We start from the raw sequence: 523,559 nt of genomic DNA, 5'->3' as shown, positions 1-523,559 counted from the left end.
GTTACTGTATCTCGCTACGGGCTCGGTACCTGTAGTGTCTGCGTATGTACCCCAGTTACCGACACACATACTAGGTAAGCTCTCATATCGCATGACTTGTTTCCCAAACCTTTTTGTTTGGGAGAGGGTGGAGGGATCTGCAGTGGATCGATCGGTTGATTGGGGGGGCCCAGCAGGAGTGCCGGTGCACCCGTTTTTTTTCTGCTGTGGTTTCATTTAAACTCTCAACGGGGCTGGACGGGATCTCTTTTAGCATCGATCCTTTTGTAGTTTGGACCCAGATTGTGTTGTGGAAAGAAGGGGGAGAAGAAGGAAGATGTACTGAGTGGAAGAGTGTTGTGAGATAAGAAGATAGAGGGAGATATCGATGAACTCGAAAAAAGAAGGACTACTCTGTGTGATATGGACTTTCCTATAGCCAAGAGGGGAAGGTGAGCGATCGGATAGGGTGGAAAAGGGTGTGGTAGTGGAAGCCCTTTAGGTGTCTGGAGATTGGGTAGGTACTATAGTACTCTCAAGGGTGCATGCCAAGGGTGTAGGGCGTTGTGTTTTGTTCCCCGTCGCTAGATCAGCACATCCATCCTCCCACTCCCAGAAGGATCTGGAAGCCATTGGCGCAGGAGACTACAGCAATTGACACAAGAGCACGAAGAAGATTCCAAGACTCGAAATCAATAGCTAGTGGCTTCTTTATTCGATCTACTATAGTTACTCTGTTAGTAGTGTATGCTGCTGCGGATGCTAGAGTGGGTGGCACTGGCCAAGGTACATGTACCACTGGGGACTGGTCCCAGCAGGATGGCACGGGGGGGCAATTGAATTTGAATTTGGGGGGGGAGAGGGGAAGACGCTTGGCCTGGGTTCATGCTATGCAATGCGATGGCAAAACCATAATACGATGATGATAATAATACACACACCCCTTCCAGCATCCGAACACCTGACGTCTGGACACCACCATCCAACCCTGGATCCTTTTGCCCCTTTCGGTTCTGGAATGCAATCTGCTGCTGCGGCTAGATTCTTCTAAAAAGGATACTGCCAAGTTTTCCCCTTCACTATCGTCAATCCACCTTTGTACCTCCTCCTCTGGATACTTGATCGTCCAGACCTCGCCACTGAAAGAATAAAGAGACGGCAGACGCAGACCTCGACAGATTTGGTGAAGAGAACGGAAAAGGACCCTGATGCGCCCTGTCATTGCTCTCTATTTCTGTGACTGTTTTTACAATCACAACGGGTACATTGTACAGGGGCCACCCGTCTAACTCGAACCCCCCCTGTGGCCCCTCTCTCTTCTCCAATTGGGAGATACAGAGGAGTAACCCCACCCCACTCCTCTCTCTCTCTCTCTCGCCTTTTGGTCAGTGGTATGTATATTTCTGTAAGGGCAGGACGGGGGGCGGGGCCCTGCGCCTTGCTGCCGGTTTGTCAGCCAAGGCCCTGGCCCCCGGCCCAGCCCAGGCCCGAAAAACCCCCCCATCCCCAGCCTGCAACTGCCTCGCTGCCTCCTCGCTGTTTGTGCCTGGCTGTGTGCTCGGCTGGCTGACTCGTCCCTACCAGCATTCCCCTAAATCTCGGCTGCCAGCCAGCCTGCCAGCCCTGCCAGAGCCAGCAAGTACATGACCTCCGCAACTGCAACTTGCACTGCACACTCGCTGCACCGCGCAAATGCTCACCACCCCAAACAATCTCCACACCTCACGATGGCATCGTCGTCCCTCTCGCACCCCCTCCTCTCATGATACCCTCTCTGCCTCTACCGCTACTGCTGCTGCTGCCGCTGCCGCCACCGTCACCATTTCCAAGATGCCCTCGTCGTCGTCGTCCAAGCAGCCCAATGGCAACAGCCACTTTCCCCAGAAGCTGAAGAACTTCTTCCGCATCTCCAGCTTTAACAACGAGAAGGGTCTCTCCATCTCCTCCACCGGCGCCGCTGGCGACTCACACTCTCACTTCGTCGGCGCCAACGGCTCCGGCAAGACCGACAAGAACTCGTTCCGCCAGTCCAGGTTCTTCGCCACCGTCGGCCGCCTCCGGAGCACCACCACCGCCAGCGAGGGCCACCCGCTCGACGAGGCCCTCAGCCCGACTGCCCACGCCAACCCTTACTTTGCCCACCAGGGCCCGCCCGCCCTGCGTCACCACAACGAGGGTTCCGTGCCACCCTCTCCGCCCGACACCCCCGAGCTCAAGGTCGACGGCCCCGGCGGCAGCCCCGCCGAGCAGCCCACCGCCGCCACCAAGGAGGAGCTCGCCCGCAAGCTCAGGAGGGTTGCCAGCGCCCCCAACGCCCAGGGCCTCTTCTCCAAGGGCGCCAAGGGCAGCGGCGAGAGGCCCGCCACCGCAGAGCTTGGGAAGGAACCCCTCGTCGAGAACAAGAGCGCCAGCACCCTGGGTCTCGTCTCCAGCAGCGATGCCACCGATCCAAACAGCCTTGCCCTCGCCGTCCCCGATTCCGACGGCCTCTCCCCCTTGCCCTCACCGGGCCGCACCCCCTTGGCCTTTAGGAGGACCTACAGCTCGAATTCCATCAAGGTCAGGAACGTCGAGGTCGGCCCGTCTAGCTTCGACAAGATCAAGCTGATCGGCAAGGGAGATGTCGGCAAGGTCTACCTCGTCAAGGAGAAGAAGAGCAGCCGGCTGTATGCCATGAAAGGTACGTTCATTGTTCTCTTCACCCCGGGCGTTGTGTGTGCGTATAAAAAAAAAAAAAAAAAAAGACAAGTAAACAAGGGAAAGGAAGCTGACGATTCTACAAACAGTGCTGAGCAAGAAGGAGATGATCAAGCGCAACAAGATCAAGAGGGCCCTGGCTGAGCAGGAGATTCTCGCGACCAGCAATCACCCCTTCATCGTCACTCTCTACCACTCCTTCCAGTCTGAGGATTACCTCTACCTGTGCATGGAGTACTGCAGCGGCGGGGAGTTCTTCAGGGCCCTACAGACCCGCCCTGGCAAGTGCATAGCCGAGGATGATGCGCGCTTCTACGCTGCAGAGGTCACCGCCGCCCTGGAGTACCTCCACCTCATGGGTTTCATCTATCGTGACCTGAAGCCAGAGAGTAAGTTGTCCAGCCTAGGAAACCTGCTCTTCTCAGAACAAGAGAGATGGGGGAGTGGGGGGGGGGGGGGTTGGTTCCGAGAGGATGGCTCGCTAACGTGAAACTTTCAAAAATTGTGCAGATATCCTGCTTCATCAGTCTGGGCACATCATGCTTTCTGATTTTGACCTGTCAAAGCAGTCCGACCCGGGCGGCAAGCCCACCATGATTGTCGGCAAGAATGGCGCGAGCACGACCTCCCTGCCCACGATCGACACCAAATCCTGCATTGCCAACTTTCGCACCAACTCGTTCGTCGGAACTGAGGAGTATATCGCACCCGAGGTCATTAAGGGAAGCGGCCACACGAGCGCTGTCGACTGGTGGACTCTGGGAATCCTGATCTACGAGATGCTGTTCGGCACGACCCCGTTCAAGGGAAAGAACAGGAATGCGACGTTTGCAAATATCCTCAGGGAGGATGTTCCGTTTCCAGATCACTCGAATTCCCCTCAGATATCAAAGTGAGAAACCCCCTCCCCTCTACAGCAGCCAGAACGGGCTTCTTTCTTTCCCTTCCCCCAACTGTCTTTTGCGCTTCATTACTAATTATCATCTCTTAACAGTCTCTGCAAGTCCTTGATCCGCAAGCTGCTCATCAAGGATGAGAACCGTCGCCTGGGCGCCCGCGCAGGGGCATCTGATATCAAGGTGCATCCTTTCTTCAGAACAACCCAGTGGGCTCTGATCCGGCACATGAAGCCCCCCATCGTCCCGAACCCAGCCCGTGGCCTGGATACGAGCAACTTCCGCAACGTGAAGGAGAGCGAGAGCGTGGATATCAGCGGTTCCCGGCCTATGAATGGTGTGCCGCTGGATAGTGGCCTGGCCACACCCGGCGGGGAGATGGTCGACCCGTTCGAGGAGTTCAACAGCGTGACGCTGCATCATGATGGTGACGAGCACGATTCCGATGCTGGATACGACTCGTCCCCCCACTGAGCTCTCGCCCGAAACACGACGATGATGATCCCGACGAAACATGACGTGAGGGAGGGCCCGGACTTGTTCATTTTTCCCCGGCAGACCCACATATACAAGGGGCCCGGCCACGCTTGCATCACCTCAGATGCAGCCTCGACCAACGGAACAGTTCACAAGACAGCCTCTGGCGGCCGACCAGCCGAATTTACGTACCACCAAGCATCAGGAGACTACATTCCACAGGCGGAGGACGATTCTGGGGGTCCAATGGCCCCTGCTATTAGCCTTTCCCCCCCCCCCCCCTTTCTTTTTGACATTTCCTTACCACACTCATTTTGAAAGAACCAGAAGCTTCACAAGGAGAGCAGAAATTGAAGACAGCACACGCAGAGAAGAAGCACAAGAAGAAGAAGAAGAAGAAGAAGAAGAAGGGTAGGGACTTGCATACTGGGCACAGTGGCGTCTTGCGGATACGGCGTTTTGGGGGGTTTTCAGAGATAAGGGGCAAAATGGTATTAAGCACACCTGCTATCTGCTTTCTTCTGATTCGTCCTGCCGCCTTCTGTCTTTTTTACTCCCTCCTCGGTGCTCTGTATAGCCCCTACAGTACGTTCCCAGAACGGTCTGGCATGAAGACATGATGATTCCAAAGTGGTGAACCCTATAGCGAAGAACTACGACAATAGCAACAGCAACAGAGGTGGATATTAAAGCTAGTGGACGGCCCATATGCAACCAAGGACAGCAGATGCGATATTGATGATGGAAACGGCCGGCGATACTCAAGAGAAAGAGAAAGAGACTTTGAACAGGGAGGAGGTGTCATTTTCAGTTGGGTCGAGACGAGGGAAAGAAAGTTACTATGGTGATTCATATACAAAAGGGTGCATCTGGCAATTGTCCCTGAAGCTCGAGATCAATCCAACTTTTTGCAGACAACAAGGCATCCAATCCAACCTACCGACCAACCGGCTGACCTCCTGACTTTGAAGCAGGGTGGTTGTGTATTTGGCATAATGCTGATGATGGGTTTGGGCGCTGAAGATTGGAAATCATCTACTTTGGTGGATGGCCTGTTGTAAAAACCCCGTCTCCTCTACACTACAGCTTGCTTTTCAGCAGCTGCATCAAAATAAACATATGTCTTCTTTTTTTGAAAAGGAAGGAGAGAAGGCCAGCCCAGGCTGGGTAGGCCAAGCAGGTGAAGCTATCTGGGGGAGTCAGGCTCAGAGGGAAGGTGCCCCGCTACTCACTAACCCTTCTCTACTTTCATCTCTCGTCTCACGCCACCGGCCCTCGACAGGTGGCCCGTCCTTCACCCTGTGAGGCTTCTGCCTCGTGAGGATGCACTTGGCCGCGCCGGCCCAGCCCAGTTGTTTCTTTCGATACATGTGCGGGCGACGAGGCTTGTCAGGAGGGAGCGCGGAGTAGTGATGGTCGTCCATGTTGATGATTACGTCGCCTGCGTTGTAGGTAACGTCCTCGGACTGCAGGGGGGGCCTGGATGCCGGTGCTGGGGGCCGCGAAGAGACCTCCTCGTCCACCACGACTGCGTTTCCCTCGAGACCCGTCACTATGTTGCCCACGAGTTCGGAGCGGACTTCGGGACGTGAATGCAAGGGTGTCTTGGGCGGCAAGGTGGACTCTTCCATGCTTGATGCGGATGGGGATGAGGACGGTTGCTGTTGTTGTTGTTGATGGTGGTGGTGGTGGTACTGATTCTGTTCGTTTGCTTCTGTCTTTCCCTTCTTCTTCTTCTTCTTCTTCTTCTTCTTCTTCTCCTCCTTCTTCTTTCTCTTGTTCCTCCCCTTCTCGTCCTCTCTCCCGTCGTCATCGGAGGGGGTGACCTCCTCCCATACCTCGGCCCCGCGCAGCTTGTCCGCGTAGATGATTAGGACCGTCAGGAGGACAAGCGGCGCGGCGGCGGCCCAGAAGACCCAGAAGAGAGGCTGGCCGGGCTCGAAGTCGGCGTTCATGGAGAGCACGGACGAGACGATGGACACGGGGAGAAGGACGCCGCCGAGGTAGGACACGCGGTCTAGGGAGCGCTGGTGGTCGTCGTCGACATTATCAGCAGGTGGTAGTGGTGGTCGTGGCGGCGGCCTTGGGTAGACTTGCTGAGCCGGATACCGGCGCCTGGCTTGCTCGGCGGCATCGGCGGCATCGGCGGTGAGCAGGGTTATCCGGATCTGGAGGCGGCGGATGAGCTCGGTCCAGTCTGGGCGAGGGATGGTGGTGGCAGTGCCTGGGGTTCTGCCCACCAGAGCTGTCCTCCTCTCCCTCTGCTGTGCAAGATCGTTGGCCATGTCGAGGTTTCCCTCCAGGGCCTGCAGGGCTAACCACTGCAGGGACGTCCAGCTGTCATCGAACGGGGGTGGCAGCCGCAGGGTGAGCACCTCAAGGAAGTCGAGCCAACGCTCGTATGCCGTCTCTTCCAGGACCTCAATCAACTCCATCTCGTCTCCTACTGTCGCGGCTGATGACTCCCAGCTGAGAGTGGCGTCCAAACCCTCCTGCAATTCTTCCACCAAGTCGGGGAACTCTTCGCCCTCGCCATCTTCCACCACCCCGACGACATTGCGTTTGTCCTGCTGCCTCTCCTCGCTACCACGGGCTTCGTGGCCATCGTCGTGTTCGTCCTCCATCCTCTGCCTCCCCGCGACGGGAATCACGTAACCCTTCCTCCTCGCCCTCGTCGGCGGCCGCATAATGTCGTCCGGGTGGGGTAAGAACTCCCTGCTGCCACCGCTCAGAAGGACCACGTCCACACCACCACCCTCCCCGCCAGTCCTCGCACTGGCGCGGCAGAACATGGCCGACAGGTTCTCCTGGCCCGACACGATCCTGGCCACAGGCTTCCACTTGGCGGCGAGCAGCAGCGAGCTTTGCCAGTGTGATGGGCCCCAATACCGGCAACCTGAGACCAGCTCCGGGTAGGTCCATGTCGCCGCCACCGCAGTAGCAGCCGCCCCGTGACATGAGTGGCGGCGACCGCGTAAGGAAGACGAGGGCTGGCGACGGAGGCCGGCGTGGGCCTCAAGAAAGGCGGTGTCGATGTTCAGCGGAGAGGCGAGCAGGACCGATAGGAATGCCGCTGATGGGCTGCGGACTATGAGGACCGGGTTTCTCCTCCACTTCTTCTGGTTGCTCCTCGTCCCGCCGCTACTTCTAGTGTTATCGAGAACACCCTGTGACGACGCCGGTGAGACTGACGACATAAATAGCGTGTTGTCAGGAGGTGGATGTTGATGATGAACAGCAGCGACAGCAGCGTCGTTGAGAAAATCCTGGAGTGTATTGGGCGTCGGCAGGACTTTCCGCTGACAACGTCTTCGGTGCCGAACTGATTCTCCTCCTTTTCCTTCTCTTTCTCCTCCTCCCAACACTCCTACGCCATCCACGCTGGCGATAGAATCTTCTAGCTCCCACTCTAATACCGAGCACGAGGGTGGCAGCGATTTTCCTTCTACTCCTCCACTGGTATCTGGTTCGAGCCCATCTCCAGGGCTCTGCTCACTGTTCTTGTTACCGTTACTGCCCTCACACGGTCTGGGACTCGCAGGCTGACGTTGCTGTCCTAGCGCCGCCGTGGCGGGAATCTTGTGTGGCCCATCTCGTGGGCTGTCCAGGTTGACGGGCCTTGAGGCGAAGGCGGTATCCCTTGTGCTCGTCATACTCCTGGGCCAGGTGCTGGCAGGGTGGGCCTGCAGTTTTCAAGGAGCTGGGCTGGCGGGTCAAAAGGATGAGATGGGAAATGAAGTCTTATAAGGTGAGTGTGGTGGTGTCCCGAAAGGGAAAGGCGCAAGGTCGTGTGTGGTGAGATCGATTTGGTGAAATGATGTGAATAGACACGACCACAAACCTATGATGATCTCTCTGCTCGCCTTCCACAGGCTATGTGAAGTCGTTGTTCTCTTATTTTTATTGAGAAACAAGCTCATTTTTCTTTGCTGTTGACTTTTTCTTCGGATTTTCTTTCTTCTTTCTCTCTAATTCCGCAAAGCGGCAGGGGACAACACTGTGGCGCTGGCTGAATGATTATCAGACTTACCATAGCGCGTGTACGAGCTCTGCACGATGTCACCTGCTGCTGCTATACAGTAGACTATGCACCGCCCGACCAGAGACACACTAACGTAGATATTTTAAGATGGGTTTTCTCTTTTTTTTCTCTTTCTCTCCTTTCCCCTCGGGGCTGTTCAAGACCATTGTGTATAAAGCATTAGGAAGTCCACTGGGTATGCTAGAATGCTGGCAGATAAATCTCTTAGCTCAACTCAGCCAATGAAGGTGCATTCTCATCGAGCCCAGAAAGCCCAAGTCGTGCTTACAGCCTTGTGACACAAAACACACAGATAAAAGTCTCGATTCTCGCAAAATCTTACACCCCCCCCCCTTTTTTTTTTTTCCTGCGCCCCCCCTAAGGCCTCATTCTCTCTCTGCCTTGCCTTGCAAGCTGAGGCTGTGAAGCCCTTCCTTTTACCACCCCCCGCCCTCCCCCAGCCCAAACTCCTTCCTTTCCACCTCACTGCGCCCTATGTACCGGCGCCGGGGCCGTACAATCTCTCATAGCGTGTCCCTGCTCTCCGCACCTGTAGCAGGTGATCGGCTGGGGCGGTTCGGGACAGTCGTGGCCCAAGTGGCTCTCGCTGCCGCAGCGATGGCATCTTTTGGGTTGTGTGCACTTTAACAAAAGGGCAAAGAAAAAGAGAGAGAAGGCCCGGGGGTTAGTCATGAATTTTATTTATAAAAAGGGATTATGTTCTTGGGGAGAGGTTGGAATGAACCATTTTTGGGGGGGGGGTGGGGGAATGAAGTATGAGAGTAGAAATTCTCATAGGGGACGGGGGGCCTTGTGTGATATGAAAGAATAGAAAAAAGAGAAGAGAGGACGGCAAGGGCATGAGAATGGATGGGGGTGAGGGGAGGAGATTGAATGTTGTGTTGGGACACGGGTTTGAAGGAAGAAAAGGAAGAAGGGGGAAAAGAAAGAGAAAGGAGAAGAAGAAGAAGAAGAAGAAGAAGAAGAAGAAGAAGAAGAAGAAGAAGAAGAAGAAGAAGAAGAAGAAAGACCTACATCTCTCGCCAAGTGGTCTGGACTCCCGCACCGCGCGCACGTCTTGGGATCAGGACAGTCACGAGCAATATGCCCCTTCCTCTTGCACCGCAAACAGAGAATGTTGGGGTCAGTAGAGCCTCTTTTCTGGTATGATGGTGTTGCTGTGTAGCTGCGGGTGGTGATTGTGGTGGCGATTCTGACGGGCTGCTGCTGCTGCTGCTGCTGCTGTGTTGGTGAGGGCCTGGTGGTGAGAAGGGTGGCGAGACCGTGCTGCTGTGGTGGTTGAGCGAGGAAAGGTCTCATAAGCCTTGTTGTCGCGGGCCCTGTGGTCCTAGCCAGGACGGTTTGTGAGGCCATGGTGGATTTATATCTCTGGGTCAATTGAATACTGGCTGTTTTGAGGACGCAGGCGCGGTCTTGGGGGTTTTTTTTTTCACCTTCACTTCCCTTCCCGCATTGACTTTTTAGGTCCCCCTGGTTAAAGGATTATGTAAGCACAACCTCCGTCATCTCACAACACAACGCAAACGCCATGGACCAAATCACCTGACCTTTTCAACTCCATGTTACAAAACAACTCTGTTCATTAATACGGAACGGATAACAAATCTCTCTGTGCGCAAGCGAGATGCAATCGATGCAGGCATGCATGCCATCATCAGACTTCTTCTTATGAGGCCCACTCTTTCTTTGCCTGCGAGGCATGGCCGTAATAGTACCCTCCACCTTGGGCTTGTTAGCTTCTTCTCTAATGTGTATAGCAAGTTTGTCTGTGGTCTAGAGATCGATCTGTTGTCGTGATGGAATAGTGACCGTTCTCGGAAGATAATTCCTTCCGGAAGAGAGAAAAGAGACAGAGAAAGGAAGAAGAAAAAAAAGAACAATATGCAATAATTGTTCCGTAGGTTTCTGACTTTGATGCCCCTGAACCATGAGACCGGAACCTCCCGCCTGCCCACTACTTTTTTTTGTTCTTCTTCTTTCGCCTTTGCTATTTTTGGTTCTTCTTAATGATGATGATGATGTTGAAGAACTCGGGAAACCAAATCTACCGGCCTCCAACTCCAGAGCCCAAGACTGGACGGTTTCGGTTGCCTTACCAGGGCGGCAGTCAAGGCCTTTCCCCCACCCCCTTTCACTGAACGCCATTTATGAAATAAAGAGACCATATGAATGATTGTGTGGCGAAGCTGTATTCCCAGCCCACTTTCGTCTTGGATTTCGTCCATCAGTCCCTGCGCCAGCTCAGTCGTGAGGGAACAGAGCGCTGATGGACTCTCCGTGATGCACACGCCGGATAGCCTCGGCAAAGATGTGGGAGACGTCCAGTACCTCAAGCTTGGGACAAGCCTGCCTGTGGCTGTGCTGAGGCACTGAGTTGGTGACAATAATCTTGTCAATGGCAGACGCATTGATACGGGAGATGGCATCGCCACTGAGTATGCCGTGGGTGAGGAGGGCATACACGGTGGTGGCCCCCTCCTTCTTCAAGAGCTTTGCTGCTCTTGTGATGGTGTTGGCGGTGTCGGCCAAATCATCCACCAGGATACATGGGCGCTCTGATACATCGCCAACGAGCATCATGGTGGCATTCTGACGGTCTGAGATCTTGGTCGGGCGTCGCTCCTGCAGGCAACAGTCAGTATGACCCACAGCTTCAAGGGTTCATGTCCCTACCTTGTGGATCAGAGCAAAGCTCAAACCCAAGGCGTCGGCAATCGCCGTTGCACGCTTGGCGCCACCTGCATCTGGACTGACGATGACCGCATCCTTGGAGCTGGGGATCTGTCGTTCAATATACCGCTGCAAAAGTGGCTTTCCGTAGAGATTATCGACGGGAATATCAAAGAACCCCTGATACCTTTTGGTGGCGATAATATGTCAGTGTTGTCCATTCAGCAAGCAGCACCAAGGCTCTGTGTATCAAAAATCGAACAAAACAAATACCCGATGTTGCGGGTTGTCACACATCCACAGAGGTAAATCAAGGGCAATACATACTGAGGGTCATGTAAGTCCATTGTGATTACCTGTGAGAGGAGGAAAAGAGAAGTTAGTACAAGGCACGAACGGTGAGCAACAGCATGCCAACCCCAGCGGGCGTGGAGAGTAAAATCAGGAGCAGGAGGAGGCACATACATGGTCTGCACCGGCACATGTCAAGAGGTCCGCCACCAGGGTCCCAGCCTGTGCTACCCACTGCTTGTACCCAGGTTTTGCCTGGAAGGCATTGATCATCTGAGGGTTCTCATAGTCGTGCGTGGTGTAGTTACCAGTCACCGAAGAGACAGAATTCGCATGGTCGCGGGCGGCGGCGACCCCATTGGCGCCAGAATTTGCGCCCTCGCCGTGCGCCTTGGCAGACCCGTTGCCATTGGCAAGTGAGACCTGTGTAAGCATCTTGGTGATGTCGATGCCGCTGTTCAGGCCGATACTCTTGGGCAGGCCGGGCCCAGGAGTGGCGGGGACGCTCTCGAAGGTATATTTGCCCGACTCGCTAGGGCCCTTGCTTAGAGGTGCACCGGTCTTGTTATAGGGGAGGTCGGGTTGTCGAGAATAAGGGAAGAGGGGTAGGACGGCGGTGACTCTTTTGGCGGAGCCTGTCTTGCAGGCAGAGACCACTAGGCAGGCTTGCGGTCAGCGTACTCGTCTCTCTTGTGTTCTCTCTCGGGGGAAGATCAAGCAGGAGGGAGAGGTCTAACTGATGCAAAGTTCCATGAAGTGGTCGTTGACTTTGACATTGGTATCCTGGGTTCCTGCTGTTTGTATGATGTAGACATCCTTCCCACGGACCGTCTCCTGGATCTCACATCGACTCTCGCCGACAGAGAACTTGGACAGGATACGGTTGCAGGGAGGAATGCCGAGAATATTGCAGATATTGTGTACCAACTCCGGATGGGAGTTGCCCCCAAGCACGACCAAATTGCGCACCATACTGGATAGATTGGATATTCCAGCAAGGTAAATACAGGGGCGGGGAGAGAGAATAGTCGCAACAAGAGTTGCCCTTGTCAGAGAGGCGAGAACAGGCCCACGTTCAGAGAAGGAGGAGGACGAGGACGAGGAAGTTTTCAGGTTGAGCGGTGTCGGTGTCGTCGATACCCTGGTTATTATGCCGCAGATGCAGGCCGTGGGCCGCCGACGTCAAAAATGAGGGCCGAGGATACGCGAGAAGAAACCGCAATGCGCAGAGGAGATGGAAAAGAGGAAAGGGAGAGGGGGGGCAAAGAAGCCAAAAGAGAGTAGCTTGAGCAGTCTCTCTACAGAATGATCATCATGATTTCAACTCGTCGCGGTGATGAGCATGAAAGGTTTGTACGAAAGGTGGGATCGGTGTGAAGAAAACCACAAAGCGTCTTCGGAGGCGCAAAAGTGAGAAAAATGTTCCCCTACACTAGACAGGCCAGTCATCCCCCGGACCCAGGTCTAGGGCCCCCTGCTCCTCCCCCTCCATTGCCAAGCGAGTACTATGGTACACTGTGGTTTAGGGACAGGGCCCTGCCATACAGGGTTACCTTTAGCGTACACAGTACCTGGAACAGCCTGCAGCAGACCTGCACAGGCGACGTCACATTTACAGGTACTTTACCCTGGTCAAGACTCCTTCCATTGAACCACAAATCTCCTTTCTTCATGCAGAGTTGCTCTTCAAGTGATAGACAATGAATGCATTGCCCTTACAGATGATGCCACAATCGTGTATCCCGTTGCACCAAGAACATTACAAGATCTTCTACAGAGCACCGCTTTACTTTCATTCCTCAACAGAAGATAACTCGGGGAGGAACACACGGGTACGTACCTGCTCACCTAGAGATGGGCAACTTGAGGTGGGGTAGATCGTAGGACTGGCCTATCATTGGTCCTTGATTGCAACACAGTGACTAAACTTATGTGCCCCTCCCTTCCAAAATGCCCCTCGAGTTTGGTGTTAGACTTTTCGATACACCCATCCATCCATCACACCCCTCTGCAAAACTTGCCTGTCAAAAACTCAACCTGCCAAACCCAGGCTGGATCTTTCCCAGTGCCAGCTCCAATAGCCATTCTCCTTTCTGCACACCCTGCTGTTCACAGTGTTGAAAAAATTAGACAAGGCTCCACAGACTGGGTCGTGGAGAGTGTGGCAGGCAATTTTTTCCGCCGGCTTTTGATGAAGTACTACAAAAGTGCTTTACCCACAAATACCAACCACCAAAACCAATCTGGCTGCAGTGCATCATAACCACCAGACCGTTCAGCTAGTCACACATTTTAAGGACGGAGTAGCTCATCAGCACATTCAGCTGAGACTCAAAACAAGGAGTGATCAGAATTTCGGGTCTGACGTGGGACCTGCAAACTGCACGACCTGCTGCTTCAGTAGAGGAACCAGATTCGACAGCTGTTCTCCTCCCTGTCCACCACCTCTCCGGGCTATTAGTTGCCATGAAGATCCTCGAGTCTCAGAATGCTGTCCTGACCAACTTTGAGGTCTATCAACATCTGCTCAATGAACAGTACAAGTTCAAAGACCATGAACGCAGGAAAAAGGTTCCACGCAACGTGCAGACCATCGTCAAGGAGGCAAGCCTCTCTCTCATTCCCATTTCATTGATTGTGAATGAAGATGAGTGACACTATGGAAGCTAACAGAGAAAGCACAGGTCCTAGAATACCTCAAGACATCGCCCAACCCCTTCAGCCAGCAGCCCATCACCTACAATGGCTTCACCATCAATCGTCTGGTTGACAGGCTGCACAACTATGATCTCACTAAGGGTGAGATGATCATGATCCTCAATGTGCGCCCTGAAAACCTGGCCATCCTGAGTTCTTGCATCGAGGACTTCATGACTCGGTTTACAGAGGACCAGCAGCAGGAGATCCAGACCATCATCGAGGAGGTGCTTGGACCTTTTCCTGTTAGGGAGCATGCAGAAGAGGGAGAAGAGGCTGCCTGAGGTCTTATCCTCCACAGTTGGACCAAACATCAACTCATCTGCTGACCATGGGCCCATGCATCCCCTGTTCATCTGCATTCACATCACAGCACACCCTCCGCTACTCTGGCCGCCCTCTTCAGAAGCTGTCTGAGCAACTACATCAAGGAGATCCTCGTATGCTATATCCAGGAGGTCACCATTGAGGGCAGAGCATTCAATATACCGATCCGCTCTCACTGCTTGGGCAACCTGGTAAGCCTCATTGGGTGGGATAAATGTGTCATCTGCATCCCTGGGCCTCAGGTCCCGCTTGAGGCCCACGACAACGATAGGGATGTTGCTCTCGTCCGGGAACGTTTTGCGGACTTCCTTGATCCACTACGGGACAGGCACACACACACACACACATACCACAATTTGTCAGTCAGGATCTGATGAAGGAGATGAATTTCTTGGGAAAAGAGGGGGGTGGAGGGGGGGAGGGGCGACGGGAAGGGCGACTTACAATGTCCTTGATGTTCACGAGACTCTGGCGCTCGCTTACATCAAAGCAGAGCAGGATGATCTGAGGCTTGAGAGTTCGCCAGTCCTGGGGGCTGGCAGTGTCGGAAAACTCCAGTTGGAACCGCAACGGGCCTTGTACAAGGTGATGAAGGAACGGCTGCTCTTTATCGTTCACTCTGCTGGGCACCTTATTCAATCTCGTGACCCTTACGCCATTGCTTCCCCCTCTGATGCGCCTATTTTCTATGTCAGCCAGGCCTACTTTAGTATAAATTACCAAGGGTCCTGGTCCTCCTAACTTTATTGAAGTACTAGGGGTTGTCAGGCATGGACGGAAGACTTGAGCGCACTCACGACAGGAACGTGGACTTCCCACATTTGTCGTCACCCAACGCTAGGATCGATACCTTGTAAGGTTCCATAAAGATGCTGCTTGTTTCTGATGATATGCTGGAAATTTGTGTGATTGGATAGTGGAGGCGGGTCATTCGTTGTTGTCTGCAGAAAAGAAAGAGGGACAGTATATGATCCGAGGGGGAGCTTCTTATCGATAAGAATTTTACGCTGTACTACATGGTACAAGGTACTGTAAAATTCACAGTACTAATACCACTTCTGTTTGTCCATCTCTCGCAACACATGATAGCCGCAGAAATAATCCCCTTTGCTTGAGAAACCCTCACAACAGCGTTTTTATAGGATGAGTGGAGGAAGTCCCGCATGAAATCACGCAGAATAAGTAGTCACGGCACAGCATGGCATGAACTCAAAACCTCCGTCCAACTCCTCATACACAACCGCAGACGCATATCCTCCTCGCCTCTGTGGCAGTCCTCATCCTCCTCCTGCATACGCCCGCTCTTCCTGTTCTGGCCCGTCTTGGTTCTCAGGAGGACATTGACTTCAGTCGTCAAGATGACTGACTACAACAAGTGGCCCAAGGAAGAGCTCATAAGGAGGGTGAAAGAGCTCGAGTCCCAGCTGGCCTCCCAACCCACCACCAATGATGCCCTCCCAGAATCCACAGCACCACCCACAGGCCTCCTCGCCCAAGAGGATGGCGGCGACCCAGACCAGCCCGCCAAGAAGAAGGCGAAAAAGTCCTCCAAACCCTTGGACCCTTCCAAGTACACGACGCGCTTCATAGCGCTCAAGCTCGCGTACATTGGCAAGAACTACAACGGCTTCGAGTACCAGTCGTCAGGCAGCCTGTCGACGATCGAGGAGGAGTTGTGGAAGGCCCTCGTGCGGGCATGCCTTGTGTTCCCTGCCCCAGACAGGCCACACGAGGTCGACTGGAACGTGTGCGAGTACTCCAAGTGCGGGCGGACGGACCGCGGGGTGAGCGCTTTTGGGCAGGTGGTTGCGCTGCGGGTGAGGAGCAACAAGCCTGCGAGGAGGAGGAGGACTGAGGAGGACAAGAAGCAGAAGGCCGTCGTGGAGGGCCAGCAGGCCGGTGGTGTGTCTACGACGACGGGAGGTGAGGGTGGTGACGGTGACAACAAGGATGTCACGATGACCGAGGCCTCGCCACAACAGGAAGCACAGGAGGCGGAGCAGGAGGAAGCAGAAGAGGAAGACGACACACCGTTCCCCGTGGAGCAAGAGATTCAGTACTGTAAGGTGCTCAACCGCATCCTGCCCCCTGACATCAAAGTCTACGCCTGGTGTCCGAACCCGCCGCCCGAGTTCTCGGCACGCTTCAGCTGTCGCGAGAGGCAGTACCGCTATTTCTTCACACAGCCGGCCTTCTCACCACTCCCCAACTTTCTCGAGAAAGCTCGGGCTACAGAAAACGGCCGCGCCCCATCATCATCATCCTCATCGTCCTCCTCCTCCTCCAAACCCAAAGACGGCTGGCTCGACATCGACGCGATGCGCCAGGCAGCAAAAATGTTCCAAGGCCTCCATGACTTCCGCAACTTCTGCAAGGTCGACCCGTCCAAGCAAATCACCAACTTTGTCCGCCGCATCTACGAGGCCGACATCGTCGAGGTGGACGGCGTCGACACGTCCCTCCCTTACCTCACAGGCCCCCAGTTCCGCAACCCTTCTTCCTCCTCCTCCTCGTCCTTCTCCTCCTCCTCGTCCTTCTCCTCCTCCTCGTCCTTCTCCTCCTCCTCGTCCTTCTCCTCCTCCTCGTCCTCGCAAGGCGAAGACGGCCTCGTCGCCCCCACCAACCGCTACCCAAAGGTCTACTACTTCCACGTCCGCGGCTCCGCCTTCCTGTGGCACCAGATCCGCTGCATGGTCGCAGTCCTCTTCCTCGTCGGGCAGGGCCTCGAACCGCCCGCCACCGTCGCCGAGCTCCTCGACGTCGGCCGCAACCCAAGGCGGCCCAACTACGTGCTGGCCGACGATGCGCCGCTGGTGCTGTGGGACTGCGTGTTTGGGCGCGACGGCACAGCGGCCGCGGCACATAGCCCTGCGACGACCGAAGGGTCCATATTACCACCACCATCACCAGCAGGAAGTGGAGACGACCTGGATTGGCTGTCCGTCGGCGGCGAGGGCGATAGCCCGCTCAACCTGCACGGCACCTCTGGGCTGGCCAGCGATCTGTGGTCCTACTGGCGGGAGCGCAAGATGGACGAGATCCTCGCCAACCGGCTGGTGGATCTGGTCTCGCAAAAGACGGACATGGACCGCGTGCCCGAGGGAGAGGTTGTGAAGAAGGGCTCGGTGGAGGCTAGGTTTCTGAATGCGAGGAGCACGCGGGTCTACGAAGGGGGGAATGGCCCGCGGTTCGTGGGGGCCTATGTGCCGGTCCTCAAGAAGGACCTGATTGCGAGCCCTGAGGAGCTGAATGATCGGTGGGCGCAGAGGAAAGGGTTCAAGGATGCGGAGGAGATGAGGGCGAGGGGGAACTGGAGGGAGGTGATCAAGGCAGAGAAGAGCAGCAAGATGGAGACTGGAGGGGGAGATGACTAGATGGAGGATGGTCATTAGACACAATTGCAGCTAATTGCCGGTTATAATAGCAAGCCATATATACATATTTCCAGGGCCAACCGTTCACCCACCCAAAGAAATTATACGTAGCCCGTCGCCAACCCCTTTTTCAGCATGTACAGCTTGTCCTCTTATTTTTATCCATGACTCCCTCCCCGATCCTCAACCACCTTCCTCGCCACCATCCCATCCCCCTCAGGCGGCTCCCACAAACACCCCCTCACCCCTCTCCAAACCCTCTCCACAATCCCCCGCCCCGGCAGCAGCCGCGGAAAGACCACGACGACATCGTCCTCGCCGTCCACCACCACCACCAGGTAGTATCGCACGCCAAACCCGCGGAACGCCTCGTTGATCAGCACGTCGCGGATCTTCTCGGTGGGGATGAAGCGCGTGCCGGCGCGCCAGCTGGCCAGGTACGAGCCGCCCGTCGAGCTGGTCTGCACGCCCAGGCCGCGCAGCACGAGGAGGGACTCGGTCGTGTGCACGCGCAGGGTGGTCAGGTAGAGGAGGGCCGCGCAGAGGGCGTAGAGGGCCGAGGGGGGCAGCGAGGCCGAGGACGGGAGGGAGGTCAGGGCGCGGCCTGGTGGGGTGCGTGCTAGGTGGGCGAGGGCGTAGGGGAGCCAGGCCGGGGTCAGGAGGGTGGTTGGTTGGGGAGGGATGGGCGCTAGTGATTCTGGTGCTGGTACTGATGCTGTTGTCGTGGGCGCATGGTATACGTTGCCGTCATGGTGGTGGTGGTGGTTGTGGTTGTGGTAGGAATAATGGGCCTGTGGCACGGTGCTGCCATTGTGTCCGCTGCCGAGGACAGTGCCTGGTGTTCTCGCGTGGGTAGTGGTGGTCGTGCTATATTCCGTAGGCGGCGGGAGCGTCCATGTCGCGCGCAGGAGGAGCAGGACGGCGAGCGCCAGGAGCAGCCGCAGCAGGAAGACGATGCCGAGGAGGAGGCGGTTGGAGATGGTCGCTGGCGGACTGGTTGTTACTGTGAATTCGGCGGTGGTCGGGGAGGGCCGCCGGACCTCGAGGTGTGGTGATGTCGTGAGCATGGTCGGCTGTGTTTGCGTTTCAAGGAAGAAGGAGGTCGAGGACGAGGAGGAGAAGGAGGAGGAAGGCCGTTGAGGGCTTGGGATCGTCAACGCCGCCGCACCTGATCAGAGGGCCTCATTCGTGGGATGCTGCCTGCTTTTCTGTGGCAATTGCTGTCCCTTATCAGCTGTCCATCATGGCTGTATCTGTTATGTTAGATGGTGGACAACAACAAGCAGTTGGTGTGGTGCTGCCGTTGTCTGTTGCTGCTGTCGTTGATGCAGCAGGCCGAGGGCTGAGGTCGAGAGAGCCAGTTCTAGTAGTTGAAGTTGCGTCAGGGTTCGAGTGCATGCGCAGCAGCGTCCGTTCTTCTTCTACACCTGAACTTTTACCGTGATTGACCCAAAAAAAATCTTGAAAGGACCACCAGATTTCAGAAAGAAAAAAAAAAGATTGAGAAAAAGAAAAAGAAAGTAAAGACTAATATCAAATCATCAATTAACCATATTCGATAAACGCGGAGCCAACTCAAATTCCATACCCCCAAAAGGCGTGCAGCCCAGACCGAATGACTAAGCAAAGTGCTTGGCTATATAAATCATTTGAAAAACTAAAATTACTAGCTGTAATGGCTTAACCGGGATGGAGACACACAATATTCTCATCGGCGCTATTCCATTTCCATCAGAACCCCACCGACTGTGCCCAGCGCGAGCGCGGCAGCGGCCACCCACTCGCTCGGGTAACCAGCGATGCTGTGCTTGTGGCCTGAAGCAACGAAGACGATTCTTGAGGGAGGTTTCACTCTGCAGAGGCGTCTTCACTGTTGCGCGGCGTGTTGGATCACACGGTCGTGGGCTTGGGGTAGTGCAATGAGATGGAGCTGTCAACTCCTATTTTTTTTTTTTCTTCTTTTCTTTTTCTCGCTATTATCTTGTAGTAGACATCCTCCTTCTCCTCTCGATGTCTTTTTGTTGGGTCCTCTCTTTCTTCATGTTGCATGTTCAGTTAGGCGCATGCATGCGCTGAAGCTGTAGGGGCGCTATAGGGCCTTGTAGTGAATCCTGTTAAGTATCGAAACTTTTGCAGAGGCCACCTGTTCGAGCTGACTCCTGTTACTATTTCTTTTTTGGTTTTTGCAACACACCTGCGCTCCAAAACTTCAGGACATCAGACTTAAATGAACAACGTCGCATCTAACACATTGCAAAACACATGGTGGTTTTATATATAGAAAATCCAATCAATCATTGTATTCTGCTTTGCAAACTAACAGTTACTACCTAATAATATCTGCCGTCCCCTTTTGCCTCCTCTGAAGGATTACTTGGTCTTGCGCGAATGAAGAAGAGTTGAAGAGAAATAAACATCGTTGAAAAACTCGACAACGATGGGAAAAAGATTTCCAGAAGATAGAAGACGCCGTGAGGCAGCATTTATCAGACCCGAGTTGAGATTTGAGAATTTTGTTTGTTTGATTTTGTGTTGTTGGGGGGGGGGGGGGGCTTCAAGAATGTGGTGGTGGTCGGTCATTTTGTGGTTCCTCCAGAATATATATGTCTCGTTTCTGTTGCCGTCCATTGTTGCCATCTTCATTTTCCATCCTTCTCTTTCAGCCTTCCCTTCCGTCATCAAGTCATGAATGGGAAAAGGGATCATTAGGATAGCAAGAGGTGGGTGGGTGGCAGGACCGCCGGACAGCCGTCCTGACCCCTCTAGCCGCCGATTTCGTCACTTCGTTAAGACCTCCAAGCTGAGGAAGAAGAACCATTCCGAGTATGAGAATGTGTGAGAGAGATAAGAGACAAGACAGGGGAAGGGATCAAAAATGGTAAAATATGCCATGCAGAGAGAGATATAAGTATGTAAAAAGGAATGTTGAGAATTATACAAAGATCCAAACTGTGTTTGTTGCCCTGAAAACAAGTGCAAGAAAAGAGGAGAAAAAAAGAAATCAAACAAAACTCTGGGAGGAGTGGCAAGATCACGAGTCTCAACATTTCAAGAAACCACGTGTCCATTGTTCCCTTTCGAGCTTCCGTCGTCATCAAAGAAATTTTGGTATCGAATGCGGTGTAGACAACAAAGTCAGAACGCCAGCCGCCATGCTCGAAGCGAACAGAAAAGGAAGAAAAAAAGCAAAATTCGAAAGAAAGACACACAAATCAAGCAGATGCAGACTGCAAGGGAGGAAAGAAGGAGAAATGGAAATCGAAGCAAGGAAAAAGAGGAAAGAAAACAGGTAAAAGAGATTGTCCGCCTCAGATGAGGTCTCCAGGATTCATCCCAGTAGGGAGGTCCCTGAGCGGCCGCCCGTCAATCGGGCTCCTCAGCTCGCGGTTGTGGAAGCTGACTGGCGGGCCCGAGATGCTTCCCGACTTGCTATGTCCAGGCATGGGAATGCTCTCATAGGGCGCAGGCGTGCCAACCTCGATGGGCGACTTGGTGCGGCTGACGACGCTCGAGTTGTTTCTGCTACGTGACGAGCTTCGCAGACGCTCAGTAGCACGGGAAATACGGCCGGCGATGCTGTTGTCCACACTGCTGCGGCCGCGATGGTGACCGCGGGAGGACGGCGGCGCGGGGGCCGGGATGACAGGGACGGTTGTCTCGGTGAGGGGAATCACGCTGTGCTCAGGGGGGGCCTGATCATCGCTGTCCATGACGACCTCAATGGAACCCGAGGTCTTACCACCATATACAACTGGGGCCTTGCCTCCATGGACGAAGGGCAAGGGAGCGGGAGGAGGCGGGGGAGGGATGGCAAGGTGCTGGAGCTCCTTCAGGACGGGCGGGGGCGGAGGTGGAGGAGGCACCTGGTCATCGTGTGAAGGGCGGCTGTTGTTGTTGGACTGGTCAACAATGACATCGTTATCATCAACAGCGCGCCTGAACCCCGAGTGGGCGTCAGGCGTGCTCAGCTTCCTCAGAGAGTTGCCTCTCGCGAGCCTGCCCACACCGTGGCCGTAGCCCTGGAGCGCCTGTGGGGGAACAGGCTCCTCTGGCGGCGCGGACACGCAGCGCTGGATGGCCGGCCGACTCGGCGGCTGGTATACCGTCGAGGGCAGCAATGTAAGTCCAGCACTGCCCGCGCCTGGAGACGAGGCGTCCTTCTTGGGCGACTTGGTCTGGTGAGACGCGTGCGGCGACTGCGGCGACGTAGCCTGCGCAAAGGTCAGGGGAATTGGCGGTACAGGCTCCTCGGGGCTCAAGGGCTTCTGCGTGTCCATGACCAGACGGAAAGCCTTGGGAGTTGCAGGCAGGCCAATGACGGGACGCGTGGGCTGCTGTGCGTACATGCTTCGCCTCTCGGGGTCGGCAGTGCGGCTTCGAGGAGGCAGCTGCTTGGGCTCCACAAATGTGGTGCTGGGGAGCTCAAAGTCGTTGGGCGCAGTGGGCGCACGGGGGATGCTCATGCCAGAGACGGCGGAGAGGGCAGGAGACAGCTCGTCAGGGTGAGGGATCGGGGGCGCAAGGGGTCGTTTGGCAAGAGACTTGCGGCGCTCCTCGAGCTCGCGGGCTGCGGCCTCCTTCTTGAGCTGGCGCTCATCCTTCATGGCTCTCAGGTCGCCAGCGTGGCTGTCCTTGACGAAGTGGACGCCGGGGGTCCTCACTCTGTGCTCAACAGAGCCGTTGTGCTCTTGACGGTGACGGCTCTCAGAGTGGTCGCGAACGCCCTGGTTGGGTGAGGGCTCGCGGGACTTGCTGCCACCACGGGACCTAGCCTTGCTGCGGAACCGAGCCTGCTCCTCCTTGGCTCTCTTGTAATCCTCCTCGTCCTCAGAGCCCTGGAAATGCTGGACACCACCAGCTGACATGGGGACCGGAGAGGTTGGGGACCGAGGCCGCGATCCTTGTGGACCGTTGCTCCGGCCACGAGGGATCTCAATGGGAGCAAGATTTCTCTTCTCATCGCGGCTCGAGTCCCGACGGGTCCGGCTCTTCGAGGAGGCCCGAACAGTGCTTGCCTTGCGGGCGCTGGCCGGTTCATCACCATGCTCGTCATACCCGGGTTGGCTCAGGTTGAGAAGATCCTCGGGAGACATTGGAACAGGAGACCTGGGAGACCGCTTGCCACCCCTAGGAGTGTATCCTCGAGACGAAGTGCGACCGCGGTCGTCGGTGGACTGTTCTTGGGAGGAGCCTGCGGTGCGCGTCCGGCTGCTGTCACGGGTCTTGCTTCGTCCATCCCTGCTCTGGCCGCGGGAGTTGTTCTGCTGGCGCAGCTTGGCCGCCTCGATACTGCTGATGTAGTCGTCCAGGGTCTTCTGGCCGTGGCCGCGCTGCTTGTTGCTGGATGTGGTGGAGATACCAGAAGGTGCACCCGAAGCAGCGCTCGAGATGGAGCCTGGGCCGCGGCGCCTGGATGGCCAGTGGAAGCGAGCAGACGAGACAGACTGCTCTGGGGAGGTCACATCGCTGCCAGAGACGGCATCATCGAGGGACTGAAGCTGAAGCTCGAGACCGCTTGGCATGCGCTCACGAGGCCCGTTGCGGCTGTTGCGACCACTTGCCAAGAGAGCTGCCTGGGACTCGGGGCCCGGGGAAGGCGGTGCCGGCTCTCTTTTGCGGGGGGTATCCCTCATCATCATCGGGCTGGCAGTCGCAGCACGCTGCAGAGACAGGCCCTTGGAGAGGTTCCCATCATCAGTGGATCTCTTGCGGGTATGACCATGGCCGTGCCTAGAGGCAGCATCCAGTGGCGGTGTAAGATTCTCAATGCCAGGGGCGGGCTTCCCGCTGAGTTTTGCCGTGTGTCGCAGGTTGTTGTCGCTCGGCATCTCACCAATGGAGGGGAGTCGTCCTCGATTGAAGTTGCCCTGTGGCCGTGCAGTCGTCGGAGTGGTGAAGGCACTGCGGTTGGACGGTTTGAGGAAGGCACTGGACATCTCCTCCGCTCTGGGAGAGACAGCAGACTCGGCGATCGGGGTGACACCAGCAGCAATGGGAGTCTGGCCGCCATCGTTATTTGAGAAGAATTTGGATTTGGAACTTTGCTCTCCAAAGGATGTGATCAACTTGAGGGCAGACGTCTTCGCAATGCTCCGTTGAGGTCCGCGGTTCAAGCCAGGTGGTGACAGAGGGGGGCTCAGGATCTCGGGGATGCTGGGGCTCGCAGTCACCGCCACGTTGATGTTCTGGAAAGCCATCTGCTGTGCTGAAGGCGACGCCCAAGGTTCAGACGACTCCTTTTCAGTACAGGCAAAGCTAATGTCTCGTCAGTAATGAAAATCAAAGAGAGAAGGAGGATTTTCTCAGGGTTACTGCCGCTGCAACTTACCATCGGATGGCCAACTGTTGGTGACCGTGCTGAACGGCCCATTCCCCCCATTTTCTGACAATCTGCGCCTGTCGCTCCCAGACAGAAGGGAAGCAGATACAGGTCAGGATCAATGCCTCGAGGAATCTCTTGTGAGAGATGTAAATCTCAATGGCATCGGTCTGATCTCCCATACCAATCATAATCGTGACCGCCGAGTGGATGTCGCCCTGCTCGAGGAGTCGCTGTACGTACGCCTGGCCCAGCTTGTGCTGTGCCGCTGTGCCACCGATGCCACTCAGCGCCAAGAGCATCCAATCCGACGATGTCATGTTCTCGGAACTCGTGGCCATGATATCGGGATCGATATCGCCTAGCCACTTCGCGAGGAGGATCCGAGTGGGTGTGCCCTGTGGGTGTCGGCTCATCTCATCCCGCACGAGGTCCTCAGCCTCCTTGGTCCACCCAAAGATGGTACATAGCATCTGTCGGCGGAGATCGTCGTTTGTCAGGCGGCTGTTATCCACCATGGGCGGCCGCTTATAGGCCAGGTCACTAAGACGGCTGCGGGTGAACTTGAACAGATCCTTCACCTTGGCGTCGTCGGGACTTCTGGGAACCTCGTTCCTGAGACGGGACGGCTTGTGTCGCGGGCGGCTGGTCGAGGAGCCCATGGAGACCGAGCTCAGGCTGCTGGTCGAGTACGAGGAGCTCTCCCGCTTGCCCTTGCCCTGGACCGCGGACGATGGAGTCGAAGAGCCGGTCGAAATGTAGGTATTGTCAGTCAAGCCGCGAGACTGAAGTGAAGCCTGGTAGCGCCCAGGAGTCCGCGAGCTGGTCGAGGACACATCGGATACACCACTCCGGCTCGAGACAGGACTCGCTGTTCGGTACGGGTCCTCATCTGGGGCATGTATCGTTCCTGCCCTCGCAATTCTAGCCATAGGAGGTGCGGGGTCTTCGTCGCTCTCGGAGATATCTGCGCTGATCTGGATGGAGCCCGTCTCGGAGTCAGAAGCCGCGGTTGCTCCTTTCTCCTGCTCCTCAATCGAAACTGGTGGCGACGGGGGGAGCAAGTTGGCAGGGTGCTGCACGTTGGCCACCATCACGGCGGGAGCATTTAGATCAAACTGCTGCACGGTATTGTTTGCACCGAGCGTGAAGAGGCTTGCCCCTGGCCCATATACTGCCAGCCCCTTGATATGCTCCAGTGTTGGTATCTTATCATATGTGACATGTTTAGTCCTGACATCCCAAGACAAGGTCTCACTTTTTTTTGTGGTTAAAACAAATGGTCAGTCTCGTTCATGTCAGCTATTTCAGAGAGAGGCAAAGACTCACGATTCGCAGTACTGAATAATTCTTCCGTTCTTGGACCACGACATCCAGTTGGCCCCAGCAATGTAATTTTCGGATTTTCTGAGAATTCTCACAACCTTGGCTGGGTCTGCACTGTTGTAAGCCTTAGACACACTCCAGACCCTCAAATCACCGTCGTTGGTCTGGACGGCCAGCATGTCCGATTTTTGACGGGACGATGATGCATGCCAATTTAACGTTACGATTGGCGAAGGGCCTCTGGAGGTGGTCAGATTATGCAAGATGGTGAATCGCGGCTGTAGAGTCGCTATTAGTAGGGAACCATTCTGGTATCTGGACTTTTGGTCAGCATGCGCCCTTGAAAGGAGAGGGGTAAGGGTTACACAAGTGCTGCTCACCCAATAGCAAATGTTCGGCAGTCTGCTGATGGTGCCAGCGCTGTCACCGCAATCTGATCAATTGTTCTCGCAGATATGTGTTCTGACGTTGTCGGCTCAAAGAGCATGATATTTCCTTGCGTGTTGCCTGCATCCTATGTTAGATACGAGTTTACAAAAACGCACGCACGCACACAATTACGCACACACACATATATATATATGTATATATATATATATATATATATGCATGTGTACACATCCTGGGTTTGAAACTTACCAAAGGCAACATTGCCGTTTCTCATCCATGCGGCAGCGGTCAGGTGTTCGTAAGACGCGAAACGGGCCACCTCCTCGCCAGACATTATGTCCCATACTATGGCGGTCTGGCCAGAGTCGTAGCTCACCACCAACCTTCCCGCGCCCAGCTCGCTCTGGTTGTCGACAGCAAGGATCTGGACCTCCTCAGAATGGCGGGTGAATCTCCTCTCGATGGTTAGGGTGTCGTGGTGGCAGCACACGACGGAATTGCCCTGGGCGTAGAGGAACATGGAGGCGGTTGCGGCGGTTGGGTCAAAGTACCGGAGTATCGACTTGGGCGACATCTTGAAGGTTTCCAAGTTCGTCGTATCGGGCCTCGACGACAAGGGTGTTGACGCCGAGCGACCCATCGACGGCCGCGAAGATGTGGCCGCGGCGGACATGATATGCTTCGTTCGTGATCTTTGTGTAGCAGACCACCATGGACGGTCAGCCGGATGGCCGCAGGAAGGTTATATAAGTGGATTTTCCCCCTCTAGAATAGAGGGAGGGGCTTCTCGAAGGTCCCAATATTTTTCTCTCTCTTTATTGTGTGGCACGTGGGGGGAGGGGGGCAGAAGAAGGGTGGTACATACCAGGCGGTGGGGACAAGAAGGCAGAGGGGAAAAAAGAAACACCCCCTCCCCAAAAGCGTCGCAACGGACCAAGGTCGCGCGATCGGGCTACACCGTTGAACGTCCAGGCATCACATGGAACACGCCTACTGTCAGCTCCCGGGCGAAGCTTCTTCCCTGGACGGTCGGTGTCTCAGTTGTGGCGGAAACAAGGCCGATATATGACACACGCGGTGAGCAGCTGAGCAAGAAGGAGCGGCTGCGGTGTATGGGGATACACTTGTGTTGCGTTTGGCGTTGTGTGTGCGCGCGCTATGACCTCTGTCTTGTCGTCGTCGTTGTCGTCGACGTTGTCGTCGATGACGAGGGGGAAGGCGGGAGAGGAAGCAGCAGCAGCAGGAGGAGGAGAAAAAGGAAGGAGAAGAAAAAAAAAAGAAGAGAAAAGAGACAAGGGCGAGAGGAAACCAGAAAAAAAGCTAGTGGAGCGTGTAAGGAAATGTCAGGCACGGCGGACCCCGAGTCGTACGGCTAGGATGGGAAACGTCTTTTAGACGCAGGAGACATGTATGTTGCGCGGCAATGATTCCCTAGTGATAGGTTACCCGCCTCGTGGGCGGAGCGGCTGGGTGTCAAGAGATCGGTACGGAGGGATTCGCTCAGGCGGCGTCAGGCGCTTGTCTCCAAGTCTTAGTTTTGTGCTGTTTGCTTCTCTTGTTGCGTAAGACGACCTCTTGTCTCGTCAGAGTCTGACAGAAAAACGCCACGAAGTATGCAAGATGAGAGAAGAGGAGGTAGGGTGTGAGTGTGTGAGTAGGTGAGTGAATGAGGAACCACGAGGAGGGAAGAATTAAACATAGACGGGAAGCAAATTGTAGGTGTGGTTGTAGGGAAGGTGGGGGGGAGGAAAGAGCAAGGGCAAGGGTAATAAGTCGCGACTTCAGCGCCTAAAATCGACAGGGCCCTGGGCCTGTCAATGGACGATCTCTTAAAGAAGTCCATAAAAAAAAATCGAGGCTTCTCTCTTGCTGTCAAGGATGAGGAAGACGGTCCAAAAAGGTTGTGAGGCGACGGTTGATACTCCTATGGATAGGAAGCACTCCTGTACCATTTTTTTGTTTTTCCCAAGAGAGAATAAGGCAATTGCGGGTATCCCGTCGGTATTGCTGGGTCCTGACCAGCGTAGGTTCTGCTCAGGCTCACAACTTGAGAGGACCAGCACTCGCATGGCGATGGAAGATCCTGGCAACCTAGACAAGGGTAGCACTCTCGCAACAGGCCTATAAGGTCCCCAGAACAGTAGCAGACGGCAAGGGCAACAGACCCAGTACACACGGAATAGGGCAAGAGCCGGTGACCCCTCTGGAGCGAGATGCAGTAGTTTGCCCCTATACGTGTGCTGGTAGGTTCAAAGGTACTCTGGTACCATAATACAAAAATAAAGTACCTAGAAAGCAAAAGCGTCCCACCTCAATTAGCCTCCACTTCCTGCTGTATCATGCTGGCCTATTGTCGTCACCTGGACAGTGCTTCCCTCGAGATTTGACCGAAGCCGCAGAGACCAATTGCAGGGCTACGATAAATGAGCGATACCTAGTCCGTCTGATCATATATCTGTTACTGTTGCTTTCTGCGCCACCCAGCTGTCAAAGCTGCGAGCTGTTCGGAACGCGAGGGGACAGAAGGATGATGATGGCTGGGGTGAATGGATGGATGGATATGCTGATGGGGTTGTCATCTGTGAGGGGTCGTACTATGCATGTGTGTGTGTGTGTGTGTGTCTGTGTCTGTCTGTATGTGTGTGTGTGTGTGTGTGTGCGTGCGTGTGTGCGCGTGTGTGTCTTGTACCTGACATGGATTGGTTACTCGTCAAAAGTACATGGCATGCAGCAATCGAATATGCCTGATATGCCGCCGTGCCGTGCCGTGTTGCGCTGCACTCCGCAGCGCTCCGCGGTGCTATGCCCACTGGCCTGTTGATTGCTTGCCCTGACATTTGAACTGATATCATGTCGTGTCATGGGATTCAAAGCCCAACCATCACCATCACCATGACCCCATCATCCCACGCGCCCTGCCCTGCGGAGCAAAAGTGGCCTGCACTTTGGGCCTCGCCGCCTCGAAGGGATTTTCGAATGGTTTCCTGTTTTTTTCCTCCCTGTTACGGTGAAGATTCTGGGGCCCAACTCCCCTTCAGGGCCCATTCGGTAGACCTTTCATCGCCACGTTGGGCGGGCGGTTCACACACACAAGGAGGGGAATACCTGAGCAAAGTACCGAGATACCAGAGTACAGTACTAGAACAAGGTGTACTATACTTGTAGACAGTACTACGGTAAGAGAGGACGAGGAGGAGCGAGTGAAGAAGATGGGAAGGAAAGGTTCATTCGTATAGTGGAGGAGGGGCAGGAGCCGGGGGGGAGGGGAGACCAGACCCCAGCAGGGCTCGACGCAGCCACGAGGTGAGGTTGAGAAAACGTTCATCGGGCGCTAAAGGTCGCTCCGCCATTGGTGGTTCATCTGGTGCATCTACAGCACTTATGCAAGGTACCCCCTGTTGTGTGATGGCCACACGGTTCTGATTGGCGCTTAAGGTTGACTGACGCTATCCTTGTTTCTCCACGTCTCCACCCGCGACCGCCTATGGCTGTCCAAGTCTGGCCCTCAACCAAACCTCGCCCTGCCCATTGTCATATCCCACCCACTCCTCATCGTTTGCCCTCCCTTGTCGTCCACCACCCATCACCACCAGTTGATCAGTTATGCACTAGAGGTGGCAGCAGCCAGGAGCCCTCAATCTAAAGCTGCTTCGTCAGGTCAAATCGGATCAGGTCAAGTCAGACCATAGAGAATTGGCACCGAGACATTTCCATCGTTCCTCCGGTCTTCGGCGATTCAATGCTTGTGTACCCCATGCCTACATGGATCATCATCATCATCATCATCATCATCAAGTCAATCAGTCGGTCAGAAGCCACCGTGCCGGCGTCAAGGGACGGCAGAATGCCATTGAGATTGATTGATTGATTGATTGACTTGCCTGCTGTCGGACGAACCCCGCCGTTCGTGTGGTCAGGTGCTCTTCTCCCCCAGCTTGCCCAAGCTCCGCCGGGCGGGAAAACGTCTGGCTTGCTGATGACTCTTGTCGTGCTCAGCAGTTGGGCACCTCGTCCCTGATCTGCATGTTGTCGGCGCCAGGTGAAGAAGTGACGACCCAAGATCCTCTTCTTCTCACCTCCTCTTACCACCCCCGGTCGACGGCGGCGGCGGCTCTGCAGCTATCGATCTGCTATATGGACCCCTGGTCGAACCCACACCGTCCCTCGGCATCCCTTGGACTCGGCAGGCTGCTACCGAAGACGTCGACCCCAGCGCATTGTCCTCGCATCGATCTCAGCACAGAAGAGATGTCACACCTGAACCCGTCCGTCTCCGCCACCGGGCGGTGGGACCCTAAGAGGCGCGCGCTGGGCGATAGGGGAGGGTTATCTCCCTTTTGGAGGTTCATCACACTTTACCAAGAGTCAGCAATCCCCATCCTGGACTACGCAGGATGCAGGATGTGACATCTCCCGTTCCCGTCGTCTGGCCTGTCGATCACAGACGGCATGAATCGCCTCAAAATGAAAGGAGGGGGGCATTTTCAATAGTGCGATGTGATGCACATTTTTGTTATTTCTTTGTTTGCATGCAGTATGTTTCTTCTGCGTGGCTTTCATGGCCACCAGAGGACGCGGAGAAACGTACCATCGGCCCTGATAACGGGCAGAGCTACTGAGATCGGACTGGTCGCTAACAGACCCCCGAGGCGGCCGTACCACGGGTCAAGACGACATCTCACAAAGTTGTTCACCTACCTCCTCATCGCTGGTCGCTTTCCGCGGCGCTGACCTCGCTCGTGGGCCCGCATCACAACCCATCGGATTGGCCTGCGAGGTTGCAGATTATGGTTACCTCCTGCATGCCAGAATCTCGACGTCCTTTCGCTGGGTGCCTCCCCCCCAAAAAAGTAAAGGACCAGGGATCGAAACACGATGAACCAATCTTCAAGGCACACATAAGACATACACATCACAGTCGGCCACGTCCACTTTGCCATGTAGGGCGTACACTGCTGCTCTCATGCAACCACACCTGCACGCAGCAGCGTCTTTGCTGCATTTGATATGAGGCGTTCCCCCCTTCCCCCTTCCCCCTCCCCCTGCCTCTTGGGTGCCGGGACCACGTCTGGGGTCAGTGGTGGATCCGAACTGATTTATCATAGTGACCCTCACCCAGCCATTGAACTCCTCCTCACCCTGGGCCTCCCAACAGCAGAAGATCTTGCTCCTATGGCTCCGGGAGAGGCGGCGTCTCTGAGCCGCCCCGTCCAAATCTCTCCTAGACCGGGGGCCACTTTCAAAGTCCAGCTCAATGCTATCTCTCTACTCTCCTTCTCTCGAACGTTGCGATTCGTTCTTGTTTTTGACGGCGGACACTATTGTACCGGGCCAGCAACCCGAGCGTGATAGTCTAACGAAAGTTTGCTCCCAGTTCTATCCACTCTAATCATAGCAGCATCTCCTTCCCGATTGACCTTTCACAGGTCAGCTCCGGCATGACACCAATGCAGTATTTTCCAAGCGACGTTAGCTCGCCAACATATTCCCCCTTGCCTGCCATCAACACCCTAGCCGTCCGGGGCAGCTGCTGAGGAGACTTTCTACTTACGATGGCGTCCCGCTTTCTGCTGCACGCCACACACACGCGGGAACGGGTCGTTGGAAAAGCAAAAGCAAAAAAAAAAAAAGATGGAGGGCCAGGGGTGAGAATTGAGGGAATGGGGGGGGGGGGCCTTACTAACCCACGACTCGTGGTACCTTGGGCTCCTTGGGCTCGCTCGAATGCATTGATTGCTACCTCGCCAGCTCACCAAGTCTCTTTTTTTCTTATTTTTGGCAGAAACTCTACTGCCCCACCCCATTGTCCTGCAGGTGACAAGTTATCCCTTGTCACCTTCCGGCCCTCTCTACCATACCATAGTATTTTCATCCGGCGGTGATACGGCCTTACAGTGCTTACATGACGGCCACTCCATACAGTCCGGCCGGGTGGCTGCATTCTACCCCAAGCCTTTTCGAGGAGTTTCGACCTGCATGGTGCATTGCAGAACGAAGCACAACTTTTGTGCTATCTTCTCTCTATCTTGTCTTGACCCCATGCTTTTGGCCATGTCTCATTGCTGGAATGTCAGGATGAAAGACCTTCCACCACCAAGGTTTCATCTAGCCTGTACCTCTCACTAGACTGACTGACCAGCACTTGTGCCTTGCAGCTCGTATGCTGTCAGACAAACACCTGAAGACGCTGTGCATAGTTGTCTCTTGCTAGAGCATCGCGATGGACCGAGACGAGACGATGGTTGTTGTCCACCTCGCGCCTCACTTTTCCGTCTCCAATGGAACCTGCAGCTGCCCCAGCATGACGCTTGCATGAGCGGAATGTGAGAGTGAAGGGGGGGGGGGAGAGAGAGAGAGAGAGAGAAAGTGGGGAGGGTGGAGAGAATGAGACAGGTGAAATCTGTGGCAGTCTCTCCTCCTGTGGTCTCTCGGATCAATTGACGATGCTGCCTACCGCAGTCCCCATCTCGTGGCGGACTCGACGTTCCGTTCTAGAGGAACGCCAAAGACCTTCTGTGTCTTTTCCTTGCTTTTCTGATTGCTGCTTCTGCTGCACACAGATGCGAGTACGGACCCGGGGTTGGCACCTGCACGAGCTTGCCCGCCTTTGTACACCCTATCTGAGCGGGGCATGCGGCCCAGAACATGTCGTACAGAGAACTCGACAGGGGATTTGATCCTCAAGGTCAAGCCTCGCGGGCTGGGGTCGGCCCATCATGTAAAGAAGAGAGGGTGCCGGGCTCGTCGACCTATTTGGACATGGTGATCCGATCACATCCGTTGTTCCATGCTCCTGATAACCTTTAGATCGTGGTGGGAGGGAAAAGGACCATCATTCTCTCCCCGCCTTTCCCCTTGTCATTCATGTCTACTACTATCTATTCTGTCTCGCAAAAAAGAAAGATGAGAGCACAGGATGGTACTTCTGGGGCGCCCCTGACCATCGCAGGCAACCAGAGCTGGGCCATCCATGAGAGATTGAGCGATCGACAAATTGTTCCCACGTAGGGTTGCAGAAGGCTTCCCGAGGTGCATCAACCCCCCCAGCCGGGGGTCATCCCGTGGGACCACACTTTTCGGCTCCTGGCTCTTCGGCGCCGACCTGTTGGGCTGGGATAGGGAGCTCTTCATCAAATAACCTCAGTGCGCCGGTCACCACTACGAGTATGAATATGCTTGGGCCCTTTAGGCCAGGGCTTGTCTGCTTCATGTCTGTCTCGACTCCACGTCACGAAAAAAGAAACAAAAAGGTCTGATGTGTGGGTGTGGATAATGAGGGGAGAAGGGGGGGAAGGGGGGAAGGATGGGGGCAGTGAGCACACCGTTGGGCTCATGCACACAGAAAGTTCAGGCGCCGGGAGATGTGCGCCTTACCGAGATTTCGTGGCATGCACCGCTTGACCCAAGTGGGAATCCGAATCGTGGTAGGTCATGTATTTCTTCCTCTGCAATTGGGTCGTTATGATGTGACGACAATTGATCATTGAACGCCACACAGAAAATGCCTGTCCCGCTCCCGTCTGCGAACTCGGAATGTCATGGCGCCCACAGGTTGCCAATTTACTCGAGGGCTTGGGCTAGCAGGACGAGAAAAGGAGGGGAATTACCTCGTATCAACTGACGGCCAGCCAGCTCCGGCCTCCATGGCATGTCTCACTGGTTAAGAAGCCCTCCAAACCAGGCCCTATTTTCCCCTCTTTTAGCGTGTCGACCCAGAGGAAGACTCTCCTCTCTACGTTACTGGTGGCATCGGGCATCAGACGCGGAATGTCTCAGCCGGCGACCAGGCGTGGCTGCGGGCTAGAAAAGTTGCCAGAAACCCTTTTCGCAGGCGGCCTATGCTGTGTGCGTGTGTGTATGTGTGTCTCTGTGTCTATGTCTATGTCTGTGTCTGTGTGGTGGTTGCATCTTCCAGTCACGGCGATAGTGCGTTCGAAGAGCAAAAAAAAAATGTTGTCCTTTGAGGAAGATTGGCTGGGGACAAGTGCCACTGAACACCAAAGACATGATTCGAGGCAATGATCTCGTTCCATGTTCCATGGCCCTCTTCCTTCCCATGCTCACGTCACAATCCTGTTCGCTGTTACTGTGTCTCATGATCTCAAAGAGGCGTTCGTCTTCTCCTTTCGTCTTGCGCCAGTTCGGGCATTTTTGTTTTTCCGCGCTCTTTTGGAAAAAGAAGGGGGGGAAAAACTCAATGATACTCGGACACTTTCTATCTTCTCTCTCGTGCTTTGCAAGACACACACGCATAATTGTCAGCCGAAGCAGGGGAGTTCGATCTGATCAAGGGGTTCACACACACCCAGAGACCCCTCTACGCAATTCTTACCCTATTTACACCTGTATCGACGATCGCGAGGGGTGCTGATACAGCAGCAGTGTGCGCAGTGTCTGGACCACACAAGTTTGTTGCAGTCAGTCCACTATACAAAAGTGAGGTCAGAACCACTTATGCGCAAAGTTGGATCTGCATCCCTTATTCCTCATATGAAATTGTGATACCTTTTCCCCTTCGCAAAGCGCTTGTTGCAGTTATTCTTTTATTTCATTCATTCCTTTCGTTCCCGCCCCCCCTTTCACGGGAGCGAATAGGATCGCGGGAATGGGTTTTGGCGCCGTGATTGGCCTTGCATGTCGTCCCAAAAGGGCGGATGCGAGGGCCCGAGGTGGGTGGGTGTGAGCATTGTGCGCGGCGTGTGTTATCGACCATTACCCTTCAAAGCATTCCACCCGATGGAAGATGTGGCTGTGGAGTGGGCTGTCGGGCTTGCACGGAGTGGGCTGTCGGGCTTGCACGGAGTGGGCTGTCGGGCTTGCACATGACCAATATCTCGTGCGTGATTAAAGGAGGTCGTCACAAATCTGTCGTCACAGTTCGAGGTCTCGACAGCCACACTCACGCGGGTCCTCCGGAGGCTGCCGTCCTGCAGGATCGGAACTTTCTAAGACGGGACAAGATCATGTGAGGTATGAGAATGAGAGTGAGAATGAGAGAGTGAAAGAGAGAGAGAGAGAGAGAGAGAGATGCCAAGTGAATGACGAACGAGTGTACTTTACTGTGCTGTCCGGGGGGGGGGGGGGTGTCTCTTCTGCATCCTAGGTCAGCTTCAGTGGACTATGTTCCAATGCAAGCTGCCTTGTGAACTACTGAGGCCTATTTTGCAATGCTGTCCGAGTCGTGTCTCTTCATCACAACTTGGCTCTGTCTGTCCATAAACGAGTACAAGAGAGCTTGTATTCATTCTCTCAAATAGTTGATCTACGGAATGATAACTCACCACTGTGCCACACACCTCGTTCTGCTCAAGCGTACAAATAAATAGTATATGCGCCGCTTCAAAAGAGGATTATGGAAAAGAAATGGAGAAAATGCAGTTTCTTGCCTGCGCCGTGAGCGGCTGCGACGAGACCATACTGACGGCCAACGACTGGCCAGTGTGGACCATTGGGGGCGGTCACAAGCATTGTCCATCGAATGATGTTCTGATAAGCAACACGCGATAGTTTCATCATCCAAGCAATGTTGTAGGAAGGCAGAAGTCGCCTTTCCCAGAGGGTACATGGGAGATGGGGGGAGAGAGCGTACTGTCCACGCCGTCACCGCCTGCCTTCCAACCTCAGCCACTCTGTTGTGTCCTAGGTTAGCTTCTTCGTTGCTGTGTTTCCGATCTCATCATGGAAACGCATATGTCTGCTCCCGAATTTGTTTGGATTGGGGTGGGGGGGGGGAGGGGTGGGAGGCGAGGATGGTAATTTGACCCCAAGAGATTTCCGATGTTGCCAGCACGACATTTTTTTTCTCTTTAGGCGAGGGAGATGGGATGCTGCTGCTGCTGCTGCTGCTGCTGCTGCTCACCGCGGGATCGGGCTGGCGTACGGAGACTACAGGAGATTCGATCGGAAGCAGGGCGGGTAGATGCATCTGCGCACCTGTGGCCAGGCTCGTGATAGTTTGTGCTCATTTCCTTGCTCACTGCCGGTGTTCGTTCTGGTGCTCTCTACCCGGGCATCGTTGGTGTTGTTGTTTTGTGTGTATCCTTGGACGTAGATACACAACCTAGTAAAAAGAGGCGAGCTCCGGGAGGAGTGTGCTCGGCGTCCTCCGCTGGCTATGAGGAGGCTGTCTTCTTTTCTTCGTGGGTTGCTGTTGGTGACGATTTTGAAGCGTGTTTGTTTTCTGAGGAAGAGTCCAAAGCGGGGGCCTGGGGTCGATGTGAAGCACCCTCCTGTTTCTCTCTCTCTCTCTCTCTCTCTCTCTCTCTCTCTCTCTCTCTCTCTCCTTCCTCTCAATGCGTAGATAACTGTCCTGCCAACCTGGTCCAGCATTTGTGAGAGAATTATAGTCGAGAGAGAGAAAGAGATGAGGCCTGCCCTCCCTCCCTTCTCTCCCTTCAAGCTCATCCGTCTAGACCTTTCCCTCCTCCCTTTGACCTACCTGGGCTATCAGCTTTCACCTCCTCGCACACTCATACACACGGGAGTTCAAGGTCCAGTCGAGGTGGAGGTAGATACAAGCCCCAGCTACCGTCCCTGACCGCCGCACCCAGTGTGGCAGACTCACTGTACACCGAGAGAGAGAAAGAGTACTTCCTTTCTCGTCCCATTTTGTCCCCCTTCATCATGACATGCAAGCCAGGATCCGGAGCAATGCATACAAATGCACACCCAAAGAAATCCCGTGCCAATTCCCCTCAACCATCAATTCAACCTCATCGTCCTGTTCAAGGTGGTGGCACTTCCCATGGAAAGGCTCTTTTGGTTTGGGGACTGCGTCAGAGAAGAGAGAAGAGAAGAGCGAAAGGGAAAGGGAGAAACAGCTGGCTGGTTGAGGCCATGTACTTGCAGAAAGCCGTAGGGCAGGTGCCAGCCGGCTATGCACAGGTCTAACGACTCGCTAGGCCTCGCATAGTCTCACGGTGAGAGAAAAGATAGAGGAAGAGGGGGAGGGGCATGTTGATATGCTCTCTGCTAGTAAGGATGATGATGGTGGTGATGATGATGATAATGAGAGCCAGCTGCTCCAGCACAGCTCTGCCGCCCCAGAAACTGTGCGATGGGAGGGAGTCTTCATGACAGAGAACTAGGGGGTGAGAGGATAGATTAGTGTATGGGAGGACCAATGAGTGGATGGACGTTGGAAGATGAGGAGGCAAACTGGTGTCGATGATCATAGTAAAATGCATGATCTTGCCTCTACAGATTCCAGAGGGAAAGTAGTGTGGGGAGGCAGGGAGAGAAGAGACGAACGAAGACGTGAGCAAGAAGACTGAGACAACTCGGGGCAGGACTTACTCTGTACACTTCACATTCATCCGCCCAACTTGTGTGCCCTTCGACTTGCTCGCTCGGAGCAGAAGATACTCCATGTATCTCACATATTCCATCTCGCCACCTGTGCGTCCTTCGGTTCGGGCGATTTTGATTGATCGACAGAAAGCAATGATATGTCACCGAGTTCAAGCATCACAAAAAAAGGCACCGATCAAAGTGAAGTGTGTGTGTGTGTGTGTATGATTGGCATCTGCCTAATCATTATGTATTCAGATTATCTGAAAAAGAAAAAAAAAGATGAAAGCAAGATGAAAAGCAAAAACATACTTCGACTCACTCGAGGTAACCGAGGAGGGTTGGGGGGTATCTACCGACTAATGCTAAAAACTACCTGAGATGATGAAGATGATTGAATCTTCGGCCCAAAAAATAAAAATAAAAAAATGAACCCATCTCTTTCTTGTTCTGTATTGCGCCGTTCTCTGGGAACATGTAAACTCCGGACTTGCTGATGATGTCCATATCCATTCCATGTTGGGGTAAGAGCAAGATCAAAAAAGCAAAAAAAGAAATAAAGAAGAAAGCCGAAAAATAAAAAAGAAAAAGAAAAAGAAATCGCTCGCTGATGATATCGTGAGACCAAGAAAACTCCCAGCTGGTAGAAAACGCTCAATGATAATCACTCTTCCCTGTGACGCCTTCTCCTAGGAAAATGTCTCCCTCCTCCACGTATGAATCGTAGAGTGAGTAGTAATGAACTGCCGTTGACGCGACCGTCCACAAGAAGCTCCCGAGACACACAACACCCCTGGTCAAATGGATGGATGAATGGAGCGGGTATGTGTGTGTGGGTGTTGTTACATCATCTCATCTGCTGAAGGCGATGATGTAGAAAGAAAGAAAAAAAAAGAATTCGTAGTGAAAAATAGGAGATGAGCGAGTATCTCATCCATAGTGTGGAATACAATCCCGAGGTTGCCCTGGCTTGTCGGCAAAAACCAGAGACATAAGGTTTGTCGGGAAATGTTTTCCGATGGCCCACTGGAAGGATGAACTCGGCTGAATGGGAGTTGCCAGCCCGGAGTGTGTATCGGAGGGGTGGTTGGTGATAGTCAAAAGGTTAAATTCTTCCCCCCCCCCCGTGGGGAGGGAGAGCAGAGACAAGGGAAGGGGGCGAGAGCAATCATGGATCGACTCCGCACCGTCGATCCGTCTCGCTCCGAAAAGAATTCGTAGTGTGTCGAAGAGTTGCAGCGTAAACAGGCTGACAGGGCCGCGTGGATGGTTGTGGTCCGAGTTCTCCAGATGGGGGGAGAAATAATGGTGCGAAGAATAAGCCGATAGTAAAAGTCTTGATAAGACGGCGGTGTGCGTCCAGCGCAGTGCCTTGTCTATTGTTGGGTGGGTGTTGTTGAGATGGGTGAATGGGGAACTGGGGGCAAAAACCGGATTTGGAATCCAAAGGTGGATAACTGTGGTGGTGCAGGCGGCGCTGTGTATTCTGTGAGGAAGAAGTCTCCTGTAAGCCGAGACTTTGTCTTTGCTGGGTTGGTGGTGGATCTCTTTGAGGGAGGGTATCATGAGTGTTCCGTGGTGGTCAGAGGAATAATTAGAAAGAAACAAAGATTACTAAAATGGAAAGCTGGAGGACGCGGTCAGCAATCATTCTCATTCTCCTGCTCGGACAAAATAGCTTGGAAGAGAAACGCAGGATGCCGAGTGCGGTTGCATACACACACAAGGATCCATTCCTCCGGCCGCCTCTTCCTCCTCCACACGCAACGTGGGATTCGGTATGGGGTGGCAGCGAAGGAAGGGCGAGACAAGACAAGGTGTGGTTGAAAAAAGCAAAACGAAAAAAAAAAAAAAAAGAAACCCAAATAAAAAAGGTAAGCTGATACGTACATTGTTTGGTGCAGCCACCGCGTAAGCCTCGCCACGGGCCCAGCAGCAGCGAGGGTTGGTTGGGGGCCACCCTTCCATTTTGGTTGGTTCGGCGGGCAGCTATTCGGCGATAGGCGTCATGGCAGACAGCTTGCTCTTGGGCTGGGGGCTGGAACCCTTCCTGGAGGAGGAGGAGGAGGAGGAGGAGGAAGAGCCCTTCTTGGCCTGCTTGGCTGCCTTGGCCCGTCTTCGCTGCTCCTTCTCGCGCATGACGACGGCGATGTACTCGCGCTGGCGCATGGCCTGCTCGCGGCGCATCTCCTCGATCTCCTCGTCGGTGATGTGGCGGACCGGTGCTAGCTGCGGCGACGGGGTCTGGGACCCGTAGCTGGACACCGAGTGTGAGTCCTCATCCGCAAACACAGGCTCCGAGAGGAAGGCGAGGTCCTCGTCCGAGATGTACGAGCTCGCGCGGGGCGTGTGGTGGTCGTCGCCCAGCGAGTCGCGCCGGGGCCAGCTGGGAAATGCGCAGCTGGCGTCGAGGGAGGCCGACGAGCGGTATGTGTTGCTTCTTGATGGGATCTCCATGGCTGGTGTCGAACTGTACGAGCCGTACGAGCCGTACATTTTGACTGTTGTTGTTGTTGTTGTTGTTGTTGTTGTTGTTGATGGTGATGGTGATGATGTGCGTATTGTATTAGGACGCGTTGCCTATTTGCTGGCGTGTCGGGTTCTGCCGTGCGTCCAAGTGTTTCGTAGGGGGTATTGTCCGGCTAACAAGTCCCCTATACTGGTATAAGAAGGGTGGTGGTAACAAGACCTTGATGTTGTGTGTATGGTATAGTGGTCCACAACAAAGAACAAGAGAGCCGATGTGTTTGACTTTCGTAGACAAGTTGTGTCAAGAGAAGAAATGTCCTGATGATGATGATCGAGTATTTTCAAACATGAGTGCAGGCAAGCCTTGGTCACCTGGAGGGAGCCTCAGGGAGATATATGAATCATCCGGATACTGCGCGTGCGAGCGAGGTAACAACAGGCTGAACATTTGACAAGGCTCAAGGGGGTGGGCAGGGGTCGTGCCCGACTCAGACCGAAGCTTGGGCAGGGATACAGATGACAGGGCGAGGTAGGGAAGCCGGAAGAGAAGGGTGTGTACGGTCTAGAAACAAGAACATTCCCTCCCACCGCGGCTTTCGGGAAGGGGGGGTCAGACGCGAGACCAGAACAACCCAAATCCCAACTATGAACAACTCCCTTCTCGCCTGAATCCGTCTGCCAGTCCAGCCCAGCGGGAACCCGTCGGTGGCCCCCACACACACAAGCCAGGCCAGAGAGGGCTGGGGAACCGGGGGGGGGGTCCGGACGCAGAAGCAAAGCGGTCTCGATTTCCGTTGTTCTGATATGAGTGTAACGTCGCCCTCCCTGCAAAAGTAGCGGTCGACAGGTGCGAGTAATCCGTGTGCAGCGTCTGACCGCCCTACCTCCCAGGCTGCAACCTTAGCATGGAGGGGGGAGGATGATGGAGGGGGGGGGTCTCCTCTGCTCACGAAAGCGTCCCTCTCTCTCAGCATTCCTCTGGCAACACACACATACACGCACACACACACACCTCTCCTCGTCTGGTTTTCCCCTTTCGGTAGAAATTACTCGAGCTCAGCCCTGTCATTGGCCTTGAACATATCCTGAATCGCTCTCCGAACGCAGATCTTCTTCACGTCGGAAACTCTCGCGTCCCAGCTTGTCGGGAAAGCAGTGTCGCGACCGCTTTTCCCATCTTCCCTGGTTACCATAGACGCATGCTCACCGCCGCCTGTAGATCCGGGATTAGGCATGGTTGCAGAATGGTTTTTTTCTTTCTCGTTTTCTCATCAACCAAGGAAGAAAAGGAAAAAGCCCTTCCCCCCCACACACACTCCTTCGTTTCGGGAGGGTACATTTGCGCAACTTGTGGCTGAAAGGGAAAAGGAAAAATCAAGTAGTGGCCACACTTCTGAGCGTCATCGAATCTCTCTGTCCGCTGGTTTGCCGTCGTAACTTGTTTTTTTTTTTTTTTTTGCTTTCTCCCCCCCTCCCTTCTTGTTCATTTATTTCCTTTTTTTCCTTCCTTTTCGTGTTTCTTTTCTCTTTTCTTTCATTTTCTTCTCCCCCAACCCCCCTGGTCTCTGCCCTTCTCAGCCTAATAATCCTTGGGCCGAAGACCCGGAATGACTCCTGGTTGGCACCGGGGCTCATTGGGCCCAGATCACACACTGGCTACAGCCCCCAAGAACCAACCAGACCAGCCATACGCGATACCGTGCACTGTTTGGTTGGTTGCAGACCGAATCAGGGCCGCACATTCTTTCGCCGTCCTCCCTACACCAGGTACGTATCATTACGTATACGGAGTTGCCATGAAAGTTGGCGGCGCGCTTGGCTCGAAACCTTGATATTGGTTTTTTTGGTCTGGACAATGGCGTGTGTGTTTGTGTGTGTTGTGTCGTGTTGTGTCGTGTCGTGTCGCACCGTCGCATCCAGCTGGGCAGGACAAGCCGGCGGTAAAGAGTCACAAAAGTCCACGTCGCCGTCCTCACGGACTTTCTGGATAGGTTGTGGCCAGTTGCCTTGTCACATTGCCTAATGAGATGAGACCTGTGCGTGCCGTAGCTCGAGGCGAGAGTTCCGATCGCTGAGTCGCCAAAACCACCTGCCGCTCGCAGGTAACAACCCTCCTCAGATCTAGCGCCCTCAAAGGGCACCCTACGCACACGGTGACTCAAACCAGGTAGGTAGCACTGTCAAGCATGTGGTCGCAGTGTGGTGGTAAGTACTGCTTCTGGGATGTCCTCGCTAAGAACAAATGCCCCCCCCCCCCTTCTTCCCTATGGGATAATTCGGGGTGGCCCTCCAAGTCAAGTCTCCTCCGCCGACTGCACAGCTGGACGGTACTTGTTTTACCGGCGGGGCTTTGTTGTAATCAGGAAGCTTACAAACATGTCCTGGTCTTCTCCGCGATTTCATCATTATCATCAGTAATGCAAAGTCTCCCCCAGACGCGGAGGAGGGCTTGGTCGTCTTGTGCTACTCCCTCGCAAACGTAGCGTATAGGGAGATGGTAGGGCAGGACCAGCAGGTGAGTCAGATCGTCTTGCATAGGGTGGTGGTATTGGTGGGCAAGTACCTCACCGACTATATGCGCGTGTGCCGCGGGCCGTAAGAAAAAAGACGGGGATGACAACTCGTGTCGAGGGGTGACATACAGTCAGCGTCGTGGCGATGTCGCAAGCTCATTCAGCATACCAACTCCTCATTCCCAGTATTAATAATAACATGATGGACGGCAACCCGCCGCCTCGCATACTGTTTCCTTCGTGTTGTTTGCCTGCCCATGCCTTGCCAGCCGGAGTGGGAGGCGGCCTGGAGGGGAAATGCGGAACGAGATGTGACCTTGGGAGTTTTCGCAACTGCGTCATTCCAGAAAAAATGTTATTTGCAGAGGCTCGGTTCCGGGATCGAGGTTACTGGATGGTTACACGGCGCCGGAAGCATGCTTCTCCTCGCTCGCCTGTAACCCAGATCTCGCCGACTCTGCATTCGCTAGTGTTCGTCGTGTCGGTCCTTCTGCTACTTGCGGGCCCTGCTGGAATGTACAGGGCCAAAGTACCTGGCATGGATGATCGCAGACCCCCCTCCCCGCCCAAAGTTTCCCTCGCCGGGTACTTCATTTTTATCTCGCAGGATTTCCGATCCGCCGGCCGGGTCGAGGCTCACAGCATCAGAGAACCAGCCACTCTGGGAACAGCGCTTCCTTCCTTCTCTCACTCTCATCTTTCTTTTCTTCTTTGCGGCAATGCAAAAACACATTACTCGATGCAGCTTTCGACAGGGCGGTGCGGCTTTCTCAGACAGCACACACCTGACGGTGTGGATGTACTGCAGCATTTGCTGGCGTTTGAAGTGCCTGTTTCATATTCTGGACGTTTTGGTCCACTCATGAGCTTCCCCTCTCCCGCGCCCGGATGATGAACCTGTGGGTATCCGACGCCTCCCTCGGCCGAGCGCATCACAGAAATGGTTCTCCCGCCTCTCAGACAACCGGTACCCCCCCGCTCCCGTGAACCGACTGCGGGAGAACAATAGGGATCAACCGCCCTCCCCGCGCTGGCCTACTGAAAAGAGCCTTCTGACCAGGGATGGCATGACCAAGATTAGCAGGTCCTACGCCCAAGTCGCCCATCGACCAGGCCCGCACTGCGGATCAGGGTCCAACTCCCCACGCAGGGCATAATCAAGCAAGGCCCCACATGCAGATGGGCCCGGATCTAGATTGACCCAGATCCCTTTTTCGATCCTGACGAGCCGAGACCATTGCATCTTCCGTGCAGTGTTCGACGCATGAATGCGAAGCTCTAGCCCTCGGGCCCTAGGAGCTACCCCGCGACACTTGCTGCTTGAGCGGTGACGCTCCGGTGGTGTTATTGGTATCGGTGGTGGTTTCCATCGAGAAGCTCTCAAGGAGAGACCAGTCCGTGTCCTGTCAGAGAGGAGACCCTGAAAATGCACTGCTCGGCACATCTGCATCAGAATGGATGCCTTGTAACAAGACGATAGTCAGTCTTCTTGGATTCAGCCGTCGGCATGTGAAATCTTCGAGAGTCAAGCCAGCAGCCAACCTAGCCTCCCCTCCTCACATGAGTAAGAAAGCGAAAGTTTGCGAACATCCCAAAAAAGCAATTATCACACTTCTGAGAAGCAAAACACTTCATCGACGTCACACATTGCCTCTTGCCTGCCAATTTTGCCGTGTGAGCTCGACTCGATTCGAGCAATGGCGTTTAACTCAGACCCGACCCGTGTTCGGTTCCAGAATCCATAGAAGAATAACCTGCCGCGGTGGAAGAGTACTTTTCCAGAAAGTCTTTGCTTGCGAACAGAAGCCGTGAACGAGTCAACGCCGACACACGTCCTTATTCAAAACATGCCAACAAGATTCAGGGCCGCTCAGACGTGCACACGCCTCTGGCAGGGATTTTACTCCTCGGCACCCTGCATGGGACGAAAATCCTGTCGGACAGAAATGTTTCTAGAAGCCGTAGAAAACGGACTGCTGCACGGGTCGGTCTGCTCTGCAGGGGCGCGAAACCATCACCCCCGAAATTGCAAAGCTGCAGAAATCTTTTCTGCAGACGAAGCCACAGGGGGAGATCTTCCGTGGACCGTGTCACCCCAGGTGCCCAATTTGGATTTCATTTCGCCGTGTGCCTTTGGCTGGAGCAAATCTCCATGTACTATAGTATAGCGCTATGCAGTTGCTTTGGGGTCTGTGTCAAAATCTCACAGGCGTGGGGGGTAGGGAGTCACAGACCGCTCTGACTGCAGTAATTTGAATGGCTGCCAGAGCGATCCGGTGTCAGATGTGGGAGATTGGAACCTCTGTGGTATTCCTCTCTTCGTGGGATCAGGAGGGTGTGTCGATGCTGCCTTCCCACGAGGGGATGACTGTCCGAGCACGCACGAGGTCACCATGTTATCCTCATTCCCAGTAACCAGCTGTCTCGACCTGAAAAATGGCGGGTGCGTCGGCGACCGGCTCGATTGCGATTGAAGCCGGGGCCGGCCAGATACCGGAGAGGATCCTGCCTATCTTGGAAAACCATTCCCCCCACACTATAGGCAAAAAGGGTTCTCACATGTTAAAACAGGACCCGGACTTTGTGAGATAGGCGCTTGCGCTCGTTCTGTCCATCTTTGTCAAACAGACCCCGCGCTCGGTACACCTCCGCGAGTTTTTATCGTGGTCGTGGGATGTGCCCACCTGACCCCCACGACAACCACCAGGACCACCTCGAGCGTCGGTCCTGTGACCTGCCAACTGGTACCTACAATTCCGGTTCTGTAAGGCTCCAGAGCGTGGCGGTGTTTTTTTTTGTTTTGGATGGGGGGGGGGGGGGGAGGGTGAAGAACAGCTGTCTCTGCATCTTGCGCGTTTCACAATTTGGGCTGCTTCGCATGCGTGCGAGCGCTGCACGAGTGCCCGACGTATCGTCTCGTAGAAGAGAACACCTCACCTGCGTGGTGTGTGGCTGTACACCGAATGCCTAGCCAGTGAGTGATTTTGGCCAAATCAAATTGCGGCCCGGTCAACCATTGGGCCTCCTTGGGTGTTCCGAGGCCCTGGCTGCGCTTGCTGTCGCCAACCGCCTTGTTTCAACGGTTCGACAGAAACTTCCTTGGGCGTCGCTGCGTACGAGCATCCAACACAAACATCTGATTGATAGACATGTGAGCTGGAACCTCATGGTACCTGCTACCCACCTCGACCTTTGGGTAAATGCAAGCTGTTTCAAAACATCGCTTGAAGAAGATAGGGAAGTCACGCGAGGGCAGTAACATACGTTGATTCGTGCCAGAGTTCATCAAGCTGGGTCGTGACTCCACCCACCCAGAATTGGCGGCTGGTGGTGACAGGTGAGAGCAAGGTCTAGCAGAGCGGGCCTGATGGTCGGCAAGAGAGCCACGGCGAGACTGTCAATGTTCTTCTTCCTCTTTCTCGCAGAACACGTAGCCTCGCGTGCCGGGACAAGCGCGAAGGGAATGTTGCATCGCCTAAGAATATCGTGACATCCAGCCCGACGGCGTGGCTCAGTGCTTGCTAAGGCTAGATGAGGGCTTTGCTACGAACAAGGCGCCTCACGTGAAGGAGCACACGAGTCTCTGGAACTCGGCGACCTACCATGAAAATGGCACCCAGGATGGGACCTTACTCTTTCGTGCTTGGCAGATCAGTGTCATGCCATGGTCGTTTGTCTGTCAGTTTTTGTCATTGTCGGGCGTGGATGACGCTGAGATTGAGTAATCATGATCATGGCGTGCAGTATGCATGTATCCTCTTCTCAACAATAGAAACATCGAGCTGAAGCCAAGACGTGAAGAAACGCTTAGATAGATGTAGAGGGAAAGAGGCGAGGTGTGGTAACGGAAGTGACAGCAGCTCGAGGGTCGCTGTTGCCAATGGATGTAAAATTGGCACAGAAAGGGCAGGTGCCTTAGGTAGCCATCTCGCAACGAAAGGGGCATTCGTTCCTCCTCACATGGGTGATTTGAGGGCCTACGACAAGTGACGCTGTGAAGTTCTCCCTCTTGTCAGTCATTTGATCACATTGATCCCATCCTCCAAATTGGAGTCGGTAAAGTGGATTAGAACAGAATATTTTCTGGATAGGAGAAAGCGATGTGAAAGTGCCTAACGGCAGACCGTCCAAGAAGCACCAGGACAGCGATTCAAATGTCACCAAGTGGTTCTCTTGTAATAATGAAAAGGCTCCATCCCTTCTTGGATGCTCATCGCCCGGGCTCCCTTTGGCACCCCCCCTCCCCCAAACTACCTTGATCCAAACTGTGATATTGGTGCAGTTGACAGATCACCAGCAACTCCAGACTCCTTGCATATGAATGAAGATGAACTTGGCGATACAGAGATCGCATCTCTCCTCAAGCAGTAAAAGCGACACCTTCAAGACGTCTCAACTCCTCAAGGCCTCCAACCTGTTCCTCATCTGGTCCATCGTTGCCTCCATGTCCTCCTCGTCCTCCTCCTCCACGGGCTGCGGCTCCTCGACCTGCTGCGGCGGCGCCGCGGGCATCGTGCCCGTCTTCTCCATCTTGCCCTTCAATATCTCGCCCAGCACCTTGTCCACCTCGCCCTCGGCCTCCTCGTCCTCCTCCAGCAAGACATCATCCTGCGGTAGGGTCTCCTCCACCATCTCCTCGATGACCCCGGCCTTCATCAACTCCTTGCTCAATTCCTGCATCGTCCCCGCCAACTCGGGCAGCCGTATCAGGGTATTCACATCCTTCATGATACCGACGCTCGCGCGGATGCTCCCCTCGATCTTGCGCACCGCGAACGCCTCGTTGACCTGCATCTGGACCGAGTTGAGCTGCGCCTTGGCTGTGACGAGGCGGGCCGAGGTCTTGCGCTGCCGGATCAGCTCTCTCGCGAACTCCCGGGCTTCCTTCTGGGCCTGCCTCGCGCGCGAGGGGTCCTTCTGTGCACGCTTGTCGGCGGCGAGAATGAGGTTCTTGGTCTTAGTCTCGGCTTGTTTCACCGAAGCGATGTCGCGGTCGAGCCTGCGCATGTTCTGGCGCAGCATCATGTTGCATTTGCGAAGCTGGGAACGATAAGAAGGACGAAAGAAAAAGAAGGTCAGTATTTTCCATATAGTGCCCTCGGCGAGACAGCCCTTTCAGCTGTTCGATGGAGCGATGATATGCCTCTGGAAAGAAGGGGCTCACTTGTGCTGCAGGGTCCGGCTTCACGAAGAGAGCCTTGAGAGACTCCATCTTGGGCAGTCCACTCCAGACAGCTGTCCAGACAGAAGTGCCCCGCGATTGGGAATTCGTGGCGACTTAACACAGCTCGAAAATTGGCGATGCGCGGCGTGTCGGTGTGCCTCGACGAAGACGCGCAGGATGAATGGGATGGGTAGGATGGAAGGGTTGACGTAACGCCTGTTGCCAGTAGGTGGGTCAATTCCAGCGGCTGATGGCTGGCATGGCCAAGGTACTGCAAGCCTTGGACTGTACAGTAGACGGCTCGCGGCTCTGCCTTAGCGTCTGTATGGACTGGGTAGATGGGCCTGTGACAGCCTCGAGAAGATGGGCCTGTAGTCCAAAGCATGCGCGTCTGCCTGTTGCGCACGCCCCAACACAATGTACTTTCAAAAATCAGCCACGATTTCAGGGGAAGAGATCATGGTGAGTCTTTCTATCCTCATCAATCAAATCAAGAGTTACACATAATATTGCTGTGGTTTGACTGTGAATAAAGTTGTACCTGGGAAACTAATCAAGTCTGTTGGCAAAAATGCAGGCCTAAAGTAGACATACAATGTTACAGAGTATGCATGCATGTGGAAATATCCTCTCTGTAGCACAGAATTGTGGCAGTGACAGGGCTTGAGCTCTGGAGTGTTCTTTGCTAAGGGCTTTTGGTACGTTCAGCTTCCCTTTGGACGGAGACTATTGTGCATAAGAGGTACAGGGTTCAGGACACCCTAGCACACACTAAAGAGAGGTCACTGCATCTGTGAGCTTCCTCAAAGTTCCATGCGTGCATCACTGCCACCAAAAGTGCTGATGATCCAGCCTTCTTTCTCTCCTGCAAACTTACTTCTCTTTCCATTCTTTTCAAAATTGTCTTGAGATACCCCCCTTCAGACTGATTTCATCTCTTGTGGAACTATTAGTTGCTTGGTCGTGTGCTGCTGGACTTTAAACCATTTCCTGTCCTGCGATTTGAACTCCCTACTGACTACCCCGCGTTTTGTCATCTGGAAGCTCATTTCCTTCTGACTGACCGAGCCCTGCCTCAGGTCAGCAGCCGTCTACTGGACAAGCCCCCACCTCAAAACTTCCGCCAACCTAACCTGCAGCTGTGACCTCAACACAAGCTGAATTAATTGATTGCTGCACTCTTTCACCAACCTCACATATCCTGCAGTCACTATACACCTGGAAAGAATGGCTACCACTGCTACTCCTGAGGGTAAGTTGGACAGCTTCATATGCTCATGTCATTGCACAGCTTCAAGCTCGGCGCACTACCACAATTTGCTGCCTCAGCCTCCTCCTTGCGCATGACCACCATCCCCCACCCCAAACTAGCAGACGCCATGGCTAATACACAGCGCGCATCCATACAGTTCTCTGGGCGCAACGCTCATCCAGCACTGATGCTGAGAAGAACTTTGTCTACCTGACAATCACTGTCCCCGACGTCCCTGCTTCCAGCATGAAGCTCGACCTCAAGCCCAGCGGCCTGACCTTCACCGGCCACTCTGATACCCTCAAGAAGACCTACCACCTCGAGCTGGAGCTCTATGCCGAGATCGACGAGAAGGCCTCCAAGGTCAACCATACTGGCAAGAATGTTGAGCTCAAGCTGCAGAAGAAGGAGCTGAACGAGGCCTACTGGCCCCGCCTGCTCAAGGAGGCAAAGAAGGTTCATTTCCTTCGCACCGACTTTGACAAGTGGGTCGATGAGGACGAGCAAACCGAGGCTGTGGAGGAAGACTTCTCGCAGTTTGGTGGCATGGGTAAGTAACAACCCACAACGGACTGCTTCTTCCTGGTCCTCCCCCCCCCCCTGTTGCTTTGGGATGGCTTCTTGTGGTGTTCCCCCGCCCTCTTCAGATTCTCGCCATCCCCTCGCTTCCCCAAACCATCCCCTTTCCCAAACCCGATGTCAGTCAGCTGAGAAATTTGCGTACCTATGCAGGAGGAATGCCTGGTATGGGCGGTACGTCACAAGCAGATTGATCCCATGTTCGGACGAGCAGACATAGACCTGTTTCGTTAGGTGCTACAGAAAGAGGAGCTAAGTGCGAATTCCTGTGGAACGAAAATGCTGACCATGCTCGTGTCTAGGCGGCGACGACTTCGGCGGAATCGACTTCTCGAAACTCGGCGGCGGTGCCGGCCTGGGCGGTGAGGAGGAGGAGGAGGAGGAAGACGAGGAGGAGGATGACGACATGCCCGCGCTGGAGGGCGAGGAAGCGAAGGCTGCAGAGGGCAGCAAGGCCGCTGCCTAAATTACCAAAGTCAATCACGACTCTTAATCTGGGCTCATCCACGCCCAATTCTCTGTCATGATAGCTTTGAGAGAGACGTAATCGCTTCTTCGGGACGGGAGAGTGAGACTTCATCCTGCCACTTTTGGCGGACCCTAGGAGTTCTGGAGAGGTCTGCAGCGAGGGCCAGATAAATTCGGCGAGGTCTTTTGTTCCTCCTAAGTTAATCTGATTACGGGTTATCCTCACTTTACAATTGCATAACACACAGCCCTCTCAAATCCTTGATTACCCAGTGTTTTACCATGCGCCGCCCATCCATACGTCATTTTCGCTACGTCGAAACATGACCTCAGACATGCGATGCAAAGATGACCTTTTTGCAATCACAAGTCTGGTGAGATGATCCCCAAATCATGTGGACCACATGACTGTCATCACATCCACGCGATTGTCTGACAGCCTTTCCAAGACTTTGCAGTCCCTTTCGAGATTATTCTCTGCTATGAGAGGCTCTGAGAGAAGGGGAAGGTAAAAATGGCTATGCGACAGCTTCTGTTTGTCATTTGGACTGCTTTCGGTTTCTAAACCAAAGTATGGCTGGTTTTGCCCCGTAACTATGAATTCTTTGAGTTTGGTGATGATATGATATGGCAAGCTCCAGCACCAAAATCTGGGCTTCAAGAGTAGCTCGCCAGGTAAAACAAGCAGATTGCGCCGGCGGCGCCCTTGAAGTTAACCCCCCCATACATTCGAATGGATGAATCAAATCCCGCGCTCCTAATCTGGTTGGTCTATAGTTTTGGGGGGGGGGGGCGCGGGAACTCATAAGCCAGCATCTATTCATCCATCCGCATGAGTTGAGACTTTTCACGCACATCAATCCAATCCCTTGCGCAGTAGCAATGAGTACGCCGTCCTCTTTTGAAAGAGACCCTCGGTGACTCACTGAACGAGGATGTGCTTCAAACCTCCTAGTCTATGCTCGCTGATTCTACCAGTGCCGTGCTGCTGATCATGTTCACCGCAAAAGAGGGCCAGCAGACAATAAGGATTACCTGCCGACACATCTGGATCATGCAGCAAAAAAAGCATCATTGACGGAGACGGATCCTCTGACGATGGTTATACGGTGAGTCTGAATTGACAGGTGACTGTAGGATATCCCTAGCATATGAAGAGATGCGAGGTAAGGTTGATGTTTCCGCCCCCCGGGGGGGGGGGGTTGGCGTGTGGAACAGGTTCAATTGCTGTAGGGTTGAGTCGACGATGTAGGAAGTGTGGTGAGTCGTGTAGATGCAATTGGTTGGGTAGGCTAGAAGGAACGACATCACGAAGAGTCAATGGAAAGAATGGGCGGAAAATGTGTTGTGCATTCCACATAGTGTACGCTATACAAGTTGTAGTGGTATAGCATGAACAGCCTCCCTAGCAATCAAAAAACCGCCATTAGGTTGCTACGATGGAATATTCCCATTCTGGTCATCGTCAATCTGCTGCCACCTCGATCTCATTCGTCTGGAAATCGGACAAGTGAAATCCCCTCACACAAGGAAAGGGAAAGAAAGAAATGCGCCACTCTTGGAAAGAAAAGTACTGTCCGAATGTACCTTCCTACCCCCGTTTCCCCCATCAATTGGGAAACAGGTTGACCGGTTGAAGATGCGTTCCTCAGGCGGATACCGCTTCTAGTTACTGATTGGAAGGTGCCTCTCACATGATCTCGTCCTCCATCTGAGCATCGCCGTTGGCAGCCGCACCGTTCGCCTCAGCGGAGGCTTTAGCAGCGTCGAAGTAGTCAGCCATCTCGGCGTCGAGCTCATCCGCCGTCTTCTTGGCCGGTCGCGCGTTCTTGGCGCGGCCAGCACGACCCTTCTTGGCGTCCTTGACACTCGCACCAACAGCAGCCTTCTTGGGCTTGGGGCCAGCCTTGGTGGGAGCAGCCGTCTTGGGCGCGCTGGTGACGCGCTGGCTCAAGGTGGGAGGCTCGGGAACGGCGTCCCCAGAGACCAGGATCTTGACCTGAAAAGGGTGTTAGCTCTAGCACAATCGAGGTGTCGTGGTGGCATGCATTGCTCACATCGATGGGCTTGTTATCGATCTTGATGTCCTTAAGACGGTCGAGGGCCTTGTAGGCAGCATCAGATTGCCTGAAGGCAACCTGGAACATGTTACGGGTGCCGCTGGAGAATGACTCGAGCTTCACGATAGTGCCGACCGGACCCTTCTTGGTGTCCTTGTTAAGCTCTGCGAAGTAGTCCTGAACAGGAGAGAAACACGTGTTAGCAAGCAATCTGAGAGTATCCCCAGTGCGCTCCAGTCGACAGGTCGCTTGGTCGTAATCGCAGTGTTCGCCGTTCATTTTCCAAAAGACCGAAAATCTTCCAACATCAAGTATCGAGCGAGCAAAGCAGTGAGCGTTAGTGATAAGAACCGTCAAGAGCCACCATCAACCTCACGGCAGCTGACAAACGGCTCTGGCCGGACGAGGAGAATAAGGGAATCTATGCCACCAAGACCCCGAATGCCAACTCGCCTCTCTTCTAGGTGGAGATTTTACACTCAACCTGAGAAGGCCTCAGGAGCTTAGCCACTTCTCGAGTCTGCATCACTGCGACTAAGAAGAAGACTGCTACCGCTCAGGCAAAACAATATCGCCTCGCACACAAAAGGCCACCGCTATCGACAATCGTGCTAAGAGAGAAAAAGAAGACCGCCATAGACGCGATAGGAAAGGCCGTGTGCCGCCGCAAGTGTCGAGTATGGAATTCGCTGTTGCTCACTGCTTTGCTCGCGAAATAGGTGATGGAACGCTTTCTCATCAAGGACGGCAGCCAAGGGTAGGGCCGCGGAGGGAGACACTCTGGTGCTGACACTCCTTCGCGATTGACTCGTCGCAGACAGCGCTCTTTTAGATGCTTGCCAGGCTATCTGAGCATGCTGTTGTGTATGCGCGACACGCGATGCTCGACTTCCTGTACGCGACCTCGCAGCGTCAAAGCATGTGTGCGCCGCGGAGAGCGAGGAAGGAGACGTTGTTGAGGTCTGACCAAGCCACCGGATAGGTGGACGCGAAATGGAAAACCGCCATCTGTCCGACCGAGGGAAAGGGTTTTTTGGTCGATGTTATACGCGATGGAAGTGGATGCCGAAAGAAGCCCCGTATGGCTGCAATAGCCTCATCGATCACATACCTTGATCTGGGTCTCGGAGACGTCCTTGGGCTGCGATAGAAGTTAGCGAAAAGCTCGTCCAAGAAGGAAAAGTAGATCATAAGCGCAACTTACCAGATTGCTCATCTGAATCTGGCTGCCACGAGGGCCCTTGGTGGCCTTGGCAGGAGCCTGCTTGGCAGCCTTACCGACAGGCTTGGTGTTCTTCTTGACGCCGCCAGTAGGAGCAACAGTCTTGGTCGGCCTGGTGCTGCGGCGAGGGCGGCCACCGCGGCCACGACCGGCACTGCGGTTGGTCTTGAGGATCTCCTCGAGAGACTGGTTGAGCTTGGTAGACATGTTGAAATTTACGTCGAGGGACGGAAGAATGAGTGTAGCTGGTCTGAAGGATAAAAAATGGGCGGTCGGGTCGCGTGTCTAGTTGCGACTCGTAATTAGAGATGCAAGTTGACGAAAGTAATCGCTCGGCGAATTGCTTTCAATCAGACACGCTGGTCGTAGATGTGACAAGGAGCGTTGATGAAAATGGTCGAGTCGCGTAAGCCGTGATGGGTTGCGACAAACACGAAGAAGAAGGCTGGCAGCTGAGAAAGATGGCAGACGCTGTTTGACAGCGTGACTATTGCGATACGATCGCGTGGACTTGTAGCGATCTAGGTCGGCGCAGTGATGTTATGAAAGGAAAGAAGCCCGTGTGGGAGAGTGGCTGGGGACTTCGAGAGGTTGGTGGCAGAAAGAATTGGCAGTCTTTGACGGTTGGGTGATGGGGATGAGGTTTGAATCAAGGGAAAGCTGAGGCGAAGGGAACGGAGCCTTTTTGAGCTGGGGGCGAAGTGCAGGGATCGGTCCCGCCAGTCAGCAGGCAGAGCCCCATCCATGCCACGGTGGCCCGTGCTAGCCTGACATCTAGGCCTGGCGCAGCAGAGTCACTTAATCACAGCAGCATCTACGATATTGTGACGGCAGCTACTATGTACAACAATGTTCTATCGCAGTGGTATACTCACGTCAAAGTAGCAGTAGCAACGCAAGACCACGAGGTCACTTGGACCGGCCCTGGTCCAATATGTTTGACGCAGGATTACTTGAGACAACGGGTTTGTAGCGCTTGAGTATCGATTCTCATTCCTATCGCAGACCATCACATGTGATTACGTGTGCGCTCAAAACAGTTCAAGACCATCAAATAGATCGCAACAAAGAGTGCCTCGTCACTACAAATAGTGTGATCGACCCACACTCCTTCTGTTCTGTATTGGTATCATTGTCACCGATGTATCCCTAAGTGAAGGGAGCCCCGCCTGTGTGGTACGTGCGATCACTTCCGTCAAGCCTGGCCCTCGCATGCTCCCGCAGTATGGCATTGTAGCCGTTGCTCGTGATGTCCATGATGCAGACTTCTTTCTCCGTCCCGAGCCCCACAATTCTATGCACAAAAGGTAGACCCTCTGCCAGAGCTGTCGCTCACACTGTCTGAGTCTGAAATGCTGACATACAATCCATCACTTAAGAGTCGCAGTCGACTTTCCAGCTGGGGTGACGGGGATGGCTTTCTCGTTACCCTTGGCGTTGACCTCGATCCAGTGGTAGAGTATGATCATCAGCACCGCAGCGCTGCCGAGGTAGTTGGCCAATTTATAGAGAGTGTCGTCGGAAATCATTTTGACTGCGGTTTTGGTCGAGGTGTATGGAGGAGAGGACAGGTAGCGCTCGAGTAAGGAGTGGCTTGAGGTAAGTAAGTCTTGGGTGCTGCGCAGGAAATCTGGGTGTGACGACGCGTTAGCATTTGGGAACGACAAGTTCAACAAATAATCAAACTTTTTTTTCTCTTACCCGCTTGATCCCTCGTCGGTAATCTCCTGGAACTTTGGTTGTTGAGGAAAGGACTGAGGGTGGCTTTGCGACGTATGGGACAGTTTGCTAAAGCTCAAAGGTAACATGGGTGCAAGGAAACATGTTAGCTTAGTCATCTGACTCCATGGGCATGGAATACCACGCCATGCATACTGAGTACTTGTTTTTTTTATGCGAGTACTTCAGTATGGTGGATGAAAGCATAGATGCAACAGGTCTCCGTGGAGAATAACCTCTATAATGATATTCATCTCTCCATAACACAAATTCACAAGTCATGAATGATGTAAATGCTGAGAAAACCATTTTTTTTTTGCGATGCTTGTGTTTGTCTAGAGAAGTGCTATGTGCACAGTGTTTGATAGATAGCTCCTCTACAACGGTCCCAACTGTTGATACATTTTCCGGATCCCCATAAAACCGTCTAAGAGCATTACACCTTGAGGCCGAGCTCCTCTGCGTACGGAAGAACGTAGAGATCACCTGTTGATGCCACCGTCGCCTTGCCATCCAACAACGACTTTGCAGCCTACAAAGGAAACGTGTCAGTTCTCGCCAAGAAATGTGAAAGGGATTGGTTGTCGGACTTACCGCCTTGATCTGATCAGCCGTCACTGACTCATAGCTCTTCAGAGCGTCCGCAACCTGGAAGATCTTGCCACCGTGGATCAGGCTGTTGCCCGCTGCGGTCATACCGGTACCAGTCAACTCGTTGGCGGACAGCAGGTCGAACTTGGCCTTGGCAATAGCTTTGGTCAGGAGCTCTTTAGTCACACCAGACTCAGCAACGCTCTTGATAGCCTTGACAGCCTCCGCAGCACCCTTGCGCACCGCCAGGGGGGTGCCGGTGATCTGGATCGTGAGGAGACCCGCATCAGTGTAGGCCAGGTTCTTGGCAGCAATGGTAGAGCCGGGGGCGGCGGCGGCAGCCTTGGCGAGAAGGCTGAAGCCAGGAGACCACTTGATGCTCGAGTCTCCGCCGAGAAGAGCCGTCAGAACGGCAACGTCGGCCTTGTCTGCGGACAGGTTGGTGCCAGGGAAGGCGAGGACTACGGCGTTGGAGCCAGACAGCGAGGTGCGCTGCTCGCCACCATAGTACTTGGAAGACTGGGTGAACAGCTGCAGCGGGCTCTCAGACGAAGAGGGGACGTCTCTGAAGAAGGGCTCGATCCACTTGGACAGGGAGTCCTGGGTAGCGCCATCGGCGACAATCGCGATGTTAGGCTTCGTGTAGACGGAGGCGGCAAAAGCGGCGACACTATTTTCGCTCAGGTAGGGGCCGAGGGACGTCGAGGTGGAAGGGTAGATGGAGGAGCCCAGTCCCTTGTGGAAGGCAACCGCGTGGGCAGTATCGAGAGCCTGTGCCAGGGCGTTGTGGGACAGCTTCTGCTGCTTCAGGTGCAGGACGTGCTCGACCTCTTCGTGGAACTCATGGGCTAGATAGGGAGAAGTCAGCCGATGCAACAGCCTCTCAGATTGTAAGGGGAGATGGAGGGGCCTCCTTCACGTACTGGTGTATCTGGTCTTGGTAATGACCTCACCGAGGAGCTCCGTGAAGTAGGGCAGGTCGTCGCGCAGGAAGGCAGCCTCCACAACAAGAGCCTCACGGGTGTGGTATGCACTCAATTGACCTCCCAGAAGCTCAGACTCCCTCGTGATTCTCAGCGCGGATCGCTTGTCGGTGTTCTGCGCTCGCATGAACAAATTAGCTCATCGTTCCTCTGTCACACTCTCTTTTCCGGCCTCTCCCGCCAAGATCACTCGTGACAGGTCTACTTGCCTTGAACGCAAACTCCTCCAGTCCTACAGACAGGCCAGGCAAGGGCTGGTAACGGGTGCCAGCCTTGGCAACGATAGAGAGGCGAGTGGTCGGGCTTCGGGGGTCCCTCGAGGCAACCTTGATGCCGTTGATGTCGGTCGAGTCGAACGACGCAGTCTCGGTGGAGGCGCCTGCAGCAGCAGCATATGCACGCTTCTGGGAGAGCTTTGCACAATCCTGCCGCCGGAGGGCAAGCTTGGCTCCCCTCGTCAGAGCTGACCGGCCGATCATTTTGCGAGAGGGAGTGGTGGTGATGTCAATTGACGGTCTGTGTTTTTGTATGCGACGCTCAGTTTAGAGTGCGAGCTCTGGGTTTTGAAGTCTAGCGGAATGGACCGGGAAGGCTTACAACAGACGGGCTGTGATTCGGCAGGCTGGGGGCTAGTCAGAGCCCGCTTAATTGAACCTCCGCAAGTGACTAAAACATGCGCGGGCTCTTAGCCCCTAGTTCGCTTGCTCTGCAACTCGCCAAAAGAACACAGCTGAGAGAGAAATTTTTTATTTTTATTTTTTTCAATAAAAGAAAAGGGAAGGGGGGCCGGAGTGAAGCAAAAGGAACATCAAGAGAACATAACCAGATGAGCAGCAGTCTCGGACCTGAACGAACCTTCGATAGATGAAGTAAGGTCTTTCCATCTTTGGGTCTCAATCTGCCTTGTCGGGCCTGAAATTTTGCTGCTTCTTAATTGCACCCCCCGGGTCAAAAACAGGTATACCAGGCTTGCGCCGGGCAGGCATTGATTTTCAGGTGGTTTTGCCGTCGCCTCAGAGGGGACCTTTCCCCCACCTAAAATAAAAGTTCAAGTTCAAAGGCAAATTCATTGCAGAAGCTTTTCTAAATCTTTACACAGTCGCGGGTTGGTTCAATCTTCCCCGATGACTCCAAGACGGTAGCCTGAGGCCACCTAGGAATACAGTGAGAGTATTCCTAGTAGTCGCCTGCAACCCATCGCATCAGTCCTCATCATACCTATTCCTTCTTACTCAACACCATCCCAGCGCTCGCTACCCTATCTGCCATCCACCTCCAATCCCGTTACCATGCATATGGTCACCCAGAACTTGGCAGAGCTCTGTACTCTGCTGGTCGACAATATCTTCGGTGAGCTGCCTTCGGTATGTATTCCCAAATTCCCATCGCGAGCTTGGTGTTGTGGAGAAGCTGGTCGCATCTTGCATATGTCATTGCGATTATCTATTGACAATCCGCCCGCCCCAGCGCATATTTGCTGCCCTCTTAAATAAGGGCCGTTCCTCGATCCCGCAACTCGTCCAGTATACCTCTTTGAACCCCCGCCAACTTCGACATGGCCTCGTCGTCCTCCTGCAGAACAATCTCCTGTACTATCAGATCGAGTCTGGCCATGCGATTTACACCGCGAACTCCGATGCTGCCTACGCCCTCATTCGCACCGGGAAGATACTGGACATGACAGGCTCTGTGTACGGCGATGCAGCCAAAGAGGTTATGCAGAACCTGCTGTCTATGGGTCATACCAAAGTTGAGCACCTCAGGGATGCTTATGAGGCAAAATTCAAGCAGGCCGCTCGTCTAGCGACAGCAGTCAATGGTGGCATGCCGACGGATACGAACGGCGACACGCAACACAATGAGAACACACACGAAGGTACGAACCACGGCACCAGGGCTGGCTCTCACGTCCAGTCCCTTGAAGAGCTCGACGAAGTGCTATGCCGTATGATACAGGCCGAGCTGGTGTCGGCGGTTACCGAGAACTCATTTCGCAGCTGGGAGGACACCCGGAAGGCCATCGAGGATGAGGTGCGCACCACCTACTTCCCCGGCGGGGTGCGCGGCGCCAAGGGAAAGGAGGAGTTTACAGGAAAATTGTCCAAAAGGCTCCGTGAAGTGCGCGATGACCCCTTCAACGTCAAGCGCAAGCTACACACCAAGATGCAGATGAACAAGCGGAGGAAGCTGTCGGAGTGGAGCTCTGTCAACGCAGGTCATGATGTCGAAGAAGGCGACTTGATTGTCGATGTACGTCTTTTCTGGCCGGAATCTCAGCGGGCTTGGCTAACATGGAACAGGGCGACATTGTCCTTCGCGTGAACTACGAGAAGTGCGACGTGGAGCTCCGAAATCAGCAGCTCGTCCACTTCGTATCAGAATTGTACGGTGAAACTACCGCCGGTGTGTATGCGACCCTACTGCAGCAGCTGAGCAAGAAGATATCGCGGTGTCGGCTCGACCAGGACATCGAAGCCGATGACGACGCGTTTGGGATCGATGCTAGGATATCCACCAACGAGGTCTTTGAGAAGCTCGATCCTTCCCTGGATGTATCCTCAGGCATTGGCAAGGTCAGCGCCAGCATGACGGATCGGAAGAGTGCCAACCGCATCCAGGATCAGCCTCTAGGAGTCAAGGTGCTTTATGAGGAGGCTGAGGTGGCGGGTGAGGCGAGCTCGGACGAAGAGGATGTTGAAGAAGCAAACGGTCACGCCTTCGATGATGACGAAGGCGAGGATAAGCATCCCACCACGAACGGTGTCAACGGGAACAAGCAGGGCAAGGTCAAATTCAATGATGCTGGACCCGCGAAGCTTTCTCGCAAGGAGCACTTCCGCCAGCACCTGCTTCTACTGTGCGAGGGCCAATATCAATTCCTGCGACACTGCGCAATGGAACAATGGACGGTTGATTTCGAACCACTGGTGCGGTCTCTGCAGGTGATGGAGCTAGATACTGTCATCCAGCGCAGTGTCGGCCAGACGGGGCTTCGCCTGGTACGCATCCTGCGCAGGGTGGGAAAGATGGACGAGAAGACTCTTCCGACGCTTGCATTGCTACCCAAAGGAGACGTGCAGACGATTATGCTCAAGATGCAGATGTTGGGCTATGTCGACATGCAGGAGGTTCCTCGAGACAACAACAGGACGCCTAGCCGCACCCTGTTCCTATACTGGACGGATACCGGTCGTTGTCTCGACCGTGTGCTTGACAACACCTACAAGACCATGGTTCGATGCCTGCAGAGACTCGAGGTGCAGCGACAGATGGAGGCCGACGTATTAGATCTTGTCAGTCGGGACGACGTGCGAGGTCGTGAAAAAGAGATGATGCAGGAGCGTTACTACAACAGATTTGTACGAGTGACGGAGGTACAAGAGAAGCTCCTTGCTCATGTCATGAGGTTGGATAATCTCGTGGGAACACTGCGGGACTTCTGAACTGCTACTCATGGCAGCGCAGGCCCTGTTCATTGCCCTTTTCTTTTCCCAATTGGGAATGTCGACTTGGTGAGGTACACATGGTCTGCATCGGATGCATTTGAGTTTTTGGCACACCAAAAAGTTTTCAGTTTGCATCGGCGGCGTTTATAAGAGGAAAAGTGCAGAACAGGTCTGACACAGTGATGGCGTTCATGAGTTGGGTTTGATGGCTGTCTGCCCATCTGTCGGCGGATTTACTCACGTTTACTCACGCTTAAGGACTGCGGCAGAGATGATAGATATATCATACAGAGCGTTCCTTGTGTGCATCGTGAGAGCATAGATACCACGAGATGAGAGTTCTCCAATAATCGATTACAAAGGCTTTCAGCAAAGACAACGCAATGTAGAATTCACCATCTAAAGCGTCCAAATTATAACGAACAGCTATTACGTGCACAGGGTCGATGGTCACAAATTGGCGGGTGGAGAGCTCCCACTCCCCCCCCCCCCCTGTAGCTCTCCACCGGCCCCCCAAAGGGGAAAAAAAAATCTGAGCGGATTCGGAGCTTTAGCAAACCACCAGCATTTGAACTTACTTCGTGCACACGATCAACAGTCAATTCTTGACGACCACCGTGTCGAGTGTCTGTGTCTCTCTCTGTTGTTCCGACAGATTTCCCTCCTTTACAATTTCACCTCCTCTCAATCACTCTTTAATTAGAGAAGATGTCTCCTCCATCGGGCGCAACGGAGAGGGAGTCCAACCTGGCGCGTCTGCTGGGCTCTGGTGCGCGGCCCTTTGCACGGATAGACTGGACATGGAACTATGCTGACTCCTTCAGGATCCGCCGGTATTTCTGAGCTCGCTGTCTTTCATCCCGTGAGCTTCTATGAACCTTAATCGTGTGCGCAGTCTTGAGAATCCTCTCCGCTAACGGGACTTCCTGCAGGTTGACACCATCGCGAAGCGCCTAATGAGCAACGAGACTCGGGTACGATAATATTGGGACGTCACACACATGCGCCCGGGTCCAGAACTAATATGGTTCACGACACACACAGATCAAAAACTCGTCGCAGCTAAATGCAGTCATCTTCAAAGACAAGGCGGCCGCGCCTGTGGGAAAGAAGTTCGTGTCGCTGTTCCCTGGCCTGGGATACGCTGCCGGATACAAGGTCCGTCGCTATACTCCAGGGCTACTCATGGCTTCATGAAACTTGATCGCTCGAATGCTGAGCATGGTGTTGTTGGGAAATGTACAGGTCCTCCAGAGAATATACAAGTACGGCGGACAGCCCGTGGCCCGCGACTACCTGACGAAGCACTACGGCTCAGACTTCGAGGCGGCATTCGGCAAGAAGACGGGCAAGGCCATTCTGCACTCGACAGCAGGTAGTCTGATCGGCATTGGCGAGATCGTGCTCCTTCCCTTGGATGTGCTCAAGATCAAGCGCCAGACAAACCCTGAGGCGTTCCGTGGCAGAGGCGTGCTGAAGATTGTCGCGGATGAGGGCTTCGGATTGTACAGAGGCTGGGGCTGGACCGCTGCACGGAACGCTCCTGGCTCCTTCGCGGTAAGTGAGCTGTCCTGCCGGGTGTCGAGGATGACTTTGACTGACGAGATCGGGAATAGCTGTTTGGAGGGTCTGCGTTCGCCAAGGAGTACCTGTTCAAGCTCCAGGACTACAACAAGGCATCGTGGTTCCAGAACTTTGTTGCCTCGATTGCTGGCGCCACGGCGTCTCTGGTAGTCTCTGCCCCTCTCGATGTCATCAAGACACGTATCCAGAACAGAAACTTTGAAAATCCTGAGGGCGGGTTCAAGATCCTGACCAAGATGGCCCGGAACGAGGGCATAAGTGCTTTTTTCAAGGGTCTTGTGCCTAAGGTATGTGCCTCTCTCAGTCTGATCGAAATCACCTCTCGCCGGCTGCTAACCGAGGAACCACCACAGCTCCTCATGACCGGACCCAAGCTGGTATTCTCCTTCTGGCTCGCTCAGACTTTGATCCCAGCATTCGACAAGGTCATCGCCGGCAAGTAACGTCCCAGCGAGACAGGAAAAATTGAAGGAAAAAGGAGGCCAAGGTGTATAATTCTACATGATAGATAAGATGGAGAATGGCGTTTGGCTTTTTTGTTGGGGAGGAAGACTATATTACATATGCTTGATGTCGTGAGCGGTACTCAAGAGCGTCCTGGACCTGCTCAAGTGGCTGCCATACATTCTGTGTATGGACAAGACTTGAAGGGTCTACCTGGCGAATACAATACCCAACTCTATTTAGCCTCGCAGTTCCTATCGCAGGCTATCCTTTCACATTCTCACATATTACCTGTTGCTTCAACGAATGCCTCAAAAAACCTTATCGTGGCGGTCTTCTTTTCTCTTATCAGGCCCGACCAGAACCCCTGTCTTTCTAAGGACCCCACTGACTTCCCGGAGCGAACCGAAGGATGCGCAAGTGGGAAGTCACATTGTGGAGCCAAGTCATCCCAGTCGCGGTGTCGCGGTTTTTAGATGGTCGGTTGCTGGGGTGTTGGCTGGCAGGAGCGAGTAAATATTACGGATTTGGGCTGGGGGTGGAGCAACACCCCGGCGACACCCCAGCCACCCACTTGCATATGCGATGTCAACCAACCATCCTACAAGGCCCTTCTCGATTCGAATCGATGTCAGGTCCGGCCCTCAGGCTTGATCAGGCTCGAACAGTTCATGCTTTCATAATTTTTGATCTTTGATTTTCCTTCTCCCTAGCTTTCAGATTATCTCCAGATTTTCTTGAACCCGCCAGGTATTGTCATCCTTTCGAGCTCTTTTGGGCTTCCCAGCTCTTCTCCTATTCTTCTCTTCCGTCCTGAGCGTCACTCTCCGGGGCAATTCACGATATCCAGTCTCTTTTTAATACCTCCAAGGTCGAAAAGACCATCCCAAGTACGGCCTAGGAAAGATATTGTCACATTCCAGTGCCCCTCTCCTAAAACATCAACATCCACCGCACCCCTACCCAAAACAATCTGACATCATGCCTCCCGTCGAGAGGGACGCTCCCGCCAGCTATGCGGAACGTCCCAGTTCGAGGCATGCCCGAAATTCCACCCAATCTCTCTCCTTCGATGCCAGTCGAGCCCTAGTGCCCATGTAAGTCGGCTTCATTCTCTGTTTTATCATACCCCTCCCCCCCAAACGCACAAGGCGGACGACGACGACGACGACCCTCTCCAGCGCGTCATGACATTGCCATGCCTAGCCTATTCCGCAAGCTGAGTAGAAATAGGTGGGACAGCTCAGATCCCGAGCGGGCGCCTCCTCCTCTGCCTCTGAACCCGCAGTCGCCTGGCACGGCTACTTCCCGTACAGGCACATCATCGGCTATCCAGCTGGCACATGCCGCCCTCAGCGAAAAGGCCAGGGAAAACGCCCTGGTGCCCTATCCCCTCACAAAACGCCCCACCGACTCTTCTCCTGAGAGATCACTGGCGAAGGGCGCTGCCCACCGGCGCATGCAGTCTCTGCAGCCGGCCTCTGTGAGAGATGTGGGCTACATGCTCGAGGGGGGGCAGCTCAGCAAGTCACCCGAAAAGACAGACAGGGAGCTGCCCGTCACGCCAGCACGATCAAAGACCGACCCTTTCAACGACGTGAGATCCGACGAGCAGGACCCAGAGCAGCGGGCCTCTCTCACTCCAGCAGGCGTCGTCAGCTTGACGCCTGTTGTAAGACCGATGCCGCGACGGCCTCAGTCGAGTATTCTGGGCGAGAACACACCACCGCAGTCGGCAACCATGCTTGCTCTACAGAACATGTCTGCCCCCAAAGAAATGCCCTCCAAAAGAGATGTCGACACGCCCCTGGCCAACGCCACTAATGGCTCGATGTCCCCAACGAAGAACCCCCAATCGATCGAGAACATATCCGGGCAGATCCTCACCCTGACGAACATTGCAACAGCTCTGCAGAAGGAGATGGCTCAGCTGAGTCGACGGAGCAGAGACAACGCGACAGACCTTCTGAGCTTGAAGGAGGCAACAAATACCAGAGACGAGGATATAAGGAAGAATATGCGTGATCTCCTGCACAACATGCAAGAGGTGTCGTCAAGGACCGTTTCTTCAGCATCGCGGGACATGTACGGAGGGCCCCTCTTGCTTGAGAACAAACCTTACGCCCCAGCATCACTGTCTCCATCCTCCAGGGCCGGCTCAAACATGCGACCCTTCGCTCTACCTCGCATACCTTCACCCAACAGCTTTGCGGCATCCCTAGACCGGGACGACATAAGCACACCGTCACTCGCTGGTACAGATGCGTCCGCCACGATCGGCCTACTTGACAAGATCATTCGTGACATGAGTACTAAGGACGGGCAGGAGCAGCTGATGTCTCGACTCTCTGATCTGGCAAGGAAGCTTGACGGCTTCAACGTGGAACAAAAGGTTGACGACCTTCAACGCCTCATCAGGACCAACATGGACCAGTCTCTAGTTCTTGCCCAAGGCGGCAGTGGGGCTGGCGGAGGCAAGATCGGCCGCCCCAGGAACAAGAGCTTTAGTGATGGTCCCAATGAATATAGGAACGGCTCTGAGGCTCGCGTCGAACGGCTCATTCAGGACAACAATCAGTCTCCCGGGACGAGAGTCGCAGCTGATGTCATCAGCGATGACCTTGTAAAAATCATCCGCACCGTCAAGGACAGCGTCGCTCAGGGAGGCGGTCTGACGGCCGAGGTTAAGGCCCTTGTCCGGGAGCTTCGCGGCGAGGTCCTCGGCATGGGCCGGGAGATCGGCCGCAAATTGGACGAGGTTTCTGAGACCAACCAGAGTAGGACTGCAGCTGCGACCAGTAGGGAGATCAATCGGGTCGTGGAGGAAGGCTTGCTGGAGATGAAGGATCATATGAACCAGCTCACGCGCGACCACCTCCGACAGTCTGCCGCTGCTATCACTGCCAACAGGACCCCCGAAGTCGACTACCAGGAGATCTACAACGCCTTGAGGACAGCTCTTAAGGATTCTAAGGCTCTTGAGGACGATGCTCCTGCGCTCCACAGGGAGGACGTCATTGAAGCTGTAAAGGATGCCTGGGAGAACTACAAGCCCGAGATCGAGGTCCAGCAAATCGGTCTCGAGAGAGACGAGGTCCTCGCTTGTCTGAGAGAAGGTCTCATGCAGCATGCACCAAGGGACGACAAGGAACCAGGAGCTACCAGAGAAGAGGTTTATAAGGCGGTAGTGGAAGGTTTGAAGCACTTCACGCCTCCACCGATCCAGGTTCCGGAGACCTTATCTCGCGATGAAATCATCGAGGCAGTTCGTGACTGTCTGGAAGAGTTTGAGTTCCCTGTGGCTGCGTCCGCTCTCGACGCTGATCTTTCGAAGCAAGACATGATCGATGCCGTTAAGCAAGGCCTCGAGAACATGGATGTACATGCGAAGGACGGTGCGCCACTGGTTCCCTATCAAGGCAACAGTGAGGAGATCGTTGCACGTCTCCACGACATCATGGAATATATGCAGTCGGAGTTCAAGGCCGTCTCGGATGAGGCCAAGCAGAACGTAGCTGCTAATGGTCGAGATACCGAGCAGGTCCTCGATGCCACCAAAGATGGCTTCGAGAAGCTTCGTGCCGACATTGAGGGCTATGTCGACCGGGCAACCGGAGTTGCGAGCCAAGAGGAGTTCATGGAGGACCTTCTGAAGAGCTTGGATGTCTTCCGTGATGAGATCGCCGACATGGTCGCCAAGCAGTCGGACGGCTCAAAAGATGTCATCCGGGAGGAGCTTGAGTCGCTGCGTGACGCAGTGAACACTTCAATGGTGCCTGCATCCTCGCAGCCCTCGTCAGTCAATCACGACGAAATTCTCCAGGCATTTCAGGAGGGAATCGGAAGTCTGCGGCAGGAAATCAGCCAGCGCCCAGTCGCCGGCACGAATGAAGTTCTCGATGCCCTACAGGAGGGTCTTACCGATCTGCGAGTCAGCATCGACAAGTTGAGTGATAAGCCAGCAGATTTGACTGCCAATGACGAGATCCTCGATGCCCTCAGAACCGGCCTTGATGGTGTCAAATCTGATATCGAAGAGCTGCGAGAGGAGAGCAAGGCTTTGGCACCTGTCGCAAGTGATGCGGTCGTTGCTGCTGATGTTCTAAAGCACGAGGATATCAAGAACCTCGAGGTGCTCATCTCGCAGCTCCGCATCAAGGTCGAGGCCATGGAACCGAATCCAGTCCCGGCTGCGGCAGCATCCGAGACAGGCTCTTCACTTTCGAAGGATGATATAGTTCTCATGGAGGACATGCTGCACAATATCAAGGAGCAGGTTGCAGAAATTGCTAGCAAAGAGCCCGCTGCCGCCACGGTGAGAGATGCTCCTGTCTCAACTGACGCTGCAACGAAGGAGGATGTCGAGGCTATCGAGACGATTCTCCGAAACACCAAGAGTCGCTTGGATGAGCTTATGGATGGAGAGCAGGCAGTCCGGAAAGACCACGTCGACGCCCTCGAGGTCCTCATACTGGAGACGAAGGAGAGTCTCGGCGGTCTGACTGAGCAGCTTGAGAAGATCGCACTTCGTGAAGACACCCAGGCCGTGGAGTCCCTCGTCACCCAAGTTATTGGTGCCTTTGATGAGATGAAGGAGCGTCACGAGAAGCAGCTCGAAGATCCCGAAAAAGTCACCAAGACGGACACGGACGCGATCGAGGCTGTCTGTCTGGACGTCAAGGGGGTGGTCGAGCAGATGGTCAAGTCGGACATTGCCTCTCTTTCCACGAAAGAAGACCTTGAGCGGCTCGAATCGCTGGTGAAAGAGTTCAAGGAGATTTCCGACAAGCAAGCCACCGAGCTGAAAGAAGCTGCAGAAAAACATGCGGGAGAGCTGAAGGAGGCCGCCGAGAAGCACGCAACCGAGCTCAAGGAGCTGTCAGAGCAGCACGCTGAGGAAAATGCCAAACAATTCGAAGAACGTCAGGCAGAGACGGTGGGTGTGAGTGAGCGTGTGACGGAGGTCAAGGCATTCCTCGAGGAGATGCAGACGCTTGTCAAGGAGAAGCTCGAGACTGGCATCACCGGTGTCGAGGGCCTAAGCAAGTCATTGGAGACCTTGAGCGAGACGGCTGGGCAAAACGCAAACGTGCATTCTGACCTCAAGGAAATGTTTGAAACCATGAAGACTGAGTTCGAGGAGTCGAAGGCTGGAGTGGTTGGTGCGAAACTCGAGACGGACGAGAAGTTCGAGCAGACAACCGAGACCCTGCGCACCAAGATTGACGAACGTATTGACGAGGTGATCGCCAAGTACGAGGAGTTTCAGTCTGCTATCGACGAGCGCAACAAGACGGGCGAAGCTCGCGACGAGGTGCTCGAGGGTGCTGTCGTTGGCACAAAGGCTGTGGCCGAGGAGCTGAAGAGTCTCATCGATACACTCGGTTCTACCGTCACCGAGTCACTCGAAAAGATGGAAGAGGCTTCGAAGACGGTCTTTACACATGTTGAGGACTTGGTTCTGAAGACTGATGACAACCACACTCAAAATAAGTCCGAGCATACGCAGACCCGTGATCAGGTCAAGGAGGCCATGGGTGCGTTTGAAGGGCTTCAGGGACAGGTCAACGAGTACCAACCCAAGATTCTTGAGGCTGTCCAGAGTGTTCTCGACACGGTCGGACAGCACTTTGAGCATTCCAAGGCCTCCGTCTCTGAGATCGAGGAGAAGATTGGCCAGAAGATCGAAGAGGCCAAGCCAGAACCGCTCATGCTTCCTCCCGCTCCTGAGAAGTACGATGACAGCCACGTCCATGAGAAGCTTGACAGACTTGTGGATCACACCCAGTCAGCCGATAAGGCCTTTGAGCAGCTGAGCACGCTTGACAAGGTCCACCAACAGGTCATTGCGACGGCCACCGAGCTCTCCGCTTTCCTCGCCGCGCAGACGCAGCGCATCGCAGATGATCACGAGGACAAACAGAAGACCATGAAGGACATGGAATCTAACCTTCACGAGACAATGCTCGAGCTCGAGCGCCGCACTGTGCAGAGAGATGAGGCGGAGGCTACCGTCGCAAGTCTACAAGCCGAGGAGGAGCGCCTGAGGAAGAGTATCGTGAGCCTTAAGGTGGAACAGGAGTCTCTGGTCAGGCAGAAGGTCAGTCTGACCGGTGACGTGTCCTCACTCGAGACTGCGCTCAATATCCGGCGGGAGGAGCTACACGAGATGGAACATCGCGCGGAAGGCCTCGAACGTCGTATTCTCGAGGGTGTCATGGACCAGTCACGGCTGCTTCTCATGGCGAAGTCATCCAAGAAAGCTGCACGTGATGTGATGAGCCGTAAGCGGGTCACCTCTCAAAAACCAGCCGCCGAAGACGGGGGCGCAGAAACCGAGTCGAAGCAGACCACACCCAAGGCCCAGCACACTGTCGCGTTCAAGACGGCGCTGAACTCCAACCGCAACGTGCTCGATCCGCAGTCTGCTCTCAACGGGCAACAACAAGCCCGCCGCATCCTCTCTTTAAGCCAGATTAAGAAACCCGGCTTCAACAGCACAGCGAATGCAGGCACGGCCTTCAAGAGGAGCCAGAGCGTCAAGACGCTCGGGGGCGCGGGCGCATTCAGGAAGGGCAGTTGGGGTGGGCGAATGAACAATAAGAAGGGTTATGGAGACTTGCATCATAGTGACGAAGGCGACAAGGAGAATGTCAACTTGGACGTCGTTGCGCTTAGAGAGAGCGACGAAGAAGAGCTCTACAACCAGGAGGACGAACACCACGGTGGTGAAGTCGTCCTTGCCACGCCTACTGATGCTGCACCTCTTGCGAGCACTGTGTCTGAAAATCCTAGCCAGGACTATTACGAGACCTACAGCGATGTGCAGAGCGAAACTGGCACGCTGCGGCGGTCGAGTCTGCATAGCGGCACGGGGACGATAACGGACTCAGAGTATACGCATTCTGAGCTGCAGTCGGGCGAGTATAGCCCCTCTGAGTTGCAGTCAGCCGCCTTCACAAACTCGGAGGGAGCAGACGATGAGATGTACTCGGAATCAGCCAGCGACTGGACCGAGAGTGCCGTCGGAAGCAGCGTCCTTTCGGGTACAGACAGTGAGGTCAGTGGGGTGGGTTATGCGACGTCTGATGGTGGTGTGACCCCCAGCAGCGAGGGGGGCGAGGTGATGTTGTACGAGGGCTAGGGAGACCTGGGTGTTTGGTTAATGTTTCACGATGGATGACGGGGTTGTAACTAGAGGCAACGGTGTCTTGATGATAGCAGTCTGGCTTTTCTTCTCCTTCAATGCGACGATTATTATGATGGATATCCTTTCTTGTTTTCTCTTCGGTCGATTGTGTGGTCAGAGGGGCGTTTCATAACGAGCGAGCGGACGAGCAAAACAAGCAAACAAGCCTGCAAGAGGGGCCACAGCGGGACAGGGTGAACGAGGATACGGCCAGCCTGTGTTTGATGCAGATTCCTGGGGACACTGAAAACATAGTTTCATGTAGTTGACAATTGTAGAGGAAGGCAATGACATAGCGTTACGTGCATGTTTTCAGAAATACTGTTTCTTATATATCACAAATTGGGTTAGATATCTTCATACCACTCAACCAGTGAGTAGCAACACGGCCCTCTTGTCCATGCAGTCTTTTATACAGAACTTAGTCATTCAAGATTATACATGTTGAGTATATATTGTTGAGTTTTCAGCCTTCATGTTAGTGATAGGGCCAACCATGTTCGCTGAGAGACGCAAGAAACTTACGAGAAATCAACCCAGCAAAAGCTCAAAAAATTACACATAGCTACAGCTGGTTTCGATCCAACGCCCTCCGAGTTATGAGCCCGGCGCTCTTCCCCTGAGCTATGCAGCTTCTGTCTTGTCTGACAATAGATGTGATTATAAGGTTGCCTTTGGTGGGCAGCCTGTGAATCATTCCTCACGGGCAATGAGAGCACACACACTCCATCATAATGCGCTAGGACGACATATGGCCCCTCTCTGCCTCTCTCCCTCTTTGTGAAGGACATGCCAATCTTGGAAGTTTTCTTACAGGATGCTATCCATTGCGTATCGGCAAGTTTCTGTTCTCATCCTCATCCTTATCCGCACCCGCCTACTCCCCTCCTTCTTTCTTTTCCCCCTTCTTCTTCTTCCCCCCGCCAACCCTCGCCTTCCCAATGGAGCTCCTCCCTCCCTCCTCGTCACTACTGCCCCCGTCCATCATCCGCTTCTTCTTGTTCTCCCCCCGCCTCCTCGCCGCCGCCGCGTCCTCTCTCTGCTCCCGCGCCCTCTTGCCCAGCAGCTTGCCCCGCAGATCCCGCGTCTCAGCCGCCCTGGCCGACGAGTCCTGGGCCTCCTTGGTGCCCGCCGGCACGAATCCGACGCCTGCGCCGTCGGCTATGACCTGGAGGTCGTCATCGTCGTCGTCATTCTTGTTCCTTGATGATACTGGAGCGTGTCTGCTGGCGGCTGGTGAGGAGGCTGTGACCCTGGTTCCGGCGAGGGAGGAGAAGCTTGACTTGGGCTTGTTGCTGGTGCTGGTGCCGTCTGTGGTCTTGTCTGCAGGCGATGGTGATGTTGGTGTTGTTGTTGTGCGTCTCTTGAGGGCGCTGATTGTGTTCTGGTGTTTGGCGAGGAGCATGTTCATCTTGTTTACGGTGGCGGCGTGGTCTCTGGCCGTGGGGAGACTGGTGCCGCCTGATTTTGGGGTTGCCATTTTGGGTAGAAAGTTGTACTTGACTTTTCGTTCTATGCTCAGGTGGAGGAGAGGACTACTACCTCGTGGCCTTGTGTGGAATTATTGCTTTGCAATTTTATCCTTCTCCAGTTTATTTGAGATGGATGCTGAGATGGTACATACAGGTAGTTTGAAAAATCCACGATAAGGGATTTCACGTCTCTTTATCGAAAGAGCCGTATGGTCAGGCTTATTTGACAAAAGCGGTACGGCGGACTGAGCCGCTGTGGGGGGCCCAGAGGGGGGGGGGGTTTACCTTGAGCCCCTGTCAAGCTCTCTCTGTAACATTACACTGTGCGTGTTTCTTTAGCACCTGTTACACCAACACGATGTACAGATATATCGGAAGTAGCACTTTTCCCGTCAATGTCTCAGCGTGGCTTCTGGCAGTTTGTCCTCAAGAAATGACTGGTCTATATCATATATGAATACACGAGTACATATTGATAGACAAACTGATGAAAGGTGAAGAGAGTCTCCAGTCACAAAATCGCGTTCATAACTTGTTGCGGAGCCAAGGCTTCTTTTAATCGTCAACGGATAGGCCTAGCGTCTCAGGTCGTCAAATCGTCACTTCCTTTATATTCTTCTTCTTCTTCTTCTTTCTTCCTTCTATTTCTGTACTCTTCCCTATTCATAGTTACGTCACCGCTACTCTTCAAGCGATATCACCCTTCTCAGCCTCATGGAACGCCACAGGGACCCCATCGCCCGGACAACCGACAATCTCAGCCTTGTGGCATTGTGCAGACCAGTCTCCTCGATATTCCAGTCGGTCGTACTTTTGGAGGAGGCGAACCATACAGTATGCCATCTCTGTCATCTGTGGAGGTGGGAAGCTCAGTCATCAGCAGCTGGCAAGGAAGAGGCACCGGAAATTCATGAAATTTGCAATGCCGCCTTGAAAAGAAGTGCATAAAAGAGGGAGAGAGAGAGAGAGAGAGAGAGAGGGACAAGAAGGCACAGGACAGAGGAGAGGGGGGGGGGAGAACTCACAGCAAAATTCTGGCCAACGCAAATCCTCGGGCCACCATTGAACGGGACGTATTGCCACGGCTTGGGAGTCCAGTGATCCCAGCGATCAGGACTGAAGAGCGCCGGGTCGGCAAAGGTGTCGCTGACAGGCGGATACAGGTCTGCGCGGCGCTGCATGGCAAGGGTGCTGTAGACGACCATGTCGTCCTTGAGACATCCGATGTCCGGGCGGCCCGGCACGCCGCTAGGGAGCGTGCTGTCTTCGAGTGCGGCGCGCAGGTTATACGGTACGGCCGGGTACAGCCGCAGGGTCTCGTTGAGGGTGTGCGTAAGGTAGGTCATGCGCTTGAGGTCCGCGTATGTCGGGGCACGGGACTCGCCCACCGTCGACAGGATCTCGCCGCGCAGCCGGCCGTATACTGCTGGGTAGCGCGCGAGCTCGTATACGCACCAGGAGAGGGTCGCGGCTGTGGTGTCGCGGCCTGCTAGGAGGATCGCCATGATTTGGTCGCTGCTCGGGCCACCGTCGACGTTAGAAGGAGGGAAGGAGGGAAGGAGAGAGAGAGAGAGAGAGAGAGAGAGAGAGAGAAAAGGCACGAGCTTGAAGTAATCTCCCAACTCACTCTCACTAAGAAAGGGGGGAAACCTACCGCAGGACCTTGGGATTTCGGCTATACCGCATGATCTGGTGTAGGAAGGTGCAGTTCTTGTCCGACTTGGAGAGCTTCTCGAGGTCTTCGGGGTTCATGGCGAGGGCCTGCGCAATATATGGCTCCATGAACCGCTCAATCGTCTTGATACCTCGCAGATACTTTCCATTAGGGATGAATGCCTTCAGGGGGCTATGATGAGTCGACGTTAGCGAGAATTGTCATACCGAAAGGGCAAGAGGGATCTCCGACGACGACGTACTATAAGATCATATACATCATCTGCGTTCTCTGAACGTCGGTGAAGGCATGGACGAATTCATGCTTGGGACTGGACTCATTTTCATCAGCGACAACAGTCATTTTCCCAGGGAAGCACGGGGCCCTTCATTATCAAGCTCACTTGTCGAGACTGCCGACGCTCGAGCCGAGCAGGAAATCAGTCGTCACATCCAGAGTCATGCGGTAGAACAGGTCCTGCATCCCGACGGTCCCTCCTGACGCGGGCATCTTGGACATCATGGCCTGGGTCCACTTCTCAAAGATGAGCAAGTCCGAGACCTTCTCCTTGATGAACATGGGCCGGATGAGGCCCCGGCTGTCCTGCCACAGCCGCCCGTCCGTGGTGAAGATGCTATCCCCCAAGAATGGGCTCCATGTCTCGTGAAAACGCCTGCCCTTGCCGAAGTCGGCAAACTTGGAGGTGAGGATCGTCTTGATGTGCTCGGGCTCCTGCGTGATGATATACCGTCGCCTGCCCAAGACGGAGATCTCGACGCAGTTGGGGCTGCTGGGGGGTGCGTTCTTGTAAAGATCCTGGAAGAAGTCCTGGAGCTTGTCTTGGCTGTGCTTCCTGCCCGCGTCGAGGAGCCAGCGCATGCCCGTGAGGGGGTTGGTCGAGAGGACGTGAGCCCTGGTTCCACCTATCCGTCTTATCTGAAGGGTTGTATATCGAGGCACGATGATGAACCACAGGACGAGGGGAATGATGATGAGGCCGCTCAGGTACAGAGGCCCAAGGCTGAGGAAGTCTCGAAGCAGCATCTTTTTGAGGGGCGCCAGTCTGCCAGACCAAAGATACCACGTGCTGAAAGATCAAAGTATGTAATGGAAGTTTGTGTTATATAAGTCGGCAGTCCTTGTGGAGTTCGATACCAGCCTTCTTCTCATTCAGAATAAAGGCAGAAACGAAGCATAATAATAAATGATGAATCTCATCAGATTGGAATCGATGATGGAGAGCAAAGGAGAAGAGACTTGGCCTTTGGTATTAATATAATACTACCATGCGTCTGATAGTTGTTCGAACGAGTTTTGATGCCCCCGGTGTCAGAGCGTACGGATGCAAGGCCCTTGCTAAGGAGAAGAGAAGAAAAGAGTTTCTTGGCTGCAATGCCCGCATTGGGTATCGTAAGTGGTTTTATCCATGTACTTGTAATATCCTCCAGACTCAACCCCTACTAAACTACCACCACAGTATCCCATCATTCCCGAGAACCCACACACATGCATTTCCCGGGGTTGGGGCCTTTTCCCCACCATGAACGAGCCGCGGACTCACAGGCTCAGGGTTGAATCTGCAGGAGTAAGGTAAGTAAAACAAACTAGGGAAGGGGGGGGGGGCAGGAAGACCCCTTGCACTTGAGTGGAAGAGGGGTTGGAAGAGTGTAAGTCTGTGTGTGTCTGTGTGTGTGTGTGTGTGTGTGTGTGTGTGTGTGTGTGTGGGCGAGTGTAGGCGAGTGGGTAACCAAACCCAGTAACCTCGGGAAACGTCAGACTGCCTACATCCTTCCAAGGTTAATTATGCATATGAAGCCAATGGTGCATGGCTATCCCATCCTTTGTTGACGTATTTCTATTTGATGCTGGGATTTTTCTTCTCTTGTAATTGGATGCGAGGTGAAAAAGATCGCCGTGTACATTAGTGTAAAGTGTAGACAGGACGAATTATGTACGTCGCATCGTATTTCCTTTCGTGGGCTAGACGGAGAGTATGTTCATAGAAGAAAGGAGAGGAAGAGAAGAGAAAGAGAGACGGTGTCAGCTGCTTCTCGTGATGACAGAGGACTCGGGGAGAAGCCCCTTCCCCCTCCTTTCTGGTCGGAAGTTGTCCTATGAATTAGACGCAACGGCTGAATGGGTGTAAACCCCGCAGCTGAGTTATTCTGACATGCTCACCTGATGGTGATCTACGGCACGGCAGAGTGTATGAACATAGTAGATATAGATAGACCCAAGGATTGAGGCGATCGATGGAGACAGAAAATGGGCTGGGGTCGGGGTCTTGTGAAGGTAAGTACTGTAGTATTTCATTGATTCTCTCGTCTTAAATGGCCTTTTTTGAAACATGGCTCGGGACTGAGCGCGAGCCATAGGGGCAGTCGAATGGTTTGAAACTTGCCAGGGATCAGCCAGGATGATGTATGTAAAGAGAAAAGAAGCCCAGAGAACGATGAGATAGATGGTACCCCTCCAGTATGGTATCTCTATGGAGGGAAAGATCATTAGCATCTTTCTTTCATGTGATCAGAATGGGTATCCATCATACAGGGGATAGGCCAGCATTACCTGAAATGACCTTGTGGGAATTGAAGCCCACAAAGAATCATCTCTTTACATGAATATGAATTAGTATTGGGGTAACACCAAAGAGTCAACAATGTCTCTCTATTCAATTTCTACATTGGCACTGTTGGAGAGAAAGAGAAGGAAGAGAGAGAAAGAGACACGGCATCTCCTCCTATGGGCGAAACCTTATCGATGATCGTTTATCGTAGCCGAGGATGGCCTTGGGACTTTCATTGGCGCACGAGACCCACTCTTACTCTTTAAGCCGGGACAGTTTGGCAGCTCGTCATTCCCTGCGGATTCCCTGCGACAAGCTACCAGTTCGACCTCACCCTGTCAGCTAAAACGCGATTTTTGCCGTTCCAAGCATCGACCAGGACGACAACATATCGACCAAACCCCTCCGCCCTCTCTCCTCTCCTCTCCTCTCTCTCTCTTTCAATAGATACCCTGATACCTTTCGCCCTCTTTTCAAACATTTCCGCCATGTACAAGCTCGCCCGCAGCCGAGCCCTGGCCTCGGCCTTTGCCGCGCCCAAGGCAAGTTCTTCTGCCTTTTTCCAGTCGGGAAGATAACAGACATGGGCCCTTCCTTGGAGAAGACTACACTCGCTGACTCTCTATTCTTACTACGGTTCTAGCTGTCTCCCTCCGTCAGACTCCCCGGCCTCGCCCAACAAAGACGAAACCTTAGCATCCACGAGTACCTGTCGGCCGACCTCCTCCGCCAGGTATGCAGTCTGTTCTCTCCCATCGTTGTCGAAACCGCGCCAAGGATTCACAGGGGCTAATTATAACTTCTCTCTCTCTCACTCACACATCAGTATGGCATCGGCGTTCCCAAGGGCTCCGTCGCAAAGACGGCTGCCGAGGCTGAGGCTGTGGCAAAGGAGATTGGCGGCGAGGATATGGTCATCAAGGCGCAGGTCCTCGCAGGCGGCCGAGGAAAGGGCTCGTTCGACAACGGCCTCAAGGGCGGTGTTCGTGTCATCTACTCGCCCACCGAGGCCAAGATGTTTGCCGAGCAGATGATTGGTCACAAGCTCATCACCAAGCAGACGGGCGCCGGCGGCAGGCTCTGCAACTCGGTCTACATTTGCGAGCGCAAGTTTGCCCGCCGCGAGTTCTATCTGGCCGTCCTGATGGACCGTGCGTCCCAGGGCCCCGTCATTGTCTCGTCCTCTCAGGGCGGCATGGACATCGAGGGCGTCGCCAAGGAGAACCCCGATGCCATTAACACCCACTACATCGACATCAACGTCGGCGTCACCGACGACATCGCCCGCGACATCGCCACCAAGCTGGGCTTCAGCGAGCAGTGCATCGAGGAGGCCAAGGACACCATCCAGAAGCTGTACAAGATCTTCTCCGAGAAGGACTCGACCCAGATCGAGATCAACCCCCTGTCCGAGACCTCGGACCACAAGGTCATGTGCATGGACGCCAAGTTTGGCTTCGACGACAACGCCGACTTCAGACAGAAGGAGGTCTTTGAGTGGCGCGACACCACCCAGGAGGACCCCGACGAGGTCCGCGCTGCCCAGTCCGGCCTGAACTTCATCAAGCTGGACGGTGACATCGGCTGCCTCGTCAACGGTGCCGGCCTGGCCATGGCCACCATGGACATCATCAAGCTGAACGGCGGCCAGCCCGCCAACTTCCTCGACGTCGGTGGTGGTGCCACCCCGGCCGCCATCAAGGAGGCCTTTGAGCTGATCACCAGCGACCCCAAGGTCACTGCCATCTTTGTCAACATCTTTGGCGGTATCGTGCGTTGCGATGCTATTGCCCACGGTCTCATCAACACCGTCAAGGCCCTCGACCTGAAGATCCCCATCATTGCCCGTCTCCAGGGCACCAACATGGAGCAGGCTCACGCTCTTATCAACGACTCCGGCATGAAGATCTTCTCCATCGATGACCTGCAGAGCGCTGCCGAGAGGTCTGTGCAGCTCTCCAAGGTTGTCAAGATGGGTAAGTCACTATATATACCTCTTCTCCTCTCCCTCTCCCTCCCTTCTACATCCCTCGTGGCATCAGAGCTGACAATTCATACCATTAGCGCGGGATATCGATGTCGGCGTTGAGTTCTCTCTGGGGATCTAATTAGGGGGTTTCTGTATGTGTCAGGGGGGGGGGGGACGGTTTCCGGTGTATTATCTCACATACGGGGCGGGTTTTGTTTTTCTCTCTCTCTCTATGCAATCATCATGGGGGGACCGCGCAGCAGCAAAGGATAGACTTTGGTTGAGAATTCACGGCACTTACATCAAGACATGATGGGAGATGTTCTTTTTCCTTACTGACCTGGACATGGCCTCCAACAATCTGCGCTTGCTTTTGTGCCATGTCTCTCATCTCGCATTTCTACATCAATCCTGGTCAAGTCTAGCAGTTTGTATACGCTGATTTTTCACCCTCAAGGTGTCTCTTGCCACACCACAGGTTCTGACAAAGGGTACCTTCGGGTAGAAAGGGGTTTGTTCTACTATGGTCGTGGCCATCGGGAAGGAGGGGGACCGCCTCTGCTACGGCTGTCTCTGGCCTTACCTAGGCACTCCAAACCCGCAGCCGCGCGGAAGGGAGTTACCTCCTCTTGGTCAACAGGTAGATGACGACGAGCTGCAAGAGCATGCTGTAGAAGCCGCCAAGCCCCGGCTGCTGGATCGTTGAGACGACGAGGAAGACCTTGACGGCGCGCGAGAGCTTGGGCTGCTGCTGCTGCTGCTGCTGCGTGCTACCGGGGGAGGTAGAGATGTAGGACATCTGCTTCTGGATAGCTATGGGCCGCAGCTGGTCCAGAAGCCTGAGCCAGTCGATCTCGTCGCCTGCATTGGTCTTGTGGAAACGGCTGCTCGGCATCGGCAGCGTCTTACCCTTGGGAACCCGCGCGGTGAAGAAGGTGGTGGTCTTTGCGGGCCGGAGTATGTCCTGGCGGAAAGGGTTGGGCGCGTAGCCTGGCTCGTTGGGAATGCAGTTGCCTCGGAGGAGTTGTTTTGGGGGCTGGTGGGCAAAGCTGTGGGCTGTGGTGTTGGCGGCGGCGTGTTGGCCGAAGATGAGGGTTGTTTTGGGGTGTTTGGGGCTGGTGCGGGCGAAGGGGTGGTTGCTGTAGGGGCGGTTCCTTGTCATCTTGGGCCACAAGGTTTTTCTTTCCATTTCCATTTCCATTTGCATTTACTTTTTCTTCTTCTTTTTCTCTGTCAGTATCACTGCATTTGTTTTATCTACAAACTTCGACAGTGTGACCAGCAGGCCTATACGACTCAGGATTATGTATTAGGGGTCACATGAAGTACGTGTCGAGCTTATAGGTCCGGTCATGAAGTTTAACGACAATGGCATTCTTCATTACTCTGCAAAATATAGTTCAATGAATAGTACAAAGGGAGGTAGTTGGGGATTTGATTTTTTTTCTTCCTTTTTTTAAGTTCAAAAAGAAAGATTCAAGGACTCTTTGGATATTCTCTTTGTTCATGACGTGGTTTTCTATTTCCCCTCTCACATTGGCATGCCGTTGTTGCTCTGCAGGGACTTGCCCGAGAGACCACCCCCCGCCTTTGTCCTCCCGAGACAATAGTATTGTCAGGGCGGAATTCTTCACGCCTTTGTCTCATCGACAACCATTACTAAATATCAGCAGTGACATTTTCGAGCAGCGGTGAGTGGGAGCTGACCGACTCTGGCTCGGGCGGCGCTGAGAACGCAACGTCCCATCGCATTGTCCGTCCCCTGCTTAGTCGAGCCGTCTGCCTGGGCCGAGAGAATGGGATCCTCCTTTGTGTTTTTCTCACTCTCTCTTCTCGTTCTGCTGTTGTTATTCCGCTGTCTATGACGAGCATTTGACTTCCACGCTCCTGGTTGGCTAGAGTGAATGGTATGTCAGGGGCTATACTCGCACGCAGTCGTCATTCCAAAAGGGTTGGTACTACGTGAGCTGACTATGTTTTCTGCCCCCACATCATCACTGCATAGAGTACTTTAATCATCCTGCATCTAATAGACACATCAGTTCGACGCGCAAGAGGATGGAAATAGTTGCGCGCCCCCAGGATTTGGAGAAAGGAAGCAAATACATTGATCGGCAGTACTTTGCCGAAGAGCCCCCCATCCCTCCAATTCGACACCACGACCAAAGTTCTGTCCAGCCACAAGTTGTGAAGTCCTTCCTTCTCTCAGCTGTGTAGATGATATTGCAACAGTAATTATGCATATACACAGCAGGGCTACTACTCTGGGGCGATTTGGAGGCCGTTTAGCCGCCCGATGCGGCCCCTTCTGCAGGCACGGCATGTAGTGAGCGGGTGGTTGCATGGGTGAGGTGATGTGCATAGTACCAGTGATCGTGCCTAATGCTGGTAGTATCACTATTGATTCATTAATATGCAGCATGTATTTGCAAGTTGCGCTGTGACGAGAGTTTAAAGGGGCCGAAGGAAGGGGAGGGTCCCTTTATGCTATCAGCAGCTTGTCCTCTCCGGCGCCAGGTCGTCAGCAGCAGTTTCTCCTCTGGCACAAAAGAAGGCTTGCAAGTGGCTGGAGGAGGATCTGCATGTAGAGAGTAAAGGTTGCGAGAGGGCCCATGGCACACGGCACGGGCGAGCTGAGCCGCTGCAGGTGGTGTCGGTACAGCTAGCCAGTCACCCAACACGGGCGGGACACCGACTTTTCGCGTGTTTGATCTTGATTTGTAGGAGAGGAAGGGGGCCAGGAGATGTGAGCAGAAGTAAAAATGGACGGGAGGGATCATGCACGTACGATGCATGAAAGGAACACGCAGAAGTAAACTAAAGGGCTTCGCGTCGCGAGTGACTCGCAAGCGCTCGGCATTGTGCGTGGGGATATATACATACTCTATGGTAAGGCGGTCTGCCAGATAAGAACAGGGACAGCATGCATAAACATATAAAGGACTGCTGGCCCCCCACGAAAAGGAAAACAATAATTAAGTGAGAATTCGTAAGGATAGACAGCGAGCTCTAGAACTTACCGATCCATCTCATCCACCCTTTTGCTTCTCAAGACGAAGAGTGGAGCCCTCACTTCACAAATTGGGAATCGCCTCACCTTCGTCTCATTGTTTTTGAAGATCCACAATTGCGGCTCAAGTCCGACATACCCCCGGGAGGGACTCTCACCTTAAGAAGAAAACGACAAATCCCGTGTCTTTCCGAGACCATCGAATATTATTTGGAGGGGGAAAAAAAAAAAAATTACCCTTGCCTTGCCATCCTCTCCATCAAAAAGAGGAAAAGAAAAAAAATGGCCTTCGGCATTCGCGCCTCAAACCACCCTTCCCAATACGCGACGACCGAGCGACCCCCTGTCTGCCCCTGCGCCAGGTGCTTCCACGGTGACAGTGAGGAACGCGCCTTGCGAGAGGCGTGCCGGGCTCCTGCCAAAGAGCTGAGCGACATCATCATCGTCCCTGTGGGCCACAGGCTGCGGCTGTCGAACCCGTTCGCCGGGCTGGCGGCCGGGAGCGGCAGGTTTGGCCATGCACTGGGGAAGAGGAGGAGTATCGATACGGTGGCTTCTGATATGAGACCACTGACGAAGATAGAGTAGGGGAGTTTGGTTACGGGAAGACTTGTGGTGGCTGGGGTGGCAAGAAATGTGGACGAATTTGCTTTTGCCTTCACTTCTCATCTTGAGACATCGCGCTGCTGTGGTGTAACGCCGGGATTTGGGTCGGGCTCGGGTGTCTCACACAGAAAACTCGCAGGCTCGAGGCTGTGAAGGGTTGGACGAGTGGACGTTATTTCCTCCGTAGCCATGTCATATAGCCTGACGAGGCCATTTTCTTTGAAGCATTTCACATGGAATGGGCGTAATTGGGTGCTCGGTAGGATTGGTCGACGAAATGAAACAAAATGGACTTTTGCTGGTATCTGAAATAGCTAGAATATGGAGGGAGCAAAAGAAAAAAGGCGTTCCAAATTCATATCCTCATTACGGGAAGAGCGCCCCACGTACGACTGTGACGTCATATTGTGTTAATTAAAATACCATTTGAACAGTACTTGGTACATACGTTGGCCAGTCTCCACGGCCTCCCCCCTCTCTCCCCCTTGCGACTCTATCCTCTTATGTTGCCCAAGACTTTGCCTTCTATCTACTGAATAGCCAGTCCATCTTGGCATCCCAATTGAATTCAAGCTATTCACCATGATGTCTTCTATAGCTGATGCTCCTCATATGGTCATGCCACCAGTAGATACGGCCATATTGGACGTCGTTGGCTTCAGCACCGAGGACGCCATTTTCACAAATTACGGAGGCTCAGACTTCTCCGCGACCTTTCATCTCTCAGGCCTGAAGAATGGGAGGCGGGTAACGTACTTTGCAAAGGAGGGTAAAGGCAGCGAGGCAGCGACTATGTTTAGGGGTAAGCTCTTACTCGCACATTCTCTTCCATCACATCACACCCATTTCAATCTTGTTCATATGTGTTTATATGTAGAGGAGGGGAGGGGATGAAGAAAAAGGAGGGAGGGCGAGTGATGGAGATAGGTAAGACTTCTATTTGAAGAAGCTGACATTCATTCTGCCCAGGAGAACACGCCTCACTAAACGCGATCCACGCCGTCGTGCCTGACTTGTGTCCCGCATCTCGTGGCCACGGGGAGCTCGGTAACGGTCTGGACTACTACTTCATCGTCACAGACCTGATCGACTTGCAGGCCACAGACCCACCGGGGTCCGGTCGTTCGCTGGCGCAGAAGCTGGCGGCGCTGCACAAGGCACCAGTTCCCATCCCCGAAGGCTATGATAGGCCCATGTTCGGGTTCCCCGTGCCTACGTGCTGCGGGGCTACGGAGCAGAACAACTCGTGGAAGCCGACATGGGCCGAGTTCTATGCCGACAATAGGATACGCGCTATCGGGAGGGCCTGCCTCAATGCCAACTCTGGAGAGGACACTGGGGCTGACCCCGAGCTAAGGGAGGCCATCGAGGTCACCGCCTCCAAGATTGTGCCCCGGCTGCTGGGCGAGGACACGATGGGGCCTCTCACGCCCTCTCTGGTGCACGGCGACCTGTGGAATGGAAACAAAGGACGCGGGATCGTGGGCGGCCAAGGGGGCGTCGAGGAAGTCATCTTCGACCCGTCGTGTGTCTACGGGCACTCCGAGTACGAGCTGGGCATCATGCGCATGTTTGGCGGCTTTGGCAGCGCCTTTTGGAAGGAGTATGAAAGGCTGATACCGAAGGCTGAACCCAAGGCCGAATGGGAAGACCGCATGGCGCTCTACGAATTGTGAGCCTATTGTCCCCTACAAACAGATGACAGATGTACACGGTCGATTCTGGGAGAAACTAACAAGACGGGCTGGCGCAGGTATCACAATCTCAACCACTACGCATTATTTGGTGGGGAATATAGGTATGCGGCGCTGGGCATCATGAGGAAGCTCATCAAGAAATATGGGTAAGCAGACATTTACGTATGATTTTACAACTCGCTGCTTCGTCTACATGGCTCACGATCTGGCAGAAATCCCACGGCCAATGTAGCAGACGAGTCCTCTGAGCAGAGTGCCGCCAGAGTGGACCCAAGCCGACCCGCCTATCTGTTCTTGAATGATTGATTTTGGCTTAAAAAACAAGAGATGCGCAAATGGTTTAGTGGTAAAATCCATCGTTGCCATCGATGGGCCCCCGGTTCGATTCCGGGTTTGCGCACAGTTTTTGGCATTTTTTCTTTGGCGCTGCTTTGGTTCTTTTCTTTCTTTTTCATCTTTCTTCTCCAGGTTTTTGAAGGACTTGAGAGGAGTATTCGGATTCTTGCTTTGATCTGTCCTATCCTACTTTGGAAGATTCTCAAACATTATAATCATTGGGCTATTGAGCCACATGCGCACGTGTGCAGTGTTGGGGAGTGGAAAATGTTGAGGGGTTGTTACTATGTACTGTTAGATGTCCACCCATAATGACTTTGTGAGATTCTGGACCCTTGGCTAGGGAGAAGCTTTGATCAGAACACTGTCCAAAAATAATGGAAGTAAAAGCCCGAGATTGGAATTTCTCCGGTCATGGTACAAGTCGAGATGAGATGAATCCAACAAAGAGGAATATCAGAACATTCAACAATGAATATCAGATGAGGGACATGAGGACAGGGGTAGCAGTAAAAATTTCCCCCCATGCACAGGGGCTACTTGGAGTGGCTGGCCTGTGTAAGTAAGTGTACGTACTGCACTTGGACGTGGAGACGATGACCATTTAAGCATGAGATCTCGGAAGGTCTGTGGCACACACTCTGGACCACTCTTCACCTCTTGACAACCTGTGGCAACCTTTTCCTCTTTCTTCTCTTACTAGTACCCATAGATGACTGCGATATTTAAGCTAGTAGACCTGTGCAGGTGATGTGAGCCTGGTGACAAGTTTTAGGAGATCTGGACCTCCTGCGAGGTGTCTCTGTACCCTCCACACTATTGTGCTGTTAGTGCTAGTACATACTCTGGCATAGCACCCAACTGCTGTGCTACTATGGTCCGTGGTATGATAGCTGTCTTCGGCCACTAGACCCCTGTCAATGTCTAGCTCGTCCCGTTGGCCACCGGGACATGCCAACTTGCTGCTTGCAAGCATGGTCGTGGCCACATGCGAACCGAACGACCTGGTCGTCCAGCTTGCTTGTTCCTACTGCACCAGTGGCCTCTTCTTGGCTTTTTTCTTTCTGTCTTCTTCTCCTAGAGCAACTCCTCTGCCGTATTGTAACACGGCATCAAGTATGGCCCTATCCTCTTTCTGATCTGGATCTACCACTACTACTGCTGCTGCTACTGCAATCTTGACCCTGCTTCACCTCCTCTGTCGTCCACCGCCAACCTACCATGAACGGCCATTTCTCTGCTGTGGGCGATGCGCCCTCTGCTGAGCAATATGAACATGGCGTCCAAGTCATTGATGAGGACAAGCAATACAAGTCAGTCGAACGCCTCTCCTTTCTTTGCCGACCTGAGGACTGCTTTGGCAGCAGACAAAGGAAAACCCCAACAGTGATGTTGACGCCCAGGACAGCTCTCACCTCAGCGACTACCTCGTCCAGAGCCATGTCTCGGCAGCTGGCTTCAACTACCACCTCATCTCCGTCTTCGGCTCCCAGTCCACCGGAAAGTCCACTCTGCTCAACCACCTCTTTGGCACCGAGTTCAGTGTCATGTCCGAGACCGAACGCCGGCAGACCACAAAGGGAATATGGATGTCCAAGAACAAGAAGGAATCGTCCTCGGGCGGCGCCGTCAAGCTGGCCGACAACATCCTCGTCATGGACGTCGAGGGTACCGATGGTCGCGAGAGGGGCGAAGACCAGGACTTTGAGAGGAAGAGCGCCCTGTTCGCCCTCGCCACCAGCGAGGTCCTGATTGTCAACATCTGGGAACACCAGGTTGGTCTATACCAGGGCGCCAATATGGGGCTGTTGAAGACCGTCTTCGAGGTCAATCTGCAGCTCTTCCTCAAGGACAAACAGTGAGTTGTTATCCCTATCTACCCAGCATGGGCACTCCTTTGTTGGAGACATAGACGTTCCTGACGAGATTCTTTCCTTTTTGTTTCTTAATATAGATCCAACCCGAGATCACTGCTCTTCTTCGTTATCCGCGATCACATCGGGAACACCCCCCTCGAGAACCTGCGCAACACCCTAGTCCAGGATCTTACCAAGATCTGGTCCTCGATATCAAAGCCACAAGGTCTCGAGAACTCCAAGATCGAGGACTACTTCGATTTTGCCTTCGCGGCCCTCCCGCACAAGATCCTGCAGCCAGAGAAGTTCGTGTCCGAGGTCGACGCCCTGGCCAAGAGATTCACGACAGGGCACCGCTCGACCCCGGATCAGGAGTTTGCGGGTGGCGTGTTTCTGTCGGAATACCATCGCAGAATCCCGGCCGACGGGTTCTCCGTGTACGCTGAGGGTATCTGGGACCAGATCGTCAACAACAAGGACCTCGACCTGCCGACCCAGCAGGAGCTCCTCGCGCAGTTCCGTTGCGACGAGATTGCCCGGGAAGTCCTGGTCGCCTTCGACACCGAAATCGTGCCACTGGAGGAACAGCAGCAAGATGCCGCCCGCGCGGGCACTCCTGCCGTCCTGGCTAATCTCGGCACCACTGGCAGATCTTCCCGCGACAAGACCACCCGAGCGTTTGAGGTGCAGGCGAGCAGGTACCACAAAGCGGTCTACAAGAGGAAGCGCGTGGAACTGGAGGAGAAGATCGACGGGCGCCTCAAGCCGCTGTACCAGGGCCAGCTGATGGCGGCGCACAAGAAGGGCGTTGCCGCCTTCACCGAGGCCGTGACCAATGCTGTCAAGGCGGGCCAGAAGGCGGGCGGCCAGTATGAGTTCACCGAGATCATCGAGAAGCAAAAGGGCAAGACGCTTGAGATCTTCAAGAAGGAAGCGCAGAGTCTCGCCATCGAGGGCGTCCCGTGGACCAACTTCAAGCCACAGTACCTGCTCTTCGGCAAGGAGCTCGATGAGGTCGGCGCGAGGCTCAGGAAGGAGGAAATGCGCCGTCTGGCTACACGTGTCGAGCGCTGGGTCAGGTCTCGCCTCGGAGATGCTGTTGGGCTGGAGTTCAACAAGCTCGGATCTGGACGCGGCGGTTCTGGCGCGGCCGAGGACGGCGAGAAGCCGCCGACCGAGAAGGACCTGTGGGACCGCATCTGGACCGTCTTTGTGTCCATCGTCAAGGAGGCACAGGACAGGTTCAAGGACCGAGCCAAGAACCTGGAGGCTACCGAAGACGAGGTCGAGATTGGCCTGTGGCGGCTGCGGCGGAAGAGCTGGGTGGCGCTACGCGAGAAGATCGAGGAGGAGGTAATGGAGGGCAACATCCTGCTTAAGCTGCGCGAGAACTTTGAGGACAAGTTCCGGTACGACGAGGCCGGTGTTCCGCGGATCTGGCGCCCGAGCGACGACATCGAAGGCATCTACACCCGTGCCCGCGAGTCGACGCTGACCCTTATCCCGCTTCTGTCAAGGTTCAGGCTATCAGAGACGTACGGCCCGCCTGACCTGCCGGCTTACATCGGCAGCCACCCTCACGGCGTCGAGCCCAGCGATGAGGAGGACCTGGCCCCGATCGGCGGCGTCGACGAGGATGAGGGCAAGAGCCTCGAGGAGGAGATGACGGTCCTCAGCGAGAGCAAGCGACAGGACCTTGTCATCCGCTTCAAGAAGACCGCGGATGGTGTTTATGTTGAGGCGAAGAGGAGTGCCCTGGGCGGCATCACACAGATTCCTCTGTATTTCTATGTTGTCCTCTTGGTTCTGGGGTGGAACGAGATATGGATGGGTCAGTATTTACTATTTTCCTTTCTTTTCCCATCTATCGACGATCTGGCTGGCTAACAACTTTTTCTTCACCCCTGCAAAAGTTCTCCGCAACCCCGTCTTGTTCATCATGCTCTGTATGATGGCGGGCGGTACATATGTTGCCTACAACCTGAACCTGCTCGGGCCGATGATGCAGATGACCAATGCCGCCAGCAACCAGGCCGTCGAGATCGGCAAGCAGAAGTTGCGCGAGTTCCTCGAGAACAACGAGACTGCACGCTCGGCCCTGGCCATGCCGGCGCGTAGGGACACCGACTCTGTCAGTCTGGACACGCTTGACAGCAGAGGCAAGCGCAAGGATAATGATGAGGATGAAGATGACATCTGAGAGCAAGAGGAGAGAAAGAGAGAGAGGAAGAGAAGAGGAAAAATGTTCTTATATTGTATAGATGTCTCTCTGGGTCTCATTCCCAATCCTTGCATTGCTTCTTTGCCCGAGTCGGTCAGCATAGGATATCCCCCACTGTTCCATATTATACACAGCACAGCCCTTTTAGACAGAGCGAAAGAGAAAAAAGTAGGATGGACTCCTCAACACCTGAAAATAGGATACCAACATATTGTGCCACCCCTTTTCTCTATTTCCAAAACTCCCAAGCATGCATGACAGTATTCTCTTCTTGTTTCTTCTTCTTTCTTTCAGAACGTCTCTAACGCAACAGGAGTCCCGAACCAGGACCCCAGCTCATCAGCAGTCTCGTCGCGATCATCAATACCGACAAAGAAATCCGTCAGCCGACTCGTCTCTCCGTCGTCCTCGACCGGCCATTCGACCTTGACACCGGCGCCGCCCTTGGCCTCGATCATGTCCTTGGCCGTGCCCCAGCTGAACCTGCACTCGGGACCCCACCCAAACAGAGGGTGCATGTTCGCCCTCATCCAGCTCACACACCTCGCGTCGGACGGATAGCCGGAGCCCCACGCCATAATCCCTCCACCACCCTCCTTCCCTTCTGAATCAGCATTCTGGCCTCCTCGTCCTCCTCCTCGTCCTCCTCGTCCTCCTCGTCCTCCTCCGGCCCGGGCCAGCTGCTGCTCGTACAGCACCTCCAGACAGGCATCCCGCGTGACCTTGGCGCACACGCTGGCGGCGCTCACGCAGGGGTACAGACTGTCGGCCTTCTTGGCGACGGTGACGCGCACGGAGGGGAAGAAGCGCTCCAGCCTCTTCTGGTAGGTGGCGGGCGGGCCGATGGTGTCGACGTAGATCTCACGCACGTTGACGCCGCGGGCGAGGACGCCGCGGATGAGGGCGACGGTGGCGTCCATGGCCTGGGCATTGAGGTTGTAGGCGGTGCCGGGGCGGTACATGGCGGTGGAGATGGAGCGGGCGGAGAGGGCGGTGGTGGCCCAGCCGGTGTGGGTGTAGAGGGTGGGCTGCGGCGAGGTGTGTCCATTGCCGTCGCCCTCGCCCTCGGCGGGCTGGGGAGTGGTTGCAGGAGGGGAAGGAGGAGGCGGTGTGCACAGCTTCTGCATGAGGCTGGACCGCACGGCGGGGGTGAGGACTTTGGAGTCGTCAAAGTGGTGCTCTTGGCGCAGGAGCGGGTCGGAGAGGGTCAGTGGCAGGTAGAAGACGCCGTAGACCATGGGGCCCAGCACGGGACCGCGCCCGGCCTCGTCCACGCCTAGACAGCAGGGGACGCCGTCGTCTGCGCCGGGGGCGGAAGGAAGTAGGGCGGACGGGATGGAGGAGAAGTGTGTGTAGCTATCGCCGCCGAGGAGGGCGTCGTGGTGGACAGAGGGCGGGATGAAGATGTCGTTGAGTGATGTCGTCTCGAGGTCGGCGGCGTCGGTCATCTGGGTGTCGTCGGCGGTATCCATGGTTGGACTGTCATCTCAGTGTGTATGTATGGCTGTGTGTGTTTCGTCTAGTCTATTATGTGATGTTGAATTAGATCAGGTCTGTTGCCTTCTCAAAATGAATTTCGTCTTTGTGGCTGCTGGCATTTGACGCCCTTGCTAAATTGTCTAAGTAGTTAGTACTATTAAGTTCCGTCCTAGTTATGGAAGCGCGTCTCCAGACGCGTCCAAGCGGGTGGGGTGAGGAAAGACGCGGCTTAGTTGCTGCACTGGTAGTAGTTTGACGCGTTTAGCCCCAACTCAGCTCTGGCGCCAACTGCTATAGCGCCTGTAGTACAATGGCGCTGTGCTACAGTGACTGGCCCACCCCTGCCAGTGTCGAGCAAAACGCCCGCCCCCTGGACACACCCTCTACTACCAACCAAATACTCACTGTACCAAAAAAACATACACACCCACCTGCTTTTATCCGTCCTCTCCTCGCGACAAAGCAAGGAAGTTCTAGCTGATACCAGGCGCACTTAATTTGCTGGCAATCGCATTGCACAACATATTTCGCTGCGCACGATCCCCTTCCGAGTCCGTTGTCCGAGTTGCTGTCGATCTCATTCTCATCTATCTTGTTTACTTGGAATCGCCCTCATCGTCCTACCAGCGCACTTTGCCCACCACTTTGCGCGCATCTATTCGACCAAGAAAGAAAAGCGGGAAATTATTTTTAAGAAGGAGGCGGAGCTCGAGAAGGAGGACTCAAGACGATCATGGCACCGCGCCAGTCATCAGCGCAGCGTCGCTCCATGGCAGCGAGCGAGGCTTTCCATGATTTGGGTGTCCGCGGCCGGTGTGTAGCAGCAACAACAACTCTCACACATTCTTGCTTCTGTGCAAGTGTGTTGTCGACCCTGTCACTGACGCGAACTGCTTCCACATCTTAGCAAGACCGGAGTTACCCTAAAGGATACCGGTGTGCGCGACGAACATGGCATGCAACCCCTGGACGACCTCTTCTCCTCGCCCGACAAGGAGAGCCACGACGGCAGGTACGATGACGCTGAAGAGGACGAAAGCGAGGAGGAGGAGGAGCCCATGGACATTGACGAAGGTGAGTTGTTTTGGATCCAGCCAAGGGAGATCACCATGATGATGAAGAGAGAGCATCTCTAGCTAACGCGACATCCTGTTCCCTTTCCTCGCCTTCTAGTAACTGCCCCAGCACCCTCCGCGTTCATGAACGGCCGTCCGCCGGCGCGCGCCAGGTCGCCGCTTAAAACGACCCTCAACTCCCCAGCACGCAGGCCTGCCGGCATGTCGTCCTCGCCCCTCCGGCCCTCCAAGCTCGTCGATGGGTCTCCGTCCGGCGCCAAGTCTGTGCAGCGGAGGCTCGACTTCAAGAACGACCTGCTGGCCTCCAAACCAGTCCTGCCCAAGCCGAACGGCATGAATGGGGTGAACGGCAAGGGCAAGGCGGCCGCTGCTGTCAACGGACGCAGAAGTTCGCCTTCCGAGCCGGAAGAGGAGTCAGAGAGGGGAGAGGAGGAATCTATGGCGATGTTGGATGGCGGAGGCGATAATTCCGCTTTCGCTAGTGGGGATGGGCCGGAGGAAGAGGAAGAAAGGGAGGAAGAGGAGGAGGAAGAAGAAGACGAAGAAGAAGAGGAAGTTGAAGAAGACCAGCAGCAGCAGGGGGAGGAGGAGGCGGTAGAAGCGCCACCGTCATCTACCAAGAAAGGCCGGGGCCGGTCCAAGAAAATAGAGCGTGTCCAAGAACAGGAAGAGGACAGAATTGTCGAGTCAATCGAGCCCGCCGACGAGGAACCGGTACGCGCAGGCAAGAAACGAGGCCGCCTGCCCGCCAACCATGCCGCGCAAGAGGAGGCCGAAAAACAACCAGCAAAGAAGAAGGCCAAGGGCAGCAACTCTCATGTCGGCGACGAAGAGGGCGAACCGGCAGAGCAGGCGCCCAAGCGCAGAGGTCGCCCCAAGGCGGCGGCTGCCGAGAGATCGACGGCGGGACCCGCTAAGAAGCCGGCCATCTCGAAACAGAAGCGAGCAGCGAAACGGACCTCTGACGGTGTGGGCGACACGTCGGTGGCAGAGATCCCACGCGGCCCCCCGCTGCCAAAATCCCGAGGGCTGGTGATTACGAGACGCGAAGCCCCAGGTGCAGGAGCCAACATGTTCACGACGCGGTCTGGCCGCACCTCGTACCAGCCGCTCAAGTTCTGGCGGAACGAGCGCACGGAGCTCGACGACGATGCGATCCTCGAGGACGGCAAGACCTCGATCCTGCTGCCGCATATCAAAAACATTGTGCGCATCGACGAACCGGAACCGGATCAGAAGGGCGGGCAGCGACGCAGGGGCAGGCCTGCTGGCAAAAAGGGCGGCGGCAAGAGGCGCGGCGGCCACCACGAGGACGAGGACGACGTCGACGAGCTTGAACCTTGGGAGGAGGACGGCGACGTCATCACGGGCGAGATCGCCGTCTGGCAGCCCGAGCACGAGGTGAATCCGCCCGGGCCGGATGAGCAGATCGAGGTGGCAGACGAGCAGATCGCGGTGTCGGCCAACGCCATCACAACGCGCGAGATCCGCAACGCCACCTTCCGCTTTGCCAAGACCCTCAGCCTGCCCTTCTTCGGGTCCGGCGTGGTCGACCTGCCGCCGCACGCCGAGAAGAAGCCCAAGAACTCGCGCAAGATGCACATGACCTTCTTTGTCTTCTCGGGCAGGGTTACCGTCACCGTGGCGGATACGGTCTTCAGCATTGGGCGGGGAGGGATGTGGTTCGTGCCCAGAGGTAAAGTTTTTCTCCCCTTCTTCAAACCACTGCTTTTTGAACGCAGCACGAGATGAGTCACGGCGATAACTAACTCTATTTTGCAGGAAATTACTATAGCATCGAGAACGTACAAGACAGGCCCGCGCGGATCTTCTTCTCGCAAGGCTGCGAAGTAACGGGTTTGGCGGGGGCCGATGTCAGCCAAATGGCCTGATCCCCAGCCAGCAAGTAGTCTTCTGATCAAAGAAGAAGGATCTCGAGAGTATCGGTGTTGGAATGAGTTTGTTGTCTTGATTCCATTCTCTTGTTATAACCTGTTGATGCCAAGCAAGATACCTTGTAAGTGCGAGGAGAGGACGGGATGAGGACAGAGTTCAGAGGTTGGTCAATATATTCGTGAGTGGTCCGTAGCGTGGGAAAAAGATAAGGGGAGGAGACTACAAATTTAAATGTTTCAATTGTGAATATAACTCATTGACCGAGTGTGAGGAGGGTATCATCAAGTCTGTGCTGTGAACCTCCCGATAATGCGTCCCGCCTGTTTTCCTGGCCCTTTCCCCCTTTTCCTCCTTCTCTCATCCCACCTCACAAGGTACAAACTACACCCTGCCCTCCTCAAGTCTCCTGCATCAAGACCTTCTTCAGCTTGGCCATCTCGATTTCATAGTCCCGAATCTTGGTCTGGCTGCCGGCAAGCTTGGCGAGAAGGTAATTGATACGTGCCGTCGTCTCGTAGGGTTGCTTGGGGAGAGAGGCTAGCAGGCTCAGCTCCGCCTCGACCTGGATTGTTGTTATAACATGTTAGCGGAAGAGAGGGGGCGTATCGACCAGTCTATCGAGAGGAAGGGGGAGGAGGCAAGCAACCCATCAAGCTCACTCACCTTGTTAATATTTTTGCCCTCAATCTTTCCCAGCTCTGTTAGCACGGCCAGGTCCATCTTGGCTTTGAGGACAGGGTCCCGTAGAAGCGCGTCGAAGGCGGCTTGGTACACAGGCTTGCCGGCCGTGATGGCCTGCGGGCGGCCGCGATGCGAGCGCACGCTGATAAGCTCCGCGCTGGCCAGGTTCTCGAGGGCGATCTCGCCGTTCTCCACGCCGGGTGCCGTTGAGGAGGCGAAGGTGTCCGAGAGCAGCACCTCGTTGTACCGCAGGGACTCCTTCTTGGCGATCTCCTTGATCAGGTACCAGGCCTGCTCGGTTGAATACTTCCTGCTGCTGTCCGAGGGGGGCTTGTTGGTGAGCAGGAAGAGCTTCAGGATCTCCGAGGCAGATTGGTCGATGATTTCCTGCACGGCCTGGCGGGGGCTCTGGCCCGTCTTCATGCGCCGCGCGAGAAATTCGAGGTCGGTGAGGCGGCCGCCCAGGACGGTGATGACCTCGTCGAGCTCCTGGATGTTCCGAGGCGACTCCTCGACAGCGGTGGTGGTCTCCTGCGACTTCTCTTCGCCGCTGGTGGCCGTGTCCTTGTTCTCATCTGCGGACTCCTTCTTGTTCTTGTCCTTGGGCTTGGTCTGGGAGAGGTGGCTTAGCACGTACTGCTTGGCGACCTCGGGCGAGAGGTCACCCAGCGCGATGGTGCGGAAGACCCTGTCCGGCAGGGACTTGGACAGTGGTTTCGAGTAGGACGAGTCGCTGGTCAGGAAGATGACGTGTGCGATGTTGGCCTGGACCAGGGCGGCTGCCCACTCCGAGAGCTTGTCGTACACGATGCTGGTCTCTTCGTTCTTGAGCAGGAAGTTGTTGATGACGACCACGGCCCGGCGCTCGGGATGAGCCTCGAGAAACGCATCATCGTTCAGGCTTGCGTCGGCGTCCTCCTTTTTGCGGTCCGAGAGCGAAACCCTCTTCAGAGCCGCGGCGGTGTTGGAGAGGATCTTGCTGAGCTGGGAGTCGAGGGTTTCAGAGAAGCCCGACTTGACACCTGTGGTGCTCTGGATGGCAAGGTCTACGAGGCTGCTCAGTTGATTGGCCCATGAGAAGACGGGCCTGTAGCCAACCTCGCCCGCCAGCTTCTTGATCGTGGTGCTCTCGCCCTTGGCCTCCACGATAGGCTTGCAGTCAAGCACAAGGACATCCTTCCGCCCGCCGAGGGCCTGGTCCAACACCAGCTCCTCCTTGCCTGAGCCGCGCGGGCCCTGGACGACGATGAAAGTATCGGCAGACTCCATCAGCCACGTCTGGACCTGGTCTATGGCATCCCTGCGGTGCGTGAAGAGCGCCTTCAGCCCAGCGTCCTCAGCCTTGTGCTTCCTGAAGGCCAGGATGTCGTTGGTGCGCCGCTTGAACCACTGGAAGATCTTGTTGTCTGACAGGCTAAAGCGCCTCTCGATGTGCGCCTTGATAGAAAACTCCCGGATCGGGTCAAAGATGATGACTGTGATGCCTGCGAGCAGGGCGGCCACGATGGGAATGACGATGCGAGGATGGTTGCTGATCCAGTCCCATATGTGGTGCGGCCTGACCTTCTGCTCGTAGGACAGGCGGAGAATGGTCCCAGCCTTGCCACCACCCAGATTCTCAGGGACCAAGATGCCGTGCAGGCAGTTCCGCGCCATAATAGCATCCCGTGTGAAGGCGAAGTCGAGATACGCATATTTTGGCAGGACCTTGGAGTCTGGAGCCTGCGAGATGATATCGGCGATCTTGCCATATCTTCGAAAAAGGGAGAAGAGGTTCTCCTGCGACAGCTCGGCGGCCTCTGCGCCAGGGTCCTTCGGGGTGAACTCGATCTTGAGCCTGCTCTTTGGGAACCGGGCCATATCCTCGAGCCACGGCACGCCGTTGACCAGGCCGACCTTGATGCCACGAAAGGGGTTGAACCAGGGCTTGACGGGCTGCTTCGCCAGCTGCGCAGACAGCTTCCCCTCGATCTCGTCCGGCGACGTCCCTGGCGGGTAAGATACCTTGACAAAGCACCCGCCGTCCTTGGGCCTTGGGATGAGCTCTGTAACCTTGAGCGACCCGTCATCCGGGATGGTCCGCCTGACCATGTTGATGGGGTTCATCATGCCGAGTGAGGACCTGTCGAAGCCCTTGAGGAGGTTTGAAAGGTCGTCGTCCGTCCTCCACTGCCTCCATAGCATGGCATAGCTCAGAGCGCCCGAGGTGAGCTTCAGCGGATACAGGTTGTCGAAGAAGAGGATGGACTCATTGGGCCCAGAGTAGATGTGACCAGACTTCTGGTCTCCTGTCGTGGTGGTCTCCCACCTCCTCGTCGTGGCAGGTCCTGCGTGAGAGGGGCGAGGAAGGTCGCGGCTCGAGGCGGCGAGCAGAAGCGAAGGAGGAAGAAGACCTGAACGTGGTTGGAGCCGTGATCTGGTGAGGACATGCCCAGCAAGGACATCGGTCCAGGCCGGGCGAGGGAGGGGGCGCCTTGGGATCATGGCTTCCTCATGATCGTGTGGTGAGAACAAGATGCGAGGTATGGACGCTGGGGAGAGGCGATGAAGGTGTCTCTGCCCAGATTGTCACCCCACCAAGTTGTGTCCATGGTTTTGGTAAATGATAGTGGTGAGTCGCGCCTGATAAAATGTGCCAGTGAGGTCATAGGCGCGCTAAATCAGCGCAACAGTTCGCGCAACAGGGTCTAGTGCAGCAGCTAAGCACATGCTGTGGGCCTGGCAAAGGCAAGGATGACCTGCTGACTGTTGCTGTCAACCACCATTACTACCTTGTGTCCATAGTGCCGGTACTCGGCGTTGATGACAAGACAACATTGTCATTTTTTGAAATTAACTAAACCCTCGACATAACCCACCCCCCTCCCTTCAAAACAAAACGGCCGCATCGCTTATCGCAGACAGTCTGCAACAGAAAATATCGGACTTGAAGACCTCGGAAAGCACCTAATCGGACTCTTCAGGATCCCTGTTCAGACGGACTTCATGTCTAGCGCAGACTCCTTCATTATGCGCGCCAGAACAGAAGTTCCCTCTCGCTGCAGCAAGGCGTCTCTTACTCCTCATGCTGCAATGCAGAGAGCTCTTGCCATGACCAAGGGTGCACATTGCATAAGCGACTTCGGCTGTTCTGGGTCGAGCAGCTTTTGACGTGATGTTGGTGTCGCATGTAGATCTGGTGGCTGTGGTGTACCCTCAAGCTGAGTGAGCCTTCCGTGTGCCGGAGGTTCGGCTCGTCCTTCACGTTGTGTCCAGCAGGCTGAAGCCGCAGTACATCATCGATCTTGCTCACCGCTGAGGCCAGCTGCTGACCAGCAACTCCATTGCGGTCGCCTCCCATAGCGCTTTTCTCTCCACACCCGGTCTTCCTCTTGAATCCTACCGAGCACCCGATCCTACGGCTCCATATCATCCCCCAGTTTTGGGCCCTGTGAGGGTGTCCTGCAAGGCCAATGAGGCAGACAACTTCAACTCAGTCTCCACCTCCTTTGCATACTCCTGGCGCCTGGTATGTGGACCATCTATCATGCACACTTCAGCCGCAACTTGTTCGTTGCATATATGATGTCCCGGGCCCCGTCCATTGTCCAGATTTGGCGGGCCCTTTCTGCAAGCTCTCTTCTCTATCTCTATCGTTCCCTACATGGCTATTTTATCGTCTTAGCCAGGGTAAAAAGCTAGCTGCTGTCAGTGTGGCCTTCATGGATCTGTTACGCTCTCACGAGGCTCCAGGCCAAAGGTCTTCGGATGCCCAGTCCCAACCGCCGACCTATCACGAGCATGCACCTCTGGTCTCTTCGGAAATGGCCTCTGATGCCCACACGGCTCTCAATACTGACGGCCAGCAGCCTGGAGAAGGCTATCCTTATGCCAATGAACAAGAGCAGTCTATTCATCCTTATGGCGAACACGAACCAGCCACGACAAAACCCGAGAGGACGTGGCCAAGGAATGGGGTGCGGTCGTCGCGCCTGGCGCTCTGGGAATGGAAATGGGAGTTTCTCTCCATGGTGCTGAGCATGGCCTGCTTCGCCGCCATCATCATCGTCCTTCTCTACGAGAGAGACAGGGCCCTGTCCGACTGGCACTTCACCATCGCCCCAAACACCCTCGTTTCTGTATTCTCAACCCTTACCGAGGCGGGCTTCATGTTGACCACTGTCGCCTGCGTCGGCCAGCTCAAATGGATCTACTTCAGTAGGTCTAGCCGCCGTCTTCGAGACTACGACTATTTCCAGGAAGCAACCGAGCCGATCGGGGCCCTGCGGTTCATCTGGACCATCAACATACGTGCCAAGCTGGCTGTGGTCGGGTCTGTGATCGCCTTGCTCTCGCTGGCCGTGGGTGCTTTTACACAGCAAATCATCTCTTACTCCCTGCGGTGGGTCCCGGCCTCCGAGTATGCCGACAGGGTGACCTTTGGGTCATCGAATGCGTATGACAGCGGCATTGGGCTCTACCGCCAGACAGCGGTTGATGGGGATGGCAATCTCAACAGCGTTAATACGGTCATGGCTGAGCAAGTTCAATCCTCGATGACGGGCGCCATCATGAGTGGTTTATGTCTGTGACCTTTTTCTTCCTCTCTTTCTTCGCACTCTGTAAGTCCATACTTCAGACTTCTGACACCCGTAGCAGACGACCTCGACACATCCATCAATGTGGCTTGTCCTACTGGTAATTGTACCTGGGCGCCTTTCACCACCCTGGGTATCTCGGCCCAGTGTTTGAACGTCACCACCAACATGACGGCGACGAAGCCTTCTTACAATGGGCTAGTGGGCTATACATACACCCTTCCTGGCAACGTCTCCTTTGACATGACTGTCGGCGTCACCTCCAGCGAGGGTGCCATCGCCACGAGCTTCCGGTCCGTGACGCACACCGGGTGGAATTACAGTGCTAATTGGGTAGAGCCGACGCTGGTCAAGCTGTATGCGGTCAACGTACCCGTCAGCGGAGCGGGAGACTCGGATGACCCCATACCGCTCGAGTGGGCCGAGACTGAGGGCATCGAGTGCACTATCGGCTGGACTGCGCTCCACTACCAGAACCTCTCCGTGGTCAACGGTGTCTTCGAGCCTGGGTTGACAACGGAGTATGCTCTCGTCGCCGTACCCATCCCTGGCGAGACCAAATATGACAATGATGACATTGACGATGAATACTACGTCAACTCCAAGTTCGCCATCGCCGCTCCCGACAACTCGTCGGGTAATGCCAGCTTCTACATCAACCCCAACGACCACGCCTTCATCATCCAGCAACTGAACGGCAGCTTGGCCACCACCTCCGATGCGGATGCTGGCAAGGCGTTGCTGTCTTCATCCAACCTGACTGAGCGCATCCAAAACATCACCACGGCCATGTCCTACATCGTCGCCCAGAACCCCAATGCCACCTCTGTATATGGTACAGCCCTTGCACAAGAGGTGAGTAAAACAAGCGATACTACACTGGCAAACAATCTTGCTCCATTCACGGCTGCTGTACTATGTCCCTCTCGCCCCCCCACATCCCAATTGTACCCGGTTAAGAAACATCAATGTGACTGAGCGCTGACTTTCCCCGTCCCTATTCAATCAAGACATACATCCGAGTTGACTGGAGATGGATCTCACTCCCCGCGACGGCGGTCCTACTGGCCATCATTTTCTTCCTCTCCACCCTGCTCTACACGCGGCGGCAGCACATCGACTCCTGGAAGACGTCCAGCATGCTACCCTTGTTCACGAGGATGTCGGGCCTGGACGAGTTGGGCGATGAACTCGAGGAGGACCGGAGCCTGCTGTCGCCTCAAGGGTTGAAACAGCAATCGGAGGTGATTCGGGGGCAATTTAGTGCTGTTAATGGGCTAGTGATGACATGTACCTCAATATAGTCTCGTTTCTGGGTAGCCAGGCCGGAATGATTGTGGTGGGATATAGAGATGGAATGAAATGAAACGAATATGTGTATATGTATTGCGGATTCTGTCCTGACTTCGAATTATTATTTTTGCATCATGTTTTCGTGATAGCAGCTACTATGCCTGACAATTAAACCCACGTGAATTCCTACCTGATTTCTGGTATCTGAAATCTGTGAGTAATTACAACGGAAGTCAGTCTACTTGACATTCTGGTCTATAAAGAAAGAAGGTTGGTGGGGGGAGGGGGAGGTCGGTGGTGAGTTACTCATCACTAAGTCCTCTCCCCCATATGCCCACTAGGGTTAGGGCTATCCCCCCAAGGGTCTTGGCAGGCAAAGAGATTCTGCGAAAAGTTGAGGAGCCACGGCAGCGCAATGCAATGCGGTGCCTGCCTCTCTGTTGCGCAACTCTTTGAAGATTTCCCAGCAGCAAACACCTCCCAGGAAGTTCATATAGATTTTTCAGCAAGCAGACTTTGACCGAGGAACGAGGAAGCAGGAAAACCCCTACGAGGAAAGACATATACACATACAAAAGATGGGCTGGTTCTGGGGAGCTCCTGCTCCTCCGGCCTCACCCCCACCATCGCAAGATGCGACACCGCCACGAGACGACCGCCAGACAGCAACAGCAGCAGCGCAACAGTCACAACAACCACCCCAGAACAAGGCCGCGCCAGAGGCAGACCCAGAGGTGCACAAGTTCCTCGAGGAGCTGATGGGCGGTGCCGAGAGCTCGCGGAGAGGTCCAGAAGAAGGCGGCGGGTCCACGCCTAATCAAGGGCCGCCGGCCAGAATGCCATTCTCCTCGTGGTCGTCGCGGTGGGCAAGCAAGGACAGCTCCACCGCACCCTCCTCCTCCACAACGACAACAACAGAAGAAACCTCCACCTCCTCCTCCACGACGACCCAAACCCGCCTCTCCCCCCTAGCCGAGTCCCTCCTCCCCACCACCATGGACTGCGAGTCCGCCTTCAACCAAGCCTTCTACTGCCAGTCCCTCGGCGGCCAGTGGAACAACATCTACCGCTACGGCACCGTCCGCGCCTGCACCGATCTCTGGGACGACCTCTGGTTCTGCATGCGCGTAAAAGGCCAAGCCGCCGGCCCCGTCAAGGAGGATCTGATTCGCGAGCACTACCGCGCCAAGCTCCTCGCCCGGTACGGTCCGGGGAAGCCCAGCAGCGAGGACGTCTGGCGGGAGAGGACCGAGAGGGTCGCGCCCGGTGAGGCTTTCTCGGCTCCTGTGGAGGCAGCCCAGGTAGAGGATGCCGAGTTGCAGAGGTGGGAGATGGAGAGGATGGAGAGGATACGTAAAGGGCTTGACAGGGGATCATAACAATTGATCTTGAAGAGACGACTAAAACAATTAACATATACCAGGGATACTAGGGCGAGTTCCAGAGAACGTTTACACCTGTACTCCTCTCTGTTCTCCCAATAACCAACTTCAATTTGATGTTTACATAATAGAAGACATGTCACAAGTAGCCATGGAACCTGGCGAGAGATTATTGATTTTTTATTTTTTTTATTGAATTCCTTTCTGTCGAATGAATTAAGTACGACCAATGCACTTGTATACCCTTCCGAGCCGAATTTTTCCCTGTATCATTAAGTCATGGCAAAAACAAAGGAAAGAGACTCCATCGTCTAAGTTAACCCCTTAGCATGTCGTAAAAATCGAAAGGCCTTGAACTCCTCCAAATCCTCGTCGACATGCAATCTTTGCGAGGTGAAATCGCTTAGTCGACCTCCTCGACGGTAGGACCGTCGTCGCCACCAGGGGCAGCGCCGGGAGCGCCACCGGGCATGCCACCTGGCATACCGCCAGGCATGCCACCAGCACCGGAAGCACCGTAGAACTTCATCATGATGGGGTTGGCAATGCCCTCGAGCTCCTTCTGCTTGTCCTCATACTCCTCACGAGTGGCGGTCTGGTTCTCGTCGAGCCAGGTAACGACCGTGCTGATCTCAGCGTTCAGCTTCTCCTTGTCGGCAGCGTCAAGCTTCTCGTCGACCTTGGAGTCGGACAGGGTGTTGCGCAGAGAGTAGGCGTAGGACTCGAGGCCGTTCTTGGCAGAGACACGGGAAGCCTCGGCCTCATCCTCCTCCTTGTACTTCTCGGCCTCTGACAGCATACGCTCAATCTCCTCCTTCGACAGACGACCCTTGTCGTTGGTGATGACAATCTTGTTGGTCTTGCCGGTACCCTTCTCCAGGGCGGAGACGTTGATGATACCGTTGGCGTCCACATCGAAGGTAACCTCGATCTGAGGAACACCGCGAGGCGCAGGAGGGATGCCGGTGAGCTCGAACTTGCCGAGCAGGTTGTTGTCCTTGGTGCGCTGACGCTCACCCTCGTAGACCTGGATGAGCACACCGGGCTGGTTGTCGGAGAAGGTCGAGAAGACCTCGGACTTCTTGGTAGGGATGGTGGTGTTGCGGGGGATGAGCTTGGTCATCATGCCACCAGCGGTCTCGATACCGATGGAGAGCGGCGCAACATCCAGGAGCAGAATCTCGTTGGTGGACTTGGAGCTGGTATCGCCAGACAGAATGGCGGCCTGAACGGCAGCACCGTAGGCAACAGCCTCATCGGGGTTGATGGACTTGTTGGGCTCCTTGCCGTTGAAGTAGTCGGTGATCAGCTTCTGGATGCGGGGAATACGGGTAGAACCGCCGACCAGGACAATCTCGTGCACCTGAGACTTGTCGATCTTGGCGTCCGTCAGGACACGGTCAACAGGCTGCAGGGTAGAGCGGAAGAGGTCCTGGCACAGCTCCTCGAAACGAGCACGGGTAATGGACGTGTAGAAATCAATACCCTCGAAGAGAGAGTCGATCTCGATGGAAGTCTGTGCGGAGGAAGAGAGGGTACGCTTGGCACGCTCGCAAGCAGTGCGGAGACGGCGCAGAGCACGAGGGTTGGAAGACAAATCTAAAAACTTTTGTTAGCAAAAAAGTTTTCAAAAAACTTTACAAAAGTTTACCAAAAATTTTTCTGGCAATGTAATAAAGGAAATAGACTTACCCTTCTTAAATTTGCGTTTGAACTCGCTAACGAAGTGGTTAACCAGACGGTTGTCGAAGTCCTCACCACCCAGGTGAGTGTCACCAGCAGTAGACTTGACCTCGAAGATACCCTCCTCAATGGTGAGCAGGGAGACATCGAAGGTACCACCACCCAGATCGAAGATGAGCACGTTGCGCTCGCCCTCAACCTTCTTATCAAGACCGTAGGCGATGGCAGCAGCGGTGGGCTCGTTGATGATACGGAGAACGTTCAGACCGGCAATGAGACCAGCATCCTTGGTGGCCTGACGCTGGGAGTCGTTGAAGTAGGCAGGAACAGTGACGACAGCGTTGTTGACGGTGCCGCCAAGGTAGGCCTCAGCAGTCTCGCGCATCTTGGTGAGGACCATGGAGGAGATCTCCTCAGGGGTGAAGTGCTTGGACTCGCCCTTGAACTCAACCTCGATGACGGGCTTGCTGCCCTTCTCGATGACCTTGAAGGGGAAGTGCTTCATGTCGGCCTGAACCTCAGAGTCCTGGAACTTGCGGCCAATCAACCGCTTCGCATCGAAGACGGTGTTGTGCGGGTTCATGGCGACCTGATTCTTCGCGGCATCGCCAATAAGACGCTCTGTATCCGTGAAAGCAACGAATGAGGGTGTGGTACGGTTGCCCTGGTCATTGGCTGTAGGTACAAAGTTAGCATATTGTCGATGCAACACACAAGGCTGAGGGGTTATGGCCATTAAAGGCGGCTCCTCGTCTGGGTGATAATTACTTACCAATGATCTCAATGCGATCATCGCGGAAGACACCGACGCAAGAGTACGTGGTACCCAGATCAATACCAACAGCTGGCGCCATTGTGACGGTTGTGTATGTGGCAGAAAAGGTGTTGTTGGGACAGTTGTAGAGGCGGTTATGTGAGGGAGGTGGGGGTATCACAAGAAAAGCAGTTGTGGTCGAGAATGCAAAAGGTGCAAAGGGTCTCGATGTGAAATGGAAGAAAGTAGGAAAGGGACAGAGATGTTGTTTGTGTTGATGCAGGAAGGAAAAATTCCAGTCAGAAGAGAGTGGGAGAGAGTTGAGGCAGAAATATAAACAGCGCTCAAAGCTGCAGCAGTTTGGAAGTGGGGCACTAGCAGGTGGGAGAAGCTTCTCGAATTCGATCCAGCGAAACTGCTAGCAGTGCCCAGCAGCTGGTAGAATGATCCCTGTCGCTTCCAGCCCCCCCTGCCCCTCTCCTCTGACCTACCACGAGCACCCCGTGGCACCTTCACACGAAAGCTGCCTTGCTTATCCTCAGTGTGACTTGAGGCTTGAAGCGACAATCTAGTCAGTGCAGCCTCTTTTCCAATTTTGCTTCTCATTTCTACAGCAGTCACAGGCTTCCTTTGCGTTCGAGCTTAAAAGCTACGATCCTACACAACGCATCCGGTTTTGGGACGTTACTACCAGGGCGGGCCCGCGGGGTAGTTTTTCTTCCACCTCGAGACCATGATGTAATGTACTACATAGTAGAAAGTACCTTGAAAAGCTTGCCGATTACCTAAGCAGGCAATCGTTATCATATCAGCAACCTTTTGGGGAGATTGGCCGCTGTTTGCCTACCATGCATTTTTCCTTCCGTGAGGCTGAGGCGTCATTCCTTGCCCACAAAGGCTAGGAGTACCTTCTTGGTTGAACGAACATTTCGCCGCTGGCCTGGCAAACCATCACTTCTCAACGTACGTACTAAGCTACAAGGAAAGCTCCTTTAATGGCGTTGCCTCTGCTGTGGGAGAGGCAATGGGGAAGCATTGGCGCCTGCTTCTCCTCCTTTCTGCCTGGGATAGTTCTTCTACATCATTCCAGGAGAGTCGGTTAATTCTGGGGCGAGTTCCTCATCTAGAGAGATCAGCCCTTATGCCCATGTATGCGGAGCATATTTTTTATTTTGTTCTTCAAGTGTGACACCATTTGGACGTCATTCTGGCAAGAGTCTTTCTGGCAGGCGGGCCCTCTTACCCAGTCCCCGATTTTTACCTTCAGTGCCAGAGAGAGAGCAAAGCTTTATAGTCGTTTGTGATATCTTTCTCTCAAAAAATAAGAAATAAATGGAAAGATCTCAAATGCAAATACTCTTGATAAAGTTTTCCATGACAGTTATCCAAGGTTTTCTTCAAGGCTGAGAGACCTTGCCAAGGCTTCCAAAGTTCTGCCCAGCCAAGATGAGACCTCGAAACTGGCTGGCACACACAACGCTGCGCACTAGAATGATGATAAGTAAATCTCGAGTCCGAAGTAGTGTACTGAGCTGTCACGATCATGTCTCCAACCAGGAGTGGCTGTCCCTAACCTTGACGAAGTCAATCGCTACCTCTTGCAGGTTGGACAGGCAGGACGAGGCCGTCGTTAGAGAAGGAGGCTCCAGGGAGATTGTCAAAGGGGGGGGGGGGTTGGGTTTGGTTAACGCTTGTTCTCCAACCGCATCAGGCCCGCAGCACAACATTGTGGTGAATTTAGCATCAAATACATCAACTTAAGCAACAACTCTGTCATCAAGGACTGAGACAGCACTTTTCTGACACGCCAAAAGTCACAATCCTGCACCGTATACACACGCACATCTACCCATGAGTGATCTACTACGCGTCTTGCCGCAATTCCCCGTCAGCCAATATGCAAGTCTCATACAGACGCTGGAGAAGAAACAGGTGGTAGGATCATCAAATGCCATTCAGGCTCCCCAACGAAGTATAAAAGGACACAAATCATGCTGACCCGAGCTTTTGGACTGGACAGACAACTACAGATCTGCTCACCCTGGAAGTAGCAGAAATCTGCAGGCGGACTCATCTGCCACTGCTGGACCTGAAGCGGCTATGCAACGCCGTGCTGGACGCACTGCACGCAGACTTGGGCGTCACAGACCGCGACGACGACGACCATGGCCTTGCACCCACCGCTGGAATCAAAGGGAAGGCTGCTGCTGCTGCTTCTGGAGCTAATGCTGCTGCTGCTGCTTCAGCTGAGACCCAGCAAACCTCTCCCCTCCGGCAGACCCACGCCACGCGCAGGTCCCAGCGGTCCACCATCAGCACCCTCGACCCGGCCCTCGATGCCTCCCTCCGCGGCGGTATACCCACAGGCTACATCACCGAGATCACAGGCGAGGCCGGCGCCGGCAAGACCCAGGTGCTGCTCTCCCTCCTCCTGGCCGTCCAGCTACCCCCACCACACGGCACAGGCCGGCGCGCCCTCTACATCTCCACCGAGGCACCCCTATCTACGCGTCGCCTCACCCAGATGCTTGCTCACAACCCCGTCCTGGCCTCCCTACCCCCAGGTCAGCAACCGCCCTCCCTCGATGCTATTGTCAGCACCACCACCCCGGATCTTGAGTCTCAGGAGCACATCCTCACCTACCAGGTGCCCGTCGAGGTCGAGCGCCGCGATATCGGGCTCATCGTGCTCGATAGTGTTGCCGCCAACTACCGCGCCGAGTTCGACCGCAACGCCAACGCCACCTTCGGCAGAAGTGGCAGCAGGGCGCAGGGCTCAAACATGGGCGCTCGAGGCGCCGACCTCGTCAGGCTGGGCATGCTGCTCCGCGACCTGGCCAGGAAACATAACCTGGCCGTGGTCGTTTCCAACCAGGTGGCGGATCGGTTCGGCTCGGTGAGAAGTCCGTTGTTGGCTAGAAGGAGGCAACCGCCGCTACCGCCAACAACTGATCGGAACATCACCACGCCGGGGGTCCAGAGGACTCGAGGCGGGCCAGGGATCGAGGACTCGCCCCTCGCGGCGCGGAGTAAGAACCCACTGCCGCCCATGCCACCCGTCGAGCCCACCTCATCCATGGCCGACGCCCTGCCGCGATCAAGCTCGTCTCTCGCACACGACGTGGAAAGGGAGGAAACGCAGAAGAAGAAGGACGATGCCGAGGAGGAAGAAGAACCACCTCCCACACGCCGACCACCACCACCGCCCGACGAGGCTGTAGGCCCATCTGTACCGGCCGCCTTGACGCTCGATCACCAGCAGCGCTGGTTCACCGGCTGGGGCGACGATCCCACGCAAGGGTCCCTCAAGACGCCCAGCCTGGGCCTGATCTGGACGACACAGACGGCATGCCGAATCGCACTGTACAAGGCGCCGCGCTATGGACGGTCACGATATGCTGAGGAGGAAGGCGGCGGTGCGATGATCAAGACGTGGCGGCGATGGTCCAAGATTGTGTTCGCGCCTCATGTCGAGGAGTCGGGACCCGGTCTGGAGGGGGCGACGGAATTTGAGATCAACATGGGAGGGTTGAAGGGGATTATGAGGGGGTCGAAGAAGTAGAAGGGAGGTGGCATGTAGCCATCCACGGAGGAAAGGGTTTGAGGTGTAGCAGATATAATGATGCTATGAGCAATGAAATTGGATAGCAAGTGTGCATACCGTCCTTTGTTTACCTCCATCGTCTCTGCTGGAGAATAACGACCCTCCTGCATGAAAGCTCAGCTTAACCTGCCCTTTGCTTACCTTGCGACTGTGGTTCAAGCCTCCCCTCCTGTTCTCTCAAGAGTTGCCAGTAGTGTTAGTGGAAGTGTACATGAATGACTGATACATTTGGCAACTCAGCACACACGTCAAAAGTGAGTTGAGCATTCTACGGCCAAGGATTGCCTTTTTGAATTGTAACGCCTCAGTCAGTAGGTAGAAGTATCAATTCTCTCTATCGAAATTGCTGCTGCCAAGCCTAATAGTCCTGTCTACCTGGCTAATGATTCTTTTGATTTTGTTTTTTTGGCCCATGTAAGCTTCCAGACGCCGTGTCGCTGTGCAAGAGGACATTGTTTCTTTTTTTCTTTTTCTCTTTTGTCTCTCATCTTCTGCTAGAGGAAGCCGTGGGAATGGTGTTCGTCTCAAGGTCCCAAACTAATAGAACACCTCTCCATCACCTGGGGTGAGGGAACTCGTCCTCCATTTGTAACCGCACACCAACGTTCATCGAAATCAGCTCCTGCACTAATAGCTTCGCAGCATATGGCATGGTCATTTGCGTAACCTCTCTGGTGCTCTTGCAGGTCTGGCAGTACCCCTTGTACCCAAACAGACCGCACCGTTGGCAGATGTCGATACTCGTGCCGTCGGAGCTGTGCATCAGCCGTTCGAGGAGGAGCTGCGATGCGCCATAGGCAATCAGACAATCACGTTCCATTTCTCCCAGACGCAGACCACCATCGCGCGAACGGCCCTCGGTGGGCTGTCTCGTGAGGATGGCGCGCGGGCCGCGGGCTCGAGAGTGCATCTTGTCCTGCACCATGTGCTTGAGACGCTGGTAGAAGATAGGCCCGTTGAAGATGTACGCCTCGAGGGGCTCACCCGTGATGCCGGAGGTGAAGTAGTCTTTGCCTTCCCACGAAAAGCCGTAATCGACGAGGACTTTACTGACTTCCTCGACGGGGTGGGAGCGGAAGGCGTCACCGTAGCCATACTGCTTGCGTCCGTGAACGACGGAGGCCTTGCCGGTCAGACACTCAAGCAGTTTGCCGACTGTCATTCGGGAGGGGAAACCGTGAGGGTTCATAATAATATCGGGAACCAGACCTTTATCACTGAAGGGTAGATCCTCCTGATCAACTATAATGCCAACGACACCCTTTTGTCCGTGTCGAGACGAGAACTTGTCACCGAGCTCGGGACGCCGAGTCTGTCGCGTTTGGACCTTGACGAGGACCGTCTCCTTTTCCGTCTGCGTGACAAGCACCTTGTCGATGTACGCCGGGTCTGGAATGCGGTAAGAGATGGAGGTGTCGCGGAAGTCATTGGTTCCTCTGTCACCTGGGATGGTGTTTTGTCCAGTGTCGAGCGGCGTCTCCTTTTTGATCATCGTCTCGCCACTATGCACTTGCCAGCCGACCCTCGCGAGACCATCAGGATCCAAAACCTCATGCTTCGCAATCTTCTGTTTAGTCACTGGGTCGCTTTCTGGCTGACCCACTCGTTCTGAACGGCCGTTGGTAAACCTCTGCATCTCTGCAGTATATTTGCGGAAAACCTGGCATCGCCCGAATCCTCGATCGCAGGATGCCTTGTTCAGAACCAGCGCATCTTCGATATCGTAGCCCGAGTAGGACATGACGACAACAGTTGCATTGTGACCGGCCGGTAGCTTGTCGTAGCTTGTCAATTCGATCGTCTTGCTTATGACCATCGGCCGTTGTGGGTACACCAATGTGTAGAGAAGAGTGTCGATCCGGTTGAACTGGTTATAGGCAATAGCACCAATGGCTTGTTTACCCATAGCACACTGATACGTGTTTCGAGGAGATTGATTGTGATGAGGAAACGGGATGAGGCCAGCAACAGCTCCAAGGATAGTGAAAGGTTCGATCTCAATGTGAGTTGTGCTCTGCGTAATGTCCGATTCGTACAGAGCAATGAGAGTATCGTTCTCTTCGTTGACGTCAAGATACTCGACGATACCGTTGCGAAGAAAATCGTCGAAGCCAACCTCGCCCTTCTGTAAGAGCCTGAGGTGGTGGGGCTGCAACGTGGAGGCACCGTTCTGGACGATGATGTATGGACGACAGACTCTCCCTTCGTCGGTAGCGATGAAGATCGTCTTGAAGTGGAAGTTTACGTTTAGGCTGACAAAGGGGTCTATAAAGCCGCGGCGCCGCATGGTCCTGAACCTGGCGGCAAATCGCTTGGGATGGCTAGTGAGGGCGTATGGAGTTCCATTGACAGCGATGATATATGTCCCTGGTTGATGTATCTCGGATCCAGAAAAGTTGCGGATCGGTTCCACTTCGGAGTCCATGGTGAGGATGAATTTCTTGACGGGCTCCTCTCCAGATTCCACGGTGATGTGAGTCATCAAGGCCAAGTTCTTGACCAAACCACAGGCCTCGCCTTCGGGAGTATCTGAGGTGCACAACATGCCCCATTGCGACGGCTGCAAGGCTCGGGGTCCAGATACCTTCCGTGTCTTCTCGAACTGACTGGTGATTCTCGTCATCATTCCGAGAGCTGCGATATAACTGAGGCGGCTCAGCACGTGCGTAACGCCAGCTCGGCTCATGTTGAACCGCTTCACAGTCCAGTTACCGGACTGGATCGCTCGGTTCATGCCTTGCGTGATGTAGTTTCCTGACGAGCTAATGTGGGTAAGAGGATCGAACGCCACGGCCTTAGTGGGCTTCTTAAACACTTTATCTATCAGGTTCTTTAGATTCCCCTGAAATTGCTTGAAGAGATCCTCAAAGAGAAGTGATAGCATCTGCCCCGCCAACTCGAGGCGCTTGTTACCAACAAAGTCGCGATCATCGACCAACTTGGGATCGTGCGAGGCCATGAGCACTCTTCGCACCATCATGGCCACGTAGACGGCCTTTGGGTAGAAATCGAGCCCTTCTATGGGCACGTGGGCAAGCACAATGTTGGCAAGTGCGTCAAGACCCTCCTCGATGTTGTTGCGGCGAGGGGCAGCGCCGAATTGTGGCTTCGCCTTGGATCCCATCTTGACTCGGGTGCCGATATACTCGAGGGCTTGTTGTTGTGTGAATACACCGACCTTGGTCGCCTCGTCGAAATTGAGGGAGAAGTCATCCTGATAGCGGCCGTCTGGACCGGCTACCAGCTGCATGATCTCGTAGTCTGAGAGACCGCCCAAGGCCTTCAGGACAATGGCGATGGGAATGTCTTCGACGATGATGTTATGCCGGAGGAGGATGCGGTCCTTCTTAAGGATCACATATGTCTTCGACTTCCTCTCGTGTGTGGAGCTTGTGACGGAAGCTTGTATGGTCTCCTTCTTTTCGTCTGCCTCTACGATCACTCGGTTCTTGCTCAGCTGTTCTTGAATCAAGATGACCTTCTCCGTTCCTCCTATGATGAAGTAGCCGCCAGGGTCCAGAGGACACTCGTTCATGAGCTCCATCTGGGAGTTCGGTGCACCGGCCAACACACATTTCGAGCTCTTGAGCATGATGGGCATGCGACCGAGGAGTACGTTTCGGCGAATGATCTTCTTCCTATCCCGAATGTATGCGATGTCCATAACAATCGGAGCCGCATAGGTCATGTCTCGCAGCCGGCACTCCATAGGCGTAACATGGCTCTTGGCCTTGTAGGACGAGGCCTGGTCTGCCCTGGTGGGCTTTTCGACTCGGATGTCGAGAAATTCGAGGTAGAAGCCGCTGTCGACATCGCTACGAATGATGCGGTTTGCCTTGACGATTTCCTTGATATCTTGCTCGACGAAGTAATTGTAGGAGTCGATGTGCTGCTTGATGAGACCTGGAAACAATTTCATCAGTCATACGGTCTCGCAAACCGACCGGGCGCCGCAACAAACGAGATGACGAGGCTGGCTACTTACCCTTGACTTTGAGGAATGCGGGTAGGAGCTGGTACTTGTCCTCCTTGGTAGAGATAGGATCTGTTAGCTTCTTGCCATTGTAGAAAGGCTCCAAAAGGGCCTCGAAGCCATCATCCTGAATCATGGGCATCTTGGCCCCCTTCTCATGGTTGCCTGTGGTTCAGGTGAAGTTTGCGAGTGTTGACCTTCAAGAAACTGGTCGAGGCTTTTCACTGCGCGGGGACTTTTTTGGGTAGCAAATACCCACCCTCGTCGATAAGATAACAAAAACTGGCCAGGGCCTCATGAAGCAGTAAACCCTGCTAGCGCACACCCAACACCTGTATGCATACTATTGTAGAAGTCAAAGGTTACTTGAGATGTCACAGTTTTTGGATACTCATTTTCTTAGCATTTCATATTATAGTATTGCTACACAATTTCTGGTCCAGCTCTCACTGACCAGAGTTGATCTTTAAGCACATCAGCAGGCATCTTTTCATTTGCAGAAATTCGGCCTGTAGCAGGGATCTGGTATGCACTCGACCTTGAACCCTGAGCCAGGGCTATCGAGTCCTCCTTGTATACCTGTGGAGGTTTGAGTTGCTATTCAGGCCAACAATTTCTCTGTAGACTTATTCTGTAAGTATGTCATTTCTGCACATGATCACTTTCCATAGCTTCTTGTAGTGTAAGTGTCAGAGACTGGGCGCCCGACCCATTATGCTCTTCATATTCGAGCATTTCAACCCAAACCGACTACGCAAAGATGAAGGGAGGAGGAAGCAGAAAAAGCATCTTCGTGTGTTACGTCTTCTGCACCTTCATATGTCACATCTTCGGTGTTCAGCAAGAAGAACGGATTGCGGTTCTTCCTCCGTTTGTATTGCGAGCGGAGCCTAGGAAGGCAGAGTCCGCACGGAGAGATGCCCGCTCACTACTGCATGTATCATTTGCTCGAGGCCTTGAGAGAAGTGGCCTTCTCTTGATAGGACGGAGCGTTTGGTCCCCTGACTCAAGCGAAACCCCGAACCCCCTCATCCATATTGGAACAAGCAGAAGCTTATAACACACTCTAAGATCGATCGACAGAAGGTTCGGCCGTGGCAGGTTAACTGACGTCTTTGGTGCTGCACCTGCATCGCTTGACTGCAGCCCTAAGCACGCTTCCCCCTTCTTTTCCCCCACCGGCATACGTCAAAAGTCGGTGAATGAGGGGCCGCATTGAGCCTCCGTTGCCACTCCCTCTTACAAGCTCTCGTTACGTTGCGCGATGCTATTTGCTGATCTACGATCCTCGCTGACGATGCTGGCAAGCCACGAGGGGAGTGGGAATATGCGCATACTGTAGGTACTATGCAGATCTTCCGGCCTGCGGCAGACCCACAGTGCAGTGGGAGGATATCTCTAGAAGTTGGCCCACTTGTAGGCAGGCTTTGATTTTCCATTTTTCTCTCTCTTTGCTATGGGAAGGGCTGTTAGTTAGGATGGAGCTTGTGGTTGGGTACGGGGCACAACAGAAAAAGGAAATGAAGAGGTGAGATAAAAGAGGAAAAAGAAGAAGCAGAGGAAAAATAAAATTAATCACGAGTAGCCGCGACATGCTCTGTGCGATGCCAGTCGTGCACCAGTCTGACAGTGTCTTCCCTGCTGGAATCGATCCACGACCAGGATGACGCGATGCCCTGCAAGTGCCCCAAGGTGGGGATCAGGTCTCGTTCGGGTCAGCTCTGATCCCTGAGATTTGATTCAACGGCCCGAGGACCTTGAACCCTCGTACACATTGGTTTTTTTTTTTTGTTCGCTGCTCGGGTGATTCTAGATGGCTCGGCAGATTGTGGCAAGGGATGAATGTGGTGTGGATGGCGACCTCGCGACATCATCGCTATGGATTGTCAAATTTATGTAGGTCCTTTTTAAGGTACTTTTAGGGTTGCCTGAATGGGCAGCTCCTTCCCGAGACTGTCTGCATTCGAAACACGACGGTGAGCAACTGGAGACGGGAGCGTCTAGAATCCTCCCTCCGCAGAAAGAGGGAGAGAACAAGAGAGAGGACTCCGTCCGTACTATGTCCGTATGTACTATAGTAGGTCAGCAAGGTCGATCTCCTTCTAGATCGTGGCCCATTGGCTAATCAATTCCTCAGTGGCCGTGCGACGATCGGAAGGCAATTTTTTCAAAACCAGTTATTCCATAGTGCGCCTATGTGCGCGCGCAAGATAGTAAAATTACAGTAGGTTGAGCATGCAGTTTTTTCTGCTTCTTTTTTCCAAAGATCTCGTGTCTGGCGTTTGCGGAGCCCGCACGACTTACAGACATACTATGGTACGTAACAGGGTCTACTCTATACATTGTACATGCGCGGAGGGAGGGGGGCGAGGGTGGACTTGACACTGGTTATTTTAGAGTTCGACTCGCTTCCGCACGACATCAAGCTTCTTTCTAATGCAGGTGGAGAGGTACCTGAGAGATGAGGTTACACGCGAGGGGAGGTAGAGAGAGTCCTAGGAGACCCAATACTATGCGAGTGCGCTGCACCAAGGAGGGGTGCAGTCGTAGCGCCGCTGCAGGAGACAAGGAAAAATGAAAGAAAAAAAAAAGAAGAAGGGAAAAGCTGGCGGCACCTGGGTCCTGATCCCCAGGATCCATCCACCCATTCGCCCACTGGCAACACCCCAATGCACGGCGCCTGGTCGATCAAATATGTAAGCCTCGAGGCCCCCTCGAGCCCCCTCAAAGGCGCCTGACGAAGGATCGAGTTACAGCTCTTGTAATCAAGTCGCTGTGAATTGGCGCCTAGTTCCACGTGATTTTGTCCTGTCCAGCCCCCAATCTGCCAAGGTGGACAAAAGGTGGCTGGCAAACACATACACGAAGTTACACACTGCTAAATACTTTAGCATACAACCCCAGGAAAAATGTTAGGCCTGCTACTATGCAGGCAGGCCGTTTTGGTCTCAGAAAAAACGCCGTCGCTCTACACCGCCGATGGCGGTTGAACTCGTTGATTTGCCGCTAGGCTGATGTATCTCCAAGCCACCCTGCAGTGCTGGTTTCGAATCTGAGCCGTGGATGTAACTATCTTGTGCTCGAGTGTTGTACCAGCAGGAGAAAAGGCATAGAGGGTACCCCGGAGGGGGGGGCTGCAAACCACTGTTGCCATAGTAAGGCTGCGAATCCACCTATATGGAAAACGTCGTGCGAATCCTGTATAAGAAGTTCCTTTGCAGTCATGGCGGTCGGCTATCTATGGCAACCCTCGGATATGAACAAGGCCCATTGGTCATCAAGGGGACCAACACCAGGAATTTTTACATCGATTGCAGGAGGGAAGAGGAATACTTGCAGGAGAAGTAGGCATGTGGTAGTGTCCACTATGCTAGTGCGCAGGGTCCAGGGGTACCAAGGGATCATGCTCCGGGAAGGACCAGCAGGCGTTGTGCCGTTCTCCACGACCCCTGGCCTAGCACGTCTCTAGCCAGTATCCCTCCATCCCCGTCCAGCGGGCGTGAAGACCAGAACGCAGAAGAGCCCAGGTAACGGAGACACAGGCGCAGATGCAGGTGCAGCGCTTGCGGCTGGGTACGCTCGTTCCTCCATGTCCTCGTTTGGGCAAGTCATCCAACCCCCCTCCTCCGCTCTCCTTGCTGTTGTCTCTCGCATCCTTCACCCACACTCTTTTTTTCCTATCCCAACATTGAGCACGGATTGCTTTGAACAGCGTTTGGATTTCTTCTCCAGTTTGCTGTTCCTGGTTTTCCAGGGCGCAGACTGTTGCCATATTGTTGTCTAGGTGAGTCGATGCCAACCCTCTGCAGCGCTGGTCTGGCTGGGCATCAGAGCAACCCTGCCGCATTTCCATCGATAGCGAAGTCGCTGCCCTCCTGCTCGCCAGCTGGCCCGCTGGCCCGTTATGGAGGGGTGGACGAGCCTCTTCGCAGGTGAGAGAGATTGCACAGAATGCAGCCATCCTTCTGGTGTATATCCCGGGACGCAATCTGGTTCATGCGACAGATTCAATGGCCCCCCCCCCCCAGTCGAGAGCACTGGACACACACACACCCCCACCTCAGGGCAGCAAGGGCCCAGCACAAGGCTGCTTCAGACTTTGAGGGCTCACGATGCTGACTTTGACCAACCTCCAGGCATAGTAGACAAGATATTAGTTTCATTGCGGCCGTGTACGAGAAGATCGATCCGAAGACATCGTCGGAACCAATCCACACCTTTTCAGGGGGCTTGTTCTCACGTAACACTTTTACGAGGATGGATCCCAACGAGTTGCGATTTCGAGCCCAGCAGTCTCCACGAAGCGATGCCACCACGATGAACTCCCTCGTTTCTCCTCCTCGTAACCGCCTTTCCCAGACCTTCCAACAGCCCGCCCAAGACCCTCGATCCAACTTGTCCCGCCGATTCACCACTGACTCGGGGCGTGTACCAACATTGTCATCAAACATGGGCGCTCGCGGCTCAGATCAGGAGTACCAGGTGCGTGGTCGCGGTCGGTGCTTATGCGGTTGCGCGTCTGTTTCGGGCTGGCCCAGACCCCAGGCGAGGACCCAATATAAGCTTTATGAGCTGCTCTTGCTTTTTGACAGTTGCAGTACCTTTGTTGGTCAAGGATTGTGCTGACTATTCTGAAGCAGGAGATGCAGCGATTGCAATTGGTGCGTGCACTTTCGAACTTCCTTCGGCTCTGTACTAAAGAAGACCGCCAGGGCGGCGTGAAATGCTTCTTTGTGCCTCAGGGGACCCTGATGGCGAGTGTTGTTGCCCAGGAATGACAAATACTGACGGCGCAGCAGATAGAAAAGAAGCGGATGGAGTATGAGAAAATCCGGGAACAGAAGCGACTTTTCGAGGCTGAGATGGCGAAACACGAGGTGGAGCTCTCGCAGATGATGGAGGAGCACGGCAGACTTGCTGGGCATCAGTCCGAGCCAACAACACCCCCCGAGTATCGCGAGACCCCGACCGGCTTTCCTTCAATGTTCTCCAGGCCGAATCGGTATTCGTTGTCTAGCCTGACGTCTCCGCCCGGCATGACCAACCGCTCAGCACGATCGGGGTCCATCCTCGCATCGCCGCAGTCGGGCATCTCGCTGAATCGTTTTGCCTTCGACGACCAGTTACCGTCGTGGTCGCAACAGACGTCCAGAAGAAATAGTGATGAGGATGAGAAGGAGGAGGCTGTTCGCCAGGATCCTACGTCTCATCGCTCAACCAACGCGTACGTAGGCTTTTTGTTTTGTTCTGATGGCCCACTGGTTCCAAGTGGAAATGATCTTTGGGTGGTTAGTGCCCCCCCCCCCCCAAATTTGCTGGGCAGTTGGCATTGCACAACAGTCTCGCAGCAGCAAGGCAGATTGGGGCTAGCAATAGGACGGCGAAGGCGTGCTCTTGCTCTGGCCTATGCAAGCTGTAAACGCAAGCATACTTTTGTCGAGCAAAAGTGGGATTGAATTGTTTGGACCTGCGGCCGTCTTCCATCCCATCCTCAGACAGGGCAGGGCGCTCGACCTATTGTTCTTTCTGCCTCGACCTCGATCTTCCACCTCCTTTAATTGGACATCGCGTTTGGTATTGTTGCTTGCTCAACATTCCAGACGACCTGGACAATAGGATTGTTGGCCCCATTGATCAGTCTGCATTTTGAAGTGGCACATTGCACATCCCAAAACATCTTTTTTCGCAACTTATTGCACTCCCCCATTTCCTTCTTTCCTTCCTTTACCTTTCCTTACCCTTTTTACTTTCTCGACAACCCCCAAGCCTTTCCTCCCACTTGCACTTCTGCACCTCGCACCCATTTCCCACCTCTTCTGGCCATCTTTCTTGATCCACCTCTGCTTCGACCTTTTTCGCGCAGCAGAAACAAGTGCCACCTCCTGAGCATCGCTTCAGTCATTCTCATCTCGCAGCCACTTCGTGCGTCTAGACCGTTCGCACTTTCTTGTCTGTCCATTTTCGCCATCTCAATCTTTGGGGTGCATGCTAACTTAAACGCATCTGGGACAGTGTCAATCGGTATTCGATGCCCGTGACGAAATCTCGCACTGGGTTCTACGATATTGGTCTTGACCAAGCAAACACGACAGGTTTTCTGTTTGGCGACGACGACAACGCAGCTGAGGCCAAACTTTACGCCCAGAACAACGTCGAGGACAACTTCTCCTCTCTCGTCTCGCGGCCCAATATGGTGAGTGATCAGTGGATCTTGAATGTTGCCACTGTACCCTCACCTTGCCCTCGCCTTCCACTTTGATTTGGAAAGACAGCAAGCGCTGTTGGTCCAAAGCCGATACATACATTCCACTTCTTGCTCAGGCCAACTAGGGGTGATTTGAGTTTGTCGATTTCTTCCACTCTTCTCCATTCAATTCCATACCCTTCACCGAATCTTGGTCACTTCCAAATTCTTTTCTTCTCCTTAAGCCTCCGTCACTTTGTTCCCTTTACGCGAACGCTATCACCTGCGACCTTTACAGCCTCGGAAACTCTTGCACCCGACTCAACATGGTCTCGACAGAGCTTTGTGAAGTTGTGATGCTTGTAAATATTCCCTGCTCTCCGCACTTGTTCCAAAACTACTTCCAAGGAGCTTGCATCTGCGGATTCTGTTTCTTCCCGATCATCCTACCACCATAACTGCCGCCCTCCTCTCTGCTCTCCATCACTTCTTTCCCGTTCATTGAATTTCTCTCCCCTTGACTCGAGTCTTGTATGGGCTAATTGCGAACCACACACTCAATTCATCCTTCTTTCCCTCCTCGCACCCTTAACAACCTTTTTTAACCACTGTTTGTCAATTGAACGTAATGGACTCTCTGACCCCTGCTTCGCAGTCTTCCATCTCCTCCGAGACTTCAAACATCGGTGGCCGCTCTGCCGCCTACCGCCACTCCCTCGAGATGAAGCCCATCGACCAGAAGTTCGCTGAGCAGAAGTTTGTCGAGACCGACCCTCCTCCTCCCGCCACCAACAACACCACTGTACTTGCCACCCCTCCTAAGCTGCAGCCGTCATTCTCTGCCAACGACATTCCAACCCTTAAGACGGTGTCAGGCTCGACCGTTGGCAGCACCCCCAACCACGCTGCGCAGCAGCACCTGCACAATCACAATGCTAGCATGGGCCGTATTCCTGCTGGTGCCCTGCCCAACCGTCACAGTCGCGAGCTGTCTGCTGATGGCCGCGACAATGTTTCTGCCGTCAACTACCAGTCACTTGGCTCCACGCTGCACGCCAACGCGGCGCCCTTCGGTCCGGCCCTCTCCCAGGCTCAGGCTTCCCAGCCTGCGACTGTGAACACCATGGCCAGCCCTCAAGGTCTTGCAACTTACAACAATGCCTACTATGGCAACAACGGCTACAGCAGTGCTGGTACTCCCAGCTCTGTGGGCTTCAGCAGCCCCGCTGGACCTGCTGGACCCGCCAACTTTGCCAGCCCTGTCGGTCCCATGAATGGTGGTACTGGTTACCACGCTGTTCCTCTGCTGTCCGCACAGATGAATGGCTTGTCTCTGAACGGTACGACTGGCTACTCCAATGCCAACTACGTTGGCTACGGTGCTGTCTACGCCCCTCCGCAGCCTCGTGACAGTCAGGCCCGCATCATTCAGAGCCGCCGTCAGCAAGACAATGAGGGTGAGTGCATTGATGACTCCGCTGCCCGACACTGCTAACTTCTTCTCAGCTATGAGCCGCTTCAATGGTCAGCCCCTTGAGGCTTACGGTGGAAGCATCTATGAGCTCTGCAAGGACCAGCACGGCTGCCGCTACCTCCAAAAGCAGCTGGAGAACCGTGACCCCGAACAGATCCACAAGATCTGGCTGGAGACCTCTTCACATGTGATCGAGCTCATGACCGATCCATTCGGCAACTATCTCTGCCAGAAGCTCTTCGAGTATTGCAACGACGACGAGCGTACTGTCCTTGTCCAGAACGCTTCGAGAGACATGGTCCGTATTGCTCTGAACCAGCACGGCACCCGCGCCCTCCAGAAGATGATCGAGCACATCTCCAATGATGATCAGGTGCAGCTCATTATCGAGGCTCTTCGTGACCGCGTGGTCGAGCTCATCCAGGACCTCAATGGCAACCACGTCATCCAGAAGTGTCTCAATAAGCTCAGCTCCCTCGACGCTCAGTTCATCTTTGACGCTGTTGGCACCAGCTGCGTTGAGGTTGGCACCCACCGTCATGGCTGCTGTGTGCTGCAGCGCTGCATCGACCACGCTTCTGGCGATCAGAAGGTCCTGCTCATTCAGCGCATCACCGAGCACGCCGTGACCCTTGTGCAGGACCCCTTCGGCAACTACGTTGTGCAGTACATCATCGACCTGAACGAGCCAATGTTCACCGAGCCTCTGGTTCAGCAGTTCCACGGCAGGATTCCCCAGCTGTCGCGCCACAAGTTCAGCTCCAACGTCATAGAGAAGTGCCTCCGATGCGCCGCAGACGAATCCAAGGATATGATCGTGGAGGAGTTACTGACGCCTGGTGAGATTGAACGCCTCATCCGCGACTCGTACGCCAACTATGTCATTCAGACGGCCCTGGAGCACGCCACCTTGTATATGAAGAAGGAACTGGTTGAGGCCATCCGCCCCATTCTTCCTGCCGTCCGCCAGACTCCCTACGGACGAAAGATTCAGGCCAAGATCAACGCCTACGACTCCAACGGTGGTCGCCTCAACAGCGAGCAGGTGACTCCAGTCGACCCAACCCAGGGTCAGATCCCCCTTCGCCCGGCTCACCCGCGAGGATTGTCCAACAGCAACAACACATCGATCTTGGCTCCTAGCTACCAGAACGGTGTCAACGGCATCAATGGTGCCCGTGGATCTCAGGCATTTCCTTCCAGTTCTATGATCACGGTCCCACCCCCTCAGCCGCAGCGTGCTCAGCAGTTCCCCCCGCCTCAGCAGTTTGCCAACCGCATTGCAGGTGCTGGTTTTGCTAAGGTCAACAGCGCTCCAGCTTTTGGCGACGGCATTGCTATCAATGGCATTCACGCTTCTGATTCCTCCGAAAACGGAGAGCAGAACTTCTTCTAGTCTGCCTCCGTTGTATAACACTTGCGGTACGGGCATCGCGTTTTAGATCCCCCTTTGGCCATCAAAACAATTCGCATCAGTCCTCCCTATTCCATTTGCTTTGGTTTTCGGCTCGGCGTTTTGGTCACGGCTCACGGAATCGCCATGACAATGGCCCACGACGTCAATGAACTCATCAGCATCCGACTTTCTTCGATTGCGGACGATGGCTGGTTGCGATGCACTCGGTGGGCTCTGCCTTCCCTAGCAGCCCACAGTCGGAATGCACTTGCCTCGAGTCTCTCTGCATTGCATCGCTCGGAGCACTCCCTGCTGGGATAGAGCCTCATCTGTCCTCCTGGTAGTTACTCTGTGCAACAAATTTGGGGTTTTACGGCATGTTTCGGAGCCGCACATTGGACTGCTCCTGCTTTTTGCCCTTCTTTTTTTTCTTCTTCTTCTTTCTTCTTTCTTTTCTTTTCTTTTCTTCCAAAAGACGAAAGTTTGGGTTCGCCGGCCACGTGGAAGCACAGCTTTCTACTGCATTGGTTTCCCTCTGGCTTGGATCTGAACAACGGACCATTTTGGGCTCCTCATCTACTGGATCGGATCTCCGCCACCAGAACCGAATTTGCAAAATACTCTCGGATCATCCATCGTTCGGCCTTCTACGACATATGGCAAACAAAATTTCATACAGGTCATACAAATATTCTTACAGCATCTATTATTATGACCTGTACTCTATTTCAGCGCATTTCGAGACTCCTGTCACCTTTTCTTCTTCCCTCGATGCATCCGCACGAGGTCTTCATTGGGCTCGTTATCGTCCATCAATTTTTTCTTGGAAGGGCAGTCTCTGGCCTGGCTCTGAGGGTAGATAATCGCATTCTTCGGGATGCGGAAGTACAATACCATTAGAAATTTTTGATCACGCTCAGTCCTCCACTGCCTTGGCCCTCCTTTGCCTTGACATTGGTGAATGTGTGATTGACTGAAGTGAGCCTGCTTCCGATCTCTTCGTACTCTTGAGTTTCTTAATCTCTTGTAGTCCGTTCTTCTTCAACCTGGCATCTTGTCGAGCCTGAATTTCCTTTTGTTATTTAGACGTAGTAAAATTCATGAGTAGTCTTCCCCGACAGTCCGCTCCGTACATTCTCGTCCATCACCTCCTTCGGCCTCATGCTATGACCCTCCTGCGGCTTGTCTACACACCTCTGCTCTTTATAATCGGTCGTTTACATGTGCAAAGTAATGCCTGGGTTGTTTAAACAGTGTAACACCAGACTGATTTTGCTTACACAGCATCAGCGGATGCAAGAAGGAAACAAGGTTCTGGGTCGGGCAGCAATGCCGTAAGTCGTGGTATTTTCGATTTGCTCTTTTTGTTTTGCTATCGTAAACGCCCAAGATCCGCATCCATGCAGTGCCCTGAAAATGAAATGACCCTCATTTTGGTTTTGACCAACTCCCTTGCCCTAGTTTTTACAAACCAGGAGAAAACCTCGAGGAGCAAGAGAACCATAATCTCCAGTCCAAGCAATCCGAGATTCCACCTAACATCACCCTCCCAAACAGCAGCCGTATCAGGGGCGAGCCGCTTATCGGTAACGCCACAGGGACAGGGTGTTGTGCTTCTTCCAGGTCTTTCTGCGGCCGGCCTTGGTCTTGGTGTAGCGGTGGCCCTTGTTGAGGCCGCGGGACTTCTTGCCGGTAGCAGTCAGGCCACGGGCCTCGCGGTGCTTGTGGACGGGGTTGACGATCCAGTTGATGCGGGGATCGATGCGGATGGCCTTGTGCTGAGGGTCAACGAGGATGACCTCGTAGTACTTATAGGTGGAGTCCTGGTTGATCCAGTACGAGTTCAGGACGCGCAGGTTGGCGCAGCGGCGGCCGACACGCTCCTCGGCGGTGGCGGCGAGGGAACGCTGGTACTTGAGCTGGTTCACACCCTGGTTGGTAGGCTTGCCTGTGGCGAGGGAGAAGAAAGGAAAAGAGTCAGTCCCAATAATCGCTCGCGAGATGAGATGGGGGACAGTGGCTCTAGAAGAGCGAGCCCCGTTTCTGGTGATGGAGAGGACGTACCGTAAGTGGCACCCTTGGGGACAGGGCGCTTGCGACCACCACGGCGGACGCGGACGCGGTAGATGACATAGCCCTGCTTGGCCTTGTATCCAAGGCGGCGAGCCTTGTCGGGGCGAGAGGGGCGCGAGGCGCGGTGGATGACGTTCAATTGACGGAGCTATATTGATGCACTCTCAGCAAATGTTCACAGAGTGTATAGCAGAGACGGTTCGTTTTCCTTGCTTTGCTGCTCGACCAAGACGCCCTTCTCAGGGAGAAAGGCCATCTCGCGGTCTCAAAGCCAGAGAGGAACAAACGTGGGCCCGTCCACAGGTTCTGCGCAATTGAAAATTTGTGTCGGCGATTTCAACGTACTTCCCAGCAGCGAACGCGCAGCAGAAACTGCAGGACATCGCTCTGCTTCTTCTTCTGAAGCTCCTCGACGTCTGTAATATTCACTTCGTCAGCGGAGTGTCGCTTTTGGATCACAGGGGAAAAGGTCGGTCAGGCGATCGAATCGGGGAGGCTTCGTAGGGACGTACACTTAAGGGCACCCATGGTTGCTGTCGATGCGCGAAAACGTCAATTAGCAGTGATTCAACAAAAGAGCGAAGATCGTAAGGTCCGAGGAAAAAACAAACATACCAGATTTGAGGGTTGAATTTGACCTGGGTTGGGTGGGTTAGTGAGGATGTCGGTTTGAGAGGGTTGAGGAGAGAAAGTTCGCAGCAAGCCTTAGCAAAGCAAATTGTTCCTGTGGCTCCACGCCAATTGGTCGGCTGGGATCCACCACGTTGCACGTGACCATGGCTGAATTTCGGGTGCCAACCGCTGAGAAGGAAGGGGTTAAGCAGTGCCCCACACATATGGAGACGGCCATGGGGTTCAGTTATTGTGACAGAGATCGTAGGAATTCAATTCTATATTAACAGCGCCTTCCAACAACATATTGGCTTCGTGTGGGATGGGCAGTCTCTTTTTCTTCCTTCCGTTCTTTCTTCTTTATTTTGTACTTGCTCCCTGTGACAGGCTGCGAGAGAAGGTCTCTAGAGCAATGACTTTTTTTAGGATGTTCGCCCATCTCAGCCTCTAGTCAGTGACTTCAAAAGCCTGAGCCTGATCCTCCAGTAGAACGGCTAATAGACCTTGTCCACTAACGAATCGACTCTGACTGATACCGTAGGCCTTGGCCATGCCCAAGCCAGGTGTCTGGATTATACTCACTAGACTCCCAAACGCCTGGTAAAGTAGCTATTCCTTTTCATTTCTTACTAAGACACTGTGAATAGCGAACCCATCTACCAATGTGGGATGGTCCTGACTGGCCATTCTCTTCTTGTCAGAATGCCCATGCATGCGGGATCCTGTCAGATGTCATCCGCTTGCTTTCCAGATACAGCAATGATGTCCATTAGCTTGTCCACACAGATGACGGCCTGTTCTCCCCAGGTTGGCGAGCCCTTCATCAACTTCTCGGCGCTCTTCAGATGCATGTCCAATGCTATCTGACCTGGCCCCTTCAAGGCATCCCAGGGTGGAGTCAGCAAGTGACTCCGTTCTTCAACATTCGCTAAGAGGTCGACGTTATGCTCGATGATCCTCTCGCCATACTGAGCACCGTAGAGCAGGACTTTCTCCGCCTGTGACACGTCTTCGCTCCATATAGCTCGCATTTCTTTGAGTTGCATATTCCCCTGCGCTACAGTCCTGACGTTGGCCTGTTCGTGGGCGGCGACTAGGTCACGGCAGGTCTGCAAAATTTCTCGGCTAGACTTAGCCAGTGATTCATCTTTAGGAGAGTTCAGCGCATGTTCCTTGGTAGTGCCAGATCTTGCAGAACGCTCGATACCGGCGCAAGCCTTGTTGAGAAGCTTGCCGTACCTACAGGCCGCCTCGTTTCTGGTAGAGCAGTCAGTCAACGGTCTCGAGAACATGGGATGTGTGCCACTTCTTACAGGTCTTCGCTAGACTTGCCGAGGAGAGTCTCGGCAATCTCCCGCTTGGTCTCGATATCCTTCTTGAACTTGTCGGCAAACTGAATCCTGTCGTTTCTCTCCTTGTCTTTGAATTTGCTCTGCCATTCGGCCCAGGATTGGAACTGCCTTTGCGGAGTGTCAGCGTGTCTATTGTGAATGGGAAAGTGTGATGCATATGCATACTTATTGGTCTCGGGTCCTGGATCCTTGTCGTCGTTCTTGGTCCGCGATGCCAGTGCGCGTCTCTTCTTTTCCGGCTGCTCCTGCGGAGGGCCCCACGGATCATCCTCTTGTCCCGTGGTAGCTGTGGGTGTGGTCAGCAGCCACTTTCTTGCAACTCGTTGTGGGGTAGCAAGGGTTGCTGACACTTGGTCTTCCTCTTCGCTGTTTTCGGGGGCATGCTGGCGCAGCTGAGTGAGGTGGGTTTTGTCTAAGTTTATTGCCAGAAAAGAAGTGAGTAGTCAAGCGAACCGCATGTGTTGACTGACGATTGGAAGATTATACCCTCTAGTGTGGGAAAATCATGAGGGACGAAAGATCGTACGGGTTGAGTCTCAAAGTGGAATCGGATTATTGCGTTGTACAATGCTCGTAGTCGTTCCTTCCTTCCCGGAATCATGACCTCGAGCAGCGTGAGGAAGGCACAAGAATCAGCTGGGCACTCCTCCCCGCTCATCCCTACTTTGATGCCACTTATCATGGGGCGTTATTCTTCTCCCTGCCTCTTTCAAGAAAGATAGAATCCACCATGACGGAAACTCGCCACTCACTTTCCTCCGTATTATCATACCTTGAGCTATCCTCTTAGGCGCGTTATGCAAGTCGAGATTCTCAAGACATTAGTACATAATCCGTAACGATTCAGTTTGATCATGATCAAGTTTAGTCAATTTAATTATGACACCAAGGATAAGATTATGCAGGCCTGGTCCCAAATTGCTTCCAACATCACACCAGATACTGAACCATAAAGTTCTCTTGTTAGTATCTCCCGAGGGACCGAATAATACTGAGCTGTCGACCTGGCACGCTGGCCTCCGGTAAAATCACCAGCTTAACGCCATCAGAGCACCAAAAGTTCCGTCTTCATGGTAGGGCCATGCACATGCAAGTATCGGTGTGCCTGTTATCTGTCTTTACCTCAATGTTCTAATCACAGTTTTCTTCTAGCACATATCACATTCATTTCTCTATCGCCCAACATGGCACAACACTCAATCAGAGCCAAAACACTCAGTTTCCCCCCAACATGGCCGCTTACATTCGTTCTCTTGAGGGTAATGAAAACAGAGTATACGAAATTCCATCCCAAAGCCAAATGCCCTCTCTTCTCGTAGGCGGCCTCCTCGACGCATGTGCCTTTGGCAGTCACATCAGCCCGCGCCAGCTGTTCGACACTTTGGCCGAGTCTTCCCAAGACTGTTCTGGCAACGATTCCAATGCCAGCAGCTGCAGTCTCAACGGCTACTACGATACCTTAAGTCAATAACATAATCGGCCTCTTCACATGTGCCCGTGACTGCACTATAGACCATACCACACCCCGCTGCGACGGCGGCTCCCTGGTCTTCATGTCTGGCGGCTCCCAAGCTGCCCATACTATGCGCTTTTACGATAGGTCTATTTACTTAAGTAGTCGAGTGACTATGGATAGGTTCGAGGAGTTACTTGGAAGTATGGGTGCAGAATAAGGTTGGAAGACGGTGAGGGAACAGAAATCTGGGTCGGAAGGAATTATCTGGTTACGACACTGGTGGCTTTTTGTTTCATTTCATATACCTAGACATACACTTCTTTTTTTCACGCCCAAAGAAGTCCAAGAACGAATGTGCTCATCTTACTCATAGCAGATCCCGTGAGGCCGCTGGCGGGCACGTTGTGGCAATGAAAAAGCACAAGTAAACTGTACTATAGGTTCCAAGGCCTCATGGCTTCCAGTCCAAGCCTGTCAGACAGGATGCAAACTCATATGCCCGATTCCTGCTCCCAGAACTGGGCAACCGGCCCATGCAGACATAACACCCTATTATTGTGACGCGGAGCACAGCTAATGCACACATGACGAAGAGACTGGACCGACAAATACCAATTACCAATATGTTGGTGGTTTGCAAAGACGAAAGGATCTAGATCGCTCAAGAGCAGCAAGCCTAAGGAGTCTAGAAGGGGCCGAGAGAGGAGGGGATACAGGGGTTATCTTGAGACTTGCAGCTGAGCAGCAAGAATATTAGGGTATGTGATTTGATCAGCTCTCAGTCAATGTACTATTGATCACGATTCTGCTAACGCTACGGCATCAGACCTCATCTATGCCAATGCTTGAGCATTAGAAGTGTCTTACTCGCTGGCAAGGAGGTCGAGGCAGATCAATGTTCTGGTTCAACATGCATCTGGGCTCCCATCTTTCTTCCCGGGCAGCCAACTTTGCCATTCAGGAGAGCATAACGATCAAGGATTTGTGTGCGTGTGCGTGTGTGTGTGTGTGTGGTACTCAGCCCGCCCAGGGGGGCCTCCTGATGGTGCCCGGCCTCCTTCTCACTGCATGCCGCGATCATACCCCACCTCTTTGGAGGACCAACTCCTTCCTTTGGGTCGCCCTGGGCTGGCACGGTAATTATTATGCATTCAGACAGAAATACTATAATGCGGTGGCATGCCGGCAATGGCAAGCGATGTCATCTCTAGAGCAAAAGCATATCTCGGAGCGACTGACCCCTTGGAGGAGGGGAGTGTTCTGCAGGGATGATGGGTTGGGAAAACAAAAGATTTCATGGATGATGGATGGATTGGACGGACCTATTCACCGCTCACGGAAACCAAATACCCACCTGGTATACTTCTAGTACTATCAATCGTTGACTAGTAGTCGCAATTAAGGATTGAATTATATTTTTCTATTTTATTCTTGTTAAATTAGGTGCGTGAGTGAAAGGCAGGTTTGTGAATCAGTTAGATTTGTGTCCACTAAACGCCCTCGGGAGGACTACCATAGTACATAAATTGCTATTATCTCTGCCTTCCTATAATACTCCGTGATTCGTACTATGTACCTACGGACGCTTCGGCATCGCCAATCTAAGACCCAGGTTCCGACCAAGAATCGCGTGCGTGGGTAGACTACAGTATACTTTGGCCCAGGCTTTTGCAGGCACGACATTGAGACGGCGGGCCCTCAAACTTCAGCCATGCCGCCTATTAACAGATCGACCGGCCCTGTGGCCACCTGGGATGGTCTGACAGCAGCCGGCAGCCGCCGAGCGGTTGGTGCACAGAAGTGTGGGCCCCATCCTCGTTGCTTTCTGTCTCATTTGCTGTGAGCTGCCCAGCCACATTCGACGGACACGTCTTTGCTTTTTGTTTTCCTGTCCGTGGTGATATGGTTTTGGGTCTCGACTGCGCCGTTCGCAAGAAGCAATATAGATGAGCAGGTAGGGCAGCGCGGGAGACCGGGTGTCCTAGGAGGCCTGAGCATACTTACTAGGAGAGCTCTTCAAAATAATCGGGTTTCAGTAAATCTCTTGATCGTAGAAGCATGAACTCGATCGTTGAGAGAAGCCTTGCTGGAGACGAGGTGGGAGGGGGGTAAGGGGCCGCCGTGAAGCACTCATGACACGACCCGGCAGCTGGAGGCCAAATTGCACGGGCGACGACTATCCTTATTACCAGGAAGCGAGCTGCAGAGTTGAGACACGGCTCAGGCGGAGAATTTCTCCCCGGCCGCCTCTTCTTGATGGGCGCACAAAAGCGCAAGGATGAATGCTTCTGCACGTTTTAGTAGCACATGGAGGTGGAAAACAGCGTGTCGGCCCAGCCACCGCAACGCGTGAGGAGGTCTCCTTACTGCTACTATATTAAGTGAAGTAGCGACGCCGGCGGCTGTTCCGTCAAGGTGGCATAAACTTGTGATTACAACGTACGATATGGGTGTTGCACGGTGCTGCTATCAAACACTTGATTCCGTGGTCGGTGACAAGACGTGACAGCATTGTTCGAGCGGGAGGGATATGCAATGGGAGGGAGGAGAAGGTACGTTAGCCAACTGGCCAGCCAGCTACTTAGGCAGGCTAGGTTCTGTTGCACAACGGCACGCTTGTGTAGTGGATTTACGGCTGAGAATGGGGCATGCCTTCCTAAAGCTAAGATCTTCTGGGCTTTTGGCTGCTTGGGCTTGGCTGCCGCGTACCCGTGAACCCGTGAACCCTGCTCTGTATCAGAAGAGAGGCAGTCGGGTCTCGCACGAATTAGGGGTGCACTAGGACAGGCGCGTGATTCAGTCTTGCAAGCACTTTAGCTTCTCCCATGGGCGTAGTAGGTTTGTCGCCTGGCAGCTCCCGCGCTGTTGGCTCTGCTCTCTGAAGGGGTCCCTCTTTTTCCACACACACAAAGCAGACAAAGATGAGTGGGGGCCAGGCAGAGGATGATGATCGAGTCCACTGCCCTCTTTGAGAATTCAGCCTCAGGGTTCGCAGCCGCCTGCCAGGATAGATACAGCTCCACGACCGTTGACTGATGTGCAACGTTCGACAATCACCCTTCCCTCCCACATCCCTTTACCCCTCCTTCCCAAGCCGCCCAGGATATCAGACGTGCAAAACCTTCTTCGATGCGAGGAAACGTCCAGCCCGGGCTAGATCTTGCCGATCTTGACGTTGTCTTGTCGTATGTGGCGTGAGGGACTGGTCTCTCTTTTACGACCCTCGTCCGATCTGCGAAGGCAAAGGCCCTTCGTCATCTCTCATCTATCCGTGGCCTCGCTTGAATGCTGCAAAGGTCGCGTGTGGCAAGTATTCAGAACAAGTAAGATCATCATTTTCACTCCCCTCTTCCATCGTGCAGCAAGTAAGCTGTACGCAAGTGCATAGACTGTTGGCTGGCAGCAGGCCAAGTCGAGAACAGGATAGACAAGGTGCTCTCATACTTCTACATACTCATGGCCAAGCCCATGTTCCATCCAGATCATACCTATGCCGTCATGCCCATGCCTTCTGCCGCCTTGCTAGGCGAGCTAGGCTGGCTGGAATGGGAATTGGGAGGGTCCAGGGTGGTAAGCATTTTTGAATGAAGGTTTTCTTGAAATTCTGGGCTGGATTTCGGGCTGCGGCGATCTCGATGGGTTTTGCGGGGAAGCAAATACAATCTTATGATTGGCCTTAGGCGCCCAGGGATGCCTCTTTTTGGTGGCGTCCCCCCGGTCGGTATGTACTATGGCAGGTACGGCATACACTGATGGTTAGGGCGTTGTATCTTCTGATGGCTTAGTGGCTCCCCTCCTATGTAATATCTGCCTGCTATACCCAAGCCAACTCACTCCCCCCGGCAGACCGGTCCAATGTGAGAGGGGGGGGCGGGCAGAGGGTCAACAAAAGCAAGAGAATGAAAGAAAAATGGTCTGATAGTATTGGAGGGTGCAGCAGGTCTTGCATCTGCGGGCTTTTGATCAACCACCACTGCAATAATCCGGAGGGGTAGAACACACCGAGTGGAGGAGGTCGAGTCGCAACGTAACGGTGCGATGCGATGCAATGCAATGCACCATCATTAGGAGGAAACATTTGCGCCGAGCAGCCAACCCATGACCCTGTTTTCTTCTTTTTTCTTCTCTCACACTCTTTCTGTTTTATATATACACGCCCCTCACATGAAGGTGGATCCTTTGCTTTGACTGAAGTCTCTTTTGCTTGTCTTTCAAAGCATGCCTGTGGTACGTGGCTGCTATACTGCTATCTACTTGATATGTACTGACAGATATGCCTGTCATACCTATAAGTAGGAAATCAGGCTGTCAAGATGTCTTGAAGGTATAGAGTATGTTTATATTCAACAGATGAATCAAATGTGCAATCAAGGTGTCGGTTCCTCGTATTCAACCTGCATCATCTGAACCTGGCCCATGGCGCTCGAATATGCAGTCTCCAAGTCAAGATGGTACATGGATTGTTAGTCTAGCAATGGAGACTTCCTGCACAGCTGATCTTGGCGTTTATATGCGAATATCGAATAAATTCCCCGTGTGATCGACAAGATGGAACCCCCGAACGGTTCTCTTTCCCTCTCAACTCCCGAAGCCCCCCCAAGCTACGCAGCACACAGCCATAGTGATTCGTACAGTAGCATGGTGTACTCCTCCAGCGACCACCCCCCTCCCCTCCCTTGGCCAAACTGTGCCCCTCTCTCACCCCATCAGGGAACTCGGGCTGCAACCTTGTCTGCTGCGAGGGGGCGGCGGTAGCTCGAAGATCTCCACCGGTATGCTGCAGGTCAAATTGCAATGCACACACATCCTCCCCACCCCCCTTCTTCTCCGCCATCTGGGCTCCGCCTTCGTCGTTGAGGCCCGTGCTTATTGTGCAGAGGTGCTGCACACATCACTGAAAGGAACTCGATTTTTATTTTTATTTTTCGCTCTGCAAGAGGAATGAGAGAGCGTCAGATTTCTGGTGCTCTTCCCCTCTAGGATGCAAACCCCCTTGCCGGCTTAGCTCCACCGAAAGTCGTCCAGGGGAGCACACCCTGAGCACGCGCCACCTCTCCCCCACCAGGCTTTCAGTGACCAGTCATTTTGCAGTATTGGAGACGGCTAGGCCCTGGTGGGGCCCCTCACCTGCCCCGCTCCAAGTTTGCACCTGCCGCACCGGCCGGGGCTGGCCTCAGCAACCCACTGGCACCCTCTCACCCTGCTCAGTGGCTCCGCCGTACCTCTTCTCTCTCTCTCTCGCGCTCTTCTCTTCTGCCCTCGACCTTCTGGTGCTAAACCTAAAGGGATGCGTGCCTTAGCTCCCACCCCTGGGAACTGGGACCCTTCCTCGAGTTGGAGCACCTACGTCTTTTAGGCTGGTCTCCATCTCAGCTCAACCACTTCACAACCCTTCCTCTCCTCCTCCAACTCTCCTTGCTGCACACACCAAGCTCGCACACAACCCCCTCCTCCCGTACGAGAAAAAAGACATCCCATTTGCTTGCCGTTCCCGCCTCATAAGTCAGACCACGCCGATTTTGCGACAAATCTCTGTTAGGGGTGCCATTGCAAAACGGCGGCATACGGGGAAGATGGGCCTGTAGACTTTCGTCGCGACTCGGCCGTGGAAAGACAGATCACACGAGATGCGCGAAGGGCTTCCCCTCTTCCACTGAGCTTCCCCTCAAACCTAAGGACGCCGTCTGGTCCGCTGGCCTCAACATATCACCACAATACTTTGCTATTTTTTCTGTCGCAGGCTGACCGCACCGACTGGTCAATTCAACACTTTCTTCAATCAAGTCCTCAGGCCCGCCTCACTCAGCTACGGTCGGGAACTGGACGCAACGAAACATAACCCCCCCCCCCCCCACCTTACCCATAGCAACCTAGACTCATCCCCAACTGAGCCTCACCTCAGGCTCAGCTCAAATTTCGACAGCACTGCATTGGTGGTGATACCCAACGCACTCACCAGTATTGCCGCTAGAGGACAAGTCCTGGTTGTGTTTTTGATCATAGACCTTTTTATTGTTACAGCTACCAGTACGTCTCGGTTTCCCGTCGTCAACAAATTCCGTATTTCCCCAGAGCTTCTTTCTCTGGTATCCCCCGCCCCCCACCAAGCGTCATGCCCACCTCACACACATCTTTTCGAGCCGTGGGCTTGCTTAGCTGACTTGCACAGTAGTAGGCCCCACTCTCACTGTCCTGACGCCTCGTTTACTTGAGCCACATAATCTATCTGTCGGATTGTCCAAGCTTCAAGGGGCATTGTCCACCCGAGTGTGTCCGCCACCGTGCATAACAAGGTGACTCGTCATCTCGCGGTAGCTTATTCAAAGTATCCTCCTCAAATACCATCAATGTGAGGTCGCCGAGACGACCTATCCACTCGAAACATCTGCCTATTGAATTGAGTACGATGAGTTCCGGTATCCTCAAGCCTGGTCAGCAGAACAAGACTGGGCCGATTAGTCTGCCGCCAGGCCTCACACCTAGCAGCCAGGCACTACTACTGGAAAAGATCAACGCCCGTCGGGGCACTCCCGACTCTATCTCGGAGGCAGTTGCAAGCTCGGACGACGAGACCGAGGCACATCGCCAAGAGTACCCTCAAGCCATCCAGCCCCAGAAGCCCATCCGGCGAGCCTCTTGGTTGAGCGACCCCTCGCAAGCTGGAATCCGACCGCGACAGGGCTCCTTCGCAAGCAGCTCCATGTCGCCGACGACGTCCCACCCAAGCACTCCTGCCGCTGACGCAGGTGCTACCGCATGGGGCACACATTCGACAGCACCTACTGTGATGGCTCGTCCTCACAACGGTTCGGGCTCCTTCGGTTGGGGAGCGGGCATCTGGAACAATGACAGGAAGGAGCCACCTGCTCGCCTGGCTGAAGTGCTCCCATCACCGACCTCGTCCATCCCGTCGGCGAACCCTTTGCTCAGTTCGGATGGTGCGACCTTGCAGACCTCTCCGGCGCCGAGAGACTCTGGCACCAATGCTCAGATACCCTTTGCCATTCCCATCCACCCAACCCCGAAGAACTACCGCTCACAGTCATACTCTGTGGGCCAAGCGGACCCCGAGACCCCGACGTCGGCTACCATGGTCGGCTCTTCTGGCATCATTGGATCCCGTGGTCGGGGTGTCGCCCACCCAGGTCTGCAACATCGACCCTCGAGACCCAGCATGCTCAGCGAGATGTCGAACGAAGGCGGTATGCTCGGGAAGGTCAAGGAGGTCGACGACGACGAGGACGAGGACGTTGATCCTCTTCAGGGACAGCATCAATCGGCCGAGGCGAAGAAGATCGAAATGCTCACCCGAGAGAATGCCATGTTGCGTCAGCAGCAGCTGCACGCCAACCGCATGAGACCAAGAGCGTCGACGGGCTTCGGTGTTCTGGGCAACGGCTACGGCCCTGTCATGGAAGAACCATCTGATTATGCCGTTGATCTGGACGACTCCACGGACATGCCTGCTGACGCTGCAACCAAGAGAGCCTTCGGCCGGAGGATGAGCGAGTTTGGCAGTGGACCATTTAGGTCCTCTTTCTCCCTGGAGAACCGACCGCTCGAGAATGTCAAGAAGGCGATCTGGTCGAGCTCTCTCGGCTTTGGTGGTCTGGTGGACATTCCCCAGAGCAGACGCCATTCATTCGCCGATGTGCCTACCCGTCAGCCGTCTATTGGATCTATTGGTGACCAAGTCGCTCCTCAGGAAGCAGGTCCTCTTGAGGCTCAACATGCGCAGGATTTTCCTCCCAGCCAGTTCGACACCTCAATGCTCACTCAGGCAAATCCTAGTAAGTTGCACTGATAAAGATTCGCTTGCCCTCTCTTGCTGACCATCTCTCACCAGGCGCCTACTTCAACGGGCCGGGAATCGCTGGCGCTCAGCAGCATATGGTAACCTCGGCGTATGGAAACATGTATCCAGCCGTGTACGGAATGCAGGCCCCTTTCCCGAATAGAGCGCCTTCTCCACACCGTGGTCTCTATGGGATCCCACAACCTCGACACGCCCAGAAGCTTCACATCGTGCTGTTCAAGTGCAACAGAGCAGATGTGTTTTACATTCAGGAAGGTACCGGATTGACAGTCAAGCCAGGCGACTTGGTGATCGTGGAGGCGGACCGAGGGACCGACCTTGGAACCGTGGCCAAGGACAATGTGGACTGGGCCCATGCCAAAGAGCTGAAAGAGCATTTTGCCGAGGAGCACTATAAGTGGCTCATGATGTTCTCTCAGAATGCTGCCGCCGCCCAGGACGGGACCACCGCCGGTCTCATGGCAGCAGCCAATGGCATGCACGGCGGCGCCGTTGGCGGCATGGGTCCACCAAGCCAACATCACTTGCAGGAGCCCAACGCTGGGGAGCTGAAACCGAAGCTGATTAAACGCCACGCTCAGTCCCATGAGATCCAGGCCCTCCGAGAGAAGGAGGGTAGTGAAGCGAAGGCAAAGCGTATCTGCCAGTCAAAGGTCAAGGATCACGGTCTTAACATGGAAATCCTGGATGCTGAATTCCAGATGTATGTTTCAAGCAGTCAAGTCCATTTAGGAGGGCATTTACTGACTTCATCTAGGGACTGGAAGAAACTGACCTTCTACTACTTTGCCGACTCGTACATCAACTTCAATTCCCTCGTCACCGATCTCTTCAAGATCTACAAGACTCGAATCTGGATGTCGGCCATCAACCCAGCATCTTTCGCGAGTCCCTCAATCGCACTACAGACGCCGAGTGGCATCGGCCCAGGTGCTGTTGGTGTGGGCCGAAATGGCCCCAACGACCGCCGAGCAAACCAACAACAGGAGCCACAGGCTGCTTTTGCTAATGCTGCCGCCACTGGTCGCCCCTTCTCAGGGATGTCGGCGTCCCCGTTCGGCAATGACCGCGGCACTACGACTTACTCACAACCTTCCTACCCATATGGCGGCAATTATGCTGGCTTCTCCAACGGACCTCGCCCCGTCGCGAACTCCTTTGTACCACCTGTCGACCCTTATGCCACCGCCTTCCCCAGTGGCGGCGGCGACTATCAATTGCGCACTCGGGGAGGTTTCCCTCAGTCGGGCGTGACAGCACAACAGGATCAGCCAGTCTCGCCTTTGACCACCCAGAATGACTGGATTGGGTCGTTCCAGGGGCTATCTCTCAATAGCCGCTGAGGCGTCGGCCTCCGTCCAGTGTTTTCTTGTTTCTACCACACTTTACATTTCCAATTCTCCATCCTCCATTCTCCGCCCTCCCCCCCCCCACCCCCCACCCCCCAACACGAATCGACGTCGACCTTATCACCGGGTGATGGTCAATTTTACACTTGCATTTCTACGAGACAGACTTGTTTGAGGCTACTAGACGGCTCTACAGGATCAGACTGACGAGGCTATGACACGCCAGAATGTATAGGAAACGGTTTGAACATCCATGTCGTTTGGCGTTGGTGGACCTAGTGTTTTTCCGTATCGAAGAGGAAAGATCTCATTGGTTTTGTCTTTTGTGTCTTGTGTAACTGAGAGGGATAAAACCACCGGGCGCATGCTTGACGATCCTGTCTCTTTCACCTCTACGAATAATTGGCATGGCAGGGAAGACAAAGGTTGAAAGTATTCTTTTCAAAAACGGCGATAGACAAAGTGGTTTGGGTCTTAGTATGGTTACCAGCATCACCATCAGGTATTCTTATCTAATCTGGCAGACTGGAAGGGCGACAATAGTCTACTGCTACTTTGTTTGTTTCTTGTTCTTTTTTTCCCTTTAATTTTTCTTTTTCTTTTTTGATATTCCTACGACAGGGTTGGACAGGGCATATGTTACCTGGGTTGGGAACAGTGATGCTTATACAGTCGCTCATTTGCAGTTCGTCTACTATTATTGTTCACGGAAGGAGAGGGTGCTGGCCAGATTGTGTCCGAGAGGCAGCCATCTGTTCTTATTGATTCTGGATGAGTCAAAGATAGTACAAGACAAGGTGGGATCAGACAGGCAGAAAAAAAGAGAGACATTCAATACCCAATTGCAATTTCCTTTACTTTTTGGTGGCAATTATCAAATGAGTGTGCTGGACAGTCCTTTGCATTTTATACGCATTTTGGGCAGACTTACACAGAACCCTCCATACTCAGTCACACTCATCATTATGTTCCATGGACTTCTGCTGAATAGGAAAATGAGGGAGACTTTCTTGTATGTTGCTGACATAGCGTTGCCAAAGAATTTGAAATTGTAGTAAAGAGAACAGAGGAGTGTGTTCTCTCCGCCACCACGGAAGAAGAAAGAAAAAAGAGAGGGAAAAAGTCCCCATCGAGGTTCCTGGTTGTATATCCGTAAGTCCGCGTGGGATATGTGCTATCGCCAAGGCGGCTTACAGATCCCTGACACGACCCTACGGTACTACCACTATGGTGGGTAATCACCTATTGGAAATCCACTGCAGGGTCCCTATAGTACATCAGAAGACGCAGGCACAGCGGGCTGCGGGCGCTAGACCTGCTCTGGATCGCTCCATCACCAATGCCTTGTCAGCATTTACTAACCAGCGACCAAGCGGGGCGAAAGCCCCAAACGACGACCCAATATGTTGCAGGCGGCTGTGGTATTGATAGTACGGGATCCATCCTGTCGACCGGCGGGAGAAATCGCTCGCCCAGGATGGTGACTTCGTGCTCGAAGGTTCCTGGCATTTCTACCACAAAGAGTCTTCTATCCTCTCTTGTCTGCGGATATGTTCTGAGACTACAAAAGACCTCGACAACACCCTACCGCCCCCGATGAAGACCTTCTCGTTCTTGCTCTCTATCATCGTCGGCATCGTTTCGATATTCGTGTTCAAAGACAGTATTCTCGAGACAGCTAGAAAAACGATCCTCTTCGATAGGTTCAGCGACAGCAGCACAACGAGCGCGCAGCCCGAGACATCTCACCACCAACCCCCCCAAACACCTCCCGCGACGACAACAAACATGAGCGTCCCACGCGCAATTCGCAAAGCCTTCCTCGCTGTAGAAACGGCCGAGGGGGCTGGCGCCAGGGTCAGGAGGTCGATTGGCACGCCACAATTGCGCAACTTTAGCCCGTTCCTCATGCTGGATCATTTCAATGTGAAGCCCGGCGCTGGGTTTCCCGACCACCCTCATCGTGGTCAAGAGGTGCGTCACAGATCCGCCCCCCCCCCCCCCCCTCCAAAATCCTCTCTCTTTCTCTCGCCCTCCGTGTGTGATGTACAGTTCTGCTAACATTCTACTCTTCCGTTCCCCCTCGCGACAGACCATCACCTATATGCTCTCCGGCGCGTTCGACCACGAGGACTTTGCAGGCAACGCGGGCCGCATCCACGCAGGCGACCTTCAGTTCATGACGGCCGGCCGCGGCATCGTGCACAGCGAGATGCCCGCCCCCGAGAGCCCGGACGGGGAAGCGAACACGGGCCTGCAGCTGTGGGTGGATCTGCCACGGGAGCTCAAGAAGTGCGAGCCGCGGTACCGCGACCTGCGCGCGGCCGAGATCCCGAAGGCGGAGGCAGACGACGGAAAGGTCTCTGTGAAGGTCATCTCGGGCAAGAGCCAAGGCGTCGACTCGGTACAGGACCTGGCATATACGCCTGTGTGGCTGCTCGACGTGACGGTGCGGCCCGGCGGCACGCTCGCGCAGGAGGTGCCCAAGGGTTTCAACGCGTTTGTGTACACGCTCGAGGGAACGACCCGGTTCGGGGCGGAGAAGAAGGAAGTCGGGCGGTACCACAATGTTGTCTTTGAGGAGGAGGGCGACCTGATCGTCGCGGAGAACGACAAGGACAGCGCGCAGGACGCCAGGTTCGTCATCGTGGCGGGCCAGATCCTGGACCAGCCCGTGGTGCAGTATGGGCCGTTCGTGGTAACCTCGAGGGAGGAGGTCATGGAGGCCATGTTTGACTACCAGACACACTCGAACGGATTCGAGAGGGCAGAGGGTTGGGCGAGTGAGATTGGCAAGTCGATGGTGCATTAGGCCAGATATAAAAAGAGACTTGATGTGCTGGATTGGGGATTGATTAGAGGAATGTGTGTTATGTACATAGAATTTTGAGCTTGCACTGCATGTAGAAACTATGATACCGCGAGTGGGCACCATCGGAATTTGGCTCAAGATAATTCCATCAAATCTCAAGGGCTCTACTTGGACGCTGGAGCTATACTCCCAAAGCCATTCTTTCAAAGCCATATGTGCATTATTTCCTGTGAAAAATGGGGCATATTTAACCCTAACCCTCTGTTTTGGTCTCCTCATAAACCATCTCAGAGCCTGGTTTAGTTACTTAGAAGATCTTCCTTTTGTATTAGATAGATTCAATCTCAACACTCATTCAGCCACTTCCACGTGCTCAGCTCATACGTTTCTCCTTATTTCCAGATGCTTCTAAGGTGTACATGAAAATACTATTTCGAGCTCTCTAGGTCTATTTATCATTGAGACGACCCATCTCTTATTGCTAGCCATCTGACAATATTCTACCCATCCTTATGTACTGCTTTAATCACCTAGAAAGTCTGTGTTAAACTGCAGGTGTTTTCTTTGACATGTTCTGAGCCATATCGTCCCTGGATTTCTTCACAATCTCAACAGAGATTAGGGATGCCCTCATACGGGTGTACATTCCTGCCTGCTCAAGAGACAAGGCCTCGGTGTCGACGACACTCTGATGAGCGCTCTTGAAAGGGGCACTTTTCTTACACCCTTCCTCAGTCGCCCATTCATAGTCGCTATCCATGATCAACAATGCTATGATATCTCACCCAAAAAGCTAACGAATGCTCCTCAATATGGGCGCAGGACAGCAGTAGCATTATTTGAAAGCGACTTAAAAAGTTCCATTGTTGGACCCAGGCTTTAATCTGCTCGACTACACTATTGCTCACAACTCCCACCTTCTTTTCTACGAGGAAGTACTTTGTTTTTGTCTCGAGGTATGAGAATGTTCTCAATGCATTTACATCTCAGCAGCCTCAAGCTCGGTGATGCGAACTTACCAGACGTTGGCAGCGTTTTGTATATGTACAGTCGTCTCGAATCAGTCAGAGAGCTTTCAAGTCATTAGGGTGGACCTTCATTAGCATTGTCTCACGACTTCCAGACACACAGCGAGTAAGCTTGACCGGCGTCCTACTTTCTGATTAACAAGGCTAATTACTAGGCAAAAGACTAGAAGAGTCAACTTGACCGAGAAAGCTCGTTATTATGAAGAAACAACAAGTACTTGAATGGCAAGGGGTATATCAAACTGGATCAAGGCCACTCCTTAATAATGCCTAGCACAGGATGGATGAGACGTTTGCCCTCCTCCTCCCAAGTGAGGGGATAACGAACAATGACAAGATCGAGTGAGCAGCCCAGCTTTGTCCACCCGTTACCCACGCTCAGCTTTGATACCCTACGGCTGTGCAAGTCATATTGCGTGCCTGAGCCTTCCCTCGAGTCTGACCTGCCAGGTGCAGTCAATGAGTAGCCAGGCTTCGAGCAAATGATTTTTGGCAAATTCCTGGCCGGAAACCAAAAGTCCTTGTCTTGTTGTTGGGGGCGGTGGTCCGCAGGTAGACAGCTACCTAGGTAATCACAAAGTGTCATCAATCACCATTCACCAGACGTTCTGCATGCACGTCATCACCTATAGCGACTTCTCACGTGACGAAGGTGTTTGTGATCCTTTCCAAGGGTGAGACCACTGTGCAGATGATTTATTTAAATCGAAAATAGAAAATAAGAAAGAGAAAAAAGGTCGTCCAGTCAGTCCGACACGGGACTTCGGGGGCCTCGGACGGGCGTAGGATTGCCGTGGGCTACAGCTACTGTTCGAAAACAAACTGCCAAGATGCAAGATGGACCATAATGTGAGGACGTTCCGCGGCCGGACTGAGCAGCTTACGGCATGAGGAAGATCCGGTGATGTGAAAATGAACCAGGCTATAAGTGCACATCTCTAATGACTCGAGGTATCATCTGTGTTGAGGAGAGAGAGGCAAAACGAAGACCGATAGAGTTCGGGACCTAGCCAGCGCGGGAGTTGATCTGCAATGTGGGCGGGCTGGAATGTAATTACAGTACACTTGCCTAGACGACAATACTTTTCCTTTCGAGGACATGATTACATCTCACCAAAAGTCATTCACTCTCGTCACACAACCGCTTCGGCGACGGAGCGAAACCCTCCCCCTCTCCCTGCGCAAACTAAAATAGAATCCCCTGGTTTTGTCTATTTCCGGATGGGAATCGTGGACAGCAAGTCCCTCCATGTTGTTTTATCTAGAAAGGTTTTTAGTAGCTGGCAAAGCCTCCCAAACTTCCCCTCCCCCGCCAGTACTGAATGGGACCATGATCAACATGTTTAATCTCCACTGCTGTGCACATCAAAAGAACGAACAACCTCCACTCCATTAGTGCGGAATACCCCAGAGATATCCGCTACAGAGTCACTCGAGGATGATCGTCGTGAGATCTTCAAAGAGAGAGAGAGAGAGAGAGAGAGAAAAGAAAAGAAAGAATGGGGAAAAAAAAAAAAGAAAAACTTTGATGTAGCAAATAATTAACCCCAAGACTCGTGTGGAGTTGTGGCGGCCCGCGACTGAGAGGTGAAAATCAAGACCAAAAAAAAGACCCCATCTCCTCCTATCGGGGCCACCATGCATGCACGCACGGGTCGCCTCAGCTGGCCCAGTTTGTGATGAAGACCACTGCGGACGCGGCACGCGATGGCGACTAGTAGTAGTAGATGGGCAAATTTTCAGCTTGCCCAGCCTCACGAGATTTCACAAAGACGGACTGAGTGATTTTAGAGGGAGGCTGGTCTCGCCAGGCCAGCCAGACAGCGAGCGATGTGACCTCTACATATGGGAACCGTGTTTCAATCTGATATAACCCACCTCTTATGGTATATGAGGCCTTCTTTGGGGGGGGGGGTAGGGGGGAGAAAAAAGAGTGCTTACTGTTGCAACCCCCCTTTTCCACTCCGTGCCATCCCCTCGAGGAGTGCGAGGGCATGGTGTTACAGGTTTGTGACGAAATAATCCCAATGCTATATAACCTGCTGCAAAGGTGTTTCCGAGCCGACTGGGACAATGTCATCGCTCAGACCGTGACGAGAGAGCTTGGCGGGCAAAGGAGGGTTCCCTCCGGAGAATTATTTGAGTAGGCATATCAACATGCATGATCGAACCGGCGAGCAAATGGTGGAAGCCAAGAGGCAGCCACACAGCAACCTGACGGCGGGGTGATGACTAGAAGAAGCTGCTCTTTCTGTGCGCATGTTTGAGGAATGAATGCCCGCGGTGCACAAGTGCCGACCCACTCAAGATGTAAGTTCTCGTACCTTGTCCACGACCCTCATCTCGCAAAGTTGATCCATCAAGTCGTGCATGTTTCTTGGAATGATCTCTGGTTCACCTCAACTTACGCGTACAGACGACAACGAAGCTTCGTCCTCCCGCTCCAGCCCAGAGAAGGGATGGTACTTCGTGGCTGGTGGTACGGCACCGCCGGGGGCAACGAAAGCTCGTGCGGCTCGATCAATCAATCTGACATTGCTGATTCATTGCAAAGGGTGTGTGTGTGCCTTGGCAAGGGGAAAAACCTAATCGGATAGATGCCATCCGACAGGGTGTGTGCATCAAAAGCCGCAGTCAATCAGCAAGGGTCATCGGCGCAGTACTTTAGTACCTTGAAATTGTCCGGCGGATCAGGCAGTCATGACCGTTGCGTGCGGACGTTAACCGGAGAAGATGGACCACATATAGGTGGCATCCTCGCTTAGACGTTTCTTCGTAGTCGCTGCCAGGTTTTGTGTTCTGATGACAGGTTCTCTCGCGAATGGTTGACCGAGTGGTTCGGAAAATAGGTTGAAACATAGAAATAAAGGTGTCGGTATACAATAGAGTTTGGAGTCTTGCACAGACGGCGGAGGGGCCACGCGGTACCGCAGACGCCGGACGAGTTAGGATTTTTCTTGTTTCCGCACTGGTCTAATCTCGTCCTAACAAGCTTCGAGAACTTGTGAGAGATCTACGCCATATCGATCTGCGTGAAGGAAAAAGAATATATTCTTGGGGTCGCCAATCGTCCCAAGAAAATGTGGCAGGGTCATGGTAGACAAAACACCTCTTTGTCTGTTCTCTCTCCCTCTGCAGTCGTTATGAGCTGGAATCGTGAGGGGCCTCTGCAATTTGTCGAACGGGTCCTGTCGGTAATTGCATTGACACTGGTTCATTCCGTACCGTGTGAGCTTGAAACAGTGGTTACTGTGTCCAAAGGGGCCCGCAGTCGACTTGCGTCAAAATGACTAGCTTGTTGTGATCACCAATCCCTTGTCGATGGACGGAGAGGACGTGGCATTGCGGCACAGCTCCAGAACGTGGCATGTGGATTCTGGTTTGGCAGGCCTTGGCAAGCCTTCAGGCCAGGGCTCGGGGGGCAACTGGCACCGATCACCTAAAGACTGGTCGTGGTGGTGGACTTTTGGGACGTCTCGCCCAGCAAAGCACAGGCCTGTCTGGTTGTCTGATTTGGGTCAGAAATCCCAATACCATGTCTGTCTTTCTCAACTCGTATTCTCAAGTGCTTACATCTGAGCGCAAAACGTATCTTCCAAGCCGGTGCCATCTGGAGATCCGCGCATACCGTAGAGCTCGCGTAGTGGTCACAGCGGGCGCCTGCTGTCACAGCGCACTGCCGTTGCGACTTTCGTGTCTAGCCGGGAGTATGACAGCGGCAGACCCCCAAGATCACCGGAAGCTCTGAAGTGGTTGATGGACATAAGGTGTCGTCCAAGGTACAGCAGCACTCAAAGTAACTGGCATGTCCAGAGAAACCTACGGTGTCGGTGGTCGGAAAACAGTCTCAATTGGGTAGGGAATCACACAAGATGGTGTCGTAAAAGAGCAGGGCCGGTTACTGAAACGACGTGGTACCGAGTTCTTTGTCTAGAACTGACCTGGCAATTTGATCATAGTGGTGTCCAAGTAGGTGGATCTGCGTTCAAGCGGCGATGATACTATAGCGCTCGAGGGGACCGTGGTTTGGACCTTCTGCAGGTCATTGTACCCGTGCACGAGGTTGGATCCCGACTTTTGTTTACCCTGGAAAACAGACTTGAGTCGGTCGCACAGTCTTTTTTCCTGTTACAGATGCTTGCGTGCTGGCGGACTTTAGAGCTGACGCCGCCTGTCCTGCCACGCGATCTGGACACGAATTTGGCTTCTCTTCCGCGAGAAGTGGAGGTGAGATTAATTGTTTCTGGACCGCAGGGTAGCGAGCAATGACAGCCTCGTGATGTTATCGTCTCAAGTCTTATCGTGGATGCTTGCCTCAAGTTGGGCGGTATAGTTGGCCTGTACATAGTACATGGAGGGCGAAAGCCGGCGGTCTGGATCTAGGAGTGAATAATTTGGAAGCGAAGCGGAATCGCCACTGTGAGGAGCCGGCAAGATCGACTTAAATTCAGCTTGGGAGCTGGCCAGCCACGGAGGAGAGGGGTTTCGACATCAAGGCTCCCCTGCCTTGACCTGCAGTGACCAGAGGACGTTTAAAGTTCAAAGGATGAACAGTTCGTGGCGGGGGTATTGCGGACGTGTTATGTATAGTAGATTGAATTTCCAAACCACCTGAAGCCCTTGTGATACTTTGATGTTCTCGACAGCCAAAATGGCCCGCGGGACACGAGTGAAGAAAGGGTTGTGCCAATGTTTGAGAACGTTGTGGTTGCGAGTAGGGCAACGTGTGTGTGTCTGTGGCTGGTCGGGTGTGACGAGAGACGATCGAGCCGGCCACAACTGCAGTCCCTCCGTTTCCTCCAGCAGTACCTCTTGCCCTAGACCCTATATAGCGACCGGACCGCCATGCGGAGCACTGCACGGCCTCGATCCAAAGAAATGGCCTGATGTCCCTCATCAAGCTTGTGTGCGCACAGAAGCTGCCTGGTGGCTCTTCCCCCAGATCGAACCCACTGGCAATGCCCAGACAGCCCAGGCTAGAAGGAACTAAGCAGACTGGGCGGACCTCTAGCTGCAGCCTGGAGGCCATCATCACCGCCATTGTTTAATCTTGGAGAGAGGGCTTAATTGGTGCCCGTAGTTAGCTGCTATCGTAACTGCTAGCTGATCATTGCTCGACAAGTCTCGAGCGCCTGTGCAAGGCAAGGGGCGAGCGAGAGAGAGAGAGAGACGGGGGGAGGAGGGGGAGGATGATGATGCTAAGACTAGATAAGCCCCCGAACGGAGGGGATTGATCTGCAGCAAGAGTTGATAACGACCGAGCCGGGAGGACTGCCACCATAGTAGTACCTCTGTACATAGCAGTAGTGTTGAGGCTGATATGGGAGAGGTGAATGACGAATCGGCCAAGGTCTCACCTCCCGGTCCTCAGGGTCGCAGTGCACGAGCTCCCGTACGAGTAATCCCACCACCAGCTCCGTTGGATATCCATGCGTATGCATGTGCACATGGTAGAGGTTGGTATGTCTGAGCGAGCAGCTCTCCAGCGATGTGGCGTAAAAACAAACCCAAGTCGGAGTGGTGGTGGTAACGGGGGCCGTAGTAGTGGAGGCGCAAGCTAGTTTGGTGTTGTGCTGAGGGAATTCTCCTCCTCCCCTCTCCAACCCTAAAAGGAGCTTCAAGATCGGCGGTACTATGTTAGACGGGTAAGTGGGGGGAAATTTTGAGATGAGAGATGCACGCAGGATGAACCTGAAGCAGCAAGGAGGCCCCTGCTGCGTGCCTGACCAAGCCGGGGACTAGAACCACTTTGGAACACGCCCTGCAGCAAAATCCAGGGGCAGAAGGCGGGGGCCCTTATTTTTGCACCATGGGACCAGATTGGTCACCTCTTCCAGAAGTCGTCCAGCATGTTCTTTTCTCAACCACCAGAGGAACAATTCCATTGGTGAGTAGATGAAAAAAGGGTTCACATGGGATTGGAAGGGGGAGAAGGAGGAGGAGGAGGAGGAGGAGGAGGAGGAGGGGGAGAGGGGAGGGAAAATCATCAGCAGGTGTAAAGTTATCTGGTTAGTCTCTGTGTGGGTCTTCAATTACTTCCCAAAGGGCATTAGAAATACTACAGTGTTATGGTACAGTACAGTGTGCAAGGGTTCAGCCATGAAATTGTTGTTCTTCGACTCATGAGCCAGTACTACAACTATAGTAGTATAAACAGATACATGCTAGTGCAGCTAGAATACGGAGCAGGTGTGTGGCGCGCTGCACGGGCCTCTCTCCAGCTGCATGGGTCACTGTTTCATTGCATACTGTATTCCTACGGGTCACAATGCTTCATCCAGTCATGACCTGCTTCGCACTGATAGATTGCCATGGTAGCACATACATACTATGGTATGATGTAGGGTAGCATACAGGAGAGCAGGAGGGAGCCGTGCCACATCTCGAGGCCAATAGCATGATGCACGATCGGGAAGACCTCCTCTGCGATGATACTGCACTAACTGTGCGCTTGGAAATGCTACTACGATGTTACAATGGGGTATGGCTACTGAAAGTGAACCGAGGGGATGGATACAAGTGGCCATTGGCGGTGGGTGGGGTGGAAAAGAAAAAGAGAAGAGGAGGTGGCAAGCCGAGCCATGGAAAAAGAGGCCCCAGCACCTAGAGTATCCAGCAGCTGCAAGGTACCGGGGGACATCACGACCTGCAGTGCTTACTGCACACATGCTGCAGGTGAGAGGGTCCGCTCCCTGGTCCTAGCCCCCTCCACTTCTGCAGGTTCTTGCAGTGTCCGAGTGTTTGATCATTTGCCCGAGAGACTAGGGCACCACGGCTACTAAGAAGGGGAGAGGGAAAAGAGAGGCAAGAGGGAAGTAAACAGGAAAAGCAAAAAGAAAAAGAAAGAAGAAAGAACAGTGAATCATAGTACATAGTTCATATCTGTACTGTGGTGATACTAATTCTATTATGCACTAGCACCCTATGGCATTTGGTAGCATCGTTGGTTGAAGAAGAGGAAACCTGCAGGTGCAAAGGTGCACAGTGCCACTCGTTTCTTGCCCTCTTCGGAAATCAACCTGACCTGACTTGGGCCCCCTGTCAATCTCGTCTCCCCTCCTCAATTGCCCTGCAATTGGGTCTTTGGGGGTCGTGCTCTCCTATTTACTGCTTGCTTCTCCGTTTGCCTCATTTCTTTCGCTCAGTCAAAACTAGACAGCTCCTTTCCCTACCGCACTCTTGGCCCTCCTCCTCCTCTCTCCCCCCCCTTTTCCCTCCTTTCCTACCTCATAGCTCTCAATTGCACAGCGCTGGCTTGAAAGTGTCACTGCCAACAGCAAAAGACTCTGGTCTCTGTCCAGACGCCCCCGCCTCCCCGTTGGAGAAAAAACGAAAGGATTATCACTTCACAGTTCACACGGCCCTCCGCCAGCTTGAGACTATCAATGTCGAATTGATCGCTTTATTCTTCCGGCCTGGCCTTGATTGGTTTTGGATCCTATCTCTTTTTCCTACATCTCATACATCACACGAGTACTTCGACGAGTCCTCATTATTTCTCTTCTCCCGCTCTTTCGCGACAGCATCGAGCCCACACAAGCGGACCAGCACCTCAAAGACCGACCCACCAAACCACTCTTTGAGCGTCCCAGGCTACAGAATAGTCACGACTATTGCTTGACAACTTTACCTGCTGTCACCACACTTCTTCTCTCATATCATAACCAAGTAGCGGCATACTACGTACGACTCGACGACCTGTCACGAATACCGTCTTCCACCTCTCTGTCTCCCCCGCCTTGGTCCTGATCAAGCCAAACCAAACTAAAGTGATCTCCGCAGCCAGACAACAGCAACCATGGCTCACTCACTTACGGCGCACACCTCGTTTACCCGGCCGCGGACTAGCGACCGCCCCGTCACGCGCGAGGCCGACAGTAACCTCATTATCCCGAGCCGAACCTCTTCGCTTCATTCCAGAATCACCCAGCCTATGCCCTCCACGCTCAGCGCCAAGCCTCAACAGCGAACGCCCAAGACCCTCACACATGCCTACATGGTCTGTGGCGTGGGCCGTGAGCCCTCGCAGTGGGTGAAGGCGCCTCCGCCGTCTCAAGGCAAGATTGGCCACATGAAGGGCGCAGTCGGCCAATTCTGGCTCCCAGAGATTCTGGGAAGTAGTCCTAGGTTGGAGCAGGATAACGAAATCGCTCGCTCTCTGCATGCTGCTATGAGGGTAAGTTTTACCCCCTTTACTGAGGCGTTGTCTCGGTTGCATTGAAAACCTAAGAGAGAGAGAGAGAGAGAGAGGGGACATACAATCTAATAATAGATAGGCATGCTTCCCTCACGATGTCGAGATCTGCACCGGTCGGAGCCAGCCTCACTGCGTCCACCACGCTTTCGTTCTTCAGCAAGACTCGTCGCACACTCTATACGGTATCTGTCTGCGAGTGTGGTCCCGCGCCGACGAGAAGAGGGCCGAGACGATCCGTGACCTGAGGAAGAGAACCGAGCCCGATTTCTACGATAACACGGATGAGACCTACTGGATCCCCTACTGCCTGTCCTTCCTTTCCAGGTATCCTCTCTACAACTTGCTTGGCGATTACCTCCGTGGCATGTGGATTCACTGGAACAAGGCCACCAACCTGTTCCACGCCGAGGAGGTCTCCAGGATCCTGAGCTTCCCAGCCCCGCGCCTGAATGACCTTGTTCGCATCGATATGAAGGACTATGCTCTTTGCTACCAGTTTCCTTCCTCGCCTACTGGCTTCCAGAACTTCGACATGTGGCCCATATTTGCTTGCTTGTCCATTCCGAACATCGTCGGCGTTATTGAGGCAGCTATCTCGCCAACCCGCCGAATCATCTTCGTCAGCCACTACCCTGCTATGCTCACCATGGCCGCCGAGACCGTCCGTTACTGCGCCCGTGTTTATGAGTGGAGTGGTCTGTACGTTCCTGTAGTGCACGCTCGTCACGCCCAGGAGCTTGTTCAGGAGCCTGGTCCTTACATTCTTGGTATCACCGCAGAGTGCCGGTCGCTCTTCACGGCGCCTGGTGATGCGCTGGTGGTTGACCTGGATCGCAACTTTGTCCTGACATCTGACCCGCCCACTGCCTTGACACCAGGTCAGCGGAATAAGTTTGTCACACGCCTGACGCAGGCCCTGAACGGAGACGTTGCGCCATCAGGTGTCCCACAGCACCTACGCTCTGCATATGGTGGTGGCAAGCTGGTCCCGGCTGGCCAGATCATCGTCATGCGTGGCGAGGTCGAGTCCATCCAGGACCCCGAGTGGTGGAATCAGGATGCTGTCATGGCCGTCATGGATCACGTCTGCGAAAAGATGGGCCGCAACAGCGGCCTGAAGGCTGTGTTTGGAGGGGCCGTGAAGAAGCCACTCATGACCAAGGTCTCGATGAGGCACCTCAACGAGATTGTTCGTGAGAGGAACCAGTACTCTCGTGATGCTCTCGAGGCTTGGCAGGATTTCATCAACCTCAAGGGCAGGATGGATACGGAGCTTGCTAAGGTGACGAAGCGTAATAACTACCTGAACGAGGAGCTGGAGAGCTGGAAGCAGCAGGTAAGCATCACATCGCCCGTCTCATTCTGTTGTAGGGTGCTGGAGGAGATGTGCAAGCTGACAATACATCAATAGTTCCTCAAGTTCCAAGCCTTCGCCGAGACGCTGACCAAGGAGACACAAGACCTCAAGGTCAAGATTGAGGGTCATAAGCGCGAGAACCGCCGCCTTGCAACCCTCATTGACCAGCAAAAGGATGATGCCGCCCGCATGTCTGTGCGCCTGACGGGCACGGAGAAGCAGCGTGATGATGCCCTCGAGGCGCTCGTCCTTCAACAGGAGATTGCCGAGGAGCTCGAGCGTGACCGCAAGAGAAACAAGAAGGAGCTTGCTGCTCTTCAGCACACCAACATGACCATCCTGCGCCAGCGCGATGAGGCGCACCGCGTCGTTCTACACCTGCGCAGCTTGATTGGTGGACAGAGCCACCACATGGAACACCTTGTCCAGTCCATCTCGAACCCTGCTGGTATCGAGGAGGAGATCGCCAACGGCTTCATTGCGGCTGCTGACGAGGACGGCACTATGTCGGAAGCCGACAAGAAGCTTCTCCTGAAGGCCGCTCGCAACAGCCAGCGGTTCTCGCAGTCTAGCTTCTCCGATGTGGCTGACCGCCACCTCAAGGACAAGACCGATGCCATTGCCCACATCATCCGTAACATTGCGGAGCAGTGCCAGGCTGCTGTTGAGGGGCTGCAGCTGGCTAACGATTCTGACGGCAGCCTGTTGATGAACCGCCGCAGGAGCAGCAACTTGGCCAGCAGCGAGGACGGTCGTTCCATGACAACTTCCGAGGCTACCGAGGAGGCTGCTCATCACTCTGGACGCACCTCGAGCATTCCTCCCACTCCGGACCTGATCCACAACCGGAGCTCCACGAGCATGTCCATCACGTCGAGCGGGACCACCCCCGAGCGCGCCTCGCAGCAGTACAGCATCAGCCACGACATACCGACCAAGATCGTCGAGGACGATGAGGACGAGTATTTGGAGCGCAGTGACAGCGACGCCCCTCAGCCAGAGCACATTGTTGGCAAGCACGCCAACACTCTTGTCCAGCGCCCCGCTGGTGCTCGAATAAGTGCATTAGGAGGTTCGCATTGAATCGCGGCGAAGCAGGGTCCTAAGCGGGGGGACCCTGACTTCAAAAAACGACGTTCATTGGAACTACAGACAGCCTTGGACTGGGCTGAACAAGAGGCAAGAAGAAAGGCCGAAGAGGCTAAACAGCTGAGAAGGCAACGCGACGCCGATTTCAAAAAGAGGCGATCGCTAGAGCTGTTGGCAGGTTACGATCACAACCTCCAACTTTGGCGGTAATGCCGACACGATACCAGATTCTTTGAGGGCATTTTTTTTTTATTCAGATGCTTTCTTGATCATCATTTCTATCACATCATACATTTTTATACCAAGAGGCGGCTTGCTGAAAAAGAAAACCTATTTCTTTTACCTGTTTTGTAATGGGGCGTTGTGGATTTTTTTTTAAGACCGATACGTATCCGATTCCCCCCTATGCCCTTCCTTTGATCCACACTCATCGGATCTTTCTTTATTTTTTTATTTTATTTTTCTTCTTTTCTATCATGTTGGAGAGTGGACAGGCCGATTTGGTGCAGACATGGGGGTTGGCGACGTGCCCGTGATGGCGTGAAGGACCAGCGATATCTATCAATCTACTGGTGTGGCTTGATACTTACTTTGGCCCCCTTGACGAGTTCTTTCTTTGTATGTAGTCTTGCTTCGCCCAGGGCCAGACACCAAGGGCTTCTCAATATGCAAAGATGAATTTCAATTCAGCTTCTCACATTCATAAATGCTCGCGGTCCACCATCCCATCCCATCCAACCTGGGTAGCCTGTTCCGCCCATATCGTCGGCCTCGCGCATCTGCAGACCACGAGCACCAAGTTCACTGGATACCAATAAAAGCCAGTACCTGAGTTATCTTGGTATCGTGGTTGGCTGACTAGATGTTAAGAGGGATCCACTGTGTACTCATCTGGTTAAGTCAACAGGAGTAGAAGGGGTTGACAAACAGTCAATGTAATGTAGTATAGGTCTTCTTAATAGGCGTGGCAAGGTAGCTGGCCAAGGTGTAGGGGAATTCGGTGACTATGGCGTCGTGCTGTGGCCACCCTACCACCCACCATCACCTGGACCTTTTCACAGCGCGGGTGATGTGAACCATCTTACGCTCCATGAAGAAGACATGGAGGAGGGAAGAATGCGTTTCACGATATAAGAGTTAAAAAAACCAGAAATCTATTAGCTATGTTTTCCGCAACACAAATCTCAATGAGTATCCCCGACTTTGCCATTGCCCGCCAGCACACCCAAGAAGGGAAAAAAGAGACAAAATCGGTCTTGCTTCAGACACCGGTAAATAAACAGAATAAGAAAAAAAAAATTTAAGATCGAACAAAGGAGGGTTGCCCTAGCCAAATTGACACGAGGACCGGTCACTGCTTCTGACAGCTCTGTAAGCCATGGTCACGGGCACAAGACATCATCCCGCGAAATGATACGCGTTAGGAGAGAGTGAAAGAGACAAGGAGAGGTAGTCGAACAAACACAGCAAGACTGAATATTGTAATGATTTCCGGCCGCTTCTAATGGAGGAGGACTAGATTTTCGAAGCTCGCTGCTCGATCCCTCTCCATTGCAAACATATTGATCTACCAAAGAGGTCATGTTCAATCTCGAAGGGACCCATCTGTGTCGAATGTTGTGCTTGGGGGGAGGAGGATGATCTTCTTCTTCTTTCTCTGCTTCCCCGTCCAGCGGCACGAAATTGGGGTATCTGAAAACGGTAGTTTTGTCGGAGAACGACAGACAGAGGGTGTGGTGACTCTCAGGCGACCTGCACTAGTTACGGGTCTTGTTGTCGATGACATGATGCGCCTGCTCCTTCTTCTGGCCGAGGTAGTCTCCGATGAACTTGACAGTCTCAGAGGTGATGATAAGGGCGGTGGCGACAGCAGCCTTGCCGGTCAGGATGAGGCCGGAGCCATTCTCGCCGCCGACCTTCTTGTACTCGCTGCTGTAGACGCTCAGGACGTGGTCCCTGCCCTCGAAGGCCTTGTTGTAGGGGAGGAGCACGATGCCCTTGGCGTCCGAGTACAGCTCGCCGGTGGGCTTCTTGACGACGGGGAACTTCTCGTCGACCTTGGCAAGGGCCTTATCACCGAGGTCGTCCGCCCTCTTGACGTAGGGCTCGACATACTGGTAAGGTTTCGAGAGGTAGGGCAGGACGGGGGCGGCGAAGGTCTTGTAAGCCGAGTCGCCCAGCTGTAGGGACTTTTGGCCGTACGGGTTCGCCTTGAAGGTCTCAACGCCGTCGTGGACCACTGGATACCCGTTCAGGTGCTGCGAAGAAGGGACGAAGAAAAAGTCAGCGTCAGCTTTCTGATATTGGGAGAACATGTGCGACACTCCTTCCCAAGTGTTGGTCATCTCGTGACTGCCGAGATAGCCCCACAGAAGTGGCGACTGGATTGGCTCATGAGGGACAGCTGCTTCCAGATGGAACCCTTCAGACCCAATCATCTTCTTGGTGGCCAGACAGCAAGTATGAGGGAGGCTGCTTCGCACACCCGACTTCCAGCCTCCCACGCCTTAGTAGACCATGCCGTGTAGATTCGAACTTGTGGTTCGAAATCATATATAAGAGTAAGGGTTGTGTGTAGGTAGTCTGCGGAGCTTACCTTGAGGAAAGAAGATGCCGGTACATCGCCATTAACTTGAGGTGTCGTCATTTTGGGGCAGCTTGGTTCAAGAATGCCGAGAACAGAATGGTGTTATGTAGAGAAGTAGAGGGCAAGTCTGACTTCGCGCTAGAGGTCTGGCGTCTCTTGCTGATGAAATTTAGAGGGAGCTTGGAGATATTGTTGAGCAATAGTGCAAGGTGAGTGTGAATGTGGAAAGGATAAGCTAAAACTGATGGGTGTGATAGAGCATAAAGGAGGAGTAGAAGAAGGTTTTTTGGTGTGTGTGTGTGTGTGTGTGTGTGTGTGTGAACGAGGGAGATAAGATTGATATCAATGGGAAGGAGGGGAGGCAGGGGAAGAAAAAGAAGAAGAAAAAAAAGCAAAAGGAGGAGGGGGGTTCGAGTGCAGACTGGAAGCTAAAAAGAAAGTCGAGGGGAGGAGGGGTGCCGGGGGGGGAGGGGCGAAGGGACGATGATTGGACTTGAATTGACGTAACGCGGCTAGGTATCAATTCAAGAAAAAGAAAGACAAAAAGGAACGAGAGCGACCACAAGACGCACGTACGCACCCACGCACGCAAGAGAGTGGGCTTTGTCGCAAGCTCGACGTGCATCGATTTTGAGGCACAGGCACAAAGGTGGCTCCTGTGATGCTGTGCTGGCGCTGATAAGACCCAGTTACTGGCATGTGAAGAGTGGGTCCTAGGAGGGTATTCTGCTATGCACTATGGTGTTATGGGATGCTATGATATTCTGACGATTCTGAAGGTGGGGCGTCCTTGGCCGCTCAGCGCGGAACGTTACCATGAGCAGTGCAGCTGTATACCTGCCTGCATACTTACCTTAAGTACTGAAGTACAGGGGGTCGCTGCTGGGGGGAAGCTATCGCTCCGCTGGTCTCTCAAGTATATTTCCAAAAGGCATTACCATAGACAGCATCTGTTGTTCTATCTGGTTGAGTCCTGGTCTTTTTGAGACTATTTCTCTACGCTACTATACGAGTATGACTACGAGTATGACTTTATTTTGGGGGGGGGGGGGAGATCGTTTAACTTCGAGCCCTCGACACCCTGCCGCAGTGGGGCGTTTTAGCTGGGTAGGATGGCTTGCAGAGAGACCCAGGGGGGTTAGCCCCTGTTCCAAAGCCCCCTGTTCCCTCACACCCACCAGTCAAACACCCCATCACCCATCGAAAGCATGTGAAAGGTGGCTAGGCTCCCAGCTCTCACCATTTTTATGCGCCCCCCCGACAGCCTACATTAGTACCATAGTACCATCAGGAGGACGAGGAGCTCACTGGCCAGACACATACCTCCCTCTGAGACATCCATCAAGTAAATGGTCTCGACGTCTTTTTGCTTATCTCTCAATTCGCGATCGTCGAGGGTGTGTCAATGACTCCCCCTCCCCTCCCTTCGCCTTTCCCTCGCTCCTTTTCTCTGACACAAGCGGTTCCGGTCTTCTTGGGACAGATGACAACTTTAGACTGCGATGATGTGCTTGCTGGAAAGGTGCTGGAAAGGTGTCTTACGTAGCCCACACACACGCACTATCACTAAAAAGCCCGTGCAAATTGATCTAATTCTCCATTTCTCTGTCTTCCGAAAGGTTCCGTACAACTTAGTAGCGTAACAGGCAACTGGGAAAAGGGCGATGGCACTATCGCACCGGTTCCCGGTCCCTGAGCTCCCCGGCACTGGTCCACAACGGCATGAAGAAAAGGAAAGGGAAGGAAACACAAAAAGCCAAAAAATTCACCAAGCGGCCAGTCAACCTCTTGACTGGCATACTCACCGGTGTTTCATTGAGACATGCGGCCACACCACCGTCACCGCACATACCACGCCATTGCTGCAGCCACTATTGGAGGAGTTCGCAATGCCACATTACACCACACCACACCACACCCAGTCTGGATGGCTATTACTTTTCGCAAGGTCCCCCCCCCCCTCTTCCCATGCCCGAACCCTCCTCTTATCCGACGGTTCCATGTCTCTTTGGCCATCTCACACCACACGCGCCGTTGTCATCATCACCCAGTGAATCAGGTAGGTGGGCTGGCTGTCTTGGATCTGGAGCATAAGATCACGCGGCAGGCTTGCAACTGACATCTGCATGTGTGTTCTTGTCTTCGCGGGTGTGTCTTGATCCCGCCGGCCCCGCCCTGGGATTCAAAAGCCTCCCTCCTTTGAACGAACGTTCCTCGGCCTTACTGCATGGTGGCGGCCCACCAACAAACATCCACTTCTGTTACCCATTTTCACATGCAAGTCTGTCCATCATGAAATATTATGGATTCATTTTTGATGTGTATCATGTATGTACAATGTCTTGCCTTGCCTATGCTGCATTTGGACCACCCTTTCTACCGGGTCCCATATTCATAACCTCGAGATTGTCCCTGCTTGCCCGATGTGCAGGGGTCTATAATAATTATCTTTTTGCTCCACTTATACGAGAATGGCGATTTTCACATGCCATTGACTTTGGGTCTGGGCGAAGAAGAAAATAAGGAAGGGAAAACAAGTGAAAAGAAGAGAAAAGAAAAGGCGCAGGACCCATCGAACGATGGAACCGCTTACGCAACAACAATGACTGCAGTCCTTTATTTCTTCTCCTCTCTTTCAGATTTTCTTTTCATTTCATCTGTGCTAGTCGATTCCTCTCAGTAATTGGCTTGCAAGAAGTTTGTCATGGTCCCCTCCGTCGTGATGCTTTGCGCCTCCGAAAAAGATTGAAACAGTTTCCGAGAAATCCTGTACCATGGCAGGCCACCTGCGTCGCATGTCTACCTTATCACATCTGTGCATTTCCTTGTGCCGTCAACCTGCATTAGGCGTGTGCGACGGTCCTTGAAGTGCGGCCTGAGGATGATGGCCCCATCGCGAGTAAGTATTCGAGCGACCAAAGGGCGTTCCCTCACGGCTTAGTGGAGGGCGCGCGACGACATACTCTGAATCATAGTTGATGCGCCAAGGTGCTTAAGATGCAGTGCTTACATGCATAGCAGTATTTGATTTGAGGCTGAAAACTGCACTAGGGGGATCTGGGCCCCCTCCTTGTCTATCAAAAGCACACACTGAAGGACATACTTACTTAACTTGACCCATCAACAAATTGACCTCTGCAGCTAGACTGACGCGATCTCATGCATAGACACCTCACCAAACCAGACCGTTCTCAACAACTTACTTGCCTCTCCAATAGTCTGCCAGCTTCCGACGACGGCTCAAAGTGTTGTTGACACTGAAGCAGGATTCGCTGGTTCAAACCTTTTCCTCTCTCGCGAACTGCATTAACTGCATTATCATCACACCGCACAGACCCCAGTGAAATGGACCAGGGCACATTGATCGTCCTCTGGCACAAACCCAATGGCTAACAAACTTTCAGGGTTCAGGAAGAATTAACTTTTCTCGGGATGAGAGGCTTCGGATACTCTCCTCCCTAGACTCGATAGCCGCTCGGCTTCGCCGACTGGCACGGTTGCTGCGGTTCCGGTAAAAAGAGAGGACGGGCTCTCTCTTGACAGGGGAGCTTCATGCAGCGGAATGGTCGGCATGATGATGATGGATGGTTGGCAGCTCTTCATGCATTGAATGGTCCCTGCTTTCATCTTGCAAGTTTTCAGTTCCTATGAAGTGGTTGTGTCCGTATGTTGACTATTTGGGGCGCTTCCGGACTGAAGGATACATCTTTTCTATTTGGATCAAGGCTGGCCTGCGGTCCTGGGCATGATGGCCATCCTGATCTCGGAAGCTATTCATTGACCATGTTGCACAGCCTGGAATAACGAATATTGTTCATTGGCCTGCAGAAGTATTTCTTTTTCCTTTCAGAATTCCTAGGAATTCCGTCTCATGGACGCTCTTTCTATTTTGTTTCGTTGTTTGGCAGGACTTGAGAAAAGTGAGTTCAGACGCAAAAGTTCATGCTGGATTGTTTGAGTATGTAGCATCGATGTTGTAGAAAATATTCTGCTACCACAGCAATGTTCTGCTCGCAGCTGTCTTCAAACAAAGATTTCCTGGCTGATGTTCCTGCTGAGGAGGAGGAAGGCGGAGGAGGCTTGTTTATACAGGCTTGCAGGGGGCTGCAGCCAACAGTGGAGATAAGATAAAGAAGAGTTCTGTTTGCTTTGCCCCATAAAAATGTTTACTTGCCCAGTGCTCAATCTAAACTTGCCTTTTCCTTCAACACCAAATATTCAACGAAAGATATAGTCAAGACAGACGAGATCTCTTTAATTCCTTATCGCTTATCGACTTCTATGGTGTCTCGATCAACATCTTCAATACCACCACAGGCCATTGTGCCACCACGAACCCTCCGCCAACCTCGACCCTCCTCGCCGCCGTCTTCCAACACTGCCCCTGCCCCAAGCAGCTCTTTCCAAAGATGGCCGACCCCCTCCTGACGACCCTCTGCTCCATCTGCCACACCGCCGTGCCCAGATACACATGCCCCGCCTGTCACACCCACACCTGCTCCCTCGCCTGCTCCCAGAAGCACAAGGCCTGGGCCAACTGCACAGGCCGCCGCGACCCGACCGCCTACATGCCCGCCGCCCGCCTGCGCACCCCGGCAGGCGTGGACCATGACTACAACTTCCTGTCGGCCATCGAGCGCGAGCGCGACCGCAACCAGCGCGAGATTGTTGAGGAGCGCGGCCTGTTCTCCGAGAAGCAGCTGCGCGAGCTGGGCGAGGAGAGGCGGTGGCGCAAGATGTGGTTTGGCGAGGAGGTGCGGTTTGTGAGTAATGATCGCAACCACAGGGGTGCTGTCTTCGGTTCGGACGGCGAGGACGGTGAGGAGGAGGAGGGTGAAGAGGACGGCGGCGGGGAGGGAGGGGAAAGGACGAGGACGAGGACGACGATGATGACCAGGGGTGGTCCGCCGTCTGCTCTCGCCCGCAGGGTCCGCCAGCGGCTCGACCAGGCCAACGTTGAGGTCGTGCACATGCCGGTCGGGATGGCGCGGCAGCGCGAGAATACAACAGCCTGGAACAGGAAGGCAGGGCGGATCAACTGGTGCATGGAGTGGATCGTCTACGATGCACCGGGCAGCGGCGCAGGCGGCGCAAGCACGAGGATACGACATAAGGCGCTCGAGACGATCCCCCTCTACAAGGCGCTGGGAAACTCGCTGGCCTGGTCTCGCAAGGGGCAGTACAAGGACGAAGAGGAGGACGAGGAGGACGAAGACACCTTCTTGTCGGCGTATGCGAGGAAGAGGCGACGGGTCCTCATCAAAGAGGTCAAGGAGGAAGGCCGCCGCAGCGCGATGCAGGATGCCGACGAGGCCACCTGGCTTGCGATCCCGTACACGAGCCAGAACCCCTATACCGGCACCTGGGACACCGACCGCGCAGCTACCGTGTCCTCGTGGCTCCCTGACGAGCTCATCGACGCTAAGCGACACCACAGCTTCTACCTGCTCAGGCCGCTCACACCAGCAGGGAAGCCCAAGGAGCTGATCCCGCTCGATTCCACAGAGACCCTCGGCAGGGCGCTCATGGGGCGGACGGTGCTCGAGTTCCCTACGGTCTATGTCTTCCCTCCTCCTCCTTCGCAGGCGGCCGCCACAGTGAACCAACTGCCAGAGGGGTTCATCCTAGGCTCGACAGAGCGCCGGGTGCGGGAGAGGAAGAACAACAAATCGGAGAAGCGCAAAGCCATGGCCGAGAGAGGCGGTGAGAGGTCATCACAGCCACCACACAAGCGCCAGGCTGTCGGTGAGGATGGTATCCCGATGCGGGGTGGGCGCCACGACCGGGGTAGGGGACGAGGACGTGGTGGGCCTCGAGGCCAGGGCGGTGGACGCGGACAGCAGCACAGGCGGGGAGGTGACAACGTGGAAGACGCGGAGGAGGGCGAAATCAACAGCGACGGCGATGACTTCCGCCGCCGCACTGCACAGGGCGTCGGTGATGGTGCTGATACCACCAGTAGTGACCCGGATACGTCGAGTGACGACGACAATGACGGTAGCCTTGGCGGCATGTCCGGAGACGAAGACAACAGCGTCCTCGAGAGGCAGGGCGACCCACCCACCGGGGGGATATGGCCAGGCTCAACGGCTACAGGCAAGCCATCGGGTTTAGGGCTGGTCGACTACGGTTCAGACAGCGATGAGGATGCGGAAAGCGGCGGCAGTGAGGAGGATGTGGACGTCTCGGAGCTAAAGCCTGAGAATCCTGAGCTGGTGGCTGGTGCTATCCAAGAGATTGTGGGCCTCCTGACTTGAGAGGCAGGCAAGCTTTATGTATGTATGCACGTTCGCAACCCACGCACAAGACGATGAGCTCGGCTTGGGTTCAAAGTCTCTGGGATACGCAATGTATAGCTAGTTGTAGGCCACATGACGTTTCTTACATGATACCATAGGGAGATTTATAATCCCCCTCATGGCCTATTGAGTAGACTCGATCAAATTGTTGAAGCCAAGTTATACGCAATAGGAGCAAGCAAGGCTGAATGATTATCCCAGACACAAAAAAACCCTTGGTCCTAGCAAAAGTTGTAAAACAATTCTCTTGCAAAAGAATACGAACATTGGTGAGTAAACATAGTATCGTGTCCTGATTATATTCAACGCACATGCCAAAGGAATTCAACGACAGGATCATGAGGTCAATATGCGACTTGTGATTCTGCCTGGCTACGAGTATCTTCATCTACCCGCTGGCTGGCCGGCTTGGCTGCTTGGAGCAAAGTCCAGTCCACACACAGCCCACTCGCAGTTTTTCATTGCTTCAAGTCATAATTGCTTGCTTCTGCTTCTCTCCCATCTTTCGTCATCATGATCGTCAGTATCAATCAGTATGTGAGGGCTGGGTCCAGCATCTCTAGAACCCTCCACAATACGAGAACCTCCGTTTGCATTCGCCGTCAGACATGCCAGCCTGCCCATGAGTAATCAATTGCACTGCTGCCGTCATTCTTGCATGGCGCACGTTTTCCTGCTCTGTGTGCATTTTGCCTCGTACGCCTAAAACCATTGGCCGCCCCATGCCTGCCCTACGCCAAACGACGCCGCCACCAACGAAATCAAAAAGAAAGACGCATCCGCACCGTCATCGCACAGCCAACCTCTTTAGCATGCTGATCCGCCGCCGCCCACCACCGGAAAGGAAAGAAAAGACAAAAAGAAGAAAAAAAATCAGCTGACGCTCGAAAATTGAAAGAAGTAGTGTACAATGACATCGTTTGTTGTTCAAGTCAGACGCAATGACGTGCAGAGGCACCAAGAGAGACACTCGGCTTCGAGACCAATAGAAATGAAAATGCCGTCGTGGTTATGCTCTTGTCGAATGAGGATCCACTGGAATGATTTGCATTCCAACATCCTGCATGAAGCGTCGGGGCGAATACCCGGCGTGTAGTATGGAGCCAAGTCCCTTTTCTGTGAGAAATTGCATCGACCACTACTGGGAGATGGGCTGCGCGTTACCACGAGGCTGGTAGTTACCGCGACCGCTGTAGCCTTGACCACGCCCACGACCACGGAATCCACGGCCGCGTCCTCTGCCGCGACCGCGACCACGATAGCCACCGTCGACGCTGGCCTGACCAAAGGTGTCAACATCCTTCTGCCTCTCCGCATTGCGATCGTGTTGCGCCTTGGCGGTGTTTTTGTTGGAATCACTTCCAATATTGTCGAAGAACGACTTCGACTTGTTGTATGCTGGGACAGCATCTTCAGAGAGCTCGCCGTCAGCAACAACGCTTTCAGAGGTCTCAGCAGCCGATGTGCCAGCAATCTTCTCCTTGATCACGTCATCCCTGTTGAACTTGGCATTCGCTTCGGCGAAGTTAAAGTCGGACTTGGGGATTTCCACGCGCGAATAAGGAATGGCACCACCACGTCCACGGCCGCGACCCCTGCTGGTTTGAATGCCGGTCCGAGCGGCGTTCATAGACATTTCTCCAACTTTCCTGGCCAGATTGTCCAGGCCATTGGCAGTGGAAGGCTGGGCAACAGGTGCCTGGCCTGCCTGACCAAGAGCCGCGATAGCTGCCTTGACGGCTTCTTGTTGAGCTGACTCGAGTGTGGCAGGAATGACGGGATTGACGCCAGCGAAGCCTCTGGGACCCGTGGGACCCGTGGAAGGTTGCTTGGAGTCACTGGCGGGACCTCCAGCTTTTTGATTCTCCAGCAGAGCCGCCGTCACCTTGACCTCTTCGACAGATGGCTTCGAGTCGACTGGGGGAGTAGGCGCTGACATTGCAGCCTGATTGGGGGGCACTTGAGAGAGAGGCTGAGGCTCAGAGGGCATCTCGACTGGAGCCGGGCCTTTGTGCTGATCAGCACCTGGTCCAGCAGTCGGTCGCTGGTTTTCCGGTGCGCCATTAGTGGAGGGATGGACGGGCGGCTGCTGATTTTGTTGTTGCTGCTGCGGCATGCCGGGGGGCCCAGGTGGGCCACCAGGTTGACCACCGGGAAAAGGGTAGTTCCAGGGAGGAGGAGCGTTTTGCGGAAAGCCACCTTGGCCAGGAGGGAACCAACCCGGAGGAGGATAACCCATACCATATCCACCAGGCCCTGGAGGACCAGGAGGACCAGGAGGACCGGGCCGACCCCAGTTCTGCGGTGGGTAGGGGGGAAACATATTGGGATTCTGGAAACCGGGTGCGCCAGGAGGACCTGGAGGACCTTGGGGACCTTGGGGATTGGGGCCACTTGGGGCTCGTCCTGGATGAGACCGCGCCTGACCAATTAAGTTGTTAGCACCCACAGGTCTCGGAGGGATGGTATGTCAACTGATGAGAGGGGCTTTGTAGGATCAGAAGGAAGGCAACGGAAATATCAACATGGGGTTTGTTTGCGCAATTCAGACAAGAAATTGTTTAACATCCGAAATAGTTCATCATACAAGGCGCAGTGGCCTGCGCGATTGGGAGAATCGAGGTGAGGGGGATACTCACGCCGACAATAGCAGGATCGTTGGGCATAGGAGGAGGCTGATTCTCCTTGGGCGGCGCAGGGGCCTCCTCGACCCGCAGATCCTTCACATCGCTGCCCCTGAAGACGATAAACTCGTAGATCTGCTGCGAGCCTTGTACCTCATCGGCAGGGTCAGCCTTGCGGCCCTCTGTGCCGTGCGACTTGACATTTTCGAGAGAGACGGTGGACTCGGTCGGGTTGATCTCGACAAGGGTGCCGACGTAGCTGTTGGTGGGGTTAGTTAGGACCAGCTTGGCTTGTTTCCCCCCCCCCCCCCCCGGAAGCGCGGGGTACGCAGAAGCAGGCTCCTACCGAATATCGCTCTTTGATATTAGAGAAATGACGGATCTGTCAATTTCTATGTCAGCAGGTTCTACACAGCAAGAGACAGAGAGGTTCATGGCAGGGTCAGGGTATACGAACCCAATGAAGTCAGACATGGTGGGCGACCTGGATCTGGATAGCTTCAGGTCGTGCAAGATGGTTGTTAGAGGTTGATGGAAAGGTATGAAAGAATAAAGGATCTACATCAGCAATCGCTACTGGATACTCTGACGGCCGCTGCTGTAGGGGAGAAGGATAGGGGTTGTTGCTTGGGAGGTGGGAGAGGTGGGAAGGTTGAGGTTGTTGCGACGAGTAAAGTATGGAGAAGGGAAGAAGAAACTGGAGGTTTGGTGGCTGGCACAAAAGCTGAAGTGGAGAATCCTCCTGAGGCAGACCCCGCAAAGAGCTAGCGCCATACGCCACACCTTGCACGGCCACAAAACTTCGACCTCACCTGCCCGAATTATGCAACAATGCCTGGCTTTTGTTTTGAGTTACAAAATCCCTCCTCCTGCTTGCAAAGCTAATCAATGTTATTAAGATTCCAGTATTTATTTTGATCAGCTTAATTCAAGCTGCTGACTGACTGCTGAGAATCTCTCCTTCCCCAAGGGCTCAAGATGGGCACAAGGAACGTCGCACATGTGTCCTCTTGCACAAGAACCTGAGAGAAACCCAACCTGACTTAGCTTGGTCCATCAGCCAACTCTTGGGGGGACCTCAACACCATTGGATGCGACTGCCTCCAGTGTATTCCTCGGGAAGGACAATATGGGAGGGGAACGTTAAACAAGACCTTAACCACCGATACCTACGCGGTTTCTCGTCGTAGAATATATGTGCTACACATTGGATACATTGACATCGACGAGTTTGCAAATCGTTCAGGCTCAAGTAATGCTACTACACCCCCGTAGACTTCATAAGTAAGTAGTTGTAATGATCTGCTACATGTACCTAGGCAATATGTTTTATGATCGCACCAAGGAGTATCAAGGAAATGATCAACAGAAAGGTGATTACCCCAGGATCCTGCCATGAAGTCGGGTATACAAGAAAGAAAGTAATGGGACGCGCAAGCCCCCCCCCCCCCCTTCTTCGGCTCTTCTGATCGTGCTGCTTGCTGCTGACGTTTCAGCTCTTTCAAGCGGTGGTGCCGTTGTTTTGGATCATGCTGGCAAGGAACGTTGCAGCTTCCGGCGCGTTGGCCGCGTACGAAAGATGTGCCGGGGTGATGGTCAGCGTGTTGTCGCACACCAGATCCCCTGGCGCGCAAAAGATCTTGGTCTGGGCCTGAGGGTATCCCGGGACCTGCGCGTTGTCCTGGGCATTACGCGTGTAGCCGAAGAGGACGACGCCGGCGATCTTTGACTGCATGTTTGCGGGCAGCCCTTGGATCGCGTTGTCCATCACAGCGCTGCCCTGGCTGTAGCCACCGACGAGCATCGTCGTGTCGGGGCACTTGGTGGCCGCTAGGTTCATGATCGTGGTAGCGGCTGCGATGGACGTGTCGTCAGTGTTCTTGGGGAGGAAGTTGGGCGAGAGAGCAGCTGGGTAGCCGTCCTCGGTGCCCACGCCCTGGCAGGCGACCTGGTCGGCGCCGAGCTGCTGCTTGAGGTCGGCACAGGTCGGTGGTCCGGGAATCTCTCCCTGTGTGGTTGACTTGTGTGTGAGTTGCTTGCCTGTGAATAATTATGGGGGTGCGACGGTATTGTTTTCTCGGCTTACCATGTTGCCCACTTCTGTGGATCCGCGAGCCATAATGAAGGTGACGGGTTTGCACGCGCCGTCTTTGAGGTCGTTGGAAGTCGTTTCCTGCTGGCGGCCCTCGATTTTTGCCGGGGCAGCACCCACGACTGAAAGTCCAGTGAGGATGGTGAGAGGAATAGATGGCTTCATCGTGAGGGGTATTAAAAGATGGAACAAAGTTGATTATCGAAATATCGTCGACAGCGCCAGGCTAGATCGAATTCAAAGAAGGAGAGTAAAAGGCTAATTTTATATTTACACAGTGAGAGACTTGAACCAAAAGAATGCATATATTTCTTCATGATTTGTTTCGCATCATGATGGCCGCCTCAGATTATATATTCGACTCCAAGGCAGTTGGCGTGTCCTGCATATTCGCCGAGGAAAGCATTGCACGCGACCGAGACTCCGCCCAGTCCCCGTCTCAGTTCTATATCGAATAAATGGTTGCTCGAACAGGACCGTCCGATTTCCTGTCGCAATTCTACAGCGAATAGAAGACATTGGCACAATGCAACAAGGATTAATTTCGAGATTCTTGAGGCCAATCTTATACATAAAATACCTCTTTGGGGATTTCTTGCGGCTTGTCAAACTTGTTTGTGGACTAGCGGCGCCGCCCAGGCCCCCCTGTTTCGAGTTGATTCATCCTATACCGAAGACCAGGCACGAACACCACTGAATCGACTGATTTATGTGGCAGCTGTCTATCTGCTTGCAACAGTGTCATCAGAGCGAGGTACACTGATGGTCCATCATTTTGCGATTAGACTCATCCAGCTGTCAAGTCAGCCTCTGTAATTGCAAGCGGAAACTCGGAAACCGGGACAGCTATCCAGTCATGCCAGAGACTCTAATCTTTAGGCATTAATTAAGCACCCAAGGCAGCAAGTAAAGTCGATGTACTTTAAAGCAATCTGAGTCCGAATATATACTTAAACAAGTCAAGATGATGAAAAATAAGTGTTGAGACGAGGTTCACTGCGATCGTAATGCCATCGGAACTGAAGGTTGTTTCTAGGAAGCATCGCGATTGGTCAAAAGCCCCCAAGGCTGTGTGAGCTCCTTGATTCATGAGCCGAGGTTCCAAACCAGGCGGTAGGGCTACCAAAAAACTGAGCTGCGACGAGACTTCCACCACACAACCTCGGCAAAATCCTCCTTGATGCTATGTTCATCGAATGACCAGAAGTGATGCAATGTTTCATATAGATCTTGGCAGGCCGATTACTATTGGACTCGAGACGCATTATAGGGTGAAATGGACGTGCGCTTAGTTTGTCCCTAAGTTCAGTATCTTTCATCCAATCTACTGCATTTTTAGTTTGACTCAATTTGGCTTCTCAAGCCCTTGTGAACTGATGGTAGGCTTGAGCGGGAACGTGATTGGGATGGCTCAGTTGCGTGTGTACACAGCCCTAGAGGCAGCAGCAAATTAAAAGAGCACTTACTCACACAAAGCCGTGCAGGTCACTCCAGCTTAGAGCTGGGTTTTCTTTAAATTGTCTACTTATGCGAAAGTTGCTAGTTAAAGGAATCGGCCTCAGGCTACTTGGAAACTGTAACGTCGACCTGTCAACTTTAGAAAGTGTTGCCCAGATTCAGTGGCACTTTTACACATGGTCAATAGGCTCAAAAAATCATCTATTCCCCTGGATACTTCGATATGTCTGGTTCCCACCACACTAGCAAGCCTGCTGCGTTTCGTAGTGATATTTAATGAATGTCCAGACCTTTCCTCGAAAGTCTTAGCAACGTCAAGAGCAGATATATCAACTTGTTCCTTCTGAAACTATCCCCAATTTTCTTTGATTGTAATTCTTTGGAGCGAGTCACACTTTTGTCAGTCACTTGAAGTGACAGCACTTATCTCAAGTTACATTCATGGTGAAGGAAGGATATTCCAATTTGCTAAATCTTTGTCATGTTCAGAGCAATTTCCTTTTGAAGTGCATATATGAAAGACCACGTTCCTGTTGATTCCTAGAATTGCTTCATTACTTAGATGGAAGGGGGGTCTGAATCCTTTATGCACAGAGGTCACGTTGCGCTGTGTGTGTGTGTGTGTGTGTGTGTGTGTGTGAACGAAGACTTATAAATACTGACCTCCATTTCAAATCACGAGAGTCGTGGGACACAGGTGAATGCTTGAAAATAACATTTTCATGTGATTCTATCTTTCTCACTTGTCCAAGTGACCACCTGGCCTCAATGACGAGGCTGTACTACAGCTGGACGTCACTTCGAAGACTTCACTAACCTACCTACTAACTTTTCAACGTCGAATTCTTTTCTTCAAAGCCCAGACCTGTATCCCTACCAAGCACCTAGGCTTATGTACACTCACCACCTATGTGCAATGACCATGGTATTCAACATCATTGCTCCCATTGCAGCTGGTGTCCTTGCGGACACAGCCAAGGCAATCTCCCCTGCCGTCTTGGACCTGGACAAGTCCCTCAACAACAGCATGGTATGTCCCCTTCAACCCTGCATAAAGGGCCTTATGCTAATATGCAACATAGACTGGTGGGCTCGCCACCAACATCACTCATGTCATCTGCCGAAACCCTGGATTTGGTTGGTCTCCCACCGAGATGCTTGCTGATGGCATCACCTACCTGAACGACAAAGACGGCTACACTGAGTTCGGCTGGTAAGCGTTCTCTTTTCCCCAATGAGGAGGGAGAGAAGGGGTAAAATGTATGTATACAATGACTGATGCTGTATCATCGGACAGGAAGGTTGGTGGAGGCTGCTGCACCCGTGTCTCTTGCGAGAAGGACTCTGGCATCGTAAGTCTCTCCCGGGCACTTGTTCAGCTCTACCCTACTAGAGTAATCACTTACTTACAAGGTCCATAGTATGTCTGCAATGACAACTGTTGGTTAGCAAGTACGTACGTACGATGTTCGCTGTGATGGGTGTTGATTGTTGTTGTTCATTGAAGAGGAAAAGAGAAGAACTCCTGTCTAGCTCAATTTATGTAGTAAATACGGATAGCTATTAGGATAGCTACTATCCGAGCAGTCATTCCTTCCCACACTAGCAGTCTTTAAAATGTAATAATGCTCCATTCTTCCAACCTTGACAAGTATCATCAGTTCACTCATCCCTATCACTGTTCCAAAATTTCCATCCCTCCACCCTCCAATAACAATCATCTTTGATTCAGACAAAGGAATTGTTATTATTATTATAATCAGATTCGCTCATATTAAGATTTGTAAATTCAAAGAGATTATTATTGTAATCGGGATTGCTATTGTAATCGGGATCAACAAGCATTGCAGCAGAAGTTTTGGGATTAGCAGCAATCTTAGCTGTAATCTTGCAGAAGATTGGAATATATTTGCATACAATAGTTTTGATGCTAGCTAAGCAAAGTTGTTTAATCTTCATTCAGTTCAGAAAGCTCTGCAGTTCTATCAGAAAAATAACTCATTTCTTAATCTCAGTCTTAGTATTGCTAATATAATTCCAAAGTTTGCTGGAAATTGCAGTATTGCTAACAAGAGCTATAATAGCTAAAATGATATGCTTAGTATGCTTATTATTTATTGCAAGTTTCAAACAAAGTGTTATAACCCACCCGGCTTGCAGGTTACGAAACAGGCTCCAGCAACAGGAACCAAGCATTACAACACGACGACGGACAACCAACCAGGATTATGTAATCAAGGGTTAGGGTTATGACAGGGATGGATCATTTGGATCATCAGTGAGCCAAGTGAGCCACACTGAAGAGCCGGATATATAAGAACACGTTCATTACCATTAGATGACCACCAGGACATAGCTCTTCAGTCGTCAATCTAAGTATTCTTTTGTCACACACTTGAATAGCTCCAAAGGCGAATGAAAGCACTTGCACGGATTACTCAGTTATATTTCCGTATTCAATTGGTTATTACTTTGACGCTGCTCTTGTTAGCATAAACCCTTTGTGTACTTCAGGATCTTCGGATATTGCAGTGCATCATTACACTCAGCTTCCTTGCTTAAGATCTTATACTTTTTATGAATCAGGCGTTCTGCTAAAGAACAAAGGATCATTAGCATGTGCAGATAACTAGGAAAGAGAAATACCAACTAGCAGATGCTGAAAAACAACCAGTATTGCAACTTTAGCTCAAGGAAATATACTCTCTATAACGAGAAGAGTTGTTAGCAAAACAGCAGGAAGCTTTCGTTTCTTAGCAATAAGCACAAGCAGGCATTTCGATACCAAAGATAGAAATAAGCTTAGCAAGACAATAGCGCTCTTGGATTTTCACTGAATGATTGAAATATGTCAAATGTGGGGCAGTGAACTCATCGGGGTGAAGGATGGGTGAAAAGCCAGGTCATAGTTCACTTGCACTAATCCTTCTAACTATCCTGGGGCCAGAGGTACTGGTGCACCCGTTTCTATAGGAAAAGTACAACAAAGGGCCGGCTAGCCCGAAACCTAGTGAAAGGGCCCTGGTGTCAGGGGCCTGAAAGGCCCTTTCACCCACATGAGACCAATGCCTTTATTCCGACAAAATAAGTTTTGTTGATTCTATTTGATATCTCGATCAGGAAGGCATGATCAAACATATAAGCAATTTGCTAGAATACTTACAGAAGATCATTGAGAATAATAACTAATAGAAGAAAGATGATGTTATAATCCATCCAATATACAGATCATGAAACAGGCCCTGCTAACAAGAAGCTAGCAATACAGCTCAGCATATGAATAAGATTAATTAGGATTAGATAATCAAGGGTTAGAATCACAGGATCAGTATGAATTAGTAGCTGATCCAAGGTGATCCGGATCAGTAGAATCATTCAGATAATCCAAGTAATCCAACGGAAACATAGTCAACAGGACTGAAGAGCAGGATATATAAGAACACGTTTATTACTATTAGATAGACTATCAGAACATAGCTCTTCAGTCGTTAATCTAAGTATTCATTTGTTATATACTTGAATAGCCCCAAAGGCGAATGAAAGCACTTGCACGGATTACTCAGTTACATTTCTGTATTCAATTGGTTCTTACTTTGATACCGCTCTTGCTAGCATAAACTCTTTGTATACTTCAGGATCTTCGGATATTGCAGTGCATCATTACAAAAAGCATTATCTGGTGAAGTAGCAAGGATAGCTATCTGAATACAACACCTGGGAACCTGAGGATTATCTAAGAAATACTCTACAAAAGTTATATCAATTTACACAGCAATAAGCTAAGAAGAAGAATCTACAAAGCACTTGAGGAGACAGCAAGCATCAGAAGATAGCATAGTCACAGTTCCAGAAGAGATTAGGCTACAATTGGTTCTTGCATTCTTAAAAAAGCCTACTGTAATAGGAATGCTTCCCTACCCTACCTAACCGGTAACAGCTATCAAAACGCCAAATTATCAAATCATCGCCGATATTCCTGTCAGAGCCTTTCCCGCCCCCATTTCCCTAGCAATTCCCAACTAATACTCATATTAACAGAGAGTTGCATTTATGCAATCCGCTCTAATTAATTAAAGCTAGATCCATAGAGAAGTTATCAAGACAGGCTATCATAGCCCGATTAATAGCAGAAACGAGAACATTCTCCAGCTTCTTCTCAGTCAGCCCGTGAATCTCCCTGATTTTGTTATAGCTCATGATAATATCACGAAAAGCATTGCAATACTCCTCAACAGCCAGCAACTAGATAATAAAACCCGAGTCAACAGGGATCAGACGGGGCAGCAGGGCCCAGATTCTCTTGATAATCAACCACTATCGCCAGAGATCAGCCATAGTATCGCTGGAGCAACCACAGAGACGCATCAGAGACTCACCTTCTTGAAGCTAGAACTAGCCTTAACGAAGTCAAACCTCATTGTGGTACAACGGTCGGCAAACTCCATGTAGGCCTGGTAGGCCGCCATAGTAGGCTTCTTGTTGCTTGTCATGGCCCACTCGGACAGGTGGGCCGAGCGAGCCGCCAGGAACGCGCACACGAGTCGGTGCTGCACCTTAGCAACCAAGAGGCGATCCTCGTCATCGAATAGATTGGCACAGTCGTCCTCGTCCATGTCCTCACCCTCGTCCTCATTCTCCACGGAATTCTTCTGCTAGAAGGTAGCGCCGTAATGGAGAAGGGCCTGCAGGTGCCACAGGTTGCCCTGCAGCACGATTGGATGCTAGATCACGTATCAGACGCGAGTTGCAGGCAATACACACACGAGACGCAACCTATCTGTTGGCACACCTTATTATTGGCTGAGCATACGTCGCAGGCGGACGACGAGGCCGTGGAATGCTGGCAAGCCAGCGTGATGGGCTCCTCGCAGGAGGGCACGCAATCGTACTCAGTGATGGTAGCACATTTCATGCACACCAGGTGTTGCACGACCAAGGGGAGGTCACGCTTGGTGGCCTCCAGATGGGCGCTCTTGGTCTTGCGGGTAGGCGGCATCGTGAGTCGGTGCCTTCGATCTTTCTCAAGCCTCGTTCAGGGAGTTTAACAACAGGAAGATCTGGAGTGATAATGCTCGATATATAGCATACAGGCAGCTAGGTAAGTATGCGATGTGCAGGGAGTTCCTGAGAGCCTGTATCTCCTTAACCTTGCAGATCTGTGATTGCTAAGCAAGTACGTATGTACGATGTTCGCTGTGATGGGTGTTGATTGTTGTTTTTCATTGAAGAGGAGAAGAGAAGAACTCCTGTCTAGCTCAATTTATGTAGTAAATACGGGTAGCTGTTAGGGTAACTACTATCCGAGCAGTCGTTCCTTCCCACAACAACGAGCACGATATCTGGGTCTACTACTCCACCATGGCAGCGTACGCCCAGTACGTCATCAACTACCAGGATACTTCCCAGCCTGCTTGTGCCGTGAGTCTACTGCTATTCACTACTACCACCGGATCCGATCAGCCAATTGAGTCAGATCGATTACTGATCATGAAATATACTATGAAAAATAGTGGATAGAGAACGATGTTGAAGGCAGCGGCATCGATGAGCAGGTAGCCTGGGGCCAGGCATTTGACAGCAATGGCTTCAATGTCATTGTTGGTATCCAGGAGTGGACCAGCTGCTGACCTGCCTGCTCGTATGGACTGGCTCATCTTTCTGCAAGCAGACGGTGCAGTCCCCTACTAGTGCACAGCATTCGAGTGCTTCTCTGCCCAGGTTTGATGGAATCCATACGCACAAGAAAGGCTTCTTACCTCCTTAGCTAGCTTGTAGCGCAGTGGAAGAGACACTGAGGGGAAGGGAAGCAAGAAAAGATGATATTCTGAGAGAAATGCGTCAGATGTCCATAAATTCTGTGTGAAGTAGTAGATGGACAGTTGCGAGCTAGAACGGGCTTCATATCTAGTGTGTCTGCTCCATGAAGGCATGTCAGATCGAGAGCTTGGTTTGTATCTCCTCGCCTTCCATGCACTGATGCAAGGCTACTGGCGATATATGTCATCGGTGCATTACTCAACACAGACTGAACAGTAAGCTCTCGGAAAAGCTTAGGACTCCTTGCAGAAAATGATCAAACCCAGAACCTTGCCAGCCATACGGCATAAGAATGTCCTTCATGAATTGACTTGACTCCGACCTTGAACAACATTCTTCCAGTACATGAACTAAGCGATATGCTCCTCAACTCCGCTTGATACTAGGATGCGATCATCGTATGAATACTCTCCTGTGCCCACCATCTCGCGAACTTCATGATACCGAAGCATCGCTTCGGGTGTACAGCACAACTTTGATTCCAAGTTGCCCAAGAGAGGTCTCGGTGGCCACACGCTACACATCTCGGACCAAGCAAGCGCCGACACAGATCCAGTTGCCCTCACGAGAATACCCCCACCGTCGACTCCTCCCCAAGATAGTCATACATATGTCTGTGGTGGGCCTTTCGCGGGCGCAGCACCTTCACTCAAGAGGACATGACGAGCAACCCGGCGAGAGACATCGGGCATCTTAGCTGCTGAAATACCGTCTGTAGAACAAAAAAACCAAAAAAAAAAAAAAAAACCACATGTCGTATAAAGGTGTTCTCATCCGGAGTGTGCAGCTGCAGTGCGACCCTGGGTGGCGTGTCCAGCACAATTCGGGGGCGGTGTGGCCAGCCGCAGCCCCATGGCTTGTCTTCTTCTGCGTCAGGGCCGTTGCAACAGCCTCGCACTGCGAGTGCTGTGGAAAGAGGGGGTTGATGGATGGTTCTGCAGGTGGACGTCTTGCCCAGATGGGCAGGTGGTCTGGCCCACTGGTAGATATGGCCAGAATTTTGTTGGGCGGTGAAAGTTTCGTCACTTGATCTAATGATTTGCATGTGCGCATCGCCGGTCAGGCTAAGGTAGGTGACAGAGAAGTGCCGTCCGATATGGGAAGACTTTGTTGCTTATGGTGCCGGTGGAGGAAGGTAACAAATAGTCTATGGGTGGGGGACCTGGACCTATCTCTAGATCGTGGAGGGCCCCCGGGGAAGAGGAGGGAGGAGGAAGAGGTTTTGTTGGGCAACGCTTTCCACGAACTGGATAGAAATCAGAGTCGTAGGGTAGGGTGTGCACGAATGAGATCGTTTCTCAGATGTGGTGCCTACCTCGGTATGTGATTCGGCGTGGGGGATCGTCATGGTTTGACGGAACGCTGCAGCAGGATGGATATAGATCGTGACAATCCAGCAGGCAGCTAGCAGAGTTCGATATCAGGGCTCTACGCAATAGTTGGGTTAGATCTCAATTGTTATCTGATGACTCTGGTTTATACTGTCAGTATCAAATAGACAGCGTGCTGGTGAGGATATCATGAACATGCTATACACGGTTGCGATGACAACGAACATCCGTGTCCGAAGATGGAGCTGAATGCGGTTCCGCCTAGCCTAATTGTCTCCTTGGAAATCTGTGAATGGCCGCAAATTGTATATTTTCTGGGCTGTGTGACATACTGTAGGGCAAAATGGGAAGTTTTTGACTCGGACGGGCCGACATGAATCGTTCTCGATTAGAGCGACCCAGACGCTTGGGTCTGTTCCAGGGTACGTTGTATAACACGTTCGACCGATCCAGATCCGAATGCTAAGCAAGTCATTAGTGTCCAGATCTGACATGACGCACTCCCTGGTCATTGCAATCTCGTTGGACATGATGAAAAAGTTCGTGGCATTCGCCTTGATGGATTGTTGCTCCACGTGCTTGAACTGGTGTATGTCCAGGAATTGACTGAACAGGGTTACCAATCGGGGGCGTCAGCTGATCAGGCGTACCACTTTGATCCTTCTTTTCTCATGATTCGCTTACTGCTTGCTTTTTTCAATTCGAAGTCCGAGCTGACTTCTACTTTGTTTGTTTCTCGTCTTCTCCTTAAACCCCCTCCTCCCCTTTGGTGTGCATCGTCTGGCCTGAGGACTTCAGGAGTGATGCAGATGGAACTTGAAGGAAGTCCGCCGTGGATTCGGCTGACGAGATTGAGGGTTTAAGGAAGTTGCAGGTATGCCGTCATGCACAGGTATTCGTATGATGTGTACCATAGTATACGAACATAGTAAGGGCATGTTCCATGTAGGAGTCATCCGCCCTGGCTAAACATGCGACAGTAATTAACGCAGCTCCCCTGAGGACCACACCATCCTAGCCGAGGAAGACATCTCCAGCGACTCCTCGGCGTGGGGAGTGAGACGTTTGAAACAACCACTTCCCACGAGCTGCCCGGGATCCTGACGCTAGTGGTTAGAGTGCGAGTCGAGGGCAGGGCTCAGCGGGGTCTTTGGGGTTCTCCCAAGCGCCGTCCACGATGAAAAAACCAAAAACAAAACCGTGGTAGGTGGGCCGCGGAGGACATGATGGCATCCAACTGCCGTCTTGACACTTTTGCTTTCTCGGTCCTATGTGGATGCGTTTTGCGTGAATATCTCCTGACGACCGAGGGGAGAAGCGAGCTAGCTGTGTTGGAACATCTGGGGATTGACGAGCTTGGACGGTGACGGTCCCGCTTCGGACCGGAGGGCAGCACGCAAGGGGGATGGGGGAAGGGAGGGAGGGGGGGAAGGTTTTGCTGATCTGCTCAAGGCTTGAGTGAGCTTATTCGCGAAGGTTCGTTGTTCGTTCTTCTACAGGCTCGGGTGCTTTGATAGGGCTGGAAGGATCCACGTAACGATCCTCCTCTGTCAAAAAAAGTTCACTATAGGCAGTTTCTGTTCATGTCTTTCTCTCCAACTACAGTACTTTTCAAGCTTGCTGCAAAAATAGTAATCTCATCTCGTTGCGCTTTGCGGCGCTCTACGGAGGTCCCAGCGCGAACGCCACCGGTCCAGCTGGGACACACGCCCAACCGTAGCATCGTGACGATGCAAGTATCTCAGGGAAAGACCTTCTCTCCGCCTGGGTACCCTGGAGCAGGGTATATTGTTGTCCTTCTCGAGATCAGCATCATCATCATCATCACCACCACCACCACCACCACCACCACCACCATCACTACCAGATCTCAAGGTAGGCGAGAAGCTCCTGACTCCTCGCTGTAGCCGAAGGCCCCCCCTCTCTACTAAGTACCGTCGATAATGATCGGCCCGGGCTTTTCTGGATTAGGATGGCCTCCGTTAACCCCCCCGAATGCCACGTGTGGTACAAGAGATTAGCCTCCCTTTTGGCGCAAAAAAGTCTAGACGGTCGGACGGGCACCGCCGTCATAAGAAATCGGTCAGCGACTCGGGGGTGACCACCGTAATTGTGTCTGTGTGTGATGGAAGAACCAGGGCGTTAAGAATGGATCCGTGCAGTTCGCAAAAGACACAAATTAGTCCTTCGCATGTCTGGTGGCGGGGATAAAAAAGCTGCAGGTCGAGTCGGTGCCGTGACGATGAGGTGCATAAGGCCTGCAGCATATACATACAGTAGTAGGCTGACACCATGTCGAATTGATAGTCGTCATTGGATGTGAGTGGCTTTTTGAGGCTGTCACGCAGGAAGCGGCCGTGCATGCAGCAATTAGCGGATGCGACCTGGGAAACCTGGTGCGCCTGCGGGTCTGGACACTCTCCTTTGATTGCTGTGCCGCGGTGACCCTTTCCCGAATAGATAGGGTTCCTTGGTTCTCCCCAGTGGTGGCCCTTCATACCCAGTCTTCTCCACTCTCATCAGGCCAGATGGTACTGTACAGATGGGCACGGTAGCACCGCTGCGCAACAACAACTACTATGGTACAACAACTCCTCCTCCTGACTGTCGTGACTGGGTCCTTCGTCTCATCATAGACTGGAGCTGGGTGTCAAAACTTCCTGTGGCCAAGAGCTGGTTCAGAGAACCCTATCCACTATGGCTTGTATGACATTGACAAATCCCTCATCAACAGAGGATAACCTTGCGGCTCTGTTTTGTTATAATTGTTCTTCCTATTAGTGTTGTTTGAATCCATGTCATTGTTTAAGATTCGCTTGATTCTGGCTCTGGCTCGTACTTTAGCTCTCTGGCTCTGGCTCGGACCGTTACCATAGATTTGAACGAGACTAAACCACAACATGGGAATCATCCGTTACTTATGAGGTTGGCATGTGGAGGAAGGAGGAGGAAGAGGAGGGGAAAGGATCGATAACAAGGTTATAATAAGGTGGATGGAGTTTTGATACTATGCATCATAACACCTGGGACTGAATGAAACAAGTCACTGCAGACCCGTAAATTTTTTTACTTCTTCCTTTCTTTGTAGAAATCAAAGAGACCCAGCAAAACCCAAAAGAAGAAAAGGAAGGAAAAAAAAAGAAAGGAAAGGGAAAAAGACGTCAAATATGATGAAACGACGCAAAAGAAAAAGAAAGAAAAATCAGCTACTACTGCTCCTGACCACTGTGTGCACAATTGATTGCGAGGAATTGGTTCAGGCCAGTCAGTGTGCAGGTCAGCTGCTCATCCAGAACAGGATGGTGGGCGAATTCTTTGATCACTGCTCTGGGTCCCATCCTTCTTGCAGGACGCTAATTTGGCCTCAACCGTGCGCACGGGCAGGCCCTTCGTATCTAGTAGCATTCACAGTATGAACGAGTACCACACGAACATGGCCACACGCCGTCGCACGCCTCAGTATTTGGTCATTCTCCAAGGATGTATTTGAGTGGCAAGTCAAGTAGTGGTTGAGGAGTAAGTAATTTATCAAGAGGGTCAGACGAACGAGACACCATGGATACAAGGGGCCTTTCTTTTTCTCTCGTTTCCCCTCAGTAATATGAAAAGTGCCACTTTCGGTACGTACCGACATGACGGTACCACAGCCGGTACCAAGGTACTCACGGCTCCAAAAGGAGTCAAGACTACAATGGTACTGTGGGTATTGCGGTACATACAGTACATACACTACTTCCTGCAGGACCCCCCAAAAATCAGGTACCAGAGTCTGTATAAAAAACTGAACAATTTTACTAGAGTATACAATAGTTTTAATGAAAGATCAGGCAACGTTGGGCCTTGTTGATCACTTTTTGGTCAAGTTTTCATTCAACACTACTACGATGCTGATACTTTCTATATCCAAACCAAAAAAACACAAAGGGAAGAGAGAAGGGGGATAAAGGACAGAGGAAAGAAGAGGGACGAGGGACGAGGGAAAAAAACAACATTTATATGGCCAAGACCGGCCCAGACAGAACCAGGTCATGGCAACCATAGTCATAGTATGGGGGTCTCCATAGTACTTACTTCGTAAGTCAGAATGGTGGCCCTCCCCCCCTCCAGGTGGGGCTGGACCTCGTGTGGACTGTGAAATGCAAGGCAGGTGAGGACAAGCTCGGACCATCCTTGTCATCTTTCCCCCCTCCCCCCGGTCGGTCTCTGCCTTGCTGGTACTACCTTGCTATTGCCTCTACTTGCCTCTACTTCCTTCCTCTTGTTCCTCCTCGCCCTCTCTCACCAATCTTCCCAGACTTTCCTACCAAACGTCCACCTTTCTTACACACACGATCTCTCGTCCACCATCGCCCACCGTCTTCGCCTCTCGAGTTTGTTGCGTGGTTGTAGTGGTGCAGCATACGGGTTCCTCGCCTTCCTCAACATCTGACCACTGTTGGGCCCCCGGCTGCCCGAGGGCGCGCAATCCTGGGAGGGCGCGCGTGGAGACTGAAGGGAAAGAAAACCGACCGACAAGACTGACTGGCTGGTCCAATCCACCCTTCTTCACCAATTGGCCTCGATTGGAGTGTATCAGCACTCGTCGTTGCAGATCAAATCTTGTCACCATCTGTTTGGCTTTCAGGAGCATTTAGAGTTTGCCCTCTCTGTCTTCCCAGCTGGATTGGATTTGTTGTTATGGCGTGGTGCACGAGGACCGTTTCTGTGAGTCGAGCTTCTGTCCAAGCACGCTTAAACATTTCGCATATCCTCTCGTCTCCCCAGAGTGACGTCTCGTCCCATGTTTTGGAGCACCCACATACCTGAAAGTCCCACCTGCATTCCCGCCCTCGCACTGGCAGATTACACGGCGTTTTTACTGCATTGCATTTGCATTTGCATTTGCATGGCATGTTGCTTATCAATTCCCACTGCGTTCCTGTAGTGCAGGATCAGTCAGTGTTTGTGTGGCCCAGGCCGTCATTGTCTGACCAGCATCAACGCAAATCTCCCTCCCTCCCTCTTTTGTCATGCCTGGCTCTGCACGCCCCGGGATGGATCTCTGCATTTGCATCAGTGGGCTTACATCCCGGCTCGGCTCCCTCTACTGCGGATTTCTTCAGCATTATACACATAATAATGCCTGGATCCAATTGCCCTGCCCTGCACCCTGTCCTGTCCATTTAATGCTTAGCGATCGCGACCCCCACCAATCCCTCTCCGCCTTGGGCCTCGATGCGCCACTTCAATTATTCTCATACCAGCACAATTTACCGATTGCCCTTGGGGCGAGCATTTCTCAATGTCGGAATCTAACCCGCACTGCAGTGAGACCCAGCAGACTCTCGTCTGCGCTTCACAGCAATGACGAGCGAAGAAATGGAACCCGATGTCGAGCCCCCTCTGCTCCCTCTGCAGGGCTCTCGTATCCGGGCTGCGACAAGTACGAGTGACCCCAAGAGCACCGCTGGCAAGCCGGATGTTCGACAACCAGCGAGACGCATTGCGCAGCCGTCACCATCGCAGAGGGGGCCCGTGTCAAGGTTGCCGGCCTCAGCCAGATCAGTGACACCCCGAGCTTCAGCCCAGAGGCGCCCTCCTGTCAGTTCGAGGCGAGCCCTGGACCGCGCCGCAGCGCCAATGCCAGCGGCTCCTGCGAATCCGTCGTCCATCGCCCCTCGCGACACCGTCAATACGAGAACGAGGCCTCTCCTACCGGTGGCCGAGCGGAGGAACCCAGAACTGGATGCAGCATTGAAGCGGCCGAGGACCAACTCGGAGACGGAGAGATGGGACATTACGCCGGATGGTGGCTCTGGTGGCCGAGAAGGCCGGCGATTTGCTGTGTCCAATGTCGGCAATAATGGGCGGATTTATCTCAGGTAGGTTTTCGACCATGACGACGACGATGGAAAGCGCCTGGCCGATACTTTCAGAACCTCTGGGTATGGCTAGAGGAGAGTGGCATACTAACTTGCCGTCATCCATTCTGCAGACCCACCGTACGGCCCGCTCACGAGCGACATCAGGCGCCCAGTTTTGTCTTTCCGATGACGCCGCCTCAGACAGCGGGGCTGGGTTCGAAGGGCAACGAGCAGAGCAGGCGGCCAGACCTCCTCGATGTTGGCAAGTCGCACGATTTGGAGTGGACATTGAGCCAGGGACCCGCCACACCTACGAACCAACCGCTACAAACACTCCTTCTCAGTGATCGGTCGGGGCAGACACCAGCGCACCGCCGAGCCATGTCTGACTCTACGATCCAGGACGCCAGCGTTGCCCGAGAATCAGACGCCGGCGGTTTTAAGATTGTCATCACCAAGCCCGGGAACGAGAGCCGGTCAAAAACGCTCGAGGATATCGATCCTCGAGATCCACCCTTTCTTGAGATACTTATACCCTCGTGGAAACTGGGTACTCCGCGATGGTCTACGAGGGGCACTCCTTTCCTTCGAGGCTCTAGTTACGCACCGACCGAAGAATTCCGCTCCAGCCATCCTTCTCCTCTCCCGCCCCGTTTCGGCCCAGGCTCCATCAGAATCCCCTCGGCCCGTCTATCGAGTTCCTTGCGGTCCCCTTTCATAACCTCTGTTCGTTTGTCACCAGAACATGCACTCCGCTCGACGTACATGTCCACGCACCAGGCAATTGAACCCGCCATGTTCGATGCTCTGACCTTCAAGCCGGCCTGTGACGACCGTGCCCTGGTCCGATATTCTCCATCCACGACTGCGGTGACGGCGGCCACCCCACCCCGCCTTGTAGCAGAGATCACATCGCCGACCTTTCTTGACTATGAGCTCCTGTCCGACTTCTTCCTTACTTTCCGCTCTTACTTGGCACCCCTTGATCTGCTCAAGATGTTGTTCGCCAGAATGCGCTGGTCTCTTGCCAGAAATGACGAAATCGGAACCGTTGTCCGCGTTCGAACTTTTGTGGCGCTGAGGCACTGGATTCTCAACTACTTTGTGGATGACTTCGTCTGCGAGTACGATGTGCGCGTGAAGTTTTGCATTCTGATGAATGGTCTGGCGGAAGAGATGGCTCAATGTGCCAAGGCGCGCCGGGTGCAGCTCAAAATCCTGGCTGAACTGAAGAAATGCTGGAGACGGGTGTGTGCGCAGTTTTGGGACGGATCCGAATTCGATGCAAATCTGCCACCGGAAGCTCCCATCACCCCTGGCGGCATCCCAGGGCACCGTGACCCGAGTCTCGATCCTAGTCTCTTGGAGGAATACTCGCTCGACGGCCCGCCACAGTTGGAAACGATCTATGCACCACTGACAAGTAACCCGCCCGATGTTGAGACAAGTTTCTACCGCGAGGTCGCCGAAGCCGGTGGAAATGACTATGGGCACGCACAAGTTCGATCACGAACGCCCAGCAACGAGATGGGCGAGAAAATCCTCAGGCAAAATGCCCAGTTCTCGCCCACAAGCATGTCGAGTGTGGATGCGCTTTCGTGTTCAATCCCGTTAAAATTTGGAGCTCCACGATCGAACCATCCTCTTGCTGCACACCCGGTGGATCCGAGTGCGCTCTACACTGACTCTGAACCAGTCGCTCCAACCCCGCGTGCTCTGGCAGGAAAGCGTGCGCGCGCACAGCACTCGCACAAGCGCAATAAGAGTACCTCGGACTCATTGAGAGAGCGTGATCCAATCTTGGAGAGGCTGCTTCAGAGAAATACTGAGACCACCCTATCGCTGCCCTACGCAGGGAGTCTTGTGAGGGGCAATGTCTTGCCGCCCGGCCAGGCCTTTGTCGAGGTCCTTGCGCCAAACTCAGTCGGTGGACCAAGCAGGCAGACAACGTACCTCCGGTTAGAGACCAACGAAGCTGCCAAGGACAAGTTCCCACCTTCTGCGATGTCAGGCCAGGGCATGCGACGCCTTATAGGCAGTGTTCGTCGCGCACTGACCTCTAGGGGCCAAGAGATGTCACCGACGCAGGGAAACTTCAATATCACGCCCATAGGACCTCGAGGAGTAACTGCAAACAGGTTACCGGGGACCGCAATAGTCCCGCAGTCCCGCACAAGAACAAACAACTTTCGACCGCCTGTTCGGATTGATCTGTTGGGGGCTGAGATTGTCGAAGACTTCAAAAGAGTTGTGCGTGAGGATGCAGCGGAAGCGGCAGCGCGCACTTTTCATGGCTCTACACCATCAACACCAACCACCATCAGGAACCCGGTTGGGCTAGTAGAGCACGACACAACACGCATTGAAAGTCTGCTAGGAGTCCGCTATGGAGATGAAGACAGGCGACCCACAAGTGAAGGGGGGGTCACGGCCGGGAGCAAGTCGATTCTCATATTCGACGGCACGCGGGCGTCCAGCGGGCATCCAGCCATGTCCGGTGCTATCCCTGTGTTGACGCCGTCTGTCGAAGCCTTCGCTGACTCGTTCATGCCGTCTGGTGCTGATCCAACGCCGCCGAACACTCCACCGGGTAGGATCACAGACACGCCAAGGAGGTCCTCGCAATTGCTCGGGCAACACATGCTGCGATCAGCAAAGTCTGCCGATAATCTGCCACCATTTATTCCGGATCTGGAATCTCTTGACGATGATTCGAGCTTGCGCCGAGGCGAGAATTATGAAAGACCGTCGGTGTATCCTAGGCGTCGGTCGTCAAACTCCTTTTCGCAATCGCAGTCTCGTCCACCATTGAGTGGCGTCTCGCGCTTCTCGCGGCAGCGATACAGCCGGTCACTGTTTTCAAATGGTACAATGGGCCCTCGAAGACGCGCTTCCTTCCACAGCGGGATGGATCATCGGTCGACGCTCCGCAGTTTTGATGCTGTATCCGATTCGAACAGACTTTCAGAACAGTCGTCTGAAGTTGCCATGCCACATCCTCTTCGACTTTTGAGGAGACGCCCCGGTGGAGATCTTCGAGCAGTCAATAACGTGGTCGACCTTGGGCATGCCCAGCTGCGCAGATCACGATCTCTTGGATCTTTGACGACCGGCACTTACACGCCTTCTCTTGGAACCTCTCTCATTCAGAGCCCGAACATGGCTCGGGACTCCACGGGTCTGCTGGACATGGTTAACAGTGCCTCCTCCCGCGATCGGACACAGGCATTTTCGGTTGGTATGATGGCAGATAGGTCGAAACGGAGACAGTCGCTTCTAAGCACACTTTCCTCAAAACCAGTCATGAGGCCATCGTTCGAGGTCGAGGCACAGCGGCTGGCAAATATCCCTGATGACGATGACGATGGCGGGGTCGAATCGGCTCTCTTGAAGCTAGAGGGCAAGTATCAGAAGAAGGTATTCAGACTGTCGATGGAACCCACCAAATCTCCACTCAGAGAGTTTGAAAACGCCGACGATCTGTCACAGAAAGCCTCGGACAATACGGAGCTCAAGGCTGAGAAGAAGAAACATCGGAATGAGCACATTGGCGATGAGGGTGTCAGCCCGTTCCCTCCCTCCGATGGCGATGTTTCGCCCGTCTCGTCAAACCGCCTCTTGAGCCAGCCGGGTCCTGGGAACAGCCCATCTGCCCGCGAGCCGCGTGTGGAAGTCATATCGCTCCTCTCTGAGGGCTCAAATGCCTCTCTGGCATCTATCCCTCTGCTCCAACGCAGGTTGACAGACGACGAGCGGCGGAGCAGAGCGGTGTGGGCGGACCGGTCCATTCTTGGCGACGCCGCAGACGGTGGCGCTAGCACCGTTGATGAGGGAGAGGCTGCCCAGGATTGTGCCTCATATGAGGTTGTCAAAAGGTCTGAGAGCATTGAGAAGATCAAGCCCGGAGACACCATGCCGACCAGGCAACGCAGCAGTACGAGGGTTTCTCAGATGTCACAGCAATTTTTCCTGAACATTGGCGATACTGATGACGACGATGAGCTTTCGTCCGAAATGTCTGAGATGCCACTGGAAGAAGATGAGGATATCATCGCATTCCCATCTCTCCAACCCGGCGTGTCACTGAGCAAGATCCGTACGTCTGAGGACCCGTCGCAACCAATGGAAGACGATTGGTTGTCGTCGCCTGCCATGGCACCAGATGTTCCCATGGCTTCTCACGTGGACAACATTCCGGAGCTTCACACCGCACAGATATGGGGCGTCAAGCCCTTGCCTCCGACACCTGAATGCACGCCTACATTCACGCAGCCAGCCGCAAACCCAAAACCATCTCCAGACTCTGCTGGCGTGACTGAAGCGCCACGAATCGCGACCAATGCCCAAGAGCGCGACGCAAACGCGCGGAGATACTCTGCACACCTTCCATTCATATTGGCTTTTGACTCAGAAGTCCTTGCACAGCAGTTCACGCTCATAGAAAAGGACGCTCTTAACGAGATTGACTGGAAGGAGCTCATCGACATGCGATGGAAGAACGCCGAGAACAACGACGCCCGCTCGTGGGTGCAGTTTTTGCGTGACACAGATGCTCGAGGTGTCGAGGTGGTCATTGCGCGTTTCAACATCGTGGTCAAATGGGCGATCTCCGAAATTGTTCTTACTCAGGACATCGAGGAACGAGCCCGTTGCATTATCAAGTACATACACATTGCCGCTCACTGCAGGCGCTATCGCAATTTTGCGACCATGAGCCAGATCGCAATTGCACTGACTAGCACGGAGGTCAGTCGCTTGGCGAAGACATGGGACCTAGTCCCTGCTGGCGACACTCGGGCACTGCACGAGCTCGAAGCTCTCATTTCACCCACCCGCAATTTTTATGCCCTGCGTGCGGAAATGGAGGGGGGCGGTCTTGCGAGTGCTGGAATGGGTTGCATACCGTTTGTGGGAATTTATACCCACGATCTCATCTTCAACTCGCAACGGCCCGCTGAGATAGCCAGCAGCCCGACGACGGCGCCATTAGTTAACTTTGAGCGCTGCAGAATCGCGGCGGGCATTGTCAAGGCCTTACTACGTCTGCTGGAGGCAAGCACATTGTACAACTTCCAACCGATCGAGGGCATTACAGAACGCTGCCTCTGGATGAGCGCTTTGACCGACGAAGAAATCCGACGGCACTCTCAAGGCTTGGAGTAGTGCAGGCTCAGGCTTGGGACTCGACAAAGCTACACACGCATGCATCTTGACAAGAGAGACTCGCCAGCTCTACATTTTATGATACCCTGTACATTGCTGTTCACGGCCGACCACACCGAACCTGAGCGAGACGCCCAGATAAGATCCGACACATAGACTATGATCCCGAAATATTCCAACGTGCAGCTGCCGCTTCCATCCGTGCAAGCTGAATAGCTCTTCAGTCTTCGCTTCCCGCATGGGCTTGGTTAGCAGTCGCGCTGCGGGAGGATGTACTGGATGACGGTGCAGAAGCAGTGGCTTCCATCACGAATCCAACCCCGAGCAACAAAAGTTGACTAATACCTAATCATTACGTCGTTACGCCCGTTTATGAAGCATACCATATCATCAAAGCATCAATATCGTGGCAACAATCGCTTTTAACACACATAAACGATCTCATTTTCCGCTTTCGAATTATTTAGCAGATTTGAAGATTTTTTTTTGGATGGATTGGCAGGAAGTGGGATATTTCTTGAATCCCAGCAGAAGACGGGCGGATGAGTTTCTTCGGAGTTGGCGTGCAATTGAGAGAATGGACATATCGAGTTTCATTGAAACTCGTGTGAGAAGAGAGATAAGACCGACCTTGCTTCTTGTTTCTGGAGCCCCATTACACTGCATCTTGTCCTTGTTTGATTGTGTTGCTGCGAACAGTGGTAGAGGCGTCGTGAAGCGTGGAGCGATTTTTACCCAAAATACCCCTTGTTTTCCTTTTTATTTTCTTCTTTCTCGTTGGGATGGAGGGCGCGGGCCGAGCTTGAAGGCATATGACAGCGGTTGGGAAGATTGAGGGAAGAATAAGGCAATATGAGCATCGATCTTAAATAAAAAGTCCCACGCACCCGGCAGCCTTTCCAGGTGACAAAGACGACCCGTGAGAGTGAATAGAGTTGATGTGTTGGCCCTCGACCAACCAGGCCGGCGGCTTTGGAACATACACGAATTCATGAACGTTCGTGAGCACACCCACCTCATGAGTATTTCAAGTCCTGGGTTGGGACATGCATGGCTTCGTGCGTCTATGAATTGGCAGTGTGTTGGCGTCCTTGTCGTAGGATAGCATGAAGACACAGCACCTCAGGGTTTATGAGGCAAGGCATCAGTTAAACCCAAGATACTATGACGGGAAAGGGAGAAGGCACAAAATCCCATAAGACCTTGTGTTGTTCTAAATTGCTACTGTATGTTGTTGCGTGTGGTGCCTTGCTCCCTTCACTCACCTCTACCTCTTCTATGCACGACAAGTCTGTAACGGTCGACCAGGTCATTTTCAACGAGTAACAGTACAGAATGCGCGATTGAGGGATTAATTTGAAAACGAGGAATGGGTATAAAGAGGAGGGGGGGGGGGTCCCGGGAGGCAAAAGCAGTAGTAAGATGCGGTTCGTACACTTTCTTTCCTCCCCTTCCCCTCCCTCCAATCTGGGCGGGGGTGGCAGTGCTTTTCGGGACGTTGGTATGAAGAGGAATGGGCCCAACGGGGCGCAAACGTCACCGGGAGTGTTCTTAATAGGTAGATGGAGGGTGGCCGAGAAGACAACCTTGAGGAGGGGGGGGGGAGGGTGGAGGGGTTAGAGGATGGTGGGTGGGTTAAGGATGGTGGGTTAAAAGCTAACTTTAGGTTTTGGGCATGGCTCAAGCTTGGGTGGCCTGGGGGGGGGGGGGGGAGCTGGATGAGGTAGAAAATCGCTCAGGCAGAATGAGGGGGTTGAAATTCATCCAGCGAGTTCGGTTTTCTTCTTTCTATCTCTCAAGGTTTGGTGGACTTGAATTGAACTGGATGCGTGAACGTGGAGACGGACGAATTGTCTTGTATGAGAAAGGGAAAGCGGAGAGAGGTTGCTTTTTCTGATCCTCCCTACAACCCCGATGATAGCCACTCAGCTGTTGAAAGTCTTGTGGCACTGGAGACCTATGCTTAACATCAATAATCACTTGAAATCTTAATATACATATCACGAGTGTTATATTTCGACACTGCTAGAACGAGGGCGAGTTCGCAGACTGACAAGAGCTAAAGTAAACGAATGTCGTAATATTCATCAACTATCAAAATTAGAATGCAAGAGCGCAAGCCTCAGACCAGTAACAACTCAATCCCGGTGTTCCCCCCCTTGTCTGGCCTGAAACCAATCATGATAAAACAACGAAGACGATCAGAGAAAATCAAAGAAGGTATTTTGGGTATCCATGTCGGCAGAAGAGCAACCTTTGCCCCCGAAGGGCTCGTTCCATCCATCTGTGGTATCTCGTTATCCAGTCCAAGGGAATCCTCCCGCTTTGCCAAACTGGCCCGAGCAGTATCACTCATATCGTACAATCATCGCCACCAGGAATCCTATCTCTCAGTGAGCTGCCATTACCCTTTCTCGTCCCTGGCTCTGTGGGAACCCCTAAAAGGGGCCTCAGAAAGACGGTGCAGGATCATGTTGACCAGCCTGCAAGGGGCCGGGCAACCGAAAAAAGACTTCAAGTCAGCACAACTGGACAGCCCTTCAACCAGTCATAGCGGAGTATGAAAAGGAGGAAAGAGGAATCTAGATGCTCTCGACAACGCGAGCGTTGATGGCTTGTTGCAAGCCGGGATCCTGACCTCCGAAGTCCCTGAAGTTGCTGCCTTCTCCAATTTCTTCCTGGTCCTTGTTGCTGATGTACGGAGCCGACAGGCCACTCATGGTGGAAGTATTCTGCGCAGGCAGGAAGATGACCTTGGAATTAGCACTCTTAGCCATAGCCTGCATCGCCTCCAGGTAGCGGATCTGCATGGCAGGCGCAGAGGACAGAATATCGGCGGCCTGGCGCATAAGCTTGGCGCTCTCAACCTATTCGGGTGCAGCAACAGTGTCAGCATTGATTCGTCACCGAAAAGAGCGCATTGCAGGGGTAGCTTTTATGTGAGACGAACCTCAGCCTTGGCGGCAATGATCTTGCTCTCACCAATCCGCTTGCTCTGGGCGGCCATGGACAGCGACTCCTGGAGCTCCTGGCTGAAGACGATATCCTTGATGAGCATGCTCTCGACCTGTACACCCCAGCCGGCAGCGACGTCCTCGATGATCTCGCCAATGGACTGGGCAATCTCCTCACGGCGCTCAATAACGTCCTGCAGGATGCGAGCACCAACGACGTGGCGTAGAGTGGTCTGAGTACGCTCGATGAGAGCCTGGCGGACGTTGGCGATGCCGAAGGCGGCCTTGTGCGGGCTGACAATGTGGTAGTAGATAACAGACGTCAGGTGGAGGGTGACATTGTCCTTGGTCATGCAGACCTGCTTGGGAACCTCGACGATCTGAATCTTGACGTCGACCTGGATCAGGCGCTCGGACAGGGGGTTAATCTTGACCAGACCAGGGTCGACCGCCTTGTAGAAACGACCAAACTTCGTGACGAGACCGACATTGCCCTGATTCACGTTCTTGTAAGGGTTGGGACAACAGATGCAGCACGGAATAGCGCCACAGGTACCAATGACGGCGCCAAGGCTGTTGACTGTACGTGTGAATGGTTGTCAGTACTCTCGTTGTCGCGAGGATATGTTTGACGCTTTGGATTGGGCCTTTGGGAACGGTGCTGGTTGGAATCACATACTCATGCTTCCGTACCATCCCTTCGGGTTCGCATCGTTTCCAACAACGCTGGCATAACTCCTCTGCAGATCCTCCTGGCGGGGAGGCTGCACGGTCATGTTGGCCTGGGGCCTAAAACCGTGTTGTCCGTTGAGCTCGGGGGCCTTGGACGAGCTGGGGGTTGTGTCTCGGTTGTCCATGGTGTAGGTGTTTTATGTTTGCACGATGCAATCCTGAATTGGTAGATAAACAGTTGCCGATGGGAAGAGATGGTGTCACTGTGACGGTTGTAGATAGACAGTTGAGAGATAATGAGGTGGTGAGACGGGAAGATATAAAAAATGTGGGCGAGAGGAAGAATTGGAGGAGGTCGAGGATTTATCTATTGATTGAGGTGGAGGATGGAAGGTTGGGTGAGCAGTGCTGTGACGATCTGGCGCAGGTGGCGCGACCTCAAATCCAATCTAGCTGCCCTTGTCTAGGCCCAGGGTTGTTGTATGCACTATGGTAGTATGTGTGTGTAAAGGATGATCGAGGGCGTATTTGGCTGTGTCCAGCGTATTTCGTATATAGCCCTGTTTGTTCTTCCCTGCTCAGACGGAGAATAAGCTTACTGTGGACTGATTGACTGACTGTTCTGTTCCTTTTGTCAAAAGAGGGGAAAACTAAGGAGAAGAAAGGATGAGTGCTCGCTTGCGGCGAGGCAGATCGCTCGTTCGTTGCTATGACACGCAGTATTGTGGTACAAAGGTACATGAGATGCAGGTGACAGTGACACCCCAGGGAACGCTTGCACCTCGGAAGCAACTCAACCCCTGCACCCGAGCTAAGCTTCACTGTTAGTGTCCCACATGAGGGCACCGCCTCAGCATCTAACAGTACGGCACGCTGACCCGTGACTACTACGGGGTGCTGGTGGGGACCTCTACTATCATATGGGCCTGGGGAAGTGGCGAGGACCCTGAGCCACAGCGGATTTCTTGGGTCTTCAGTGCCTTCTCTGCAGGGGTCAACCTTCCTACCACAGCGATAGAGAGTTGGAGCCAATGGACACCATCATTATCTCCAGTGCCTCCCGTCTTCCCCCTTCAAACGCTCCAAAGGCAGATCCGAAACACCAGCTCTCGAGCTTCTTGAACTTTTCAGCACCGACTAGACAGGGATTTTCTTTCTTTCTTTCATAGCGTGTTGCCCTGGTTCTCGCCCGAGTTATATCCGCGGGCACTGCCTCCCTCCAAAGTCTTTTGCATCATCGCCATCATCATCTTTGCCTCTTGGCTTTTATTACCGCACGCACCTTGGTGTGGGTTGTCAACGTCTGTCCTCTTTGTCCAATCGACTATCAATCAAGCATGTCACAGGACGTTCTATGACTGCCAGACTAGTGCCACTGTTGATGGCATTCAGACAGCGGAGGCACGCCACTCGCCCGCACCACTCCTGTCAGCTCCTCCTCCATTGGGACAGGAGGTACTCGATGCAACCTCTACAGTTCTGCACTAGAAATTTGATATCGAGTGCTAACGTGCCGAGTTGCCGCAGCAGAACCAGAAAACCCCCAATGGCAGAATCGGAAGAATGGTTCCCAGCAAATCGAAGATCAGCCCGTCTACCCCCCCCCCCTTCTTCCGCGCACGGCATCTCTGGCGATCCGGGGCCATGAAACCTTTCGCTACAGACTAATCTCTTTACGCTATGAAGTTCCATCGCGCTCCCCCTCCTGGTCTCACTCGACCCCGTCGATCAAAGAGGGTAGCTCTCCGGTCAAATCGTCTCTAAGCCCGACAGTCCGGTCATGAGCTACTACTGGCGATACTGCGCCCCCATAGCTTTATCCCAAAGCTAAACTATTATCCGAGTCATATTATTGAATAATACCGCTCATCAAGACAGATGCGAGAATTGAATACATCTTGCGGTCGAAAGGCATGTGTTCCTGGCGCAAGGCGAAGGGGTCGTTCACGCTTCTGAATTGATACTGATATCATCTCTGCCGTCGTCCAAGTCGATCAACCCCTCGAAAAATTAAGACCCTTTTCAGACACGTGAGTAAGATCCAAGCCTCGTCTCTCTGCCCTTGGAGAGCTTGCCGTCCTCGCGTCGACCTGCCACTTGCGGTCCTCCCCCACCATAATTGTGAGGCATCTCGAAGGTCGGCTTAATTACTACCTGCAGCCATGACATCTACGCCCGACTTGTTAGAGAAATGTCATCTCAGTCTGTATGGCTCGGGATGAGACGGTGGTTTTTTTGGCCACTCATCGGTATCTTACTCTGGTCCCTTTGTTAGCTGCCAGCGTGATCCCAGCACAGCCTCAACAGCTCATCCTATGCCAAGACAAACAAATGGATAATCCTCACACTGACGAAAAGATACCGCTATTTACCCTTCTAGGGTCAGCCGTCTGTTTGCGGACTTAATTGTGTTGCTGATCGAGCTTGTACTACGTACGTAGATCTTACGATCCTTTAGACAACGCACGGTCCGAAAACCGGTCCCTGGGTCAGGAATCACAGTGCCACACGCTCCTTAAGCATAGCCATGGCCCAAATTTGGCTCCGATGAGAGGCCAAACATGGAAGCTTTCTAGAAGCTTGTCAATTTGGCAGCAGGGGAATCCGAGTCAGCCATTCACCTGCTGAGTCTGGCCGACATTGCCTCAGCCTCGTACCATCTCACAATTAGCCCTAGGTTCCACCACGTCTTGTGGTGGTTCTGGGTAATATCACTCACGATGTTCGCAAGTGTCTTGCTCAGCAGGCATTCTGACCCCTGGTCGCAAGACTTGACTGGGACGATCCTGGAGGTAATGGTCACGAGGCTGGTAAAACCTCTGCCACAATCAAGCACAGGCAGACACACACTCACACACACATACACAATTCTTGCATACAACATCCGTGAAAGATGGGTTCTGCTACTTGCCACTCATAAAAAAGTTCAGAGGTTAGGGGAGGAGGTGAGTACGCCTTATCATCACGAGCAGATGGTGTTCCACACCGCGTGGTGTGTGCCTTGCCTTTCTATGTATGCTACTGCTGTTCTTCTCCAGGCGGTTCCACTTCTTGTTGGAGCTATCTAGGCACCGAGGTAAGGCATTTTTTTGGGGGGGGGGGGGAGCTTGCAGGGTTGGGCATTTACAGCACCAGACCCACAGCGCTTCTAGGCAGGATGAATCTGTCAAGGAACAACGTCTGGGAACCTGGCTTAGACCAGTCCAAGCGAATTTAGAGGGGGGGGCGGCATGTGTGCTATGGGACCGAACCTCCTCGACTTTAGGTGGAAGCAACGTTGCTAGAAATGCTTACCTCTGTTATGAATATCCCAAGTTCAGTAGATACAATTGAGGGGAGCAGCAGTGTTTGACCCAAAGGTTCATTCTGACATGATGATATCAATTGAAATGTTTCAGAGCTCACTCAATAAATTCCTCATGCCCTAAATAGCCTTTCACGCATATGAAGGGACAAAAGAGGGTGGGAAAGCTATCTCAGGGCCACTGGTGGTTTACCTACTATGTGGCAGAACATGATAGCTGGATTTATCCACATTTGTGCACATCTGTAGAGAAGCACATGAATCAGGAATCAGGTCAAAAATCAGAAGGAATTGAGAAACATTAATCAAGTTAGGTATACAATTTATACAATTCCATCCACCGCCTCGGGGGGCCGCTTTGTATCAATGTTGCGGACATGTCCAATCTTTCTAAGCAATGATAACACTCAGCCAGCGCCTTGCAGAGAGATCTAGAGTACTTTTCAAAATGACAAAACCTTTAGGAGACCTAGGAGATAGGCTAATTATATTGACATCCCAGTTTTAACGTATTCAGGCCCAACTGTGTCATTTCCTGCATGTTTATGATATCCAGGCTCGGGTCATCGGTGGCCGAGAACGATTCTAATCAAACAGCAACTTGTCTTTACATTACTTACATGCACGCCTGCAGCGGTGTTGATATTCCATGGAAAGGGGGGCAACTCCCTTTTACCCTTTTGTTTTTCTCCAATAATTGCTTTCGTGTGATCAATATTACTTGTCGTGTTACATGATTAAGTAAGTAAGTTCTTAAGCTTTTAGAAGGTATCAACACACATCATGATTGTTCTTGGCGTGGTCTTCTTGACTGTGGCAGCAGCAGCTCTGCCTCCTCCATCTCCTTACCTCGGCTTCCACCAATACGCGGCCCAGGAGACCGCTGTTGCAAATCTCACGGAGGACTCATTGACAGTCGATTTGGGATATGGTATCTACAGAGGGTGGACCAACGAATCGGCGTCTCTCAATATCTGGCAAGGGTATGTTTGTCTATATTAATTAATAAATAAATGCACCCGATATTTGCCCAGGTGTTAGAGCACGGACAAACAGAGTATTACCTCTGGGCACAGATATATATATAGAGAGAGAGAGAGAAGGGAGATGACAGCGATGAGATAGCGTTCTCGATTAGTTCTCTGTCTAACGAACCACAAACCTGCACCGTAGCATACGGTTCGCACAAGATACAGGTGGCAAGAATCGATGGCAGCCACCGCGTGCACCCTTCGTGAACCGCTCTGCCGTCATCCAGGCGGACGCGTATGGCGCCCAGTGCCCCCAGAGCCCGGATAACTCGGGCTCCTTTACGACTGCGAACAACTCTGCCAGCAGCGAGGACTGTCTTTTCATCAATGTAAGACAAGGGTTTTGTTTCTTCTTCTCCCCGTTCAAGCTTTGCTGCTGCTGTTCTTTCTGCTTGAGTTTTCCTCGCTCATTGACACCGCTGTTGAACTTACTAGGTTTATGCGCCGAACAACATCACGACTTATGGGAACAACACCTTGGCGAGCCCCGGGATGCCAGTCATGGTCTGGATTCATGGCGGTGGCTATGGCGAGGGCAATGGCGCATATGACCTCACTGCGCTGATCAGCACCAACGGAGGCCATGGCAACCATTTTATCGGTGTGGATATCCAGTACAGGGTAAGCATCCTTTTGACCCGCAACCTGAGTTGGACAACTTATGGGCTGCTTGTAACGTGATACGGCTGTGTATTGACGAGGGCGATGAATGACTTACCCTCAGCTCGGAGCGTTCGGATTCCTCTCGTCGGATGAGGTCTACAGGAAGGGCGTTGTCAATGCTGGTCTGCTGGACCAACAGATGGCGCTGCAGTGGGTGCAGCAGTACATACACCTATTCAACGGCGATAATACCAGAGTCACGATCTTTGGAGAGAGTTCTGGTGGTGGCAGTGTCACGCTACACGAGTAAGATTGGTGCTTGATTTCAGGGTCAACTGAGAACACCTGGCTTTCGCTCGTTTAAGTGCAGTATTTCTAACCCATTGTTTATTCACAGTCTCGCCTATGGTGGAACATTAGGAACACAGCTGTTTAGGAACTCTATCTCAGCCAGTCCCTATCTCGCATTTCAATATGGCTATAGTATGACCAACCCACCCCCCCCCCCCCTTCTCCGCTTAGTGATCGGCACTGAGAACTTGTCTCATCAGAGGACTGGCAACCATCACAAGCATACTACGCCTTCGCCGCCGCCGCAGGCTGTGACGCCAAGGACGCTTACCTATCAAACGGCTCGCTCGGCATCTTTGACTGCCTCGTCGGCACAGATTCCGCCACGCTTATGAATGCCAGCGCCGTCGTGTCTCAGAGCGGCACCTATGGCACCTGGGCCTTTTTGCCAGTGACGGACGGCGTCCTCATCCAGGAGCGCCCTAGCAAGCAGCTCGCCAGAGGCCGTGTAAACGGGCTGAACCATTTGGCCGGGAACAACGCGCTCGAGGGGGCTGCCTGGGTACCGACCAATATCGACACCGTCGACGACCTCGTCGCATACCTCCAGGATGTGTTTCCCATGTTCTCGAACAACGACATCGCCAAGATTCTGCGGTACTATCCTGCAAACAACGCCTCTACCAACCCTAGTGCGCTAAAGTTTGCTACCGAGGGTAGTTATGGGCCGACCAATATCAACGAGAGCACCGCCGCCACCGGCCAACAGGAGCGGGCCATTGCTATCTATGGCGAAACCACATTCATATGCCCCTCGTACTGGCTCGCCGAGGCATACAGCGATAATGGTCTTGGAGGACAGGGCTACAAGTACCAGTGGTCTGTCCCCAACGCATACCACGGTGCCGACGGTGCAGCATACTTTTCGTGGCCTGAGACCAGCACATATTACAATGCCGACCTTGTACGTATTTCTTGTGCCCAGAGCTTCTTCAGCTGGGAGGGAGGACTCGATATCTTTCTTCAAGGAAAAAGAGAAAAGGTATAAGCCTTCAATCGTATGCTAAGTGATCTATCCTAGATATACGCCTTCATGCTCATGCTAGGCAACTTTATTGTGAGCGACAGCCCAAGGACCAACAGCCTGGCACTAAACGGCCTCACCACAGGCAATGCTACCTACAACCCGGTTAGCGACTGGCCACCGTATACGATCTACAACCCCACCCTCATGGATGTCAATACTACCTGCACCTCCGGCGAGGAATTCAGCGGGCTGTACTACTGCCGTGGGAATAATACCTTCCGTCTTGCTGATGCCTATGACTGGGAAGCAGGGCGAGGGTTTCGATGCGACTTTTGGAGGTCAATGGGCGAATTGGTACCGGAGTGAAGTGCCAGATGTGTGTATGGAGATAATGTCATATGTGTCAGGGTGTAGTGAGCAGCATGTATTTGAGTGTCTGTGTGTGTGTGTGTGTATCAATCGATCCAGATGGACAAACAGCTTTGCAATGACTGCAATGACTGCACAATGTATCACCAGTAGGCACAATGATGATTACAATTTTATGCGATACACTCAGCATCATTATTTCTTGCCTTTTCTAATCTCAAGTCCAAGTGGATTGCACAAATTGTAAAGGAGCTGTTGATTAATGGAGATGAGTCTATCATGCACCGAGTTGCATCGCCTGGCATCAGCATAACCTGGGCCTCATCTTCAACATTTTCATTTATGCATTGTGCATGCTTATTGTCATTGGCAAAGACAAACAATAGAATTGTGTCTGCATAAGGCTATTGAGTTCTTCGGCTGTCTTTGTGACAACAGGCCCTTTATAGACTTTGAGGACTGTGAGCCTAAGGAAACAGAATTCTATTTGAAGGAATATCTATCAAATTTTGTGTTCATCAGCAGAAGTAGCGTGTTGTTTCTTTCCTCTATGATCTCAAAGGACAGATAAAGGTCGAGAGCCTTTCTTCGTATAACCTGCACATTGTACACTAGATCATACTCAACACACAACACGAGGAAGACAGTGGAAAACATGGGTAGTTTCTTGACGACATAAATATTTGTATAGCATTTGGTGTCGATATTCTAGAACTCAGCTTTATAGTTGCTTAGTCGACAGCCTTGAGCTTTGATGAAGTCTGTGCTTACCAAAGCAGAACTTTCAGATCAGTTGAATCCAACAATCTGCCTCTACTGGATTCACTGACTTCCTGTTTTCCTCACTACCCAAACGGTCCTGTTCCCAACAATGGCTACTCCTGAGACCCTTGCCGAGAAACGCGCCTCCAAGGAGGTGCAAGAACCTGTCAAATGGGGATACGAAGTCAAGCGACGCAGTCCCCAGAGCAACGGGTCGCCCCTAATTTACTCCATCACGCACCCCGAGTACAAGGACATCTTTGGAAAAATCAACGGCGAGATCGATGTTTTCCGATACAGCGCTGAGGACGAAGGCTCCCTCGACATCGTGTGCGCGTGGAACGGGCTGGACGAGCGTGCGCGCCACGAAAAGCTGTCCCTGCGGCAGCTGCTGCTGGGCTTCTGGAAATTCACCCTGGGCCACAACCCCCGCGACCTGAAGCAAATCACCTACGTCTATGTTCAGGAGACCAGCCTGACCAACCTCATCATCCAGATATACAACAAGATGGGCGCGGGCTTGTTCACTGACCTCCTCATCAGCAGCGGAGACGAGGAGGTTTTTCAGATGATCGCCAACGGCACGCCTTTCGGCAACGGCGCCCAGCAGATGCTTTCCGAGTACGACGAGTTTGCTGGCGTGCAGATCGAGTCCTTCCAATTTATCTGGGAGGAGGGTGAGAACTACCCTGATTTTATTGTGAAGTTCAAGTGAGTGTGAGTGTGCGAGGGTGCCTGACACCTAAATATTATACACACTTTCTTCTCTTGGATCATCGACCTGCTGACGAGTATTTCACTACAGATAGGACATCAGTGTTGAGCACGTCGAAGAGTTTCTCAACGCGAAACTCCACCGTTGTTCGTTGCCACAATGATTTCTTTAGTTTCTCGTTATTTCGTGCGGCTTTCAATTAATTGCACTTGTATCACGTTTCTCTGAATACTTAAGTAAGTAATCATTCTCAACAAACGCCTGAGACAGGCCTGAAAACCTTGTACATGATTTCAAACCAAAGGTAATCTCATAATTCGGGCCAATACTTCTGAAGCAAGAAACTTCTTGGTCCTCCCTTTGTTGTTCTCTCCCTCTTACTCCTTCTTTTGCTGTTTGTATCCTCAAAACTCGTCTCTCTCTCTCTCCCAATTTTTCTCTCCTCTCCTCTATTTTCCGACTTTTCTATCGGATGTGCTCTGCATTTGGCGTGTTGTTCATGACAATTCCATGCATGACATCACCTCCGACGAAGTGGTTCAGATACACGTACATAGGCCACGAGCTTGACTAAGAGTGGGTGGGAACGCTTTCGCTGCGGGACGAGGCCGATCGGCCGCTGCGGAGCTCCGAGAATTTTGCCTAACAAGTCAAGAGGCCTTCTCCAGCTTCACCCACACATACAGTATCAGGAGACATACAGAATGAATTAATAATTAATCACATATAAGAATCTTCTTTTTCGCCGTCGGTGGGCCGCCTTTGAGCCTTCATCTCCATTGCTCTCTTTCCTTTGCTTGACTCGTCTCAAAGTCGTTCCTGAAATTCGGCGTTTCTTGCTGTCACATAAAAAGTAAATGGGTCGTCACACCCAGCGAACTCCACATCCCATCAGAAATTCTCATAAGCGAGAAAGAGAACATTCTCACGAAAAGTCTTGATTTCTCTTCATTTGATTCTTATTGTTTCACCTCCTTTCTTATCAGCGCAACACGATTCTCCAAAGATGGCCATCAGCCTCCACAGCCTCGCCGCCGAGCTCGGCATCACGACAATTCTCGCGGCCCCGCGCGACCTACACTTCATCCTGCTAACGCGCTGCCTGAGGATGGCGGCATACGGCGGCGCCTCACTCGTCCTAGCTCTCTTCTTCTCGGCGCTGGGCATCTCCGAGGCGCGCATCGGCCTGTTTATGACACTCACCCTGCTCGGCGACGTCGGCCTCTCGCTGCTGCTCACCCTAGTCGCCGACGCCGTGGGCCGCAGAAAGATCCTGCTCCTGGGCTGCGCCTGCATGGCCGTCGCAGGCACGGCGTTTGCGCTGGCGAGCAGCTACTGGATCCTGCTCGTGGCCGCGGTCGTCGGTGTGATTTCCGTCTCGGGCAACGAAATCGGGCCGTTTCGCGCGGTGGAGGAGAGTGTCTTGGCGGGTCTGGTCGCTGAGGACGGGCGGAGTGATGTCTTTGCCTGGTACGTGGTTGTGGGCACACTGGGGAGCGCGCTGGGCCTCACGGGGGCAGGATGGGTGGTGGAAGGGCTGAAGGGACGAGGCTGGGTCGAACTTGACGCCTTTCGGGTGGTCTTTTGGGGATATGCGCTGGTGGGTGTGGCCAAGGCGGTCCTGACGGGACTTTTGAGCGCCAAATGTGAAGTCAACGGTGGTGCGGATGGCTACAAACCTGTGAGGGGCGGGACGAGACAAAGTGGAAATTCCACAGCAAATACGGCTGGAGCGGAAGGAGAGGATGATGCTGATGAGAGTGAACGAGCTGGATTTCTCGTCGGATCGTCAGATGACGAGGAAGACTCTGGTCACGAGATGGCTGAGCTCTCTGCAACAACACCAACGCCAGCTGCTGCCACAAGAAGCCCTTCCCCATCTCCTCCAAAGCCGAAACGAGGTTTTGCACAGCTCTCGACAAAAACACGCTGGACCCTCCTCAGACTCTGCGCGCTCTTCGCCATCGACTCCATCGCCAGCGGCATGGTCCCTTACTCTCTCATCAACTTTTACATGGATCGCAAGTTTCACATGCCGAAAAGCACCCTTGGCGACATCATGTCCGTTGTGTGGATCATGAGCAGCATCGGCAACATCTTCGCCTCCGCCATCTCTAAGCGCATCGGTCTCATCAAGACTATGGTCTTCACCCACCTGCCCTCGGCCATCTTCCTCGCCCTGCTGCCCGCACCGAACGTCGTCTGGCTCACCGTCGTCTTGTTGGTCGCCAGAGGTACGCTGGCGAGTATGGACCAGGCGCCCAGGTCGGCTTTCTTGAGCAAAGTAGTGCAGGCTGAAGAGAGAACTGCCGTCATGGGCATCGTTAACGTGGTCAAGACCCTGAGCCAGAGTGGCGGGCCTACGGTCACAGGTGTGTTGGCTGGAGAGGGGCGATTTTGGATTGCGTTCACAGTGGCGGGTATGTTGAAGGCGTCATATGATCTGGGCTTGATGACGTTCTTCTTGAAGACGGAGAGAGAAGCTACAAAGACTGCACCATCGGAAGAGGCATAATGAGACTGGATTCGTGTACTTGGGAAAATGCCATCTCACCACGAAATTATCACGAAAGTCTGTCTGCTCGCGTTGCAAGTATATAATGAACTGCTAACTTCAAAATTTGGCTCTTCTGAAGTATCCAGCTCGCTACATCGTGTCCATCTGTTGAGAATCCACCACAGAAGCCAAAGGACCCATGTGAACATCCATATCAACATTATTTGCCGGAAAGGTTTGCCATGACGATCCCATATTAGAGGGTTCCAGGCCCAGGCTGAGGAGCTCATAATCTGGCATCAAGTCCGAAAACCCTGTCATAAGTGAGCTTTGATATTACACTCACCAAGAGTAACACAAAATTTAGTTAAGGGTCTTCGGTTCTCAACTTACCTGAAAATTGAGGAATGCTATACCCGTCAAGGGTAGTTGGCGGTGCTGCCTCGTGAGATGATGGTTGAGAGTCTGATCGTGCATTATTATCAGAATGGCCCAGCACATATCGTAGAGCTGCGACCGCTTTTCGAGCTTCTCTCGAGGTCACGCTCTGACGGCTCCATACGACAAGAGATTTTTCCAGGAGCTTCCTGATTTTGTCCAGAGGCACGGAAGCAACATCTCCAAGACCTCCTCCTTGACCATCTATTCCAGTATGTGTCTTCAAGTAAAAGCACAAGATACTTGTGGCGAGAAGAAAGGTGTTCATGACTGCTGAGGAGATCCTCCAACGATCTTGGTATAAGAGGCCATCCACCTGTGTCTCCTCGTTGACGAGCTGTTGGAAGTCGAGACACTTCATGGCTGCAGTAAGGCAGGCGGTGCGCGGCTTAGCGTACTGCTGGTCTTTATTGTAAGGTAACTCGAGGAATTTGCGGTGGACCATCATCTTCATCTCCTGGATACATAGCTCCAGCCACATCCGTTGGATGATGATCTGCGATGATACGCCGAGAGAAGATGAGAGTCCTGTCCATTTGAATATGGGCGGAATAGTCTCCCTGGCTGCTTCGATCCGACCGTCGAGCTCGAGAACTTCATCGTAGGATCGCGGGCTGGCCACGGTAGCCTTGTCGAGAATAGCAAGACCCGCGGCCCGCAGCCGAAGTTTGGCGAGAACGTAGAGCGTGGGCGTGACCTCGGTTTCAGGGCGTGATGGAGGCATCTCGGCCGTATCCTCGTGGAAATCCGAATCGTACAGATTCCGCGGCTCCAGAGTATCAGCGTGGGTCTCTTTGATCAGTCTGGGGAGACCGAGTTGCGTCGCGAAGCTCCAGTCCAGCTGGAGAATCACGGCCCAGACACGTCTCCGTATCTCGCCTGCAAAAGGAGAGATATTGGTGTAGTGACAAGCATCTCGGTGGTATCCCATGTGCAGGGCGATTTGTACTATATTGCCCACAATAATCCAGAGACCAAGATTCACCCCCCGCTTGTGGAACACTTCTCCAAGGAAGTAGATGATCAAGGTCTCCAGGACGTACGGTCCGCCTCTGGTGTACTCGCCTAGCTTGAGGCATTGTGTTGCCTTTTCTCTGAGTAAATCTACTTCGGCCTGTGTTCTCGCAGCTTGAGGGGACTGGCGGGGGTATTCTCCGCCGTTTAGGGGTAGTGCATAAGCAGGATCAGTGAAGGCCTGAGGAAGTTGGGCAGAAACACACAGCATAGCGAAAAGGAGGCCAATCCACATGATGGGTGCAGCTTCTGGGCATTCCCAGAACTTAGCATACTAATTATTGCACACAAAGTCAGAAAGGGGTTGGACAGATCAGTACGGATCAGTTTAGTCAGACATACCTCCCGGAGGAATTGGCCGCTGTGTATCATACCTGCATTCTAAGGTAAGCTGAAAAATAATAATAATAAAGATTTAGCCACTCATAGGGGGCAGCAGTTCCTCACCTGGTACCATATCCAGTATGTTGAAATAACGAGACACCAGTCTATCCACAATACTTCGTTCTGGTAAAGCTTGAAGGATTGATGACAGAGACTCGTGCGTCAATCCGCTGTACAACAGCGTTGGCTGTGCAAAGCTTGACTGCAAGCCGACAGGATCAGGGTCGAAATCTTGCAATTGTTCGTCGTCCTCTTCAATAAAGAGACTTTTCAATTCAGCAATACTGTCAAGGACAGCCGACCAATGCGTAGAGCCACTATAGCTCACACTACTCTGGTGAACTCTGATACTTCCGTAATCGGATGGTGATGGTGAGACTGAGCTTGAAGTCTTTGTTGTCTTCAACAAAGGTGAGACTGGGTGCTGTTCCGTCGTCGTTTTGGGACCCAGTTTGCCTGCTTCCTCGGGTGCCATGTCACTCGACGGGGGCGACGATCGCTCTGGAGCAGCCTGAGATTGCTGCATGAGGCTGACAACCATATTCTCAAGCGTTTTCAGCCTATCTTGTACTTCGGCTGTCCCAGTCATCCGCCTTGGTGGTCTTGTGCCGACGACAGTGGTGGAAGAGCTTGGGTAGACACATAATGCTCCAACCCCTCTGCTTGAGCAATTGCTACAAGGATGTTGACGATCACATCTTTGCCTGTGAGAGACCGAGTATTTCAGATTGGAAACTTCTTTCATGTGGGCTTGAAAACCAGAGAGTGGCCATGGTACTGAATAAGTTGAGTAATAATTGCTACTTACTTTCTTCTTCGACACATGTTACAACTGAGCTGGGGCTTGTCACGGCGCATCGAAGAAGAAGATGGTTTTCTAGTACTGCTGTCCGATGGCGAGACAGAGACTGGCCCTTTGGATGCTAACAGTTGAAGCCCATTATCAGTTGAAGTGCACCCGATGCTTGAAGTCGACATGCTGATATGGTCATAATCGTTTCCGTCACGGCTAGGCTGGTGGAGTATTCGAGTTTCGTTAAGTTTTTTGTCTCATACAAAGTCTTTCTACGCAACCGAATTGTCGGAGGGTAGCGTGTTGATTTATACTTGTAGCACCGAGTACTCCGATCCGATCTCCGCGGAGGATCGCTTAGGTAAGGGAATACAGTGCGAGACGTCCCTTGGCTGGCTATGGCAGGCCTCACAGAGCAGGGAACTGAGTCCTCGTTACTGGTCTTCAGGTATTATAGTCCTGAGTGTGATATATTTTGGAGGTCACGGAAGCACTCGTCAAAATTTCCAGACCACTCGTGAATAAGGAAGTCCCAGATCCACAGCGCATCATAGTATTCACGCTTTCCCTTATTTCCTGGATTTCTGGGACTTGGGTCATATAATAAAAAAATTTGATGGATTCTTCGATTCTTGGCAGAAGCATACAGAGTAATTAGAAGTCACTCCTCATTCTTCACTGGTATACACATTCGAGCCCTGGAGGCGAATCATGGTCGTTTGAAACAGAAATCCCTGACAGTATACTTCTCACCCTCAACAACCAATCTCGCATGATGGGCGGCAGGAATTGTGGAGAAATATAAGATACAGCCAGTGTCAGGATGAAGGCATTTGTCTGCTCTGCACAGGAACATTAAATGGCACCAGTACTTATTTTGAGCATCAAGCCATATATAAAGGTGCTCTCACAAAGGGTCTCGTACAGCTCACGAGCTCAGGTGCCCAGCGACCCAAAAGCACCATCTTCAATATCTACTTGCTGATTACGGTTGGACAGGCTGAATGAACATGGATGATTCATGAATCTATGAGTATAAGAATACATGACAACCTATATCCATTTTTTTATTTTTTTTCAATTTCCGTCAAGCAACCTCTTATGTTGTTTTCCCAACTTATTGGTATGCAAGTCGGCAGCAACCACGACCTCTTCCTGGGTAAGCGAAAGAGATCTCAGAGGCAGCCTGCATGCTGGCTGAGCACCCTTTGGAGAGGCCAGCTCCCAAGGCCTGCAGCAGCAGCAGCAGCAGCAGCAGCAGCAACAACAACAACAACAACAACAACAACAGCGCTCTTTCTGATCGCGGCAGACAAAGAGTTTCTGAGACACTCTGGCTTCGGCGTCTTCCCTAGCAAGGACCACACTACCACTTGCAATCTCACGGGTTGCGTGGGTAGGTTCCTGGCTGCTAAGCACTCCGTCTGGTCTCCAGGACCGAATCCGTCTCACACTTAGGGCAAGGTTCTGTCTTCATGTGATGGACACGAGGGTGCTGGGGGCATAGCATCTGGTGGGTTTTGCAGTACCGAGGGTTTCTCGGGGTCCGTCTCAATATGGAACATCTGCCAGGCATGTAGCCCCGACGTCCTGGACAGTGGTGGACGGTGGGCATGTTGAGAAGTGCAAAGCCGTTCTCGATGGGTGCTGTTCTCCCCCACTTCTCCCTTCTTCGACGGTGGTGAGAAGAGTGAGAAATGATCCTGGACGCTTGATAGCGGACCAGGTAGTGAGCCTGGTGGTGAGGTATGTGGTGTGGTCAGGCCTGCTGAACTGGAACACTCCAGGTTCTGAGGATCTATACAATTCTAAAGTGCGTACGCAGCCGTATATATGTATATGGTCTTACAAATATGTAATGGGCCGTTCTCAGAAAGAAACCATATTCTGAGAACAGCGCACAGCCCGACCGGATACAATGTAACTTTGTCCACCGTTTCAACGCCACATCATGATAGCTTTCCTGAATAATGTATGCTACCTAGATATTGTGCATAGTATGGTTACCTATGTGCCTATGCTTGAAATAAGTAACCACTCTTTGCTCCAAATACGAGTCGTCATAAATCATTATATTATCGACAAGTGAAGACCAAAGGCTGGCCCTTTGAATCGCATTGTTGGAGAGTTTCAGCCCGGGATAACTTTGTGTTCCGGCTTCTGGGAGAAGGTTTTGCATTCAGCTGAGCGCTTCACAATTTCAAACTCTGCCAGCTGTCCGTTCAATCTTCCCTTGTACGATTTCTTCTTTCTCTCTAACAATATCCTCCTCCGTAGCCCACTCTGTTTGGATGCTTTCAGAGCTGCTACTTCAGTGACAACGAATTAGCCAGCGACAACCAGTATACTCCTATCTCAATTTCATATGTGTTTCATTCATATTGCATACCTGTCAGCCGTTCTTTTGTTCTTCTATTCCCATAACTTTCTGTTTCCTCAGCCCGCCATAGCCAGCACCCACTCCATCCACGCACCAGGCTCTCGTCGCCGCGCCGTATGAGGTCCTCTGTTGTGGGGAGGAACACCCGTGTACCCGTTCATGTAGTCGTCATGGATGGCCTTCTCGATGAGCGCCTCGAAGACGGGGTGAAGTTCTCGTATGCATCGTCGTGGAAGGGTAGAGACCGTGGTGGCAGGGACTTTTGTGCCAGAGGGCCGAGATGGAGGTGAGATAGCCGTAGAGCTGGTCAAACTTGTCGCCCAGAATCCAGCGGGAGCCGGTGCGCCGGTACGTCATGGCTGGTGTGTAGTAGAGCAGTGTGAGAGAAAATGGATGGCAGGGCAACTCTCGTGGTCTTGTTAGAAAATTTATTTGGCTGGCTGCATGAAGCATGAGTATGTTCATCAGAAATGGAACTGGTGAGTGCTACGTTGTCGGAATAGGGACTTGCTATGGCACACACAACGGTGAGACCATCCACACCCCATCTAGACCGCGCGCACAAGGGGAAGGAAAAACGTTATGATAAGGTTGACATTTGGAGCACAGCCGTTGAAGTTCTCTTTAGGGAGGACAGAGACTTCAGTCGTCAAATCCGTCGAAACCATCATCACCACCTCCTCCGTCCACTTCCATCTTGTCCCCTCCCGTCTCCTTCCTGACTTTGGCCCTGACCTGCGCAAGAAGCTCCTCTAGCTTCTGCTGCTCTTGCTTGCCCTCATCCGTTAGGCTAGCTAGCCTGGCGGCCTCCCTCTTCTTCTCCTTCTTCTCGCGTCTCTTTCTGCGATCGTCCTCCCTCTCTGCCTTACCGCTCCACGCCTCATTCTTCTTTTTCTGAGCAACGGCCCTCTGCGCCGCAGCAGCCACGTCGCCATTCTCTATCGCAGCCTGCCACTCCACAAGCGCAGCCTGCCGCTTCCTCTCACGGACCTTGTCTTTATATGGAATGGCTTGGATGCTGATGTCAAGCCCCAGTGTACGGTCGATATCGAGCCCCTTCAGCTCCGGCATCTTAGGCAGCTGGACTAGACCGTACTGTTTCGCGAGCTCGTACCAGTCCAAGTCCTGGACGCGGAAGATTGACGAGGCCTCATGCTTGCTGTAGCTTCTGACGAAACCAGGGAAAGCTTTATGAGACATGTCAAATACCTCGCGGTCAGCGATGGCCAGTGCCCTGATCTTGCCCGCTGCTTCTTCGGCTTCTTGGTCTGTGATAGAGATTCTGGGGTCTTTCAATGGCTGTACGGGCGTCTTGCGCACATCCAAGAAATGTATAAAGTCTTCTTCCCGGCCCGGATGGAGCATGACCACTGCCAGACCCCTCCTGCCAGCTCGTCCTGCTCGGCCCGCGCGGTGTATGTAGGTCTTGGGATCCTGCGGCGGATCCTGGACGACCAGATCGACTTGTGGGATATCCAAACCCCGCGCTGCCACGTCTGTGCAAAGAAGGATCGTAGGCGATGTGGATGCGAGAAAACGGGCGAAATTCTTGTCTCGAGTTTCGGGCCGCAGCTTGCCATGGAGCGAAATTAATTCGAAACCTGCGGGCATGACGGCTGGCAGAACCTTGGCAAAGTACCTGACCGACTCGCAAGTGTTCAAAAACAGGATGCTTTTGGTAGGCCGTGGAGATACACTCTCCAGCAGCTGTGCAAGAGCAGGAAATTTGTGAGATGCTTTGAGCACAAGATACGTCAGCTGGAGAGAGGCCGGTGTTTTTCTCTGTACGGAAAGAAATTAGCACACATAAGTTTTCTCTTTTACTTGATGATACAAATGGGAACCGACCTCTTCTATTATGCTGCCATCCTTCAGGCTCTTGACGGTGACAGCTATCCTCTGAGGATTTCTCAACCCCGCCCTGATCAGCTCAGACACCGCCTCGCTCATGGAGGCGCTGAACAGACCAGTTCTCCTCTGTTTGGGCAAGTATCCCAATATGGTATTAAGCTGTGGCTTGAAACCCAGATCCAGCAGACGGTCCGCCTCGTCCATGACCAGCACTTCGAGGTTGGAAGTCTTGACAAGGGGGGACGATAACAGCTCGGCAAGGCGGCCTGGAGTGGCGATGAGGAGGTTCGGCGATTTTCGCACAAAGAAGGAGAGGTCAGCACGTGGTTTCGTCAGGCCTGCTATGAGCAGTTGCGGTACGACCACGGGCTCCTTGGCGAGAGGCCTCTTGTCATCATCCTCCTTCAGGGTGGGTAATATCTCGGCGGACGGCGGGTGGAAGGGGAGGAGGTTTGTCGTGAGGACGTCGTAGATCTGCTGTGCCAGCTCCCTCGTGGGGCTGACGATAATGCCCGTGACATTGTGTGGTTTTAGGGACTCGTCTGCTCGTAATATCTTGTCGAGAACGGGGATCAGGTAGGAGAGGGTCTTGCCGCTGCCAGTAACGGCCTCGACGACCACATCAGTATGCCTTCGAAAGAGTGGGATGGTTGCCGCCTGGACGGGTGTCATGCGCGCGCCCCAGCCATTGCTGTTGACCGAGTCGAGGATCCAGTCTGCCAGCGGTGGAGTGAGGGCATCCCAGGCTCGTGGGTCCTTTTTGCTCGTGGCCTTGGGAGGCATTGAGTCTTTTTCTTTCTTCCTCCCTTCCTGTTGAGACGACAAATCCGATCAGTCCCCGAATCGTTTCGCAGATGCCGTCGAAGCTGGCGAGGTGCTTGACAATGTTTGGACAGACAGCCTTGAGAATGACGGACAAGCCAAGAACTTTTTCTTCCCTTTCTTTGCCAGCCGCAGAAACAAAAATAAGGTTATCTTATCGCCTCTAGCTGTACTTCATGTACTTTGTATCTTTCTAGCGTCATGGTTTTTCTCGGGCCCTACCTCGTGCCTGTCTCCAAAAACTGCTGTATGAGATGTACAGTTGACACTGTCACAGTGCAGATAGGTAATGCAGTTTCCCATAAAAAATACAGAAAAAGGAGGTTGAAACTTGCTATGAACTAATTTGTTGAGCACAACACTGTCTGCGTGCGATACACTTTTTCAAATGCTATTTGAGCACAGCGGAAGGATCTAAAAGCAGTGTTGGACCTGTCACATGCTTTAGTTGGACTGTACACAGTACATTGCTCCTCCTCCTGTGTAGTGGGGTGTTTTGGTCTCGTGCACAGGCCAACAAGGGACTCATGTACTTGCCTTGGGGGGTCCTCGAGGGGCCCTGTCAAAGATTTTTAGGAGGGCCTGAGCCAGTTGAGCGCCAGTGAACAAGCGAGAACAGAAACAAGCAAAAGTGACAAGTCGATGTCATCTATCCACCTGTCTTCTCTCTTCTCCCTCTTCCCTCTCATGTGCGTGCATATGCACAAATTCTCCTGGATTTGTTGTCTAGTACTTTCCACACTATCCCGTCCGTCAGTCAGTCAGTCACATAAAGGTCCATCAGTCAAGCCATTTTCGGGGTGCTGAGAGAGGCCGCCGCCCCGGAGTGCACCACCCACCCTCCTAGGGTGTCATCCTACCTGGACCTGATCTGACTTGACCTGCGGTCATTTTTTATTTATCTATCAAATCCCCTTCATCCCCTCCTCTTCTTTATCGATCATGCGGTGGAGTTGGTACGCTCTGCCGCAATAAAAAGACCCGTTTTCAATCTGGATTCCATCGACGATAGCGCGGCTTGCCTTCGCCTGAATTTGCACCACTACAAACACGTCCCTCCCTCCTCCTCCCTCAACGCAGCCAGCGCGCGTCAGTCTCGCAGGGACATACATCTCCACTCTACTGCTACCTTCTCTCTCTGGCCCTTTGTCAGAGTGCACGACGTCGTCCGCAAGTCCTTTTCCGGCACCGTCGCCTATCCGGTCCTGCCGCCCTTCCCGACCCAAGTCATGTCTTTCGCAGCGAAGCCGGTCATTCCGGCGACCCCTCGTGTCATATCCCCCAGTCCGACACCCTCTGAACGAGAATCCTCCCAAGATGGCTCCTACTTTGGTCCAACTACAAGGTCTGCGGCAAGGAGGAAACGGCTCGCCACGCCGCAGCCTGTAGAGGAGAGCCCAGATGAGGAGGAGGAGGGACGCAACGGCCTGCGCAGGTCACGCACGAGGAGCAGGAGCCCGCTGGCCACCAAGAAGCTGAACGGCTTGACGCCTGTGTCTACCGACAACGGTACCGCCAGCGCAGTAGCATCGACAGCTACAGCAGCGAATGGCAAGAAGGCTCCCGAGGCGAACGGACACCTGTCGCCAAACTCGGCCCGGTCTTCAGGCTGGAGCTGGCGGGACTTCAGCCGCAGCCCGAGTCCCCTGGGGCTGATTCCTATACATCGACACTGGCGCACGTTCGTGCACAAGCACGAGGTGCCGCGGAAACTGCTCCACACGTCCATCGGCTTCCTCGTCACCTGGCTTTATGTCTCTGGTACGCAGACCGCCTCCGTCTGCCCCTGGCTGATGGGCGCCCTGCTCCCTATCGCCACCGTCGACTACATCCGCCACGCCAACGACTCGTTCAACAGGTTCTACGTCAAGGTCATGGGCGCCTTCATGCGCGAGAGCGAGTTCGCCGGCTGGAACGGCGTCGTCTTCTACCTGCTGGGTGCCTGGATTGTGCTCTACTCCTTTCCCAAGGACGTTGGCGTCATGGGCGTTCTGCTGTTGAGCTGGTGTGATACCGCCGCTAGCACTTTTGGCAGACTGTACGGGCGCTACACACCCCGCATCAGGAAGGGCAAGTCCCTCGCGGGCTCCACCGCCGCCTTCGTCACAGGCGTCATCACCGCCTGGTGCTTCTGGGGATGGCTGGCTCCCACTGTTGGGCCGATGCCCGGCGACGAGACCTTCATGTTTACAGGCTCTCTCCGCCTTCCCCCTGTCCTATCGAATGCCGTGGGTCTGACCGATACACAGGCCACAGTATCTGGTGGCTTTGCACTCGCTCTCATGAGTGCCTGGTCCGGATTCGCCGCCGCCGCGGGTGAGGTTGTCGACATCTTCGGTTGGGACGATAACCTGACGATACCCGTCCTGAGTGGGCTCGGTATTTGGGGGTTCTTGAAGATTTTTGGATAAGAACAAGGGATCCATCTTATCAGGATAAACACCATCAGGAAACATCTCGTCACTAGTGTCATCGTATGGATCTTGGAAAACACATCGGTCCTGTCTTTTGTGCCCGAGGCCCTTGGCTATGCTGAATGATCTGGTTGGTTTGAATTTCATGACTTATGGTCGGCATATCTCGCGTAATTTTGTGTGTGGTTTAAACATGATGTCCTCATGAGCGACGTTTTGGAACGAATTATTCGAAGTTCAGTGGCTGGCGTTCTTGTGGTTTCGATGTCGGCGACAGCTTGGGACTAGACAATAGGGCTTGGGCACCCGAAATTTAGACCAATCTCCCAGATGATCTTGAAGAGTATAGAAAATATATTCATGTGTCTATCTCAAACATATATCTGACTATGTGCAACTAGTAATACCATGATTATCAGAATCCATAAATGCGTACCCACTCATAATTTGGACAAGATAATAGACGAGATGGAGTTCACGAGATTCCTGGTGGTCTATATACTTGCCCAAACATCTACCAGCTCATCCCAGGTTCAAATAAACATTTTCCATAGTTCTCGGACCTCATGTGGCCAACAATGCTGACCTACCATGAAAGATGAAGAAGAAAGAAGGGAAGGCCTTCCCAATGACTATGTTCATGTGCTCAAACATCCCTCCGGTACAGCTAAGGTGTAGACAAAAATTTCATTAGAAAAAGAATCCGTATCGCCATACTCAAGCATATTCCGACCGAAGGCATGATGGAGACGGGTTATTCCCACCCCTCCCCCTCCCCCAAAGATCAACGCTGCCCCGGGAGCCCCAAGCCGACAGAATAATTTCCACCCCTCCCAAGCGCCCATAACACCTATTAGGACAGACCATTCCATTCTGGATCCCTCTTTCCCTCCTAGGTTTCGCCTGGATCCGTGGCGAGCTTCACAAAAAACCTCCGAGGTTCGACGGTGAGCGCTACACGTGCGTGCCTCCCCCTAGCCTGCAGTCACGCAGCCATGAAAATGGCCTCCAGGTGCGATGCCGGAAGAGGCGGAGATGCGTTGTCACTGTCTGGGGCCTTTCGCTCCATCCTCTCGCCCCTTGTTACTCATGCCTAAGAGGGCCAGCTGCTGGCGCTAGCAGAGATGGTGGAGAAGGTCGTAACCGTTGTGTTGTCAGTTGTTTGTAGGGTGATTTAAAAGGGGCAGGGTAAAGTGTAGAAGTACATGGGGCTGGATGTATGTCGTTGAGTGTTTCTTTACGTCTATAAAGGTAGCCCAAATAAGCGTGTTGAAGTCCTGCTGATCGCGAGAAGAGATGGCAGTGATTATATAGAGTTGGCATGCTGTGATTAAAATGGGGATTCGATAAGAAAGAACGAGATCATATCTTGGAGCAAGATGGGTGATAGGAACCAGGTATTTAAACATCCAACAATTTTTGGCTCGATTTCTTTCCATTGCTCTGACTTTTGCGAATGATGACGCCAAGTGCTTAAAAAGTCAACCAAGAAAGTAGACAAACATGTAAGGTCTCTCAACTTGGTAAAGCAGCAGCAGATCAGCGAATTAGGTCCTATCGAAACAAGTCTCGACCGCCACGAGTAACCATCTCCATCGAGTGGCATGCTCGTTTGTATTCTCTCTCTCGGGCCCAGAACGGCCGTTGTTGGGCGCTTGGTGACACGGCGATACAAGATTTATATCAGTGCACAGAAAATCGCACCGGCAACCTGATCTCATCGTCAGCCTTTAGGTCGCAAAATCTAACACGGTGCCGAGCACCTACCGTGCTAGACAACTAGATCTAATGGTCTGTGAACGAGGAGTATGTAGCGTCACGCACACTGAAAATTGAAGAAAAACTGAGAGGTGGGGGAGAGGAATATTGACAGACCGCGGGCGTGATTAAGGTCAAAGCTATTCCGCGCCACAGAAAACGCCATGCATCTCGCTGGGTTGACACTTGCGCCACCGTAGCTTGTGGCGCCTCCGGTAGTTAACGCTGTGACGACGCCGAGGGAGAGACCGGTGAGGAAGAGTCCAAGTTGTGGCCCAAATATGGCAGACTGGCTGGGATCGAGACTTGTTCCAAAGGTGAGGAAGCTGAGAGTGGAAGAAACTCGGTCAGCCAGGGGAAAGTTGCATCGAGTTGAATTATTCAGAGGCACTGGGGGGATGGCTAGGAGGAGGATGTCTGAAGATATGAACCCCACCAGGAAGACCTACCCCATACTTATGGATGCACTATTGAAGAAAAATCCTGTGCCGTGGTGTCTTCAAGCTCCATTCAGTGGTTCAGGTTCCGACTTCCTTGAGGATCAGTGGCCGATGTTCATGATACCACCTTACGCGGCAGCCTTGTCCGTGCCCCAGCTCCCACGAAAAAAAGCACTCGCAATCGCCGCTCCGATCGTCTGATACAAATTGTAGGCGGCAGCCCGAGGCGCTGGACAAAGACCACACAGAAATGTTGCAATCGTGATCACGGGGCTCATGTGCCCACCGCTTGCTGGCGCGGTCGCGTAGACGAAGATGGAGAGGAGGATTTTCGTTGAAGATGTCTACGAACACAGGGACGACAAGCTGTGCGCCGAAGTTGATGATGATCATTGAGAACTGGCTGGTGATGTAGAGAAGATCTATTGTTGCGATACTCGACGGTTCAGATCTTGTCAGTCACGAACGCAATTAGAATGGCAATACGCAGGATATGTTGCTCACGACGGCTCTTCCAATAGACATACCCGTCCAGTCAACCATGAAACATGCCTGTTTCCGATACAGGGAAGAATGGGAATCTCAGTCGCCGTCCTTCCCATCCCTGGAAAAGAACCCGGAACTCGAGCATCTTCCCGCCGGTTCAACTTGGCCACATGCTCATTGCCAGTGGCGCCGTGCCTGTTCCGTCTCCGGAGGCTCCCAACCTCGATATCGCCTGTACGACTGACGCTGACACCAGACTCATTAGATTCGATCTTATCAAAGCGTGGATGAGAAGTCGTGTTGCTACTTGGCACACTCACGGAGGGCTAGGCGCTGAAGGCTGCAGCACTCGACGTTATAGTACCACAGAGGAGAAGAATGATGAGCAGGCATTTGTTCATGAGATGAATCCCTACAAGGTGGCAGTCGTCTCCAGCTGAAGCTTTCAGGGCCCAACGTCTCCGTGCCGCATTCGTCATGGCATGGCCATGGTCATAAAGATCTGAAAATATCTCGGCCTGAGTAGTTGAGACTTGGGAGAGTTGTACGTTTGAGAGGAATGGTTCAAGCCATGCTCAAAGGGATCCCAACTCGTACATGTGGTGGTGTTGGCCTCTAATTGGAACTGCAAGCTACTCACTGAGCGCTATTGTTAAATGATCCGTGGGGCAGGTTAACCGCTCAGCCGCCCTTACTTTGTCATAGCACAGTGCTGAAATGTGGGAGCCTTCATGGAGTCCAACACGATAGGAAGATCATGTCCGTGTCGAGATCGCTGGACTGCAATGTGTCGTGAGATGGCTACTGAGAGAAAGCTTCAATTACCAGGTACGAATTCGTGCTTTTGTGCGTCTTACCTTTTGTCTCTGTTCAAGATCTTGAAAGAAACGGGTTGCCTCTCCAGGACCACTGCGCCCAAGACGATCGTCTATTATCTATAACATTAGCAGTGACCCCCTTACTGTAAATACACACGAGATAGCGACGAGACTCAGAGTTCTAATCTCTGGAACTGGAATGAAGATGATGCCGGCGAGATACATTATCAACCATATGGTGGCCATGTACACTGAGCAGCCTACCAAGTCCAACTGGTACCTTGTGGGGCCATGGAAAATGCCATGCCATCGTGGACACTATATTTCTCCAGATTCAAGGGGAGAATATTGTCATGACCAGAGAAACATTACCCTCTTGAGGATCATAAGATGACCTTACCGGAGGAAGTTAATGAGTGGTGTTGCCCACACCGTGGGGACGGTTCCTGGACTGTTCGTGGCCTAGAACCTTTCGTGTCACAACAAGCCTGTAGCTGGGCTAGATCCGAGTGGTCTGCCCTGCCGGGCGGCCAGGCGCCTGCTGATGCCTGTTTGGTATTGGCAAGTTACACCTGATGGAACTGCAGCTGACTTGTGGGTGTCTTCGAGCATGTCGGAACGAGAAGTGGCTCCCTTCGACCGGCAACTTGCCAATGTGCTTGGTTTGCCGAGTCGGTAAACTATCGCCGAAAGACTGTCTAGTCAGAGATGAGTGTGTGCTCATGTTCCCGTTGTTATCCATTCGTGCAAGCTTGACGTCGACAACACAAGTTGACGAGCCATAGCTGTCACAAGCCCTCCGCATCATGCCTTGTTCATTCATTCACCAAGAATCAAGGACGCACGAGGGGGGTGGAAGCCATCAAACGCCCATCATCTTCTAGCCTGCCGCAGTACAGCCATCCGAACGATGATAAAAGTCCTGGCATGTGGCGGTCACTTTGATTCCGAGCGTGCATATTATCACGCTTGATGCATTTTGTTAGCTCTGCACGTGGTGTGGTAGTGAACATTGGCCGTTGTGCGCCTCTTGCAGCTGTCTCGAAGCTCGAAATTAAGACAAATGCACAACACAGGCACTAAACAAGCCCCAGAAAGGAACAAGGCTCCGGCCTTCCTTTTTCTATTTTTATTTGGTGCAAGCAGGCAATCAGAAGACTACCAGCAGGAAGGTTAGTGTCGAGAGCACACTTGAGCGCAACCATATCTTCGGGCTAGACTCGACACGGACTCTGCAGATCCAGCTGCAGTGGTGAGTGACCTTGTAACTCGTGTGGCCGTTGTGTCGTTGACTGAGGATCCATGGCCTCAAAATGCCTGGCTTCCCCAGGACTGGGGCCCCTTTCTCTCTCCAGATTCTTTAGTGCCGGGCTTGTTGTGCCTCACGCCTTCGTGATGTCGACTAGAGGCAGGAGGGCTGCCAGCACGTGGCGGTGAAGACGAAGGTAGCATCGACTATCATGTGGGGGGAAAGCCACCGGACTCGGATCAGGGAAGAGGGAAGAGTCGTGGCAGCCCCAAGGGAGGATCATACCGAGTAGCTGCATCTGGTCCTTCGAGAATCAGCAGGTATGGCCTGATACGATTTGAGACCAGTCCACGGGAAAGAACCAAGCCTCACGCGCCGGTGTGTCAGACTGAAGTGCGGGCAGTGCCCATGACCTTGGACTGCGATACGCTCAGGTACGGCCTGGCGAGAGGGAGGCCAAGGCTAGTCGAGGACGGTGTGTCCAACCTCGCAGGTCCAATGCCCACTCCAACCACCAAGTGCCCACGAGCCGTCCGTTGTGGCGATTCCTCCAAGAGGAAATGATGAGACGCAGCCTGTAAGTCTGAGACTGCCCATAATCTTCTTTGCCCCATCCTTCTGCAGCTTGCATACAGGTTTTTGACGAGACCGCGGACTCCTCGCATCTCGCAGGTCAAGCCCCAACACGGTGTGGACAACAAACGATTCGGACTGATCCCCAAGGGTTCTCACGACCAGACTGTCGAGGTCACGCCGGAAACATTTTGGAAAGATGTCGAGTGCCATTTCATAATTCTCAAGGACATCAAGAAGAAAGAAAAAAAATCGGGAGGGGAAAGAGGCGAACGGCAACATGAGCGTCAAGTTCTGTTCCTTGGGGTGCGGCAAGTGTATATGGTAAGTACTGTACGGGACAGGCTCCGTCGCAGGGGTTCGACAGTTGAAGTATCTGCAGGTACTCGTTTGTGCCCAAGACTTATACGATCAAGCCAGACGAGAGAAAGTCAGTCAGCCAGCCAGTACATACGCAGGTCCTAGCCGGTTGAGGTACCTTTGGCCCCACCACCTTTGCTTGGATCGGCAAGGCCCACCAGAGAGACGATGCAAGCAAAGCAAGCTGCAACGTGATGCACTTATTCGTATACTGCATGCCTTTTTGGTATTGGCCAGTTGATCAGTGATTGAGGCAAAAGTTTTGGAACAAGTTGCTCTCGTTCAAGATTACACGTTAAATCTTGAATTAAGAATTTAGATGAATTAGGTACCTCGTATGGAGCAATTCAGAAGAACATATAAAAAAAAATTGAAAATGAAAACGAAATGGAGAGGCAACAAAAAATGAACAAGTGAAGGGACCTTGATGCAAGCCGAAGGAAGACTTGTTTAAGAAGGAATGTCGTCAGAAGCCGTGGCAGGGGGCGTTTTTGGGCAGCACTCGCAAGATAAAATGGATTGGCGAAAAGTCACGAGGGGATATCCCTGGACACAGGGGAGCACCCCACGTCAATTGATGGTGTACAGCCAATCATAGCCCGTCCAGGTCCGTGCCTTAATTCGAAGTGGTCCATGTACGTATTTTCCAGCGCATTTCTTACTCGCTGGAAAATGCCACGGCAAGTGCCTACTGCAGACACACGCACTTTGCCTTGTAAAACCTTTTGCCGTTTCTAGAGAGCGGCCCCAGCCCCTGCTTCTTGGGCCCCTGCCGCTGCAGAAAATATTTCCCCAAGCAGTTCGTCTCGGGCTACTACTTCTGAACTTTTTTAGGTGCGTGGCTTGAACCTCTCCTCGCCAACTCACCCACCCACTTTTGGATTGACACAAGCAATGCGCACCCACCCACCGGTCGGGGGGCTGGGCCTACCTACTGTGGCCATTTGGCTTGGTCTTGGGCTTGGGCTGGGCTGCACTGGAACTGCTTCGTGCCGCACTTGACCTGCAACGTTCAACACTAAAAACATCATCGCGCAAAGACTAAGAAGCCACTCTGCTGCACTCATGCCTGACCTCCCGGCCCGACTCTGATCTGACCTGACCTGACCTGACCTTACTGACCTTACCTGACCGCTCTGGAGGAAGGGAGAGGAGGCTGACTATGCAGCTCAGGATCTCTTTCTTTTTGACGACGACCAGTCCTTGCATGCCGGCCGCCATTTACCTTGTTGTCTTGGGTGTGCTACCCCGTCGGCGTTACAGATCTGCGGGACCTGGACAACAAACGTTCGCTGTCGCTGTCGCTGTCCAACTTTGGCCACCGTCTGAGCTTGTCCGAGTTCCTTTTCCTCTCTTTCTCAATCTCCCAGGGATAGGGCCCACACAGGCCGTGGGGCGCATCTGTACCTCTTGTGTACCACAACCAAAGTTACTTTTTCTTTCTTCTAGATCTTTTTTCCTATTGTACTCCTTGGTGCATCGTACATCGCAAAAAAGATGATGCTGTTCCTGTTGCATTGAGGCCAGCCATTGGGCACACCATCCGGCAGGGCAGTATTCTTCCCCCATGTACCTGTACTTTACCTCTGTTGCTAGCAGACACGACACACAGTCGTTCCGAGGATGTGGACTTTGTACGCGAGGAGGGTGAAAACGGATGGATGGTGCAGGTGCTCAACCAATGCTCGCTCCCACTCTCAGCCTCGAATCCTTGATGTCCTCTGTCTGTGGTCAACGATCGTCCTTTTTCCCCTTCTTCTTTCGGTTCTCCGTCTCGTCCCGTCTCGTACCCTCTTCCCTCCAATACCCGCCTGGGTGTACACGCTATCAGACAATCCAAGACGGGAGGGAAGGAGGGCCTTGTCGCCCGGACCACCGAGCTACCTGGGATTACATCGTCCATCTTACATCTTGCATATTGTACTTTCCCACTCGTCGGCCACATACGCAGGCACGCACGCACACACGCACACACACATACTACAGGCCAACAGAGCCCCAGTTAACCGATTCTTGCCCCTCCTTGAACCCTCTCTGCCCTGTCCTGTACTTTGTACTTCCCTGGTCTGGTCGGCTCTGTACACTGTGTTGCCCTTCCCCCTTCCAGCCTCTGCCCACATCTCCTCCAAAGAATCAGAGCCCCTAGAACCTGTCACACGCTTTGAAATTCGTGCTCTACCCTGGTCACCTCGATCATACCCGGCCTTTCCTCTTCCATCCCAACGTTCTGCCAGCCATGAACCCTGGTTCAAATTCATGTCCATTTCATTCCCCATTCCGATACGTACACCCCTCCACCCTCCTACCCTCACTCTCATGTGCATTTCATACGCTGCAACGTACCTGTCTCTCTGTCTCTCCGAGGCTCCAGGCTCTCCTCTGGAGCCCGTCTTGAAAGAATTTTGCCCCATCCTTTCACCCCCCGTTCTTTTGCTTCCAGCTTCTTCAAGCTATGCGGTCCCGAACCAGACCGTTCCCTTCCCCCAGTCCGGCCCCCCCCTCCACCCCTCCACCCTGTCTCATCCCACCAATGTTAGCCTGTGATATTTGCCTCTCGGCACATGCATATGTTGACCTCCAGTTCCTTTCATTCTGCCTTTCTTCTGACCAAAGAAAATCATCAGCAGGCCAATCCGGACCCGTCCTTTTCCTCCTCCTCCTCCTTCAGGGATTAACCCCCAACCGGCATCATTCTCCTCGTTCCCGTTGGTCCAACTTTCGTGGTAAGGGGGTGTGGGTAGGAGGCCATCCAGTACCCGTGGCAGGGATACTGGCCATCATCGTCCCCCTTCGTCATGCTATCTTGGCCTCATCTCGGGCGGGGGCCTTCCCTCCTCGCTCGACGAATAAAGTCAACCTGTCTTATCCTCTGATCACGGGACTTGAGCTTCTTGTTGACAGGGGAAGCCATGGGAAAAACTATAAAAGGGTGGCTCTTGATCGAGTCTGATCAGTTTTCTCCTTCTTCTTCTTTCTTCTTTTTTTCTTTCAACTTCCTCCTCAAGAACATCAGCTCTCAGGCTCCCAGCACAAGTCCTGCCCCGTCAGTCAGACCTTCAACAACCTCACAGCAAGTCCCCTTCACCTACCCACGCCCACACATACACACAAACCATATCAGACGAACCTACCTCTCTTCATCTCTCCACAAGCAGTCTGCCTCAGAGCTCCAGCACACCTACCCTTCCGCCATCATCATCATACTATTTCGTTTACAGGCCGTCATCACCTCACCACCACCATGTCTTCCTACTCCCCAACGCAGTTCTACTCTGGGACTCTTCCCATGCCCGTGCCCAACAAGGGCCAGCACTACCCAACCTATTATCACTCAGAGAGTACCTACTCCGTCTCCCCTCCCGAGGCCGACGCGTCTGTGAGCTCCGGCTCCGCCGTCCCCTCGTACAGCAACTCTGGCTACTCAGCCACCGCCAGCTATGCCTGTAGTAGCCATGGTGACTACGAGTCAGAGCGTTCCGCCAGTGGCGTGGACTTCAATGAGTACATGCACGAGCACTTGGCTAACGCCTTCGACCCTCTCCCTCTGGACAAGGCCGTGGCTACGCAAGCACAGACGTAAGTTTTTGGCATTTCAGCTCCCCCCCCCCAGTTTGCTTACCGTCTCCGCGCCGAAACCCGCAAATTGGCAGGATTCGGTTGCATCGTGGACGGGTCTCGGCTCCGATTTTGGCGGCCGAGGTCACTTACGAGACCTTTTGGGTCACGCGATGATTTTGAGGACTCGCACGAGTCCAGAGTTTTTTGATGTTTCTGAGAGATTGACAAGACGGATTGGCTGACATGATACTTTTTGCGAAACAGTTCTGGTCGTCTCAACGCCAAGCACCGCGAGCTCCTGGAGCTGCAGAAGCAGGCGCAGGCCCGCCTCGCCAGGTCGCGGGCTCGCTTTGCTGAGGGTATGGAGGATGCGCGCGAAGTGCGCCAGAATCTCGAATGGACGCAGAAGAAAGTCTCGTGAGTATTATCTTTCGCCAAAAGAGTTTTTTCGCCCTAGTTCTCAGGACTCGGCGTTGTCGGGAATTTGGGGCGCCGCGACTGTGTCTCCTCTCTCGTGGGAGGAGGCGGGCGCGGCTGCAGTACCCGCAGAACTGGCCAGCCTGTGCAAAAGACCACCAGCAAAATGACACAAAAAAAGAAAAAGAAAAAGAAAGAAAGAGACAAGAAACTAATCAAAATTGAAATTTTCCAGATCTCTGAAGACCAAGGCGTCGAAAAAGCACGGCAAGGAGTACAGCAAGGCCCGCGCTCGATACCCGTCTCCAGACGGTTATTAGGCGCCTGGCTTTTCAGCCATTGTCCAATTTGAGTTGGGAGGCTCAAAATGGGCCAAAAAAAGAGACAAACACACAAAACTCCCCTAACCCATCAAAATCTCATTTCCCAGGATTAACGTTTCATTTCGACCAAAAATACACGACAAAATTAACCAAAACGTCACAGCAAGTACCCACCTTCAAAGGAAAATCGACAACCCCCTTGTCGAAAAATTGGCTAGGGGCCCACGGATCTCACTTTGCCGCACACCACAGATCTTGGGTTTCACGCATTGCACATAGGGCTGCATACCGCCCGCTCGACTCACCCCTCCCCTCCCCTGCCATCTGCACACGCTCTCCAGCGGCCCTGGCTGCTTGCATGAGTGCTGGGGGCAGATCATAGGTGGATGAGGGTGGAGATGACGTTGGGCGGCAAGCGAGCGGACGTCCACGTGCGTCTGCCGCAGGGTCTTTGGGGAGGGTATATGAGTTACATGACAACGGATAGGCAGGCGTTTACTGGGGGTTTTGTTCTTGTTCTTTTCTTTTTTGCTTCTTCTCCCCCCATTTGGCGGTTGGGAAATTCATACTTCCTCTCCATGGTTTCCCCTGATGGGCACTGCTATTTCACAAACTCATGATTGGACGAAAGGGCCGCAAAAGTACAGGTACATTCAGGTGTGAAAGCCCCCTCTCTCTGCAAGTATGGATGAGGGGCGCGTGGTGTGAAATTCCTGGAAGGAGCCGAACAGGACCGTTTAGAAGAGAGGGGTTGGGAGGGGGTGCGAGATCTGATCTCTGATCTCGCAGCCTGACAAGCGGAGCCCACGAGCACACAATTAGGTGGAGCGGCTGCGGCAAATCATGGTTCGCGCGCGAAGGGAGCACCCGCCCTTCCTACCACACCCCCTACCACACCCCCTCCCAAGGCCCGAGCCGAGAGCTACACTGCGGCAGGGAGCCAGGGCTGAGGAGGGCGTGGACGTGTGATCAGGACGGGTCGGGACAGGGATGGGCGAGATGGAGGGAGAGAGAACAGGCACCTTGCCTCTTCGGGGCCGTGGATACTGCCCCTTCTGGAAGGGCAGCGCCCCCATGGGGCTACTGTCGTCGTGTCTCCCTCTCTGTCCACGCAGGTCTCTGCTCCCCTTTCTCATTGGACGGAGGGGACGGCGTTGTGGGGGGTTCTCAGGTTGCTTGATGATTTATTCTCCGTAGCTCATAGGTCAATGCCACTGTCGTACACTTCTGTTGAGGTCTCTGAGGTCTCTGAGGGGGTCTGACCGGCCCTCACCCCCTCCCTCGAGCCTAGGAAACGTAGTAACAGGTGCTGTGACCTGCCACCACCCTTGCCCGATCCCTTGTAATCACCTGTCGGTCGTCCCACGCGCTGCTGACGTGAAGCCTGACCGTACAGTGTGGCTTTCCACGCGGGTAGGCAGGTACAAGAGGCCCTCGTGTGCTGTCGGGCCAAGAGGCACACTGTGAAGACGACATGGGCTGCGTCATGTGACGATGTGGTGCCCTCTTCCTTCACAGCGGCTTGGTGTTGCGGCTGGGCGTTTACCCGTTCTGTACATCACGTGACAAACTTCTGGCTTTTCGAAGCTTCATCTTTGCTCTTCCACATCGTCCGGCCCGGACCGAGAGCTCGTGCATCGAATCACTATAAAAAGAAGAGAAGTAATGCTGATATCGTCGTTCTTGGATATTGGAAAGGATGTAGTGGAAAACGGCTGCGTAGCAGTGGTTCGCCTCGGTGGTCCGTGTCTTACCTGTCCAAATAAATTAAGGTTCGCCTTATTTCCCAATCCAAGACCCGTCCATACTGCCCCAACATCCCCGGCTGGAGGCTGCCGACACAGGGGTCTTGACAAGGCCTGAGACTGGCCCGAGAAAGGGGCTTTGATCACATTGAACCAACAGCGATTGTGCTCAGACTGCCAATGAAACAACAGCTAATCGAGAAGCCGGGTCACGGCTCGTCTCCAGCCTCCACGTCCGGGATTTCCTGCCCGCCCTCATCGACCGTCTTGGGACCCTGCACTGTCTCTGTCTCTGACGGTCCAGCATTCGCATTGGTGTGTCTCGTCAGCCACGTACCACGCGGCTCTAGCCCTCTTTGCTTCTCCAGCCTCTCCCATGGATTTTGATTCATCTTGGCGTCGTAATAACCTTCCCACCAAGGCTGATCATCCGCATTCTGGTCCGATCCCCGCATCCGTCTCCCAGATTGGCGTTGATTCTGCGCATGTCTCGGGACCTGGGGCTTCTGAGATAGGCCCGCTGCGTTGGCTTGGGAGCTGATTTGATGGCCGGGCCGGACTTGTGCCTCCATGTCCACGATGTCTTCGGGAATATATCCACGTGACGGCCGCGATGTGTCGAGATACCGCGGGTCATCATCAGCCTCTTCGAGACCAGCCGGAACTTGGACGTCTCTATCCACCGCGCCCACGCCGTTTTCGTCGTCATCAAGGTCAATCTCTTCTGCATTTCCCGTACTGCCTGCAACAGCCGCGATAGGAGGCCGGGAGGGCAGGCTGGCAGACGGCGGCGGGAGAGATCTCTGGCCCAGCGGCGCAGAATTGGCGCCCGTGGTATTTCTGCTGCCGGCTGCGCTGGGCTTCTTTGGAAGGCCAGAGACGGAGGCGTCTGCATGAGGGTTGAACTTGCGCTTTTTGGCCCCTGGCTGCATCCCAAAGCCGGAGAAACCCATCGCCTCTGCCATGGCAGTTGAATCCATATCCTCGTCGAGGGGAATTTCTGCCATATTTTTTTTTTGAGATACGCTGATGTAGCAAGATGATAGGGGCTGATCAACCTCCTGAGTGTTTTCACAGTCTGTTTGTGCCCAGATTCTGACAGCGCAAGGACTATCGATAGTGGGCCACTGAAACGAGTCGGGAATGGTATGATAGAATTTGAAGCAGCGAATGATGTGTTCTTAGCAGCTGCTGTGATATGCTGCCATCTTGTCTCTTCGATGTCAGTATTTCGAGTGAAGGTGAGGTTGTTGCCGAAGGAACAGAGAAGAGCTTCCACATGAATGAATGAAGCAAGTAGGGAGTATTTCCGCCACCATCACAGAAAGGAAAGAGGAGCGGAACAGGGTGTGGTGTCGCCTGTGGCCCTAGAGGGTTAGCGTTCACAACCCATGCAACAACCGCAACAATAACAAACTTGCAATTACCACTGTAGTGTGGAGCTTCCAAAAATCAATGCAACTGCTTACACCTACACACACACACACACACACACACACACACACACTCTCTCTCTCTCTCTCTCTCTCTCTCTCTCTCTCTCGCAAACCTGCGTCCAGAGATCGTGGTTTCATCCCAACCAAGACAGATTTTACTTGGTGAGGGAATTTACCCATTGGCTCATTTCAAACTCAAGCTGAGGTAAGGTGAAGAATTTGAACTCTGTTCTTGAAATAGGATAGGCATTCCTCTATACTGAATTAAAGTTCTGGCGCTGTGCCATGAGGAAGGGGCGGCGGCATTTCTGACATCACCCGCTAAGACATTGCCCAGCCAGGGGCAGCGCTCAGATGGTTCCTGCCCAGGCACAACATCAATCTCACTTATCTTGTCTCATGAAGTTTTTCTTCTTTATTTCTCTTCATTTCTCTTCATTTCCTTTCACACCCTTCTGCCATTCAAATAAACTCAACGGTCTGAAAGCCAAGCCAAGCCATTTCTATATTTCTTTTCACCAGAAAACGTCATTATCACTTGTGTGCCAAGATGGCCAGCAATGACATCAACCTCCGTATTCCCTCCAAATACGGCCCACCTCCCAAGACCCCATCAACACCAGCACAACCACCTGCCCATGAGGCAACATCAGACTTCACAAACCCCCCACTGGACTGGCTCGCCCGTACCTGGACGGTGACCCACTCCACCCTCGCCATGTGGCGCTCCGCCCGCAACGTGCGCATCACCTACACCTCCCTCCCACCATCACCCCCTTCGGCCGACGGGCCGCGCCCGCGCGTGGATGACCTCGTCGAGTACGAGAAGTCATCGGGCAAGGGCGGGCTCAAGACCGTAGCTGGGATTGACACCGCATGCGGGCAGAGCGATACTGGCTCATGGGATTGGCGGGGAAAGGGACTGCTAGGCTTCGTCACGAGCCATTGGGAGGTTCTGGGATGGGGTGAGCGAGAGGTCGAGGGCGGCGAGGGGACGGAGGCATGGGTGGTGACGTGGTTCGCGCCGACGCTGTTCACCAAGGAGGGCGTGGACCTGTACTCGAGCCGACGGGAGGGAATGAGCCCAAAGCTGGCCGAGGAGATCCTGGAGAAGCTCAAGGGCCTAGGTGCGAATGATGTCGTGGGGATGGTCAAGGCAGATATGAAAGAAGTACAGATTCAATTACCCTGGAAGGAGCAGTGATTGGAACATGCGAGGCATGTCTGCAGAAAGATAGAGTTTCTCAATCTGGGGACTATCAAGCTGTGGTGTAACAAGAGGCATGATTATATTGAAAGAGAGAGAAAATGTATGATATAAGTTATCAACGGCAAAGGTCGATAAGCCACGCGGCTTCTGATGTGTTGGGTATCTTGGGCATGAAAGTTATCATCTCGTCTCTCCTTGACTCCCATCGTCATGCTGTCTACGATGGTGTCGCCGTCCTTCATCAGCGTGACGGGGTGACCGAGTAGACCGGTCTCGTCCCCGCTCCTCGTCTCGATCTTCGCCTCTAGGACGGTATCTATCCTTGCTGTCTTCATATTCCTCCTCGTCACCGTGCCGATGACGGTGGCGGTGCCTGTGCCTCTCCCGATTTCCATCTGCATCGTCTAGTCGTCGTCGTCGTTCCGAATGTTCTGAACGGTGAGATTCACGCCTACTGCGATATCCGCTCTCTTCTTCGTCTTCTTCTTCGCGCCTGTTTTTCCTGCGGCGCTTTTCTCGCCTGCGCTCCTCCCTGCGAAGCTCTTTAAGCTCTCGCTCTCTCTGCTCGTTTTCCTGCCTTCTCTCCTTCTCGATCTCGCGGATCTTTTGCGCGCCCCTCCTCATCATGGCCAGCGGGTCATTCGAGGCCATTCTCTGCGTCTCACGAGCCTTCCTCCGAGGATCATCTGTGCCCCAAACATTCTTGGTCGGAGCCTCGATCCCGGTCTCTGCGGCGAGCTCCTCCTTGGTGAGAGCAACCCGCGATCGGCTGTCAGACTTTGTATACCAAGGGTCACCAGCCGCGATGCCATCTCTACCGGCCGCATTCGAGAAGCGCATGGTATACTGATCCTCCATCTCCCGCTGCTTCTTCGCCTTCTCTCGCTCGTACTCCGCATTCTTCTCCTTCCCGGTCTCCGGAGGCGGTCCGATCAGGTCAATATGCCCACGCCCATCGACAATCTGCGTGTCGCCCTTCTTGGCGCCACCCGGAATCGCGAGCTCAGCCGCCACATTCGCTCCAATCTCAGCCCTCTCCCTCACCAGCCTCATCTCAAAGTCGGTATCGTCCTCACCCGCGCGCTTCCGTTTGCGGGAGGTGAATCCCGAGGCACTTCTTCCCCTATCCTGGCGCGCGAAGTTCTTATCTGAGGGATCGTTCTCAGGCTCGGCCTCGGGTAGGGGTGGCGGTGTCTCGCCGCGCAGGATGGCGAGCCTTCGTGCGGCATCAGCCTCCTGCATGCGCTGCTCGGCGGCATGCTCGGCGGCGGCTGCTGCTTCCTCGTCGCGCCGGACGCGGGCGACGTTGTCTGTATTGTAGACATTCCAGGACTTCTTTCCTAGAAGGTGGCTGAAGTGGTGTCAGTGGCCAGTTAAAAGAACGCCGAGGAAGAAAAGAAGGAGGTAAAACATACAGAGGCATCTTGATCTGAGCTCAGCAGTGGTGGTGACCAACAGAGACATAGGAATATCTTCCCAAGTTGAGAGACATTGAGCGCCACGCCGATAGGCTTAATACCAGATAGTAGTAGCCCTGAGGTTAATAAAGAGATGACCACACAAATACTGCATTGATATACCTAGACACTGGCGAGTTGAGCAACCTGCACGTAGAGTATTGCATGGGATAGGGCGGACGTCTAGAATAGATGGTGTATGCCCTTCCAATGTCCAAGTGCAAGCACAGTCAGGGTCGTTCTGGCGGTAGGTCTCGACTGCACCATGTGCCTGACCCTGCAGGTGCCCTACAGGGGTAGGTCGACTAGGTGTCAAGTGACAAGGAAGTACCTTACAGCCACACAATATATGGAAAGGTACTCATCATGCAACGTCATGGGGCGGCCCCGCGTACTGCGGTCTCATCGTTGGAAGGCTGAGCTGGCTGGACTGACTGACCCCCCAGCGCATTGGTGACTTCTCAAACATGAGCACAGCACAAACCAGTCGCATCTGCTCGCATCCCCTTCCTCGACTCAACAAGCCACGTTGAAACACCACTAGCCTCAACTGCTGGCCATTTAAAAGGAATCGACATCTTCCCAACCATCTGTCCTTCTGTGAATACGGTAGACCGCCTCTCCCGACACCGCTACACCACCACGAGCGTCGAGACAAGACATCCCACCTTCGTTGCGACGGAGCTTGTCAGTTCCTCAAGACTCTCTTCAAATACAGACACTGTGTCTGCTTCTCCTACTCTCGACCGCCTCCTGCCACCTTCACCACATCGCTGCTATGAGTCTCTTCGGCGGACGAGGTGGGCTGCCCTCAGGCCCGCGGGGCCAGTCGCAGCAGCCGCCACCTCGCGGGTCCTACGGCCAAGATCCTTACAGACAGCAGCCTCCTCCTCCTCAACCGAGCCCTCGACAGCCTCCGAGCGGCTATCGTCCCCAGTCCCAAACCCAACCCCAACGCGGCCCGGGGAGACAGGTCCTCGTCACCAACATGGACGCTATACCCAAAGCCACGAGGGACGCCGAGTTCATCTTCAGCAACTATGCTGCGGTCCACCCTCGTGACTGGAATATTGGTGATATGGAGGAGGTCGCCATCCGGGTCAGTGGTGATCGTCTTCGAGGAGAAGATTACATCCTCAACGCCAAGGGCTTCTCCATGATTGAGCCGGGCAAGATTGCGTTCGGCGAGCCCCAGCGGGTGTGGATGAACAATACCAGTCCTGGAGACGTGGTAATTGTGGAAAGCTTCAACCCCATCGAGCTCGGCCAAAAGGGCTACCTGGGCTCCGTAGAGATCGCCATCGAGTTCGCGCTGAAGAACAAGGTGACCGACGCCCCGTACGACCAAGACTCCCTTGCAAAGCAGTTCATCAAGACGTACGAGAACCAGATCTTCGCCCCGGGTCAGCAGGTCATCATGATGTACCAGAATATTCCGCTGCGCGGCACAGTCTCTACCGTGGAGCTGATCGACATGAGCCTGGAGAAGCCCGGAGAAGGCGGATCACCAGCAGACAGCAATCCACGCGCCAGGGGAATCTTGACACGCCAGTCCGAGGTGACCTTCATCAGGGCACCGGCCTCTGCGACCAAGCCGATGAACCTCAAGGGCAGCGCCAAGCGAAGCGCCAATGCCATTGTGCGGCCCGATTTCAAGTTCGAGACGCTGGGCATCGGTGGTCTGGATGATGAGTTCAGTGTTATCTTCCGGCGTGCTTTCGCCTCCCGAATCTTTCCTCCCAATCTGATTGAACAGCTCGGCATTATGCACGTCAAGGGTATCCTGCTGTATGGTCCCCCTGGAACAGGAAAGACGTTGATCGCCCGCCAGATTGGTAAGATGCTGCAGGCCCGCGAGCCAAAGGTCATCAACGGTCCCGAGGTCTTGAACAAGTATGTCGGTCAGTCGGAAGAGAACATCAGAAAGATGTTCGCAGACGCCGAGAAGGAGTACAAGGAGAAGGGCGACGAGAGTGAGCTGCACGTCATCATCTTTGACGAGTTGGATGCCGTGTGCAAGCAGCGTGGCTCCGGCGCTGGTGGCGGCACCGGCGTTGGTGACAGCGTGGTGAACCAGCTGCTCAGCAAGCTTGACGGTGTGGACCAGCTGAACAACATTCTCCTCATCGGCATGACGAACCGGAAGGATATGATCGATGATGCACTCCTCCGTCCGGGTCGTCTCGAGGTCCAGGTTGAAATCAGCCTCCCCGACGAGAAAGGCCGACAGCAGATTCTCAAGATCCACACGAGCAAGATGAGAGAGAACGGCCGTATAGCGGATGATGTGAACCTCGCCGAGCTCGCTGCACTGACCAAGAACTTCTCCGGTGCCGAGCTCAACGGTCTTGCCAAGAGTGCGGCGTCCTTCGCATTTAATAGACACACGCAAGCCGGAAGCATGGCAGCCGTGTCAAAGGACGTGAGCAACCTCGTGATTACTCGACAAGACTTTATGGCGGCACTCTCGGAGGTGACACCGGCGTTTGGTGTTTCGGACGAAGAGCTCACCAAGTCTATTATCTACGGCATCGTACATTTCTCGTCCAGCGTCGACCAGATCATCAACTCGTGCATGATCTATCTGGACGCACTCCGGGATCAGACGTCGAGGTCGCCCTCATTTTCTCTACTCTTCCATGGCCCCGACGGGAGCGGCAAGACGTCCCTGGCATCACATATCGCCAAAGCATCCGAGTTCCCATTCATCAAGATCATCTCCCCAGAATCCTTGGTCGGCTATCGCGATGAGATGGCCAAGCGAGACCACATCCACAAAATCTTCACGGATGCTACAAAGTCTCCTCTGAGCATTCTGATTGTGTAAGTATCCCCTGGCTGCATTACCCCCCCCCCCCCCACCTCCCCCCCCTCTTAAATCAGGATCACTGCTGACCTCGATTCTAGCGATGACATTGAAGGTCTAATCGAATGGAACCCTGTTGGCCCCCGCATGTCCAATACAATCCTCCAGACGCTGCGGACACTCATCCGCGCCATCCCGCCCAAGGGCCACCGCCTTCTCATTATGGGCACAACGTCTCGACGCAGTATTCTTCAGCAGCTCGACTTCACCTCCATCTTCAACAAGGAGATCCCTGTACCTAGCCTGCACAGTCTCAACGAGCTGGAGTACGTTCTGGAGGACCAGCAGGTATTCGAGGACAAGAGTTATCTGGTCGAAGCCATGAACATGGTGGCAGAGGCGACCCAGGGTTCCAACCAGGTGAACGTGGGTATTAAGGGCATCCTGGAGATTGCGGGATCTGCAAAGTCTCTGAGGAACGAAGACCAGAAGGTCAACTGGTTCGCTGAGGAGATGCGCACTGCAATGGCCAGCTTGGCCACCCCGCAATATTAACCTTGACACGGTGGGATTTATGCCATTATTAGTATATGGACGGTGGAATTATAGAGCGTAGCTGTGCCTAGGATCAATAGACGCCCAGACATTTTGGATCTAAATTGTTGTCTCTGTCAAGAACGTCTTTCCGATCGGTGGTTTTCAGTCCAGGAGAAGAGGCATTGTGTTGTCCCAAGCCGAGTCATTCGACAGACTTCAGGCCATCCGTAATGTTATAGACAGACAAAAGTAACTCGTGATTTCCAGTACAAAGTCAGTTGCCGTCCCAAGTATCAGTCACAACTGAGACACTTCAATTCTCATCCGAGAGAGGCGAAACAATAACACAGATCCCCTACAGTTTCCCCAGACTGGTCCAGAAATCCTTCTTCCACCCATTGACGAGCTCCCTCACCACTGGATCCCCAAAAGGCGACATCTGCGTCGCAAAGAACCCCGCAACCCCACGCTCCTTGCAGATAAACCACGAGATGTTCGAGGCCCCTCCCCAGCAGAGTATGTTCTTCGGCTGCGCAATCTCCGGCACCTCTTCCAAGACCAGCAGACCCCCCAGGCCATGATTGACGTGCTCATCCCTCGCGGGGCCCGCGACCATCTCCCAGGCCGGCTTCAACTCGATCAGCATCGGGTGCGCAGGCGAGCCGTCTGGGATCTGCGGCTCCAGCATCCTCGCGATGGTCTCGGGCCTCAACAGCCTCGGCGCGTCCGAGACCAGGTCCTGCAGGACCGCCACGTAGTCGTCCGCCGTCAGAGTCAGCCCGGCACCGCCCTCATCGTCGACCAGACCGGCGAGGAAAGCCGTGCCGGGCGAGGGCTTCAGGCCGCCGTCCTCTGTCCGCTCGGCAGCCCGCATGAGCCGCGCCTCGTACTCGGGGTGCTGGGAGACGTGAAACACCGGATAGGGCGCCGGGCGGCCCACCGCCTTCCAGATGTTCTCGACCATGTACTCCTCGAGCGTGACGCCGCCGTTCATCCGGCTCACGGCGACGCCGGCCCAGTCCAGGCTGGTGCCGTACAGCCACCCCTGGCCCGGCTCGAAGGCGAGAGGCTGGTTGTACCTCTCTGTGAGCCGGTCAGATCGGCTTGCGGCCCCGGTCTCCATCCATTGCGTGAGAAGGGGATGCATGAATGCGTAGCCCAGCCCAGACATGTGCGTGAGCAGGTGGCGGGCGGTGATGGCCGTCTGGCTGGGGCGTGTAGTCAGGGCCTCGGCGCTGCCCTCGATGGCGCGCTCAAGGATTTCCTTGCCCTGCAGCTCCGGGAGGATGCTGGTCATGGGCTCATCCAGGCCGATCTGACCCCTCTCCACGCACTGGAGCAGCGCGACGCTGGTTATGAACTTGGTGGCGCTCGCCACCCTCAGAGTCGCGTCTTCGCGCAGGGGGGCGGCATCCTCAGAGAGGGAGTTGTAGCCCACCGTCTTTTGGTACAATACCTTTCCTATACGGTGGTTTGGGTTTGGTCCGTCAGCCAATCCATGTTGCGCAGTGTTCAATATTCAGAGGGCTCCCAAAGACAAACACCGACCATTTTTGTCGACACATTTCATGAGCGCGCCGTGCACAGTAGCCGACCCCTTCTTTGTGCACTCGGCAAGAAGCTGGTCAAATTCGTTCGTCATTCTATTAGGTATTCTTGGGGGTATATGGCTGAACAGGGATTGACACACTGCACCTCCGAGGGTATTAGATATATTCTAATATTTAAAATAATGCGAGCATCGCTATTTATGCCTGACAGAGAACTGAAAAGAAACGAAAAAAATTACCGGGTCAAAATGCCGGTGCAAGGGTAAGTATATAAAAAGAAGTATCGTGCCAACTGTTCTTCTATACGCCAGGCTTATTTTCCTCTTCCAATCCAGGTTACACAAGCACCAAAAGTACACTTATACAATGGTCACAAATGCTCGTTTCGCCACAGTTGTAAGCTTGCGTCACGCCCAAATCCTATTCATCACTTTCATGCTAGCTTCATGCCCTATCTACCTCTCATTAATCAATCAGCCACCCTCGTCACATGCCATCTTCATTTATGATTTTATCACCTTTTTCTTTATCTCTATCTTCCTGGTTATCGCAGAGTGTTTAGTATATGCAATGCATCATTTTCTTATTCTCGAACGTTGAAGGTTGCGCGAGTGTCCCTTTCCAGATCTTTGCTTACCAGGCCTCGCAAAACTCGGGAGTATTACTGTGGAAAATGCCGGAAAATGGCCGGCGGCAAGGGTATAAAAGAGAAGCCATCCGACCATGTCAGTGGTGATTCAATCATACTTCACGCTAGACTTACTCCTGCTCCAAAAATAATATACATATACACACAGCAGACCGAGCGGGCTGGCTGGTTAGCGATACCTCTTGTCGCTCGCTGGCCTAGTCGGATTCATCAGGCTGCTGAATTCCTGTTTGTGCTGTCGGTCGGGTCGGGACAGGCAGACAGACGACTAACTAAATACTTTTCCGAGGAGACGAATCAAGCCAGGCTCCATAATGCGGTAGTCCCCCACTATGGACGTACATGCTAGAGGAGTGTAAGCCAGTAGATCACTTGGGCGTGCGAATAGACACGCAATTACATAAGGGCTGCATAAGATGATCTCTCGGTTGCAAAAGCGGCGGATCAGTTTCCAGGCATGGGGGGTGGGGCATTGTGATTGTGACCGGGCTGGACACCTCGGAAGACAAAGGAGAGCGAGTTAACCTCTTCGCCGCAATGAACTCAGCATGGAATAATGCTCCTGTTGCCAGACTGGACATCATCCTATGATGACAGGCGAACCTTTGACACCGCGAACGCCATCACGACCTCCAGAGCCCACTGGTACTCGCCGATAATCTTGATACTCATGGATGTAATGCGGGAATCAACTGCGTGTTCTTGAGAAATAACCTAAAAGGAAGCACAGAGGATCTACCGATAATCAAGGCGAATAGGTGTAGAGGAGCCAGTAACTCGGATTTTGCATTATTTTTTTGTTCCTGCGTCTTCTGTACCATCCATCCCTTTTGGTCTAGAACCTAACTGGCCTCAAAAAGATGAGAGCTGATCTTCTTTTTGAGCAAAAGCAGAGTAACTGTTACGTCCACCCTTAAAACCCAAACGCACCGGGCTTTCTCCCTCACAGAACGGGTGGTCCTGCTCGGGCTTCTTTCCCTTCATGGTGCAGGTTTGGGTTGACTTTTGCTCTCGAATGAATTCTCAACCACCCGAACCCATGTTGAGCCACTCCGGCCCCGAAGTTCTGGCCCTCTCACTCGGCAGCGCCAATTTTGTTTGATTTTCTACCACTGTTGGGTAGGGGCAGCCGCCTCAGCGCTCCACTCAGCGGTGGCGCCAGTACCCTCGGCAGCACTCCACTCAGTAGCAGGGGCGCCGGCCTCGGTGGCAGCCCACTCACCAGTGGGAGCAGCCTCGAAGCCACCGGTGGCGGCCCAGGTGTCGGCAACGGGCTCAGGCTCAGCCTCGATGAGCTTCTCCTCCTCAACCTTCTCCTCGGCCTCAGCCTCAGGGTCACGGTCTGTAGAGCCAGACTATTAGTATTGCCAACAACAAAGAAATGCATCAGGGCGTAAGATTGTTAGGACATACAGAAGTAGAGATCGACCATGACGTCCCAGGGAGTCTCGCGGTTGTAGATGGTGCCCCGCAGGCGGAGGACCTCACGGGCCAGCATCCACCAGATGGTGCCGATGGCGTGGCGACCCTTGTTGTTGGTGGGGATGGCAACGTCGACGTACTCGGTGGGGGAGTCGGTGTCGCACAGAGCGATGACGGGGATGTTGACGTACGAAGCCTCCTTGATGGCCTGAGCATCGGTGCGAGGGTCGGTGACGACGATCAGACGGGGCTCCTTGAACGAGCGGGTGATGTAGTTGGTGAAAGAACCGGGGGTGAAGCGACCAGCGATGGCCTGCGCGCCGGTGTGGGCGGCGAACTTGAGGACGGCACGCTGACCGTAGGGACGGGCAGAGATGACACAGACGTCGGAGGGGTTGTCCACGGCAGTGATGATACGGGCGGCCAGGACAATCTTCTCCCTATATAGTAAACCAAAATCAGATGCCTATTCATTGGTCTGTTTCCTGACGCGAGTCGTCGCCTCTTCATTTTCTTCTTTCTCTCGAGATCGACGTCGTGCTAGGTAGCCGTTGGGACAACTTACCAGGTCTTGCCAACGTTGATGATGTTGACACCGTCAGGGCTAGAGAAAAAAGCTGTCAGCTTTGCGCAATTATCGGGAATAGAGTTCAGAGGTTGTGGACATCGTGAAAACATACCGAGTCTTCCAGAGGTAGGGGTTCATGTGAACCTGCAGGTTCTTGGAACCGAGGTGAGCCTGGGCCGCCAGGAGCGTCTCGATGTCCTGGCTGGTGGCGTCAAAGACGCTGGGCAGGTTCGCGGGAGCCATGATTGCGAAATGTCTGGGGTAATTGTCGAGACAGAGACCGCAATCGAGGTGTTGGCAGTTGGTGGTTGTTGCGCGAAGTTTTGCGAACTGGAGGAGGTTGAGGATTGAGGTCGGGATGGGATTTCCTGCAACCGCAAAAAAAAAAGTGTGGGTTTCGATTGGGAGGTGGCAGCCGTGCACCCCACCAAGACCCTACTACCCTACTACCCTACCAGCCTACCAGCCTACCACCTACAAGCCAAAGCATGAGAAAATGCGCTAAGCGCCAGTCTGGTTCGTGCACCCCTTAGTAAGCAAGCAAAGCACTCGGTTTGCTGCTGGCCCTCAAACGGAACTGGGGAAACTCAGCGGCCGACGTCAAGTAACGCTTAACCTAAATGGGAGACCCCCATCCGCAGGTGTCAAGCGGCCGCGCCCGGGGGAAATTTTGATAGCAAACCGCAGCCGCGATCAGAAGACAGCCAGCCGGGCGTGGACGAAGTTGACTTTGTCGAGCAACGCACGCGACGGCCAGCCCACCATGCCGCCCAGAATATCAGGCCCACAAGGGCTGAAGAGCATGACATGTACGTGGTGTTGACTTTTACTGCAGGCAGTTTTTATCTCGTCTACAATCGAAATACTGACGGACCCATCGTAGTATGTCTGAGGCCCACGCCGTCAACCATACCGGCAACACCTTCCCTTCAGCCTCTCATCCAGAAGGCCACACTTACCCAGCGGGAAAGAGACAAGCTGCGGCAGATGAAGATCGACCCCTACCGCTGGCAGCTCGCCCAGAATCGCCGCAACGCCAACCTCCAACGGCGCGCCGAGCTCGCCGATCAGCGCGTGACCTCCTGGGGCGATCCCGTCCAGGGCATTGTCACGCCCTTCGTCGAGTCTTTCGACAGTGGTGGTCAGGCTGCCGAGTCCCAAGTGAAGCGTGACGATGATGGCAACCCGCTCGAGCAGCCGCACGAGCTCCCTACCTCGAAACACATCCTCAACTACCAGCTGTCGCAAGCCGAGCTCGAAGAGGCCATCGAGGCGTCGTACCAGCTTACGAAGCCTGTACCGGGGATCTCTGGAACGGCCGTGCTGGATCCCGAAATGGCGAAGATGACGGCGGATCCGGAAGCCCATATGGCGAGGCACCGCAAGGCCGTCGAGGCGCTGAGAAGGATCACGACGCTCGAGAATGGGAGCAGCAGGGACAGGCGGCACGCCAACACCAGGCGGATCGTGGAGACGTTTGGACGGCACAATACGGACCAGACAGTGCGGCAAAAGGCACTTGCGTTTGGCCAGGAGGAGAGATTTGAGAAGATACGGGGTGGCCCCGACACGGGCAGCAGCGAGGTGCAGATTGCGATCCTGACGGCCAAGATACGGGCGTTGAGCAAGATGCTGGCGGGTCCAAAGGGAAACAAGGACAAGCACAACAAGAAGAACCTGAGGTTGCTCTTGCACAGAAGGCAGAAGCTGCTGAAGTATATGGAGAGGAAGGAGAGGGGTAGTGGACGGTGGGAGCATATGATCGAGACGCTGGGCTTGTCGCCGGCTACCTGGAAGGGCGAGATCGTGGTGCGGTAGGACCATGTATGCCATATTGGGCGAAAACACATGCACAATCAATAGAGTGGCGTGTAAATCTTGTTTACAATCCAGTCACGATTGACTGTCTTCTTTATGCAAATTAGACCTGCTGAACCCTCATGCGCCTGCCATGGTATGCCCTCGTAAATTCAAACACGGCTCCACACTGCCTGCCTCAAACTCTACACAGGAAGAGGAAACCAAACGCTTTTCTTCATCTTTAGAACACGCTGATGTAGTTGCCGATCCGCTCCTTCTGGTTCTGTGCTATGCACTCAGCGATCCATGTGATGTTTCGGATTTCCTGTGTTGACGTTAGCGGAATGCCCCATTTATGATAGTGCTGGTTTCCAACATACCTGCTCCCTAAGCTTCACCCACGCATAGACAATAGCAAAGGTGAACTGTCTAGTGAAAGCCTCCTTGGAGATCTCCATTTCCTTCTGGTAGAACATATCCTCCAAACTTCGGCCCTCGGAGCTAGAGCCGCCTGCCATGTTGCCGGGGCCAGCGGGGCCGCCGCCTAGACCAGCAGCGTCGAAGAAGGCCTTGTAGTCCTGAATACCATCGACCGCAAGACGTACGCCCTCAAAGTCATCGGCGCGGGAGAGCATTAGCGTGCCCTCAGGATAGAGTCGGCCGAAATTGGGGTACAGCTTCTTACGGTCCTGCTTGGACAGCTCGGTACCGAAGGAGTTAAGCGTGATGTTGATGGCTCTTCGGTCAGCCTCGAACTCAAGGATCTCGGACATGACTTCGGCAGTAGGGGTACCGGACATGTCAGGATGAGTGTTGACAAAGTTGTGGAACTCCTCGAGGTAGTTCTTGTAGAGGGTGTTCCGGACAATCTCGATGTTCAGCTCATCCAGATCTTGGTGGCTCAGACTGCCCTTAAAGAAGGGTGCCAGCGGCGTCTCAATAAGCACGCTGTTGTACAGCTCCTCGATGTTCGTGGCGACGCAGAGCACTGGCATGGTCTCGAACCAGCCCAGAGGATGGCATCTGTCCAACAGTTCCCTCGTATCTCTTTCGTGCAGCGTGCCGGTGATCAGGAGGGCGACATTGTCGATCATGTAGCCATAGGTCAGGTAGTCCATGAACTTGGCCAGAGTCCCTGTTGCGTTGGCGCGGACGTATCGGAACTCAGAGACGAGCTTCTCCGTGGTCTTGGCCGCGAGGCTGGAGGTGGAGGGGTTGGGAGGGAGGGAAGCAAGGAAATCGCCGTAGGCTGGACCGAGCTGGAGCTTGAGGTCTGCGCTTCTGTCAGTAGATGTATTGCGCGCGCGGGTGATGGGTTGTAGAGGTTGGACGGACCATCTATTGTCTCGCACTGGGTCATGTTACTATAGTTAGCATTGGTGAGGAGGCCATTCCGGTATCCTCGCACAATACCCTCAACATAGCTACATTTTCAGTCAGCTACTAGATACTCTTCATCATCGAAACACCAAACGGACATACCCATTATTGACGTTGAAGAAGAGACCCTCCATTTTGATGCCGGCAAAGATGCTAAGGGTTTTGTGTGTGTGTCTTTAGTTAGAGCTGTCTCTGAGACCAGGAGGCACAATGCCCAGAGCAGTGACGACTGTCTCCTGGAGGATGCACTGCTGACAATAGCCGCCAGTCATCCTAGCGAGCTTGAACTGTCCTATGATTGGCTCTTAAGCGCTGAGTGGCTCTATACCTATCTAGGCTTAGAGTATCGATAACGATTGCTCGGACCCCCACATCTGTCTAGGCCGGGTAAAGCAGCTTCTTCAAAAAATTTTGGTGTGCAATATTTCTGCTACCCATCACGACTTCCTCACCCAATACCACAAAATTCCATTAACACGCCGCTGCGTGCCTTCCCACACAATCAGGAGGACCTTCCTAAGGAGAGTAGCGCAAGAGACATATCAAGCTATTGAAGATGCCTCTTTTCGTCCTCTCTGAGACGAGCGTGGGGTAAGTTGCGGGAGCAATGTTGCCGACCTGAAAATCAAACCCCCAAAAGATTGAGAATAATTGACGACTAACACCATAATCAGCTACGCCCTCTTCAAAGCCAAGGACAAGAAGCTACTCGATGATGGCGATCTGGATTCCCGTCTGCAGTCTGCTGATAAGATCAACAATGAGTATGTTGCCCTCATCCAATACACAGCGCATTCGACTAGGAATAATAGATGATCTAATTGTGTTGCAGGCTCAAGCTCAAGGAGATTGTGAAATGGGACAGCGCAGCACAGGGTCTTGAAGAAGTGGCTGGCCTTGTCGAGGGCAAGGTCACGCCAATGCTGACCCAGCTGCTCGAGTCCATTAAGGACGAGAAGAAGGTTTCTCTTGCTGTCTCTGACGCAAAGCTTGGCAGCGCCATCAACAAGCTCCCTCAGTTCAACATCACTCCTGTCGCCGATTCTTCGACCACCGAACTCTACCGTAATATCCGTGCCCATCTCACCGACCTCATTCCTGGCCTGCAGTCCGAGAACATTCGATCGCTCGCCCTGGGTCTGTCCCACTCGTTGTCTCGCCACAAGTTGCGATTCTCGCCCGACAAGGTCGATGTGATGATTGTTCAGGCTATCTCTCTGCTGGACGATCTGGACAAGGAGCTGAACACGTACGCCATGAGAGTGAAAGAATGGTACGGCTGGCACTTCCCTGAGCTGGGCAAGATCCTCAATGACAATCTCGCCTATGCGCGTGTCATTCTGGCCGTTGGTCTGCGCACAAACACATCCAAGACCGACCTGTCCGACATATTGCCCGAGGAAATTGAAACTGCTGTCAAGGCTGCCGCCGAAGTCAGCATGGGCACCGAGATCAGCGAGGAGGATCTGCTCAACATCAGCATGCTGGCTGATCATGTCGTGCGGTACACCGAGGTCCGTCAGCAGCTGTCAAGCTACCTGGAGTCTAGAATGAAGGCTATCGCCCCCAACCTGACAGAGCTTGTCGGTACGCTTGTCGGCGCACGGCTTATCGCCCACGCCGGCTCCCTCATGAGCTTGGCCAAAAACCCTGGTTCCACCATCCAGATTCTTGGTGCCGAGAAGGCCCTCTTCCGTGCTCTCAAGACTAAGCATGCCACCCCCAAGTACGGTCTGATCTACCATTCTTCCCTGGTCGGCCAGGCAACTGGCAAGAATAAGGGCAAGATCGCTCGTCAGCTTGCTGCCAAGACCGCTCTTGGCATCCGCGCCGATGCCCTGAGCGAGTGGGTGAACGAGGACGGTGAGGAGGCAGACGAGGAGGAGCGAACGGCGCTCGGTGTTGCTGCCCGTGCCAAGATCGAGAACAACCTGCGCCGGCTCGAGGGCAGGCCGCTTGTTCCCAAGGGCATTGCGGTGGGTCCCAATGGTCAGGCTGCGGATGCTCCCTCCAAGTTCGACATCAAGGAGGCGCGGAAGTACAACATCGATGCCGATGGCCTGACAGGAGATGAGCCTGCGGCGGCTGAGCCTACGCCCAAGAAGGAAAAGAAAGATAAGAAGGACAAGAAGGAGAAGAAGTCCAAGAAGGAGAAGCCTCTCATCCAAGAGGTTGATGATGAGGAAATGGATGATGCGCCGATTTCGAACGGCACCAACGGCACAGGTACAGTACCCAGCTCTCATGCCACTAATACTGCCCTTAAAACTCTTGCTAACTAACTTCTTGTTCTAGCCAAAACACCCAAGAAGCTGTCCGAGGCCGACTATGAAAAGTATGCCGAGGCTGCCGGCATCTCCGTGTCAAAGTTCAAGCGCAAGTATGAGCGCGGTGACGTGGACCTTGCCGAGGACGGCACACCAAAGGTTCTCTCCAAGAAGGAGCTTAAGAAATTGAAGAAGGCCGAGGAGAAGGAAGCCGGCGGCAAGCGGAAGCGTGGCGAGGATGGCGAGGTGAAGCCCAAGAAGAAGAAGAAGAGCAAGGCAGACGCATAAATTGGTTTCCAGATTCATTGGTGACGGCGTTCCACCGGCTGTGGGGGAAAGTTGTATGATATGCAGCATCTTTCTCTTGGCATCTTTCGGCTTGAGAGATATCCTCAGGGGCGTTCCTGGCGTGGCGGGCTTATGTGGCTGGATAGGTTTGCTGGGTCTTTGTAGATCCCAAATTTCAAAATTCGGGCGGATCTTAGTTCAAATATCATTTTCTTAAAATCTAGGCTTGAGGCCGTGTAGCCTCCTTTATGCAAAGAGCGATGTTTTTCCAACATTACAGCCCTGACAGCTGAAAGCGACCATATTTGGTGTTTTGCAATCATCCATGATTCTCACGCCTCCACAACGTTTCGAGATTTTGGGGTGCAGTATGCTTGATAAGTTGATGTAATTGGAATAGTCACTTGATGAATGAAAAAAGCGCGTCAAGATTCTGGTTCTTGTAATTTCGGGTGGGCTATGTGCACGTTGAGTTGACCGCATTTCGGCCTGCGTTATGGAAGGCGGCGTTGTGTAGGCCATTCCTTCACCCATCCTGATGAGCGAGGATTCTCTTCTAATGACCTATTTTCTCGTACATCCAGTTATTCGGCCAACATAAGTACCGTAGGCTCAGCCTCTGATTTCTTACTACGTCTGCGTAGCCGGGCGTAGATCTCCACAGTGCTCATCGACCACGGGTTGCCATGCCCCGCCTAAGGAGACGAGAATACCCTTGGTACAGAAGTCGGGGACGTAGAGCATGCGGCCCTCTGCCTCAACCCAAGGGACGGGACTCCTGTGATGTTCAACGTCCTTAAACATTTGCTGTCGAAGACGTAAGTTTGCAGCATGTCGTATGTTGTCTTGCTGTCTTGGTTGGAATAGAAGCCTAGGGGAGACAAAGAAGAAAAGAATTGTCAGTCCATGGTCAAATCGCAGTGGTGTAAATACGAAGTCAATTTTTAATCACCTTCTAGCCAGTAGCCTGCTCCTCCTCCGAAGGCACTGGAGCCTGTATACGGCCTCGGCTGTATGAAGAACACAGAGGATGCGCGGTCGTTCAAATTGGTCCAGGTGCTACGGCTCGGGGAGAAGACCCGGAGACCGTGCAGCTGGACAGACTCGGAGCCCATCCCACTCGATACGTCACCGGCAAAATCATTGCAAAATAAGCTGCTCTTTGTGTCTGCCCACAAGCCACTCCTTATGAGATTGGGAACCCCAGAAGCTCTGGCAATTGATCCTAAGGTGAGCATCTCGTTGTTCCAGTCCCAGAGGTCGATGGACAGCAGAGCAGTGGCTGAATACTATCAGCCAAATCAAAGTGATGTAGGTCCAGTGTAAAAGCCCCCATAGCGAGTAGTAGAGAAAGCTGTTTTGGAAGTTACAGTAGTCATATTCTATACTGCCACCGTTTGCCTATGAAAATTGGCCACCGTTGATATAGACCACGTCATTTAATATCGCAGCTATGAGATGAGTATGGAAACATCCGTCTAGCAAGATCTCTGTGAAGATCTCACTTGTATGGGCCTGAACCTGGAGCAAATTACAGATGTGATAGCCTCTTCGGTGAAATGCGGACTCTGATACTGCTCCATCGATCTGCCTCGGATGCGAAGGCGAGCTCCTGGCTGTTGACAGCGGGACTAAATACAATTCCAGTACCAAGCGTAACAACATGCTTATTTCACAAACGGCCCTGACTCGACAAAATCGTCTATTGGAATAGAAGAAAAAGCGAATTTGGAACTCATGGAAAAAAGACACAACATTTTGACCAAGTCGACCGCCGTGGTGTGAGCGAAAAGAAAAGCTGGTCAGGCCAGATGAGACCCCACTGGGAAAAAGGAAGCCGTCAAGAACAGGAGGTAATATGTTACAGAGCATCGTGAAGGACTTTAGGCAGTCTAGTCATCGTAGCCTCACGGCTCTTTCATTATGGGTTTGCCCCTGATGTTGGTCATACTATAGTACAAGCCCCGGGGATGTAGAGATGGATTTGAATCCCGGCTTAAACGAGGATGCCATACCGAGACAAACTGGAGTGCATCTCAGTGTAAACGAGGAAAGAAGAAAGAAGAAGAAAAAAGGACGAGACATAAGGCTATCAGGTGTAGTCATGCCTACGAGACTCTCCCGTGCATGAATTTTGGTTCCTCAAACATCTTTTCGAAGCCGCTATGGACTACATTGAATCTGCTATCCATGCTGCTGATATTCAAGTGACCGCTTGGGTCCTCTTGACTAATCGAGGGCCAGTGTGGGCCTCTGGAGTTCGTTACTGCTGAGCTGAGTTGAGATCCAAGTGGACAACCATCCACTCAGTGCCACAATGCACTCCCCCTCGGGAAGATTCCGCATGTCTCAGCTATCATTGAGTCGGACCAAAAGATCTATTGACATATGCACGGACGCCATGTCGGGGCCCCAGCTTCTTGACCCCCAGCCTGATCACTTTCGATGCATACAGTGCATCTTGTTATCTTTTCCACCCAGATAGTGGGTTCAGTGGCTCCAGCATCGGTTACATGCCGACGTAGGATTTGGATGTACCATAGTAATGTACGAAATGTTCAGGGCTAATGCCGTGCTGATCTGTGCTGATCTTCGAATCAATTGCACGCGTACGAAGTATGGGTCCTTCTAAGAATCTTTGAGCTCGATATCCTAGTGATAGTGTGCTATGACCTGTTTGAATTGCTCTCTCTCTATCTCTCTCAACCCTGTGTAAATCAGGGTTGATCACAAGAGTGCATATTCATCAAGTGTATGTTCATTATTGAATCCCCACTACGGCGGTGGAGCACTGGCTATGTATGACCTGACACCTGCGCACCGCAGCGCGCTCCTGCTTCTGACGGGCCCAAGTAGTGCTTACGCGTCTGGCCATGTATTACAGCTGCTAGATCAGCGTTCAGCTTCCCTGCAGAGCGGTAGGATCCCGCCGATCCAGAGCACAGAACCTCCACTTGATTCGCATAGTCACAGCCTTGTGTGTGCCAGTTACCCGGCGCACATGTTCGGTAAAGAACATGGACGGGGATTTGAAAATGGCTGCGTGGGGTGCATCTTAGTTCATCTCTTGAACTGCTGTTGTAGAAAGGAAGGAAACGGCAGCCAGCCGTATGATTTGAGAATTACTGTAGGCTGAGCATGATCAGCCTGCTAACCCCATGGCTGGTCAGTCAGTTGCTTGTAATGTTTACTGACAACTCTTTAGGACACAGCTCAACAATTGCTTTGTTACCTAGATCGTCATATAGTATAAAAGTTATTTCTTTTTCTGAAGGGCTGAACAGGTGGTATCACAAGTTGTGCGACCTGCTTACTCGTCTCACTAGCACTATACATGATCAGAATATTCTTTTTGTATATGGGTATCTATCATTACTTAAAAGAAATTATAGTTATACTGCGACCAGATTAAGGTCTATCTAAATGTCTATATTTTGCCTCAAAAACGCCACATGACCTTCAAAAGAAAAGGGTGAGAATGGGAGGGGTGAAAATAGACAGTCTCTCTCCCCCAGACCAAGAAAAAAAGAAAGAAAAAAAGAAGAAAAAAAAAAAAAGAAAAAAAAAGACAACAACTAGACCTGTCCAGTCATAATACTAGTACGTAAAGCCATTATTTTCCAGTCTCTCACTTAAGGTTTCATAAGCTGTTCCTTGCGGAAGAAGACGAAGAAGCCAACACAAACAGCCAGCTGGAACAATAGCGGCACCCAGAACCAAACATTGTTCACGCCGCCCGACAGGTCCATAGCAAGATTAGGAAATACCGACCCCGGGCCAATCTTATCCGGGGCCGTGGCGCGGGCCAAGATGGTGCCGGCCGAGCCAATGACCTGCGCGCCCAGGACGGCCCAGCTGACGTGGAACCGGCCGAGGGTCTGCAGCAGGATCATGCCGAAGCCCACGCCCTGCAGGGTGTCGAGGACGCCGAGCCAGAGCCACAGACACCTGCCGAGCAGGGCACCGGCGACGACGTGGGCGCCGGCCCAGGGCATGTAGAGGGCGACGCCCGAGGTGCCCCACAGCTCCTGAGCCCAGCGCGGGGCGCCGAGGCCGATGGCGACGATGGGAAGCAGCCAGGAGTGCTCGGTGGAGAAGTAGGCCATGCCGGCGAGGAGGACGGCCCAGACGACGACGAAGAAGAGGAGGATGAGCAGGGCGATGGCCCAGGCCGGGGCGGAGCTGGAGTTCCAGAGGTAGCTCCAGCTGCGGCCGTACTGGGTCGAGAGGAAGTAGTTCTGGATGAAGGCGGCGACGAGGAACCAGACGACGACCTTGCGGCGCAGCAGGGAGCGGTAAAAGGCCGAGACGTAGCCTGGCTTGCGCCTGTAGGCGTCCGGCAGGCCCACGAAGAGGATCGTCGCGACGGCCCAGAGAAGGACGGCGATGGGGATGCACACGGCGGTGACGACGCGGGACGAGGAGCTGATGAGGGTGGACCCCTCGTTGGTCAGCGTGCTAGCGTACGTGCCCCAGTACCACAGGGCGGCGATGTAGATCTGCTGGGTGCCCTGGATGGTGCAGGCGCGGAACATCCAGGTCTTGACGGGGTTGCCGCCCTCGGTGAGGAAGTTCTGGGTGAAGAAGAGGAATCCGCTGGAGGAGGCCACGGCGTAGAGGGCCGTGGCGAGGTAGTGCAGGACGGTGGTGGCCTGGGACGAGCTGGCGGCGTAGGGGCAGATGGCGAGGACGAAGAAGGCGGTGCCGTAGAGGACGAAGGCGAGGGAGACGGCGATGACGAGCTGGAAGCGGCGGAAGAGGAGCCACCAGAAGATAGAGCCGCCTAGGTAGATGCCTGAGGTGATGTAGACCTGCTCGGCAGACTGGCCGTTCTGGCCGGTCAGGAGGGTGATCTGATACGAGTTGGCACTGAGGATTTGGCCCTGTTGAGAAGATACAAGAGTTAGTAAAGGAGGATCTTGGTTTTTTTTTTTTTTCTTTCTTTCGTCTTCATGTCTTCCTTGTTTCAGGAAGAAGGCTATCTTGGAATGTGACTGGTGCAGAAAGAGACTTACCATTGCCAATAGGTAGGCGTACAGAGGCCACTCCCCGATCTTGACCAGCAAGAACTTCTTCAGCCCTGTAGGCGGCGCATAGTCTGGACCCAAGTTGAACTCGTCATTGTTGTCGTTTTCACCGCGGTTGCTGGCGCCTTCCTCCAGGGACGACGCCGATCTCAGCGCCATATTGAACACCCTCGGCGGTTTCTTGCCCAGCTTGGCATCATAGAACTTCTCGAACCAGTCCTTCTCCGACTGCCTGATGTAGCCCTCCACGCACAGCTTGTCCGACGAGAGACTGCCATCGTGGGCGTCCAGCATCTGCCCAAAGGTGTTGTAGTATTCCTTCTTGGGATCGTTGAAGAAGGGCTCGACCTTTTGCAGCTGGAAGTCCTTGCGTTCGCCCACCACCGTGTCGAGCGAGAGAACAGAGGCATTGTTGGTCGGGAGACTTGCGAAGAAGGAACGCCAGTAAGGGTCAACGGTCTCGCCATGGTCGCCGAGTCCGCTGTGCCGGCTGCTATGGATCTCGCTGGCGCCATCGCTCGACCTCTCGGACGGGTATGCCTGTGGGAGATCAGACTGCGAGCTCGTCCTCTCGAACTCTGCAAGGGCGGTGAGCCTCGAGGCAAGGAGGTGGCCCATAGCAGTCGCCGACTTGTTACGAGGGAAGCCAGAGGCGAATCTGGGCGTTGCGGGCGAGATGAGCGAGGCTGGTGTCATGGCCCCCGAGGCTGTCTCGGACGAGTCGGCGGTCATGGCGATGTAATAGGGGGCGTTTCTGCTGTGCGCGCCAAACGAGTCGGAGCGGGCACGTGTGGGACTCGAGGCTCGGCTGCCCCCGATGGACGGCGCGGCTGTGGGAGGAGCTGTGGTGTTGGGCGAGGGCAGGGCTGTGTTGGGCAGGGTGACCACGGGTGGTGGAGGTGGGATGGGCGTCGAGCTGCCCGAGGGAATCGCCGAGGCGGAGGCACCAGGCATCAGCAGACTGGTAAGCCTCTTGCCCTTCTTGATGCTGCTGTGGGCTCGTATGGACTGGCTCTGCAGGATCTCGAGGTCGTGCACCCACTGCACCACAGGGAATCTCTGCAGGAGGGACCGCGCACGCATGACCTTTCTTGTCTCCAGTGAAGACGCGAGGGCTGACTTGATAGCCGACTTGAACTGCCGCAGGAGATGTTTTGTCTCGGTCGATTCGATTGTGAACCACCACCCAGGCATGGAACCCAGACCACCCACACGAGAGCCCACGCCCAGCGCGCCCTTGCGACCAAACTCGACAGCAACAAGACCAAATGGCTCGTCACGCGAGGGCATCAGCGCAAACTCTGCTCCGCTGTGGACAAAGGAAGGGATGGGTGTAAACTCTGGCTTGGAATAGACACGCCCTGGGTAGCGGTGCATCATCTTCTCGAGCTTGAGGGCAGCAAACCGGCCGTGGTTGTCGATGGTGGGGCCGATGCAGATGAGCTGGACGTTCTTGTGCTTGTCCATGATAGCAGGGAATACGTCTGCAATCAGGTCAACGCCCTTTTGCAGAGACCAACGGCCAACAAACACAAAAAGCTCGGCGGTAGGGTCGATGTTCAGTCCTGCCCACTGCTGCGCCTGTTCACGCAGGGCGCCTCTTTGTTTCTCGGCCTCCTCGTCGATGACAATATCCTGGTTCTTTTCTTTCTCGGTCACCGTGTTGAAATCAGCCATGTCATCTGGGTCGGGGTTTGGCAGAGAGCCGATCTCAGAGAGGCCCCAGAAGATGGGATACCGCTTGTACGCCCTCGAGCCGTATTTCTTGGAGACACCCACAGCGCCATAGCCGCCCTGGAACTCACGAAGATAACTAGCACCGGCATACAGCATGTTGAACACCTTGTCGAACTGGGCGAACCGCTTGATAGTCTCCTTGGGAAGGTTGAAGACATCACAGACCTCGGCCATCTCGCTCTTGCTGCGGAGGGCCCACAGACCCTGAAACTCGGCATTGTGCAGGGCCAGGGAGACTGGGATCGTACGAGGCAGCAGGTAGAGAGGGGCCAGCGTGCCGTGGTAGTCATTGATATAGTACAGATCGACGGGGAACCGCTTGATGGCCTCCGCAATGCAGGCATTCCAGGCGCTGTAGTAGATGGCCGACTCGATATCGTCCATACGAGGTGGGTACGGGTCAGACTTGGTCCGCTGTCGGAAGACGGGCGCGTCAAGGAGGACATAGGTGATGTTGCGCACGACGTGGTACTGCACAGACACAATATACTGCTGTTTGTTGATGGTGATGATCATGGGCTCGGCTGGGGTATCGGCGGGATAGTCGATGCCACCGACACAAGGGACGACCCAGATCAGGTTCTGGTGCGCGAGAGCCTCGCTGCCCATCAGCGAGGCCATCTTTCCGAGGCCGCCAATCTTGATCTTGATGTTCCAGTCGTCAATCTCGTACTCCATGGTGGCGATCAGGGTGGTCCGGCGGCTCGCAGACAGAGCCATGGCCTCGATGGACTTCCCCTTGTCTTCAGGAACGGGCTTGCGCAGGGGCGCCATGGCGGCAGACTCGAGCACCCTCGTCTTGACCCGGCCCCAGAAGCCGCCAACATCAGCAGTGCCGATCTGGTTCATCCTGATGGTGTAGTAGGAGCGGAAGTAGATCCAGACGGCCAGGCCACCTGTAAGCACTGGGATCAAGGCCAACAGGAAGGAGAGCGCGAGCTGGTGCCAGGCATTGCCCGTAGGCACCACATTGTACCTGTACGAGCCATCGTTGACCTCGATGCGCCAGCCCACGTGCGGCATGCCAGGGCCCTCGGTGATGTTGATCACGTTGGACGCCAGGGTGTTGGGCGGCAGCCAGTCGAGCACATTGTCGCCGTCCACGTCGCCATATTCCATCGTCTTGTCCGGCTGGCCATCAGGATCCATACCCCAGATATTGATCTGCACCTGCGTAGGCCACTCAGCAGCTAGGCCAAACGCCCACACCGTCTCGTTGAAGTCCACTGCCGACTTGGCCAGGTGCATGGCACTCGCCAGGCCCCCATCAAAGCCCCAGGTGTTCCACTCGCCCATCACATGCGCATGAGGCCAGCGGCGGGCCTGGGTTGAAGACAAATCGCCGTGCTGCATGTGTGTCGCGCTTCCCGCCACGCTGGACCAGTACTGCACCATGACATGCTCGCCGCTCCAGGCCTGGGCCGAGGTGCCAGACCAGGCCTGGCTCTCCAGGGTCCTGTTGACGGTCGTGGTTGTGTAGTCCAGCCAGTCACTCCAGCTTGAGCCGTACGTCAGCGAATACCGGAACTTGTCCGCCCCTGCGGCGCGCTGGGTGATGTACAGGTCGCCAGTCGAGTCGTCCTTGTGGAGCAAGTCGGTCGAGTAATTGCCCGTCAAAGGGAAAATGATTGGGTTGTCTGAGGAGCCGAGCCGGAACATGAAGCGGTCCACGGCGCCGGTGAAAGTCCCGTTGGCGCTGGTGGCGTTGGTGATGGTTACAGTGTGGATGCCGTGAGCAACGTTCTCGAGGGTGGCCGTGAACTTCCACAACCCAGCTGGCTGACCAGAGTAGGCGGTTGCATCTGGTGTATCGAGAGTGCTGCATGCCACGCTGTCGCTGTCGAGCTGGGCCACAGTGCCCTCCAGCGTGGAAGAGTTGACGGAGATGGCATCTTGCACCGCAGTGCAGTCCATCTGCTGAGAGAAGTGGATCTCGATGCGCACCGTCTGTGTCTCGCTACTTGACACAGTCGACAGGACTCTCTCGTCGTGGGACGGCACAACCTGGGTGATGGAAGGTTTGGGGGAGCTGTAGTAATCGACAGGGACAAAGGCCTTGTAGCCCCAGGCCTCGAGGGTCAGGTTGGACATACAGCCGCCTGTGTGCGTGGTACCATTGATGATGACGGTGCTTGAGGTGTTCTCGACAGTGTGCACATCGTAAGGGTAGAGAAGGTTCATCACCGTGGTGCCTGGAGCAAAAGGGGCCACCAGGGCGTTCTCCTCGCTCTGGCAGTCAAAGGAGAAATCCTCTGTGTAGTTCAGGTTGGAGTACAGCAGCCAGACACCCTGGTCAGCTTGACCACCAGACGAGCTGAGATCCTGTGCTGCAGAGGCCTCATGGCGGTATATACTCCACATGCCAAACGGTGTGGGAATATCTCCGCTGCCCTCGAGGTAGACATCAGTCGTCTGGTTGGACAGTGCCTGCAGGCCCCAGCCGTCGTTCAGCACCGGGTACTGTTGCCGCAGTTCAAAGAATCTCTTGAGGACGTTTCTTGTAGGGTGCGATGGGTCCTTGTGGTCCAGACTGACACCGTTGTCCTCACAGCCTACCGCTGCGGGACCGTGAAGCAGAGGCTGGCCGGTGTATGTGTCGTCTCCCAGCTTGTAACAGCCATGGAGCTGCCATGCGCGGCTGCTGCTCATGGGCTGACGGCCACTATTTGCAGGTCAGTATTGGATAAAACATTCTCTTGTCGAGACTGAGTGAGAAAAGGAAATGCTTCTTGTTTTTGATGATGTAAGACTTACTAAATGTAGTTGCTAGCGGTAGAGTCAACAATATACAGAGCCTGTTCCTCGCCCCAGTATAGCATCGGTGATCCAGGAAGGATGAGATAGGTGATAAACTGGCCGAGAAGTTGCCTCTGGGTGCCGTTGGCGATGGCTGGCCACCGGAACACATCCTGTGTTGTGGTGCCCATCATGTGGCGAGGGTCAAAGAGACCAGTGTTGGAGTTGATGAAATCATTATCCAGGACCAAGTCTGTCCAGAATTGAACAAAGCTTGTGCCTTCGATGCCGATATAACCAGAGAGGCTGTGTGTGGGTATAGAGGACATTCATTGTTAGCAAAATTTCCTTCATTTTTTCTTCTTTTCTTGTACAAACATAATAAGAGGACACTTACCCGAGAACTCTTGTAAGAGCACCATAGATTGTGTATGTAAATGCGGCAGCGTCTAGTGCAGCGAGGCCAGACTCGCGAATATACACATCATCGTCGGCGGTAACGTTGGTGAGCATCATAGATGCTGTGCTGTTTCCGCTGTACATACCAGGCTCTTTGCCTCGACCAATGTACACGGCCTGCTGCTGGTCTGTACCGACAATCTCACCAATGATCAGGAAGTTCTCCTTGCCGTACTTTCTTGCGCATTCTGGAAGAGAAATCGGGATATTGTTAGTCGATGTTTTTGTGGTTTCGTACATTCTTGTAAAACACAAGCATCAAAAAGAAAAGGTGATAACTTACGCCTCTGATGATCAGAAAAGCTGGCCATGGCGTCCACTGTCGTCTGCAGTGCCTTATCCATACGGAAGCCATCAATGTCGAGCATGGCGATCTCCATACACGACAGATGCTTGATCTTGTCGAGCACATCGCTCCGCCACTCCCTCAGTCTGTCCTGGACAGAGCCGTACTTGGCCAGCTGGTTCTTGTAGACGGCAACGCTACCAATGTTCTGGAGATCGCCGTACGAGTCAAACTCGCTGTCGCGGCAGGTGGTCTGGTTCACGGTGATTAGGGAGCCGGTGTCGTCCCACATGCGAGGGTACGTGCAGTCGACCACGTCGTTGCCGGGCGTGAAGTCTACATAACGACGGTCCGTCTTCCAGCCGTAGTCGTACTCGCCCCACTCGAAAGCCGCCGTCTCGTTCATGGACCCCTCGAATCCGATGAGATCTCCGAGGCTGTCATGTATAAAGAAAGAATAGGTTAGCAAAGAATTGCAGGAAAACGCAGTCTGGCGGGGTATTGTATATATATATATATATATAAGTTCACTTACGTTCCCATGGTGTTGTCCAGAATGATGTACATGTCCCGTTCGTGAATGGCAGTGATGAGCTCTCTCCACTCCTCGATACTACCATGGTGGTGGTCAATAATGGTAAGATCCAGAGGAGAGAAGCTGTCTGCGGCCCAGGGCATGTTGATGAACGGGCTGCCCATAAGATAGATAGTCTTGATGCCCATGCCCTGAATATAGTCCAGATCGTTCATCAGGCCCTTGACGTCTCCGCCGAACCTGAACTGATTACTCATCCAGTCATACTCGAATTGGGTCCCGTTGGCCTCATTGTTGGATGGGTTTCCGTCGGCATATCGATCCAGGGAGACGGTGTACGTGGGCATGCGCCAGTTGTCGGGGGAAGGGTTGAAGGTGTGATTCTCCCATACGCCCGAGTAGTTGAGGACGTCGTACGTGCCCTGCACCTGGTTGAGGTTCCAGTCAACCTGGGAGGGATCATATGGGAAAGCTTGTGTCGTCGCGGCAAACCACCAGGCGGCGACGACGGCCACGAGCACGCGAGAGAAGCTGTCCATAATGATGATGGATGAGCTACGCGGCCAGGTGGCGGCCTCTCCCAAATAGCGTGCTTGAAGGGAAGGAGGTAGACAAAAAGTTTGGCCCCAAGACGTGTGTAAGAGGGAGAGAAAGCTCTACACGACAATGGCGGGGGAGGAGAAGGAGGAAGAGGAGTAGTAGGAGGAGAGACAGAAGCTGGGGGACCACGAAAAGGAACGGTGGAGACGACGACATGGCGGAGCCGTGGAGATATATTCACAAGGTTCTGTTTGTATGTCTGGGGACGATCTGGAGCTCCCTTCTCCTCCTCGTCTTCCTCCTTGTCCTCTTCCCTGCCTCATTGGGGGACTGAGTGAGTCGAACCCGGCCCTCGTTCGGAGACATGGCGTTTGCCATCTCAAAAAACCAGCATGTTGGGCCACAGCTGAATTGCTCGGATGAGCCCACCTTTTTTCCTCCGGTTGATCTTTTTTGTTTTTAATTTTCGCTGTCGTACCCCTCGCCCCTCATCCCAGCCCTGGAGAGAGGGGGGTCTCTCGTCCTTTTCGACCACACCATCCCGCCAGCCCTCCTCTCAGTGTTTGATTGTTGCTGGGACTGGCAAGGGGATGGCACCCTAGTCAGAGAAAGCAATGATCTTCTACTGGAGTCGTATACGGTCGGTCCATGCGGCTCGTCCACTCCTTGCTAGCTCCCTAGATGAGATGGGGCCAAAGTAAGTACCAGTGGGGCACATATACACCCAGATTCCTCCTCTGACGGGAAGACTCCTGACTATGATAGCCACCAGGTACCGCACCATCGTAGTGTGCCGTATGGCCGCTATCTAGACGTGTTTTGGACGGCGCTAATATACTCAGATCAGTCCCACACAGGCTCGTAAGAGAAGAGCGTTTAGATCGCTGCGGCATTTCACAAGCCACAACGGAGCATATACGCGTCCTTTCAGCTGTCATCGAGTGAACGGGAGGGGGTGTGCTTTTGGCTCGACAGCCTTGTACTGCCGCTCTGTCATCATACCCACGATTGTCAGTAAAGAGAAGAGAGAGAGAGAGAGAGAGAGAAAACAAGAAAAGCTCTACAATGGGAGTAAGGACAGGACTTATCCACACCGGTTGCGTAAAGGCTCCTTTTCAACTGACATGGGGTGTCACTCTATTGTACTATCCTATGACATACCCCCATGTAAGTATCAAAGTATACATCATCATACTTAGTAGGAGGAGGATCTTGGACGTTTGAGAGGCAAAGAGAGAGAGAGGGAGTAGGGGAGAGGGAGAGAGCGAAGCCTGCATCATCCCCGGGTTAATTCATCTCAAGGACGAGCTCGATCGCCGTGGACAAAACAGGCATCATCCTCGCGTCTAGATAACGGCACCGGCCGAGCTGGCTCTACCACCCACGTGCTGACCTATCAAATCCTTGTTCCTGAGCCGAATGGCCTCGACCCACCCACGGGAGGCAGGGCTAGCGCAACGTGGGTGCACATTATCAGGACTGTGGAAAGAAATGAAAGAAAAAAAAAAGATGAAAAAAGGAGATGCACACGTCAACCTCCCGTGGACCCCGATGCCGAAAGCTGGCTAAGTGGAAGCTGAGCCGTTTCGTGGGGCGCTCTCAGCTTGATGGAAGTTTTGTGTAAACATTTTGCAGGATCCCCCATGAAGCAAAAACTGGAACCGAGAATCCAAACGACGATAAGCCTAGATCAAGAAGGCCCGAAGGAAATTCTTTCACAAAAAGAAGGCGAGGATCAAGGAGGAAATCCCAATGCAGGGGAGAGGCAGGGGGGAGGGAGGAAAGGCGACAAGGGATTCTGGGTCGCAGCCGCTTAAGATGCAATTGTTGGATGTGACCCTTCCGCCCCCTCTTTCTTTCTTTTTCTTCGGTCGCCCATTTTTAGCAACAGCTTACTATGGTAGCACACACACACAGAGAAAAACGTGATAGTATATGCTGCATGACGACGTCGTTGTGAAGCAAGTTTGGTTGTTGGCGCGACCTAGCGGCAAAGTTCAATCTTGCAAGTCGCATCGCGTAGACTGCGAGGTAGTGAGGTTGGATGGCCAACAAAACTGTTAGCTGCAGGAAGCAGGGTTAGGAGGGTTGCCCCTTTTCTGGTTTTTCCACCCGTTGTTCCTGCAGTCTAGACGATGCGTAGCATGTTGAGTGAATAGCGACAGCGATATCGACAGCGACAGTTGTGGCGATAGGTCTTTCAACAAATCTCGAGTTGCATCGCGCCCCCGTCAACCCTGCGAGGATCTTGGCAATCTTTTCGGGTGCCGGGTGGTGCGAGGTAGCATTGGGGATTTCACTAATTGACCAGGTAGCGCAGCACTGATGGGCATCTCGATAAAGAAAGATGATGCTTCTGTCCTTGTTTTCTTGGTTCCTGGCTCGGGGTTCCTAAAAATGCAACACTGCACAACAACCTGGAATGCCATGATGGTCACATACATACGTAGTATTCACTCAAAAAATACTTTTATTCAAGCTCAGATAGAGTCTCATCCCGGATGGAGTCTCCGCCCCCCTTCTGAGACTGCCTACTTTTAATTCTTAACCTCATTTACCTTATATGAGTGAGGAGGGTACCAAGTGGAGGGATTACTAAAGAAATCACTTTCTGCAGTTACAGCACGTCAGGAATTGAACGAACGTTCCCTGCTTCATAAAATATATCATAAGATGTGAACATGATAAATAAATGCCCTTGACGTTTTCTCTTCTCAAGGTCGAGGGTCGAAGTGCGAGGGGCGAGGGGCGAGGGGGGCGACGACGCACCCATAGTCTGCTATTGGAGATCTGGACTCAGCTTGCCCATGAACAACACTTCTCCTCTCTTAGATTAGATTGAACCTTAAACCCTGACATTTTCGTTCTCCCCCGACCCCCTCTTCTCTATCTACAGGGCTACATTCGGAGCATATTATGGTGGTATTCTGGCCTCAGTCATCCACGTTAGGGGATTGGAGATGAGAGGAAGAGGGAAACACAAAAGCATCCCACATTCCGTAAAGTATGGCCAGTAAGACTACTCCATGTGGCTTTCGACTAAAATGGCGATTGTGAAAAAGCATCCTTCCTCTTTGGCTGAAATGAAGGGCTAGACCGTAGCTGAACTTAATTGTGCATGTGCTGCGTGGCCCAAACAATGGGTCACTAAGCACAGAGGCGACGCACTGCCGACAATAAAATGGAGACTCCGACGGATCTGCATTGTTGTATACACGCGGGTTGGTGGTACAAAATCTCCCGCCGCGCTACGATTCGGCACACAAACACAGTGTAGCAATTTTGCTTTTCTTGCCTGGTCAACAGTGTGGTGCAGCCACATCTGATTCGTATTGAGTAATGAAAGAAGGGAAACCCATGCGAGTCACCCAAGAAGAAGGAAGAAATATACCCAGTCCTTGAGACACTGTGTATAGAATAGACAGATGAATCATACTATAATCATTTGGTGATCGCGAGCTGTAAGGCTAAGTCTGTCCAATGACTGAGTCATAAGCAAAAGTTACCTGGTTTGTTTTTTTTTCCTCTCACGTTTTTTCCCCCTCCCTTTCCTCTATCGCGCCTATCCTCTCACAGCCTCTTTCTTCAATCTTTCAGCTCACTCTATAAACTTTCTGGCCCTGGCACAAGAAGCGGTCAAACGCAATGTAACGCGCAAGCAGAGCGCATATCTACACCCTGGTGGGTTTCTTGGGCCCACAGATCTTGCCATTGACGGCATTTGGGATCTACATGGCGAACTTGGGCGTCGCGGGCATGTCAGGGCAGAGTCTTGGTCCCGGCAGCTTTCACCACTACAGTATAGTACACTCAGTACTTACTTACTCAACAAGACCGCTTTCCAACTGCCACCCAAGGGCCGGCCGTGGGTATCCACATATGCGGCTCTAGTTGACCTCATCATAATAGCGTGTCAGCCCTTCACAATCTCCGACCAAGTGCCCGACAGAAGAGGCGAAAAAAGAAGAGGAGGAAAAAAAACGGGAAGGAAAAAAAAAACAAAAAGAAAAACCAGTCCTAATTATCGCCCAGCCCTCTCTCCCTTTAGCTGCAGATCTGCGCCACAATCGCCCCCTCCGCCCAACGTTGCCGTCAGGGTTACTACAATGTCGGCAGATAAACCCGATCGAGCATCAAGAACCAACCCGAATGCGACTCCACTTTGTTGAGGATGTGAAAGGCCCTGTGATTTGTCGGTCATGACAAACCCACGGAGGATGTTTTGACGCGAGACGTTCTGCGTTAACCAGGCAGGCGACTGTATATAGGTTGCGACTGATTACTACATGGAGAAAGAGGAAAAATGATAGGGAAAAAAAGAGCTACGAGTCTCACCAATTCAGCACGGGCTGGCTCAGACTGTTAAGTGCACAAAATGCACGAGCCCTACAGTCCTGGGCAACAGGACCATCCCTGGGACATGATCGTGCCGCAAGGCTATAGCACTTTGATAACGGAAATTATCACACGAGGTCGGGGTTTTTGGAGCGGGAGCTAACGGATAGTAGAGCAATGTCAAAGCCATGCATGGCTTCGTATTTTTATGATATCCTAGAGGCACCCGTGCGGCACAGAAAGTCGAATTGATCTCTTGCTTTTTCGAGTTGTCGTGTGATAATGAGGTTGTAATCACCAAATATTCAACGGAGTATTGTCCGTTTGATGGGTCCTTCCCATTTAAGCACATGTTGAAGCAGCATGCAGGACGGAGGAGAGTGAATCATCCCCGACTTCTGATTCGTTCACGGCTTATCTTGTTGGGGGAGCATCGTGGAATAATACGTTCTTGGCAGAAGACAATGGAAGAGCGGAAGACGAGATGCCGTACTTGCTAAGGCGCTTGGTGAGGTTCGAGACTGATGTTGATCAGCAAGGCCGACGTGTTCTTCCTTTTTTGACGAATAATAGCACGGGCTAATAAGGCTAAGCATTACCCTACACTTTCCTTACAGTGGACATTTCCCTATGGCGTAATCTGATAGCCTGCAAATCTGGCCTGGAGGACAGGGAATGCATAGTCAATGTCTCCGCTCCTTCCGAGGAGCTGAATTGTGTGGCCCAAAGGGAAACAAGCACGATACTTTGAGGGGGAAGGGGGTGGACCTCTTCCTCCCTCCATCTTGTCCATGGAGAGAAACCTTAGATTCTAGGCACGAACATGTCACGCAGCTTCAGGATCGGCCGCCATGTCATCTACCTATACTGACTATGTCAGAAGGCTACCTAGTCAATTGCCGGTCACTTCGATAAGAAGACGGAACTATACTGTGTATCCTTGTGCCTCGATAGACTCGCCAGCAGAGGCCTGTCTTGGAACCTCCACAAAACTAATATTTCTGGGATGGACTCATCTAAGTTTGGATTCGAGGCTGAAGCACGATTCAGTAGCATGAAGATCGTCGGCACACTTTGCGAACAAATTGAGATCTTTTACCTTTCCAATATGGGAATAGACGGAGCTTAGCGATAGCGTTTGGAGAAACTTTTGGCTGTTTTGACAGCTGTCAAGGAATGCAGTCACCTACATCATCCGTCCAAATGGGGTGGCTTAAGTGCTTGTCTGCTCGGGCACGAGTGATCTCGGTCCAGAGTCCTGGGAATCTCGCACGAACCACCGTCACGACCCAGCAGCGAAGGTGGCTGAGAGAACGGCAATACGTTATCTCTATGATTTGCGGTGACAATGGGGTATGTTGTAGACAGACAATAGGTTATAAGCTCCATAAAATTCCCTGTTCCAGCTTCTGTCAGGTTGCCGTCCGCCGAGTTTATTGAAGCGTTTGATGCAGATCTCTGGTCGTCGTCGTGTCGAATGTGCCGTGCTAGCCGACATCAGAATCTTGGAAGAGTCCAAACCCCTCAACACGCTACACGCATCATCGACGCCACTATCGCAAACAGGCGAGTGTCAAGACCGAAAAAAGATGCTCGCTGAACAATATCGAGACTTCTATGCCTAATTTTACCTCAACTTACCGCGAACAGCTATAAACATTTTTGATACCCCTTTCTAAGCAAGCCCAATTAGATCCGTAAACGCGATGTCAACCGTATCGGGACCTGACCAAGTACTCCCTCAGTGACTGTTCTATAGACTCTGGAGGAATAGACGGCGTACAGGTCTGCATCACTATGCCTCACCGAAACGGAATTATGGACACCCAGCCGAGCTGCAGAAGGGTCAGGAGCATCAGCTGTTTGCTCGTAATAAAGGGGATGCTACGTTTCTTACTTCAGCATAGATGGCTCGACCTTCCAAAGCTCCCTTGCCCCAGGCCAATAATGGCGATTGTTTGAGCTGTGATACAAGTTGTCCTATCTGAAAAAAAACTGGGCTGAGTGTTCTGCATAGAACAATCCCAACGATGTGTTTGTTATAGAAATTAGATCCACTAAATTATATCTAACTCTTACAGGTATCCGTAGGCATTTTGACAAGTACTAGATTTGTCACCTGCGTAACATGCTGTCAATTAAGAGAAAAGTCAATTCAATATGTCGTTGCGTGATACAATTACATAATGAAGCTGTAATTGAAAATGTGTAGCCTCAGTTTAGACACCACAACCCATCAATGACTCTACTCATTGGAGGTCGTTATGTATAATTCATCCTATTACAACAAATTCGCGTCGTTCTTCCCAGGTGGCTATAGTCCAATCTTTTCGCATCTCTGGGCAGGTGAAAGTGCAGACGCCAAACGGCGAAGCAGAGCAGGAAGTAGAACGCATTAGAAAAAAGCAAAAGATGAAGAGCGGGGTATCCTTTGGGAATCATGGATGAATCTAAGCTGGACACTTTACTGGTAAATTTACTGGTAGAGGGAGAGTCAGGCTTCGAATGGCTTAGTAGAGATGTAATTACATCAGTGCCACAACTCCCCTGTTACTGAAGTGGATGCTCAACTCATCTTTCGCATATGTAATGTTGCAGATTAGGCTGGCTAGAGTTTGACACTCAGATGAATGCACAAGTCCATGCACTATGGTGTATCCCTCTTCTTTCTGTCAGCGCCCGATAGGGGCCAAATCAGCGGCAGGTAAGGGAGGGCGGAAAACCACGCAAGCCAGGTTGACTGTGACCAGCACTTCGGTGCTTATTGTTACTTAGGTGCTGGCCATGAGCGATACGCCATAAACAGTATGCAACCATATACTTTGACTCCCGTTTACTAATTATGATATCTCTTTAAGGAACCACGCATGGAGAAGTGGAAAAAAGAGTGAGACGTAAACTTTTTCTGGTTACGTGGAGGTGGAATTCTTATTCCTGCACTTTACCATAGAAATCGCTCACACTTCTGGTAAGACTTTTTCTGTGATTATGTGCGGGCGAGTATCAGTTTTCTGACTCGAAGTGCCGAATGATGAAGAGCCAGGAAATCTTTTCTGTCACCTTGGCTCAGGGGCCAGAATTGCGACCGTGCATGTCGAACAAGGCTGTAAGAGGGATCAACAGTAAGCCACTTGCGGCTCTACGCCAGCAGGGCAACGCGTATGTATCATGTACATGATATCCTTGACGTTATGAACTCAGACCTGGGCTTGTGGCAGCTCCTGGGCTTGGCATTGCATGATTACTGCAGTGGTCAGCTTCCGGTATCACCAAGACAAGCACATGCAGGTAAGATGCAACCTGCGGGGGGGCCTGTCCTGATACTTTCACACGTGGCGGGCTTGCTGGACTAATTATGCATGTGTAGATGATCGTCCGTTGCATGCATGTGGTGTGAGACAATGGATGGTGGCTGGACTCCGTGTTTTCAGACACATAGGTGCTTCAGACTGAATAAATCAGTCGGCCTTCAAGTATATTTAATACCTCCTGGAGAAGTCAATGAACCAGACTCTGGTCCTCAAGTTCTCACAACTTCTCAAACTACCCACAAGCTAAACGGCGGCTGTCTCTTAAAAGGTTTTCTGTCCCTTTCGTCTGAGAATTAGCCCATTTCATTTGACGACAACCACTCTAAAGCCACATCCCTACTCAATTTCGAATATCACTCAGCTTTCATTTAAAATCCGTATGCGCTTCGAACAGCGTTAGTTCTCAAATTGTACTCATCAAACTGTTCCAGGAAACCAAAAAGATGGCTCTGTAAGCGGCCGTAAAAAAATTATCCCTGAGTTGGTAACCTTGAATGGCAGGAGAAGCTGAGACAAAACTCGATAGTACCCTTTCAACACTTCGGGTCCGACGAAGCCGCTCACTGAGCCGCAATCTTCGCCAACGCCGAATTCAAATGTTTCTTGCGTCGCCTTTACGAGATTGCAATGCCGTTTTCCAAGCATCATATACGATGGAAGGCGTCAGGGCCAAGCGAAGACGCATACAAAAAAAGCTAAAGAGACATATGCGCGTCCTTGATCAGAGTAACTCTGGAACAGAACCGGTCACGGAGCTCTCAGCAGATAATTATCGTGAAACAACAGAGAGACAAAACAGACTGGAAAGATTGTCGCATGATCTTGCTGGGGTAGGTCTGTGGGCTTTAGAGTAGGATATAGAGGCCTCAATCACGCTGAAGCCGACTTCAACAGAGACTCGTGGTAGCGAGGGAATCTGGCCTAGGCGAAGAGCTATGCTGGAGGCACCAACCTGCTGCTTTTTGTTACGACTGAGCCATAGGTAGAAGATGAGATAGTTGTCATCCTACATGGAGATACCAAAGACCCAAGAATGCCACTAAACAGTTCAAATGAGGATTCCGTGACTGGTGCATATCGAAACTCGTCCCCCTCCCCCAACCCCCCCGATCACATATCATCCTGCCCCTCAGGGTTCAATGAGTGAACATCCAATCGGACAACGAAGCGGACATTGCCTGACTGAGTGCCTCATCCAGTAAAATGATGATCACCTTGTCTTTCCAATACTCCCACGTGTCACCCTTGTCGCGGGACTTCTGAAGCTTGGTGTGAACCGGGGGTAAGCATGGCGATGTGGCTGCGCACACCGCATCTCTGCAGATCCTCGTATTTCAATGCATGTAACATTTACTTGAACACAATGTGCACTTTTGAGAGATATAATACCGCGTATTATCATGGAGCAGGCATTCGCGTAGTTTCATAGTCACATTTGCCCCGGCTATTGTTGCTTAGCACTGCGCAGAATGATCCCCGGTTCCCAGTCTTCCACAATGAAAGCCTCATTGCAGAACCCTTTCAGAAAGTGATGGATTTTAGCTGGGAAGGTGGAGCACGGTGCCCTCTAGTTTGTAGTATGACAGGACAGACATGATTATTGGCACATTGCTAAGGCGAGAGTCGCCACAGAAGCCGGGGAAACCTGTCGGGCGGCTTGTATACCGACGCTCCCTCAGCCACCGCCCTTCGCTTACATCTTGCTAATGGCCGTATGGGGCCAAGTGTGTGTAGAATGTGAAAGCGATCATGCACTTCTGACAACTACAGAGGAACACATCCAACTTCCGACTACCCATGGCGGAACGAGGCGGCATCAGGTTTAGGGGTGGGATCCCCTGCAAGATGAATGTCATTCTCGGTTTGTGTTTCAAAAGTTGCATGCTTTACTTTGCTAGTAAGATTAGTGCTTACGAACGCTACCACCGCCACGTGGACCAGGACAATCACGCATTAGCGCTGAGTGAAGCATGCATTATTCATGGGTCCATCTTGTATGATATCATGCGCTGCAACCCGTCAATAATGGTTTTATACCATGATATACGGCGCTATTACAGGGTTACTCTTTTTGCGGCCTACAGCTAGATGATCGGCAGGCTTTGTACACTCAAATGGTCAGTAGAGCTGACAAATGTCGAATCCAGACTGCCGACTATGGTGTATGCGCAGTCAAGGACACACCCATGGGCTGTCTCTCTCTTAGGCAAGGAGGTTTCCTTAGTCTTGAAGCCCCTTGCGAGCGACCGAAGACAGTTTCTATGGGTGCCTAATCACTCATTTCCATATTTCGGACAAGCTTGTTTGTCATGAAGTGGCATGATTCCTTGAGCCCAACGCCTACCTTGAGACTAGACTGACTGCAAGATCTTACGCTATGAAGCATACGACGTGGCATCCCAGGGAAGCCCCGTATCTGTTCTTGTCGCCAGGCTGAGAAACGGGCCAGTCTATAATGCTTGTAAACCTAAAGAAGCGCGCATTTAGAATCATTAGCCTGCGGGCGGAATGCACTGGCTTGCCTTCGAAGTCGGTCTCAGCTTTGGTGCTAAGGCAATGGGGAGAATGGTACCTCAGCCTGGGCACGGTACTAAAGTACGGCTCCTGGCCTCGGTCAGCAAACAAGCAGAAGGCGATTAGGAGGCCCGCAGATCTTCTGACCGCTATGAGCTCCCAGGCGCGGGGCCAAAAATCGCTGCAGACACCAGCCTGCAATCCCACCTTCCCCATTCGATGAGAACTGCGCTCACTTCTGCAATACCATGCTCAGCACATAGACCGCAGGTTTTAGGTGGCATGCAAAGCCTTGCAAAGAATACCTGCGTGTTATTTTCTAAAAATACTGGATGTTGAGCCTCGATCAAATGAGTTCTCCAATGAGACACAATCTGTGCCTCTGCGGACTAAGGGCAGTTGATTGGACCCTCGGTTGCGTACATTTCTGCTCCAGCGCTCGGTGACATCCAAGGGTCGTTGTCTGCCAGCACGTGATCCTGTGCTAAACAGGGGGCGCTGGTTGCCACGTGGTAGGCTTGCACTATGGTAGACGTGCCCCACCTCCTCAACGGGGTGTGAGATTCAGGGATGTTCATGACAAGTCTCGTATGAGTCGTCTGCACAACACATTACGTAGGCTCATACCTGGGCAACTTCGTGGTGCTTGGTAAAAAGATGGAGAAAGAAGGTTTCAATAAGGTTTCTCACATCCTTTACCTTCGCTGTTTAAGTACTTAATTATATGAGTATGCTTCAGAACATCTTTCCATCGAAACTCACCGCATCGTAGTGGCTTTCCGGACAGTGGGGCAACATACCATGCTGCCAGTCTATTATGGGCCTTACCGAATATCCGCTCTGCCAAGCAGGAAATTAGAGGCAGCTCTGTCAAGAACAGCAGTTCATAAAGCATTCAAGGTCTACTGTAGTTGTTATCGAACGTTCACTGTTTTTTAAAATAAAAAAACCAACAACAACTAGCTATGGGATTTAGCCCAGTTCCGAAATATTATCATACTATAAATAAAGAAAGAAAGAAAGGAAAGAAGAAGAAGAAGAAAAGAAAAAAAAAAAGGGGGGGGGGGGTCATCTACTACTGCAATGCTTATCCGCATTAGTATAACCACCAGAAAATTGCTGATCACAAGTCAAATTGGCCCTTGGGACAAGAAAGAGTAAATGCGAAGAAGAAATCTGCACTGAGAACCGGAGCGTAATTTTGAAGGGAGGGCAGGCTAAAATAGAGACTTTGTAGAGAATGAACCCAATAGAACAGTCTCGAAAGTACTTGTTCATAGCAATTCATGATTGAACTCCCAAATAGACGAGATCAGCAACAATGTTCTCATGCAGGAGTGTCATGTAAGCACTTCATGTCTGCGTTGAGTTTCTGCGGGCGGATTAGCATACCTTGCCATTCCCATTTCCGACCCAAAACAATACAACTTCATTCTTGTTACATCATGTTTGAAACTAACTTCCATATCAGGTTTGATGCAATCCAGCCGGATCCGAGTACTTGCCACGTGCCTTCATGGATGGCCTTACAAGCACCTTGATGCTAATGCTGCCTACATATTCTTCTTGACATGTGATATTTCGAGCGCTTCCATGATATCTGAAATCAAGATCAAACTGCACCTATTTTAATATATGCATTGTCCCAAATATCTCCTGCTATTTACAGAATCATTGTGACAAAGTTCACAATTTCACTTCCCCGCCCATTTCAATGTTCCCTTTAACATTAAGTCCATATCGTAGTCATTCCTTTCTACAAACTTGTTGAAAAAGTTGATGCTGTACTTTGCAACTGGTATTCCTCATCGTGGAGACGCAGTCGCTGAGACTCGTCCATTTTTTCATGATCAGTATCCATACAGAGAGAGTCTCGTCTGAGGTGGCCAACGTCGATCATAGCAACTGCTGTTGTGTCATTTCCGATGAGAAACTTGGGAGCGCTCGGGTCTGACACGTCAAGACCAGCCAGAGTATCATCTGGTCCAGCTATTGGAACAAACATTGCCGTCTTTGACCATGTTCCAGCGCCGAGTTCCTCATGTGCTAGTCTTTGGAGTTGAAGCGGGTGGTGTATGCGCCATTCGAGAGATTCATAGAGGCGTCTTCTGTAGTGATAGATGCAGTGCGGTAGGAGATATGAAGTCGCGATAGATATCACTCCGAAAATGAAGATTAAAAGCAGAGCAAACATGCTGAACGAAGTGTAAGCCGCACTCGTAATTTTCTATAAGTTGTTTGTAATGATCAGCTAGTGCATATATATGACAGAGTTGAGGAGGAATCAGGTTCTCTGGTAAGAATAAGAAGGTGTTCGTTCGGTGATGGACAAGCCTACCTGATTTCGACAAAGAACCTCCTCTTCGGTGTTTCCAGGGGTTGATATGAAGCTCCCCGGTATCGAGCTAATACCGGGCCCCGTGGCAAGGCTGATGAACAGATATTGCCATGCTGCCAAGTTTATCTGAAACCATCGTTCGACCTCGATTTGCCACTGGTTGTCTGGCAATCCGGGTTGGAAGCCAGAGGTCAAACTCTGTTTTGCCTCTAACGCTGATGAGCTCATAACCTTCACGATTTGATATATAGTCATGCCATTGAGGTGGAAGTCGTTTAGCAACCAGTCGAAACTGTTTCTGTAGCTCGCTGAGCGGTCTTCAATCAGACCCTTTGCTGCTGGAAATACGTCGTAGACCCCAAGCAAAGGTGTGCAGTCGGAGCCACTTCCAGTAGGAACACAGATCTGCTGTTGTGAGGAACACGCGAGGGGTGACGCAGGCTGGTCTGAGAAGTAAAAAGAGTAACCCTCAGAGAGCTGCGTGGTCGCGCGAAACAACGGATCCAAGACTTCTTCCAGATACAAGATCTGATTTGCCGAGATGAAAAAGAGCGAGAGGTCCGCGTTGGTTATGGTGAGCTCTGTAATTGGATCAAATTCGGAGCCCAGTGCTTCCGAGGCATTCAGAGTTCCGTTGTTCGAGTAGACTGAAAACACACTTCAGGCAGCTTAGTATGCTTTTTCGCTTGACTTTTGGAGAATCATGAAGAACCATCTTACTCAATATTGTAATCATCATTAGTTTGTGCCACATCAAAGTTCGCACTTTGGATGGCAAGCTTTCTGAGCTCCCATAGCTCGTCGTTCGTCCACTCGTACGTAAAATTTCCACCACTTGGCCCATACCAATATTGGGTGTAGGACCGATCATCGGACAGGTTGAAGTTGGTAGTGTAGCCTTCTGTGCGAATTGGTGCGCATTCTACTCTCATTCTGATCTGAAATTGCTGGCCATCGGGTGTATTGAGCCCGAAATCTTCGCGACTGTCGACCAAACCAGAATCGAGTACGATAGTGCTGTTGTCATCGAGGCAAATGTTCTTGTCGAAGGGGCACTCAGCAGTGGTTGTGATGTTATAAGGAAGATTCCGGTGCACGAAAGTGTCACAACCAACCAAGTTTGAGTCATCGGAACCATAACACTGTTCAGCGTAGTTTGTTGATGACTCCAAGTATTGATAGAGCCAGGTGAAAAGCAGGGCTTCGTCATAGGTAGTCGCATTCACAGAAGTCCTGCAGCTCGTGTCAGCTCAGAAGACTAGGACTCCCAAGACATAAGAAAATAAATCAAGAAGAGACAAAAGAGTAGGAGATTTGTTTTCCCGGGGGGGGGGGGGTGGGGGCGCGTGGGAGGTGGGTTACTTGATTTTTGGGAGGTCTTTTGATGGGTCAGGGGACAACACTTTGCCTTCACACGTACACAAAACCGCAATGTTCGCTTAATAATAGCACCTCATTCCCCATGGCTGATGAAACTTGCGAGGAAAAAACAGACGCCACTGTCCAGCTGGCGAGCCAGAAAATAGAGAGGACTAGTAAGGGAAGAGAACGCGTCCACACATGTTTCCCGATGAGGCGCCAGGCGCAGAAAAGCCTTGCGAAGTCAGCAACGCCATTCATGGCATCGGAGCTATTCCTCAGGAGAACCTGTCTTTGGTGGTAGATCGCATCGCAAGGAGAGTTGTTGGAATATGAAAAGTGAAGGGTGAAACAAACAATGCGCCACAGACGCGCTCCAACGAGGGTCACACAAAAAGAGATCAGGGCAATGAGGAGGTTGGCGTCAGACTGGACAAGCGTCAGGGTCCAGCCAAATACTGAGCCACGAGACCAATTAGTCCATAACCCAGTTCTTACTCCCAAGGAGTCTGTGGAATTATCGGTGGACATGGCTTGGACTTCGAGACACTTGTAAGGTCAGAGATTGAGTTGGATTTCAAGCTCAGAGATTTGGTTGCTTTTACCTCATGATCAGCCCCCTTTAGTGGGCTGGAGGCTTCTACATGTTTTTTGTCTGTTGGTTCTGTGTTGGCTCCACATCCGGCCTTGAAAGCGTAAAGTGCAACACAACTTTCCTGTCTGTTGGTTCTCGGTTCAGGGAATCAAATCCTTCAGCTGAAAAATTTCATGTTATCTCGGGGGGAGGGGGGGGGGGGAATAAAAGAATGATTTGCCAGTCCTGAAGATGTGAGAGCTCGGTATACTTGGATTGACATTGAGCAAAGTTTTTAAATACCATCGAAAACATTAATCATTGTTTCCGCGAGCGATGATTTTGCAGAAGTGAACCAATCCAAGAAATTGTCACTGAATGCTAAAGTGGAAATGATAAGCAGCCCCCACCCTCGAACTATCTACATCTGACACCCAAAACTTCATTGCAACATGCATAGATTCATTGTCCATGAACGGTTGCTGATATCATCCCGGCGGATAGCGGTATAGAGGTCCAGACGTCGGTGAAAGCCTCGTCAGTGGGTGGCATGTGACCATAATACGAATGACTGACAGAACAGTATTTGTTTATCGTTTAATATATCAAGCTGAAGTTTGATTGCACCCCTAGTACAAAGTCTTGAGTGGCGGGAAGTATGAAGTTCAGGATCACAGCTGATGGAAAGGAGGGGGAGGCAAATATGTAGTGGGAACATGAATGGGAGTCAGACTCATTGGGCCTTGAGGCGAGGTCGAGTGATACGATGAATTATTTGCCCTTGGAAACTGGATTATATCTAGGCGGATAGAGCTTCAAATGCAGCGGAGTTCTGGGCACCATCCTGTTCCATTCTGTCTCGTGTGGTTATGTGTGTACTTTAGGCAGCGCGCTTCTCGGGCATGCATTGGCTACACTGTACACGTTCATGCTCGTAACCGAACAGAGAGAGCAGTACAGTAAATGCAAACAACGGAAAGCATGAACCTATGAACTAAGGTATCCTCCTGATGAGGAATGTTCAAAGTAAATCATTGTGCTATGGAATATCTTGAACTCGAGTCACAGTAGGAGCAAACATCATTCAACATATAATCAACTCTTGGTTTGTATACGTGGTTGAAACGTGGGGTTCATTCTTTGGTTCGCTGCTGATGCATCTGAAACGGAGTGCTCAAAAGTAGTGAGAACCGTGACAGGAGCCGGGACTGCTCGGATGCATTAGACTGGTCCAGTAAAGCTGCCTCCCCCCCTCTCACCCCTTCTCTGCGCTTGTAGATGTAGATGTGTAGCCCCCGGGCTCGCGTGCATTCCATAATATTCCACATTTCACATTCATGAAAATCGTGATGACATTCTCGTTATGTGACATTGAGTTGTGAAGCATGACTGAGGGTGTTGTCCGAGGCTTGACGAGGTGCGAACTCGAGATGTGGACCTATGACTGGACTGGGCCGTCAAAAAGTACTTGAACCACTATCTGACCTCTATTCGTTCGTTCCCAGTCCTAGGATGAGTGCCACGTAGTCGTCGCAAATATGTTTTGATGGCCTTCCTGGAACCGGCATCACAGGGTATTTATTGTTTCGTACGCACTTCTCATAAATAATTCTCAGATCGTCTATAATTTCTCCGCATATCGCTCTTTCTTCTGGCCTGAGCCTGAGCAATTTCAGTTCAATTAAGTCCAGAGTGTCGATAAGAAACTGTGTGATCTGTGGGTCATCTCGAAGCCAAGTGTATTGCTATAAAAGGTCAGTCTTCGGAATAGCCTCTCAGGATTGGACTTCAGCAAGGATTCCGCGGTACTCTTTGGGGTGACTCACTGCGACGACTGGCTTCTTCAATTTAGTAATGTTTGAAGTGCGGCCGTCAATTTCCATCCGCATTATGTTGAAATATGTGTTCTCTTTGATGACATTACGGTCATCAAGAGCTCGCTGCCGAGAAAAATCATCCCAAGCCTTATAGCCTTTGAGATACCACGTGGTAAACTCCAGAAGAACACAACCCCAAGTCCAGATATCGGATTTCTCTGTAGATTCACAATCAGGATAATTTTCTGGAGGTCTGTAAGTGGAGTTTCCTGAACAGCGATGCCCTTGCCGAGGGCGATCTCTCTCGGAGCCGTCAATCGTTGGCATGTAGAAGTCAGAGATCATCAATCTTTGCTGGTGGCGCGGCTGCTGTTTATCTCTCTGGAATATCTGGGCTTGCTCGAACCAGAGGATATTCTCCGGTTTGAGATTCCCATGATAACCACGGGTTTCTTTTGCCGCATGTTCGTCTAGGTTCCATCATAATCCGGTGGGCACGAGTGAATCTCCAGCAACCCGTTAGTGAGGCCGAGCAATTCTTGGGCGATCCAAATAGCAAACTCGTGGGTCCTAGGCATGCCGCCAGTTTCAGGATAACACTCTCAAAAGTCTCTCAAATTCCCATCAGCCCAAAGGAAAGTAAGGTAGTAACGGGCGCGCCACGAATAGGTGAGTTGTAGGTTCATGAGGTAGGCATGATTCTGGCTACTGAGCCTTCTGAAACCGAGATTATTTTGAGAAAGACACCAGCAGGGAGGCAGCGCACTGCGAAATAGTGGTTGATTGTCTGTATGGTTGATTAGTTGTGGCCTAACTTATTCAAAAGATATCATACGTACCGAAAGAATGCTATGGTGAGCCGGGTGAATCTTGACGCAGTAGATGTTCGGAATATTTTCGGCGCTTGTTCTAGACAAAGTGACTAGCTTATCTTCCAGAAATGGAAGAACGAGGCGAGAGTCCAGAATGTAATGTGGTAGTTGAGGGCAGTCCGTCGAGGTTTGTGCGAAAAAGGGAGCCAGGAAGTTCCACTGGTACGTGCAGAAACTTTCAATTTTAAGCCAGTGCCATATTGAGAACATATTGATAGGAAGTCTTTCCTCGCTGCCCTCCTGTCCTGATAGCCGATATACAGGCCCATAAAGCTCGAAGCGTGTGTCGGATCGATAAAATGGAAGATGCACATCATACAACCCGTCATTAATGAGACTTACGACAGTGCCGACCATATTTATTGTAAGAAGTGTTGCAAACAGCCTTTTGCGAGTGGTCCAAGATTCTGGCAGAAAGGGGCTGCTTTCGACCTGGACGAGAGAGCTGTTCCATCGCAAATTGCGTGGGCCAGGCGGACCAAATCCTCACGAGTTTTGTCTTTGAATATTCTATGAAGCTCCCTGAAGACGGCTTCGCATGATATGAGCCTTTCCAAATCGTCGTCTGGCAGGTATTTTTGATCACAAACTGATTCGTAGGGTACAAGTGCCTGTGAAGGCAACATTCTGCTCCTTATCGTATCCGAGAGTGGCTCCGCGTCCCAAAACTTAGGAGGCCCAATATCAAAGAATTCATCATGATCCCGGGATGTCGTAGTCTTGAGAAGAGATAAAGCGTGCATGGACTTGAGATGAAAAGTAGGGGATCTCCTTGCTCGCTCCATTCTGGTGCATGGGCAGCTCTGTGATCATTGATACCACTGTCATGCCACAGCATTTCGCTCGTCTTCGGAAGTTCATTGGACTTTGGCGAGTCAACCGTGGACACAGGATGCAGTAGATGGTCGTCAAAGTTGAGTGATAAGGCGAGAAGGTCTTCGTCCAGTCCACTCGGAAAGGATGCTTGGGAATGCGTTCCTCTGAGCCGACCGCGATCGTGCTCTTCGCCCTCGACCATGGAGACTGCCTTTTCATCGGCATCCACATTAGCTAACACAGGCACTGATATAAAACTCAGATCCTTGATATGCTGAGAGACATGCTCGTTTAACTTGCTTTCGAGTTTGTTGATGTCGCTTGTTCTCAGCACAGGCTGGATTTCGTCTGGTACACAGTCGCAGAGAGGGCATGCCCACTTGTCCTCTCTGATGAGTTCTTTCTGCTTCTTCCTAGACAGGCTCTCAAGCTGCTTGTCGCTGGGGGGCTCCCGGTCATGATTCTTGGCGTTCTTCATGTGTGCAACGAAGTCGCGATAGTCGTTGAATTGGGGCGATCCACCACTGTGGCCGACATTGCAAAACCAAGTTGACATGTGGACCTTCCGTGTCCAGTCTTCCGAATGAGTTGTGACCATGTGGTCGAGCCAATCTTTCATGTGCGCGAAGAACAAGAACGGCGATCTGCAGTTCTCCGAGACGCACACAAAGGGCTTGATGTCTTCGTGTATGTGGTCACTATTGATGAACTAGTGATGATGATCTTGTAAAACGAAACCCAGAATTTTCTGAGAACTCACTGCCAGTATTTTTTACCTTGCCTCAGTCTTTTGGCATCCAAGGGCTTAGCACAGAAAGGGCAGGCGCATTTCTCAGCACCGAGCTCAGTTTCAGGATTGGGAGGATACTCGATCCCGAAATCTCGAATTGAAGATCCGCTGCTTTTTGTAGACAAACTTGGACCTGCTTTTAGATTGTGCCGGACTGCTGCGCTGTCCAGGAAGCTATGACGACCTCATAATGTATGATATCTTGATTTTAGTGTACATGCTGGAGATATTAGCAAACACACAAAAGAGAAAGTCCTGTTCTAGCCTTAGTAATGCCATCTCTAATGTGGCTGTGTCTCGGCTATATAAATGTCATCACCATCCGGCCAGACAAACAAAGCAAGGTCACACAAAATACATAGAATAAGAAAGGCGCCTACCGTTTGGTAGACCGAAAAGAAAAGATGATTTGTCCATTCAGACCTAAAAGATTATCAGATCCAGTCTTGGATGACTAATCTGAGTTCTGGCACTACACTTGACATTTACCAGCCCATCACCACAACCAGCTGTATTTCATACTTTATTCAATGGGAATCTCAAACCATGAGTCAGCCCACCCGTTAAAGTATATGTGCTTGTTGCCAGACTCCACTGAGCTTGTCGATCCATCGCAGCAATACAGCTACACAGAATCGTGGATGGCATACTACATATTTCAGCAATCACCGGTTTCGGCTATGGACGCTACAAGTCTCTACAAGCTTTCAGTATACAGTAGAAAAGGATTACGACTTTGTAATCTAGTGGCATGATAGACAGGACAGACCATCAGATTAAATCGGTCAGCAGGAGACTTAGTGGGAGCCGCTGTGGTAGTATCACAAGCCGGAGAGATTCCAGAAGGTCCAGGCCCCTATGGGCGAGACCATGCACCAAATGCATCCACGCCAAGCCTATACTATGGTGCAGCGACACAAGCCGGATTCTGACAGGGGCTAGCCGAGCAGGCCTAGTACGGCCCGGCCGGATCGCCCGTGCGGTGCAGTGCGTCACAACCTCCTCCAAGGCCAGGGGCGGCTCTCCTCTAAGCACCTGGACCCTCTGTCGGGGCCACTATTTAAGAACCACGCTTCCCACTTCTCACATCAGCACCTCTACGAAACATCACACACAGCAAACAACCTGACCAGCCAAATCTACCTCGAGCCGCCCCCCAAATCAACCGCCGCATTCTCTACAACAGAGAAACCATCGGTTTGCTGCGATAGTATCGAGTCACCCAAACCGCCAGACGTCAAAAAGAAACCACCGCAACAATGAAGCCGGTGTCGTACCTCCTCTTGTTCCTCTCTGCCATCATGGGCATCAGCGCCGTGGACGTACAGAAGTCCTTCATCGTGTACTTCAACAAGGACACCCCCCAAGACGTTGTCAATTCCGCTATGCAGGTGATCAAGGATGCCAAGGGCCAGATCACCCACGAATATGATCTCATCAAGTACGCATGATCGTCCAGGAGCCCTCCCCCCCTTTCTTATCCTTCCACCTCTCCTCCCCAAACAGGAGCTACGTTCGTGTGCATGCTGGTGGACAGACAAGATAGAAAGAAGAGACCAGATGCTGACAAGATTGTGCTTTTCGTGTAGTGGCTTCGCCGCGACCGCCGGGGAGAAGGTGTTTGATAGCATGTTCACATGGGTCCAGTCCAACGGCGGTGCGATCGAAGAGGACAAAACTTATTCAACTCAGGGTGAGGGTAACGCACAGAGCGGGGGCTACCGGTACTAGCTGTCTCCGAGATGTCTTGACAGGCCATTCGAAAAGATGGCTGCTAGACGGATCGGGGTTCTCCCCTTTGCCTCATCTGCGAAAGATGGTTGTTTTGGATGGGATGGCGTTACAAGAAGAACAACGGATACATGACCTGTCTGTCTGGCTAGCGAATGATTTTCCTCTGGATTTTTGGCCGTATGGATGAGCAGGAGGGATAACCTGCAACGATCTCTCGAGGACTGGGTTGCGGGGTTCACACTGGACACTCGCTCTGCCGAACAAGGTCGATCAACTTGGCATTTGGAGTTATTGGTTGGTACGGAGTTCAATTCAGGTCCATTTTACTGCGACACCGTCCTTTATGGTGCTGTCTACCTCTAGTTGTCCACCGCATGGTCATTCATGTGCCCGCTGAATCGTCTGGTTATCCCTAAAAAGCTGATGTTCAGATCCCGTCCCCTTCCTCCCTTGCTTCCCACTGATCTTAGCCATGACAACGTTGGCTAAATACTGGTGTGACTCTTGTGGGTTTCTGGTGGCACAGTGCCATATTACCAAGTGCTGAAAGAAGGCATACGAACCCACTGCTCACGAGGGTGGCGGTCTACTTCTTGACACTGTTCTCGCTTGCTGCTCGGCTCCCATTCGGCGAGGCGGATTCCATCGTGCAGCACAAAGCATGGCCCGCCGCCACCAGGATGATGCCCACAGATGCCTGAGCATGAGTCTGTGGGTGACACAATTGCCTGTCGATGTTGCAAGGGATTCCTCAAGAACGATAGTCAGAGACACAAGGCCAGAACAGAATGAGCCAATTGGAGTTTGTGTCTGCTCATACGAAAGTCAAGCACACCGCAACTGCAGCATCCATAGCAAAGCCGAGTGGTGATGTCGATGTAAGTAAGTGTATCTAATCGAGTCGTTAAAGGTAGGCAGGATGCACCTGACGGATGCACCCTGCCGAGCAGTATTGCGTGTGTTGAGTTTCAGTAAGTGCTTGTCAGCGGTCACTGCCGCTGCAGGGAGTTTGAACCCCTGCTGAACGCCTGGCTCTGCATCTCTGGCTGCTGCTACCTTAGGGTGCCAGTGCATGTCTAGGCTAATTTGGTGACAGGCCAACTAGGCCCCTTGGAGATAATCTCGATAAGGCCTCAGGGTGCCGGCTTGTTTGGGCGTCATGACTACCAAACAGCATTGCGTGTCCCCTTCGAAGAATCAATTTCCCCTTTCCTTCCGAGTGTTCTGGCCATGCGTACATAGTTCATGCTCAGTTCTGGATAATGGCAATGACAAAGACCAAGGCAAGATAGTCAGCGAACAAGGAGGACAAGAGCTGCCACGGCATTCGATAGACAAGACGCGAACAATCAAGATGCGGATAGCTCGATTGTCTTGTGACAAAGGGCATAAGTCAGGGTCGACTTGAGCATACAAGTCTCCCTTCAAGCGCATTGACGAGCCCACTGCCCACCCCTTCTTTTCATAGCTGGGGGGAATCCACGAGCCACTTTATAAAAAGAGGACCGGCTTTCATCTACCAACTGCTATCAGTTGCTACTTTGTCCCTCGTGCGTTCTTGTCTCATGAGCCTGACTATCATCTCCTGTTTTGCCCCACACTTCCGTTTCGTTCACGACCCTTGATATCCCCGACGAGGACTGCCCTTCTTTCTGCATAGCGCCTGGTCCTGCCTGCTTTTGTTGCTCAGTACCTCTTTTCCCCTGGTCTCCATACTGGACGGACGATCCGTCTCGATAATCCAACGTTCTCCCGACCTTTTGAAAGGGTCGTCGTCCCCCACATCCTCCCGCACTCCCCTCCTCCTTCTCCTACTCCTCCCCCTCGAGACACCACACCACACCGCTCGCCACGATGCCGTTTAGTCCAGCCGCGCAGGCCGCGCTGCTCAAATGGGTCAACACCTTCCCCGTCTCGACCCCCGCCGAGTCGATGAACGACCTGGCCGACGGCATCACACTTTCGCAGATCCTCCACGACCTCGACCCTTCCTACGACACTTCTGAGCTCGACGCGAACACAGGCTCCTCGCGCTGGCTGACGCAGAAGCGCAACCTGCAGTCTGTCTACAAGGGTCTTGTCAAGTACATGCGCCGCGACGCTCCCGAGTGCGTGCCCCTTGTCAAGGTTGCGGACTTCCGCACCGTCGCCGAGAACCCGGACGCCGCCGGGCTGTCGCAGCTCGTGGCTGTCTTTCTGGCCACGGCCGTCTTCAACTCGAACGAGGGCAAGCGTCTCAGCTTCATCAACAAGCTGCAGAGCGAATTCGGCCCCGCAGAACAAAATGAGATCCGCCGCATCGTGGAGGAGAAGCAGGGGCAGATGAAGGAGCTGGCCGAGGCGGCGTCCCTAGAGGACGCGCGGGACCGCGACCCGGACCTCGAGGACGAGGAGGAGCGCCTCAAGCTTGTCGCCGAGCTCGAGAAGAAGGTGCGCGAGCTCGACACCGCCACCAAGAGGTATGCCGACCTCAACACGCGCCACAGCTATCTGCAGGAGTCGCACGACGAGATCAAGGCCAAGCTGGCCGAGGTTGAGGGTGAGCTGGAGGACCTCAGGAAGCTGCATGGCGCCGACGAGAGCCAGCGCGTGCAGGCCCTCCAGCGCAAGATTGAGGAGCAGGCCAGCCTCATCGCCGGTCAGGAAGAGGCCATCGACGCCTACCAGACCCACCAGCGTCAACTCGAGGTCGAGGTCGAGCGATACAAGGCTAGCAGCGCCGACAGCCAGGAGTACAAGGACAGGTACGACGAGCTGCACCACCAGATGCAGGACCTCGAAAGGCGCGCCAACGCTGCGGACCGGTATAAGCAGAAGCTGGCCGCCCAGCGCAACCTCGAGCAGGAGGTCGCCAGCCTCCAGTACGAGCTCGAGGCCCGCAAGGAGCTCGACGACAAGCTGCAGAGGGCCCTCATCGAGAGGGACCGCCTGCAGGCCACCGAGAAGGAGATGCTCGCTGCCATGACTACCATTGAGCAGTCCCTCAACGACGAGCGCGACCGCAAGGACCACTACAGGGAGCTCTACGAGGAGCTCCGCACCGAGTTCGCCCAGCTCGAGCACCAGAACACTGTCAACGAGAGATACATAGAGGACATCAAGGAGATGGGCGCCGGCGGGGAGCTGCCGCGGCCATCCTCCTCCGGAGCCGCCGAGGCGTCCCTTGGGAACCTGGAACAGGAGCTGCAGCAGACGACCAACGATTTCTCAAAGGTAAAGCTGCTCGAGGCCGAGATCGAGGTCCTGCGACACAGCGCAGCCACGTCCTCCCAGTCCGACGACCTACGTCGCGAGCTAGAGCGCATGAAGACGGAGCGGGACATCGCCATGAAGAAGTACGAGACGATATTTGAGAAGCACGGCGTGGCCCAGGAGCAGATCGAGGCTCTAATCAAGAACATGACGGGCGAAGGGTTAGTGAACGGTCTCGAGGAGGCCCTCCACCATGGATCGCTCGCATCGCTCACCTCAGATTTCTACAGACACGTCGCGTTCCAGAACCTGCGGGAGTCCAACCACAAGACCCAGCAGGACCTCGACGAGCTGCGGACAAAGCTCCGCAAGCTCGAAGAGGCCGCCAAGGACAAAGACCGCGACATGTTGGCCATGAAGACAGATTGTGCGTTGCTTGATGACCCCAGCTACGACCTTGGCGGGAATAGAGGTGTGGCCCATGCTAACGATGCTCACAACAACACAGTGGACGCCGTCGGCGAGGACCGGCTCAGTGGACTCGAGCGCCTCAAGCAGTCCGACCAGCTCATCGCGGCATCACTGCGCGCCGAGCTCGAGACCCTGCGTGCCAGGTATAACAACCTCGAGGTCGAGAACAACATGCACAAGGCCCAGCTGCTCGAGGCGCTCGTTGCCAAGGAGAAGCTGTCCAAGGAGAAGGACTCCGAGCCCTCCGAGACCGCGACCACAGCATCCGGCGTCGACCCCGCTGTGCAGGAGGAGGCGCTCAAGAGCTACAAGTCCAAGTCCGACAAGCTGCGCGAGCGTGTCAAGCAGCAGAAAGAGGTAAAGCGTGGCAAATCTCTCTTGTTGTATTCTTCCTCTGCCCCTCCCACGATGATCGACCTGCGTGGTAGTCCCGATATGGCGTCTAGCACGACGGAATCCTGGAGCAGGACATCTAGTGTATCTGTTAGCAGGTCGGTCTCTATCCTGGGCTTGGTCAGGGAGGAGCTGAGTGGCTCCTCTTCCACATTGACCCTTCCTCCTCCCGTGATGGAGAGCGACAGCCGCCCCACGGTGAAGGCCGAGGACCACATCGTGCCCACAGTCTTGCAACACCCTCCTCTCACCCTGAGACAAGTGACTCCGCCTCCTGAGATGATAGCGTTCCAACAAGGCATGCTTAAGCATACCACAGTAAAGACGAGGCGCGGCATGATGGGTTTCTTTAAGAAGTCTACTGCGTAGTAGATCTGTACCCGGGTTCTCTTTGTTTCCCCATGGAGATTCATTTCTTTTCGTGGATGACTGGCTGATCTTTGGGTCTTCCTTTTGAAAATAGCAACTCGAGAAGCAAGACCAGGAGCGGTACGAGCTCCAGAAGCGGATCAAGGCCTTGGAGTCGGGATCAGCGTTGGCGGCGCAAAAGGTGAGTTGTCCTCTTCCCCGTCTTTTGATGTTAAATCGAAAGTATTGTCTTAGGCAAATTGTCTTGTATTATGCAACTTTGTGCTTTTTGAATGTTTTTTTCCTTTTATTATGCTCCATCATATATCTTATGTTGTACAATTGTCTCGAATGCTAAGAAAGCTCACAATCCATCAGGCCGCACACGAGCAGATCATCAAGAACCTTCAGCGGGAGAATGCCATGATCTCGACGGCGTGGTACGACCTCACAAGTCGGCTGCAGAGCAACCATGTCGTGCTGCAGCGGAGAGACCAGCCCAGGAGCTGGCTCAACAAGCAGAGACAGATGGTAAACGGTACGTCTCATCAAGCTTCTCTCAAATGTCCCACGAATGCCTGAAGCTGAGCCTTCAAAATAGCAACACCCCGGAGATAGGAGCTTCAGGGCCTGTAGTCCATGGCAGGAAGCCTCCGGTTTCGAAGCGAACCACTCACCAACAACAACAACACCACCACGACTATTACCCGCCAATGGTTCCCCCACCTGCGGACAACCGCAGTGCGTATCTGGGACGGCGACTCCGTTGGCGTCAGGCTGCGCACGAAAGTCTCGCATTTCTTGATTCATTTTGCATCGGGCGGCTTCGAAGACTTGTTTCCCCGCCCCCTTTTTACTTTGGGCACAGTTGAATATAGACCCAAACACAACAGCGTGAAGACATTTGCTCTTGCTGGCAGAAGCGGAGAAGACGGTGGGCCGAGTAGGAAAGAGGAAAGAGGAGGCAGCGGTGATGGTGATGGTGAGGATGGCATCTTCAGCAGTGCGTTTCTTTTGATATCCCACATAGCGCGGCGCTTGCATGGCTTCCTGGATGAAGGGGCCCCTTTGGATTCGAGCATGACACGAGAGAGAGAGCGAGAGACGGGGGGCATGTGAGGCCGGGATGTAGTCTGTAAGACCGAGGCAACATAAATCTTGAATCCTTTGTGCCGGGATGAGTGACCATGGTAGGATAACATGGCGTGGTCGCGAGAGAAGGCGTCACAGATCATGCTCGGTCTCATTTTGAAGTTTGAGGACGGGATGGAGAGGATTCAAGTGTAGGCAGATGAACATGCATGGGCCACAATAGTGTTAGGTTTCCTAGTCGGGCGACTTAGGCCAAGAGACATTATCTAATAACATCTACAAGCAGCCTACAACATGAGAAACCTCTCATAAAGGAAAAGTAGTTTTCCCCGTTTCTTACGTGTCGGCCCAAAGCCTCCAAATGCATTTGATGAATAGGAGAGGACTATAACAGAATCCTGATGCAGGCTTGGACCAAGGTCGCGTTCGGTGGTCGATTACCCAGAGCTTGTTCTAGAACAAGTAACTTTTTCAGAAGATAACATACACGGGGCGTAAATCAACAATCTACAACACTGCCAAAATGCCAGGGTATACAACGATAGGCCCACCCTTTTTCTGGCACTTGCACGAGCCATGCAGTTGAAGCCTCGGTTTCTACCCCAGCGCCTTCAAAGCAAAGTGATCCTGTCCCGGGAAAATAGAGAGAAGGCCCCGAAGCCTTGAGACACGCCCTCGGTAGCCTCGTGATGTCATCATTGATTTTGATCTAATCCAGATTCCATTGAGTTTCTAGTAAGTCTTTGAGTGCCACTAGATGAGCTCTCTTCTCGTCTTTTGTATTTTGAATGGTACTTTTCTGGTCGAGCCGTGAGCAGGTTCTCTGGTTTAGGGCGCCCTTATTTTCCGGTAAGCTTGCTCAGAAGGCCAGAACCGCTTGAGCCGGCCTTGGCGGCGTCGCCGTCGAAGATGGCCAGCAGGGACTTCCACACTTGGCCGGGTTCCTGGCTGGCGTCGACGGCCTTCCAGATGCCGGTCTTTTGGTAGTAGCCCACGACGGGGGTGGTCTGCTTGTGGTAGGTCTCGAGGCGCTTCTTGAGGGCATCGGCGTTGTCGTCGGACCGCTGGATCAGGGGCTCGCCGGTGATGTCGTCGGTCATGGGCTTTTTGGGCGGGTTGAAGGTAGTGTGATAGGAGCGACCCGAAGCCGGGTGGACGAGGCGGCCCGTGATGCGCGCAACCAGCAGGGCGTCGTCAATTTGCAGCTCCACAGCGTGCTGCAGCTTCTGGCTGCGCTCCTTGAGCATGGCGTCGAGGCCCTCAGCCTGGGGAACTGTGCGCGGGAAGCCGTCGAGGATAAAACTGCGCGGACAAAGTCAGCTCCACTGGAGGTCATGAAGCGTACAAAGCACCCTTCCTTACCCTCCCTTGCACTCCTGGTTGTTATTCAACTCCTCCTTGATCATGCCAATGACAATGTCATCGCTGACCAGGCCACCTTGGTCCATGATCTTCTTGGCCTCGCGACCGAGGGGGGTCTTCTTGGCGACCTGGGACCGCAACATATCGCCCGTTGCCTACACAAAAGTCTCACGATTAGCATTGTTTCTCGACACTTATTTCCCATGATCCCCCCCCCCCCTTTCGTCTTGCTTCCTTCCTCTTGCGCCCAGCCTTGAAGTGGGATATGGAAGACCCAATTGACATACCAAATGACAGCAGTTGAACTTCTCCTTGATATTGGGAGCCTGTGTGCCCTTGCCTGGCAATTTTGAAACCTCAATTAGCACCCCTCCATTCTGTCCTCGACATTTCGTCGTCTTCGGAATTCAACGGCTGTGTGCTAAACAACCGGACCATAACTAACCGGCGCCGGGAGGACCGATGAGGATCATGCGGACTTGCTCGGAGGTCGAAGGCTTGGAGCCAAAATGTCTCCCCTCGAGGTCTTTTATGCGCGACTCGAGGGCCTCGAGCTTGGCATGCAGGCCCTTAACCTCGTCCTCGATTATGCCCATCGTATCTGTGTGAAAGTAGAAGAGGCGGGGAAGTCGCAACGGTTTCAAGTGAACCCTTGTGTGTATGTGTGTGCGAGCAAGCGCGCGTGCGTGTGTGATGCCGACGTGGAGGATTTGCACAAAGGATTTGTTGATCTGCGTGAGGATCAAAAGGCAGCGGCAGAGGTTATGGGGGGGGGGGGGTTGTCGGACTGCTGTAGAGCAAGGTCTGTTGTCGAGAGAAAGAGAAGTGAGGAAGGAAACAGCCAGTATTACAGAAGTCTGCCAAGGGTGTCAAAATCCAGCCGCGGCTTTTACAGCACGATGTTAGTGAGCTGGTTGGCCGGTGAAAATGGAGATGCCGCACGCAGCAAGTACCACAGCACTGCTTAGCATGCATGTTCCTGAACATCGGAGCCAGGGGGGGGAGGGGGGCAAGGATCAGGGGGCCGCATCTGGGTAGGCGACCCAATGACAGCAGCTGTAGTGGGCTCGCTCTGGCACTTTTCAGCACCTTCGGCGCTGGAACCTTGGAAACCTGCACTGGAGCCCGGGTCACCGGCTATGAGCACCACCAAACTACGTAGTGACCATAGTACTATGATGCAGGACCTCCTTCGGCCCGTCTAATCCCACATCCTCTCCTCCGACGGCATCTAGTGATCGAAGCACATGCATTGACGAGGGGAGGGTCGCCCTATGTACACATATGTGTATATCTATCTACCTATCATATTCTCAACTTTTCATAAATACGATAGGATGATTTGAGAACGCTGGCGTCGTGTTTATCAGTCATAGGCACTAGCCCAACAGTTTGCCCAGGCTTTCTCTTTACCATATCCCTACCGCACATATCCAACTTCTAATTTCCCTGTGTCCTTTTGATACAAGAGATGAGAGGGTTGAGGTCGTGAAGGCCAAAAAGATTGAGGTGTAAACCAGAGTGTCTCTGAATGATCAGTTGGACTACGATTGACTTGCGGAGAACTTCCAAACGCAACAGTAGAATGACAGTAAAGATCAGCTGGGCCTTTGAGAATAAAAAGATAAGAAAAACAGAAGAAGAAGAAGAAGAAGAAGAAGGGAAAGACACGACAATAAAGGAAGAAAGAAAAAGTCCGGCCATTGGGAAGGCACAGATCACTGAAAAAACCCATTAATCAAGATATCAGTTACATTACATAAGCGACAGGACGTTGTCTGGGCTGCCTGCCGAGAACCCAAAGCGCTGGGCCAGGATCCTGGAGCTATGCGAAAGGCAGCCTCTCACTTACGCAACAAACAGCTCTGACCCCATCGACACCAACACTCCTACCCCCCAGAAGTCATAATTCCTTTCTGTCTTTTCTTGCCCCGTTCAGCGACCAGCCATATCTGCAAAACGAATTTGCACCCAGCCCTTGGACAAGTTTGCTCCTCTTCGGTCTTGATTCTATCCCGAATATGCCTACCACCACATCGGAGACGGTCTCCATAGTCGATGACCGTAAGGTCACCGTAGCGCCCCTCGTGCTGCTGTCCGTGGTCGACCACTACAACCGCGCAGCATCCACATCATCCAAGAACAAGCGGGTGGTCGGTGTACTACTGGGTCAAAACGATGGAAAGGTCGTGCGGGTATCGAACAGCTTCGCAGGTAATTCCAAAGCCATGAACATATACAATCCAGTCCTAGGTGACTCGCGACCTGCCTGCAGATGCTGATTTAGGCCCCCTTTGCCACAGTGCCTTTCGAGGAGGACGACAAGGATCCCTCCGTATGGTTCCTAGATCACAACTACGTCGAGTCCATGAACGAGATGTTCAAAAAAGTCAACGCACGGGAGAAGTTAATAGGCTGGTACCACTCTGGCCCCAAGCTGCGCGCCTCCGACCTTAAGATCAACGAGCTATTCAAGCGCTATACGCCCAATCCCCTATTGGTCATCATCGATGTACAACCAAAAGAGGCTGGTGTGCCGACCGATGCATACTTTGCGGTAGATGAGATTAAGGATGTACGTTGACAACAACTGACATGTGACGGGACAAAACGCAGCACGCGATCTTTCCTTGACTACTAGAGTACAAGATACTGACACGGATACACATTCAAATAAAACAGGATGGCACAACGGCATCCAAGACTTTTGTCAACACCGCGTCGATTATAGAGGCTGAGGAGGCAGAGGAGATAGGAGTGGAGCACCTGCTGCGCGACATCCGGGACGTCGCGGCCGGCTCCCTGTCAACACGGGTGACGAACCAGCTGCAGTCCCTCCAGGGCCTGCACATCCGGCTGCAGAATATTCAGGCCTACCTGCAAAAGGTCCTCGACAAGAAGCTGCCTGTGAACCACATCATCCTGGGCAACCTACAGGACGTCTTCAACCTGCTGCCGAACCTCTCGACGCCTACCAAGGGCAAGGGCGAGAGCGAGTTGAGCTACGCGCTGAGCATCAAGACGAACGACCAGCTCATGGCCATCTACCTGTCAAGCCTGATTAGGGCGATCACAGCATTCCACGATCTCATCGAGAACAAGATCCAGAACAGGCAGCAGGCCGAAGAGATAGAGGCTGCCAAGAAGGAGGACGAGGAGGCTGCGGCAACGGAAGGGGACAAGGCGGTGAACGGCGACAAGGCTACGAATGGGGTGAATGGAGAAGTCAGCAAGCCGGGTTCCGGGAAGAAGGATGAGAATTCTTCCAAGGAGAAGAAGAAGTAGACGGCGGTTGGCGATGGGGATCATGTCGACGACGTCTGCCAGGAAACGAGGTGTGTGGTCGGCGGACCGCGAGGCTCGTTTGGGAAATAATGACGCATTGTATGAATTTTTCAAGACGGCATAGAAAAGACCAAGTGGCCCAACTTGGTAGTATTCATGGCGTTCTCTGGGGGTATCATGACAGACATAGCTGGGGGAAATTGCCTAGGCATTGTCAATGACACGAGCAGAAGCAAAAGAAGGGGGTTTCTCTCCAATGCTGTAACAATATTTGATATGCCTCCTTATCACCTTGTACCTGTGCTTGGTTCGGCGCCCTCTATTGCAACGAGATGAACACTTTCACTACACATGCATTCATTTCAACCAGGGCCATGGCCACGGCAGTATGCCTGTCCGTATCACACATCCGCAAAGATTCCAGCCATCTCCTCCCTCCCAACCGTCCGCACATTCACATGCCGCCCAAAAAGAGCATGACATTTCTCTGCCAAGACGCACGCCAGCAGGTGCTTACAACAAGGCGGCATCCCACCCCCATCATCCTCCGTCCCCTCAAGACTCAACCCCCCAAACCCACAGCTGTCCAATGTGTCACCATCTCCTAGCTGCCCGGCTGCATCCACCGTCGCCACACCATCCGCCCTGCCAACAGAAGGAAGAGGCCGCACAGAGGGAGACTGATGATGATGGTGCGAGCCATGGCCAGCCGCGGGCAAAAAGGCCGAGAAGGCAAACGCCGCACAGGTGCAGCTCCATGCCGCCGTGTGGACGAGGTACACCCCCTGTCCGGACACTGCCTCTCCTTCGGACGACAATCCGCGGCGGAAGGCTTTCTTCTGAGCCGAACGGACGACGTAGACGCTTGGTGGTGGTGAGGGGCGGCTGTACCGAGAGGAGTGGGCCGCCTGTTGTCCTACCGCATGGCGATCAAGAGGGAGGTGGTGGTGGAGGAGGCGCGTGACGAGGCCCCTGTCGAGTAGATCCAGGGCGGGCAGGAGTAAGGACGGGAATAGGACGTGGAGTGTGGCAAAGAGATGGCGGCGGGTCTGGTCAAGGTGTCTGAGCGGGTTCGCGGAGGAGGAAGACGGAGGAGGGGGTGGTGGCAGTGGTTGTAGTGGTAGGGTGCCCGCGCCGTTCTTAGCGATAGAGCCTGAGGTCGCCGCCTGGCCCTGCGCATGCCCTTGCTTGATTGCATTGCCATCCCTGCTATCATCTAGAGCAGGTGTTGGGATCTCAGAGAGGGCTGCTAGGATTGATGTGAGGAGCTGCCGTGGCGTCGGCAGAGAGGTCGTCGACGACATATTCTTCTGTTTCGTCTTCCTCCTATTCTGCTTCTACTTCCGCCGTTTCTTATTGGATGGAGGGCCATTTGGAACGACCTAGGCGATTTTGATATCCAACTCTGTGTTGAGTCGCTTTTTCAAGGAGTTACGGTAGACATAAGAGATGTCATTCTTGTGGCGAGTAGATGCGTTGACACTCATGTGCAAGATGTCAGAAAGGTCGCGTTAGTTGTAGGCATAAGGATGAAAGAAAGGCGGGCCGCCTAAAACTGTACCACGACAGCCAACTCTGACACAATCTAATTATTTTTACGAGCACAGAAATTTGAATTGACTCAATTCGTGCTTCGTCATGGGAGAATTTGATCTATTTTATTGTTTGCTTTTGGCTTGCGCCAATAGGACCTGAACCCCCAAACCCCCGTTTTACAATATATATTTACACTGTAACGATGCCTTATCTTTCTTTCTTTCTTTCTTCTTCTTTCTTTCTCTTTTCTGTCTTTTTGTTTCTTTCTCGTCTTCATCACACCCACTCCTTGGGCTCTCGCAATATCTCCGTCAGCCTCGCCTCTCGACTCTTAGGCTCGGGCTCATACATATACTTCCAGCTGGCGGTCAACGGAAGGCTCATGAGTATACTCTCGACCCGTGCACCTGGCGCGTTTAACCCGAATGCCGTGCCGCGGTCGTGCACCAGATTGAACTCGACATATTTCCCCCGCCTGATTTGCTGCCACTCCTTCTCCTTCTCGTTGAACGGCATGTCCTTTCTGCGCGAGATGATGGGTATGTAGCCAGGCAGGAAGCTCTGCAGCCCGTCCTGGATGAAGGCGAACAGGTTCTCCTTGTCGGCGACAGTGTCGTCGAGATCGTCGAAGAAGATGCCGCCTACACCGCGGCACTCTCCACGGTGCTTGTTGTAAAAGTACTCGTCGCACCACTTCTTAAATTTGGGGTAGTAGTCCTTGTTGTGCTTGTCGCAGACGTCCTTGAGCGTGCGGTGGAAGTGGATCGCGTCTTCGTCGAACAGGTAGCTCGGCGTGAGATCCGCGCCGCCGCCAAACCACCAGGCGCCATCACTCCCGTCCGGGTTGGCCGTTTCAAAATATCTGTAGTTCAAATGCACTGTCGGCGCCATGGGGTTCCGCGGGTGCACGACCAGACTCAAGCCAGCAGCGAAGAATTCCACCTTCTCGGGGATCTCACCGCCAGCGCCGCCAACATTCTTGTGGTTCACGCGCATCTTTTCGATCGCGGGCTTGGGGAGGGTGCCGTAGACGACCGACACGCCGACACCGGCCTTCTCAAATACGTTGCCGTCCTGCAGGATGCATGTGATACCGCCGCCACCCTCGTTCCGCGTCCACTCGTCCTGTCTGAAGGTGGAATACTCGCCATCGACGGCGGCGAGACCCGCAATAATGACCTGCTGCTGCTCCTTAATGAACTTCTCCATGCGGAGGCGCATGGGCGACTGATCGGTGACGCCCATCTCGCGCTTCGCGAGGGCATCGCGCTCGGGAAGCGGCATGGTGTCGAGATGAGTGGGTTTTTGGTTGTTAAGCTGGAGGAGGGAAGAGAGAGAGAGGGTTGGTCAGTTAGTCTCGCACGCGCGACTTGGGGATAGGCTGGGGTGAGGTCATACTGTGGTGTACAGAACAGAAGAGGTGATAAGCAGGCCTGTTGCAGCTGCTGTCCAGTAGAGGTACCGAGATACCGCAGAGGGAGTTTCACCTGCCAATTGGCCTGTAGAAGAAGAAGAAGACCTTGACAAGATGCTTAACGTGGTCGATCTGGAGAGCGGTGACAACAACGGTCGTGGAGAGCAGTTTGCCCAAGGTCTGAAAACACCATCTGCGGCGCGACGCAGAGCTCGACTCCTTGAGGCCATGGCCGAAAGAGGGAGGTGGTCAGGCAGCCAGGTATATAAGAAAAGAAGCGATTGTTCTAGACAAAGTTCAAAGGATCCCCGTCACCGTGACATGACACCACAAACGGAGCTGGTGCAAAGCTTGCGCGGTGGAAAACCGAAAGGTTGATGGGCACCTCCGGGCCGAGAATCGAATGTTGCTAGCGACGGTTGCAGTCTAAAGCGTACGGATCTGATCTGATCTGATCTTTGCTCACGGTGTGGCCCTCCTCCTCTTGACACTGACCACCATATAGGCTCAGGTCAGGTCAGGTCAGTCCACCGTACTCTGCGTTTCTGAAGCTGTGCAATGAATGATTCGGGTCCGTATTCGCAGTGCAAAATATCCAGCCGAGCGGCACGCGGGCTGGCTGCACTTGGGTACTGCTGGCAACCAAACTTTTGAGCCCTGTCAACTGCCACTGCCACTGCCAATGCCAATACTGCTACCGCTGCAGAAGGCCAACGGTGCTAGCAGTTACGCTATCCGGGGACTCCCGGTGGGTGGTCCCTTGCAGACAGGCAGTACTGCGACTCGTTGACTCCCGCTCTGGTGGCCGTGGGGTGACTTTGAGAGTGACAAGTCAACAAAACACCCACATCCCCAACCAATACTTCTTCTGCCTGCCTTTGGGCATGAGAAGCAGGAGGTTGTAACTGTATCATAGCAATGTTCACGAAGAATATGAAGTAGGAGTCTCTCCCAACTCACACAAGGGTGTCATGTTTTGTTGTGTGTGAGAGAAAGAGAACTGCATGCAGGACTATGTACCTTATGTTTGTATGCAGATACCCTATAGCCTAGGGGGCACTTTCGTAATAGGAAAAGGGGCCCACAGGCATAGAAGCATCGAGGGGGCATGCGCTTGCGTCATGGCCCTGCCTGCTAGCACTATTTGTGTGTTTGTCATCTGTTCTATGACTGACCGCAGTTGGTCAGCTGGGGGCGGACAAACCAGGACCATGTCGCCATGAGGCAGATAGGTGAACAATCAGAGGTGCTTGCCCCTCAGCTGCCTTGCCCCTCTGACAGGTTCACGTGTGAAGACAAAGGAACTTAGAGTGAGGACTCATCCAGTTGCCAGCTAGAGCAGGGTCAAGCCTCGGACTACCCGTACCCCCGTGCCCCCATGTCAGCTGATAAGAGATATGATGCTGCTCAGAGACTAACTAGATTCACTGCGCAGACCAGGCAAGCCTTGTTAGTGCACAAGCTCCCCCTCTCCTATCAGCGCCTTTTAGTCATCCACTCTAGCCCCGCTCGAGTCCAGGCTGAACCCCAAATCCCCATGCCGTCTCCCTTGTGAAGCCCATGTCAGGCGGCACTCTGGAGGCGCAACCAAACTCCCTCCTCAACACCTACAACCCGGAACACCAAATCCATTCTTCTTTCCCTTCCATCTTGCGCTTCACAACTGCATTCACCTAGAGTCTTGTCAAGGTACTGTGCATCGCTCTCAACCAACCTTCTTTAATAGACTTTCCAGCCAACTGTGCAGGTCTACTGACGACAACACTGGGAACAGACAGCACCAAGGCAACAGTCACCTACACCGCATCTTATTCCCTACCCTACTTTCACCGACCACCGACTTTCAAGATGCCTTCCATGCGATCCAAGTTCAAGGATGAGCATCCCTTTGAGAAGCGCAAGGCTGAGGCTGAGCGCATTCGCCAGAAGTATCTCGACCGCATTCCTGTAAGTCCATCTATCTATCCATTCATCCATTCCGAGGGGGCAACTGAGTTGCTGCGGCAGCTTGCTTACCTCCTGCGGTGTGCTGCACCTGTTGCCTACCCCACCCTGGTACACCTGTCTTTGGAACAACAACAACAACACCACCACCCACACCGGCAGTCGGATTGTGATTAACAAACGCGCGCATCATGTAGGTGATCTGCGAGAAGGTCGAGAAGAGCGATATCGCTGCCATCGACAAGAAGAAATATCTTGTTCCTGCCGACCTCACCGTCGGCCAGTTCGTATACGTCATCCGCAAGCGCATCAAGCTGTCCCCCGACAAGGCCATCTTCATTTTCGTCAACGAGCTGCTCCCTCCCACTGCAGCTCTCATGTCTTCCGTCTACGAGGAGCACAAGGATGAGGACGGGTAAGCATCATCTGTCCCTATCACATCCCTTACAAACCCCTTACACTGTTGGCGCCTTGTTTCGCACCTCTACTCGGAGAAAAGGACTCCTTGAAACTGACAGGCGTTGGCAATCAACAGGTTCCTTTACATCACCTACTCGGGCGAGAACACCTTCGGAGACTTTGAGTCAATCTAGCTGCTGCCGGAACGGATAGCGGGTGTTCGTTCTTCTGCTGTCGCGATGCGATGATGTTCCTCGTTACGGCGACTTTCAGGGCAATCTTCTCCGGCGTTCTCAGGTTGGGCTCGATCAGGTAGTGAGACGGATCGGATGGGTGCAAGCTGGTTTGTGGTTGGTTTTTCTTTTTATATCTTTCGATGATGCGCGCCGGGGACAAACGCACGAGAGGCTGCTGCATGAGGAGACTGGGCATGGAACAGGACGGGGACTAGCTCCCTCCTATGGACCCTCCGTCCTACCTTGTTACCCCCCCACCTCCCTCCTTGATCTGTGCCGTCCCGCGCTTCAATCTGCAGTTCTGCGAATGCGATTTAGTGATCAAGATACCTTTTCTACCTCTTTTTCTCCTTCCGAAGGCAACCTTATGCACCTTGTTGATCATGCTTTGTTGCCTCTCGCCCTGCACCAAGAGGGACGAAGGAGCGAGCGCACAAGCACTGAAAGGCAGGACTACAAGAGAGCAGATAAATTAACCTCATTCTCCATACCCGCACCAATTTACTGTTTACCTATAGTTCGGCATTGAGCAGACCAAATGCCCCCCCGGTTGCCCTTCACAAGCACTCATGTCTTCTTTCAAGGTCGCGAATGTCCGGCTCAAAAACAGGTCTTGAGATTCTTCATCTTATGACCGGCGTATCAAATTTATGCTGTGCTATATTCAACGTGCCCTCCATCAAATCAAGCGCTTCGCTGTCCAGTTGGTCAATCACTCAGTCATGTCCACAGTCAACTTTTAAAAGTATCTACAAGCTTCCTTGTGTAGTGGACAATGCCGACATGGTAGACTTGATTTCGCGCTTGGTCCATTATCTTGTGCCAAAGACCCTCATCCCGAGGGCTCCTCTTTTGATCGAGGGAGGCCGGGCAGTAGCTCTCTCCAATACGTTGCGAGACGTAAGAGGCATGTACCCGGCGACATGAGACCCTATGTAAAGAGGGGTGTTTTAGAAGGAGCAGGAGGCCTCGAGTTGGGCGAGGTACATTTCCCTTGCGGTCCAGCATGCTGACCAGTGACCTCGTAGGCAAGCGGGAGGGGATAACGAGCATTGTTGATCCCGACTTCAGGTATTGTGCATATACATCAGTGCAAGGACTGAGCTTAAAGTAAAAGGTATGATTGATATCCCTGTAGATTCGCTTCAAAATAAGCATATCCCATCCAATTCCAGAATAAGAATCGGAAGAGAAACAAAACAGATGAGAAAACTGAATAGAACTATACCAGCCATCCAAGTACAAACTGCAGGAGATCCATGGCTCCATGAACACAGCACCATGCGCTCAGCCACGATCGAAAATACCAACCACGGTACTAAGCGCAGTCACCAGAGCAGAACTGAGCACTACCAGGCATATACAACGCCTCTTGTCCAAAGAGAAAAAACATCCAACAAAATAAGATAGACACTTTCCCTACCCAAACACCAACGGCACAGCGGTGATTTTACTCGCGAATTTTGTTTTTGTCGTGGACCTGGTTCCAGTTCCCTTCAGTCCTTCATCTCGGGCGCGCCTTGCCTCATCTCATCATCGTCTTGTCGCAGCTGCAAAGAAACAATATAATTGGATCCCTCCGAATGAATTATTTTCCACGGGTGCGGTTATGCACCACGAATAGAAGCATATAAACACCAAACTCCAGAGAGCCTATGAAAATGGAATGAGTTGAAATGACAATACCGAGGGAGAAGGATGCCGTACAAGCGGCGATACTTGAAATTATCTTCATGGGGTATGAATAAGTCGCGTCTTTTGATCGTTCGTCTCGTCTCGGCGTATGGTGTATGGTGTATTTTTATGAGCGTCGATCCTGCTGGAATTTGTATAGCAGGCAAACCCGAGATAGGCCGATATATCCATCAAACAGCTGCAAGTAGTCCATTCGGACTGCTCTGAACACGGGCAAAGTGCCAAGCCTATCGTGGTTGCGAAATCGAAAGACATAGTTCATACAAGGCCACGGTGAGAGAGGTAATTCCGCATCAGCGTTCCTGCTGATAGCTTCGGCTCCACGGGCCCAGTCGAGCTGATTTTGAAGATGGGGGCGTGATGGGCCAAGAGGCATGTTCATCGAGAGCTCGAGGGCAACGTCTGGTGTCAACGCGCTCACACTGAAAAGAAAGCCGAGATGTCGCAGATGACCCGCGGAATAGTCCGAGACGCCAATATGCTGATAAGTATTTGAAAGCCTCCAACACCCGCTAGAAGGGATCAGAATGCAATGGGAATAAGATTGAGAAGCATTGAAAAGGAGGAATGCGGGACGTGGGTATCAGACGCCGCCGCCGCCGCCCACCCTCGCTTTCTTCGGCATCCTGGGCGTCTGCGGCTTTGCCTTGCCTGTCACGCCGTTGACTTGGACCACACCTCCAGCAGTAGATGGAGTGGGTGCGTTGCCGCCCGCGTCGTCCTCGGTCTTCACGGCGGATGGTCTCCGTCGCTTCTGGCCGGCCGGCGATGTTGTTACACTGGGACCGCTTGAGCTGGTTCCCTGCTGACTGTGTTGCATCTGCATGCCGGGTGCCTGCATAGATCCGGCGGCCGGGCTGCTAACGTGTGGCGAACCTGGCAGCTGGAGGTGAGCTGCATGGGGGCTTGCACCCATGGCGAACTGACCGAAGCTCGGGGTTCGAGGTCCATTCGGTACGGCTTGTCCGTTCATGGCAGGCCCGCCACCCTGGCCGATCTGGCTGCCGACATAGTCCTCCAAGACCCGGTAGGCACCGAGCTCAGGATGCTGATGGGCGGCTTGGAAGAGGGGGTTCATCGCCCCCATGACCTCAACAATCTGCCACAGCTGGTCAGCATCTGTGCTCCTTTGGAGTAATCCAGCAGGACCGTTGACGTACCTCAAGAAATTGGAACTGCTGCTCTGTGATCCCAAGGCCATGTTTGACAGCCGAATGAGGGATATCGAGGTCTGGAGGTGCGGAAGGCGGCGACTTCATCGGACGTGCTTTGCCCTTTTTGCTCATCTCGGGCGACTTGTTTTCCTGCGAGTTCGCCCGACGCCATTCCTTGATCCAGTTGTGATTGGGCTTCGCACCCTCCACAACGACGGTCCTCGAGACGTATTCCTCGTGGTCCTTCGATATGAATTCGAACAGTTCCACCTTCAGCTCGGAATCAAACTGGACCCGCAGTGCCCCAAAGTGTACAACCTACGATGATCAGCAACAACGCTGGGCATGCAGCTACCTGGTGAACTTACATGAGATGTTTCAAACCACAGCGTGAGGCTGGCATTCGCGTTCTCGATAAAATGGAGCACCTCTCCCATCGGGCCCTGCACCGACTTCTCGGTGGTGCCCTGACCGAGCTGGAGCTCGATCTTCTTGGCACCACTTGCGTTGAAGAAGTGGGAGACAGCGGAAGCAACCATCTCTACTTGTTTATCACCACCACCCTCGGCATCGTTCTTGTTGTGGACGTTCGTCCGGTAGATACCTTTCGCGGAGAAGAATCGATTGACGAACTCGGCCCAGTGAGCAACATCCTTTTCTTTAGGATCCTACAGCGTCGACGTCAGTACGTGCTGGTAGGCACCGCTTGACATGGAAGGGTGCCAGGGCCCCCCGCCGAGCGAGATGATGGGGGCGAGAAGGAGGGAAAGAATGAGTGGACTTACAGAGGAGTATCCGCTCAGGTGCTCGATGAACGACATGAGTCTGAGCAAGCCATTTCCTTTCAAGCCATCGCGTTTCTGGGCTTGGGCTTGAGCCTGGGCCTGGGCCTGGGCCTGGGCCTGGGCCTGGGCCTGGGCCTGGGCTTGATGCTGAAGAACAAGCTGCTGCTGGACAGCCATCACCTGGGCAGGTTGTGGTTGATTTGGCTGCGCCTGTGCTTGTGTTGTTGGTGGCTGAGGTTGATTCGCCTGGGCGATTGTCGGGCCCTGTGGTTGACCCTGCGTCGATTGGGGTCCGTTTGGCTGTGGGCCTTGGCCCATTTGCTGCTGTCCTGGGGCTTGGGGCTGTCCTGGTTGGGCCTGTGGTGGTTGGGGCTGCTGCTGTGGAGGTCCTTGCTGCTGCTGGGCCTGCTGCTGGTGAGCCTGCTGGTGAGCCTGCTGTTGGGCCTGTTGTTGGGCCTGCTGTTGCTGCTGTTGCTGTTGCTGTTGCTGCTGTTGGGCTTGCTGCTGCTGCTGTTGCTGCTGTTGATGTTGAGCAGCCTGCTGCTGTTGCTGCTGCTGCTGGACCTGCTGGGCCTGGTTGAGCTGCTGGGCTTGTTGTTGGGCGTGTTGGATGGCTTGCAGCTGGAGCAACTGCTGAGGGTTCATATGTGTCGGCTGGTTGGGGTTTTGCGCTGGGTTCACCATGTGCTGGGAATTTTGATGTTGTTGCGCTCGCTGCAAGGCCATCTGCTGTTGCGCCGCAAGCATAGCCTAGAGCAGAAGGTTGTGTTGTCAGTTAAAGAGAAGAAGCGATTTTACCCGACGAGGGTACCGATGCATTGGCGCGGGGCGCGCGTCTTACCTGTTGCTGTGGGTTCTGTGCCTGCTTGTTCAGTGTCAGCTGGCGCGGAAGGCAGGAAGTCAGGGTCGAGACTTACCGGCTGTCCCGCCATCTGCCTCGCTTGCTGCATGGCTTGGAAATGGGCCATCTGTTGGGGATGTATCTGCATCATATTATTTCCAACAGGTATGCCTCCCGGCATCTGGTAGCCCATCTGCTGGGCCAGTATCGCTTGCTGTTGTCTCTGTTGCTGAATGGCATGTAATCTCTGTTGTTGCATTTGTTGCGCTGCAACTGGGGATGAACCGTTATGCATCAGCAATCACACGTCTTCACACACACACACATACATGCATGCATGCATACATACGCATATGCGGCGCGCATACAAAGGAGCGGGTGTTGTGCGCATGGGCGGGGACTTACAATTAACGTTGGGCTGCTGCTGGAACATGTGCTGAACCTGCTGGGGGTTAAGGTGCTGCATCGCATGGGCATTAGGGCCCCCGGGCATGCCCATGAGTGCCGACGGGTTGACCTGGCCACCTGGAGCTGACACTCCCATCTGCTGGGCAAGATGAGGAGGTATCCCGCCTGGTTGCGTGCCGGGTTGGCTGGGGTTGTGAGCCATGCCGGGAGCCATGTGATGACCTGGAGGCATGTTGGGGTGAGGTTGTTGCATGCCACCAGGATGTGGCTGAAACCCCTGCGGCATGCTGGCCATCATTTCGAATGTCGCCTATCCACGGCGGTGGACGTCGGCCTGCGGCTATCCTCTTGACCGTGGCATGCGCTGCCTCGCAGGTGTTATATGGGGAGGGTTGGTCGCGACAAGACGGGCGGGACCGAGACACACACAAACAGACACAGACACGCACAGCTTCTCTGTCTTGCCTCTTGTCTCTCTTCTCTATATTTTGAATCTTCTTCTTCTCTGTCCACACTAGATCACGCAGGCGCGAGTTGCGATAAGACGGGAGCTGTGTTGTATCGCCGATTGTCGCGTCGATGCGTCGAGGACGATGTTTTGGGGTGGGGGGATTGGTGCTTTCGGCCGCGGAGGATCGTGGGCAGGGTCGAGGCACAGACCCCCAGGGTGGAGCTGGGACGTTGTCGCGCGAAAGAAGCAATCGCGGTGGGCTGTTTATATATTGGCGAGTACGTCGAGGCAACGCAAGACCGGAGGCACAGCTGGGTGCCGACCGAACAAGGAAGGATGGGCGACGATGCCAGTACAATATGTAAGGTAATCTGCACCCAAGGCGGAGCGGGATCAGACGGCCGGTGGCTTATGTGGATAGAATAAAATCGGGTGTCCTTCTGGGGGGTGTGATGTGCAATGCCGGCGCGCGCGAATGGTGCTGAGAGGTTGCAGCTGTGTGCTGGGTTGTGCAGTGCGGTTTGCGGTGCAGTAGCAGCAGCAGCAGCAGGTGCAGTCGAGCTGGGGGCTGGGCTCGGCCGGCAGAGGACCCAGAAAAAATTGTAACAACGATCCAGTTACGGACTAAATGAAGTAGGAGAGTTCGGGGGGGGAGCAAAGAGTCAGAGTGTAATAATCAGCATAGAGCCCTTCTCCGAAAGCTGCAGTCGCAGTCGTCGTTTGCAAGGTCAAGTTTGGTCGGTTGGGGTGGGCGCAGGGTCGTGGTGGGAAAAGAAAAGAGGTGCAGATTGGGTGATTTGGTTCCTGTCGATGGTGGATGCGGATCGACGTGTCGCAGGCCAGGGAACCGGAGTCAGGACCTTTTGGTAGGAGGGCCCTTGGGGGAGGAGGGAAGGGTTCTCTTCTTCTCTGGGGGGGGGCGTTGTTCAGGGGAGGATGAGGGGACGGGAAGCAGACTGAGGCAGACCTGAAAGGCGGGACTGGCATGAGTTGGGGAAATCAGGCAGAGAGAGTGCAGAAGCATGGAAAGGGTAGAGGGCAGAAAGGTCTGGGGGGTCTGCAGCCTCTGCTGAAGTGGTCTTGGGGGGTAAGACAGGACGACTAGAGGTGGGCAGATGAGGGTCTGCCACCACACGCTGTCCAATCAGGATCTTGCTCCCACAGCCTAGGGGCTGATCCGACCGCAGTCCAGACTCCAGAAGACTCCGCTTCCACAGGCTTAACAATGCCTATCGAGTATCCGATTATATCGCAGGATGATGCGACGATTACTGTGTGTAGAAGGTGTGTACTGCATATAATAATGTCGTTGTAGATCACTGAGTAAGGATCAAAGTATGTTGAGAAGCTAGAAAAATGGGTTTTTGGCACGAAAAAGAAAAAGAAAGGGGAAAAGTCGCAACGCAACGCGTGAACGATCAAGAAAAAGGAAGGGGGGGGAAATATGAGCCGTGGAGCTGTCGAGCTGTTAAACGTCTCGTCTTCTGATGCTGTCAGGCTGAAAAGTGGGCTAGGACCTGTGCCATGTCGGGTGCCGGACCGTGCGAATGAACCGAGGTTTTGTTGGGGGAGGAGGTTGTCAAGCTCTAGGTCGAGCGCGAGGGTGTGTGTACGAGTGAGTCTGTTATATAGCAAACAATTCATTTAGCTCATAACATTAGTGTACACTATGGTCTACAAAAGGTTTAACTTTTTCCTTTTTTTTCTCTCTCTCTCTCATCTCGTTGAAGAATATTTCGCCCGGTTGTCCAGCTAAAAGAAGTCCCATGATGACAGAAGCTAAGGGAACGAGAGAGAGAGAGAGAGAGCCATGAGCGAAATACTACTTAGGTCGCTTAGTGGAGGGAGCGGTAGGTAATACTAGTCTGTATGTGCCTGCCGGCGTGTGCACGCGCTCGCGGCTAAATTTTCCCAGCAGCCACGCACCACACCCTTGTCCCCCCCTATGGCCCCACTCGAAATTGTGTATAAAGGGAAAAAATTTAGAATTTCAGCCTCAAGTTGTTTCCATCTCCTTCCTTCCACGCACATTCCCACGCGATGGTCTCTGCCTCGACGCCGCAAACCACCCACGCCTTGAGGAAGATGGCGTGCCAATATGCAGCGCACAAGAGCAGGTGTGGCTCATGGTCTTGAGCATTCTCATTGCAGATGCAAGGCACAATCATGCTGAGAGCGGATATACTCTCTCTGTCGCGTCGAGCACCCCGCAGACAAAAGTCTCTTCTCTCCTGTGAAGACAGTCTCGCCTATTTCTCATGGCGGTCCTCTGGTACAGGCCATAACACAGGATATCAGTCAGGTAAGTCGTCGGCACAATGCTGCTACCGAGACTCGCAGCTGTCTTGCCAGGTAAGCCTTTTATTTCGGGTTCTCCTTTCGTTTCCATTCCTTCCCAAGCCTCTCTGTGCTCCGTATCCAACAACCTTACACGCATCCAAAAAAAATGACCGACCCCCATCTTCTACATGATGACAACTTACACAAATTGTCTTCTTTTCCCAACTGAATCGACCATGAAGAAGTCTAGTCTGTTCGGGTACCTCGCGCCGCTCTCGCAGTGGTCTGACGAGGCCTGTTACTTGCCAGTATTTTCGTTCTGACTGAAGATGGGGAGGCGTCATTTGCAACTGAAACCATTCTTGCACTACACTTGAAAGTAGAAGATTCTTTCACTGACCTTCCAAACACACAGATCCTCCCTGCGGACACGTACAGTAAACTTGGCGCATAGCTCCACTCTCCCCCATTCAGAGAACAGGTTAGTACACACACCACTCACGTCTTCACGCAACCCCTACAACACCACAACCACCACACCCCAACGATTGCATGATGAAATTTCCATCACTATTCGCAGTTTCCACTCGAGCTCCCGCTTCAAGCCTATTAGGGAAGCAGATGAGAGGCAATCCTTCCTTGGATGTCTGATCGCAATCTCCAACCTCCCTCTTCTGACATTTCACCTATGATTTCTTCATCTGACGCAGAGGAGCTGACTTGGTAATTCCACTAGTGATGAGCATTCACATGCATACACAAACCTGTTGATGAAGTCGCCCTAGGCCAGCCTGCACTCGCTGGCAAGGTAGGTAGGTAGGTTGGTAACGAGGCATCTCATAGACATACTTTGGTTCATGTAGTACTCGCCAAACAGATAGGACTACTCCAGGAAGAAAACCCCCAATACAAGTCGTTAAAACACATATTTCAAACTGACCATGAATAATCCATGATATTTTTTTATTCCGTGTCTGAGTTCCCCTCCTATGGATCCGTCCTGATGTCCGTGTGCCTCCCAAGCCATAATATCATGTACAATACCACCGCCTACGCCTCGCATAAAGATTTTCACGCCAGCAAAGGGCAGCATGTGATGGAAGAGCAAAACTAATAAGGACAATACAAAAGAAGGGAGGTTGAAAAAGAAAGAAGAAAAAAGATGCCTTGCTTGCCTGGCTGTTTCCTTGCCCACCCGGCCCTGCGATAAGACGCAAACCATGTCCAGACCTAGATGCAATGAGCCCATCACCAATCCCATTCCTCTCTCCCTCAAGTAACTTTGATCTCCTCCCGCACCCCCTCCCGTCTCGCAACGCGCCCGCCCACGATCCCCCGCCTGTTCCGGCCCGTCCTGCCCCGCCCGAGCCAGTTGAGCTTCAGCAGCCGGCTCAGCTCCTCCACCATCCGCGTGCCGTCGTCGCCGCCCCCGCTCCCCGTCGCCCCGGCCAGCACGCTCATGCACTGCAGCATGCGGCCCACCATGTCCGTGACGTACTTGGAGTCCTCGACATTCTGCTCCCGCAGGCTCGAGCCCGCGAGGGACGCCGAGCTGCTGGCGCCGTTGCCACTGCCGCCTACGCCCGAGGACACAGAGGCCAGCATGGTGCTGCTGTTGGCCGCCGAGGCGAGCTTGGGCGGGCGCAGCGAGTCCGTCCCTGTGCTGTGCGCGCCGCTGCTAGCAAAGGACACATTGCTCAGCCCACGGCTGCGCCCACCTGCCATGTCGCCTAGCAGCGTCGTGGACGTCGAGTTGTAGCTCGCCGTCGACGGGTCAAGAGACGCGGCTGTGCCGGGACGCTGTAGCGGCGGCGGCGGGAAGGAGAAGCTGGCGGCAGACTCGGCACTTGGCGACGTGGACAAGTAGTCGATGGGGAGAGGGCTGGCGAGTGCCATGGGGAGAAACTCGAGAGATAGGCGGGAGAAGATAGCCTTGAGCTTCTCGTAGCGAGGCAGGATGACCACGTCCCGGTAGGCGGTAAGCACGATACGGCGGACTTCTAACACGGCCGATGCTGGGGCTACACTGACGGTGCCGGTTGCTGTATCTGATGGCGGGTTGGTCACCACACCGCCCCAGAACTCTCTCGCCTGATCAGGCGTCATGAGGGTGCCATTCCCGTTGAACTCGAGATCCAGCGGCAGGAAGACTGCTTGCATGTATGGCAGCACGCCCGTGAAGACATGGATCCAGAGGTCGACCAGATTAGGGACAAGCCGGTCCTCCGAGTGTTTGCGCAGGTTGTGGTCAAGACTCGAGAAGCCAGTCCATAGCAGGTCCCGGAGGTCATCCACCACCTGATTGGGCGATCTGCGCTGTATACAGTACTGCAGGTGCAGCGTCACTATCCGGTTGAAGTCCTCAACGGGTAGCCTCAGGTCTTCCCCTTCGAAGATGACCAGGAGTTTAGACTTGAGATAGGGGAAGGCGTCGTCCATCGACATGCTGTTGAGACCGTACTTGGCAGAGTCGATAGGCTCCATATACAGCGGTATACCGGCCGAGCCCAGGCTGCCAGGCCCGCCCCAGTCGTTCACACTACTGACGGACTCGTTGAGGGTCTGGCTCTCGTCCTTCTTGCGCGCTCGGCCTGCGTGTCCGAGCCCACTGATATTCTTAAACGTGCTCGAGTTAGGGCCTGGACTCGATGGGAGGTTGAAGTTGTAAAGGCTGCTGGGCGCGCTCGGGTCTGTGGGTCGGGAGTTGCTCGCAGCAGACGACAGCTGGGAGTGGTAGTCATCCTTGTCCTTGGTCTTGTGCCTCTGTCTCGACAGGAAGTGATGCTTCTTCTCCTTCCCCTCTTTTTCCACGTCTGCAGGTCTTATGGTCGCCGATGAGCCGTTATTCATGTTGTAGAAGTACTGTGAAGTCGTGTCCAGACTCGTCGTGCTGAAGTTTCCCCTCTGGAGGGCAGACAGCGCTGAGCCGATCTTACTTGGGCTCGGCAGTGGTCTGTCCTTGGCCTCTCCCTTGACGCCAATCTTGCCTGGCCGAGAAAACAGCTTCACCTTGGAAGACTTCTCGGGCTTCTTCTCTGGCGATGGAGGCGGTGGTGGGGGCATAGGTTGTATAGGTGGTACCTGAGCCACGGGCGACGTCTGGCCCGACCGAGGAAATGCGGCGTTGGCAGCCGTCGCGGCGGCGTTGCTCCCCAGCAGGCCGTTGTGGTAGGACTGACCCCCAAAGCCTGTCTCTCTCGGCGCGCTCGCTTCCGTCAGGCTCAGCGCCGGGGGGTTCAAGGGCCCACTGATGCGCTTCAGCGGCTGCGGGTTCTCCTGGTGCTCAGTGAGCATGGGCGCGGTCTGGGAGCGTTGTCGCGAGTGCTGGAGCATCTGCTGCGACTGCTGCTGGTGGTTCAGGACGGCGGCCTGGGCCGCAATGTGGCTGGCCGAGAGCTCACGCGGCGACTGCTGTTTCTGCTGCTGGGACATGCTGATGTGTGTCGAGAGGTTCGAAGTCGAGATGGAGGGGAGGGTGGGCTCGAAGACGCCGGCGGTCTGGGACAGTTTGCGGGAGTGCCCACCTGGTCTTATGCTGAGGGGCGAGGGGTTACGCTGCTGCTGCTGCTGCTGCTGCGCGTCATAGCTCCCCGCAACAGATCTAGCCGCGACAGCCGCGGCGGAGGAGAGTGGGCTGGGCGTAGGTCGGGAGAAGTTCTGCAGGCTCGCGGTGCTCGAGTTGGGATTCGACGTGGTGAAGGGCAGGGTTGGCGGGTGCTGTTGTGTGGGGCTGCGCGCCTTTACCATCTGCAGAGGCATAGAGTCTTCGCTGGACGAGGACTCGACGCGGCGCATTCGAGGTCGCTGTGGTGGTGGCGGAAGGTCGGCGGCGGCGGCAGCTGCGGAGGCGGAGAAGAAGTTGTTCTGGCTCTGGGATTGACTATGAGCCTGGCTTCCCAGAGGCATGAAGGAGCCAGGGCTTCTGCCTTGCTGCGACGACATCTTGCATCTTTGCCCGGCGCAGAGCAGGGCTGAAGCGCCGGGTAGGAGGCCCCTCAGTCAGGCGAAGGCTCAGGCTCAGGCGCAGGGCGTTAGAGGTGGCTCTCTTCGTTTCGAGTCGTCGCAGCATATGTTGCAGTGGTATTTAGTTAGTGGAAAGGGTGGCTGTGTGTGTGTGTGTGTGTATGCTGTTCCGTCTGTGAATAAACGATTGATTGACACTGAAGAGAAGGGGTATCGCAGCAGAGGAAGAGGAGGATGAGGTGGTGGTGGTGGTGGTGGTGGCAATACAAAGTAGATAGTGTGCTGTCTAATTGTTTGATTTGAAGGAGGTTGGTTCGGGTGGCTTTGCTGTAGAGGGGAAGAGGCTGAACTGAACCAAGGGACTGACTGACTGACTGACTGGACTGACCTTGACTACTTTAGTTTGCACTTCAACTAACTCCAGTTTGTCTACAGTACATACCAAGTACGCGGCTGGGTGCGTGCGGGACCTATACCGAGAGATCCTGGCATATCTCTCAAGACTGATTACGACACTGATGGTTTTATAACCTTGCCCGATGTACTGTAGATTAGTACGTACTTAATTTACGATCTTAAAAACACTAAATCTGCCTGAGAGGGGATTGTGTTGTAGCGCACCAGCAAGTATGAGAACTTCCTACCACAGTACATATCTACACAGTACCACAGTAATGTGTATAGTAGTTACTTGGAAAGTAGTAAGACAGGATATCAAGGTAGCCCTGCTTTTCGGCACCTCAAACTGGAGAAACCCTTGAGAGGCCAGGGAAAGAAGGAAGAAGCAGGATGACGGCGTCTTAAACCACCCCTGCCCCATGGGGTTAAGTGCCTACGACCAAGGTAAGGGGGGCCCCTGTGCAGATGCTACTGCACCACAGTTGCCCCACTATGAGAGGGGAGGTCCTGATTCAGCCTCAGCCTAGAAATTTGGTACTGACTTGCCATAGTAAACATTACATAGCAAGCACAGTACTACAGTGATTTCCGCCAGAGACCGACCACCGACCTCTCCTCCACCTCGAACCAGTTTCCAAGATTCTCGCACATCATAATGGCATCCTCCGACCAGAAACTCTCCCTCTCGGCAACGTACACCTCCCCAACCAACGCTCCCTTCACCCTCACCCACGACCTCCAGGCCCCTCCCTCGGGCACCACCAACCCAACCGTGCCTGACAAGACAAGATACCTGGCCGACCTGCGCAAGGCCACATCCGCCATGCAGGAGCAGATCAACAAGGAGCTCACGCAGAGGATGGACGAGGACCGGGCCAAGGACACTGCCAACACCAACACCAAGAACGGAACACCGGCCGCTGAGATTGACGAGACCAAGGAGGAAGAGAACTACGGCGAAGAGGCACAGGAAGAAGAGGACTGAATGCACAACCTTTTCGTGGAGTTATCCTTGAGATGCTGATTCTAAGTCTGTATACCAATGGAAGAGGACAAGAGAACAAGAAAGAGAAGGGGTATTGCGAAATGCGCCTCGGAATGCGAAAGAAAGAAAAAGCGAATATGCACAGGAACAGGGACACAAACAACCCTCGACACACAAGACAGCCTTCGCCCCCAACAAAAGGAATGAGCCAGCATCATCCCCAGCCACCCGACGATGGCAGCCCACCCACCGTCGCCGACCCTGTCCGCCCCCACGCACCCGCTCTGCCATCTGTCCTCTGCTGTTGCTGCTGTTGTTGAGCACCTGTACCGGTCGTTGTCGTCGTCGTCGTCGTCGCCCGATGCAGACACCCATAATGTACGACGGTATTGTCAGGCAACGCAGCAACCACGCTCCCGCCGAGCCGCTTATGACACACCCCGCACACCCTCTCATCATGAACAACCACCCTCCTGTTGCGCCCGCCCTGTCCACCTGGCACCCCGTCGCCCAGCAGCAACAACGCCTGGCTCGCGACGAACTCTGTCTCGCGCAGCCCAGCCACGATGCGGCTCTCGTTCACCGCGCTGTTGGCTGCACGGATGCGCCCGCGGAAGTAAGACTCAAGGTCTGCTATGGGGAGCGTGTCTGGGATCAGGGACAGGGTCGACGCCGCGGGGAGCCGGGAGCCGTGTTTAGAGAGAAGGTCGAGCGCCGGTTCTAGGTTAGGTTTATTGGGCGGCGGCGGTGTAAGGTAAAGGGAGAGCAGGGTCTGGTAGATAGATGGGGTGGCATCATTGGTATCATCGTGTGCTGAAGACGGCCTGTGCCCTTTCGAGGCTGAGGGCGACTTTGGCGTGGCTGATGGGATCTCTTGCGACTTGTGCAGGCGATTACAGTATCTGGCAGTTGGTGTCAGAATACAAGATGGAAGACCCCCCAAAAAAAAAAATTTTGGGTCGAACGAAAAGACGATTCACTTACTCTTCTGCTTTGGCGTAATCTTGCATCTTGAAAACATAAATCAGCAGGGCCGCTCTGTGCTCACCCATGTTGCTAAACACGATAGCCTGTGCCTCGTAGAATGCCGGATCTGCAGGTTCATGTCACTGTCAGTGTGGAGTCCACATTCGAAGATGCACTATGTAGACAAAATCTAGCACGAGGTGGGGGAAACGTGGTACTCACCGTCACCCTTGAGAAGGCTAAAGGCCCGCCCCAGACTATACTGCCCACTCTCCTTCAGAAACCGCACAAGCCGTGCCATCTCTGCTTCCCACGTCACGTCGCGGATATTGGCCCCCTTGAGCTGCTGCACGAGCAGCTCCACCAGCCGGTTGTGGAAGTCGGGCGTCAGGTCGTTGAGCTCCGTGATGATGTGCTCAAGATACCTCACCTCCAGCTTCGCGTCAATCCTGTCCAGGAACTGCACGATGCGGTGCCTCGGTAACGTCTCGGCGTTCTCTGTATCGGCGACAAACACCTCCATCGCCAGGTCCGGTGCCTTGCGCAGGGTCCACTCCGAGAACTCGAGAATCAGGTCGATCATCTCGGGAGGGAGGTTCTGCAAGTACCCCACCGTGCGCTGCGGGCCGTGCAGCCCTGGCGCCTTGTCGTTGGGCTTGTCGCCCTCGCCAAACTTCTTGAGGAGCTCGAGGGCCTGGCGGTGGAGCTTCTTGCCGTAAAAGAAATCGACGAGCTCGTTGTACCGGTTGTGCTCGAGAAGCTTCTCGTTGACCACATCCGGGTCGCAGAAGTTGGGAATGCGGAACAGCGAGGAGGCGAGCGTGGGTGCGGAAAACATGTATGCCCGGAAGAGGCAGGTGTCGACCATCTTGAACGTGTCCTGGAGGTGGCGCTCCAGCTCATTCTCAGACTCGTCTCGCCCGCCAGTGGTGGTGCTGAGGAGACTTCGCAGGGCCTGTTCGCTGGAGCCAGTCTGAGCAGGCTTTAGTTTCAACCTGCCCGTCACAGGATCGAGGACGCGCTGCAGACGCGCGCGCGTGCCGGCCAGGAACCCTCGCAGCTCAAGCACGGCTTCCTTCAGGTCCTTTCCCTCCGGCACGCTGTTATCGTCGCCAGAAGACTTGCCATCCACACTGCCCGCATCGTCTGTATCGGCCCCTTTCTTTGTAGACGAGGTGATGGAGGCGGTCTCCGGGTTGGCCTTTGTGCGGTGCCCAAGCAGCATCCTCGCAAACCCACCACCCATATTTGTTGGCGAGGAAACCTCCTCGGTATGGTTCGAAGTGGCGTCGCTCTCCTTACGTGCGTGTGCGTGCCCATGTCCATGTCCATGTGGGTGTGCGTGCGTCTTCTCGCCATTCTCGCCCCCCACCACCTTGACATGATGCGCCTCATCCTCTGACTCGTCGCTCTCCTTGTCCTCGGGGTGACCAGACAAGTCGCCTGCGATACTCTTGGGAAACAGCCTCAGGACCCGTTCCGGCGGCGCATGCACCTCGTCCTCGTTGAACAAATCCATGGACTCGCGATACTTTTTTGCGCGAAACAGCACCTCCGCCTTCTGCATCTTGATGCTCCGCATAGTCTCCGTCTTGTTCTTCAACAGTGCATCCTCCAGCATGGCCAGCACGCTAATGGCCTCGTCGTACCTCTCGCTGCCCACCAGTTCCTCGATCTGCGAGTCATAGTCGGTCGCGTCCATCTTCCACACCACCCTCTCGCTCGAGATGTGGAAGCCCTTGCCCGCGTGGGCAAGACTCACGGTGGGCGGCGGGAAATGCAGATTCGCGGCGCCCGGCAGCGGGACCGTCTGCAGCAGGCTCAGCGTATCCGGGTTCCTGACCTCCAGCGAGCCCTTCGTAGGGCTCTGCAGCGCCAGGATGTATGGGTACGAGTACCCCACGCCCTCGGGCGCAGACTGCCAGGGGATCTGTTTCTTGTCGGGCACCGGCTTGCCCTCGTCCGTGATGAAGAGAGTGTTGATGTCCTTGGCGAGCAGCATCTGCCCATCGGCCAGCTTCGTCGCCAATGGCCTAGGCACGTACCCGCCCAAGCCCATGTAGCCCATGCCGGCGCTGCTCATGGCGCCAAACCTGCTCCCCTGGCCGGCACCCGCGATGTGGCCTGGTGCGACAACATCCTCCACAGTACCTGTGACCACATCGACCAACACGTACCCGGCGTTCATGCCACACACCAGCCTTGTGGCGCTCGCCCACGTCACGGTGCGGATGGCCTCGGTAAGCACGACCTCGGCGACGTCTGGAGACAGCTCGCTCTCGTGCCAGTTCCACAGCAGCAGCTTCCGCTTGGCGGCGACGGCCATGCGCGAGATGATCTCGGGAATGCCTGTCTCGGTGTCGCGCACGATGTTGGACGTGACGGCGAAGCACGAGGCGTTCTTGGAGCGCGCAAGGGGCGCGCAGCCGCCCAGCGGTTCGTACGTCTGCAGATCGTGCAGCGAGATGGCGTAGTTGGACAGGGAGACCAGCGTGTTGGCCTCCTTGATGATCGCCAGCTGTTCGATGGCCCGCGTTGAGAACTTTTCTACCTCTCGGAGGAGGTCGGTCGGCTTCGGTTGAGCTTTCGCGGGCGTGGGCTGGAACCCCGCGGCGTCCAGTGAGCCGACTGCCTGGGCATTATCGTGCTTATCTGACGAGCCGTTCGTAGTCGTCTTGTTATGCTGGGAGGACAAGGAGGGCGAGGAAGGGAGGGCTGGAGGTTCGAGCTCGTTCAGACGGTAGACTCGCAAGCTGCCTGTGTTCAGGCCAACAAGCACGCGGTCGCCTTTTTCGAGGTTCTGGTCAAAACAAATTTACTCTCCCGGGTGTACCAGCAAGAGAGGAAAAGCACACACATACCATAAGCCAGAATAGTTTCTATCTTGGACTTGTCCCTCTGCTTGAGTTCGATGATAGGTCGAGCCGTGAATGCGGAGAGCATCGCTGCTGCTGCCGAGAGGTGCGCTGGCTGGCAGCTGCAACCAAGATGCGGGGAGCCCTAGGAGGACATCAGGACCTTGTATTTGTTGAGAAAACGCAGTGTTGCGACGATGACCAGAGCGTGTATGGAACTGTTTGATTCAGCGGGCTGGTGTTGCAAAGGTACAGTCCAGTACAGCAACAGTACAAGCAAGCTGTCTGTGGAGCTTGCTAGAAGGCAAGCAAATGACCTTGACAGCGAGGAGCGGTTCGCAGACTGCGGGCCGAGTGACCTGGTATGACCGCATAGTTCCCGGCCTTCCCAACACTCTAATAGGTCCCCGCAACGCCCTATAAGTCTACGGATTGGCTTTTTGTTCTCATCGTTGTGGTCTCAATTCTTCAACAATAAATATAGATTGGAAAGAGGTCAATCTTCTTCATAATCTCTGTTGGTCAAAGATATACCTTCATTCTTAATTCCAAAATCCGTACTCAACTCAAAGAATAATAAATATACATCGCTTTCTATGCCCGCCGTCTTACTTCACACAAACCAACATTCTATCTCTTGTGTTCCACCACCACCCAAACATGTCCTTGAGATGTATACGTCTTCCCCACATTTGACGCCGAATTCTTATGTCAACACGTGCAATTCGATACCGTTCAGGAACTCCAAGGATCCTTCCCAAAACACCCCACTCAATGTGTACAAACAGAACATACTGTACCTTAGCACAAGCCTCGTCAGAAACAACTACATGCCACTAACTCTCATCGCCCCATACCCCAGGCTGACCACCACGACAAGCGTGATGAGACTGCTCGGCACGCCCCTGCTGATGAAGTGCCTGACTTTGAGGTATCTCTGCCCGGCCGGGTCCTCCTTCATGATCGCAGCTGGAGTGAGAGAAGAAGAAAGAAGAAAAAAAAAGTCAGCAAACAATTCGAGCAGTCGATGGATAGCAATGACGCGGTACTTACTCATATTCGGGAACCCGCTCGTCGGCAGTCCCATCGCGGCAGAGCACATCAGGACGCCCGCCATGACCAACAGGTTCGGGTGTGGCTCCTCCATCGACGCACCAACATCATAGACCAGCGGCAGTATGATCAAGGCTGCCACGGTGTGGCTGATGAAAGTCGCAATGACGAGGATCAGGCACGAGAACACGACCAGAACGCCGTACAGGCTCATCCCCTCCACGCGGTGGCTGATAGCGACCGCGACGGTGTCGAGGAGACCAGAGGACTTGACTGCCTTGCCAAGGGACAATCCACCAGCTGCAAGGATGATGATGGTCCAGGGGAAATTATTGAAGTCCTCTTTGGTCAAGATCCCAACACCGAAAAACAGTACAATTGGTATGATGGCAATGACGCCCATATCGCCAAAGACTGGTTCGAGCTGGTGACTCGCACACCACAAAGCGATGGTCCCGATTGTGACAATCGAGACAAACCACTGCACGCCCGTGAACTTATCCTGAACCTGGCGGATAGGAACAATAGTCGTACCGCGACCAGGACGAAAGGTGACGAGCAACAGAAGCCAGATGAGACAGATCGAGACGATGCCGACAGGGATCACAATAAAGAACCACTGGCCCCAGCCGGGTTCGGGAGCCATGATGCCCAGTGCCACCACGTTCTGCGGTGAGGCGATGGGTGAGAGCATGCCGCCAATGTTGGACGCAAGGGCTATACCCATGATGACGGCTTTGGACATGTTGGAGTCAGAGGGAAGGTTGCGGAGCATAGGCTATAGGAACACCTGTCAGTTATCACTCCCGTCCTCGTGGGCGATGCAAACAAATAAAGCATTTCTCACCTCGATAATAGAGAAGCACAGCACTGGAGCAGCCACGTTGCTGATCAACATGCTCGCAAAAGCAGCAACAAACATGGTCGCGACGAGCACCGTCCTCGGTGTGGTGCCCGCCTTGCTGAGCACAAAAGTGGCAATGCGCTTGTCAATCTTACACTTGGACAGCGCAGCCGCGAGCGTGAAGCCGCCGAGCAGGAGCATAATCACAGGCGTCCACATCGCAGAGAATATGTACGCAGTCGCCTTCTTAGAGTCCAGCCTCACATGTGGCGGCTGTTCCGCTATGATCACGTTAAGGAGGACGCACAGGAACGGGATCATCAGGGAGGTGACGAAGAGCGGGATTGCCTAGATGCACAGATTAGTTTTCATTGCCCTCTTGTCTCGTCGGACAGTAACAAGGATCAAACTCACCTCGGTGGCCCACAACAAGCTCACAAAGACCAGCATCGCCAGGCAATTCTGTTGCTCCGGCTTCTCCATAATCGGGATGAAGAGCAGCACGAAGAACACCACGAGGATGATCAGCAGGGTGAACATGGCCGAGCTGAATAGCCAAACAGGACATGTGAACCTGCCAACAGGAGTCATGATCGCCTTGGTCTCGGGAGAATCGTCATCATCGCCCTGCAGTCTCGTCTTGATGGCGTCCCCTCTGCCCAGCAGCGCACGGCCCAAGCTTGCGGCCTCCGCCCTGCGCTCCATGCCTATGAGGTCTCTCCACACGGTGTTTCGTTCCCACACGACATGCTCACGGAGGTGGCTGCGGAGGTCCCTCTTGGCCGCCTCCTCGTTGCCGTTAGTCACGATGTCGGTGTAGGCCTGCTCCATTTTGCTGATATTCTCCTCGACGGCTCGCATTGTCGCCTCCTGGAAGGGATATGCCGGCTCGACATACTTCTCCATGTACACCGGCCTGTACCGCCGGTCTAGGATCTTGTCGAACTTCTTCAGCACCTTGCGGAATCCAGTCTTGTTCAGCTGCACGTAGCTCTTGAGCTCGCACAACTGAACATACAGGCCGATGATGCGCTTCTTGAGCATGATCCCGCCAGAGAACAGCACCGCCTGCTCGTAGTCATCGTAGCTGGCGCTCATCCGGCGCACCGACCTCGTCAGCTCCGTCGAGACCGTCAGATCCGTCACAGGGCCCTGGGGTGCCAACCGACGCCGCCCGCTCAGTTGGCTGACACGACGCCTGCGGCTCGACGGCGCCGTCAGCGCAGTGGTCTCGTCCCCGTCCTCATCCTCGTCGCTGTCTTCCTCGACACCGTCCTCGGTAGAGCGATGGCTATGCGCGCTGTCCCTCCGCCCGCCCAGCTGTCTGTTCTGCACGTGGCTGTTGCTGTGGCCTGTCGGGGGCCTGTCAGCCGTGCCGTTCTCGCCGTCCTCCTCCTCTTCAAAGCGGCCAACGTCGTTCAGTAAATGGTTCACCTCGTCTATCAGCTCACGCTCCTTGATCTGGTAGAACGAGATGATCTTCTCGAGCTCGACATCGAGGGCACGCTTGAAGACGCCCTCGGGGTCGTCGGAGGGTATGAGGGGCCGTGACTCGGCATCGCCGGCGTGGGAGTGGTTGGTCTGGTGAACGGCTTTCTCGAGCTGATAGATTCTGATGACAGCAGGCAAGCGAGTCAGCCAGATGTCATCACGCCAAGTCTATCTTCGGTTGGGGAGGGGGAGGGGGAGGGGACGGGATGGGGTGAGAGCTCACAATTTCTTGAGATTGCTATAGGCAATGTAGTGACTGCTCCAGTCCGGCACGGCATTGAACTGGATGCTGTGAGAGAACTTCATCTCGTCCCTATCTTGGAGCCAACGACGCTTCTCGGCCCTCTTGGCTGCTCTCCTCGCTTCTCTCTCCTCGCGCTCGCGCCGCGCCGAGATTTGTAGGTAGTCGTCGAGCTCGTACTGCTCCTCTTCCTCCTCTGCAGCTGCTGATGTCGTCACCACCGGCCCCTGTTGCGATACTGTTGGGGACCGTATCCTCCTGCTTCTGTCTGAGACAGCCGTCGAGGTCTGAGACAGAGCCGCGGCTGAGGTGGCCAGCTGATGTGAGGGGTGCGCAGCTGATGCTGCCTGGCCAGAGTTGTAGCTAGTCGTAGTGATGATATCGCGAGGATAATCGCGGGATGAGAGCAATGTGGGAGGGCGAGTTGGTGAGCTACTTGTACTGTCCACACATTGAGATTTCAACGTCTCTGAAACCGGCATAAAACGATGAGGACGGCCTATCCAAGAGATAGATAATGCAATATCGTGGCGCGTGGTCTAGCTGCTGTGCTAGGAACCCATCAATCTGTACTATCAAAGCACTTTGGCACTGATATCATTTGCTGTGGGCGCGCGAATGTCCAGCTGGGTAAAGCGCCGACTTGCAAGGGTACACTAAATAAATGGAGCCGGGCAGGAGAGATCCATTGTCTTGCATGTCCCGCTTTGTTGTCACTGGTCAGGCCGTGCTGAGGAGAAGTAGGTGCTAGCCCTAGGGCCCCTACCTGTCCCCCTATGCTAAGCACCACCCAGAGGCCTAGTTCACAGCACGCCCTCCATGCAAAGATCGTCCTTGGATGTTTCCCCTTACGCTAGAACATACACTGCAGTACAACCCATTCATTCTCAATACGACCTTGCATCACAAGGCAATGTGCCGTAGCTACCATAGGACTAATATGCAGGTAGGTAGTAGTGTTGTAGTGTGTGACTCAAGCCACCCTCTCTTACTCGCAGCCAACAAGTGATCTGGTGGCGTGGACATCTTCAAACCTCAATAGTCCAGCGGGACGAATCTTCATCCTAAGGTCACACGGAGGTGGAACCAAAAGAGTCAGGGTCAATTTACAAAGTATACGCCGTGGTATTACGATTCCAAAACTAGTGCAGTCTTCACCTGTCTTACTTAGAGCCTTTCTCTCTTAGGTCAGAGCAGCAGATGAGCAGCCTTCCTCCATACGGCTAACCAGTTGTCATGACACTAACAGACATGCTCTTCAGATCTAATCACTGCGTTGACACATTCACGGATGGCTCAGCGTCTGATGAGATCATGAGATCTCCAGATCGATGCCGCATATGTACATAACAATAATGGAATTGTACTAATGAGCCATACGTGCAATTTTTTCAAGCAATTTTTTCAACCTTATTTCTGAAACAGTGATATTCGAAGCCTTATCTGAAACCCCCTGTTAAACAATGCGCGTTGGTGACTGTTTCCATCGCAAGCAGAAGTATAACAAGAATGTCGAGAAGGCATGTTGTTTCCTGCAGCAATAATTCCTCGCTCAGAAATCCATGTTGTTTTCATAGCTTTTGTGAAGGGTTCGGGCCTCCATCTGCATTTGTGCAAGATAAGGTCGTAGTAAATCCACTTGCCGTCTCAACGGTCTTCTCTTTTGAGTTATACTTTATACTTATAAGTTGTAGTTTCCAGCACAATCATAGAAGCAAAAGTGAAGACGTTTGCACTTTCTCAGATTGTAGCATCTCCCAACATGACCGTAATCTCCAATAAAAGGAGAAGAACATTACAAAGCTTGAGAGAAAAATAATAATTATGTCCAGTGAAATAGTAAAATGTTCTACAGTACACTCACATTCTCACAATTCTCATCTTGTCTCTACTGACAAACGTTTTGATTACGGTGTCACATGCCCATCACTCTAATCCACTTACACAAGGCAGGATATTACAATAATTGAGAAGGGTACCAATGTCTTAATTAACTAATTATTAGCCAAGTGCCGTTATGAAACGACTCGATTGAATTAACCAATTTTCGCGCCCAGTACCCTTGCTCTTGCATTCCACGGTCAATAAATAATAAAAGAGGGTATATCGGTATCTCAACAGAAAGAAAATCATCGTAAAACTCGTGTAACGAGGGTGTGTTCACTTTCATCGACACCTTTGTCTCACAACTTTCGTGTTCGCCATTCATCCCCTGACATGGCCATCTTGTCTCGTCACCTCAGTCCGAAGATGACAGGCCAAGTCAACTCTTGTGTGTCTCTTCCCCCCTCCTCTCACTGCTTCTCGCGATGCCTCTCATCTTAAGAGCAAGGGCGGCGACGTGAGCCTTGTCAGCCTCATGACCCCTAGACAGCAGGGACATCGTTGACTGGCCCGCCCGCAGGCGTAGCAGCAGCAGCAGCATCACCATTATTGTTCTTCTCAGGGAACGTGCCCGGCGCCGCCCGGACGCGACCATACTGCGTAAAAGCAATATTCATCCGGCCATAGTCCCACCTGCGGGCCAGGAAGAGGAACGCGCCCGCGACGACGGGCACCAACAGCACGTCCAGGATGCCAAAGTAGATGAAGCTGCCGACGACGCCAATGACATTGCCGCCGTCAGAGATGCCAAAGGCGATGGGGTAGTTGAGCCAGAGCAGGTTGACCCAGGACGCGAGGCCGAGGTGGTGCGTGCGGACGGCACCGAGATCGCGGCCTGCGAGAGAGCGGCGGCTTTCGAAGAGCGTCTCGTAGGCCAGGAGGAGGTAGGCTATGGTCCCAAAGGCGTAGAAGCCCCATTTGTAGGTGGAGTCTGTGTAGGCCGTGAAGAGGTAGGCGAGAACCCTATGAAGGTGATCGTGTCAGCCGGGACGATCCATCATTTCTGCACAGAAAGGTTTGCAGAGGTAGTCAGGGCAGGAGGGATGATGGAGGTGATGGAGAAAGAATGTGTATACGTGCATGAATATGAGTGGATGAGTACTTACCAGGTCCAAGACAAGAAGACAGTATAAGCGATCGTAGCCCAGGAGACACCGCTGATGAGACCCAGCGCGATGTTGACCGCAGGGAAAGACACAGACCAGTAGACATATTTTGCAAAGAAAATCTGGCGGTCACCGTTCCCGGCGTGGTCAACCTGGCCGATGACATCCCACGCCAGGTCGGAAGCCATGGCATAGTAGGCAATGGACCCAACGAGCAATGTAATTGTGAAGATGTAGTGAAAGATCTTCTCGCCTTTGTGAATTGCCGAGAGAACGAAGAAGACAACCTTTTTTTTTTCAAGCAGGGAGGGTCAGCATTTTCTTTTTCTCTGTGCCGTTTCAATGACACGATCCCAGGAACTTACAAATTGGAGGGCGAAGACAGCAGTCACAGCCCATAGCCAATCGGAGCCGTGGACATTGAGGTGCTCACTACCCGAAGGCGGGTTGTGGTTGAGGGCATCGTTCACTCTTGCTTGGAGAAACATCTTGTCGACGTTGAGCTGGGTTTAACAAATTGTTATGAGCGGTAGAACGCTATGTAATGATGATTGTGGTGAAGGTGATAGACACCGCCAAAGGATTGCGTCAAGACAGAAGGCAAGTCCACAGAACAGACAACCTCTTGAGAGTGGTAGTTCCTAGTATTTGACACTTTGTTTCTCACTGGCGTGTGATGAGGGAGAAGTATGAGACAGATCGTTCTGCACAGAAATGATGTGAGGGGCGGGGTGTCCTTTTATGTAGTATTAATAACTGTGCTCAACCCCTCCCACCCATTGACCAACCATCGACGGTGTGGAAGAGCATGAGCTTTGACAAATGCAACATCGTGCCCGCCAGTAACTCACAAGCCGAAGAAGCCGAGCTGGATGATTGGCGAAAGAGGCACGGAAAAGAGGTCCAGGCCCCCTCCTGCCCCCCCCCCCCCCCTTAGCTGCGATGCATCCGAACTTTCCAGCAAGGCGACAGCACAGACATCATCGTGAGGTCAGCTCGCAGCCGGCTTCGCGTTTCACGAGAGAAGGCCGACCCTTCCCTTCCGGCCCCTGCTTCACTTTCTCACGTTCGGTACCAGAGAGGCAAACAGAGAGCGTCGCCAATGATGTATGACCTTTCGGAAGGTGGGCTGTCGGAGCCCTGATCTGATAGGTCCGACGTGGTGCGCGATGTGGCAGACTCTGCCGTGTCAACATCCCCTCCCCACCTCCTCCGGGGGGAGGGTGGATGAGACATCAATTTTTTCAATGTAATACTGCATTTTCGCATGCAACTGTGGTACGACGATCATGTTCTGTTAAGTCAGCCGGTCATATGATCCATGGATGGCGACAATGCTGGAACATTCTCCCTCTCGCCCCAACAATTAATCAAGGGCGCCCTTGTGAAGATTTATTCCCACCCTGCTGAGCATTCCGACGTCGGTTTCCCGATGCAACGTGATGAGAACATAATTCATGGTTCCCCCGGAACGGCCGGGGTTTTCCAATTACAATATTGGTCAAAATGAATGTGATGGAGAAGGAGGGAAGAAAAAGTGACGAGGGCACGCGAGGCTCTCCGACCCCCCCCCCCCTTCCCTTCGTCTTGATGGAGGGTATGAGTCAAAGCGAACTCGAATAAGTCAAAAGACCACCAATTGCATACAGTACCACAGTAATCATGTTTCACGTTATTATGACTTCATATACCCCGATCTACCTCGCCTGCACCGGAGGCAAGTGGAGCAAGGACATGCTCTCCGGGCGGCCCGGAACGGGCGGCTCCGGCGACAGAGAAGGCCGGGCCAAAAACAACGCCCACCTCATGACCAATTCAACTTTTCAAACCGTTCAAATCGATCATCAGTAAGCTGGGCTACTGGTTGATCGTCAAGCAGCAATACTCAAAATGGGAACAAGGCAGAGGTGGGGTTGTAAAAGTGTACCGGTGTGTTGCATGTGCGAGTGTGATTTGAAAGGAGAGCAGAGGTCATCAGTGGTGCGCTGACCATTCCTCTCCAGCCTCTGTCGGGTATGTGTACCGCATGAAATGTTGGGTTGCACTGCATAGATATGCCGTGCTCCCATCCACTCCTGTGGGGTTGGCTCTGCGTGCATGAGGTGCGGTTGCAAGCGGTTTGCTCATTCGTCCGCCTGTGACGAATGAGCGGGATTCTGTCTGTCTGTGCGTGTGTGTGTGTGTGCGCGCGCGCACATACCAAGTTAGAGCTCAAGGGGGGGGTTGGTGGTCGAGGAAGAGCCAAAGTTGAATTGGCTTTGGCCCCCAATAGACCACATGATGTTATCCGACAAGCTTCTGACCACCCTTGGGGGACGTCTTCCTGTCTGTTCCTTCCGAGACACGCAGGTAACAATGAACTTAATCATTGAGGACTTTCACTGTACTGATGAAGTATGTAATGTCTTTTGGGTATATTGTCAACAATTATTAGGAAAAGAGCGTCCCTTGTTCTTTCTTTTTGTAATATAAAACTCCCCTTTCCTCTCCTCTTCCAGGACAACCTTTTTTTGGTAGCCATATCTGACCACCCAGCAACCATTCACTCGTAGGTTTGCACGACTGTTTGTTTAATATTGATGATGGTTTTTCTCCCTTCCATTGATGACTGTGCAGCGCTCGATTCTGCCGGGAAACTGTTGAGTAAGGTGCCCTGGCTGTGACGCGTGCCCACCGTGATCTCTGTCTTGGGGCCTAGGTTACCTAGTTCGAGGAAATCGTCGGACTGGAAAAAAAAGCAGGAAGAGAAGAGATAAAAAGTGTCAATAAAAGGTCAAGTCGCTGGAGGGCGGGGGAGGGAGGGGGAAAGACCCCTAGGGTCAAGAGACAAACTCACCCCATTGGCATCACCATCGCCATCCCCAACAGAAACAAACTCCTTGCGCATCCTGCTGCCCATGCCCAGTCCCGAGCGACTATTCTGCCCATAAGGATACTGATTCGACGCGTCCCCCAGCCTGTTCCTACTTCCCGAGAGGGACAGGAGGCCATGGAACATCTTATCAAACACGGGCCTGAGCAGCGCAGAAGAAGCCACCAGGATAATGACTCCATTCTCGGCCGACGTCCAGACCATGACCTCGGGCACGGTGTAGGAAAAGTCGTCAAAGTCGATCGAGTTGAGCGAGAAGAGCCGCACGACAGAGAAGACGACCGTCACGATGCCGATGCCGAAGATACTGAATAGCCCGACCTTGTAGCCGGATTTGACCTGCAGATTGAAGACCATGGGCAGCGGGAGCACGAGCATCAGCACGTCGACGACGACGTTGACCACGCTGACGGATGTGTACCCTGCGATACGGTTGCCACAGCTTCCGGCGGCGGTGGGATCCCAGTTCTTCTGGACGGGTTGGCAGATGAGAAATCCGATCAGGACTGTCTGGAGCAGCCAGGCTGCCTGCATTCCTATGATGATCCAAGTGACGATCTAAAGAAGAAGAAGAAGAACAGAGACGGAGTGTTAACAACAACAACATCGAGAAAACCTCTAATGAGTGGGTGATTGGATGGCAAACGAGACACGAACCCTGAAGTACCGGACCGCAAAAATGCGTTTCAACATGAACAGCATGGACCACTTTACTGTACACATCGAGAGGCCATACAGACACTGTACCATGAGGAACGACTGCGGAGAGGAGAAAAGAAGAAGTAAATAGAGGGTCAGCAATCTGGTCGGTCCATCGTGTTGCATAAGACTAATAATGACTGCTACAAGCACCAATCACTACTCTTCAAAAAAAAAACCCCCCCCCCAAGAAAAAGAAAGAAAACCACAATTGCAACAAAACTTACCTGTGTCAGTCGTGCGACGTGCCACTTATTCAGCTCATCCATATGCCAGCCCGCTCCACCGAGGTAGACCGACATGTAAAGAGCGACAATGAAGCCGTAAAAGGTGACAACAGAAATCCCATACAGCATGTCCTCAAGTCCCAAGGGCATCTGTCTCACCTGCCTCGAGTAGATGCGCAGTCCCGTCCAGAGGGCCACCAGCACGCAGAAGACGCTCGAGCACCATATGAACTGGGTCATGATACTTCTGTCGGCCAGGGGGATGATATGCCCTGGGAAAGGGTCGGTGCTTCCTGATGAGACAGACATCTCGCCGGAGAGGAGAGCGGTGGTGGGGTTATTGTGGGTGGAAAATGTTGCGAGGTATCGTTGCTGTTGGTAGCCGCCGCCCTTTGTGGAAGGGTTCGTATCTCTCTTTCCTTTCTTCAAGAAGGTGTACAACGCGCGCCTGTCGTGGCTACCGTTACCAGGGAGGGAAGAGGGCGGTGACAGTGGTAATCCTCTCTGAGAGTGATTTTGGGCACAACTTCTGAAAGAGGATCACCTGCTCTGTCGTTCTCCCCAACCTGCCACGTGCTGGGAGTGTGAATCGTCCCCCTGGTCCGAGGAAAAAGAGGTAGGAGGAGAGAAGGAGGAGTCTTTAGTAGTATTTTGTTGTAGTGTTTGTTGTTGTTGTTGTTGTTGTTGTTGTCGTCGTCGTCGTCGTCGTCGGCGCCGCCGCCGCCGTCTCGATCGCTTTCAGAGAATGGCTTTCGCCCTTGGGAGGATGATTTACGTTTGTACACAAGACATGCAAGTAAAGGGCAAAGGCTATAGTTACATAAGAAATAGGAGGGGGAAAAAGATAGGTCAAGAACAGGCAGACGGCAGGATTCGAATATCCACACCAACTTCTGACAAGAATGATGACATGGAGAAGATCCAGAAAACACCCCCGGTAGGAATTGTCTTATCATTGAAGTTGAGGTGGATTCTACAACATGCAGTAGTAAAACAGGAGGATATTAGGTTTTCTGGGATGTCAGTATGGTGCTGCACGATCCCACATCGTACATGGCATATAGGCCTCAATAGGAAGGAAGACGTCCATCATAGTATGCTCGGCCGAGCTCGCCTGACAGCTGAGAGAGCACCGCTACCCTGTTAAACAGTAGAGCCTGTTGCAGGAAACCCCCTCGAGAGATGGCCACACGGGGTTTGATTTCCAGATTTGACGAGCCAAGTTGCGGCCCTGATAGCCGGGTGTCCACTTCTGCAAGTATCTCCCCCAAGCATGGGGCTGGTCGAGCCTTTTAAAAGTGTAAATCAACGCTGTATCCACAGACACGACACAATTTGGCTTATTACCATGTACATCGTGTGACGGCCGACCACTTTCTGAAGTACCATAGTAGAAATGGATGAGCGATTCATATGCTAGGCCAGGGTTGAATATGCATAGTACTTGGAAGATGCATTTAAGTGTACAGAGTCTTGATTTCGGAGTGAGATACTATGGTACTACCACTGTAGATGCCGATTGACCCTCAACCCTTACACCGATTCAGATTGTCCCCCCCTTCCCCCAGGATGCATGAGATAAATACCCGAGGGTTTTTCTTCTCTCTTCCAGGCAGCCAGGGTGTCTTCCCCCGGACCCCTATTTGTGAGCATGGTCCTATACCTGGTAAAAGATGTGCAGTCCAAGTTGACAATGATCGCCCAAATATGGCGATCCCCACGTTGTGCCATCTGGGGGAACATAAGGATCTCAGAGCAGGCGAGCAAGCGAGTACTACATGGTACGTGACACAATAATATAAACATCATAATATCGGAAATCGGCTCCTCGCCATCCATATTTTTTTTCTTCTTTCTTTTCTTTCTTTCACATCCTCTCCCCTCCTGTTTCTTTGGCTTAGAGTGAGATCCCCTCGAGGAGTGGCCGACCCTGAACAGCAAACTACCGACTGCGGTATCCTGCCCTGGCTGCCCAACCTCGCCTCCACCTGTCATCTTCACAGCCCAAACTTTCGAAACAACGGGCCATGCCGGGCCTAGTGAGGGAGGGTATGGGCACCAAGGCACTCGCTATTCTTGATTGAGCCATAGTCGAGTACTTGCTGGTATTATCTTGCTGCGATTATAGTGGCGGCCCAGCCTCAACCTGCTCTCCGAAGGCGGGGGGCTACTGACTCGAAGATCATGGCTCTTCACATTTCGGTGCCGGGAGGTTGCGCACCCGTATTTTACCACAGCCAGGACTCCGCTGAAGGAAAAGAGGGAAAGAAGAATATTAGAGTTTGAACGAGTCGAGGTTCTTGAAAGCTGGACCCTGTCATGTGCCTGGCAGCAACCAGGGGGAGGGGGAGGATCCTGAAATTCTCGTCTCCATGCCGGGGCCCACTGGATGAGAAGCGAGGGGCATACAGTGTTTATGGTACGTGCTGCAGTAGGACCGTGGACCTGATGACCAAGGCTTGCCAGTACCTACCAACGCCATCTCTTTCTGAAAAGAGACACAAGATTCAAAAGGGGTCTTGCATAAGTACCCAGCAGAGATCTGCACTGCTCACTTTTGGAAAGAAAGGCCTTTGGGAGGGGCGGGTGTCCAAGCTCGAGATCTCTTGTAAATTACATGAGCCGATTACGGTAACAGGCTCGCACGGGGTTCATCCAAAAGAAGAGTTTGTGGAGGAGGCCCAGTCCCATGCAATTGGAACATAGTACATACCTGCATACGCATTTTTAACCTTTTATATGTTATATGATAAGCACCGACAGTGACCTGGTTGCTCTCTTATCCACCTGCAGGTTACTGATCGAGAGGTGTGCTGCACCATAGTAGTAGTAATAATGATACTCTACTACATACTTGTCGCAGAATATAAACATTTGTTGTGGTCGCCAAAATTGTGCTCAGCATGACAAGACACACGAAACACCATCTCCCATGTCTATTGCGACTTCGTGATACAATAGACATGCAACTTGCCAGACTGCAATGGGAAACCACTTTCAGGGGCGCCCTCCACTCTATGGGATCTACTTGATTGAAGTACTAGTTAGTAAGTAGGTAGAATGAAGTCCCCCCCACTAAAGAAAAATAAAAGAAGAGAAAGAAGAATAAAAAGGGAAAGACTAAACGGTCGCCTCAAGGGTTCTCTACGTATTCCCTCAACTCACCCCCTGATTTAGCCATCATACGATATAGCACGACAACACGACACAACGCCACTTGTACCATGTTCTCTCCTCTTCTCTCTCACCTCTTGAAGCGAAGGAATTAGTGTGCCGAGGGAGGAATGCAGTACTAGTGTTCCGGCAAAAGGTGTCCGGATTCCTTCGAATACCAATATCGTCCTAGTCTCCTCGCCTCTTCAAAGGAAGTGGAGCGTTTTAATCCATTAGAGTTCACAGCAGCCACGTCAGCTTGGAAGATCCAGATTGGCTTCAAAGCAAGCTCTGGACACTTCAAGCTATGTTGCTACAACAGCAGCAGTCCAGTACGGTATCACAAGTGAATCCAGAGCCCCGATCAATACATTATTCCGTTTCTCAAGGCCTGCCACCTCAAAGGCAGACGAGAAGTCTCAGTAGTATACCTCGTCGGAAAGTTAATAAATTGCCTAGTCTAGGACGGTGCCGCCTACTTGGCAAGCGAGCGAATTAAAGGTCCATAAGATATTCTCCGAGTCGTCCTTAGTCCGGTGCTTTTCGATACGATCCAAAATGCATGCCCCCCAGTCGAAGGGGGCATCTCCACATCCATCCACAATCAGCTAAATGGTAACGACTAGCATGACTAAGATCCAGGTCATGGCAAGACCACAGTAGTACTATGGTATAGACAGTTATCCCTTTTAACGATCAACAACTGAGGGGGATGGGGACAGAGAGGATGAGAGAGAGGGACGGATCGGCAAGCGACAAGTCCTCCTCGGTGTGCCCAGTCGGGGACTCACCTCGCTGGTGAACATGGCTCACACATGGACGTGGGTCGTGATCCTCGCCGTACACCTGCAGGGAGCCAGCCTTGTATAGATTAGGCTGTCATCCATATAACATGATTATATCTTGAGCGGACGGTTTTCCTCTTTCACCGGTCGTGATCTTACCACAAATTGGACTGTATTACACCGACAAAATCCTGCTGAGGGCATTGTAAAAGATAGAGAAAGAGACTTCCAAGGGAAAAGAAAAAAAAGAAGAAAAAAAAAGGGAGCAAAAACAAGGACAAAAAGAGAGCAGTCATGGCTTTGGAAGCACACTATGATTATATCGTCGCCGGCGGCGGCCTGTCTGGTTGCGTCGTCGCCTCCAGGCTGAAGGAGTACAGACCCGACGCAAAAATCCTGCTCATCGAGGCTGGTCAGGACACACGGTCCCGCACCGACATCCTCAAGCCCGAGGTCCTCAACCTGGGCGGTGAGCTGGACTGGATGTTTCCCTGTGAGCCCTCGCCTGGCGTCAATGCCCGGCCTATGGTCCTCAACGCCGGCAAGGGCCTCGGAGGCGGCACCCTCATCAATTCTGGTACGTTTTGCGTTTTAGAAAATCAAAGAGAAGAGGAAAGAGAAAACGCAGGATTCTCTTTGCTGACGGCACGCCCTCTTTCCTCTCCCAGGTGGCTGGCTCCGTGGCTCCTCCATCGAGTATGACGAGTGGGCAGCCCGCGTTGGTGACAAGCGGTGGAGCTACGCCGGCCTGCTCCCCTGGATGAAGAGAACAGAGTCGTGGTACGAAGACAGCCCTGCCCACCACGGCAAGGACGGCGCCATCGCCGTCGCCCACACGGTCAAGTCGGCGAACCGGACTTATCCCCTGACCGGGCCTGTAGCCTCGGCGTGGGACGAGCTGGGTGTCCCCGCGCTGGAGGATTTCGACCAGAACTCGGGCTCCAACCTGGGGCGCGCGCAGCTGTGTGAGGCTCGTGCTGATGGTTTGCGCGAGCATGCCGCCATCAAATACCAGCTCGACGGCGTTGAGATCCTCGTTGACACCCTGGTAAAGAAGGTCGTGATCGAGAAGGTGGGCGGAAACCCCAGGGCGGTTGGTGTCGAGCTCGCAGATGGTAGGGTGGTCAAGGGTGGGGAGACGATCGTCTGCACAGGCGCCATCAAGTCACCCCAGCTGCTGATGCTGTCCGGAATCGGACCCGCGCAGGTCCTGAGGGAGCACGGCATCGAGCCTGTCGTTGACAACCCCGAGGTCGGCCAGAACCTGCACGACCACGCGTCCGTCTATCAGTTCTGGAAGCTCAAGGACCCGGAGAGGGGCCTCACGCTGGGCTCGCCCAACCCGCTCTTCCAGTCGCCCGAGTACACCAAGGGCGTCCCGGCAGACTGGATCGTGTCAACCGACGTGCCGCATGACGGCCTGGCAGAGGCTCTGGAGAAGGACGAGGGCGCCTCTCCTGACCCGGCCGCGCACCCGCTGCTCAGACAGGGCCGCTCGCACGTCGAGACCTGCCTGCTGTACCTCAAACTCCCCATGCCGGGCACCGCGCCCGACTATGCCCACCTGACCACCCTCCTCGTCGGTTTCCTGCCCACCTCCCGCGGCAGTGTTTCCCTGCGCTCTGCAGACCCGGCTGCGGCGCCGCGCATCTCGATGAACTACCTGGCCACAGAGGTCGACAGGTACATCTTTCGCAGCGGCCTGCGCCAGCTGACGCGCTTAATGTTGGACACGGAGTTTGGGCGCGAGTATGTCGAGGGCGAGTCCATGGTCCTGCCTTTGCCTGGCGTCGAGCCCGCGCAGCTGGACGACAGCGACGAGAAACTGGACGCGCGATTGCGGACGACGGCGGTCACAACGTGGCATGTTTGTGGCACCTGCAGTATGGGCACGATCGTCGACTCGGAGTGTAGGGTCAAGGGAGTTGATGGACTGCGCGTCGTGGATGCTTCCATAATACCTGTTCCGTTGAGTGCTCATATTCAGGCCGGTGTCTACGCCCTTGCCGAGCTGGCCGCAGCGATTATCGCTGGCAAGGTTTAGAGTTTGTCCTGGATCCTGATTGAGAGTGTTTGTCGTAGATTAGTCAATCGATCCGTCGCAGCTGGAGGCATAGATGGACCAAAAAAAACAACCAAACCCCCCCCCCCCCCCCGACTTCTCCCTGGCTGCTCTTCTTCACTCGACCATCAACCTGCTTCCTAGTGCCATAGTCATTTCCTAGACTTCTTGACGGCGTCAGAGAAAGATTGCACGGCGCAATCGTCTTGGGAAAAAATGGGAGAGATACATAACGCTGAGTATATTCATGTTCGACCGTCGAGAGCCCTCTACATCTCGTCCGATCAGAAACTCGCTCTGATACAATCTAGTTCTGGCTGTGCTGATCGCTCACTCATCTCCCTCCTGTATTTCAAATAAGTGCCCAGTGGCCAACGGGTCCGCCCTTGAAGAGCCAAAGTCCTGTGGCAGACGCAGAGGCCCAACAATTCAATGTGGAAGCGTGCCACCAGTGCTCCATAGTCGTCTTTCACCTTAGGATCTTGTGCGGTGAGCCAATCCACAACGTCTTGCGGCGCGACTAGGTCGAAAAGCCAGAATCGGTGTGGGAGGCCATCACGCCAGAAAACAATTAACATGGTCCGGTTCAACTAAAATTCCCTAGGCTTGTTGATTTGCCAGATGGCTGCCTTGGCTCGTTCTCTGACGTCCAATTCTGTGTCGGCACTCTCGAGGATCTCCAGTCTTTTCAGCAGCCCGAGCTTCATAATCTCCCCGGCTCTGGCGGCACTACTTTCCTCGTCGTCCACATCATCCCGCCAAGTCAGATTGGTGATGAGGTGACATAGCGCCACGCGCACCTCCTTGTCTTTGCTGGTGAAGTGCTTGCCCAGGTCCGTCAGGATGTCAGTCTGGGAGATGAGGATCTGTCTGTGTCTCGGGAGGCTGGCAGCCAGATGCACGAGTATATACACCACAGCTGCAACAATACGTGGTTGTGGGTACAAGACACGCGATTCCTGGTGGCTTCCGGGGTACCGCCGTTCGAACGGGTGCAAAATCCTGAGCTGGAGTTTCGAGTGAATAATCTGGAAGAACTGGTCCTGGTTCAGAACGCTAAACAGGTGGTCGATCATCTCTGCGTGGTCCTTAGCCGAGTTGGCCGCCGAGTGAACTGGCCCCATGAGGTTCCTCAGGAAATGCAATCCTTGCTCCTGTATGGCCAGGTCGTCGTGTCTGACCTTGCGCACCGGGCTCAGCTCGAGCTCGCGGAGCCCCGCCACTCGCTCGCCTGCTTGTCGCAATCGCCGCGTTTGTCGCTGATTTCCTGCGGGATGTGTTGGTGGTGATGGATCTTCAAGAAACGCTGATGCCGACGCCCTAGTCTCGTCTCCAGCTTGTCCCATGTCCACATCCTCGTCCATCCCACCAGCAGCTTGCTTCTCGTTCTTGGCTGTTCGTTTATATAATGCCATATCCTCTGTGTCATCGCGAATGAGGCGGATCAGCCATCCTGGAGTAAGCTCGTCGATGCAATCTTTCTTTTGACTGAGGCTGGCCCCATCAACCCAGTGCTTTAGGGCCCAGAGTGCATTGAGCCGCAAGACCGGGTTCTGAGAGCGTGTGTGATGGCAAAGACGCCTCATGACGCCAAGAGTGTCGAGTCGCTGTCGAAGATTCAGTCAGCTCGATCCATCCCATCCCTACTCTGTCTTCCTCTCTTCTCTTTTTTCTGTCTCCTTCAACTTCTCCTTTGTCTTTGAAAGTACTTACATCTCGCATCGGGGAGACCGTTGTGACCAGATTGCACATCAGGCCCGACGCTGCAATCTGAACCTCGATGTCTGGGTGAAGCAGGAGGCGAAAGGCCGGAGTAGCCACTCCACTATCTTGGAGTGTAGTTCGAAGGATGCTGACAGACCTGGACAGCGTCCGAAGGGCGTGGCAAGCTGCCACGACGACAGGTATAGGGTTAACACCGTATGCCGGGTCAAACACTGCACCAGTCTGTCCGGCCAGAACGAATTTTGGTGATTTTGGTTGATCCTTGACAGGTTTGGTGGGCCAGGCTGAAAGGGACTCAACAATGTACGGGACCAATTCCTGGTCCACGAAAGCCTTGCCGTACTCATCCTTCCCTGCTAGGGCAGCAACAGCCTTCAGGGCAGTTTCCCTCATTCTGATACGATGCGACAGAAGAGAAGGTTCGCATTGAGAACCAAGTCGGCTCGTGGGGAAGCCGATCTCGCGTTCCACAGGCTTCTCGTGCGAAGGTGTTGGACTCCACGACCGTGATGGTCTCTCTAATGGCTCATAGGCTCCCTTCAGATATGCGCTAATAATCTTGACGGCAGAACAATCAAATGCGCAACTCTGAAGGAAGTCGCTGTCAACCACGAGCTTTGCCAACACGGCCAGGCTTCGCTCAACGATAGAGCGATTCGCGGCAACATGGACGTCAGTGAAGGCAGCTTCAGCGTTGCTGGAGGTCGGACCCATGTCTTCGAGGGCCTGGAGCAGAACTGGAACAATTAGGCGGCCCATGTAAGCCCTGCTCGTCTTGTTTGTAAACCCGGCTTTGAAAAGAGAAGTAACAACAGAAGCTGCCATGATTCTCTCCATGCCTTCCGTAGATCTAGCCGTATAAATCAGCCATGGTATCAACGGGCTTTCAGCTTCCTCCACTTCAGTTTCTGCTGATTGGAAATCATAGTCCTCGGCCCGCCAAGTCATGGGCGAAGAGATCCACCTGTACGACGGCATTCGTGCAGAGGACTGAGTATCTTGGGTGGGAGAAGATCCGAGCGGCGGGAAGTGACTGGCCGTAGTGTTCCTAGACTGATACTCAGGCACAAGCGGGAGGAAACAGTCCATGACACCCAAGTCCTTGTCTGCCACGCTGCTGAGCCCTGCTCTCCCGAGGGCGTCGGCACAAGCCTTGATAGCTCTCGAGCGCCGGGGAGGGCCAAGGCTGGGGAACACGGTGAGTATAGCAGGAGCGTAGATGAGCGCGGCCGCCCTCCACCGAGAGTCATTTATTATCGCAGCCAAGGCCTCAAATATCGCTGTCACATCAGTACCGGCAGCCGCTGGGTCAGGGAAAAGGTCGGAAATGCCCTCTGTCCTAGCGATCGCCTCTGCACCAGGTACCACAAATCCTCGGGCAACAACGACGGACGCGAGATTCGTGGCCAGGGCGTCTAGGAGCCCAGCATCTGCGAGGACCCTCTGATGACTCTCTTCTCGGCAAAGAAGACTGATGAGCTTGGCCACCAGGTTTCTCTGCGTCTGACACGCATGACTTGTCACCGGAGTGGTCAAGATGAGCCTCAAGGCTTCGAGCAGCGGTGCCACAAAGACGACATTTGCTATATCGGCGAGGTCCTTAGCAAGGCCGGGCAGGCCTAGCACTGTGACTTCGGCGATGTTGATGGTAGCTCTGAGGGCGGCGATGACAACTTGCGGAGGGTTGTCCCAAGTTGGTATATTGGAAAGGACAGCAGAGAGGGCACCTGCGGCATGCATGGGAGCGAGGAAGGCGGAACCACCTGCACGAAACGGATCATTAGTATTATAAATGGCACTGACATCAGGATGATGGTGATCATACCGTTGGAAAAGCTAGCCAGAATCTGGAGCGCCTGCCACCGCACGGCTTCATCCCCTGTCAGAGATCGTGGGGAGGATTGTGTATAGCCCCGACTGTCCCTACGGCTCGGCCTGACAGCAGCCCGGCTGGTGTTCAGTATCTTGACAAGAGGCTCCAGAATTCCAGCCTCAATCCATTTCTCCTTCTTCTGGGCATGACCGACAATGTCATTCTTGAGAGATCGCAGAGCAGATAACTGTTCCGACTGGTCTTGTGAAAACAGTGCCGTTGGCAGGGCCACGTTGGGTGAGTACGACATGACTGGCGGCGGCCTAAGGAATCCGGACTCTACAGCACACCGGGTCTTTGCACGGGCACGAAGTCGAATCGAATTTGGGAGGATGATGAAAATATGTTGTCATAGAGTTGGATTTTGGATCGATGACCACGGCGGCAAAAGATAATGCAATGCGACAGCAGGGCGTCGACTAGCTGTACGGCACGAGAGCAAAGGTGGGTGGTAGCTGGAGAAGAGAGCGTCGGCGGGCGGATGGATCGAATAGTCGAGAGATTGTCAAGAGGTTGGAACGACGCCGAAGGTATGAAGGAGCTGGGTCAATAGTCGTCACCACTGTGCTGCCTCCTCGTTTCGATCAAAAGCGCGCTCTACTCTCGAACTATACAGACAGCCACGACAGCAGTGGTAAGTTCACGAGCTCCGGAGGATGGACATCTGCAATATGATCTTGATTTTCAGCAGGATATCGTAGCAAAACAGAGGACGGATTGACAGGTTGTCGTACATGAGACGAAGGGAAGTTGAGCCTGTGAGTCCCGTGCAGGGCGCAACGGTGACAAAACGAGGATGGGGTTTCTTTGGTGATTGGCAAGAAAAGAATATGGCGTCAGTAATGGAAGAACACTCCGGAGCGTGTACCCCCTGTCAAAACCACCCTGCCGAGTTAGAATAGGCCTTGTTCATGACAGCTGACTAAGTGAAACAAGGCGCTAGCTGTTCAACGCTCAGACCCTGTAAGCTGCGGCCACCCCGACATGCTGCAGGTACCATAGTACTATCATGTAAACTCGTGTGGACAAGAAATTCCCACACTCTCACCACGATACCGTCCCCGAACTGTCTCCTCTGACCCATACATGCGGCAATGCGTCTTCTAGCCCTCGCCTCCGCAATGCTCGCTGTGAGCCGTCTGGTCTCTGCCGATCCCCAGACGGCGCAGATATACCTCCAACCCGTCGGGAGCACGACATCCCCCGTCCAGCTTGCAGAGATTACCTACGACATCACAACCTCAGATGCAAGCGCTTCTGTCACAAGCTACGAGGCACCCGAGCTGCCCGAATCTGCCTCACTGGTACGAATAGGCCTCTACGACCCGCGCGCGAAGAAATGGGCGGGGAGCACAAGCGTTGCGTCGGTAGAGAACTTTGGCAAGGGCTACTCGCCGCATTTCTTACTGTCGTTGGACGCGCCTAGAGGAGGCAAGGAGGTTGAAGGTGGGCCGAAGGAGGCCCGCGTGCTCGGGGCAAGTCTGAGGGGCGTGAGGATCGATGCGGGGCAAACGAGGGACTTTGGGCCACAGGCTGGGCTCCTGGTCACGGGCAGGGGCAAACAGCCGGAGTTGAACAGACCAGTAGTCCTCTCACCGGAGGGCAAGAAGGTCGAGAAGGAAGAGAAGACCTTCTTGCAGAAGTTCGTTCAAGTCTCCTTGTCCTCGGAAGAAGTTATGTGTGCTGACTCGTCGCAACAGGTATTGGTGGATGATTGGAATTGCCGTCTTCCTGGCCATGTCGGGAGGTGGCGGCGAAGGCAAATAGTGGATAAGAACAATATAATGTGGCCGTGGTCACGGTCATGGTCATGGCAACAATTTTTGTCGTTCAGCATACGTATTGGGACTTGGTTGGCGTTGTGATACAGCTTTTTCCTTTCTATCTATCCTCTTTTCTTTTTTTACCTCCTCTTCCCAAATGTATGGTGTTGGCACCTTATCTTTCGAAGCCATGGGCGCTAAACGTCTGGATCAGCCATTCGAGGAGTCGACTGAGCAAGTGCTCATTACTGTTGGCGAGGTGCTGTCAGTTATTGGCTCTACGTATAGACTGATGGTGCAGATAAGTAACAGTTGGTCCAAGGACGACTGAAACTGTGGCGCGCTCTTCTACAGTGTACCGTCGTGGCTTTGCCAGCCTCTCACTCTTCCTCTCTAGCTTGGAGGTCCCCTGTGCTGCACATGCCAGCTGAGAGAGCTTCCCGGCTGTGTGCCTATCTCCAATTGGCCAGCCGGCCCCCCGGCCCCACCCCTGCATATGCGCCAGCTTTGAATTACTGTCAGTACTTAGTACTGTATGCATGTAGGTACTGAGCATCATGTACCATTTTGAAAGGAAGGGGGGGGGGGGGGGTTAACGTTGGCCTGCCGCGAATTGTCCGCCATCCTAAATTTCCAGCGCGAGACCCCAAGCCTGGCTCTTAACTTTCTTGTGCCTATAATCCAGCTGCAACACTCTCTCTGTCTCTTCCTCTCGCCTTTTCTCTTCCCTTACTTCCTTCCCCTCCACACCCGCTCGCAAACCAACATTCGCACCTTCGTACAGCCTGTTTATCTACGAACCACACTACTCCATATTAAACCAACGCCATCGCAATCCTTAATCGCAATGGCTACCGAGAACGGAAGCGGCGTCACTGAGACCCCCGTCGACGCGGTCGCGGCCGCTGTTCCTGAGGAGACTCCCACCGCCGAGCCCAAGGGCAAGGGTAAGGCCGTTGCCACTGCTCAGTCTGTCCCCCAGGATGTCGCCATGGACGAGGACGATGATGAGGACGACGAGGATGAGGATGAGGTTAGTCAGCTGCACACTCTGCATCCCACCCAGGCGAGGTTCAACCTTTCACTGACATGAGATACCTCTCATCTAGGCTGCTGAGGATGGTACGTCAGCGCGAACCCGATGCGAGCTTCGGCGCGACGCGAACAGTATGCTGGTACTGACTCCTATATCTTATAGCTGACGAGGACGACGAGGATGAGGGCGCTGAGGGCGAGGGCGCCATCGATCTAAACAACGTTGTCGGCTCCCGCACCCGCGGCAAGGTCATCGACTTCGCCAAGGCCGCTGAGGAGAACCCCGCCGATGACGACGATGACGATGACGACGGCGATTTCGAGGACGAGGACGATGAGATGGGCGAGGACTAGGAGGCCGCTCCCACCGATGACGCTCCTGCTCACTCCGACGCGGTCGATTCCCCCTCCCCTTCGGCCGTCAAGCCCGCCTCCCCCTCCGCTAGCGCTACTTAGACGTGCGAATAACTTGAGCGATGGCTCACACACGACTTGTTGATGAAGACTACGAAGATACACCCCCAAAAAAGACATTGATGGCATATCTTCGGTGTGCGTGGTCCACGAGGGCCTGGAAAACATGCGGGAAGGGCCGGCAGATGGCATGGTTAGATCTGCAATATCTGGTCTGGATTCTGTTGGCCGTCTGATTTCTTCGGCATGAGGAAATTAAGGCTTTGGTACCCAAGAAAATCAATGAAGACAATAGAGAACAAATCTCTGGTTGACACTGGCCAGTTTGCAAAGGTGCATGTGACAGGTCAACACGATAGTACTTGCCGTCTTTTGACTGATTGATTGATTCTGATAATGCGCTGAGTTAGCGATGCGCGAAAGCTCTCAGTTCCATGGCGAAAGAATCACTCTTGCTGAAGCAGGTGTCTGAGTGACTGTAAATTGTTGAAACGCGCAGATGCTCTCCTTTTTTATTATTTTTTTTTTTTATCCCGAGGCCCTCATCGCTCTTTTGGTAGATTGGTGGATGGTATTGTTTTGGGAGTGTAACGCACCCGGTTTTTGGCTATTATATCACCTTGAACACAAGAACCCACCCGAAATAGTCAATACCCAGGAAATGGCTTGAAAAAGGAAACTTCTCTTGGTGAAATGGAATTGATGTTGCATTTCCCCAGTCTCGTTCGTGAAAAGCCAGAAACTAATTGGCTAAATGTAGCCAGTCGCGTTGAGACGAATCTTCTTTTCTTTCCAAACAAGATCTTACCACTCACTCTTCAGGAGGGTTGCAGCCGGTGATCGCCACCATCATTTTAGCTTATCGCCCTGGCAGCACCTCTCCAACCAAGCACTGCAGATCTACGGGCCAAATTTCTTTGAACCTTGTCCACTCCATGTTGCGCTGCAACAACACCAAACACCCCTATTCTAATTACTTTTCCTACCTCCTCACTCCCTCATCACAACATTCCCACAACTCGAGAACTCTTGCCTTGCACTTTCCAAAGGCTCTCTTGGCCACGGATGTGAGGGGTACTTTCTACGATGGCATCAAGGTATGTATACTTCTCGCACTACTCTACCTCCTCATGACGCCACTATGGCCCGCGACCGTCAAAACACTACAGCTGCGCGCGCAGAGCGATGAACATACGGCGACAACAACCGCAGCACATGGTTTATGGGCAACCTACTACCAGCAGCACCATGTAGCGCGCGCACAGCTACCTCTTCACCTTTTTCCTTTCGGACACACACACGGGGCTTGGCTAACCTACATCCTCGCCACCTTTTTTACCCCCTTCGCACAGATTCAACTCGGGCCTCCACCAGCGCGACTCCCGCTCTGCGCTCTTCGAGGGCTACACTGGATCCGGCTCTGATAGCAGGAGAGGCCTGACGCCCAGCCCGAGCAGGCTCGGCAATGGCGGCGGGTACGGATATGGGTACCCGGGGGCGACCAGCGGAACGCCGGCGAACGGGCACCTCGGTGTCGAGAACAGAGGGTTCCGGCCGGCGACGCCAAATAAGAAGTCAGTTTTGCACCTGCAAACATCCATGGGCACACACACAATACGAACCACAAGGACGAAGTAGGGGGGGGGGGGAAGCTGGAGAGAGGGACTGGTCATGCTGACTTGTCGTCGGACACCACTCACATAGGGGCCAGTACAGCGACGCGGTGCTCAACGAGCTCGAGAGCCAGAATGATAGCCAGGTCGAGGGACTCATGGGGAAAGTGAGGGTTATTAAAGATGTGTGTTATCCCTCCTCGTCCTCCTCCACCTCCTCCTTTCTTCTTTTCGCCCAATCCACGGCACCCTGTTTGACGGTTTCGAACTAACACCCCTCTCCCTCCCCTCCCGCCCTTTTCTAGATGAGCATAGCAATCGGTGACGAGATCCGAGACTCCTCCGCCCTAGCCGAGAAGATGAACGATACCTTCGACCAGACACGTCTGCGGCTGCGGGGCACGATGAACCGGATGTTGCTGATGGCCGAGCGGACGGGCGTCGGCTGGCGGGTCTGGCTTGGGTTCTTCGCTGCGGTGATCCTGCTGTTCATGTACGTGTGGCTGTTTTGAACGGGTCGAAAGCCTGCAGCTACAGAGGAGAAAGGAAGGGAGGAGGGAGAAACCCCCCGGGGGGGGAAGGGGGGGCAGGCAGTCTCTACGAAGTTTCACGAGGAAGAAGGCAACACCATATCGGGACGGGCGGTGGGCAAGCAAATGGAAAGAGTTGTTGGCTGCATCATGTTTCTCACGAAACGGAGTTGGGGCATCATATTGAGATCGGGGCCATGCGACACACGATCTTTTGACAAGAGTGGGAAAAACCTTACAAAGTTATTAGGAAGGGGGCGGGCAAGAGAGCGGGAATCACCTTTCATCAATACTTTATCCATGTTGTAATGCGTATGCGTCATATCAGCATCTATTTTCTTTTCTATGCTCCATGCTTGGACTGTATTATCATGCAATACTATTGGTGTGAATGCTGAAACGGTTGTGATTTCTGCTAATGCAAGTCATGTACCACACACATGCTTCATTCGGTGGTGGGGTATCAATGCTATGTCGTTTGTCTTCGGTCTGGGCTCTTGCTTTCTTCCTTGTTTCTTTTCTTTTCTTTTTACTCGTAGGCGCCCGAATTTCACCCTCTCCGTCGCATCTGCGGGCTGCTGTCCAGAAAACTGCTCCCATCCCCCGACAGGAGACCACTAATGTCGACATCACTTTGTGCAAGGCTGGCCCGGTTGCTGCTGCGCATGCTGCTCCTCGGCATGCTCCTCCGCAGCCGAGACCCATGCGGCCGGACGCCGACTGAACTTCGGCCGGCGAAGCTGATGTCCCGCGTCCCGTCCTCGCTCACCTCCTCGTCCGAGTCGGTGTGCTCGTACAGATCGTCGCCGTCGCCGCCCTCGGGTACGCCCTCGTCCAGATCAGCATCCATATCCATGTCCATGGCCATACTAATGTCCGCATTCATGTCAGGCGCGTCCTGCTGAGCGGGCTCGAGGTCGTCCTCCTCCAGCATCTGCTCTCGGTCGCCCGAACCGGCGAAGAAGTCGCTCGTGTCGTAGTCCTGCTCGTGTCCCCGTGCTATCATCTCCCTCACCCGATCCTCAGCGGCCCGCAGGTCCCGCACCTCCTCTTCCTGCGCAGGGCTGAGCGACACCGCGCCCGCGTGGTCCTCGCCCTCGCTGCCCTCCACCGTCTCCTCCTCGTCCTCGTCCCCTTCCTCACCTTCCACGCTGTCCTCCCCATCGAACCCAAAGCCTTCTCCCTCGGGAATGTCTTCGTCTAGATCCTGCTCGCCCTCCCCGTCTTCCAACATCTGCTCGTCCTCCCCCAGTCCCGCCTCCGCCATTTGCGCCTGCATCTGCGCCTCGCGACGCATGGCCTCTGCATGCTCCTCCGCCTCGCGCCGTTCTTCGCGCATCTGGAACAGTGTCTTTGGCACCCCTGGCGGTTTCAGCCACCCGCTGCCGTAGTTGGAGACGTTCGCACGGCGCCGCTCCATCAGTGCCTCATCATGCCTCAGTCGCGCGAGGGCTGTACGCTCGACCATGGCCCGCCGGTGATCGCGCTCGCGAGGATTGAGCTGCTGCAGCGCTGCATTGTTATTGTTATTGTTGGTATTCTCGTGCGGGGCGGATGGGCTGTGGCTGTTGTTGTTGTTGTTGCTGCTGCTAGTGCTATTGATGAGAAGGTGGTGTGGGACGCTCGCCGGCGCGTGACGCGAGAGGTACCAGATGTCGTGAGGCTGGATAAGTTATGTTAGAATGTCATGAAAGTTCTTAAAGAGCCGAATTTCGGGAGGCAGGAGGAGGTCCTTACGTCGCGCGGGGTGAGATCTGGCAGCGTAAACATGGACGCAGAGAACATCTTGTTCAGCCGCTGCCGCCATGCAGGGGGCGCTGTTCGATTGCGAAGACCGGTGTGAGGATGACACTTCTTGGTGGCAGGCTGGGTTCACGATGTAGACCCTCTCGATATTGTAGGATCCTACGTCGTGTCGTGTGGTCGGGTGCTGATCACTGCCCACCCCTCAAATGATTTTTGTTGCCAGAGGAGGACATCATCAACCTACCATCGCGGCTGCCACGCGAGGTCCAGGGACCTTGGTACAGAGTACCTCGTCCTCCTCATGGGGGCGCAAGGGACCCCTGCTCCCCGCATGCGGCTTGCCGTGTGGCCCGTGCATCTTGGGGCAGTACGGGAATACAACAATACAAGATACATCTGCTCACGTCTCAAGAATCGACACGTCTTGGATGCTTGCAGCCTTGGCACCTCGCCAATCCTGCCCGTGTAGAGGCAAAGATGGAAAGCTAGAAGAGGGGAAGAGGGGTTGTGGCGAGGTGACTTGTGGTCACACGGGTGCTCGCCTTGAACAACGATTGGAGATCGGCCAAATTAAAAGCAGGCAGTAAAAAGCATGCGAAACGAGATACAACAGCTGTTTTTGAGTGGAAACGGGCGGCATGCCTTCTGGTACCAAGGTTGTATGTAGGAAAGTCGCATTCGCGTTGAGAAACGTAAGGACAGTCCCACTAGGTAACCAACGCCCCAACTCCCCTCCCATCTCTAAACAGTGAAAAGAACACACTTTCTTAAGGCGATTCGAATTTACATGATGCCTTGGGTGTGACTTCGAGAAAGATATGTCAAGTCTGTGAGGTTGAGACGGCACTATTACAACGCTGGCTTGGGTTGAGAATCTCGGCTTGCGGGTTGCGCTGCATGAAATCAATCGGATTCTTGGCTAGATCTGTGTAGCACTACCATAGCAGTGTGAGGACCCGCCTGGCGAGTGAGAACCAATCCCAGATCAAGTACCATAGTACTAGCCAGTACGTGGTGGTTATTAGATGGCCAGACATGGGTGACGAGAATCTCTGGTGGGTGAGCCAAGATTTTGTCGTACTACGTATGGCGAGAGGACCAAACCATGATGGTGTGTCTTGCTCCCAGCACCGAGGAAAGACGATGGTCATGTTCTTCTCTTCCTATTCGGGCCGAAAAAAAAAAAAAAGTGCTTTGTCCTTGTCCTCTCTGGGCGAGCAAACACAATTCCAAAACCACGGGCAATATTCTGCCGAGACCAAAGCCATTCCACGCTTCTTCAGTAGCGACGGGAGTTCAAGTCGCTAGTGCCAGGATTGTCAAGTCGGCCACGACGCCCGAATGAGAATGAATCAGGGGATTCAGAACAGGGAGTTGAGTTTTGATAGGGTAACTGCAATAGCTCTGAATGGTGGTTGAGAATGCTGACCAGACTGTGGATCATTTACTATTCTGACTTGTTGGGCGACCCGCACGCTGGAGAAGAGGATACACAGGAATATGGGCGCCAAGATTTGACATAGGCCCGGACCACGAGGTCTGGGTCCATCAACCATGCTCGGAAGAAATCGGCTGGGGTTTGCTCGCCGAAATTTCAGCATTCTATACCAACCTCCGCTCGCCAAAAGAGAAGAGGCACATCGGCCAGATGATGAGGTGGCCCAAGCGATCTCGGCCTAAACGCAAGCAACGTTGGCGAAATACGGCAAGCCGGCAGCCATAGGCCCCGGCGTCGCAAGCAGCAGTGTCTCCACAAGCAATGCGACGAGGCGTTATGCGCCTGGGTCATATGAACGTCAATGCTGCAGAGAGAAGCGCAGGACCGTTTCCGCGGGGTCCAAGAGGCAAAAGGCAAGCGTGAGGTGAATCCCCAGCTGTCTCGCACCAATCACCCGCGCTGGGCAGGCTGCTCACGTAAGGCGCACAGGAGGGACAATGCGTCGTGAATGGCCGTTTCTCGGCCTCCTGATCGACAAGCATGCAGAGCCAGGTTGTAACGTCATCGACAATTTGTACAGGGTCGTGATAAACATCGGGATCTCGGGGTTGCGAACTGGTCTCTATCTAGAACAGTGAGAGTTGCGGAGAGCACGTGGGGTTTGAGAGAGGCGACATCACATCAGAAAGCGAGGCGAGGCTAGAATGTGGTGCGACTTGGTTGGCTCAAGATAAGAAGCTCTCCAAGAACGGCGGCACCAGTGATTGGCCCCTCGCCGCATTCTCGCTGACAATTTCTCTGACATCAACGTACTCAGATGGATGACGGTCACGAGGGCGCGCAGGGGTTTGCATGTGCCAGGCCAGCCGCACCCCTCGCCCATGTCGCGCCTCTCAGTACTATGGCTCAAGACCTGCAAACTGCCGCGCACATCTTTTTTTTCTTGCATGCGTCCAATTCTGTAGGCTGATTGGCTCATGCTCTTTGGACGCATTCAGCCGGGTTCAGGGTCAGGATTGGTTTGAACAGCAGATTGTCAAGAGCTCTACGTGGCGTTAACCATAGAGCAGAATTAGCCATGTATCGTTTTTATTTTTTTCTTATTATCAAAAGCATTCATCACCGGCGACTTCCGAGGCTGCGAATTGATCCGGAGAACTCCTGTCTCGTGGTGAGGAAGACCCAGTGTGAGACTTTGTTTTTGAGAGCATTGCAAATGCGCTGGCGAATATTTTCTCCAGCGATATCGGCCTTGGAAACAAGCGGCGGGTGATTGGCTTAGGGGAGGAGCTCTGGAGCTTGACGTGACTCCTCTTTTTCTATCCCCTGCAAGGTGTTTGTGTAATATGCAGGATCCTTACTAGTGTCACAAGCTAGTTTGTGGGGGGATGTCGGGGTCGCCTGTAACCACAAAGAAGGATCACAGCATTCCTTCAGTAAGATGATACCGAACATAGCGAGCACACAATTCGAATAATTATATCTGAAATCGTGGAGGTAAGCCAGCAGCTGTTGAGGATGATGCTTTGGTTGGAGGGCTCCTCCAAAAAGCGGCGTATGGGAGAAACGGAGCGTACAACGAACCAATAACCAAGAAGAAAGACCAGAGTTTGGGTACACGGTACATAGGTACCGAGGTTGTTGGATTCTGAGACCCTGGAAAAAAAAAACAACTGGGTTGCATTTAAACTTGCAGCTGTGTGCCAATGTGGTCTTGATTGGCTTTTGCTACCATGTAGATGTCAGATCTCGCAGTCTACCAAAACGCCGGTTCTTTGTGGTGTGCGGTAGAGCCCACGCAGTGGACAAATGGATGGAAACGGAACAATTCAAGTATGGAAAATAAATTTGCGCAGAATGTAAGCAGAGGTTGGGGAAATCGTGGGGATTAATAAGTGTTGTGGAAGCCAGTATATATCACTGGGCGAACCTTCTGTTATTGGAGGCTTTTTGAGGGGATGCAGTCAGAAAGGAACTTTCCTCCTCCTCCTTCTCTCGCCCTTCTCTGTCTCGACTGTAGCTGTAGTCTGTGGGGCAGGACTGCCTGTGCTCTCAAACCCCCACCTTCCAACCCCTGCAACTGGCATACCCTAGTAGCTGCACTACGTAGCCGCCTCTCTTTCACTCCCCAGCGTTGCCCCTCTAGGCTCCGATCGGTCTCCTCCCCTCCATAGCCTTCCCTGTCCCTACCAATCTGCTTGCTCTGAATTTAATCGCATATTCACCTGGAACGGAAGGCTTGGCTAGTGTGAGGTAGAAAACTTGCCCTGCCCTCCTTGCACCAACTTTCTTCTCTCTCCTTCCCTCCACAAACAGCCCATCTCTCCCTCCCCCTTGAGTTGTAAACAACAGCTCTGCACACGTACCCTCTCTGTGAACAAGCCTCCATCCCCTTCCTCTTCGCCTGCGAATCTACACATCAGTAAGTGATCAATCAATCCTCTTGTCCCAACCATGCCCTCTCGCATCTTCTGCCACATCGAGGAGTCCAAGAGTCAAGTCAAACCACGACCTTCTACACTACGCTTTCACCGTCAACGTCCTCCGAATTCAAACGGACAATGCTATGCACAGCGACAGAAATTGGCCACGGATCGCACTTGCCCGCTTGAAACAATCTCTAGACAGACAAGACTGTAGCTGCGCCTTCAGCAGAGCGACAGTTTTCACACCTCTCCTCGGACATGCCGCATCAATCACACACTGCCCCACGTTTTGCTGTGCTTGGGGTTGCTTTCCAACATTGTCAGGCACGGCTTAAACTTGGTCCATTAGTCACACAACTTCCTGTCTCCGACAATCCCAATCCAGACTTGACCTACATCAGCTACATCAGCCATGCAGGGTGAGAAAGAGGGGCAGAGAAAGCAAGGAAGAAAAAAACCCACCGAGAAAACAAAAAGAAAGGAAGGAAAGCTCATCAGGAAGACGGGACTGTCCTCCTTCACTTTTGATGAAGTTATACTGGTGCGCACTTAGAGGCCTGCAAGCTTGGGCCCATGGGTGACCTCATTGGTGCATGGGCCTATCTCTCAGCCCACGCGACCATAATGTGCGTGAAGGTGCGAATCGAATGATCGGCTTATTTCTCCGCTTGATGCGGCCAACGAATTTCGAGGGATATGGAACCTGAGCCGCTTATCTCGTCCTGGCTGGGGTGCATTGCCATGTCACCAAGATGGCACGCACCAACCTTCCTAGGAGGAAAAGGGTGGTGCCAGTACGGACCTCTCTCCTAGAAGGTAACCTGCCACTGACCGGCTGCACCCACACCATCCAGGAGAACACTTCCGATTTGTGCGAGGATCTTCTCGTCACGAGAGTGGGCCCCAATTTGAGCTCAAATCATGGAACTATTGCAGCTTTTCGGTCACGCGTGGGCAGCATTTTATGGACGCTCCCATACCCGTCGCCAACGCATCTCCCAGGACAAACAGAAAAAGCGACCACCGCAGTTTCAGGGACCTACTCTCCAAACTATATCTCAGGCGCCATTCAATGACCGACCATCCAGGGAAAGCGAATTGTGTGATCCGACTTGTGACTTTGACTCTGACTTCTCGATGATACCTCTCGGATTGGCATAATCCCAAGACTGACCTGACTGGTGATTAACTAACAGTTTGCTCTGATAGACCTGTTCACTAGGGCAGTGTTGCTGCTCTGCAATCGACGGCAAGCTTGTCCCTGCCTGATTGGGACAGCTTTGAATCCTACGACGGGTACGCAAAACCGACCACTCAACTATCTCGGAGTGGTGGCCTAGCATGGGCTTGGCTAGTGATTTCGACGATCGACAAGTACATTTGCAGGCTGAGTTGGAGGCGTACAAGCCTTTTGAGTACCAGCAAGATGGCAATGGCTCATGGGCCGGTGCCCTACCGGTGAAGCAGTGAGTCAGCCTTTTGAGAGTTGCTTCCCTACCAACCATCACTAACAGATTTGTCTAGGGGACTCTACGACCCTTCTTTGGAAAAGGATGCGTGCGGTGTCGGTTTTGCCTGGTATGTTATTGCCTGTGCTCATATGCGACGTGCCTTAGCTAACACAACACAGCAACATCAAGGGCAAGCCAAGCCACAAGATTGTCAGCGATGGTAAGCTTCAGCTCTTCGTGGAGCCATTTATAGCAGCAATCAAGCTAACACTCGCAAGCTCGTAATCTGCTCTGCAACATGACCCACCGAGGTGCTGTGGGCTCTGATGCACGAGATGGTGATGGTGCTGGTGTCATGACCTCAATCCCATTCAAGTTCTTCATCAAGAATTTCGAGCGTGATGTCGGCATCAAGCTTCCGCCTCCTGGCCAGTACGCCGTAGGCAACTTGTTCTTCAATCCCGATCCAGAGACCCTGCAGGAGCAGAAGCGGCAGTTGGAAGATATTGCCGAGTCACTGGGCCTGCGAGTTTTGGGGTGGCGAGAGCCTCCTGTGGATTCATCTCTGCTCGGACCTGCCGCCCTCAGCCGGCAGCCTACTATTCTGCAACCCTTCGTTGTTCTCGCGTCTGCTTATGGCGCCGGAAATGCGCCGGAGCCGGCCGATCTCGAGAAGTTCGACGAGCGTCATTTTGAGAGACAGCTCTACGTCCTCCGGAAGCGGTCCACGCACACCATTGGCCTGCACAACTGGTTCTACATCTGCTCCCTATCCAACAAGAACATTGTGTACAAGGGTCAGTTGGCACCTGTCCAGGTCTACCAGTATTACCATGACCTGGTGAATGCCGACTACGAGGCGCACTTCGCTCTGGTGCACTCACGATTCTCCACCAATACATTTCCTTCTTGGGACCGAGCGCAGCCTTTGCGGTGGGCTGCTCACAACGGTAAGTTCATAGAGGAAATTTTCTACCCAGTCACACAATTTTGCTGAAACAAAGGCAGGTGAAATCAACACCCTCCGTGGCAACAAGAACTGGATGAGGGCTCGTGAGGGTGTGATGCAGTCGGACATTTTTGCGGATGAGTTGGAGATGCTGTATCCTATTGTAGAGGACGGTGGCTCAGACTCCGCTGCTTTCGATAATGTCCTCGAGCTCCTCACCATTAATGGTGTGCTCTCTCTGCCAGAGGCTGTCATGCTAATGGTCCCCGAGGCATGGCAGGGTAATACCTCCATGGACCCCAAGAAGGCCGCTTTCTACGAGTGGGCCGCTTGCCAGATGGAGCCATGGGATGGCCCTGCTCTGTTCACCTTTGCTGATGGCCGTTTCTGCGGCGCCAATCTTGACCGAAATGGTCTGAGACCCTGCCGATACTATGTCATGGATGATGATCGTATCATCTGTGCCTCCGAGGTTGGCACTATCCACGTAGAGCCCGAGCGTGTCATCCAGAAGGGCCGTCTGCAGCCGGGTCGCATGCTGCTGGTCGACACAAAGGCCGGTCGCATCATTGATGATCGTGAGCTGAAAGAGGCCGTATCCAGCCGACAAGACTTCCGCTCTTGGCTCGACAGCGAACTCATCTCTATGCCCACGGTCCTCAATACGATGTCGGCCGATAAGAGTCTCGAGCTGGCTGCCAAGCCTGACACTCTTCCGCTGCAGGAAGATCCTCTCCTTCTCGCCTTTGGCTACACCTTTGAGCAGGTCTCCCTGCTACTGGCTCCTATGGCCTCTGACGAGAAGGAGGCTCTCGGCTCCATGGGTAACGATGCCCCTCTCGCATGCCTGTCCCCGGCTCCGCGGATGCTGTACGAGTACTTCCGACAGCTGTTTGCTCAGGTCACCAACCCTCCCATCGATCCTATCAGAGAGTCTATTGTCATGTCTCTGGAATGCTACGTTGGCCCTCAAGGAAACCTGTTGGAGATGGACTCTTCGCAGTGCGGTCGTTTGCTCCTGCCGAGCCCCATCCTGTCAATCCCCGAGTTCAACGCGCTGAGGAACTTGTCGAAGATCCACCCTGAGTGGACAGTCAAGGTCATTGATCTCACCTTCCCCAAGCAGGACGGCGTTGAGGGCTATGTTCGACACCTCGACTTCATCTGCAACGAAGCCACGGCCGCGATTGAGGCGAAAGATCGGATCATTATCCTCTCGGACCGCAACACCTCGGCCGATCGTGTTGCCGTCTCAGCTCTTTTGGCTTCTGGCATGGTTCACCACCACCTGATCAGCAACAAGTGGCGATCAATGGCTGCTATTGTCCTCGAGACTGCTGAGGCTCGCGAGGTCCACCACATGTGTGTCCTCCTCGGCTATGGTGCTGATGCGGTCAACCCTTACCTGGCCATGGAGTGTATCCTGAAGCTGAACCGGGAGAAGCTCATCAAGAAGAACTTGTCCGATGAGGCCCTCATTCAGAACTACAAGCACTCCTGTGACGGTGGTATTCTGAAGGTGATGAGTAAGATGGGCATTTCCACGTTGGCTAGTTACAAGGGCGCGCAGATCTTCGAGGCTCTGGGTGTGGACGATACCGTTGTCGAACGGTGTTTCAGAGGCACCACGACCCGTATCAAGGGTATCACCTTCGATCTTATTGCCGAGGACGCCTTCAGGCTTCATGAGCGTGGCTTCCCCTCTCGCTACACCGTTGGAGTCCCCGGCCTACCCGAGTCCGGCGAGTACCACTGGCGAGACGGTGGTGAGGCTCACATCAACGACCCTACCTCCATCGCCAACATCCAAGACGCTGTTCGCAACAAGAATGATAAGTCGTACGAGACGTATTCCAGATCCGAGTACGAGCAGATCAAGAAATGCACGCTCAGAGGCATGCTGGACTTCGACTTCGACGAGTCCAAGTCAATCCCGATCGACCAGGTCGAGCCCTGGACCGAGATCGTCCGGCGTTTCTGCACAGGTGCCATGTCCTATGGCTCCATCTCCATGGAGTCTCATTCTACTCTTGCCGTTGCGATGAATCGCCTTGGCGGAAAATCCAACACCGGCGAGGGTGGTGAGGATCCTGAGCGTTCCCAGGTCGACGAGAACGGAGACACTCGACGATCCGCAATTAAACAAGTGGCTAGCGGAAGATTCGGTGTTACTTCTGCGTATTTGTGCGATTCTGACGAGCTCCAGATCAAGATGGCCCAGGGCGCCAAACCCGGTGAAGGAGGCGAGCTGCCCGGTCACAAGGTCAGCAAGAGTATTGCTCGTACACGTCACTCAACACCAGGTGTCGGTCTGATTTCTCCACCGCCTCACCACGACATCTACTCCATCGAGGATCTGAAGCAGCTCATCTATGACCTCAAGTGCTCCAGCCCACGATCTCGTGTCTCCGTCAAGCTTGTCTCCGAGGCTGGTGTTGGCATCGTCGCTGCTGGTGTCGCCAAGGCTAAGGCCGATCACATTCTCATCTCTGGCCATGATGGTGGTACCGGTGCCTCTCGTTGGACTGGTATCAAGTACGCTGGTCTGCCCTGGGAGCTGGGTCTTGCCGAGACTCATCAGACTCTCGTCCTGAATGATCTCCGTGGCCGTGTCGTTGTTCAGACAGACGGTCAGCTCAGAACAGGAAGGGACGTTGCAGTAGCGTGCTTGCTAGGCGCTGAGGAATGGGGTTTTGCTACCACTCCTCTGATCGCAATGGGCTGTATCATGATGCGGAAGTGCCACTTGAACTGTAAGTCTTATTCCTATCTATCCGGTATTCCGTCGCTAATTCGATATAGCCTGCCCCGTGGGAATCGCCACCCAAGACCCTGTTCTGCGTGCCAAGTTCAAGGGAACTCCCGAGGAGGTCGTCAACTTCTTCTACTATGTTGCCAACGAGCTGCGGGCGATCATGGCGCAGCTTGGCTTCAGAACTGTCAACGAGATGGTTGGTCGTGTGGAGTGTCTCAAGGTCCGAGACGACCTCAGGACCCGCAAGACGGAGAACATTGACCTGTCTCTCCTGCTCACCCCCGCCCACAAGATGCGTACCGGTGTGGCCACATTCAACGTTCGCAAGCAAGACCACCGCCTCTATGTCCGCCTAGACAACAAGCTCATCTCCGAGGCGGAGCTCACGCTGGACAAGGGTTTGCCGAGCCGTATCGAGTGTGATATCATCAACACGGATCGTGCTATGGGTACATCTCTCTCTTACCAGATCTCGAAGCGTTACGGAGAGGCTGGTCTTCCGGCCGACACTGTTCACGTCTCCATCAAGGGATCTGCGGGTCAATCATTCGGCGCATTTTTGGCTCCTGGCGTGACACTTGAGCTGGAGGGCGATGCCAACGACTATGTCGGCAAGGGTCTCAGCGGTGGCAGGGTCATCATCTATCCTCCCCGCTCCGCCGTATTCAAGGCTGAGGAGAACATCCTCGTCGGCAACGTCTGTCTCTACGGTGCCACGGCTGGCCACTGTTACTTCCGTGGTGTTGCCGCCGAGCGTTTCGCCGTCCGGAACTCGGGAGCCCATGCCGTCGTCGAAGGTGTCGGCGACCACGGCTGCGAGTACATGACCGGAGGTCGTATCATCATTCTTGGTAGCACGGGCCGAAACTTCGCCGCAGGCATGTCGGGTGGTATCGCGTACGTCCTTGACAAGGACCACGACTTCATGTCTAAGCTCAATACCGAAATGGTGGAGGCTTGCAGCATTGATGACCCCCAGGAGATTGCCTTTGTCCGTGGCATGATTGAGGATCACCACCATTACACGGGCTCCGAGCTGGCTGCCCGCATTCTGGTTGACTTCAACCGCATTCTGCCTCGTTTTGTCAAGGTTCTACCTGTTGACTATAAGCGAGTCCTCCAGGAGGAGGCTGCCAAGGCTGCCGAGGCCAAGAAGGCTGAGCTCAACCTGCCTATTCTCCCGAAGAAGGAGGACAAGAAGAAGGCTTCCCCGCTCCAGGACATGGAGGAGGCAATGGGCGACGAGAAGGCTGAGAAGCGGAGAAAAGCGCTCGTCCTCGACAAGACCAAGGGCTTCATGAAGTACCACCGGCGTGCCGAGAAGTACCGTGATGCCAAGACGCGTGTCAAGGATTGGGCCGAGCTCTCCTCCCGACTGGACGAGGATGAGCTGAAGTATCAGTCCGCTCGCTGCATGGACTGCGGTGTCCCCTTCTGCCAGTCTGATACTGGCTGTCCCATCTCGAACATCATTCCCAAGTGGAACGAACTGGTCTTCCAAAACCAGTGGCAGGATGCTCTCAACCGTCTGCTCATGACCAACAACTTCCCCGAGTTCACTGGTCGTGTCTGCCCCGCCCCTTGCGAGGGAGCCTGCGTCCTGGGCATCAACGAGGACCCTGTCGGCATCAAGTCCATCGAGTGCGCCATTATTGACAGGGGCTTTGAGATGGGCTGGATGGTCCCGCGCCCTCCCAAGGTCCGCACTGGCAAGAAGGTCGCTATCATCGGCTCTGGACCTGCCGGCCTGGCAGCCGCCGACCAGCTCAACAGGGCTGGACACCTCGTCACGCTGTATGAGCGTAACGACCGCCTGGGAGGTCTGCTCATGTATGGTATTCCAAACATGAAGCTCGACAAGCGCGTTGTCAAGCGTCGAACCGACTTCATGGCCGAGGAGGGTATCGTGTTCAAGACCGGTGTTGCCATTGGCGAGGATATCACGATTCACGACCTCAAAGCTCAGAACGACGCTGTCATCGTCGCCACCGGAGCCACGGTCGCGCGAGATCTCCCCATCGAGGGCCGCAACCTCGAGGGTATCCACTTTGCCATGGAGTTCCTCCACAAGAACACCAAGTCCTTGCTGGACTCTGAGCTTCAGGATGGCACTTATCTCTCTGCCAAGGACAAGCACGTCGTTGTCATTGGTGGTGGTGACACCGGTAATGACTGTATCGGTACCTCCGTCCGTCACGGGGCGAAATCCGTTGTCAACTTCGAGCTGCTCCCGCAGCCGCCCGAGACCCGTGCCCGTGACAACCCTTGGCCACAGTGGCCTCGCATCTACCGCGTGGACTACGGTCATACAGAGGTGCGACAGCACACTGGCAAGGATCCACGTGAGTACAACATCAAGTCGGCGCGCTTTGTCGACGATGGTAATGGGCGTGTCAAGGGCATCGAGACGATGCGCGTCGAGTGGGTCAAGAATGAGCAGGGCGGCTGGGTCGTCCAGGACAAGGAGGGCTCCGAGGAGTTCTTCCCTGCCGACATGGTCCTGCTCTCCATGGGCTTCTTGGGACCCGAGCAGCGCGTGTTCGCCGACGCCATCGAGCTTGATCAGAGGAAGAACATCAAGACACCTCAGGGCAAATACCACACCAACATCCCAGGTGTGTTTGCGGCCGGTGATTGCCGTCGCGGACAGTCGTTGATTGTCTGGTGAGTACAACAACTTTCTCCCGTTGGCATAATAACATGTATGTAGAACAGCTGCTAAAATTTGTGATCAGGGGTATCAACGAAGGTCGCCAGGCCGCTCGCGAGGTCGACCTGTACCTGGAGCACAGCACCAACCTGCCTGTGACGGGTGGTATTGTCCGACGCAGCGCCCAGGAGGTTATGCACACTATCACCCCTGTGGCTGCCTCCTAAACCAGGTACCCATATTTTTACGATTGTACGATTCTCTTCCTGCATGCATGGTGCTTTCTTTGATCGGGCCATTTCACATCAAGGCGGAGTGCGGGGCAAAAGAGAAAAGAAAGGGGATAAAAAAGATTAAGGCCAATTTCGGACGGGTTGACACAGCAGGCATACCATGATCAAGAAGAATGGGAGCGGAAACTTTTTGACTTCGTTTCTTTCGTTTTGATACCTAAAAATTCTGTGGGAAACGTGTGCGCGGATCGGCCTTCTGTCGTGGTTTTTCTTTCCTTTTTTTTATTTATATAATTCAAGAAATTGCTTTCCACTTGCTTGTTTTCAGCTCTTCTCTTTTTATCTCATGCGTGTACTTGTATTTGTTATTTAACAGTCTTAGGTTGAAAAAAAAAAAATATTTGAAATATCAATTAAGTAGATCAAGATGGCTGCCTCGATGCAGAGGCCGACGACATATATGCTCAGGCTGTGTATTTTCACTGTGACTTGTAGAAACGACATTGATACTCTGGAAAAAATTTTAAACGTTTTTTTAGAGAAGTTGCAGTATATCCTCCCTCCTATGCAAACTTTTGTGCTTATTGAGGCTCAAGCGAGCAACTGTTACCCAGTATGTCGCATTACACTGTCCGAGTCTGCGAAACTTGGGGAGGTACAGGCCATGACATGAAGAACTGAGTACTGTGTACATGTTCCTGAGTACACATGCTGCTGCAGCATACTAGTTGTATACTGTACTATAGTACGAAACGATAGTATAGTGGCTGCATGCCAAAGAGTGTGCCACAGTACATAGTACAACCGTGTGCAATAGTGCACGTGGCAAGGTAAGGCTGTCTGATAGGTCAAGGGAAGGTCCCCACACTATCATGCAGACATACAGGGTCCTCCCCGGCTATAAGTTGCTGGGATGGCGGGACAGCTTTTCTTTAGGTAACATCATCGATTCGCCAATGCGACTTCTTTCTTCAAGGTTGGAACTTGGAACTCTTCCTTTTCCTTGAGCTCCCTTGCTTCAGATTAATTTGTGACAATTCATATTATACTCCAATTGGATAGACATTACGCTGAGCTGGTTTAACCGCTTCTCTGCGGCCTATACTACCTATTCCTCCATCTCGTTATCATAACAGACGCTCGAGTGCAGGCACGGACGGCACAGCTCGTCACAGGTTGTCCAAGATGCGCTTCGGCAAGACCCTCTCGTCGTCCGAGTACGACCCATGGAAGGACAAGTACCTCGACTACGCCAAGTTGAAGAGCATGCTGCGCGAGGATGACTACGGCATGGAGGACGGCTCGTGGACCGAGGACGACGAGACTAGGTTCAGCGACGAGATCTTCAACGTCCAGCTCGGCAAGGTCACCGAATTCCACGAGGCCAAGTTCCGCGAGCTCCGCGAGCGCACCGATGCTGCCTTCGAGAAGCTCAAGGGCCTGCCCACGCCCTCTCCCACGAGTGGGCAGGGCAGCAGCGGCGAGCAGGGGGAGGAAGAGACCGCCGCGGCGCCCCGCAGCGACGACACGACACACGCGCTGAAGGAGCTCGAGGCAGAGCTGGACAGGATCACGAATCATGTCAATGAGCTGAAGAGGTATAGTAGCCTGAACTATACAGGCTTCTTGAAGATTGTCAAGAAGCATGATCGCAAGCGGGGACTGCGCTACAAGATGCGCCCCCTGATGATGAAGAGCCTGTCGGATCGGCCGTTCAACTCGGAGCAGGCGTATGCGCCCATGATACACAGGCTGTCGCTGGCATACTTCACCGTCAAGCAGCAGCTGGAGGAGGGCATCAGTGATGAGCTGTTGGCCGACCTCGAGGGATCCAAGGGCTTGCAAGAGACGAAGAATGGAGAGAAGTACTCGGCACACAAGTGTAAGCAGTTTTGTGACGAATTACCTGTGGCCCACTAAGCTGACGGTTCTATAGTCTGGGTACACCCTGATAACCTGCTCGAGGTCAAAACTTTCATTTTGCGCCGCCTGCCGAACCTGGTGTACAGCGATTCATCGTCGAAGGAGGTCGACAGCAGCGAAGACCCTAGTTTGACCTCGCTCTACTTCGACAACAATAAATTTGACCTCTACAACAAGAAGCTGAAACGAGACGCGGATGCATCGTCACTGCGGCTGAGATGGTACGGCTCATTGAGCTCGTCGCCACAGATCTTCCTTGAGCAGAAGATCGTTCACGAGAATGGCAGCAGTGAAGAGAAGAAGTTCACTATCAAAGCCAAGTACATCAAGCAGTTTATCGACGGCGAGTACCACATGGAAAAGTCCATTTCGAAGATGGAGGCACAGGGCCACAGCGCCGAGGAGGTCGCCAAGTTCAAGTCCACTGTGGATGGGATTCAGGAGTTCATCAAGGAGCGCAAGCTGGAGCCAGTGATACGAGCGAACTATAAGCGTACGGCGTTCCAAAAGCCTGCCGATGATCGTGTTCGCATCTCCATAGATACGGATCTGGGTTTCGTGCGAGAAGATACACTGGATCCGCGGCGGCCATGCCGTGACCCGAACGAGTGGCATCGGCTGGACATCGATAACAGAAACTTGGGCTACCCTTTCAGCGAGATCAACCAGAGTGAGGTGTCTAGATTCCCCTACGCCCTCTTAGAGATCAAGCTGAAGGAGCACCCCAGCCGCAAGAGGCCAGAGTGGATCGAGGATCTGATGACATCCCACCTGGTCTACCCGGCACAACGCTTTTCGAAATTCGCCCACGGCATCTCTGTGCTCTTCGACGATTATGTCAACGCTCTGCCTTTCTGGCTTAGCGACCTGGACAAGGACATCCACAGGGAACCTCTGGATGCTTTCGAGGAGGAGGAGCAGAAGAAGGCGAGGCGGGCCGCAGACGAAGAGGTTGTGGGAAGTCTTCTTGGCAACAAGATTGGCTCGTTTGTGCCGTCTAAGAGCTCGCCTGTGAGCAAGTCATATCTGGCCGAGCGTGTGGCAACAGAGAATGCAGCCGCAGCGCTGTCACCGTCCCTGCCGGCCGAGTCCGCTACGAGGCAGAATGGCGAGCTTTCTGAGGAACGAGAGACCGGGCAACAACAGCAGAGAAGCTATGGCACCATCATGCCCAGCTTCTCCATCTTAACGCGCTATGCGCGGTTCCAACAGCGCCGGGAGAGCCGCGTCATGCCCGAGGGCGTCGTCGAGCCCGAGGTGTGGATAAAAAACCAGGGCGAGCTCAAGGTCGAGCCCAAGGTTTGGCTGGCCAACGAGCGCACCTTTATGAAGTGGCAACACATCTGCGTGCTCCTCGGCGGCCTCTCCGTCGCCCTTTACACAGCTGCTGGCGCCGGAACAGACCTGCTCCCTCTGGCCATGGGCATCGTGTATCTGGCTATTGCTGCTTTTGCAGGCATATGGGGCTATGTGATGCACAAGCAGCGCCGGGACATGATCATTGAGCGCAGCGGGCGTGATTTTGACAACCTCGCCGGCCCAATGATCGTGAGTGTTGCTCTGGTCGTGTCGCTGGTGCTGAATTTCATCTTCCAGGTAAGTGCTTCGCTGTTCTATCCTTCTCTGACTGTGTGTGTGTGTGTGTGTGTGTGTGTGTGCCTTCCACTGACCCTTGTTTCCACACATAGTACCGCGCCGCTGTCAAGAAGCTGGATGCCGCCGAGGCTCTTACTGGTCTCAATGCTAGCATCATCACGGACGAGCTACTGAGATGACGGAGAAGTCTAACGGATTAAAGGGGGTTTGGCGTCTCAAGGTCTATGTGGCATTGGCTGGGGGCTCCCCTCCATTACGTCTTGCATTTTTTGAGCCAACGTTTGCTCACACTGGAAGCGCTTTTGTATGCTCAATGGTAGCATTGGATTCGGCGTGTGGTTTATTTGAGTGTAGCTTTTACCAATAGATTGTATCAACTGAGCGAGCCCTGAAGCTTAGAGCGGAATCCACATTTTTTTTATAAAAAAACCCCCCCCCAAAAAACCCAAAAAAACCTTCCCATAGTCCTCAACTGCCCTTCCAAAGGGTTGGGGGGAGGGGGGAGGGTAAAAAAAAGGCATTTTGCCATGTTGATACGAAATTTTCCAAACTTTAGGGCCTACATGCGTCGTGTTGTTGCCAGATTAGACTTGAACAAGGCACGTATACGCTTCTCGCAGATGCCAGGATTTCATTCATTGTCTGTAGTGTGTCTCTTCCGCATTAATCTTTGTCAGAGATCCCCTCTAGCAGATGTCTGCCTCTCCCATTGAGCGTCTCCAATAGTCTATATCTCCCGAAACAAAATGCTGCAGCCACAATCAGTCTTTGGCTTCAAAAGCCGAGTCAAGGTCCCTCAAGGACGTGCACCAGCGCCCATCTCCAGCGGATTAAATTCGCACGGAGACACACAAACCCAGCTCTAGGCTGGTCGTCCAAAGGGTCTGATGCCCAATTCGACTCAGGACGATTTAAAGTGACCCCCAACGTTGATTCGTGATGTCTCACTCATGAAAATTCGACCATCACTTTTCCCTAGCTTTTAAGCACCCTAGACTATGTTTTACTTTCTCTCTTTTGGTCTCTTCTCTTTCTCTCTCCTTCTTCTGTCCTCGCTCTATAAACCTAGACCAGAACTCCGTGATGCTCCTGTGAAGAATTGCAGACTGTTGGTCATTTTGCCTGTCATTTGAGGCGAGATGGCGAGGTAGGAGGACAGCCAGGACCGCTCCGAAAGACAAGCCCCCAAGTATTTTGTGCTTTTTCCCCAATCCGCCCAGAATTTGATTGCATGACAATGACTCGCAAGCCGAAAACAGAAAATCCTCTAATGCGTGAAACCTTCACAAAAGAAATAAGATGAGTAGGGATCTTCAGAATGTGCAGACGGAAAGATATGAAGCCTGCTGGGGAGTTGATCGAGCCACTGACGACGAGATTATCCCGAAGGTGTGGAAACTCTGACACAACGAAGGCCAGAATGACTTTCCGCAAGCCGAGATGATGTGCTGCCTTTGCAAGACTGACGACAGCCCGGGATGTAGAGGTGGGTAGATAGGGTTTTGTGGTTGACGGGATGGTGTTGTCAGCCTGTTGACCAGGCTACCTCTTGATGGCGGAGGCTTTGAGGGCTTCGAGAAGCTCTGGCCGGTCCTTGAGTGCCTCTTTTGCCTCGGAATAGGTCATCCATCTGCGCTCTCGCTTCTCGGCTTCGGGCCAGTCCTTGGCCTCCACGGTGACTGTGCCCTCGTAGAAGTGGTACAGACACTTGGTAGCATCCTTCTTGTCTTTCTTGGGCTTTCTCGTCTCGGGAATGTCGCCGAGGTTATAGTCGATGGTGATTACAATGCCAGCCTCCTCCCAAGCCTCTCGCATAGCAGCTTCCTCGCACTCCTCGTCCGTCTCCCAGCCGCCCTTTGGCAGGACCCAGCCATTCTTCCTTTTGGTAGACCGTATTAACAAGACGTACTTCCTGTCCTCGGTCAACGGAACCACACCGGCGACCAGACGTTCACCTTTCGAGTTGTAGCCTGGAACAGATGCGTCAGTTGGGCAAGTCAAAAACACCAAAAAAGCTCTGGAAGATGGCATCCAGTAGGTCAAATGAGCAAGGCCTAGGCTTGTGACGTACGTTGCTTGTCCCGGCCGGTCCGGGACTCCATGGAACGACTGCTTGAACCGCCCCCTGACATGTTGGCGAGATGGGGTATCGGACAATATGCACAGACAAGAGGCGACAGGGGTGTGACAACCGTCGCCAAAAAAGCAGCGTGGCGGTCCAAAAACGAGAGACAAGAGATGGTAGCAGAGACTCAAAAGGGCCTGGTTTGCTGGTAGGGGTACAGTTGAAGAGAGAGAGAGAGTCTCAAAGACCTGACGTCCTTTAGTTACTTCTAAGAGACATTGTCGATATGATGAAGGGTGAACACTGGGTAGATGATCGAGTTGAATGAACACAGCCTTGACCAGCGTCTGGGGAGTGAGGTCGACGCCAAGAATAAGAAGGAAAAGGGTCAAAAGAGATGCGCGAGCTAGTATTCTTTTGTCAGAGGAAAGGTCTTGGGCGAGGTCGGACAGGCGAGCCCGAACGAGGAGACAGGCGCAGAGTCAGTGTTGACAACGATGTGGCAGGCAGGGGCGTGGATCAGCTGGACGAGGTGGTGCCTGCGGAGGGCTGATCGGTCGACAGAGTGAGTCTAGGTCTCAACGATCGCCACCGAGGGGGCAGACGATGCGCCGTGGGGTGCAGTGCAGTGTGGAATGCAGCAGGGTCGTAGTACATCGGCCTGTCAAGTTGCAGCCGGGGCAGCAGCTTGACGGGCACGCAGCAGAAGAAGGGGGACGGAAAGGCTGCTGGCTGGCTCCAGGACGAACTGGCTGTGAGGACGGATTGGGGCCAACAGCTGCAGATTGCGCTCAGAGCTGCAGAGGTCCTGCCCGAGGCGGGGTTCTTTTCTCTTTGTTTTGTTGGTGAGATGACCGGTCGATGGGTGAAGTTGGGACCTAAGGCTTTCCGGAGGGAATGGGCGTAGGGCCAGCGCCGCGACGGATGGGGGCGGTGCGTCAGACCGAGGGGGCTTGACCTGACCTGAACCGGATCTAGGGAAGAGACAGTCCGGTCCCGTGCCGTGTGGTGCGTGGGTAGATACGTGCTCTTTTTGGGTATGAGTGTGAGAGTGTGTGTGTGAGAGAGAGAGTGTGTGTATTTGTGTGTGTCTTGCTCCTTGGGTATGCGAGTTACGTGGATGGTGGTGGTGGCGGGCTGTGGGATGAATCTTTGCAAAAAGGGCGTGGGCGTGGGCTATGCGCCTTGTCTGGTCTTTGGGCCTTTGGTGGGTTGACTTGTTGTCGTCAGTGCCTTAGCTTGGTCAGGTAGGGTGATGAGACGCGACGAGAGTGCTGGGGACAGGCAGGCAGAGCTCTTGCGGCGTGGAGCGCCGGAAGAGCAACAGATTGTCTCGTGCCATTCCAAGAGTAGACGATGGAGGGGCAGAGGGCAGAGAAAAGTCGGGATGGCTTTTTTATTTTTTAAAGAGGTTATGGAGCTAGGCTGGAGCCGGGCTGCCGGACGGATCTGGATCTGGAACCAGACAAGGAAGTAAGTACCTCGAGTACTCGACGTAGTACTATGTAGTACCTTCCCCACTGCTCCCCTGCTGTCGCGCCACGCCCCAAGTGCTCCCAGGACCTTCGCGAAGGGGCCTAGCATGTACTTTCCAGGTCGAGCTCAGGAACCTAGATCCCTAACCTGACCGTGCTTCACGAAGCCTTGTCCCCAACACGCCCCAGCACGCCCCAGCACACCCCGGCCGTTTGGTCGCTGTCAAGAGCTGGTAACCTGGTACTCTAGCAGCCTACCAACTGATGGCGCGCACACAATACATGTCCGACCTGGTTGGTAGGGCTGGTGGTCCCCAAGACTGAAAAAAGATTGAGAGAGACAGAGACGTGTTGGGGGGGGTGGGAGGGGGGCTTTAGTATCTCAGTTGAGTGGGCAGCCTGCCTTTTTCTTCTTTCTTCTCTCTTTTCGTGAAAAGGTCTCAAACAACAATTTATATCCACAGGTATTGACAGAAAACCTTGTAAGGTCAGAAGAAGACCCGATGAACAAGCCACTACCAATCTCTAGTCGAAAAGTTTGAAGACGGCTGGTAGCGGCAGGCAGAACCCTGGCTCTTGTCTCTTGTCTCGCTCTGCAGGTAATAAAAGAAAAGTGCTATGGTCGAGTCTGCGGAAGGCCGGGCCTGGGGCATGTAAAGGGTCTCATCGACGACTTGCAACAGATTGCTTAAGTACTCTCACAGAGGTGGGGCCCTCTTGAGGGGTCAGAGGTATCTACCTGCCAGCCCTGGACCCCCAGTGTTGATTCCCTCTCTCCACGACCTTCAACTGGAGAACCCCGTTTCATGTTCGAAGCAGCTCACTGCGATGCAAAAGCCGGCATCGCCTGTCTCTGACAACTCGACAGCTCCAAAGAGCGTGGCTGCCGTTGCAACAGTGGCTCATGTCGCATCCATAAACATAACATCAATAAGAGGCTTGCCCTTAGCAGGTCCAGCGTGGCAATGTCGACACTGCCCCTCCTCGTCGCTGTTGTTGTCGCTGTAGTTCTACCCGTGACGTGTGGTGGGCAGCATAAAGGTGAGACCGGCCATGAGTTGGACTTGCCGGTTGGTGATACGTATATGGGCTTCTGGAATCTGGTGACGAATAGGCACCTCCCGCCCACATGACTTTCAAGAGCCTCTGGGGAGGGTCGAGGTTCATCTTCATTTGACGGGGCACGCTGTTGATATGTTCCGCTGGCTGCAGGTGGTGGCCAATGTGGGCGCTTGGGGGGGGGGGGGGCGGGGGTTGCTGGTACAGTATGTCATAGAACATACTACGATAGTGCAGAGTAGGTCAGTCAGCTAGTTAGAGGAAAGGCAGTCACATGCCAGCTTTTCCTCGACAAAGGGTATCCCGGCCTGCCTCCATTCTCGCAATTCAGCTTCTACCTTAACAAAACAAGCGAACGCGATCGCCATCCGAGCTGACACCTTCTTCTTATTCTTCTTCTTATTCTTCTTCTACTACTACTACCACAACGCACAATCCTCTACAGCCACTATGTCGGTATCACCTCTTTCGAGCCCCACCCCGCCTACCTCTGTGGTATCTGAAGATATCAAGGTACCGACAGTGCGATTCACGAACATCGAAGAGCTCTATCAGAAGATTCGTCTCACTTCCGAAGATTTTCTCGTTGCTGAGAATGTCTCTCCTGGCGATTTTACTCTCCTAGTCGATAATTGGGATTTGAATCGGCCCAAGATCCGTCTCCGGCGTTACGACGACAACGCACGAAAGCTTTACATTGTCATTCCTGCCGACATTCACGAAGGGCTCCATGCTGAGCTCTATCAACAATACATGGCTCAACTTTTTCGAATGAGTATAAATCGGGAATGGAGAACAATGGCTGCTTCTACACGTTACGGAAGAAGCGATGGCAATAGTGGCGGGGGCGGGGCTGGAGAAGGCGATTCTACCGGTGGCCCAAAGCCAGAGCGCGCAGCGAAAGGAGCTTGGCCAACCCTTGTTATAGAAGCCGGGAATTCTGAGCCCTGGCAGCATTTGCGCAGCGATATGGAGTGGTGGTTTTCTGCGTCTGATCACGACGTAAAGATAGTACTACTTGTCAAGTTCGATCCGAGACGACAGGAACTTGTTCTCGAGAAATGGGAGGAAGAGGTGCGAGGCCAACGACCTGGAGCAACCACCACTCGGTCGCCAGGAGCGTTGGCACCCGTAATGAGACAAATAATCACCATTACGAAGACGAGTTCGACAACTTACAACGTTTCTAGAGGTGCGTTGGTATTGTCGTTCAGACTTCTGTTTCTTCGAGATCCAGACCTTGGGGAGGGTGATATTGTTATCAGCGTTCAGGACTTGGAGGAGTATGCAGCCAACGTGTGGAGCGTGGTTCGAGACCTCGCAGCGAATCAGGAACCATCTCATCCCGCAACCCGACCTAGCCCCCGCTTCGACCTGTCCTCAGTCCTTCCTGCGACCTCGTCCGTCTTTTCATTGTCGCGTCTTCCTCTCACATAACCTTTACCCATCTAAGAGAGGGGGGAGACACACACACACACACACACACAAAGAGCCAACCTCATCCTGTCTTTGCTTCAATTGCCCCTTCCCCCACTCTCCCCCATGATTTCCCCAATCTGACAAGTGAGGGAAACGCTACTTTTGTCCGGCCCACCTGTCACCAGCGGTCCCGTTCCGCACCGCATCGTCTACCATTCCACCCAGCAGAGAAAAGGGAGGTCAGGAAAAAGAGCCAAAGGTGTGAGAGTTGAGGCTGGCCGTTGCATTGCTGCAGACCTGGTGCTGCTACACCGGTACAGCACATACGCTGTCAGGCTGAGGAGGGCAGCCATGGCTAGCTCCAAAGTCCAGATCCCTGACGATACTTTATCCTACATCGCCCCAATAGGTAAGTCTTCGTACCCTGAATAAACGAGGGCGCACCACTGCATCTCAGCCAACCATCTGCACTCGTGTCAAATTTCTGCGATGCTGTTGGTCTCTTCCTTCTTCACCTCTTCGTCCTCTCGTCTTATCAAGGTGCATAGTAGCCCGACAGGATTTCTTGCCCTGCCCTTCACTTGTGTCGCTGCTGTAACGGCATTCCCCCATCTCAGGTTACCTCTCACCAGTCGCTATGCATCAACCCACCCCCCCCCCCCCCAAACCCACCCCACCCAACATCAGCCGGCCTATCCTTTTCTGCCTTGGCTTTGCCTGGCTCGACGACGACGATGGCGTCTCCGAGCTGCAAGCTGCAGATCATGAGATCATCGTCATCATCAGGCCATCCTGGTGGCGCGCAAGGGATCTCGTACCATTCGTCTTTCCCTCTCTTTTTTTCTCGGGGGCGGGGGGGGTTCTCGTCTCGAGACCTGAGATCATCACTGTCCTCATGAAAGATGCTGCCACCATGTACTACTACTGCCTGCCCAGCCTTGTATCTATGTATTGCATATGATTTTCAAAGTCAATCTTGTCATCCCACACCTCATCAGCACGTCCCTGCGATGCCAATCTGGCTAGAACACTTGCGTTTTTCAATATCTTCATTTTCTTGTTTTTACCGAGCCAAACTAACGATATCTTTGAATCCAGGTTACAGCAACTCGTCTGACTGTGGTTACTGCCGGAAGAGTCGCAGTGGTCAGTCTAGTAAACGTGAATCTCTCTCGTCGCAGAGCGACCCTTGACCGTCCCCCCACGCCTCCCAACACACGTCCTCTCCTTCCATCCCCAGGCTCAGATTCCATGATCACCACCAGCAACTGGCAACATGTCACAGATCCCCCCTGGGCCTCCTTGATTTCCATACTCGCAAAGTGCAGTACTCCACAGGAGCATCCCCTATTCATCATAGCTCAGCGACTTTGTATATTGTCTAGAGCCTCTTTTGTCTGACATTTTGCACTGGTCAGGCTACTCATACTATGCTTCTGGTTCCTCCCTCAGCCCTCAGTTCTATCAACAGCTCATAGACCGATGCTGGAGGCGTTCAGGGACACTGCTATATCGGCCTAATCAGAAGAGAGCATGCTGTCCACATTACACCCTCCGTCTCGACTCGGCCGAGTTCAAACCATCCAGGGACCAGCGACAAGCCGTGAACCGGTTCAACAGCTCTGTTCTTGGAGATGACTATGTGAAGGAGGCAGCGCGTCGGTATCCCCTCACACGGGAGCAGGCGCGAAAGCGCGCTACGACCTTCGACCTAATCGAGAGAGTCCATGAAGCCGAGGCCGACGCTCTCAGGACCCCTCTGCAGCCGGCGCATAAGCTCCAGGTGACCCTAGAGCCCGATGACTTCACGGAAGAGAAGTTCGACGTCTTTGAGAACTACCAGCGTGTGGTCCACGGCGAGGACCCGTCCAGCATTCAAAGATCGGGCTTCAAACGGTTTCTCTGCGCCTCGCCCGTCAGACCAGGGACGTACACAAACCCGGACGGACGGGAGATCAAGGTCGGTTCTTTCCACCAGTGCTACCGCCTCGATGGCAAGCTGGTAGCGGTCGGCGTACTGGACCTGCTCCCCCATGCCGTCAGCGCGGTCTACTTTATGTATCACGAGTCAATACATAAGTACCAGCCGGGAAAGCTCGGGGCCCTGAGGGAGATCGCGCTGGCTATGGAGGGAGGGTACCGCTACTGGTACCCGGGATATTATATCCACTCGTGCCCAAAGATGCGCTACAAGATCGACTACAGCCCGCAGTACGTTCTGGACCCAGAGACCCTGGGCTGGGACCTTTTGGACAAGGAGGCACTTGTTATTTTTGACGACAAGCCTTATGTCAGCCTGTCAAAGGAGCGAGCGCAGCGACAGGGTTCGGAGGGTGCGGGTACAGTTGCCACGGCCGATGACCGACACACTCCTCCAGAGACGGACGAAGACAGCGAGGACAACAGCGACGGCATCTCGCTCTTCACCAGCAGCATGCCTGGCATTCCCACTCTCGCCGAGCTCGAAAGAACCGATCTCGATCACATCCGCGTGCTGTCGGATCAGTCCGACGGCTTCTTCACCACAGGCGAGACTGTCATATGGACCAGTGACACTATCTACGACCTAGGCTCGCTCAAGTCCAAGATTGCGGAGCTGGCCGCCACAGTGGGGACGGATCTGCTGGGCGAGATAGTGCTTGACTTTCGAAGGATCGGCAGGCAGAGGGGCTGAGAGAGCAGGATTTGGTCTAGTGATTTATGATGATCTCATATGAGAGCTTTTTATGGCCTATTCTCGTGTGCTATCCTCGCTTCGGGCCGGGTGATCTACCCGTCACTACGTCCCGGTACCGGATCAGGTAGGAAATCACGCGACATGTTTCACTTGGTGGAGGTCGCACGACGAGAGGTGTAGCTGGTCATGGAAGACAAGCACTTGATAAGAAAAGAAAAAAAATGGGATCCTTTTCATGGAATCATTAGGTGTTAATCGCATACGAGACACGCGCTCCGGGTCTTGAGTGTGAGTTGGTACACGCCATGGTCCGGAATGTAAGAGGAGCATTGTTCTGGGTTTGGAAAATAGGCTGGGAATTTCTATACATACGTGCCCCTCGCAATGGGTGCAAATCACAATGGACGAGGAGTAGGGCCTGGGTATGTTTGCGTGGGTAGCAGACGAAATTTGCATAGAAAGCTTAACAAGGACCGTCAAACTTGTATGTCGTGATGCCGTCTAGTACCTAGCCCAGACCTCGACACGGTATGAGTATCCGTCGACCTGAAAACCCCATTTTGTAGTGACCATCATCCGTCGTCGAATGACAACGTCGAACCTTTAGGCACGAGTATTTTTAATGGGCTGTGTGTGCCGGAGCATGGTCGTCAAGCTCCATGCCAAGTTGACGTTGGAACGGGCATGTTTATATACACACACAGCCGTAGAATCTTCACTCTCTCTCCAATATACGCCCTAGATTGTGTACATCCACCACATTTCCCTATCCAAGCAGGTGACCGGACAAAACACTTTTCCCCGTATTGTAAGAACAAGTGATTGGCCTGGTAGCATCTCGCACATAGCTGATCAGTTTCGATTGCGTCGTACAAAAGTCTTTGTCACCCTCCTGACACTCTATAGTGCCACGCACTGAGCCTCTGAGACCAGTGGAAAGGGTCCTTGGTGCTGGCTAGTGAGAGGAACAGCTTGCAGGGCACGCTGCGTTTCGTATGGTAGCGCAAAAAGCACCAGGTCCAAACAAGAACACGCATGATGCTTGTTGCCCATCTGTATGCAGGAGGTGTTGGAGATCTTTTAGGCCACGCTGCTCCAACAGTTGCTTGCTCAGGCGGTTGCATGGGCCCGCGAGTCGGATTTGAGGAGGATTTCTCCCTCCCATCACCATGGGCCTCGACCCAGAAATAGTTGTTTGTTTCTTTTTTTTTTGGGGGGGGGGGCGGGGGGAGGGGATCACGTTGCCTTAGGCGCAGCATCCCCATCGTCCGTAGCAACCTCACTCTTTGCCTGCGCCTCGCGAGCCGCCTTGAGTTCCTTGCTAACTTGCCTTCTCAACTCCCTGATCCTTTCTTTGACTGCCTTCCGCTCTAACCTCGCTGCCTGCCGCTTCTCCGAGGCGGCATTATAGCGCTCCTGCTGCTCCTCCTTGGTCAGCGTCTCGTCCTCGAACACCCCGTTCATGATCTTGGTGTTCTCCCGCCAGATATTGTTGAGCGGCCAAAGCTTCTTCCATATGGGCTCGCGCTCAGTCACTATGCGGGTCGCCTCGAGGTGGATGTCGTACCAGTCCGGGCCGAGCTCTTCCTCAAGTTCGCGGGCGAGGCGGTCACGAGCCTGGGATGCCTCGATTGCCATTTTGCGGGCTTTCTTGCCCAATTTCTCAAGGAAGTTGGGGCCGTGCTTGATGTAGGCATCCCGCTCGCGCCTGGAGAGGCTCTCGAAAGTCCAGGGTGGGGAGAGGTGAGGGTTTTCATAAATGGAAGGGTAGGGAGGGGAGGAAAAGACCTTAGACGAGGAGGCCTCAGAGGGGAAGGACTCAGAGGCAGAGGGCCCAGAGAGGGAGGGCTCAGAGGGGGAAAGCTCAGAGGGGGAAGGCTCAGGAGGGGAGGGCTCAGGTGGGGAGGGCTCAGAGTGGGAGGGCTCAGAGGGGGAAGGCTCAGAGGGGGAGGGCTCAGAGGAGGAGGCCTTGGAGGGAGAGGCCTTGGAGGGAGAGGCCTTGGAGGAAGAGGCCTTGGAGGAAGAGGCCTTGGAGGGAGATGCCTTAGAGGGAGAGGCCTTAGAGGGAGAGGCCTTAGAGGAGGAGATAGAGGAAGAGGGCGGCTCTGAGGACGAAGATCGCCTTTGTGTTTTTGCTGTTGTGAGTGTGAAGCCTCCATGGGCGGCGAGCAGGCGCGACGTCGAGGCTGCGATGATTGGACCTGGGAGTGCCCAGGCGCGCTGCCCGAGCAGCCTCGTTGAGTACCGGGAAAGCATGATGTAGGCGCAGAGTGTTTCTGAAGAGAGTGAGGTGAAGAGATAGGAAACGGAGGAGAACGCCACACAATTGTGCGCCGGCTTGTTGTTTTTCGTCTGAGCAATAGGAACTTTTTGACGAATGCAGCTTATCGATAAGTAGTGAAGGTATATTCACTACATTAACTGTATGAGTGGAACACTCAAACTGGACCGTGCCCGGCCGGCAATAGAGCTTTCATTTTGCCTGCCGCCTCAATTTTTTTTTTAAACCAGTCCGCAAGCTCAACCTCACCAAGAAGCACAATAACCATTGAACTCCTTCTGAAAGCTGCGCCAGGCAAATAATTGTGTCTATCAAGCCCTGACACACAAGTCCTCCTTGAATTTTTCGCCCTCAGGGCTTTCCTTTTTATCGCCATGGCCTCGACACAACATATGCTCCTCTCCCCCGCCGAGCTCGCCTACCTCCACGCCTCCCTCTCCCTCAGCCCGCCCCTCCGCCCAGACGGTCGCTCAGCGTCGCAATTCCGTCCCCTCAGTGCCGAGACTGATATCCTGCCAGGAACGAACGGCAGCGCGCGCATATGCTTCGCGGACGGGACGGAGGCCATCGTGGGCGTCAAGGCGGAGGTGGAGAGGACGCGCGCTAGGTATGGGGCGGGGAACACGCTGCGCGAGACGGAGCTGATCGAGGCTGGCGGGGACGATGATGACGATGAGAATGGGGCAGACGAGAAGCGGGAGGGCGAGGCCGGCTGGGTCGAGATCGCAGTCGAGATACCAGGGACGAGGGATGACGATGCGAATACCATCTACCTGGCAGAGATGCTCGCCGAGGCGCTGCTGGCGGATGGGGAGTTTGTGAAGAGATTATGGATCAACAGGCGGTTCCACTGGAAGCTGTACCTTGATGTATGTTTTCTGTGTTCGCACCCTCTGGATGCTTTGAGGATCGCCGTGGGCATGGTCTATACTGACAATTGTAACACAAAACCCCACAGATCCTCCTCATCTCGCCACCCCTCTCATACCCGCTACCCCTCCTCTCACTCACGACACACCTCGCACTGCTCGCAACGCGGCTGCCACGACTGAAGTCCGAAGGTGACGAGGACCCTCTGTTTGACGACGACTGGGACTCGTCGATATATCTCTACCCGCAGACGGGCGGCGTGTCGCTGTCGAGACCTCCTGTTACGCTACTTGTCATGGCGGTAGGCGACAACATCATATTCGATCCGGCCAAGGAGGAGCTGGCGGTTGCAGACGTCGCGCTGGCGATCTCCGTGGCAGATACAGCTGCCTCATCGAGTGGTGGCGATGACGGCGCAATGGATGTCGACGGTTCTGCCGCAAAGCGGAATCTAAGGCTACTGTCGATACGGACGATCGATCCCCCGTCACGACTGACACCACCAGGTGTCCCACGGGCCACTGACGTTACGAATACAGGTACGACTGGCCAGACAAAGCAGCAGACCGACGTGCGGACCGCGGAGGCGGAGCCCATGGAGGGAGTGTGGAAGGCGCCCAGGGGCGGAGCCAAGGTTGCCATTATAGGCGCCATAATTGCAAAGGCATTGGAGAAGGACGGAGTTGCGGACGAGGTTTTGGATGGATTGAAAGCTGTAGAGCTGGGATGAGGTATGCCCGGTCAGGGGCAGAGACCAGATATTTCACCTAGTCTAAGTCAAGTCGCGAGTCTCGACAGGCTTGCGACGTGACATGAAGTCTTCTTCACTCTTTGAGAAGAAGAGGAGTTGACTTGCAGATGCTACATACGGCTCAAGGACTCGCACAAGGCCGATAGAGGGTCGGTGCTCTTTGGGCGATGCTTGTAGCAGCATCTGCGGCCCTGCTTGGCCGCAAATCAATGGAATACCCACCAATCCACAAGTTCACCGGTTTTCAAAAGATCCCCAGCCACTTCTCTCTCTTTCCCGGCGGTGCTTGCAACTTCTCCGGATCATCCTCCCTTGCGGTCCAGTTTCCAAAGCCACCCTTCTGCTCAAGCCCATGAGCCTTGCGATACTCGGAGCGCTTAGCCACGTCGTCAACCTTCTTCTTGCGCTTGTCCGCAACGACGGCTGAGTTGTGCAGGGTCGTGAGCTTCCAGACCTCGTGCGCAGTGCGAAGCGAGATGATGGGGTGCTGCCAGAAGTCGGCGCCGGAGGGGAGCATTTCGGCAAAGGGAGAGGTGGCCTTGAAATTCTCGGAGTAGGTATACACAGCCAGGCTGAAAAGGGTGCCCTATACAAATTGAAATGTCAGTCCACTAAGCCAGTCAAACCAAGCCAATCAGCTCGTCAACCCCCTTTCCTCTGTCCCCAGCACACCAAACACACACACACACAAAACCACTGACCGTCGTGATGCAGAGGTGCAGCCACCTGCTACCCCAGAACCAGTGCGCCCAGGTGCCCTGCGGGGCCATCATCCCTGGGTAATCCCTCCTCCTCTGGGCAGCAGCATCGTCGGCGGACAGGTCGCCGCCGTAGTGCTGCTGCGGGCGGCTCTTCTTGCTGGGCAGCCGGGCGCCGTGCGAGGGCGGGTTGAACCTCGCTGGCTTCTCCAGCACGATGGGCTTGCCCTTGGCATCCTTGGCGATGTTTGACGAGGACGACGACGCGTACCGGACGGCAAAAGTCTCGGTGCTGGTGGTGATGCTAGTCCGGGCTGCCCGGGGGCTTCCGAGGTTTGCCCCCCGCCAGAGGAGGCCGGACCTCGGGAGGAGGAAACGGGGGATCGAGAAGGTGGACGCCATATTAGCAATGGAAACTATCCTGCCTCGAAAGTTTTTCTCTCTCTCTCTCTCTCTCTCTCTCTCTCTTGAGTCTTGGTGTGAGAGAACTCGATCCTATTCGCAGAGTAATCCGTATTCGGACCACTGCACCCCTTTGAGGTCGCTTGAATGGCTCCAGAAGATTCAGTCCAGGATTATTGGGAGGGGGGATTTTTTTTCGTCTGTCAGCTGTTACGGTTAGCTATTGTAGGGGTACCAAAAGGAGCTCCTCATAGCTTCTGAGCGGTTAGCAGCTTCGGGCAGGCAGGCTCGGTAGCGCCCCATAGGGCGGGCAGGGGGTTAGGACTGCAGGGGGGCCTGCAGAAATATTTCTATGTGTCATGCAAAGCCCGACTTTTTCCCTTCCGGCTGCTTTTCGTTCTATTTTGCAGTCCCTGGACTCACTGACCATCACTGCGACTCTCACTGGCTGGAATTCCCCTGCCTGCCCCTGCCAGTCCCATTTTTATCAGCAATTGGGTCCGCTTGCGCCACAGCGTGGCTCCTTGCTAGCCTGCTTTTCCCCCGGAGAATGCTGAGCTCATAGACGCTTTTCCTGGCCCGGGGCCTTGCTTTTCGCGCAGTGTTGGCAACTCAGCAATTTTTTTTTCTTCTTCTTCCCCCTTCCTCTTCCATTCCTCCGTCACCACTACTACACCTCACATAAATCTCCTGACTGTCGAACCTTTCGAGCAGCAGTCTGTCTCCTCACACTAATATCTCTCAATCTATCACATCCTCTAATATCTCAACACCGACAAGATGCCTTTCAAGGACGGTACGTATCCTCGCTGCTTTCCTCCCGCGTCTTACGATATCCTTTCAAGAACCTTCTTTGCCTGAGCCATTGGAGCACAAGACAACATCATTCCTGATGTGTCTACCCCTTGGCGACACTCGGAGCAATCGAGGTGCCCTTCGGCGTGTCCTGACTGGGCGCCTCGGCACCAGCAGTCATGCCTGGACGACTCGCAGCCCTTGAGGTATTTTCCTGAATCGCACCTCTTGCGCTACTGCCAATTTGGCCTGAACACAAGATCTGGGGATGGTCTGTAACGGCCGAACAGACAAAGTGTTCAGGTCAGATCGGGCTTTTGCGCTGGCAGTAACCGAGAGGATGTGTTTTCTCGAGATCTTGAGGGTGTCGCTCGTCCCTCGTCACGAAGTTCTTGTACTTATTACAGCACAACGCGCACCAAAACATGTCTGGATCTCTGGCTAATCCTCGATTTCTAGGTGACTCGAAGAAGGGTGCCAACCTCTTCAAGACCCGCTGCGCCCAGTGCCACACCGTCGAGGCTGGCGGCGGCAACAAGATCGGACCTGCCCTGCACGGCCTGTTCGGTCGCCACACTGGTTCCGTTGAGGGCTACTCCTACACGGATGCCAACAAGCAGAAGGGTATTGAGTGGAAGGAGGATACTCTGGTACGTTCTTGGCAAGATTGAACATCAGACAACCGCACACTGGGGGAGTGAGTGGTGGAGCGAAAAGGACCTGTTGCTAACATTTGTCTACTATAGTTCGCCTACCTCGAGAACCCCAAGAAGTACATTCCTGGCACCAAGATGGCCTTCGGTGGCCTGAAGAAGGAGAAGGACAGGAACGACCTGATCACGTATGTCTCTGCCCTACTCGAGGCTCTCCTTGGGCCCCTTATTCTCTCTGTTTTCTCAGAGGTCTTTCTCACGCGCACACTGCTGACATGATCCTTCTTATTTAGCTACCTGCGGGAGTCCACGAAATAAACAAACATGCTTGGTCAACGGAGTTTGGATGTAACGATATAACGGGACGCGATTTACATTACTACATCACGTTAGACAGAGAGACGGAAAAGACGGACGGGGTGATCAGTCATCGCCTCTGTACTATAGACATAGAGCTGCTCTTTTCCTCCGGCGTGGCGTGTCTTGCGTCGTCTTTCTAGGAAACCACCAAAATTTTTATAATGACTCTCCTCTTCGATTTATTACAATCTTTCAACCACCCAAAATTCCCTAAGAGATGTTCGTCCCAACCACAAAATCTTTTGGTCTCAAAAATTTAGTGATGTCACAGTTACACAAATGCACACGCGCGCGCAGATGCCGGCCCGAGGGAACGGAATTGGGTTGAACGGGGGGGAGCGGATGGATGGATCCGCTATAGTACCGAGCTGCAGTGGGCGCCCATCACGTTTCTTTGTGTCTTGCATCCTGCAGGTTGCGGCAAGGATTCGTTAATCAACCGAGCGACAGCCAACCTTCTCCGAGTTGCATCAGCTAAAACACAGTATACAAAGTGGATGCATAATTCATGCCGATCATCTCAAGTACATGCTGGGCAAAACCTCGAATTTGAAATATGCATATTTTCTGGGGGGGGGGGGTGGTATATCATGGTAGGTCTACAGTAACAGGGGTCTCGCCTCAATCAAAATTAATGCATACTGGGTATTCTTTTAAGTCAAACCAGAATGCTGCATCAACGTAGACATGTCAAAGTGATTTAGTAAATTCATCACCTCTTTTGTGGAATGGTTTACTAAGCGAGTTAGATTGTTCTGAGCACGTTCTACGACATGAAGTATTGGGATAGTAGTCAGTAATTCCTTTTGCTGCTGAAAGAATAGGATACGACTACGGCAAGCGTGCTTAGGTAGACAGACCTCAGAGGACCTTGTCAAACTGTGCCGGGTCATACCTCCCGTCGTCCTTGACGCTGGGCTTGACCTCGTTGAGAGCCTTCTCCCAGTCCTCGGCAGTGATCTCGTCCTCGTCCTCGCTACCACCGTTGCCGCCAGGGTTCACGCTGATGTCCCCGCCGCCGTGGTAATATGTCCTCTCCAGGCTCGCCTGCGCGGCAGCCTGCATGAGATTGCCCAGATCAGCACCCGAGAAGCCCTCACACCTGCCGTCCAGGGCGATGGCCCGGAGCCGCTCCTCGACCTTGGCCACACCCTCCTCCTCGGCCGCCCCGGCATCCTTCTTGCCGCCGGCGATGGTGTTCCAGTAGATGGCCCGCAGGATATCGACCCTCTCCTCCCTGGCCGGCAGGCCCACAAACACGCTGGTGCCCAGCCGACCAGGGCGGCGGATGGCCGGGTCGATGCAGTCCGGCCTGTTGGTGGCGCCGACGACGTAGATGCCGCTGCGGTCCTCGACGCCGTCCATCTCGGTCAGCAGGGCGTTGACGACGCGCGAGCTCGCGTCCGACAGCGAGTCGTCCCGCTTGGGCACCAGCGCATCCATCTCGTCGAAGAAGAGGATGCAGGGCGCACTGCTCCGCGCCCGCGCAAAGAGCGACCGGACTGCCCGCTCCGACTCGCCCACGTACTTGTTGAGCAGCTCGGGCCCCTTGATGCTGATGAAGTTGGCCTTGGACTCGTTGGCCACCGCCTTGGCGACGAGGGTCTTGCCGCAGCCTGGGGGCCCCCACAGGAGGATCCCCGCGGCGGACTTGATGCCCACGCGGGCGAAACGCTCTGGGTATTTGATGGGCCCGATGATGGACATCTCGAGCTTCTTGCGCACGTCGGCCAGGGCGCCCACGTGGGCCCAGGTTGTGTCTGGGATGGCGCTGAAGCCCTCGCGCTTGGCGGCCGGCTGGACGGCGCTGATGGCGGTGGTGAGGTGGGCCATGGTGATGGAAGCAGAGGTGATGTCGATGTCAGTTGTCATGGCTGTGGTGAAGCGGAACAGGCGCTGGGCCGAGGTCAGGTCTGGCTCTGTGATGGAGCCCATCGTGAGGTCGTCATCGGCAGGAAGAGCCTCCTGCGAGGGTTGGTCAGGCTCTCGCGGGAGGGTGTCTGCGCCTCGGCCTATGCACGCCTCCGCGGCGTCGAACACGGCGGCCGAGACAACGTGCCGGAGGTCGGCGCCCACGTAGCCAGGCGTGAGTCGAGCGAGGGCGGCAAAGTCCACGTCCTCGGCGAGCTTAAGATCCCGGGTCATGGACTGGAGGATCTTCTCCCGCGCAGCCTCGTTGGGCATGCCGATGTCGACCTCGACGCCGAACCGCCGGCGGACGGTCGGGTCGATGCTGTCTGGCCTGTTAGTGGCCGCAAGCACGACGACATTGCCACCTCCTCTGGAAGATGAGCCCTCGTCAGCACCGTTCGCAATGTTGTTTCCACTGCCACTGCCACCCCGCCGCCCGAGCCTGTCCATGCCATGACAAATTTCCGTGACGATCCTCCCCTCCATGGCCTTCTGCGCGCTGTCCTTTTTTCCCGCGATGCTGTCCAGCTCATCGAGAAACACCAAACACGGCGCAAGCCTCATGGCCTCGTCAAAGATATCGCGAATATTCTTCTCGCTCTCCCCACTCGTCCCGCCCACCAGGCTCGGCGTCGAGACGGGGATGAACGCCACGCCCAGCTCTGCAGCCAGTGCATGCGCGAGCGCTGTCTTGCCGCACCCCGATGGCCCGTGCAGGAGCACCCCGTCGTTGGGCTGGTACCCGAGCTCGGACAGGACCTCTGCACAGCGCAGCGGGATGAACACGGACCTGCGGAGGCGCTCGAGCGCCTTGTCTAGGCCGGCAAGGTCTGCGAGGCTGATGTCCTGCGGGGGCGAGCGGTCGATCTCCTTCAGGTCCTTGCGCCTGCGTTTCGGCTTGGCCTCGCCGTTGGGCTGGCGGTCAACTGGTGGCGCCGAGCCGGCATCGAGATCCATGGCGTCTGGTGCGGTCGGCGTCTTTGTCCCCGTGGATGAGGCAGCTGAGTTGAGTGCTGCTGTGCTGGAGGGCCCAGTGCCGCTGCCGCTGCCTGAAGCTTTGAAGTTCCAATGCCTTGTGAGCTGCTTGTTCAGCAGCGAGGCGTCTCTCTCCTCCCTTGTGCGCTTCGCCCCGGCCGCCTTTGTCTGCAGCTCCTTTTCCAGCTCCTCGTCCGAGTCCCGATCCTCCTTGTCCTCTTCCCTGCGCACGGCGAGTACTCGCTCTATGGCATCCTCCAGCGGCCTTTTCTTCTGCCTCTTCAGGCTCGAGTTGGATCGCTGAATGTACTCGTAGACAACGCTGATGGTGACACGGGGTTGTCTACCCGTCTCGTTGATATAGTCGTCTTCGAACTTTCTCACGATCTGGTAGACATCCCGGTCTAAGCCCTGTCGCAGACTGATGGGCATTTTGTCTTGTTGTTGTCTATTGTTGGATGAATGAATGGATTGTCTCGGTCTGGCCTTGTCCAATGACAATCATAACGGGATGTCTACCGTGAACCAAATAGTGGTGTTCCAAGTCCTCTTTCTCTTTTAGTCAGTCTAGGGTATCATAAATGCCATGATGAAGGTTCCAGTTATATATTAAAAATAAGATGTTCATGGGTCATGAGAAAATCCATGAGGCGGCAGTCGTGGGTGAAAGTAAACGGAGCATTCGACCGCAGGCTAGAAATTTTTGATCCATAGGGTTGGGGTTGGCCGGCCTTAGCAATTTGAATAAGCAACCCCCTCCGCCCCTCCGGGGGGAAAAAGAAGGCTCCCACCAACACGGACAGAGATCTATGCGGAATTCACAATGTTTGCAACCATGCAATCATAATCTTTGATATTATACCGCATTGCTTTGAAGATGAATGCAATTACATAATATGGACTACTTTTTTTTTTTGGGGGGGGGGGGGCAAAGGGGCGTAAATAGGAGACTAGCATTGGAGGTATTCGTAGCCAAGCCATTACTTGGTTAGCACCCTTGGCCCCATGGGAAACCCAATATCTGTACGAAGAAAAAAGTTCATCTTTAACTTAGATGACCTCTTCTCAAGCAGTGGGTAGCAAGACAATGAGTGAAGCTTCGGTCAGGAAACACACAAACTGCTTGTCACACCGTCAAGTTACTAACCAGGGACTTTGCTAATTGTAATGACTTCCATTTGATTTACTATGGTGGTATCGTCTAGGCATAAACCTACTTCTGTACAAATGCTGATGGAGGCTCTGCAACTACTCTCTCGTGTTTGGCATAGTCCCTATACCGAAGACGACAGCAGTGACACGAGCCAACAGCCGCAGAAGCGGCTGATTATGGAGCCCAAGATATCTCGAAGCGCCTTGAGACCTCGTGGACTGGAAAGCGGCCCTTGGACTGACCACAAGCACGAAGAATCAGTGTTTTATCTCCTCCGGGAACGCTGCCCGAACGGCAGCGGGCAGACTGCCCTTGGAACCGGCATCCAACCGGCGCCCCTTGGCCAGACGTACAGCACACGTGTCTCGGATAACACTTAGTCTCGAACAGCTACCGTACCTACACAACCATCTTGGGCCCGCAGCCTGTGCACAGGCTGTCACGATCTCTTGTAGCCACGCTTTGGCGTGGTCGACGAGGCTAAAGAAGATTGGCACCCGTAGTTGGCGTCAGTTCAAGAGCAGCGAAAACGATTGTTGGCGCTGACATGGGCCTTGCAAAGAACGTAACGATGGCACAATCGTCGTTCAAGGGAAAAGGATAGACATACTTATGAGCCCACATATTCAGTCGCAAAAGATTCTCCACATGCGCGTTGTTGCTTCGTCATGTAGAGGCAGGTAGGTGGGTCCCTTGCCCGTGACTTGGCAGATGGGCTCACGGGTAGATGGATACCTCTCAAGCCCATTTCTCTTCCGCCTTCATCAGATCCTCAATGAGCTTGACATCCTCCTGCGTGACCTGTTGCCGCACCAGGTCGGTGACGTTGACCTTGACGTCCTCCTCCCTAGCCAGCAGATGCAGCACCAGATCGCAGTACTCCCGCACGGCATCGCCATCCTCGCCAGGATCTGTGCGCGCCTTGCGGAGGGCTTCCTTGCCACGCTTGAGGCCTGTGTCATGTGTCCACTTGGGCTTCTTGGATTGGTACCCTGGCGCCTGGGCCAGCGTCCAGGGCAGACCTCCACGGCCAGGGGGTTGCTGCTGCTCATCTTTGGGCGGGAGGGTGGCGGCGTTGATCTTGGCGAGCTTGGAAGGGAGCCGTGGGTACTTGCTGAAGAGCCGCTGCAGCTCGGGCGAGTCGTCGAGCACGCTGAACGGATGCGCGTTGCGCTTGCGGGTCTTGGAGGAGGCATCTTGGTTGGCTCCTAGAGTCGATGGTTTGGGAGGTAGGGTTGGCTTAGGGGGGTCGGGCGGGTGGTTCTCCTTATGGGAGCGAAAGCAGACCACAGAGCAGCTGGGTTCTGTTAGTACAGGTTGTTGGCCCAGCATGTATGTATGTTTGGCAGTTTCATTGATCACTCACTAGGGTAGTGAGCAGCGAGGGCATTTGTATTTGCCTTCCTGCTCCTCGCAGATTCCACATAGCCTCGGTTTTGGCTTTTCAGCAGCTTGTGGTTCCTCTGCTATTGCCTCCTCGCCATGGTCACCTGCAATAGCAGCAGCAGCAGCAGCAGGGTCAGTATCTTCAGCTGAGTTAGTGCTATCCTGGGCAACAGCAACAACAGCAGGAGGAGTGGTAGTGGCAGGTCCACCAGAACCATCTGACATGTCTTCAACACCTGTTGACATGGTTTGAAGTAGAAGTCAGCCCCATGGGTGCTGAGAGGAGGGAATAAGAAACAAATAGTAGAAGCTGTACGAGAGAAACACGGCGTTGTTGAAGATTTGAGCAGGGTTGCAGCAGTCAAGTGAGTTGCGCTAGGGAATGACTTGAAAGTTTCTGCAGGGGTGGACCATGAAGTGGGGGATCTGGGGTAGCCTGTTGAGGGGGATGACGCAAAGTTGACGGGCAAACAATTCTTTTCGCTTTTGTCAGCGAGGTAAGCTACGAAAGGCGACAACACTTTTGGCTGTCCGTTTTCTCATCGCCACAACACAAAAGGTGCAACACGACACTTTGGCTCTGCCCCTTTCTCTTCTCCTCTTTCTCTCTCTCAACATCTCCTATGGATTCAAACTAATAATGCAAGTCACAATGATTCCACGAAGAATCTCTACGTCCTCACAGAGCATCTCCTCCCGGGTGCGGGCATCACGGGCCTGCCTCGGTGCAAACCTCACAGCGCTCGCAAGGAGGCAAATCCACAGCAGCCCGTCATCACCATTCCCCGCCCTTGCGACCACATCACGACCATCTTTGGCCCTCAAACGATCCTCGCTCACCGTGGGCATACCTGCCACCCTCGGCCGACGCACTATATTCATCCAGACCGAGGGCACACCCAATGCAGACGCGCTCAAGTTCCTACCAAACCATCGAATCCTACCTGAGAACCTATCGACGCCCTTCATCGAGTACCTGAACCCGCGCAGCACCATCGCCCCGCCGCACCCCTCGCCGCTGGCCGCGCAGCTCATGAACATCGACGGGGTCAAGTCGGTCTTCTACGGCGCGGATTTCATCACGGTCACAAAGGACGCGGATGCGAACTGGGCACACATCCGACCCGAGGTCTTCTCGCTCATCACCGAGGCCGTCACGAGTGGTCAGAAGATTGTTAATGTCGTGGAGAAGAAGGACAACGCTGGTGCTGCGAGCGGCCCCCCGGAGGAGGTTGACAGCCTCGCATACGATGAGAACGACAGCGAGGTAGTCGGCATGATCAAGGAGCTGCTCGAGACCAGGATCAGGCCAGCCATCCAGGAGGATGGTGGTGATATTGAATTCCGCGGGTTCGAAGATGGAAATGTGTTGTTGAAGTTGAGGGGTGCGTGCCGGACGTGCGACTCGAGCACGGTCACACTAAAGAATGGTATCGAGGGAATGTTGATGCACTACGTAAGTTCTACTGCCTTTATTTTCCAGAGTGTAGGTAGGCTTGTGTGTGTGAGAGAACCCGTGCTGACTCTGTGTGGTTTAGATTGAAGAGGTGAAAGGAGTCATCCAGGTGATGGATGAGGAGGAGGAAATTGCCACGAGGGAGTTTGCCAAATTCGAGGAGAAGCTGAGGCAGCAGAAGGGCTCCGTTCCACCTACCTCGCCGGGTCCTGGGTCCATCGACACTGTTTCTGGCTAATCGATCCAACGCGCCGAGCCAACAACTGACGTGAGGTCCTTCGCAGAGATGCCAATGTCGGGTCTAGTCAGCCTCAAAAAAGAAAGTCACCCAACAGATGAGGAGGGCGCCTGGGGGGAAACTTGCAACCATAGAGATACCACAATACAATCCCGATTTGGAATACGTCGAGCCAACCTCGGAAGACATCTAGGGCTACGTTCATAATATACCAAGGTGGCGGTCGGTGAAATGAGAAAGATAGACAGAAATGGCACATGCGTCCTCGTGTTGAACGCCTTCGCTCACAAAAGCCCAGCGTCGTCTTATACTCTTCTCTCATACAGGTGTCCTCCCGTTCGTCCCAACTCAGTCCTTGGGCGCGAGGATGGGAGGCGAACGAATGGTTCGAATGAAGCAACATGATTCCGTCGCCACAGTTCGGCATGATCGAATTCGGTAATGCGCATTGTCCCCAGGGTTGCTATTGCCTTGGGACACTTCTGACGCCCACGAGGAGACGAGCTTTGGGACGCAGCTGCGAATGCGAAACTCCATTGGGAACATACCAACAAAGGCAACCCAACATTATGTCGCCAAGTCCTTCACACAGTTGGCTGGTCGATAATTCCCCCAACCTCCCCTCCTCCCGTGCCATGTCAGACGAAATCCTTCCCAACCGCACCAAACAACGACTCATAAGTGCGCTCACAGAGGAAAAAGTCTGAGAGGAGTGCTGAAAATAAGTCAAGCCTAGACTACTCGAGACAACATATTCATTAATGTGGGCAAAGGGTCCGTGGTTGTGCAGAGTTGACTGCCGGACCAACGAACGGCTGCGACCATGAGCCCAACTACTTCACTTGTACCAATGGTACCGAGGTCCTGTTTAATTGCACGGGTGGGTGTACTATCGATAATGAAAACAGCCCTCGGTGCAATGATGGTATTGCTTTCTATGTGGGCTGGTACCCGTACTGAGCCGTTACAAAGGAGAACGGCGAAAGTGGGTCGTGATGAACTGTCTCAATAACACTTCCTTGCGAGCATGATTGCTATCAAACGGAGCGTGAGGCTTGCGGATCAGTCAGGCTGCTGGATCGACGTGTTTAGACGGGAGGAGAGGAAAACGAGATCTATCTGTGTTGGTAAACGGAACGGTTAACTAGAAAATGGACCCGCGCTGGCACGCACTCTATACATAAAGGATACTATCCCCTTAGATCAGTTTGCTTAGATAAGATGGAATTAATGCTCAAGGCTTGTGCCTCAGACACACCTGACACTGTGCCATTTCCTTGCTCAACAATCTGCTACGCCGCAGGTGATGGATTGGGTCGGATCTACCAGACGATAGAGAGCTTGAGAATTATCCACATGAAAGAGCGGTTGTAAGATTTGTACTTAGGTATGGCATATCAACAATATTATGTATCAAATGAGCCTGCAAAAGTCACCAGAGAAGCCGCGCAAGCGAAAGAACAACAATAGCTTCACAACGAGGTTGGGTCCCTCATGATTCTATCTTCTCTCCGCTCTCTCAGCCCCTACTCACGACCCCAACCATATCTTGTCTTCTCTACATGGATCCCTTCCTCCGCTCTGTCCACCCCGCAGTTGCAACATGGGATGACTATAACGAGCGCGGCCACTCCAGCCTCACGTCGCACGTCGCATTCCCAACAGCAAACTTGGCCCAGCAAGACTCGCACTGCACCGCCATCATGCAAGGGGGTTGCGGCGGCCACTGCGTTTACACAGATCCATCGATCTGGCACAGTAGCGTGGCCATGGATCGATGGGGTGTCGTCTTTCATAGGCCCAGAACCCGTGGTGCATCTACGGCACAACTTGTCGGGCCCCCTCCCCCCCCCAAGAAAAAAAGACCACCGAGCTACCATCCTCACATATTCCCCCATAATCCTTTCTGTTGGCATTACCACGTAATGTGCCAGGGCATAGTGACGTAACTTTACTGAGCCACTGAGCGTGGCAGGGCAACCACCACCACTTCCTGTAGCACCTATGTTTATAGCCTCAGATGGGCTTGGGCTCTTGGCCCTTTTCTCGGTCTTCTTCATCTTCTTTCCTCAGAGCTTTCCTCCTTACGCCAGCCACTTCTGGTTCTCGACCTCGGTTCTCAGTGTGTCTATCATATTCGCAACTTGGCGGTTGAGTTGGTCACTTCGGATGCGGGCCGCCAACCTCCTCTCTTTCTCGAGGAGCCGCAACAACATCGAGTACTTGAGGCAGTACTTGGATAATCCCTCCTTCATAGGGCCTACTGCGTCCATATCTCGGACCAGTTCGTCGATGAGGTCCGCCGAGGCCAGGGGGTCATAGCCGCCGCTTTGGTGTACCTATTTGCCTCGTCAGTTCCGTCCCCGCCCCGTTGTACGCGCAGAGCGCTGAGGGGCCACCGCTAGATGGCTTACCGCCAGGCCATCTATCCTGTCCCTGATATTAGGTGTGACTCTTGGATTTGGCAATGAGTTCTTCCGTAAGTTGTCTTTCTTTATTTCCTGCTGCTGCCGCTGCTTCTGTCGAATATCAAGGCGCCCGGTAGCCCGAGACGACCGCCGAGACACCACCGCCAGTCCCCCCTCAGCCGCAACACAGCGCCTCCTCTGCGCGGCCTGGTCGTCCGTCTGGTCCTCAGAGACCGTCCACCGCACGCATCGAATATTGGTAACGGCGCCACGAGGATCCCTCGGCACGCGACGTGGGCTACCCCTGCATGCGGGTTCAGGATGCGCCATGCAAGTAACGAGCCCGCAAGATATATTGCTAGGCAGAGAGGTCGTTTTAGAGATGATGGCTTGGAAGGTGTGTGCTTACAGTCTCTGAGAGCCATGTGCCTCCTCCATTATTGTTCTGTAGTTAGTCTGTGTGCAACTCTCCCACGCTGGTGTTGCGCGCAAGGCTGCAGACAAACAGGTGAATTGTTCGTGCAGTCAACTGAAAAGTACCGGATTCTGGCCTTTTCCCAGTGTGTCAATCGTTGGTAACAGTCTGTCTATAAGCTTCTCGCTCAGGGGGTTTGTTTGGTGGAAGCAGGCAATTTTCATGACGAAGTCTCGACGTGCTTTGAGAAAAGGCAGAGGGAAAACGAGGTAGACCGGGGTAAGGAAGTTGGCCCCCGCCTTGCGCTGGTATTGTAGCTTGCACGTGTATTCTCAGTCGGACAGGGAAAACGGCTGGGTGGCGGGCGCAGGCGCTGCGTCACCATGCAGCAGGTAGCGAGAATCCAATGAGAACGCACCTCCAAGCGTGTTTACTTCACATATTCGCCGACTAGGCATACAAATGAGCTGGTCTGGACCCAGACAGAGTTTTAGCAACATGGCTAACCGGCCTTGGAAAAAGTCAGACTGGGAGAGGGCAAAACAAAGGCCACGATGTAATTTGGGTAAACCCTTCATATCTCTATATTCAAGGTTTAAAACAAGAAAGAAAATGAAAGAAATGAAAGGGTTGACGTGGTGCCATGCCCAAGTCAGTCCAATGATAATAAAATCGCTCTGTAATTAATCTGCCGCAAATACGTTAGACAGTCCTTGCTGTCTGTTTGTCTCTGTCGTTCGTTTTACCTTTTTACAGTTTATATGACCGTTCAGCCGCCCTTCAGGAAACCCAGCGTTTTCTTCTTTAAATCCGACGTGCTGCTGGTCGCGGCCCCCGGTCCAGGCTCGACGGCTTTGCTTCGCTGGTAGAGTGCCTGTGAATGAAAACATAGTCAGCCCACCAAGTACTTCACACCCCATAAAAGTAATAATGAACCGCGATGGCAAAACCCAGCAGCGAGCACACTTACATCTTCATCCAGCTCCATCCGACAATCCAGTACCAGATCCCTACATGCCTGGTGTTGCCTGCTCACCTCGACGTACGGCGCCCCCTGACTTTTCATGATGGGTAGCAAGATCTCGCCTAGGATCTCGAACTTCTTCCAGTTGATCCGATCGCCATTCGGCCCCACGAACGTCTTGTTTCCTTCCTCCGCAGCCGTCAGGTCTTTACGGTGCAGCGCCATGTATGGTATGCGCGGCAGTGGGCTGTTCTCCCACGCAAGGCGGTACGCAAACGACGACTTGGCCTGCAGCATGAGTTTCTCGGCGCTCTGATACTGCTTCCAGACCTCAGGGCGGACCCCGGCCATCGTGGCACGCAGGCGCGCGATGTTGGCATTCTGGAGGCCCGCGACGATTGCGCCCAGCCCGTTGTAGTTGTTCAGCTTCCGCAGCTTGTGCGCAATGATCATAAACTTCTCGAGACATGGCGCCCGGTGCTTCGCCTTGTCGCGGATCAGGATCATGTTCTGCACCCACTTGGCCACGTGGTTGAAGTGCGAGATCAGCCGGTTGGCGTTCTTGAGAGACCGGCACTTTTCCTTCTCCGCCGACGACAAGCTGACGTGCCGCACCCAATCGCGGATCCGCACGCTGCTGAACATGACCCAGTCGATGCGCGTGATCTCCTCGGCGAGCTCATCCGCGCTGAGGTCCATAAAAATGTGATACCGCACCTTGCTGAGCGGCAAGGAGGCCTGTGGCACCATTGTTGCCGCCTCCCGCTCGTAGTCCTCGTACGTGAAGTACTGGTAATTCGTTTCACCCGTCCCGAGATCTCGTTCCCCGTGGGACGAAAGCTCGGACACCGCTGACGGCCGACGTACCTCGGCCGATTCTGCCGGGTCCCGTATTTTGAGGGAATCCATCGACCCGCCCAGATTCACTTCCAGCTCTTTGGACTCCGCGGCAGCCTCTGCGCCTTCGTCCTCTGCTGGTGGGTCATCGGCATGTGCCCACCCGGTGTCGTCGTCCTCTGTCACGAAATTCTCTAGCTGAGCCCTCATCATGCTCGCAGCTGCGAGGAAAGCCGGCTCGGTTGCCAGGTGTGCTATAAAGCGCTCGAGCGTCTTCTTCGTCTGGGGCCGGGCAAAGTCGCCGGGGTAGAGTGAAACCCATTTGGCTACGACCTCGATGATGCGCATCTGCGTGCCCTTCTTGATCAGATAGTGTGCTGTCTTGTCGTCTTTGGCGCGCTCCAGCCTGGCGAGGATGGCCGAGAACAGGTGTCCAGGTCTGGCGAATTTACGATAGAGACAGAGGAAGACGTCTGCAAAGTTTTGGTCTGCCCTTGTCATCCGCGGCGCGAGAAGTCTGTCGACTAGATCATCAAACGTGACGCCCATGGTCTTGGCCTGTCGCTCCATGAAATTCTCATCGCTTCGCTGCAGTATCGGTAGGTCTTCTGTCATCGACGTGCGGAAGGAGTCGACGTCCGATTCGTCCATTTCATTAAAAGGGTCGCCGATGTCTAATCGTACGCCTGACTGCCGAAGCTGGGTCGACACCGGCGGGTTCAGGACCTCATCCCCAAGATTACCTCCTGAGAAGGCGCGCGGCGGGCGTGCGGATGAGGTCCTATAATAGTTGTCATTCGAGCCCGAGGAGAATCCCTTTAGTAGCGACAGGTCAGAGCTTGCCCTGCTGTGCTTGCTGTGCTGGGATTCGGGGCGGCCATTGTTTAGCGGATCTGGTAAAGGTTCTAAATTTGCGGCTGAAGCAGCACGCCTGCGTTGACTGGCAGTGTCCGACCTATCAACCCCTAGGCCACCAAAAATACGGCGTTAGCTACGAGTTCTGGTTGCGTCTCTTCAAGATCATGATCCCCTAAAGTCGTCGCCGCCCTATATTGCCTTGCGAGGAGAATGAGCAGCTGGGGACGTGTGTACCTTTTCGATGACTACCGACAACTGTTCGTAACATAGCCTGTAGACACTCTCTCTGACTGTTCGGCGAGGTCGCAGAAGTGCAGAAACTGGCCATCACGGAGGGGAAGGCGGCGGAGACGCTGGCGGTGTCGAGCTCGCGGACATCCTCAGGAGCATCGCACTTGGTCGCAACGAGGAAGGAGGTATAGTTGCTAACGGAAAGAGAAGCTAATGGAAAGAAGAACAAGCAGAGAAGAATCAGCAACCACACGCAAGATATAGATTAATGAATGCGAGAGGCTCTTGACCCACAGAAAGTCTTGGGTAACAGCTTGATGCTCTCTTTGCTCGTCACGTCGTATAGGACCATGGTGCCGTCGACCCTTGGGGTCATCTGGCCATTGGCCTGCCTCGGCCAGCGAATCGGCTCGTTCATCTCGAGGTCGAAACCCTCCAGGTCCACCTCGAAAGTGTGGACCGTGTGTTGGGTGCCATCGGCCTCGGTCCAGTTAAAGGTGATGATGGCGCTGGTTGGCGGCTGTGGCAGCTTAAGCGCGCGCTGCACGAAGGACGACTTGCCCACGCCATTGGCTCCTATGATTGCGATGTTGATGGAGTCCATGGTATTGCACTTGATCACGCTGTCGCGCAGAAACAGCGGCGGCGTCTTTATAGAAAAAAAGGGTCACGACAGGGTTGGTCAGCCAGCTATAATCTAAGCCTCTTCTCCCGTGTGTCTGTGTATCTGTGTGTGCGTGTGTGCCATCAACCGACCACCTGTTATATGCGACTCCTCTCCCCTTGCCTGACTTTAGGAAAGGAGAAGAAAGCAGTAGCAGGCTCGGCTCTCTTTTGTTTGGACCGGTGAATTTGTGTGTGTGTGTGTGTGTCTCTGTGTGTGTGTATAAAAGCTAAAAGCGTACCCCTGATGTCGCGTTCATCAGCGAGTCTCTGCGAGGAGGCCAGGGCTGCAGCGCAGTCCCATGGCGCGTTGGGATCGGGTGAGGGCAGGTGAAGCTCCGGGGCAGGCCTCGCGCATCGACGTGTCGGTGGAGGAAGGGATCGTAGGCAGCGGACAGGATAGGGCGCAGGGAGGAGGAGGAGGAGGAGGAGGAATCGGCCTCTTCGTGAGGCGGCGGCGTCGTCGGCAGAGGCGTCGGAGGAGCAGCGAGGGTCGTTTGTGGGTCCTCGGGTATCGTGACGAAGGATGAGGAAGGATTGGGTTCAAGGACCCTCCGGCGGGGAGCACGGCGGTTGGCCGCAGGGCTGACGCACGTGGAGGCTGATGATAAGATGTTATCGTAAACATGCTGGTCTTTGGATTGGGGTTTGGTTTGGGTTCTGAAGAATGCCATGACAAGTACTGTCTGTATACATGTGGATGATTGCCAGATGCGACGGTGCAGTCGTAGCACCAGCAACAGCAGCAACCAGTAGTGGCAGTGGTTGCGTAGCTGGTGGATATAAATATATATTTATATACATATATTTACATCTATAGGTCGTGACATGGCACGAACAGAGGAAGGAAGGGAGAGGAGTTTGAAGAGAGGGGGGGGGGGGCGAGAACACTCACGAGCTGATCCCGGACGGCTGCGACGGTAGGATGGAGGACCGGACACCAGCGGCTCACGCGAGCAGCCGATAGGTAGGCAAGTAGGGGATGAAGTAGGTAATTCGGCAAGGGCCTTGATCAACAAGGCTTACAGGTTGCTTGCAGGACCATACACGCACACACACGCACAAAAGTATTACCCCGTAGTCGTAAGGCGCAGTCGCAGTCGGGAACCCGTGCAGTGGGGGATGCAAGGCGGGCGTGTGGGTGTGAGCGTGTGTGTACAGTAGTAGTAAGAGTAGTAGCTGAGCAATGGATCGTCCGGAGAGCTGACGGCCCAGACTTCGTAATGGATCGTCGGCTCCAGCCAGGTAGTGGTGAGTGAATGCGTACGGGGAGGGATCGAGGTCGTCGCAGCACGCAATGGCTAGCTGCAGCCGCGGCCTGGTGTCCGTCTCGATTGGTGGTGTCCTGGGATTTGGAGGGCGAAAAGAAAGAGTATTGGTTGCCAAGAGCGGGCCGGGAAAAACGCAAGATGCAGGGTGAGGAACGTGGATATGCGGGTCAGGGGGGTGGTCGTTCTCTTAGGTGAGGATGACTGATGGGCGAGGACGAGGAGGGAAGGATGTATGTTGTATGTGTGGATGTGGAGAGACAGAGATAGGGAGAGGAAGGAGAAACCCAGTGTGGGATTGCGCCCCGTACTTTCCCCTAGAGTCGTAACAGACCAACATTCGATCGTGAGAGAAGAACGAAGGGGGGGCAAATAAAATATTAAAAAAAAAAAATATTGAAAAAAAGAACGGGGTCAAACAAGGGCAGGAGGAGAAGGAGAAGAGAGAGACCACATGCTGCAGTCCCCCACATGGTCTGGTCTGGAGCTTCGGATGGACAGACAACTTCCTCTCTGGCGCGCTGATGATGAGATCTCAATCAATCCAGGGTTCTCGTTCTCTCCAGAGCAAGGGAAGTGGGGACAAACTCAAAAGACCTTGCTTGGCGCGATGGGGCAACAAGGATCGCTACTCACACGCCTAAAATAAGCAGCAGCCAGTCTACATGTACTTTGTACCATACAGCGGCTGGGCATTTTTTTTACCACCGGAGAGACAACGACGACGACCACTACCACCACCACCGTTTCCCTTGGTTCTTGACCTTGAAAAGACTTTCCCCCTCTCTGCTCTGACTGATTGAATGAGCATGGTCTGATACGGACTCTGATCACCGTAAAGGACAATTTTAAGCAATGGCAAAGCAAGACAAAGAGGATACTGGGACTGAATGAAACCCTACTTACTGGCATGGCATCTTGGCCGCATACATGCTGAGATGTGGGGGCGCAGCTGCAAGTGCGGACTATTTTGTACATACATATGTACGTACGTACTAACAGGCAAAAGATCTCCCCTCTCTTCGCAGCTGAAAGCCATGTACAACCATTATAATACAACATCGACCCCCTCCCTCCCCCCACAAAGGAGAGCGCCTCATCTGTGACGAGAAGCAACACGGGCTGCAGCTGGCACGGCAAGGATTCGGAATCTCCATTCACACCGCGACATCTGTCTACAACGGCAACTCATCATCCATTCAATGTCGTCCACTCATTCGAGCGCCCTGGGTTCGTTTTTTTATTTTAATATTCTTACACAGAAATCCCGTTCATTGTTTGTTTGTACTATAGTATATGCAAAACAGTACATCGAGACTTGCCACTAGTCCATCTTGGGCCAGAGCAATTGTCGCGTCCAGATACTCCGCAGCATCATGGTAAAGACGACGGCCCAGACGACCACCAGGAGGCCGGCCATGACACATCCCACAATCTCGAGAGGGTTGCAGTTGAACGCCTTTCCGATCTGATACGTGGCAGTCACCAGGGCAGTATTGGGGAATACGAACGAAAAGAACGTCATCTGGAAGGACACTTTTGTCTTATGGTCCGGCTCGGCATACTTCCAGAATGACCCGATCGATACGATGAAGAACCTGCTCGTAAACGGGGCTTAGAAAAAAAGGAGAAGAAGCAAAGACTTTTGCAGTGGCTGAGTGAGACTCAGGTGTCATCATCATCCAAGTACGTGTACTTACCAGACCGCTAGGCCCCAGAGCCACAGCCCAATCATGGCCGAGAGTAATTTCAGGATGAATACAGCATGTTCCGTCATACCTGGCTCCATAAAGTCCTCAGGTAGTATTTCAGCTGCCAGACTGCCGAGTTCCACTGGCAAAGAAGAAAGAAAAGATGATAGGGACATCTGTCAGTACAGCCTGCAAGTGCCCCCTGATAAATCGGGGTATATCTTGAGGTGACGGGCAGGCTTACCGATTCCTGCCGTGGTAAATCCACTGGGTCCGATCGAGATGAACACACCAGGCCGCTGTGTATCTCGTGGTAATTTTTGCGTCATGAGTCTGTATATAAAGGCCGCCAGGACCATGAAGGAGAGACTAAATCCCATCCCCTGGACGGCCACTGCGGCCATCGTGATGGGCAAGCCGTTGATCTGATTGACCTCACCTACCTTTACGGCCGCGTTAATGAGGTTGGCAGCGAAAGGGGCCGTGATCAGGAGAGGATACGCAGGAAAGACCCAGACAGGCGTCATGGTGTGTATCGGGAAAGTCATGGTCGACCACAGGATCACGTAGACGGTGCTGCTGGCCGAGACAGCCAGCACTGTCCACATCCAGAACAGAACCTCCATTGTGTGGAGTAGCCAGGGGCCCGTATTCGGGACACCGTATTGACATATATTGATGCAGATGGTCCCGAGCCTTTTCGATCAGGTTAGCCGCTGCGACGTCTCTATGCCGATTTCAGCCATGACGAAACGTACGAGACAATCTGCACACTCGCTTAGTCACCGGTCCAATGAATACACATCTGCAGAATATATAAGGATGGCTGGCGACTTACACTAGCTGGGATGAAAAGCGACTCGAACTGATCAGTGAACGAGTTTCGCAGACTCCCGGGCCGTAGACGGAAACGCATCACCAACAGGACCGTATTGGTGATGAAAATGCAGATGTTGAAAAAGAAGAATATGAGTCCGATGATGTCTAACCATCGGGCGCGAAATGGTACTGAGAAAGTCGATACTAAGCTTGACAGTTCTTCTCTCCAGGAAGGGCCACAACTTGCGAGGTGTGGTACTTACTTGACGCAAGGACATTGGCAATCCCTCCTGTAGCCATTGTCGACGTGAACCAAGTCCACTGAAAGCATGCTATTCGGTCCTTGATGCTGACGGTCCCTGTCTCGCCCAGATTCTTGGATCTAGAGACTAGCTCGTCCACACTCACAGGATGTCGCGAGACATCATGTCGCCTCTGGTCCATCCGATCCAGCTCGTTCAGGCGGCGGATCAAGTAATTCGCAGCCACTGGAGACGTGACGGTGTGCTCGGTCGGGGATTCGTACCCGAGCCCCTGGAGGTGCGGCGGCGCAGTCATAACTTGTCTACCGTGTCGGACAGCTCACGAAAGCGAGGAAGAAGCTTCGAAATGATATAAAAGACAGCAGCGACCTCTGGATATGCAAATTGTAGATAGATGCGCAGATGTAAAAGATTATGAAGGAAAACAACTAGAGTCATCCCAACGTAAGAAAGATCGGCCAAGGTCATAGCTGGCTCGCATCCACCCTGGGATCTAATCCAGTACGTAAGACTGAGTGATGCTGCTGAGTCCTCAGCTGTCACATCCGCCCCGAGAGAAAGACGAAATATCCAGAAGGCTCTTGGTTGCTCGAGGGCGTTTGTCGTGGTCAAGATGGTTGTCTGCCGCGTCTTTGCGGTGAGTGATAGGCGCGGAGGCGGCAAAACGGACTGCCGCAGGTGCACGGTAACATCCGCCTAGGCGACGCTGGTGAGATCAAGGGCCATTTTCCTTTTGGCCGAGGATAAAACGATGATGTGTTCCCAGAGGACTGTCCAGAGCAGGTAGCCAGTATTCATATGCAGTACTGCACCGAAATAGCAAGACGTTGCTGCAATGAGTTCCAGACCGAATCAGCGAGCATCTGACGTTAACGCGCCCCGAGGCAGGAAAACAGGATTCTTATACTCTCCAAACACCGCTAGGTTTTCTTTTTCCTCCCCTGCCGCAATACCCGCCTGTTTCTAGCTGCCAAACCTGAAAAGATCAACATATAATAGTGCCAGTCTTTATCTTGCTGGCTGTGGGAAAAGCGGGTCAGCAAACACCCTAACTCTGGGTTATTCCAATAATGCGCATCGCCAGTGAGGCCGCGATAAGCTCATCTCTTATTCTCTCGATCCCTATTCCTGCTCAGAAGCTGCCTTTTCTGCCTCATTAGTACATGGCACATACACACTTCGAGCGGCTCGCCGTATTGAGTGCATTGATATTCGTCAGGAAGTCCTTTGGTAATTGTATGCTCTCGAACGGGGGACGAGCTCCCACCGAGTCGCAATCGATTGCTCATTCCTGCTTGACGAGAGCCCACGCACGACAGAGCAGCCGTCAGGATGCAGGCTGATCCCCTGTGATCCTCTTGCATCATGAGAATAATTCCTATCATCGATCCCTGTTCATTTCTGCTGGGGCTGTGGGAGGTGGTACGGTAGAAGACGGCCGTGGCTGCTGTGGCTATGGGGCCAACTGCACGCTCGTTGGTGAGAGGATGAAGCACTCGGCAGACTCACGGGTCCTAAAAGAAGAGAACTTCCTCTATGCAAGATCAGTTAAACCGGCTGTTCGACCCCTGAAACGCAAGTGCTTGACAAGGACGATGCACTGGTTGGTGTGTAGGAGTTTCCTGGACTACTCCTTCCTTATTTGCCGTTGCCCTCCAAGGTGGACAACCCATGCTCACTCAGGTCATGTCCTGGGACCAAGACAAGGCAGGAGCCATGGTCGGGTTCAATTTTACATCATCAAGCCCCCCCCCCCCCCCCACCCACATATCCTTCAGGCTTCACTTTGAGAAGTTTCGAGGTCGCTCGCTTCTTGCAGTCAATTCTCCAGTCACAAGACTGTCTTTACATCCTCATCATCTCCCTTGCTACAGGCACCCTCTCTACGAATGCCGAATTTGTCCTCAAAATAACCTTCTCTCGTTTGTCGCCTTTTGATCTCCAACCAGCGTGTAAAACATCACCCAGGTCCATCTCTCTAATCTTGTGCTCTCTCCTGAGCTGTTTCCTCGTGGTTTTATACCCCCCCGGCGAAGACAACGCTCGGACTGCTATGCTGCGGTCGGTTCAAGTACCTCTAAAGGACGCTGAACCATCTAGATACGCATGTAGTCATGGCTTGGGATGCATGCGTCGATCTTGGCACAATCAAGGTCTCGAGTGATCCAGACGCGAAGTTTATGCTTGCCGTCCGGACTTCGGCATCACTGTCTTTGCCAGATGACCAAGAAGACATCTCAGCAGCCGAGCTGCGCCATCTAGTCAGATCTGGGTCCATATGGGTCACTCGAGGTGCGCCCTGCGAGTTCCAGCTGAGTATCGGCTTTGCGAGCCCTCTCGACGGCGGCTTGCAAGAGGATCTGGAACATGTCATCATCCGAGCTCTCGAGTCTCTTTCTGTGAGCATTTTCAGTCTCTACGCCGAGCCCAGCAACGGCCGCATACTAAATGCAGTCAGGCATGGAATGTGCTTGGGGTGGATCTCCGACGGGAGTACAACGGATTCCACAGACCGCCAGGCTCCAAGTCGTCATATCCTTATTCTGTGCATCACATTCTACAAAACTCCGGCTTGGTTTGCCCAAGCCATGTCAAATGTGCCTATCTTTCCATAATATCCTGCAATTTGTTTTTTGGTATGAAGAACGCAGTCGAGGACAAGATCCAGGTCGAAGAAATGGCCAGATCCGAAGCGACGAGGATCACGACTCTGCCACCGCATACCCAACAATTCCGAGATTTTCGAAGAAATCCTCCACGGAAAGCTCGAGGAGCCACCAGAGACCAGCGAGATATTCCAATATACGACCTTGGATCGAACCTCCAGAAGGATAAGCTGGGGTCTCTGACGCACGCAGCGTTAAGTCTATTGCTCGGCTCCAGGAAAAGATTTGATGGTATTCGTTGCATAAGGCCAAGGGATTGCGTGACGCTCCTTGATATCGCTCCAGCTGTTTGGAGTGCCCACTACTTTCAGGTATGTTATTGTGTAGTCCTCGCTGACACACGACTCTGATTCAAACCGCAGGAAATTGCGGCCCGGGTCCAGTTGGCACCTCTGATCTCGTCAGCCCTTGGGAATATGCTCAACTCGAAATCGACCCGACTTCGACAGATAGTGCAGACTCTGGCATCTGATCCCATAGCAGAGCTTCGCAAAAAGACGCTGCTACTCATTCTGCGGTCTACACCTGCGCGTATCCCCAATACTCACCAACCCGAGCGCATACAGAGCAACGATCTCCCACGAGGCTCTTTTGAGGTGGCAATGTTAAATACGCAAGCTCATGAGTCCAGTCCATCCCCCGAACCAGACTCTGCTGATTCATCACAAAACTCAGCGTCAACCCATAGCACACTGTCCGCTGCACAAGTTGATAGAGACGCCGCTGTCTTCATGTCAAGTGTTATGCAAAGCCAAAGCTTCTCATATGAAAACGCTTCCACATATCATCAAGCTTTGCGTGCTGCACAGACTCGACAGCCAAGCATGCGAAGGTTCAATTCTGCTCCGGACAGAGCCTACTTCAGCAGTCGAGACACACGGAGGCGTAAACGCCACTCGAGCCAGGTCCAAGCCGATATCAAGCTCACGGCCCAAGCTGAAGGTCGCAGATCGCCCCGAGTGGGCATTCACTCTCAAGGATGGGCGAGACGACAACCGCAAGAGCTCATTGGCCCGAGCGTAGAGCCAGTGGATGACACAACCATGTACTCATTCGGAGAACTCATGGAAGCTAATCAGGGCTGTTTTGCGCCAGAAGAACTTGACGATAAAGATTTGACCCAAGCTGATGAACATATTGATATCTCAAGTTACGGTCAATACGATGAGATGTATCTCGAAGCTGAGAGGGAACGGGCAGATTTGCTGGCCTGGGAGCACTCAGAGCATGATCCGCTCGCATCTGAGTATTTTCGGGACAGTAACAACCACCTTTTCCACCCGCAAGCCGAACAATGTCCGCCACAATTTTTTCTGTCCGAGTCCTTGCTTCCCAATCTAGAATCTGCGCGATTCCAGAATGATGGACTCGATGTGGCTCACGAGCCCTATGGGCGGTGATGGTATCCCGGATTACATGTTTGGCACATACAGTGGGCAGGATCTTGGCACGCACACATTTCTATATGAAGGTAGATTCTTTACATATCATTATAGAATTGCTATCTGGGTTTTCAAGTTCACTGATGGAGAGGGCGGAAATGATAGGCACTAGTCCCGACGAACCTGTCACGAGCCGTGGCAATGGATGGCTGGTCAAGTCTTTGTAGAGCTCTCGAAGCTGGCACCACGATGTTATGAGCTGGCACCAGAGCGGATTCATGTGAAGCGGCATCTGCTATTGAGTCAGGAATTGACAGTAGAAGATACACACTTACAGACGACTCAGGCATTGAACACCCACGTTTAGTGGGTATGGTTCCAATTAATCTCATCGCTCATGTCTCTCTCTATTAACGCCAAAATTTATCATCTACACGCGCATTATATCTTTGCGGCACCTCTGAGAACGGAAACCCCAATCACGACCAAGTGCCCTTCCAGCATCCATGCAACCAGGCACTCGTCACCACCATTGCATGGTTTAGCAACCCCTTCCACACCAAGTCAGGAATAATTCTTCCTTGAATGAGTATCCTGTACCCAGTCCATCCATCAGGCCCCAAGACACCTGCTTCGACCACCCCATCATCATGCACCTGTTCATAGACAGGGCTGCCCATGGGCACTGCCTGGGACTAGTGTTCTGACCCTCCGTGGGTAGGATGATCGACGGAATGATAGGGCAAGATTATTTCTTGCCGCCGCCCTTCTTGTCACCCTTCTTCTTCTTCTGCTCGGGCTTCATGGTGACCCAGTGGATGTACCAGGCGAAGACGATCTGGGCGATCATGGAGAGTAGGACGACAACGAGGATGGTGAAGATGTAGGGCTGATCGTTGAGGACAGCGACGACCTGGGGGGTCGCGCCGATCTTGAGGAACCAGTCGAATTCGCCCATTTTGTCTTATTGATGCTATCCCTTTAGAGATGGCGATTTTGTGGGAAGTAAGAAGTGCGTCTCGTGGTTGTCTGTTATAGAGAGGTGGTTGGCTGAAGCGACTGGCTTGATTCCGCTTGCCCGCAAGACGATTTGATGAAAATATTAGAAGGAGAGAACACTGGTCCAGCCGATGAAGATGATGATGATGATGACGACGACGACAACGACAACAACGACGAGAGGTAGATTAGGAGAAGGTCTTGGCGTAAGAAAGGTCAAAAGGAGAGAAAGCGGAGGGGAAGAGAAGTAAAGTCCAAGAGAGAGAAAGTCGTGCGTGAAGTAGCAGCAAGATGATACAAACCCCAGTTCGCCCACCTGGTCTCCTTGGCTGGGGCCGGGCCCTCGCCAAACAGGAGAGCCGCCGCAACCCCTTCGAGGATCGAAACTCGGCGGTTTCAGAATTGCGGCAGACTTCAAATCATCCCACATTAGCTAAGCGCCCAGCCTACTGGACCCTCGTGTACATTCCGTCCCGTCTTTGTGGAATCAATATGCCATGTGCCAGTTCCTTTCTCACCCCCCCTTGAGTCGATCCTCAAGTTATCTCCGTAACGGTTGCGCGGCACGCTGGGTGTTTTCTTGGTTGAGAATAGGTAAAAGGATCCAAGGAGCCTGAGTCGAGTGAGGTTCACGGGCAGGGGCTGGGATTAGGTCATCCCCGACTTGTACTGCTGTAAGCCTGTGTCCCCTCTGGACCCCCGTAGCTATTGGCTATGGAAAGCGGGTTATGCTTGTTAGAGCTTGGCGGCGGCTAGGTGGTGGTCTGTGTACGTACCGTTGGCATTCTCAGCTTAGTCACCACTCTAGACAGAGACCCCTGTCGAAAATTTGGGCACTGGAACATCGCGAGAGCTTGGAAAAGCTTGGGTGGAACTCACGACAACGTTCCTCACGCGCCCCATTTCAAGCGACCCACGCCCGCGCTCACAGTCGGCAGTCATGAGTGTGGCAACACCAGCTGCCAGTCGCCTACTCTGCAGGTCGCTGGCAGCCAACTCGGCCAAGACCTCGAGCCGCGCACTCGCCGCTTCAAGAGCAGCAGCAGCACCATCGTCACCTTCACCATGCCACTACCACCACCAACAGCGGCACCAGCTCCATACAACCACGCCGCTCGCCGGCCGCAGAAAGCGCTCGCCTTTTCGAAATGTGAAGGCTGAGAAGATGGGCCTGCTGGACCCGGAGCGGCCCGAGGTGATGCAGAACTTCAAGAACAACATCTCGGCCGACTACGACGACGCGGACCTCGAGGCGCTGCGCAAGCGGTACACCCCCGAGCAGCTCGAGGCGCTGCAGATTGGCGAGCATGCTGTGTCGGCCGAGGACCTCGTGGTCCAGGGCCGGCTGCGCAATGACCCCTACCGCATGATGTACCACGACGACTTCGCGACGGTGCGGCCGCACGTGGACAAGCGAGTGCGGAGCGGCAAAGCCGTGGACACGTCGGCGCGCTTCATGACGCCGGACGAGTTTGGGGATGACTTTCTTGAGTTCGTGCGCGAGCTCGACCTGCAGCACGGCGAGAGCAAGGACGTCATCGACATGGAGCAGGCGCTGTCCCTGTACGAGGAGATGCGGAGCAAGATGCTGAGCAAGGGCGACGGCAAGCCGCCTACGAAGCGCGAGCTGATCGAGTCCATGGACCGGATCATTGGCGCCCCCGAGATGCCGAACCTTGCTGAGCTTGTGAAGGGGAGGAATGCGGGTGAGAAGGACCAGGTGGAATTTGAAGAGGAGGGGACGGCTTCTGAGGACGGAGGGCTCAGCGAGGCGGACATCAAGGCGGGCGCCATGACGGAGCTGACGACGTACAAGTACCTGATGGAGCGCAACTCGATGACAGGTTTCGACGGCGGCATCAACGACACGGCGCTCGCGCCTGAGCTGCCCGAGAAGATCCCCGGCGTGGCTGGCCTGTACAAACAGCAGATGGACGAGTCGGACGCGATGCTTGACCCTGAGGGCAAGTATCAGGAGCTCAAGAGGCAGACGGGCATGAGCACCAAGGAGATCATCAACATCTTCAACAGGCACTGCAAGATCCTCGTCCGGCGGTACGTCTCCAACCAGACGCGTCTGGGCAAGATCCGCAGCTCCTACGTGCTCGCCATCGCGGGCAACGAGAACGGCCGGCTGGGTATGGGCGAGGCCAAGTCGGTCGAGACCGAGACGGCGACGCAAAAGGCCAAGTTGCTGGCCATCCGGAACATGCAGCCTATCCGGAGATATGAGGACAGGACCATCTATGGCAATGTCGCAGGCAAAGTCGGTGCCACTGTTGTCAACCTCTATGCGCGGCCACCTGGTATGTTTGCATCTGACTTCAAGATTTCTCTGCGTGTTTCTTTTTCTTTTCATTCGTGACCATTGGGCCAGAGTTTATACTGACAATGTGACAGGATTCGGTCTTCGCGTTTCCCACCGGTTCTTCGAAATGGCTCGAGCTGCAGGCATTTCGGATCTGGCAGCAAAGATGCCCCGGTCCCGCAACCCCATGAACTCTGTCAAGGCCTGTTTCCAGGCCCTGACCAACCAGCCAGATCCCGAGCAGATTGCCCGCGGCAGAGGCAGAAAGCTCGTCGATGCGAGAAAGGTGTACTATGGTGGTGCCGTACATTAATTAGACAAGACAGAAAATCTGTACAAAATTCTGTATCATCTGACCGATCCGTATCCCGTCACAGTTCCCTCCTCGAGGCGGGATCTCATCTCGTGACCGTGCCTCACGTCGTCGTTGGTACCCCAACTACTCTTCTCTACAGGATATGTCCTTTCCAGGCTGTAGTATGTCGTGCTGGTGCACGGTACACCCTCTCATAGATTGCCTGGGCGTCATGCCTCCTCTTTAGCGTGTTTGCTCGCCAAGTAGTGACCCAGCACAGTAATAGTAGTGGCCGTGGCCCAAAGAAGTATGTCTTGTGTTTTGAATGATTCTTAGTCACGTGCTGTTCATTGCTGCGCTTGGTTGCCCCAATCCAACTCTTGCTGCAACACAATGCTGTAGACGCTCGTCTTGAGAAGCGTGAAGACCAAGCTTGTCTTGCGCTCGAGTTCGCGCAGGCCGTCGAGGATCTCGGTCGTGGGCTGGGCTGCCATGGTGTCGAGGATAGAGGCCAGCTGTACACATAAAAGAACAATGTCAGCGACATGCAAACACATGTGTCTGGATTTCAATCGCGACAAGCGAGAGAGTCCCGTTGGGGTTTGGATCCGGGGGAAGGGGGGATCATTGTTCACCTTCTTCATGTTATCCGCAAGTCGCACATATTCGTCTATGACCTCTTGCTCTGTGGGCGAGAGCTCTTCACCCGGAGAGAGGAGCGCGCGGTCGTCCATATTGCTGAGCGTTGACAGCTGTTGCGATGATGATGAGGTCAAAGATCGCGTATTTGGAGGTCGTGAGAAACGCGTCGCGAAGAGATAGACAAAGACATGGAAAGAGCGAGCCAGGTCTGACGTGGGGCCTACTTAATTGGCGGGGACCCTAAACCACAAGTTCCACCTGCGGCTCTACGCGCAAGCGGGAAAAATGGTACTCTTGCCCCCGCCCAATTCTGGTGGAGAGATAAGTACTTCCAAGTACATGCCATTTGACAAGTTCCTGACCTGGCATCTATCTCACTCCCTCACTTGCTCTCTACACTCACAAGGCACAGCCATCTCACAGCCATTGGAGGATTCTGAAGGCTCATAGACTTAGTTTATGCAACGCATGCGAACTTGAGCTCTGGATCTTCCTTGTACATTCTAGTGAAGATGTCCTGGGACTCCAAGACCGCCTCACGGCGCAGGCAAAACTCCAGCGCCGCCTCGACTCGCTCACGAGGTCTCTCAATACACATGCGCAACGCCTCCAAATCCGTCACCAACCCCCCACAACCACCTGTCAAGATCGATCCAAAGTCTGCCCACACCTCCGACCCCTTCCTGCAGTCCTTCCTGTCGCCAGCCTTCGATGCAGCAGAATACCTCAACTCCACCCTGCCGCCCTTGCAAGGGTCATCATCATCATCATCATCATCATTCTCCTCGTCCTCTGTACGGACAGCCACCACAGCAGCGCCCGCACCCTTGGCCGACCTGTCGACGGAGGCGCAGACCCTCATCACGCAGCTGAATGCCCATACGACAAGGCTGACGGGCACGCTGACCCAGCTCACGGAGGACATCCTGCGCTCCGGCAGCCGGCTGGCGTACGAGGTCGAGCTGCTGCGCGGCGAGACCCTCAGCCTGTCTGAGACGCTAGCCGAGGGACCCCTGCGCGCTGACCTGGAGCGATTCGCCCCTGCCGGCCTCGTGAGCGGTGCCACGGCGACGAGCACGCGGCGAGCCTCTCTCGTGAGCAATGGCATCGCAGGGGCGACGGCCACCACACCGGCGCCGGACGCAGATCCCTTCCCTGTGCCGCCTACCCCCGCAGCCGCGGCAATCGCGGGGGCGGTGGATGGCGGCGGCGGCGGAGAGGATGAACCTCCCTACATCTCGCAGCTGCGCACACTGACGCTCGTGCGCGCCCGGCTCGACGCGGTCATCAAGACGTTTGGCGAGGCGATGGAGTTTGTCTTCCCGCCGAGCGAGATCTCCGTCTCGTCTGGGTTCCTGTCCGTGTCAGCGCCCGACTTCCCAGACCGGCACTCGAGCAGCGCGGAGCAGGTCAGCATGGAGGACCGGGGCCAGCAGGTGCTGCGCCGCATCAGGGATGAGGTCTCGGCCCTGCTGAAGGCTGGCTCTGGGCCCGGCGGTAGTTACCAGGAGAGGCTTAAGGGTGTCGAAGACGCAACCCGCAGGGTGGAGGAGATCAAGAGTCTGAGCATAGTGTGGAAGGGCACGGCTGAGGAGAAAGGCAGGCAGAGATTTGTGGACAGCCTCTCCAAGATGGTGGAGGACAGGCACCGGGAGCTCATGAGGGAAGCGGAGAGCCAGAGGGAGCAGCAGCAGCAGCAGCAGCAGCAACAACAACAGCAGACAAGAAGTAAGCAGGATGAAGCTGCCTCAAGGAGAGAGCAGGGAAGCGCTCCGGCGGACGCGACAACGATCGAGTCAAGAGGCCCGCTCGGCGGGTATGGGTTTATGAACCAGTGGCAGAAGATCAGAGGTGGCCTGTAAGAACGCAAGGTCCTCTTGAATAAGTAAATATGAAGAGAGAAAAAGGCAGCGTTGCCTTTGAAATATTTGGCCTGGGTAGTACCACCTTCCCTCGACGATCATCTACCGTGTTGCCTACGTAAACTCTTGGGGGAGGAATGCGCAGCTCTCCCAGTCCCCGACTACAACGTAATCGTGACCATCGTTTGACGCCCTTAAAAAGTAATCGAAGCCATTCCATCTCCTTACCAGATGTTGGCTGAGTTCCGCCTGCAGTCTCGTTCCTCCGGCAACTAGGCAGCCTTGCATATCGAAGATCGAACGCCAAATCCATGTTAGTCCCCTTGATGCGGCATCGTTTCATGTACAGAAAAGTCAAGCCCAGGTTTCCAGTCGCACAGCCCTGCCAACCAAAAGACTCGTACAACTCCGATCTCCGTCCACTTTTTTTACGTTTGTCGAATGTGCAATGAATAGACACTCACTTCTCGTGGTCCTTGAGCGCATTGATGCGCTTCTTCAGGAACTCAAATGACGAGAAGAATACGGCATTTACCGCGCAGGATCGGCCCATCGACACGCCCAATCCTCGATACATGTGTCTCCGAAAAAACTCGATCTTCACGGGAGGCACCTTCTGACCTCTGGAGTACATCAGACAATTGCGTTGGTAGATACTCTTCGCGGAGTCAATTGGGTCTAAAGAAACAAATGTTAGTTTTGACATCTTGTGAGACCAGACTGCCGTTGTACTCACATATCATTGCCCAGGACACGATACCACAGAGGCCACCTGCTACGAGGACCGCCAGAGGGTTGGAGTGGGTGCCGTCGCCACCAAAGGTCGTCAAGAGCTGCTTGCTGCTCTCGTAGGTCATGAAGTAGATGCCGGTTCCAAGCGAGTCCCTCACTGCGTCTATGGTTAGTTCAAGTAACCATGGGCTCAAGAGTTACATCTTTCATTTCCCCTCGGTGTTTGCTTCACTCGACCCAAGAGAAGGGGGGGGAGGAGGGCAGGGCAGCCGAATTCAACCACGTACGCAAATGTAGATTGAATCCGGTGTACAGACCAAAAGGTCCGCGGTGCCGCATGATGTTTGCCATCGTCTTGAGTGTTCCCTTGTTCTGGTATGTGGCGGCAATCTTGTAACTCTCGGGACGGGGGCAGTTTTTACGGTCGGCGAGGAGAACAGACACTTGAGCACTCAATTTCGTGAGCTCAAACGGACCTATAAAGTATCAGTACCTTGACCCGAGTGTGACAGCGAGGAGATAGGCTCGACATGTAAGACCGAGGGCCACTTACATGCGATCAATGTAATACAAGAACCAGCTGTAGCACCCGCCGCACCGAAACAAGCGACTGAAGTCAGGTTCGGATAAGTCCCCTTCTTGTTGACATGGCCAAGAACATCGATGTCGAAATTCGTCTTCAGCCAAGCCGAGTATACGTATTTCGATCGTTGGTAAATCGAGAATGAGACGGTTCGGACCAGCGTGATACTTGCTAAGGGGGCAGTCACACCTGAAGACGTAGTCAGACACAGAGAGGAGGAGGTCAGCACATTGAAGATGGCAGCCACAGAGATTATGCAACAGAGTGAAGAGGAGTCGTCTCAGAGTGATGTGAAGTGCCTATAGCCTTACCCCGAAAGAAGCCCCTCAGTTTCTCGGTCTGGTAGGTATGCCGGACGCAATCCACAAATCCAGAATACTTGTAGGTCTGCATCCGCGTCTTGACGCTGTCGAGGGGAAACGTCGCTAGGGTGGACAGGACACTGGAGGCACTGGCTGCCACCTCTGTCCTGTACCGTTTGATGAACCTCGTGTGCTCGTGGGAGAAGGGCTGCTTCGCCCCTGTCTCGGCGCTCGTGGTGCTATCCGCTACTGATGCTTGTTTCTCGGCCCTCCTGGCTGTGTTCCCGCCGCTGCCGCCTCCGCTGCTGCTACTGCCTTGTGAAGGCATGGTCGGTGGCTGGAGCTTGGTACCATCTTGGTGGAGGGATATCAGCTCAGCCGGCATGCTCTCTGGCAGTAATAGGCCCTGTAATGCAGCCGCCTCTAGACAATGGTCCCAGATACTGAGACCAAAGCCGTCGATGCGGTCGCGATACGGCCAATTGCCAGCAGGAGGAGTTCCATGAAGGGACTCCTCTTCGCGTAGGTTGTGGTCAGTCGTCGAGGACGGCTCTCGATTTCAATCTCAACGATGAGCAGGACGTTGTCTAGATAAGGATTGGTGGTGGGGTGGGATGGGACAGGTTGAGGTTCAGAAGAGGAAGGATAGTAGAGGAGGAGGCCAGGCTCAAGCTCAAGATGCTGGTACAGAAATAGGAAGGGGGGCCGATATGCTGCTAGTGGGCGTTATCATTATCACGGCCCATCTGGTACCATGGCACTCTATCTTGTGTGTGTAGTGACTAGTGCTAAGTGATGATGGCAGAGAGCAGCACGCTGCTGCTCCCGTGGTTGAGACCCTTCGACCCCGCAGTAACGGGACGTGCACAAAGAAGTCATGCCAGTGGAGCAGCACCCGGTGGAGCACGTCTGAAGCTCCTCAGACGGGAGGCCCTGATTCGCCAAGCCCCCCCCTCCCCCTCTCCATGCCACCCTGTAGCGTACTGTGGTAGCTCTATGCTCCCGCTCCCCACAAGTGACGACAGTACTATGTACTACGCCTGGGCACCCCCCCTCTCTCTACCATAGTGACTGACCCTCATCAACCTTAAACATACCAGCGATCCACCGAGCAGAAGATCCACCGCTATTCTGCCGCAGGCCCCGAATAAAAAATAAAAATAAAAAAACCACACCATTCTCGACTCGTATTGAAACTCGTGCAACAACACAACATTCTATAAGTTGGACGAAATCTGCTCAGGTCACATGCCAACTCTCCTGATGTTGAGGACTCGTCCCGAGACGGCGTGGCAATCAGGGATCTGCTTCGACTGACCCAAGCTTGTAGGCTGTAGCACAATGCAACTCGCCGAATCGGGTACAGGATTGATCATGATTTGTACTGCTATGGCTGTGCAGTGCACACCAACTGCTGACTGCACAAAACCCGACTGGACGAGATGGCCAGACGTCATCGAGCAGCAAACCCCGACTCTTCAAAAACCCCAGATCTACCATTCGAGCAACGGGCCTGTCAGGGACTGACTACTACTACGAGCAGCTCGATCAAATGATCTCGACTCTCTAATACTGGGCCCTCAAGTTCGCAGAGCACGCCGGACCAAGATAGCTACCGCCCTGCGTCCCTACATCATGAGAGTTCTGGCTGGTCTTGTTTCCTGAGAAGGTCTAATGTGCAGAGTGATTCGAAACGAGCCGACGAGTGTTTGCAAGCATGACCCGCCACGAAACTGAACATCATCAGAAATGTCAACAACAGCTTTCTCTATTCGCTTTTCTTCCGCCCAGCCCAAGGCTGAAATCCGAGCTGTGGCAAGCTACAAGGCCATACTTGCGAGTGGAAGCGAGAACGACATATCTCTGCAGATTCATCTGTTTATACTCACGTCACCTATCTTCTACCACTTCTGTAAACTTTGGGCGGTTTCTCAGTTGAACGATCTCGGAGCTCATGTGATGTTTTGTTTGGAAGTGAAGGCGCAACAAGACATGAGAAACGTTGATCCGGTTCTCACTTGTGCCTCCTCATGGCTCCTTCGCTACTCTTCTCTGCAAGCTAAGCCATCCAGGATCCTGGAAGAAGTGTCTCGCACCTGGCCGTTGACGAGAAACTGGAATGGGAGCCGGAGGCCGAAGCGAGATGATTTTCCTCGAGGATTTCGTCGATGCCACCGAAGGCTTTGCGGGCTGTAATGAGATACCAGATCCAAAGAGAAGTGCCTTAACAAGGCAGTTCTCCACCGAAGTGCGGTCGATGATATCCTGCAGTCTGTCGTTGAGCCTCTCCAGCTGGCTTGTGTTGTCCACAGACTGACCCGCGTCTCCTGCGTCAATGACGACGTAGCAGCTACTCAGCTGTACGAGGATCAGTCGTAGGATCTCCGTCATTTGATCCTCATCGGTGCGGTTGAGGTTGCCATTCAGACAGCCGGCTACTTTGGCAGGATCGAGCTCGTACAGCTGCCATACTAGACTGCTCAGCACACCTGCTACGGTAAAAGGCTCATCTCTGTCGGGGAGATACCAGCAGATCCATTTAACTTTGGGCTGGAGAACACCACCAATCAGTTCCGATGCGATCTCCTTGGCTCGCATAGCATCAACAACCAAGAGGGTTGAGTCTGGCGACTCCATCCAGTCGCTAATACTCTTGATCAAAGTGACAATGTCTTGGGCTTGCATGGTCCATGGTCGTGTCGCTCTGCTGACGCTCCGCTGCCCTATCAGAGCCTTGGAGGGCAGGACGCGAGGCTTGAGTGCTTCGAGCTCCGTCCTGAACTCGATCCCGCGCACGCGAGCTTGGATGTCGCCAGCACGCCGCTCCGTGACCTGAGACTTGTCACAAAGTGAGGACAAAATGTCAAGCATTGCTGTGTCATGAATGTTAGTTAACACACCGCGCCAGTATCGCGAAGAAAGGAGGGGGAACGTGAACCTTTTTGATCCTGGCGGATCTCTGAAACTCCTGCAGACATATCACCCTGCCACGAGTGCAGGTTCGGAAGCTGGCAGGAGACGATGTCGTAAGTCTTCCTTAGCTCGATCTGCATTGACGAACGAGCAGCCGCGTCCATGATCGTGGCGCAGGTTTGAATCTTGGCAACAGTATCCTTGAGCCCGGACTCAAACGGGGACACAATAGCTGTCATCGCCCGCTGGAGAGACGAGGAGTACCACTTGATAGCGGGCCTGAAGAATACCAGGATCTGCTCATACAGCCTTGCCACAGCCTCTTTAACGTAGTTGTTTTGGTACAGCTCCGCGTTGAGCTGCGCTCGAGGCAGCAGGTTCCCGATGTGTACCAGAGCGTCGGTGTATTCAGCCACGTGCTTGGCATGGTTCATCACAGCCTGCAATTGGGATCAGTTCAATTTGTCTCAATGCATGCTATGTTTGAAGCATCTTTCCGGTACTCAGAAAGATTGGGAGAGACCGGTGTCGGCCTTGACACGCACCGTCAGGAAGAATTTGATACTGCCCCAGACCAGGCTCACATACTGAGGTGTCTGCTGGGTAATCATATCCAGCGCGGTCCCGTAGTGAAGAACAACCGAGGAGAACTTGCGCAACCCGTTCCTAGCCTTCTCGAACTTGACTTCATCCTTGTACTTCTGTTCGAGCTGTTGGATCTCGTCGCGGACCTCTTCTATGGTGTTCGACTTGTCAAGCCAGGTGAGAACCTCGTCTTTTCCCCGAAATTTGTCTTTGAGGTTTGCAATGGCTTCATCGTGCGCCTCTTTGACAATGTCTCTAGATCTGCTGAGTAGTCAGCCACAGACTGACTGCAGGAGACCAGGCCTTCAGAAATACCCTGCTGCTTCTCCGGTCCACCTCTGCACAGCACTGCTGGGGGCCGGGAGAAAAGGATGCAATTGTTGAGCAAGAACGTTGCCTGTTGCCTTGTTTTCTTGACTTTGATTCGATTTTTCGGAAGTCATGATGCAGACACTGTAAGGAATTGCACACCGCAAATCATGCTGCTTCGGGCGATTGTCGAGGCTAAGTTTAGTACGGGCTGTGCAGCCTTATTTCACAACTGCACTCTCTGCGGCGGATCGTCACGTCCTTGAACCAGCCGGGGCGACTACTGACGGATTGAGAACAGGGGAGCGACTGAGAGGTAGTATATTTAAGAGACAACGAAGCTGGATGGTCATGAAATAAGTGAATTCATCGGGAACGAGTGAGTGATTACACGCAACCTGAGGCGGAGCAGAGGTACAGCCTGCATTTTCATGTGTTCTAGAACTTCTTCAGCCAAGTTCCTGTGATCTGCTAACGATTTTCCACTTCATACCCCCCTGAGGACAGGCCCCCTGCAACTATTCATGGTTGTGGCGGCTGACTTGCATATGCAGCCCCGCACATAAACGAAGCAGAGGCGCCAGAGGGAAATGCTGGCGGCTGGAGGTCTATGTTTTGGATGCCTTACAGGTCAATGCCAGGGGCTGTGCTGCTGACAGAAATATACGACTAGCTCCCATCCTGAACTCGCCCTGATATTCTTTGCTAGGCGTTCTTATTCGGTTTTGTTTGAAACTAACACACGATACTCTCGAGAAGCTTCTGTTTCTGTCGCGAGGATTATTTGCCGACAAACATCATGGCCACGAGGAGGGCTCCGTCACCGGACGATCATCTGAATTGCAAGCGCCGAAAGACATACTTGAATACTGAGAGTGATTCTGAGGCAGAGGCCAAAGATGAACTCGACAAGCTTCACCATGAGACAAATGGGCTGAAAGAAGTGTCGCATCACACCAAAGAGGTTATGCAAGCACCTAGTGTCCAACCCAGGGCCCTCATCGTCCATCAAGTCCTCTGTTCTGGAGATTCCAACTCACATGCTCACCACGTACCCACGGCATCCTTTTTGGACGAGCCCCGTCTGTACGCCGGAGACAACAAGACCCATCCTCTACGAGGCAAGAAACCCATTAAGGATTTGCAGTCTTACAGAGAAGACGATCCTAGTATCAGTTTTGTGGTGGAGAGATATTACGACTGCATGGAGTACCATGAAAACCTGGAAATCTCGTCTCAATTCGAAAGACTCGTGGCACGGTCTTCTCATGCAAAGATTCCGGCTCTAGTCAGGCCATACCTCTCCGTCATCGTCTCTGAAACACAAGCGGCAGTTCCGACACGAGAGCAAATCACGCTCATATCCTCGGATTTGATTGATGCTATGGAAGCAGCACGGCAGATGTCCCATACTCGAGTGCAACAGCAGCTGCCTGCCTTGTTGGCAAACTGGGACAATGCAGACAATCTGAATGCGCCATACTTGCGGCTCTACCATGCGCGGAATTTACTTGAGGCTCGTCGGAGGGAACTCGATCACAAGGACGGGCAACAAATTGGTGTTCTACTCGACTACTTGCAGGATGGGTTTGGCAGTGCATACGATGAAGCCGATTGTCTCTTCCAGCAGGGTTATTTCACAGAAGCCCACTTCCACAAGCTCTTCGCGCCAGGAGATGTTGTCGCGGTCCATCAGAACGGTCATGAGGTTGCACTCGCGATTAAAAACTGTCCACGACCAAATGTGCTGCCGATTAAGCTCGACTGCGAGACTTGGACCTTCGACGGCGCCTTTCACCGGAAATCGCAGAGTATCACGGTCCACCTGCCAACAGAATGTGAGCTGGGCAAGAAGGTGCTCATCTCCTCACTGCCAGTTATTCCGCTACGATTTGACAGAACCGGGCTGGAGGAAAAGCTGAAACAACGAGGGGAATACTTCTGGAAGTGCCGGAACGGACGGCTGGTCACCTCTACGGGCCCCAAAAGAGGGTTCGACATTCAAGTGGTATGTTTCCACGAAAAGAGCGTTGGATGAGCATATATGCCTATCTTAAGTCTCCATTGAATATCCCTGAGCTGACCTTGTTCTAGAGCAACCCGCGATATATGATCGACATGGAAACATACAATGCTCTCCATGGTGAAGAGGATGAAGTTCGCAATCAGGCAGATACCCTTCCTTGGCGAGGCAATTTGACTCCGGAGGAGATGCAGAGCGAGGGCCCGCCTCCTGGGAATTTCACCCTTCTTCTCCCGCCGACCATCAAAGCGTTCAGATTCCATGACAAGAAGTGGAGTATGCACTGCTCCTTCCCGCCGCTCCCTCCAGTAAACTGGATCATGTGCTAACGAAATCGTACGTAGAAACTTTGGCTGTAGAGCATCTTCAAGACATCAATTGGGACACCGAAGCATTCAAGAAGCTGGTTTTTGACAAGCAGAAGAAGAAACTCATACAAGCACTGGTGATGAATCATGTCGTGAACAGCTCTTCAGCTGACATCATCGAAAGCAAAGGCAATGGCCTCAGTAAGAATGCCCTTCCTCGTCCCTCCTGACCGTGAGGTTCTATGCACAGCAAACAAGCTGACGACTATTTATGAACGCGGCAGTCATACTCTTGCATGGCCCACCAGGAACCGGCAAAACGTTGACCGCAGAGAGCGTGGCGGAGTTCTCCAAGCGGCCCTTGTATCGCCTGACCTCAGGGGATATTGGCACGGACCCCGAGATTGTTGAGAAGAGCCTGGAGCACATCTTCTACCTGGGAAACATCTGGAAAGCAGGTTAGTCACCCAAAGAAAGAGTTCCGATTAAGTATCTCGTTGTCAGTCTGACTTCTGGTTAGTGGTCCTGCTGGACGAATGCGAGGTCTTTATGGAGGAGAGGGTTCCGACTGATTTGAAGCGGAACGCCCTGGTATCAGTCTTCCTCAGGGCGCTGGAGTATTACGATGGAATTCTCATACTCACTTCAAACAGAGGTAAGTTCTCTGCTACGGCTGCTACGGTCGTAGCACTATTAAAAAGAGATCAAAAAGCGTTCGGCGACTGATCTGTCCACAGTCGGAACCTTTGACGAGGCTTTCAAATCTCGCATGCATCTCGCTATGTACTATCCCACTCTAGAACAAGATGACCGCGAGGAGATCTGGTCGAACTTCTTCCAGAAACTCGCAGACGAGAAGGACCAGGATCCAGGTCTGGACATTGATGTCAAGGGCCTGATGAGTAGCACCCAGAGCCTCGCCCAGCACAAGATCAACGGTCGGCAGATTCGAAACGCCATACGGACTGCGAGACAACTAGCTTTGTTTGACAACGAAACATTCTCAGCGAGCCATATCCGTGATTGTATCAAAGTTGTCAAGGAGTTTGAGAGATATGTCGAGGAGACACAAGGCGAGTCTTCCACGAAGCGGGCAGAGCTGACTGGCATACGAAAGGATCCAGAGTCTTGATACATCTGCGTTGCAAGAAATAATTTCTCTGTTCGTCTTTCGCTCGTTTTCAGATTGGCTCTAGTATTGTTTGATTCCTGATACCATATAAACGAATCTAATGCTATGATTTTCCAACTGCATTCGTGTATTTTGCAATACCTAGCACATACATGACCTCCAGTGCTGGGAACCATTCTTTGTTGACTTGCTTGATGGCACATGTTTTAGCCTTTCTGTCTAGTTCAAAACTGTGTGCAACAGTCTGAGCAGGCTACTTTTGTTGCTTCTTCAAGCAATCGAGCTAGATACTACATAATCAAAACAAATTCAATCCCTAGATACAGCATTGATGGATCAAATAATAAAATGAGTCCCACCAAGCCCCTAGGTAAGTATGGTGACTTCCTGCCACATATAGGATACCTTGAGGCGTGATTCGTTCAACCCCAAAACCCATACGGAAGATTATCATGCGTTGATCCGAGAATGTTCCACGAGCTTCAGTCCTTTCCTTTGTCACCAAAGTCCGGTTTCCACTCCTCTGGGCTAAAGTCTGGATTGTGATAGTGCGCCGTATTGAAGTACGAGTTCTTGAATATAGGCGTCTCAAGGCTAATGGTGTTGATAGACTTCTGCTGTCGGGCCGGCCGACTAAATCTTTGGCGTATAGAGGCTGGTGTGGGCGGGAGCCAGACAAATCGCCCTCGCCGCTTCGGATCCTTCTGCGTCTCTCCACTGCCAGAGCCTGGTGAAATATACTCGGTGCTCTGCGGTTCGGACGAGGAAAGTGGCACTGGGGCGACCTTGGGACCTGGCGTTGGTCCGCTGGGTGATTTTCCTTCGAAGGCGAGGAGGCGCTTCTTGAATACCTTTCGGTCCTCTGTATAATCATCTGAAATGGTCCAACGCACTGCTGTATCATTTCTCGCTCGCTTAAGGGGGTTGCGAGGCACCACCCGGGCTGGGAAGGGACTAATCATGGTGTTGAGAGGGACTCCTGGTGAAAATGCGGAAAACGCTCGAGTAAATAGGCGTGAGACGAATCGGCAGTGTATCCGGTGTCGTGAGGGCAACCACCGAGGAATGTCAGTGAGTGTACAATCTCTGGAGGCGTTCAATATCTATTTGCGGGATTCTGGGTAGTCTGGCCAAAATTTGGAGGAATCTGCCTCAACAGTTCATAATTAACGAGCGAGAAATGCAGCTCATGAGCATATCGGGCGAGAGAACCTGTTCTCGATTCGATAAAGTTGTCAGAACTTGAGAGAAACTCTGTTGTATTAGGGGATTCATTCGATCAACCAGAACCGTGACTCATTTTATACGTACAACTCCTCCAGCTAAGCCCTAGCCCCGCTGGATAGAACCTCGGAATGTAGCGAGACTAGCAATTGGCGCAATTAACAAGTTTATTTGGCGATTGTCAGACGGTGCTGACGGGCTGCGGCTGGACAGGATGTGGTCTTGAGGTAAGGCGGCTGTGCGGTAGCTGCAGGCTCTAGTATCTTGCATAGCCACCTCCTCTGTGAGATGTGCAAAGTTGCTTTTCCATTTCATATGCTCGGCTGGGGGCATGCGATTGGGGAGAGTCAGTATATAATTACGGGTAAACGACTGCATTGATTATATTCGCATAGATTTAAGATTACCTGGGGATATTAGTTGACACACTTGTACTAGGGAAGCAGATTTGTTATCACGCGTGCAAACATAAAACGTTAAACAGTCCAGGCTTCTGGAACTTGTCTGCAATAGTTTGGAAGGTCCAAGACACAAGTCCTCTGAGCTGGCGATCTACAACCACGTATTGAGTCCCTTTCGTGAGGCTGCCCACGGTAAATGTACATTATCGTTGCAAGAGTAAGAGGCCGGGTCGCCGAGCTGATCCTGATCGTCAAAGACCATCATTTGTGTGACCAAAACTGTCTCACGAACGTATCACACAGGATACATATGTAGCGAACCGACATCCATGTGACTCACCTTTTTCAACAGTGCCAGATTATGCTTTGTTCATCCATCTCCATTCTCCTCCTGCCTGAATCCAACTCTACATCGTAGGCAAGGTGCGCGGTTGAGTGCCACCAAGCTCTATTACTTTTGTTGCTGCTCATTTTAATCTTGCTCCCGTCATCTCTGATAATCTGATAGGTGTAACAAGGGACAGACTCTGTTCCTTTCAAGATTTTCGCTCGCGGGGCCGCAGCCTGCGCAAAAGCTACAGACTAGATTTCCCTTGTAATGGGTCAAAATGTATCGCTCCTTGTGGTATGCTGCTGCATCTGTTGATAAGAAAACGCGACCATGCCAGTCATGATTCACCGCCATCCTGACCGGGGCGCATATAAATGGTGCACGTCTGCTGCGCGGCGCTCAGCTGCTGCAAATGCTGTAGAAGCTGTTGATTCTGAGCCATGTTGGGGTACTTGGCCAGTGTCTGACGCATCTTTTGCAGATATTGAGTGGCTGCGCTGTACAGGCGGTTTAGCAGGACGGGGGTTTGAGCCAGGTGTGGCATGATTGGGATATGAAGAACCGGATATCTCTTCAGAAACCCTTCGCCATCAGACTCCGTGCTATCTGCCAATAGAGATTGGTCGTTGTCGTATTTTGTATCTGCAAATGATATCAGCTTTCGCCCCGTTCTCCAAAAGCACCCAAGGCGCGCACGCACTGTAACCAGGCATAACACTTGCTAGCTCTTCTATTGACTTTGATTCTTGGTAATTCTACGGCAAGTTGGAGATCTTGCGCAGTCTGCCGGTGGTTGACTGCTCGAAGGGGTTGCGTGCGGACCGCATCTTGCCATCCAGGTATGGTTCCGGGGATCGTGTGTCGCCGACGCTCAAGTGTAGGCCCTCGTCTCGGCTCAGCTGGCTCGGTTGGTTCTCAGGCTTCTGTTGCAGCGGTAGCTCGTATTCCTTGATGACCTCGCCGTCCGCGTCCTCGATAATGATGGTACGGCCGAATTGGTAAGCACGGGCGGGCTCGTGTCTGCGTTCCGACGTCTGCTTCTCCTTGCGCTTCTGCATCTTGTCGCCGCGCCAAAGGCCCAACAGATCCTTCAGCTCGTCGTGGGTCCCTCGCCCGTTGTCACCTGCCTGCCTCCTCCTGGCTCGTGAGGAATTGATGCTCGGCAGCGGCATGAAAGCCTGCCGCTTGTTCACGGGCGGAGGTGCGAAGGGGGATCGGCCATGGGGAATCGCTCTTGGCGGGAGTCTTCCTGGCGGTAGCATAGGTACTCGGTCGTTCATCTGGGGTCGTGTAGGCCTCGGCTTCAGCGAGGGTTTTCGTATGAGGTCAGCCTCTTCAGCATCAGAGGACGGTGCTGCCTCGGCAATGACTCTCGGCACTAATATTCGAGCCGACACATGAGATAGTGATTTGCCATGAGGGTTCATGAACGCTAAACGGCGCCTCTTCACGACCATACAGTCATCTGTTTGGTCCTCTGAGATAGTCCAACGGACTCGCTTGACTTCGCTGCCTGTGCTGAGGCGCGGCTCGACACGTCGGGCCATGCGAAACGTGGCAAGACCAAAGGGTCTAGCTGAATAAAGCCTTGATCAAAATTCACCTGCCAGCACGAACAAGTTAACGATTGTGATCGGAAGGACAGGCGCAGCTGTCATTAGGTAGTAATATAGAGGTGGAACTTACGCAACAAGTTGACATTCTCTCCCAAAGCACTTCGATTTTCGTGAGCCGTTCTCTCGACAAAAAACTTGAGTCCAAGAAGGTCGGGTTCACGAACAACTGATAGAGTGTCTTTTTTAATAGTAGCAACAACGTGGAGTGCGACAACGAAGATGTTTCAACGCAGCTGGCACGGTTGACGATGGTTCGGATCAGAAATGTTGCCAAGCATAGAAGAACGAGTGGCAGCCATGCATTCTGGAAATTGCAGTCAGCACTTATATGAATGCACGCCCTACGCTCCGCCCCACTCAAAGATTTGGAGGCTGTGCCTGTTGCTAAAACATGCACTTATGCAGGCTGCTTCTCAGATGTTCAGGTACTGTTGTACCAACCGAAAAGACGCCTTTGACACCCCAGACCACTAGGCCCTGTACACTGCGCGTATACGGGCCAGAGTCTATTGATTCATGGTGTTCTCCTGTCATTGAAGTCACACGGCATTTCGACGAATTTCATCACGTCGAGAGCTGTGATTGATTGGCTCAAAATTCGGGCTGATCGCGATGGAGCGGGTTATTTCCTCTGATAACAATGAAAGAACTGGCCTTCTCAATACATTTAGGGGAAAATAGAAAAAAAAGCAAATCGTCATCAATTCCTCAGACCGACTCACTGAATACTTGGTGAGGGCCCAGGAGAGTTGGTATTGGTGTTACTTACTGTATGTGCTTGTAACGCCTATTACTCTAACAATTCCTTCCTCGATGATGACGATCTTGATGTCTTTTTTTATATCCGATCTGCGCACAAGCTATTTCTTTCTAGTGAGGCGCAGTTGTATTGGGCATTGAATAGACCAAGGCATGGATAATAATATCCGCAGATTTGGACTAACTTGTTCTACAGATTATCGAGGTCTGAATTGCTTCAAGTACCGACCTCCGCCCCATTCTTTCAGGACGGCCAAGGGAAGCTAGTCAACGTCACTCCCGCGAGGATTGAAGTGTGCTCTTCGCAAATGAGCTACCAGCTTATGAGAGGCGCCAAATAGGATGCATTGGAACAAGACATGCATCTGGATAGTGGAATGACGGAGCTATAGCTCCGCGGCTCACGGCAGACCGAACAGTTCGAAAACAGAACAAGCGTGTTGCCATAAGATTCTCGAGATCGGAATCAGAACCTGTGGGTTGATTCGAAACAACTATTTCGCTGCCACTACTAACTCTCTCTCTCGGTCGATGTCAGACTGTGACAGCTGAGTCGGTTGCGCAGGGGCTCGTCGTTCACACGCCCGAAAGTTCTCTTTGTCGATCGCCGTGAAGACCGTTGAGTAGGCTGCTGAGTGCTCCGTTGAGCAAGCCTCTCAGTCTGTGCCGCTTGTCTGGTGGATGTGCGTGATGGCCCATATCGTGGTAAGGAGAGATCCCTTGCTTCAAGATATGCCTGCGCGGCCCTGGTCAGCTCCGCGTTGGCGAACTCTTGCGCCTCCCGCATCGCCTCCAATTGCTTCCTCATCGCCTTCTCCATATCATCTCTGATCTTCGCTTCTATGTCCGCTTGCCGTTTGTCATCGTTTACCCTTCTGCTAGATTGAGGCTGCTGGAGCTGTGAATTTTCGTAGGCTAGACATCGCTTCTTGAGCACTGTCTTATCGTCGGTATGGTCCTCTGAGATAGTCCATAGTACCCCTTTCCCCCTCCTGTCATCATTAAAGGAACATATAGCGTCGGCTCGTGCTCGCAAAAGAGGAGGCAAGAAGGAAGGCATTGAGAACGCTTGAGGAGTCTGGGGAGCAGGATGCGGGAGGTAAGATTCTTGGAATAATTCTATAATAATAGGTACCGATTAGCATGGGTGGGGTTCAATACGTATTGGTAATTAAGACTCACCATATGATAATACAGCAAGTGGACTTACTGTAGACCTAAGATATCGACACTTGGAGAGCTGATACGCTCCCATGCCATGTACCGACAACACTTTGAGACAGGGTCTGCTCTAGCTGCACTTCAAAATGATAGTAGTTGTGCTGCTGCTGTTATGGAAAAATTGCTCGGAGAGTCATGGATAGCTCACAATGATCAGGGTTTTGTCGCGTCGCTGCGAGTGGCGGAGCGGGGGCTGTCAGCTGTGCGCTCCTTTGCCGCCGCCCATTTTAAGTATAGTAACCGCTCGATCGCTTCACAGGCTCGGGTATTCTGCTGGTTTTGAGCTATGTATGAGGTGGTGCTGCAGCCTTATTGGACGCACTAAGCCACAGCGCGACGTGCTCTAGAACAAGGGACCAGGAGTTCTGTTATAATGCTTCATCGACGATACGTTGATTACTAGCTTGACCACGCGGATGTGGAGTAGTTTGCCAGTCGCATTAGCGAGCCATCCAGCCTCAAGCACCTGGGAGAGCTAGAATATCATGATCGCGTCCGTGGCTTATAGGTACAACGTTGGTGGGCCGAAGATTCATCCATGACGCAAAGGCTTCCGGAACAAAGAGGATGAGAAGGTTAGATCATGAGGCCAATATCAGGTATATATTCTCCGAAAGTCAGAAACGGGAGCAAAAGCGTCCAGCGAACCCGTCTCTGAGCTGGCTGAGGCTATGAAAGGCACAGTGCTTGCGACCACATGAGATTAAGGTACTATAGCCCTCACAAGATGCCCATTTCAACGCCTCAGCGTTCCTAGGTGGAGAATGAAGTGGCTGCTACAAGAACCAACTACTCGGTCGTTGCGTCAGCATCCTCCATTACCATAGCAAATATCTTCTCCGACTTGTCCAGTCTGATGGCCCATTTGGTACCCTCGAAGCCGCTTCGTGTCTTGATCTCAACCCGAACGTCATGATCCGGCTCCATGACCACCGCCGCAACATTTGTATTAGCAGTAATGGGAAGCTCCCAACCCCCCTTCACAGGCTTCATGTCCAGTCTCGCAATGAAAACGGCGACGACAGCAAGGATCTCATTGGTGGCGAAGTGCCGCCCGGGACAGAGGGTCTTGCCGCCGCCGAACGCGCGGAAGCACACCTCGCCCGGACGTTTCTGCTTCTCTTCAGCCAGGAAGCGGCGGTGATTGAAATCAGCGGCGCTGGAGCCCCAGAGGCTGGCATCCTGATGAACGGCACGGCTTGGCATCTGCAGCATGGCGCCCTTCTTCAGCAGCCATCGGTCGAGACATGTGTCTTCCATGACCTCGCGCACAGATGTGCCCATGGAGCAATAACGGAGGACTTCCTGGTAGCAGGAAAGCAACAGAGGACAAGCTCCCTTCAGAGTCGTTATGTCAATGGTTTTGAGGATGGCGCCGTTCTCGGTCGTTGTCTCGGTGCAAGCATCGACTTCCCTGCGGACATCCGTGAGGAGACCTGGGTGAGAGTGAATGAGAAACAGAGTCCAGAATGCAGCTGGCGCCGTGTTCACCAAGATTGCGATTGAACCTCCTACTTCGAAGCGTGCGATATCTTCCAGCGGGACATTGTTGTCCATCTCTGCTTGATATCGTTTCTGCGCAAGAGCTGATGCTTTTTGCACTCCTCCGGCCTTGTAATATGCTTCGAATGCTTTAGCAACCTTGTTCCGAGCTGCAATGGGCTTTCTAGCAGTGATTGAAGGAAGGAAGCCAACTAGAACTGACATAAGACCGGCTTCAAATTCCCTGAGCAAAATAAATAAAACAATAAAATTAGATACGAAGCTCGGTTAGCAGCCAATTCCTGATCCTAGGTTGTACTTACCAGAAAGCATCGGCGATTGCCTTGTCATCATACGGGTTCATCGGACCATAGACGGACCTTGTAGTCGCAGATGTAATAACATCCCTCAGCCAGGAGTACAGACCAATGTCCATGGTCTGCCCTTTGGCTGGCTCCAGTACATCAATGAACTCCCCTATTTCGCGGATCATGCAGCGGTTCATATCATCGAGCTGTGAGCCAGGCCTGAGTGCAGACCGCATTGCAGAATATGACTCCATGGACAACCCATGATCATCCTCGTCGCCATTAACATTTTTGTTCAGGATAGCCTGGGCCTCAAGACTGGCGCCACAGACCTGAGAGGCGAACTTGGCCTCGATTGGCGGAAACGCGAGGGTTTTGTGTTGTTTCTGCGCTACCTGGATGAGCTCCGGCTTTGTCACCACATACATCTTTTGTCCTGGGAGCGGCATGGTAAAGATTGGAGAGTCCGTCTGCTGGCTGGTCTGGGGTTCAGCGGAGCTCAGTGAAACATATGAAAAGAATGAGAGCGCACCTGAGGCTGACATAGTAGTTGAACTTGTAGCGCGATAGTCCAACCACGTGGCCAACAATGGGAATTGACTGCGGAGCGAGCGGCGGCTCGAGGGTCGTGACGGAATATTTTGGCAGCAGTGAAGTAGGTAAGGGTGCCAATCCCAACCAAGAAAAGGAGAATGAGATTGGTATCAACAGTGGTTAAGGGCATGATGGTGACTGTGGAGCAGAGGTGATTTAATGACTGGGAGAGTGGGTAGGAAATGTGTGAGTTGGGTAGAAGTACGTTGGAAGGGCTGGGGCGGCACTAAGATCAAAAGAATATCCCAACATGCAAATGCAGTGTTGCAGCTCCCAAGTTATACCTTGGTGTAAGATGTTAATGGGCTATATATAACTGGATTCAGTGGGTACAAAATCCTCCCGCGAGGATACCTTATCAGCTCAAACATTGCTGGCCCCAAGGAAGACACACTGCTACCATTACGACTGACTACTCGGCGTGCAAGGGTCCAAGTGACCAATTGCAGTTGCTAGGCCTGTCATTTAGGGCATATACTGTACAATAGTAGTGAAGAAACCATACAAATGAAAACGATTGCGATATTGCAGAGACCATTGTCGTAAACGAAACAAGTCCATAGATGATGTACAATGCCTTCCCGTCCATCTTTCGCAGCTTTCAAACCAAAGGGGTTCACTGGCCGATATATGCATCATCCGCTTCGTCAGCCTCCAGGTAGACTGGGGATGGAGGCATCGCCAGCACCGCCCGAGATAGCGTATCGTCATCAAGAGCCTGTAAACCTCCGTTCCTAATAGCTAGTCCCGTTCCGAAGCCATCAACGGCTCGCTGTTGTTTCGTTCTTCCCCCACGCTGCTCGCCCCACTGGCGCTGTCTCTCCAGCAGCATCTCCTCGTCCAGGAGCGGCTTGATGCAGAACCTGCCGGCTTCCGACCTAAAGTGCCGTCCGAGGACATCAGCGCGGGCAAATCTCCGGCCGCAGCCCCACTGGCCCCCAGCCTTGAGGTCGCCCTTGCACACAAACTTCCTCTCGCCCGAGTGGAGGCCCTCGTGGCGCTCGCGTTCGTGCTGCAGGGCAAAGGCCTTGCCGCAGACAGGGCACACAAAAGGCCGCTCGTCCGTGTGCGTACGCAGATGAGAGCGCAGGTTGTAGGCACGCGTGAAGCGCTTGGAGCAGAGGCTGCACTGGAATGTCGCTGGGTGCTTCTGCACCAGTTTGGGTCTTGAGGTCGCGCCTAGCTCTGGTTCGGCAAGACGCATTGTGGACTGACGCTCTCGGCCAAGCGAGGGATTGGCATCGAGATGAGGCGATAGAGAGCCAGCAGATGACTGCTGTTGACGGTGGCCCTGACCGGAATCACTGTTGAGATTCTGCTGAGCAGGTGCCGTGACCGATGTCCGATTCTTATAAAAGCTGGATAGCCCTTCGTGAGCTAAGCGTCGCCTTCTGATGACCTTGTGATCATCCGTATGATCTTCTGAGACGGTCCATCTCACACCTTTCCTCATCTTTCTCGCATCAAGAAAGGCCAGCGCCTTGGCTCGCGATGGTGGGGGCGGCGGCATTGGAATCGTTCTGGAAGCGTCGACTTGGAAAGAATGGATGAGGCTGATCGTCGTCGATACTGATGAATCCGTTCCGGTGCAGAAGAGTATTCTCACGGCCCGCAACGTGGGTGGATTCTTGGTAATGAGCAGACTCGTGCCAGTTTTCAGGAGAATACCAGGCTCATCTGTGCCAGACGTGTCGGTATCGGGACAGCGCGGTCGCAGCTGAGCATCTAGGAAAGGTAGTTGGATGAGTTTGAGAACCTGATAATGATGTGGTTGCTGGCGTGATGAGTTCTGAAACGAAGGTATACTATGTAGTGGTGAGATAGGAGTGGCAGTGCCCATAGGATTGCCTCGGCAGGTGGTCAGACGGCCACTTGCGAGGGTGGCGGTGTGTGGCGATTGGCTATTGCATGTCCGCCCACGGCACAGTACATTAGGGCGCACCCAGTGAAGCTGGACATTGATTAAATCTGAACAAGCCTGTAGAGATCGATATCACATCGCTTTCCTTCTCAGAAAGCTTGAGACACGAAAAGTAGCACGCTGCATGATCGAACTGTTGCATGATCTCAGGGTAGAGGGAGACATATGCCCATCGTCTTGTTCAGCATTCCAATCGTCTTGTTGTAGTGAACGTAGGCTGTCTCCGATATAAGGGTCCTACACATGAAGTCAGCGATCCAATCTACTTTCTTGGTAAAGAAAGCTTGAGCGGCCCTGGAAATAAGATCTGAGCGACGTACGGTTTCTTGCTGGCGGTGTCGTCCACAATCTGCTTCCACGTAGGCTTCTCCTGTTTCCCCACGAAGTCCTTCCACCATTTGACAAACAGCATGTTCCTGACAATCCTGTGCTCTATGCCATTATTCCTAGCAGCGTTTTTCAGAAACCAGACCGTCCGCTGAATGGCTCTCTCATCGAACTTGGCGTCGGGGGCGCGGAACGCCTGGCGGAGCTGTCCGCGGACCACGGTGCTGGCGGGCTGGGAATAGCATACTGCCTTGAGAGCAGAACGGTAGAGATGCCTGTAGGCACGTACGACATCCCGATTGGCCATTTGGAGTGATGGTGGTGGACAATTGCGGCGATGCAGTCCAGAGTCGAGAGAGTTAAAATTCTGAGAGGAACTGACGGGTGAAGTTTCATTCGAGGTAGGAGCACGGATGAGAGCAAGTACGGCAGAATGGGCTGGTGCACGGGCCACATTTGGCAAGAATGCAGTGTCCAGCCAGGGTTCAAGGGCCTTCGTCTTAGCCCAGGTTACCAAACAAACGCAAACATTCGCACTGAACCACTAAAATACTTTGGATGCTTCTTGAATTTCTGATCCATGGCTTCAGGACACTTATACTTCTGCATTATTGAACCAAAGATAGTCAGTTATTATGCCACCACCAATCGGCGAAGAAGAAGAGGTTACTATACCCTGTCATTTGTACCCTCCCCTCACCAAGATGACCAATGTGGCTAATCACATGTCGTCAGGATCTCAACTATCATGACGTATCTGCCTCTCCTTCTCACAACGAGGCCGTCGACATGAAGAGTTTAAAACAGCCCGAGGTTGCAAGGGATAGTCGTCATGCTCATCAGAAATCGGAGTCTGGCCAGAGACTGCAGCGGGATTCCGCACCTGTGCTGGTGATCAGTGACATCCTCACCAAGAAGGTTGCTCCAGCCCGGACCCCCCTGCCATCGTCCAAGACGTCTGTATCTGAGAGGCGACACATGGACAAGGGCAAGGAAGTAAATACAGTCCGTGGCACAAAGAGAACCACATCACCTCTTGAATCAAATAATGGGGTAAGCCACCAACAGGCCCTCAGGCGTATGTGTGTGTATGTGTATGCGGAGATTTGGACACCAGGCTGGCCAGGTCCCACCTGGGCAGAGGAGGTTGCCACTGACTAGAGCCCATATCCAGCCTCCAGCAAAGAGAAAAAGAGACGAAAAACGAGATATCCCTTGCGCTTACTGTGTGAGGCGACTGACAAATGACCCTGCATGGGCTTGTCATGATGCTTTAGGTCTGTTACATCCCCTTGTTGTCGGTAGCGATACACACGACTTAGACTCTCAAGGACTATATACACTAACGCAAACCTTTGTCCCTCTCCAGTTGCCTTGAATGGTGTTGGAAGTTACACGGGTCACAGGTAATCGGAAAACTGGCAGCATCTTGTCTGTCGTTCTCTGGGCTGGCAAGGCCAAAATAAAGCTGACCCTGGTGTACCACCCTCCTTTTGTTTTCAGATGCCAGGAGTGCGTCAGGGCACATGTATCTTGTCAGTTGGTGCGTCCCGGTGCCCCAGTCTGGAGCTGTTGGTTGGCTCATCGACACTGACATGCCTTCAGATACCACCCCAGGCGGACAAGCCTGTGCAGGCCCTCTTGAAGGCTGCCGCCGACTTGGTAGCCAGTCCTGGTGTGAGTGATAAACCAACCATACTCACCCGTCTCTCATACACACATGTACAGACACAAACACACAACACCTATGTGCCTTACCACTATCATTATCACCACTTTAGATGTTCAACCTCACAACGACACATCGACATACTGATATACCCTTACAGGCCCGCAGAGGTCCGCTTCTCGCTGCCTACGAAGCAACCACCGGTCCCGCCCTACGAGCCATCGGAGTCGTCCCCGGTCCACGTGGTGTAGAGAAGAGCGAGCCAGCAAGCAAGAAACCAAGCACAATCAGATCCAAGCCGACCAGTACCCGCTCCTCAGCGCATATCAATACTCCTCACCATGACACCACCACCAAGCGCTCATTCCCCTCGGCCGGCCCCACGGACCGCTCCCACGTGGCTCAGAGCCAGCAGCAGGGAGCTTCCACCACAATGTCCTCTGCTCAGCCTCCGCACCACCGCCAAGAAGACGCTGGTGGCGACCACCACCTCGAGAAGCTGGAGCGGCAGGCCCTGCGGAGAAGGAAGGTCGAGGCCCTGGAGTCGCTGGCGCACACTGCGGCACTGTTCCTGGCCGAATTTATGACGTACACAAAAAGAGAGGTTTCACGTCCCTCCGCCACAGCAGAGCCTGCCGGTGGTGGGCAGGAGAATTCTGTATCCTCTGGAGGATCGCAGGGCCGCGGTACGGACCACGCGGCTTCTGCAGCAGCAATGGCTGTGCGTGTTCCGTAGAGTGCCCCCCCGTTGGAGATGAATCTGGTATGTGTCACTGACGCAGTGGATCAACAGGCCAACATGTTCAAGCCCTTGACAGCTACACGGTGGAGCGCCCGTGCCAGCGCCGAAAACCCGCTCAATGGCGCCGAATCCTACGGTGGTGAGAGCGACAGCGACAGTGATAGCTCAGTCGATGATGTGCTCGGCATCAACAGGCCAGCGCGAGACCACGATGGCAATGACACTGAGGTCGAGGGCCCTGGTCACTCTAACGTTAACGATGATGATGATGAGGAGGAGGATGCTACTGCTGCTGCTACTGCTGCTACTACTGCTGCTGTGACAGGGCGACACCAGGAAGACGAGAGCGAGGAGCGCAACCTGCAGCAGCGTAACGTGAAATCCGAGGACCAGTGAGATTACATTGCCAGGACACTCTGCATCTTATTGTTCATCTACTTGAAGAGACAGCCTGTTATGAGCACATGTATGACAAATGAGGAAAAAGTTTTGTATGCTGAAGAAAGGAGGACCGTCGTATAATACCCACAGATATATTAACCCATTCATCATCCATTTAATACGATGTATTTGCATCTCGCCTGTATATCCTTCATCTCGTCATGCAGAAATGCAATGCAGCAAAATTACCACTCACTTACACACACACACACACACACACACACACACACATTCGCTCTTTCAGCCATCCAAGATCACACCACCCTCGTCCGGAAAGAAGAAAGACACAAGAGCCCTCCAGGGCTGCCTATGCACCGTTGTAGAACTGAGCCCACGAAGCAGAGACGCACTAACTCCCCTCGCAGCATTGCCTCAACAGTCTGACCCGTTATGCCTAAGCGAAATAATAGGAAATAACCGCACGCGTGTGCTTTCCCAAGGATGTTATTGCGCTTTGTTCTCAACCCCGAATGAGGAAATGTCCAAAAATTCCGATATGGTCCCGGCCGCCGGGGGGGGGGGGGGCCAATGAGGAAATTTTTCGTCGCGCCTTGATCTTTGAAAACCCCTTTCTATATGCAAAACGTCTATACCCGGATAACCACCGCGCCTGTCTCCGCCCCTTACCACCTGATCTTGCTCCCCTCAAGCTCCCCCTTTAAAAATAACAACTCTCATGAGAAATCTCGCTCGGTCTACCTTCCACGACCACCTTATGCATTTCATGACCTTTCTTGGAGGGAAAATTCAGTCCTCCTCGTTATCCAGTGGCGCATAGCGGCCGTTGCGGTTCGACACACTGCCGGAGCGCGCACGGGACTGTGATCTGCCGACTACCCGTGAGATCCAACCAGCAACACCGCCCTCCGTCTGGCCTTGCTCGTACTGTGGCCGCCCATTAACAAAGTTGACATTTGGCGGGTCGATGTCGAGGCCAGGGAAATTGTTCTGCGGCGCCAGCAGCGAGCGGCCGCGAATATCGAGCGAGGGCACTGGTGAGGCTGCGCGTCCGAAAGCATCGTCTTGCGGGCCCAGTGCAGGTGTACCCATGGACGCGGGCGTGCCGATTGTGGTCGTCGCATCGCCGAAGATGGAGTTCATGTCCTCGAGTCGGACACCGCTTGTTTCGGGGTAAATGAAGTAGACTGCGCATTGATCAGTACATATGTTCCTCGTAGTCTCAGTTTGCGAAGAAAAGCAGGTCAACCTACCAATGACGAAACTAGCCGTGCAGAAGAAAGCATGCACGAGGTAAAGACGCCACTCGATCCATTCCTGCAAGATGGGCGTCATCTCTCCCACCAGCCAGTTGCAAGCCCAATTCGTGGCAGTCGACAGCGAAGCACCTTTGGACCGGATGCTGAGCGGGAGAATCTCGGGCGGATACAGCCAAGGAATAGGACCCCATGAATATCCGAATGCGGCATTGTAGATCATGACAAACACGACCACCAGTGTAGGCGTTGCTCTGATGTCGAGGTAGATAAAGTACGAGATCAGGGAGAGTGAGATCGCCATGGCGACGGCGCCAGAAAGGAGGATGATCCGGCGACCCCAGGTATCGACAATATACCACGGCGGAATGGTAGACAGGAAGTAGGTGATGCCATTGATGCCAGTCATCAGCACGGCTTGTTGGCCAATCCATCCCGCAGACTCGAAGACATAGGGGGCGTAGTAGGAAATGACGTTGATGCCGTTCAGCTGTGCGAGGGCCTGGGCAGACATGGCAATGAAGACGCGCGTCTTGTACCGGCGGAACATGTCTCTGTAGGTTCTCTCCCCCTCCTGTCGCTGCAGAAGAACGTTCATCTTGATCTCTCGATATTCATCACGCGCCTTAGGATTGTGAATATCACCACCTCCGTACAAGTTAGCAATGACCACAATGCCTTCCTCGTCGTGGTCGTTGTCGAGCAGCCATCTAAAAGAAATCCGTCAGCACAAGAAGAACGGGCAGGCTCCTGGAGCAAGCGTACCTTGGAGATTCAACAATGATCAAGCTTCCAAGGCCAAGCAGGCCGCCCATGATGCACTGCATGAACAGTGGTACTCGCCACGAGGCATCGCTCTGTATAAAGCCGCAAAAGTAGTCTACCCAGACGGATGTAGTATATCCAATGATGTTGCCAGAAAACTCAATACACGCCAACTTTCCGCGGTTATGGGGCGGCGAGATCTCGGACTGGTACACAGGGACAATGGTCGACAGCGAACCGACGCCGAGACCAGCAATGATTCTGCCAAGCATCATCATGGGCATGCCCGTCGCAAATGTCTGTAGGGCGCCTCCGACGAAAAAGATCATGGACCCGTAGAGGATGGTCCGCCGCCGACCGATAATATCTCCTATCTTTCCAACGAGCAGCGAGGATATTAGGGCGCCAATCTCGAGAATGGCGACCATTGTTCCTATCTCGGCCCTCGAGGGCTGGTTAAAGTATTGACGGAAGAATGGGCCCCTGCATAAGAGGAAATCCTTATCAGCGATGTTGTCTCGGCGCGCAGAGGAGAGAGAGAAAGAGAGAGAGAGGAGGGGAGATTGAGAATGGTCCATACGTGATGATGCCCGACATCACACCTTGGTCATATCCGAAAAGGAAAACACCTAATGACACAAATATACTCGTGAAATAACTGGTGGATCACATATCGTTAGTATCCACGACACGACGTACACAGGGCGCCATGGACACGCACATGAGGGGCTTCCCCGTGAAGCCTTTACTTGAGCCCGGCATGATGGCGGTTACGAAGCGTTGCGCTCTGGACGGCTGGAGAGAGACCACCTCTGGGACCTCAATTGCCTCCTTGTTGACGACGCCGATGTGCCCGTGGGAGCCGTCTTGATTATAGTATGTGGCGTCGTCGTGAATACGAACGCGCTTCTTCTCCTTCTTGCTCCCAGGACCGTCCTGCTTGCCGTGGAGATGCCGAGGCTTCAGGCCAGCGAGGACAGACTCGTCGAGTGTGTCGTTGAGCCTTGCGCGTAGCGGATCCTCGACGTCGATCTGCTCGCCAATGTCTCCAGTCTCGATCCAGGAATCGGTGTCGTCCTCTGAATCAGAGCCGGGCCTGTCGACGCGGTAGCCGGAAAACGAGGAGCTGCCTGCGCCTGCTCCGTGCTCTGCCCGGAGAAATGACGTCGATTCCTCGGTATCGTGTGAGTTGTGCAACCGAGAGCCGGAAGAGGAGTCAGGAAGGGTTCGTAGAGGGATGTTAGACGGCAGCCTGGAGTTGCTCTTTGGACTTGAGAAAGGCATACGGCATCACCCTTCTAATCCTCGTCAAGTAGAAGCAAAAAGCAAAAAAAAGAGAAAAGGAGCAGAAAGACAACGTCGGTCAGGTCAAAAGCCCGAGAAAGGAAAGAGAGAAAAAAAACCAGGCCAGTAGAGCCGATAGGGTGTGTGGGCTGGATCAACAAGGACAGGCGAGCGAATGGTACGGCAGTGAGGTTGCCGTCTCGATTCCAGTCAGTCGGTCACTAGAAGCTTTTGGGGGTGGTCTGGTGGAGTCGGTTCGGCTGCGTTGACTCAAAGCTGGCTGACTACACGATCCAAGCACAGTACAAGACGGGTGGAGGGCATGTGAGGAGAGGATGGATGCATAAAGCGTGCTCGTGCAATCGAACGGGTTGGCAAGGTCCTTGGGTGGCAGGTGGCTGGTGGCAGGTGGTAGGTGACAGGCCAGGTGGAGGATGCGGTGTGTTGCTAAGGTCAGGTTGCAGCAATCGTCGTGAACAAGGTTACGTGAGAGTAAGTGTCGAGTTCTTGGGTCTGGTCGGGCTGGATGGCCTCTCTGGGGGGCCGCCTGCCGCTCAGCACATGTGGTGGCCGCAGCTGAGCCAGGCCCCCAACCCAATCCAAGACCCCTGTAACGTACTTAACCTGGAATCCTGGGAGACTGGGGCGGATGGGGGAAGAGTGATAACGGCTCCAGGTACCTGTGCAGGCCTATGTGCTGTGGAGTTACAGGTGTCACCCCTAAACTTTAGCGTATCTGCTATGTTCGACCTATCATTCTTCATCATTCGCAACCCCCTTTTCCGCATCTTGAGACCCTGAGATTGGGATAGAATGGTCTCATGTTTGTTTATTATGAGAAGTTCCTGTAGCACATGGCACGTACAATCCTTTACCCTTCCCCTTGTTTTTCATCTCTGCACCTTCGCGTATCTTGACTTCCCCCCTCCTTGGGCAACAATTGGATCTGGTCTCCAGTGATGCCGTTCCGTAAGACTATAGCGGATGGACGGTGACCCTGCACGGTGCTGTCATGTCTCCACTTGAGGGTCTCTTTTTATCCTATCTTTCCTGCCCTGCCAAGGATATAGCCAGCAGAACTTCACAATGTCTTATCAGTATCCTCTTCCTCTTTTCCGCTCTTGTCTCTCTCAAATCAGGGAACGCTCGATGACGACGGCGGCTGTCCCGGTTTCACTGGTGGTCTCCATTACTTGTACAGTAAGTGCATCGTGGTCAGATTCATACGATCTGATTGATGTATAGTAATTCAAGATTCACAATAAAACATCGATGTATTATTAGTGGGGTCTCTCCAGCCTCCAAGGCTGGCCGACTCAGGCCAGATGACCTTCTTGAATCTGGGGTAAGGTCGTACAGCCCCAGGTCTGACCACGCGGACCTCCATCCAAAGCCAATTCCCCCTCCTCTATTAGGTAACCTTTTTTTTTCTCTTTCTATTCTTTCCATCTTCTCTCTTGACATCTGGTGTATTTGTATTTAGTGATTCTTTATTTTCTTTCTTCAACTACCTCTTTTCCCTCTTATTCCCTCTTCCTTATGCTCCCCCCTCTTCACTCCTATCTTCCTCTCTTCAACTTCAAATAGTTTCTTTCAAAGAGCTGATTGGTTGCCCTCTTCATTACCTTTCTATTTTCTATCTCTCTCTCTCTATAGAGAAGAAGAAAAAAAGCCCCTCCATAAAAGCCCACCGTTTCCAATGACGCAACCCTGCATAGGTATGAGACTTTAGAGTTCAGGGTCTCCAGGCATTTGTTTCCCCCGCCCCCCTTCCGGCCCGGCAGGACACTGCAGACCACCTACAGTACACTGTATTGCGATCAACAGCGCCAGGAATCGAGATCCCCCGTCAGATGAATATCAGGGGCGGCTAGGGCGCTTCGTACGATGACTTTGCACGGTCTCAGCCCATGGCTCAACGAGATCTTCATTCATACACGTACTATCCTCGTTACAGCTTTCCGTTTTGTGAATGGTGAATGGAGAAAGTCAGTCCAACAGGGGAGATCCGATCCTCTTTGGATGTCGTCTCTAATGCAAGATGCATCACCTGCTCATCTTCAGACCACCATGTCAGTCTTGCCCGCAGCTGACGTGCAGTAAACCTTGGAGAAGGGGGGACCCCGTCGCCCGCTCGCCGCGGAGGCTGCACACCACCTTTCATGGCTTTTAAAGTCTTTTGTCGCGTGAGAACTTACACAGTAATATCACCTGCACCAGCGCAGCGGTCTCGATGAGACCTGGTGAGGCGGACAAGGGGCTGCTTTGGTCAACAACCTCTCTTCCGACGGGTGACATGCGCTGAACAAGCCCTACGTACTTGAGTCAAAAGTAATCTTAGTTTTCTGTTTAACGGACGGGGAGTGCCGTAAAAGTCCTGCATCTATAGCCGTATCCCTATTGGTGGAAGACACAAGTGTGACTACTTTTGAGGCTTCTTTCGTGCTTGCGGAGAAGGATTCCATCCATCGTGTGAAGGTAACCCTATTAGGATATTAGGCACTCGTGCTCTTCATACATTTTTCTATTGTTTCGTGGTTCTGACAAGTTTATATTATGCAAACTTTTGATGCTGGGGTATCTTCTTTCTTGTCACAAAACCATCATGAGCACATCATCCACGGCTTCCTTCAATGGGATGTCTCGAGTGTCAAACTCCATCGCCAGCCAGACACACTGCGTCCTATGACGGCCCTAACCACGCCGGCCCAAGGACCGAAGGCCTTTACCATTCGAAGGAGATGGTGGCCTAGTCGTCGGTTCGCCAGTCCCATTTCTCGCCGGCCTCGGGAATGGCCTGGTGACCAGGCGCATCCCTGAAGCAGACGTCGTCCGAGGCCCTGCAACACTTGATGGTGTCCGGCGCCGACTCGTATCGCGCTGCGATCGCAAAGGCTCTCTCCACGCAGCCTTCCGTCCAGACGGGAAAGAAGGCAATCCTGGGCGAAAGCTCGAAGTGGGCATAGATGCCAGCCGTCCCGATGCGGTCGCATCCCCAGTTCTTGATATTCTGGGTGTAGCATTCTGCTCATTTTTGGGTTTGTTAGCGAAGGACGATCCCAACTTGCTGGTACGGAGAGAGAGAGAGAGAGAGAGAGAGAGAAGACGTACCGCCGCGAAGGTTGTCCAGAAGTCCCTTTCCGCACGAGCCGCCTCTGAGATCGAATTCCCTGGCGAAGATCTCAGTGACGGCGGAGAAATATGTGTCGTCGCCCTGGAACCAACATTTCCTATTCCAGCTGGGGTCCATTTCGGGCGGCAGCACTCTCGGAGAGAGGAGCACGGCCGTGGTGTTGCTACTTGGTACAGCAGCCGCCATGATGCTAGTAGCCAGCGGTGCTGCCACCATCGTAAAGAATACGAGCAGGCGCATCGTCGAGGCTTCTCTGAGCGAGGTTGGAGGAAGTCAAGAAGAAGACGAGACTGCACACATCAAGGACTTGACTGAGATCGTGTATGTCTAAACGGATTTTGGTTTACGAGGACCAGGGAAAGGAGAAACACCAGTTCCAGCAGCGGCAGGGAGGTGTCTATATATACTTTTCGGCTGCGCTCGATTCTCGCGATTGTCCACGTCATGGATTCAAGAGTGTACACCAGAGTTCTTTTGCAGCAGCTTATAGATCCAGCTATATTAAGCTGACCAGACCCAGGGCGACCGGCGTGAGCCTGTGGCCAGCACCGGCCGCCTGCGCCTGAGAAGTGTTAAAGCAGAGAGCTGAATCTAAGTTTTGCTATCTTGTTACGCTTGATTTTAGAGTGGTTTGGTGTTTATCACATGCCCCTTCTCCCTCCAAAAAGTGACGGCTAAACCTTAGGCGGACGCTGGCGAGAGTGTCAAGTCGCCCGCTAAGAGGCATCTATGTCGTCAGGACTGTTGACCATGCTGTTTTGGCCCATAGAGAGAACGGCCGATCTCTTCCAGACCACGACGGTGATGCTGAGCAAGAAATTGCTTAGCTTTATGTGTGTGAAAGAACAAAGACACCAAGAAGCTAAACACAGCGTCGTTAGTCTGGAGGGGGGACTGAATAGTTTGATCGTTAATGATGAGCAGGAGAAGTTTAGGGCAACCTGGCCCTGAAAGAGTTCTTTGAGGGTACTGGTAACACTGGTGATCGCTCCTTCCCACTGTGTACAGGTTTTACAACAAAACCTCTTATTCGCGACTTCTCCATCTCGGCCCAGAAAGAAGACGGCGCTTCAACGGAACTGTGCCTTCCAAGAGACCTTATTGGCGCTGGTTGGCTGGTAAAGCATCTGGCGTTGAAGGAAACAACCTCAAATCAGTCCCTAGTCCTACGGCCTTCCTAGTGACGGCTTGGTAGTGAATGAATGATGATGTTTCCTGGATTTGGAGTTAGGTCATCAACTAGGCTTGATCGTCCTCAGGAGACAAGCTTTGTAGCTCATTTAACTGCTCTCCATAACGACGGATGCTGCCTAGACGTCATTCGCGTTCGCACTATGCCTCCTCCTAGGACTGTGTGATCATTTTCGACTAAATTGGTCGAAGAAGAGGATGTAGGACTCTTTTGAGACTGTTGAGCCCTCTCTCCGTCGAGTTGGCGTTCGTTGATAACAACAGCATAGGCAACGGAGTCCCTCATGCATGCAGATCGATACATATAATTCAAATACCGGATTGCGCAGATGCCTGACAACTGAGGGTTGGGAACTGCCAGTTTCGCTCTTCTCTAGGCTGTTTGTGATGGTCTTGCCAGCTCCGAACCGCTACGCATAAGACTATATCGAGGGCGACACCTGGAACATTGAACGTATAGGGTTAGTCCGGAAACATCTGGTCTACAGAGGGAACACTCGGCGATTTTCAGCTTCAACCCACCCAACCATAGGATCGTTGCTGTTCCATTGCGGTTGCTATTTTCCTCTTGAGCTCGAGCAGCAGCTCTCACCGCGATCGACCGGAAACATCTGAGACTTCACACGCAAACCGTGGATAGGTCGATGAACTTTTGCATGCAAGGCTGGTTGTGGCTGAAACGTCGACCACGCAGCCCAGCGAGCGGTCCGGATTCCGCCCTTTAGTTACATGCACATCAGATATTAGCACCCCCAAAGTGAATGAAGCCGAAGCGGCTCGTCAGCCATGGTACGAGCTGTAAAAGTAATGGAAAGGGCGGACGCGGCATCGGGAAGTCCTGCTGTGTCACTGCTCAGCCACGGCCCTATTTCCATTTCCTGCGCCCTTCGTGATTCCAGCTGCACGGTACACGACATGAGCAAGAAGATGAATGTGCGTCAGATGACACAAGTAGCGAGGCCATTTCTCGTAGGGTAAGATCTTGTTTTCTCGAGTAAGACGGCCGGGCGCGACGGCTTGATTGGGCGAGGGCGAATGCGTGGTCTGGTGTTGCACAAGGAGGAAGACACCGGCATCCGGGGTTCTTGGGAGCAAGAGACAGATCCAGTGGCATCGCCCCCACAGGTCTGGGAAAACGTCGGATATGATTTGATACAGATACGACCTGATTATCCGTAGTGGTACGGGGAGAATGGTTTGGACAACCTCTCCGGGCCATATTTCCTTGCCTCGAGACTGAAACGCGCTGCTAGAGGTTCACTGCCAACTCGCTGGGCCCTGAGAGAGCTTTGAAGTTGATTCTGCTCTCGCAGTGAGCTGGTCCATATTCCCGCGTATACCGCGACGTACTTTCACGGACTCATTCAGATATCCATTTTCTAAAGCCCTTGTGTTCTAGAATACGAAAGGTTCGGCTGGTGGTATTCTATAGAGGTGGTACTTACCTCTGCCCTCACTTGAAGGCAGGAGGTCTTGAGTCCTGATATGTACTCAGGTACGTACTCATACACATACATTCTCTAGCGGGATACTCAAAACGACTTGCAATCTTTCCCTGCTTAAAGTATGTTAGGGCTTCGCCGTCCACTGGGCACGCTGTTTAGATGAAGGGTATTGCGAACTTTATCAGTTGGTGAGTGGCCTTCTTGCCAGAGAACAATGTATGCGACCCCAAGAATTGGTCGACGTTGAGTTTGGGGTTTTTCCAGGTCGAAAAAGTGGTTGTCGAGAGATAGTACCACCCGAATCCAACGTACCGCTCGGTACGAAGTATAAACCTCGGAGTAGCTCTCACTGAGAGCACCGCTCATGTGTTGGATATGTAGAAGAGAACCGCCAGTGGAAGTTTCAACGAGATATGACAGCCCGTACAAATCCAATCTTGACAGACTCCTAGGCCTCTCTTCTTCCACCAGCACCTGTTAGCCTCCACTTGAAGGCTCTCTAGTCTTCAGGCCAGAGTAATATCTCACGAAGAAATGTCCAGTGCAGGATGAGCAAAGAGCATGAGCACTACTCTGCTTATCGGAAGGACTCCAAAAGCTATGCTGTCAGCACCATGCTTCATCCTGAAAGTTTTGACCTACCATAGTACACTGCCTGCAGTAGTCGTCCTCGTGTTTTGTCCCATTGACTGCCTATCAGAGTTCGAGGGGCTCATAACGCTAGTGCATGTGATCAATGACTGTGGTACGGTAGTGTGTGTCGGCTGAAGGGGCTGGGCTGACAGCTGGGCTCCTACAAATGCAGCCATGGTTGGGCATACAGTATACCTATTCTCAACATTGGGTTGATTTCCCCTTCCAACTGAGCAGGGGGCGGGGCGATTTCCAAGACATCGGTCGCGACGTGCAAGGGGTGGTCCAGCGAGTCTGACCCCGAATTCGACGCGCTGTTATGGAGCTAAAACCGTGGACGTGACGAATAATTTTTCGAACAAGCACGATCATCGTGTTGATGATGATCAGCAAAGGGCAAAAACCTGATATGGAGGCTCGCTACCATGGACATTTTTGTGTTTAGTGTATGACCATCGGTTGCACACAACAATTGGGGGCCCAACGCATGCCGCCCAGCCAGTCAACAAGTCGGGGCTGTGGCGTGTGGCTGTGCCCACCCCTTCCTCTCTCCCCATATCATGGCTGTTAATATGCTATGCGGCAGACCACTGCATGACTGCGGGTAGGGGTGGTGGTCATGGTCGAAGGAGGGTGGTCCCCCCACTATGACACCCACCGGGGGCAGTGCGGCGCAGCAATGAGTGAGTGGCATTGTAGCATAACTTGCATGGGACATATCGTCCTATGGTACATTGGCACTACTAAGCAGAAGAGCATGCATGCCGGAGTCGGTCCAGCTCATCATGCATGAGGATGGCGAGATTTCTTGAAAACGAGACGGATACCGGTCGGCTAATGAGATGGCGCGCTTGAATATGTGAGGTGAGATGGTGCAAAGTCAGGCGACAGATGTGCTCTGTCCGGGCAGGATGGCAGATGGCGATCGGTCGTTCCAGGTCAGACTGGAAGGACTGCAACCTCGACCTGGAATTCGTCAGCCGGGATCTCATGTTTAGCGCTCGACTTGTGTGGCCACGATACCTGATACAAGGTACTTGAGTAAGTACCGCGCCAAATTTCCCTGCTATTGTATCAGCAGCGCCAACCAACCCCCCTCCAACACTTTCTTCCTCATCCTGCATAAGTAGCCAATGCGAATAATCTGCTTTTCTCCATGCTATTGCTGTTCTTATTTTAAACTTCCGTACCTAACAATACAATCTACATAGTGGCGTCTCCTGGTTGAATTGTCCCCAGCCCGTGCCCCGAACTAATCAATCCCCTTAGGCGGTTTGGACAAATGGCAGGTGAAACATGCGGTACCATAGTACACATGTCTCTTCTTGGTCACGTCGGACTCAGGCAAGGAAAGAAAAGAAAACCAGATCAAAGTGCAACGCAGGACATCGTCCCGGGCAAGCAGCGACACCAATTTTAAGAATCCTATGGCTTTTTTCTCTTTCTGTTCGTCCAGCCAAGGAAAAACCACCGCGGAGAGGACCTGTCATCTCGGAGGTCCTGGTTCATTTCACAGAGTAACTCCCGAGGTACCATTTCTGGCCCATCGGCCATCAATTCAGCCAATCAGCGAGGACCAATCCACCTGGAGGAGTGGGGCCGACCGCCTCTAGGACGCTGGTACCAGCCAACCGCTGTGGGATCACCCCAGGACCACCCCGGTCGCAGGCCTCGCATCTAATCGCAGCTTCCTTGGCAATCCTGCCAGAACTGCGTCTTCTGCTTGGTGCATGCATGTGTAGGCAAGGTACTCAAGTACACATACATAATAGGCAGGGTGCAGGGGCGAGGTTTCGTTCCTTCCCGCCGCGCCGCGCCCGCCGAGCTCGTGCTTTGCCCTCTTATTTTCTTAAAACCGCCTGTCTCTGCCTTGCGCAGCCCTCGCCCAGTTTTCTGCATGCGATTCTCAGCGACCCGCAACAGACAACTCAAAATTCACGATCGACTCGGAACGCGGTACCAAATTTTCGAATCCCACCCATTGCGACGTCAGGAGGAGGAGTAATTAATTCAAGGAAGAAAAAGAAGAGGGGGGGAAAAACATCAAAGGGCACGTTCAGTTGCCAACTCCTGCAAAGCCAAGAGACAGAAGACAATTCGCCCTGCTGGATGGCAGTAAAGCGGGAAGACGCGGTCCACTGATCGATTCAGCCATAAAAGCGAGGAAACAAAAGAGCTCGGACCAAAGATACAATCCAGAAGGGAGAAGACAGCCGACCCACCAACTCTTGCCGCATTCTACACCGTCGGTTCTTGACCGTCTTCGCTGAATTCTGCTGAGGTCGTCTCTCTCCTGGGTCCTGGGTAGTCAATCAGCTTGACTGGTTCCTGACCCAACCAGGCTTGATCTGTCCTCATCGCACTCGAATTCAACGGTGAACGCCGAAGAGTCGACTCGACCTGCTTGGAGATAAACCAGCTGCTGATCTTTGCACGCGGCCTAATCGCTCCTTGAACTGAACCCTCGTGGGTTTCTTTACTCGGAAAGGCAGTTTCCTCGGACGAGCCGCTTTTGCTGCACTCACACAATGGTGGCGACGCAATTCGGAAATTTCGGCGTAAGCAAGCTCTACAATCACCAACTCCTATCCTGAGGCGCCAATTGACATACTAATACCATCCCCATCACGTTAGAACTTCTGCCGAGATTCTACCCTGCCAGTCTGCAACCTCCTCTCGACAGCACACAACCAGAGCGGGCCATGGGACACGGCCGATAGCTGCCACCTGGTGGGCATCCCACTGAGTGGTGGGCGACACCTGGGCAACCTGGGTATGTCTTGACGGGACCCGATGGCATCGTCATCGCTCGCTGGCCGTCTTCCCAGCTGACCAACGTGGATAGGATCGATATTATTATGCGGCTTTGCTATTCTGACGAGCATATACCTGATCTTGCGGTCTGAGAGAAAACGGGCTGCTGTCGGCAGAAGGTACGTGCCCTTTCCATTTTTTCCAACAACGACCTTATGCTTTACCGTATTTTTTGCGGCATCATGTGTTTTCGTGTGGAGGCATACCACATTGCGTCTTCATGGACTGGTCGGCGGTGTTGGTCTCGCCTCGAGGGCAGTGGAATTCCATTCAATAAGGGATGAAGCGCCTGGTGGGAGGATCGATGGCATCGGACGGGCAATTTTCTGTCAGGATAATTGGTTGTCCAACGGCCCAGCCTTTCGTCTTTTTTGACACCAGCACCTATCCGTCCAGTCTTATTGACACGTTATAGGGAAATGCAACTGTTCCTCGCCTGTTACCTCGTCCTGTCGATATGCGAGATCTTCACCGTTGGAGAGTTTCCTCTCGAGTCTCGTGTTCGAGTTGCCTTCACTGGAATTCACATCGGCTTCATCATCGCCACGACATGGATACTTATGCTCAACGCAGTCGTCGGATACCAGGTTCTAGACGACGGGACGCCACTCTCTCTGGGTCTGCTACTTATCTCAGCCGCCATCCTTCTCATCGGCACCGGTTTCATCGCCCTCGCCACTGGTTATGGTTGGACAGGCTATTGGGATGGGAGCTACCAAGCGCCCTATCGAAACATCGCCCTCTACGTGCTCTACCAGCTCATCCCGCTCATCTTCCTCGTCGCCTTCTATGTTCTCGAGACCGTCCTCGTCCTAAGAGTTCTCGGTGAGACGAGACCCATGATCTACCTGACTCTGGCTGCCGTCCTCTTCGCCCTTGGCCAGATCTTCAACTATGCCATCAGTTCTCATATCTGCGCCGGCACAAACGGCAAGATCGACGGTGCGCTCTTCGAGACACTCTTCACACTCCTGTCCGTCGTAATGATCTGGATCTTCTGGTCCTCAATCACAGAGGACGACTGGCCAATGACGGTCGGAAACACGTATCCATAGTTTGTCAGTTCCCGGAACCGGGTCAGACACTCCCCCTTCATTTTCCTTCTCTACTTTCTTAAGCATTATAATGATACCAGCCTTCGAAGGGCAGGCGGGGAGGGCGTGTGGGCAGTTGGCCGGATAATCTATACCCAGTCGATCAATGATAATGTGGATACGATAGAATATCAATCAATCAATACCCGTCTAAAAATTACTCGTCTCTTTGTCTTTCTCCTTCTCCACAGGTCCCTAACCTGCGCATTCACCTAACAGCCTTTTAGGGGGAAAGGACGCGTGAGAAAGCCCTACGGTAGCATCGAGTCAACCGACACCAGCGGTCATCAGGACTACAATAATGCAGTGTTCATCATAAACCTACTTATACAATGGCGATGTTTGATCAGGCAGCCCTCCAACAACCAACCACCCCCTCAGAAATTCGTGCCCTGAATCACAAGTTTGGTATGCCAAGCACACATTCACAACGGCTTGCATGCTGAAGCGCCACCCCTTCCCCCTCTCCACCCGGGCTTCAGTCAGTACTTAATACACTTTGAGTCTGCTGAGAGATTCGCAAACATTTATCAGGCAATATAATCCGATGCCTTGCAGCAGATGAACCCGTACCCTGCGAGCAGCGCCCAGAGAAGGAACCAAACGATATTGGCCACCACGTAGCCAGTAAAAGTGAAGAAGCCAGCAAGCATGAGAATATGGGAGACAGCACAGAAGACGACAAAGACGTCGAGGTGTTTCCGGCCCTAGAACATGCATCCCAAGAGATCCGGCAAGGGAAAGGCAGAGTGTCAGCTTGTTCTCTCTCTCTCTCTCTCTCTTGTTTCTTCACGGGGCGACAGACAGCACTACACAGTGCCAGCAGAGCCAGCAGCGGGTTGACTTACGATCCGCAGGCAGAAGACATCCCGAACCCCCTCGGCGCGGTCGATCATAGTGAGGCACCAGACGGTGGAGACGAGGTTGAGCACGAGCAGGACGGCACCGACGGCCACGCTGATCGTCTGGGGGCCTAGGGTGCGCAGGATGACCATGAGGACGGAGATGAGGACGCGGATGAGGAGAATCGTCCACATGCTGAGGCGGCGGAGGAGGAGGGCGGGGCCATGGTTGGGGCCGGGGCCGGGGCCGGTGCTGCGGAGGCGAACCCAGGACGAGAGCATAGCTGAGGGGCCGGGCCAGGCGCGGGACTTCCAGGAGGCTTGGTGGCCCGTCTGTGCTTCCTCCTCCATGGCATGTATTGTTGTCTTGGGGAAGTAGGAGAGAGGTGGGGACGGCGGAGGGTGAGGCGAGCGCAGCACGGTTCTGAAAGTTGTTGTCGTTGTTGGACTTGGCTGGTTGGTTTGGATAGGGAATTGGCTATGAGGTTAGAAGAGTGATTTTCGTATCGCTTCAATGCAAAAGATGAGGAAGTCGTGCTGGTTCAACCGCTGCAGAGCTGGCTGTGTTTGTTTGTTCAACATGACGACCCCTTCCCCCTCCCCCCCCCAAAAAAGGGACAAGAGGTCTGTCCGTCGTTACTACCGACGGGCCGTTCGCATGAGGAGGGTTCTCTCATTTATGGCTCGCCTAAGGAGCCCCAGTCGGTGCTCTTGCCTGGGCTGGAAGCCTCTTATATTCAGCTCGTGTGCATGTGAGTGCGAATGAACGGGGCGTCTTTGTGAATGTGAAGGCAGGCCGTGATACCTCACGCAAGACTTGTCACTCCTTATACAAGCAAACATGGACACAGAGGCGGGGCTCAGAAGTCCGATGAGTAGCAGCTAGAGGGACACACGGTTGCCGTGGACAGTCTGTAACTATGGCAGTGATATGCATAATGATATCTATACGGTGTTGCAGAAGTTGAGAAGGGGAAAAGTGAGGTCGAGCGGATTATCTGTGTAGCAGGGTAATAATTTCACGAAATTATTGAGTATTTTCTCGGTCCTCAAAATGAAAGCTCTATCAGCAATACGGTCCATTGCAGGAATAAATCTATCAAAGCTTTGCTAATCACTCGTCAAGTCTGAGACAAGCGTTACAGTCTAAGTTTTTTAAAAAAAAAAATATACCTGGTGTCTTGTGCGGGTTTCCAGTCCCCACGTAGGCAGTGAAGATGAATGATGCTGGGCAGCAGGATACGTTGAGCACCGGTGAGACCTTTCTCGCTTGCTTCATTCAGTGCCACAAGATCGTGACCTCATCGTGTCAATGTAGATGCTCGCTGCACGATTGTTCGCTATGGCTTGCAGCCCCCGTGTTGTCTCTGCTCGGGATGCGACAGTTGCGCCAAAGTCTAGGTTGAGGATTAGTTTAGCCGGAGAAGGAAGGAAATCATGGGCCCTAGAGTTAAGAGTTAGTAATTCATTGATTCTGGGGGCTCATTATGAGAGCAACAGGACACAGCAGCAAGAGAGGCCATGCGCTTGAGCTTGTGTGAAGTTCTCGTCGTCCTATGGAAGTCGGACAGCGACAACAAGGACGAGGGTTGAAATATTGATAAGCAAAAGCGAGGCGCGCCTCCGTATTACACTACGAATGAAACCATACTATGTCGATGGCCTACCGCGTAAGTGGCTGCTCACTACCTCTCCTGAACCATCCATTGACTTGCTCGGCCTTTCGCGCTCAACCGTCCTGACAACCCCCTTACATTAATCATTGAGGCCTCATAGCAATCCTTCCTAACACAACTTCGGACAACAGAGGGTATAATGACGTCGATCTGTTTACTTTACAGTAATAGCATATACTCGATCGAACACATAGCAAAAGAACTGGAACTACATAAGAAGTCAAGGGAGAGTCCTCGAACTCTGGTGATTCGCATTGCTAAGTTCACCAAGACAAAACAGCTCGAATCATCAACACAACCGTTACAGTTACCAGCTCTCAGCTAGATTTAACACAAGAAAAGGAAGGAATCATGTCCGAGCAGTTGAGAAACCTGAAGGGCAAAGTGGCCATTGGTAGGACATCTCCTTCAGTTTCTAACAAAGAACACCTTTGATGCTCACTCTAAAGTCCACCACCCTTACTGATGCCGCAAAATCGCATAGTCACCGGCTCCTCCCGCGGCATCGGCGCCGCCATCGCCCTGAAGCTCGCCTCGCACGGGGCGGACGTGGTCATCAACTACGTCGCCTCTGCCCAGTCCGCCGAGGCCGTCGCGGCCCGTGCGCGCGATGAGCACGGCGTCCGGGCCGTCTGTGTGCAGGCCGACGTCTCGAACCGCGACGACATCGCGCGCCTCTTTGGGGCGGCCAAGAAGGAGCTCGGCCGCGTGGACATTGTCATGAGCAACTCTGGCATCGAGCACTTTGGTGACATCGAGACGGTCACGGGCGAGGAGATTGACAAGGTGTTTGCCGTGAACGTCAAGGCGCAGTTCTTTGTGGCGCAGGAGGCCTATAAGGTCATGGAGAATGGAGGGCGGCTGATCCTGATAAGCAGCATCTCTGCTGCCATGGTAAGAAACCCCCCCCCCCCCCCCTTCCTTTGTCTGTTGTAGATTGAACGTCATTTTTCTCACGCAAGAGAGATGCAGGGTTTCCCGCGCCATGCCATCTACTCTGCCTCCAAGGCAGCCATCACGGGCATGATCAAGTGTCTGGCCTGGGACTTTGGCTCCAAGCAGATCACCGTCAACGCCATCGCCCCTGGCGGCATCAAGAGTGACATGTACGCGCAGGCGGCGGCCGACTACTTCCCCAACGGCAAGGACATGACCATCGACGAGATCGATGCCAAGGTCAGCGCCTGGAGCCCCCTGGGCCGCCCCGGCATGCCGGACGACATCGCGGGCGTCGTGGCGCTGGTGGCGAGCCCGGAGTCGCAGTGGCTCACTGGCCAGACTTTCCATGTGGGTGGAGGAGCCCACATGGCTACTTCTTAGGATGCTTGTGGCCGTTTCGTTGGACTGGCCTACACAATGAGTAGCCTGAAAGATTTGGCAGGTTATGGTCCTGATTGCATGGGAGACACGAATTGCGTCAATGATCTTTTAGACAGCCGGTGTAGCCTTTGGGCTGGACCTGGCTGTTCTATGATGAATTTGTCTTCGATTTGATTATGGTTGAGCTCGTTCACAAATGGCTCTATACATATATCTACTTACTTTTAAAACACAGACTGATTTGACCGTATGAATAGCGGTCTGAATAATAGCTTGTTCTTATGACGTGATTTTTGTCTTCGGTACAGTCTCCTAGGGACAGAAAAAGACTTGCCAGAGGAATGACTTTATCCTGGTTCCAATGCGTTTGACGTACGGGTTTTAATTATTTGAGGACGCTCGTGGAAGAGCCTCTTAGACTCGAGTACAACCAACGTACCATCAAGATTATGACCTTGAATCGGAGACCGGATCTCAACAGGGCAGTAAGGGGGAAATTGAGATGAGATAAGCCAACTCAACAAGCAAATTATATCTAATTGTTGCGATCCAAACTGCCAGTCATGTAGTTTCCAGCGTGACCAGAGTTGAATGATTGACATACCTGGTGAGCAAGTACGCAGTTGGACGAGAGAAACTTCAGTAATTTTGAGTTGAATAAAAACTCGAGGTTAAATCTTGATTGTCTTTTTCTAGCCGAGCAAGTATGAATAGTTTGCAATTGCTTACCATTATAGATTTTTCCCAGTTAGTATCTTCAACAAACGCTACTACTCAAGCCTTTGGTCCAGGAACAAATCATGAATTAGAGTTCCCATCATCGTGATTCCATCCAGGCATATCTGCAAGGTCCTTGGCAGGAGCTGCACGAGTGGACTTGCGAGCATCGCCCGAGCCTGGCCGCCAACGCCATTCACGAGCCAAGTCCTCTGCCAGGTTGTCCTCTATCAGCTCCACAACATGTTTGCCTATGCTTGGCAGCAATTTAAAAGTGTGTCTGCCATTGAATCAATCTGTCAGCTGCCAAGTCTCTCGGCAAAAGAAATATGGGGTTTTCATTTTCCTTTCTTCCTTGGGGGCAAAGGGGAAGGGGAGGCTCTAGACCAACTCACCCGCTGTCTCCTGTTGCGAGTATGAGGTTCTTCCACTTGGGATGCTCACATATCAACAGAGAGGAATCTGCCGTGTCAGTACACCAACAGAGCGCCCTGTTGAACAGCTTCTTCCCCTCGAACCGCGGAAGATATGTCGAGATGGCCTTGCGTATCGTCACCTCGGACGCGTCGGGGTACGTGTCCGTCGGGTGCTTTGCGTGCGACCGCGGGACAGACACCGGCACGGGTGACTCGGCGCCGTACGGCTGGTGCATCTTGTACCTGGTGTAGCCCGGGAATTCATCGCAGACTTTGATGACGCCGTTTTCGTTGGGCTCGAAGAAGAAACCGATGTCGCTGTGGTACACGACCGGCACGCCCTTGTATTCGAGGGCTTCCTCGGGGGTGAGCTGGATATGTGCATACACCCAGGCCTATAGGGAGTGTTCAGGGCTTGGTTAGCGGAGATCCGATCATCAAAGAGAGAGAGAGAGAGAGATATTTAAGATGTTGTTTGGCGCACCTTGGAGCAGCACTGGTCTTCTAGGTCGATCAGGGTTGGACTCCATGCCCCGGCTGCGATGACGACCTTGTCGCCAAAGTACTGCGTCCCGTCCTCCGTCTCGACCCCGATACAGGTGTTTGGGTCCTCACTGCCAAAGAGCGGTCTCTTGAAGGAGCCGGCACTGTCCTCGACTCACTCCGAGTCAGCAGTGCTCATCATTTTGACCTCTTATCAATACATCAAGTTGGGGTGCGCATGTCTCACCCGCCAAAGCCAAACTGAACGCCTTGGTCTCGACAGAACTCGCCGATTGCGTTGATTGCTTTTGCAGCGGCCAGCCAGCCCCCATCATGGCTGTAGAGAGCTTTCCATCCCTGATGATAAGCACCAACACAGTCGTCAGAAACATTGGCTAGGTAAGTTGTCTACACGGAGGGCAGAAGGAGAGGTTTCAATAGTCTGACCTTGATATTATCTCGAGGCAACAACGGGGCTTTCTCGAGGAGCTTGTCTTCAGTATCCAGCCACTCATGCGTCTCTCCCACCCCTACGTCGATGAGAGTTTGATACTCGCGCCACAGCGCTGCTACACCCTCTTCGGAAACTTCACAGTCCATCTACCAACACAGGAAGCAAAGAGGCAACCATCAGCTTTTTTGTATCAAAGAACAATAAAGTCGAAAGTCGACATAATAAATAAAAGAATTGTCGTTTCTCACCCTGCCAGTCTTGTGAAAGAAGGGCTTGAAGAGGTCATCATGGCTCCACATATCAGCAGCTTCCTTGCTCAGGCGCACCTCGGCCTTGCTCGAGACGCGGATGCCCATGATCTTGTTGAGGTCGTTGCCGGCAGATTGGGACGAGGGAAAAGGATAGACGTCGAGGACTGTGAGGTTGGCGGGCGAGTAACCGGCCCGGAGCAGGTGGAGGGCCGTCGAGGATCCTATGGTGCCTGCGCCGCCGACGATGATCACTTTTGTCGTCGCCCTAGGAGGAGGGTTCGCCATGGTGGGCAAGGTAATTGAGCTGGTCGGGTGGCTTGAGTCTGTGTCTCTTAACTTGAGTTAATGATTGAGTAAATTGCGAATCCAGGTAGTTAATGGGCAGATTTGAGATTCCAAGTCAAGTCGAGTCGAGTCGAGTTGACGGGCAGAGCTGCTCCACTCGGGGGGGGGAGGGGGGCGGAGTACTTGACGTACTTATCCCGATCTCCTCCCGAGTCGGCGGTCATACAATTACATGAGTGACTGATTCGACTTGATAGCACCGTATCCACCGTCCCTTCAAACCGGCAATCTTTGAAGGAGTTTTCCCTACTTGTTAGGATAAAATGATAGAGTTGAGCCGGATATGCCAAGGTTGAGTTTAAGAACCAGATTATTGTTTCTCCATCTTTCGTGGTAATGGTTCCCCATCCAGATATCTTTATATGGTAGTCTCATACTCCAGACGCCATGCCATGTGAGTCCTAATTCCCACCAAGTCTAGCAGAAGCAGACCCAACCTCCTTCTGTTGATGCATCATCATCTATAACACCATCCCATCAGGCTCATCGCACAGACGAGCACGGATTATATGTATAGCACGCGCAACATTATACAAAATATACTGCATGCCCTGCCCAATTCGCGCTCTTCTTTTCCTTGCCCTCCTCTCTCTTTGTTCCCATTTTGTTCCCATCAATGAACGAACTTTCATTTCTCAATCCTTTACCATGAAAAAGCATCCAGCGAGCAGTCCACCCACAGTAGCCATGGTCAAAAAGGCCGCGCCAGCCCTGTCTCCAGTAGTGATGGCGGCAAGGGTGGTCAGCGATGACTCGGACTTCTCAGCACCGGCAGAGGCATCACCAGTCGAAGTACCGCCGGTATCATCCGAGTAGAGGGCTGGGGACCAGGCCATGACCTGGGAATAAAACACGGCAGAAAGAGCAGCCATCTGCTGGCCTACACCGTTGGTGCCGTCCCAGGTGGAATTCTCGGTCCACTTGAGGCCACAGGCGGTGCCAGCCAAGCCCTTGTAGCCGTCGGCCTCGGTGGCGGTGCCGTCACACTGCAGGGCGGCGTTCTTGGCAGAGGTGGCCAGGAGGGCGGAGATGGTGTCCCAGGTGTACGAGGCCAGCTGGGCGGTGCCGGCGAGCCAGCGGACGAGGTAGGCCTTGAAGCTGAGCGAGTCGGTGGTGCACGTGCCCTGAGGCTCGCAGGCGGGCTCGTACATGATGTCGTCCTGGAAGAAGTAGGTCTGGGTGCGCGCCAGGATGCCGTCCAGCCTCGTCTTCCACTTGGTCTGCGCGGTGCCGTTGGTGATGTTGTACATGGCCGCGGCGCCGTGCAGCCAGATGCCGGCGTTGTACGTCCACTGCGTCTTGTCGATGTCGGTGCAGTTGCCCGCGTCGGTGCCGAACCCGGCGCCGTCAAAGATGTTGTAGCTGTCGTCGATAAACCCGACCGTCTCCATCCAGTCCCAGATCGTCTCGGCCCAGTCGGCATACGTGTCGTTGCCCGTGTACCGCGCCAGCCGCGCCCCGATGTTGAAGAAGCACCCGTTGGCGATGGAGTTCTTGTACGTGTAGCCGTTGTTGAAGGTCCAGATCTGCCACCGCAGCCCGCCGCCGCAGTCGGCTGTGTCCCAGCGCGTGGCATACTCGTTGAAGACGGCCTGCGCCAGCGCGAGGTACTGCACCCCGCCCGCTGATGTGTCGTTTGGGTTGAGGAAGTTGGTCTCTGCGGCTGCCATGGCTGCGAGGGCCCAGAAGCCTTGGCTGTGGTGGTGCTCGAGGTTAGTCGTCTTGGAATGTGATGAACATGTATCTATATCTGCATATATAAAGATGTGTATATATGTATACATGCTTCCTTCTGGGATTGGACCGGTCTCGAGATGAAATAGGAAAAAAAATAAAAATAAAATGAAAGAAAATACGTACTCATCGTTTCCTTCGGATTTGGTCTGATTCGTGGGCATGAAATCGTTATCATCACCGACCTGGTGCTGCATTGCTATAAAAGTCTCGTTCACATAATCCGTGTCGCCTGTGTACGCCCAGTAGTCTATCATGGTGCCAAACATGGCTCCTGCTTCCCACCCTGTATTTTCATGTGTCTCAATCATTAGTTTATCAACCATGCCGTCGTCAATGCCTTAGCTAGGCTCTTTGTCCTGGAGGAAACCAAGCCAGAGAGGGGAGTAAGGGAAGGACGCACAGTAGTAGGGATCCGGCAGGTTGCCAGGCACGTCACCGGTGTTGTTACCAGTGTAATACTTCATCAGGCCGTATGCTATTGTTTTAGCTCCAGCCTTGATCGAGGCTGAGAAGGGCAGAAAAGCATTCCTGTTAGCTGACAGATAGCCAAAACGAGAGGGGGAGGGGCATGCATGAATGAATGAATGAATGACGTTCAAGAGGGGATGACATGGGACTCGTCCTGCGGAAGAACATACATTCTGAGGTCCAGTCGATATCAACAGCCGTTGCGGCCAGTGGCATCATAGCACCCGCCAGCCATAGTGAGCTTATTGATGAGGGCTTCATGATACGATAAATGGGCGACACACCCACGCCACCAGCTCAGTAGCCAGGTAGCTGTTCACCACGCGTCTCCCAGCTTGAGGCTATGAGAGAGGCAAAGAAGGATATCAGGAATGCTGCTGCTGTTGCTGCTGTTGCTGCTGTGGATGGGTAGCAGGGGAGAAATAAGAGGATAATGCGATCAACGGATAGAGAAAGGACAGGATGAACACCAACGACGAAAGGTCAGGAAGCAAGACAGAGGGACATGTAGCAGCACGAGAACGAGGAGGGGAGACCCGTCCAAGACACGAGCCACCACCCCACGGGGAGGGCCGCCATATTGAATTCCCATTCCAACTCAACTCTCCCTTTCTCCTTCTAAACGGATGGGTAGAGACAACAAAGGATAAAAAAAAAAGGGGCGGAGCCTGGTCAAGGTTCTTCTCGTCTCGGGAGGGCTCGCAAGTGAAGTTGGCCTGGGCCTGTGGGGCGCAACAGCCGGGGTCCCGTCGTCGTCACCCATGGCCATTGGAACGGCTTCTGCACCTGGACCATGGGCCTGACCCACGACAGGGTGGACCGAGCCCCGTTCAAGAAAAAGGAAAAAGGGAACATTCTGACATCGGATTGATCTGGCGGATGCGGCTTTGTGCGAAACCAGCCATATGGCAGTGTGGCACATGAGACAAACGCTTGCGTTGCTGCTACACGAGAGAGACGCAACACAAGAAACAGAAGGGGGATGCTGCCATAGGATAGTAGAAGACTTGTGGTGTGTCCTACAATACATATGAACTGCGTCGTCAGCTAAAGGCTCATTAGTGAGCGAGATTTGATGGCAAAGGGGGGCCGGGCCGTTGCTCTGTAATTAGAAAATACCAAGATATACCAAGAGTACCTAAGCACCAGACTCATATCATGGTAATAAGAATAAACAAAGCTTGATGATGAGAGGACAGAGAGAGAGAGAGAGTTAATTAGGATCTAGGGGTCCTAATCTTGGATGTAGCGGCAACAAAACGGGGCCAGCAGTAGCGGGAGGCAGCCCCTGACTCTGCCACGAGTAGGGTCCATGGAACTCTAGGGCCCAGATCTTAATTACAGGGGGTTTCTATTTGAATACGAAGTGGCAGACGCAAATCGGCCATGAGTTTGTTTCTTGTCTCTTTCTTTGGCCCCTTGGCTTCCAAGGTTCGTATTTGGTCGTGCTGTATTGCTTCGTGGAGGGTATGCGTTTGGTGAGCACCTAGCTGTACATAGTCTATTGCATATCGTCTCTGCTTGTGAGGTTCAGGGACTTTTTACTTCTTATTCTTTTTTTTCTTTCTTCTCCCGAGGACCCTTTTTTGTTGAACGTTGTATTGTATCGTGGATCTGCTACTCATCACTGCTGATCATGCGGAGAAGGGTTACTGCCAACCTTTGTCCACAGCACGTGAGAACGCGAGCCAGACCGATCGTCGAAATCCGCCCGCGACGACATTCAATCATCATCATCACTTCTAAGGATCAAGAGGTCACCAGCTTTGCAGTTGTACTCGCCTGACGTTGGGCCATGGTGTATCTACCTGACTAATAGTTTGGCATAAAGATTGGTCCCAGGTAGTCGTGGTTCATCCCAAGTTCAAACCAAAGTAACAGTTCCCCTCTTGTCTGGTGTCTCAGGTACTGCGTCTCTAACCCTGCAGTGTACGTAACCTTGGGGAGATCCGGAAACGATGCTGGGACGCCGCAGTTCTCTTTATACAACTCCTGACGAACAAGGCGATGATGGCCATGCCGTCTAACCGCCGGCCTGTTGCACTGCCCATCAGCTAGAGCATTCCATGACCTGGAAGAACAAACGTGGCAGAGACCCACTTATGGAGGAGCGACTGGAACTATCATGACTTTTACTTTCTGTTGCTGACCCGCAAGTATTGACTTTGTACTTAGTCAACCTGTTCACTCTAGAGAAAGAGGCCATTTTCACCAGGCAAGTAAAAAGTTACGGGGAGGAAAAGCAGTTGAATCGACTCGCCATAACACGATTATTATACATAAACTCTCGATCGTTTCCTTCAAGCTGTTTCCTCCGTATACTCCTTATTTTGACGTAAGGATGCATGAGATGATGGCTTTAGGCTCCCGATAGCCCCTCACTTTCATTGTCCAAGTCCTCCCACTTTGCAGTATTTCCGGCGGCGGGAACTCTCTTGTTCAACCCACTCCATCAACCACTATTGGACCGGATTGCCTCTTTTTAATTCTCCATGTCTCGCGATGATGTTGACCCGAGGATTCAAAAGTCGTGTCAGCCTTTCAATCAATAATAAACCATTAAATGAAAATCAATGTCCTCACTCACCCACCACATGGCACTCTTGCCTCTATTTCCTCCTCCTTCTCCTCTCTCAACGTAAGTAGTAGATGAAGACATTATACGACTCCAAGATGTTCACCCAAACGCCCACCGAGCTCATCTACACTTACGACCACGAGACCCTCCTCATCTGCCCTTGGGGTCCCAACGCACTGCGCGTGCGAGCCACAAAATGTGCCACGATGCCCACCGAGGACTGGGCCCTCGACGAGCCAGCACCTCCGACTCCCCAGCCCCAAATCACCATCGACCCAGCCAACAGCCAAGCCACCATCACGAACGGCACCGCCCGCGCGACCATTTCCCGCGGCGGCAAGCTCACAGTCCACAACGCGGCGACGGGCGCGCTCCTGCTGGAAGAGTACCACCGCACCCGCACCGACGTGCGCGACCCTAAGGCCTCAGCGCTCGAGGTGGAGGCGCGCGAGCTGCGGCCCATCGCAGGGGGCGACTATGCGCTCACGATGCGGCTCGAGTCCGTGTCGCGCTCCGAGAGGCTGTACGGCATGGGCCAGTACCAGCAGCCGTATCTGGACCTGAAGGGGTGCGACCTGGAGCTGGCACAGCGCAACAGCCAGGCCAGCGTGCCGTTCCTGCTGAGCAGCCTGGGGTACGGCCTGCTGTGGAACAACCCGAGCGTGGGTCGGGCGGTGCTGGGGACGAACATCATGTCGTTCTCTGCCTCGAGCACGACCAAGCTGGACTACTGGCTGGTCGTGGAAGGGGACGACAAGGCCAAGGCCAAGGCCAAGACCAACGCCAGCGCCAGAGCCAGCGCCAGCGGTCCCAAGGGCATCGTCGAGGCCTACTGCGCCGTCACGGGCAGGCCGCCCATGATGCCCGAGTACGGCCTGGGCTTCTGGCAGAGCAAGCTGCGCTACCAGACGCAGGACGAGCTGCTGGCCGTGGCGCGCGAGTACAAGCGGCGCAACCTACCACTCGACGTGCTCGTCATCGACTTCTTCCACTGGCGCGCACAGGGCGAGTGGTCGTTTGACAAGGCGTACTGGCCAGACCCGCAGGCCATGGTGGACGAGCTGCGGTCGCTGGGCGTCGAGCCCATGGTGAGCATCTGGCCGACGGTCGAGCCGGCCAGCGAGAACTGGAACGAGATGCTCGAGAGGGGCTTGCTGATCCGCAACGAGCGCGGGTACAGGGCCGTCATGGACTTCCAGGGCAACACGGTGCACTTTGACGCGACGAACCCAGAGGCCAGAACTTATGTGTGGGCCAAGGCCGCGCGCAACTACGGCCAGTACGGGATCCGGCTGTTCTGGCTCGACGAGGCGGAGCCCGAGTACAAGACGTACGACTTTGACAACTGGCGGTACCACCTGGGCCCTTCGCTGGCCGTCGGCAATGTCTACCCTCGCCACTACTCGCAGGCCTTTTACGAGGGCGCGCTGGCGCAGGACGGCAGCGGGCGGTTCCGGGGCCAGGACCCCAACGCCGTCAACCTCGTGCGCTGTGCGTGGGCCGGCAGCCAAAAGTACGGCGCGCTGGTGTGGAGCGGCGACATTGCCAGCAGCTGGGGCAGCCTGCGCAACCAGGTCGCTGCGGGCCTGAACATGGGCATTGCGGGCATCTCGCACTGGACGACGGATATTGGAGGGTTCCACGGCGGGAACCCTGACGATCCTGGGTTCAGAGAGCTGCTCGTGCGCTGGTTCCAGTGGGGCACTTTCCTGCCCGTCATGAGGCTCCATGGGGATCGGTATCCTCAGAAGGCGCCCCTGGGCAACAGTGGTGGGGGCAAGTGTCCCTCGGGCGTGGACAACGAGGTGTGGTCGTATGGCGAGGAGGTCGGTGCTGTGCTGGAGCGCTACCTGAGGCTGCGCGAGAGCATGCGTGCGTATGTGAGGGGTTTGATGGAGGAGGCGAGCGAGAAGGGGACGCCGGTGATTCGGACGCTGTTCTTGGAGTTTCCAGAGGACGAGCGTGCGTGGGAGGTCGAGGATGAGTACATGTTTGGCGAGAGATATCTTGTCGCTCCTGTTCTGTATGCTGGCTTGATGAAGAGGACGGTGTATTTTCCCAAGGGTGCAAAGTGGAAGGAGATGGAGGGGGAGAAGACGTTTGAGGGTGGTACGTCTGCAGAAGTCGACGCTCCTCTGGAGAAGATGCCCGTGTTTGAGCGAGCATAGGTGAGGAGGCAGGCTGATTAATTGTTGGGCACTGGAAGTTTGTCTTGGGATCAGGTCAAGTGCCTACTGATTATCATGCTTAATGCAACTGCTGTATCCACGAGCTATATTCGTGGTTGGAAAACCCCTTTTCTCGACTAAATCCTTGCGCTCTGCCTCTTGACATACAACCTGATTCTCGTCATCACGAATACTCGGCGCCTGATACATTTCTCGCTGGCAATTCCAAGCCCTTGATTCTTTTCTAGTCTGTCGAGTACCAGTTTCCAAGGGCGAGGAAAGGGGTTGGGTTTGTTTCGTATTATGTAGGTGTTATGGATTTGAAATCAGATACCTAAGTAATCCGATACGGGCAATGCTTGAGGGAGGTTCGTCAACAATTTTCCCTACTACAACATGTGTACATTTGTACAGCTGGTCCACATGAGGGTTCCCTCACACTGATCAATCTCCAGTGAGACTCCTCCACAATAGGTAATGAGGCACGGATGCCCTTTCTGGCCAGCCAAGGACCTGATCAGGTGTGGAGCGAGTGTTTGTGCACACTTACTGTGTTAGTAATTTGTGATCAGTAAAATTCTGAACGGGGTCTCATCCTCTTGCTGGAGGCGAAACACTTCTGCATGATGGGTGCGTTCTGTGGATGGTTCAAGTTGCTCTGGAAAGTTGAGAGGAAGTCGTGCTCTCATCAAAAGTCTTGTCAAGATATAATTTATGTAATGTGATGCAAATATAACGTGAGAATAAAAAAGACAAATGTCCAGAGAAGCAACCATGATTTGTCCCAATATCAGGCCCTCAGAACCTACCTTGTCTCTCTTCCCCTCCAACGCCCGCTGTAAGTCAAAGACAGAAAGTAAAACCAATACCCTTCATGAATCAAGTACTCAGGTTCCCCCATAGAGAACCCAAAAACGCCCAAAACACCATGATCCAGCCAGAAACATTTCTTGCCAGCCCAAGATAACCTGTCATCTATACCACGTAACTTGGCCCATTTGACATGCCTATCACTCAGTATCTCTCCGATTCGTCCTGGCTGGGTCTCACCTCGCTATGCCCCTCCAGCGGTATGAACCCAGGCACGAACCCAGGCATAGTTGACAGATCTATAGCAGGCACGCCCACGGGACCCGTCACAGGAGGACCATAATGCCCATGCAGAGAGCGGGTGCCCGTCACAGAAGAGGACTCCTCAATGCTCCCCAACGCACTGCCTGCCTTCTCTGTACCACCACCACCAACAGCACCAATAGCACCAGCAGCACCAGCAGCACCGCTGCCGCCGCCGCCGCCGCCGCCGCCAAAGCCGTTGTTGTTGTTGTTGTTGTTGTTGTTGTTGTTTTTCTGCCCGTCGATGGAGCTCGAATTACTGGCGCCCCTCCTCCTGGACCGGTTCGCATGTGCCAAGGGAGGCCTGTTGATGGTGCTCGCCGACATGGGCGAAACGAGATTGTTGATGCTCGGCGCTGTTGCTGATGATGACCGTCTTGGTCTGTACGGTTGTGGAGATTTATGTCCGTTGTTGCTGTCATTGTCGGTATCGGAACCAGGCAACTCGGGCCGCCACTCGCCATCCACGCCGAGCTCGAACGGGTGGCGAGGCGAAGGGGAACCGGGCCCACGAGGCGCCGGGCCGTAGTCGTCGCTGGCACCCGCCGACAACTCGCTGGCCTCGCTGGGGTGACGACCATGTGCAGCATTTTCGTAAGCAGGCGCGTAGACAAAGTTGTGATAGTCGTACTGGGCCGACGAGTCCATCGTGCTGGCCATGCTGTGCCGGACCAGAGCGCCATGCTGCCCTCCTCCTCCTCCTCCTCCTCCTCCTCGTCCTCGTCCTCCTCCTCCACCGCCGGGACGATCGTGTTCCCGTGGCGGAAGCTCAAAGTAGTTCCGCCCGCCGCCATCTCCAACATCCGAGGCCAGACTGGGCGTGGCCCTCATCCCGGCAGACGGCCCACTCCACACGCTGGGCTGGCTGGGCGCATCAGAGCCGCTCCTCGACCTGGCCCCTCCTGCTCCACCGAGCCTGTAAAGCTGCTGATGCTGGTGCTGCTGGTGGTGCGCCCGTCTGCCAGGCGAAGCAGCGCTCGACGAGGTGTTGTTGTTGATCATCAGCGGGTCGTCCTCGAGGTGGTCCACTTCTGTCGGCGTGGGCTCGATGCGCACGTGGCTCTCGGACCTCTTCTCGGCGTCTCGTCTGGGCGGCCGCGTCCCGCCCGACGTGGTCTCCCTGTGCGACTGGACGATCTTTTCGGTGCGCTTGAGCTGGCGGATGATGCAGAAGGCAGCCACGAGCACCGCGACGAGGACCACAGCGGCGCCGGCCACGATGCCGCCGATGGCGCCCTTGGACAGGCCGCTGTGGCCACCGGACGACGAGGACCCACCGCCGCTGCTGCTCGAGGAGGCGGCCAGCTTGGGCTCTGTGGAGGGGAAGAACTTGGCCACTGCGCCGTCGCCTGAGCTGGAAGAGACGCTGGAGGGCGACGAGGTGGGCGTGCTGACGGAGGTGGTGGTCACGGTCACGGCGGCGTCGTGGCTCCCTGTGGTGGTGGTGTAGGTGATGGTCGTCGTCGAGGGCGAGGTGCTGTAGCAGGAGCTGACGGCACAGCCCATGCCCGTCTCGCAGCATCCGTAGTTCATGGAGGCCGGGCAGAGGAAGTAGCCTGTGGGACAGGTCTGCGCGTACGTGGCGCCGGCGGGTGCTGTGCATCCATCTGAAGCACATGCGAGGCCTAAAGAGGAAGAAGAAAAAAAGAGAAGAAAGAGAGGGCCAAGGTTAGCAGAGCTGGGAACAAGATAGATATGGAATGATATCTTCTTCTTTTTTCGTTTCGGCTTACCTTGTGGACAACATCCTCCTTGAAGTGAAAGGGGACAAGCAAAATAACCACTTTGGCCCTGGCACGTCGAAACCGCAGCCGTCGTCGCATAACATGAACTCTGAGCGCAGGCATAGTTCTCAGGACAGCAGTCTCCGCCAAGCGATGAGGCGCAGAGGGAATAGCTGGCAGGACACACGCTGCCTGCACGTTTTTCCTTTGCAGCATGGTCTGACACCAACAATGACGACGACGACGGCGATGTCAAGATCCTCACGTCCTCAGTGACTTTGACCTTGAAGACTCGGTGGACGGTGTCGCGTTTTCCGGAGCCGTGGAACATGGCTGTGGCGCCCCGGGGCGGAAGGACCACCGAGAGGAGGAGCAGGATCATGCATGGCCCGCAGGACCAGATACTGCGGCCCTGGGCAGCCCTGCTGCTGCTGCTTCTTCTTCTCATGCCCGGATGCATGGCTCCTCAGACCGTGGTTGAGATTTTGGAGTTGAAAGGACCATTGATGATGTACTGAACCTCTCTTTCTGTTTCCCTTCTAACGTTGTCTTCTTCCTCTCTCTTGGTGGTGGTGGTGGTGGTGGTGCACCACTCGAGGTCGCCTTTCTGGGAATGGGAAAGAAGAGCTGAGAAGAGGAGAGGAGTGGAAGAGCGGGTAGAAGAAAATGGTAGGGCGTAAGTAAGCATACCAACACACAGTTGCTGCTGCTACTGCTTGCTGCTGTCAGCAGGCACACCCAATTATGAGGTGTGCGAGAAAGAAGAAGGGAGTGGAGGGTGGGAGGGAGAAGACGAAAAGGGCTGCAGGCCTTTCCAAATACAGCAACAATAGGCAGCTAGATTGATTTGTGCCTGTGGGGAAAGGAAAAGAGAGGGAGAGTATGTGCATATGCTGGGTTGGGATGGGGGCGCAGTTTATGTGTGAGTGTGGGTGTGGATGTCTGCGTAGGGCTCTTGCGCCTCACGACTGCAGATGGGCCCCGGATCACGATCCAACTCAGATCAGACACACACCCACCAAGCCTAAAGAGCAGAGCCGGCCCGCAGCGATGAGCTATGGGAAGACGGATCCCAGGGGACTGGTAAGTGGTGGAGGAGAAAGGGAAACCTTGAGATCATGATTTATTTAATGTGTGGACTGACTGCGCCTATTCATTTTCTAAATCTGGGTGTCGAGATGGAACCTCTCCTTCTTTTTTTTTGCCCTTTGCTCGAGCTGCAGCTGCCACACCTTGTCAAGCCTGGACACAGACGGATTCCAAGTCACAGTACTGTAAGTGTCAAGTAAACATAAACCCAGTTCCCATGAGCCACCCACAAGAAAGAGAAGAGAAAAAAAAGCCTTGTGTGAGCGAGACCAGGGTCGGGAAGGATGGGGAAAAGCTGAGAAGCTATCGGGGACCAACGAAATGCCATGTTGAGAGACAGCTGAAAAATCCTGTGTGCAGGTGGTCCTCTCTTCCTCCTCCTTCCCCGCCCGAGTGTCTGTATGTGTACTGGACCATAGTACAGTAATCAGTTGTGGATAACGAAAGACGGATCCCATCGCAGTCCCTGCTTTAACGTATCCCAACTCAACTATTTATTCGGATGGACGGACACGCATGCAATGTCAAGCATGCATATAGACTGCATACTGCATACTGCAGCGCTTCCTCTCCATTTCTTCCTCTCTCTTTTTCTTCCTGTACTGCCGCTGCTGGAGACCGGCAAGTGTGGATACACCGACTCACTGCGTGTTATCCCCCCTGGGATGCGACGCAGGAAAAAGAAAAGGCACCTACTATGGTAGTACGCACTGACTGGTGGTTCGTGGAGCGACAGATTTGGATCACTTGCCCGCGCTGGAAAAGCAATCTGACAAGGGACAAGCCAACCAACCAACCATGACAGGCCCGCCCCCATTTGCTGTAGGCGTGTGGTGACATCTTGCAGCTGGGCCCCCCCCCCCCGCCTCCCCCAACAGACTAACGAGCTGCAGAGACGGACGTGGCGCAATCCACAGGAGGGAACGTGATCGGTTGGGTCATCTTTTCCGATCCCTCCGTCCCAGCGGGCTGGCCATGGGCCATAAGACATGGGCATGGCATGTGAAATCCATTTGGGCAAAAATTCAATGGGTCTTTTGTGTAATGTGGTGGACCCTTTCTTTTCTTAACTGTGTTTGTTTGACAGGTAACGGATTATATTCGCACAGTGAAGATGGTGAACAATAAATAGCCTGGTCCATCCTGATGTCTCTCTCAGAGGGACGGACAGACGGAGAAGCACACCAAAAGCCCCATGCTGACCGAGGAGAGAGAGAGAGAGAGAGATAAACCTATCGCAGGGCGCGGGGGAAAGAAAAACAACTGATAGGCTTTTGGATGGTTGCACTACAGATTCTAGTTGCTGACGACTTGCCTGCAGTCAAACTGGATAGACTGTTAGTACGGCCGAAAGGAACGCCGTGCCAGAGTTGCTAGATGGGCTGTGATTGAGGCAGCAGAATGGTGACAAGATAAAATTAGAAACAAGAGGAATATAAAGAAGAAAAAGAGAGGCCATCAGTATAGATCCTAGCAGTAATGATTGCCAAAGTATGGAGGATGCAGCAGATACAACTACAGGCAGCGTGTTGTAGAAAAGCTGCCAAACCTGCTGATGACAGCAGTAAAGGACCCTAACATGGCGTGCATGGGACACGACTCAGGCCATGGAGGTTTGGTGCTGAGTGGGTGCTCCAGCAGGGTTTCTTGCAGCGTACAGCCTTACGACGACTTTTTGAGTTGTTAGTCTACTATAGGAGTCTGCTCTTAAGAATTTTTGTCGGTAATCATTTCAAGAAGACCTGATATCTTATTACATCAAGTAGAGAAAATCTCATTCCGGGACAAGATACATACAGAATGCTTCCACGTGTGGCACAAATCATGCCAGCGTGCAGGAAGCTGGCCGAGATTTTGGTGGTTTGCTGGTACTACTATTTGGAATTGTTTCCATCGCCACAGTCACACTACCTATGAAATGTAGAATTGATGTAACGCAACTCTCTTCTGTTTGGTTGTGATCAGTATGCATGTCGATCTATTTCCATCTGTAGAGGCGATCCCCACTGTATTACTATTTTCCAGTGCAGAGAGCTGGATGGCAACCAAAGGCGGCAACCCTGAGACTGATAGAAACAAACCACGTAGGGATTATAGCAAGAATTATAGCAAAGATGGGGTATAGTAACCTCGTAACTATTATGCGTCAAGCCATGTACTCCCTTCAGAGAATCACCACACCCATCCAATTTTCACCCCTTTCAGATAATCCGGATTAGATGTTCTCCTGTAGCTTCCCGATACTTGTGCGGCCACCCAGGCAATTTCATGTCCCTGCCGAGGTCAGGCTTCATGATGCCATGGCCACGCTTCCTCGGATGCGCCAGCTTATCTGCCCACGTCGACAGCTTGGTCAGGCCGATGCGGCGAAAGGTAGCCCGCCGCTCCGTCCCGCCCAGATTCCGCACCTGGTGATTGTTGTCGTCCTCTGTGGCCTGCTGCAGCAGCAGACAGATGATGTACTTGGAGTCCTCCGAGTCGATCCTGCTGCCGTACGCGGCGGGGATGCAGTAGGTATTGTTCGCGTCGAGGATGTGGTGGCGCTCCTGGTCGTCGTGTGGCGCGTCCAGGTAGACGTTGCGGTGGGCCTCCTTGTCGAGGCCAGGCCGGTCCACCAGGTGCCAGTAGTACCGCCCCGGCGCCGCTGCGTCTGCCAGGATCCGGATCTTTCGCAGCCGGCACCAGAGCATGACGTGGCCGCCGCTGACGAGACCGGACTTGTTCTCTGTGGCGATGGCGACCCAGATGGGCGACGCAGGGCTGCAGTCGTGCTCCGACGCCACCTGGATGAGCAGGTCCTGGTCGGTCACCTCTCCGTAGGTCACGCCCTTGCCGTCCTGCGCGTCGACCGAGGCCCAAGAGAACGACGGTGCGCGGTACATCATGTCTCCGTCGGGGTTCCGGGGCCGTCTGGACGGATGCAGGAACATGCCTTTGCTGTGGTCAAAGACGGGATCGACACGCCACAGCAGCTGGCTCTCAAAGTAGTGATCCCACAGGCCGGCCACGTACTCGAGAGGACGTCGGTGGTAGAGCAGCATGTGCCTGGCCGTCTTTGGATTGAGGGTTGTCGTGCCAGACACGCCCAGGATGTGTGACATTTGCTCGGCAATTCCAGACAGGGCGATGAGCTTGTCTCTGTCGTTGGTGAGGTCCAGCCCTGAATACGTCTCGACCACCCGTGCCCACAGCTCAAAGGCATAGAGGTCGTGCTGGGGGATGTGAGAGTCCGGCTCTGGCGCCCCCTGCAGTCGAACTTGTCGCAACTGCTTGCCATGCTTCATCGGGTCCAGGCCCTTGACGGGGATCTCTGGCTGGATCCTGTCGTTTCGTAGCCCGTATTTGGGAATGCTCTCGGGGTGACCCTCTGCTGCTGCAAACGTGGAGCACTCCCATGCGATCTGGTCGCTGCAAAAGTGCAAGACTCGCGGGGCCATGAGCCGTTCCTGCAGAACCCACGCGCGTGTGTTGACGGGCGCACGGGTGACGAGCTTGTCCCAGTAGGACGCCTCGATCAAGACACATCGTCGAATGCCTGCAGGCTGTGGTAGAGTAGTCACAAGGGCCTTCTCGCTGTTCCAGTCCACCTTGGCGGCGGCGGCGGCGGCGGTGGTGGTGGTGGTCGTAGCAGAAGTGGTGGTGGGCTCGTGCCCTCTGCAACTCGTCTCATCAGCTCCCCAAAACCTTCGAAAGAGGGATCGAGACTCGGTGAGCTTCTCGTCTCCCGCTTTCTTCGTCCTATCTGGCAAGAATCTTCGTTGTGCGCATTGGTTGTTTTCGTTTTTGTTGTTCAGCCTGGGTATGCCGTCGACATTCAGGTTCACCTCGTCCTCCCACAGGACCTTGGGCTCTCTCTCATGATGAAGCCCGGCAAAGCTGTTCGGGGCAGCTGTCGCCGAGATGTTGAGATACGCATTCTTGTAGACACTCTGCATGCATGCCGACTCGTCTAGCCAGTCCTTTTCGTGCTCTGGCCCGTCCTGGATAATGCACAGCGAGTCGATCCAGACCCAGCCGACCTTGTGCAGCTGCGAGGCGAACCGGATCGCGTCCTGAAACGTCCTGGGCAGCTTATCGATCTCGACGCCGTCCCTCAGCTCATCCTCGGTCGTCGGGCTGAGGATGTAAGGCCGCACACCGCCCCAGCAGTGGCTCAGGGTGACATAGCGATGATTCGTCTTCAGGGCCTCGTCTTCGTAAAAAGAGGCGTCCGTGTCTACCAGGGAGATCTTGGCAACCTCTGTCATCTCGGAAGGCTGAGTACTCGAAGCCTTGCCGGACTTCTTCCTGCCTTTGGTGGTTCTGCGTCGATAGTCGGCCAGTTTCAGCTGTCTCAGGTCCAGAAGCCGCGTAGGGTACCGTTCTGGACGTCCCTGTGCGCGACTGCACTCCTGCGACGTGCACGTCTCATCGCACTGGCTGATCCAGGACAGTGCCAGCCTGAGAACCTCGCCTGAGGATGTGGTCCCTGATATGGGGGTTCTGAAAGATGCGGCTGCGCTGTCTGGTGTGGACTAGTTGTTAGTTTTCATCTTTATGCACTCATTTAATGGAAGAAGGATTCACCAATTTCTTTGAGAATGAAAGTCTTTTTGTGCCAGAGAAGGGACTGTCCAGATCCACGCTCGAGTTTGAAATCCAGCCTGTAGATGCCATTCTCCTCAATGTCTTCGACGACGCCCAGCGCTGCAGTACTCCGGAAGTCTTTGTTCTGATCATCCTCCTCCGTAGACGGCACGCCGGCACCGAATTTCTCTGCCCATTCTTCGTTGAGGACACGGCAGATCCCACATCTAAGCCGACTTGATGTCTGGAATGACTCCCAGGAGCTGTGATGTTCAAAAGTCAGATTATAGGTGCCTTTCCACTGCTTGCCGTCGTGTCCTCTGAGCATCCCCCAGCACTTGTGGCAAAGCATGGCTGTCGAATCTTGGTGCCGCAGTCAATATGATGGCGATTGAATATTAATTCTGTCGCGAGCGACCATGCGAGTCCAAAGTCCTCACGCTGAACCATGAGAAAAGAGTGAACGCGTTTCTTTTGTCTTGTCTTTTTCCTTTTTCTTTTGTCATTCTCCTTGAAAATTGTTGTCTTCCTGCAATCCAGGAGATTGTTTTCACGGGCTGAAACGTCGGACAGGACGTCATCAGAGGGGTGGATATGTAATTTACCTAGTACCGGCAGTGACGGCAGCGCAATCATACTGGACTTGAGAACTTCCGACGTTACAATAGTCAGCCGCAATCATTGCTTACATGCATAAAAGCTGAAGAAAAGGAAGAAGAAACAAAGCATCCCACCCTTCTTCTTCTCCCTACCACATTATCCATGGTAGTCTCCCTTGCTGCTGCCAGTATAACATCAGCGAGCATACACACACTTAGAAGTTCAGCCTCGGGCCTGCCAACGCCATTGCACGCCCTGAAAAAACGTGTCAGGGCTCCAGAGCTGTTCCTAGGATGCTAAACAACCCCAGCCCTGTTCTTCAGAACTCGGCATAGTGTGGGGCTCATGCATGTTTAAACCCATAGAACTATAGCTCTCACGTGGCGCTCTAGCGAGTGCAACACTGGGCTTTTCTACCTCGCATACACCTTTTCGAACAGACGGCTCCACCTGTGGCTGCCTGCACCTACGCCCGATGTTGCCTAAGCCTCAGTCGCACACTTGGGCTACCTCGTTCTCTTCATGCCATGAATATGAAAGCCAGGAGATTCTCAGGCCGACCTCATCTCGAACTTCTCTTTTCTCCTATTCTCCTATCATTTCGTCAAGCTTGCCAGCCACATGAGCTGTTTGGTGTAGACAGAGCGAAAATTAATACCACGAGAACTCATCACGGAAGAGCAATCACATCACCCTGCTACAAACTCATAACAATCGGAAACCTCAGCTGCTAAGAAAAAAAGAAAAAAGAGAGGAACTACCAGAATCAAATACCACAACGGAAAGAGGAAGAGGAAAACAATGTCTGGAGAATTACCAGCCATCTCCTGGAAGGAAGACCAGCTAGATTTCTTTGGCGAAAATGTCACCCTCTACCTGCCCAGCACAATCACAAAAGACGAGCTAGAAAACCACAAAGCCTTCCGAGACTGGAAACAAGTACTGCACAAGAACCTCTCGGCCCAGGCAGAGGACAAACACCCATTCCACGCACACCAGTACAAACTCCGGTGGATCGAGATCCAATCTGTCGACCGGTTCCCGCCCATGAACATCATAGGCTTTATCAAGCTGAACGCGCGCATAGAGCGTGACCACATGCCGGACGACGACACCCCAGGCCAGCAGGCGCCGCGGGTCCCCAAGACGCTGCCCGGGATCGCCTTCCTGCGCGGCGGCAGCGTCGCCATGCTGATGATCCTCAAGCCGCGGGACTCGCGTGACGAGCGCTACGTGGTGCTGACGGAGCAGCCGCGCATCCCCAGCGGCTCGCTGCGCTTCCTTGAGATCCCCGCCGGCATGCTCGACGCCGAGAACAACTTCAAGGGCAAGGTGGCCGACGAGATCGAGGAGGAGACGGGCTTCCGCATTCCTCCTGCCGAGCTCGTCGACATGACCGCTCTGGCCCTCAAGGACACGGACCACCCGGAGAGGACGAGCCTGCAGACGGCCATGTACCCCAGCCCGGGCGGCTGTGACGAGTACATTGCCCTGTTCCTGTGGGAGAAGGACCTGGACCGGCAGGAGATCGAGGACCTCAAGGGCAAGCTCACGGGCGAGAGGGCCCAGGACGAGTCCATCACCCTGCACGTCCGCGCCTACGAGGATCTGTGGAAGGAGGGGGCCCGCGACGCAAAGACCCTGGCGGCCTGGGCGCTGTATGAAGGCCTCAACAGGTCGGGAGAGCTGCAGGAATATCAGAAGCGGAAGAGGGAGAGCAGCTCCAGCGGCTCTTCGGTAGGCGATGTTGGGCGAAGCCATAAAGTTGCCAGGACAAAATAAGGCTCTCGGTGACAGATGTTCTCTTCATTGGGCAGCGCTCGAAGGTGTTCGACAACATAATCATGGTTGGTGAACAGTAAAGGGAAAAGACAAGATGCCGGTTGAGGACTTGCTAGAGCTCAAATTGTGCAGATCCTGCCTTCTTTTCCCTTGTGCTTCCAGGACTTGTCTTTGGATAATTAACATGACCGCCAAACTGGACTCACGCATGAATCTTGTCTGCAATCTTCCTTTGTGGATCCTTGATTTGGATTTGGAATTATTTCTTTTTGCTAGTATTATGATACGATACATGTGGTAGAACCCAACACTGCCGCCAGCATCTCTTGCGTTAATTAGGAAAACACAGGATTTCGAATACAATGAATACATTCGTATCCAAGCTTACAAAAACACCCATGTTACTTTTGTAGGAAACTGCAAATAGCCCTTTGGCATCGCACGTGCTCACCTAAATGGCCTCAGATATATTAAATCTTTAGGTTTGGTTTCCTCGGCGCATTTCCTCAATCAACCCAATTTTCACAGTAAGAGCTGTCGCAATACTTATTGCGTAAGGATCGTGTACAGGTTGCAAGGCTCGTATGCCGCTCGATCTGTATTTCCGTGCTGGGTTCAGAAGACTACTATAATGCTCAAAAACTTTAACTTTTCTCGAGTCCCTTTCAAAAGTACGTGAATGCAGCCGACCGAGTTCGAGCGCATTGAGTCGACCATTTTCCAGCCATGTGATCACTTGCGCCAGGCTGCCATGGGACCCTTTAAGGACCTGTGGAGCAGTGTAAAGGAGGCGCCCGGTCCTTGAAATCCATGTGTCCATGACCAGACGTCTCGATTGTGAAGTTTGTTGAGCTCTCCTTGAGAGTTCTGCAGAGAGTGAGACGTTCGTCTCTCGTAAGGTTTGGAGATCCGCCACAACATCGGCAAATCTCGCCACGAAATGAGCGATGGTTATCGGATCATTCAATTCGACGGCCGCAAAGTCTGTTAGCAGGGCTCGCAATTTGATGCCCGCCTCGACTAGGCCCTTCAGTATGTCACCCGTGAATGGAACCACGTGGACCCGTCGAAATGATTCAATAGCGTTATCGTTGTTGTTTGCCCTGACTATGGCACCAGACCCTTTGATTTGCTGCCGTCTCAACCTGGCTTGTTGTGCAGTTGAAAGGGGTCTTCTTCTAGTGTGTTGCGTGTTCAGATCGATGTTGCGAGCAGAGGCCATGGAGAGGACGTCCATAGGTGGCGGTACCGGAATCGAAAGGTGCTCGGCGTTCTTTGAAACGGCACCAGTGCCCGACATTGAATTGAGAATTGACAGCCAAAGACCACAGGAAGGGCTGCCAGGAGGTGTTGTTAGACTACTTGTACGTACAGGATGTCGAGTTGGTCCACTCACCAAGATGTGCCCGTGTTGGAAGCGCGCTGACAACTGGACAGTATTGTCTGACATCGTGGGCAAACACGAGAGCTGAGCCTCTCTAACGTGATGGACATGGAAAGCTCATCACCCGGCACAACGCAAGTAGACCATGACTGTGGCGCCACGATTCTGCTCGTCTTGCTGTGCATCACAATGAATTTGCCGATTGTGACAAGATCCGCTCCCGGCTTATCGAAGAACATCGCTCCAAGTAGTCTGGAGAAGCCCTGCGAGCATGTTAATTTGATTTCTTCGACGAGGGTTGATTGATGATTAGTAGCTAATGATTGATATGGCATTGGAACATTGCTCACATCCCATGTATCGCACAATTGGTACGGAAGTAGCATCTTGATTCCGAGGACATTCTCGAACACGATGCTGGGGAGATCTGGCGAACAGTGATTCTAACCTAGCCAACATTGCATGCATTGATAACAACGTCTCAGTGTTCTTCTGCACCATGGCTATGAGTTGCTTGCACTGCTCGACAATCTTCTCTATCCACTCCTCCATATAGCGCTTGAAGGAACAAAATCTCGTCATCTGTGTATTGAGGGCGTCTCGAACGCCAGCGGTATGGCCCGCTTGTTGCTCAGCAAGCGTTTGGATGGAAGAGTACGTCTCCGAGGATTTTCCCTCGATTATTTTCAGTATTTGGAGCTGCTCAGATTGTGTGAGATTGGTAGCTTTGATGGCTTGCTCAAGGTGTTGGGAAGCTATGCGAGCTCCAAGTATGAATCTCTGGGTCTCGGTGGCTGCTCTCTTGGCCGTGTCGAGAAGTTTTCTCAACGCTTCCGTATGTCCTTGGCCGACCAGACCTTGAGTCTTGAGACTGGACCTATTTCAAGAAAAGCATCAATCAAGGTTCGCATTCAGCTGATGAAGCTCCTCCCACTACTTACCATTCGTGTATAGTGAGGAGAGTGTTGATGGCCACGATCTCACTCGTGAGGATCGATCTAAGCTCATCCACTTCGTGCCGTGCAATAGCAGACCAGTGCAGGCGCGTTTTGAAGTCCCGCACATCTTTAAGACCATGTCTGCGCAGCAAGAATGGAGCATGAGAAGCATTTCCATCGGTGCGTAGTCCAAATGTATTGTCATATTTCTTCATCTTGTCCTCGAACGCCCTCAGTGCGCCCAGGCACTGCATTGCAATAGCGCGGAGTCGCTCGATGTGCGCTCGTTCATCGGGAAGAGTCGGCTGTAGAGTAAAGACTTGGTTGCACACTTGGCCGAGAAAATCGAGCTCGATAGCCAGGCGACGAAAATGCTGGGGCGCTTCGCAGTAGGACTTGACTTCGCCGACAATACGCTCGATGGCCCCCGCAACAGCGAGAACATCGCCTATGCTAAAGGAATGATACGTTCATCAGTTCTTGGCCACTCAGTAGTCAAGCCCCCAATAAGGCTGTGCCACATCTAATAGAGCATACCCATAGCCAAAGGACATCGTTGTTCTGGTTCTTGCAAATGTTTTTCCCCGTTGGCATCGAGATGGAGCGTGGAATACGTGAGCAGGGACATCGAGCCCATGACAGAACCGAGTAGCTGCCGAAGCGCTGACATTTATTGGAATGTTGCCTCTGAGCCTTTGCTGGTGGCTATGCTTACTGGCGCCAACCTCGTTCGCCTGCAATACACCGTAGCGTCCAGTAAGCTTGATGCAGTGTTGCGGACGCCTGGAAATGCCTGCATGCTTATTGACTATTAAACCATGGGAACATATGCGGCTGTACAGAGCTCTATACCCAGTAGGTAAAAGTGTTTTTTCCTTCTTCTTCCAATCGGCGAGTCCTCTACAGAGGCTTGCGAAAGCCTTTTTGTTGCGTGTATATCGTAAATTAGCGGGTTTCTTTCTTTCTTTCTTTCTTTCTTCCTTTTTTCGAAGAAAACAATTCTCGAGCATCCCCTACTGCATGGTCACTTGCTCCAGAAGTCGGTGTACGAGGGCAGTTGAGCCACTGCCCAATTAGATTACTAGGCAAACACCCAGTCCAGGCCTCTGGCCTCTCTATTCCTTTTGTTTTTAATTGTTTCTCTTATTTTCTCAGGAAGGAAAGAAATCCTTTCATTGTTCATATTGAGCCGACAACAATTACCCTCGAAGCCTCCTTTGACTGCTTACCTCGCACTGCCGTCAAGATTCTCTGCCTATAGCTGATATATCCCCGTATGGTTCGTACTACAGCCCTTCTTCGAATCATATCAAAGTTTGTCGAGATTTGTAGAGCAATTGACTGTTTGCTGGGACCGAGCAGTTGCGTGAATGTGAGGGCGAGGGAGCCAAGCACCTGGGTAGACTACCAGTTAAAATTAGCGAATAATTACCAATTGACATTTGATGCAGGTATGAGCTCAGATCTGGAAAAGCGAGATTCATTTTCCTGTTTATGCATGTACCTAACATGCGCCTGTCGTCCCCATGGCGGTTGTCGCGGCTGCGGGCAAGCTGTATGGCAGTATCCCTACTGCTGTCGCATTATATTACCAGGACCGTACTCATGGCGGCCGTTCAAATAACGAGCACCACTATAGGCTTGCGTGCAACGTGGATGACCAAGCCATAAGAGTTCGCTCCGTCATAGAGGGCCGGCATCTGGACTGAGGATCAACGTGGAGTTTGATGTTGAAGTACTCGTGATGGTGCATGGAGAGATGGTAGTTCTCAGTGTATTTGGCAGAAATAGATGCTATCTATTGCTGGATTTGGTATGAGAATTGTGAATACTTATTTGGATTCAGTTAAAAAAATCCTGGGCCGTAGACAACGTGCTCTTTTGCGTCAGAGTGGGATGATATTGTTGCTTGTCATTGAGCTAGTCAGCAAAGTTCAATCTGTGCGTTTATATGAAGTAAGTAGTTTTGAAGCAGTTCGGAATCTTTTCTGCTATTTATCGACTGTTCAATTCGAAGATCTGATATTGTACTCAGAGCGTGAATGAATCTACTTTTCATTCCTCCTTCACCATCTTCGCGTATTTACTCATTGGCCCCCAACTCCACATAGTTAGCCAGATAGAATACTAGCATAATGCTACTGTAACTTCTTGGAGCCATTCTAGGGTTTCTCCCGGGATGGTCAACGAGTTACTTGGTTGACTGACTCTTGGTGCACCAACTCACTGTGTATGAGAATCCCTACTTGGCAGTCACTCCGCATCAAAACAATGTTTGATGATATGGCAAATTAGTTTCAGTGACATATATTATTTGGAAGGAGGGGTATTTTAGGTAGCAGATCTTCTTGAGCAGCAACAAACTTGTGCTTATGTACAGTGACTTCTACACCTACAGACCCTGCCATGTGTCTTTACATTAAGCACACCAACCATGCAAGAGTCGAGCTAGAGCTGCACATCATATTAATTGCTGCAGTGATCATGAGGTCTCCGCAAATAGTAATGATTAGCAGCCCAAATGCCTCTTATAGCCAAGAACAGTACTATTGTGTCCTGCCTTGCATTACAATTCGAGCCAATGAAATATTGTGTTCAAGATAACTGCTACCACTGTTCTGTATCTTGTTTCAGTCTCATCATTCCAACTAACTTCCCCCTTGATCACAAACCTCTCCGCCCAGGGACTTCGCGAACCAACTGATTAATGGAAACGTGATGGAGAAAATATTCAGCATTGGAACATTATCTTGGTAAAATGCCTGAGTGTCCTATATCTCCCTGAACTTGGTGTCAATGAGAGCTTCAATCTCTACAACATTGGTCCGTGTTGCTATCTCTTGATCAACCAAGCATGATACGGTGGGCAGCGAGTTTTTGCATGGTGCAGTTCTTTGCCACGTTGTAACTCTCACTGAAGCTCGCCGCAGTCCTTTCGATCTCATGGCGTCTGTAATTGAAACCCTCATATTCATGTCCATCTTCCTGCATCCGGCAACAACAAGATGGGCCTGGTACTCTCAGTCAATGCCCTCTTCTGTCCTGCTTCATTCTTGCTTCATGCATCTCGATGGGAGGAGCTTCGTTGCCTTCCCTCTGTCCGGGGTAGGCTGTAGCTTAGGGTCCGTGTGACCAGATCACCACCAATCACGGCTTGAGTTGGTTTCCCCGGACCGAAAACATGTCTGCTCGCCCTGATCAGAAGCTCCGTCATCTTGTTCGGTCTTTTATTTTCTTCCCGTTTTTTACTTCTCTTGTACGTGCTATTGAATAAGGCATTGTTCAGACTTGATTGACAATCTTAACAGAAGCTAAACGGAAAGCTTTCTTCCACCTCTGATGCTGACGAGAGGCAGCGTAACTCGTGTGTCACGAGGCCTTCTTGTTGCTGCCACACGGCATAAAGTGACGGCACTATTGACGGACCCTGTCTTTCCGGTCCCGTGGCCTTTCTTGCCTGTCACCCTCGTCAAACCTGTAAACAATACCCATAATTATTGGAGGAAATTCCCGGCACTTGAGTGACACGTGCCACTTGTCCGCAAATTACTATCCTACTATGTCCTTCCTCTGGTTGGCTCGCTTGTATACCTTACCGCTACTGCCCAATGCTATTGTCGTTATTCTTTGGTACAGCTCCTGCTAGACACTTTCCACCGTCATTATTATTAGCACATGGAAGATGCTCACACGACTCATTCACGATTCCACGTCGTCGGCAAGACGGACGTAACAGGAATGTCGCAACAACGGCGGACAGCTTTGACCAGGAGAGAATGGGGTAGGTTACAATGAGCTGAACAATACGCTCTGACCTTCTCGGGTCAAATGCATACGCGCACTTTTTTGCACGCGCCGCCCTGCCATCAAGAACATGTGAACAGATGAGCTATGGGATTGCATTGCCTTGGTTTATGTGATGAAGAATTTATTGATAAGAAGACTGAATGGACCTTTCACGACCATGTAGCACGAGATCTGATGGTTGTGGTTGTCTTGACATCGAAGGCCGTCTAAAGCTTCCTCGTCACAGGGTAATTCTCCATTCTTGTCAGACATGCAGGTGTTTTCACGGCTGAGCCTAGGCATTGTTGCCACGGCCTCTTTCTCTCTTGTGGCCGCTGGGCCCTGCGACTTGTACTCGACGGGCGGCACACCGTGCGTGGCTGCACACAGCACCACGCGTGCCCTGTACAGCGCTTACTCGGGCGAACTGTACGAGATATCACGAGGCTCGGACGGTGCCACGACCACCATCTCACCGCTGTCTGCTGGTGGAGTGGCCAATGCCGCTGCCCAGGACTCGTTTTGCGCAAACACAACGTGTCTCATCACCCTCATCTACGACCAGAGCGGCCACGGTAACCACCTTACCCAGGCTCCTCCCGGCGGCTTCGACGGCCCAGATGTCGACGGCTACGACAACCTGGCCAGCGCGATCGGCGCGCCAGTGACGCTGAACGGCGAGAAGGCATACGGTGTCTTTATCTCACCCGGCACGGGCTACCGCATCGATTATACCACCGACGTGGCCACAGGCGATGCGGCTGAGGGCATCTACGCCGTCCTCGACGGTACTCACTACAATGATGCATGCTGTTTCGATTATGGCAACGCCGAGACGAGCAACACGGACACGGGCGATGGTCACATGGAGGCTGTCTACTTTGGCGACTGCACCGACTGGGGCTATGGATCTGGCGATGGCCCCTGGATCATGGCGGATCTGGAGAACGGCCTGTTCTCAGGCTCCAGCTCTGGCTACAACTCTGGCGACCCGTCCATCGACTACCGCTTCGTCACGGCCGTCGTCAAGGGAGAGTCCAATGAGTGGGAGATCCGCGGTGCCAATGCTGCCTCTGGCTCTATCTCGACATACTACAACGGGGTCCGGCCTTCTGGCTACAACCCCATGTACAAGGAAGGGTCCATCATTTTGGGCATCGGCGGTGATAACAGTCAGTTTCCATTTTTCTTTGCATGTATTTGAAACCTGGTCGCCTCGGGGAGTTTCTAAAGACTTGGGAGCAAAGGAAAAGGAGAAAATATGACTGACACACAGCTTAGGCAATGGTGCCCAGGGTACCTTCTATGAGGGCGTCATGACCTCGGGTTACCCATCCGACACTGTGGACAGCGAGGTGCAGGCCAACATCGTGGCAGCCGGCTACGCCGTCACGTCGCTCATCGGCGGCCCTTCGATCACGGTCGGCGAGGCCATCTCGCTGCGCGTCACCACGCCCGGCTATGATACGCGCTACATTGCTCATACCGGCACGACGGTGAACACCCAGGTTGTGACGACGTCCAGCGCCACCACCCTGAAGGAAGAGGCCAGCTGGATTGTCCAGACCGGCCTGGGCAACAGCGGCTGCTACTCCTTCGAGTCCGTCGACACCCCCGGCAGCTACATCAGGCACTACGACTTTGCGCTCCTCGTCAACGCCGACGACGGCACCAAGCAGTTCGCCGAGGACGCCACTTTCTGCCCTCTGGCCGCCCTGAACGGCCAGGGCAACTCCATCCGCTCCTGGAGCTACCCGACCCGCTGGTTCCGCCACTACGACGACATACTTTACGTCGCTAGCAATGGTGGTGTGGACACTTTCGACGCTACTGCTTCGTTCAATGACGATGTGAGCTTTGTTATCAGCTCTGGCTTCGCTTCTTGAGAATCCTGTAGTATGTTGTACGAGATATTCTTTCTTACAGGTGTGGTGTGCGGTGATTGGTCATCAGCACAGCACATGTATTAATGGACTTGTACAAAGTACGGGACAGTTCAATTGTAGTAACTTAAATATAAGTTTATTAAGAACAAAATCGAGGAATTAATAGTACCTGCACACATAATTGTAAAATTCTTGATGAATACGAACAGAGAACATGACTATCATATGGGTTTAATCAAGTTTATTATATTGACAGAAGACGAAGGTTGAGTTCATCCTTCAATGGACGTGGTATTCCGAGCATGCTTTCTGAGAGACCTGATACTGAAATTGGCAAGATGTTGAACTGAAAGTAACATTTGTATGAGGCCCAGCTTGCTAATCATGGACTGCGGGTTGCCTTTGGGCTTGAGTGAGGGTATTAAGGATGCCATTACGTCTGTCAGCATGAACAGCTCTGCAAGCTTGACAGATGATTTACAGGTAAGAAAACTTAAAGTAGTAGCTCAAAGCCTTGATATTTTCTATGCTTACCAGACAAAGGAGATGGGTTTGCAATGATGAACCAAATTTGAATGCATAAAAGCTCGGTTTCTTCATGATATTTATTTTACAGATGGGGGCGCGCCCATCGCCCTACAGCTCATCCAACCCGCCAAGATCATCCAATGCTGGCAGATCCAGTTCTACAATGTCATTCCCATTGAAGTCTGTCTCCTCACCCTCCGGCGTTGACTCATTAACGGGCATTTCAGTGTTATCGGTATAGGTCGGCGCCTCGTCATTGGCAACCGAATCGGATGTGACGGATTGTGATGATCGAGCCACGAATTCCTGCTTGTACCTTTCCGGTATATGGAAGGTGTGAAGACCTTCGAATGTGGTGTTCCACCAAAGCTGTTGGGTAACACTTGCTGCAGACAATGTACCGATCCTTGTCGCAAATATCACACTCGTGTATGATGCCCCGACATTGCTGATTATTGAGGGATGCCAGTCAGCTATTTGGCTTCCCGCCTCAACCCGCTTGGCCATGACCGCCAAGGAAGCTTAGAGAGAGCAGAAAAGGAGACCAAGAGCACTCACACTGAGACAAAAGTTGCAATAGTCATTCAAGCATGTGTACATAGGCTCTTCGGATGCTTCCTTGCCTAATACATTTTTAGGTGTGAGAAGTTGAATGACAGCCTCACCGAACCCGCTTCTCTTCGCCATCTTCAATGGCGTGAGCTCCTCCGCGTCCACACCTTGGCTCATATGGAACGTCACGGATATGTCTGCACCGTGTCCGATCAAACACTTCATAGTGGCTTCATAATCCTGGGGTTCGGACTTTGTCCAGCACACCCAAGTGCTAGGCTCCGTTTGCCTTGAGGCCCAAGCCAGCGGCGTCCAGCCATCAGCGTCCGCAAAGTTTACGTATATCCTCTTTTCCTTTGGCGAGAGCTTCTGCAGGATTGCCTTGACGGTCTCTGCGTTCCCGAACTGCGCAGCCCAGTGCAGCGCATTCTTCTTGAAGTTGTCGGGAATCATGATGTCTTCACCATGAGCCAGCACGATCGTCTCGAAATTGCGGATGCCATTGGCAGCAGCAAAGTGTATCGGCAAACGGCCCAAGGGATCAGGGCTCCGCACAGATGCTGACTTATCGAGGAGGAAATTGATTGTACCAACTCCCGCGCAAAGAGCGGCGGCGCATAGAGCAGTGAACAACGAGATGCCCTTGGTGGCGGTGACATCGGCACCACGGGCGGCCAGGGTTCGCACGATGCGCTCTGCATCTTCGAGTCTGACCGGTACATTGTCAGTCTGATGGAATCTTCTAACCGGCAGGCACGCAGCGAAGAGTGGCATGCTTCTAAAATTCAGGCCTGTCACGTTGACATCAGCCCCTTTGTGGATTAACATATTGACCAGATCTATGTCCCCAAACGCGCAAGCGTGATGGAGGGCTGTCAAGCCCCATGCTGTTTTGCAATGAACGTCGATTTTGGGCCGGGCAAGGAGCCAGTTCTGAATGTGTCGACTGTTTTGGCCAAACCGGGCCGATCGAGTCAGCAACGTCTCGCCCTTTGAGTCTTGAGCATTTATGTCTGAACCAGCGCGCACTAGCAGGCGAATGCATTCGAGGCTTTCTTCGCCTAAAAGGTCATGGACAGCTAGCAACGGTGTCCGTCCGTCTGTACTACGCCGCATAAGGTCGTCGTGCGTGTGAAACTCGAGAAGCACCTGCAAAATGTCTGGCCGGGCATGCGCTGCGGCAAGGTGTAGTGGACTGTATCCGGTGGGAGTTGTATCCAACAAGCTCGCGCCGCTCTCCATTAGCATTTGCGCAATCTCTTTCTGGGGCGCATAACCTGCTGCGTCCATGATGGGGCTCCAATTCATCTTGTCGCGGTGATGTACGTCCATGTGTCTGTCTGACTCAAGCAGATATTTCACAACTTCCGTTCTACAACCCGCGACTGCGACGTTCAGAAGAGTCTGCTGTCTGTTATTTAGAAAATTAGGGTCGGCCCCGGCCTTTAGAAGTATCTTGAGCTCGTCGATGTTGTTCATGGCTATCTCTAGCAATGTCTGGCCGTGGCTACAGACTAGGTTCAGGCGTGGTTTCTCGCGATGATTGAGGAGGTGATGGACCACATCCCAGTTCTGCTCCACGACTGCGTGGAATAAGACACTGTGGTTCCCTGAATCAATAGCGTCGATTGAGGCGCCCTTGTCGAGCAGCCATTGCACGGCAGCCTGATTTCCAGCAATGCCAGCAATCATCAACGGTGTCCTTCCGTGTGCATTTCTTCTGTCCAAGTCCACGGGAGGATCGTGCCGAATAAGGAGTTCACAGATCTCAATCTTGGTCTTCTCCGGAATTCGGTCTTTTTTAATGATGTCCATTAATATTGGCGGATCCAAAATTTGATGATTGGCATCAGCTCCGTGCTCGAGCAGCATTTCCACCATCTCGACGCTGCTGGCTTCGATTGCTGCGAACCAAAGACACGTACCGTAGCCTGATGGCCCGGTTGTGTTAGGATCGGCGTCGTGGGTGAGGAGGCTTCGCACTGTTTTCAAAAAGCCTTCGTCACAAGCCGCGGTGATAGGAGTCCATTTGTTCTCATAAAGATCATCATTAGATGGGTTTGGCACTTTGCCGTTAGCTGTCAGGTTTGGATCTGCGCCCAGTCTGAGGAGCAGTTCCACAATGTCCCAAGAGCCCCATAACGCTGCTGTGTATAAGGGTGTGTCTGGCTGCGGAATGTCCAGCATGGTGGGATCTTTCTCCAGAAGCATTTTGACAACGTCAATATGTCCGTGCGAACAGGCGATGGAGAGCGGCGTGGCCTCCTCCTCATCCCTCACCCTCAAATCAGCGTTGTGGTTGAGGAGCACGTGGACAATCTTTGAGAAGCCCAATCGAGAAGCCATATACAGCAGAGACGGGCTACTAGCGGCGGATTGGTCGTCCGGTTGCTCACCACATCGCAGCAGGAATTCCAGCAGACGATCCATTCCGAGCCACGTAGCCCGCCACAAGACCGGCGGCGGAAATCTTATAGTCTCTTGCGGTGTTGTGCTTTTCGACTTGACAGCTGAAACGACCTCTTCAGCGAGAATGAGTGCCAGGTCTTCATTATTCGCCCTCACAGCCCGCAAAATACCCTGTATTGATGTCTCGTTACCGTCTTCCTCATCGGCAGCACGCAACATTACCAAATTTGGAGGTCCAAACTCCGCGCTGGACCTCCAAGCGCTCCAAGCCGAACTGGAAGGCCCCTTTGGTGCACGGGAGAACGGATTAGACATGGCCCAGTAGACTTGAGCCCATGGTCTGTATGGTCCAGACGGGTCCCTCATTCGGTCTTCAGTCTCAGCTGGAATCTTGATATTTGATAGATGGTGTGGCAATGCATGTACTGCGTAAAAGATGATGTCTCGCCCGTCTGTACTGATTGGTGGGGTGATTGCGTCTCCCGACCGCTGGAGACGCTCCTCGTACCTTCGGTACAGATCATTGAGACGTTCTTGCGTTGCTGGGAGCCTGAGATACTCAAGTAAGAATTTCGCTGTGTTCTCTGGCGCTCGCTTCTTGATTGTTTCCCAGTACTCTTCGGCGTTCTTGTCGAGTAACTCGAGCACGTCGGAGCGAATGCGAGTTTGGTCTCCATCCAGATATAGAAAGCCGCGTATTCGCTTCTTGATTTGTCTCAAGTTCTGTTGGATGGTTTCATCGTCAGGTGAGGTTTCCCACTGGCTAATGTCGCCGTTGGTGCCGAAAGAGAGAATGGCTGAGAGTTCCATCAAGGTAAGAGGGCGTTGCGCGGACAATATCCACGCTAGGACAATTCCAAGCCATTCTTGATCTGGAAGAGACCGCAAGATCTTCGACAGGATGTCGCCAGGTGTTGACAACGGCTGGATGCCTTCAATTATGTCGATGAATGCGATCAGATTGTCTCGAGATTGTTCTTCAGGCCACTTCGAATAAGTCTCAGCTATACGTAGAATTCTGGGCAGAGTGCCGTGGCTCAAGGAATCCAGTCTCTCCAAAGTCGTGCGTATACTTGACTCAGGTAAGTCTTTGGGCACCAGACGCGCAAGTAAGACTTCTTTCCCTTCTTCGTTTGCATGAGTATCAGTGATGTCTTCGGGTGCAACCGTGTACTCGAGGAGCTTCACCTCGGTCGATGTTTTGAGCTCATCACGCAGAATTTTAGCCGTCAGCATCCCGGGCTTGCTCGCCGTTAAGATGATCTTGAAAGGCTCCTCGGACTTGCTGGCAAGTTCACTCAGCATTGCCAAGAACCTTCTGCGGCTGCGTGGTTCGCACTCATCCAAGCCATGAAGAATAAGCGGGGTATCGGTTTCCATCCACAGACCTACACGCAGTGCCAGTCTCAACAGATCGTCATCCGTCCAGGCGTTCTGTAGTTTGTACTGGTCCTGCAGCAGTTGTTGAGACAATCGTGTGTCCAACGTTGTCAATTTCGAAAAGTGCAAAATGCATGCAGCACACATGGGCGCCATTGAATTTCTCAAAGGGTCGGAAGAGGAAAATCGGAACTGGACAAAGCGAGGATAGTACTGATAGATTGACTGCTGCTTTCTGACCCAGTCCAGACCAATCTGCTCGGCAGCTTCCGTAGTTGCTTTAGTGTCGGGACCATCGAGCAATAGCAACTGAATGCCTGGACACAGGAACCAGGATTGGTGAGCCGAACTCGAGAGCACCGGATGAGCTCGCGATGGTGATTTTGACAGCATCTGAACCTCGGGTGGGACGAGGTACATCACTGTCCGCTCCAGAGCAACTTTTGACGGTTCCAAAAGCCTCCAGCCTGCCATTAATGTCAGCCAATAGCCTTCGCTCATGCAGACAATGGTAGATTGGGAGATTTGGCGACTTACTATCTATTGAATCGCATATGTTTTCTGCAAGAGAGGGAAACGCCTCAGAAACCAGGCCATCACTCTTTTCTTGCAGAGATAGCTCGGTTGACAGGCCAAGGGTTGCCGTAGAGTGGTCCAAGGCCTGTTTGTCCATGTCAGTCTTTGCAGTCTCGTCGATGATTAAAAGCCATCTTACCCAATGGATGCGCTTCCCCGAGGGGCCTGCATACAAGCTGAAGATCCTGCTCCGTAGCGAGATCTTAGAGCCTAGGAATGCTCCATTAGATGCTCGTATCGCAGACACGAGGTTCTGTACTGCTAAAAGAGTGACGCATGGTACCCATTCTGCATCGTGATCGACATTGAGAAAGGTCAGGACTTTGAGTCCCAGTTGACGCTCATCTCCACGCTGGAAACAACCGACAAAGACCTAAGACTGTTTAGCTGAGTAGTTTAGAAGCGTGTTTTCTGTGTGTAAAGAGGAGATGTCGGGAATAGACATCAATGACTCACAATTCGCGCGATGCTTGTAAAGATATCATCATATTCGCTATCGTGTGCAGATGCAATTGAGACAGCCTGCCAGGGCTTTGTTAGTAACTCGTAGACTGATCTTGAAGATGCATCTCGTTGTTGCTACATGTTTGACGGCCCTCACCTGCTTGAAAACTATGGCACCAATGTCATACGCCACGACTATGATTGCTCTTCGGGTACGCTTGATAGTCTTGCGTCAATACGTGATGCTCCACAAATTCATATAGACACTGGCTCGTACCTGGGCGCCGAACTGCCGAAAATACCTGAGACCGCTGAGCAACTGACGAGCCCTGACTTCGATGTATTGAGTAGTAAACTCCGCATCTTCGTTCAACATGCTTGAGATAGTTGTCTCGAATACAAACTCTCTTTCGAGAATCCTCGGGGAGCGAGTCTGTGAGTAGGGACAGACCGACGAGGTGCTCCTCTCTTGGAGCCCCTCTAACGTGAACGATACTTTCATGAAACTATATTTAGCATTTGCATATTGTTTCACACAATATAGAGTACCTTTAGACTCAGAGTATGTGCTTACTCAATCTCGAACGGTTCCTCGTCTTCATCCTCTGTACTCGAGCTGGGCTCCGTTATTGATTCCAACTTGACGCCTTCATGAGAAGATCCAACGGAGTCTTCCTTGCCTAGGCCCTCTATGCGAGAGGTTGCACTTGGACCGTTATCACTCTCATCGGTTCCCATAGTGTCTTGAACACTCGGTATCGCGATCCTGATGCTGCTTTCAGTGGGCATGTTGCCTGGAATGATCCCCCACTTGACTTCCTATCAAGTTTCTTCATTCGGCCAGTTTCTATCAATATGTTCTTGTCGAGTATAACATAAAAGACTGGCTCCTCCGCGGTTTGAAGGCGTTCAAGCCAAATCCGTCTCTGACGCGACTCTGTGCGATGCGTAGTCGATCTTGGAGGCATAGCACAGTAGGCCCGAGCAGAACGGCATAAGGTCCTAGATGAGGGGACTCTTGGCTGCTTGTTCAGCAGCCTTGACGTGGTGCAGTACTCACTTGCATTAGCGCTTACGACTTGTTCGAAGATGGGCGTCTCCGTAGTCTCCGGATCCTACGTTGCACTGTGTGGTGAGACTTTACGTAGCAATAGTGCAGCAGGCTCTAGCTGCTTAGACACGCCCATGTCATTCAACAGAGCCTTTCAAATGGTGCTTGATTTCGTTTCATCCAAGTTCTGTCTCCGTGCTCTTGAGAACATGGAGTGATAGACCACTAAATCACCGCGCGCGAGCAAACAATGGCTGAGGAGCAAGATATTTGGCTCAGTCAGAGTGAGGAAGATGTGGAGCTAGAATCAGATCAAGGCCTGGAGGACTCTGTGAATCCTGAAGCCTTCACTTTACCCTTAGTCAGTCAGCATGGGCAAGACGGAGGTGAGTCGAGTCTAAGAAGACGCTTTCATCTGGGCAGGGCATAACTGAGACTGAAACCATGACAATCAGGATATCATGTGCATAACAAAGAGGGCATGCTTCAGAGGAGGACTGTGTCCGCTTTACACGGTGGTCTTCGTAAAAGAAAGCCCGCATTCAACTGTGGGTTGCGAAGCCAGGGCTATAATCCACGGACACGTGGGCGCACAATCTGACAAGCGAGCCACACTTCTCGTCTACGACCTTACGTTCTTCTCACGACGTGGAACACGGATCAAGGACGCCGACGTCCTTTTTGAGTTCCGGTCAAGGTCAAGACATCCCGGCGCGGTGGGCCCAACTGTCGCTGAGGTGCGGCCAAAGGGCCAAAGCAGGATGGGAGAGACCATTCAGAACCAGGCCTCCAAATTCAACGTATCGTTCAACATCAACCCACCCGTCGTCGCTGGCAGTTCCGGCCTCACCGCATCAGGTGAACACAATATATCCAAGGACGTCAAGTTCCATACCATTGTGACGGGCGACAATCCTGCGGACCTGGAGTGGGGAGATCATTATCAGGCAAGGTTCACACTTGCTGAGAACGAGTCGCAGAGGTCTGGGATCCCGACACAGCTCACCATCGTCATGCTACTCGAGCGTGACAACGATGATGATTTCGAGATGATTCCTCAGATCGAAGTGACGCCGAATCTTGCCTCCGGCATAACGTCTCTTGGCTCAACTCGATCTTCGGACGATCCCGTCCATTTCAGTGTGCAGGAGCCCCCCTTGAATTGTCTGAATGGCAACAAAGTGATTGATTCAGACAACTTGGGAGCAACGGATCTGGACAGCCTCTGGATTTGCACCATGTATAGTTTGTATGTCGACGGGGTCAAGCAATCTGCGCCTCATTGATACACGGAACAGTTTCAAGGGATGGGCAAAAGCCCTGACAGGCTCATCTGGATAGCAAAACGGACATTAATCAGACGACTTCTACCATACAGATGTCCCAGATTGTATGTAAGATTCTGAGTGCAATGAGGCTGCGGGGGACATTGAATTGGCAGATGATCTCGCACTGTACTGTAGTGATCGAGTCAGCCACTATGCCCTTGATGAGCGAGCTGAAGCGTGTAGCGTCAGGTTTTTACGGAACCTGTCCGGTCACTACGCGGACTATTGCTAAGGATTACAACAGTGCAACCGCACTGATGAGAAACAACCCTAGAACTGTAAAGGAAGGCGATTGCGCATGACTGCCCCTCAAACTACTTCTTCGAATGCAGACTCTCAAGTGCCTCGCGATACGTGGATGTGGTCGCTTGCCGCAGCTTGAAATTCTGACGATCTTGCTTGCTCTGAACTTATTACCGGAAGAGTCGTTGCTCTTGGAAGACTGAGCGGACTGGAGACGTCCACGAGGGGTACTAGATATCCTTGGCTCGGGAATGATGAGCGTTTTCGACGTGGATGCACCACCCATCCAATTAGACGCGCCTGATATTAACGAGCCACTCGATTCTGGCGCCGAGGATGATCATGTGGACGGGCGACTGTTGGATGATAGGGACAGCGATGAGTGGTATGAGCTTTCTTTGCATGATCGGTGGAGGAACGTCGTGAAGCGTCTGATCAGTGAAGAGGTGCATTGGGATGGTGACAATGAGCAGCACGACGACGACTGGAAGCCGGGTACGAGGGCTTTAGACCGGAGAGAGAAAGCCTCTCTGACCGAGTTTGACCGCCGCGACAAGACATGCCCCACAATACTGCACAGACTAGCATTCAATTTCGACGACGATGGCTTCACTCAACTGCCAGACAAGATGCAGCCAAGGGTGGTCGTTGAACATCTTCTCCATGAGCGCAAGAAGCGAGGCGCGCAGAGTGTGGACTCACCAGAGGATCCTATCTTGACAAGAGCTTTCGAGAACCAAAATGCCGACTTCATCCACTTCATTATCAAGAACTATTACAACAGTCACCTCCCTGACCTTCTCGATGATCAAGATAGCGGTGGAGCCAACTGTCTGCACTACATCTTCAAGAAACACATTCCCGAAGCTGTGGACGACTACCTAAAACTCAGCCAACGGCGGAAAGCGACTCGGGTGCCGAAGACAATGACCTTGGACCTCTCGATCACGTTACACTTCCTTCAGTTTCTCATCAGGGTTGCCAGGCCTCGGTGCATTGCCGCAAGCGACGGCGAAGGAAATACGCCCATGCACTATGCACTGGCGTACAGAGCATGCCGTATGCCAGTCCCGCTATACCAGGACATGGTTTTGCGACTGGTCAAGACTGGCGACAAATTTGAGGACAGGTCTAGACAATTCAACAGTGCCCAACAGTCGCCCTATCTCTACTTTGATCGTACCAAGCGGGAATTCATCGAGCATAATGTGCGAGTGAGAGTTCAGAAGCAGGTTACTCGCCCTCCTAAAAACTTTGCAATGTCAAAACCAACGGGAGGTGAGGAGATATTGAGGATGACATATGGAAGTGGGCAAGCAGACCCAACCAACGATGAGTTCGGGCTACGATATAATTTGAAGGATTCTCATCCACAGAACCTGAACGACATTTCACTCAAGCCGAAGACAGATGAAGGAACTCGGGCGCTCACATCAAGCTCTCAGTACAGGAGAAAAACCGATATGAGGAGAGACGTCGGCATCCTAAAGCATGGGGATCCCCTTGACGAGGCAGCAGCATTTCGTACGTCTCGGAGAAATACAGCAGGGCTGTCGGACAACGCTACCGCAAAATCATATCCCGGACCTCGATCTTCATCGCCTGCTATGACCGCAGCGAAGTCGACCTCCGACCATGTATCAGACAATACTGCAGGCTCATCCTTGGCTCAAAATGCCATCCCCGGCGTGGGCGGAAATCCGCGCATAGCGGAGTCTCCGACTCATGGAAAGCAAATCGGGTGGGAATCTGCCAAGACGGGAAAGAAAGGTATCGATGATGCGAAAGAGGAGCCAGCAGGGAAAAGGTCTTACGATATCAAAGAGGATTATGACATATGCCTAGAAGCGGCGGAAAACGTGCGACAACAGCTCAAGCTACACTACATAGGCAGCAGATCTGACATAGAGGCCAAAGAGCTGCTCTATGGACGAATAGCTTCTGGTACGTGTGGGCCCGATGAGCCACGTTATGAAGTGGATGGATGTGTCTAGAAGCTTCGTTGGGGTCCTGAAAGATGTGGCAGCTGACATTTTCCGTGACAGACAAGAACCTTTACTTTGATGCGACGAATCTAAAAGGAAAATCGCCTAAGGAACTTGCAGACCTCGTATCTATGCTGGCCAAACCAGGAGGCTTCGAGGACACTTTATCTTATGTTAGCCTACCGGTCCTAGGCTACACACCTGATCTACCCAGCGCTGCCAGCCCGACTTCGGGAGGGTATGATGCGAACGAGCGACGTCAGCGGAGACCAAGTGGTCAAGACGAGAAACTACTGGGACGCGACTCTGCGGTTGCTGTTCTCGACAAGCTTGGCTGAGTCTGGTGTCCGCAAAATTATTCGATTGATTGTTGAGGAAGATCCAAAATCACCACCGCATACGGATGCCGCGATTGAGAGGGCTGTACGTGGTGAGGATTCCTTGCTGCCGGAAAACAGGAGAAAGCAAGGGAGAATCGCTGTGGAAATCTGGTAAGTGTAATGGTGGTCCTTGCAGTGTCTAGTGTGTTGCGAGGAGCATCGTCGAAGCAGTACTATAGAATGCCAGAGTGGGAACTAACACATATGTCTAGGGACTGGAGAAAGTGGGATCTCAGCACCGATGTGATTCGGTTTGCTTCACCCAGTGTTTCGGAGGTAAACCTTTACTGGAACGGAAATCAGATAGTTCTCAAAGGTTGGGCAAGCGATGAAGGCATTCCACGCCTATTCAGTGAGTCCGAGAAGAAGCTGAAAACGGTTATTGTTCATTGGTCTCCTGTGAGTACTTGAGTATTCTTCACAACTCTGACCTTGGTCCATGTTTCTGCGCTGCCAAGACAACAACGGCATTCAGCCTGTCCACCATAATTAGCCAGCCAGCGTTCTTAACCTAGCATGATAGGGTTTTGAAACGGTCCAGAGATGCGAGTCCTTGCTCGTGGACTTCAAAAAGCAAGTTGAGAAACGTACCTCGACCACGGTCGACAAGAAATCGCAAACGGGAGTGACGGTCTACACCAAGAGGCTATCCGCCAGCAAGGCATTGGAAGCCGGGCCAGGGGATCAACTGGGGCCGTTTGCGGCAGGCAGTCTCACAGCTCCTCCTGATCACGGCTGGATAGAATCAATGGAGATGTTCAGGAGAGCTCTTATGACATTACACGAAACTTTGCCGAAAGAGAATAGACCGGGTAGGGTAAAAGTAAGTCATCTTAACTGCTGGCCAAGTCCATCATCTTGTTATGAAAGTCGAGGCTAACGTCATTCTCTAGGTAGCACTGATCGATGATGGCGTCGACCGTGCTGACCTGACGACGTACCAAAACCGTGTTGAGGTAACGGGAATGAGTTACTGGAGTCCATCCATGGGTACGACCTTTCAGAACCCCTCCTGGCATCAATCCACACACGGTCATGGCACGATTATGGCCAACTCCATCATCCGCATCAATCCCTGGGTTTCGCTATACGCAATGCGGATCCAAGACGATGTAGACATTGGTCCGAGAAACGAGGTGAGCATCAGGATCCACGCAGGCAGCGCTGCAGGGGCTATTGAAGATGCCATCATCCTGAAAGTCGACATCATCTCTATCTCCTGGACAATTCGCAACCTCGTCGCACAAGACGCAAGGGCTGTCAACGGACAAGAAGAGAAAGCCATCAAGTCTCTGAAGAAAGCTATAGAAAACGCCAAGGAGCATGGCATCCTCATCTTCTGTTCAGCTTCTGACGATGTCAAGAAAAAGGGCGCCGGCACCCTGCCATATAGCCAGGCGCGGGAGTATATCTTCCGCATCGGCGCGGCAGACGCCTACGGCTGGAGCCACAAGGCAACTGAAGACCAGCAAACAATCGACTACTTCCTGCCAGGTTATCAGGTCGCTGACGATTTCCATCCGCGTATCGTTCGTACCGAGGAACTCAAATACCGCGACGGCTCGTCCGTGGCAACGGCACTGGCGGCTGGGCTGGCCTCGCTTGTACTCTATCTGACGAATCTGATGAAGATGTACTACTGCACAGACACCAAGAACATGTCCAAGTTCTCCAAGTACGGAGATTTGTTGCGGACACGAGATGGTTTGAAGAAAGCCTTCGAAAACATGATCACGGATGACAATTACAAGGACAAGAAATTTCTCCCTGTATGGGACTTGTTTGGGTCGAGGGCAAAGGAAATTTTGAACAACATTAAGGATCCAGGGGCAAAGTGGGACTTGCTGGATGAATTGTGTAGAAAACTTGCTACATAAGGTCTTGGGGGTTGGTACTATCAACTAGGCCCAGACAGCTGCCCACAACGATTCGTTTTGCTTGTGAGCATTTCTTCTCACTATTCGTGACAGCTACAATGTTCTCGTGGGGACTAATTCTGTATCATGAAAGAGAACCACTCTGTCCAGCTTATTGTTTTCAAACAACCAACCTATGGAAAACCATGTGGAGAAGCCAGTTTCACGTATCAGAACTTGGTCTTTACATGTTTATGTGCTGTTAAGCCCTTTGGAAACCCTTAGTTTCTCTAGCAAATCGGTCTCATATATACTGTGCACCTTGAATACTTTAGTCCTTCTGAAGGAGGAAAGCTGTCAGCTGTATCGGTGTCACAACACCAAGGACCAGTTCCATATCATGCTCCAGTATGATATAAAAGCGACCATAAATATCATAGGCACAAAGGCATGAGTTGCAGAAGTCCTGTACATCCTCAAAATCGGCATTGGGAAGGATTGCTGGATTTATTGCGTTTTGTTGCTCGACGATGAGTAGCCCTGCACACTGTTCTATGCCTTCTTTTTGACGACCGCGACTTGGACTGGACGCTCTTAGCTTTTTTTTTTTTTTTTTTTTTTTTATATATATATAAAAAACCCCCCAAAAAATCTACAGGAGTTGTCCCAAGGCTCGAACAACTCCTGTAGGATTCATGTGTGGAGCACCTCCCGTGGGGTCTTCTTGCTGACCACCAAAGACATGGGCTGACAATGAGTTTGAGGTAGATCAGCTTGCACCTAGTCGCATAGTAAAGGCATAATCTTTTATAATTTTCAAACGATCGATCCCAGAATATGGCAGTCCCAATCGAGACAACAACCAGGCACCACACTCTCCCTGACGGCCGCATCCTGGCCTACGGCATTTACGGCCATGACAGCCCCGACGCACCCACTCTCCTGTACCTGCACGGCTTTCCGGGCTCCCACTTCGAGGCCGAACTCTTCTCTGCGCCTGCCAGGGCTCGCGGCCTGCGCATTGTGGCGCCGACACGGCCAGGCTACTCCGGGTCCACGCACGACCCCAAACGCACGCTCATCTCCTTCGCCGCCGATGTCCTCTCCCTGGCCGACGACCTCCACATCCGGCGCTTTGCTATCCTGGGCCTGAGCGGGGGTGCTCCATTCGCCTTTGCCTGCGTCGCGGCTAAAAGGAAGCAGCCAAATGGTGGCTCAGACGACGGCAACGACACAGGGGGACGACAGGACTCGTCATTTAAGGATAACTCAGGAGACACATTATCGCCTTATGTCATCTCTCGCGACCGTCTTGCCGGCGTGGGCATCTTGAGCGGTCTATTTCCTCTTTCCTTCGGCACGGCGGGCATGATGCTCATGAACCGGTTTCTCTTGGGCTTTGTGGGCCCTTACCTGCCGAGGCGGGTGGTGGCCAAGACATTCGACTTGGCGCTGAGCAAGACCATGCGGACCAAGAGCATGGCAGAGCTTGAGGATATGATGGCCAAGACGTTCAAGGGCCGGCCCGAGAAAGACCGTGTCGTGATCGAGAGGGATGAGGCTGGTATCCGCACAGGAATGATCAACAGCTTGAGAGGCGCAATGGTGACGTCGGGCGGACCTGGGGCCGCGATGGTGAGCTTAAAGAGCCCATATTGACAGAAAGGATCCTGTTGTGCCCAGATTATAAGATCATGCCGCTGACCCTCTCAATGCTTGATGTTAGGATGCGGCGCTGTATGGGTGCGACTGGGGCTTTAGCCTAGATGAACTGCAGATTGGAAGGAAGGGAGAAGAGGGAAAGACATCGGTTGTAGCCTGGCATGGCGGTAGAGATATCAACGTTCCCGTGGCGATGGTGAAGAGGGTGACTGAGTCGGTGCCGGCCATAGACTTGAGGGTGGACGAGGAGGAGGCACATATTAGTTTGATCGTCCGTAGGGCGGATGACGTTCTTGCGACGATGGCCGAGATGCTGGAAGCTTGAGCTTCAAGACGTGTATTATCCAGTCTGGAAGGTCATTTTCTAAAGTGAGCTGGCTTAGCTTCCCTAATGTGAGCAATTGAGAGGCGAGCTCTGTTCTTAGAAGCTTCAAGTGCGGAAGCGAACGCGAGGGGGTATCGCAACTAGGAGAACGGAAACAAATGTCAATTGCCGCGTAATGTATTCGGAAAAGCGAAAGAAAAGGAAGGATCAGAAATTATTTGTAGGACAAAGCAGTTAAGAATGCCCCCATTCCGGCCCAGCCTCTAGCAGCAGGCACAGGTCTGCTCCCTACTCATTTTCACTCCGTTGGACACTGTGCCAAGTACAGATTTGAAAAGAGAAAGCGTCTGTTCGTTTTATATTGGCTCTTGGCCGTTTTCAGAGAATCTATTTAGTCAATAGTACATACTTTACTGCTTCATTTCCTATGTGTGTGTGCTTTTGTTGTCCATGAGTGTGCACGACTGGTGGGGTATATCCCCAATTTGAAAGCTGGAGATGACAGCAGTGACTGCGCTTAGGACTGATCTAGATCTAGACTCACAAGGAACAACTGAGAAAATTACAAGTGAGGGAACAGAAACGAACAGGAAGGAAGGTAAAATAAAAACAAACGGCCAGGTAAAAAAATGCAAAACGACGCAGGCATGATTTGAACATGTTCTTATGAATGACGGAAAATAGGAAACGAGAACCGGTAGACAAGAACAAAAAATAAGTCGTCAGAGCTAAGGGTTTGGCGAGGCACGGAGTACGGGAAAACAAGAAACGGAAGACAGGCACAAAAATGTCCTCATCTTCGGTTTTCTATTGCATCAGATTTCCGGCCCCGTCGCAGGAAAGAACAGCTGATAAAGCAATAAGCAAGGGCCGACAGGAAACGAAAGCCATAAAGGCACAATAACAGTGAGAGAAGCCTGCCTTAGATTTGTCCAGAGGGTTTAATATTGAGAAAGGAAGGGGAGACGTCCTATTCTTCTGTCTGCATGAGGGGGGGGGGGGGGGGATCGAGAGGATGTGGTGCTTTTATAGCTGCACGATGACCTGAAACCCACTTCATTGTATGTCCCGAGAACCGCCACACTGGCCACTTCAACACTGCTCTGTAAATATGTATCTATACTTTAAGTCTTCACTGGGTTCAAACTACGATATCTCGGTGTGGGGGTAGCAGAAAGCCTGGGCAGAGACAGGATACGACGATGGCATCAAAAGTGAAGTCATATGGCCGCAAAGACAATATTCTTATGCTTGGAGACGATGTAGCTTAACGAACAAATGAGATCCCATGTTGCTAACATTCAACATGAAAGACTTGAAGTTTGGAATTGTTGGATAATGCTGTTTTTATAGACAGAGACAGAGACAGCAGATTAGAAGTTTGCTACAGATAGCTAGTTTCCAGTCAATAACTTATAAGAAAAGCTTTCTAATGCAGTCAATTAGATTCTTGAGATCTGTAGTCTGTAAACGGGCTAATCTGTACTTGTAACCGCAATCGGTTTGTCGCACACCCATAACGGTTTTTTCGGCCGGGCTCTTGCCTACATAAGTATACTTGGTAGATATCCAGGCACTGATTTAGTTATTGCGTTGTAAGAATCGTTTTCATCACGACCTCTACTAACTCTGTTCCTCCCACAGTAATGCATGGCGATTTGCCAAATGTGACGGAGTTGGACCCGTGTATCACGCTCCGCATGCGAGACACAACATACGCCACCATGTCGTCCGAAGACCAAGGATTCCCGTTAAAATTGGAATAGGCTGCCGTGAATAGTGAACGCCGTAACCTCTCACGACTGAGATGATCCAGTTTCGTCAGTAGCACTACAAATTCGGTTTTCGCGAACCACTAGCTATTCACTACCGACTCCTACAAGACGAACGACTCATCAAGGCGGATCCTGTCCTCGTCCTCTAACAGACGGCGATTATAACCAGATATATCGACCGTAAATACTAGTATATATGTGTTTGGAAACACACGGATCTGTTTCCTTCGCTTACTCCTTGAATCCCCGGGATCGAAGAAACGATGTTCGCTGCCATCAATTTCATACACCGATTCGTGAGTGCCAGTCATCTGCATATAGGACCATAGGATCGTCTACCGATAGTATATAGCTCAGCTAGAAAATACGAGTGCTCGAACTCAAGAAACTGTTCACAGTAAGTATCGCGTCCGATAGATCGGTAGACGGTTCACAATAGGCTCCCGTCAAATAATAAGACTCACTGTTCGATATGATCCATCCTGAATCAAACCCGAAATTGGTCTTGCAAGTCAATGATCGCTCCTGGCTGGAAAAAGTTCGCACCACATCATCGTTCCAGAATGACTTAATGGCAGTAATTGCCTGCTCACTACAGAGCCCTTGCCGAAGAATCCCAAGCTGATCTTGGAGCAGTGTCGCCTTCTCGCTCACTGGCATGCCTTCCCCTGGAGGAGACTGCCAAAATGGTTCTATCGAGTCAACGTCTAAGGCAAGCTGATCGAGAGTTGTTAACATGTCCTCGAAGATATGATCAGTGTATAGGAGCCGCCATCTGTCGTCGTATTTGAGACCTCCATACGCTGAATCCGTTGATTTGATCAAAGTACTTTTGCCGGATCCTTGAATGCCCAATATCAAAACTTTGCGAGGCTGTACACCTTGACTGGGTTTCCGGGCCCCTATGCCAGAATAGTGCCCGCCTAGCTAAGCTGGCCGTAGCTCATATAGCGGCGCTCTGCCCGCTCCTTCCTCTCCTTCCTTCCTCCCGCTTTCTCTCCTTCCTTCCTCAACCAACACAACCAGATCATTACCTTAAACCGAACTAGGAATACCTCATAAGTCAGTCTGGTTTCCCCACTTTCAACAATCTCAGGTGCTTTGACGCAGTTGGAAGCGCGTCGGATTTCAAAGATCCCATGTGGGTGCCTGGGTAGTGTTAGCGTGTGAATTGCAAGTGACAACAGCCTCCGTTCAACACGCGCCGTGGGAGTGACGCCCCAACATGAAGCACGTTCACATTCCCACATCGTGGCGTTGGAATTTCCGAAGGTCCTCCCCTTTCTTCCCCCCCCCCCCCCTTTCACTTGATTCTTGAAATTTGTCTAACTTTTTAACAGAGTTAGATGATGCGAGCAACTGTGGACGAGCACGAAGTCAAGGTAGCTGCCGATGGAGGCGTGGAAGTCCTGAGGAAGCTATTCTGTATACCTCTGCCCGAGGAGCATTCAACATCCCCCTCATCGTTGTCACTGGATGTGGTGTTGGTGTCTTTTGACCTAGAGACCTCCGGACGCACGAGCAAGGGCCAGAGAGACATTACCAAAGTCAACGAAAAAGAAGTCTCGGGCATTCGAGAAGCTGGATTCGCCGTACTTGACACCCGGTCCTTCTTTCCTCCGTCATCCTCTTCCTCTCAGCAGCAGCCCGATGCGTTGTTCAACGAGGCTGTCTATCGGGACGGAAACGGAATCAAGCACAAGCTCACACCACCGCTGATATCGACGAAACAGTTTTCCACTCTTCACGACTCTAAAGATTTCGAAGACTGTGATTTTACCAACTTCAGAGAATGCGCCTTTGCCAAAACCCGCCATGTGGAAAAAGAGCAACTGGTCGACACAATTACGAGCTGCCTGCGGTTCCCAAGTACGACGGCGGGAATGCGTGAGATAGTCATAGTCGGACAAAGTCCACAGAGGGACCTGGAAATTTCTCGAAAGTTAGGCGTTGAACTTTCCAGCGTCTCACCCATATCGGCCGTCCTCGACACCCACAGGTTAAGCAGATCCATCCTCGGTCCGCACTCGCCTCTCGTCGTCGCGGGGCGGCGCCCAGCCCTGGAGAGGCATGCTCTCCCGGACATCCTCACCGAGCCCGGGGTTCCTTTCGACACACGAGACCTGCACAACGCCGGAAATGACGCGACCTACACCCTCCATGCCTTGATCTTGTTGGCGGTCCGATATGCCGAGTGTGTGATGGCGGAGGGAGAGCCGACGCAGGAACAGCTGGAGCACGTCGAGCGGCTGCGTGCGGTCGCGAGGGCCGAGTTCGAGGCCCCTAAGTGGAAAGCCGGTCAGGAGAGCTTTGGGTGCACATAGCCTGGAGATTGCCCGACCTGCGAGGAAGCTCGGGAGTGGCCTGGAATCATTGACGGCCGCACTGAGGGCAACAAGTTCCTAGCGCAAAATATACAGAACCACTTGGGAGGGCGGAGCAAGGTATATTTAGCGAAGAAGTCCTGCCTATTTTCTGCCGGGGGCGTTACGATTAGAATTGGTAGCCGGGGCATCGATGTTATCATAGAATCTGTTAAGCAGCCGTCTCCCTGTCCCTCTCCCTCTCTTCCTCTCTTCCTCTCTTCCTCTCTTTCAGAACAACATCTGCAGAACTCGCCTCCAGGCATTCTTCTTAAAAAGATAGTGTGCCAGGCAGGAGCCAACTCATATTGAAGTTAGCCAATGGCGATAAAACAGTCTCAAGGCTTTTTTTGCGACCCGGACCAGAAAATATATGAATGAAGTGCTAGGTATCAACGTCTGAGCATGCTCCATTATTGCCCTCCTGTGGTATTCTGATTTAGTCTAGAGCTAGGTAGGCTACGTTGATTCTCGTGCTCATGTAGTTCCACGAATCAAATCAACAGCTCTCGGGGCGAGGGCGTAGACAGGAGTCTGTGTGTTCCCTCTCGTCCGAATAGGGGTTACACTAGAGTCCACAATTCGCAGCCCTTCAACGCCATATACATGCAACTGCGTGTTCAGCACTCCGCCTCTTTCCCAGGGCAGCAAGGTACACGTGCTCGTGGGATGCCAGCAGCTCAGTGTCGATTTCTCGATGTAGGCCTTGACTTGCTCTATGTCACTGAGATCCTCAGGAGCTCCATGACTCCGGCGCCCATCGGGCTTGAGAAGCCTGGAAAACGGCTCCGTGCGTGTGATGGTATCGATATAGGTGACGAGCCGGGCTAAGACATCCATGCCGAGCGGGCGGGTCATGCCCAGGTGTAACGGGGATCGATCTTGGGCTTGACGTTCACTTCTGTCGATTTGATGTGCAAACATGTAATGAGCACTGCAGTAATCCGAAGATTCCTTAATGCCGATTGGATTTATGCTAACAAAAGCAGTATCAAAATGCAAATCCTTAAATACGGAAATATACAAGTTCTGATAACATTGCAAATATTCACTGCCTTTAGGGCTTTCAAATATATATACACTTAGAATTTATATTAATAACTGAAAAGCTATATACAAAGATCTATCTACTAATAATGATAACTGTAACTATATATTCAGCTTTTTAATATAAATTCTCTGTTCCTTCTCTAGATCGCGGCGGTGATCTAGTGCTCCGAGTAAGCTGTGCTCCTAGTGCTCCCGGTAATCCACCCCTGCAATCCTAACCCTGGGTCACATCCTGATTCATGGTTCTGTAGGTAAGTATTGAATTCTCAACTCCGAGAGAGCTGTTTTCGGTAGCCGCAGTGTTCCTCTACTATGCACTGTTGAGGGTCATAACACAGAGATACTAAGAGTTTCGTTTTTGAAAATGGAGAGGGGGGGACAGTAATAGGCTAGGAAAACGGCAAAAAAAAAAAAGAGAAAAAACACGACGCAGGCACGATTCGAACGTGCGCCTCCGAAGAGATTTGATTGGTTGCTTCATTTCTTGTTTCGAAATAAATTCGAGTCAAACGCATTAGACCTCTCTGCCACTGCGCCATTTTTTGGAAAAATGGCGCAATAGTCAGTTTATATTTTTGTGGATACTGACTGTTGAGCAAGCCCCACGGGTGTCTGCCCGCTCCCAAGTACGGGGTGGGTGGGTAAAAGACAGACATTCTACGTAGTATTGTACGTAGATGATACTATAGATCAACTAGCAGCGATTCGAAATGGGCTCTAGAAGACATCATACCTCGAACCGTGTTTAGCCTCGGTTCGGTTTTCCAGGATGGGACTGCGTATCTTACTTACGGAGTACCTGTTCATGCACTCAATATGTACGCCGGCTCACGCACCCGGGGTACCTGCTTAGGGTGCTGTGCCCCTGAACGGGCTTGCGGTCTTAGGGCTGCGTGTGTGTGTGCCTACAAAACTATAGTACCATAGTACAGTGCATACTGGCCCCAGGCTTACCCCGCATGTTGGTCTGGTAGTTATCTCCTCACCCCTCACGAGTGTCCACTCTTAACAGGCCGACGGCCAATCAAATCCTTGTCGCTGGTCGCAGTCCATCAATGAGATGGCGAGGAGGATCAGAGCCTTTCTCCAGGTCTAGCCCAGAAGGGGCATAAGAGGAAGGGATCAGTGCCCAGGTACGGTGCGTAGTGTTTTTGCAACGTCGCAAGGTAGGGCCGAGGCTCCATGACGTGAGTTTTTGGCGACCAACAACCCTAAGGAGCGCATTGTATTGGAGATGACAGGCAGGCAGGCCGCTGGGCTGAATGGATTGAGGAAGCAGCACTGACATGATACAATAGTATGTATGTACTGTATGCTACAGTGCATAGGCGGAACAGGAACCCCCTTTGAATCATGCCAGCATGTAGTACTATACAGCCGCCACCAGTCGTCGTACCGTCACAATAGCCAAGATTTAGGGGCCAAGGGAAACAAAGAGAGGGAAAGGAAAACACGGGGAAGGGGGTGGGGGGGGGGGCCTTCCTTGCTTGCTCGGGTACGAGAACGAGCCTCCCAGACGGCATCGTGACTCGATCTTACTTCCCAATTAGCTTGTGACCACGGTCTGCCACTTCTTTCCCCAGTGTTTTCACTTTGTGCCTACTCTCTTTTTTCCCCCTTTCCTTTTCTGCCTCATTCTCTCGCTCTCTCGTTCTCTCTTCTCCCTCTCTCTGCCTCTCACTCATTGCCTTGACCCCTGCTCAGCCGTCCACCACAGGAAGGCAGATCTGCCAATCTTCCCCAGAAACCCAATCTAAATACAGTAAATCCCCGGACTTTTAGAAGACCCACACGCGTGCTACAGCACGTCGCCTTTTGTCGCGCGACCCCAATTTCAAGGTTGCCCCCCTCCCCGCAGCGTCAGGAAGAAGGGGAAGACTGGACGCGTGCAGCCGTTAGGACGAGCAAAGAGCGAGCCACTCACTTTCTCGCCTCAGCAATGTGATGCCGTCAAATTCGTTTCCTTGAGGGCACAGGAAGTGTTTTGGAAGTTGGGAACTTGAGAAGGCATACCAAGAGCTCTTTTTTGGAAGGTTCATTTTGTTTGGATTGCTCGAGCGCCAGGAAGGAAGGATGCTGCTCTACACCAAGGTTGCGCCGCCCAAAGTCCCCAAGAGACGGTCGAGAGCAGGTACGTCGTCCTCCATCAATGTCTCACCCCGCGCAAGCGACTCGTACTACCTCCTGCAGCACGCGTCCATACTGTCTGCATCACCTGCACATCTATTTATCTGGCTGCTGAGAGAAGGGTCTTGCACCCTCTTCACTGTCACATCGCATTACGATATCCAAACCCAAAGCTAACGACGAGATCGTGGTTCCTGCAGGTTGCACGTCTTGGTAGGTGATCTGCGCCCCAACCGAGTATCTCCCAATCGAGTCTCTCCCCTCCCACTCAATGCTCCTCTTCAATGTTACGCTCGCTAATACCGGTTCCATAAATGACACAGCAAAGAAAAGGTTGGTCATTTTCCCCTGCATGAGACAAGGCAGCACGACACTGCATTTTTCTTCTTCGGAACATGGAATCCCGTTCTCACACGTGTCCCTCCTGCAGAAGAAGAAATGTGACGAGGTCAGGCCAGCCTGCTCCCGATGTGCCGAGCGCGGCCTAGACTGCTGCTATGAGGCCGTCAGGCCACGCCAGCGGAGGAAGAGGGACTCGGTGGCCTCGTTTACATCCTCGAGAATTACGACTCCGTTCGACCGGAAGCCATCTTTCGCATCCACCCGCCGCTGGTCTGTCGGAAGTGCTGGCAGCAGTCGCCACAACTGGTATCTTCAACATCATGGCGACGCCGAGGCCGATGTGCCTCTAGTCAGCCCTCTCGGCGGCTCCTTTGACCCCATGTCACTGAGCCGTTTTCTGGACCTGAATCGCTCCCCTGTAGCCTCGGCCACCCACGCGGCAGCTATCGACCTTGATGACGATGACGACGACGACGACGACAACAACAACAACAACGACGACGACGACAACGGCAATGAGGGTCACACCTCCGATGCCTCGTCCACCACGACTAGCCAGGCGGTAACGCACATCTCGAGACCTCCGGATCTGGCCATGATCGCACCATGTCCGGTGGGCTCACCGCTGTTGGACTTTCGCATGCCCGCTTTCTCAGAATTTTCAGATCGCAAGAACCGTCGCGCCCTTGTCGCCCACTTCTGCAACCAGCTCAGCCATCTCATCGTGTTCAGGGAGGAGACGGGCAACCCGTTCCAGGAGCTCGTTCTGCCCCTGACAGCTGACCAGTCCCCCGTGATGAATGCCATTTATGCCCTATCCAGCGCGCACCTCGAGTATAGGGGGGTCAAGAACCAGGAGCAGTCTCTCCACTTCCATAACGAGGCCATCCAAGGGCTGGCGACCATGATCAACCACGGCATGAAAACGCCCACCAAGAGAAATGAGCTCCTGGCCGCCATCATGCTATTAGTATATTATGAAGTGGTATGCCACCCATCCACCCACTTAGAGTGTGCACGGTGCGTATGTGTTTGTGTGTGTGTGTGTGTGTGTGTTGCTGACTTGTCGGGCAGCTTGTTCAGAGGGGCCGATCCAATCTCGTGGATGGCCATTTGAAAGGTGCAATGACGATTATGAACTCGTATCCGGCAGCGAACGACGCCACAGGATTGTTTCTGGAAAGAGTATGCTTTGATCTATCTATATGACTAGTCGTCCTCGCTATTCAGGCATCTGTGGACACACACTCACTGACGCGCGGATGCAGGCCTTCCGATTTTACGACGTGATTGCGGCCTTGTCGTTTGGCACGGCGCCGTTATCGCAGGCTCCAGGGAGGAGCTGCCTGCCACCACTGCCACCTACGGGACTTTCGGGGGGCAGGTCGCCACTGAGCTCGGTCGATACCCTGCTCGGCATGTCTACCTCCCTCTGGCCTATTATCCACCGGCTGTCCAAGCTCTCGTCCGACAAGAGGGACTTGGAGACGGCGTGCAAGAGCAAGCAGCCCTCGTCCATGATTGCGGTCCTGAAGACGGAGTTTGAGACAAACTCACGCGCCATCGAGAGGGAGCTGGAGACATGGCAGCCCACGCTACCGCCAGGTTTCAGCCCAGACGACCCGCCATCGCCTGAGACCGAAGAGAAGAGGCATGATACAGAGACGGCAGAGAGGTCTCGCCTGCATTCTATTTTCAACAATGCCATGGCCTACCGCCACAGCTGTTTCGTCTACCTGTACCACACGATCTATGGGTATCCCCGCACACATCCTTTAGTCCAGAGCCACGGCCACACCTCACTCTGGCACTGCCTGCAGACATGCTCCCATGCAGGGCCGATGGGTGCGCTGCTGTGGCCGCTCTTCGTGGCCTCGTGTGAGGCTGTGACGGAGCGAGATCGCAAGCTGGCGACCGACTCGTTCAAGCTGGTGGAGAAGAGGCAAGGGATGCTCAACATCAAGTGGGCGTGGGACATTGTGCAGGAGGTCTGGCGCCTGGCGGACCTGATGGAGGAAAAGGATGGCGGTGGCGCCACGCAGGTGGAGGACGTGATGAGTGTCTCTGGGTATGCCTCTGCACCAGACCTGTGGAGGCAGGTCAGCAAGCAGATGGGCATCAGCATTGTGTTTGGTTGAGAAAGCATGTCCCCCAAGGGACAAAGGAAAGAGCATGGTAAGAATGATATTTGCTTGCTACCTTTGAATTGTTGAATATACCACCCTATCTTCTTGGCTGGGAGATCATACCCGCCAGGTCCTTGGGGAAAATAATCTACGCGATTTATGGATGGCCTGTCATGGAGTGAACAAGTCACCATTCGTCCTTTTACCTTGAGAGGTGAATCTAATTGGGACTGAGGCCCGTCTTTGCAGTACTATTATTGATACTACAATACACTATTGTGCAATAGCCGGGTCCTTACAGACGGAAGCAACCGAGATTGTGGGGTAAAAGAGGCCCCGAGCGTCTTGGGGGGCCCTTGTAAGGCCGGTGCACAAGCCTGACGGTTGCACTGCTACTACTGTGGTATTGAGGTACAAAGCCCTAGACACACCGAGTGGAATGAATTCCTGGCCTGTCACGCCTGTGCAACCTGTGTGCAGGGCTCAAGGCCCTAAATCAGCCACTGTGCCTCCCCCAACCCCCCTAATCCACCTCCTCTTAACTCCTGTCCTTCACCCATCCCCATTTCCCCTAGCAACAGCCCGCCCCTACAGCAAAACCAACCAGTCTCTTGTGCATGAACGAGCCTCCCCCCTTCTTCCTTTTTTTCTCCCTTTTCTTTTTTTCTTTCTTTCCCAGGGGTCTGGTTGAGAGCGTGCCCTGTGCTGCCAGGATGTGGTTTACTCCAATCGTTAGTTACCCTTTATGTTATAATTCGTCAACCAATGATACGACTTGCCATCATGACATTGTAAACCTATGTGGTACTGTAAAAATGGCAACCGAAACTGCAGGCAGAGGCACTTGGCCAAGGCAGGCGTGGGATTGATGGAGCAAGGCAGCCAGCAGGGATCCTCAATGGGCCCCTTCCATTTTGGGAGAGGCCCGCACAGAGAAAGAGAGACACACACGCGCCTGCAAAGACAGGGGCAGGCACAAAGGCACACCTCGCGAACCTCGACCATAGCAGGCCAGGCGAATCAATTCTACATACAGCACTGCTTACTTGGTTACTTTTTCTGCCTTCTCCCTGGTCCTGGGTCCTGCGTGTGTGTGCCTTGACCGAAAAAAAAAAAAAAAAAAAAAAAAAAAAAAAGGGGGGGGGGGGGTCTTTTGCTCTGCTACTCATTTTTCTCGGTGTTCTTGTTTTTCTTGCAGCCCGCCATCATTGAGCTATTTTCTTCCCTTCTTCTTCATTTCTTCTTCTCTTCAACGGTTGGCTCCTCCAAAATGCAACGTACACAACAGAATGATCGATTGAAGGAATGATTGGGTGTGTGCATATTGACCCAGGTACGAGCCCAGCCAGCGACCCAGATTGAATGCGCCATTTCGTCACGCATATGCATATATACTTATCTATATATGGACCTCCAGACACAACGACCGTTAGCACGCACGCTATCCAGCTCTTGCTTCCCCCTCCCTCTCGCTCTCTCCCTCTCACCACTATAGAGAGCCATAAGACAAACCATCCAAAGTTTCCTGGTTCCAGCTCTAGCGCCTTGCAAGGCAGTACAATATGGTAAAGATGACACCAAGGTTTCACCTCGTTCACAACCCGCTTTGACAGCTTTTGCTGTTGAACGGTGTGTCAGTGACAACATCCTCGTCTACAACAACAGTCAGCAACAACATTACCAACTCGGCCCTATTGCACGGTTCAAGCCCAGAGAGCCCTTCAACAGAAGAGAAATACTGCCCAAGAAGACGAAGAGACGCAAAGAAATCTTCACTCCCTGCCTCCCTCTTCCCCCCTGGTCCATTAATATTCAGCCCAGCATACGTTCACAGCTCCGACGTCGATCCCACCAGAGGAACAGGTTCCCCCGCACCTCAAGGTTCCATCCCACCGCGCTACAACAACACATTTGCCGACGGGCCAAGCTGAGCGAACCACGCACTCACTCACTACTCGCGCGCGCTGTCTCTCTTTTCCGCTCCGCTGCTGCGCACTGCGCCGCCTCTGCAGTGGCACCCCCCCCCCCTCGGACCATCATCGTCTGGGGTGTCATTTGGAGCCTTGTCTTTTTTTTTTGTCTTCTCTCTCCACCTTTCGTATACAGTCTCTTGTAATACAAGGTTTGCGCGCGCCTTGCTGCCCTCCCTTTTTCGGATCTGATTCACGACCCACCAGCTTTTCCTGCTACTGCTTGCTGTCCTCGATGTGAGCACCGCCCGGGCCACGCGTGATGGCGACTCTATCCGGTGGCGCACTGCCACCGCCGAAACAAATTCGCTTTGTGAACAATCAGGGCCAACCGCCATCCAAGAGACGTCGGGTCAATGCTGCGTAAGTGCCACATCCACTCCTCTGCTTTCTTCCCCGTCATATCTGACAGCAGCGGGCTGTCGCGTCATCCCGCCCCGTGCGTGACGCTCCGGGCGGGCTGTGTGGGGACGGAGGACCGTATGCGACTGAGAGCGCACGGAGTGCTACAGCTGCCTGCTGTCACCGCGCATGATCCATCTACATCTCCAGAAAATAAGCAATACTGACCGCATGCCTTATTGCAACACAGTTGTCTTACTTGTCGCAAGCGCAAGACGAGGTGCGATGGAGAGAAGCCGATCTGCTCGGCCTGCGAAAAGAACGGGCACCAGTGCCTCGGATACCCTGACGTGCCCGAAAAGACGACCAAGCAGGAGTCGACAAATAACTCTGGGAAGCCCGGGCCAGGAAAGGTAAAATATGAAGTTGCAGTCGACTCGGATGACGGCGGGCTGGAGGAAATGGTCAAGACCGAAGAGAAGGCCCACCAGAGGAAACAGGACGGAGGTCGCAAGCCGAGCACCTCGGGTCGGCAACAGAGTGATACCGCATCGACGTCGAGTGGACCGACGCCGCGGACGAAAAAGGAGAGTCACGAGTGGGAGGGCGAGTCCTCGGCATCCCAGACGCCTGGCAGATCTGCTGCAAAGAGGTTCTCGAGTCACCGGACAGTATCATTCTCGGAAGACGGCCGGAGTTCCAACAACCGCTCACCTGTTCCACATCGCCACGACTCGCACAGGGTGCCCTACTTCCGCTACTTTGGGCCCACCGCCATCGTGCCTGGGCTCAAGCAGATGGTCGTGAATGTAGGGCCCTACAGTCGGCGGCGCAGCAGTCGGGGTTCCATGTCGGCCACGTCGCCTCTCTCGCTGTTCAGCCACCGCAGTGCACCTTCACATGCCGACACCGTCCTCGAGCCGTTTGACGACCTGCCAGTCTACGACCCCAATGACCATGCGCCAGTCCCCCCGCTCATCACCGGTCTGGTCGAGATCTTCTTCCTGCACCTGGGCTGCATCCATCCCTTCCTGCGCGGGGAGAAGATCATCCGCCTGGTCAAGGAGAAGAAGGTCGATTCCATCCTCGTCGATGCCATGTGCGCCCTGGCCGCTCGGTTCGCCAACTTTGATAAGCTGCCCGGCGCCGCGGAAGGCTCGCGAGCCGAGTATGGCCATGTTTTTGCCCAGAGGGCCAAGGCTGCAACGGTGGATACCTTTCCCTGCCCGACAGTCGGTGCTGTGCAGGCCTACCTGCTGTTGGCGTACGAGGGCTTCGGGGCCAACCAGGACAGCGCTTTGTGGATGTACCTCGGACTAGCGATCCGCATGGCCTTCGACATGGGCCTGCAGAAGAACGAGGGGGTGCAGTACCAAGGAGACAAGGATCCCTGGTACACTGGGTCTTGGAACCGCCTCAGCAACGATGAAGAGGACGAGGGCTCGCCGGTTGCCGAGGATGAGAAGCTGAGCCCACAGGAGCAGCAGGAGATCGTGCAGGAACGTATCGACACGGCCTGGGCCGTCTACATTCTGGATCGTGTCATCTCTACCGGGACGGGTCGCACCGTCACTGTGAGGGACGATGAATTCGAACTGCCTATCCCCGAACCGGCCGTCGACTTGTCGACAGGCCTGCCAGCACCGTATCCATTATTCGCCCACATCATTCAGCTGTACGGCCGCGCGTCGGATGTTCTCAACAAGCTCAGGAAGGTGTCTGATCTGACCGGGGAAAAGCTCGCCATGCTTGCCAAGATCGAGCGCGACCTCATCGGCGTCTATGAAAAGCAGGACCCGCGGTTGCAGTTCAACCCGCTGCATTTCAGCAATTATGCCAAGAACGGGCAGGGGACGCTCTTCATCCTCCTCCATGTCTGGTTCCATGCCTGTATCATCATCCTCCACCAGCCACTGCTCACGCCCTTTGGCAGCCGAGACCACCAGCTCACGGCTGGCAGTCGCGAGCTGGCCATGTCCAGCGCCAAGTCGATCGCCGACATGCTCGCCCTCGCCGAGGTCATCGATCCCAACAGCTACAGGACCAGCCCCTTCACGTCGCAGCCCATGTACATCGCCGCCTGCGCGTTCCTGACGGAACTGGCAGCACAGTCCTCGCTGCCTGCCTCGCGAGCTACGTCACCGACGCCGGGCCGGCAGAATGGGGGCTCCGCATCGGGTACTGATGCGGCCGGCATGAAAGTGAAGTGCACTACGGAGGCGCCGTCGAAGCACTCGCTGCTGGCCGAGAAGTCAAACGAGAACTACCGGCGCTGCTACAAGAGCCTGCAGCAGTTACAAGATCACTGGGGCGGTGTCAAATACATCCTCAATGCTCTGGATCATCGATCAAAGGGTGTCTGGGACTGTGAGACGTATACTGCCGAAGAGTATGCCAGCACGAAACTGGCGCGGCGGCCTGCCTCGTTGGCTGCTTTTCCCCGCTCTGACACCCCGGCCTCGCCGCCGCCGAACATCGATCTCATGGCCTGGTCGCTGACGGGAACGACAAACACGTCCAACTCGACGCTCGTCCGGCTCTATCAAAACGTCAACAAGAACGGTGGTCCATCCCAGACCTCGCAGTTCCCTCCCCTGCAGCCTCCTGCCCCTCCTCCGGTGTCAGCCCCGACCCCGCCAGGGAACTGGAGGTTTGATCCGGTCCGCCAGAGCCTACCGGAGAGCACGGCTCCGCTCACGCCTGCCATCCCTCAACCCGTCGTCTCTGCCGTTCGATATTCTATGGGTCCTTCTCCTCAAGCCACCAGCAGCGCCCGGGGCGCGACCAAATTCGAGGCTGTGTATTCTGCCGAAGCAACTCCCGGCACGCCGGGAAGCGAGAACCGGCTCCAGGTCCTCTCAGGAATCGCGAGTGGCAACCCCGTCCTGCCCTCGATCCACCAACAGCCATTCACGCCGTCGTCCAACTACGAGCCGTCAGTGCTCCAGGGGGCTTCGCCGTCCAGCTCCCTCGCGGAACCCAATCCATCATCATCATCATCGTCACACCAGCAGCGGGCGAATGCAAACCACAGCAGTGTCGCGGCCGCGGAGATGATCAACCACTACGGTCACGAATTTGCGCAGAACGGCATGGCATCTGGGTCGTTCTCGTACATGGGCGGCAGCGGCTCTATTGCCGACGCCATCATGGTCGAGCAGGTCGACCTTGGATCGATGCAGCTGCCGACTGACATGTTCGCACCTTGGGATCTCTTTCCTGGCGCCAACTTTGCCGATGTGTTCGACGCGAGTGGGATGGGTGGTGATACGGAAGGTCAAGGACAGATTTGACCCTCAAGTGTCTCTTGTCTTTTTCTTGTCCAGCAGGGCGGCAATCTTCTCTTTGGAAACAAAAGCAAATTGGACCGCATGCATTGTGGGGGCGTTTTCTTTTTTTTCTTGGAATGATTGATGAGATGACCTTCATGATGATCCCCTTTCTATTTATCTACCAGCGTGCATCTATCTATCCGATGCACGAAGACGGAAGTTCTTTTCTATGCCCTTTGGCTTAGACCGCAGTATTTCTCAAGACAGCCTTTCCAACTTGCCTTCTACAACACGATATGAATAATTCACTTTTTTGGACATCACCGCTGGGAGCAAAGAGGGGGGGGGGGGGCAAGGGAATGCGAGGAATCGAAAGAAAAAATAAAGAATCTTGGGCATGGAAATATACAGGCGGCAGGCCCCCAGCGAGAAGGAAGCTGGCCTTGTGTGGGTTTTACTAGATTCTCCTCCATGGCTTGGTGTTGGAGGGTGTGGGTGGCAAGGGCTCTGCTTGAGGAGAAAGAGCAGGCTGGATTCCAAAGGTGTCTGGTGTGTCACATCAGATTTTCACTCTCGTGTGGATAATTATCTTGCTATGATCTCACGGCCACGCAAATGCATCAATTATCATCGACTGTCCTGTCATTTCTCATTACGATGAAATTGGGGCTCAGAATCAAAATGATAAAATTCTTCCCAAAGCAATCTGGTATCAGTCTCTCAGGAACATGGCGACCCTTGGCTGATTACATTGATTTTTTATTCGTCGTCCCTTGGTCCCTCTCTGTCTCCTTTCTTCATCGTCCTCACTCCCGTCCAGGCAGAACCGATCCCGCCTCCCCACTCGCATTCCGGTTGCCCAGCGCAGAGTGTGTAGGGTGTGGGTTCGTCCCTGGGAAATTATTGCCCGTCTCCGCTGCCGCCGCCGCCGCCGCCGCCTCGGTCAAATTCGCCTGCTCCTCCTCTCCTCCCGCCGCCGTGGTGAAATCTTCCCGCGGCCAATGGTTTGGCGGTAGCCCTGTTGCGCCGACAGGTTGGCGCGGGTGGTGATGGCCTGCGCGGGGCTGCTGGTGCTGGTGCTGGTGCTCCCCAGCAGCGCCAGCGGCTGCAGCGGGCTCGGGGCGGTCTGTGCCTGTGACGTTGGGCTCATCGCCTAGGGCGGCGGTGGTCTCGGCGTTGGCGTGGAGGTCGCCTTCGGTGCGCTGGGCGGTCACGGTGTTGTCGGCGGTGGTGGTGGTGCTGTGGTGGAGGACCTTTTTGATGGCGTCCATTTTTGTGTTGTTTTATTTTTATAGTTGATTTTGTTTGCTTTGTGAAGGAGAAAAGTTTCAAGGTTTCTTTTTTGCACTTTCGATTTGAGGAATCTTCTCCTTGGGTTTTTCCTTTGAGTGTGGTCAAGATGATTTGGGGATTTTTTTTGGGGGAAGAGAGGCGAGAAAAGAGGAGGAGGAGGAGGGTGGTTTGTATATTTCTATATTTCTTGCCTTTCCAAACGCCGTGCTCTTTTACACAATGAGAGGAGAGGGTCACGTCACTTTTCTACGCCATCACCCATCATGTCATAATAATGGGGCATAGACCAGGGAGGGGGAGGGACCCTGGAAATCCGGGGAAGTGGGCGGGCTTTGCTGAACACAGAACGGGATCTGCACGGTAAGTGTTGGTGTTCTTTTGTTCACACAAAAAGTGACTGTTGTCGATGAGGGAAGAGGCAACCAGGCAATGAACCACCTTCTCTGAGTGGCAGGCGGGTCTTCTTCATGTGGTGTGTGGTTGATGGTGGGATGACGTCGGTCCGTCGGTCTTTTGGCTTGGGTCTGCTTGCTGTTGTTTGCCCGGAACGCCTTGTTTGTGGAGAATGCATGCATTCATTGTTGCAGTCGGGTGTGGCTGTGTCCATAGTTATAGTCCAAAAACCCCCACGGTCACCTTTAACATCCATATAGCCAGGGGAGGGGGGCAGGCAAACGATTTGGAGGGGATAGGGTAGATAGAGAAGTGATGTTGCAGGAAAATAGAAAATAAGGGAAAACTCAAAGCCAGGTTTTGGCGCTCACACCTGGTCTGTGGTATATCATGCATGTTGGTCCATATATCATTCTGTAAATTATCATCCTGTGCTTGATACAGATCAAGTAGATTGTGAAAGCTTTATGGTACAATAATTTTGTTTTAATATGCAAGAAGAGGAGGCAAGAAAGAGCGAAGTTTTTCACATTCTCTTGAAAAGTCTCCCTATCTAGGGAAGACCAAATGTGACCAAGACTGGTACAAAGTATCAGCCTATTGAATCAGCACAACAAGGATCTCTTTCCATTTTGCCACGTACTCACTCATCTGCTTTGCCATGACGTTATTGAATCAACAGCTTAAAGAGATAATATCAAGTAACTGTGAATCTGGCGTCATGTTGGATCAAACACAGGGGTGGTTGGCCCAGCGGGCTTGCAATGTATACGACCAACTGAGAGAAAAAGGGACTCTGATGATTCTCCCCTTGCGCGCACTTGACATTGACCAATGATAATTACCTCTAACATTTTGTCAGCAGAGATTATGCCTTGTCAAAGAGCCATCAGTCATATAAATCAAAACGGAAGAGGAGAGCGTCTCACGGTAATTGAGCCTCGTAATGTGCGTGATCCGCCATAAAACTACAAGAGTGTGTTCACCCTAATACTGACTTCTTCCCCAACGTCCTGCACAAAATCAAAACAGAACCCTCATGGCTCTATATTTTTTTTCTGTTGCGTACCGACGCGCTGCCATTTACTGTCTGAAATCGTGGATGCCGATCGAGCGGCGGGGATTGGGTTCGGCCGGCGCGCCCATGAACGTCGTGCCACCCGTACCGGTAATAGTATAAGGGCATATTCCGGGGACATGGCCCTTGTCGGCTTCTGTTGTGATGTTCGCTTCCGTGCTCATAATGGTAAGAGTTACCGTGGTGGCGCTACTAAACTCGGTGTTGGATGTTGGTGTTGGGTGGCTTAACGGGGGTGCAAGAGGGCGGGGCTTGGGCGCCCATGAATGTGTTGGGGCCAGTACCAAGTGGATGATAAGGAGAACCTTGGGGGGACATCGTATTTTACTGTGTCTTGTTATTCTGCTACGGTTGGTTCTGTTACAAAGGGGGGAGGGGGTTATTTGGATTTGACGACGGGGGGGGGGGGGGATTTTGTGCTGGCCGGTTTGACAAGTGGCTGCGTATAGATATGGATAGACTCATATCACGGACTTGAGATACATTGTGTGTAAGAGATCAGTGTGTATGGATAACAAGACACAAGACTTGTAGGGTTGTACCACAAAAGTGTATCTTGGTGTTTGTCAGAGGATTGCACCATTTCTTGGGCCATGCTGGGAAGGGCCGTACACCTCGGGTTACGAAAGTCAGTAAGCCCACACACAGATGGATGGGCACAAGAGAGCAATGGCTCACGGACCAGAATAGCTTCTTCGATTTCAAAATGAGGAGGAGTAATACAGTTTTTTGGTGATGTAATAATTGCATCTGGCTTTTGGGACTGCATATCAAAGTCTGAAAAACACTTGGTCATCGCATAGGCATCTCTTATCAGGAGTAAAAACAGTGTGCAAAACATGACAGCTATAGGCCGGAGTCTTCACAGTAGATTGTGAGAGTGTTGATAGAGTCAGAGAGACTGCAGTCTGACAGCTTTTCTGCGTTTCCACCTGAACGTCCAAGACAGTAAAGAGCAGATATCTACATCTGTCCTGCGGAATAATCCCCAGAAGCAGCAAGTGTTACATAGAACAACTTGGTCTCTGCACAAATCACCAGCCGGCCGTCACCAGCAAACTGGAAGTTGGCTGACGTGTCGCCCAGGTAGATCTTGCCCAGGAGCTTCCCTGAGGGGTTCCAGACATGAACGCCATCTCCACAGCCAGCATAAACGTTTCCGACCGAGTCGACGTGGACCCCGTCGGGGACACCAGAGTCGACAAAGGCAAAGATCTTGCGGTTGTCCCACGTGCCATCGGATTGGATGTCGAATCGGTATCTGTGGCGGACATTAGCGCGGGGTGGTCTTGCTGGGTAAATCAACAACACAATGAATGTTCGGTCGCAAGCTTACATGGAGGCTGGGTTGGAAAAGTTGTAGCCCCAGAAACCTTCATTGATGCCCGTGTCCGTGACATATCCATATTTACCATCAGGAGAGATGGTGATACCTAAATGTGTAAGAAACCACCACGGTCAGTTTTCAAAATCCTTCGCCATGCCAGACCATTTCCGTGCGAGGATAAATGAAGCATACGAACCATTTGGAAGCACGAAATCATCAGCAACAACAGTGACGGCGCCCGTCGAATCATTCCAGCGATACACCTGGTTCCGCAGGCCAGGAGGCGGCCTGAAGTCTTGCAGGTACCCGTACAGCGTGTCTGTAAAGTAGAGGTCTTTGCTGATGGGGTGGACGACGGCATCGTTGAGCGAGTTGAACTGGCGGCCGAAGTAGTTGTTCAGGAGGACCGTTGTGTTGTATGGCTCCCTAGGGTTCATGAGAATGACCTCTGAGGTGTTGCTGGCTCCGGCTCCCTCGGCCATGTACACGATCTGGCCTCTGTAATTGGTAGCTCCTGTAGATATAAGTCAGTCACGGCCCTTTCTTGATGATCTGTTCTTGTGTGGAGGATCTTCACGGCATAGTGATGGGTAGGAAAAACAGGCAGACCGACCATTGGGATTGATGACCATTGGGTTTGACGGGACGACAGTGACCGTCACCTGCCCAGTCGCATTGGTCAGGTTCTTCAACGCGTCCACCTGGGCGAGAGAGATCTTCTGGATGATACTAGACTTATTGAGTCCAGTCCCTGCTGCCGCGGCACCCGCATTCTGCGCGAAGAAGACCTCATCTGTCGGCTCGTACCTGCGCTACCTCAGTACTTGGTTCCATCCATACATACAGTACCTAGATACATCACCACAAGACTGGTCCACAGAAGGAGCAGGAGCAAGAGGAGAAGACATACCACACAACAGCCTCGTGGAAGAGAGGATCCGTTGCTTGCTCCGCAATGAGCGTCAATGTCGGATTCTGACCTATCACTGACAAGAAGTCCTCATCATAGACGTGGAATGGCTTGGCCGAAAGGTCGGCTGCAGATATTCCGGGCGGCATAAACGTCTGAGTGCCGTTGGCAACGGTGGATGGTGGGACAGCGGTTGGCCAGACTGCAAGAGCGTGCGCGCCAAGTCAGAAGCTGAACGTCCCAAAAGACTCCTCCAATAGAGTATGAGGGGAATTCATCGTGCAAGTACTGATCAACTTACCATTGAAGCTTCTCTGGTCAATCACCTGAGCCTGTGCAGGCAGAGTCTGCTGCGCGTTCGCAGTAACCGCCTTCGGGTTCAGCAGCCATTGCACATTAACAGCAGCCAGCACGGCCAAAGTCGGCAACGAGATCATCCAAGCCATTGTGCGAAATTGGTTCTCCTTGGGCTCTCCTCGTCCCTTCTCGGATTTCTCTGGCGAGCCCGTCCCTCTTATGGAAAGAGGAGACTTGTGCGGGGTGCCCGCTGCCGTCGTCTCCATCGTCAAGGGGCTGGTTCGCGTCAGTCGTCGCCCAACGCCGCCAAGATTTACCGAATTGATGTTACACTGGCTACTACTCCAAAAAAGGCGGTAATGATATCATGTACCTTGCGGTGCCCTGAAAGTCCCCAGCTTTATTCCCCAAATAATTGATTATAGCCTGAAGTCAAGTGTGAAGAGGAGCCACTGGGCCAAGGCCGGATGCGGAACCCTGTACTCGGCGAGCCAAGGGAAAGTTGATGGGTTTTATGCTTTTTTTTTCTTGGTTGGGTTGATTAGACATGCAATATGATCAGCGCGGTGTGTCGAGGCCGATCTGCGGCTCGGCATCTGGGCAGTGAGTTGCTTGGCAGGAGAACCGAACAACTAACAAAAAAGCCTCTTTCTTCCGGGCCCTTGTAAATCCCCTTTCCCAGCCTCCGATCTCGAAAATCATTACATCTTTGAATAGCTTCGAAATGCAAATCCTAAGACACGTGATTGCACGACTTCTCCAAAGCAGCAGTCGGCACAAAGACAGTAGTAAGCTGTACTCATAGAATCCAATGTTGAAATGGATGTTCATGTTACAGCTGAACCTACAATAGCATACCGGCCTTTGCAACAGAGTGACCTAATACTTAGTAAATATTGTACTATAATGTCGCAGCTGCACGACTTTTCAAGATTTGGCAAAGTATTTACTCAGAGTCTCAATTGACCAAGGTCGTCACAATATCCAGATTCATTTGCGTTGCGATGGTGTGCTCTCTAAATGCAGCTGCTCAACGCCTGTTTGGTGTCCGATTTTCGGAAAGCCAAGGAAAGGCCTAGCATACGAATTCTCTTATGGATGTATACGGTGCCACAGTACTTGATATCGCTTCCTCAACGGATGAATAAACTTTTGCTTCGAAATTACCCATTTCTGATGTGGTCGAGGTTACACATTTACATAAGTAAGTCCTTTAGGGATGTACTTTTTCTTCTTCCGTACAATTAAAGCCCTGGATGGATGGCTTTCATGCAGAACTGATCCTCCACTCGCAAAAGTGCATGGCCAATCTCTGTTGGGCCGGATATCCCCACATCACCAGAAGGTCAATTAGAGGCTCAATTCCCTCCTTTCTAGGACCTTGGTAGTGAAAGCGCCTTCAAATAGTATCAGATATGGCAAACTACATCACTAATACTTCTGCTATATATATTCCTAATTTTCTGATCCAAGAATCCGACCCATGTCTAGCCAGAAAGAGGCGACTGAAATGTCCTTGGATATTTGAGCCATGGAAGCTCCTGAACAATTTGTGTTCTTGGTTGACTATTTCTTGGCTGAATCCTCAGCAGTGAAAGACTCTTTCAAATTCTTTTCAGTAATCGATACTTATTCTTTGAGTTCCAAGCTCAATATAGATGACAGATACTTACCGATACAATCCATCACAGCACGCCCTTCCGCAAAGATTACCACTATCTTGCTCAGCTCAAAAGACCTATCAATTGATATCACCTTGAAATATACCATGAATCCATGAATTGTTACTGTGAAAGGCCATTGCCAATTCCATGTCATCATCATCCAGTGGAGTGGCTTTGCACTGAGTGCCTGGCGAATGCAGTCCAATTCTTGTTCCCATCTTCAAATTAACCAAATATTCTCAACAAACTCGTCCAGTCTTCTTCACTAGATGGCCTTGTTGTAAGTGCTATTCTCAGTCTTAGATGGTAACCTGATTTCTGTCAGAGGATTGATGTTTAAAGGCGCTGCCGGCAGGTGGCCCTCCACCAACTCCAAGCTTATCTTCACTTCTGAGATGGCACTGAGTTGACTTCATCTGCTATGCACTTCATGCACCTTGATAGATCTATTGCTTCAGTCCACTTTACAGTTACTGCCTTGGCCTTTGCATAATAAGCTATAAGAAGCAAGCTGCTCACTGCTGAGAGCAATAGAGATGTTGATGTTAATGAACAAGCGACGTCATGAGGCTTGCTTTCTCTCTCTGCCCCACGGCCTCCTAAGATGTTAGACCTGTGAACAATTTCTACTCCTTTTCGGGAACGAATAGTGGTTCTTCTAGACAAGCCCGATTCCTAGCTTGGGCTTGTGAGACGCACCACGGGAATGTTGAATATCGACTTCATATTTGAAACCAAAGCAGGCATCATGATGTCCACATTTTCTATGCCAACTTTGTTGATATCATTTGCAGCAGTAGTAATTCCAATCCTGCCACTGCAGCTGTTTCCACTCCCATATGCCTTTTCCTACCGTCTCGAGAAAGAAGACGTGGTCTTTTTCTGGACCTTGGCAGGCGGTGCGGTTTCAGCCTCACTCTCGTCCTCCTCCTCCTCCGCCGAGTCGTCCTCGATATCGTCATGGTCGACGTCGTCCTCATCCAATTCTTCCTCTGCAAAGTCGTCTACGTCCATATCATCCTGCTCCTCGTCGTCCGAGTCTTCCTCCGAGTCAGAAGCAAATCCGTTCGTGACAAGAAGGTCGTCGTCGTCGTCGTCTTTCCGCCGTGAGACGCCATTCGACAGCGGTTCGTCCTCCTGGCCCTCCACATAGACGATACCTTCTTCGCCTTCGTCCTCTTCGTCACTGCTATCAGCTGTAGCAGCGCCACGGGACTTGTTCCCCCGGCGTAGAGTCATCTGCGCCTCCAACATATCCAGCTTGCCCTTCAGTGCCAACAAGCTGTTCAGACCTCTTGACCTCTCCTCGAGGACCTGGTTCAGCTCTGACAGCCGTCTCTGGATCTCCGGCTGCGTGGCCAGCGCGCCGCCGTGTGCAATCAGCGTCCACTGCACAAAGGACATGAGGTTGTGTGCGCGGCCGGGTCTCCTGTGCAGCCGCGAGGCAAGCTGCATGAGGAGTGCGCCGGCCAGGCTAGAGTCGAGACGCTGGATGGTGTTGCGGATGACGGTGGTGTCGGAGATCTGGAGGCAGGACTCGAGGAGGTCTGCGTCGTCGGTGCGCAAAGCCTGTGCCAAGACAGTGCCGAGCGAAGTGGCGGAGGGTGCGGCTATTTGGCGGGGAGGTGCGGTCACGAGCGCGCTGCTCGTCTGGTGGTTGGGGCCTTGGGTGGCAGCGGCGACGTCGACGGTCTCGTGGTTGCGAATGAGGTCGCCAAAGGTAGGTTCCGCGTCTTCTTCGTCGTCAACGCCTTCTTCCTTCATCTCGGTGTCTGCACCTTTGCCGTTCACCTGCGCAACTGTCTCTGATTGTTGTGCCGTCTGTTCATCGTCCTCGAGGTCGGACGAGTCGTCGTAGTTGCTCGCGGAATCGCTGGAGATCTCGATGGGCTCAACCTCTTTTGAAGAGGAAGGGTGGAGACGGCCTGAGGCTGAGACAGCCGTCCTGCTCTCGTCCACTATGGTCGCATTGGGTTGTTTGGCACCATGTTGCACGGGCTTCGCGACCGCTGCCAACTTTCTCTTGCCCATTTGATGTGTTTTGGCGGCAGGAGAGGGTGGGAAGAAGATGAAGTTGCGTTAGTTAGGGATAAATCAGAGTAGCGGACGCAAACAATATGTTGGGGGCCAGGCAGAGTTCGCCAGGAGGGGGTTGTGGTGTGGAAACTTTGAAAAATCTGAATTGGTAGGACTGCAATGTGCAGAGGCTGACGAGGAACTTTTCTGTAACTTTTTTTTTTTCTGCCGTTCTGATTTTAGTACCGACTTCCCTGGAGATTGGGCGACGGTGGTCCAAGCGTCGAGAACCCTGAGCAGACCCTGTTGGTCCTTCAGCAGGTACCAAAGATGAGTACCTTGACACTTGAAGTACGGAGTACTTGTCAAGGAAGGAAGGTACATAGTACTGCATCAGATCTTCACATGCAGGTATGGATGGAAATTATCTTGTACTGTAGAGTCCATCATCTCTCCATCATGGCCATTCCAGAAAGAAAGAAAAAAGCACTGTTACTGATCTCTGGTTAGGCAGCAGTGCCCTCACCTGTCCACCGTGCCCAGTGCAACCTAGGGAAACTGACGCGACCATGCAACGGAAAGCGAGCAGTAATACATTGACTAGTCTCCAGAAGCATGATTCAGTCTCACGAGTCGCCATTCGGAGTGTGTTGCTTTTGCGATCAGCTGGTATAGCGATTGAGTGAGGTTGCACGTATATTAAAAGAAAATCGAGTGCGGTCATACTCTAAACGGTTTTGCGCGCTAGATAATTCCTAAAGCCACGAAACGCATCTGAGTAGAGGAAAAACAACGGACAACTCGACTCGGCTGGCTCTCGTGCCGTGGACTGTGACAAGCTGGCAGCCTGTCTTGCTTTTTCCGTTTGCCTTCTGCTTTTTCTGGAAATTAATGAATGAACGGAAAGGAAAGGAAAGAGATATCAAGTGCGCCAGGAGATGCGGACAGACCAAGCTCGGGGCGTGCCTCGTGCTTTGCCTACTGCGGGTCGTCCTGTGCTGCCCCGACTCGTCCGTCGTCGTCCGTCGTCGTCCGTCGTCGTCTGAGATCTTATCAGACTGCTGCTGTAATTATGTTGAGACCTCTAAGTTAGTACGTTAGCTAGAAAGCAGAGTTCCGAGTCGTTGCATTCGCACTACGCTAGGGACGAGAGCGATGAGGACAAGTAGAGAGGTAGAGGAGAGGGAAAAAAAGACTGGCCCTAGTTGGGAACAGCAGTTTCTGAAGGATGAGTCGGACTCGTCTCTGGGAGAAGCAGTTGCTTGCAGGGGCTATCCTTTCTCTGCTCAGAGCCGGCCCAGATCCATCCAACCAGAAGCATCCATTTGGAGACAGCCCCGGACGAGCCTGCTCATGGCTTTCCGGTGTTCGATTACCCCTCATCCCCTTTCAGGTTAGCACAATACTGGCGCTAGCTGATTCTGCGCTGCTGTTGAGATAAATACCATCCGCCTTCCGACTATCGCCCAGAGATGTGGGTAGCGACCCTTGAGCATTTTTGGTCTTAAAAACCTCGGTACCCTCCTGTTCTTCCCAACCCCGGCACTCGACACTACCGTCCGACCTTTGCAGCACAGCAACATACCATTCGAGTTACTTTTTGTAATTTTTTCTTTTGTCTTTCTCTCAAGTCGTACACTCTACATCTTCGGTACGTAGTCTCACTTTTTTCTTCTAAATTCTCTCCCTTCCATCTCCTGTGATCCCTGTCTCTGCATGCACTAGCTCTGGCCCCTGCCCCTGCTGCACCCAATCCCAGCGTTGGACACAGGCTGGAAAAACCCAGCCACCGTTTTCCGGGGCCGGCTAGCGTGGGACCCACTCGCGTCAGTCAAGATCAGTGCACGAGGCTAGACCCAAGCTAAAATATTGATCCTTTTGCCTTTTTGCGATTTTGTTGATTTCAGCCTTCTTCCCTTCCCTTCCAATCCCGCATTGGGCGCCGAGCTATCACGAGCTTCAACCAACCCACCAACCTTACGGGATCAGCAAACCACCCACCACCACCTTCACAACTTCCCCCACCACCATTCACCACTTGCGATTCTTATCAAATTGCATTTTTTACTTATTTCTTCTCCACATTATACATTGTGAGACCCCCTACCGGCGCATTTATCTTTGATTCTGCAAAAGTAACACGTCGCTGTCACTTTGTTTGCGCATCGCATCGCATCGCATCGCCGTCCCATTCATTCTCCACTTTTTTTTCCTTTCGCGGCGCGTTCTGCTTTGACTGATCGCATCACACCCCCCCCTTGCAAATGAACCCTCCTTCACTCGCGACCTAAGCTTTATACAATCCGCACGACTTTGAATTTGATGTCGCAGTACGCAAACTAAACAGTTTCTTGAAAAGCTTAGAGAACTCGTCGGCTCTCAATTATTGGAGTCATGGCCACGTCGCCCCAACCAACTACTTTGGACGAGATATCGCAGTCGCTCAACATGGCAACACCGACCTCGGCCGCGCCTGGTGATGAGCGCAACGGTTTGGAGCTGAACGGGTGAGTCGCAATCTGCCACCTTGCCATCTGCCATCTCCGTCCCTGTTTGTTGCGCCTATTGCTTCTTTCTCCCTATGTGTGGTGTTGTTGTTTGTACAAGACCTCCCTCGCCTTTCTACCACCATGCGCGCCGCGCCGCGCCACTCACAAAGCCTCCTTCTCCTTTATCCTTTGCCTGGTCGCAAACTGACGCGTCTTGTCTCGTTAGCCACGTCTCGCCCGCCCACTCACAACCCGACGCGACAAATGCCACCAAGTCCTCTACCGACAATGCTGCGCCGCTCCAAAATCAATTGAAGAACACAGATGCCTCCAACAAGGACGCGTTTGCATCTAACCAGAGTGTTTCAGCCATGACTCCTCCGAGCGCAGACAACGTCACTTCGGCTGATGCGCCTACCGATAGCGCCCCTACCGAGTCGCATGAAGTGAAGGATACAGAGATGGCCGATGCGCCGACCGACTCTGCCAAGCCACCCTCACCACCTGCCGAGCCGGTCGCAGATGCACCTGCGGTACCTGACGAGAAGCCCGTAGAGAAGTCCACCGAGAAGCCTGCCGAGTCTGACCAGGCAGACGAGCCCTCAGCAAAGCCGGCGCATTCCTCAGAAGCTGCAGAGGCTACTGCGAAGGACGAGCCCGCCTCCCATGCGGTGACCGAGCCCGGTACAAACACTGCACGGAAGATTGACACGCAAACAACTACGTCCAGTGAAGCTCTTCCCAGTGATCTCATGACCCCAACTGTCCCAATGTCAGAAATGGCGTTGGATGCATCACAAGAGGCTGCTACAGCGTCGTCGACCGTCGACACCAGCATGACCGATGCCCCGTCTCAAAACTCCACCAAGGTGGCCCGAGAGCGCGACGAGGATGACGACGAAGAGCCTGCTGCAAAACGCGCCAGGACTTCCGGAGAGCAAGACCCGCCGGCCGAGGCCATCGAAGCAGCACCATCAACTACATCTGATGCGATGGTCGTGGACAAGCCTGCTGATGTCTCTGAGGCGGGTCCTGCGTCGGCATCAGCGCCGGCATCTGAGGCTCAGCCCGCGTCTACTGGATCCCCCGTATCTTTGTCGGTGGATGGACGTGCGCGCAAGCTAAATGATCCTGCGCTTGCCAACAACCCGATCACAGTCTACCAGAACCGGGAGATTAGGAAGGTGCTGGGCCTCGTGAAGAAGACCAAGTCCGGGCAACACTTCAGGCAGCCGGTGCAGGTCCTTTGGCCTACAGTGTGGGATCAGTACCGCCAGCTCATCGCACGTCCCGTGGATATCAGCTTCATAGAACAGAATCTGCGCGACGGCAAATATGACACCATAGGCCAATTCAGGAGGGACGTTGAGCTTCTGCAGGCGAACGCCACAACCTTTAACGGAGCGACCCACGACGTCACCAACTGGGCCAAGAGCACGGTGTCTCAAATCTATGAACGCCTGGCCGCGATCCCTGCAGAAGAGCCTGCAAAACCTGTAAAGCAGGAGCCTAAGCAGATGCCTACGCGACATGCTGAGCCGCGCCACCCACCTGCCCCCAAAAAGGAAGCCCGCCCACCCGCACCCTCACCGGTCGAGAAGTCATCGACTGATTCCCAAATCTATGCCCTTCTGCCTTCTGGTCTTCCCAACATTCGACGTGACAGCACCAAAAATGACGGCGATCGACCCAAGAGACCCATCCATCCCCCGAAGAACAAGGACATTGGTTTCCAGCCCAAGACGACCAAGAACAAGAAGAAGCCCGAGTTGCGCTTCTGCGACGAGGTTATGAAGGATATCATCTCCTCCAAGAACTGGGTTAACAATCAATGGTTCATGGAGGCGGTTGATCCTGTGGCTCTCAATATCCCCACGTACCACAGTGTGGTTAAACAGCCCATGGACCTGGGCACCATGAAGGACAAGCTGCAGAGGGGGGAGTACGAATCGGCGAAGGACTTCAAGTCAGACTTTGGCCTGATAGTGAAGAATTGTGTCAAGTTCAATGGCGAGGATCACCCTGTGACCGCCGCGGCCAAGGAGCTGGAGCAGATCTTCGAGAAGAAGTGGTCGGAGAAGGCCAGCTGGTTGAGCAAACATGCACAGACCTCAGCGCCACCTGTAGCTGCCACTAGCCCGCGCGGCGGCGCCAAAGAGGAAGACACGGAGGAGGACGAGGCCAGTGAGGCAGAGCCCCAGGATAGCGCTAGCCCCGACGTCAAGGAGATTCAGCGCTCTATTGATGCCCTCTCTAGCAGGCTCAAGCAGGAGCGGGCTGAGCTCGACAAGAAGTTAATGTCCAACAATCCGGACAAGTTGGATATCGACATGCACCAGGGCATCATTAACCATCTGCAGAGCCAGATGGTGGACAAGCGCCAGGCTCTCAACAAGGCAACGGAGACGAAGAAGGCATCGCAGCCGAAGGCTCCGAAGAAGAAGGCAACCGGTGGCGCTGCCAACTCTGGAGCTAGTGCGTCCAAGAAGGGTGGCGGCGCTCAGGCCGGACCTAAGAAGGCAGCCGGTGGTGGCGCAACGACAAAGAAACCTGTCAAGAAGAAGTTGAACGAGGAGGAGAAGGAGATTGTCAGCGAAGCCATAGCGCGGCTCGAAGCTAATGCCCTCGACAAGGCCATCGCCATCATTAAGAAAGATACTGGCCTCAAGGTGAGCATGTTCCTGGCAGAAACGTTTCAGCAGGCCCTCTGTAGCTGTTGACTGACCGGTGGATCGACCTAGGAGACCGAGGATGATGAGCTCGAGCTTGATATGGACCAGCTCAGTGATGATGCTCTGGTCAAGCTGTTTGACCTGGTCATCAAGGCTTTCCCATCCTACAAGGAACAACTCAAGAAATTGGACCCAGCGCCAACCCCTGTTCACAGCGCCAGCACCAGCAAGTCGACCAAGCCTAAGAAGAATAAGCCCATGGGCAAGGCTGAGCAGGAGCGCAAGCTTGAGCAGCTGCGAGAGCTCAAGAACTCCTACAAGCGTCCCGGAAGTGGCAGCCAGGAGCCGCTGCCGTCGGTCGAGAACAACGACGCGAACCTGGCTGGGAACCAGCCTGATGATAGTGATGATGCAAGCTCCTCAGAGGAAGAGTAGCGATCCTCCTCTTCTGTTGTCTCTGTGGAGGAGTGAACTGAAAACGGGAGCGGGCACAATGAAGCCCCCGCCTGCGTCAGACAGACGCGTGGAGGTGGTATGCTCCTGAGGGATTATTTATTCTTACGTCTGGTTTCTTTTGCGGTGGCGGTCATGCCCTGCCAGGACCCAAGGTCAACATCAGCTGGTGGTTTTGCTTACAAGAACCGCGGGTATCGCTGTTGGGGCTGACCAGTAATCTATGCACCACAAAGTATTAACTTCATCGATACTGGACGGAGCGAATATTGGCGACCAGTTCTCAGGTTGGCAACGGCTTTTCCCCCATCGTTTAGAAGGTGATTACTGCCATGAGCCCTCGCTGGGGCGGGAAACCAGCTTTTCTGAGCAGGTTCAAGATTGGGGGCACATAGCAGCTCCTCGTCGAGCCTCAGCTAAATGCGTCCCTTGGGGATCCTGCATCGGACCAAAAACCTGTCATGATATGTGTACATTACAGACCACTAGCCAACCGGCAATCTGACGAACAAATGCGACGGGAAGAGGAACTTTCTTCCCTTGACGTCTCTGACGGATCCCTTGAGTGGTCAGATGATTTGAGGATGGGAATCAAAGATTAGGAAAGGGAGGCTGAGAAAGGCAACCTGGGAGAGGGGTAGAGTGAGAAGAACTATCTGCCTCTAATAAAGAGATTCATGATTCCACAACGTTCTCTTGTGGTGTGTGATATACTGCATTGTGCTAGGGAACTTGATGGCAACCCTCAGCCTCACAGGCCAGGACATACTTACCTGTCTGTGCACTCGCATGTCCCAGAGGCCGTCTTCGAATGAATTCCTGCGGTAGACGTACCAGTATTAAACTAACTGCCACTGCACCCTCATCAGATACATAGAATAAGAGAGACATGGTGATTGCGCTGATGCCTGAACGATACTGGACTGAGAAAGCGGTGAATTATGAACCTGGCCGGCGTGCCGTTATTTAGGCCCGAGCCCGACCCCAATTTTAGGCCCGATCCCCAGTTCAGCACAGGAGCTATCAAGATGATGGGGGGATCGCGCGCACAAACCGTTACACAATGGGCGAAGCTGAAGCTTTAGGGCTTTTCTTTCGGATAAGGACGGACTTAAGCTTGCGCAGGTTTGCCCTCGCTGTATGCTCATACGCCAAATGTCATGGGGATATAAAGCCGGTGTGACTAGCGGAGCCAGAGTCCGGGAAGAGGGGAGGGGGAGAGATACTGCTGCTTATTTCGTGACCAACAGCCATTCAAACCGTGGAGGGACCACAACACACGCACACAAACGTCAGCGCTTCGTGGAGCATCGAACCCTGGGGAAACCAAACCTCATCCGCCCTGTGCAGATCTGAACCATTCCGTGATACATACCACCCTCCCTCACGCTCTGGCTCCAGAGAAAGAGAGAGAGAGAGAGAGAGAGAGAGAGAGAGAGCAAGACAGTATCATGTTCGGCCGCATCCTCTTGACCGTCGACTCCCTCGGCCTCATTTTCGGGGCCTGGCTCGCGGACTACAACTCCGAGTCGCACATCTTCAACCCACGGTGGCCGCCGCATGCGAAGTGAGAGAAAACAGCCCACCCTTCTTCATCATGTCCCTCCTCGTTGGGCCGCCTCTCCTTCAAGGATCGGTTCGAATTGGGCTAGAAGTTGGCTAACAAGTTCTGAACGCCCCCTCTGGGCGGCACAACCTTTTACCTACCAGATTCCACTGCGGCCAGACAATCGGGCTGAGCACAGCCCTCGGCGTAGCAACATTGTTCCTGGCCTGGCGGCCGCTGCTGGTGCGGTCGACCAGCCCGGCGGTGGCGCGCGACTCGCTCAAAATGGCGGCGTTTACGGGGAGCGTGTACTGGCTGGCGGGGCTGGCGGCGATCCTGTTCCCGGGGACGGACGGGCTGGACCCGGAATTTGGGGGCCTGGGTTTCCGCAGAGGCCGATTTTTATTGTGCTGGCGGTATTTGGGCTAGTTGGGTCGTGGCTGGGATAACAGCTGAATGGTGAAGAATTCTGGGCCAAGGGCCCTTTTCTCTCTCGCCTCGTCCTCCTCAAGGGTTTGGCCTGACTTGATGGGTTGGCGATGTTGGGAGAGGGTCGAGGTTGAGCGTAGAGAAAGGAGTTAGTGAGTGTAGTGTACTATGGGGCAGGGCTAGATCAGTGGGCGCTCTGTAGCCTTGCTTGCCTTGACAGGCTGTAGCAGTTGGTGGTTAGCAGCCGGCACTTAGGAGCAGGTGCAACCCAAGGTCCAGCCAGGATAGTAATTGCTCTTCAAGGCCTGTCTCCCTTGTTGTACTATAATACAGCAAAAGAGGGAAGGAAAGAATCCCTACTACTATGTATGATCCACAGTGCATAGCATGTTAGTATTGTATGTCTGAAGATTCTACTCTTCATAACGCTGGCCCATCTGGTTGGACACCGGGGCACCTCTAACAAAATTTGAGTCGCTGATCGACATGCATTATAGGATCCTCGCACGTTGCACCTAAAAATACTACTGCGCCCCAAGTGATGAGCAAGCAACCATGATAGGGGGTACGCACCAAAGATGGGACCTGTTTGCGGTGTGTGGCGTTTTCCCCTCCAGCTTATGATCCCTCAGTCAGCAACATCTCTGCTACGAGAGGGAGGGAGTCTCGAAAGGAGGCTGACACGTCTCGTGTCTACTGCCAAGTCGTTGGAAACTGGCTGGTCCCTTTTGTCACTTTCTTCTTTGATGGCTTCCGGCGGCTGTCCATCCGAGCAGGTGGCCGTTCAAGTCGTCGCCTCTTTCGATAACGCCACAGTCTCTAAAATACAAAAGGAAAAAAGAGCTGAGCATAATGGGGTGGCCTTCCATGTCATCTTCAGGGCTGTAGATGGCGAGATGCATAGACACAGTCTCCATGTGAACAGATGCTGGGGTCAGTTGGCACAGTCGGGCTGTTACGAAACTCACCCCTGAGCCCTGAGGAATGGCACTATGACTGTACCTGGACTGACCATTGGGTGCTGTTGGTGGTAGAATGGAAGGACCCACACGGTGACGACGCTCATGCGGTGTCATTTCTTTTTCCATTGCGACCCACCAACGTTGAGGGGTGGGGGAGCGGCATGATCACTACCACCGCACTGGCAGACTGCCAAGCGCGGGCCAGGGTCAGGGCGACATGACTAGAGCCAGTGCTGCGCTCCCCCCCTCCCCCATAGCAGAGCTTACGCATTCATTCTGGTAGGCCTCTCTTCTTTCTTCCAGGCTGCCCCTCTGCGTTTGTTCTCGCCCCCCCCCCCCTTCCTCTCTGCCCTACCTCCCTTCTTCGGCCCATCCCAGCCGAGCCTCATCACTTGTCCCTGCTTGTACCTCACATACTGTGGTGTTACTGTAATATCTGCTCATTGACTTTCAGAAACAGGGGCCAGAAAGTGGCTTGGCTGCCTTCCTAGACGGGGGGTGTTAGAGAGTTCCCTCCATTCTCCCTTGTCCGATTCCACTATGCTTTCGTCACCCTTTGGTGCTTGCGCTGGGTTGTCGTCTATCGCCAGGTGGGCCGCTGTAATCCCCAGATCTCCCAAGATCTGACATTACTCGCCTATTTTCTAGAACCAGGGGGAAAGGACCGAAAAAAAAAAATCATCCTTTTCCTCTTTCTTTTCCTTCTTTCTTCCTCCATCTACAACTCTCAGGTCTCAGACTTGGACCAAACCCCCCCCCCCCCCTCTACCGCCATCACACGGCGTGTCTCTTGCATTCCCGCCATCCACTTCATCCCTTGCTGGCTAAGCGAGCACGCGACACCGACCCTACTCAGGCACACCTACAGTCGGGCGACGCACGCCAAGCTCTTGGCGACAGTTCCGAACCCGCCGTCTCGGCACTGCTTGGCAGGGCACGCGACACGCCTCTTTTGAGGATTGAAATTTGTTTACAGACCTCGAGAGACTGAATGCACTCGTCGCCTCTGGGGTCGTCGTGACGAGAGCGAGAAAAGAGAGAGAGAGAGAGAGAGAGACGGGTCGCAAAAAAAGGGTGGCCTGCGTCTCGATCCTCCCTCCCTACTTACCTGAATCCTTGGGCTTCTTTGGACCAGATGCCAAAGCCACCAAGGAGGGACGCCACCATGACCAGTTTAGCGGACAGTGCTCGGGGAAGCATGTGCTTCCAGTCGCTGATGGGCTTCTTCTTCAACAAGGGCGTCAGGGGAGGCCCTCGCGTGTTGCTGAACCTGGCCGCCGTGCTGTTCGCCCTCTTTGTCTTCGTGAAGCTCTTGCCGCAGCGCATGACCCAGAGCGCCCTATCGTCGATACCAATCTCCTGGTCGGCACTGAGTGGGCATGCCGATGATGGCAGCGTGCCTGGTGGCCTGAGGATAGTCGTCTTTGGCGAGCTTGATGTCGGGACACCGGTCGGCGAGGACGAGGAGGTCAAGGGCGCTCAGACATGGACACAAGCTCTGTGCGATCAAGTAAGTCGCCGATTTCTCCGACGTCAACCTGTATATACACTGGAGGAGGAAGAGAAAAGGAAAAGGAAACGGACGCCTGGCCCCCCCCCCCCCCCCAAAAAAAAACAAGTTCAGGAAGGCAACGACGAAGTCGAACTTCTTCCAGGCTAGGAAAAAAAAAAAACCCACCTCATTTTTACTAACGATCCCATAGCTCTCGTGCAATACTCACATCTCCATGGTCCCTTCGCCCGACGTGGCCTCCTTTTCCGTCAGCTCCAACGAACTGTACGCTCAGGGTGTCGAGAAAGTCCTCAACGAGACGGCAGACAAAGATGGACCCGGCCAGGACTACTCATACCTGTCAACATATTATCCGCCGCAGTGGAAATCCTCCGACCTGAAGGGCCAAATCGATGCTTTCCTCGCCATGCCAAAGCCGCAGAACCAACCCGGCGAGACGCTCTGGGTCTTCTCATTTGGCCTGTGGGACGTGTTCTCGTTGTCGGCTCTGCCTGTCGCCACCGCCAAAGAGACTTTGGGAAGCATGACCAAGGATGTCTTTGAGCAGATTGAGCGGCTGCACAGCGCAGCGAAGGACCCCACATCTATCGCGTATTCAGACATCAACAGTGCCGTCCAGACGCAGGCCGAGGCCACTGAAGAGGCTGCAGCCGACGAGCCGGCGGGGGATCAGCTCGAGGCAAGAGATGAGGCAGCAGCCGAGAGCCCGGCTGCCAGGAACCAAGATGTCACAAACATCGGCAACTCGTTCAAGATCCTCATCCCGAGGATCATGGACCCATCCCTGCTGCCCGGGTGGCACGATGTGCGGCCTCAACTCCCCGTCGCCCACTCCAAGGCGGAACAGATGCGGAACTCGGCCACGCTGACCAACTCGTGGAACGACGGCATCATCAAGGGTCTCAGCGACTGGGTCAAGAAGGGCAGCTCCAAGCAGGATAATAAAGACGACAAGAGCCACGAGTTCTATTTCGACGAGACCCAGCAGCCTAGCGGGCCCACACGCGACGGCTACGCCTACAACCTTGCCGAGTTCATCGTCAGCCAGATCCTCGAGCGCCAGATGCTCAACGCCCACCTTACCGACGGCGAGGGCCGCGGCACCGGCGAGCTGGAGGACGGCTTCCGCGACGTGAGCAACGCCTGCCTGCAGCCCGTCAGCACCGTGGCCGTCGCCGTGTCTCTGGAGAGCGCCGTCACCCTCAACATCCCCAACGTAAAAGTCGACAACGACAAGCAGGTGCCCACCCAGCCGACGCCCATCGCTACCGCCGCCAACAAGCGCGACGGGCTCGACAGGAAGCCTGGCTATGCGTACACGAGTGCCGCGCGGGTGTGCGAGATCCCTAGTGATCACCTCTTCTTCACGCCGTTCGCGCTGTCGCAGCGGGCTATTCAACAAGTGGCGGCCGAGACGGCACAGATGGTCCGAAATGGGGACTCGGTGCGGGCAAAGATGGGGTCATGAAGACGGGGAATAGACCCCCGACATGGGCGTGGGCGTGGGCGGTTCTAATTTGAGGGATTAGGGGGAGGGTCGGCGCCTTGGCTTGGTGAGGCCCTGTATTTTTTTTCTTGCCCTGTTTGTATGCTATGACTGGCGCATCTTGCATTGGTCGGGGTTGGGGGCGTTCTTTTTGACTTTGGGGTTTTCAAAACTTGAAAATATATGCATATATATTTACCAGTTCATCTACACACACACACACACACACACACACACACACACAACTGCTTCACACTGTTCACGGTATGTCTATGAGTACTGGAGTCTGAAATCTCTTTGGCCAGAGCGTAAGCTCACCCTTTCCATCTACACATGCCGAGTATATGTCCTACTTCTCTCTTAGGCCATCAAGCATTCCCACCTACAAAGTTAGACGTAGGAGACGTCTGGCTTTCCTGCAGTTCCACACCCGGCAGGGTCCCACAACGGCGGCAGGCAGCATATGTATGGTTGCCATTTGGAAGGGCGAGCGCTGTGCTACGGGTACTAGGAGGGCCAGGTTCTGCCTAGCAGTAGTCTCGCCGTTGTTCCTTTTGGGGGACGGCAGCTGGATGTGATTCCTGGGGCCATCTGCCAGCTTTGTATGAGCACTTGCGCTGAGGCCAGGTCGAAAGGTATTTGAGAATGAAGATATCTAGCAATTATCAAAGCTGGCAACTCTTCAGCAGGTTATTTACCTGGGTGAGAAGAGAACTGCACAATGGATTAGCAGCCTACAACACCTCCCTCAAGTCTAATGTCGCCATCCATTTAGACTGAACTATATAAGACACGGAATGAAGTACACAAAACCTACGCGTTAACTAGCTTGGGCAAGCTAGATGGAAGCGGTGAAGCAATAATTGCCTTTAGCCTGAACCTAGGAGAGGTATATGTCTCGCTTTCCGGCTCATCGGTTCAACGCCGGGTCGTCGACAAAGGGACGATGTCCTTGCTAGTCTACCATCCAGACGACATCTCTCATATGTAACAAAATCGAATTGCAACAAGTAAGGGCTTTGTCTTGAACCACAGAACCAAAGAGGAAATCGAGCCGACCCGATTATCCGGAGGAGGTCCAGGAGGCTGAGACATAACTACTTGGTCAGACTAAGCTTCAGGCAATCATCGTTTATGTTTTGTGGCATGTAGGTGAAGAGACTAGTACAATTAAAGGCATTTGTCGTAGAGCAGGTAAGCACTATGTAGACGACATTGTTGGTCTGGGGGGAGTTGGAGCTCAAGTCTAATTGTTTTATGCAGTGCCTAAGTTGATCAGTCTAGGATTGATCACATTCAAGAGATATCTGTTCAATTTCCAGCAAGCGATGATATTATACGGAGAGTAGGATTAAGTCATCGTATTGCCATTGTGGTATCCAATAATATCAGTCTCTACGAGGAAATACCAATGAATTGAATGGCTTTTCAGGTTGTCGCGCTTGACGACCAGCTGCGGTGCGTAAGAGGGGGACAAATATTACGCAGACGATGTACAGTTGATATGAGATAACATCATAAGAGATACAATTCTTTCTTTCTTCGAAGGCATTGCGGTCCCTGACTACTCCTCCAGCCAAGCACAAGGCCACTCGTCCTTAACATGCAAAACCTGGGTTAGGCTGCTCAGGAGAGATTCTTATTCGTTAAACGAAAAGTCACGGACCGTCGGTTCGAGTAAACTAGAAGATTATCACCTCTCTCACCTGCTGCCAAGCTTCCCGTCTACTGGTTAGCCGCTGGGCCGCTCAGGCTGAGCCACTTGCATAACAATGACATACATTTATCCATCTTCATCTTCTTGCCCTTCGCCTTCTTGCTCTCCTGCAACCTGAACAGCTGAGCAGATGGCGACGGATCTCGAGCCGACAGACTTGAAAGGTTAGCCGGACTTGAAAGTCCACGAGGATCGTGATTGATCGCCGACAAGGCGGCCCTACCGTGTTACCAAGAGGCCATGCGCCAAGTGGTGATGGAACAACCTCGAGAGGGTACCTAAACGCTGGTCTGGGCCATGATGAGTAGTAAGTAGAGGATAATCACTTGGTCACAGTATCTCAGAGGGGGGGGGGGGGTCCAGGGAAAACTATAAAGAGGGCCTCGAGATCCATCCAGAATTCCTCTTCATCTAGCCTTTCCACAACCTCATCCTCCTCTACAGACCAAAAGACTAAGAACAAACTACACCATCAACTTTCCAAAGCTACCAGAAGCCACCTTCCTCCCCAAAAAATGAAGCTGTACGCCATCCTCTCTGCCCTGCTCCTCGCCAGCACTGCCAGTGCTTGCCGTCTCCGCGGCAACACGTGCAACCCCGCCATCAAGGACTCTCGATGCTGCGGAGGCAACCATTGCGTGAACGGCATCTGCGTCAAGAGCGACTAAATGGTAAGCCATCAGTCTAATCGATCAATACACCTACGGTTGCTCCCTCCTGTTTTTGTTTACTCACTGAAACACATGTACAGGCGGTCCGTTCTCTGGGTAACAGCCAGCAGCCGCACAGGACAAGGAATGCAACTGGCTGGTGGAAAATGGAGGATACATGTGAGCCCTGGCCGTTGTATGGAGTTCCCTTCTTGCGCGTGGGAAGGGTTTCAGCTCGGCCGGTCGAGGGCTGGACTGCTTGAACAGTGCTTTTGTTATTTATGAGGACTAGTACTAGTAACCCAGACGCTCGTTACCAATATTCTGCTTGCTATATTTGAATGTGAAATGTGTATCGACTGAAGTACGATATTCTTTATACCACTACTTTCTAACTGTCTAGGACTATACAATGCCGAGCAATGGGCAACGCTGGTCTAAACTATATCCAATTTCTATACATATAATGAACAGCCAGTATCATCCTATCAAGGAATCCAAAGGCCTGCCGCGCTTCCATTCAGCCCAAGATCACTCACCCTGACCTCCTTCGTCTGATACTGCGTTGATAGATCGGGCTCCAAAGCCTCGAGAGGCACCTGAACGCCCTTCTTGTATGGCGTGCCGAAGTAATTCACACCCTCGTGCCGCTTATACCCGCTCTCCCGCCTCTCGCGGCTCTTCAGGTCTTCCTGCTGCTGCTGCTGCTGCTGCTGCTGCTGCTGCACTGCAGCAGGCCACGACTTGCCCGGCTCGCGCTGTCCCTCGTCCCCGTCCTCGCCCGGGTCGGGGAAGCCCGCAAAGCCACCGCTGTTGTCGCCCTTGAGCTGCAGCCTGACGCCCTGGACGCTCTCGCGGCTGGGGTCGCGGTCAGCAAAGTTGTGCGGCACAAACATGACGGCCGAGGCGCTGGTGTGCATGAGGGTGTTGGGGATGTCGCCGGAGTGGGGGACGTGGTGGCTGCCGACGTTGAAGTAGATGACAAGGTCGCCGTCATTCTCATCATCGTCGTCGTCGTCGTCGTCGTCATCATCGCCATAGCCCCTCAGGGCCTCAGAATCGGCCAGCTTGTTGAAGTCGAGGATGGGGTGGAGGGTGTCGAGGTAGTTGAGCGGGTCTGCAGCGCGCGGCTCCTCGTCCTTGCGCCGGAGGACCCAGACGTCCCTCTCGGCCCACCTGGCGCTGGTCCCCAGCGAGGTCGAGTTGGTGATGGTCAGGTGCGGCGTGTTGCCCATGCCCGTGCCGGAGACGATACGGTAGCCTCGCCTCTCGCCCCAGGCGTTCTTCTTGTCGGCCGAGTACACGATGTAGAACTCGCCCGAGTTCTTGGGCCAGTCGAGGCCCGTCTCGTGGGTCACGGGGTATTCCTTGAGGTGCATCGTGTGGCGCTCTTTGACGTAGGGTTGATCCCATGGGTAGCTGATGACGGTGGGCTCGACGGCCAGGCGGACCATGTCGTTGGCGGTGCCGGCGACGTCCAGGTCGGCCTTGAAGCTGATGACGTGGTCGTGCAGAGACGAGGAGAGGGCGTCGTGGATGCGGTGGCCGTACTCGTCGTTGTTCTTGAAGGGGTTGTTGGCGAAGAAGGCGCCGTAGATGTAGCCCGAGGCGCGCACCTTGACCTCGATGGCCCCGTCTAGGTAGAAGTTGTAGTCGATGGTGTAGTCGTAATTGCCCACCGTCGACACGGAACGGAGGGTCAGGAAGGTGTTTCTCGAGACTGTCACAGAGTGCTGGGCCGTGTGGCGGGCGAGTAGATAATCCGAGGTGAACTCGAACAGGCAGATATTGTTGGCCAGCTTCTCCGTCCGGCCGCTGCGGTGCAGCTCCGAGTCGAGATAGTCTGCATAGGCAGGACAGTCGTAGCCAGGGACCAGCTCGAAGGCGTTGGTGCCCATGCCGAAGAAGGTGTCGAGGAACTCCTGTCCGCCTGCCATCGGATCATCGCCAGCATAATGGGCCAGCGCCTCCTGCAGGCTGAGCTCGTACATGACGCGCTCTCCCTTGAACCGGATATCAAACAGGCTCACGCCCGTGGCCTGCGTGCTGGTGAAGTAGAACTCGAACCCGAACCACGACACGAACCGTTCTGCCCTGTCCAGCCTGTAGCGAGGGCCCAGGGGCTGGATCGAGACCGGAGGCGGCAGCTCGCGGCCCGTAGGATGCGAATCAAAGTCCTCCGTGTCCGTCCATGGCCCGTCGACGTTGGGCTCTGTGCGCAGGAAGTCTGGGGCCTTGATCGCGCTGCGCAGGTGGTCCACGTCGTCAAACATCTGGCCGTTGTACCACCACTCGCTCACTTCCCACTGGCTGACCTCCTTGCTTGCGTCTACCCTGGCGTAGAGGCCCTGTGGGAGCAGTGTGCGGCCAGAACTTCCCCTCCCGGGCCTGAAGAATTGGATCCAGCCCACCACGAGGTCCGCCTCGAGACGTGTGAATCGTGTATACGCCTGGAGACTGTCTGGGTCGAGAGGGTCCTTCTTGTTGACCTGGGCCCCGAGCAGCTCCGTCGTGATGTCTGAGACGTTCTCTGCCAGGTTCAACGCGAACTCGCCGCTGCCTACAAAGTCCGCCATCAGGTTGGGCACGGAGCTGCGGCCATTGTGGAAAGGGTACGTCAGGAGCTCAGCCTTGGTCCTCACCTGCCCTTCTTCTCCGCCCGCCGAGACGGGGAGCGGGCCGACGGCGTAGTATGTCAGAAAGGGCCCATCGTCAGTGTGGTGGGACAGGACGACCTTGGCCCACCGACCTGGTCTGTCGGCTTCTTGTTCAAAGAGAAATGGCACGGCCTGGGTTTTGTTGGGTTGTAGAGTCTCTATGGTGACGATGAAGTTGTCTGTGCCGGACTTTGGGGTTTTTGTAATGTTGAGGTCGGCCCATTCTTGAAGGAGAAAATTGTATACTTCCTCTGCCTCGTCGGCCGTGAGGTCAGACCAGATATTGGGTCTGGGTGCTTGGAAGTGGTGGTGCTTGTGTCTTGATGCTGTTGCTGGCTCGGTGACGTCGTTGAGGTTGTGGGGACTGCGATGCCAGTCGGGGAGGAAGACGAGATAGCCCGTGATAAGGACGAAGATGGTGGCAGTGAGGATGAGAGGAATCATCCTCCTACGTTGCTCCATGGTGAAAGAACTTGTCCTATGCAGAAAGGAAATAAGGGAGAAAAGATGGCAGCAGGAAGAGAGTAAAGGAAAGGAAGCAAGAGAGAGAGAGAGATATGAAAAGAGAAGGGACTGTTTAGATCGCTTGAAGATGCCCTCCAGGCGGCATGATTTTCATCCGTCCGCACTGGGACACGAATTGTCGGTCTGATAAGCAACAACAATATCCCCATTGAGGGAGGGGAAATACGCGAGGCCCACTGTATGTGCGGAGAGAATCCCGAGGTCAACAGAAGCTTAGCATATCTAAAGCATTTCTACTACTATGGCATTATATGACAAGCCTCAAAGCCATGCCACGCGGGCGTCTCACTAGGAAAGCCACGCGGGTGGATGCTTCTGCCGATTGGATATCCGTGCCAGTGGGAAATCCCCGGCCAGAGCTCTCGGGCTACTTATCTGCACCAACTTAGCCGGACCGAGGAAGTAATGAATCGATGTGGTTATGACAATAGATCTAACACTGTAGCTATTGAATGTACTATTACCTGTTGGCCTCTTAGCTACGCACATGATGAGTTTCTAATTGTCTGCCATTGACCGTTTTGTTCTTTTCTCATTGATATTCTCGTGTGAAAGTTCATAACGACATAAGTCAAAGGGGGGGGTTTTGGGCCGGGGTAGTTTTGGGCCACCCTGGCCACCCTCGTCAAATACACACACCCATATATATATATACTGTTTATCTATTCTATTCACTCACCACGATGCAATCCTCCTCATCAGTAGGTAATTCGACATCGCTCTCTTCATTCAGACTATCCTCGTGGCGATTAGCCGCGTTTTGAGCTCTCTGTATATCCTCAATCCCTGCAAACTTCGAATTCGGATCCATATCAACCTTTCTTCTTTTACTAGGCCTCAGAGCCTCAATCTGCCTTTTCAACGCTTTATTTTCCTCCAATGCCTTGGCAAACTCGAGGTCCCTCTTCCCATAAGCCTTTTTTATCTTCTTGAATAGCATACGGCGGCCTGGTTCCGTTCGAAGTTGTTGCCGATTCTCTAGCAGCTGATAGTATAGCTGTTTAGCTTTTCGAGGAGTTGAAAAGAGGACTGGCTGGCTTGAGGAGGCTTTTGAGGAAAGATGAGGTGCTGTTGATTGTGCTGAGCCTGAATTGGATTGGGTCTGACGGCTTGGTTGACTGTTCTCGAGGAGAAGAGGGCTCAAGAGGGCTTTTGAGGGTCTGAGAAGCCACAGACCAGTTGCTTTCCATCCAGATCTAATATTCTGGCTTGAAAGGCCTTCCAGTCGAGCCAGACGATAGTTGCTGAGGAATAAACGCTTGCCTGCGATAGTTGAATCGCCCCATTGGCCCATATTGCTGACTTTCTTTCTGTATGCCCGTTTGAGAGATGAAAAGACTCCTAGATCGAGGGGTTGAAGAACATGAGAGGTATGAGGAGGCAAGTAAATAAGCAGGATATTGTTTTGGAAGCAAAGCTACATAAACTCATCCGTTTTATGGCTGCCATGGCTATCCAGGACTAACAGCCTGGCTTCTGAGGGGTCTGCTGGCTGGCTATGAGGAATGAAGATCTCTTTCAGCCATTCAACTGCCATTTTATCGTTTGTCCATCCGTTTTGCATAGCTGTAAACTTCCAACCATCAAAAAGCTCCAAATCAAGAGGAAACCACTGTTGTTATACCGTTTGGCCCTTGAAAATCACCAGAGGGAAGAGGTAGACACCTGTAGCTGAGATACACTCGAGGAAAGAAGTCCAGGCTTTTGATCCAGGATCTTTCCTTTGAATTGAACGCAAAGAGAAGCCTCCGAGAACTAATCCATTTGTTCCTTGGCCCTCCATCAGGCCAGCTTCATCCATATTCCATCTATTAGCTGGCTTAATAGCTTGGATATGAGGAAGATTGAAAAGACGAAACCAAAGCCGTATTACCTCTGTTGTAGCCCCATTCGTTCGTTCAGAGGCAATGCAGCGAGTCTTCCTGACCTTTATCTCTGGATTTCTCTTCAAAAAAGCCTGAGTCCATTGCACCCCGAGAGCCTGAGAGTCTCCCTGGACCTCGAGGATCTGCTGAGCAAAGTATTTGAGTTCTGAATGGCTTGGTGGAATGCCTAGGCTTTCTTGAATCAGGATCCATTCGGCTAGTCTTCTTTCCTGATCAATAGAGAGCCTTTGCTGGTTTTCGTAGGCTGTTTTATGCGATTCCCCTCCTTCTAGGCAAGCCTGAAGAGTACTCCTTGGAATACCCCATTCCCTCGAGGCTTGCCGCTGAGACTTGCCTTTTCTGACAGCCTCAACGGCCTGGGCTAGCTCAAACTCGGAATAGGGCTTCATAACAGTCAGATAAAGGTTTGCTGGAAAGATGAAGTTGTTTGGATCAAAATTGGTTGAGTAATAGCTATCAAACTAAAGGGGGTTGAAGAGGCGGTGAGGGTGGCCAGGGTGGCCCAAAACTACCCCGGCCCAAAACCCCCCCCTTTGACTTACCGCTCGTTTTGAGACTGTAGAATCTCATGACGGATAGTCTGGTTTACGCCATCAGTCACCTGCTCAGATTCGCAGATGAGCAGGAAGCGGTGCGGAGGGCGTCTTCTTCAGAATTGTCAAGTTATAATAGCTACTTAGTGGAGTAGACAACATTTTATAGTCTGACGGTCGTTGCTTAACGAGACTCTGGAATGACCTTGTGTTCACAATACAAAGTCAGCAGCATACTTTATATACTGATTAAATACGCTAGTCCAGAAGGATAGAAAGAGAAAAGGACACAAGGAAGGGAAACGAAAAGTGAAACAATTCTGATAACGAAAACGAGAAGTGAAACTACTACTATGGTTCCAATTATGCCTGCTTATGCCGTGTCTGAGAACCATATGACTTAATAGCTTGCATTCCACTGAATCTTGCAGAGAATGTCTCTCATGGAAATCATTGAGACACCTTATATATTTTCGTGTGATATTTGATTTCAGGTTTTATTTCATCTCACATCCAATCTGGATTGTCGACCACGCCAACCTCCTCAAGACACAGGCTGTACTTGTAGAGATCAAAGATATATGAGTACAACAAGGGTTAGGGTTGACCTGGGGATCAGCCCAAGGGTCCAGGCTTGCGGCTTATCTCCCGTGCACGGGTCCAAAACGTCACACGAGCACTTCCCATTCTCCTTCCTCTTTATCACCAACACCAAACTTCCCTCTTCACCCCAGAGCGCTGCCGTCCACATGTTGTTTTCAGTCAGAGATATGCCAGAGCCAGGTGTTTTGTGAAGAAGAAGTATGAGCCCGTCTTCATCCTCTTCTGGACTTCTTCGACTCCCGATGCCAGGCACTCCAGCATGGCGCGCCAGGATGGCCAGCGCCTTCAGCAGCCCTGATGCTCATGTTGTCCTGGCCTTTTGGCTATTTGGTGAGTTGTTTCTCCTCCTTGAGCGAGCCAAAGGACGATTTCTTGAATGGGAGAGGTTAAGGGAAAGAGAGAGAGAGGAGAGAAGAGAGAGAGGTAGGGACAAAGGGGGCGGCAAGCTGACCTCTTCGACCATCTCAGGTTTGATCAACAATGTCCTTTACGTGATTATCCTCTCCGCCGCCCAAGACCTTGTAGGCAATCTGCCCAAGGGTGTCGTTCTCCTCGCCGATGTGCTGCCCTCCTTCTTCACCAAGCTCGTCGCCCCCTACTTCATCCACCGAGTTCCGTACTCCATCCGTGTCCTCGCCTTCGCCGCTCTCTCGGCCGCGGGCATGCTGCTCATCGCCCTCACCCCGGCCACTCAGTCCGTGGCCGTCAAGCTCGTGGGCGTCGTCTTTGCCAGCCTGAGTAGCGGCGGCGGCGAGCTCAGCTTCCTGGGGCTGACGCACTACTACGGACACATGTCCCTGGCTGCATGGGGCAGCGGGACGGGCGGTGCAGGGCTTGCGGGCGCGGGTCTCTACGTGATGCTGACTACTTGGTTCGGCTTCAGCGTCAAGGGGAGCCTGCTGGCCTCTGCCTTCCTGCCCATCATCATGCTGATCAGCTTCTTCGTGATCCTGCCGCAGGGGCCTCTGCGCCAGGGGTCGAGAGCCAACAAGGGCTACGAAACGCTGCCGGAACGAGACCTCACTGAGGAAGACGTCGAGGATATGCCGGCTGGGAATGCTTCGTCCAGCCTGTTGGCCCCAGGGCCCGCTCTTACCGCTGCGGCCTACTCGGCCCACCCAGAAGAACAGAACCAGACATTTCGAGCCAACCTGAACCGTGCGAGGGTCTTATTCTTCCCCTATATGCTGCCGCTGCTGATGGTCTACATTGCCGAGTATACCATTAACCAGGGTGTCTCGCCCACGCTCTTGTTCCCGCTCCGGTCCTCGCCCTTCTCCGAGCACCGAGATTTCTACCCCTTCTACAATTTCTTGTACCAGCTGGGCGTTTTCATCTCCCGCTCGTCAACCCCATTCCTGCGCATCCACCACCTCTACCTCCCGTCCGTCCTGCAGGTCGGCAACCTCGCCTTCCTCACCCTGCAGTCCCTTCTGAACTTCCTACCGTCTGTCTATCTCGTCTTCCTGGTCATCTTCTGGGAAGGGCTGCTCGGCGGTGCTGTCTACGTAAACACCTTTGCCGAGATCATGGAAAAGGTTCCACAGGCGGATCGCGAATTCAGTCTCAGTGCCACGTCTGTGAGTGACAGCGCTGGTATCTGTATCGCCGGTTTCGTGGGCATGGCCATGGAGATGTGGCTGTGCGATTGGAACGTCCAGCATGGGAGGGACTGGTGCCGAAAGATCGATGTCGGCTGAGCATCAGATCGAGATCTGCAACGTGCCTGTTACCCATACCCGGGTCCATACTCATGAGCTTCTCTCTTTTCTTTGTGGATTCTGCAGGACATGTGCTGGCAGCGCTTCATCTTGCCTCCCGGCGGCTCCAGTTTGGTGTCGCCTGCACGATGTGCAGATTCGGTGGCGACCATCCTGGGTGACGCTCCTGCTCATCACTAAAGGCTTTCTGCACGAGGGCCCATATGCGCTTCACCTCGTTCCGCTTCAACCGCTTCAGAGCCTTGAGCGTTGAGGGCTCGGGCCACCCGTGCTCTTTGAAATCGACGAGGAGCGACAGTACTCTCAGTCGAGGGAACTGCCGAATGAACCTGATGCCTTCCTCCAAGGCGGTTTCGACCCAGCATGGACGCAGACCCCAGTTCATTACCAGGTTCTCCAGGTTAGCATACGTAGCGATTTCAGCCCTCGATATGTCATCTGAATTAAAGTCAGCCGCAGCGCTCCAACACCTGCAGGGAACGATCTATCTTACAGCCGCGGGAGATCCATATCGAATCGGTCCGCCAGTCCAAACATACGAAACCGTCTTTACGCCCGCTCATTTGGACCTGCTGGTACTTGGGGGATGCTGATATGGGCGCCCTTTCTCTGCGTCGTGTGACCAGGAGTCTTCTGGACTCGGCACAAGCCTGCAGGACCGAGGGGACCTTTCGTCGGAGACGATACCCAAACACTGCATCCCACGTCCGGGGCACAACCTCTGGCTCTGGCACCGCGGCTTCCCAGACCAGGAAACGAATCTCTCTAGGAAGATTTCCAAATTGAGGAAACGAGGATGTTGAATTTCGAGTTGGTATGACCGCACGGGAGGCGAAGAAGTCGCTCGTCAAGCTGCTCTCTTCCTCATTTAGAAAGACATGCAGGATGTCAGGACCAGAATACTCGGTGCCCTCTGCCTTCAGGTGGTATTCTGGTGTGCGGTCCAAGGTGCAGCATTGCGTGGTCGCCTTTATACCGGCCATGTCGGCTGCGTCAGCCTGGCGCCCTCGGGAAGTGCTGGCTTCAGTCATTGCTATACTCTAGCGAGCACAGGCAGCGTGAATATTCCTCGATTTACCAAAAAAGGGAAGCAAGAGCCAGTGACATGGCAGGATCTGGGTGGATATAGGGCGTATATTGATAAATAGCGAGGTGGTGCTGGCAGTGGGACCAGGAAATGGGACATGAAGAATCAGAAAGAAAATGTCAAGATAAAAATATAGTTTTGTTTAGACTGCTGGGTACGGTGACGTTGATATGCTAAACCGGCTCGGTCGAACCTGACTCTGCACACCTGTTTGGAAGGTGGTTCTTAAAGCGGGTCGTGTGAGCTAGGGGCGAAAAAAAGGAGCAGGAAGGAAATATAGTATATATAATTTTAAACACATATGTATCGAGAAGAGTCCCACACCGTTGGATAGCTACGGGTAATATAATATCTGATGCGGTGTAGACGGAGCTAGCCTGTTATTGTCCCTCACAATATTCTGTCTCACCTGTTGTTCCTTAGCGAGGAAAATGGAAATTGGAAAGGGGAAGGCAGAAAAAAAAGGGAAGAAAAAAAAAAAAGCCTGGGTTGCGCTCCCGCACAGGCGCCTAGACGAAGAAGACCCGGTTCCTCCCGGACTTAACCAGTCCTATATTCGACTACAGCAAATAATAATAATAATCTGGACTGAGGACCCCTTTTTTTTTTTTTCTTTCCCCCTGGCTTCGAAACATGATAAGAAGAAGAAGGGGGGAAAAATGGATTCCTGGCCTGGGTTAGAGTAGAGGTGGTGCCACTTACATGCGGTTGTGGTGAGTTGCTTATTCGTCCACGCCTGATCTCGTCGCCTTACGTGTGAATGGTTGGTTGCACGCGCTGCCACGCTGCATACCATCTGCAGATTGGTTGGCTTCATGACTGGCTGGCTGAATCGTTACGAGTTGAGTGGGCGTGGGTGGTTCCATTGGGTGGTTTTGTCTTCTCTATTTACTTGCTGTTGAAGACTTTCGGAATGTTTGTGTCATTGGGCTAGCGTAGCATATCGCGCGGGATGCCGGCTGGAGATCCGCAGCAATGTAACAGAAACTACCTGCCTTGCCTACCACTGTAAACACTTTCTCTCTAATTTGGTTTTTATTTTCTGCTATGGTATCTGCTGCGTTGTCGAGTGGGCCACAATAAAACCTCGTTTAACACTGGCCTGGTCGGAGATCCAGACAGGAAGGAAGGAATCGGCATGTCCGGTTGTTTGGCTTTGAGTCATTTCAAGAAAGAATTTTTTTTGGGGGGGGGGGGGGGGTTTGTTCTTTTTCTTCTTACACATGCTCAAAGTACCAGAGAAGACGCAGACCATTCTTACTAAGAAACATGGCTATAAATATTTTGATAAGGCTTAGCGAAAATATCTCCTGAATCCTTCCGCCGCCGCCGCCGCCTCCTCTGTCGTCATCGGTTTGATAACGACGGGTAAAGAATTTCTTGATAGGGGAAGAGAGGAAAAAACGAAAAGAAAAAGAAAGAAAAAATGTTCATGGGTGGGCACACATAATGCATGTGCGGCAGCTCCCGAGACCCTCTTTTTCGGCTCCGCGATCCGTCCGCTCGGAGCTTACGCTGGCAGCACAGTGGGCTCGTAGCACCTTGTTTGATTATCGTACTATGTAGGAATTTTCAAGGTCAGGATCAGGATCACTGCCTCTGTCGTGGAGGCTGGGTGCGGTAGACCTTGGAACAGGGGGGATGCAGGCGGGTCCTGAGTGGTCTTACAATTTATCAAGGGACAACCCTCTTTTAATTGAGTCTTCTTTACACAGGGAACAACAATAGACAATAGTGTCCGACCTGGGGGCTTTCTGGGCAGGTCTAAGACAAATTTTTCCAACCTCTGGTTTGTGCCTTCTTGACTTTCTTTTGCTGTCATTTTTTTCTACACAAGCTCGCTGAGGGGGTCGACAAGGTCACTTTGCAGGAAGAAACAAGACAAAGAGGTTATGCAATGGTCCGTATCAACAGTCAATGCTGAAGAAAGGAAGAGAGATCAAAAAAATTACTGCAGTTGATGGCCCATTTGAGGAAGGGCATTTGTGTCCCATCCAAAAGCTAACGATAAAAGATCAAGCTCAGACTTAACATAGGCTTAGAGCAGCGTTTGCTATTACTGTAACTGATACTGATGTAGAAGATGTACAAAGTTCCTTTTGTGTAGTCGCATAGTTGCTTGGTCGAAGTTGGTCCTGCCGGAAACTCCATTCAACCCAATCTTGCTAAATTCCCTACCTCGACAATATTCACTCCAAGACAAATTGCCCTATTCTTCTCTCTGTTGGCTCATTACAACGGTCGCAGAAGGGCTATTACGACGCCTCCTCTCCAGCAGCCAGATGACTTTCTCACCGCCAGGGAGGTTACAGTGCTACAACAAGCTGGTGTTTTGTTCGGCCCTCTTCCAGAGGCACGTGCAAAGTCAATAGCACTCTATCCACCAATACCGCCGCCGTCTGGTAATCCACCGTCACTCCTTACCTTCGAGGTGTTTTCACATATCTAAAACATGCCGACATGTTGGGCACAGAGATGCTGTACCCTGATTACCGAAGCATTCTCAAATTCCATTGACTGAATGGCTCGTAACCTGCTCCCTCCTCGTCGTGACGACTTATAAGTTGTTGTGCGAAATGCCTGTAATGTTCCTGAAGTTGGATGAGCTCTCTGCTTCGTAAGACGAGCCGAGCCGTCTTTAGTGGAAGCAGAGCAGATTTAGAATTCTACTCAAGACTCAAAAAAAAAAAAAAATTTTCTTTGAATTTAATTGATACTCAATCTTTGCAGATTGGAAAGCTGTGGTGTAGGAGCAGATGCTGCGGCTGGACTAAGGCAGTGATTACTTAGCCCGCAAGTAAAGCACCTTTCTTTGGTAGCCCGTTGCAGTCACAATGGCAAGGGCGGCTCAAGCAACCCTGTCGTGCCTGGCCAAAGTAAGTTCTTTCGATGTCGTCAAACGGTGCGCCGCAAGGGTCCGAACCTCGGCCTCGACTACCCGCGTCTACCTTTTCCAGAGAGCTCCCAATTCTCTACTTTTCCAAACTCCGCCACCCGCAACGTGATAAGATCGAGGGAAACAACAAGACCTCCCGTCAACCTTTTCAAAGAAAAACCACGACCAGCCATCCAAACCTTTATCCCAACATCACAACCAGCAAAAGAAGAAGGAAGGAAGAAGAAGAACAATTCAACCCAACAAGATGCACACCCGCCTCCTCCAACGAACAACCACCTCTGGCACCCTCCGCCACATCCGCCACAGCATCCTTCCAACACCAAACCTCTTCGCCCGCGCCGCCTACTCCTCCTCCTCCTCCTCCTCCTCCTCCTCCACCTTCCAGCCCTCCCCTTCTCCACCCCGCCTCCCTGCCGACCAACAAGCCGAGTTCGAACGTCTCCAGCGCGCCGTCGCCGAGCGCTTCGCCGACCCAACCCCCTTACCACACGAACAACCTTCCTCTTCTTCTTCCTCTTCCTCCTTTTCCCCCGTCACAGGGACTTCGCGGCACACAACCACCACCACCACCACAACAACAACAACAACCACAGCAACACCATCACAATCATCTACCCCAGCCGCAAAACAGCAGCAGCAGGCGGCGGAGCTACCCACAGGCGGCGTATGGCGCGGCGCCAAGCCCGAGTTCGAGGGTGACATCAATCCCAAGACGGGCGAGGTTGGCGGACCCAAGACGGAGCCGTTGCGGTGGGGGAGTGGTGGGGATTGGAGCTACAATGGGCGGGTAACGGACTTTTAGAGAGAGGAGAGAGAGAGAGAGAGAGAGAGAGAGAGAGAGAGAGAGAGAGAGAGAGAGAGAGAGAGAGAGAGAGAGAGAGAGAGAGAGAGAAAGATGCGGCGAGTGGAAGACTCTCAAACCCCCCCTCCCACTCCTGGCTGGGCTGTTGGAGGAAGGGGGGGTGGGCTAGGAGCATGAGATCAGCCAGCAGTGCAAGACTTTGGCTGTGCTTCTCTCGAGAGACGGTGGCAAGATGCATGTCGAAGCAAGCAATTCTGGATTGCGCTGGAGACGGTGTCAGGGCCGAGCGGGAATCAAACACTAACGAATCAGTTGAACTTTCCCTGCCGGTACATCTCTAACCGTTAATCATGGCTCATGTATCTATTATATACACCTGTGTTGGAATACCTATGTTCCAAAAGTACAATGATAATATATGCTCGCTCATATACAACACTCTATCCACTGCCGTCGAAAAGACAGCAACGCCTAATTGATGTCCTTGATCTCCGTCCCTGTGCGAATAACCAAACGCAGGTATCTTTGAATCCAATGTCGAATCCAGTTGTTTTTGGTTCGTAACCATGTATGCCGAACGCCTTGTGTAGGTATATATATCTTCATGCGCCTTGGATCCAGCTCCGATGATGCTGATAATGACGACGATGATGATAACAACCTCATGAACTCCGCAAAAGGCGATTCCGATACATTGTTTTTTTTTTTTCGTTGCAGACATGGTCTGCCGCGCGACCACCTTCCAAGCTCGTGTCTCGGGTGACCCTCAATCATCTGATGGAGGGGTCAGCCGGCTCGCAGCTGAGAGAGGCTCGACCGTGATGGGCACGCTCACCGTGTCCGCTGCTGCTGCTGCTGCTGCTGCTGCTGCCGCCGCCGCCGCAGCAGCATCACTCACGTCCCCGATGCCACTATCATCGTCTGTGTTGTTCTGCTCGCCTTGCTGGTCTTCGTGTTCAGCGTGGAGGCCCGACTCCCGCACGACATCCTTGGCACCAGTCCTCGCATCTGCTCCTCGGGGGCTCCGGTTCTGCTGGACACTTCCTGCACGGTCGCTCCCGCTCACTGACTGGTTTTCCTTGTTGCCATCGCTTGCTGGCGCCTTGGTCTTCCCACTGAGCGACAGGAGCCCGGACCCCGTGTTTGGGTCAAGCCGTACCTCAAACACCTTGGATCTCTCGACCTCCTTCATCGCCTTCCGCATCCGTTCTCGTCTGGCCTGTCCCCTCAGCCGGCTTTGTGCCCCGGCGCCATTGGTGACGAAGCGGACAGACTCGATTGTGAAGCTGAGCCCATCGTGGCTCGACCTCTGTCCCTTCCGACCTAGCCGCCCGCCCCACTCCCGACTCTTGATGCCGAACCTTGTGGTGGACGTATACTGCTCTAGTTTTGGCAAGATCATGACCATCACGTGCATGTCTTTTCCCGCTGGCGCTGCGACAGGTCCAGTCCGCAGGGGTTCTTCCAGAAATTCGGGACTAGGCCTCGTCTCGCCAGGCGCCTTGCCTCGGCCCTTCTTCCCGCCCTTGATCTCCTTGACATCTGCACCGGGCCCTACATCCAGGCCCAGCATCTCGACGTCGACATCCTCGGACCATTCACCTCGGATCCACCCGCCGTGGATGCAAGCTGCCACGACATCCGAATCGTCCGTATACACGTCCGTCCCCCATACAGCCCGCCGGGACGTGATCTCTGCCCTCGCAGACGAGGTCAGGTGCTGTTTTCCGACCTTGACCATAAGCGTGCTTCCCTCTTTCCCCCTTATGATATCAAGCGGCAGGGGCTTCGGCGTAGACGAGTACGCGTGACGCGGCGGCCGTCCGGTGCGAGGGTCCTGGATCCGTGCTGGTTGTAGGCTTAGCTCGTAGACGAAATCGCCCAGGTGCTCACGAGGCTTGTGAGCGACCGCTTCCAAGACAGCCTCGTTCGAGATGATGCGCTTTGTCTTGGGTGGGATGATCACTGCTGGGCCCGGAAGGGGAGCGGCGGCGGCGGCGGCGGCGGCAGCGGGCCGTGTGTTTTGTTGGTCCCTGGTTTGTTCGTGAGCTACAGATCGTGGGGGAGCATGGTGGTGTGTCATGACGAGGTCCTTCGCAAGGCCGGTGGGGGAAGAGGTCTGCGTGGGGCCTTTGACACTATTAAACAGCGAGACACCGGCCTGCTGAGGCGACATCTGCTCGGGAATGTGATGGTGGTGATGGTGATGGCTAATCAATGTGTAAGTTTAGTGGGTGGGAGGGCAAATGACATCCAGGGGATCAGGAACGTACTGGTGATGGTGATGGTGCGAATGAGTCTTGAGCCGCTTGGCTCTGCCCAGCGGTGTGCTTCTTCCATTGCTCTCCTCTTCGCCCTTGACATCCTCGTCCTTTGCCTTCCTGCGCTTGTTCCGGGAGGCGGTATCGCGGCCAGCTTTGGCATCGCTAGCCACCTCCTGAGGCACATGTTCAAGGTCCTCACGCCTGCCCATGCTGCTGTTGGAATGCGCCAGCTGGGCGCCAGATGCAACAGGGCTTGACACCCCCAGGCCACCAAGCCCACTTCCGATGCCAGAAAACATACGACCAAATTCGCTCTTGATGCCGGCCTCTCCAGGCGGTCCTTGCAGCTGGGGCTGGGCACCCTGGACTGCCTGGGGTAGTGGCGATATGCGGCCCTTTCTGTTGATTTCCTGTTGTATGCGTAACAAGTTTTGCTGTGGCGCCATGGGGTGTGGCGCATCCTCTGCTGGTCGAGACCGCGGTGAACCAAAAAGACCCGGATGGCCGTTGCTATAGGCGACTGAGGGAGGAGGCGGGCCTTCTTCCCCAGGTCGGCGAGGCGGTTGCTGATGCTGTGGAGGGAGCCCGACAGGCCGGTGCCGCTCTGGAGATTCGTGAGGTGTAGCTGGGTGGTGTGCCACTGGTTGCGGATGCCCTGGATGAGAGGATGGCGGGAAGCGGTCGAGCGGGGATGGCGCATATGACCCAGCAGGATGGCTATACGGAGGGGCAGAACTGCGCGGGTACTCTGGCTGCCGTGGTGGTGGTGGGGGTGGTGGTTGGGGGGGCCTGGCTTCCTCATAAGAGGGGCCCCGAGGCCCTTCATACGGTGCTCTCTGCTGCCAGTGTCCCTGCTCACGAGGGTCTGGCGGAGCCGGCGGCCTGGCGTATTGAGGCGGAAGAGGCCCATCTCTCCTTGGCATGCCTGGCGGGCCGTACTCGGGAGGAGGGTGCATGCCGTGTGGCCGTCCAGGATCACTACCAGACATAGTCCTCTCCCTCCTCTCGCGCTCACGCTCTCGCTCGCGCATGTCCATCTCCCTCTGCTCATATTTCTCCCGTTCGAATCTCTCCCGTTCGAACCTGTCCCGCTCGAACTTTTCTCTGTCGGAGAGCATTCTCTCGTCATACTTGAGCACGATGGGCCGCTCTGGGTTGTACTCTGCGCCTGGCCCAAGCTCCTCGCGCCTCCCATACATGTCGGGATGCCCAGGCCTTCCCAGCTCCATTGGGCGGGAGGGTGGCGGCTGATACGCCTTGGGCTGACTGCTCGGCCGTGGAGGGGGAACCGCGCCGCTCGGAACCCTCTGGTAGTCTCTGGAGTGCTCCGTAGGACCCATAGGCGGTGGAGGGTGTCGGAAAGTCTGTGGCGTGCCGTACCTCTGCATCTCTGGTGTCGGGTGCATACTATGCGGCGAGCCCCCAGGATTGCGTGCATCTCGAGTGTCGTACATTCTCTGGTGTTGTTCAGGTGTATGTGGTCGTCGATAGGAACCATAGTCGGCGGGGCTGGGGTTCATCCTCGGGGATGCATGCGTGCTCGAGGTATAGGGCGGCGCTGACATGCCGGTGGATGTTGAAGGCTGCTGGAACGAGGGTCCAGCAGGTTCACGAGATGGTCCCCCAAGCATATGAGATATCGACATGGAGCTCCCGCCGCCCGCCGTCCTCGGCAACGACCCAAGGGCAGGCAGCTCACGGCCGCCGGGAAACGCTGTCGAGGGCCCAACAGATACCGGAGGTGGTCTCGGTGGAGGGAGACTGTATGAAGAGGGCCCTGCTCCCATTTGCATACCCGGGCTGGGCCCTGCGCCTTGGCCAGGCTGAGTGGGGGAGCCTGGGTGCGGTCCAGACCGATTCATGGAAGACGCAGTGGGCATCGAGGAGGAGCTCTGATGGCGCGAGTGGTTCGAGGGCGCAGACGGGGCCGGGTCATATGCTCGAGAAGGAGGGAAATAGTGCGGGTCGGAGGTCCTCCTCTGAGGGTGGTCTGGCGGGTAAGCAGAGCCGCCTGGAGGAGGAGGATGTTGAGCATGTTGTTGCTGTTGCTGTTGCTGTTGCTGTTGCTGTTGCTGTTGCTGAGAGGAGCCGAATGGAGTCTGCGCAGGGGTGGAGCCGGCCGAAGAGGGCGTGGGGGGAGGAAGGGTCTGCCGGGCATAGAGAGGAGACTGCGCGTTTCTAGAGAAGGGGAGGTTGGGCGGCGGCTGTGAATGTCTTGGATCTCGAGGATCCATCTTGCAGGAGGGGGGGGGGAGGCCGTGAGGCGGTGGTCAAAACTTTTCGAGTATCAAGCTGTTGACGGGGAGTCTGGCAGGGCGGAAACGGTGGTGGCAGCACAAAGGGACGCCCAAGTGCATCACCGAGCGCAACGAGTGCTCGTCCTGTCTGTGCAGCAGTGGGCAGCAGCAGACAGTGCTAGATCGACGGCAAGCACCAGCAAACAAGCTTGAAAGAGGTGTGCGATATGGTTGGGGATACGGCGTGGCGGGCAGGTGAGGTGAGCTACTCAAGAAAGCTGGGACTCGGTCGCATGCGGTACGTGGTACCAAACTTCTCTCGTCTCGATCGAGTGCGCCGGCGTCTTGGTGTTGGAGGGTGGACTGAGACCCCCGTTGTTGCAGATGCGCGTTTGTGTGGGAGGTCGGTTATCAGGTGTCGTCAAAGAGGAGGAGTAGGAGGAGGTCGAGGTCTTGGAAGCAAAGAAGATAATAGACACAAGTCTGTGTTTGTGATCCACAGAAGAAAGAAGCGGTAGTGGCATGCGCTGGGGACCTTGGCACTTGGGAGACCTGGGAAGGGGAAAATATGGGGAAGTTGAAAGGCGACAAGAAGCTGGGCCTGGTGGGAAAAGGATGTTGCAGGGGGTTGGGCAGGGTAGGGGCAGGGGCCGAGGGCCCTAGGGAGGGTGGGGAGAACAGAGAAAGGGCAGGGGCGCTAAATTGGGACATGGATCGTCATCAAGTTTGTGCAGCAAAAGGTACAAACAACACACCAGCTTCTGACAAGCTGTTCGTGATGGTAGCCCTTTTTCTTGTTTAGAAAGCATCACCAGCAGGAGATACACAGCAAGGCATAAAATGAGCACTCAATATCTGAAGACTCAGGAGGTTGTTTATTTTCTTTTTCTTCTGTTTCCAGCCTGCTTCACAAGAGTAGAAAAATACAGAGGACAAGAGAATGACGGATCACGTTTGACAGTTCATGGAGGGTAACAAGCAGAAGCATGAGCTGGAGCAGGGGTGGGGGCAGCACACGCTAGTCAGGGTCCATGGCCTGGAACGACAGGGATAGGCCCAGTACATATTGTTTCTCCTTCGAATTTTCGTCCAGTCCCCAGTGGTTGCAGAACCCCATGACCGTGAAGCTCTGATGCCGTCACCACAGAGTATTAGCAACGAGTAAGAGGCCGGCATCAGAATATAGTGAAGCAATGTTAATAGTCAGTTGTATTTAGCACAGCAAAACCCAAATGAGACAAGAGACAGATACTGACCCGATAGATCGATCATTATGCTTGAATGGAAGGTAGGTGGTATGCTTCCAATGCTATCAGCATCGACGAGAAACAGACCGCCATTCCCGTCGCAACTAAGTGGGTGGTGGGTGGGTGAGATCATATGCAACGGCAAGCTGCAGATGATACCTAAGTGCTCTTCAGGCGAGAAAAGCGGGGGGAGGCCAGAGATGGATGGTACTGGGTAGTGGTACTATAGTAGTAGCAAATAAAATGATCCCTGACTAGGATACTGACAGTTCTTGACGACCTTTTTGGAGGGTGAGAGGGTGAAAAGAAAGCCATAAAAGAAAGCCAGAAGAAGAAAGGCAAAAAAGCGAAAGCAAAACAGATAGGGAGAAAAAAAAAGAGGAAGGTTGGGGTGGAGAAGGTCCATATCTCCCATTCCGGATACTGCCATGATAACCAGAACTCACAGTAGAAGTATATTCCCAGTGCATGCTGCTCAACATACTTCACACTATCAGTCTTTGTTTGTCTGTCAGACCAGTCATTTTAGTTTTCGTTATGTTTTCGCAGCATGACTTGGTGTTGAATCTCAAGCCAGGTACCATACAAAGTTACTAGTCATAGTCTTACATCTCCTTCTCACATGCTTCCGGACCCATCTAAATTTTTCTTTCCTCTTGTATTTCTCCCCAGGACTCAGGACCAAACTGCCGTCCGTCAGCCTACACCATTCATTATAGTTAGGCCCTGAATCATCCCTTCTGACATGCATCTCGGCTCCGTGTTAGGAAGTAATCCCGTGCTGCAGGTGCAAAGAGGAAAGACCAGATTTCTGTTCTGGGGCTGGACTGAGAGTGTTCTGGGAACTTGCATCGACTTTTAATCGAGATCACATGCAGGGCTTGAGTGCATCTTCAGCTGTTGCCACTGTAGCAGCCTGACTTCCAAGTTGTCTTCCCCGCCGCTGGGGCAGCCCAGCAGATGAACCCCCCCCCCCTGTTCACGTCTTTTCGAGGGTGGGGTACAATGACCTTGCCATCCCAGCGGCGACCCTGAACCTCATCCGTCGGGAGCGCTTTCCCGGCAACGGCAACCTCCGCTATAACCAGTACCTTTCTCATTAAAGAAGTATCGACTATAGTACCTACCATGGGAATGAATGACCTTTTGAAGCAACTCAACCCAGACTCTGCAGGGACAGCCTGAATTAGGGCCTCACAAACATACCAAAGCCCTCTTCTCTCCCATCTTTCTATTCCCAAGGTCTTCAAGAGATCCATATCA

General features: G+C 53.3%; 137 protein-coding genes and 3 non-coding genes across 140 annotated transcripts; 65 read left to right on the top strand and 75 right to left on the bottom strand.

The window, feature by feature from the left end:
* Nucleotides 1–1,809: 1,809 nt before the first annotated feature.
* On the top strand, nt 1,810–4,046 carry M406DRAFT_257334 (serine/threonine-protein kinase nrc-2; the record flags this gene model as incomplete). The annotated part of the gene is made up of 4 exons (XM_040917168.1): nt 1,810–2,659; nt 2,766–3,065; nt 3,187–3,568; nt 3,671–4,046. 4 exons carry the CDS (start codon nt 1,810–1,812, stop codon nt 4,044–4,046), a joined length of 1,908 nt encoding a protein of 635 aa, XP_040777274.1.
* A 1,083-nt stretch (nt 4,047–5,129) lies between these two features.
* M406DRAFT_330143 (uncharacterized protein) lies at nt 5,130–8,237 on the bottom strand (the record flags this gene model as incomplete). Its single annotated transcript, XM_040920482.1, has 7 exons — nt 5,130–5,150; nt 5,282–7,216; nt 7,575–7,732; nt 7,891–7,922; nt 7,987–8,017; nt 8,080–8,112; nt 8,165–8,237. 7 exons carry the CDS (start codon nt 8,235–8,237, stop codon nt 5,130–5,132), a joined length of 2,283 nt encoding a protein of 760 aa, XP_040777273.1.
* A 1,489-nt stretch (nt 8,238–9,726) lies between these two features.
* M406DRAFT_79046 (uncharacterized protein) lies at nt 9,727–12,417 on the bottom strand. Its single transcript, XM_040925980.1, has 5 exons — nt 11,790–12,417; nt 11,227–11,708; nt 11,089–11,117; nt 10,765–10,948; nt 9,727–10,713 (listed from the first exon to the last, which is right to left on the bottom strand). Exons 1-5 carry the CDS (start codon nt 12,022–12,024, stop codon nt 10,333–10,335), a joined length of 1,311 nt encoding a protein of 436 aa, XP_040777272.1. The 5' UTR covers nt 12,025–12,417; the 3' UTR covers nt 9,727–10,332.
* Nucleotides 12,418–13,518: 1,101 nt separating this feature from the next.
* M406DRAFT_339562 (uncharacterized protein) lies at nt 13,519–14,033 on the top strand (the record flags this gene model as incomplete). The annotated part of the gene is made up of 2 exons (XM_040921457.1): nt 13,519–13,656; nt 13,737–14,033. The coding sequence occupies 2 exons, from the start codon at nt 13,519–13,521 to the stop codon at nt 14,031–14,033; spliced, it is 435 nt and encodes a 144-aa protein (XP_040777271.1).
* A 78-nt stretch (nt 14,034–14,111) lies between these two features.
* Nucleotides 14,112–14,941, bottom strand: M406DRAFT_256783 (P-loop containing nucleoside triphosphate hydrolase protein; the record flags this gene model as incomplete). Its single annotated transcript, XM_040917124.1, has 3 exons — nt 14,112–14,393; nt 14,521–14,755; nt 14,874–14,941. 3 exons carry the CDS (start codon nt 14,939–14,941, stop codon nt 14,112–14,114), a joined length of 585 nt encoding a protein of 194 aa, XP_040777270.1.
* Nucleotides 14,942–15,434: 493 nt separating this feature from the next.
* M406DRAFT_68667 (uncharacterized protein) lies at nt 15,435–17,450 on the top strand (the record flags this gene model as incomplete). The annotated part of the gene is made up of 1 exon (XM_040925189.1): nt 15,435–17,450. One exon carries the CDS (start codon nt 15,435–15,437, stop codon nt 17,448–17,450), a length of 2,016 nt encoding a protein of 671 aa, XP_040777269.1.
* Nucleotides 17,451–17,608: 158 nt separating this feature from the next.
* M406DRAFT_339559 (uncharacterized protein) lies at nt 17,609–18,517 on the bottom strand (the record flags this gene model as incomplete). Its single annotated transcript, XM_040921456.1, has 4 exons — nt 17,609–18,054; nt 18,161–18,165; nt 18,281–18,285; nt 18,371–18,517. The coding sequence occupies 4 exons, from the start codon at nt 18,515–18,517 to the stop codon at nt 17,609–17,611; spliced, it is 603 nt and encodes a 200-aa protein (XP_040777268.1).
* A 20,246-nt stretch (nt 18,518–38,763) lies between these two features.
* Nucleotides 38,764–39,270, bottom strand: M406DRAFT_256598 (uncharacterized protein; the record flags this gene model as incomplete). The annotated part of the gene is made up of 1 exon (XM_040917113.1): nt 38,764–39,270. The coding sequence occupies one exon, from the start codon at nt 39,268–39,270 to the stop codon at nt 38,764–38,766; it is 507 nt and encodes a 168-aa protein (XP_040777267.1).
* A 6,514-nt stretch (nt 39,271–45,784) lies between these two features.
* Nucleotides 45,785–47,115, bottom strand: M406DRAFT_101653 (uncharacterized protein). Its single transcript, XM_040914962.1, has 2 exons — nt 46,921–47,115; nt 45,785–46,796 (listed from the first exon to the last, which is right to left on the bottom strand). Exons 1-2 carry the CDS (start codon nt 46,966–46,968, stop codon nt 46,149–46,151), a joined length of 696 nt encoding a protein of 231 aa, XP_040777590.1. The 5' UTR covers nt 46,969–47,115; the 3' UTR covers nt 45,785–46,148.
* Nucleotides 47,116–48,117: 1,002 nt separating this feature from the next.
* M406DRAFT_322323 (HSP20-like chaperone) lies at nt 48,118–48,925 on the top strand (the record flags this gene model as incomplete). The annotated part of the gene is made up of 3 exons (XM_040919625.1): nt 48,118–48,172; nt 48,330–48,722; nt 48,905–48,925. Coding segments are annotated over exons 1-3 (439 nt in total), but the record flags the coding sequence as incomplete, so codon positions are not given.
* M406DRAFT_322322 (uncharacterized protein) lies at nt 48,904–49,465 on the top strand. Its single transcript, XM_040919624.1, has 2 exons — nt 48,904–48,925; nt 49,054–49,465. Exons 1-2 carry the CDS (start codon nt 48,910–48,912, stop codon nt 49,215–49,217), a joined length of 180 nt encoding a protein of 59 aa, XP_040777265.1. The 5' UTR covers nt 48,904–48,909; the 3' UTR covers nt 49,218–49,465.
* Nucleotides 49,466–50,550: 1,085 nt separating this feature from the next.
* M406DRAFT_356277 (uncharacterized protein) lies at nt 50,551–53,128 on the bottom strand. Its single transcript, XM_040923400.1, has 3 exons — nt 52,484–53,128; nt 51,277–52,420; nt 50,551–51,218 (listed from the first exon to the last, which is right to left on the bottom strand). The coding sequence occupies exons 2-3, from the start codon at nt 51,556–51,558 to the stop codon at nt 50,910–50,912; spliced, it is 591 nt and encodes a 196-aa protein (XP_040777264.1). The 5' UTR covers nt 51,559–52,420; nt 52,484–53,128; the 3' UTR covers nt 50,551–50,909.
* A 548-nt stretch (nt 53,129–53,676) lies between these two features.
* M406DRAFT_322319 (uncharacterized protein) lies at nt 53,677–54,245 on the bottom strand. Its single transcript, XM_040919623.1, has 2 exons — nt 54,203–54,245; nt 53,677–54,131 (listed from the first exon to the last, which is right to left on the bottom strand). The coding sequence occupies exon 2, from the start codon at nt 54,028–54,030 to the stop codon at nt 53,872–53,874; it is 159 nt and encodes a 52-aa protein (XP_040777263.1). The 5' UTR covers nt 54,031–54,131; nt 54,203–54,245; the 3' UTR covers nt 53,677–53,871.
* A 411-nt stretch (nt 54,246–54,656) lies between these two features.
* M406DRAFT_256264 (ubiquinol-cytochrome C reductase complex CORE protein 2 precursor) lies at nt 54,657–56,273 on the bottom strand (the record flags this gene model as incomplete). The annotated part of the gene is made up of 4 exons (XM_040917089.1): nt 54,657–54,752; nt 54,815–55,659; nt 55,735–55,914; nt 56,000–56,273. The coding sequence occupies 4 exons, from the start codon at nt 56,271–56,273 to the stop codon at nt 54,657–54,659; spliced, it is 1,395 nt and encodes a 464-aa protein (XP_040777262.1).
* An 810-nt stretch (nt 56,274–57,083) lies between these two features.
* On the top strand, nt 57,084–59,237 carry M406DRAFT_60720 (uncharacterized protein; the record flags this gene model as incomplete). The annotated part of the gene is made up of 4 exons (XM_040924697.1): nt 57,084–57,158; nt 57,262–57,543; nt 57,586–58,044; nt 58,095–59,237. The coding sequence occupies 4 exons, from the start codon at nt 57,084–57,086 to the stop codon at nt 59,235–59,237; spliced, it is 1,959 nt and encodes a 652-aa protein (XP_040777261.1).
* Nucleotides 59,238–59,948: 711 nt separating this feature from the next.
* M406DRAFT_106186 (uncharacterized protein) lies at nt 59,949–61,542 on the top strand (the record flags this gene model as incomplete). The annotated part of the gene is made up of 7 exons (XM_040915185.1): nt 59,949–60,009; nt 60,065–60,102; nt 60,173–60,214; nt 60,285–60,398; nt 60,486–60,797; nt 60,857–61,111; nt 61,178–61,542. 7 exons carry the CDS (start codon nt 59,949–59,951, stop codon nt 61,265–61,267), a joined length of 912 nt encoding a protein of 303 aa, XP_040777260.1. The 3' UTR covers nt 61,268–61,542.
* A 1,185-nt stretch (nt 61,543–62,727) lies between these two features.
* M406DRAFT_255848 (uncharacterized protein) lies at nt 62,728–68,412 on the top strand (the record flags this gene model as incomplete). The annotated part of the gene is made up of 2 exons (XM_040917060.1): nt 62,728–66,027; nt 66,124–68,412. 2 exons carry the CDS (start codon nt 62,728–62,730, stop codon nt 68,410–68,412), a joined length of 5,589 nt encoding a protein of 1,862 aa, XP_040777259.1.
* Nucleotides 68,413–69,019: 607 nt separating this feature from the next.
* Nucleotides 69,020–69,091, bottom strand: M406DRAFT_t54. The gene has a single exon. It is a non-coding gene; the product is annotated as a tRNA-Met (tRNA).
* A 243-nt stretch (nt 69,092–69,334) lies between these two features.
* M406DRAFT_68656 (uncharacterized protein) lies at nt 69,335–69,937 on the bottom strand (the record flags this gene model as incomplete). The annotated part of the gene is made up of 1 exon (XM_040925188.1): nt 69,335–69,937. One exon carries the CDS (start codon nt 69,935–69,937, stop codon nt 69,335–69,337), a length of 603 nt encoding a protein of 200 aa, XP_040777258.1.
* A 445-nt stretch (nt 69,938–70,382) lies between these two features.
* M406DRAFT_351426 (cytochrome P450) lies at nt 70,383–72,627 on the bottom strand (the record flags this gene model as incomplete). Its single annotated transcript, XM_040922627.1, has 5 exons — nt 70,383–70,781; nt 70,955–71,444; nt 71,584–71,775; nt 71,846–71,914; nt 71,987–72,627. The coding sequence occupies 5 exons, from the start codon at nt 72,625–72,627 to the stop codon at nt 70,617–70,619; spliced, it is 1,557 nt and encodes a 518-aa protein (XP_040777257.1). The 3' UTR covers nt 70,383–70,616.
* A 1,221-nt stretch (nt 72,628–73,848) lies between these two features.
* M406DRAFT_330127 (putative beta-succinyl CoA synthetase precursor) lies at nt 73,849–76,257 on the top strand (the record flags this gene model as incomplete). The annotated part of the gene is made up of 4 exons (XM_040920481.1): nt 73,849–73,875; nt 74,793–74,882; nt 74,976–76,125; nt 76,214–76,257. The coding sequence occupies 4 exons, from the start codon at nt 73,849–73,851 to the stop codon at nt 76,255–76,257; spliced, it is 1,311 nt and encodes a 436-aa protein (XP_040777256.1).
* Nucleotides 76,258–76,737: 480 nt separating this feature from the next.
* M406DRAFT_68653 (uncharacterized protein) lies at nt 76,738–77,280 on the bottom strand (the record flags this gene model as incomplete). Its single annotated transcript, XM_040925187.1, has 1 exon — nt 76,738–77,280. The coding sequence occupies one exon, from the start codon at nt 77,278–77,280 to the stop codon at nt 76,738–76,740; it is 543 nt and encodes a 180-aa protein (XP_040777255.1).
* Nucleotides 77,281–79,136: 1,856 nt separating this feature from the next.
* Nucleotides 79,137–79,926, top strand: M406DRAFT_356273 (uncharacterized protein). The gene has a single exon (XM_040923399.1). It carries the CDS (start codon nt 79,411–79,413, stop codon nt 79,714–79,716), a length of 306 nt encoding a protein of 101 aa, XP_040777254.1. The 5' UTR covers nt 79,137–79,410; the 3' UTR covers nt 79,717–79,926.
* Nucleotides 79,927–80,346: 420 nt separating this feature from the next.
* On the top strand, nt 80,347–81,581 carry M406DRAFT_255412 (Ketosamine-3-kinase; the record flags this gene model as incomplete). Its single annotated transcript, XM_040917029.1, has 3 exons — nt 80,347–80,536; nt 80,704–81,406; nt 81,488–81,581. 3 exons carry the CDS (start codon nt 80,347–80,349, stop codon nt 81,579–81,581), a joined length of 987 nt encoding a protein of 328 aa, XP_040777253.1.
* Nucleotides 81,582–81,760: 179 nt separating this feature from the next.
* On the top strand, nt 81,761–81,831 carry M406DRAFT_t57. Its single transcript has one exon. It is a non-coding gene; the product is annotated as a tRNA-Gly (tRNA).
* A 1,041-nt stretch (nt 81,832–82,872) lies between these two features.
* M406DRAFT_346272 (root hair defective 3 GTP-binding protein) lies at nt 82,873–86,065 on the top strand. Its single transcript, XM_040922172.1, has 4 exons — nt 82,873–83,080; nt 83,176–83,625; nt 83,722–85,454; nt 85,537–86,065. Exons 1-4 carry the CDS (start codon nt 82,989–82,991, stop codon nt 85,821–85,823), a joined length of 2,562 nt encoding a protein of 853 aa, XP_040777252.1. The 5' UTR covers nt 82,873–82,988; the 3' UTR covers nt 85,824–86,065.
* Nucleotides 86,066–86,134: 69 nt separating this feature from the next.
* On the bottom strand, nt 86,135–87,292 carry M406DRAFT_255751 (ribonuclease H-like protein; the record flags this gene model as incomplete). The annotated part of the gene is made up of 1 exon (XM_040917052.1): nt 86,135–87,292. The coding sequence occupies one exon, from the start codon at nt 87,290–87,292 to the stop codon at nt 86,135–86,137; it is 1,158 nt and encodes a 385-aa protein (XP_040777251.1).
* A 3,400-nt stretch (nt 87,293–90,692) lies between these two features.
* Nucleotides 90,693–93,085, bottom strand: M406DRAFT_97535 (uncharacterized protein; the record flags this gene model as incomplete). Its single annotated transcript, XM_040926369.1, has 2 exons — nt 90,693–90,857; nt 90,959–93,085. 2 exons carry the CDS (start codon nt 93,083–93,085, stop codon nt 90,693–90,695), a joined length of 2,292 nt encoding a protein of 763 aa, XP_040777250.1.
* A 1,592-nt stretch (nt 93,086–94,677) lies between these two features.
* Nucleotides 94,678–96,887, top strand: M406DRAFT_68647 (uncharacterized protein; the record flags this gene model as incomplete). The annotated part of the gene is made up of 3 exons (XM_040925186.1): nt 94,678–95,539; nt 95,615–96,408; nt 96,858–96,887. The coding sequence occupies 3 exons, from the start codon at nt 94,678–94,680 to the stop codon at nt 96,885–96,887; spliced, it is 1,686 nt and encodes a 561-aa protein (XP_040777249.1).
* A 924-nt stretch (nt 96,888–97,811) lies between these two features.
* M406DRAFT_19483 (uncharacterized protein) lies at nt 97,812–98,138 on the top strand (the record flags this gene model as incomplete). The annotated part of the gene is made up of 1 exon (XM_040915439.1): nt 97,812–98,138. A coding segment is annotated over one exon (327 nt), but the record flags the coding sequence as incomplete, so codon positions are not given.
* Nucleotides 98,139–98,392: 254 nt separating this feature from the next.
* Nucleotides 98,393–100,934, bottom strand: M406DRAFT_79019 (uncharacterized protein). The gene is made up of 3 exons (XM_040925979.1): nt 100,684–100,934; nt 99,921–100,586; nt 98,393–99,827 (listed from the first exon to the last, which is right to left on the bottom strand). The coding sequence occupies exons 1-3, from the start codon at nt 100,763–100,765 to the stop codon at nt 98,632–98,634; spliced, it is 1,944 nt and encodes a 647-aa protein (XP_040777247.1). The 5' UTR covers nt 100,766–100,934; the 3' UTR covers nt 98,393–98,631.
* Nucleotides 100,935–103,557: 2,623 nt separating this feature from the next.
* On the top strand, nt 103,558–104,321 carry M406DRAFT_101639 (uncharacterized protein). The gene has a single exon (XM_040914961.1). It carries the CDS (start codon nt 103,715–103,717, stop codon nt 104,225–104,227), a length of 513 nt encoding a protein of 170 aa, XP_040777246.1. The 5' UTR covers nt 103,558–103,714; the 3' UTR covers nt 104,228–104,321.
* Nucleotides 104,322–104,578: 257 nt separating this feature from the next.
* M406DRAFT_290714 (beta and beta-prime subunits of DNA dependent RNA-polymerase) lies at nt 104,579–108,384 on the bottom strand (the record flags this gene model as incomplete). Its single annotated transcript, XM_040918920.1, has 2 exons — nt 104,579–108,172; nt 108,255–108,384. 2 exons carry the CDS (start codon nt 108,382–108,384, stop codon nt 104,826–104,828), a joined length of 3,477 nt encoding a protein of 1,158 aa, XP_040777245.1. The 3' UTR covers nt 104,579–104,825.
* A 4,115-nt stretch (nt 108,385–112,499) lies between these two features.
* Nucleotides 112,500–118,211, top strand: M406DRAFT_346267 (uncharacterized protein; the record flags this gene model as incomplete). Its single annotated transcript, XM_040922171.1, has 7 exons — nt 112,500–112,590; nt 112,624–112,724; nt 113,042–113,466; nt 114,255–114,435; nt 115,082–115,883; nt 115,933–117,166; nt 117,212–118,211. The coding sequence occupies 7 exons, from the start codon at nt 112,500–112,502 to the stop codon at nt 117,294–117,296; spliced, it is 2,919 nt and encodes a 972-aa protein (XP_040777244.1). The 3' UTR covers nt 117,297–118,211.
* A 399-nt stretch (nt 118,212–118,610) lies between these two features.
* M406DRAFT_356268 (60S ribosomal protein L15) lies at nt 118,611–120,030 on the bottom strand. Its single transcript, XM_040923398.1, has 5 exons — nt 119,985–120,030; nt 119,882–119,902; nt 119,715–119,785; nt 119,361–119,517; nt 118,611–119,244 (listed from the first exon to the last, which is right to left on the bottom strand). The coding sequence occupies exons 2-5, from the start codon at nt 119,895–119,897 to the stop codon at nt 118,877–118,879; spliced, it is 612 nt and encodes a 203-aa protein (XP_040777243.1). The 5' UTR covers nt 119,898–119,902; nt 119,985–120,030; the 3' UTR covers nt 118,611–118,876.
* Nucleotides 120,031–120,428: 398 nt separating this feature from the next.
* Nucleotides 120,429–121,715, bottom strand: M406DRAFT_68640 (uncharacterized protein; the record flags this gene model as incomplete). The annotated part of the gene is made up of 5 exons (XM_040925185.1): nt 120,429–120,590; nt 120,737–121,238; nt 121,295–121,462; nt 121,499–121,619; nt 121,682–121,715. 5 exons carry the CDS (start codon nt 121,713–121,715, stop codon nt 120,429–120,431), a joined length of 987 nt encoding a protein of 328 aa, XP_040777242.1.
* Nucleotides 121,716–129,195: 7,480 nt separating this feature from the next.
* Nucleotides 129,196–131,948, top strand: M406DRAFT_255590 (uncharacterized protein; the record flags this gene model as incomplete). The annotated part of the gene is made up of 3 exons (XM_040917046.1): nt 129,196–130,579; nt 130,636–131,308; nt 131,363–131,948. 3 exons carry the CDS (start codon nt 129,196–129,198, stop codon nt 131,946–131,948), a joined length of 2,643 nt encoding a protein of 880 aa, XP_040777241.1.
* Nucleotides 131,949–133,742: 1,794 nt separating this feature from the next.
* On the top strand, nt 133,743–134,766 carry M406DRAFT_257621 (uncharacterized protein; the record flags this gene model as incomplete). The annotated part of the gene is made up of 2 exons (XM_040917183.1): nt 133,743–133,928; nt 134,047–134,766. 2 exons carry the CDS (start codon nt 133,743–133,745, stop codon nt 134,764–134,766), a joined length of 906 nt encoding a protein of 301 aa, XP_040777240.1.
* An 8,826-nt stretch (nt 134,767–143,592) lies between these two features.
* On the top strand, nt 143,593–146,431 carry M406DRAFT_339532 (uncharacterized protein; the record flags this gene model as incomplete). The annotated part of the gene is made up of 3 exons (XM_040921455.1): nt 143,593–143,970; nt 144,071–145,327; nt 145,403–146,431. The coding sequence occupies 3 exons, from the start codon at nt 143,593–143,595 to the stop codon at nt 146,429–146,431; spliced, it is 2,664 nt and encodes an 887-aa protein (XP_040777239.1).
* Nucleotides 146,432–147,561: 1,130 nt separating this feature from the next.
* Nucleotides 147,562–149,372, bottom strand: M406DRAFT_322307 (uncharacterized protein). Its single transcript, XM_040919622.1, has 2 exons — nt 149,034–149,372; nt 147,562–148,695 (listed from the first exon to the last, which is right to left on the bottom strand). Exons 1-2 carry the CDS (start codon nt 149,082–149,084, stop codon nt 148,195–148,197), a joined length of 552 nt encoding a protein of 183 aa, XP_040777238.1. The 5' UTR covers nt 149,085–149,372; the 3' UTR covers nt 147,562–148,194.
* Nucleotides 149,373–153,433: 4,061 nt separating this feature from the next.
* On the top strand, nt 153,434–154,597 carry M406DRAFT_239089 (uncharacterized protein; the record flags this gene model as incomplete). The annotated part of the gene is made up of 2 exons (XM_040916085.1): nt 153,434–153,783; nt 153,904–154,597. Coding segments are annotated over 2 exons (1,044 nt in total), but the record flags the coding sequence as incomplete, so codon positions are not given.
* A 4,851-nt stretch (nt 154,598–159,448) lies between these two features.
* On the bottom strand, nt 159,449–160,204 carry M406DRAFT_60701 (family 5 carbohydrate esterase; the record flags this gene model as incomplete). Its single annotated transcript, XM_040924696.1, has 2 exons — nt 159,449–159,955; nt 160,034–160,204. 2 exons carry the CDS (start codon nt 160,202–160,204, stop codon nt 159,449–159,451), a joined length of 678 nt encoding a protein of 225 aa, XP_040777236.1.
* A 2,215-nt stretch (nt 160,205–162,419) lies between these two features.
* Nucleotides 162,420–163,113, top strand: M406DRAFT_68632 (uncharacterized protein; the record flags this gene model as incomplete). The annotated part of the gene is made up of 5 exons (XM_040925184.1): nt 162,420–162,527; nt 162,580–162,710; nt 162,795–162,849; nt 162,919–162,941; nt 163,065–163,113. 5 exons carry the CDS (start codon nt 162,420–162,422, stop codon nt 163,111–163,113), a joined length of 366 nt encoding a protein of 121 aa, XP_040777235.1.
* A 2,626-nt stretch (nt 163,114–165,739) lies between these two features.
* Nucleotides 165,740–166,493, bottom strand: M406DRAFT_68631 (uncharacterized protein; the record flags this gene model as incomplete). Its single annotated transcript, XM_040925183.1, has 3 exons — nt 165,740–165,811; nt 165,874–166,146; nt 166,287–166,493. 3 exons carry the CDS (start codon nt 166,491–166,493, stop codon nt 165,740–165,742), a joined length of 552 nt encoding a protein of 183 aa, XP_040777234.1.
* Nucleotides 166,494–174,264: 7,771 nt separating this feature from the next.
* On the top strand, nt 174,265–179,651 carry M406DRAFT_257023 (uncharacterized protein; the record flags this gene model as incomplete). The annotated part of the gene is made up of 2 exons (XM_040917148.1): nt 174,265–174,506; nt 174,620–179,651. The coding sequence occupies 2 exons, from the start codon at nt 174,265–174,267 to the stop codon at nt 179,649–179,651; spliced, it is 5,274 nt and encodes a 1,757-aa protein (XP_040777233.1).
* A 2,000-nt stretch (nt 179,652–181,651) lies between these two features.
* On the bottom strand, nt 181,652–183,747 carry M406DRAFT_356265 (uncharacterized protein). The gene is made up of 3 exons (XM_040923397.1): nt 183,285–183,747; nt 182,602–183,185; nt 181,652–182,518 (listed from the first exon to the last, which is right to left on the bottom strand). Exons 1-3 carry the CDS (start codon nt 183,460–183,462, stop codon nt 182,234–182,236), a joined length of 1,047 nt encoding a protein of 348 aa, XP_040777232.1. The 5' UTR covers nt 183,463–183,747; the 3' UTR covers nt 181,652–182,233.
* A 3,617-nt stretch (nt 183,748–187,364) lies between these two features.
* Nucleotides 187,365–190,086, top strand: M406DRAFT_290692 (alpha/beta-hydrolase; the record flags this gene model as incomplete). The annotated part of the gene is made up of 7 exons (XM_040918918.1): nt 187,365–187,564; nt 187,755–187,941; nt 188,048–188,233; nt 188,337–188,521; nt 188,613–188,698; nt 188,767–189,470; nt 189,588–190,086. 7 exons carry the CDS (start codon nt 187,365–187,367, stop codon nt 189,897–189,899), a joined length of 1,860 nt encoding a protein of 619 aa, XP_040777231.1. The 3' UTR covers nt 189,900–190,086.
* A 687-nt stretch (nt 190,087–190,773) lies between these two features.
* On the top strand, nt 190,774–191,379 carry M406DRAFT_330101 (uncharacterized protein; the record flags this gene model as incomplete). Its single annotated transcript, XM_040920480.1, has 1 exon — nt 190,774–191,379. The coding sequence occupies one exon, from the start codon at nt 190,774–190,776 to the stop codon at nt 191,377–191,379; it is 606 nt and encodes a 201-aa protein (XP_040777230.1).
* A 1,850-nt stretch (nt 191,380–193,229) lies between these two features.
* Nucleotides 193,230–196,356, bottom strand: M406DRAFT_346258 (uncharacterized protein; the record flags this gene model as incomplete). Its single annotated transcript, XM_040922170.1, has 7 exons — nt 193,230–193,899; nt 193,993–194,041; nt 194,074–194,204; nt 194,293–195,509; nt 195,671–195,702; nt 195,776–196,090; nt 196,284–196,356. The coding sequence occupies 7 exons, from the start codon at nt 196,354–196,356 to the stop codon at nt 193,863–193,865; spliced, it is 1,854 nt and encodes a 617-aa protein (XP_040777229.1). The 3' UTR covers nt 193,230–193,862.
* A 3,171-nt stretch (nt 196,357–199,527) lies between these two features.
* On the bottom strand, nt 199,528–201,519 carry M406DRAFT_256734 (ATP-dependent rRNA helicase SPB4; the record flags this gene model as incomplete). The annotated part of the gene is made up of 2 exons (XM_040917119.1): nt 199,528–200,667; nt 200,734–201,519. The coding sequence occupies 2 exons, from the start codon at nt 201,517–201,519 to the stop codon at nt 199,528–199,530; spliced, it is 1,926 nt and encodes a 641-aa protein (XP_040777228.1).
* A 1,102-nt stretch (nt 201,520–202,621) lies between these two features.
* On the top strand, nt 202,622–204,345 carry M406DRAFT_322305 (uncharacterized protein). Its single transcript, XM_040919621.1, has one exon. It carries the CDS (start codon nt 202,788–202,790, stop codon nt 203,967–203,969), a length of 1,182 nt encoding a protein of 393 aa, XP_040777227.1. The 5' UTR covers nt 202,622–202,787; the 3' UTR covers nt 203,970–204,345.
* An 8,368-nt stretch (nt 204,346–212,713) lies between these two features.
* Nucleotides 212,714–213,951, top strand: M406DRAFT_290678 (uncharacterized protein; the record flags this gene model as incomplete). Its single annotated transcript, XM_040918917.1, has 3 exons — nt 212,714–213,232; nt 213,479–213,631; nt 213,867–213,951. The coding sequence occupies exons 1-3, from the start codon at nt 212,898–212,900 to the stop codon at nt 213,949–213,951; spliced, it is 573 nt and encodes a 190-aa protein (XP_040777226.1). The 5' UTR covers nt 212,714–212,897.
* A 234-nt stretch (nt 213,952–214,185) lies between these two features.
* On the bottom strand, nt 214,186–215,177 carry M406DRAFT_101632 (uncharacterized protein). The gene has a single exon (XM_040914960.1). The coding sequence runs from the start codon at nt 215,088–215,090 to the stop codon at nt 214,773–214,775; it is 318 nt and encodes a 105-aa protein (XP_040777225.1). The 5' UTR covers nt 215,091–215,177; the 3' UTR covers nt 214,186–214,772.
* An 824-nt stretch (nt 215,178–216,001) lies between these two features.
* On the bottom strand, nt 216,002–216,694 carry M406DRAFT_19912 (uncharacterized protein; the record flags this gene model as incomplete). The annotated part of the gene is made up of 2 exons (XM_040915450.1): nt 216,002–216,196; nt 216,449–216,694. Coding segments are annotated over 2 exons (441 nt in total), but the record flags the coding sequence as incomplete, so codon positions are not given.
* A 1,001-nt stretch (nt 216,695–217,695) lies between these two features.
* Nucleotides 217,696–218,339, top strand: M406DRAFT_60691 (uncharacterized protein; the record flags this gene model as incomplete). Its single annotated transcript, XM_040924695.1, has 2 exons — nt 217,696–217,710; nt 217,743–218,339. The coding sequence occupies 2 exons, from the start codon at nt 217,696–217,698 to the stop codon at nt 218,337–218,339; spliced, it is 612 nt and encodes a 203-aa protein (XP_040777223.1).
* A 480-nt stretch (nt 218,340–218,819) lies between these two features.
* Nucleotides 218,820–219,695, bottom strand: M406DRAFT_232971 (uncharacterized protein; the record flags this gene model as incomplete). Its single annotated transcript, XM_040915926.1, has 2 exons — nt 218,820–219,071; nt 219,105–219,695. Coding segments are annotated over 2 exons (843 nt in total), but the record flags the coding sequence as incomplete, so codon positions are not given.
* Nucleotides 219,696–220,790: 1,095 nt separating this feature from the next.
* M406DRAFT_256639 (AAA-domain-containing protein) lies at nt 220,791–223,163 on the top strand (the record flags this gene model as incomplete). The annotated part of the gene is made up of 2 exons (XM_040917114.1): nt 220,791–222,625; nt 222,710–223,163. The coding sequence occupies 2 exons, from the start codon at nt 220,791–220,793 to the stop codon at nt 223,161–223,163; spliced, it is 2,289 nt and encodes a 762-aa protein (XP_040777221.1).
* Nucleotides 223,164–223,331: 168 nt separating this feature from the next.
* Nucleotides 223,332–224,787, bottom strand: M406DRAFT_346253 (beta-lactamase/transpeptidase-like protein; the record flags this gene model as incomplete). Its single annotated transcript, XM_040922169.1, has 2 exons — nt 223,332–224,606; nt 224,694–224,787. 2 exons carry the CDS (start codon nt 224,785–224,787, stop codon nt 223,501–223,503), a joined length of 1,200 nt encoding a protein of 399 aa, XP_040777220.1. The 3' UTR covers nt 223,332–223,500.
* Nucleotides 224,788–226,104: 1,317 nt separating this feature from the next.
* On the bottom strand, nt 226,105–227,724 carry M406DRAFT_356259 (ribosomal protein S2). Its single transcript, XM_040923396.1, has 4 exons — nt 227,447–227,724; nt 227,332–227,370; nt 226,758–227,206; nt 226,105–226,686 (listed from the first exon to the last, which is right to left on the bottom strand). Exons 1-4 carry the CDS (start codon nt 227,575–227,577, stop codon nt 226,451–226,453), a joined length of 855 nt encoding a protein of 284 aa, XP_040777219.1. The 5' UTR covers nt 227,578–227,724; the 3' UTR covers nt 226,105–226,450.
* A 373-nt stretch (nt 227,725–228,097) lies between these two features.
* Nucleotides 228,098–229,152, top strand: M406DRAFT_60687 (uncharacterized protein; the record flags this gene model as incomplete). Its single annotated transcript, XM_040924694.1, has 2 exons — nt 228,098–228,143; nt 228,218–229,152. 2 exons carry the CDS (start codon nt 228,098–228,100, stop codon nt 229,150–229,152), a joined length of 981 nt encoding a protein of 326 aa, XP_040777218.1.
* Nucleotides 229,153–229,200: 48 nt separating this feature from the next.
* M406DRAFT_78981 (uncharacterized protein) lies at nt 229,201–230,723 on the bottom strand. The gene is made up of 4 exons (XM_040925978.1): nt 230,617–230,723; nt 230,470–230,558; nt 229,515–230,407; nt 229,201–229,459 (listed from the first exon to the last, which is right to left on the bottom strand). Exons 1-4 carry the CDS (start codon nt 230,646–230,648, stop codon nt 229,376–229,378), a joined length of 1,098 nt encoding a protein of 365 aa, XP_040777217.1. The 5' UTR covers nt 230,649–230,723; the 3' UTR covers nt 229,201–229,375.
* A 347-nt stretch (nt 230,724–231,070) lies between these two features.
* Nucleotides 231,071–233,291, top strand: M406DRAFT_351400 (Nop domain-containing protein; the record flags this gene model as incomplete). The annotated part of the gene is made up of 4 exons (XM_040922626.1): nt 231,071–231,105; nt 231,189–231,278; nt 231,347–232,740; nt 232,810–233,291. The coding sequence occupies 4 exons, from the start codon at nt 231,071–231,073 to the stop codon at nt 233,067–233,069; spliced, it is 1,779 nt and encodes a 592-aa protein (XP_040777216.1). The 3' UTR covers nt 233,070–233,291.
* Nucleotides 233,292–236,701: 3,410 nt separating this feature from the next.
* Nucleotides 236,702–244,388, bottom strand: M406DRAFT_36475 (family 5 glycosyltransferase; the record flags this gene model as incomplete). Its single annotated transcript, XM_040924000.1, has 6 exons — nt 236,702–237,952; nt 238,085–242,495; nt 242,588–242,875; nt 242,967–243,216; nt 243,312–243,751; nt 243,850–244,388. 6 exons carry the CDS (start codon nt 244,386–244,388, stop codon nt 236,702–236,704), a joined length of 7,179 nt encoding a protein of 2,392 aa, XP_040777215.1.
* A 12,091-nt stretch (nt 244,389–256,479) lies between these two features.
* On the bottom strand, nt 256,480–258,762 carry M406DRAFT_11941 (uncharacterized protein; the record flags this gene model as incomplete). Its single annotated transcript, XM_040915373.1, has 4 exons — nt 256,480–256,776; nt 256,888–257,545; nt 257,608–258,120; nt 258,302–258,762. Coding segments are annotated over 4 exons (1,929 nt in total), but the record flags the coding sequence as incomplete, so codon positions are not given.
* A 5,500-nt stretch (nt 258,763–264,262) lies between these two features.
* Nucleotides 264,263–265,180, top strand: M406DRAFT_322293 (uncharacterized protein). The gene is made up of 2 exons (XM_040919620.1): nt 264,263–264,556; nt 264,705–265,180. Exons 1-2 carry the CDS (start codon nt 264,375–264,377, stop codon nt 264,844–264,846), a joined length of 324 nt encoding a protein of 107 aa, XP_040777213.1. The 5' UTR covers nt 264,263–264,374; the 3' UTR covers nt 264,847–265,180.
* Nucleotides 265,181–266,325: 1,145 nt separating this feature from the next.
* On the top strand, nt 266,326–270,540 carry M406DRAFT_351398 (uncharacterized protein; the record flags this gene model as incomplete). The annotated part of the gene is made up of 7 exons (XM_040922625.1): nt 266,326–268,468; nt 268,550–269,223; nt 269,369–269,455; nt 269,632–269,791; nt 269,996–270,089; nt 270,154–270,235; nt 270,448–270,540. The coding sequence occupies exons 1-7, from the start codon at nt 266,704–266,706 to the stop codon at nt 270,538–270,540; spliced, it is 2,955 nt and encodes a 984-aa protein (XP_040777212.1). The 5' UTR covers nt 266,326–266,703.
* Nucleotides 270,541–270,687: 147 nt separating this feature from the next.
* M406DRAFT_356253 (adenylate kinase) lies at nt 270,688–272,219 on the bottom strand. The gene is made up of 4 exons (XM_040923395.1): nt 272,153–272,219; nt 271,995–272,047; nt 271,708–271,862; nt 270,688–271,647 (listed from the first exon to the last, which is right to left on the bottom strand). The coding sequence occupies exons 1-4, from the start codon at nt 272,178–272,180 to the stop codon at nt 271,185–271,187; spliced, it is 699 nt and encodes a 232-aa protein (XP_040777211.1). The 5' UTR covers nt 272,181–272,219; the 3' UTR covers nt 270,688–271,184.
* A 1,509-nt stretch (nt 272,220–273,728) lies between these two features.
* On the top strand, nt 273,729–274,964 carry M406DRAFT_60680 (uncharacterized protein; the record flags this gene model as incomplete). The annotated part of the gene is made up of 4 exons (XM_040924693.1): nt 273,729–273,921; nt 274,011–274,282; nt 274,390–274,893; nt 274,938–274,964. The coding sequence occupies 4 exons, from the start codon at nt 273,729–273,731 to the stop codon at nt 274,962–274,964; spliced, it is 996 nt and encodes a 331-aa protein (XP_040777210.1).
* A 429-nt stretch (nt 274,965–275,393) lies between these two features.
* On the bottom strand, nt 275,394–276,296 carry M406DRAFT_339506 (uncharacterized protein; the record flags this gene model as incomplete). The annotated part of the gene is made up of 2 exons (XM_040921454.1): nt 275,394–276,131; nt 276,243–276,296. 2 exons carry the CDS (start codon nt 276,294–276,296, stop codon nt 275,394–275,396), a joined length of 792 nt encoding a protein of 263 aa, XP_040777209.1.
* A 293-nt stretch (nt 276,297–276,589) lies between these two features.
* Nucleotides 276,590–277,836, bottom strand: M406DRAFT_277085 (Coproporphyrinogen oxidase). Its single transcript, XM_040918304.1, has one exon. The coding sequence runs from the start codon at nt 277,810–277,812 to the stop codon at nt 276,805–276,807; it is 1,008 nt and encodes a 335-aa protein (XP_040777208.1). The 5' UTR covers nt 277,813–277,836; the 3' UTR covers nt 276,590–276,804.
* A 1,963-nt stretch (nt 277,837–279,799) lies between these two features.
* On the top strand, nt 279,800–280,479 carry M406DRAFT_37292 (uncharacterized protein; the record flags this gene model as incomplete). The annotated part of the gene is made up of 3 exons (XM_040924022.1): nt 279,800–279,889; nt 280,084–280,301; nt 280,422–280,479. 3 exons carry the CDS (start codon nt 279,800–279,802, stop codon nt 280,477–280,479), a joined length of 366 nt encoding a protein of 121 aa, XP_040777207.1.
* Nucleotides 280,480–281,622: 1,143 nt separating this feature from the next.
* On the bottom strand, nt 281,623–282,759 carry M406DRAFT_101619 (uncharacterized protein). Its single transcript, XM_040914959.1, has one exon. The coding sequence runs from the start codon at nt 282,596–282,598 to the stop codon at nt 282,323–282,325; it is 276 nt and encodes a 91-aa protein (XP_040777206.1). The 5' UTR covers nt 282,599–282,759; the 3' UTR covers nt 281,623–282,322.
* A 6,624-nt stretch (nt 282,760–289,383) lies between these two features.
* On the bottom strand, nt 289,384–291,930 carry M406DRAFT_60675 (uncharacterized protein; the record flags this gene model as incomplete). The annotated part of the gene is made up of 4 exons (XM_040924692.1): nt 289,384–289,398; nt 289,435–289,687; nt 289,727–291,708; nt 291,748–291,930. 4 exons carry the CDS (start codon nt 291,928–291,930, stop codon nt 289,384–289,386), a joined length of 2,433 nt encoding a protein of 810 aa, XP_040777205.1.
* Nucleotides 291,931–293,073: 1,143 nt separating this feature from the next.
* Nucleotides 293,074–301,354, bottom strand: M406DRAFT_346243 (SPX-domain-containing protein; the record flags this gene model as incomplete). Its single annotated transcript, XM_040922168.1, has 12 exons — nt 300,915–301,354; nt 299,615–300,812; nt 299,204–299,548; nt 298,317–299,134; nt 298,245–298,272; nt 298,036–298,045; nt 297,310–297,393; nt 294,671–297,235; nt 294,467–294,575; nt 294,380–294,384; nt 293,813–294,322; nt 293,074–293,381 (listed from the first exon to the last, which is right to left on the bottom strand). The coding sequence occupies exons 1-12, from the start codon at nt 300,995–300,997 to the stop codon at nt 293,074–293,076; spliced, it is 6,063 nt and encodes a 2,020-aa protein (XP_040777204.1). The 5' UTR covers nt 300,998–301,354.
* A 1,528-nt stretch (nt 301,355–302,882) lies between these two features.
* On the bottom strand, nt 302,883–304,598 carry M406DRAFT_356251 (family A G protein-coupled receptor-like protein). The gene is made up of 3 exons (XM_040923394.1): nt 304,288–304,598; nt 303,923–304,209; nt 302,883–303,779 (listed from the first exon to the last, which is right to left on the bottom strand). The coding sequence occupies exons 1-3, from the start codon at nt 304,408–304,410 to the stop codon at nt 303,299–303,301; spliced, it is 891 nt and encodes a 296-aa protein (XP_040777203.1). The 5' UTR covers nt 304,411–304,598; the 3' UTR covers nt 302,883–303,298.
* Nucleotides 304,599–306,411: 1,813 nt separating this feature from the next.
* On the bottom strand, nt 306,412–307,960 carry M406DRAFT_290634 (uncharacterized protein; the record flags this gene model as incomplete). Its single annotated transcript, XM_040918916.1, has 3 exons — nt 306,412–307,352; nt 307,446–307,535; nt 307,703–307,960. 3 exons carry the CDS (start codon nt 307,958–307,960, stop codon nt 306,696–306,698), a joined length of 1,005 nt encoding a protein of 334 aa, XP_040777202.1. The 3' UTR covers nt 306,412–306,695.
* A 3,992-nt stretch (nt 307,961–311,952) lies between these two features.
* Nucleotides 311,953–313,702, top strand: M406DRAFT_256664 (alcohol oxidase; the record flags this gene model as incomplete). The annotated part of the gene is made up of 2 exons (XM_040917115.1): nt 311,953–312,235; nt 312,327–313,702. The coding sequence occupies 2 exons, from the start codon at nt 311,953–311,955 to the stop codon at nt 313,700–313,702; spliced, it is 1,659 nt and encodes a 552-aa protein (XP_040777201.1).
* A 239-nt stretch (nt 313,703–313,941) lies between these two features.
* M406DRAFT_277069 (uncharacterized protein) lies at nt 313,942–318,145 on the bottom strand. The gene is made up of 4 exons (XM_040918303.1): nt 318,053–318,145; nt 317,271–317,982; nt 315,434–317,208; nt 313,942–315,327 (listed from the first exon to the last, which is right to left on the bottom strand). The coding sequence occupies exons 2-4, from the start codon at nt 317,566–317,568 to the stop codon at nt 314,311–314,313; spliced, it is 3,090 nt and encodes a 1,029-aa protein (XP_040777200.1). The 5' UTR covers nt 317,569–317,982; nt 318,053–318,145; the 3' UTR covers nt 313,942–314,310.
* A 294-nt stretch (nt 318,146–318,439) lies between these two features.
* M406DRAFT_339493 (uncharacterized protein) lies at nt 318,440–319,085 on the top strand (the record flags this gene model as incomplete). Its single annotated transcript, XM_040921453.1, has 2 exons — nt 318,440–318,960; nt 319,019–319,085. The coding sequence occupies 2 exons, from the start codon at nt 318,440–318,442 to the stop codon at nt 319,083–319,085; spliced, it is 588 nt and encodes a 195-aa protein (XP_040777199.1).
* A 2,801-nt stretch (nt 319,086–321,886) lies between these two features.
* On the top strand, nt 321,887–322,655 carry M406DRAFT_37232 (putative ER-golgi SNARE complex subunit Bet1; the record flags this gene model as incomplete). Its single annotated transcript, XM_040924019.1, has 3 exons — nt 321,887–322,104; nt 322,235–322,328; nt 322,449–322,655. Coding segments are annotated over 3 exons (519 nt in total), but the record flags the coding sequence as incomplete, so codon positions are not given.
* A 6,969-nt stretch (nt 322,656–329,624) lies between these two features.
* On the top strand, nt 329,625–336,742 carry M406DRAFT_290625 (glutamate synthase; the record flags this gene model as incomplete). Its single annotated transcript, XM_040918915.1, has 7 exons — nt 329,625–329,749; nt 329,808–329,861; nt 329,914–329,954; nt 330,013–330,684; nt 330,743–333,436; nt 333,486–336,102; nt 336,174–336,742. The coding sequence occupies 7 exons, from the start codon at nt 329,625–329,627 to the stop codon at nt 336,313–336,315; spliced, it is 6,345 nt and encodes a 2,114-aa protein (XP_040777197.1). The 3' UTR covers nt 336,316–336,742.
* A 764-nt stretch (nt 336,743–337,506) lies between these two features.
* Nucleotides 337,507–340,229, top strand: M406DRAFT_346232 (SPX-domain-containing protein; the record flags this gene model as incomplete). Its single annotated transcript, XM_040922167.1, has 3 exons — nt 337,507–338,203; nt 338,258–339,840; nt 339,933–340,229. 3 exons carry the CDS (start codon nt 337,507–337,509, stop codon nt 340,017–340,019), a joined length of 2,367 nt encoding a protein of 788 aa, XP_040777196.1. The 3' UTR covers nt 340,020–340,229.
* A 233-nt stretch (nt 340,230–340,462) lies between these two features.
* Nucleotides 340,463–342,450, bottom strand: M406DRAFT_322285 (uncharacterized protein). Its single transcript, XM_040919619.1, has 2 exons — nt 341,912–342,450; nt 340,463–341,810 (listed from the first exon to the last, which is right to left on the bottom strand). The coding sequence occupies exons 1-2, from the start codon at nt 341,970–341,972 to the stop codon at nt 341,383–341,385; spliced, it is 489 nt and encodes a 162-aa protein (XP_040777195.1). The 5' UTR covers nt 341,973–342,450; the 3' UTR covers nt 340,463–341,382.
* A 2,565-nt stretch (nt 342,451–345,015) lies between these two features.
* On the top strand, nt 345,016–345,741 carry M406DRAFT_222325 (uncharacterized protein; the record flags this gene model as incomplete). Its single annotated transcript, XM_040915615.1, has 1 exon — nt 345,016–345,741. A coding segment is annotated over one exon (726 nt), but the record flags the coding sequence as incomplete, so codon positions are not given.
* Nucleotides 345,742–346,868: 1,127 nt separating this feature from the next.
* On the top strand, nt 346,869–348,741 carry M406DRAFT_290615 (uncharacterized protein; the record flags this gene model as incomplete). The annotated part of the gene is made up of 2 exons (XM_040918914.1): nt 346,869–347,019; nt 347,277–348,741. 2 exons carry the CDS (start codon nt 346,869–346,871, stop codon nt 348,530–348,532), a joined length of 1,407 nt encoding a protein of 468 aa, XP_040777193.1. The 3' UTR covers nt 348,533–348,741.
* Nucleotides 348,742–348,969: 228 nt separating this feature from the next.
* M406DRAFT_356244 (uncharacterized protein) lies at nt 348,970–350,407 on the bottom strand. Its single transcript, XM_040923393.1, has one exon. The coding sequence runs from the start codon at nt 350,171–350,173 to the stop codon at nt 349,772–349,774; it is 402 nt and encodes a 133-aa protein (XP_040777192.1). The 5' UTR covers nt 350,174–350,407; the 3' UTR covers nt 348,970–349,771.
* A 1,734-nt stretch (nt 350,408–352,141) lies between these two features.
* M406DRAFT_356243 (uncharacterized protein) lies at nt 352,142–353,731 on the bottom strand. The gene is made up of 2 exons (XM_040923392.1): nt 353,139–353,731; nt 352,142–353,023 (listed from the first exon to the last, which is right to left on the bottom strand). The coding sequence occupies exons 1-2, from the start codon at nt 353,535–353,537 to the stop codon at nt 352,682–352,684; spliced, it is 741 nt and encodes a 246-aa protein (XP_040777191.1). The 5' UTR covers nt 353,538–353,731; the 3' UTR covers nt 352,142–352,681.
* A 483-nt stretch (nt 353,732–354,214) lies between these two features.
* CYC-1 (electron transporter activity protein) lies at nt 354,215–355,557 on the top strand. Its single transcript, XM_040915183.1, has 4 exons — nt 354,215–354,333; nt 354,792–354,982; nt 355,079–355,173; nt 355,279–355,557. Exons 1-4 carry the CDS (start codon nt 354,318–354,320, stop codon nt 355,301–355,303), a joined length of 327 nt encoding a protein of 108 aa, XP_040777190.1. The 5' UTR covers nt 354,215–354,317; the 3' UTR covers nt 355,304–355,557.
* A 649-nt stretch (nt 355,558–356,206) lies between these two features.
* M406DRAFT_256009 (AAA-domain-containing protein) lies at nt 356,207–358,663 on the bottom strand (the record flags this gene model as incomplete). The annotated part of the gene is made up of 2 exons (XM_040917071.1): nt 356,207–357,624; nt 357,679–358,663. The coding sequence occupies 2 exons, from the start codon at nt 358,661–358,663 to the stop codon at nt 356,207–356,209; spliced, it is 2,403 nt and encodes an 800-aa protein (XP_040777189.1).
* A 732-nt stretch (nt 358,664–359,395) lies between these two features.
* On the bottom strand, nt 359,396–360,988 carry M406DRAFT_346225 (uncharacterized protein; the record flags this gene model as incomplete). The annotated part of the gene is made up of 4 exons (XM_040922166.1): nt 359,396–359,864; nt 359,995–360,681; nt 360,751–360,845; nt 360,875–360,988. 3 exons carry the CDS (start codon nt 360,986–360,988, stop codon nt 360,123–360,125), a joined length of 768 nt encoding a protein of 255 aa, XP_040777188.1. The 3' UTR covers nt 359,396–359,864; nt 359,995–360,122.
* Nucleotides 360,989–361,422: 434 nt separating this feature from the next.
* M406DRAFT_346224 (NifU-like protein) lies at nt 361,423–362,626 on the top strand (the record flags this gene model as incomplete). Its single annotated transcript, XM_040922165.1, has 3 exons — nt 361,423–361,445; nt 361,539–362,226; nt 362,309–362,626. The coding sequence occupies 3 exons, from the start codon at nt 361,423–361,425 to the stop codon at nt 362,462–362,464; spliced, it is 867 nt and encodes a 288-aa protein (XP_040777187.1). The 3' UTR covers nt 362,465–362,626.
* Nucleotides 362,627–363,917: 1,291 nt separating this feature from the next.
* Nucleotides 363,918–365,392, bottom strand: M406DRAFT_322279 (uncharacterized protein). The gene is made up of 3 exons (XM_040919618.1): nt 365,282–365,392; nt 364,879–365,176; nt 363,918–364,803 (listed from the first exon to the last, which is right to left on the bottom strand). The coding sequence occupies exons 1-3, from the start codon at nt 365,308–365,310 to the stop codon at nt 364,549–364,551; spliced, it is 582 nt and encodes a 193-aa protein (XP_040777186.1). The 5' UTR covers nt 365,311–365,392; the 3' UTR covers nt 363,918–364,548.
* Nucleotides 365,393–365,690: 298 nt separating this feature from the next.
* Nucleotides 365,691–369,746, bottom strand: M406DRAFT_277035 (uncharacterized protein). The gene is made up of 5 exons (XM_040918302.1): nt 369,736–369,746; nt 368,472–369,441; nt 368,181–368,387; nt 366,258–368,053; nt 365,691–366,161 (listed from the first exon to the last, which is right to left on the bottom strand). The coding sequence occupies exons 2-5, from the start codon at nt 368,779–368,781 to the stop codon at nt 366,057–366,059; spliced, it is 2,418 nt and encodes an 805-aa protein (XP_040777185.1). The 5' UTR covers nt 368,782–369,441; nt 369,736–369,746; the 3' UTR covers nt 365,691–366,056.
* Nucleotides 369,747–371,355: 1,609 nt separating this feature from the next.
* On the bottom strand, nt 371,356–373,062 carry M406DRAFT_290594 (uncharacterized protein; the record flags this gene model as incomplete). The annotated part of the gene is made up of 6 exons (XM_040918913.1): nt 371,356–371,706; nt 371,809–371,941; nt 372,044–372,495; nt 372,558–372,565; nt 372,638–372,807; nt 372,882–373,062. The coding sequence occupies 6 exons, from the start codon at nt 373,060–373,062 to the stop codon at nt 371,433–371,435; spliced, it is 1,218 nt and encodes a 405-aa protein (XP_040777184.1). The 3' UTR covers nt 371,356–371,432.
* Nucleotides 373,063–374,995: 1,933 nt separating this feature from the next.
* Nucleotides 374,996–376,570, top strand: M406DRAFT_330055 (uncharacterized protein; the record flags this gene model as incomplete). Its single annotated transcript, XM_040920479.1, has 4 exons — nt 374,996–375,280; nt 375,526–375,858; nt 375,910–376,151; nt 376,357–376,570. The coding sequence occupies 4 exons, from the start codon at nt 374,996–374,998 to the stop codon at nt 376,568–376,570; spliced, it is 1,074 nt and encodes a 357-aa protein (XP_040777183.1).
* Nucleotides 376,571–377,313: 743 nt separating this feature from the next.
* On the bottom strand, nt 377,314–377,887 carry M406DRAFT_290592 (uncharacterized protein; the record flags this gene model as incomplete). The annotated part of the gene is made up of 1 exon (XM_040918912.1): nt 377,314–377,887. The coding sequence occupies one exon, from the start codon at nt 377,885–377,887 to the stop codon at nt 377,678–377,680; it is 210 nt and encodes a 69-aa protein (XP_040777182.1). The 3' UTR covers nt 377,314–377,677.
* Nucleotides 377,888–378,868: 981 nt separating this feature from the next.
* M406DRAFT_256986 (uncharacterized protein) lies at nt 378,869–380,549 on the top strand (the record flags this gene model as incomplete). Its single annotated transcript, XM_040917142.1, has 3 exons — nt 378,869–379,419; nt 379,510–380,234; nt 380,329–380,549. 3 exons carry the CDS (start codon nt 378,869–378,871, stop codon nt 380,547–380,549), a joined length of 1,497 nt encoding a protein of 498 aa, XP_040777181.1.
* Nucleotides 380,550–380,878: 329 nt separating this feature from the next.
* M406DRAFT_244070 (DASH complex, subunit Dad3) lies at nt 380,879–381,232 on the bottom strand (the record flags this gene model as incomplete). The annotated part of the gene is made up of 2 exons (XM_040916245.1): nt 380,879–381,046; nt 381,167–381,232. Coding segments are annotated over 2 exons (234 nt in total), but the record flags the coding sequence as incomplete, so codon positions are not given.
* A 480-nt stretch (nt 381,233–381,712) lies between these two features.
* On the top strand, nt 381,713–383,035 carry M406DRAFT_240010 (uncharacterized protein; the record flags this gene model as incomplete). Its single annotated transcript, XM_040916109.1, has 2 exons — nt 381,713–382,330; nt 382,394–383,035. Coding segments are annotated over 2 exons (1,260 nt in total), but the record flags the coding sequence as incomplete, so codon positions are not given.
* Nucleotides 383,036–383,495: 460 nt separating this feature from the next.
* M406DRAFT_339473 (mitochondrial carrier) lies at nt 383,496–384,980 on the bottom strand (the record flags this gene model as incomplete). Its single annotated transcript, XM_040921451.1, has 5 exons — nt 383,496–383,713; nt 383,772–383,924; nt 384,055–384,243; nt 384,321–384,539; nt 384,662–384,980. The coding sequence occupies 5 exons, from the start codon at nt 384,978–384,980 to the stop codon at nt 383,496–383,498; spliced, it is 1,098 nt and encodes a 365-aa protein (XP_040777178.1).
* A 1,700-nt stretch (nt 384,981–386,680) lies between these two features.
* M406DRAFT_68578 (uncharacterized protein) lies at nt 386,681–388,593 on the bottom strand (the record flags this gene model as incomplete). The annotated part of the gene is made up of 4 exons (XM_040925182.1): nt 386,681–387,484; nt 387,553–388,005; nt 388,111–388,411; nt 388,466–388,593. 4 exons carry the CDS (start codon nt 388,591–388,593, stop codon nt 386,681–386,683), a joined length of 1,686 nt encoding a protein of 561 aa, XP_040777177.1.
* Nucleotides 388,594–390,455: 1,862 nt separating this feature from the next.
* Nucleotides 390,456–393,154, top strand: M406DRAFT_356236 (uncharacterized protein). Its single transcript, XM_040923390.1, has 6 exons — nt 390,456–390,467; nt 390,554–390,758; nt 390,827–390,991; nt 391,075–391,248; nt 391,311–391,445; nt 391,528–393,154. Exons 2-6 carry the CDS (start codon nt 390,569–390,571, stop codon nt 391,920–391,922), a joined length of 1,059 nt encoding a protein of 352 aa, XP_040777176.1. The 5' UTR covers nt 390,456–390,467; nt 390,554–390,568; the 3' UTR covers nt 391,923–393,154.
* Nucleotides 393,155–394,215: 1,061 nt separating this feature from the next.
* On the bottom strand, nt 394,216–397,508 carry M406DRAFT_330049 (uncharacterized protein; the record flags this gene model as incomplete). The annotated part of the gene is made up of 8 exons (XM_040920478.1): nt 394,216–394,375; nt 394,638–395,454; nt 395,496–395,529; nt 395,565–395,672; nt 395,936–396,000; nt 396,264–396,326; nt 396,770–397,151; nt 397,464–397,508. The coding sequence occupies 8 exons, from the start codon at nt 397,506–397,508 to the stop codon at nt 394,216–394,218; spliced, it is 1,674 nt and encodes a 557-aa protein (XP_040777175.1).
* Nucleotides 397,509–398,263: 755 nt separating this feature from the next.
* M406DRAFT_339471 (cytochrome P450) lies at nt 398,264–399,988 on the bottom strand (the record flags this gene model as incomplete). The annotated part of the gene is made up of 4 exons (XM_040921450.1): nt 398,264–399,200; nt 399,280–399,741; nt 399,797–399,882; nt 399,944–399,988. The coding sequence occupies 4 exons, from the start codon at nt 399,986–399,988 to the stop codon at nt 398,264–398,266; spliced, it is 1,530 nt and encodes a 509-aa protein (XP_040777174.1).
* Nucleotides 399,989–400,741: 753 nt separating this feature from the next.
* M406DRAFT_225134 (uncharacterized protein) lies at nt 400,742–400,978 on the bottom strand (the record flags this gene model as incomplete). Its single annotated transcript, XM_040915719.1, has 1 exon — nt 400,742–400,978. A coding segment is annotated over one exon (237 nt), but the record flags the coding sequence as incomplete, so codon positions are not given.
* A 947-nt stretch (nt 400,979–401,925) lies between these two features.
* M406DRAFT_255927 (DUF1763-domain-containing protein) lies at nt 401,926–402,413 on the bottom strand (the record flags this gene model as incomplete). Its single annotated transcript, XM_040917067.1, has 2 exons — nt 401,926–402,073; nt 402,175–402,413. 2 exons carry the CDS (start codon nt 402,411–402,413, stop codon nt 401,926–401,928), a joined length of 387 nt encoding a protein of 128 aa, XP_040777172.1.
* Nucleotides 402,414–403,632: 1,219 nt separating this feature from the next.
* M406DRAFT_68572 (uncharacterized protein) lies at nt 403,633–404,913 on the top strand (the record flags this gene model as incomplete). The annotated part of the gene is made up of 4 exons (XM_040925181.1): nt 403,633–403,641; nt 403,712–403,783; nt 403,936–404,496; nt 404,569–404,913. 4 exons carry the CDS (start codon nt 403,633–403,635, stop codon nt 404,911–404,913), a joined length of 987 nt encoding a protein of 328 aa, XP_040777171.1.
* Nucleotides 404,914–405,705: 792 nt separating this feature from the next.
* On the bottom strand, nt 405,706–408,651 carry M406DRAFT_290582 (uncharacterized protein; the record flags this gene model as incomplete). Its single annotated transcript, XM_040918911.1, has 5 exons — nt 407,659–408,651; nt 407,518–407,595; nt 406,938–407,420; nt 406,170–406,882; nt 405,706–406,103 (listed from the first exon to the last, which is right to left on the bottom strand). Exons 1-5 carry the CDS (start codon nt 408,219–408,221, stop codon nt 405,706–405,708), a joined length of 2,235 nt encoding a protein of 744 aa, XP_040777170.1. The 5' UTR covers nt 408,222–408,651.
* A 2,319-nt stretch (nt 408,652–410,970) lies between these two features.
* M406DRAFT_68570 (uncharacterized protein) lies at nt 410,971–411,540 on the bottom strand (the record flags this gene model as incomplete). Its single annotated transcript, XM_040925180.1, has 2 exons — nt 410,971–411,245; nt 411,333–411,540. 2 exons carry the CDS (start codon nt 411,538–411,540, stop codon nt 410,971–410,973), a joined length of 483 nt encoding a protein of 160 aa, XP_040777169.1.
* Nucleotides 411,541–416,750: 5,210 nt separating this feature from the next.
* M406DRAFT_322273 (uncharacterized protein) lies at nt 416,751–418,683 on the top strand. The gene is made up of 4 exons (XM_040919617.1): nt 416,751–417,181; nt 417,258–417,396; nt 417,469–417,556; nt 417,853–418,683. The coding sequence occupies exons 1-4, from the start codon at nt 417,152–417,154 to the stop codon at nt 418,490–418,492; spliced, it is 897 nt and encodes a 298-aa protein (XP_040777168.1). The 5' UTR covers nt 416,751–417,151; the 3' UTR covers nt 418,493–418,683.
* Nucleotides 418,684–419,061: 378 nt separating this feature from the next.
* Nucleotides 419,062–419,724, bottom strand: M406DRAFT_68568 (uncharacterized protein; the record flags this gene model as incomplete). The annotated part of the gene is made up of 2 exons (XM_040925179.1): nt 419,062–419,238; nt 419,380–419,724. 2 exons carry the CDS (start codon nt 419,722–419,724, stop codon nt 419,062–419,064), a joined length of 522 nt encoding a protein of 173 aa, XP_040777167.1.
* A 1,790-nt stretch (nt 419,725–421,514) lies between these two features.
* On the top strand, nt 421,515–422,369 carry M406DRAFT_339467 (NAD(P)-binding protein; the record flags this gene model as incomplete). Its single annotated transcript, XM_040921449.1, has 2 exons — nt 421,515–421,943; nt 422,022–422,369. 2 exons carry the CDS (start codon nt 421,515–421,517, stop codon nt 422,367–422,369), a joined length of 777 nt encoding a protein of 258 aa, XP_040777166.1.
* Nucleotides 422,370–423,167: 798 nt separating this feature from the next.
* Nucleotides 423,168–424,975, bottom strand: M406DRAFT_339466 (FAD dependent oxidoreductase; the record flags this gene model as incomplete). The annotated part of the gene is made up of 6 exons (XM_040921448.1): nt 423,168–423,366; nt 423,482–423,897; nt 423,987–424,149; nt 424,233–424,342; nt 424,433–424,585; nt 424,688–424,975. The coding sequence occupies 6 exons, from the start codon at nt 424,973–424,975 to the stop codon at nt 423,168–423,170; spliced, it is 1,329 nt and encodes a 442-aa protein (XP_040777165.1).
* A 695-nt stretch (nt 424,976–425,670) lies between these two features.
* M406DRAFT_330039 (family 76 glycoside hydrolase) lies at nt 425,671–427,501 on the bottom strand (the record flags this gene model as incomplete). Its single annotated transcript, XM_040920477.1, has 4 exons — nt 425,671–426,730; nt 426,896–427,055; nt 427,173–427,277; nt 427,411–427,501. The coding sequence occupies 4 exons, from the start codon at nt 427,499–427,501 to the stop codon at nt 425,671–425,673; spliced, it is 1,416 nt and encodes a 471-aa protein (XP_040777164.1).
* A 2,412-nt stretch (nt 427,502–429,913) lies between these two features.
* M406DRAFT_60647 (family 31 glycoside hydrolase) lies at nt 429,914–431,986 on the top strand (the record flags this gene model as incomplete). The annotated part of the gene is made up of 2 exons (XM_040924691.1): nt 429,914–430,555; nt 430,634–431,986. 2 exons carry the CDS (start codon nt 429,914–429,916, stop codon nt 431,984–431,986), a joined length of 1,995 nt encoding a protein of 664 aa, XP_040777163.1.
* A 1,014-nt stretch (nt 431,987–433,000) lies between these two features.
* Nucleotides 433,001–435,283, bottom strand: M406DRAFT_351369 (uncharacterized protein; the record flags this gene model as incomplete). Its single annotated transcript, XM_040922624.1, has 3 exons — nt 433,001–434,668; nt 434,833–434,932; nt 435,054–435,283. 3 exons carry the CDS (start codon nt 435,281–435,283, stop codon nt 433,001–433,003), a joined length of 1,998 nt encoding a protein of 665 aa, XP_040777162.1.
* A 3,592-nt stretch (nt 435,284–438,875) lies between these two features.
* M406DRAFT_256083 (HET-domain-containing protein) lies at nt 438,876–440,159 on the bottom strand (the record flags this gene model as incomplete). Its single annotated transcript, XM_040917076.1, has 4 exons — nt 438,876–438,957; nt 439,012–439,082; nt 439,170–439,481; nt 439,755–440,159. Coding segments are annotated over 4 exons (870 nt in total), but the record flags the coding sequence as incomplete, so codon positions are not given.
* Nucleotides 440,160–441,879: 1,720 nt separating this feature from the next.
* Nucleotides 441,880–442,940, top strand: M406DRAFT_346216 (uncharacterized protein; the record flags this gene model as incomplete). Its single annotated transcript, XM_040922164.1, has 2 exons — nt 441,880–442,815; nt 442,896–442,940. The coding sequence occupies 2 exons, from the start codon at nt 441,880–441,882 to the stop codon at nt 442,938–442,940; spliced, it is 981 nt and encodes a 326-aa protein (XP_040777160.1).
* Nucleotides 442,941–444,469: 1,529 nt separating this feature from the next.
* Nucleotides 444,470–445,736, bottom strand: M406DRAFT_330034 (uncharacterized protein; the record flags this gene model as incomplete). The annotated part of the gene is made up of 5 exons (XM_040920476.1): nt 444,470–444,496; nt 444,595–444,661; nt 444,693–445,121; nt 445,186–445,635; nt 445,720–445,736. 5 exons carry the CDS (start codon nt 445,734–445,736, stop codon nt 444,470–444,472), a joined length of 990 nt encoding a protein of 329 aa, XP_040777159.1.
* Nucleotides 445,737–449,239: 3,503 nt separating this feature from the next.
* Nucleotides 449,240–450,854, top strand: M406DRAFT_68560 (glycoside hydrolase family 54 /Carbohydrate-binding module family 42; the record flags this gene model as incomplete). Its single annotated transcript, XM_040925178.1, has 2 exons — nt 449,240–450,140; nt 450,250–450,854. 2 exons carry the CDS (start codon nt 449,240–449,242, stop codon nt 450,852–450,854), a joined length of 1,506 nt encoding a protein of 501 aa, XP_040777158.1.
* Nucleotides 450,855–451,490: 636 nt separating this feature from the next.
* On the bottom strand, nt 451,491–452,762 carry M406DRAFT_106134 (uncharacterized protein; the record flags this gene model as incomplete). Its single annotated transcript, XM_040915182.1, has 2 exons — nt 451,491–451,751; nt 451,941–452,762. 2 exons carry the CDS (start codon nt 452,760–452,762, stop codon nt 451,491–451,493), a joined length of 1,083 nt encoding a protein of 360 aa, XP_040777157.1.
* Nucleotides 452,763–454,016: 1,254 nt separating this feature from the next.
* Nucleotides 454,017–454,562, bottom strand: M406DRAFT_37577 (uncharacterized protein; the record flags this gene model as incomplete). Its single annotated transcript, XM_040924031.1, has 1 exon — nt 454,017–454,562. A coding segment is annotated over one exon (546 nt), but the record flags the coding sequence as incomplete, so codon positions are not given.
* A 3,431-nt stretch (nt 454,563–457,993) lies between these two features.
* On the top strand, nt 457,994–459,168 carry M406DRAFT_356233 (uncharacterized protein). The gene is made up of 2 exons (XM_040923389.1): nt 457,994–458,180; nt 458,250–459,168. Exons 1-2 carry the CDS (start codon nt 458,166–458,168, stop codon nt 459,078–459,080), a joined length of 846 nt encoding a protein of 281 aa, XP_040777155.1. The 5' UTR covers nt 457,994–458,165; the 3' UTR covers nt 459,081–459,168.
* Nucleotides 459,169–462,436: 3,268 nt separating this feature from the next.
* M406DRAFT_256340 (subtilisin-like protein) lies at nt 462,437–463,607 on the top strand (the record flags this gene model as incomplete). The annotated part of the gene is made up of 2 exons (XM_040917097.1): nt 462,437–462,553; nt 462,624–463,607. Coding segments are annotated over 2 exons (1,101 nt in total), but the record flags the coding sequence as incomplete, so codon positions are not given.
* Nucleotides 463,608–464,423: 816 nt separating this feature from the next.
* M406DRAFT_256906 (alpha/beta-hydrolase) lies at nt 464,424–465,573 on the top strand (the record flags this gene model as incomplete). Its single annotated transcript, XM_040917134.1, has 3 exons — nt 464,424–464,768; nt 464,850–465,221; nt 465,313–465,573. The coding sequence occupies 3 exons, from the start codon at nt 464,424–464,426 to the stop codon at nt 465,571–465,573; spliced, it is 978 nt and encodes a 325-aa protein (XP_040777153.1).
* Nucleotides 465,574–467,611: 2,038 nt separating this feature from the next.
* Nucleotides 467,612–469,672, top strand: M406DRAFT_330029 (uncharacterized protein; the record flags this gene model as incomplete). Its single annotated transcript, XM_040920475.1, has 4 exons — nt 467,612–467,644; nt 467,710–467,745; nt 468,398–468,493; nt 468,695–469,672. The coding sequence occupies 4 exons, from the start codon at nt 467,612–467,614 to the stop codon at nt 469,670–469,672; spliced, it is 1,143 nt and encodes a 380-aa protein (XP_040777152.1).
* Nucleotides 469,673–471,186: 1,514 nt separating this feature from the next.
* M406DRAFT_t53 lies at nt 471,187–471,298 on the bottom strand. Its single transcript has one exon. It is a non-coding gene; the product is annotated as a tRNA-Ser (tRNA).
* A 1,536-nt stretch (nt 471,299–472,834) lies between these two features.
* M406DRAFT_339458 (uncharacterized protein) lies at nt 472,835–475,368 on the top strand (the record flags this gene model as incomplete). The annotated part of the gene is made up of 5 exons (XM_040921447.1): nt 472,835–472,892; nt 473,217–473,221; nt 473,319–474,215; nt 474,305–474,415; nt 474,499–475,368. 5 exons carry the CDS (start codon nt 472,835–472,837, stop codon nt 475,366–475,368), a joined length of 1,941 nt encoding a protein of 646 aa, XP_040777151.1.
* A 2,220-nt stretch (nt 475,369–477,588) lies between these two features.
* On the top strand, nt 477,589–480,961 carry M406DRAFT_339457 (uncharacterized protein; the record flags this gene model as incomplete). Its single annotated transcript, XM_040921446.1, has 3 exons — nt 477,589–477,689; nt 477,919–480,520; nt 480,575–480,961. 3 exons carry the CDS (start codon nt 477,589–477,591, stop codon nt 480,959–480,961), a joined length of 3,090 nt encoding a protein of 1,029 aa, XP_040777150.1.
* Nucleotides 480,962–481,613: 652 nt separating this feature from the next.
* Nucleotides 481,614–482,333, bottom strand: M406DRAFT_322269 (uncharacterized protein). The gene has a single exon (XM_040919616.1). The coding sequence runs from the start codon at nt 482,209–482,211 to the stop codon at nt 481,747–481,749; it is 465 nt and encodes a 154-aa protein (XP_040777149.1). The 5' UTR covers nt 482,212–482,333; the 3' UTR covers nt 481,614–481,746.
* Nucleotides 482,334–484,481: 2,148 nt separating this feature from the next.
* M406DRAFT_322267 (calcium-dependent phosphotriesterase) lies at nt 484,482–486,453 on the bottom strand. Its single transcript, XM_040919615.1, has 6 exons — nt 486,243–486,453; nt 485,942–486,143; nt 485,645–485,838; nt 485,228–485,503; nt 485,041–485,137; nt 484,482–484,965 (listed from the first exon to the last, which is right to left on the bottom strand). Exons 1-6 carry the CDS (start codon nt 486,385–486,387, stop codon nt 484,668–484,670), a joined length of 1,212 nt encoding a protein of 403 aa, XP_040777148.1. The 5' UTR covers nt 486,388–486,453; the 3' UTR covers nt 484,482–484,667.
* A 2,180-nt stretch (nt 486,454–488,633) lies between these two features.
* Nucleotides 488,634–489,020, bottom strand: M406DRAFT_356227 (uncharacterized protein). Its single transcript, XM_040923388.1, has one exon. It carries the CDS (start codon nt 488,880–488,882, stop codon nt 488,667–488,669), a length of 216 nt encoding a protein of 71 aa, XP_040777147.1. The 5' UTR covers nt 488,883–489,020; the 3' UTR covers nt 488,634–488,666.
* A 1,442-nt stretch (nt 489,021–490,462) lies between these two features.
* M406DRAFT_54780 (uncharacterized protein) lies at nt 490,463–491,043 on the bottom strand (the record flags this gene model as incomplete). The annotated part of the gene is made up of 1 exon (XM_040924544.1): nt 490,463–491,043. A coding segment is annotated over one exon (225 nt), but the record flags the coding sequence as incomplete, so codon positions are not given.
* Nucleotides 491,044–492,960: 1,917 nt separating this feature from the next.
* M406DRAFT_88983 (uncharacterized protein) lies at nt 492,961–494,782 on the top strand (the record flags this gene model as incomplete). The annotated part of the gene is made up of 2 exons (XM_040926137.1): nt 492,961–493,903; nt 494,102–494,782. Coding segments are annotated over exons 1-2 (1,425 nt in total), but the record flags the coding sequence as incomplete, so codon positions are not given.
* A 2,201-nt stretch (nt 494,783–496,983) lies between these two features.
* On the top strand, nt 496,984–497,527 carry M406DRAFT_60636 (uncharacterized protein; the record flags this gene model as incomplete). The annotated part of the gene is made up of 3 exons (XM_040924690.1): nt 496,984–497,099; nt 497,243–497,460; nt 497,508–497,527. The coding sequence occupies 3 exons, from the start codon at nt 496,984–496,986 to the stop codon at nt 497,525–497,527; spliced, it is 354 nt and encodes a 117-aa protein (XP_040777144.1).
* A 2,158-nt stretch (nt 497,528–499,685) lies between these two features.
* M406DRAFT_257279 (uncharacterized protein) lies at nt 499,686–501,450 on the top strand (the record flags this gene model as incomplete). The annotated part of the gene is made up of 3 exons (XM_040917164.1): nt 499,686–499,979; nt 500,173–500,590; nt 500,624–501,450. The coding sequence occupies 3 exons, from the start codon at nt 499,686–499,688 to the stop codon at nt 501,448–501,450; spliced, it is 1,539 nt and encodes a 512-aa protein (XP_040777143.1).
* A 2,873-nt stretch (nt 501,451–504,323) lies between these two features.
* On the bottom strand, nt 504,324–506,936 carry M406DRAFT_255346 (amine oxidase catalytic domain-containing protein; the record flags this gene model as incomplete). Its single annotated transcript, XM_040917025.1, has 1 exon — nt 504,324–506,936. One exon carries the CDS (start codon nt 506,934–506,936, stop codon nt 504,324–504,326), a length of 2,613 nt encoding a protein of 870 aa, XP_040777142.1.
* A 3,345-nt stretch (nt 506,937–510,281) lies between these two features.
* On the top strand, nt 510,282–511,739 carry M406DRAFT_255606 (protein BTN1; the record flags this gene model as incomplete). The annotated part of the gene is made up of 2 exons (XM_040917047.1): nt 510,282–510,369; nt 510,508–511,739. 2 exons carry the CDS (start codon nt 510,282–510,284, stop codon nt 511,737–511,739), a joined length of 1,320 nt encoding a protein of 439 aa, XP_040777141.1.
* A 4,365-nt stretch (nt 511,740–516,104) lies between these two features.
* M406DRAFT_224597 (uncharacterized protein) lies at nt 516,105–516,548 on the top strand (the record flags this gene model as incomplete). The annotated part of the gene is made up of 2 exons (XM_040915688.1): nt 516,105–516,278; nt 516,384–516,548. Coding segments are annotated over 2 exons (339 nt in total), but the record flags the coding sequence as incomplete, so codon positions are not given.
* Nucleotides 516,549–517,734: 1,186 nt separating this feature from the next.
* Nucleotides 517,735–518,838, bottom strand: M406DRAFT_232493 (Rxt3-domain-containing protein; the record flags this gene model as incomplete). The annotated part of the gene is made up of 3 exons (XM_040915905.1): nt 517,735–518,496; nt 518,686–518,758; nt 518,822–518,838. Coding segments are annotated over 3 exons (852 nt in total), but the record flags the coding sequence as incomplete, so codon positions are not given.
* Between the last annotated feature and the right edge of the window lie 4,721 nt (nt 518,839–523,559).

This window comes from Cryphonectria parasitica, assembly GCF_011745365.1.
Source record: "Cryphonectria parasitica EP155 unplaced genomic scaffold M406scaffold_4, whole genome shotgun sequence".
Classification (NCBI taxonomy): domain Eukaryota; kingdom Fungi; phylum Ascomycota; class Sordariomycetes; order Diaporthales; family Cryphonectriaceae; genus Cryphonectria; species Cryphonectria parasitica.
The sequence above is the reverse complement of the archived record's forward strand: the minus strand, read 5'-3'. Positions and strand labels throughout refer to the sequence as shown.

What these genes read in the sequence shown, in the direction of transcription:
- M406DRAFT_79046 (XM_040925980.1), bottom strand. Translation starts at nt 12,024, where the DNA reads ATGGTGCGCAATTTGGTCGTGCTTGGGGGCAACTCCCATCCGGAGTTG. An exon ending in CATGTGCCGGTGCAGACCAT is followed by an intron (nt 11,118 to 11,226) that starts GTATGTGCCTCC and finishes CTCCTCTCACAG; the next exon opens with GTAATCACAATGGACTTACA. An exon ending in ATGGACTTACATGACCCTCA is followed by an intron (nt 10,949 to 11,088) that starts GTATGTATTGCC and finishes CGCCACCAAAAG; the next exon opens with GTATCAGGGGTTCTTTGATA.
- M406DRAFT_101653 (XM_040914962.1), bottom strand. Translation starts at nt 46,968, where the DNA reads ATGGAGTCTCTCAAGGCTCTCTTCGTGAAGCCGGACCCTGCAGCACAA. An exon ending in AGCCGGACCCTGCAGCACAA is followed by an intron (nt 46,797 to 46,920) that starts GTGAGCCCCTTC and finishes TATCGTTCCCAG; the next exon opens with CTTCGCAAATGCAACATGAT.
- M406DRAFT_356277 (XM_040923400.1), bottom strand. Translation starts at nt 51,558, where the DNA reads ATGAACGGCGAACACTGCGATTACGACCAAGCGACCTGTCGACTGGAG. An exon ending in TCGATAACAAGCCCATCGAT is followed by an intron (nt 51,219 to 51,276) that starts GTGAGCAATGCA and finishes CACCCTTTTCAG; the next exon opens with GTCAAGATCCTGGTCTCTGG.
- M406DRAFT_322319 (XM_040919623.1), bottom strand. Translation starts at nt 54,030, where the DNA reads ATGATTTCCGACGACACTCTCTATAAATTGGCCAACTACCTCGGCAGC.
- M406DRAFT_356273 (XM_040923399.1), top strand. Translation starts at nt 79,411, where the DNA reads ATGGCCTTCGGCATTCGCGCCTCAAACCACCCTTCCCAATACGCGACG.
- M406DRAFT_346272 (XM_040922172.1), top strand. Translation starts at nt 82,989, where the DNA reads ATGAACGGCCATTTCTCTGCTGTGGGCGATGCGCCCTCTGCTGAGCAA. An exon ending in GATGAGGACAAGCAATACAA is followed by an intron (nt 83,081 to 83,175) that starts GTCAGTCGAACG and finishes CGCCCAGGACAG; the next exon opens with CTCTCACCTCAGCGACTACC. An exon ending in GTGGAACGAGATATGGATGG is followed by an intron (nt 85,455 to 85,536) that starts GTCAGTATTTAC and finishes CCCCTGCAAAAG; the next exon opens with TTCTCCGCAACCCCGTCTTG.
- M406DRAFT_79019 (XM_040925979.1), bottom strand. Translation starts at nt 100,765, where the DNA reads ATGGCGCCAGCTGTTGGTATTGATCTGGGTACCACGTACTCTTGCGTC. An exon ending in TGATCGCATTGAGATCATTG is followed by an intron (nt 100,587 to 100,683) that starts GTAAGTAATTAT and finishes TTGTACCTACAG; the next exon opens with CCAATGACCAGGGCAACCGT. An exon ending in CAAACGCAAATTTAAGAAGG is followed by an intron (nt 99,828 to 99,920) that starts GTAAGTCTATTT and finishes AAAAGTTTTTAG; the next exon opens with ATTTGTCTTCCAACCCTCGT.
- M406DRAFT_101639 (XM_040914961.1), top strand. Translation starts at nt 103,715, where the DNA reads ATGCCACCCGTCGAGCCCACCTCATCCATGGCCGACGCCCTGCCGCGA.
- M406DRAFT_356268 (XM_040923398.1), bottom strand. An exon ending in TGCGCGTTCGCTGCTGGGAA is followed by an intron (nt 119,518 to 119,714) that starts GTACGTTGAAAT and finishes GCATCAATATAG; the next exon opens with CTCCGTCAATTGAACGTCAT. An exon ending in CCCCAAGGGTGCCACTTACG is followed by an intron (nt 119,245 to 119,360) that starts GTACGTCCTCTC and finishes CCCTCGCCACAG; the next exon opens with GCAAGCCTACCAACCAGGGT.
- M406DRAFT_322307 (XM_040919622.1), bottom strand. Translation starts at nt 149,084, where the DNA reads ATGACGACACCTCAAGTTAATGGCGATGTACCGGCATCTTCTTTCCTC. An exon ending in CGGCATCTTCTTTCCTCAAG is followed by an intron (nt 148,696 to 149,033) that starts GTAAGCTCCGCA and finishes CCTTCTTCGCAG; the next exon opens with CACCTGAACGGGTATCCAGT.
- M406DRAFT_356265 (XM_040923397.1), bottom strand. Translation starts at nt 183,462, where the DNA reads ATGGACAACCGAGACACAACCCCCAGCTCGTCCAAGGCCCCCGAGCTC. An exon ending in GGGATGGTACGGAAGCATGA is followed by an intron (nt 183,186 to 183,284) that starts GTATGTGATTCC and finishes TCACACGTACAG; the next exon opens with TCAACAGCCTTGGCGCCGTC. An exon ending in TCATTGCCGCCAAGGCTGAG is followed by an intron (nt 182,519 to 182,601) that starts GTTCGTCTCACA and finishes GCACCCGAATAG; the next exon opens with GTTGAGAGCGCCAAGCTTAT.
- M406DRAFT_322305 (XM_040919621.1), top strand. Translation starts at nt 202,788, where the DNA reads ATGTCTTTCGCAGCGAAGCCGGTCATTCCGGCGACCCCTCGTGTCATA.
- M406DRAFT_101632 (XM_040914960.1), bottom strand. Translation starts at nt 215,090, where the DNA reads ATGAGAAAGGGGAGCAGAGACCTGCGTGGACAGAGAGGGAGACACGAC.
- M406DRAFT_356259 (XM_040923396.1), bottom strand. Translation starts at nt 227,577, where the DNA reads ATGGCTCCCGCGAACCTGCCCAGCGTCTTTGACGCCACCAGCCAGGAC. An exon ending in CCCTACCTCTGGAAGACTCG is followed by an intron (nt 227,371 to 227,446) that starts GTATGTTTTCAC and finishes TTTTTTCTCTAG; the next exon opens with CCCTGACGGTGTCAACATCA. An exon ending in ATCAACGTTGGCAAGACCTG is followed by an intron (nt 227,207 to 227,331) that starts GTAAGTTGTCCC and finishes TTTACTATATAG; the next exon opens with GGAGAAGATTGTCCTGGCCG.
- M406DRAFT_78981 (XM_040925978.1), bottom strand. Translation starts at nt 230,648, where the DNA reads ATGGAGGGTCTCTTCTTCAACGTCAATAATGG. An exon ending in CCAGTGCGAGACAATAGATG is followed by an intron (nt 230,408 to 230,469) that starts GTCCGTCCAACC and finishes ACAGAAGCGCAG; the next exon opens with ACCTCAAGCTCCAGCTCGGT. An exon ending in GGGTGAAGCTTAGGGAGCAG is followed by an intron (nt 229,460 to 229,514) that starts GTATGTTGGAAA and finishes ACGTCAACACAG; the next exon opens with GAAATCCGAAACATCACATG.
- M406DRAFT_322293 (XM_040919620.1), top strand. Translation starts at nt 264,375, where the DNA reads ATGAAGCCGGTGTCGTACCTCCTCTTGTTCCTCTCTGCCATCATGGGC. An exon ending in CACGAATATGATCTCATCAA is followed by an intron (nt 264,557 to 264,704) that starts GTACGCATGATC and finishes CTTTTCGTGTAG; the next exon opens with TGGCTTCGCCGCGACCGCCG.
- M406DRAFT_356253 (XM_040923395.1), bottom strand. Translation starts at nt 272,180, where the DNA reads ATGATCCTCATCGGTCCTCCCGGCGCCG. An exon ending in CATCGGTCCTCCCGGCGCCG is followed by an intron (nt 272,048 to 272,152) that starts GTTAGTTATGGT and finishes CAAAATTGCCAG; the next exon opens with GCAAGGGCACACAGGCTCCC. An exon ending in AACCAGGAGTGCAAGGGAGG is followed by an intron (nt 271,648 to 271,707) that starts GTAAGGAAGGGT and finishes TTGTCCGCGCAG; the next exon opens with TTTTATCCTCGACGGCTTCC.
- M406DRAFT_277085 (XM_040918304.1), bottom strand. Translation starts at nt 277,812, where the DNA reads ATGCCGCTTCCCGAGCGCGATGCCCTCGCGAAGCGCGAGATGGGCGTC.
- M406DRAFT_101619 (XM_040914959.1), bottom strand. Translation starts at nt 282,598, where the DNA reads ATGAACATGCCTCTTGGCCCATCACGCCCCCATCTTCAAAATCAGCTC.
- M406DRAFT_356251 (XM_040923394.1), bottom strand. Translation starts at nt 304,410, where the DNA reads ATGTTTCTCCAAGCAAGAGTGAACGATGCCCTCAACCACAACCCGCCT. An exon ending in CTGTCTTCGCCCTCCAATTT is followed by an intron (nt 304,210 to 304,287) that starts GTAAGTTCCTGG and finishes GAAAAAAAAAAG; the next exon opens with GTTGTCTTCTTCGTTCTCTC. An exon ending in GTCTTCTTGTCTTGGACCTG is followed by an intron (nt 303,780 to 303,922) that starts GTAAGTACTCAT and finishes TCACCTTCATAG; the next exon opens with GGTTCTCGCCTACCTCTTCA.
- M406DRAFT_277069 (XM_040918303.1), bottom strand. Translation starts at nt 317,568, where the DNA reads ATGTCGTACTCACCCAACGTGGCCCTGCCAACGGCACTGTTTTCACAA. An exon ending in TCTGGCTAGCTTTTCCAACG is followed by an intron (nt 317,209 to 317,270) that starts GTATGATCACCA and finishes CGTTTCGTGCAG; the next exon opens with GTGGTTCCGCCTTCCTCGCT. An exon ending in CGGTCTCCCCGATGCGAGAT is followed by an intron (nt 315,328 to 315,433) that starts GTAAGTACTTTC and finishes AATCTTCGACAG; the next exon opens with CGACTCGACACTCTTGGCGT.
- M406DRAFT_322285 (XM_040919619.1), bottom strand. Translation starts at nt 341,972, where the DNA reads ATGTCAGGGGGCGGTTCAAGCAGTCGTTCCATGGAGTCCCGGACCGGC. An exon ending in GACCGGCCGGGACAAGCAAC is followed by an intron (nt 341,811 to 341,911) that starts GTACGTCACAAG and finishes CATCTGTTCCAG; the next exon opens with GCTACAACTCGAAAGGTGAA.
- M406DRAFT_356244 (XM_040923393.1), bottom strand. Translation starts at nt 350,173, where the DNA reads ATGGCAATCGAGGCATCCCAGGCTCGTGACCGCCTCGCCCGCGAACTT.
- M406DRAFT_356243 (XM_040923392.1), bottom strand. Translation starts at nt 353,537, where the DNA reads ATGGCGTCCACCTTCTCGATCCCCCGTTTCCTCCTCCCGAGGTCCGGC. An exon ending in TGCACCTCTGCATCACGACG is followed by an intron (nt 353,024 to 353,138) that starts GTCAGTGGTTTT and finishes CAATTTGTATAG; the next exon opens with GGCACCCTTTTCAGCCTGGC.
- CYC-1 (XM_040915183.1), top strand. An exon ending in AGTGGAAGGAGGATACTCTG is followed by an intron (nt 354,983 to 355,078) that starts GTACGTTCTTGG and finishes TGTCTACTATAG; the next exon opens with TTCGCCTACCTCGAGAACCC. An exon ending in GACAGGAACGACCTGATCAC is followed by an intron (nt 355,174 to 355,278) that starts GTATGTCTCTGC and finishes CTTCTTATTTAG; the next exon opens with CTACCTGCGGGAGTCCACGA.
- M406DRAFT_322279 (XM_040919618.1), bottom strand. Translation starts at nt 365,310, where the DNA reads ATGGAGGAGGCACATGGCTCTCAGAGACT. An exon ending in GCACATGGCTCTCAGAGACT is followed by an intron (nt 365,177 to 365,281) that starts GTAAGCACACAC and finishes ACCCGCATGCAG; the next exon opens with GGGTAGCCCACGTCGCGTGC. An exon ending in ACAGGATAGATGGCCTGGCG is followed by an intron (nt 364,804 to 364,878) that starts GTAAGCCATCTA and finishes CGAGGCAAATAG; the next exon opens with GTACACCAAAGCGGCGGCTA.
- M406DRAFT_277035 (XM_040918302.1), bottom strand. Translation starts at nt 368,781, where the DNA reads ATGGACTCCATCAACATCGCAATCATAGGAGCCAATGGCGTGGGCAAG. An exon ending in TGTCGGTAGTCATCGAAAAG is followed by an intron (nt 368,054 to 368,180) that starts GTACACACGTCC and finishes TTGGTGGCCTAG; the next exon opens with GGGTTGATAGGTCGGACACT. An exon ending in GGATGGAGCTGGATGAAGAT is followed by an intron (nt 366,162 to 366,257) that starts GTAAGTGTGCTC and finishes TTTCATTCACAG; the next exon opens with GCACTCTACCAGCGAAGCAA.
- M406DRAFT_356236 (XM_040923390.1), top strand. Translation starts at nt 390,569, where the DNA reads ATGATCGACATGGAAACATACAATGCTCTCCATGGTGAAGAGGATGAA. An exon ending in AAGCAAAGGCAATGGCCTCA is followed by an intron (nt 390,992 to 391,074) that starts GTAAGAATGCCC and finishes TGAACGCGGCAG; the next exon opens with TCATACTCTTGCATGGCCCA. An exon ending in GGGAAACATCTGGAAAGCAG is followed by an intron (nt 391,249 to 391,310) that starts GTTAGTCACCCA and finishes ACTTCTGGTTAG; the next exon opens with TGGTCCTGCTGGACGAATGC.
- M406DRAFT_322273 (XM_040919617.1), top strand. Translation starts at nt 417,152, where the DNA reads ATGGTGGCGACGCAATTCGGAAATTTCGGC. An exon ending in CGCAATTCGGAAATTTCGGC is followed by an intron (nt 417,182 to 417,257) that starts GTAAGCAAGCTC and finishes CCATCACGTTAG; the next exon opens with AACTTCTGCCGAGATTCTAC. An exon ending in CGGGCTGCTGTCGGCAGAAG is followed by an intron (nt 417,557 to 417,852) that starts GTACGTGCCCTT and finishes GACACGTTATAG; the next exon opens with GGAAATGCAACTGTTCCTCG.
- M406DRAFT_322269 (XM_040919616.1), bottom strand. Translation starts at nt 482,211, where the DNA reads ATGGACGCCATCAAAAAGGTCCTCCACCACAGCACCACCACCACCGCC.
- M406DRAFT_322267 (XM_040919615.1), bottom strand. Translation starts at nt 486,387, where the DNA reads ATGGCTTGGATGATCTCGTTGCCGACTTTGGCCGTGCTGGCTGCTGTT. An exon ending in AATGGTCATCAATCCCAATG is followed by an intron (nt 485,504 to 485,644) that starts GTCGGTCTGCCT and finishes ACATGGCCGAGG; the next exon opens with GAGCCGGAGCCAGCAACACC. An exon ending in TTTTCCAACCCAGCCTCCAT is followed by an intron (nt 484,966 to 485,040) that starts GTAAGCTTGCGA and finishes TGTCCGCCACAG; the next exon opens with ATACCGATTCGACATCCAAT.
- M406DRAFT_356227 (XM_040923388.1), bottom strand. Translation starts at nt 488,882, where the DNA reads ATGAGGACGACGTCGACCATGACGATATCGAGGACGACTCGGCGGAGG.